Here is a 560,122-nt window from a genome sequence, read left to right as displayed (position 1 = left end):
TGCTGTGACAAAATACCTAAGGAAATCAACTTAAAGGAGGAAAGACTGATTTTGGCTCATGGTGTCAGAGGTTTCCATCATGACAGGGAACACGTGACAGGGCAGAGCTGCTTGGCTCATGGCAGCCAGGAAGCCAAAAGAGAGCATAAGAAAGGGGAGTGGCATGCCACTGGCAGCCATTTCCTCCCAGGAGACCCACCTCCTAAAATTTCCTCCACCTCCCGATAGCACCACCAGCTGGGGACAGAGCCACCTGAGCCTTTAGGGGACATTCCAGATCCAAACTATAACAGCATCTGTCTGAATCCTTGAGAAGCAAGTGACATTCCTCGAGAGGAACTGTTTGGACACGGGGAGCTACAGCTTCTCCCAGAGTCTTGCCTTTGCCAACAAGCTCACAGCCATCCCCTGCTTTGGGGGGTCTTTAAAGCTCTCACTGCCACCTGCGTGACATAGTTTACTTGTTTTGTTGGTTGCGTATCTTTCTGAGGTCAATGGAAGCTCTTTGAAGACAGGGCTTCATCCATGCCATTCTGTGTCCCCAGCCAGACACCGTCTGGCACAGAACATAGATCTGTAGACCTGAAGTTTCAGATGAAGGGTGGCGGCTGAAAGCAGTTCTTGTCCCTCCTTCACCATCCACCCAACCAAGCAGTCTCCAAGCCCTAAAGAAACTACCTCTGTCCCAGCTCGGTCGCCCGGTCTCCTCCTCATTCCCAAATCAGCCTCTCCACCCCTTCCTTGGTGTATCTTAATTCCGAGGCTTCTCTTGCCCAGTCTCAAGTGCCACCTCCTGTGCAACCTGCTCAGATCCCTCTGTGGATCACATGGCACATTCTTTCTCACAGGCCCCTGTCACTCCTACTGTCGTGGTTTGCCCCCTGGCTGCCCACACACTCCTAAAGGGAAGATCTTCTGAGGTGGCTGAGCATCCAGGGCTTCTATGGTGGGACTGTGCATCCCGTGAGAGCTCCAGAAACGTCTGGCGGATGCACTCACAGAGGAGTGAGTGAAGAAATGAGTGAAGGAACAAATGGAGGAGTGAATGAATGAAGGAGCCCCCCCATTCACCATGGGGTGTGTGAAGCAGCCGGCAGACGCATGAATGAGCCGGAGAAGTTACTGAGTGAATGAGTCAGTGCCCGGGGAGGGAGGGCGCTGGGAGGGAGTGGTGAGTGACAGAGGCTCCCCAGCCTCCTCTGGCAGCTCTGGCATCAGTGAGTCCCCGCCACCCCCCAGCCCTGGGCTGGTGCTCTGTGCCAACCAGCCCCACAAGGCCTCCCCCCTGGGCCAACGCGCGTAACTGCTGCTCAGCACACACTGCCCGATGCTGGCCAGACCCTGTGCTGGGCAATGAATCACATAGGGTCCTGCCCCAGGGCTCCCAGGGCTGGGGGCAGACAGTCAGCCTCATAAATAGGCTGGATGCCACGCTGGGCAGACATGTGTTCCGGCAGGGTGGTGAGCTCAGGATTGGCTCCGGAGCCTGGGGCTGGGCAGAGCTCTTCTGGAGCAGGGAGCTGGGAGAATCTCCAGAGGGGAGCCTGGAAGGTGGGCAAAGAAAGGCCACCAGGACAGTGGGGACGGGGTGGCACCAGCAAAAGCACAGCTGGAGGGGCCAGAGTGCTCAGCGGGAGCTCTGCAGGGGGGCCCTGGTGGGAGATGACAGGGGCAGGCAGTAAATGCTGGGCACTTGAGTTGGACTTGATTGAGACTAGGATGGGGACCGTAGCATAGGCAGAGTAGGGTGCAGGGATGAAGGGTGTGGCCCCATGTATTCCCGGAGGACAGAGGCTCCAAGGAAATGCCACAGGGAAGGTTTCAAGGACTTGGTGCTGGGTGCTGCCACCAATTTTGCAGGATCTGTTTTCTGGCTTCTCTCCTGAGGATCTGCCATCAGCCTCCTGGACTTAATGCTCACCACTAGCTGCCTAAGGCCTCGGGGGCTCCCAGAGAGGGGAGGTCATTGGGTAGGGGGACTTATAGGTAGAATGCTTATATATCAGTTTGCAAGGATTCTGATCATAGAGCAGGGACAGGGATGTGGATCTGGGCATGATTCTCATCCAGGCAGTTGGGCTCCAGAGTTAGGCTCTTGGTCATGACATCCCACAGTCCCCCACAGCCCCTCATAGTTGACCTGGGCAGGCCTGGATCCAGGATTCTGCCCTCCAGAGCAAATGTCCTTTCCACTCTGCTCTGTGCCCTTGACCTAGGTGGGGGTCTTGGGCTCCTTCATTGCAAAAGAGGCACTTGGCAGGTAGGGATCTCAGTTTGTCAGGGGTGCAGTGGGCAGGCAGGAAGCGGATCCCAGGGACAGAGGGCCTTTGTCTGCTTGCAGATGGGCAGACAGGCCCGGGGCCATGTGGCCAAGCCCAAGGGCCAGCCGGCTGCAAACTCATCAGGCAGCTGCTGAGGCGGCCAAGGAGACGGACAATTAGAGGGCCCAGCCGGTGCCAGGAAGCGGAAGCATCGTGGTGAGTGGTGACAACTACTGAGCTGTCTTGCCTTCCACCTTAGGCCTTGCTCCCTGGGAGTGGCTGCAGTTTATCTTCCAAATGGTAGCAGCAGCTCTGTCCTCTGTGATGGAACCTACCGTGAGTGCCGCGTTAGCTCACTACACAACGCTCCATTTCGTCACTTCAGGTCCTTGGAGGTTGGGATGCAGACTCCATTGCATTCTTCTATTCATCCACCCACCCATTCACCAGGCACTTACTTCAGGCTGCCATGCGCACACTGGGCTAGATCCTGGGGACATGCTGTGGACAAAAAGCCCTGCTCCCATCTATTCTGGAGGGAGAAGACAGATGAGAGAAAAAGGAAAAAAAAAAAAAACATGATCAATGCTGGGAAAGAAAGTAAAGGGGTGGTGGAACATAGGTCAGGGAAAGCCACTTTGGAGAAAGTGATCAAAGAAAGCCAATCCAGGGAGGTGACAGTTCACAGAGGAGGAGCTGAGGTTCAAATTAAGGAAGTGACTTGTCCTACGTCACACAGCTATTCTTTGCAGGAGCTGGGCTTTGGTCCCAGGCCAGCCTGACCCCAGCCATGGTCTTCAGAGAGCTCTCCCCACCGGGCGGGGTCCATGATATTTGCTGTAACATGGGCACAGTGTCCCTGATTCCTTTCCACAGGAGCCTCAAGATGTAGACGGGCTCATCACCTTCATTTCTCAGGTGGGAGAAGTGAGACCCAAGGAGAGGCTGTAATCAGCTCAAGGTCCCAGCAAAGGACTGATAGAGTGGACATGAACCAGAGTCTTTTGGTCCCCAAGCCTGTGTTCCTTCTGCCACACGTCAACTCCTCCTGGGCCAGCACTTAGCCCATATGAGCACTGGGTGGACATGCAGAAGGCTGGTCACTGAATAGACCATGAGTCTTTGGGCAAGGTGCCTCTCCTTTGGGGCTTCCATTTCTCTATTAGAAAACATGACCTTGATTAATACCAGTTCTGAAGTTTCCCAAGTCCCTCCTATTCAATCTACATCCCTTCAAGGAGTGTTGTGCCCTGGGGAGGCAGATGAGGGAGGTCCTGCCTTATTCCACACTCCTGGGTAAGAAGGTCACGAATTCAAGGCAGATTGGCTGGGGAGAACATTCTAGGGGCAAACCACAGAAGCAGAAGCATGGATGCATCATTTAGAATGTGGAAGACCATTTGGAACTTTTATCCACTAGTCCCAGTCCCGCACGCTGCCCCCTTGCTCCAACCTTTGCTCCTGGATGAGGTCCTTGGCTACCATAACTTCTGCCCCATTTCCAGTCCAGCCTGAGCTGGTTCTGGGAGGGCCTCCCAAAATGAAAAGGCTGAAACAAATCTGAATCTCTCTGCACCACCCACTGCTCACAGGCCGGGCGACCTTGGGGTCAGCTCTTCCCCCCCACTCAGCCTCGGTTTCCCTATTGATTAACCGAGAAGGAAGGAACGTGGCAGCCCGTGGTTGCCGTGATAAAAGGCCAATTTATGGGCACTTTCTTCATGTGAGGCAGCTGTCCCTGGAGAGACGGGTAATATCATTATCCTTGATTTACAGATAAGAAAGCTGAGGTTTACAGGGTAGCGTCACTTGCCCAAGGCCACACACTGGGAAATGGCCCAGTGGGGATCCACACCCAGGTGTGCCTGATTCCAGAACCTTGCTCGCAACAAAAAAGTTGCTGACTCACCAAAGTGTCTATGCCCTTTGACCTGGGTGGCAATCAATCCCCGGGACTTTATCTGTAGGAAATAATTCAAGAAAGCCAAAAATATTTTCATGGCAGACATATTTACAACATGATAGATAATTGGAAGCAACCCATGTGCCCCACCCCAGGGCCCTGTTTGTTTAGCAGCTGGGCAGCTTCAGATACACTGCAGCTTGTTGTGCCCCACCCCGACTCTGCGAAATGAGAAGGCTTCAAGTTTCAGAAAGGTTGAGTGCATCGTTGAGGGCACACAGCTGGTGACTGTCTCACCCCAAGGTAGAAATTGGAAGCACTGATCCAGAAAGAAGCCATTGAAAACTCAGAGAGGGCAAGGGACACCCCCACACACCCACACACACTCTCAGCACGGGAGAATCGGTAGGCTCCACACTCTGAGCCCACTTCCCCAAACTTCAGATGAGTCATTTAGCCTCTCTACATCTTGATTTCCCAACTGGAAAATGGGGATCCTAATTGTCTGCTGCATCTGGTAGTTAGGGGCGGGGCAGGGAGTCTGGATACTGGGGTTTGAGCAACTCCCAGAATCCCTGCATTGATCCCAACCAGGCAGTGTGGGGAGGTTGGGGCCTAGTGGCAGGCATCTGGGCCAAGAGGGCACAGCCCTCCTCCTTGGATTAATGCTTTCTTTTTTCACCATGAGTTGATGGCACTTGAAGCTCTCCCCAGAGGCCAACCCTATGCCAGCACTGTAGTCTTGAACTACCCAATCTCCAGAACTGTGAGTCAGAATAAACCTCTTTCCTTTATAAATCATCCAGTTTGGGGTATTCTGTTATAGCAGCAGAAAACAGACCCCCAACATGGCCAAAGTCATCATAGAAGCCAAAAGACACCCAGGTTGGATGTGAAGAGAGTGGTTTTGTATGACGGTGGGAGTACAGGTGAAAGAGAGACTTGGGACAGGATGTGGTAGGACAGACCTGGAAGGAGAGAAAACAGGTCAGGAGGGGGCTAGCTGTCTCAGGAACAGGCCTGTAAGGGAATCCCCTTGGCTGACATTTCTGGCCTTTGGAATACTGCCGATGTCCAGTGAGAGTCCTATGGGCTTTCACCCAGGTTACAGATGCCCTGAGGTCAGGTCTGCCCACAGTGGTCCCAGCTGCTAGTTCAGGCTGACCACACAGGGTCAGGGCTGCTGGCTGCATCAAGGATTTGGTTCAGTCTTTCGAGGGCTCTCTGGGTTGAAAAGCATGTAAAAATCATCTGGTCCCTCTGAGTCCCTGCCAGAGATTAGTAAGGGTTTATTCAGGGTCACACAGTGAAAGACATCTGTGCTGTCTTTCCAGCACCTAGCCAGGAGGGACCCTGCCTCTGTTGTGGCTTTACAACCATCCAGGGACCCCCAACTCAGAGGTGCATGGTTCAGCTGCCTATCTCACAGGCTGGGCAACAGGTAATAGGTGAGAACGTGCTGGGAAAGGAAACAGGTGTAAGTGTGGAGTGGGGGGCATGCAGCTCACAGTGGTCAGGCCAGAGAACTCAGATGTGGTATTGGGGGCTCCAGGAAGGCTGGGGCCAGGGCACCCCTCCATAGGACTCTGAGTGGCCCCAGGTCCTGCAGGGCAAGTGGCAGGGAGGTAGGCAGAGTCCTTGGGGCTAAAGCCTCACAGAGAAAGGGACCCACCACACTGGTGACCCACCACACTGTCCCACAGCAGTGATCTGGAGATGCCACAAGGCCAACAGCTGCAGGTTAGGGCTTTCGCAAGCTCCCAACTGCTGCCAAAGCAGGAGATCAGTTAGTAAACAGACAACAAATCCCCAGAGACAAACACCCCCGGACGTGTCCCAACATCTCTCTGATGGGCTCAGAGCTGGGCCTGCTCTGAGTTCCCACCTCTCCCAAAGGAGGTGGGCAGCTCAGCCTTGGACTTGGAGCAGCTAATGCTTCTTCAAGCCAACCCTGTGTTCCTGCCCCCATGCAAACCCGTCCACAGATTCCCTCTGTATTGGCTGCTTGTCTTCTTTCCTTGCTAGACTTCAATCTTACCCCACCTGTCCGTTATGGATTGCTGAGCCTTCCTCCCAAAACTTCCATAGCTCCTCATGGACACAGGGTCCAGTTCAGACCCCTTGACTTGATATTCAGCATCTCCGTGATCTCATCTCTGATTTCAATTCCCTCCGTTTCCCCCTCCATCTCAGAGCTGTCCCTCTGTCTGGGAACACCCTTCCCACCTGGTCTACAAATCCAGTATGGCCCTTGCCCATGCACAGCCTGTGCCTTCCTCTGGGGGAATGGATGACCTGTGTGTCTGCCCCAATCAGAGGAATATAGAGGAAATCCCAGGCCTTTATTTCCAGGAAATGTGCCTTTGAGGGACCATGTTTCCTCTTCTGTAAAATGAGGAGATGACCATACCCCAGGAATCCAAGCTTTTGGCACGGGGCAGACGGCAGAGACAGCTCTCAGTGCGTTAGCCATTCTTAGCTTCACCAGTGCTGTTCCTGCTCCATGTGGTCCCCCAGCACTGAGCCACCAGCAGGTAACAGGGTTGCCAAACCACAGCTTCCCATGCAAATGCAGAAACACCTCCAGCCCAACTTGAACATGACAAATGGAGGCCCAGGACTCCAAAGCCAGATAATGGCAGAGCTAGACAGGAAGCCAGAAACCGCTCCTATTTAACTTCCCCCCTTTTACTCCTCCTAGGTGCCTTTGGAGATCCGGCTCCCTCCTCTGACCAAGGCTCACTCACGTGACCTTCTTCCTCCCCTCTGCCCTCCCCTCCATCCCTGGGAGGCCTCTATCTGACCTTTCCTGGCCCAGCCAAAGGGCGATTGCTGGCTTGCCTTTTCCCTACTCAGCTAAAAAGCCTGGATCCCTCTCCTCCCGGACCCTCCAGGGTCTGCTAGGGGAAGGAAAACAGAGCCCTCTGCCTGGCCATTCCCTTCCTGCCACAGGACACTTCCTCTCATCCTGGACGCCGGGCTTTCTTCTACCCTCTTCTCTTTAGCTCCTTTCCTCTCCTTTTCCTTCACCCTTTCCCGGTAGCAAAATCTCCATGGTCCTCTCCTAGACCCAGGAAACTGTCTCTGCCCCTCTCTACCCTCCTCTCTCCACCCAAACTGCTCCTGCTCAAGACATCAGTGGCCTCCATTCCACTAACCCCCTGGGACTCTACCGTCTTCAACCTGCTTGACCGTTCTGCACCATCTCCTCCGCAGACCGCTCCCTCCCATGATCCTTAGTGTCCCCTCTCTGCTGCCCTACCAGAGTCTCCTTGGCCCCCTTGTTGGGCTTCTTCCCTACTCTAGGGTATTGGTTTAACCTCGGAGCAGCCATCTTAAAGTTAACTGCCATCTCCTAAGTTTTGCTTTCCTGTACTTCCTCTTACCCGAACTCCCCTCACCCCCATCAGTGACCTACCCCATGGTACCGTAACCCTCAGCTAATCCCAGAAGGACAGACGACCCCTTGACTCTGGAAAGCCCCACGGTGCCACGGACCTAAGCCAATCCCATGCTGTTCCCCACCCCCCTGGCTCTGACACAAGCACCTCCAGCCCATCCCACAGCCCCTCAAGGACAACCCCAAACTCCCAAACCCCACAAAGGCTGAACACCCCAACATCTCGGGGTCTCTCTCTCTAGAGAGAGATAAGGCCTTTATTTGTGAGCTTTGACAGATAAACCTTTGTGTGGATCTCTGCCTGGTCTCCGTCCTTCATTCCTCGCTCTCCGTCTCTTGCCTTCTCACTTTCCTTTCACCGACCCCAGCAGGAAGGCTCATGTGTGATCTGCCTGGGTCTCTCTTACCCTCCTGAGCTCTTGCCTGGGCACTTCATGGACTGAATGCCCATCTCTAGCCAGTGATTCCTAGAGCCACATCTCTACCCGGACCTGCCTCCTGAGCCCTGGGCCTGAGCACCTGATGGCCTCCACCTAGGTGTCTCTCCAGCTCCTCAAACCAAGCAGAGCTAGAACTAGCTTATGGCTCTCTCTCTATCTCTCTCTCTCTCTCTCTCTCTCTCTCTCTCTCTCAAAGCCTACTAACTCGCCCAAACCCTCACCTCTATAAATAGCCCACCATCCTCCCTGTTATCACAGTTAAAGATCTGGGAGTCACTGGGCTCTTCTTTATCCCCCCCCATAGCCAGTTAGTCACCAAGTCTAACCACCTGCAGGGTGTCTCCCGATCCCATCAACACCGCCTAACTGCCGGCTCCCCATCTCCTCCTGGATCTCTGTAACAGCCTCCTCTCGGGGTCTCTCCAAGCCACACTTACCCCGGATCCATTTTCCTTACAACAGCCAGAGGAGACTTTGTAGAACACAGATCTTTCTATGCCATTTCCCTGCCTAAAACTCTTCCCCATCTGCTGACTTTTCTCTAAGGAGCCCCCAAACCTTTGGCATCTCTTGCCACCACCACCCCCCCATCTCTGGCCTTTCAGCTTTGCTTTCAATTCACCCGTTTCTGAGCCTCTGAGGCTTTGCTCTGGCTGGTTTCTCGGCCTGGAATGCTTTTGCTTCTCCTCTGACCCATCTCAGGAGCTCAGGCCAAGGTTGCTTCCCACATTTCCTACCAGCCTCCATTTCCCCCCGGGGCACCTGGAGGTTCCATCAGCGGCCAGGTTGTCTGCCGCTACCCGCGGGTGCCTGGGGTTGCTTGATTCATGTCTGTCTGGGCTCCTGGACTGCAAATTCCGTGAAGGCCAGGGGCCATGTCTGTCTTCTCACCCCCTAGCCACACTGCAGCCTGACACACGGCGTCCCCAGGCCCAGCTGACAAGGCATTGCTCCACCCTCACACTCAGTGTGGCCGCCCCAAACAAACGCTCCACTTTGAAATCCAGAGACCCCACAATTGGTCCCCACCCATCTCTCCAATCTCCCTGGCTCCAACCTTCCCCTCCCAGACTGGGGAAACTCCCTTCTGGTCCCTGCACTCCCTCCATCTTGCCCTCCTCTCTCTTTCTCTGACACTGTTTTCCAACAAGAGCCACCTCAAGCCAGCTCTATGAGGCCTTGTTCCTGCCACACCCCCATCCTTCTCTGGATGGAGGAGGACCTACTGACCATCCCTCCAGGTGTCCCCCACTCCCTCCAGGATGAAGCACAGGTCCTGTGGGGCCCTTCAGGTTCCAGCCCGCCCTGGTCTTGCAGCACTCCGACCCCTGTCACTCTGCCCGTGCCACCCCTGAGCCTGTGCTCTTGCCCTTGGCCACCTCCCGCCTTGACCACTCCTGCTCCTTCTCAAGACCAGCCATCGAGTGCTCTTTTCTGAAGGGCTTCCTTGGACCCCTGGCTGAGGTCTGCCCTCTCCTGAGTCCCTCACAAGAGCACCTGGCCTTTAAAGCCATGGTCCCGGGGCTCATGTCCTGCCTGGACCTCTTACTAACCGCAGGACGTGAGACAAGTTGCAGATCTCTGCTGAGCTCCAGTTCCCTCATGATAAGATGGGAGCAGCCACGGCCCCACTTTGTACAATTCCGCGATTGAATAAGGACGTCCACCAGAAGTGTCCAGCCCAGAGCTTGGGGCGTGCCCTGTGATCCTGACTGGTGAAGAAGCCTTCCTCCCAGCTGGCCTCGTGTTGAGAGGGGAGGCAGGGTCCCTTTCATCTGGACCCCCCTTGCCTAGCCCAGTGCCTGGTCCCAAGAAACCTGATAAATGCTTATTCATGAGCTAATAGACCACACACTTGGCACCGGCCGCCCTATTGTTCCTTCGCTTTCTGAGTGTAAATCTTATCTTTCCTAACAGAACCTGAGCTCCAGGGCCTGGGGGTGGGGTGCAGAGGGAAGGGGAGCAGGAGGTGTCTTCATGTCAGAGAATTGGGGAGGCATCTCCGTGCTCCTGCCATCCCTCCACCCCCCACAGTGCCCAGCCCCGAGCAGGAGTCAGGGAGACTTGCTGACAGATGGGCCCACCATCTTCCCCCGAGGAGGAGTCGAGGCCCCCTTCGAGATAGTGCCCTAATTGCCCCTGTCCCTCCCTCCACACACACATCTGCTTCTTAGGCAAGAGCCGGCTTGACGTCCTCACCCAGAGTTCTCTTGGCTGTGGGTTCCCAGGCAGCTTGGCCAGCTTCTTCAGAAACTCCAGCAGGAAGACAGGGGAAGTTTTCTTAAAGCCACAGAGCACAGACCCAGAACCGAGGGTGAGATCAGCAGCAGATCAGCCCAGGAGGGGCAGGATCCGCAGTGGACATGGACGGCAGGGCAGCGGGCTCAAGCATGTGGCACTCTGCCCAAAGACTGTCTGGGGCTTGAATCCAGCTTTTGCCACCAACCAGCCGGTGGCCTTGGGTGTTGGTCCTTTCTGAGTTACAGTCCTGTCTGTGAAGCAGGAGGAGCGATAGTGCGAGCTAGCTCAGGAGGGTTGAGCTCCCCCAGTGTTGGAAAAGAGGGTTGTCATTATGATACCGCTGAACATCGCAGCCAGAAAGAACCCCAAGTGTCCTTTGGGAGTGAGGACACTATGGTTGGCCAAGGTGGCCAGACGTGGCTAAGATGTAGGGCAAAACTGGTACTTTTTCTTTTCTTTCCCCTGTCACAAAGGACATTTTCCAGAGAACTAGGAAGAGTTTGCTCACTTAGCCCTTGGACTTGGATTTGGATGGCCTGGTGGCCATGATGATGTGGGTCCTGTCAGCAAGAGGCCACTGCTGGTGAGCGTGGCACTGCCCGTCCACAATGCCACAGCTGCAGGGCAGAGCTCAGGGTCCACCTGCAATCCACTCAGGGGACAGGGACTGTGGCTGGGTTTGCTGTGCACACAGCATGGCCTCTCCTCGCCTTGGTCTTTGTGCCAGGGAGGCGGGACACTGCCTGCTGCCCCTTCTCCAGCTGGATGCAGCTCTCTGGCCTCGCCTTCGCCTGGCCCAGGGGCTCTGCCCGCCCACCTGTCTGCCAGATGGAACTCCCGCTTCTACTCTTTCCCTCCTTCCCACCCACATGCATCCTGCCTGCTGCCTTTCCTCTCCCCTGTTCTGGGAAAGACCTGGTGGGTCCATCTGGAGGGTTCTGGGTGAGCACTGGAGGCTGGGGGTTGCGGGGCAGGGGGCCAGGCCTCTTGACCACAGCTCAGGGAGGTAGAACAGCCCTGCTAGCCCCACCCTGGGCAGGGGGCTGCTTTGAGTCAGGAAAGCAGGTCCCAAGCAATCTTAGGGGGGAGGCCCAAGATGTGTTTTCAGTGTGGGAAGAAAAACCAGAACCCAAGCTGTGTTCAGAGAGAGAATAACCACCCGACAGCCCCTATCACTCATTCATTCAGCAGCCGCTGTCTTCTTGGCGCTAATCACACCCTCATCTCCTCCCCTCCTCGCAGCAGCTCCTTCACAGACTGGCTCGTGAGGAAGGGATGGGAAGATGCACCTGGAAAGAAGGCATTTAACTTAGGGTGAGCTGGCGGTGGGAAAGGCTGCCAGGTCCTCCTTTGTGGAGGTGTAGATAGGGCTGCTTCTTGGAAGAGTCCTTCTTTCCCAGGGAAACGTGACTTAGCCAGGATGGGAGAAGCACATTTCTCTCAGCTTTGCAAACACAAAGCCAGGAGATCCCTGTGGTCTCGGGGAAGGATGTGACAGGACTTGCTGTAGCCCAACAAGAGTTTCTCCCCCTCCATGGTTTGTAGAACCAGCCTCTGAGGATCACTGAGCATGTCCACAGAGGCAAGAGTCCTCCATGTTTAGAGTTACCTCTTGTGTTGGTCAGCTTTGTGTTACTGTAATAAATTGCCTAAGATAATCAACTTTATAAGGAGGGAAGGTTTGTTTTGCCTTCTTGTTTTGGAGGTTTGGGTCCATGATCAGCTGACACTGTTGCTTTTGATCTATGGTGAGGCGGCACAGCATGGCAGAAAAGCACCTGGCAGAAGGAGCTGCTCACTTCATGACAGCCAAGAAGCAGAGGGTGGGGGAAGAGAGAGAGGGAGAGGGAGAGAGGGAGAGGGAGAGGGAGAGGGGGAGAGAGAGAGAGAGAGAGAGAGAGAGAGAGAGAAGAAACCAGGCTCCTGTTCCCTTTGACGGCTTGCCTCCCCAATCATCTAAAACCTCCCGCTAAGCTCCACCTCTTAAAGGTTTCCACCGCCTTCCAATAGTGCCAAGCTGAGGACCAAGCTTTTAATACATGGGCTTTGGGGGACATTTAAGATTCAAATTACAGGCATCTCTTATTGGTTGGGAGAGTTCATTGTCCAGAAAAGACACTAAGTGCCTGCTTCCACCCCAAGAGCAGAGGGAGGGTCTAAAGTAACACCTGGCTCAGCACTGGGTCTGGGATGCTGGTGAGAGCTGGTTCGGGTTTCCCACTGACTGAGCCTAGAAGCCCTTTCTGGCCCAGGACAGTCGTTTTGCTTTGGGGTCAGTGATCAAGTGTGTAAGCGTGTGACTCCAAGGATGCTCTGACCTCAGAGCCAGGCTGTGGGAACCACAGAGGTACGGGCTCCACTGTTAACACAGGACAAGGGCCCATTCGGCTGTGCAGGACATATTTTCAACTGTGCCCCCAGTGGTAGCTGCAGAAGCAGTAGCACTGAGGGACAGGTGAGAAATTTAATCCCTCTCTTCCTGGCATTGGAAGAGGAGTCTCCTGGACAGAGAGACCTGCTGGGTTCATTCAGTTAAGCATAGACAATGGCTTTGATCAGGAGATGTTGGATACCGTTAAGCACACAGGCAAATAGTTGAGCATATATTGGGAAATTAAGAGACTCATTAAGATAGATGCTCCTAAGCTCCTGAGGCAGGAAACCCTGATTACGCTTGCAAAGAACTTGACTATCTCCTGGGTCCCTCCTGACAGCCCTGTAATTGACATCACTATACCCTTTACACATGGGAGGAGTGGAGGCTTCTGGAGTCATGGGCAAGTTCATGGGCAAGTTCACACTGTGGCCTAGTGGACATGGGATGTGGGACGTGGGATGGAATATCCTCCTTTCAGGACTCCACAAGGTGAGAGCAATGGCCAGGATGGGCAAGGTTCAGCTGTGCCAAGTGCTGATCCACTGAGCACTGTCTGCATGCACAGCGGCCCCATGTGGAGGTCCCCAGCCGCAGGCAGAGCAGAGAGACCTCTGTAATTGGGGTGGAGGGAAGGGGAGAAATAGAGTGAGTCATGGAAACTGAAGGTGATAAATAGCAAGAAGAGAAGACGGGAGATGATGCTTGAGCCATTTCCTGCCTCAGGCTTTTACAAGTGCTGTTCCCTCTGCCAAGGACACCTGTCACCTTGCTCTTCTCACAGTGGCTTTCTTGTCATTCAGGTCCCAGCTCAAATGCTCCTTTTTTCCAAGAGGTCTCTGAGCCACAGAAGGGTTCACCCCATTATTTTCTAGGCTCAGGATGATATTTCCTCCTAAGAATCAATCACAAATTTGCATTGGTATTATCAAACTCCATTGGGTCTGCCTCTCTCGGAGGTGGTGGTGAGATCCCTGTCCCTGCAGAAACAGGAAGACCCTGACTACTCTTCCAGGCACATTCAGAGAGGCAGTGGACAAAAACACCTGTCAGGCCTGGGTCAGGCTCCTTGGGAACTCCAAGCAGAGGCGGAGGGGGGCTCTAAGGAGAAGGAGGCTCTGGGGTTTCCTGGGGGATTATCAGGAGCAGGGATCTTTAGGCAGAGACATGGGTCTGTCTGCCAAAACTTGCTCACAACAGTTTCCTGGCTTCCTGGACAGATAATTGCAAACAAAATAGACAGGGGCCTGGGCAGCAGCTTCAACCCCTCTGTTGAGTGAGGGGCCCAGGGCAGGGCACGCAGGAGCAGGTACCAGGGCCTGAGTCACGGAGGGAACCAGTCCCACTCGGCACAGCCAAGACTCGGTTCTCCACACCTTTCTGAGGGATGGAGAGCAAGGCCTCGGGCTTCCTGTCTGCAGTCTGAGAACCTGCTGAGCATCTGGGCTGTACTGGGCCTAGCACTGGAGAGAAAGGACAGCTAGGAGGGAGAACACTCTGCATCGGGTGGCACTGACTGGCACAGGTCTGAAAAAGGGAGAACTCAGCAGGTGGAGGGCTCCAAGTTCTGAGCTCTCTCTCTGCCCTGAACCCCTGTAGGGGATTGGAAGCAGGGGAAGGGCCAGGCCTAAGTCACCACACAGGCGTTAGTGGTACCTGGGACTCTGATGCCTGAGACTTTCAGAGGGAGCCTGTGCTCTGCGGGTTTGCGTACCTCTGTGGCTACGTGCCCGGTGCATCACATATCTGTGTATTTGTACGCATGAATCTCTACACTCCCCTGAGGGTGCATGTTCCCAATTAGGTTTAAATATACCTCATATGCGCCTGTGCCCTTGGGTATGGATCTCCGTGTTCCTGGATATACGTGGAAGTACAAGTGACTGCATAAGTCATATACCTTCAGTTGTCCCACAGTATGTAGAGTGTCATGTGGGACTACAAAGGAAGAAATAAATCAAAAGTCCCTTTCCTCATGTGATTAACATGTAGCATCAGAGGCCATTCATGAGTGAATAAATAAGCGAGTGAGTACTCCAGATCGGGGGTCCCAGCTGTGAAGGGGGAGAGGGTGGTCTGGGAAGGACAGATTTACCTAGAGAGGCCAGGAGAGACTGCTTGGAAATTCAGAATCTCAGACCTTGACCCAGACCCCCACCCCAGTATGGAAGCTGAATTTTTTAAACACTTTTTTAGTTGTAGATGGACACAATTCCTTTATTTTATTTTTATGTGGTGCTGAGGATCGAACCCAGTGCCTTGCATAGGCGAAGCGAGCGCTCTACCACTGAGCTAAGAGGCTGCATTTTAACAAGAGCCCACAGACAGTTCCAATGCACATCAGAAACTGAGAAGCACTGGGTTAAAATAGATTCATAGACTCGTGACACAAGAGGGAGGGCGCGAAAGAGGGGCCAATGCCTCTGCTGCGGCTGCTAGAGTAGGGCTTTGCTTCATTTCCCTTCCCTCCAGGCAAAGCCCTTTACCTGCGAAGATGGGCCACACGGCCATCTCTATGGATCTAAGACCAGGGAGGGCCTGCCAGCTCGGCTCGCGCTGTTGTGGCCTTCAATGACTTTCAACTTAAGACGGCTTCCATCCCTACTGCTTCCTGCTTCCTCTAGGTAGTCAGAATTAATGGCCCCAGCCAAGTCCTGACTCCCTTCTCTTCCTGTTCACCCAGTGACAGAAAGCCTTTCCTGATCAGCTGGCAAATTCTCGATTTTCATTCCAGTGTCAATATCCTCACATTCCCCTAGCAGGACGCTCCTGCCTTGGGAACCAACATTTCTCAATCCCAAGCTTTGGGAGTGGAGCCCTGGGTAGGGTTGGGAGAAGGACCACTCCTGCTTCTGCTCCTTGGTCCCTGGCATGTTGTTCAGCTTTGTCGAGAGTGCATATGACACCCTCTAGGAGGATACTCTAAACACATAGCGGGTTTTCCCCTCCTCCATCTGCTTCTGGAATTAAGTTCTTCATTAGGTCATTCCATAATTCTACAAGCCCAGCTGCTTCTGAGCAATGGGGCCCAGAGCACCAATGGCTCTAACTGGCTTCAGCTCATTGGCTTACTCCTCTCTCTGCAGTGACCTTCTTGGTCTAAAGCAATGCCGAGTGGGATACCGTGACAGTGGACAGAGCTTTCGGTGGGTCTGCAGATGGTGTGGCCAACTTGGTGATACTGATACTGTGGATTTGGGCAGTCAAGGAACGCAGATCCAAATCTAGAATACTCAGCTAACCACCAAATAACCATCCTCTTCCACGAAAGAAGGAGTCTAAAGTCATCTATTTACCACCAAGTGGCAGGGCCGGTCCACCTGTCCACCTGGTCATCAAGACCCTTACATGGTCTTTGGGAGTTTGGGGTGAGTGCTCTCATGGGATCTAAGTATGATTATGATGCAGGGTCCATCCTAAGAGTCTAGCCATGTGCATCTTCTAATGCTTCCTTCCCACCTTCTATCTTATCTCCTCCAAGTGCCTGTCCATCTGGTCAGATCATTAGAGAACTTAGGCTTTCTGCTCTTCTAGACCCAAACAAGGAGATACATCAGAGCATTTCCCAGGGTGGGGACTCCCCTCTCTGTCCTTCAGGGATACTCTACATGGTGCTGTACTATCCCAGCAACCCACTTCCAGCTGGTGCCAGCCTGCCACGCAGAGCCATTTGTAAACCAGACTCAAAATTTTTCTCCTCATTGAGTTGGCCACGGGGGATTTCTATAAGAGTATACGTGTAGGCTGAGAAAGGTATAGCAGGCTGGCAGGGGAACCACCTGCTTATGCAACAGCCCTGCACTTTCAGGCTCTGCTCCAGTCCAGACCCATTTATACCATCTCTGCCTGATGAAAGAGTGTTATTGGGCATGCTGAATCTGATGGCTAGGTGGATCCGACAAGATGGCAGGTATCTTGGATTCAATGATTCCCTCGTAGTCCATGGTTGGGTGTTTGGCCTCTGACAGTGCCAAGGGGCAAGCCGGGAACTGTTTCTCAAAAGGCAAATGATTTGCCAAAGGAGGCCTGGCCTCGCTCCTAAACCAATGAGCCTCTGCTGGCTTGCCAAAGGCTCCATGCAGCACTGCAATCTGCCACAGACCCTCCAAGCACCACTGAATCTAATGCACCATAAGAACTCGCCTGGAAGTCTTACCCGGCTTAACTGAGACCCCTGTATTTCATAAGCTTGTCCTTCCTTCCTCTGAAACACAATTGTATTTCAAGTTACCTGCCACTTGATGACCTCTAGGACCTGACAGCATGATATCACCATAGTACTGGATCAGTGTGACGCTCTATGGGAGGACGAGATGATTGATGTCCCCAAGAACAAACTTGTGACGTAGAGTCGGAGAAGTTGGTAACCCTGAGGCGAGATGAGCTGGAGGAAAAGATCAAAGTGCAAGTCAGGAAGCCAGAGAACTGAGAGGACTCCAGCTTCCTCTTTTATACTAACCCCTCTTGGGGTGATACTTCAGGGTCCCCCAAGAACTACATCAATTCCTTCTGAGGATGATGTCCCTAATGACCTCCCTCTAGGTTCCACCTCTTCGAGGTCCCTCCACCTCTTCACATCACCACCCTGTCACCACGCTTCCAATGTATGAGCTCATGGGGGACACACTTACACCAAACCACAGCATCATGTACCCTCTGACCTTGAAGTACTAGGACATGACCTCTGTCACAGAAAGCTCCCTCCATTTCCTTTGAAATCAGGATCCTTTCAATCTGGCAATTTCCCCAGGGTGCGAGAGGCACAGAGAACAGTCTTTAGGAGGTTTCTCGAAGAGGCTGGTACCCCTCTCATGGGGAATCATTTTTAACTTCTCAAGAGAGACAGTATCTCCTGGGCTCCCTTAGGGGTCAGAGTCTAGGGTGGGAAGATACTTCTTTCTTCTGAATTTCTTATACTAAGAAACCTTTCCGAGCTCTTCAAATAAAGCATTGAATTCAAAGCTCAGACCGGCCCGATCTAAAGTGATATTCCTTGTGAGAATTCATCCCCCCATCCATGCACGCTCCAGAATTTTGCCAAGGTGAATTAGCAAAGGCTTATAACCCTGTCGGTGACTTAAGCTTCTCCTCCAAGGGTTGACTTTATAATTGGTTCCCAGGAACATGCTGGAATCTGATCCAGTCCTCAGCCTAGAGGGAGGATGGAGAGTGTTGATTTCCTTTGTAAATGTACACCCCCTGCTGAGCCCCTCTGACAGGGGAGGAGGGCCAGCTTGGCCAACATAGGGTTGGGGGACCTAGATCCCTGAGTCTACCCTCCTCCTACTGGTCCTCATTTTGATTCTCAATTCTCACCCTTTCTGGGTTAATTCTTAAAGTTTTATGGAAGAACCCGGCAAAAGTTGTGAATTAAACTAACACCGTAGTTCAGTCACCCATAAGATCAAACAAGGCATTTGGTGCTTGGTTATTTCTGACCTGCCTTGATGAGAGATTTTTTTTTCTTTTTTTTTTCTTTTTTTTTTCCAGATTTATTTTTTTTTATTTTTTTTTTATTGGTTGTTCACAACATTACAAAGCTCTTGACATATCATATTTCATACATTAGATTGAAGTGGGTTATGAACTCCCAATTTTACCCCAAATGCAGATTGCAGAATCACGTCGGTTACACATCCACAATTTTACATAATGCCCAATTAGTAATTGTTGTGTTCTGCTACCTTTCCTATCCCCTACTATCCCCCCTCCCCTCCCCTCCCTTCTTCTCTCTCTACCCCATCTACTGTAATTCATTTCTCTCCTTGTTTATTTTCCCATTCCCCTCACAACCTCTTATATGTAATTTTGTATAGCAATGAGGGTCTCCCTTCATTTCCATGCAATTTCCCTTTTCTCTCCCTTTCCCTCCCATCTCATGATTCTGTTAAATGTTAGTCTTTTCTTCCTGCTCTTCCTCCTTGCTCTGTTCATAGTTGCTCTCATTATATCAAAGAAGACATTTGATATTTGTTTTTTAGGGATTGACTAGCTTCACTAAGCATAAAAAAAAAAAAAGTTCCTGAGTTTTGACCTAAAGTTGTAGGGAATTTTGTTTGTTATTCTCCACGACCCTCTTTGTGTGTACGTGGTACTAGGGATTTAAACCCAGGGCGCTTTGCCACTGAGCCACATTCCCAGCCCTTTTTATTTTTTTATTTTGAGATAGAATCTTGCTAAGTTGCTTAGGGCCTAGGTTGCTGAGGCTGGCCTCAAACTTGCAATCCTCCTGCCTCAGCCTCCCAAGTCACTGGGATACAAGCACACACCACTACCCCTCTGTTATTTTCTCTTTAAGTGAGGTGCCATTAGAAACAAACATTCTGAGCCTCAGTCCTTGAATTCCTCCTGTTCTTTCTTTATTTATCTTTCTGATCTTTATTCTGCTGTAAGGCACGTGGAGCTCAGGCCCCTAAAGTCTTGTCTTCTATGAGTATTAAATTTTAGGGGACCACAAGGGACACTTTGAGTGGTTGTTTCATGGCCAGATACTCTGAGCTGCCAGGACCCATTCCCTAACAATAGCTGTCATTTCCCTGCTTTCTTCCCTCACTAGGGCAGTAACCAGCCCCAGATGCCCAAGCTTCTCTGTGGGTCCCTGCTTGCGGCCTGATTCTGCCATCAAGATCTATCCCCATCAGAGTTATTTTTTTGCAAACAAGAGAGAGAAACTGGTTGACTTATGCTGAAAGCAAATATATTGCACTCCCAGGCACCAGGAAGTTCACAGGATCTGTGAAAGCAGGATGGCAGGAGCCGGGAAGCAGGAATGATGGGCTCAGGAGTTGCCTCTGGTGTATCCCCACCTGCTCCCCCTTTGTACCCTGAATAGTCCCTTCACTGGCCCTGGGCCTGAGGTTACTCTTTCTGTCATGAAGTGTGTGTGTGTGTGTGTGTGTGTGTGTGTGTGTGTGTGTGTGCACTCATGCATGCATACGCACTCTTTATTATTACAGGCTTTGTGGAGTATAAAACTAAATTAGAAATGAATGACCCTTGCTTGATTTCCATCTCTACCACTCTGCTTGCCCGAGTTATGTGACCTTGAGCAAATCACTGAGCTTCTCTGGGCCTCAGTTTTAGGCATCTGGAAAATATAGATGATATCCATTCTCCAGCCCCACCGAGCGCACTTAGGAAATGAATGAGTGAATGAATGAATGAATGAATGCATACCTACTTTTAAAACTAGAAAATATTCCATATCACCCTTTCTTTCACAGACAACATTTAGCTCGATGCATATGAAAATTATACCAATAACATCTGTTCCTCTAGGAGACCATAAGATCCACAAGGCCAAGGACTTCATCTACCTGCTAAGTGCCATTTTCCCAATGCATGAAATGTATTATGCACCAAGCAAATATTTGTGGAATGAAAAAAAATTAATAAGCTAAGGGATAGAGAAGAGCTTTGCAAACTGTAAAGGGCTATGCACATAGAAGGGCAGCTGTTTTGGAATTGGAGACCTTGCTTCAGTTCCCACCACGGCTAGGCCAGGGTTTCACAGAATAACCTCAGTTTGGGCCTTGGATTCTGCATCTGTAAAATAGGGCCACAGTCTCCTTCAACTGATGTAGTTAGACTTCAGTAGGAGTGTGTGTGGAAGGTCCACCCTGGGTCAGGACCAGTGATCCAAGAGGTCTCACCCTGTTCAGACTCTTGGGATCTTTCAGACCCCACCACTAAGCACCCTGTCAAAATGGGGCCCTTGTGTGTATCAGTATGTGGTGGCAATAACAGCAAGGACTGGGACAGGCCTCTGGCTTCCCCTGACAGACAGCAAAGGAAGAGGTGGTCTTAGAGGAGCTGGGGTAGATGGGTATCCCTAACAGACTGTGAGCCTGGACAGGCCTTTTCTTTCTCTGGGCCTCAGTTTCCTCATCTGTACAATTAGGACTGTTGGAGGATTAAGATATGTATGCACTCAATAAATATCAACTATTGCTATTTTCATTAAGTTCCCTGAGTTACATATGTTCAGATGAATGGAACTATTTTTAGTACCATAAATATGGCTCTCTCTCTCTCTCTCTTTCTGTTTCTCTCATGCTCTTTCCCTGTCTTGCTTCCCCTTACTGTGTTCTCAATGTCCTCTCAGCTTTCTGGAACCAGCTGCCCAGGGTCCCCTCTCACCTGCACACCAGAATCAGCACTGACCCCTGCACAAGGACCATCCGGGAGTCGCCTGCCTGTCCCCACCTTCCTGCCTCTGGGCTCACGGTAGGGCTGGATGGCACCTGTAACCAGCACACACTTAAGAAACGAGTGAATGAATGAAAGCACATTAGCTTTTAAAAACAGAAGCTACCCCACATGCAGAAGGGACCCATGTCACTCTCTGTCTGTTTAAGAACAAGATGAGCTAAGCTTGCAAAAAGGTGTAGGGAGTGGGGGGGAGATGCACTAAAGTTAGACCCAAAGAAACTTCCCACTTCAGTGTTATTTACTGTACCCCGCAGAAGGACATGGGGAGGGGGTACACTTTCCTCACTCCTAGACAGAAGCTGAGGTCTGAGGAGGGGTGCTAAACAGCTGGGAGAGCTCCCCTCCACTGGCATGGAGCTCACCTGCGGGGCCAGCCTCCTGCATGACTGGGCAGCCATAATCACCAGCTTCTTGCACCTGTGCTCACAGGACTCCCAGGTACCTTCTCTGGGGCCTGCCTGAGCTGGGGTCCAAAGCCCTTTTCCCAGGGAGGAGCTGAGGGAAGGGCCTTCATGCAGATCCAATGGCACATGCAAAGGCCCAAAGACAGGAATCATCCCAACACCTGAAACAAACACAAACTGTCTAGACTTCTAAGTCCAGGACAAGGGACCCCATATTTGATGAGCACAGACTATGTGCCAGGGCCCGGAGACACTGCTGTCATGGAACTTACCCTCTAATGGGGGCGACAGAGAGGAAGAGATACACACTTGAGCACAGCCGTGTCGCCAGAGGCATGAGCTACGAAGAAGAGAAAACGGGTGTTTGATGGAGAGTAACAGGGAGTAGGGTGGCCAGGGAAGGACCTCCCGAGGCAGTGACACATAAGCCACACCCTGAGGTGGGAAAAAAACAAAAACAGTTATGCAGAGAGAAGAGGGAACAGAAAATGCAAAGGCCTAGAATCGTGGGAAACAGAAAAGAGGCCGGAGTGGCTGAGGCCCAGGAGGAAGCGGGGAGGATGAGATAAGGATGAAGTGTGGACCACCCTCCCCCACACTCAGTACCCCACGGCCTCACCGTCCCCAGTCCCTCCCTCTGCTTGGATGCTCCTGGGCAGGCCGAGTGCTCAAGGTGAGGGCTCTGCTTCCAGCTCCCCACTCTCCCCGGTTCCAGGGACCTGATTCTGGCAGCAAGGTCCCGCCCTTCCCAGTCTCCGCTCTGCAAATTCAGCCCTCAGCCTCCTGCGCCAGCTCCCCAGCCTCTTACCCAGGCCAACCTCACGCCCAGGCCCACGGGGGTTCCAGACACCCATCTCCACAGTCCTCTAGCCCCAAACCACCCAAGGAGCCAGCTCTGGGGACAGTGTGTGGGGCTGCAGGTGGTCGAGGGCGACACAGGGCGGGAGTTGGCAGAGCCAGACACAAGATTCCAGACTAGATCAGCGGCTGGGCCTGGAAGGGGGCCTGGGCGGCGTTCCTGGGCGGTGAGGCCATCTCCCAGCCATGGAGGGCAGCAGGCAGGAGCCTCCGTCCCCCCAGAGGACTCGTCCTGCGGCTATCTGATGAGGGAGCTGTGGGTTACAGGAAGACAAGGCTGTTCCCAGGGCAGCTCCAGAAATTAACCCAGCAGCCAGAGGCAGGAGGGCTGGGTAATTAAGGGGCCCTGCAATTAAGGCACCTCAGGTTAGGCCAGCTCGGGAAAGGGACTAAGAGCGAGTCAGTTGAGGCCTCAGAGGAGTTGGGGGGAGTTCAGTCCTGCTCCCTACCCTTTCTTCTGCACCGACCCTGTCTCCCACCTCTGTCTGGTCACATAAGCAACTCACAGGGGACACTCATTCCCATCTGGGCTTGTGCTGTGCCCCCCACCCGGATGTCTCTCCCACTCTGCTCCATCCCACTCAATCCTCAAGACCCCGATGGGCCCTGTCTTCCACATGAAGCTTCCCTGGAACAAACCTGTGGGGAGGACACCTTGTCCTGACACAACACAACCCCTTCATGTTGTAGTGAGGACACAGAGAAGAGAGGGTAAACAATGTGCAGAGTCACAACAGCAGGAGCAGGACTAGAACCCAGGACTCATGCTCAGACTACCGTTCTTCCCCCATACTAAGAACCTTTAAACCACATCCAGTCTGAACATCTTCTGCAAAACCTAGGACACAGACTAAAGACCAACAAAGGTTCATGAAGCATCAGCTTAATTCCAGATTCTGATTAGGGATCGGGACGCGATGGCAAGCAGTCATGGATATATTCTGTTTGCAGGGCGTTTGCTGTAGGCTATGGGGTGGAGACTCCCTGGGATCACCTGAGACCTTGTTCAACAATAAACCAAGAAAGGGCCCAAAGAAGAGGCACTAAGCTGATGAGAGATTGTAGCAGAGCATGTAACCCAGGCAAAGACCGAGGAGCAGCCTCGCTGTTATAAGTGTGTATTAGGTACTGTGACAAAATTCCTGATATAATCAACTTAAAAGGAGGAAAGGTTTATTCTGGCTCACAATTTCAGAGGTTTCAGTCCAAGGTTGCCGGGCCTTACTGTCTTTGGATCTGTGGCAGCATAGAAATCATGGCAGAAGCACACACAGAAGAGGCCTGTTCACCTCATGGTAACTAGGAAACAAAAATAGAGAGGAGGGGTCAGGTCCCAACATCTCTTTCAAGGACATGCCTCACAATGACCTAGCTTCCCTCTACTAGGTCCCATCTCTTACAGGTCCCACCACCTCCCAACAGCACCACAGCCTGGAGACCAAGCCTTCAACACAGAGTCCTGTGGGGAGTCTGGAGAGTGTGTGGGCAGCAACCAGGTGATGAGAGCTCTCCAGACAGAGGAAAGGCCAGCCAGGGAGCTCCAGGAAGGCTGGAGCTCAGACTGAGAGGGGGTCAGGGCTGTCACAGGGCATCCAGCAGAAGCAGGAGCTCTTCATCCTAAAAGAGAATTTTGAGCCCAGGAAGGGCACCTGTGCCTGGCAAGGGTGTGTGGTGCATACAGAAGGGGTTGGAAGGGGACCAGGGTGACATGGGGACCGCCAAGAGGCTCCCTCACCAGTCCAGTGGGCAGTCAGAGAGGGAGACACCAGAGGACTGTGAGGGCGGGGTCTTCTGGGGTAGGGGGAAGGGCAGTTAGGAAAGTTCGGGGAGAGGGAAGGGTCTCAGTTTCTGGTCCACAGTGAGCAGAGGGTGAGCAGCTGCTGAGACACAGGTGCAATGGGGTGGGGAGGAGGGACTGAGCTTGAGCCGCTTTTGAGACATTGTGACTCCAAGGAGCTGGGGACCCCGAGGTGACAGGAGCAGTGAGGTGCAATCCTGACCTGCACAGTGAGCCCCCACTGAGCCACACCTGCTCCATGAGCCCCTTCAACAGACCAGGTGCCATGGCTCCATCGTCCAGAGGAGGAAAGTGAGGCTCAGACAACAGGAAAAGAGTTTTCTGAAGTTCTGGGCTAAGGACAGGGTGGAGCCAAGATTGGAGCCCACTTGCCCCTCAACACCCCAGGCTTCTCCCCCTGACACTTCTCCCAGGATGCCAGCACCTGGTCCAGAGGGTGAGCAGGGCCAGGAGCCGTGATGCAGAGGGGGCTGCAGCGGGCATTAGCACTGGGATGGGCACTTAGTGGGACCAGCCCCGCATGGCAACCTGTGAGGCAAAGGCAGGCAACCCCAGTGAGCAGGGCCCCGCCCCAGCAGCCAAGGCCACCACCTCCCTCCCTCCCTCCTGTCCTTGCACCAATGTGTGCTCTGCCCCTCTGCTGCTCCTTTTTTACACTCAAGGAAACTGAGGCCCAGAGAGAGACAGGCACAGAATAAGCTAGTGGCACTGTGCAGACTTCTCTGGCTCCAGAATCTCAGTGTCCCTCTCCAAGAGCTGGAAGAGGCTCAGAGAGAAGTGGCAAGAGGCCCTGGGCTGCAGGGGGTACAGGCTGAGGGTAGAGGGAGAGGGGACGGGGAAGGTGGCTCTGGAGGAGGCTTTTGAGAGTCCCACTGCCAGCTGGGGTTCCACACCCTTCTGCCCACCCAGGGACCAAGGCAGTGTCCTGCACCCAGAGGGCTCCCACTCTTTTGAGCGGTTGTACTCCATTCTCCCATCAAGGTTTGTTTGGGACTCTCTCTGGCCAGTGCTGGACCCTCTGGTCTCTTCATTTAAAAGAGAACTGAGCAAAGAGGGCTGAGGACAAGGAGGTGGGGGCCATGCTGGCTGAGGAGGGGACCGTCCATGGAAGGCTGTGAGGGGCCAAGGTGGGAGGAGATGGACCCTGCTTGCAGGAAGGTGGGAAGGTCCACTGGAGCAGAAGCAGCTGGTGTCCTGGGAGCCTGAGGGCCAGATCTGGAGAGATGGAGCCTGGGGAGGGGGTTAGGACACGGTAGATGTGGGCTGGGCCAGCAGGGGGCAGTGGCGCTGCAGAAATTCAGCCTGGGGCCAGCAGGGAGCCGGCAGGGTGTGATGGGCATGGAGTTTACCAAGTCTGTGACCCGGGAACAGGGGAGGAGCCTGGCACAAGAGACTGTGTGTGGTGTCATGAATCAGCACAGACTGCGCAGTCCGCATGGGCACACTTGAGCTGGAGCCCTGGCCGGGTGCCCCCTGTTGGAGGTTAACTCTGGTGGGTGCCTTCCCTCAGTGTGGCCTTGGGCAGAAGAAATACCATAAGCTGGGGATTAAACAACAGAAACCCATCTGCTCACATCTGCGAGCTGGGTGGTCTGGCACGGTGAAGTCCCTGGTGAGGGTCCTCTTCCTAGCTTGGGACAGTCACCTTGTTGCATCCTCAATGGTAGAGAGACTGAGGCCCAGGCTCTTCCTTTTCCTAAGGCCACAGTCCTGCAGGAGGGTGGATTAGGGCCCACCCCCATGACCTCATTGAAATGTCACTATCTCCTGTAGGCCCCCATCCCTGCAGACAGTCCTACTGGGGGTTACACGGGCCTCAGCATGCAAATTTGTGGGCACAGGGAACACCATTCAACATACAGCCTGGAATGGCTTCAGTTCCCTCCTCTGTAGAACACAGACGCTCACAGCACTGTCCCACGGGGCTGTCGGGAGGCCAGCACCCAGCCTGTAGCGAGCATCCCTGAGAAGTGGGTGCAGGAACAAAGCTGGAGTCCCGACAGCGGGATCGGCTCACGGATGTCCACACCCCCAAGTCACTCACCTGGGGTCACTTAGCTTCTTTGTTTTGGTGGTGGGGGGAGGGTTACCAGGGATGGAACTCGGGGGCACTCAACCACTGAGTCACACCCCCAGCCCTATGTTGTATTTTATTTAGAGACAGGGTCTCACTGAGTTGCTGAGTGCCTCGCTAAATGGCTGAGGCTCAGCTTCTCACACAGATCAGGGCAGGTGCCCAGCTAGGGGAAAATCTGAGCCGCACAGGAGGCAGCTGGGCTACAGAATCCTGCAACTCCTTGGGTGCCCAGTCTCCTCCACCTGGGTGAGCCCAGAGGAAGTGTCCTCCTGGTGAGCTGGGCTCCCCTCCAGGCCTCTCGCAGGAGCAAGCTGATCCTGGAGGGGCCAGAAGAGCTTCTGGGGCACAAGGACCCAGGAACAGGGGCTTGCAAAGCAGAAGCCTGCTCTGGGCTCCTTCCTTGGTCTCTGAAACTTCTGGGTTCCCCTGGCCACGAGGAATGTTGGGGGTCTCTCCCACCTGGAAGAATCACAGCCTGGTATCCCCAATTATCCTCCAACTCCCAGGCCTGCCCGTTGGATCACTGGATTGCCCTTACAAGATCCTGCGTTGGCAAAATACCAGGGTGCCATGCTCCATCCTCATGAGCATCCAGAAGTGGTGTGACTTGCCTAAGACGAAGTTCTCTCTCTCTCTATCCACATTTCCCCCAACTATCCCATGAAACTAGTGCTTGTTTAAATACATTTGGGAAACAACGTTATTTAAAAAAAATAAATAAACATAAAAATGGAGAGCCACACAGCCTACCTCACCAGAAACTTCTGGCAATCTGAAGACTCCTGTGCTTTGTGGCTTCCCAAGTGGTTGAGACATGTGAGGACTAGGGCCCCGGAGGAAACTGAGGTTCGTGTTGGCTTCATCTAAGAAGCAGCAGCCCAAGCCGGGCACAGTGACACATGCCTGTAACCCCAGCCATTCAGGGGGCGAGACCCTGTCTAAATAAAAACAAACAAACAATTCCAGCACCAATTACCTTTCCCAATGTGTCCTTGGACAAGTGTGTCCGCCTCTCTGAGGATCCTGGTGTCCATCCTTAAAGAGAGGCTCCAGCCCTGGGGCTCTTAGGAAGAGCAAATGAAGTCATCAGACACACAGAAGGTGCCTATTACATGCACATCTTTCTCCTGCAGATAGTGAAGGGGGTTATGGACGGGGAATGAGAGAGATTTGAGAGAAGGAGCATAAATCTTGGGGGAGACCAAGAAGCGGGCTTGAGCTGCGGTGGATCATCTTTCTTGGCCCTGCCCCCTCCCTCTCACAGGCTCCCCAGGGAGCCAGAAAGGGTGACCCCAAAGACTCAGCCTTCTGGCCCTGCCTAGCACCTCTGCCTCTGCATGCAGAGAATCACGACAGTGGTGAGGATAGAGCTTGTCAAGGCCCATGTGGTCACCAAGCTCCCGGGTCCTAGGCCTGTTAAAGTCCCTGGAGCAATGGGGCCCCTGTTCCCATGGACCCCCGTTAGTGGCAGAGAGAAACAGTGCAACAGAAGGAGGAGGGGCTGAGACACTGAGCTCAGGAAGTCGCAGGACCTGGCAGACGGGCGGCGCTGACTTCCCCGGGAGAGACTTGGTGCAGAGGTCCCATAGTGGACACCAAGGAGCCAGTGGGGACCGGGTATAGGGAGCCCATGGGAACAGACACAGGGTGGACAGTGGAGGGTGATGTGCACAAGAAGTCAGAGCGCTGGTGCGTGGTGGACAGGCACACGGCGGGAGCCAGACCTGTCACTCAGCCGGAGCGCAGGGCCGTGCAGGTTCCAATGGGGCACGTCCACTCTGAGTGACTCCCGAGGGCAGCTCCTTATAGGCATCTCCAGGCTGGCTCTAAAAGGCCAGACCTCTGCACACTCGGAGCCACCTGAAGACCAAAACGGATTCTTCCTACGGGAGTGAGTCCCCCAGAGCCAGAGGCATGCAAGCAGGGAGAACAAACGGGAGCTCTGGGTGGCAGTGGAGACAGGGGACCGTGACCCGTGTCCCTGTGACCAGCCTTGTCTGGGTGCCGGGGTCGCTGAGATGGGACTGCACTGCTCTGGTGGATGTCACGGTCCTGTAAGGAGGAAACCTTGGGAGCAGGGTGGAGAGGATTCTGAGGCACCTAGAGGGATGGAGGAAGTGTAAGGACAGCAGAACAGGAGGGGAGGACAGGGGAGGACAGGGGAGGAAGGGAGGGAAGAGTCATTTGGGGCTGGGGACGAGGGGAGCACGCATGGCTGAGGCTGAGTTGGAAGGACAGGAAGGGTTTGGCCATTAGGCAATGGAAGAAGGTGCCCAGGAAGAACCAGGGGCAGGAGCCGGGAGCTGGAGCAGGCTGTCAGGGGAACTTCCTGTGACATGGTGGGACAGGACTTCTGGGCCTTGGCACAGGGCCTGACAGCACACCAGGGGTTTGGTGTGGGTGGCCCTCAGCCAGCGTCAGCTCTGCATGGGCTAGGTCAGGGTGTCCTGTGTTCTCGTGGACAGCTGCAGGACAGGGACACGCTTCTGAGTTGAGTGCACCTAAAGGCTATCAACCCTCCAGCCCTGCGCGGAACCAAGAAAATGAGCTCCCCTCTTTCCTGGGGGGAGCTGGCCTGAAGCTGTGTGTCCCTGAACAGAAGCCCCAGCAGCAGCCGCTCACCTGACTCAATTTCATTTCCCTCCTCATCGGGTCAAAGGACCCCAATGTCCAACATCAATGGGACATTCTGTGCCACGCTGTCCAATAGGTAGCAGCACACACCTGAAAAGTCAGTGTGACTGGGAATTGGGGTTCTTCATCTTGCTTCATTCGAATCAGATGGGGGGGTTGGTTGGTTGGTTTTTGTAGAACTGAGCATGAAACCCAGGGACGCTCTACCACTGCACTGCATCCCCAGCCTTTTTCAGTTTGAGACAGGATCTCACTAAGTTGCTGAGGTTGTCCTTGAACTTGTGATCCTCCTGCTTCGGCCTCCTGAGTCACTGGGGTTACAGGTGGGGGCCACTGCACCTGGCTTGAATTAGATTTAAATGGCAACCATGCTGGGCGGCACTGTCCGGAGGCTGGGAGTTGGGTGGGCTAGAAGGAGGAAGGAGGTGGAGAACTGGCCCAGGCCACCTGACACTTGCTCCTGGAGGCTGTGGGAGCCACTAAGGGGTTTGCTAGGGTTCAGAGTTCCTTTTAGGGCAAGGAGGAAGGATGTTGGAGGTAGACATGAGAGGTGTGTGACAGGCCTTGGAGGTGATGACCCTAGCATGGGGCTAGTACATCGGCACCCAGGGACACTTGACCCTGTGCAGGGCTGGTGGGCAGAGGTTGGCAGCTGCGTGCATTCCCTGGGAGCTGCAGCCAGCACTGCCTCTGACCCTCATCCTGGTCACACCAGGCACCTGCAATATGCCCATGATTTCAGGAACATCATCTCCCCTACTCTTCCTGTGGTGGCTTGGGGAGGGGACCCTGCAGTCTCCAGAGCCAGCACTTAGCAGATGTGCGGCCCTGGGCAAGTGACCACCTTTCAGAATATCCCTAGTGCCCTCGTGGTGGGCGGGTGTGTGTGGAGGGATACATATGTTCAGGACGGGCAGGGTGGTGCAAAGTGGGTGTTTGAATGGACGTCTGTGGTGCACACACACGTGTTCACGTGTGCGATTGCAACGCACGTGCAGTTGGCAACACACAGGTGTTAGCCAGCTGGGTAAGAAGTGCGGCGGTTACCTCCGGGAGTCGGGGAGTGAAGGGTGGGCGGCTTGTGGTGCAGGATGCTGCGTGTGGGGGGCGGGCCAGGAGGTGTGGGTGGTACTCTTATATGGCAGTGGGCTGGGGAACAGGAATGGTGCGTTTTCCTGGAGCTCCACACCCTTGGCTTCCAGTCTCTGGCATCTCCTTGACTATGGCTGCCCAGCCCCTGGTATCTCCTTGGCTGAGCCCCTGCCAAAAGCTAGAAGCCAGGCAGGCACAGCTCTGCCATCACCACAGACACTAGAATGACTTCACCCTCAAAGGTGCCAGACTTGCCTGAGAGCCCAGCTCGGCCACTGCAGGATGACCTTGGTGGCTGAGCTCTGCCCTGCACCAGCTCACCCAACCCAGGTGAGGTCCCACTGCACACCAGGGGCCACAGGGAGACCCCAGGTGAGGGCCAAGCAGGCAGGCATGCAAGAAGGCACGACTCTCCCGGGACAAGTCGGCTGACTGCCCTTACCTAGGTCACCTCCTCTGGCAGCTGCTTTATGTCCACCCTCTCAGGAGCCCTCCAGGGTGGGGCCCATCATCACCCTCCTTAGAGCAAAAGAAACTGAGACCGTCATCTTCCATGTCCCCATTCCCGTCTGCTGACATGGAGTGAGGCACACAGAAGGCCTAACCATGACCCTGGCCAGGGGCCTGCTGCAGAGACAGACAGGTTCTGGATGTCCTCGCCCCCTGACCTGCCTGTGTGACTCTGGCTGCTCCACTCCTGTCTGCTAAATGGGAAGGAGAATCCCAGCCGCATGTGCGCATGTGCCTCCAGAGCACCGCTGGCCACCGCACGCAGGGCTCAGAGCTTTTATTGCTGCTAAAAATGTGCAGGAATGTTGGGAAACCGACTGGGCCATCCAGCAGAGAGCTGGGGTGGTTGGGAGGGGCCTCCGTTCTGCAATGACTTCTCCAGGCCGGCGCCTCACCTTTGACCTGGCAGGTAGGGCCACACTCCTCCCTCCTCCCCAGGAGGGCTGTGGCTTAGGCTCCAAGACAGGACAGCGGTGACAGGACAGCAGGCCCCCAGCACGCAGCAAATACCCAGTCCAGGACACCCCCCAGCCTGGCACTTGCTGCTCAGCCCCGGGGAGGAGGGAGGCCCGTCCTCACGGGCATTTCCGGAGCTGCTGGGCGCCAGGGTGGGGGCTGGGGGCTGGCACCGAACACAGCTCCACAGCCAATTGCTCACTAATCCACCCTCCACATCTGCTTCAAAATAACTTAATTAGCCTGGAAGAGCTGCTGGCAGCCTGCCAGAGAGGGGCCCCAGAGGAAGGGCCCACAGAGCCTCCTGACAGACGGACCCCCATGCTGCAAGAAGCACCCTGATAGGAGGACGAGAGACCCTCCCTCTCTGAGGAATGTGCCCCCCCTCATCCTAGGGACCTGCCCCACCACGGGTCTGTCGTGTTGAGACTATCTAGCCCCATTGAACAGATGAGGAAACCGAGGCTCAGGGGGGCCCAGATGGCCCAGCAAATCAAGACAGGATCACTCCACAGTGGTCAAGTGGGAGGGACTCTGGCAGGAGTCCAACCGTCCTCCTCCCCAGGGGGAAGGAATTGAGGTGCCAACAACTTACAGCCCTGCCAGAGAGATCCCAAGTGGACCTCAGGAGGGACTTCTGGCAGTGAGCAGGGGCTGAAGGAGGACCTGGGCCACGAGGACACATTCTAGTGTGGGCAGCCTTCCACTTAGGGAGGCTGGGGCCGCCACATCCAGTGCTTAGTATCCTTGCCCCTCGGGAGCCTGGCCAGACTCAGGTTTCTGACAGGATGGGGTCCAGGACTCCCCGTTCCTGACCACACTCAGGGATACCATGAGTCCAGGCTTAGACGTGGCCCAGGGCCTGGGACTTGGTGGCCAGAGTGGGGCTCAGGCGGGCGGGAGGCAACCACTGCCCGCCAAACCCTTTCTTACTCTCTTCCACCAGCTGCTGAGCTGGGTGCCGGCCAGGCCCCCGGGGGACGAGGGTGTGTGCGCTGTGCGTGCTTGTGCGTCACTCAGAGGGACTGAGAACACCCAGCAAGTGGAGCGCTGCCCTGTGCTGTCAGGTCCAAGGCTGAACTCACCACCTCCCTGGCTGTCCCCTCCTGCCCAGAGAATGTCCTGAACCCAGGCAAACCCCAGGATTCCCACACCAGAGACATTCCCTCCCGCTCAGCCCCCACATCCCATCTCCCACTCCATCCTCCCAGGGCCTCCCAAACGCTCCACGCAATGCACGGAATCTGTCCTCCTCCCAACCCAGCCCACCCGAATCCAGGCACCTCGGCATCCCTCAGGACTGCACCTCGTCCTTGACACTAGTGTCCCTATTCTATGTACTCCCTGCCACAACCCCCACATACCCACAGACACTGACATACACACAGACTCACGGACATACACAAACACTCACAGATCAGTCTTTATAGGCACACACATATACACATATGCACCAACACACACACACATACCAGCTGTCAAGGAGATCTTTCTAGAACTCAAATCTGACCAGGTTGCACCCCCTTTTGCCCTCCATAACCTGACCTGAGTGGCCGCTGGGCTTGCCCTGCTTGCCTGAGAACCCAGCAGCGGACTGATTTATAACAGATTTGAGAGTCAGCCAGGTGTGGGTCTGAATCCTGGGTGGGCCACTGGGTGACTGTGTGACTTTGGATGAGTCACAGCACCTTCCTGGGCTCTTTCCTCATCTGGGAGGCAAGGTTGCCAACAGCTTTGGTGCTGAGGCGGGGTGGGCCGGGTGCCTGCACCATGCTCCTGCTCAGCCAGGATGCTCCCACCTGCCCCCCAACACTCACCTAGGCACCTCAGCCTCCCCTGGCCCCCAGCTGGCCCTTCCTTTGAGCTCTAAGCTTCCCTCGGCGCCTAGTTCTACCCTTGTCTATGTTCTGCTCTGTCCACCTGTGAGCATCTCACCCCCGGGGACAGGTGCTAAGTAAGTCTGATGAATGAAGGAAGCAGGAATCCCTGCAGATGGACCGGCACGGGTGGGGGGGGGGTGGGCACGGTTGCAGGGGGAAGTTCACCAGACACACACCACACAGGCACCCTGCACACAAACCCAGTGTGCCCTCTTTGCTGTTTGTGGCCCCCAAAGTCAGAGGAGCCTGGGGCAGATCCTTCTTCACGGAGGAGTCCCCTCCACATCCGTCTGGCACAGCCCAACTCAGCCTGAGCCTAAGAAGCAAGCGCAGGATCCCGTCTTGGAGGCTCCAGAAGGGCGTGGGCCCTGCCTGGAGCACACAGTATCTGAGCCACCCAGGCCTCCAGTGGGCAGCCTCAAGGCCCTGAGGCTGGTCAGCAGGGCGGCCTGCAGGGGTGGCAGGGTTGCCGGCTGCCAGCTGGCAGCTGGGGTGTGCCTGGGCCTGGCAGTGCCGCCAAACACCCACTTCACCAGCCGCTAGTTTCCAGGCTCTGCCCACGAGCTAACAGGCATGCTGGGTCCAGGCAGCCCCTGGGTGTCCTGCCAGAAAGAGGCAGGACACCCTGTGGGAGGGTGGCCTGGGAGAAAGGGGGAGGGGAGGGAAGGAGCTGGGCCCGCCTCCACCTCCCCTCCCCCCAGGGGAGGACACCAGGCCGGAGACCAGGGCCACCAGGACAGTATGACCTGGGATGAGTCGCAGACCTCTCACAGCCTCAGGTGAGACTGTGCACAATCAAGGGGTAGAGGCAGGCGGGAGGTCCCAGGGCTACCTGGGCACTGACCACCCAGCGTTTAGGATTCCTGTCCCTCTAGAGGGATGGTGCGAGGAGGTCTGTGGCCACAAGAGGGCGCCCAAGCTTCACCCCGCAGGGAGCCAACTCCCGTTAAGGCTCAGGACCTACCTGCCAGGGGGCTGCTGAGCAGGGGGCTGAATCTTTGGGTGATGCAGACTGTCCCTCTTCCCAGCCCAAATCCTTAACCACACTTTGTTTTTTTTCATCCGATGGCAACACTGACTGGCTTCCGTAAATGTCTGCTGAATAAACATGAATGAATGAACTGCATGAGGTTGTGGGATTTTATAGGTGAGGAAATTACCTCAGAGAGGTTCAGGGATTTGCCCAAGTCACACAGATAGTGGCATGGCTGCCACCAAGCTTTGGAAAAGGTGCTGGAAGAAACCCAGGAAGGTTACCAGCACTTGAGTGGTCAGAGCAGAGGCAAAACCCTGCCACTGGTCCCTGCAGGACCCATCTGCCACAGAGCCCAGGCCCCACCCTGGGCAGCACGGAGTGGTGATAGCAGTTAATAGGAAGTTACAGAAAGCTGGGTGCCTGTAATCCCAGCGACTCCAGAGGCTGTGGGAGGAGGATAGAAAGTTTGAGGCCAGCTTAGTAACTTAGCGAGATCCTGTCTCAAAATACAAAATAAAAAGGGCTGGGGATGTAACTCAGTGGTAAAAGTACCCCTGGGTTCAATCTCCAGTTTAAAAAACTTTTTTTTAAAAAGTCACCACAAGCCACAAGGGCCTTCACATGTGCCCATGAGCATCATTACCCTCTGACTTATGGAGAAAGAAGAAGGCATAAGGGAGGTTAAGAATTTGCCCAAGACCACACAGCATCCAGTGAGACCACTTTGGTCCCAGAATCCAGGATTCCCTAGCTGGACTGTTTCCATGAGGGAGCTCCTGGCCTCCTCCCCCAGTGTCCCCCAGCAGGGTTTCCCACCAGCTCAGGTCCCCAGAGACCTCACCCAGAGGACAGACAGACAAGGCACAGAGGATTCATTCACGGCCCGGTGTGGCATTAGGGCCTGTGAACACAGGATCACCATCAGCAAGGCACTCCCATCACCACCCCAGACTACAGAAGTCTGAGGACCCAGCCGCCTTCCAGCCAGGACACGCCCCCTCACCCTCAGCTCCGCCCCCACCAGCCCGCCCCGCCCCCACTTCCCCTCGCCTTTTCTCCTCACCCTGAGACCTGGGGCCCTGGCCACACGTTATCCAATCCTGCCTTCACCCTAGGCGTTCCCAGTACCCGCTGACACACAGTGTCCCCCTGCTTCTAGGTTCAGGGGTCCTCTAGCAACCCTGCCCCCTCTGCACTCTGTCGGGCGCCCCACCCCGCCACACCCTGGACAGGACCTCGCTCTGGACTCCTGCCCGCTGTTTCCTCCCTCCCAACCTTGAACTCTCCATCTTTCCCACTCGCCCTTCACAGGGCCTCGCTCCTCCTCCTGGGGCACTTCCTTCTCTCCAGCCTGGATCTCAAGGGACCTTTCTGCAGCCATAGTCTTGGGCACCCACCCTGGCCCCCAAAATGTCCACCCTATTTTCCCAAAACCCAACCATGGACTCCTCCCCTCTCCGTCCTCACCTCTGCTTCCCCTTCTTGGGGACAACCTTTAAAACCCCTCCCTCATCCCACCCAGCTCCCACCAGGCCCATCCTTCTCTCTTTCCAGATACTTCTCCAAGTGCCACCCAGGGCCTCATCTCCCGTCACCTGCCATTGCTTCCTTGGTCCCCTCCAAGTGGCTCTCACCAAGCCTGGCCACATCTGGCAGTCTTACCAAGGCCCAGGAGGCGCTCAGGGACCGGAAGTGCCCAGCTTCTCCTGGAGCCTGCCACCCTTTCTGAACCGCATCTCTAAGAGGGGGCTGTTGGGATGTCTGGGCCCTGGGAGCACCCCGACAGGCCCTCACTCAGCCTTTTCGTTGGGTATCAGTCAGAACGGCATTGATTTATAACCCTGAATGTTTGGTACAAATGCACCATTTTTCAAAAGCCGGAAATAAAACTTCAAGAAGCGAAAGACCCAAGAGTTTTTAAAATCCCTGCAGGGTCCATTAGGGTGACGTAGCACCTACTGCTGGGACACTGCCCGGCCCCAGGCTGGCAGCTCAGGTGGGAGCCCTGTGGGAATTCACCAAGGCACATGCTGGGGGAGCCCCTGCCCCTGCTGGGCCTGTGGGGAGGAGGGACAAGACGCTGGCCACCAGGCTGTGTGCACGGCAAGCCCAGAGCTGAGGTTTCTATGTATTACTCAGCAGGTGAGCTCAGGCCCTTGAATGGGGGCTGAGGAGGGAGTGCCGCCCTTGTCATCCCCTGGGCACAGACCCCAGGATTGGAGCTCTGTGACCGTGGTTTCAGGGAGAGTGGGTGGAAGTGACTCCCAAGGCAGCTCCTTCCTTCTTGCATGGACAGGAGGCAAGGCGGAGGCTGGCTTCAGTCTGTGCCATGGCTGCCGTAACTAGTCCTCATCACCCACTCTCCAGATGAAGAGACTGAGACCTGACTCCGAGGCCCAGGATCCTAACTCCTGTCTGTGCCGATGACCTGGGCCCAGCCTTGCCTATTCTTCCCTGCTTGTTGGGGTCACATCCCTGCCTGTGGCCCTGTCTGCTCCCTCCATGCCCTGCTGCCTGGCAGAGATGATCTTGGAGCCAGCAAATCTAGTCTACACTTAGAGATGGACGGCAGAAGGAAACCTGTAGCCTTTCTCTGAGCCTCAGTTTGCCTGTCTATAAAATGGGGTGACCATGGTAGCTGCCTCTGGGGCATCAACACACTTAAATAAGATAATGCACGTGCAACCCAGGCACAGTGCCCGGCCCAGAGGGAGGGCTCCATCAAACCTGGATTGTCTGAATCCTCAGGATCCATTCATGAGATGGGATGCGTTAGCCATAGGAAACTGAGACAGAGCATTCAGCAACTCCCCCAAGGTCACAGAGCTACGGAGCAGGGGGAGCAGAGCGGGGGCTCAGACTAGGTCTGCAGCGGCTCCAGAGGGCTGAAATGGAAGGGGAGTAGGTCAGCTGGAACCCCAGGGGCAGGGACAGCAAGATGGAGGGAGTAGAGGGAGGGAGGTGCCCCTGGCAGAGAGGGTGTCAGGGCAGAGGTGAGGCAGGTGCAGGCAGCTGCCTTGGGCAGAGGCCCAGTGCCCAGAGGTCAGTGGGGGCAGTGCTGGCCGCTGTGGTACCCTTACCCTCCCTCTGTTCCAGTGACCTTGCCTCTGCTTGCAAAGCCACTGGCATCCTAATGAGGTACTATGGGCAGAGGTTTGGGGTGACACTCTCACGTGACAGAGGTTGGAGCTAGGGTTCGGCCTCTCTCTGCTGGTGGCCAGCTGTGCCCCCAGGGGCTCAGTTTTGGGCCATAGGAGCAGGAGATGGGCATGATCCCTGAGCAGCCAACAGCCCTAGGTGACCTCCAACCAGTCCTGGAGACCTGGGGCCCACCCACAGCCATCAGGCCCCACCCATTCCTTCTGCGATCCCAACAGCTGGGAATTCCTTGGCCGCGACAAAGTCAGCAGGCAGGGGCCTGGGAACCTGGCCTGGCAGCCCAGGCTGGTTAGAGCTCTCACCGGGAGCTGGCCGGCCGGGATGCCCAGGGCACATCACTCCCTGCTGTGGGACCCAGCTTCTTCCAGCCAGAGGATCTCAGCATCTGATTCCCAGAAGCCAAGGGTTGGCAGGAACTTCGGGCTGTGGTTTCCTCCCCTGGTCTGGAGCAGACATGTCAGAATCGCCTGTGAGAGGTGTGAAAATGTAGACTCAGGGCTCCCTGCTCCCGGAAGCTCGGGGTCCTGGGCATCTGCAACTGGACACATGCCCTCAAGGGGCTTCCTGACACTTGCTGTGGTCCAGAGGCAAATGTCCAGGAATGGCTGAGCCTCCCCAAACCCCTGCGGCTCCATCTGGTGGGTCTCCCCAGCCCCTGGCCTGGAGCCGGGGTCTGGTGCTCAGCCCCATCAGCTCATCCTTCTGGAACTCTCCACCAGCTGCTCCTCTAGCCAGAGGCAGCCACGGTCCTCCACCTCAGCCTTCCCTCCCCAAAGCCTGGTTTTGTTTTCCGCTTTTTGATAAAGGTGCCATTTGCATACAGTGGCACACAGTATTCTGAAGTGAACCTGGGTGTGCGGCTGCGGTAGCCTCTGTGGCTCCTCCACCCCAGAGCGTTCCTGTGGACTCCCAGGCCTGCCTCCCCGCCCCATGGTGACCTCTGTCCTCTAGGGTTGGGTGTGAGAGGCCTGTTTCTGGAATGATCTTTTGTGCTCATCCGGCCCCTGGACTGCGGCTCCACGGGGATGGCAGCGGTGGCCCTCTTGTACCCTGGCACTGCCAGGCACAGAGCAGGTGCTGGAGAGACTGTGGGAGGGACAAGGCTAAGGGGTGAGCACCTGCTCCAAGAGCCCCCAGGATGAGGCCCAGGCTCCTCGGCCTGGCATTCAGGGTTTCTTCTGGGGTCTACCCCACCCCCTTTCCCACCTCTCCTTCAGCCCTGGCCTGCGGAGACCACCACGGGGGACCCACGCACCTCTGTATCCCAGCCACTCCCAGCCCCAAGTTCGTGCCCCTCTTCCTGCCCTGTCCCCCAGCCACACACACTGCCTCCCACGGTTTCATGGCCTCTTGGAGTTCTGGGCTCACACATACTGAGGACAGAGTGCCCACTGCCGCTTCCCTCACCCACAGAAGCTGCTGTGACTGCTCTGTCTCGTGACTTCTCTTGACCCTGCTTCACAGACCCTGGCTTGGATAAGTCGGCACAGTGACCTGGAGTCCCATATTCTGCTGAGCAAGGAGCCAGAAGATTCACTCTGCCATACAGCCACACACTCACATGTGTGACCTTGGGGGTGTCCCTTCCCCTCCCTGGGCCTCAGTTTCCTCATCTATAGAATGGTCGGGTCAGACTCGGCAGTGGATTCTATAGACTCCTTGGGCTCTGACGTCTCCTGCAGGTGTAAATAAGGATTTGTTAGAACAACAGCTGGCCCCAAAGAGTGAGTTGTCATCGGTGGTGGGCTAGCTGCAGGCATCTGCTGGAGGGGTTCAGATGCAGGAGTCCACGGGGTGTCAGAGCGCTGGCCCCCGGAGCACTTCCTGGGCAACACCTGGGTCTCGACTCTCTCCTCTGTAAGATGGACAGCATAGTGGGCTGGCGAGACAAAGACAACGTGCACAAAAGCAGGTGCCAGAGTTCTTAGCACGTCCTGGGAGCTCAGTATGTAGAGTTTCGCTCCTATTGGCCCTCTAGTGCCCAGGGTGGCTCAGCAAAGCCCTGGAGTCCATGCCCAGGATCAGAGGGCGGAGCAAAGTGAGGCAGCAGTGTCTATCTCCAGCCACCAGAGGGCGCTAGGATGCAGCCGACGCTGCCCAGGTGCAGCTGGGCTTCCAGGACAGCCCGCCCAGAGACCATTCCTGCAGGGAGGGACAGCATCAGCAGAGGATGGTCCCTCTGCAGAGTGAAGACAGAGCCTGGCTCCCTGTACAAAGGAGACCGATAATAGCCTGGCAGTCTACTCATTTCTATCATAATCTGTGACCAACAGCAGACAAGGGGGCACAGAGACCTTCCCACCAGGTTCATTATGCCCATTTAACAGATGGGGGAAACGGAGGTCCAAAAGAAGGAGAGGTTGTCTCTAAGTCATGAGGTCAATTTGGCCTCCCTGCTCAGACTAACTTCCTTGTACACCTCCAATTAACATGAGTGGTGTCACCCCTGGGCAAGACGGGGAGCCAGCACCTCTGCCGACCCCCAGGGCTCCTTGTCTGGAGGAGAAGGGAAACAAGTCTAATGGCGGAGGCCTCGAAGATAGGAGTTCTGGGGTGCACAGAGAGGGACAGAGACAAAGAAATGTGGGGAAAACAGAGAGGACCATGGGAGAGGGAGGGAGGTGGGAGAGATCTGGAGGTGGACAGGAAGGGAGAGACAGGACCCTGGGGGAGAACTGAGGGGAGAGATAACCTCGAGAGACGGAGGCAGGGAGCTAGGAATGGAGACAGAAAGGCAGGGACCACCTCGAAGAAAAGTGGACAAGCAAGAAGCCAGGGAGCTGGGAAATACGATCCGATAGCAAGAGCCAGGGGCGGCCGAGAGGAGAGGCCACCCCCTGCCCCAGGCCACCCCAGGGCTTCACTCTGGACTGGAGAAGGGGAGTCACCAGTACCCCTTCCCAGAGCGCAGCCCTAGCTCTGCCCTCTCGGCTCTGCTGCACCGGCTTCAGCAGGCTTGTGGGCCAGACACCCCCTCGAGGGGATGGCGGGGGAGCTGAGCTCCCTGGGGCACCTGAGGCAGACGGGCAGGGTCCCCAGGGCCAGGTTGCTAGGAGATGAAGCCACAGTGCCCCAGCCTGTCTCCTGAGCCTCCCCCAGGGCGGGGCTTGCAGCTCACCTGGGGCCCAGACTGTTCCAGCTCCCACCCCTCAGCCATGTCAGGCCCCTGCCCTGGATCCTGTGGGCCCCTGTGCAGCAAAGAGGCAGTAAAGGCAGAGGGAATTCATGTCTAGCAAGTGCCAGCTGCTTGTCAGGCCTCACCACCTCCTAGGCCCCCTTCCTGTCCCAGGTCATGGGCCTGCTGCCTTCTTGAGAAGCATCTAACTCTCAGGTTTGGGTTAAATGGAACCAGGGAGGCCTGGTTGAAATTTCAGCCTGTTTTTTTTTTAACCAGCTGTGGGGCCTTGGGAAAGTTGTTTTCCCCCTCGGAGCCTCAGCAACGTCATCTTTAAACAAGGATAGAATCTGTTTCATAGGGTCGTTCAGAAGAGGGCGGGCATGCTGGGGTGCTGTGGGGACAGGGGAGGCTGGTTTTAAGCCTGTCCCTGTCCCTGACCAGGCAGGGGCTACAGTTGGGAGCACCTCCCTGTCCTTTCTCAACCACCAAGTCAACCCTGTCCTGGCCCCACTTTGAGGCCATCAATTCATGGCAGACTCTAGGAAAGGGACTGCCGGACCCGTCCCCTAGGCACGTAGAGACAATGAGAGGCAAAGCATGGGAGAAGGTAAAGCCACATCCATGTCCCTATGCCTCTATGTGCTGCTTGGGGGCTTCTAGTAAGAGCACATTACCTACCAGGCCATATTTTAAGCATCTCAGCAAACCCTGTGACCCCTCTCAAGGGCTCACTATACAGAGATGACCATTATCTCCAATGTGCAGGTGAAGACATGGACAGTTGGGCTGTGTCTCCACCCTGGCCCCCACAACCAGGAACGGGGGAAGGGGCTAGGACCAGGTTGGCAGCTTGAGAGTCCCCTTTCCTGCTTCCTGCTCTTACCCTACAAGCCCCCAAACCTGGAAAAACCTGGAGATTCCCCTCAGTGGAGGGCCAGGCCAGGGCCCCTCCCTGGTGCCCTGCCAGCTCCCGGTCTGGCTTGCCAGGGCCGTGAGAGGCCGTGAGGGCAGCAGGAGACCTGAGCCGAGGCCAGGCTGGAGGCTGATTTACAGTCTGGGCTGCCTGCGGGCTGGGTGCTCCAGGCAGGCTGTAAATCTCTGGCTGCAGCACCAGCCCCATCCCAGGCTGGCTGCAGTGGGCAGTGCCAGGAAGCTGCAGAGCCTGCCACCAGGGGCAGAGCCTTGTTCCTTCCCCCTCCAGGCCCTGGAGCTGCCTCTTGGAGGAGATCTAAGAACTGCCCCCAGCTAAGGTGTCCCCAGCATCCTCGGAGGCCCAAGGACCCATGGCCATGCACAGGGGTTCCAGCCCAATGCCCCTGACCCAGGCCACTCTGTACCTGTGCCTATCTTCACATCCCCCGGGCCCTCAGCAGGGACAGCAGAAGCAGGGTGGGGGTGGGGGCTGCTGTTGATAGCTGTGGTAGGGACACTCCAACCTCAGTGCCTTCCAAGCCAGGCCCATGGCTGTGTAAAGACACCTGAGGTCAAGGCCAGCCCTCTCCCACCCAGGCCTCAAGAACCCCACAAGCCTTTCACTTAAAACTTACTGAGATGAAAGTGACCAGCCTGGCACCAGGCGCTCAGAGCAGCCCGTCCCAGCTCCCATCCGTCCTCCTCATCCTGCCCGTGAATGCTGGGTATAGGCAGGCTGGTCTTGGTCCACTTCCTGGGCCCCCTGGTCGAGGTCAGCTCCCTGCCTGATCTAGACAGCTGAAAGGAGAGAGAACCAGAGGGCAGGGATGGGTGTCACATGTCTGGTGGCCTGTGTCGGGGTAGTTCCCCGACAGCTGTGGGATGTGTGTCTACCAGCATCAGCCCCACTCCCTGGGGTGCAGCCTCTTGTCTCCTGGATTCACCTTCCACCCCTCCAGCCCTCCACACCCTCCCGCACAAGTTCAAATCTGGACTCAGGCCCTCTCTAGCATCATGTGATACTGAGCAAGTCACAGGCTGTGTGTGACTGATGTAAGCCTAGAGGTGTATCTGAGGTACAGTCATGGCCTGGGGACATGTGTGAGCTTGGTCTCAGACTGTGCAAGAGCCTGGGAGAGCATGGAACGGCATGCCCAGGCCAGGCGTATGCCTGTGTGTGCCACATACTCATGTGCAGGGGCTTGCGTGTGTGCATATGTGTAGCTGGGCACACACACACGTATGTGCATCTGTGTAGTCAAGTGTGTTGGTGCACACACCTAAGTGACATGCACAAATGTGGGCGTACAACAGACATGGATCCTCTGAGCCCCTCCTCCCTTACACTCCTTCTCCCCCCCACTTCCCCAGGCTCTGGCTCTCCGCTTCCTCCTCCTGGGCCCAGCAGCTGGGTATCCAGACAGCGGGGCGGGAGGCAGGGGTGAGTGGGAGCTGATCACACTGTGCAGCTTACGGGACCCTCTAATCCTCTTAGCGCCCACTTAACCCCAGGCCCCTGGTGGACACAACCCTGCCTGCTCTCAGCTGGTCTGGAGGCACCGTGGCCAAGGCTAATGGTATCCCCAGCCAGCACCCACCCAGGCTCATTAGTAGCAGTAAACCCCAAATCCTCGTGGGGATTGGGAGGGACAATTCTCAATCAATAAGGCTTTTCCTACTCATTATCCCTTTGATCCTCACAGTTCCCCGTGAAGTAGGGGTTTTAATTTGACAGTTTGGGGCACTGAGGCTCAGAGAGAGACAGGGGCCTCCTTGAGGCCACCCAGCAGATCGGCTGCAGAGCTGGCTTAGCTCAGGCCCCTCCCACACCTGGGGTTGCAGGGAACTGGATGCCCTGGGTGCTGCCTGGGGGGGCGCAGGGTCCCAGCACTCTGCCATCTCAAGGTTCCTCGGCCAGGGCTCTGCTTGGTTCCCAGGCCCAGCCTCTCACACTGTCTGCTTTCCTGGTGGCAGCCTCCTATCTGATCCTCTTCCTTCACAGGCTCTGCCTGACCATACTCTGGGCGAGGGGCCTGCTGAGACCACCTTGGTGGCATCCGGCCTGGGTGCCATTCCTGACATCTCCTTTCCAGAGCCAGCCAGGCTCTTTGCTGCGCATGCAGTGGTCGGGCTGAGGATGGCTGGGATCAAAACAGTCCTGTCCCCCTCCCATAGGCCACACCCCCCGGTGGGGGATGGGGAGATGCCTGCCTTCCCACCCACCCCATTGCCCAAGGCCACCAGCCTGACCCCTCTAGTTCCAGACCTCAATTTCACTGCTTCAGAGAACTCCTCTGATTACCCACCAGACTACATGTCCTGTTAGTCCCCTCCAAGGCATCTTCCACCCCTCGTGGGTCTCTGCATCTCTTCTTCGGCTTCATAGTGGTCTGCCCAGCAGATGCTAAGTTTCAGGCATGCAGCAGGGGCATGTATGTGCATGCACATCCAAGTGGGCCACAGAGATGCCAGGCACACAGTAGGGTTCTGGTAAAACTTGGTTGAATAATCAAGGGGTGGAGGGAGGAGTAAGCAAGCTGAAACTTTTATACAAGAATAAAAAGCTGGGGTGGGAGTGGGTGCCCCTTGGAAGCTGGCTGCCACCGACAGAGCCACCCTCTTCAATTCCCTTGGTTTTGAGGGAGGAAGCTGAGACCCAGATGGGCAGGGATGTGCACAGGGCCACACAGCAAGTTTGGGCCAGGGCCAGGGCAACATAGTGGAATCTACATAGACCCAGGGGACAGGGTCCTTCTCTCCCGGAAGGCCTAGAAGGAGAAGAGACTCCCCTCCACACATGCACACGCGCACCAAAGTATGAGCAATAAACCAGACTGCTTCTGCCAGATGTGGGCAGGTACCTCAGCCCCGGGGAGCCTGCTGTGACTGCAGCCCTGGCCAGCACCTTGGCTGTTCCAGGGACCCTGAGCCAGAACCACCCAGCCGAGCCAATTCCAGCCTCCTGATGCAGAGAAGCTGCTGGGCAAGACCATCCGTGTTGATCACTTCAAGCCACAGTGTTTCAGGGTGACAGCAATAAGTAACAAACATGCCACTCCTCTCCACCCTTTCTGCCTGTCCCAAGGCTCTGCCCCACTGGCCTTTCAGAAGGGACACCCAGGTTGATGTCTCCAGTGTCAGATTTAGCCTCCTCCCATGCTACAGTTTGAAAGTGTCCCTTTGAAGTTCATGGGTTGTAAACTTTTTAAAATTTCTTCTTGCGCAGATGGCACCCAGGGCCCTTGTGCATTCGGCAAATGCTCTGTCAGGGAGCCACATCCTCAGCTTCTAATCCTCAAAGGAAGGGTTGATTAAGAGATGAGGCCAGGTCTCAGGAACCAAGGAACAGGTGAAGGCTGTGATCCCGGGTCTGGGCTGCTTATCTTAGAAGTTCCTGACAGAGGGAGGGACTTGCCCCCTCCCCCACGCTCTCTCCAGCACACCTGTGGTCCTCCTGCCTCAGCCTCCTGAGCAGCTGGGATTACAAGTGCGTGCCACCATGCCTAGCCCGAGGGAAGGACTTTCTACATATGATTGTGTTCCTGCTCCATAACCTTTCATGGCTCCCTGTGGCCGATAGGATAAGGTTCAAGCTTGTCCTCCAGCTAGCTCTCTCACCTCTTTTTCTCTGTCTCAACTCTAATTCTGCACAGCGGGTCTCTGAACAGAAAGTTCCATGGCTCCCAGCTGTGCTCACACTCCTCTCTCCACCCAGATTCCTCTCCCCCTTTGTTGCCTGGAAAACTCCTACTAACCTGTCCAGACTTCACCATTCTAATCTGCCATGAAGACTGGTCTCTCTCAGCCCCATTGTGTCTTGCTGGGTTGCAATGATCGGTTTCCCTGTCTTGTCCCCTACTCGACCGACATGAAGAAACAGCTTGAGTCTTTCTCCTCTATTCCTGGCACTGAGCTTCGTGGACAGCAGAGCGTCCAGACAGCCCTTGAGGTTCCCTTTGAAGCCAAAGCATTTAAACCCCACTGGGGATGGGTAAATTGCTAAAAGGTAGGACGCCCTGACTTGTCCAAAGTGGATGGGATGCCATTTAACCGTGCTCGATAGAAGACTTGTGTCAATCCAGATGCAGAGTTTTTCTTGGAGATCATCCAGTAGATGAAGGACTTCAGGTCTGGAGAAATCAAGTAATTTGCCTACGTCAGTTTGTATAATAAACTTTAATTAACTTCTGGGCTCAGGGACGTTCTCTGCCTTCCTGAAGGGCGTGGAGCCCTTGCCTTGCCCCAGCACTAAGGGGCCTCAGAGTCTGTGTCCCAGAGTTTTTGTGTGTTTTTGATAATCTTCCTCTCTCAGCAGGTTGCTGCACGGGGGGCACCTGCTCCCTTGCCACCCTGCCCTCCTGGTGTGGTGCTTCTGACCCACTGAAGGCAGGGAAAGCAGATGACCAAGCTCCAGGGAGCCTCAGGAAAAGGAAGAGCTGGGATTCCAGACGGGTCCAATGGCGGTGTGGACACTGTAGCATGGAGTGTGCAGTGCCCCTGCCCCCTCAGTGCCTCCTGCCATTGGTTGTGCTCCAGGGAGGAGAGTCACAGACACAGGACAATGGGCTGGGGTGCTCCAGCTGGGTGAGATGTGTTCCCATAATGGGGAGGTCCTCCAGGAAGCCACCTGTCCTGGACTGGTGACTCCACAGGGGAGCCGTAAGGGACAGATTAGAACCATGGGTACCATCCCCCCACACCCCTATTTGAGTTCAGTGCCTGGTTCCAGGAAAGAGGACCATGGAGGGCGGGAGGGGGTGGAGGAGCTCCAGCAGCGGTATCCTGGGGACAGGAGTGGGGGGAAGGAAGGAAGGGGCCTGGGTTCTAGTCCTGGCTCTACTATTGGCTGGCTCTTATGTCAAGGAGCAGCCAACTGAGCCCTCTGGGCGAGCGTTTCAGAGTCTATAAGACGGAAGGATTCCCTAGAGCACGGTGCTGTAGGAAAGACAGACATCATCTCTAGGTAGACAGTTACTGAGTTCTAAAGGGACACACAGGGGACGGGCTCTTCCTGATCACTTCCTGTATGCCAGGCAGGGTCCCGGGAACTGGGATAAGGCTGCAAACACAAAGCCTAATCCCATGGGGCTATGACGGGGACAGAGTCACAGAGTGAGTGACAACGGATCAAGTGATGGAGAAGACAGATGGGCAAAGCTTGGCCGCCACCAGTGGCTAAAGCTGAACACACTACAGGTTCTTTGGGGGGGACCTCTAGGCTCTGCTCCATGTTGCCCTCACCTGGGGACCCAGGCTGAAGGGGGCTCCATCTCCAATTCCCACAAAAGAAAATTACGTGGGAAAATTACTCATAGGTTCCAAAATCTCCCGGCTGTGGCCCTGGAAGTGACCTGTTGTCACAAGCTGGCTATGGGAAGCAGTACTGCTCTTGGGTAAATGCACATTTCCCAGGGCCAGATTGTCTGAGGCCCCCCAAGCTGTGTGACTTGGACAAGCCACTTTAATCTCTCCGGGCCTCAGTTTCCCCATCTGTGAATTTGGGCGAACTACCTCCAGGGTCATGGTGGTGGCAGGTGCTCTGAGAGCTCCTGAGCTTTGTGAGCTCTAGGAAGGTCTCGGTTCTTGGGCAGGTCCCCCCCATGCCCCTCTTCTCTCCAGGTCACCACCAGCCCCCATCTCTAAGATGTCAGTTCTGGGTCTTCTCTCCCTCTCCACTCCCCTGAGCCTCCACTTCTGCATCTGCTAAATGGGACCAACCCTCCCCACCAACCCAGGCTGTAAGGCGAAGCTCACAGGGAGCACAAGCCTGGTCCCCAGGGCCTGGGTGGCAGGTGGCACCAGGTGGATTCCCAGCCGCCCGCACTCCTCCCCTCAGGGGGCTGGGAAACTGCGTGCCCCCCCACCCCTGCAGTCTCCCACCCCAGCCCAGCTCTGGCAGCCAAGCCGATGGCTGGCAGGAGCTGGCACCTCACCCAGGAGGGGAGAGCAGCTGGGGAGAGGGTGGGAGAATTCCTCCTGCTGCTGGATTTGTAAAACAATTGATTAAAGACAATGCAATTAATTATTCTTTGATGAAATAGTGGAAATTACCCAAGAAAATGAAGATTTCGGCAGCAGAACATTAAACCCCTCTAATTATGTCATTTCTGAAAAGGGGGGAGAGGGATAAAGAAGATGGAAAGGGTGGGATGAGGGGAGGAAAAGAAGTTTAAAAATAGATGGAGTGACCCCGGGGCTTGTGCTGGCTGAGCAGGGGAAGGGTGGGTGAGATGCCTCCTCAGAGCTCCACTACACTGTTCCAAAGGCAAAACTGAGATAACAGAGCTCTCTGTGGGGGGCCGGAAGCAGCCTGGAGGGCCAGACACTGGGATACGTGCCTTGGGTGCATTAGCTCATTATCCTCTCACTGAATCTGGATTCCCTTTTTAGATGTGCGAGAAGGAGGCTCAGAGAGGTGGAGTGACTTACCCAAGGATGCACAGTTACTCACTAGATGAGATGGGACCGAGCTCAGGTCTGACTCTAGAACCCAGACTTTTTCTCCCTACCTGGCTGAAAACTATCGCAGTGGGCATTGCAGATGCCCTTGGCAGGAGCTGCTCTGCCAGCTAGCTCCCCAAGGGTCTCAGTGGCCATTCAATCTTGGGCTGGGTGTGGGGGATGGGTAGTTGCCTGGTGCCAATCCAAATTGGGCCATAAGTCCTCTGAGAAGGGATCTTTCTAGCCCTCCGTTCTCGATGATACTCCTGGATGTGTTTTGTGGGCCAGGGAGGTGTGACAAGTGAGCCCTGTCGTGGACCTAGCCCAGGTGTCTCTCCTTGGGACCTCCAGGAGACACTTTTGGCCCAGGGTTAGGGAATCAAAGTCCTGGATCCTAACCTGGCTCTGTCAGAAGCTGCTAGATGGCAGAAGTGCCCCTACCTTCCTGGGACTTGATTTCCCTCTCCGCTACAGAGAGGGACACCAGACACAGCCGAGCCCTGCGGCAATAGTGAACTCAGTCCCAAGAAGCCAAAACCAGCTCTAGAGGGGGTGAGAAGAGGGATGAGCGGAGCCCAGACTCCTGCTTTGGGAGGTGACTGGAGGAACCAGGAGGGAGCAGAAAGGACCCTGCAGGGGTCAGTGAAGGGGAAGAGACAACCTTCCCTGGGAAGAAGAGGGGCCTGGAATGGGATTCAATTACCACCCCCGGGGGCCACCATCCCAGGGGCCCAGTTTACCGAAACATCTGTCACTGGCGGGACCAAATGCAAAGGACCCCGACTCTTCATCATCAGTTCTGCTCAGGTTCTTGTTCACAGCTTGCTTCTGTGGTCCTCTGTTCCTGGATCATATGTGGGGCAGATCCCCTAATTTTTCTGGACACTCTCATGAATGATCAGTCGTGTGTGTGTGTGTGTGTGTGTGTGTGTGTGTGTGTGTGTGTGAGAGAGTTGAAATTTCCAATCTACTCTAACATCAAAACTCCAGTTTCTCATTTGATCTTAGCAGTTCTTTCCTCTCCAGTTTGGGCCAGACTCAGCCTGAGAAGCCTGAGTCAGGGAGGTGAGGTCTGGTCCACCAGGAGGACGGGGAGGGTTGCTCATGGGACCTGTGGAGGCCCCCACTTGCTGCGTTCTTCCAACGATATTTCCCTGATGTGGCCAATGTGCCTGCGGCTGCAATCTCTCAGCTCCTGCTTCTGGAGGCCCCCCCCCACCCCCAGCTCAGACTCTGGAGCTTTCCTTGCTTGGTGGGGAGCCTCTTCTGTGCAGCTACCTGGGATGGCTACTCTGATCCACGGAAGAACTTGAGCTTGCTTCCTAGTCAGCTCCCGGTCAACCCCCTTCTAGACTTTTCTCAAGCCAGGGTCAGGTGCTAAGGGACACAGGCCAGTGTTCGCAAGGATTTCTCCTGAAGCACCATGGCCCACATAAGGGGGGTGGAAAGGCACCCCACCCTTCCCACCATGCATCAAGGGAATCCCTGCTGCCCACTTCCCCTGCCCCACATCGACTCTCTCACCTCCCTTAATGTGACATGGAAGTGGGTGACAAGGGCCACAGAACCAGCTTGGGGTTACCATCTTGCAAGGCCAGAACTGCTCTACACCATAATTTACGTTCTTGGTGCAAGAAGCAGTTCCAAATGAGTGAACTCCTGCTTCTCTTGATAACTAGGGCTCCCTTGGCCACATCCCCAGCTGTCACCTATCCTGAGCCTGGGCCCAATCCCATCCCTGGGATAGGACCTAATGGCCTCCTGCTCACTGCAGAGCTGCACCTTCACTCCAGCCTGCCATGCTCAAGTTCCTGGGTGACCTGGGGCAGGGCAGGGGCCTGAGGGTCTCAGGTCAAAGGGGACCCAAGCCGGGCACCTGACTCACAGGCATGCGCCTTCCATAGCTCAGCCGCCAGACCTCTTCTGTGAGGCCGGGTGAGCTGACTTGAGGGAGGGGCTGTGGCAGGAGAATCCCTCCCCCTGGAGGCACAGCAGGAACGGGGACAGGAGCCAGACAGACCTGAATGTGACTCCTGGAGCTACCATTGTCCAGCTATTGTTTCTGGACCACAGTTTCTCGCTCTGTGAAATGGGTGTCATGAAGCTGAGGCTACAGGGATCTGGAAAGAACAACTGAGACGAGGGCCTAGATAGGTGTTGACAAAGAGCAGGTTTGTTCCCTCAGGACCCGTCCCTTGAAATGCTCCTCCCCCACGGGGCTATACCCCAATTCCAGAGACCAACTTTCTGGCTGAACTGTGTCTCCCACTTCCCATTTGTGCCCAGAAGAGGAAGACCGTGGTGAGGCAAAGGCCCCGGAAGAGTCCGTAGAGCTGGGGTGGGGTGGGTGGGGAGGCAAGCTCAGCTGGGGAGGGCTGTTCTTCCTACCCGTCTGCTCCCAAGCCCTCCCACCAGGGATGGCGCTCCAGCCCCTCCCCCAGCTCCCAGCACAGATGGCAGGAAGGAAATGCCAAGGCACTGAGGCAGGGAGGGGCCCCCCTACCCCCAGCGGCGCTGGCCCTTGCCAAGCTTCCCACAGGAAAAAGAAACAAGCCCCCCGCCCCCCACCACCACTACTGCCTATGGCACTGCCCCTCCGAGAGCCACAGCCCACCGATGCCCTGGTGCCTTGCATCCTGTTGTCATGGTAACCAGGACTAGCTGACGTGCCGACAGGCAGACCAGGAGCCGCTGCCACATGAATCACTTGAACTTGATGTGACAGACACAGGCGGGCAGCCTGCACTGGGGTGGAAGGAGGTGGTGCCCCTGTGGGCAGGGATCCTGGCTGGGCATGGGGAGCTCACACTGAATCCCCCAGGCATGACCGATTTAGTCGCTCCAGAACCCTGGGAGACCCTAGAGGCCCCACCCCTTAGACCTGCCACGGGAGGCCTCGCCAAGTTCCCATCTCCTCATTTATAAAATTGGGAGGATGGACTAGGTGAGGACGATGGCATAAAATAACAGGCATGGAGTCGCTTTGTGAATTAAAGCATGACAAGAAGAGGGCCGCTGTGGAGGGTCCAGAGGCCCTGTCCTTGCCCAGGCTGGGCTTCAGTCCCGTTTCTGCTATTTACTGGCTCAGCACCAGCCCTGATTTTCTATCCTGTAGAATGGGGCTACTTGGGCCTCCTTCTCTGGATTCAACGTCCCACCCAGTCTCATGATAAAAAATGCCCAGACCCGTCCGTGTACCAAGTACGGAGTCAGGTGCCACAGACAAAGTGAGTGAGGCTGACCCGTTCCCTGTTTCTGCTGAGTTGATGTTGGAGTGGGAGGGGGTGCTCATCGCAAGGACACAGAGGACCCGAAGAACTCTTGAAGACACTGCGAGGAACACGAAGGAGGGAGTGGGACGCAGAGTACCTGGGGCGAGGGCTGGTTTTAGGAAAGATGATCAGACGATGAGATGGTGGCATCTCGGTGGCGGCCTCAGAAAGGAGAAGAGGGTGAGCTCTTTGGCAGGCGACCCTGGGAAGGAGATGGAGCCTTTAACACGCAGGAGGCGGGTGTGAGCTGGCGGCCTAGACCCCACGCACAGGAAGTGGAGAGTCTTGCCACTTTAAGAAAAGAAGCAGGACCCGTGTGCATGCGTGTGTGTGTGCGTGTGTGTGTGTGTGTGTGTGTGTGTGTGTGTGTGTGTGTGTGTGTAGAGAATGCACCTCTGGGGCTAGTCCAGGTAGAAGGCCGTTACAGATGTCCCAAGCAGTCACCAGGGTGGTGTGAGCCCAGGGGCTCGCCAGAGAGATGGGGAGAAGCGGTGAGATTTGAGATAGTTTGGGGAGACAGAACTCCTAGGACTTATCCATGGTGTAGACATGGGTGGTGAGGGAAAGGGGAGAGATGGGGAGAGAGACCCCCAGGCTCAGCTTGAGTACAGCATGGCAGGTGGTGCCTGTTTCTAAGATCAGGAAATCGGAGTGATCTGTGAATCATCTGTAAAGATGAGGCTTGATTTATGGGACTTAAGTTATCCTTAGCTTCTCTTCCCCAGTCCCCAAAGGGCTTCCCAGGCGTCACTGGGAAAAGGGTTCAGTGAGGTCACATGAAAAGGGACCTCTGTCAGAACCCTGGGTGGTAAGTGGCAGAGGCATGACTGGGGCATCTAGAGGCCTGGAGAAGCATTTATTGGCTCAAGAATCCAAGGTGCTCACCCCCCAGGAATGGCCCCGAGAGGGGCTCCACCCAGAGTCCTTCCCCCGCCAGCCCATCTGTCCCACCTGCAGACCTGGCCCTTTCCCGCCACTGAGCCTTCTGCAGGACCGAATTTTGGTTTTGATTTTTTTTTTCTCTCTTCAATAAGGCTAACTTGATCACTTTGGGTCTAAAAATATGAATACACATGATAATGTAGTTTGTAAAGAGGAAAAAGACTACCCTAGAAGCACACATATTTAAAAAAAGAAAAAAAAAAGATTTACTATTCTGAAAACTATTCACATACAAAAGCAATCAAAGTAATTTGAAACAGGAAAAAGGAAATAGGAAAAAATTCATAATAGCACCCTCTCAGTTTTTATATCCTTGAACTTCTAAGAAAGATGGACTTTCTTGCATTCCCAGTTCAAAACCTCGGAGAAGCCCGTGACTGGCTGGGCTTCCATCACACACCACCCTTGGGCCAATCCGCTGTGGGCAGGAGTGGCGGTCTGGAAAGAACAGGGCAGCTCAGCTATGGCCACAGGACCAGAGGGAGCTGGGGACAAAAGAAGGTGCTAAACAGATAATGCCCCATCCCACACCATGTGTGTCGACTAAATTCTTGATCCCAGAGATAGGAGGGGGCCAGGAAGTCAAGAAAAAAAGTTTGCAAAAGAATGAGATTCATAGGTCCAAGAGGGGCAAGCCAGGGAAAAGTCTGTGGCCCCAAAAGGTATCGAGGGAGAGGTGAGGATGAAAACCTGCATCCTGACAGAGGGAAGAAGAAGGCTTCAGGGTTCATGTAAGAGGCCAATAGAGAAGTGCCCAGGCTATTGGGAGCTTGGGTGGGGATCTAATTGAGTCCAACAGTAGCATCCAGCCAAAGTTTTTGAGGAAGACTCTGTATCCCTGGAGATGGGCAGCGGGGCCTGCAGACTGGGGCTGATTTGGAAAAGCAGATGTACATGGAGGGTAGTCACACTCACTTTCTGAAGAGTTGGCAAGTCTCTTGACACTAGCTGTGTGAAGTTGGGCAAGTTAGATTTCAAATCTCAAGCCTCGGCTTGCTCAGATATAAATGATGAGAGTGTCAACTGAAATAAAGTAAACACGAGAGGGCCTCTCCCATAAAGTCCAGTGAAGATCAGATGAGATAAAGCATGTAGAATACCTGCTACAGAGCCAGCCCATAGGAAGCACTCGGCAATGACAATTTCATTCCTGCTGCAGAAGGAGGTGTGTGGAGGGGGTGGATCAAGGAGAGTTCTCTTAACTTTTGAGCACTGGTGAGAGAAGAGTCTGGAATACAAGAGGCTTTGATTTGTGATCACTGATTCCACCCTGGGAAACAGTGAAAGAAGCTCTACCTTTTGGTTTCTTGCTCTGTGTGAGGCAGGCACTCTGCTAGGTACTTAACTTACATTATCTCATTTAATCCGCACAGCAAAGATTCATTCGAGATAGTGTATCAGTTAGCTCTTGCTGCATAATAAGTTACCCCAACGTTTATGGCTCTAGCCAACCACCACTTACTTGTTAAGTGCATGATTCTGTGGCTTGGAAATTCAGCTGGGCGGTTCTGTTCTCGGCTGAGTTCACTCAGACATCAGCCGTCAGCCGCCCGTCAGTTAAGTGGCTCTGCTTCTGAGGGTCGGCTGGCTGTCATCAGAGTGATGGGAGTGACCGAGCCATGTGTCTCTCTTCATCCAGCAGGACAGCCCTGGCTTGTTCACACTGCAACTGGGCAGAGTTCCAAGAGAATCAGTGAAAGCATGCAAGGCCTCTAGAGGCTTGGGGTCAGAGCTGGCCCTGTCACTTCCAACACATTCTGTCGGTCAAAGTAAGTCACAAGGTGATCCCACACTCCAGGTGATGGGAGAAACTACAAAGCTACGTCAGGGGGAGGTGGAGGATTGTGGTCGTGTTTGCCGTCCACCACAGATAGGTACTGGTATCCCTGGTGGTTTACATATGCGAAAATCAAAACCTGAGAGAGGGAATCATGTTTTGCCCAAATTATGCAGCTAGTAAGTGGCAGAGTCAGGATTTGAACTCGGAGGTCTTATGCTTGACTGCACGGTGACAGTCAATGCCATTCTCTCCGGGGAAACCAGTAGGGCCCTGTCTGGCACAATCCAAAACAGCCCAGTCTAACAGCTGCCAATGAGCTTGGCTGAGATGAAGACAAGGCAGGGAAATAATCAAAAGTTGAGTCTGCGGCAGGTGAGGACCAGGGGCAGAGCCTCCAGCCAGGCAAAGATGCCCGTTTTGGAGACGTGGACTTCAGCCTGCCTCACGAAGGCATGGAACCCTAGTGGAAGGGTCAGAGCTGACCTTCCTCCAGGCAGAAACCTTGTCTGGGCCTCAGGCTGGCAGCGTCCCATCAGAGCCAGGACTGAGAGAGCCGCCTCTGGTGTCTGCTACTAAGCTTCCAGACCACGGCTGGTGACAGGGCAGGCCAAAAGATCAAAGAGGTGTCACAAGGTGAAATAAAAGATCTGTCCCCTGGAAAGGGCTGTCAGATCGTCTGTACCTAGGGTGAGCAGAGGGCACTGGGCCTGCCAGAGGACTGCCCCACCTCCTCACCTCTGCTGCGACCGCCCCTCCCCCACAGAGACACCAGAGCCATGAGCACAGCTGTGCCCAGCCAAGCTGTCGGGTGCCAAGACGGGCCTGGCGGGCTCCCTCTCATCTGTCTCTCTTTAGCAGGAACAAATGGGAATGAGGGAATCAATTAACAAGGCTCCTTAGCCAAAGGACTGCGGCTCCCTCCTCCCCCACAGGTTAACCCTTTGCTTCCAGGGCTGGGAAGGGCTGCCCGGCTGGCCTAGCGTGCAGGCCCCTGGAGCACCCACCCCAGCTGGATGCCACACTCCTGACTTTTCTGTGCCAGATGCCAGGCGCAGCTGCCAAGCTGAGAAGCCAGAGCCACACATGAGCACCTTCGTTCCCCCTCAACAGAATTTGGGGCCAGGGTCAGTGGATATTCAGGGACTCTGGGCCACCAGGCAGATCTGGCCCTTTTTTTTTTTCTCCCAGGGACCTGAGACCCCCCTCCTGGCTCAAAATCCCCCTAACAGGAGGCATAGACCTAATAGTGGCCTTCAGCCTGGGAGGGTAGGTCACAGCCAAGCCCCACCGGACACCCACTCTGGATCTGGGAAAGGTAGGATCCCAGGGGACAGAGCAGGATGCACCACGTCACATTGAGAAAGAAAACCCTGATAACTCTCACTTTGAAAGCAAATGGTCAGCACTAAGAATTCTCTCAGGAGAATCCAAAAAGGCAAACAGAGGGGTCTGGGTTCAAGTCCCAGCTCAACAGCTGACACCTTGGCCCGATGACATTTTGAATTATTAACCAACAGGCCACTCTCTGTCCCACTCACTCTCACCAAACGACTTTACTCTTTGTCCAGGGTCTTTCCCCAGCTTTGGCCATTGGACTTTACTCTTGAGCCCTCTCCGTTCTGCACCTCGGGGGGAACCATTGAGAGCCTGCTTCACCCTAGGCAGAGACACTAGGGTCACCCCTGCATTGGAAGAGAAAAATAGGCATCTACGATTGGCATTGTATGTTCAAAAGATACTCTTCTAAGTTAAGATGAAGGAAGGAAGGAAGGAAGGTAGGTAGGTTGGGTGCAGCTTGCTTTGAAAGAGTCACCCGTCCCCACACTCCACATCCTAGACTGGACAAAAGACCCCCAAAGCAGGGGATGGCAAGAGGGAAGACAGAGGACAGGACAGCAGGGAGCCTCACGTGCCCAGCCCCACCCATAACTCCAATGGAGCCACACGGGAATGAAGGGTGCCCAAAGACAAGGCCACTCCACAGAGGTGAGCAAGCTCTGTGGCCATCCATTCATTCCTTCATTTCCTAAGTGGACATTGACTGCCTACTTTATGCCAGACACCACGCTGGGTACAGTGAACAGGGCACAGAGGCCCAGGGCTTGGGCAGTGTGAGGACGAGGACTGCTCTGTGACTGCAGTCGGCCATTCACCAGTGGCCCAGCAGGAGCGGGGCAGCCAGGCTGAAGTCTTGTCTCACCTGGATCACCCCGTGGACACCGCCTCCTGTCAGAGTGCTAGCACCCCCTCTTCTCTTCCTTCTGCTGCTCTGCCCCATCCCCACGTCCCAGGAAGGGCTCGTGCATGGCTGTTCAGAGCAGCAGCCAGAGTTCGGGTCACAGTTCTGGCTGGGTGACCTTGCCCAGGCATCTTCACCCCTCCGTGCCTTGGTTTCCTCATCTGAAACAATGGGATTGACAATGACAGAAACTCCTCACAGGGCCGAGTATGTGCTGTGGCACATAGCAAACGCCATGAGATTATTAGCCATTCATGTTATTAACGCCGCTGGCTCCGGCTCCATCCTGTTGCGGAAATGGCATGGCGAGGCCAGAGTGAGCTGAGTGCTGGGTCGGAGCAGTAAACACGACTGAATGACGCCGTCCCTGTCCCTGTCCTCCGTGAGCTCCCATCCTGGTGGAGCAGACACATCAGCAGGCAATTGCAACGCAGCTCCACCCAGGAAGTCTGGGTTTGTGCAGCCAGAAGAGTGACCCCCACCAGAGACAGAGCCAGGCAGGTCCCCAGCGGAGTCATGCCTGGGCTGGGTGAAGTGTGGAGGTCCCAGCAGGGGGACCAGACAATATGGGAAACTTGTCCTGGAGAGCCAGTGGCAGGGCTGTGGGCGGGCATAAGGGCTGTTCTTGGTCAGTTCTGGTGGGGGACACTTGGGAGGGATGGGCATGGAGGGCATCCAGGTGGTGGCGGCCTTACTCAGGCTGAGTGTGAAGCCTCAGCACCTGCCTCTCCCTGGACTAGGTGCCCGTGTGTGATGTGGGATTGGCTGGGGTTGTGGGTATTCGTGTGCGGCTGTTTGTGGGGCTGTTCTTGGGCAGGATTGTGTGCAAGGGTGTGAAACGGTGTGATTTGGAAGGGATTGGGGCTGGGTACGCCTGTTTGAGAGAATTCAGGGTGTGATATGACCACTGTGAGTGAAATTTGTGCGTGTGTGTGTGTGTGTGTGTGTGTGTGTCCCCCTAGGACTGTATGCCAGGTGGTTATATATGGCTGTGCACTCCCCGTGAGTGTGTCTTTCTGTAGGCATGTGTGTCTGAGTGTGTGTGTGTGTGAGAGAGAGAGAGAGAGAGAGAGACAGGGCAATGAGAACTGCTCCCCCCCTTCCAGTCCTGCTGCAGACACACACACACACACACACACACACACACACACACACACACACTTGGGGCAGGGAGGGGTGGCTGCCCGTAGCTGCCACAGCCAGTCAGAACTTGCTAATTTGCATGTTAATGAAGCCCGGGGAGCTCTCCAGCTTGAGACTGACAGGAGCCCCCGTCTCCCATCCTCCCCTGACAGCCTAGGAGGGGGAGCAGGGGGGGCTGAGAAGCAGCACAGGGAAGCCGAGGAGGAGGTTCTGGGAGGAAGCTCCCCTTTCTCACCCTCACACCCCTCCACTGGCCCCACCGCTCTGCAGCCTAGGCTCTGTGCTGAGAGAGAAGCAGCCAGGCCAGACCAGAGCCCTGGCCAAGCCAGGGGTAAAGGCCCAGGAGGCTACTCAGGGTCCTCTCAAGGCTGGGATGTCTGCCCTGCCCCTACATGGAACACCAGCAAGCCACCCTCACCCTGAGACCGCGTGGGAGAGCAGTGCGCCCAAGGCAGGGGGCCTCTGCCCGGGCACTAGACTTCAGCCCAGCCCAAGGTGCCTACTGTGTGCTCTGCAGCCTGCACCCCCACGGGCAGGGCTGGGCCTGGGGTGGATTGGAGCTCCCACTTCCACCCACCACCAGAGCCCTGCTTAGAGCAGCGAGGGGCCTGGGGTGGGGCCTCTGAAGACATACAAGTGGGGTTACTAGGGCAACAGAGCAGGGTGCCCCCACCCCAGGTCTGTGCCCACAGGGAAGGAAGAGTAGAGCCTCACAGCTCTGAGCAACAGGTCAGTCCTGCTGGGCCTGTGGGGCTCCGGCTACTTTGTTCTCAGGCTCCTGGCCATAGCACTGCTGGCCAGTTCCTGGATCTGTCACCCTGCCCATCCCTCCACGCCCCTCAGACTCCATCCCTTCCTCCTGCTCCTTCCTTTCTTAACCAGCCAAGTCCCACCAGAGGCTGGGTTCTCAGGGGACCTCTCAGCAGCAGGCTCTTAAACACACCGTCTGGTTTTGTCTTAGAGGTGTGTCCCCTGCCTTGGCAGGGGGACAGTTAGGTGGGGGACCCTGGATCCTCTCTCCTCAGCCTGACCCCATGGAGCACTTTCTACCCTCCCTCACTGCCTCTCCCTGATTGTCTCTTTCCAGGGTCTGGCCAACGCCCTTGTCTCTCTCTAAACCTGGGTCTCCATCTCCCCCTCTTTCTTTTATCCAAATGCTCAACTATTCATAGCATTCATTCTCTCTCTTCCTGCCTTGGCCTTTTGGGCTCTGGGCTCCCACCCCTGTCTCTGCCCTATCCCCTGTGGCCAGGCCTGGTGTCCAGATGTGCCCTTGCCAGAGCCGGGAGGCAGCAAGGTGAGGGCACGGGGGCCCTGGGTCTGCAGGTGAGGAGAGGCCGCTGCTGGTGTTAATTGCAGGGAAGCTATCTGGCAGAAATAAGGTGGGTTTTCTGCTTCAGTGACGACTGTTACAATCAAATTGTCCACAGACAATTAGCGGAGTGGGAGAAATAAGAATTAGATTTCTAATTATTTTCCCAGTAAAAGCCACCCTGGACCCTGTGGGTGAGGGGGGAAGGGCTTGTCAGTGGAGCCAGCAGGTGCTTTGTGGGCCTAGTTCCCTGCAGCTGGGGTGGGGTGGGGGGTGGGGGGCAAGTATTTGTTGGTGGAAAGCAAGCCCCAGCCCAGACCTCAGCACCACCAGGAGGGGCAAGGAAAGGGCCCACCTTGCTGAGCCTGGGTTCCGGAAAGAGCCATCTTTCTGGAGGCCTGGGTTCCAGGACCAGCCTTGACATGACTTGCTGTCACCTTCCATTTTTAACCCTCAGTTTGCTCATTCTGAAAATGGGAGCCAATAATTCCCAGCAGGTAGAGCTGTGAGGAATCAATGAGGCAAAGTGGTCACAGAGACTGGCAAAGGCCAGGTGTCCTACTGGGCTCCCACCTGGGTCCCTGGTCCCAAGCTCAGGCCACAGAGCACACACTCACACATGCCTGCATGATGTGTGAGCTTACTCTCCTCTCTCTCTGTCACACACATACACACACACACACACACACACACACAAACAAACACACACATCTCCTTCTTCACTCCTCTTCCTCCCTGGATGCCTAGGTCTGTGGCAGGCAGATGGAGCCCAAATGGTCTGGGTACAGAGCCTAACTCTTACTGAGAGGCCCCTCCCTCCTGCACGTGAGCCTCAGTTTCCAGACCCTTCAAAGGAGGCTGTCATGGTGCCTGAAGCAGGGGTACAATGGCACCTGTGTAAAGGGCATGGTTTGGATCCAGCCCACAGTATAGGTTCAGCCGTTGGCCTTCAAGGCTAAAGATGGAAGGTAGGGGCTTTCTGGAGAGTATATGTTAAAGAAGCTGAATGCAGAGATGCGAATGTGTTTACCAATCCCTGCTAAGCACAAGGGCTCAACCTTCACCAGGGGCCCAAACACTCAGACAGAAGACAACATGAAAAAGACCCACAGGGTTTGCGCAGGACAAGCCTAGGTTCCTGAATGGGCTGTGCCATTTCTAGCCAACCAGGCCACTTTCACTTCTCCACTCTGGCCACGGGGAGAGTAAGTGGCCACCTCCTGGAGTAGTTTACAGCTGTGACGATGCCCTTCACTGGGCAGGGAGGTGTTAGGACGCAGGGCTATTGGCACAGTCACTCTGATTGGGACACCAGCACTGCACCAGACCCTAGCTCTCAGATGTCCTCCCAAGGGCCCAGCCTGGTCACAGCCCACCCACCTGCACACAGGTGTCATACAGGTACCACCCGTGATGACTCACTGTCACATCTGTTCACACACGCTCACACTCACACTCACACACACTCCTGGGCCAGCCCCCTCCCACATCCCAGAAGGGGCAGCCAGGGTGTCCCCAAGTGAACCTAGGGGAAGCTCATGGCCACACCCACTGGGGCTGTGCTAGGGAGGCAGCTGCAGCCCAGCTGTGGGACTGGGGTGGGGTGAGGGGCTCTGCTTGGAGCCCCAGCTGGGAGTCGGGCAGGCGCTGGGCTCCGCTGCATCTTGGGCTTTAGACCACCCTCCTGCCTCTGAGGTCACCTGGCTGGTCTTGGCAGGAAGGAGGTCACCTACCTGGAGGTGATAAGCGCCTTTGCCTGTAGTGATTCCTCTGCCAGTTGCCCTTCATCAAATGACAGGGACGCTGTGGGTGACGTCCCTGCAGCTCCCCCGCCCCCCAACCCTGGATGCTGTCTCTTTCTTTCTCCCCCACCTCATCTCTCTGTCTTTCTCCCAGGTCTCTCCTTGGGTCCCGGGTCTCTCCTCTCTGGGCCCGGGTCTCCCTCCCCACCCCGCCCTGGGCTATGTAAATGTGGTATTTCCTTCTCATCATCGGCCGCCTGCCTGGCTCACATTTAATTTGATCCGCAGCGGCGCCTCTGCGGAGCCACTCATCAAAGCGGGAAGACAATTAGGTGAATGTCAGGGTGGCCTGGGCCCCACAGGGGCGACCAGGCCTGACTCTGGGGTTGTGGAGGGTGGGAATCAGGGGCCTTGGTGCAATACTGGCCTCTCTCTGGACCTGTCCGCTCTCAGTGGTCCCCTGCCTAGGGGTAACCTGAGGTCTGAACTGCCCAGTGAAAACCAGGCTCCCCTCTGCCCAGGACCCTGCTTTGAAGGAGGAGTCTAGAGCCCCCACCATAGAGGAGGGGCTTCACAGACCCCTCCTGCCTCCAGCCAAGCCACAGAAAGCAGAGACCAGAAAACTGCGTGGGCTGGGCACTAGCTGAGATTGGGGAGGATCCCAATTCTGGACCCAGCCAGGGTCCCCTGAGAAAATCACATTCTTTACAGTCCCTCCCTGGCCCTGCCCATGGCGGCTCCCTGGGAGCCCATCTCCTGAGCCTCATCTTGGCCTTTTAACTCTTCTCCTGTCTCTGCCTCTCCCTGGTGTCTCTGATGACCTAGGTGCACGTCTTCCCTCTCCCCATCATGCCTGCTGCCAGCCGCCCTCTTCCTGCCCTGCACCTGCACCTCCCACCCCTGCGCTGTCTCCAGGGGCCCCATGGCCTCAGCTGCTTCCCCAAGACCCCCATATCCTCCTCCATGACTGCCACTGTCCATGTGGTGGTCTCCTCCCTGCTGCCCCCTACTGCCCGCATTTCCCCTGAATCAGCCACAGCTTTCCACCTGAACCTCTGTCTCCCTCTTCCTGTCTCCTTCCAATCAGCTGTCAGCACCTCCCAGGCTCTCCCTTGTTAAAAACAATAAAAATAAAATAATTTTTAGAAATGCTCTCTCGACAGCCCAACCTCTTCCACCCACCCCCACATCTTCCTTGCCCTCTAGAGAAGCTTCTGGAGAGCTGTGTATTCTGGCTGGACACTGCTCCTTGGCCCACTCACGTCTGGCTTCTACACCTACCATGCCCTAGAAACCATCCTCGCCAAGGTCACCAGCAGCCCTCTTGTCACTCTGTCCTTGGCCAGGCCTCATCTGGATGACAGGACAGCTTGGGGCAGCTGACCTGGCCTTTCCTCTTGGCTGCCCACTGCTTCCATGACGCCTCTTGGCTCTGTCTCCGCTCCTCTGGTTGGTACCTTTCTGGACTCCTCCCCTGCCCTTGCCTCGCAGGACTGCTCTAGAGCTCTGTCCCAGGCCCTCTTCTCTGCTTCCCCTTGAGTGACTTCCCCCCTGCCCAAGCCTTCTGGAGCCACCTGTGTGCCCAAGGCCTCCCATCTTCAGTTCCAGCCCAGCACTTCCTCCTGAGCTTGGGACATGCCTGTCCTCCGCCTCCTAGGTGGGCCCTGCAAGTTCCATGACAACGTCAAACCCCCAGGCCTTCCCTCTGATCCCACACTCCACCTCTCCTCCTGGGGTCCTCAGCATGATGGATGAACTTGCCACCTCTCAGTCTCTGGAGCCAGAGCCTGGATGTCACCTCAGAGCCCCTTCTCCCACCACCTCCACATGGGGGTGTCTAGGGGCTGCAATTAGTCTGCCTCTGAGATGTTTCTCTTTCTCTAAAGACCTTGAGCTCCCTGCTCATCATTCGTCCTAGACAGACCTGTTCAGGCCAGGATACCGTGCCCTGGAGAAATGTATACTGTCTACCTTCAGGAATTTATTTACCCTTTGTCCACACATGGAATGCCCTCTTCCTCCTCTTTGTCTGTCCAAATCCATTTTGCCCTCCCCCTTTTCAAAGTCAACCTCCTTTCCCTGCCCTCCTCTCACCCTAAAGCTCCTAGGTCCTTCTTTTCTGGTCCATGCCTGGGTACTCTGCAGAGTCACCTCCACCTTCCTCACGTTAACACGGTCTCCTCCATGTCCCAGACTCCTTTTGGTCCATGACCAATGAGCTATAAACGGAAGTGGCTTGGTTCCTTCTTGGTCAAACCACAGAAGAACTGGTACATGGTTTTTTGGCTGATGCAGCAACCATGAAAGCTTCTTTTGAGATGATGGAGCCTCAAGATCAAAGCAGCATAGAAAGCTGAGTCACCCCATGAAGGACACCAGCTCTGCAGAGATGCCTGAATCTACAGCATAAACTTGGCATAAACAAATAACAAACTTTTGTTGCATGCATTTATTGAGATTTAGGGGTTGTTTGTTACCACAGCAGAGCCTCTCTTATCCTAACTAATGCAGTCCTCTCTGAGCACTACTTTTCCCATCTGTGGTCTAAGAATAATCATTAGCACTTCACAGGTTGGTTGTGAAGCTTCATAAGGTAAAGATCCAACACTCAGTTCCTGAGTGCCTGCTACATGCCAGACCCATTGTAAGATACCTGACTATGAGATGTTCTAACTAGGCAGGGTTTCAAAAGGAGAAAAGGAGACCCAGCTGTTCAAGTTGGGCACTGAACAATTCTAGGTACTGGCAAAGTGTGGCAGTCATTTCCCTAGAGCTATGAATTTTAGTAGCCCTATGTAGAGATTCAGGTTGCACCCCTACATGGAGAAGAATTGAGCCTCTGAAAAGGGCATTGGAGAAGCAGGAACAATGGTCATAATAGCCTAATATTAGTGTCATAATCATTACATTCACATAGTGCTGCTGTCTGCCAAATACTGCTCCAAGCACATTACCTAGATTTACTCATTTATTTCCTACGATGATAATCTCATGGTAGACACAACAGTCCCCATCTTACAGATGAGGAAGTCGAGGCAGAGATAAGGTAAGTTACCCAACATCATGTGACTTGTAAATAGCAAAGCCAGGATTTGGATTCAGGCATTCCGACTTCAGAGCTGCTCTGAAACTTTCCACAGTCTGGGTTCCTGGAGCAAGGGCAGCTCAGGGTTTCTCCAGATCCAGCACCTGAGCCCCCAGGCTTAGGGTGAGGGCAGAAGATGAAGAAACCCATTTTATAAGAGTGTTTGAGAGATGATCACAAGCACAGTCCTGTGGAAGGGCTCCGGGTGACAGAGGCACAGAGTCAAGCATCGACACAGAGCCTTCTACCCTCTACCCTCCCTACTCCTGCCACTTGGCCTTGATTCAGACTCCAGAATTGCTGTGACATCCAAACAGGGGACTTGGAGAACACCCAGAGACGACCACTTTAGTCTGGCATGGGTGCATCATGGTGGGAGAGATGGGTGTGGAGGCTTCTCCAACAGGCTCAAGGAGAGCAGATCTGTAAAAACAGGAGCTTGGGTGGAACAGGACAGAAGACTGGGTGGGCTCCTGTAATGAGAGACAGGCTTGTGAGCCCCTGTGAGATACCCTGCCTAGTGCCCAGAGCCTGGCTGGAAGGGAGCATGCTGTGCAGCGGAGTCCAAGGCTCTGCAGGGAGCGCATGGGAGCTGACCTCGGATCACTGGCACATAACAATAAATGTAAATGTGACCTCACTTGTGCACATAGGGACCTCAGCTCCATGCACCTCACAGCAAAGGTAAGAGAGCTCAATTAATTCTCACAGCAACCTACTTTACAGATGAAGAAACCAGGGGTCAGAGAAGCTAATTGCCCAAGGTCATTCTGCCAGTAAGTAGCAGAGTCTGGAGGACCCCAGGTTCATGCACTGTTCACCTCTCCAGCCACCCCCAGAAGTGCCAACCCTCCTGAAAGAACTTCCCAGGTCCCCAAGGATACCTCCTACTGGGGACCAAGTTACCCAGGTCTCCTGCAGCCTGGTGGAGGTCTGTCTGCCAGGGTGAGCCTCTGCCTCACCCGCCCACCCGTGTGCTAGGGACAGAAGGGGGACTTTATGTGCAATCTGCCCGACTCTCCAGAAAGCACTTAGGTTTACGATGTGCATGAAATTGATCGCCAGTTGGCGCGGCCCCCGCTCGCTCAGTGCCAGCCTAGCGCTGGCAGGAGGCTGTCCCCCACCCCCAACTTTCAAGGAGCATCAAAGCCGCTTGCCAAGGCCCCTCGTGAGGGTCCTTCTCCAGTAACAAGTGTAGAGTGGAGGGGGAGTTCTGCCCAGAGGCCTTTCCACGGTGCACACCCCCGCCCCGGGAGAGTTAAATAGCGCCGTGTTTTATGCCAATTTCAGCCTCTTCTGCTTCCCTTCTAACGAGCCGATGCTTTCAAAGGCCCCACTAATTGGTGTTTGCGCCTCACACGCCACGACACTTTGATAGTCATTTAGGATGTGGCCATCTATCAGACCCAGAGTACAGGGAAGCTGCTCACCTTGCTGCACCGGGGTTCCCAGGCCTGGGTGCCCCTGTGCACGTGCACAAGCATGTGCACGCCTATGCACAGGCGTGTGCATAGCTGCTCCTCTGAAGGAATCCCCTGTGTACCTCTGTGTTCGTATGTCAGTGCATGTGCGCGGTGAATGCTAGCAGCCAAGCACACAGGGATGTGAACCTGTGTGAGCACACACTCTCCTGGGTAGATAGATTTGTGTGTGCAGGTAACAGTACTTGTGTGTTTAGACATGCATCTGTGTTTCGCACGTCTGCCTGTGGGCCCCTACATGAGAACGTTCACAGGCGTGCTTAGGAGGCTCATGTTCATGTCCAGCTTCATCCGTGAGTGTGCGGGTTTGTGTGTCTCGGCACCAGGAGTCCATGTGGAGACAAGTGAGTCTCCATCTGTGTGTGTACCTAGGTGTGTGTGTGTGTGTGTGTGTGCAGAGGCGTGTGTGCACATGGGCTTATGCATGACATGCAGGGGACAGGCATAACAAGGGCCCTCAGACTGTGGGTTTGAGGCCTGGCTTTGCCATTGCTCTGTGACTTTGGGCTCATCACCTAACCTGTCTAATCTTCTGTTTTCTCATCTGTAAAGTGGAAGTAACAAGGGCATGTGCCCCATGTTGTCATGTGGGGAGGAGGGAAAATAAACAAGAAGGGCTAGCAGGACACAGGGCGTGCCTACGGGCAGACCGCGCCAACTCGAACCCGGCCCCCCAGCCCCGAACACCCAGACGCCTTTCCCCAGCCTCAACACATAGCTGGCTGCCTGAAAGAGACCTTGTGGGCACCTGGGGAGAGAACCAGAGAAATCTGGGAAAGGTCTGGTTGGACTGGGGTCACAAGGTGACAGTTGTAACCTCTGAGTCATATCCAAAGTGAGCTCACATTTTTATCTCCTGCCCTTGACAGGTGGGAAACTGAGGTGTAGAAGGAGGTGCCGGTTGGTGACAGAGCAGGAATTTGCTGTCAGAGGACATAGCCTGTAAGTGAGCTGGTGGGGAACCAAGTCACCCCTCTGATTCCTGAGGGAGAAGGTGGCTTCAAGAGGGCCAAGCCATGTGTACCTTCAAGTACTCCACAAATAAATACCCAGGCTTGGAGCAGAGGGCTCCTTCTCCAGGCCCTGGCCTCAGGCGGTGTGGGCCACCCCTCTGCCCTGCCCCTCTGCCAACACAGAGTGAAGACACAGCTCTGGTTTAACCCTATCACATACACACCCAGAAACGGGCCCAGAGAAGGAAATGGGTTACTCAAGTTCACAGGTCAGGAAAAAGCAACAGCAGAGGTCCCTTGTGCCCCAGAACATGGTTCCCACCCTCTTGCCCACCTCATTCACCCCACTGGCCCTGGGTGGTGAGTGAGTCATGGCTAGGGCAGGTCGCAGGGCCTTCAAGCCCTCCAATCCGCTGTGTGGCCATTTGGGAACATGTGGCCTTTAGACCTAGATTGCATTGCCCCACTCAAGATTGAAACCAGTGTGTCTTTTTTATTTTTTTCTTTAAAAATTTGGAGGGCAATTTTTTTGTGTGTGTGTTACTTGTTAATTTCTGGGGCTATAGCTCAGTGGTAGAGCACTTGCCTCACACGTGTGCGCACTGGGTTTGATCCTCAGCACCACCTAAAAATAAAAAGATATTGTGTCCATCTACAACTAAAAAACAATTTTAACAAATAAGACTTTAAAAATTACAATCAGCAGCAATAGCATTACCAGCTCACAGCTGACATTCCCATTACTCATTAGCACCACCGGCCCCAAAGTCATCCCCCTCCCCAGCATCAGGGTATGACTGTACTCCAACCCCCGCCCAACTCCCAACCCTCAAGCTAATGTGCTCCCCTCTCCCCGCCCTCCATACATGTCTCTCACATGGCCCCAGAATCAAGTAGAAATGGTTTTCCACCATCGACATTTCATTTCTGTCCCCCAGTCTCACCCTGCTCCATGATATTCCAGGATCCTAAAACCATCCAAATCTGTACCCTTCCCTTGCTCCGAAGATCCCTGGGCCTAGCCTGTCCTGCAGAAACTCTGGGCTGGGCTTCGGTCCAGAAATCTTCCCTGGGACTGGCAGCCAGCAAGGGCAGCCGGGAGGGGCAGGAGGGATGAGCAGCCCCCTCCTCAGGCCTGGTGCCCCACCCACCCAGCCGGCGGCCTGTCTGCCTTCCTGAGCTCATTAACTGCAGGTCACTGTTCAGCAGGAAAGACAAGGCGTGGGTTCTGCGGGCGTTCATTAGCCGTGAGAGGAACAGTGTGTGTGAAATTAGCAGTCACCTGAGGACCTCGATAATTTCATAATTAGGAGGCCTAATGGCTCCAGCTCTGGATGCCAAATGACTTAACCCCTCGCCTGCTGGGCCCCCAACCCCTGGCCCACGGCTGCAAGGGAGGATCGGTAGTACCCTCTCTGCTCCAGCTCCGCTCTCTGGGGCCAATCACATCCATTTTTGCCACCCCAGCATCCAGCAAGGGCTGGTGTGAATGAGGTGCAAAAGTTAAGTTTATGGAGTGAATGAATGAATGCAGGAATGAATGAACAGGTGTCTGAATGGGGAAAGAGCTGCAGCCCCCACTGCAGGTGCTCAGGGGAGGGGCACTCCAGAAAGAGGTGAGGAAGGGTTCTCTGTCTGCCTGAGTAGGTGGAGGCTGGGCACATGCCTGTGTGTGTGTGTGTGTGTGCGCGCGCGCGCGTGCATGTGTGCGCACATGCAGACATGTGAGCATGAGAGCACACACACGTGGATCTGTGATGTCTGCTTCTAAGAACCTGGCATGTGTCTATGTCCGAACTGCCATCTGTGAGCATTTTCTGCTGCCTCCTGTCTCTGTGACGGAACCCAGGTGCCTCCCTTGATGCCAGCCTCTCTTAGCACCACTTGAATAATGGTGGCTCTAGAATGCCCACTGGGGGAGCTTGGAGGCATTCTTGGCCAGGAACGTGGTCCTAGAGAGCTTGCTTTGAATCTGCTATGCAAGTGTCCTCTTTTTACTTAGATTGAGTGTTCATTTGGGATCCTGAAAGATTGAATGAGAAGCTGAAGTCACACCTCTTAGCATAGGGGAGCTGGTTAGGACAGCCTCCAAGACCATCCCACCTTCTCGGTCTGTCCTCCCTCCTCCCGGCCTTCCCATGATACTACAGAGAGGAAGGCTGAGGGATGGTGCCCGGGGGCTCCTGACCTGGTGCAGGCCTTCTTGCAATCAGGGACAATTGGTTCTGAGCCTCCCTAGACCCTGCCTCGCTCCCTCGCTTGCCCTGATTGTAGAGAGGGGATTTGGGAGTAGTTGAGCAGGGAGAGAAGGAAGGAGGATGAAGGGAAAGAGGAGATGTGGAGAGAACAATAAAGAAAGAGAGGGGAAAGGGAGGGGATGGGGAAGAGATGGGAGGAGGAGAAAGGATAGGAAGTCTGAAGGAGGTGAGAGAGGAGGGGAGGGGGAGCAGGGAGGCTGAGAGCATTATCAGCACTTAAAAAGCGAGCAGCTCAGTTCTTCTTTGGCACAAATAATGGCTTTTTATGAATAAATCATGTGTCAGACGCCTCCCAGGGAGTGGGCATAGAGGGGGGCGCGTCTGCTGGGCTCCAAGGCTGGCGGCAAAGGGCCAGTGGCAGACCCCCAGCTGTAGGGGTGTTGCCCCCTTTCTCCCGTTGGGGCCCAGCAGGACAGAAACTGTCTCTGGAATTGTCACTGACCTGAGTCAGGCAGAGCTCAGTCATGACTCTGAGGGGGTCTCTTGCTTCCTACACATGAGCTGGGCTGGATCCCAGGGCCTGGACAGTCCCTCTGTTTTCCTCCCCTCCCCTCCAACAAACAACATAGAGGACACTCCTAGCAGGGGAACACCAGCTCCTGAGAGAGAGCTGTGTGCCAAGACAGGCAGGCACACCCACAGAGGAAGCCACACAGTACACATGTGGAAATCAGGAGAGCCTAGCACAGCCCTGGCCTGCATATCCCCAGACACACGTGTGGGCACACTCAGAGATGGACATGCCATCATTCACACACACACACACACACACACACACACACACACACACACACACACACACACGAGCCCACACAGACAGCTGCATATGGGGTCACACGGACACACACAGACCTGCACACGCACACAGCAGCCCACCCTCCATCAGCCTAGGGCGGGGGCAGCTTTACAGCCCATATGGAGTCCAGACCCAACTGGGCCATCTCAGAGTCTGGTTATGGGGTGGAGCTGGGGCATCTGTCCCAGGCGAGGGCCTGTCGGTTTCTGTGTGCTCCCCACCCTGCAAGGACACCCACATAGCACACCATTGAGGTCTCAGGCCCCAGATCTGATCTTCAACCTATGCAGGTCCAGCTCCTTGCCTACAGCCACTGCCTGGGGCACAGGCGCCCCAGGAGAACCTGGGTATTGGAAGGTATACAGTCAGGGCCAGGGCCCTGGTCTGCCCCTTGCTAGTAGTGACCTCAGACAATGATTCCAATTCTATTTGCTCCTTGAACAAATCTTCAAGACAAGTGCTGCTGCCTCATCTTGCAGACCAAGAAAGTGAGGTTCTTGGAGGCAAAAGTACTGGGCACCCTATCTAGGACCATTTTCTTTTCACAAATTCTAGGACCCACTGTGTCCTGTTTTCCTTCTCGTCTCCCCCAGGTCCTCTTTCTCAGCTGATGGGTTTTCCTTCCTGTGCCAAGGGGTCCTACGGCATTCATCAGAGCAGAGCTGGTTCCTTGCTCACCCCACTCTGTGATGCTCCACTCCCAACACCCCCACAACAACCTCTGTACTCCCGATTCTCTGACTTCCCTCTCCTGTCCAGATGCCTTCCTGGGCTCTGTCCCTGCTAACCAGGTGGACATCTCTAGGCCAACATGTTGCCCAATGTCAGAGAATTCTATTTGCACAGTAGAAATGTCCGTGAGCCCCTATCCTCCCTCCCAAATCCTGAGGAATCCCATAGCATGTAACTTAAATTGAGAATGTCTATGGCTGATGAGCAGGCCATATCCCAGGGGGGCTCTCTCTTCCTTGATGTTCCCCATGTCAGGGAATGGCCTTGTCTGCCCAAGTACTCTACCACCACGGCCTCCTCTCCTTGACCTCCCATGGACCAATCACCACCAATTCCCATGAGTCTACATCCAAAATACATGTGAACTCATCATTTCCCACCCATCCCCACTGCTCTTGCCCATCTCCTGGTTCGATCCACCATTGGCACCCCTTGCCTCTCTCACTGCTGCCCATTCTAGCCCGTTTGCCTCCCTGCACCAGCAATTTTTCCACCTCTGAGCCTTAGCCACGCTCAACTGTTTTTGCCTATGGAAGCCACGTGCTTTCTCCACTCTGGCTTTTCCCCTCTGAATCCCTTCCCTTCCCTAAACCAACTCTTCCTTCAAGGCTCAGCTGAGATAGCTTCTGCTCCAGGGCCAGCTCATCATTGCCCCCTACAGCAGACCCTGCTCTTCCATTCATCATAGCTACCATCCATAGTTGTCTACCTACCCATGTCCTCCACAAGCCTCTAAGTTCCTCAAGGCAGAGCTGTGCCAATGCTGCTGTCTGTGGCAGTCTCTATGCCTGAAATAAGAAATGGCACTTAATAGGACCTCACTAATTATCACTGAAGAAATTTTTGAGTGCAAGACCTGCACTGAGTACTTTATATACCTTTCTTATTTACTTGAGATGGGGGCTACTATGAATGCTATGATTTAAATGACAAAAACAAGGCTTCAGAGGTTGAAACTGTGCCCAAGGTGACACAGCTGGTATCCCAGAGGACTTCAGCAGAAGTCTGCACCTTCAAAGGATTCTCTTCCCACCTTCCCAAGTTATTTGCCCTCTCTGACCTTGTTTTCTCATCTATGAGAACAAAAACTGCACCCAACACAGGGCCTGGCAGAACAGGTTCTCAGAAAATACCTGTGCCCTCTGTCCCAACCTCAAAGGCTTAACTCAGGGTAATCTCCCCAGGTCTGAAACTTCCCCTACCTGTTCTCAGAAACAGGTGCAGAGCTTCCTAAGGCATATCGCCAGCATCAGGAACTCAGTAGGCGCTTAATCAACGTATGCTGAGCAGACCAGCACCTGAGAATGCTGATGTGCACCCAGACCAAAGCCACAGTAGGGGCTGGCACAGGGACCCTCATCGCCCCTAACCCCACAATCCTTTACAATTATCCTTCACCACCGCCGCCCCTTCTGCTAGCCAAGGCGCGGGAAATATTTAAAACAATTTTATTCATGAAAATATGCTGTACAATGCACTCTACACGGCCTGGACACGGCACACACGCACACGCACACGCTGACGGCACGGCCACAGTACACTGCCTACGATACGCGCCGGGGACGCCGCCCTCACCGCCCGCCCCGACGGGACACTTATAAATATGGGAGAGGGGCCAGGACTGGCACGGAGAAAGGGGTGGTAGATGGGGTGGGGTGGTGGATCCAGAGCTGAGGCCTGCTGAAGAGACTGAGACCAGTACTGGGGATGTGGGGATTGAAGAAAGGGACAGACTGCCATTGGGTTAGGGTGGGAATGGGGGCGGCTAGAATGTGAGGGAGCGGCTGAACCATGGGGATGGGGGTCTACAGAGGGCAACCTCGGACTGCTGGGGTGGGGGCAATAGGTAGGTGTGAGTGAGTTTTCAAGAGAGGGTTGCTGGCTTCCAGTGGTGAGGCTAAGACCAGTAGGGAAAAGTGTCAATTGAGAATCAAACTAGAGTGTGGGGTGGGCTATGCATCACGTCACCTCAAGGGCTCCACAAATGAAACTGAAGATTCGGAATCGCTCCCTGCCCCGTCTCCTAGTTGGCCTCTCCCACCAGCATCCAAACCAGGTGGCCCACCATGTTCCTTCCCACTCCCACGTGGCCCAGATTTCAGCCTCCTTTCCCAGGCTTTCTGCCCCGGGAGGAGGGGGAGCGGGTCTCAGGAATTGGGGCAGGAATGGTGGGGTGCCCCAGCCCCTCCCTCTCTCTTCCCTCTGTGGTCAACTTCGGAGCGATGTCTTTAGCAGGGCTGGGGCTGCCTCCTGGATCCTCCCCGTGGAGCTGGATTGGGGCTGGGGACCCGGGGATCAGGATGGGAAGACAGAGGCCCCCTGGGGAAGGGACCCGGGCACCCAGGACGCAGGAGGCGGTCCTCAGCCCGGAACCCAGCTCTGGTTAGGAGGCGGGGCCCCGGCCAGGCCGGGAGGCGGTGGAGGCAGGGCTGAATCAAAATTGAAGTCCATTTCGTCGCTGTCCATGAAGTCGTTGAGGATGATGGACTCGACGTCACACTCAAGACTCCCGCTGAACATGTCGAGGTCCAGGTCCGCCGGGAATCGGTCGGGCGCCGCACCCAACGGCCCGGCGGCTGCCGCCGCATATGGCCCGGGCAGCGCGTCCAGTAGGAGGCCACCGGGCGGGCCCCCAAAGGCGGCTGCATGGCCAGGTGGTGCCAGGCCTGTGGCGCCCGCGTCTCCGGGCAGCGTCATAAGGCTGATGGGGTGGGCTAAGGCACTGCGCGAGGGCGCCGGCGGCGCGTACGGGGCCGCCCCCTTGCCGGGGTAGGCGGCTGCCGCACCTGCCAGCGCCATCTCCCCGGGCGCGCCCAGCACCGGGCTGGGCCTCGGCGCGGGCGGCGGCGGCGGCAGCAGGGTGGGCAGCGCTCCGGGACGGAAGGGCGCGGCGGCCGGCGCGAAGCTGGCCTGCTTGTTCTCCTGGATGGTCTGCATAGGCAGGCGCCGCAGCGCGCCCAGCGCTGGCGGCCCGTAACCCCCTCCCCCGCCATAGGCACCGCCTTTGCAGCCGCCGAAGTAGGCAGGCGTCCCGGCGCGGGGCCGAGGCCCGAACGCGTCCTGCGCGCCGTCCAGCAGGGCCTCCGGCAGCCCCGCGCCACCGCCGCCGCCGTGCAGGCCTAACGGGCCTCCCAGCTCTGCCAGGCGAGGCAGCTCCCCCGGGCAGCGCGCACCCAACGCCGGCGAGAGCGCGCTTGCAGGGCTCGGGTACATGAGCGGCGATGACGGCGCCAGGGCCTCCAGGGCCTCGTCGTCCTCCAACTCGGCAGCCTCCCCAAGCAGGGGTCTCCCGCTGCCGCGGAAGTCGGCCCACGCCTCGTAGTCGTCGCTGGCGTGCGAGGCCGGGCTGGCGGCCCACTTGGCAGCGACAGGAACAGGCCCAGGGACAGGCGCGCCCGGAGGGCTGTCGTCGGGGCTTCGCTCCGGCGCCTGCAGCTGCTTCTTCTTGCTTGCCTTGCCCTTGATGCGAAGGAACTTGGCCCCGTTGTCCATGGACACAGCCCGGCGCCGCGGGGTCTTTCCCGTCTTTCCACCCTCAGGATTCAGCATCCACCAGGAACTTTTGCCAGTGCCCTCGTTCTGCACGCGGATGAAACGGGTGTGCAACGACAGGTTGTGCCGGATGGAGTTCTGTGGCCAGAGACAAGGGCATGGGTAGGGAAATGGGAAGCGAGGAGGCCGTGGGAAAAGGAGGGAATGATGGGAATGGGGCGTCGAAAAAAGTGAGAGAATGGAGAAGTAGGGAGAGGAAGGGAAATAATGGGTGCAGGGGTTGGGAGAAGAAGGGGTGCAGGTGTAAGTATCAGGTCGGACAAACCCAGAATACCCAGCCTCTACCCTTAATCACACCCTTCCACCCCCAGACACTGCCCAGAGGGTGGGGCTGGAGCTCTGGGCCTAGCCTTTTCCGGGACCTGAGGGTTACTGGGTGCTTGCGGAATCCCCCTCTTCCCCAACACAGCCAAGCCCCTCTCGGGGCTAGTCAAGCTGTCAGTACCCCCACCCCAACCTCCAGCAGATTATGTAAGGGCTCATGCCGCCGCGGCTCATTTGTCCGCCCCCCTCCCTCCCAAGTCTGGCATGGTGCCAGGAGCCCGAAAACCCAGGGCTCCAGAAATCAATCTCGCGGTGACTGATTAAGCCCTGTTTAGAACTAATTGCTCTTTCGTGTGTGGGGAGAATAAATTACCTGCTTTAATTTCGTGTCTTTAAAATGCAACTGCAGGTAGAGAAGACTGTTAACCCTTTGCTGGGACTGCTGGGACCGCCTGGCCAGCCAAGGCAGAATAGCTGGGGGTCCCCAACCAAGATGTAGGCCTAAGACTTTTCAGAGATTTCCCCCAGCTCCTCTGAACTCCAAAGAGACTGGGTCCTACAAAGGACAACATTTGGCCATGGAAGCCTCAGGCCCTACTCCTGCTCAGTGCCTTTCTTCAGGTCACCCCAGTTCACTTGCCTGCCCACCCCCCTTGATCCACCTGCCTCAGCTCTGCCCTCGGAGCCGCTTTCTAGTGGGTCCTGTGCACAATGCCTACATACTCCCCATTTATAGTCAAGAAGTCCTGGGCTCAGAGAAGTGAAGTGACTTAAAGGCTCCAAAGCCCTTTCTGCCGTCCCTGGGTACCTCTGTGGCTTCACCTTTGTTGCCCTTATTCTCTTCTTCATTTCTGCTGTGCCAGTCTACAGGGCTCCCCAGGTCTCTGCCTGCTTTGGCCAGACCTGTCCTGGGATGGTGGAGTCCAGAGCTCCACTGGCCTGGCTCTCACAGGAATCTGAAGTAGCATGGGCCTCCCACCTGGGTTTGGCCACTGCTTTGGAAACAGCATAACCTTGGCTGTCTATCAGAGGGCAGGGTGGGAAGCCAGGTTTTTGACCACCTAGCTGTGTGACCATAGCTATGTATCAATCTCTGAGCACTCTAAAAAAAAAAAATGGGCCACAGTCATAACAACCTCATAAGGCTGTTAGATCATTACATGAACTAATCTGGGGTTCAGTGTTGGGTGAACACTCCAGGTACTCATAGATGTTGATTAAATCTTTCACTCTGGCCAGAAGATCTGACCTCTTAGACCACTCAACAGACCTGCTCTGTTTCCATCTCCTTCACATCCTGTCCTGAGCGAAGCTGTTCTAGGCACCAACCACTCTTAGAAAGCTGACATTCCCCCACTTCATCTATCAGGCAACAGAGGCCCAGAGGCACGATTAACTTGCCCATAATACCACAGCTATGCAGTGCTGCTGGGTACCCCGACTCTGCCCAGGTTGCAGACTTGCTTGTAATCCTTTAATCTGCCCAGTTACACTCACAGCCACTGCTCTGTGAGGGTACTCCCTCCTGCCTCCTCTCCACGGGTCTCCAGGAGGTCCTTCCTGCTGCCAGGGCACCTCCCACCCACTGCTCCCCCAGCTCCAGGTCCTGACTGACTCTTCAGGGCCCCGGGCTCCCTGTCTCTAGCACTTTTGGGTTGGGAGACAACAGCTGAGGCTTGCCAGGCTTGCCCTGCCTGGCTTCTCCTGGGGCTTGGAGAGGAGGGGAACTGGACCCCAGGGATCCCTGTTCCCTCAAGTAGATACCCCCTTCCCGCCCCGCCCCCACACCTGGCTCCCAGGCCCCTCCCCCACACCTGTGTTCAGGGTCCTCAGGAGGCCTCAGTTCTTTTCCCCAAAGAACTGTCAGCTTGCTGGAGGCTCCACCTCCCACCTCTCCACTTCTCCAGCTGGAGGTCCATCAGGTAACACCTCTTTATCAATGTCATTATTTGCCAGCCCAGCTCAGAACACTGGGGGGTGGGGAGAGGAAGGACACCATCAGGTACCAGCACATGGGCAGCACCAGCCTGTTCAGCCCAGGCACTCTGAGTACTTATCTCACTTTATTACGTAAGACTCCAGAATCATGGATTGGGATCCCTACCCCAACATGAGAAGAGTAGGCTCAGAGACTCTGAGTGACGGCCAAAGTCACACAGCTTGGTAAGCACAGGCCAGATTTTGATTTCATGTTGGTATTACTGAGTCTAAAGGATATAACATTCTGCATGGGACAGGGAAGTGGTGTCAGGGAATTCCTAAAGAATCTTAGGAAGCTAGTATCCCAGTGCTCCTCAAACTTTCCATGTAAACTATCCCTACATGTCTGTGGGCCTAAGAGTGCAGGGGGTATGGGGCAGTAGATCTACATGTTATTGTTCCTCTGTCTTTCTCAGTGCTGGGGTTCAAACCTAGAATCTCACAAATGCTAGACAAGTGCTCTACCCCTGAGCTATTTCCAAGACCTCCATTTTCTGTAGAATCAAAATATTTCAGATTACTCAAGACATGCTCCAAGCCTACAAAGATTTGCATCCTTCTCCCCTTGGTCCCCTACCCAGCCAAGTACCTGATAGGTCAAGCCCAAGCCTGACACCATGGTTGGTCCAACCCAGGGAAAAGAAAGGACTTGCCCAAAGTGGACCAGGACCTGTTGTCGGAATAAGCACGTAAGCCTGACCCCCAGCTCGGTGCTCCCCCCCTTCCTTCAAGCTTGACTTAGGGCAAATTTCTCCTCCCATCCAGGATTCAGTTTTCCTGCCTATACAATGATGACACAGGCCAGTGGTACTCTGGGGACCTTTCTGGAGATTTCAGTTTGACACCAAAAATCCTTGGTATCATCCAGTCCAGAGGTTTTCAAACATTTTTCTTAAAGCAATGGAATTCTTTCGTAAGTGAAATTTAATGCAAAACTTAAGTGTTACATACTCAAGTCAGTGCGGGTGGGAGGGTTAGCCTGGAGCCTTGCCCACTCAGCACCCTCTCTCTCAGAATATGAGGCCCTTGGGGAGGGATCCTGCAGCCCAGATGGATGGAGCAGCTGAAGCCTAGAGGGGTGCCTGGTACTGACCAGGGTCATGCAGGGAGGTGCTTCAGAGGTGAGTTAAGGATCTAGACCTCTGACTGCTGAGCTGGGCTTTGCCCTTGGGTTGTGCCCCATGAGAGAAGCCAGGGCCCTGCATCCCAGTGTGGCTCCTCAGGGCCCAGCTACCTGGTACCAATCAGAGCTCCCAGCCAAGATCCAGTGGCAAGCACTGATCACAACTCTGGCTCTCACACAAGGCCTCCTGGGAGGCCAGAGGCCATGGAGGAGGTGAGGGAGGTAGAGGAGGAAGATGCCTCTGCCAGGCAGCAGTAACCAGGGCTCCCTCTTGGAGTTGCCTAGCAACCCACCACCACAGCCACAGCCCTGGCATGCCCAGGCTCCCCTGGTGCCCAGAGCTGGGCTCAGCTTCTGGGGCCTCATATCTCCCACACCTATGTCCAGATCTGGTCCATGCTCTGATGGGAGATAGGACCTCCCTCACTCAAGGACCCAGGGAGGCCAGCTGGGGGCAGAGGAAAAGGAACAGTGGATGATATCCCATGCACATCCCATTCTCCTTCAGAACCTGGACCAGGAAGAACAGCCCCCAGGAGCTTCACCCACCAGTGAGAGGAGGCTGGTGAAGCTGGTACAGGGCAAAGTGCATAAGACCTGGTGTCAGCTCCAACACCCATGAACAGTGAACCCAGGGGCAAGATGCTCTGAAGTTCCAATCTCTCCAGCAGCAGCCACCTGCTTCCTCATTTACTGCCCTGCAGCAGCTAGAATGGTCCTTTCCATAACTGAGATCATGTCCAGTCCTCCCCAGATCCCTCCCACAGTCTCCATCTTATTCAGACCCACAGATCCTCCATGACTTCTCAAGTGTCTTGCTCCATCACCCCTCCTGAACCTTGAGCTGGCCAGACAGGATCCCACCTTTCCACAGATGTCCGCAGAGATCTCTCATTGCCTTCAAGTTCAGATGGCACCTTCCGAAATGAGGTCTCTCTTGACCACTCAAATACTGCTCCTCTCCCCTGCCATTTCTTGGCGTCCTTACCCTACTCTAAATTTTTCTAAAGTAATTATCACTATCTAAATATTTGGTTGAAAATTCCTAATCCAAATATCCTAAATCTGAAGTGCTCCAAATTCTGAAACTTTTCAAGTGTCATGGTACTCAAAAAGTTTCAGATTTTGGAGCCTTTTGGCTTTCAGATTTTTGGATTAAGGATACTCAACTGGTAAAGTCTACGTAAGTATTCCCAAAGCTGAAAAACTCTGAAGTCTGAAACACTTTTGGTCCCAAGCATTTCAGATAAGGGATACTCAACCTATACATAATTTATTTATCTTCTTTCAATCAAGGACAGCTGTCTGGTTGTCCTTATATTGGAATATAACTTTCATGAGGGTACTGTTTTTGTCCTTTTTTTAAAAAAAAAAACGGTACCCCATATGTTTGGCACATACTTTAAGCACTTAAAAGTTTGTGGAATGAATGCATGCATGGATGTGAGAGAGAGAGAAATACTGTGTTGTAAGGGGAATTAAATGAGATTGCCTTGGCAGGCGCATAGTAGGGCTTTTTCAAACTGGGCTGAGAATAGAATATAGGACAGAATGAGGAACAAGCAGGGAGGTGGAGCAGGTCATGAACTATAGTACCGAAGGAGCCTCAGGCAGAAGAGCTCCAGAGGGGCTAGCAGGTGCGCAGGCAGCTGCCCTCCCCAGCCCCCACCCTGCTCCCCATGCTGACCCAGGTGTGCTCACACCAAAGTCTCTACATGCGCCAGAAGGCACCCCAGGAGCCCCAGCAGAGACAGAACCACCTCGACCTTGCCCACAGTACTTCTCTCATGGACAGGGTCTGATCCATTTGATGGCGGCACCTCATCTATCGGGCAAGACACCCTCATCTATTCCCAGGACACCCTTCGCCCACGAGCGGTAATGCATTCATCTGACAGCACAGCCCCATTTATCCAGCACACCAGTCCCATTTATCCAGCAAGTACAACCTCATTTGCTAACAGCACTCCATTCACCTGACGGGCCCCCTCATTTATCCAGCAGGACACCCTCATTTATCCTGGAAGTCACACGCGCGCCTTCCTCCTGTGGTGTGGCTGTGTTCTCTGATGGTGCAACCCGACTGATCCAGCAGGACATCATCTCTCCAACAAGTACACTTCATCCCCTGACAGTACAGCCTCATTTATCTCATAATGCAGCCTCACCTTGCCTCCAAGTACCACCTCAGCCCCTCACAGTACAACCTCGTTTATCTTCCAGTACAGCCTCATTTCTCCTCCCAGCACAGCTTCATTCTCTGACAGCTCAACCTCATCCAATCTCACTTCTCCAGCCAGGGCTTGCCAGATCTCTGGGGGTGGGAGGAGCTGTGGAGAGAAAAGAGGTCCCCATCCTCTGTCCCCTGCCTGCCTGTAGGGAGCTGTCTGGTGCTATAACTGTATCCAACTTTTCCGGGCCCAGAAGGACCATAGATTGTGTTTTAGGTTGCTTGGCCTAGCCAGAGCCCCCACTACTGCCTCACCTCCTGTTTTGTCTCCAGTTGAACTAAAGAGGGCCCACAGGAAGAATTCTGGGACATGGACTCCCATGCACTCCTATGCTCTCTGTGCTATCTTTTGATTCTGTGATCCTGGGCCGGGGTGCAGGGAAAGTTACCATTCCTGGGTGCACATTTATGTGCTGGCAAATACATCACAGCTCTCCATGGGCAGGGGGGAAACCCACCTGATGTGATTTGTAGCTTTTGCTGATTTCTGTGGTGTAGATATTACTATCTTTGCCCACTGGAAGCTGCCAGCATGATGTTGCCAAGTGTGGAACCAGGAAGAACTGTGCCCGATCAGCTCCATGAGGCAGTGTGAGCCAGCTCCGGCACACCACTGGCATGTGCTTCCAATACTGAGGCTGTAGAAAGGCACCACCTGCCACATGCCAGACATAGGCCAGCTTCTTTTATCCTGGTAACCGTCCTGCGAGCAGGGACTGATATTTTACAAGGGGGAAACTGAGGTTTGGGTGGGTTAGATGACTCCTGCGGCTGGAAAGTGACAGAGCCAACTTTGGATCTCTGGGCTGCTGCCGAGTGCCAAAGCCAGGGATCTTCCCACCCCATCTCCCAATGTGGCAGGGGGCACTCTGCTCTGCTGCCCACCCAGTGGCCATCTCTGCCTTGGCTCTGGAGCCCAAGCTCTCTTGGCTTTTACCAGATACAAGCATTATGTCCCTACTCACCACCATGCCTGTGCTACCTCCTTGCCTCTCTGGGACCCAGGGGCTTCTAGGGTCCTCCCAAGTTCAGACTTAAGTCTTGTATCCAACCGCCCAAGTCTGAGAGGTCAGGTAAGGATGCCTCTCCAGGTTCAATCACAAAGTCTCTGCCCAGCCCCTCCCTCAGGATGCTAACCCTGCCTGCCCGATAGGGACTCAGCTTCTCTCTTTAGTGCTTCCCCAGAATACAAACATTGTGGGGCTAGTGAGAGAAGTCTGGCCCCCTCCAGGATGCCCATCTTCTTTCTCTCTCCTTCCCTCCCTCCCTGCATGAAGAGAGGTGAGGGGCTGGGGTTGTGGCTCAGCAGTAGAGCTCTCGCCTAGCATGTGTGAGGATCTGGGTTCGATCCTCAGCGGGAGGGAGGGAGGAAGGAAGGAAGGAAGGAAGGAAGGAAGGAAAAGGAAAGAAGGAAGGAATTGTGTCCAACTACAATGAAAAAAATATTAAAAAAAAAAAGAGGTCAAAGGTGGGGGGTGGAAATCCCAGCTTTACCTAAGTGACCTTAGGCCTCCCCTGTATAGGGGACAACAACCCCAATAGCCACAGGGGAATCTCACATGTCAAGAATCTTATCCATTCCACTCCTTGCCCTTCATCCCACTCTGGGAACCCAGCCTGGTCCAGGAACATACATCTGTCAGACAATGTCACAACTCCCTGAATGTCCCTTGTCCTGCTGCCTGGGTGAAGCTGCTCAGTCCAGACAGACTTCAGCAGAAAGGGTAACATGGATGACCTCAGGGTCCTGAGGCCATGTGCAAATCCTTGGCACAAGGGTCTGCAGTGCAAGAGGGGTAAAGGGCAGATGGAGGCATTTGGCCATGGTGCCTACAAGTGAGTGGGCTGAGGATCAGCAGCAGAACACAGAGGGGCAGCCAGGTCTATGAGGAACTCAATGTTGAAGGCAGGCATTAGGTCAAGGGTAATGCTGTGGCGAATCCCCCTCCCCCAGCGAGGGCAGAAACTCAACACCTAGCCTGGGTAGCAAGCAAGCCAGCCACAGGAGTCCAAGCTTGCCCCTTCTCAAAGCCCATGGTCCCTTGTTATTCATGGCCTTGGTTCCAACTCCAGATAGACACTCCAGAGCTCACTGGTGCCCTCTAGCCCTGTCACCCCTAAACCTTCAGGTCCATCTGGGCCCTGGCCACCCCCGATGTCCATCCCTCTGGGCTTCTGCACACCCTGTTCCCAGTATTCTTGCCCTTCTCTCTCTGTTCTGCATCCCTCTGAAAGCCCCACTGCAGATCTAACTGGTAGCCAGAGTCTGTGTACAAGTTGGCCTGCATGCTTCAACTTCATGGGGCAACCCTTGGCTCACAGGCAGTCAACAGGATGGAGCCCTCAGCAGCCGTGAACCACTCAGGCCTGGCATTTCTGTGCAGGTTCTGTTCAGGAAATTTCAGGCCAGTGTTCCAGGCCCTGCCACCCCCCTCTCCCGCTAGGGTCCTACCTGAACCTCCTGTCTCCTAGTTTCCCCTGGGCCTCGCTATCTTTCCACAGCAAGATGAAGGGAGAAAGGACTAGCATTTATTGAAGCTTTATCATGGATCTTGCACTGGCACCCAACAATCACCATCTGAGTAATAACCCTCTGAATTGGTTTATTATCCCCACTTTACAGGTGAGAAACCGATGTCACATAGTGTGAGTGGTGGTGCAAGAATTTGCGAAATCGTCCCCAGGACCCTTGCTCATCTTCCCATGTTGAGACACCTCTAGTGAGCAGACCTGTGGAACTCCAAGGGCAGGGACTGCCCCCACTGGCTCAGCACTGCTCTACAGACCTTTCACCTTTTAACCCAGGGTTAAACCAGAACCCCTAAAGGCAAAGCCAAAACTTTAGACCTCTCCAGGGTGCTCCTCTCAAGCACAACCCCACCCTTCCTGCGCAGGCAGAACCTCCCTCCCCTGCCCCAGGCCCTGGGAGCAGCTGCGGCTGACCTCACCCATCCCTGCCTTAGGCCTGGCTCTGGGGAGGGCCCAGCAGCTGTGCCCCAGCCCTGCAGGCTGGCTCCTAGGGGAAAGAGGAGGAGTAGGCACAATGCCAAAAGAACCATCTGCTCTCCCAGGGGCATGGCCACCCGCACAGGCACTGGCCTTGCCCCCAGGAGCGGCCCATGGCCCTTGTCCCCATTCCAGGGAGGTTCCTGGAACCCAGGGCAGCCCACCCAGACCACAGCACAAGCCTCATCTGCCATCTGTCTTCTTCTGGAGACTCGGAGGTCCTTCAGGACATGTTGGCGTGCCATGTTGGTCTGCTGAAAATGGATAAGTACTCAGGGCAAGCTCAGGGGCAGAGGCCAGCAGCCAGGGCTGGGTGTGCTGCATGTAGCCTGCCCCGCCTGGCCTTGGCCTTGCAGACTAGGCGCTCTCTCTTTCCTCCTGGGGCCTCCATCCCCTCACATCTGCTCAGCTGGCAGGTGCCTCTGGCTGAGGGCAAGCCCCTTCCCCCACAGCCCAGCTCAGGTTACAAAAGGAGGAGGTGGCAAGGCCAGCTGAGGACAGGGGAGGGCACAGAGGGAGTAGGAGGAGGCCTCACTGCTTCCTAGAGTGTTGGGGGAGGGGAACTGGGAGCCAGAGAGGGAAGGACTGTGCCCAAGGTCACACAGCCTGCCAGTGGGGCAAAGTCGAGCCAAAATTCCAGGGACAGGCAGCCATAGGCTCAAGGGTGACCTTGAACAAATCATTTTTTCATCCGTAAAAATGGGGAACCTAAAACCTGCTCTGCTTGCCTCCCTGAGCCGTTGGGAAGGCTCTGGAGGCTCCAAAGCAGTGAATCAAAGAGCAGAAGGGAGCTTGGCCATCCCCAATCCCTGGCTCAGGGACCAGAAAGTGGGGTGTTAGGAGGGGATTCCTCCCACACATGCACACACACACACACACAGACTGCAGTGTGTCTCAGGGTCAGAGCCCAGGGAGGGCTATCCTACATAGCACATGGGGAGATGGTTCCTTTTCTTTCCTGAAGCAAGTAGTAATGACATCTGGTTAGACTTCTTAGGGACTTGACATGTATTTTTCCTGTAATCCCCACAACAAAGCTTGAACAGGGTCCTATTATTATCCAATCTGTAGAGGAGGAAGTTGAGGCTCAGCTGCCCCAGGCTCCACAAAGGGTGAGTAGAACTAGGCTCTGCTTTTGCCATTTGCCTCCCAGGTTCCTAACCATCCAGTTCTGTCTCACCTGAGAGTCTCAAGTACCAAAAAGGTGCTGCAGAGGTCTCAGGTTGGCATCTTGGCCTCTTCTGGCCTCCACCGTGTCTCAGGCTCATCTTCTCCATTGCATCCCAGTACCAGGCTCACACCAGGTGACCAGACTCCCTCCCGCTTGTCCTCTCTCCACATGGCCCTTGAATTGAGTGTTCCCCCCTCATCCCTATCCTCACAGCCTGGAGTGGGCTCCTTGCCTAGCCATTAAAGGCACCTCACTTGCTTCTCCTGACTCCTGCTGGACTCCCCCAGGAGTTCTTAGGGTTTGACCTTCTTTGTCTGGCTCCTCTCCCCCACCTCCAAGCACCCACAGCTGACTTTCTGACCTTGTACTCTGACCCTGAGAAAGTTTTATTCTGAATCAGAGTCAATGTCCTTCTCTTATCTCCCCAGCTTGACCTGCAGGCCCTGTAAGATCAGGGTTTAGTTCCCTCCAGGCAGCACCACACAACAGGTGCCCACTGGGTGGAGCCTTAGATCCCAGTGACTGGAGGAACTGCTGTCAGCCCTGGGCAGGCAGATCCCAGTGAACATCAGGTTGGTCTGTCCCTCCCCCTAGAGAACTCTTTGGGAAAGGAAGCTGGGGACCCAGGACCATTCCCCAAGACAAAAGAGAAAATGATGGGGTGGGGAAGGAGGCAGAGGAGAGGAAAGTGAGCTTAGAATGGGCTGGCCAGGGCACTGGGCTAGGGTAGAACTAGCCGTGGGGAGTTCCACTGCTGCTACATGGTAGGATGCAGTTAAAGCCTCTTTCTGATGAATTCCTCATCTACAAAGTGAGGACAGTAACAATACCAGCATCAAAGAGTGACTGGGATTTTATTTTATTTTTTTGGTACTGGGGATTGAACTCAGGAGTGCTCTATCACTGAGCTACATCCCATGTCTTTACTTTTTACTTGAGACAGGATCTTACTGCGCTGGCCTGCTTCGAACTTGTGATCCTCCTGCCTCAGCCTCCTGAGTTCCTGGGGTTACAGGAATGTGCATTATGCCCAGTTTAGCTGTGAAAATGAAATGAAAAAATGTCTGTGTCAGCACATGGCAGGCTGAATCCTGAGCTGGGACAGTCCAGTGTGGTTAAAGCAAGGATCAGAAGACAGGAAGGTAACTGGAAGGCTTGATGGGTCTAGGGGCTAGGCCTGAGGAATCACACAAGACCTGAGGTCTGGGGCAGCTCTTGGGCTGCGTGTCAGCTCCTCTTCTCTCCTTCAACAACTCAGTGACAGCAGGATAGGGGTTGTGACTATGAGTTTCTTTGCCACTCCAGTCCCAGAGCAGCTTGCTGAGTATTTACTAGCACTTTTCCCCTCCCGGCTGTGGCAAAGCCTCCATTCTTTCCATCCCTGTCCTATACAACATGACTTCTAGGACATGAGGGTGGGCTCAGATGCTGGGATGGTGACTCAGTCCCTTGAAACCGACCGCATGGTGTTCAAATCTTTAGAGGACCCAAAAGGAGTGAGGAGAGGAGCAGGCTCAACCTTGTGTAGGCTACTTAGAGAAGAAGCTCATGCACATGGAAATAAGGAAAAGGGGGGACAAGCAGGAGGCTGGGAAGCCACCATCTAAGGCACCGTTTCGGAATGAACTGTCACCAGACATGCTTATTAAAATATAGATTCTAGAGCCCAGCCACTAAGAGTCTGACATAGAGGGTTTGAGATGGGGACGGGAAGCCTGTGTTGTTAAAAAGCTTTTAGGCAACTCTGATCATCAGCCAGGTTGGTGAACTAGTAAGGATTTAAAGCAGAAACTTTCAAGGAGACATGTTGGGCTCCAGAATCATCAGGAGGGTGGGTCTTCAATCAAACCACCCAAGCACCCCACTTATTTTCTGAGGGGTGTTCCCAGGGGATCAGCCAAGGAGAGCTGCTGCAGTGAGCATATGGCAGTGGGTATGGAATGAGAACTCCAATGTTAGGTATGAAGGTGGCAAATCCAGGGTACCTGCATCAGAGGCAGAGGGAAAGTGCAAAGGAGGCCAGGGCTGGACAGGCCAGGAGAGGGCCCAGGGGTCCAAACTGAGAAGTTTGTGCTTGGTTGGCTCCTAGGGTCACTGAGGAGCCCTGGAGGGTGCGAGAGGAGGAAAAGACCCTGAGGCAGGAGGCTGGCTGGTATGTGGGGCTGAGACAGCTCTGGCACTAGGAGGTGGAGAAATGTGGCAGAAACAGAAAGATCTGCCTGCATCTAAATCCAGGCTCTTCCGGCCTCCATTTCCTCAACTGTGAAATGGGGCTATTAAGGATACCTGGCAGTTTGGTGGTGGCAGGAGAATGTATGTAGGCAAAGTGTTCAACTGACTGCCTAGCACCCAGACATTAATCTCTTAATTTCATTCCCCTTCCCACAAGAGGCACCCCCCTTAGAGACCAGAAAGGTTTCTCTCTGCAAAAAGGGAGGCCCTAGGGGGAGGGTGTGGGAGGCCCCTCCCCCACACGCCACCTGGACCCCCTCCCACCTCCACATATGGGTTGGGGGGTGGGGAGAGGCAGCAAACAGCCAAACCCTCCTAAACAGGAGTTGGTCTCCATGGTAACCAGGGTGCCAGGAGAAGGGGGGCACTCCAGATCCAGCTGTCCCCCTAAGCACCCTACCCGGGCCCCGGAGCCTGAGCTAATACTCACCCGACACTCTGAAACCCCCCATCTGCCTGATTTGGGGGCCAGATGGGACTGCCATGAACACTCCCTTCATTGGGGGAGAATGCTTACCACCAAGGTACGTGTCATGGACAGGGCAGGTATCTCTAAGCAGAAGTCCCAAGTTCAAGATCGTCCATGCCTATATCCACATGGGTCTACCATGAGAATTCTTTCAGTACTATGTCCCCTCTGCTCAGTGAACTCTCATGGCTCCTAGAACCAGAGGGTTTATAAGTCACAGCACTGAAAGACCCAGAGGCTGAATTAAGGCTCTCTGGACACAGATGAGGACAACACTGAGGACCTGAACGGGAAAGAGAGCTTCACTTTAGCCCAACACTGGCCTGGGTTGCCCCACAGGGCCTCTGTCTACTCTCACCTAGCCCTGGTCCCACAGATGACTCCAAGAGACACCCTGAGTGATGCTCTAGGAGATGGGCCATTGCTGTGCAGAAGAAGCTTGTTCTTTTAGCTTTAAGACACTCTTGAGTAACAGAGTGGGCAGCAGTGGGGCAAAGAGCTCCCAGTCACCAGGAGCACACTGGAAGGGGTTGAGCTGGAGAAGAAGGCAAGGTGGGTTCCATGCCACCCCCCCAACACACACACACACCTCTCTTCAGATACCCAAAGCCTCATCTGGAGGTGGAGGGTTAGCATGCCCCACCCTCCTTGATCCCCAGGTACCCTGCCTAGAAGTGGGAGGCAGCCCACAGCTGGAGTGGGGAGGACCTGAGGATCCGCTGGGAGGTCATGGAAGCAGAAAGGCTAGGAGGGGCTCCCCTACAGCTGAAGTACCCCCCATCCCAGAGGCTTGCAGCCACAGTCCATGACCACCCCCCTCAGCCCTCACAGGACACAGACCCCAGGACCCCAGGTGGTAGCCATCACTGGCTGCCACTCAATGACAGGAGAAGGTAGGCTACATGGAAAAAGTCCTCAATCCTTTCAAAGTCCAAACCCCAAGCCCTTCTCTCCAGCCCCCACCCATCCCCAGTCCTACTCATCAACATAGAAAAAGCTCTAGTTTGAGGGTTGTTAGAATGGGGTTCAGTTCCTAGGTCTGCCACTTCCTGGGTGTGTGACCTCAGGGTAAGTCATTTCCCCACCTGGAAGCAAGGTGTGGAGGATCTGATAGTGCAGCCCTTGGCTAGTGGATGCCGCGTCCCGGCCCTCTGGCCCTCTGGCCCTCTTGCCCTCTGGCAGGAGGGCTTCTCCTGCTCTCAGCCTCCCTCCCCACCTATCCCGAGTCAGTTCCGAGCCTGGAGACCTCAGGGGGTGCAGAGAAGGGGCCCCTCGATCCGCACAAAGTGGGGGTTGGGGGCGCTGAACTTTCGAACCCGCAAACCCCCCGCGCTGTTCATTACCTTAACGCGAGTTAAAAATAACCGTCTCATCTCTTTAAATTAGTCTGTCTGCAATTACCGCCTGGCACGGCGCTGCCCGCCATCGTCCCGCTGGAGCGGCGCCAGGTGGCAGGCGGGGCCCTCACCCTGTCTGTCGGTCTGTCTGCCTGCCTCCCGGTCCCCTTCCCCCGCGGCGCGGCTACCCCGGAGGCCCCAGCGGCCCCGCCTCCCGAGCTCCCCAAGTTGCGCGGTGGGGGCGAAGGCGGGGGCCACCCGGCGGGTGGCGAGCGAGGGGTCCGTGGGGAGCTGGGAACTGGGGTGGCGGCTCGGCCCGGCGGCGGGGGAGGGGCTCCGGGAGGCCCGGGAAGCCGGAAGGGCCCGCAGCGCGCCAGCGCTCGTGGGTGGGTGTGAGCAGGTGGCCGTGGGAGTCTGCCGGGCGTGCCAACAACTGTGCCAGGAGCGGCTGGCACGGGCCCGTGCCCAGGAGGCGGGCAGCTGCCAGCCCCTCGCTCGTGCAGCGAGGGGGGTGAGGACACCCCCCCAATCGGGGCTCACACCGCCTCCTCCTGCACCCCCACCAGCCCTTGGGGATGGGGATCCCCGGAGGACAAAGGAGGAGGGAGCCCCGCTGGAGCAGGCTTGAGGGGAGAGGGCGGGGGCGCCCTACATTCACAACCACTGCTCAGAGCCTGTAGCAGGACCCTGTTCCTGGACCCTCCGATCAGTCCCTCCCTTCCCACCTGGAACTTACTGGGCAGGGCTGGGCCAGACTGGGGTAGCACCAGCTCTTCTGAACCCACCCCTCAGCAGACAGGCTGCTCTATTCCCTGAAGGAGAGGGGAAGTCCCCATCCACTGTGCTCCTCCCCACTGGGCCTGGGGACAGGAATGGGAGGTGCCCAGGCCTGGCCTGGGAGCTCCCAAAGGAGCTGGCAGCCAGGAAACACAAAAGGAGACAGAACAACTCAGGAGCTCTAAGTAAAAGGAGCTCCAGAACTCAGAACAGCCTGGAAGGCTTCCCGGAGGGGTCAAGAGCTAAGGAAAAGTGCAACTGGAGGAGCCAAGAGGGAGGGATAGCCAAGCTCTATCTGGATAGTCACACTCTTGGGGCACCTTGGAAAGAGGGAGGCATCCTGTTCAATCCCAGATCCTAGGCCTGAGACCCTCCAACCCAAGGGAAACAACCAGCCCCTTGGGTGAGATTCCCAGCACTGAACACAGCCTTTCTCTAGGCTTCAGCCTAATCTGGGTGTTCTGAACCTGCTACTGGTCTTGCCTCCTCCAGTTACTGTCCTCAGCACACTTGACTACCTCTCCACATCATATAGGGTGAAGGCTTAGCACATCAGCCTTTCCTGAGCTGACTACCACCCCCCCACACACACACACACCTTTACCATGCTACCTCCCTGCCATGCCTGGGGGACTCTAGGTTCCAGCCTGGTACACCTAAAATGTTCCCTAAATCCAACATGTACAATCCTACTTCCCTGCCTTTGAGTATACTCAACACCCCCCACTCTGCCAAAGAGTATCACCCAAATTCTTCCCTCCCCAGTGAAGGAAGCTCAGATAAGTGCTACCTCCTCTGTGAGGACCTGCCTGGCTCCCTAGGATATCTAACCCACCGTCCAGGAGCCCCTGCCCCACCCCCAGCCTTTCCTGTCCATAAAACTCAGGGCCTGGGTGTGGAACTGGCTGAGCCTAATGCACCCTGAAGATTTCCTCACTCTATGGAATGCAGGGTTTGGTACACCCTAGGGATTCAAGTTCAATGCTTTTGTTGGGATGGGGAAGGGAGGAAGGAATACTGGGCCTAGGCCCAAATCTGGGCACCTGAAGTGTACTGCAGCCTCTGTTAATGTGAGAGTAGCTGAAACTTGGGGATAGCTCCTCCATCAGTCCTCTGGAGGAATTTACTGGGAATGGGGGAAGAGGCACAGGGGCAAAAAGCTCCAAGAATGGGAGGGAAAGGAGGCCTTCTAAGGAGCAGGGGGGACAGAAGGGGACAGCACTGAAGGAACAGTATGAGGCAGGTCCCCTTCAGTACTTAGGTGGTCTCTGCCAGGGCCTAGAACAGGGGTCCAAGCCTGAGGCTCCTTCTCCAATTTCCAGCCCAGGACCCAGGACCTGCCAGGACTCCAACCCAGGAGCCAGGCTCAGGGAAAGCCAGTGTGCCCCCAGCAGTGTGGTGCGGTGGTAACCACATCCAATGGGCAGGAGGGAGACCTGGACTCTGGTCCACGGTCTGCCACTCACTGAACTCCTCAGGAGAGTCCTATCCCCTTTCAAGGCCTCAGTCTCACCATCTGAGAAATGAACTTACAGGACTAAACTATCTTCAAGCACACTGCCACCTCATTTTAGGATTTATACTAGTCCCTGCTCAAAAGCCTTCAGCACCTCCCCCATCCTCACCCCAGGCTGCCAGCAGACAATGTTCCAGAGGCTCTGTGGGGCCCTGGAAGGAGATACACCTGGGTTGCAGTCCAGCTTTTCCATCTTCTAAGCATGTGACCTTATGCAGTTAACTCCTCCACTCGGGGACTAAGAGTGCTCCTCTGATAATGGTCAGAGTAAAACCCACCTCAGGGACCGCTGAGAACATTAAAGATGTATGCAGTGGCTGCACACAGCTTGGCCCCAAGACATTCAATGAACTGCAGCTCTCTCCTGGCTTCCAGCCTCAGGTCCCCTTCTGCCCATCTTTCCCCATCCTCCCTCATCCATCAAGCCCAGCTGGAGCTCCACCTCCTGCAGGAAGCCCTCCTGGCCTACTCTAGCCTACCTGACTCTCCACTGACTCCAACTACACATCCTCTGCATCATCCACTTCTCTCTTCACTCTTTCATTGCACATCATTAATGGCTTCTTGGTGCCAGGCTCTATGCTGGGTGCTGTCGGCACAGAATGGCTGATACTGCCACTGACTTCCAAAGGTGAGATAGGAAAGGGAAATGAGACAGAACACAAATGACTAATGCCCAATGCAAGCATGGAGAGGGAGTCCCAAGTTGGCTAAAAAGAGTTAGGGAGGGCTTCTTGGAGGAGGCATCTGAACTCTGCCTTAAGAATAGTGAATATCAATCTGTACAGGGATGAGTGGAAGGTGGGCAAAGGCTTGGGGAGCAGGGAGGGAAGTAAGAGCAAAGCTGAAGGCCAGGGCGCACTTGGGAGGATGTATTCTGGTGGGGATTGAATTTAAGGGTTTCAGAGAGGGGATGGGGAAGGAGATTCAGGTCTTTTCCTCTGGCCCATGTCCCTGCCCCATTGTGGCTAGCAAGATGCAGAGAAGCTGCCAGTACAAAGCCTGAGAACCATGAGCTCCCAGGTCAGGACACCCTGATCACTACAATACTGCTATGGGCACCTAAAACTGCCCAGGTCCACTAACATACCTCCTTCCTTGGACTCTGCTGGCAGCCACTACAGAGTACAGCCCCCTTCCTGGATGTGGGCATGCCTTCTCACAAAGGCCCCTCTCCACTGAGAGTCTGACAGCTCACCTCTTAGGCACAACCTCCCTCTAACCCCTTTAACCCAAAGGCACAGACAAGATGGCCAGAGGAGAGCTGGGTCTGCAGTCACAATTCAATCAAGCCCTGACCCTGTCCTCTCCCAAGATGGCTCCCCCCTTTCCACTTTAGCACAGAGGCCTCCCTAGGGTACCCTAGACCTTTCCCCAGCCCCTAAATGCATCTGGACTCAGAGAGCCAGGGAGGTGGAAGACAGGCTTCCTGGGGTGGACAGGGGCAGATCCCTGGCCCTCAACACCCTACCCTGGCACCAGTAGGGGTCAACACCAGTCCTCCATGCTGACCCAGGTAAAGGGCATGCAGCATTTGCCCCATGGAGAACTCACACCTCAGGTCACCTGCAAGCTCCTCATCCCAGGCTGGTTTGTGCCCCAGGGTGAACTCCTGGCGCCAGACAGAACTGTGGGCCCATGGTCTGCACTCTTCACCCTAGGACTGGCTCCAGGAAGGGCAGTGGAGAGATTTGGGAGGGAAAGCAGCCACTGGCCCCAAGTCATTATTTTAGCTCTTTAAAAAGGGTGCCCTAGTGGAGAGGGTAAAACAAGAGTACAAAGCAAACTCAGGGAAGCAAAGGGAAGTCCCCAATGTCCGTGGCCTGGGAATCCGCTCTTCTGCTATGCCCCCAAGGATGGGGTGGGGATGTTCCTCAGGGATGCCTCAAAGCTACAGTCCCTTGTCACCCTACCAGACCTCCCACCCCGCATCCCTCCCCGAGAGGGAGCATACACACAGCTGCTCCCAGCACGCCCCTGCCTGTCCGCTGGCCAGCCCCACGCCCTGGGCACACACTCCGTGACCCCTGGGGGTGCCCCAGAGCCCCCTCCTGACGGCCCGCCTGGAGACCAGACCCACCTAGCAGCCTACGGAAGCCCCAATCGGCATCCCCAGCCCCCTCCCCAGCCGGACGCCCCCACCTTCCAGCCTGCCGAGCTGTTGCTGTCGCCTTTATCCTTGAAGTAGGGCACGTAGCGGACCATCCAGTCGTAGATCTGCGAGAGCGTGAGCCGCTTGTCCGGGGCGCTCTCGATGGCTTTGGTGATGAGGTCGGCATAGGACAGGTTTCCCCACGCGTTCCGCCGGGAGCTCTTTGCTTTCCGCAGCGGTCCGACCTCCGCGCCCAGCGGCGGCGCTGGGGCCATTGCCGGGGCCGTAGCCCGGCGCTCCGGCCCGCAGTCCTCAGCGCCCTCGGCCACCCCTGCACCCAGAGCTCTGTCCTCGTCGCCGGCCAAGTCGGGCTGCGGCAGGGGCCAGGTACAGGAGCGCGGCCGGCTCTGCGGCGCGAAGTCCGGGTCCACGTCCACCTGATGCGCTCGCAGCTTCGCGGCCATGGTCCCGCCCGACTCGGGCGAAGAGGGGAGGGAGGCTCCGCGGAGGGTGGGCGGGCGGCTCCGGGATCTGCGCGTCCCGGGGAGGCCCACGGGAGGGGTCCCTGGCTGCGCCGGCTCAACCGCGGGGCGCCATGGGCCGGGACGCGGAGGCAGGGGGCTGGACACACTGGGGAGCACGAAAAGAAGGACAAACCCGGACAGTGAGGGGGCGGCGGCCCGGGAGCCCAGCGGGTACACACGTCGCCCAGCCCCGCTTCTAGCACCTGCCGCCTGCCTGCGCCTGCAGCCACCACCGCCACCGCCGCTGCCGCCACTCCCCGGGCGCCGGCCCCGCGCACGGGCCCCGCTCTCCCGGGACGAGGCTGGATTGCACCATGCCGGAGCCCGAGCCCGTGCCGGAGCCCGCGCCGCCGCCGCCCCGTGAATGCCGCCGCCGCCGCTCCGGCTCCAGCGCCAGCTCCCGCGACTGCCGCGCTCAGCGCCGGCTGCACCTCGGGACGGGCGGGGGACAGGGTTGGGGCGGGCCCAGCGAGGGAGGGGGCGGGGCGTATTCGCCCGCGGCCGCGGAATCCTCGGCCTGCCCGGGTGCCCCGCCTGCGGGCTGGGGCGGGCGCGCGGAGCTCCCAGCTCAGGGCGACCCCGTCGTAGCCCCTGCACGCCACAGCGCCGCCTACGGAGCAGGGGAGAAGAGGCAAGTCCGACCCCGCCCCCTGCTCGGAGCTCCGGGAGGTGGTGCGGGGGCGGGACCTGACTGAGCCCATTGGTCCGCGGAAGGACTGCCCCGCCCACGGACTCGACAGGATCCCTCCCAAAAGCGCGTCAGCGGGTTATTGTTACAACCCGGGGTTTCCCAGGGCAACGGGATTGGGGCGGGACTCAGAGCCCTGGCCCCGCCTTCTCCCCCTCCCACAAGGAATGCCCCGCCCTCTGTATCTAGACCCTTGATGTTTCGAAGTCTTGGTTCCAAGAACCTTGGCCCCTGTCCTTTTCTTTGTGCCTTGAACTGGACTGGGGAAAAGGAATTGTTCAAGAATACCTGGGTTCTAGGCCAGCTTTTGCCACATGCTAGCTTCTCCATCTGCAAATGGGTTCTCATGGATGCTTATGGTGCCTGTGGGTAGTTTTAGAACTCTGGTTCTCAAAGTTCAACGTGAAGCAGAATCATCCTGGAAAGCTTGTTAAAACAGATGGCTAGACCCTAGCCCCAGAGTTTCTGTTTCTGCAGATCTGGGTTGAGCAGAGACTGCATTTCTAATAAGCTTTCAGATGATGCACCAGGGATCACACCTTGGAAACCATTGTCTTAGAATCTGTGGGAAGTTCTCACAAGGCCTGTTGAAACAAGCTAACCCCAAAGTTCAGAGTATTTGGGGAAAAGCTTCTCATTTGTTTAACCTATACTTATTGAGCACTTTTGATGCCCCTGGTTATGTCCAGGGCACTATAGCAAAAGAAATCACTGACACAAATGAGGTCCATACTACACAGATGAGTGGAGGAGTCAGATGTTAATCAGATCATCACTATGACCTCAGAAGGGAGAGGCTAGCTGAAAGGCTGGGCAGTCCATGACCTCATCCCATAGGGTGATAGGCTAGGTTTCTAGTCACCACTCCACCTACCATCCTTCTCTTGGGGTATGCCCTCTGCTTAGAAAATGCTTTCCCCTTCTCAAGACCCTTATCAGAAAGCCTCCCTCCCATTCTTCAAAACTCAGTTCAAACATCAACTTAACCCTGTGACACTTCTCTAACCCCAACTCTCATATGTCTCTGTTGCCTGCTTGCCCAGATGGCTTGCTGCTCTGTTAGCAATGCCTGGATCCTTTCAGCACAATATTCCTGTTTTGCCAATCAGGAAACTAAGGCCAAACGGGAAGATGACTTTCCCAGAGAGAATGACCAGGTCTAGAATCCCAAGCTCTTAATCTCTCTAGCCAATACCTGATTCCTGAAGGGGCAGAATGTGCAGAGTTCTCTGGGCGGTAGAAGGGCTGTGCCTCAATCATAACAGACAGTCCTCTGGAGAATTCCTTTCTTGCAGTTTAGGTCCCAGAGAGTAGGGCTAAGGATGAGGATGTGGGTGGGGCTGAAGGGGCTCCTCCTCACCTCCCAGGGTGGGAGCAGGCCTAGCTTGCAGATGCCTGGCATGGCATCTGCCTGAGTCACATCCCAAAGGCAAGGGTGGGCATGGGAACTGTTGGCTGCCCCCCTATATACACACACACCCTCCAGGTGGTTCTGTTTAAGGCCACAAGGGACTGAAATCACTGCTGGACCCCCTTCCATAGCTCTCATGTACCCTCCCTGTCTAGGGGGGCCACAATAGGGGCTGTCCCTTCGGTAACCTGGAGGCCAGGCAAGCCTCCTGCCAGCCTTCAGCCCTAGCCCAGCTTTAAGCATGAGATGGGAGCTTGCTTGGGGCCATACCAGGGTTGGGAGGAATCTTAGCTGGGGGCCCTGGCATAGGCTGCCACTGCAGTGCTAGGAAGCCAGGTTGGCAGAGATGTCCTGGTAGCTGACTCAGGCTTTGTTGGGCCCTGCCTTGCCCAGTGTCCACAGCTGTTGCCTGGCCTCTCCTCTGGGGCCATGTCTGACACACTCATCTCTCTCTGTCCCTCTCTCTCTCACACACACACTCAATACACCCACTGGTGTGCAATCACAATTTGGCCACTGCTCACAAATCATCTTAAACGAGTCTAATAGTGATTAGAAGTATGGGCAAGTTGCCTAACTGCTCCAAGCCACCGTTTTCTGTTCTATCGGTGGGTGTCACAATAGAGCTACCTTACAGGGTATTTGAAAAATGAAATAAGATGTCTATTATCAGCCTCAAGCTCTCAATAAGTGCTAGTTGTTTTTCTTACTGTCCTTGTTTGTATCTCCCCTCCTGCTTCTCAACTCATACATGCCCACCTGCTCTTATCATGCACACTCTTATCCACTCACACTCACTCACACTCACTTCCACACTTATCACGCGTCCTGCACTCAGGTGCAGTTCCATAGCCTCACCCCACACCTTCCCAAGTTTTTCTGGACCCCCTGCCCCCACTCCCTTCCCCCACGGGTGCTCTCCAGCTCCCGTGTAGCCTCCCTGTCACTCATTCCTACATTCATTCCTGTCACCAACAAGTCCCCACTTGCTTACCCTTTCATCCTTCCTCCTTCCACATGCAGGCACGCTTGCTTCCACACCTTCTGGAGTACTTAAACATGCATGCCAGTGCCAGCACACTCGCTCAGCACACTTGTTTTGTGTGCCTGACCCACTTGACTCACTCACATTGCAAAGTTTTACGCCTCCCCCCAAACTAGCCTAGCGCAATCCTAGCCTCAGGTCCACCCCCACCCATGAAAAGCCCAGACACTGGACTCCTCCTAACGTCAGGCCTTGGCAGACACCCCCACCCTGGCCACAGGGCCTCTCCCCTTGCCCTCAAGGACTGTTTCCTCCAAGCTCTTTTTCCTCCTCCCATTTCAGCTCCTGGCCCCTCCCATCTCCCAGAATAGACCCTGCCACCACTGTTGTTGCCACTGCTGAGCTGTCAGGGCCCGCCAGAGCCCGTGTCCCCAGTGCTCAGTGCCAGCTCTCCCAGCTCATCCAGGGCAAGTGAGGACAGGAAGACAGGTTTCTCTGAGGCCTGAGGGTGGAGCTGCTGTGGACCCTACCACCCCTTCCGTAACCCACCTGGAAGACAGTTAACGCTCAGGGTTGGCTGCTACCACTTGCACAAGATTTGGAGGTGTTCCCTGATCCTCACCCCCCACCCAGTGAAAGCAGAGAGTGGCCTCCCTTCCATCGGCTCCGAGAAGCCAAGGTTCTGGAAGAAGAGCTTTGCTGGGGCAGAGCCAGACCTCTCCAACCCAGTCACTCCCGGGCCCTCTTGGGGGGCTCCGGGAGACACCCCCAAACCACACAGTTATCAAGGACCCCATCCTGCCTGTGCTGAGCAGACTTTGGTTGACATTTGATGCCATAGTTGTCAGGGTAAAAAGAAGAGCACAGGGGTGATGTCTGGGGACACCTCTGGAAGGCAGGGAGGGGCTAGTGCCCCAGAGGAAGCCTCTGGGACCAAAAGTGTCTGCAGAAGCCAGAGGGGATATCAGGACAGCTGGGAGTGTCTCCAGGGTGGCTCAGGCCTGGCCCAGGCCTGGCCCAGGCAGGGACAGTGTCAGGAAGCGGGTGGGGCTGAGCTGGGGAGGCAGAGCTGAAGGGACAGTAGAGCAAGGAGGGCCCCATGAGAAGATCCGAGGCCCCTCTAGCTGCTTCCACAGATGTGCCTAGGGAAGAGAGTTTGGCTGGCTTCGTGGAGACAGCTGGGAGCAGCTACTGCTGGGTGCCCAAGACCGTAGGGCCCAGGCCCAAAGGACATTTTGCCTTCCTTGGCCAGGGGCTGCCCCACCACTGACAGGGATAGAGATGTAGTGTCCTTCTTAAAGGACAAACCTGTTCCATGCATCATCCTGCTCATTCCTAGGTTCTTATCCTACTTGGCTCCACTGAGCACTTACCAAATATTGGCACTGCCGAGCACCTGATGGAGACTCTGACTCCTTGGAAGCAAGACCTTGGTCCCTGCTGTTCACTGCTGTGTGTTTAGGAGGGTCTGGCACAGAGGAGGCCTTCCGTGGATAGGCGTGAAATGAAGGAATGAACTCATTTCATCCTCACAACCACTGGCAAAGCAGATACTGTTATTCCCATTTTCTGGATGAAGGGAGTGAGGCTGGGAGAAGGGAAGTGAGTAAACTATGTCCCTGAGACTACAACTGGGGTGTGGATTTGCTCCTTGTACCCAGGGGCAGGGGAAAACAAACTTGGGGGAAATGACTTCCCTTCTCTGAACCTCAATGTCCTCATTTCTGAAATGGAAGTGGCTACACTTAACCAGCGGGTAATCAAGATCCCGCAAGTAAGGTGTCCCTCAGAGCCCACGAAAAGGAAGTGGGTATTCCCTTCAGCCTTCACCTCTGCCTTCAGTTTGCCCTCAAAGTCTAGATTTTGGCAGGACCTCACCTGGGATCCGTGATGCTCATAAATCCTTCCTCCTCCTATACCTAGGAAAGGAGAAGTATTCATTTGTTAAGGCTGCGGTAACAAAGTGCCACAAAGTAGGTGGCTTAAAACAACAGGAATTTATTGTCTCACAGCTCTGGAGGCTGGAACTCTGAAATCAAGGTGTCCACAGGGCCATGCTGCCTCTGAAAGCTCTGGAGGAGAGCGCTTCCTCACCCCTCCCAGCTCCTGCCGGTTGCTGGACTTGCCTTGAGATCCTCACTCCAGCCTCTGCCTTCATCTTCAGTGACGGTGTGCTCTTCCTTGCCTGTGTCTTCATACACCTGTCTCCTGGTGTCTCTCCTCTTCCTATAATGACACCAGCCATATCAGATCAGGAGCTCACCCTACCCCAGTATGTCCTCATGTTAACTTAGCTAATTACATCTGCAAAGACCATTTCTAAATAAGGGTCACATGGTGAGGTTCTAGGAAGAGCGCAAAGTTTGAGGGGATGCTGCTGAATCCAGTACCAGTACCAGAGATCCAAATTTGAATTCAGGTCCAAATTTGAATTCTGCCTCTTTCACGAAGAAGCTGCTTGACTTTGGGACTCTCTGAGTCTTATGTCTCCTCAACTTCTTAGGGTGGTTGCAGGGAAAATACTGCGTGAAGGCGTGCTGACAGTGCCGGCAGAATAAGAATTAGCGGGTCCCCACAGCCTCACTGTCCTGCCATTTCCTGTCCTGTCCTGTTCATGTGACCTCTGCTCTAGGTGGTCCTGACCCCAGACTTCTCATCGCCATGATCTAATGCAGCTATCAGAACACTGGCTGCAACCTCCTTGGCTAAGTCACTTCTTTCTGGGGCTCCATCGAATGGGTGGGTGGCCTGAAACAGATCCTCTCAAAGCTCCCATCTAAGCCTATTCACAGAGCCCTGAGACTAACTTGCAAAATACTAAAGTAGTTTGGAACTCTCAAGAGCCAATCCTGACTGTGAGCAGAAGGAGGCATTGGAAACAACCTGAGGTTTCGAGAAGGTTGGCTCTTCTCACTGCCTGCTTCTCTCCAGGCCTCCAGGCCCACCAGACCGTGGACATAGCAGACTTTCTCAAACCAGTGAGCCTCTGTGTGTGGGGGGCCTCCAGATGTCCATCCATGGTATCCGGGTGGACTGATTGTTCCCCCTCCCTCCACTGCCTCATCACCATCCAGCACTGGATGATAGGCAGCTATGGAAGGAGGCAGGAAGTACCAAGCCCATGAGAGATGTGCTGTGTGACCTAGACTGGTCACTTACATCACTTTCCCCTGCAAAGTGGAAATCAAACCATCTGTGCCTTCAGAGAGGGTACAAGAGTGAGAGGGAGATCCTGTGGCACAGAGAGCTGTGTGACCTGTTATTTCTCTCTCTGGCTGACAACTTGACCTTACCCTCGTTCCCGAGGTGCATGGAAAGTATCAACGCCTCCTCAGCCTGACTCTGGGTCTCGGGACCTTATTGTCTGGGGAATCCTCCAGAAAGGCTGAGGGCTCCAGTGAATTAGGTCATTGGAACAACCAGCCCAATGCAGGTGGCTGACAGGAGGAGGAGGAGGAGGGAAAGCTTGTTCTGTGCCAAGCACGACACTACTGTGTCCTCTCACTGAATCCTGAAAGCCACACTCTGCAGTAGTTGGCACCATTCCCATTTTGAAGATGGGGAAACTAAGGATGTCTTATGAGGAAACCTCACAGTGCTGTTGTAAGGATGATGATGATGATGATGATGATGATGATGATGATGATAATGACAGCTATGGCCTGAATGTTTAAGTCTTCCTAGAATCCCTAGGTTGAAACACTCACCCCCCACAATGATTGATATTAAAAGATGAGGCCTGTGGGAGATGATTAAGTCACTGGAATGAAGCCCTCATGAATAGGATTAGTGCCCTTAACAAAAGAAGACTGACAGAATGGCGGTCACTAAGAAGATGAATGATAATAAATACCAGCAAGGTTGTGGGGGGAAAAGGTACACTCACTCGACATTGTTAGGATTGCAGACTGTACAACCATTCTGGAAAGCAGTATAGAAACTCCTCAAAAAACTAGGAATGGAACCACCCTATGACCCAGCTATCCCATTCCTCAGTATTTATCCAAAACAACTAAAATTACCATGTTACAGCGATATAGCCACCTTATCGTTTATAGTAGCACAATTCACAACAGCTGAATTATGGAAGCAACCCAGATGCCTGTCAATAGATGAATGGTTTAGTAAATTGTGGTATATATACACAATGGAGTTTCCCTTTAACTCAAGTATTATTTATTTTTGACTGGTTCTACTTATACATAAAGGTGAAATTCCCTGTGGTATATCTATATATGCATATAGCATGATTTTAAAAATTGATTCCACATTTCATTCCCTTTCCCATCTCCTCTCCTTCTCTTTTGATCTTTTTCTTCTACTCTACTGTTTTTTTCCTAGACCTTTATGATATCCAATTCTCCCCTCCTTCTTTCCCCTATTTTGCTCTAATTTCCATAAAGGAGAGAAAATATTCAATCCTTGGTTTTCTGAGAATAGCTTAGCATCATATTCTCCATTTCCATTCGTTTACCAGAAAATGCCATAATCCATTCTTCTTTATGGCTGAGTAAGATTAGCAGAGTAGGGGAAGGAGAATGAAGGGAGGAAGGAGGGAAAGGAAAAGTGGGGGCACGTGAATTGAAATGTTTGAATTCCATGCAGGTACGATTTTATTGAGACGAACCCAACTACTATGTGTAACTCTAATGCTCTAACATAAAGAGAAGTTAAATTTAAAAAAGAGGACTCAGAGACTTCTTTTTTCTTTTTGCCATGCGACGTTGCAGTGAGAAGTCAAAGTCTATGAACCAGAAAGTAGGTTCTCACCAGACACTGGATCTGCCAACACCTTGATTTTGAAAGTCACAGTCTATGAGGTTTTATTATATCAGCCCAAATGAAGTAAGACAATGACAAAGACAGTAATATTCATCAAGTGCTTACTAAGTGCAGCCTGTATGCTAAGTGGTTCCACCGTTCTCACTTGAACCTTAATTAACCTTGAGAGCTTGGCATTGTTTTAGAAGGGGCAGCAGGGGCTCAGGGATGGATGTAAACACACTTTCTGCAGGTCACAGAGCCAGGCTCTAAGCCAGGGTGCTCCAACTGCAGAACCTGAGCTTCCACCATTGCAACTGCCTCTCTCATCTGGTTGCTGCCTACACACATGGTGATGTCAGGGAAGGGTGGCATAGACAGCCCAGGCCAAGGGTGGCTGAAAGGGTAGCAGGGATGGGACACTCTGTCTTCTCCTCTGAGCACTTTATGAAACGGGCTCAGATGGCACCCTCAACTTCTACCTTTTTTTTTTTTTTTAAGAGAGAGTGAGAGAGAGAATTATTTTTAATATTTATTTTTTTTTTAGTTTTCGGCAGACACAACATCTTTGTTTGTATGTGGTGCTGAGGATCGAACCCGGGCCGCACGCATGCCAGGCGAGCACACTACCGCTTGAGCCACATCCCCAGCCCTCAACTTCTACCTTTGATTCATTGCAATTTAACACTGGAGTTAAATGGAATGAAGACAAGTCATGAATGTGGTCCATCAATGCTGCTTTACCCTTTCTAGGTTCCCAACACCCAAGTGCAGAGAGACGGTTCCACAGAGGGCCGACCCTGCCTGGAGTCCTGAGCACTGGGTCCAGCCTCCCTGCTCTGTGGCCACTTCTGTTCCTCTAGGTGCTGGGCGTGGCCTGAGCCTGGCCCCAGCACAAGGACCACACCCTCAGCTGCAGCCCACCGTGTGTGTCCAAGTTCCCTCTGCAATTGCCATTCAAAGGCCCTTCACCCAGTAAAGGACCCTCACACCATATACACTTCACCCCAAGCCTGGCTGTCTTCTGCCTGCTTGTCCTCAACCTTCATTTTATGTCCTGGTCTCTGCCACTGAGAATGGAATGAGCACAGGGATTGAACTGAGCCAGCCTGGTGAGAAACCTGGCTGTAACTCAGGGCCCTGGGTGTGACATCTCCCTGGGCCACCCTCCTGAGCAATAGAGAAGCACTGGCCATTCGTACCTCATGAGACTGTTGTGAGGAAGATGAAAATGACATTTCTCAAGGGCTGATAGAGTATGCTCTCCATCCCAAGTGAGTCCATGGCTTGTTGGATACCTAGTCAACCTGGAGAGCTGGGGACAACTTCACTGTCATTCTCATTTCAGATGAAGACTTAGTGGGCACTTGTCAATGGCTGCTTCTCTATGACTTGGTTTTCCAACAGTCTGAATTAATAAATGAATCTGCTACATTCAAGCTAAACCAGGGTAACAGCTGTTCTCACCTGAGATACCTGCAGGGATCCTGCTCGCTCCAGCTTGGTAAACTGATTACACAGGCTGGTTCCTGGATCTGAGATCTCTGACCCTAAGCTCTGTCCCCACCAAACTGGAGAAGAGACTGTGCTGGGATCTGAAGATGTGGGCCCTTAGGCCAACCCGTCTAGTGTTTTGCTGCACTCTCCTGAGGCTCGTTTTCTCCTCTGTTCATGTCACAGAGTGGGGCAGTTGTGAAGGGATGACACAGAGTAGGTGCTCCCAACTGTGGTCTCTATGACCTCACCATCCAATTTAGTAACAATCCAAGATCAATCCAAAATACTGACCAGTTGTGTTGGAAAGCTTTTTGTTGCTGTGACAAAGTACCTGAGATAGTCAACTTATAAGAAGGAAAGGTTAATTTTGTATCATGGTTTCAATCAGTGGTCATTTGGCCTACATGGCTTTTGGCCTGTGGTAAGGCAGCACAGAAGGGCAGGGGGGCATGTGTCAGAGAAGGCTTCTTACCTCATGCTGGCTGGGCAGTGAAAGAGAGGAAGAAGAGGGGCCAGGGTCCTACTGTCTCTTTTCAGTGCACACCCCAAATGATCTAACTTCCTTCTACTAGGCTCTACCTCTTAAAAGGGCACAACCTCCAACAGGTGGGTTGGGGACCAAGCTTTCAACCCATGGGATTTTGTGGGACATTCAAAATCTAAACTATACAACCAGCCAAATACACAAAGGGGCCATGAACAAGTGAATAAACCAAGGGCCAATAGAGAGGGGTAAGTGGGCCCAGGCTCTACTGGTGGCCCCTTCGTCCACAAATTGCAGTAGGTACAACCACGGCGCTTTCTGCCTACTGGGAAGCATAGAGCTAAATCGTGTATTCAACTGCAGTAACTATCCTCAGTTTAGGTTTATGGCTCATTCTCTTTTTCTGTTTTATTACAAAACTCTTACTCCTTTTCCTCGCTTAATGCTCTTATTGTTATTGTATGTGTCATTTTATAAAAATTAGAATCTAACCCAAATCCTCTTTTAAGGGAGTACATGTGGTGGGAATGATGAATGAGGGAGAAAATCCCAGATGCAGAAAGTATGTCACATGTAGGGTGAAGACAGCTCCTGTGCAGTCCCCCCGTATGCCCGATGAACTCTGCGTACCCTTTGAAACTCAGCTGAGCCGTCTGGACCCCTCTGGGTATTGTACTAGTCAGAATTCTCCAGAGAAGGAGAAGCAATAGAAGATGGATAGATAGATGATAGATTGATAGATAGATAGATAGATAGATAGATAATGGGGAATGGGCTCCTGCAGTTATGGAGATTGACAAGTTCCACATCACAGCTATAAGCTGGAAACCCAGGAGATCCAGTGGTGTACTTCCAGTCCAAGCCCAGTGACCTAGGAACCAGGGGAACCCATGGCGTATAAATCCTTGTCCAGGGACAGGGAGGTCCCATCCCAAGTGGGCAGGCAGGAAAAGGATAAATCCTCCCTTCCTCCACTTTTGTTCCATTCAGACCTTCAGCAACTTGAGTGGTGCCTGTCCATATTGGGAGTACAATCTCCTTCCCTGAAGCCACTGATTCAAATGCTGACTTCACCTGGACACATCTTCACAAAAATCACACATCTTCACATTTAATCTGGGCACCCACTGGCCCAGTAAAATCGATCCATTAAATGAACTGTCATGGGGCTGGGGTTGTGGCTCAGCGGTAGAGCGCTTGCCTTGCACTTGCAGGACCCTAGGTTCAATCCTCAGCACCACATAAAAAATAATAAATTATTTTATTTTAAAAATAAAATTAAAAATAAATTTTTTAATTAAAAAAAATAAAAAATAAATATTAATAAACATTAAAAATAAATAAGTAAATAAAGGTATTGTGTCCAACTACAACTGAAAAATAAATATTTTAAAAATTAACTGTCAGGACCTGTCAGTCATTCCTCCTCTGGTCCTTGTGTGTCTTTTCTTTTCCACATTCTCTGCTGCAATTTTGTTTCCCTACCTGCTGAAGCACAGAATCTTTGTCTTACTCATTTCTTCTTTGAGCCCAGCTCAGGATCTGAATGGGGAATGGGAAGAGGTAGGGAATGGAGCGTATGAGACTTTGCAAAGGTAAAGAATTCGTGCTGGATCTTCTAATAATTCTCTGAGCACCTATAGCATGTCAAGCATGAGGTAGGTAAGTATAAGAATGACATATGCATAAAAATATGTATGCAAAGTGTCTGCTCCAGTGACAGGCACATGACAGGCCCTCAAGAAGTGAGGGAAGTTCATTGAAGGAGATCATGTTATGGCATAATTACACACAGGAAAACCAAGCAACTCTTAAAGGGAACCAGGTAGACTTCTAGGTGCTAACCCAAAGAAGTCAGATGACACCAAGTAAAAAAGAGGTGACAGAAAAATAGTAGTGCTGCTACCTGCCAGGCACTGTGTGTCGCATGGTTCCGTAAATTCACATGCAGAATATTTATACACACATATATATAAGAATTTCCAGAATTCCCCCAAACTGTGAAGAGTAATTAATTCTAATCAAGAATGATACTAGGGGTCATGGGAAGCTCCCCTTTTACTTTATAAGTTTTGTATGGTTGAATATTTTTACAACAAATTAAAAATAATGAAAGACAAATAAAGAGAGCTGCTAGAACACCTGTCCTCGAGAAAGTTCTCAGTGAGTGAGTGAAAGGGTGCTGACGGAGTCCAGCTGAAGAGCTCAGTGGTGGCTTGGTGGTATATATGCTCCCTGCTCAGTCTGGTGAGTTCACAGGGGTTGGGAAGTGCTCAGGAGGGTCTTAGGGAAGGTAGCCAGTGAGGTCTCCACTGAGAAGCATGTGACCAGTGGCCAGAGATGCATGCATATCAGCCCCAAGCTCAGGTGTCTGGTCCTCTGCTGGAGCTGGGCCCTGTCCTCTGGGTGGCCCTTGTGATAGAGTCATGAGGATGACACCCCGTGTTCTCAGATCACCAGGGAGCCTCAGGCATCACTGAGACCTTCCCTTTCTGTCCTTTGTGTGAGCAAGAGCTGAGTCTCAGCTGGTGTGAGCACCTGGGCAAGGTGGGCAAGGCTGGCCAGAGAACAGACATCATTTTTCAAATGGCAGCTTTTCCAGGATCAGGGCCTTCTGTTAGGAGTGCAGTGGGGAGAGAGGCCATGGGTCTTGGAGATAGCCAGAGCTGGTTTTGGAGCTTGATACCCACCCTTTGAGATCCTAGAGACTCAACGGACACCTCAGGAAAAATAGAGACATTACAATGCCTACCATGAAGGTAATTGTGACAATTGGAGGTTAGGTGCAAAAATGGTCAAAGAAGTCCCCAACTGACAGAAAGACATAATCTTTAGTGTTAGATGAATGTAAGTGGTATCTTTAAAAAGAGTGGGAACTTAGGGACAGGGACAGAGTAGCTAGAGATTTGGACACTGATCTTTAGGGCTCATGGCATGATATACCTCAGAGGAGAAACCTACACCAAATCCAGACAAGAAAAAGTGGAAGAAGGCAGCAGTTAAGAACCCACAGCCTGTCGGGTGCAGTGGCACATGCCCAGTGGCTCCAGAGGCTGAGGCAGGAGGATCATGAATTCAAAGCCAGCCTCAGCAACTTAGTGAGCTAAGAACTCAATGCAATCTGTCTCTAAATAGGAAATATAAAAAGGGCTGGGGACGTGGCTCAGTGGTTAAGTGCCCCTGGGTTCAATCCCCAGTACTAAAAAAAAAAAAAGTATCCACAGGCAAGGCTGCATACTTAGCTCAGTGGAAGAGCACAAGCCTTGCATGTGCAAGGCCCTGGGTTCCATTCCCAGCACGGCCAAAAAAAGAAAAAAGAAAAGAAAAAAAGAAAAACCAACTTAAAAGAATCTACATCTGGAGTCTGTCTCTGATGCAAATTTCAGTTCCCAGTTCCCTCAGTTCTAATTGTGCGACCTCTTGAGGCCTCAGATTTTTTGCCATAAAAATGGGGATAATAGTTGCTCCTTCCTCCCAGGGCTGTTATGAGGATTAAGCGAGTATTGCATGCAAATCACAGTGACAGTACCTGACACTGTGTGGGGGTATAAAGCAGAGGGGTACTTTCCATCTGAGAGAAAAAGATCCAGATTTCTCAATGGACCTCAGGCTCTGGCTTGGAGAAGAAACTGTCAGAAGGAGGGGGAGTGTGGCTTTGGCAACCACTGTGTGGACTGGTGCAGAGGACAAAGGCCTGAATCAGACAGATGCTAGTGGAATACCACATCACCACTTTCCAACTGTGGAAGTTCAGACATGGTACTATACTTCTCAAAGCTTCAGTGTCCTTATCCGCTCTGCCCCCCACAAAATGGATTTTGTGTCTGTCTCTGCTCTTCCAGAAGAGAGTAGAGTGAAACTCCAGACGTCACATTGCCCAAGCTTCTCTCCCCAGATCCTACCCAGGGCCTCATTCTTGACCACAGTCTCACAGGAGGACTGAGCACTGGGTTTGAAGTCTCAAAGTCATCTTCCAATCCGAAGGCATCACCTGTCACCTGTGGGACTTTAAGCAATGACTGTGCTTGACAGAATCCCCATTATCACGTCTGGGATAGGGGGAAATCCCCTTCACACACAAGGTTGGCGGGTATTATGGTTTGATATGAGATGTCTCCCCCAAAACTCGCATGTGAGACACAGCAAGAAGGAGAGAGATTGGGTTGTGAGAGTATTCCACCCAATCAGTGATTTAACCCCCTGGTAGGGATTAACGGAGTGGTGACTTGAGTGATAGGGTGCAGCTGGAGGAGGTGGGAATTGGGGCATGGCTTTGGGGTATACTTGTATCTGGAGACTGGATCTCTCAATCTCGCTCCCTCTCCCTCTCCCTCTCCCTCCCTCTCCCCTCCCTCTCTCCCTCTCCCTCTCCCTCTCTCCCTCCCTCCCTCTCCCTCTCTCCCTCTCCCTCTCTCCCTCTCCCTCTCTCTCCCTCTCCCAGTCCATCCTGATCACCATGATGTGAGCTGCTTCCCTCTGACACCCCCCACTCCATGATGTTCAGCCTGATCCTGAGGGGGGCGGGGAGTGGAGTCGGCCTTCTATGGACTTCTGAAACCATGGGCCCTCAAATAAACCTTTCCCCATTTACAGTGGTTCTAGTCAGATCTTTTAGTCACAGCAGTGACATAGCTGACTAAAACAGCGGGAAGACAATGGAGACAGTGGACCGAAGGTGCCTGGTCCGGTGTCAGCAGAAGGCAAGTCTTTGGGTGGTATTTGCTGGGACTCGTTCTAAAAGTCTTTTTTTTTTTTTTTTTTTTTTTTGGATGCCTACATTTTACAAGTCATTTGAAGAATGACTTAATTTTACTCTTTCAAACCTACTGGTCACCCTGAAATTTGACATGGAAAGAAACTGGCTTGAGCTCTGTGACCTTGGGCAAGTTGCTTTGCCTCTCTGAGCCCTAATTTTCTCAGCTGCAAGGTGGCATTGATAATACCTACTTTTCAAGGTTGTCGAAAGGGTGATAATGACAATGATGGTAAACAGAACAGAGGAGGGGCGAGTTTCTGGCCTCACAATTAGCAACGAGGTTGGGATAGTTCTGGAGTGACAGGCCACATATCTGGGCAGGTGGAGGCCCAGCACCCTGCCACCTGCTCATATACCACAAAACACTGCCATGACCTGTCCTTAGGCTGTTACTCCAGGAAACCGGCAGGTGTGGGGGCTGCAGGTCTCCCTTTGGGCTCTGGTAAAACTCTCTGCACAACCTCCTCCTAGACAGGCTGCTGAGACAGTCTGGAATTCGGGAGGGGGAGAGCTGAGAGTGAGATATCTCAGAACTAGAAACCAGCCAGCGTGATCTGTTTGCCAAGCTGGAGGCTCGGAGTGGGCTGGACACCTGTAGGTGTTCTCAGGTGGGAACAGCTGCTGTCCGCTCTGGCTCAGCTTGAACATAGCTGATTGAATTTATGAATTTAGACTGTTGAAACACCAAAAGCCAGAGACAGAAGCAGCCCTTGCCAAGCGCTCACCATGCACCAGGAGCTTGTGCACGGTGTCCCCCCTATCTTCATCTGTGAAATGAGAATGACAAGTCGCCCCGAGCTCTCTCTGTTGACTGAGGATCCAGTGAGCCCTGGACTCGCTTGGCACGGAGGCTTTACTCCATCAGCTGTGGGTGTGGCGGGAGAGACGTCCCCTGGGGCAGAGCAGGAGAAGGGGCAGACGCTTCAGAGGAAGAGGATGGAGTCTGTGGGGGGAGATGAATTTGTGATGCTGGTGTGACAGCCAGAGGTGAGGTCCATGCAGCAGGCCGTGGGCAGACAGTCTGGGGCTCTGGGAAGAAACCTTCCCAGGAGATGAGGTTGGGGAGTCCTTGGTGCAGAGATGGTGAAATCACAGCAGGGGGCGGGGGGCAGTGAAGACCCTGAGACTGACATTGGAGCAAGATGGGAAAAGCAGAGGAAGCCAGAGGAGGCTGTGGAAGGGCACCAGAATGTTCGGGGGAGCAGAGCCAGGGTAGACCGGAAAGGCTATCTGGGAGGAGCAGCGGTGAGCTAGGAAAGGGCCACCAAGAAAGCTAAGAGGACAGAGTGGTTACAGAAGAAATCACAAGGACCAATGCAAATGTCATGGACAGGTCAAGAAAGCACGGAGTAAAAGCATGTGTTGCAGTAACTGCTTCCTCAGAGCCCAGCAGGCCAGAGTGAGGCAGCAGCTGCCCACAGTGTGACCTCCCAGCCCCATCAAGGATGAGGCCAGCCCATGGACGTCACTTAAGAAATCTTGTTGGCCAGGGAAACTCAAGTAGGAGCCGGAGGCCCTGGAGGGGGCAATGTGGAGATGGGGAGGGCAGAGCCCTTCTGCGTGAGAGCCCTGCAAGTCTAAATAGCTCCGAGCTTCAGTTTCCTCCTCCGTGAAGAGGATGCTACTCAAACTTTATGTCGGGGTTGGGTAAGGCTGGGACGACCTCACTGGACACCTGGCACTGAGTGGGCATTCAAAGTTCAGCTCTTTCCACTCCACTGTCACATGGAAATGTCCGTCCTGAACAATGGTCCCGAATCTTCCAGGAAAAGTTAAAATCAGGTGACTGAGCCTCTCTTTGGAAACACAGGGAAGGGTGTAATATACTTTAGATTCATGATACTAGTCACTCTGTCTTGTTTCAAACATGGCTGGTCTTGGTGACGGGGTACCCCAGGTGGGATCACCAAGCTCCCCTCTGGCCCCACCATTCTGTGGCTCTTCCTAGAGAAAATGGTTATCTGTGGATGAATTCCCCAAACAGGAGTCCATGGGGGGCAGACTCACCCAAGTTAAGAGGACCCGGACGGCAGGCAACTAGGAAGTGAGACGCGTGGAGCACGCAGAGGAGCCCAGCAAGGACCTGGTGTGGGAGAACAAGGCTGAGTTGTTCTTAAATGATTTATAAAGATTTAATCAAAGTTAATTTTGACTCAAAATACTGAGCCAGGGCCTTCACATATCACCACGCCCACTCCCACCAGCCTTGGGAGCAGGTGGAATTCTTCCCTATCTCAGACATGGAAACTAAGATTCTGTCAAGTGACATGTTTTGCTCAAAGCTACGCAGGTGGCTCTTGGAAAGGAAGACTGTGGTCAGGGAGGAGACATCCCCAGAGCAGTTGGGGAGGGCACACATGAGGGGAGGGAGCCTTGGGCAGAGGATATCTCAGGTTTTCTCTATTGGGCTCTAGCACAGCAGGAATGGCACAAGGAGGGACCAAGACCTGGCCTCTGCCACCATGGCCAGACAGCTCTAGAGTGACAGATGGATGCCTGGGCAGAGGGAGGTGTCTCCACCTAGCAGATCACCACCTGCCAACACCTCAAATGCTGCTAACACCTGTGCTTTGTCTGATACTAGGGAGGATTCACAACAGGAAGAGGACAGGGGTGGGACTACGTGCTTGAATCCGAACCCTACTGGTACCTGTGGTGGCCAGGAAGACAGAAGGCACCCATCCACCAGCTATGTGAAGCCCCAAGCCCTGGAGTGACTCTTGGGGTTCAGCCTACAACACGGGCTTTCCCGATTCACATCAGCACAATAAGCACTCTGTGCCACAGAGTCCTTGGCACGGAGCAGGGGCTACTCTTTTCCTGTCACCTGGTATTTGTCATATGAGGAAACTAAGCCTGCCATATATGTCATGAACTAGTGACAGAACCAACATTGAGACCCAGACCTCCAAACAGGCCCCAACAACCCTCAAGCTTGCGACTATCCTTCCCTCCTGAGTCAGAGTGATGTGTCAGCTCCAATGTCAAGGCCAGAGTCACCGTCTAGAGCTTCACTATCCCACACCACAGCTTCTAGTCTTGAGTGGTTATAAGTACTTGAAACATGGCTGGTCCGTAATGGGGTGTCCTAGAAGAAGAAAACATGCAACTGAAAAATTCTGTATGGACAAAAAACTGTACAGGATCTGATTAACATTTTTTGTTTGTATCAGTACCGGGGACTGAACCAGGGTCACATACATACATGGCAAGCACTCTGCCCCTGAGCTACACCCCCAGCCCCTTTTGGGGTCTCACTCAATTGCCAAGGCTGGCCTCAAACTTATAATCCTCCTGCCTCAGCCTCTTGAGGAGCTGAGATTGCAGGCATGGCCACCGTGTTCAACTCATTAATGATTTCTACATGCGGAAGTGATATCTTAGTTTAAACAGAAATATTTTTAACTTAATGCTATCCATTTCTGTTTAATTCTATTAGGGTGACTAATAATATTTTAAAATTGCACATGTGGTTCACATGCAGTTGGAAAGTACAGGTCTCTGGTAGGAGGAGCTGGGGCTGCCTACCCCTCACTTTCTGCCACTCTGTAGGAGACTGCATGGAATTCTAGATCCCACATGGGGTCAGGCATGCAGAATGAAGCCACAGCACTAACAGCACTAACGTGTCACCGTCCAGTGAGCTGTATTCAGTGACCCCGGGAAGAAAGTCACATAAGGGACAGTTGATGGAATTGGACAAGACCCACCTGGACAGAAGACTTGGAGACAGGATGTGATCACTGCCTTCAAATAGAAAAGGCCAGTCATGGGGCAACCGAGCAGGCACTTCTGTGTGGCCTCAGAGGGAACAGGGATTCGAGGGGGAGAGGCAGGGAAAGGACCTTCCCTCTAGGGGGGCAGGGAGGTCCAAAGCTGGGCTGTGCTGCTTCTCCTGGGGACACAGAGAGCAAATGGAGTCTCTTTCTGAGTGTATCTGCCTTAGGAGGGATTAAGCATGAAAGGAAGAAAGGTTGTTAGGTTAACAAAATGGAAACTGTCCTTGTCCCTTGACCTTCTGGAGCACCTTGGGGCTGGGTGACTAGCACAGGTAGGTCAGGACTGAGGGGGCTCTCTGCGGCTTTAACCTAATGATAGCAACACTACAATACACTACTTATTGAGTATCTACTGCATACCAGGGGACTTCGCACATTAATTCTGTGCCTCTCACCTACCTTGTTAGGGTGGATACCATTTCCCCATTAAGTGGATAAAGAAACTGAGGCTCAGAGGGGAGGGATGCCTTGTCCGAGGTTACACAGCCAGGATGAGCTGGGATTTGAACACAGTCTGACAGACACCAGTGTCCACAGGCTTGGAGCGGTCTCCCTAGGGAGCCAGGAGGGGCAAGGGCCAGCTGGAGCCCTGGGGGGGTTGGGCTGGTTCTTCTCGGGAAGCCAGGGCCCCACTGGGCTCTCCAATTAGCAAGAGCAGAGAAATGAGAGGCAGCAACAAGCTCTGCTAATGAGCTGCCACATTAAACAATGAGTCACACTTCCATACGGTGCCGCTCCAGCCCTAACCCGGAACAAACAAGCTGTGAGAAACAGTTTACAAAACAGCGAGGTGTGACTGTCTCCCTGCTGCCGCTGCTGCCACCACCACCGAGGCACTGCAGCCACCGCTGCGCCCGCTGCCCCCGGGGCAGACTCAGGTGCAGGGGCAGACCTGGGAGGAGCTCCTGAGTTGGCCCTGGCTTCCATGCTCAGGGTGTCCCCCATATAGAAGTATAGAAGCGACCCTTGGACAGATCCCAAGTACAGTGTCCATTGTCATTTTAGCCATGGCCTGGGACTTGGGTGGTCTGTCATTTGCGCGCTCTGTGACCTAGGTCAAGTGACTTAATCTCTCTGGGTCTCAGTCCCCTTATCTGGATTGCAGGGATGGGATTAATACATAGCTCATTCTTTAATCGGGAGGACTAACTGTGGTCACCACAAAAGCTGCCCACCACTGTGCCAGGCACAGAGTATGTATGCAGCAAGAGCCAATCTCCAGAAGGCTCGGGGTAATGGAGACTGCCTTCCTAACCTATATTATATTTATTTGTGTCCCTGGCTAACCCCCCAGGGAACAGTGGGATCCTGTGGGCAGGGACTGTTTTACTCATTTCCAGACTCCCAGGCCCAGCACAGGGGGGCAGCATGGTGCAGTGGAAAGAGCAACAGGATTTGGGGGCAGCAGCTGTGGGTTCAGATCACTCCTCTGGCAGCTATTATCTGTGGGATCCTGGGAAGCTATGGTAAAAACCACTTATAGAACTTTACCCCGTGCCAGACAACGTGCAAAGCTTCATGTGCATGATGCCACTTAATCCAATGAGGGGCATCATTATACCATCTCAGAGATGAGGAAATAGACTCTCAGAGCAGTTGAGTAGTGTGGGGTGGTGGCGCTGTAATGTGTCAACCAGGCTCAGCTGAACTATAGCTCTCGGGATCCCCTTTCCTATATGTCTCACGTTAGAATCTCCTAGTGGTTCTGCTTCTCTAATTGAACCTTGATTAATAGACATGGCAAAGTTTGCACAGTGAGTTAGAGACAGAGCTGGAATTCAACATGGGGATGCCTGTCGCCCAACTCTAGATTTTCAACTACTCTCCTCTGATAATAACTAATAGTTAGGTGGTAACTGCATGCCAGTTATATGTTAATTCCCCCCAACAATCCTATAAGTTCATTTCTATTGATATCATTCCAATTCTTATAAGAGGGCAAACTGAGGTACAGAGGTCAAGAAATGTTCCCAGGGTCACAAAGTTAATAAATGGAGGATCAGAGAATCAAACCCAGTTTGTTTGGCTGCATAGCCCACCTTTTTACCTACTCTACTACAACTTAATCTCACAATTTTGTTTATCTGTAAAATGGGGATGATCACACCTAATATTCAATATTATTGTATAAGTAAGTGTGCAATTGGAGTTATAAGGTTTCTGGAAAGATGAAATATGGAGTCAATTTACCCTCTGCCCTAAAGCAACTAAAAACCTTGAATAAAATACATGAAGCAACAGTTTTCAGACCCTGAACCCCAGGCAGCACAAAGCAGCAATCCCTGAGAGAGGAGAAACTAATGAGGTGAGCCCTACAGATGCCAGCTTCCACCTGGGGACAGTTTCTAGGTTGCAGCTCAAGGAGCAGATCCCAGCTACCTTCCTAAATTGAGGAGATAGAGCAGGGAGTCTGAGAGCCTAATGTAACTAGAGTTCATGACCAGAGAACTGGAGAGAATAAAGCTTCCTAGAGAGAGAAGGAGCTTCAAAGAACTTCAGGGCTCCCCCCAGGACTTAGGGTGAATGTCAGGCAGGACTAGGGTGTAAGGAAACCACCCAGGTCTAAAGAAAGATTTTCCCAAAATTGAGCAAAAAACAATTTCCAAAGTTTACACAGACCTGGAAAACTTTGTGTATATGTCAAAGTGGGAAACCTCACAGATCATGGTACATTAAGTAGATTCCTTAGAAGGCTATTTCTTTGATAGTGGTGGGGTGAGGAGTAGTGGTTCTGCCTAACAAAACTGCAAAACAAACCTAAAGGAAGAAACCTCTTTTCAAGTAACCTTAGCTGCAACCCAGAACAAAGCTCAAGAAGATTATAAGAATACTAAAATGATCAGCACACACCAAGGTAAAATTCACCATGTCTCACATTTAACCAGAAACTATCAGGCATGCAAAGAAATAGGAAAATATAACCCATATGAGAAGATCAACTATTCAAAAGAAATTGACCCCAAAATAGCACAGAAGGTAGAATTAGTATACAAGTCATTAAAACAACTATAATGACTATATTCTATATGTTCGGAAAGACAGAGTAATGATTGATTATGCTAAGCATAGAGAAAGGAAAAATAAAAGTCCCAAATCAAACTTTTAGATATGAAAAAATATAATGCCTTGGATGGACACAGACATGCTAGATGGGTTTGACAACACAGAAGAAAAGGTTAGTAGATTTGAAGACATGGCGATAGAAACCATCCAAAATGAAATATAGGGAAAATATATTTTTAAAGTAAACAGGTCATTAAAAAGCTATGGTAGGGCTGGGGATGTGGCTCAATCGGTAGTGCGCTCGCCTGGCATGAGTGCGGCCCGGGTTCAATCCTCAGCACCACATACAAATAAAGATGTTTTGTCGGCCAAAAACTAAAAAATAAAAAAAAAAAAGCTATGGTAAATTTTTAAGAAGCTTAACATATGTGCAATTACCATCCCTAACAGAGAAGGAGAACATATACATATTCAAATAAATAACCAAAAATCTCCCAATTTTGGAAAAACTAGAAAGCATGAATTTTAAAAAAGGTGGGGGGCTGGGGTTGTGGCTCAGTGGTAGAGTGCTCGCCTAGCACGTGCAAGGCCCTGGGTTCAATCCTCAGCACCACAAATAAATAGAGGTATTATATGCAACCACAACTAAAACATAAATAGATATTAAAAAAAACTCAGTGAAAATCAATCACAATAAGTACGAATAAGATTTCACTAAGGCACATAATAATAAAACTGCTTAAAACAAGTAATAAAGACAAAAAATCAAAAAAGCTGTAGAGAAAAAGGCATACATAATATACAAAGAAATAAAAGAATAATAGCAGACTTCTTGTTGGAAATATTTCAAGGTAGAAGACAGTTGAAATTACATCTTTAAAGTATAAAATGAAAAAACAAAACAAAAAACAAAATATCCACCAAGCCAGACTACTGTTCCCAATATAAATACATTTCAAATCAGAGGTAAAATAAAGACTTTTTGCAAAATAAAAAAGCTGAAAGAATCGATCACTGGCAGACCTGCTCTAAAAGTAAGATTAAAGGAAATCTGTGAGAAAGAAGGAAAAATGACATCAGATGGAAACGTGGATCCACATAACTATGTGGGAAAATATCAAAATTTTTCATTATCTTTAAAAATATGTCAAAAATATAATTTATTGGTTAAAGTAAAAATAATGATGAGTATTCATTCATACAGAAGTAAAACATCAACAACATCAAAGGTTGGGAAGGAGGAAATGGAAGCATTCTGTTGAAAAGTTTTTTTATTCTATATGTGAATTAGTATAAAATTATTTGAAGATAGAATTGAATGAATTAAAAAGATACACTATTAATCCAAAAGTAATCACTAAAAAATTGTTTTACACCTATTTAAGTCCAGAAAAGAAATAAAATAAAGTCATTTAAAAAAAACAATTTTTAAAAGGCAGAAAAAGAAGGAAAAAGGAGCAGATAATACATGGAACAAATAGAAAATAAATAGCACAAACATAGATTTAAACCCAGTCATAAGCACATTAAATGTAAATGGTCTAAATACCACAGCTAAAAGATCAAGATAGTTGGGTTGTTTATACAGAGCAAGTGCCAACCATATTGCCTGTAATAAAGTCACTTTAAACATAACAAAATAAATAGGTTAAAATTAAAATGATGAATAAAAGTATATCATACTAACAGCAATCAACAGAAAGCTGAGAGGACCATGCTTGCATAAGATAACATATTTCAAGTAAAGAATATTACAGAAAGTACAATTTCATGATAAAGGGGTCAATTTATCAAAAAGTCATAATAATTCCAAACATTTATATACTTAATAGTAGTTCTTTAAAATACATTAAACAACCATAGTTAGTGGCATATAACCTGTAATCCTTGAGATTGGGAAGTCTGGGGCAGGAGAATTGAAAGTTCAAGGCCAGCCTTGGCAACTTTGCAAGACTCTGTCTCAAAATAAAAATAAAAAGGGCAGGGAATGTAGCTCAGTGGCGAAGTACCCTTGGGTTCAATCTGTGAAAAAACAAAAACAATATATATATAACTGATAGAACTGAAAGGATAATAGGACAAATTCTCAAATACAATTGGAGATATTTCAATATTCCTCCTCATAATCATTAGAACAAGAAGGCACAAAATCAGCAAGGATATATAACAATCTTGAACACCACTATCAACTACTTGACTTAATTGACATTTATAAAACACTCATTTATATGTGCATAAGAATTTACTAAGTAAGGTTATAGTCCAAGTATTAAACAAATTTTAATGTATTTAAAATTAGTCAAAGTATGGGCTCTGACCACATGGAATTAAATTATAAGTCACTAACGAAAAGATATCTAGAAAATCCCCAAATATGTGGAAACTAATAAGACACTTTGAAATACTCAAGGGTCAAAAAAGAAAAGAAAAGGGACATGAGAAATTATTTTGAACTGACATGAAGTGAAAGTGCCATACATCGAAATTTTTTGGATGCCCCTAAAGCAGTGCTTAGGGGGAATTTATAGGACTAAACACTTATGTTAGAAAAGAAGAAAGGTTTCAGATAGTGTTCTCAGCTTCTACCCTAGGAAAGAGAAAAAAGAGAGTGAATAAAACCCAAATGAGCAGAAAAAAGAAACAATAAAGATCAGGGCAGGAACACATAAAAGAGAAACAGGAAAATAAGTCAATGCAACCAAACTCAATGTGCTTTTTTAAAGATCAAAGTGACCGTTAGAAAAACACTAAGTCAGTGGAGAATAGGTTTTTAAATTTTTTTAAATTTTGCTTATTCTAATTAGTTATATATGACAGCAGAATGCAATTCAATTCATATTACTCAAATAGAGCACAATTTTTCATGTCTCTGGTTGAACACAAAATAGAGTCACATCATTCTTGTTTTCATACATGTACTTAAGGTAATGATGTCTGTCTCCATTCCACGTCTTTCCTACCCCAATTGTCCCTTCCCTCCCCATTCCTCCTTTGCCCTATCTAAAGTTCATCTATTTCTCCCATGACTACCCCCCATCCCCATTATGAATCATATCCTTATATCAGAGAAGACATTTGGCATTCGGTTTTTGGGATTGGCTTACTTCACTTAGCATGATATTCTCCAACTCCATCCATTTACCTGCAAATGCCATGATTTTATTCTATTAACGCTGAGTAATATTTCATGGTGTATATATACCACATTTTCTTTATCCATTCGTCTACTGAAGGGTATCTAGGTTGGATCCACAATTTAGCTATTGTGAATTGTGCTGCTATAAATATCGATGTGATTGTGTCTCCATAGCATACCATTTTTAAGTCCTTTGGGTTATAAGGAGGAGTGGGATAGCTGGGTCAAATGGTGGTTCCATTCCCAGTTTTCCAAGGAATCTCCATACTGCTTTCCAAATATGTTGTACCAATTTGCAGTCCCACCAGCTACGTAAGAGTGTGCCCTTTTCAACACATCCTCGTCAACATTTATTGTTGTTTGTTTTCTTAATAGTTGCCATTCTGACTGGAGTGAGATGAAATCTTAGAGTTCTTTTGATTTGCATTTCTCTAATTGCTAGAGATATTGAACATTTTTTCATATATTTGTTGATTGATTGTATATCCTTTTCTGAGAAGTATCTGTTCAATTTCTTGGCCCATTTATTGATTGGATTATTAGTGTGTGTGTGTGTGTGTGTGTGTGTGTGTGTTAAGATTTTTGAGTTCTTTATATATCATAGAGATTAATGCTCTATCTGATTGTGTGTGGTAAAAATTTACTCCCATTCTGTAGGCTCTCTATTAACCTCACTGTTATTTCTTTTGCTGAGAAGAAGCTATTGAGTTTGAATCCATCCCATTTATTGGTTCTTGATTTTAATTCTTGTGCTATAGGAGTCTTATTAAGAAGTAAGGGCCTAATCCAACATGATGGAGATTAGGGCCTACTTTTTTTTTCTATTAGGTGTAGTGTCTCTAGTTTAACTCCTATGTCCTTGATCCACTTTGAGTTAAGTTTTGTACATGATGAGAGATAGGGGTTTAATTTCACTTTGTTGTATATGGATTTCCAGTTTCCCCAGAACCTAAGAGGCTATCTTTTTGCCAATATATGTTTTTGGCACCTTTGTCTAATATAAGTTAACTGTACTTATGTGGGCTTGTCTCTGTGTCCTCTATTCTGATCTATGAGTCTATTTTAGAGCCAATATCAGGCTGTTTTTCTTACTATAGCTCTGTAGTATAGTTTAAGGTCTGGTATAGTGATGCCACCTGCTTCACTCTAATTGCTAAGGATTGCTTTAGCTATTCTGGGTCTCTTATTTTTCCAGATAAACTTCATGACTGCTTTTTCTATTTCTATAAGGAATGTCATTGGGATTTTGATTGGAATTGCATTAAATCTGTATAGTGCTTTTGGTAGTATGGTCATTTTGACAACATTAATTTTGCCTATCCAAGAACAAGGGAGATCTTTCCATCTTCTAAGGTCTTCTTTAATTTCTTTCTTTAGCATTCTGTAGTTTTCACTGTACAGATATTTCACTTCTTTAGTTAAGTATTTTATTTATTTATTTGAGGCTATTGTAAATGGGGTAGTTTTCCTTGTTTCCCTTCAGAGGATTTGTCACTGATACATAGAAATGCCTTTGATTTATGGGTGTTGATTTTATATCCTGCTCCCTTGCCAAATTCATTCACTAGTTCTAGAAGTTTTCTGGTGGAATTCTTTGAGTCTTCTATGTATAAAATCATATCATGGGCAAATAGTGCTAATTTGAGTTCTTCTTTTCCTATCCATATCCCTTTAATTTCTTTCATTTGTCTAATTTGGAGTACAGGCTTTACAAAACCACTGGTCCTGGTTTCACTTACAGCTTGGATGTTATCAACTGTGTGATCTTGTATTTCCCATGCCTCAGTTTCCTTACACATAAAATAGAGATTTTTAAAAAATCTGCCCTGTATTTTCATACATTTCTGATAGGAGCAAAAATGCTAAAAACTCTATGGACCCCCAATTTGTCCATTTTGGCAAAATTTTAAATGCATTTCCCCTTTGAGCCAACAGTTCCATTTCTGAAATTTTATCCTACCTACAATATGCCCTTTGTTCTTCAACAACTATTTGGAGGCATAGTTGTTCTCATGCCACACAATTCACTAGTTAAAGTGTACAACTTAACAACTTTTAATTTATTCTCAGAGTTGTGCAACTTTTATCACAATTTATTTTTAAATATTTTTATCTCTCTCCCCAAGATTCCATATTCATTAAAATCACTATCATTTTCTACCAATTTCCTCAGCACTGGATAAGCACTGATATGCTCTCTGTATAGATTTGCTTATTCTGGGCATTCCATATAAATGGAATTGCACCATATGCCTTTTATCTAGCAAGATGCTTTCTAAGTTCATCTATATTGTAACGTGTCAGTACTTCATCACTTTGGAGGGCTGAGTAACAGTCCATTGTATGACAGTGCCACATACTTACCCATTCATCAGTTGATAACATTTGAATTATTTCTATTTCTTGGCTATTATGAATAATGTTGCTCTGAACATTCAGATATACATCTTTATGTGGATCTATTTTCGTTTCTCTTACATATACACCTATAAGCAGAATTTCTGGACCAAATGATAATTCACATTTAACATTTTGAAGAATTTCCAAATATTTTCCAAATTGGCTGCCACCACCATTTTACATTCCCACTAGCAATATATTAGAGTTCTAATCTCTCCACATTCTCACTAAATTGTTATTTGCTAAATGTTTGTGTCCCTTGAAAATTCATACATTGAAGCTCTATGCAACTATGTTTAGAGACTGGGCTTGAGAAGAAGTGATAAAGGTCCTTATTCATGATAGCTAAAACATGCGTTCCAAGTGTCAATTGAAAGATGAATAGATAAAACTGTGGTTTATACTTATGACAGGACATTATTTGGCCTTAAAAAGGAAGGAAATCTTGTCACATGTTGTAATATGCATGAATCTTGAGGACATTGTGCTAAGTGAAATAAGATAGTCACGAAAGACAATGTATGACTCTACTCATGTGAAGTTCTTAGAGTAATCAAAATTATAAAGACAAAACATAGATGGTGGTGGTTGTCAGGGCTTGGGGAAAGAAGGGAATGAGGAGTTATTGTTTAATAGGTACAGAGTTTCCGTTTTACAAGATGAAAGAATTATGGAGATGGATATCAATGATGGTTATACAACATTATGACTGTATTTAACTCCACCGAACTATATGCTTAGTGGTTTTGATGGTAAATTTTATGTTGTATTTACCACAATAAAATATTTGAAAAAAATAATAAAAAATTGGAAAACAATTTTTATACTCACATTCATATATGTAATAAAATTATAAAAACATGCAATTTCAGGTTAGTGGTTAAACCAAGGAGAGGAAGTAGGAAGGGATGAGGGTACTAGGCTTCGTCTGTGCTTTTAGTATTTTATTTCCTACAATGAAATAAAGTTGGCAAAATTTACACCTTTGTTAAATCAAGTGAATGGGTTATATAGAGGTCAATTATATTTGTCTTTACTTTTCCATATTCCTAAAATATAAAATTAAATTAGAATTATTTTAAAAAGAAGAAGAAAAGGAGGGAGAAATAAACATAAGTTCTCTCTCTCTCTCCACGTGCAAATAAAGAAAAGGTCATCTGAGTTCTTCATGAAATGCACATGTCTACAAGCCAGGAAGAGAGCCCTCACCAGAAAGCATATCAGTCAGCACCTTGAACTAGGACTCATAGCCTAGAGAACTTTGAGCAATAAATGTCTATTGTTTAAGCAACCCAGTCTGTGGTATTTCATTATAGCAGCCTGAGGAGACGAAGACATTGACACTGTCTTTTTGATCATATTTCTCCAAGTGGGTTTGAAGTGGTATCTCATTGTGGTTGATTTGCATTTCCATAACAACTAGTGATAGTGAGAATCTTTTCATTTGCTTATCAGCCATTTGTTTATCTTCTTCAGAGAAATGTCTGTTCAAATATTTGTCCAGCTTTTCAATTGAGTAATCTTTTTTTATTTTTTAAATTAAGCTTATGGGTACTTTTGTACTCCTATGAAATGATATATGCAAAGCCCATTCACTGTGGCCTTGTTTATAAAAATGCATCCATACAATGGAATACTATGCACTAGTAAGAAAGAAAGTATAAGATCACAGAGTACTTTCTAGAAAGTACTGAGAATATATTGCTAAATAAGCAAGATCTAGAACAGTAGATATTCTTACTTTTTTTTCAGAAGAGAGAGAAAAAAGAATATATATTATTATTTGCTATATTTTGTTTAAGAATCAATGGAAGGATCCACAAGAAATATTTTAAACTGATTACCCAAGTGGTGGGAGGTGAGTTGACACCTCAACTCAGGATAAAACAGGGACTTTTTATTGCATCACTTTGTGCATTATTTTGATTTTTGAACACTTAAATATGTTTCTTGCCCCAAACAGAAAACATTTAAGTATGAAAAAAGCTTGAATTCTAGGTGAGGCGACTGGCCCTTTGTGGATGCTTCCTCTTGGTGCACCTTTCCATGCATTGACTTGTCCTGTTATTATCCCCTTGGTACAGCAGAGAGGTTCAGTGACTTACCCAAGATCTTTCTGTTCCCTGAAGATAGATGTCATGGCCACACCAAGTTCCAGGCTTGCATCATTCTGGACTCCAGAGGAAAGAGAAGCATCTTCTTCTCACCAGCATTCACAGATGAAAAAATCTTATGGGAGGACTCTCATTAGCTCTTCTCGAGTCACGGGCTTCATCTCTGGGGTTGGCCTCGGAGTCATGAAAGTTCTTAGTCTCTCCACGTGTGGTTTGCAGAGTGAGGACCAGGCCAAACAATGCAGACATTTCCTAGAGTCTACCCAACCTTTGCCAAGGAAAAAGGACTTTGAGCACCTCCTGTGTGCCAGGACCTGTTCTGAGAATACCCGGGAGAAAGGAAGAAATGGGCAGCCCTGGTTCCCAGGAAGGGGACAGCCCATCCCCAAGGTTAAGAGCAGTGAGGTGGCCCAGAAACCAGGGCATAGCCCTCCTTCCCCCACCAGAGTCCACATGGGGAAGGGCTTTGAGGCTGCTCCCCAGTCTGAGGCCTGGCTCAGACCTCCCAGGGCAGCACTCTCAGGATGGGGGTGAGGGAATACTCTGCCAGAGTCTTCCAGCTGAGACCCCCTACTACCTGTTCTTCTGGACCCCATCTCTCACCCTTTCACACACTGTCACACTCATTAAATGAGATAATCAAAGTAAAGCACTTAGCATCCTGCTTGGCTACAGCGAGCACTTGATAAATGTGAGCTTGCAGCCACCCCTCCTACTTCCACACAGTCTGTCTGTACCCGCTGCATACGTCAGCCCTGGCGGTGATTCTGACACCGGAATACCACTCCCTGACATAACTGTCCGTGCTCCAGTTTGCAGGGACTCTCAAGCACACACTCACAGGGCACCTCACTCATACCATGCCCCATTATTTTCTCTCTGCAAACACCCATGGCAGAATCCTCGGGGACAAAAGGCCAGGTGACAGGGGCAGGGCAGTGGGAAAAGCTTGCTATCCATGAGTCAGCCCTGCCAAAGAGGCCTGAATCTGGCAAAGCCCATGAAAGGGAACCGAGGCAGCAGGAGCCACAGTGATGCCCCCAGCCCACTCACAGGGCCGATGAGAAGGCACCAGCCTGGGCCAAGCCTCCAACAGAGAGGGTGGGGTGAGGTGTCCTGAGACTCTACAGAACTGAACCAAGCTAGGAGCAGGGCTCTGCAAGGGTTATCCTGACCCACAAAGCCTTCTCACCTCAGGTCAGAACCAGGACCCTAATCCTGAGTGGCTTAAAACTGACTAAAGAATGAGAGGGATAGAGGGAAGGGATCAAGGACTTTGCCTCCTTCCAAATTCTACCCAAGGGTCATGCATAAAAGCCCTGACTCTTGGTCAGAGTCATAGTAGACAGGCAGAGAACAAAAAGACATCATATGAAAATGAATAGGAACTGTGGTCTGGTCCTCAGAAGAGCAGAGGGGGAGAGGGGCTAAGGCTGAGCTCCCACACAGGCTCAATGCCATTGAGCACACACCCAACACGGACGCCCCACGCAGTCTATAGACACACTCAGCACAGAGACGTAACCCAGCTTGATAGACTCAGCAGACACACACCAAGCTACATGGCACGGACAGGTCTCACCTCTCGTGTCTGCACATGCACAGTATGCACGGCAGTGCCACACTTCCAACAGCAGCACACAAAGCACAGCACACACTGAACGTATGCTCCAGCCAAAGCCCAACACAGCCAGCAGAGCTTCTCCTCTTCCACACAGATAAGCCCAGAAACAGGCACAGTGCTCTCAGGGACCCACGTGTGCACACATGCACATATGTGTCCCAGCATGCAGTTACTGCTCCCCCTCCTCAGATAGTACTGGGTTTTCTTTGCTTTTCTCCCATTGCCTTTCCTGGTGTCTGAGACCATCCCGTGTGTATTTTCAAGACTTATCAGGCCAGGATCTGTCAGTCCTTGGTACTTCCCCACTACTGATCTTCTCCTTCACCAGGGATTCACATCTATTGACGTCACACATGCAACACATGCTCACACAAGTATACACACTGCTCAAGGTCATGGGGAAGCCCTGGGAAGCAATCTTAGCCCATGGGGCATTTCTCTGCTCCACGAGTCAGCCAGAAGGCAGAAGGTAGGGACTCCGCAGCATAATCGCCCACTGCAGGATGTGGACTCCAGGTTCCTTGTTCAGCCCCAGCCCCACGTGCACCTGCTGCTTATTTGCAGATTCAGAGCACACTGTGCTCTCCCCAAAATTCTAGCTCCCTTTGCCTAGAAGGCCCCCCCTCCTCCAGCTGTCAGGGACTCTCAGAGTTTCCAGGAATCAGAGAATTTCATGGGCCAGTGAAAACTTCAAGAGAAAGTTTGGGGAATGACAGGAGGTTACCAAGTTTTCATTTGTTAGTAAGGATATTTAAAATAGAGCAGCCCTTCTCTATCCATGACCATTTGATAAAAAGGACAATTTAATACCAACAAAGTAGGAAGGGCATAATCTCAGGATAAAGAGTAATCCTTTATGTTGAACACATTTAGCTTTATGTAAAACCCACTGTGTTGTCCTTTTTTGTCATTTCACCCCAGAGCCAATGAAAACTTATCACAAATCAGTATTGGGGACCACCGTGTCCTTGGCTCATGCTGCATCTCCTCCTGGAAGCCCGCCTCACCCCCTCAGGCCCTCCTCCGAGCTCCCCCAGCCCTGGTCTCGTGTGTACTCTGCACATACACCCATGATCGTTATTGTTTCTCAAGGGCCCACCCAGTTAAGCACTGCCAGGTGCTTAACACGGATTATCCCATTTTATCCTCATAACCCCGAAAGGTGAACATTTACAGATGGGACACTGTTAAGTGGCTTCCCCGATCCTGAAACCCCTTGCTGGAGGGAGTAGTGGAAAGAATTACAAAGACAGGACCAGCTGCCAACGTAGGTTTGCCCCTTCCTAGCTGTAGGATTTGGGCAAGTCACTTCACTAGTCTGAGTCTCCATGAACTAGAAACTATAACGCCTACCTCACCATTCTGAGGAAGTAGATGTCAATCTCCTGAGACGGTGCCTGGCACAAGGAAGAGACTGGACAGCGTGAGTTACTCCGTCTCCCACATTTCCCAGTCCCTGTGGCTTTCCTATACTACATTCTACTGATTATCTTTCTAGCTGTCTTTCCATGGCTTCTGTGTTAAACCCTATTGCTTTCCTCCTCTTCAAAAGTGGGGTGGATCAGGAGAAAATCCTTGGTCCTCTTCTAACTAGGCTCCCTCACCAGCTGAGCGCATCCCATCTCATGACTCTCAACATCATCTATACACTGACTCCAAAATATAACTCTCCAGTCCTGATCTCTTCCCAGAATCCAAACCCATATAATGAACTTCCTACTGGACACCTCTCCATATGGCCTCATGGGTCTCCATATAAATTTTAAAAAATACATAACAGACGCTCGATTCCTCTCACTCCAATCCATTATTTCTACCAATTTTCTCATCTCAGTAAGTCACAACATCTTACCCATTTTACTCAAGTCAAAATCACATTCCACTCTTCTCTTTCTCCCACCCATCATCTGCAATCAGCAAATTTCACCAGTTCATCTCCAAAAAATTAACGGAAACCCTTCATTTCTTTTCCTTTCACCAATGTTACCTGAGTCTAAGCTTCCAACTTCTCTCATCTGGTTCACACCACAACATTCTAACTGGTGTCTGCACGTACTTTTACTCCTTAAAAATACTACTTTTAAAGAACATTTTCAAATCAGGCAGTGCAAGACCTTCAGCTTTGTTCTTTTTACAAAATTGTGTTGGATATTTTAATGGCTTTTTGTATGTTTTGTCTAAATTTTAAAATAAACTTGTGATTTTTAACAACAAAAAAACTTACAGGAGTACTTTTTGAGATCACTCTAAATCTATCCATCAGTGTAGGCATACCAGATATCTTAACAATGTTGAGTCTTCCAACCCAAGAACATATATATTGGTTTATTTATTGAGTCTTTGTTTCAACAGTGGTTTATAATTTTTAATGTAAATATGTTCAGTATTATATGTGTTTTGCTAAATCTATTTCAACATACTTAATGTTTTTATGTTATTTTAATAATTTTTACATTTTACTTTTCTAATTGTCTATCACTAATATATAGAAATACAATTGATTTTTATATATTGACTTTTTATCCTATAAAAATGTTAAATTCCATTATTAATTCTGGGAGCTTTTGAAGACTCCTTGGGATTTTCTACATAAATAATTATGTTGTCTACAAATAAAAGCAGTTTTACTTCTCCCCTTCCAGGCTTTATACCTTTTATTTTATTTTATTTTCTTGTCTTATTACATTATCTAGGGCTTCCAGGATAATGCTGACTGGAAGTAATGAAAGCAACCATTTTAGCTTTATTTCTAAAGAGGAGAAAAGCATTAATTCCTTCACCAGAAAATTTGGCTTTACCAGTTTATTTTTCAAAGATACACGAGACCAGGGCTGGGGGAGCTCGGAGGAGGGCCTGAGGGGGTGAGGCGGGCTTCCAGGAGGAGATGCAGCGTGAGCCAAGGACACGGTGGTCCCCAATACTGATTTGTGATAAGTTTTCATTGGCTCTGGGGTGAAATGACAAAAAAGGACAACACAGTGGGTTTTACATAAAGCTATTTAAAAGGTTGGAGTTCCCTTCTACTCCTAGTTGACTGAGAGGTTTTTTGTTTGTTTGTTTTTAGTAGTGGGGATTGAACCCAGGGGTGCTTTACCACAGAGTCACTCCCCAGCCCATTTTATTTTTTATTTTGAGGCAGGGTCTTGCTGAGTTGTTGAAGCAGGCCTCAAACTTGTGATCCTCCTGCTCTAGCCTCCTGAGTTGCTGAGATTACAGGCATGCACCACCACACCCAGCAGGTTTTTTGTTTTTTTCACATTATGAATGGGTATTAAATTTTGGCAAGTGCTCTTTTTCTGCATTAAGATGGTTTTATTCTTTTCTTTTATTCTGTTAATGTGGTAAATTATATTGATAGTTTTTAAAATGTTAAACTTTGCATTCCTAGAGTAAACCATACTTAGAAATAATGTATCATCCTTTTCATTTATTGATAGACCTGATTTGATAATATCTTGTTAAAGATTTTTGCCTCTTTGTTTGTGATATTGACTTATAGCTTTCCTTCCTTGTAATATCTTTGACAGGTTTTTGCATCAGAGCTATGTCAGATTAAAGATTGCTGCAATTTGTTTGTTTGTTTGTTTGTTTGTTTGTTTATGCTGCTTCCCTATCAAGAAGGAGAGTCTAATTTCCTTTTTTTTTTTGTATCTGGGCTGGCTTAATGACTTGCTTGACCAATGGAATTGTACTTTCAAAACCAGGTCACAGGCAGTTTTGCAGTTTCTTCTCAATCTTCCTGCAACACTTACATTTAAAGACCCAACTCCCTGATGCCACAGGAGAACTTAAGCTAACCAAGAAGCCATGTGGAGAGGAGAGAAAGATGCTCAGCCAGCCTCCAATTTTTACATACCCCAGCCATTTGAGCCATACCAGTTGAGGTCCCGTTGTGGAGGATAGATGAGCCACCTCTACTGTGGTATGTCCAAATTCCTGACCCCAGAATCATGAGATGGTATAAGAATAAATTGTGTTTTAAACTGCTATGTTTAGGATGATTACTTGTACAGAAATGACCAGCAGAAGGATTATGTTAGGTTCATAAAAAGAGTTGGGGTATGTTCCTTCTCCTCCGTCTGCGAGCTTGTGTAAGATGGATATTATGTATTCCTTAAATGTTTGATAGAATTTATCAGTGAAACCAACTGGGTGGAAAGTTTTTGTTATAAATTTAAGTTTTTAATAGATAGTTATCAAGACTTTTTACTTTTTCTAGAATGATCTTTTAAATGTCCATAAATTATACCACTTCCCTTATGAAAACCCTCAATGGCTTTCCCTTGCACTAAGAATATAATAAAAATCCCTCCACAACCTAGAAAGCCCTTTATGATCTAGCTACTACCTGCCTTTCTCATCTCACCTGGAGCTGCAATCCTGATTTACAGGGCTGACTACTTCATAGTGCTTAGGTTTCAGCTCAGGTGTTACCTCCTTAGGGAAGATCAACAAGTCAAAACTCCCTCCTTGTCAATTGCTCTATATCATATTACCAACTTTAAAAATTATACATCATCTATCACTCTCTGACATCATCTCCTTTCTTAGTTAACTCACTTATCTTTACATGATCACAGTAACTTTTTAGAATTTCAGGTTTCCGGAGGCATTCATGTATATAATCCCTGTAGCCTAAAACAGTCATCAAAGCCCATAGAATATGGCACACCTGTACTCTCAACAAGTAGGGAGTCTAAAGCAGGAGGATCACAAGTTTGAGGCCAGCCTTAGCACTTGGTGAGGCCCTAAGCAACTTAGTGAGAACCTGTCTCAAAATGAAAAGGACTTGGAATGTAACTCAGTGGTAAAGACCCCCTTGGGTTCAATCCCTAGTACCCTCCCCCACAAAAAGTCATAGAATAATTATTTATTAAATTGTTGACTTGTTGCCCTGGGCCCCCAGCCATTATCTAATTGCTTTGATTGGTTACCCCAGAAATGGCCAGCATCAGATAAAAAAGAAGGGGCAATTCCAGTGGCTACACCTGCCCATAGGTTTTCTCCTACTAGGGTCAGACTCCAGCCTGGCTCCCTCTCATTAGCAACCAAGAGGCAACAGACAACTCCAAGGCTACTGAGGAGAAGGGACCAGTGTAATACCTGGGAGCAAAGCTGTGGCTACTAGTTTTAGTTGAGAAGACTCTCAGCCCATGTGTGTCTTTGGATAAATCCCTTCCCCTCTCTGGCTCTCACCTGGTACATTGCATACACTCAATCATCCCCACATTTCTATGGTTCTAACTTAGCCCAATACCCCTGTTATAGGTGAGGAAACTGAGGCACAGCTAGGCTAAGTAGTTCTACCCATGCCACAGAGTAAAATAGCTGAAAGTGCTGGAGTTCATAGATTTTCCCCTGGATTTATGATCCCACCAACGAGGGCATCAATTTCAGAGATTAACAGCTGCAGATGATGGCATCAAACCTGCTGCCCCAGCAGCCCTCCAAGTGCATCTCCAATTCAGGTTTATCTTCATTAAGCAAGTAATTCATTACGGGCGGTAAGCATTCACATCAGAGCGAGAATATTAAAAAAGTAATTATATTTTTCACAGTGCAGCTTTCTGGGTAAATTGTATGCAAATTGCTGTCTAAATCAGGCTGGCAGATCCTGTGCAGATCTCAGCACTAGTTGGGGGGATTTTTTTGGAGGCTGGACTAGTCACTCCCCATTCACCTCTGTGAGTGTCCAGCACAGGATCTTGCATTCAGTCAGAGAAGGCTCAAAATAGTAGCCATTATAATGTCTTAACTCCATTGAGCCTCAGTTTCCTCATCTGTAAAGTAGGGCTCCTACTAGAACTAAATAAGGGAAGAGAGAGGACAATCTCTGGTATGGTATCTGCCTGGCATGGACATTGGGGGCAAATGACTTCAGAAAATGGCAAGATGGCCCTGAGGAGGACTGCAGATTATATGAAAGAAGCATTGACATCTACAGGCTCCTAGAGAAGGTGGGGCAGCTGCTGGGGTCGGCAGGGGGCACTGGTGAGCAGGCAGGAGACGTGGTTTCCTTCTGGTCCTGGCTATGCCAACAATTCACTTCAACTCCTAGTTCACTTCTCCCCTCTGGGCTCTGGTTAATACCCAGCACTAGTAAGTCCTGGGTAACAGTCACCAGCCGGTGCACATGACCACATTTCTCCATGATTGCACTGACCTCTAACCTCTGGGAGCAAGGAGGCCCATGCTGGAAGGGGCACCCTGAAAAGCAAAAATATCAGTCCTCTCAGTTTAGAGGGGGAAAAGAACCCCAGAGAAAGGCATCAATGACTTAGGGTCACACAACTAGTAAGCGAAGGAGCCAGGAGCAGAGTCCCACATCAGGGCTGCCCTAGCACAAGCCATCAGTACCCATCATCAGATAGATCATGTTAAGGCCTGGACTGGAAATTAGAAAGTGCATTTTTTTATACATTTGATATGGTCAGACTTATCTCAGGGTTGAGATGTGATCCTGGGCTGGGATCTGGAACAAGTTACTTCCCATCTGAACCTCAGTTTCTCCCATTCATTCAAGTGAGGCAGTTGGGGGAGAGAGATCTATGGAAACTTACCATGAGACTTGCGAGGTAGGATTGCATGACATCCTTTTCCTTCCTCTAGGACAAAAACTCTGAGAAGAGACCTGAAACTGCCCAGGAGCCTAAAGGCAGAGGAGGCTGGTTCCCAGCCTACTCCAACCACATACTGGAAACCAGCTGATGGGGATGGCTTAGGAAGATTGAAAGTGCTCCCTTGTGATGGGTCCACCTGCTACAGAGCCCAGCAGCCCAGAGCCCAAGCTAGTCTAGAGGCAGTCCCAAACAAGGTCATATAATTCCACACAAAGTTTCCACACTCGGATATAGTGCTACTTTGGGGACATGGCTAACACTGGTGGCTACAGCCACCAAAAATGCATCCACATCCAGACATACCCTCTGGTTGGCACACAGCTACACCCGTGGAACGTGTAGAGAGAAACCAGTATTCATACTGGTCTGTCCAGATATGATTATCTGGCAACACCTTGGGACTGGTGGCCACCCAGTGGGGATACACCACAGACACATGGGAATACTTGGTTACACCCAGACACAGACCTCACCAACCCAGCTCTTGTTAACAAAGCTTCAGCTGTACAGACCCTTGATTCCACACTAATGGGGCTACACCACCAGGACAGTAGCTGCCCAAAGCAAGCAACTGCTTCCACATGTGGCCAGACCCATGGAGCTCTGCACCTGTACCCACAAAGCCCTCTTGCTCTCCTGCTCAAGCATCACTTTGGAGCATCCAGTCATGCAGGGGATTGGAGAGAAAATCCTCTACCTTATCCCCACCCTGACATCTCTGAGACATAGCCTAGGCCACAAGCAATCTCACTCCTGGCCAGTCAGCCATCTACATCCTTCACTGACGCTGGGATTGGGGTGGTTAGAGCTGGGAAGGGACTTTCGGGTCTTTCTCCAGGCTATGAAAATCCTTCTGGGGATTGGGAGTTTCCTCTCTGGCTGGTTTTCCTTTAACTCATCTTTATAGAAGAAGCTCAAGTCTCTCCAGAATTCTTTCATGACCATGGCTAGCAGCACTGCATCCTGGGTACAGACAAGGTCAAGCCTGGTTCCTGTTCTAACTTGCTAAGTGAGCCTGGGTCCGTCCATTATTCTCTCTGGGCCTCAGTCTCTCCCACATCATGGGGAGGGATGGAATGGAACGAAGAAGATAGCGTTGAATATAGCTTGCAAGATCCTTCAGCCCCATACTTTTTTTAGGTTGTGCTTTCCCCAAGGACAGTGGCATCCAGAACCAGACCCTCAACTCCAGACATCTGCTCTGCTGTCCTTCCCCTGCTCTGGACTGCCAACCCGGCAAAGGTAGAGTGCAGCAGTGCAAAGAGCAGCAACATCTAAGTCAGAGGGAGCCATGTTCACACATTGGCATCTAGAAGTTAGAGATCTCACAGTCTGGATCTGCAGCTCCTTCAGCAGGGCCTGAGTACAGGAGTCTCCTCACAGACGTTAGCTAAGAACGAATCCAATTCACTCCCTCCCAGCCATGTAACCTTGGGCAGGCAACTGGTTGTCTCTGAGCCTCACTGTCCTCCACTGGAAGATGGAGATATCAGCTCACCCCTGGCTACGGGTCCTCATGAGGCTCCTTCAAGACTGCAAGGGAAGGTGGGACTCTCACTCTGCTGGCCCCCTAGTGGGGCTCCCTAGAGCCTGTGAACTTGTAGAGGAAAAACTGGCCCCAGGTACAGGATGGAGCGAGTTGACAGAGGAGGGGCTGCACATACAGCCTCCTGGCAAACAGCTCAGACATCCATGGGGATCCGAATGGAGGATAAATACTCTCCTGCACTCACCAATGGATACACGAGTCCGAGCGTCATAAGTCATAAGTCTGACCGTGTCCGCTGAGGAGAGATAGCCCCTCTGTATCAGCCAGGGAAGCCCTTTCCAAAGACAGGCTGCTCCTTGCCTTCCAGGCTGCCTGTTCTGTGGCTGGGCAGCCCTCACTCTGCTGAGCTAAGCCTACCTCCCCCATAGTCTGTGTTTGTCCCAGTTCTGCCCTCTAGGCTGCCTAAATGTATCTGCTTCTTCTGCCCATGACAGCCTCAGGATATGCAGACCGACTGGGTGCCCTGTCCCTACCCTTCACCTCCTGGGCCTCCTCTGCAGGTTAGATAGCAGAGAAACGGTAGCTTCTGTCAATGGGTCTGCATTCTCTCACCTGCTTGGACATGCCCCAGTGTGTCTAGGCACGTACATACATTTGCATACGTACATGCACTCATCCTGGGAGGGCAACTTCACCCTCTCCTGTGCATGAGTTTCTCCCCTCCTCTCCTGGGTCCTTGTGGATGCTTGAACTGCCCTGGAACACAAGAAGCAGAGAAAGGTGGAGGGGGCCCTGGGAGGACACATCTCCCACCAAAAGCCCTTTCTCTTCCCCCTCCCCCTGCCTTCTGCCACTTTCCTATGTCAGGGCCACGCTGATGACACCAGAGAATCCATCAAATGCCACCCCCATGTCAGGTCATGTCACAACATAATTAAAGCATTAGATCTTCGTGATGAAGCCGTTGCCATCAATTCTGAGAGTGACTGATCCAATCTACAGAAAGGGGAAATTTCTCTCCGCCCGCCACGACCGTCACAGCTGCCTTTTCCTCCTCGAGAAGGGAGATGGCATTGCTCATTCAGTTTGGGGCTCCAGGCCCTAGCCTGGGTGCCAGGAGCTGAGCCATGTAGGTGGAGGGCTGGCCTTGAGGTCCGTACCCCTTTTGCTCTGCGTCCACTGGGGATCAGCAGAGCCTGTAGACCTGGTGATTCCTTCAGACTCAGTCACAAGTCATTCTGTGACCTTGGTAAAGACCCTTCCCACTACTGGGGTTCGGTGCCCTCCTCTGTAGGTGAGGAGGAAGGTGACTTGATCTTTAAGGACCATAGAGGTAGAATTGCGCCAGATGACTTGGGTTCTAATATTAACTAACTGTGCAGCTGTGGTCATGCGAGGTCTCCTTCCCTCCCCTGCTCCTGGAGGAAGAGGATGACGTATGCCTCCTGTGAGAGTTAAAGATGGGAGAGTACCAGCCTTACATAAAGAAAATTTCCCAACCTCTCAGGACCCCACCCATCCCTGGGCCCTGGGTTCCTGGCGGCCTCCTTCTCCTCAGACGTTGTCAGGGCTTGGATTTAGGCCTGTTCTTCTTTACCTAGGACTGCTAAGTATGGACACAAAATGTAGGGTCTGCAGAGACAGAAGGCTGACAGAAGAGATGGAGCAGGCAGAGACAGAAGGGCTGCCTGCACTACTTCTTGGATTATGTCACCAAGGAGGTCCAATATAGCGGGTACAGGAACCAGGCTAAAGGGAAACAAGAGTCAGGGATAACACAGGACAGAAAGAGAAGCACCAATAGGTCAAGACCATCAGTGTTTGACTGACATGCCCAGAGAGGGATAAATAAAAATTAGGAAGGTGGCCAGAGCCTCCAATATGAGGCTGGTAGGATGTAGAAGCAAAGGCAGAGAAACCAGGCTGACACCATTGCAGTGACCTGAGCAAGGATGCTAGTAGTTTGGATGAGTCTGAGGAGGAGCTGAGGGATGACTCCAAGGTCAACTGGAAGAGTTACCCTGTATGGCGCTACCATTGATCAAGTTGGAGTATTCTGTGGTAGAAGAAGCCTGGCGATGGTAATTAGGAGTTAATGTTTGTGATCCTAAGTGACACGGGGTGAAAATGTAAATCTCTGAGGGGATCCACACATGAATTCAGGATGGAGTCTGTGCTGGGGAAATGCAGTTGAGACTCCAGAGTCAACAGCAGGTAGTCTAAAGCCATGAACTTGGAGGAGATCTCTCTGGATGTGAGGTGGGCAAAAAGAAGAGGGGCAGGGACTGAACCCATTGTGCTGACTACAACATTTAAGACGGTCAGGAGATGAGGCAGAACCAACAACAGAGGCTGAAAGGGGAAGGGAAAAGCCAGACCGGTGTGGTAAGAGAAGTGATTGTCTGAGTGAAGGGTCGTAACAGTGGAGGTAACATGAAGATTGAGAACTGGCTGGTGACATTGTGGCGTAAATATCTGTTAAATAAACAGGGAACATATTGAAATTCCATCAGATGGAATCTGGCCCATTTAGGGTTGAGTCTCTGGTTTCTGATCTCATGTTTTAATTTTCTCCTGTTTTGGGTCTGACCCACTGAATACGTCTCTTGGGATGCCCTTTGCCCTGATCCTAGCCTCGTGGATTGATAACTAGGTGATCCAGATTAGCAACAGCCATGCAGCCTTGGAGCCCCTAAAGTCCTCCAGCTGCAGGTCAGGCAGGATGGGTCCTAGGAACTGGGGAGGAGACTTACTGCAGTGGTCCAGCGATGGCAGCTGTGGGGGCAGTGGGTTTCAGAGGCTAGAACATAGATTCAGGGTCAGAGGCAGAATTTAAAAGCCATAAAAGCCTATTGAGGGGCTGGGTTGTGGCTCTGAGGTAGAGTGCTTGCTTAGCACATGCAAGGCCTTGGGTTTGATCCTCAGCATCACATAAACATACATACATACATACATACATACATACATACATACATAAAGGTATTGTGTCCAACTACAACTAAAAAAAAAAAACTATATTTTTTAAAAAGCCTATTGAACTGTGATATGGGCCATGCACTGTACAGAACCCAAAGGCTCAACATAAAGTCTTTCCTAGAGACAACACTGTCTAATGAGGGAGAAAACCAAGTAATGGAGACCCCTAGTGCCTGATAGGTAATGGTAAGTGCCAGCTCCCTCAAGTGCCCAGACCAGCTCCCAGAACCCAGATCCCACCAGGCCCCATGGAAAGAACATCTTGATTCTTAAGTGGTTTTTGGCCCATTTAGGGTTGAGTCTCTGGTTTCTGATCTCATGTTTTAATTTTCTCCTGTTTTGGGTCTGACCCACTGAATACGTCTCTTGGGTGCCCTTTGCCCTGACCCTTTAAGGACTGAACCTTCTCCCACACCAGTCCTGCCCCAGTCCTGTATCTTTTTCTCCGAGTCCTGACTTTCAGGGCCACAGAACAAGCTCCCCCATTCTAGGCAACGCCAGTCAATGGGCCCCACTCAGGCCAGCCCCTTCAGGCTCAATCCTCAGCCCCCGAATTTGCACCACAATTGAATGTGAGACTAATTTTTCCAACTATGCCCTTGGGGCTGCTGTACAAGGAGCTGGTTCTCCATCCTGGCCACTTGGCTTCTGCTCAGCTCTGGGCAGCCCCCACCCCCCAGCAGCACACCCACCCTGCCTGACCCAGCCCCTCGGGTGGAAGACAGATGGTCTGTGCTCTAGCAGGGGAAAAACAATGGCTGTAGGAGCACAGAAGGGGGAAGGATTGATTCTAGCCCAGGGGGTCTGAGGCTGCTTCCTGGACAGGGTGGTTCAGGCTGGGAGGGGGTTGGACAAGTGCAGATATCATTGCGTGGGTTGAGAAGGCACCCCAGAGAAGGGGTGAGCTTGGACAAAGCCTCAGGTGTGAGGGAGTCCTCTGCTTGGTAAAGGAATAGTGATATGCCCCTCAGGGTGAAGATGGGGCCCAGGAAGTGGAGGCTGGAAGAGGCGTGGGCAACAGCCACCAGCTAAAGCCTGGAAGTGGCCAAGTGTGGCTGAGAGCAGGAAGTCCCCATCTCCTCCCACTTCCACAGCCTGATGTGAACTAACCAGCTGCCTAGTAATGATTCTTGCAGATGCCCAGGTCTGGTGTTTCTGGATTCATGATCCAGTGCCTTCCATTCTGGACAACTAAATTGAAGGGAAGTTCCCTTGGATTAAGGTGGAAGGTATCTGAACAATCCATAGCTTACTGTGGCCTGTACCACCCCTACCCCTGAGCCTAGAGCTAGGGTCTTGAAAGTCTAGCTGCAATCATCAACATAAAGATGATCTTGGAATAGAAATCATGTAAAGGGAGAAAAGCAAAGGATCAGGGTGCTTGACTTCTCTCTGGAGATCTGGGTTGGGAGAGGACATGCAGAACCTCAGAGCACAGGTTCAAGTGTGAATGTGCAAGTGTGATTCTGCATGCACAGGTTCAGTACTAGGATGGATCTTCCTTACTCTCACCAATTAGCTGCCCAGTCTCTGAGTGCACACCTCCACCAACAGGGTGCTCCCTGCCTCCTGAGGTAGACCATTTTATCCTTGAACAGCTAGGAGTTCTCCTAAGTCTACATCTGCAGTCCATTCAAGCCCAGATTCTATGCTTTTATCCTCCACAGTATGATTCTGTTTCTCTCTACAAGCTACAGCCTTGCAGGGGGTAGAGAATGGTAATCTCAATATACCTGCCCTGAGAATTTTGAACCCACTAAAATAGCTTTGGGGCCATCCTTCTGACTTGGAAGTCTTATATCTTGAGTCATCAATTGGGGAGGTGTACAGAGCAGTGTCTGTGCCTGTATGTGTGCACAGATCTATCTGTGGTTTGTGTCACGTGTGCACTTGTGATTGGGGTTTGCAGGTGTACAGACTAGCTCTGTCTCTGTGGGTATGGAAGAGCATGGCTTCCTATGTGACCGGGCTGTTGTCTCTAGTGAGCACATGGCCAAGTGTAAGTATTTACAACCATGGCTGGATGTGGATAGGAGAACTTGTGACAGCCTGCGAATGAAGGGATGTGTGTATATGAAAAATTACGATCACAAGTGTGAGTGTGCAAGTGTGATTTTGCACACAAAGGATTTGCTAGTGCTGTACATGAACACAACCAGCCAGATATGTGCAGGCTCGTGACTATGGTTAGGTTGACTCTGTGTGTCTGGTTGTGACTGTGTGTGAAGAGCATGTATGTGTGACAGATTGCAGTTTAATGCGTATGTGAGACTGTGTTCATGACAGATTGTAATTTAATGTGTGTGTGAGACTGGCTGAGGCCGTGAGTGTGTGAGAGACTGATTCATGTGTGACTGTGCACCTGTGCGTGCTGATGTAGTGGTGTGTGTGTGCTTGGGTGTGCTGGTGTAGCTGGGTATCATGGGTGCCAGTGGCTGTGTGTGCAATGATGGTTCTGAATGTCTGTGATGATGCAACGCGTGTTTGTGACCACTGTGTGTGTGTGTGTGTGTGTGTGTGTGTGTGCATGTGTGCATGCATGAGTGGCTGTGGCTGAGTGCAAATGAAGGTGCCTACATGTGGAGGTGGAGGTGGGAAGGGTGAGGACGGTGCAGGATAAAAAGGGGACTCGCTCAGAAAGGTCTCCCCAACCCCATTTTAATCAGAAACGGAGCAGCTGTTAGTCTGAATAGACACTGCACAACGGCAGACGTCTTAATCTCTTCTGCATTGTGATTCACTCTGCGAAGCCCTATTACTCAGCTTTTGATAGGAGCTTACTTGTCTCAAGTGTTTTCATTATTGCCCTAATACTATCTATTAACATACTGGAGGGAGCTCACTGCTGTCTGGAGCTGGCATCACTGGGCTTTTAAAGATTATGGGCCTTGCAAATACATAACATTTTACTGCCTTGCAGACGTAATTCATTGGGTGTGGGGGGGAGCTCACGTAAATAGATAGGTAAATAGATAACCGAGTAGGAGAAAGAGGGCGCTGGAGGGAGAAAGAGAATCTGTGATCCAAACACTGGCTGTCATCTCCAGCTCAAATAATCGCCTTTCAAGAGGAGGGGCCAGACAGACATCTGTCTCATTTGGGGCAATTCTAGCCTCAATTCTCAAGCCTTGTGTCCTGGGATGGAGGTCCTGCCTAGCCCCACAGAGGAGAGTAGAATCTAGGATCATCTGAGGGGTGCCCCAAGGTGTAAATTGGGGCAAGATGCAAGGAAGTATGGGCTGGAAATATCATAGGATTAAAAGGCAGGGGGTTCATGTCTGAACCCCAGGACTGCAGCTGATTTACTAGGTGACCTTGTTCCCATCTCTAAGCCTCGTCTATTAATTGCAAAATGAGGAGTCTGCAGATGTAGGGAGTCAGCTCCAAACATTCCAGTTCTATCCCACACCAGACCAGATTCAACCCCATCAGCCTGGACTCCTGATCAAGTAATGGCTGGAGCCCCTGCATCTTAACATCTCAGAAGTAGCATAAAGCAAAAATGTCATCTAGTGTAACCACCATATCTCTTTGGTATTCCTGTCTACCTACTTTCTTTTCCTTTTTGAAAAGAATGCATTCACTTGAGTCCAAGAAATCTAGAAATCATGGCATGAGTAGATCAAACAAATCTGAGGACCCTCTGGAAGATAAAGAGCAGATAGATTTATGGATAAAACTGGAGTGGTGACATCAGCACAGAGGAAATTGGCAAAAGAGATGTAAACTGTCTTTTCCAAAAGAACTTTGGAGAAACTCCAAGAACCAGGGTCAAGGAGCAGGTGGTAGCCCAACGATCAGGTAAAGAACTGCTGCATAAACAAATGATCCAGCAGCCTCTTCCTCTCAGCATCCACGGGATGTCGGCTGTGGCTTTTGTCCCTGATGTTGAAACCTGGTGCCGGCTTTCTAAACAAGATGAAAAATCACCTTCGATGTGGCATTGAGCCACATCTCTTCAGTATTCACTTCCTTGTGAAGCCCCTCACATATTGACATGCCACTCAGCAATATAACTCACTTTGGCCAAAGGGACATTAGCTAGCATGATGGAAGCAGAGGCCAGATAAGCACTTAACACACTGAGGCTTGTCTCCCTGGAACTCAGTCTCATTCTGGAAGAAGTCCACACTGTCTCCCAAAGGAAGAGCCTCTGGAAGATAAAAAGTGACATGAAGGAGAGGCCACCTGGTGGAGAAACGAGGTGCCTCAGCCAACTGGCAGCATCAAAGCCCCACAGGTATAACTGAAGGCTTCTCCCTTGGTCCTTCCAACTGACAAAGCAACAGTGAATCTAGCCCAGCGCCACGCGGAGCAGAATAATAACTCCAGGAAGTCCACAGAGCCGTGAGAGATAATAAAGCTTTGTTGTTGTGAGGCACTAAGTTGTATTTTGTTATGTGGCACTAGATAACTGGCACAGGAAGGATGACTAGTGTATGCTTTGAAGCCAGAGAAGTAGAACAGGGCTGAATTTCCACAATAGGCTTGGGAAGGTGGGAAGAGGCAAAGACAGTGAGGCAGTTCTTTCGGCTCAGGACTTCACACACAGAAAACAGTCTCCCCTACCTTGGCAATTGTGAGGGGGCCCCCAATCACCCTGTGTGGAGTCTTCTCACTGGTCCTAAAGGAAAGCCTCCAGGGACAAGCTCCTCCTACCCACTCACTCACACAGAGGAAAAGGCCCATCTTGGAAATGAGTCCACACCTGTGAAAGAAACTCACGTCAGTCTCCTATAAAGACAAATCAACCTAGTTATTAACTTATAAGACTGACAACCACCATAGAGCTAGATATTTGAAGCAAATCTATAGTATGAGAAAGAACCAGATGAAAAATCCAATAGAATTCATCCTAAAGCAAATGGCAATAATGTAGCAGAGAGGAAGTTTAAAAGAATTCTAGGTTGTATGCTCAAAGAGATCCAAAAGATATTTGCTTTTTAAACAAGAATAGATTGCTATGGAGAAGAGACAAAGAAGAAATCATCCTTGAAAATTAAGAGCCAGAAGACAAAAGTTGAGGAAATCCCCTAAAAGGTACAGGGAAAATACAAAGATACAGAATATGAGAAAAATACAAGACCTAATATTTACCTTATAGAAGTTCTAGCCTGAAATAACAGAGACTAGAGGTGATGAAACAATTTAAAATTTAATTTTAAAATATTTTCCAAAGCTAGAGAAAGATCTGAGCTCTCAAATTATAAAAAGACTCACCAAATGCTAAGCACAAAATACTAAAAAGACACACATCCTGTGACATTTCTAAGTTACAAAATAAAAACAAAATTTTCAATGCTTCTGAATTTTTTTTAACCTGAAACTCTATATCAGCCAAACTATCAAGCATGAAAACAAGTCCAAGATACTTTCAGATAATAAAGGACAAAGAAAATTTACTATCCATTCATTCCTTCTGAAAAAATAATTATGTACTTCAGCAAGACAAAAAAGGAACTCAATAAAAAGAATGTCATAGGATTACAAATTTTTAAAAAGAAACTAGCACATATCTAAAATTCTAAATAATAAGTAAAAATGAATTTATAAGACTTCATACAGTTTTTAAGAAATGATTTCTTTAAAAGTATAGAAATAATGCAAAATAATAACATTTGGGACTTAGGTTTCAACAAAATATGAGAAGTAGGAGGAAGTTTAAGACACTGCTGGAAGAAACATATAACTTGCCAATAGAGAAAAGAGAATAAAGAAAAATCAATCAATCAAATAAAAAGCAGGGGGGGAATCTAAACATATCAGAAATCATAATAAATGTGAATGGGCTAAACCCATCTATTAAACTACAGAGACTCTCTGTAGAGTAGATGAAAGAACTCTCAACAACCTACACAAGTATATGTGTGTATATTCATGTCCATACCCAATGTAATTATTTTAAAGAGTCACATTGAAACAATAAAACACAAAAAGGCTAAAAATAAAAGAATGGAAAATGAATGTATGCTAACAAAACAAATGAAGGTATAGGAATATTAATATCAGGTTAAAAAAGAATTCAACATAATACTACTCCAGGGAACAAAAACAGATACTTTGTAAAAGGCACAATCTACCAAGCAGATACAATAATGAAGTGAATTTTGTATCAAACAACAGAGTATTACAATACAGAAAGAATTGGTTTTAGAATTACAGAATGTCAAACTTACAAAGATATTTGATTTTTTTATATACCTATCCAGAAATTGATAAATGGAGTAAAGAAAAATAAGCAAAGCTATAGGAGAATTTGAATAATAGTTTAAGTTTTATTTGAGATGTGTATAGGAAAATTTTCTGAAATAATGATACTTATTGTTATGGTTTGTGTATGTCCCCAAAGTTCATATGTGGGGAGTTGAATCCCCAATGCAAAAGTTTGAGTGGTAGGACCTTTAAGAAGTGATAAGGGCAGAGCCATTCATGGATTAATGCCTTTATCTTAGGATTTAGTTAGTTATTTAAGGAGTAGTTTCCTGATGAAAGCGTGAGTTCAACTGCCTTCCTCCCCACCATGTGATACCTCCCACCAGAAGGCCTTCACCAGATGCAACCCTCAATTTTGAATTTCCCAGCCTCAGAGTTACAAGCCAAATAATTTTTTTTTTAGTATAAATTACCCAGTCTGTAGTATTCCAGGAAATGGAAAACATTTAGACCACATTTTCTGACTACAATGTAAAAAGAACTAGAATCAATGACAAAAATGTAGCAAAATGACATGACAAAAACTCAACAAGTTGGAAATTTTAAAACACTATTCTATATAACACTCAAGTTAAAGAGAAACTCAAAATTGAAATGATAGATTGTTTTATAAATGACATGGAGAGCATCATATAATGAAATCAATTGTCAAAGCCAATGCTGTACTTAGAGAAAAATGGATAACCTTGAACACATTTATTATAAAGAGGAAAGGGAACTGAATATAAGCAGCTGGGAAAGAGAAAACTAGCAGAAAAAAAATCCTTTATGGAAATAAGGAATTAATAGAGATAAAAGCAGAAATTAATAAAATGGGAAACAAATGTAGACTTGGTAAATAAAACCAAATGCTGTTTTTTTTTTCATTTATTCCCTTAATGGCTCAAGCAGAGGTAAAAATGCTAATATACACGAAGAAATCAGATCATCAAAGATCTGCTTCTAAAAATGGCACCAGGCCCAGAAAGGATTTAGGGGTGAGTTATATCAAACTTTCAAGGAACAAATAACTTCTGTTATTTAAATTGTTATAGAGTGTTCAACAAAGATGGAAAACTTCCCAATGCATTCTGTTAGGCTAGCTCAGCTATAGTAGGCATCTGTTGTTTTTGCTCTTCAGTGCTCATTCATTCGTCCAGTAACCACACCCCAACTTTCCTCAGAGGGAGCTCTCTCCATCCCACTCTGTGGCCACGTATTTCCAGGGAAGTTGACACCATCCCCAGGTCCAAGGTTGGGCTCAAAAGCCTCAGCAAGTTTTGCTTTTCCCCACTGGCTGCAAATGATTCAGCGATGGGCATATGACAATGAAATGCAAGTGATTTTTTTTTTTCAGAGACGTCTAGAAGTTGCTTTTGAAACTAAGGTTACAGATCCAGGAGTGGCCATGTCTGAGGAGTCTGAGGCCAAAGCTGACACAGGGGAAATGCAGAACCCCAACATGAAGAGAAGATGAGATTGGCTGTAACATTTGCCTGAAGTATGCTCTTCCCCATGCCCTTCAGCTCACCAATGACAACTAAGGTTGTCATTTTTGACTGAAGCCACTAACCCTGATGTACCAAAGCTGGACAAAGATACACACAAGGACATATAGCGCAATTGCATGGCACAGCTCAGTGACCCACAAATAAAATAGTAGTCAACTCAACCCATCTAGACAGAATAAAACTGTTAAATCATGACCAAATGGGTTTTATCCTAAGAGTTTTTAAAAAGATATTCCTTTATTTTTTTTAAATGGGCCTTTATTTTGTTCATTTATTTATTTGTGGTGCTGAGAATTGAACCCAGTGCCTCACACATGCCAGGCAAGCGCTCTACCACTGAGCCACAACCCCAACTCCTCAAGCATTGATTTTTAATGTCATGAACTCAACTTTACTTTTTAATTCACTGTAGAGATGCATTAAAGAGAGAAAACAAAGTTGTCAATTTTAGAGGTGATAAAAATTTTATAAAATTCTGTCTTTACCAGGAAAGGGTCCTGGAATTGTCAGTTTCACAGGTCTAACTTGGCTAAACAACAATCTCAGTTATTCAGTCAAATACTAATAATGTATATGTTGCTGGGGGTGGGGTTTCGGTAGCTGTGATAAATTCCCTAATCAGGCCGGGCATCGTGGCCCATCCCTGTAATCCCAGGGGCTCAGGAGGCTGAGACAAGAGTTCAAAGCCAGCCTCAGCAACAGCGAGGCACTAAGCAACTCAGTGAGACCCTGTCTCTAAATAAAACACAAAACAGGGCTAGGGATGTGGCTCAGTGGTTGAATGTTCCTGAGTTCAATCCCCAGTGTCCCCGTCAAAAAAAAAGTTCATAATCAGGTGACTTTGATTAAGGGAGCTTATTTTCAATATTGTAGGTGGGCCTGATTCAATCAGTTCATAGGCTTTAAAAGCAGAAAAAGAGGCTGTCCAGAAGAAGAAATCCCACCCCTGGACTACAGCTTCTGCTCTAGCCCTCCCTAGCAACCCGCCCTACAGGTTCTCAACATGCCTAGCCAGCCCCCAGAGTCACATACCAATTCCTTGCAATTGATCTCTTACTATTTATATCCTGGTAGTTCTTATAGAACTGTGGCTGATACAAGTCTCTAACTGCAGCAAACATTGTGCATATGTGCATTGTGCAAATCTGTGGCCTCTCAGAAACATTCCTTTTTATCCAGGGACAAGATGAAATGGACACTATGACCAACATTTTAAAGGGATGGTCAGAGAGGGTTTTATAGCAAAGATGCAGTCGGATGAATCTCCCCCTAGATGTCCATGTTCTTGTCCTCAGATGGCAAAAGAGATTGCTGGTGAGATTGAATTAAGAATCTAGATGGGAGAGAGGATCTTGGAACAACCAGGTGGTCCCGATGCAATCACAAGTGTCCCCATAAGGGAAAAAGAGGAGTAGAGTCAAAGAAGTGATGTGACTACAAGCCACGGAATGTGGATAGCCTCTGGAAACTGGAAAAGGCAAGGAACTAGATGCTCCCCTAGAACCTCCAGAAGGAAAGCAGCCGTGCCAACCCGTGTCAGACTTCTGATCTCCAGATGGACAAGATAATAAATTTGTGTTGTTTTAAGCCACGTAATTGGTTACAGTCATAATAGGAAATGAACACAGAAGGTAATATTTGAAGAAAGACTTGAGGGAAGAGAAGGTGCAAAACAATCAGTTATCAGGAGAATAGATCATCAGACAGAGGGGAAAGTAAGAGCAAAGACCCTTGGTGGGAATTCTAGAGGAATACAAAAGATCAGGAGGTACTGAGCAGCAGGTCCCAGGGTCCTGGAGGAGTGATGGGGTGAAGCCAACCCAGAGGCCCTTGATGGTCAGGCCTTTGCTTTTTCCTTTGAAGGAGATATAAATAAAGCCTTTTGAGAGCCTAAAGCAGAGAGGTACCTACCTCACCCTTCCTTTTAAAAGGAACTTTCTGTCTGCTATAGGTGACCAGGGACAAATTTATCATAAAATTCCCAAAGCTCTAACCTTAAATTCTATCCTGGCACAGGCTCCTTGGAAGACCCCAGCCACACATTCACATAAGTTGAATTTTTTGTAAAATTTGCCAAAGTAAGGCATTTTAGCCATGATTAGTAAAGACCCCTTGGTCTCTTTCTTAATTTTTCTTCGTCTTCTCTCAGTGCTGGAGTGATCCTAAGCACTCTGAGGGTCCTATTAAGAGGAACTGAGTTGGGGATACCTTTAGTGTGAGTTTAGTGGGATATATTTGAGCAGTTTACCGTGCTATCCACATTATTGGAAGTTATTGCCAGCTGTCCTGGAGCAAGAATGGCTTCCAGGAATCCTCCTCCCGCCCACTCCGCTGCCAAACCCGAGATCTTGATGTGAGAGATTTAATTGAGTGTTGTCAGCTCACAGAAATTTTTAAAATTAGTCACCACACAAGAAAACTTGAAAAGCCCAGACATCTCACAGCTTGTGTATAAAAGAAACTTGATAAAGCTTTCCTGAATTCAACAACTCTAAAAATTTTACCCACCTTTACCAATAAATTAACCAATAAGTGGTAAAGGTGGTGGAAACTTATCTAAACAATTGATAATAAAAAAGCTTTAATCAACTATAGTTGGGAAGATTTTACACTCTTTCTACTTAAAAAACAGTACAAATCCGAACATATGAACCAATGATCAAAGAAAATGAAGCCCCAAATACATAGGGGAGAAGCTAATAAAAGCAATAGACCAGACCATTAATAAAAAAATAATTTTTTCCTGGATTATGTCAGATGTTTGTGGTATTATCTGCTTTTCAAATTTTTGTCACTTCCTATGTTTTTCATCCTTTATAAATATGTGCTTTTTTGTCTTTTTATTTTTTCTGAATGAGGGTCTTCAAAATTGCATATGCTTTGGGCCCCACAAGACATAACTGTCCTGGGAAAGAGAATGGGCAGGGGTCCTGTGCTAGCCCTGGGCACTTTTGTCCAGATCCCTTGCTGACTCTTGCCCTGCTCTGTTCTCTCCAATAGAGAGGTGACCCTGAAGCCTGTTCCAGGGACCGTATTGCAGCAGTCTTCTCCCAGGACCTGGCCAGTGAGACCCGGTGGGAAACTAGCAGGTCGATGAAAGGAGTAGCCTGCTCCTCCCCTCGGCAGCGTGGGAGGCATCACTGCCTCTGCTTTCTGCCTCCACCTCCTGCCAATGGCCGGGCTGATGGCCTTGGTCCCAGCCTCCTTCAGAGGAACCCTGACTAGAAATGTGGGTGATGCCGCCTTTTCCAGTCACGTCTACAGCCGAGGAGTGGTGGCAGCTTTCTACATGGGAGGCCATGAGGCTGCCCCTCCATCCCGTTTGGCTGCTCCCTCTCCCATCCCCTGTGTAAAGACCAGGATCACACATCTTACATTCCTTCACCAAATGGTGTCTGTTTCCCTGGGGTGGATTCTGACTGAAATGAAGAAGTAAGGGCAGAAACAGAGAGACTTTGTTAAGAGCTAACACGATCCCCCAGGTTAAAAATGAAGGTGGCATGCTCCAAAGCTATAGCTTTGAAGATGACGAGAAGTGATGGAGACACATGATTTGCTGATTGATTGAATGTGAGGAGTAAGAAAGAGAAGAGCCCGAGATTACCACAGGGCATTTGACCTGAGTACCCGAGGAACACAGTCACCATGTAGTGAGGAGGTGCACCTTCTAGGGGATGGGAGGAGACCGGGAATGGGTTTGGGGACTTATGCATTTGAGATGCCTATTATACATCTGAGGGAAGATATCAGGTTGGCAGTTGGGCATATGACACCTCTTGGGGAGGAGGTTTGAGACGAAGATATAAATTTTGGAGTTATCAGGGTATGGGTAGAAATCCTCTGAACATTGGTGGACACCAGTGGGCTGAGCACAGGTAGGGAAGACATCTACAAGTGGAACCCTGGAGTAAGCAGATGTTGAGAGGTCAGGAGGATGAGGAGAGCTGGCAGAGGAGCCTGGTAGGTATCCACAGAGGTAATGTGTCAAGTTCTGCTGACAGATCAAGAACAACAAAATCTCAGATTGGCCACTGGGTTTTGTAATATGTTGGTCATCGGTGACCCTGACAAGGGCAATCTCAGGAGAATGTTTAGGGTTTAAAATCCAGAAGACTGAATATAAACCATTTTTTTTGGAATTTGGTTATAAAATGAAGGAGCAAAATGATATAATAGCTGGAAATGACAGTAGGGTCAAGAAAGGATTTAAAAAATACATCTATACATAAATACACACATGCACACATGTATAATGGCTTTTTGCTAAGGTGTAACATACTCTCAAAGAGGTGCACAAATTGTAAGTGTGCAAGTCAATAAATTTTCACAAGTTCACATATCCATGTTACCAGTACCTAGATTGGGAAAGAACATTGCCAGAACCCCAGAGCCCCTCATGCCCACTCCAAGTCATTATTCACTCCTTCCCCGGCCAAAGGTAGCCAACATTCAAACCATATGTTAGTTTTCTCTATTTTTAAAACTTATGTAGTGGAATTATACGACATGACTTCTCATTCTCAACATTGTTTGTGAGATGACAATACCAACAGTCCATTCATTGCCATCCAGTGTGCCTTGATATGACTATTCCACAATTTACATATCCATTCTATTTTAATGGATTGACATTTGGATTTTTTATTATTTATGCTCTTATATTCAATGTTGCCATGAATACGCTTAAACGTGTCTTTTGGTATACAAATGCATATATTTCTGTTTGGTATAGACCTAGTCATGGAATTGCCAGATTACAGGGTAGGTGAATGTTTGGATTTAGTAGATTTTGACAAACAGTTTTCCAAATTGCTGTCCCAATTTACACACCCACCTGCAGAGCCATCCTGTTGTTCCACACCTCCTTGATACTGCCATAGGCCTTTTTAATTTCAGCTCTTCTGATGTGTGTGTCATGGTGCCCCACTGTGGTTTTGGTTTCGTTCCTTGATGACTATTGACGTTGAACACCTTTTCATACATTTCATGGCCATTTGAATACTCTCTTGTATGAAGTGGTCTAAGCTTCTTGAGGAAGGATGAGAAGGTGCTTAATGGGAGAGCAGAACAGTGAATGAATTAGGGACATTCCCCTTACCTGGAATACCACGGGGCCTCTTGAGCTTAGTGGACATGGATTTAAGATGAGACTGCTCAGCCCATCGTGGGTTTTCCTCCAGACTCATTCAGTTGCAGAGAAGAAACGGGGATCTGTGGACCACTGGAATTGACAAGGCTGAGAGTTACCCAAATAAGCAGATGAAGTAGGTGAGGGGAACAGGGGACAAGGAAGTTTGATGACGAACCACAGAATTTAACCTGGATAGGGTGAAAAATAAGCGCAATGTCACTTAATCATAGGTCCTGGTGGGTTGAAGAATTGTCAGAGTAGAAGGAAAAGAGGAAGGAGCTAAAAAGATTGGATGTGGTGATCTAAGAGGTGAGTTGCTTAAATTGAGATTGTAGAGATGTCAGAGCAGTTGGTCCTGCTCAAGTCTATGGCGTGATGACAGCTCTGAGTGAATAAGGTGGGTGGAGACCTAGATTATAGCAGAAGAGGAAGTCAAGGACCAAGAGAGCAAATCTATTAGCCCATATTGTGCTTTGGAGCCTGTGAAGTCCAAGATCAAGGGGCCGGCATCTGGTGAGGGCCTTCTTGCTTTGTCATCACATGGCAGAAGATAAGAGGGCAAAAGAAAAGTAAACCCACTTCTACAAGCCTTTTTTATAATGGCATTAATCAATAAATGCCTCTTAAAGAGGTGACCTACCACCACGCTCACACTGGGGATTATAGGTTTCAACCTATGAATTTTGGAGAGGACACCAACTTTCAAATCACAGTGTCCAGGAATCAGGAAGATGTTCTGTTTGAATGCCGAAATCACCAAGAATTATGACTGGCTTAGGGTTGGAGAGAAGGTATTATCATTTACCGGTAAAAAGTACTAGCAGAGAAACCAACATATAGAGCAAAGGATCCAACAGAGTTGAGAAACACACCATTTATACCTGGGAATTCACTGTTTAAATAAGTTGATATTTCTAAATAGGGCAGAAAGGATGGATTATGCCATAAATAGTGTTGGAACAACTGTATCTCCAGAAGGGAAATGATAAAATTGTACCCATGCTTTATACCATCTACACAATTAATTTTATCCTTTTTTTTCCCTTTTTCTGTCTACAGTTCCATGCTACAAGATTAATTCTCAAATGGACTAAAAGCGCACACCATTAAAAACTGTATAATTACTAAAAGAAAAGAAAAAAGGATATTCTTCTAATACTGGGATGGGAAACTTTTCTAAGTAAGATGAAATCACAAACAATGGTAACAGTTAATACTTACTGCATGGTGTGCTATGGTGGTTACCACTTAAGGAGCTTTTAATGTGTATTCATTCATTTAACCCTATGCAGTAAGTACTCTTATCTTCATTCTACATAGGAAAACTGGGGCATAGAGAGGTTAGGTGATTTTTCTCAGTAATAAAACTAACTCCAGAACAGAATCTAAACAATGGGCTCATAAATATGTAACTTCTACATGACCAAAAAATAATAAATAAGTAAAGTTTAAAGAGAAAGAACAACTGAGAGAACTATTTATATTATAAATTATATAACTTTCTTTTTTAAACAGCTTTATTAAGGTATGATTGACATACAATATACTGCACACATTTAAAGTGTAAAATTTGATGAGTTTTGACATAAGTATACACCTGTGCACCCATCACCACAATCAAGAATGAACATATCCATCACCCCCTAAAAGTTATTTATAACCTGCAAACTATTTCCATATCATACATACATAAGGAGTTCCTACAAATCAATAAGGCAAAAAACATAAAAATGGGCAAAGGATATAAGCAGGAATTCACAGTTCAAGACATACAAATAGCTAAAAATCTTATGAAAATACACACAACCTCAGTAATAATGCTAAGGATGGAAGTTAAAATGATGAGATTATATTTTAACCTGAGTGAGGAAACTTGGCAAGGATTGGTGCTATCCAAAGTTGTTTAGGGTATGGACATATGAGATGGGCTCTCTCCTAAACAGAAGTGGCAATAGGTGTTTGCACACCTATTTTTGGAATGGTGTAGATAGATACACTCTACATCTAAAATACAAATTCCCTATTTTCTAACAGTTCAATTTTCTAGGAATCTCTCCTTTTATAATACTTGCACAATATGTGCTAATATATACTGCAGCATCCTAAATAAGAAAACATTGAAACTTTAGTGGTGGGGTATCCCAAAATTCTCAGCATTGACGAATTAATGTTTAAAATGGTATAAACGGACTGTGGGATATGTAAATATCTATTATAAAGAATAAGTGAGATTTCTGGACACTAACAGGCAAGGGCAGAACCTTACTTTTCAAAAACTCTGTGGATATGAAAAAATGTTCACTTTTTACTTTACATATTTTTTAAATTATTTCAATTCTCCAACAAGTAGTTTAATAATACATGAAAATGAAAAAAAAGTAGCGCATGTTTGTGAATAAACAAATTCATGCAATACATAACTATACAAAGGGAGACTGTACATCTTTCCCACATTTATTAATTCATGAAACAAGCTAAGTGCTAATTGTGTGCCAAAGATGTGTGGAGATCTTGCTCTCTATTAGAGATGAAAAACCAAGTGTGTCACCTGCAAGTGAAAAGAGCTACCTAATTTAGATTGGAGGGGCAGAGGCCTCTTTGGGAAAGTGAGGGCTGAAGACTGAAGGATAAAGAGGGTTATCCAAGTGATGAGCAGGAAAGAGTCCACAAAGAGAGAGCAGAGCCAGCCAAGGCCCGAGGCTGGCTGTAGGACAGGGGTACAGTTGCAACACGGATCTGCTTTCCATGACCACTTTTGCCTCTTGAAGAGATCATCAAAATGGATCGTTATAAAGTCTAGAGCTTTGTTGACTGGTTTCTTTTACTCAGAATAATGCTTTTGAGATTCATCCATGCAAATGCTACCTATTCGTATCTTATTGCTAAGAAGTCTGTCACTGTCTGGATGCACCAGAATTACTTTATCCAATGGGCATTTGGATTTCTTTCTTTGGTTGATTGGTTTCTCTGGTGTGGGACTATTAGGAAAGCTGCTAGGGACATTTACAGGTCTCTGTGTGTACATATCATTGCATTTCTCCAGAGTCAATACTGAAAGTTGGAATGGTTGAATCTTATGTGAAGTGTATGTATAACTTCATAAGAAACTCTTTTCCAAAGTGGCTGTTCAGTATTGCATTTCTACCATTAATGTGTGTGAATTCTAGTTGTTCCCATTCTCACCGGTGCTTGATATTTTTAAAAATCATCACTTTAATCATTCTTATTAGGATGTGTGTAGTAATATCTCATTGAAACTTTATTTTGCATTCCCCAAATGATTAATGTGAAGTATATTTCTTCATGTTTATTTACTCTCTAAATCACTCTAGCAAAGTGAACTTCAGAACTTTTAATTTCACATTAAGTTATTTGTAAAACTCCAAAATATTAAGTAAATGTTGTTTCAAGTTGGGGCCAGGAGTCCTAGCTGCTCAGTGCCCTTTATGCTGTCTCCTTTGTCTCCTTCCCAAGTCCTGAACTTTGAGAGGCATATTAGTCCTTTTTTTGTTGTTATAAAAAAATATCTGAGGCAGACTAGCTTTATAAAGAAAAGGGGTCTGTTTAACTCACAATCCTGGAAGTTCGAAGGCTACACACCAGCATCAACTTGGCTCTGGTGAGAACTTCATGGCATATTGTATCTCAACTGCAGGATTGTGAGCAAGAGAAAAATCCACCACTCAAAACAGGAAGCAAGAGAGGCTGGGTGGAGCCAGGCTCAGGCTCGATAACAACCCTCTTTTGAGAACCACCCCTGTCTGCAAACACACCCCCAATTAACCTTATGAGCTACCTCTGAAAGGTTCCACCCCATCTCCCAGGACTGCCTCCCTGGGGACAAAGCCTCCATCACATGAATCTTTGGGAGACACACTCCACATACCCAAACATGGCAAGAGCACTCACAGGGCAGTGTTCCAACCACCAGACTAAGATCTGGCTGGACAGTCTCCAAAGATGGCTCCCCGACAAGCCATGCCTTCCAGTATCCAGGCCCCTGGGAATCCTCTCCCTACTGCATCTGGGCTGACCCTATGTAACCAAGAAAATGCATTAGAAGTGCAACCCATGACTTCTGAGGCTAAGTCAGAAGAAGCCAAAGAAATTCTCTGTGGTTTCTTTAGCAGACTTGCTCCGGAGAAGTCAGCTGTCTTGTGTAAGTTCAACTGAGCCCTGTAGGTGGCCCTGGACAGAGGCTGCATGGAGATCCAGCCCCAGATGTGCCAACCATTCCACCCAGGCAGCAGGCATGTGAATGGGGAATGTCTGTCCAGTCCAGCCTTCAGATGGTCCCAGCCAACCAGAGTCCATGAGGTGGGGAACTGCCCATCGGAGTTGACCTCCTAGGAGTTCATAATACAGTGTTGTTCCAAGTCGCTAGGTTTGGGAGGGGTTTGTTATTGGGCGATAGGTCACTGGAACATGGAGGATGCCCAGGCTTGAGGGATGCTGCCTTGGAGAGGTGGAGGATCATCCTTGAGACTGGAAACGAGGCAGGGGGCTGCTGGTTGTTGTCACGTTCCTCCTTTTTCCTTCTACATTCAAACTCCCCATCCTTACGCTTTCAGTGCCAGAATCGTGGGTGGCTACAAGAAAACGGAGACTGGCAAGAAACAGGAACTGGGAAAGTCAAAGCAGATGCCAGGCCCAGGAATGAGCCCAACTCTAGCAAAATAGGAACAGTGATTCCTCGCATGTTCACAGTGCTTTACAGTTTCTAAAGCACCCCAAAATGTGTTCTCTAATGTCACCTCGTATCAGCCAGGTGAGGGGGACATTGCTGTACCCACTTAACTAGAAAAAGAAACAGGCTGAGGGAAGTTTGGTTTTGTGGAGAGCACCGTCCTGGTGTGCCTCAGGCTGGGAGGAAAGAGAGGAATAGGACAGATTCGGACCTGGCCTGGGATGGGGACTGGAGCAAAGGCAAAGCCGGCCTCGTTATGTACTGCGGATCTACAGACAAGACTGCTTCTTACACGCCTCGTCCCCTTGACTCTTCCTGTGACCACGGAAGGCGGATGCTCTTAGCACCCTTATTTTGCTCCAGATCTCTGGGCCCAGTGCTGAACCACACCAGCCCACCTGTCTTCAGGGTGTCGTTGCTGATCTCCTGGACACTGCTCCCATGGCTGAAACCTAGTCCCTGCAGGAGAGCGCAGAGCCCTGACTGGCCTCCTTACCCTCCTGGACACACAGCTATCCTTGCTGCCCTTGAGCCCGTAACAGTCATGCTGTTTCTGTGCTCAGAAATCCCCAGAGGCCTCTGACAGGCCACACTCTTCATCAGTCCCCCAGCCACAGTCCCTGCCCAAAGCTTAGGACCCAGCTGGCCCTCGTTGTGGGGATCCATTCGTTCACACGTTCAGTGGATATTCATTAAATGCCGATGGTGTGCCAAGCACTGTTTGGGGTGTCAGCACAGTGTCCAGGTGACAGACATTCTTCTTGACCTCAAGGAGCCTGTTGTGGGTCTGGAGTGTCCCCCAGTCTCACATGTCCCCAATGCAGCAATCACCGGAGGTGGGGCTTGGGGAAGGGATGGATGATCAGGGCTCTGGCCGGAGGGACTGCTGGGAGGTGGGGCCTAGAGGCAGGACACAGGCCTGGGGCACCCCTGAGGCACGGCCTTCTCCTGCAGGCCCTGTGGGTCCTTTTGCTCTCTCTGCTCCTGGCAGCTTTCATGAGTACAGCCCCTCCCTCTGCCACACCCTTCACCGCGATGCTGTGCTTCACCTCAGAACCAAAGGGACAGAGCTAGCTGACCATGGACTGAGGCCTATGAACCATGAACCCAGATAAACTTTTCCTCCCTCCCCTGAGTTGTTTTTGTGGGGTATTTTGGCCACAGTGACTAACAGCCTGGAGTCCAGGAGGGTATATAGAAAACAAGTAATTTTAAGTTCCCTAAAGACGACTAAAGAGATTTGTGGAGAGCTATGGGAATATAATGCAGAATGAAGAAAAGGAGGTGGGGAATGATGGGGGAACACTGAGGGAGGGGGGAAGGCAGCATGAGCAAAGGCCCTGAGGCAGAAAGGAGAACTACAGTGCCTGCAGACGAAGGAGCTCCAGATGAGGCTTGAGAGGCAGAGATGGGATCATGTGGGGTTTTTCAGGTCTAATGAGGGATTTTGGTGCTGAAGTGGGCATGGGAGGTGTTGGGACAGGGACAGCAATGAGAGCTTTTTATTGGTAACTTGACCTGTCTGCTGACTCCATGTGGATACAAGGCCTCACCTTGGATGACTAGATCCTATTTGGTCTCCCAGAGCACAATGATTGCAGGCGTTCTGTCCTATGGCAGCTCCGTCCTACCTCTGCTCCCCTCTGGCACTGGGGGAGGTCTGATGGAGTGGAGATAATTCACTGTCGACCCAGGATCCACTCCCTTGCTCCTGACCAGAGTCTGGCTGTGCTCAGGCATTCTCCTTCCTATACGGGACTGTGCTTCAGGGCAGCTGGCCGCAGGCCCACCCAAAACCCCAGCTCCATGGACTGATCCTAAATGCATGAGGCAGTATTGCATCCCATTCCCCTTGCCAGTGATTGATTTAGGTACAGACATGTGGGGAGGAGCCTGATGGGAGAGGGACTTCTGAGAAAGAAATCTCACTCAGAGACAGCTAAAAGGAGAATATCTTTTCTTCTACTGGACATTGTGGTATCTGAGTGGGATAGCTGGATCTGGGCAGCCCTTTTGTGACTAGGAGGGAAGCCAGCCTAATGACAAAGTCAACTCACTCAGGGGAACAGCAAAAGACAACAAGAACATTGCTCTTTGATGACAGCATTGAGCCACTGTGTAGAGGCTCTTCCTTCCTCTTGAGGGAGTTCCTGTCATGTGAGATAATGCCTTTTCTTATCACTAAGGCCAGGAGCTCTTCTGCTACTAGTATCTAAACATGACATATGTCCCTCAGGTGCTCCCTGCTCACCACCTGTGCCCCTGAGGCTGTCCCCATCCTTGTACACCTGTGTGGACCACAGTCTGAGATTTTCTGAGACAGCACTCCTTTGACCTGCCATAACCTTGTTAGTGCTCTGCTGTGGCAGCAGAGTCCCCTGTCCCTCATCCCTTAGCACTCTAGTGTTAGGTCTTCTACCACATCTGGGACCTCAGATCCCTCAATGCATTCAGGTCCTTGGAACTGGGGATAAGCAGGCTCTGCCCAAGTCCTGGGTGCTCTCCAGCTGGACCACCCTTTTTCTGGCCACCTGGCTTATTCAGCAAAAGATCAGACAGATGCTGTCCCCCCTGTTGAGACTAGCGGAGGGGGGGGGAGGCGTGACCAGAAAACAGAGTCCAGGTCAGCGCTGGGGGGAATCAAGAGCAATGAGGAAGGGAAAGTGAAGGCTGGTTGAGAGCCCAGACCTGGAGGCCGACCAGGGAGGAAGCGAGCGTGCAGAAGGGGAGCAGTGCAGAGGAGACAGGCTGGGGACACCAACTCCGCTTCCCCTCCCGTCAGCCCCGCCCAGGGTCTCGTGTAGTTTTCAAAGTTCTTTCAGTAAAGTCCCTGGACTCTCCCTGTTATAGTGCTTTAGATTTTGACTCCAAATCAGCTCAATTCAACACCTACTCCTGGGCAAGGTATTAGAAATGCCTTGAACAATCGCCCGGCCTTGGCTTCTAAGGGTATGCCATCAAAATAGCTTGCTGTCCCTGCCCCCGAGTCCTTCCGACTCTGTCCCTATCCCCATTCCTCACTGCTACAACCAGAGCCTTCTCCTCTCCCTTCGACAGTCTCCTTTCTTGTGATTTCCCTGAATCTTTACCTCTGCCAGGGAATTTTTGCTGCCTTTCACCAATTGGTGCACTTTATGCCATTTCAGCAACCCTTGGAAATTTCCTACTGAATTCCGTCCAGCCAGGATTAGCACAGCATGTGTCCTTTCCGGCTTCAGAGGTGTGTGTGTGTGTGTGTGTGTGTGTGTGTGTGTGTGTGTGTGTGTGTGTTTGCCTCATTCCTGCCAAATGCCACTTTCCCCAGTGCATTGTCATCTGGACAAACTTAGAAGGCAGCTGAGCCCAGGCCCTCCTGCCCCAGGCTCTGCTGAGCCCCTGTCCCTCTTTTCTAGATATGTCCCAGACCTCAGATTCATCATGCCCCAAACCTTCATTTCAACCTTCTCATTCCCCATTCTGGATTATAACCACATCAGCCACCCAGACACATGGCCTCAAGGCCCCCAAATTGTCCCCAACAGACACATGCAAACTGCTGTCCAGCCACACACAAAACCCATAGACTCCACAGCTCCACAGATGGTCACCCATGTACAGCCACACCAGCCCCAAAACACACAGCGTGCACTCCCTCGCAGCCCATGATGAATTCAGAGGCCTGGCTGGTCACACAGAAATGAAATCAGAGCCACACGGAGAGGCAAGCCGGAGCCCACCCTCCCGTGGAGTCGTGCGGGAAGATAGATACACGAGCACGCTCACACTCGCAGTCCTGGGTGCCACGCTTTGCGCCAGCAGAGCTCTGGGGAAATAAAACAGCATCAAGTCCAATCATCCTGAACCCAGACCCAGGACCCCAGTCCATCAATCCGGCCCCGGGAGGCGGTGGGTGTTGCCTTTCCCCTGTCCTTGACAGCCCGGTGATTTGTGGCTGCTCCGTGGGCCCTCGTGCCATAATTCACCCTCAGTGCCCGTGGTCTGACTGCCCAGCCTGGCATTTTGCCTGCCTCACACTCCAGGCCTGTCCTTCTGGTCCCTGAACCGAGCTGTGTCCGTGAGCTGAGGATGGCAGTGGCCCTGGAGTCCTTGCATAAGGACCGTCCACGTGCAAGACTGTGGAGAGAACTGGGATGCCCCACCACCCCACAACTTTCTAGGACCCCTGTGCTGACACGTGGCCAGGGAACACCAGGTGGCACCCTCCCTGGGTCTGGACCACAGTTCACCCGAGCTGCCTTAAACCCAGCAGCCAAGAGGGCCCTGCGGCCTGAGCCTGGGGATAGCGGTTACCGGTGAGAACTCAGGCTTCCTCCTGCACCACCACGGAGGCTCTGTTCCCAGCGCCCTGCTCTCCCTCCCCATCTCCACCAGGCACACAGGCCGGGTGGCTCCTGGGCTCCTTCCTGAGGAGGGGAGGTTCCCGAGCCCTCCTGGGCTCACTGTGAAGGCGCAGCGACGTGCTGAGGAAGACAGGATGGGTTGCTCCTACGCTGCTGTGGCAGGATGCGGAGTCCCTGGGAGTGGGGAGACTGGAGTGGCGATGAGTGAGCTTAGGACAGAGATCCAAACTCACAAGGCCACTTGCTCTGGGCTCCAAAACAAGGACAGACTTTCTTCTTCATTGCTGACAGCGGGAACAAGGGTGAAAAGAGCCTGCAGAGCTTGCTGGAAGGGCTTGGATAAAATACCAGGTCTGCCTCGGTCCCCCTCATATTCCACCTCTGCCCTTTGAGGTCCACAGTGAGGAGGAATCCCCAGGGATTGATTACTCACCATTAGCCACAAGCAGACCCTGGGGAATCCCATCCCGAACCTCTCTTTTGACCTATTGCCCTCCCTTCGGTCTCGGAACAGTAATTTTTTTGTTTTACCGAGTCCCCCTCTCTGGTCCTCATTGATTACTGTTGGGATAACTGCTCAGTCCTTTGGAAAACAATAAAACTAGTGTCATACTTCATTCTTTACACAGAATAAATCAAAGGGAGAAGAACATAAAATGTAAAAAGTGAGGACAAGTACTAACAGTATAAATGTTTGTATTGTTTAAAGGGGAAAAAAGGCCTCTCTAAGCATGATGGGAAGTATAGAAGTTGTAAAGGAACAAGCCTGGTAGACTTAACCACATAAAAATCAACTACCGACGAAAGACAAAAATAAATATTGTTGAAAGTAAGTATGAAGTAGAAAAAAAATATTGGGGTCACTAACATACAAAACAGCTAATATACTACAAATCGCTCCCACAGACAAGAAGCAGGCCAAGAACTTGATCAGACAACTCAGGGATGCAATGGGAATGTCCATTAAGAAGGAAGTATAAGTGCTGGCCCAATACTCACCAAAGAAATGCTCATTGGGAAGAGGTGTCAATTGTCACCTTTCAGGAGGGCTAAAAATGGACAAGGGTCTTATTTGCTGTTGATAATGGTGTAAAGAAAGGGTCTCTTTCTCTCCCACGCTGCTAGTGGGAGAGATGTGAACAGGTTCAGCGTTCCTGGAGGCCAGTGGGCCACTGTGGCCTTGGCAGTACTAATAAACAGCCCTTACTGCATACCAAGGCCTCAGCCTAAGTACTTTGCAGGCGATGGTTTATTTAATCTAAATAGTAACCTCATGAAGCAAATCCTACTATCATTCCCATTTCACAGATGGGAAAACTGAAGCCCAGAGAGCTTATGTAGTTCACCTGAGGCACCTTTGCTAAGAAATGGCAAAAGTAGTATTGAATCCTGGGCACCTGGCTCCACTATGCCATTCTGTTCCCAAATGTTAATTGTGCAAACCCTTTGTCCTAGAAATTTCACTGCCGGGGAATTAATCTTAAGGAGTTAATTAGGCAAGTGCACAGAGATATATACATTAGAACGTTGCTTTCTGTGTCAAATTTGGCAGTGAAAAAAATGGGAGACAATATAAATGTTCATCAATAGGAGATCCATTGACTAAATCCTGTTACTTCCATAAGACAGAATGCTATGCAACCATTAAAAAAGTATGATGTATATTTATATTCACTGATATGGAAAGATTTCGACAACATATTGTTGAGTGGAAAAGCAGGTTGCAAAACAGCATGCATAGTATGATCCCATTTAGGTAAAATTATATATATATCACTCAAGATCTGAGAGGATGCTCACCAACACGCTAAAGGTTATTATCTGGAGATGGCGAGGATTTCAGGGAATTTTTATTTTCTGCTTTCTTCCTTTCTTGTGTTGTTCAAATTTTGTACAGTGAGCATATATTATCTTTGTAAACAGAAAAGGCAATTTTTAAAAATGAGCCTCCTTGAATTGGCGTCTCCTTGCTCATCTCTCTCAGTGCTTTGTTCAAGCAGCGCAGTTGCCTGCCTACTATGTGTGAGGCCCAGGAGTGGGGAGGACACAGAGAGAAAAGGATGCTAGGAGGCACTGGGGCAGAGACCAGGCCACCGTGGGAAACACGGGGAAAGATACACACGCCTGCCTGAGAGCCATAGGAAGACGCAGAGGCAGAAAAGGACGCAGAAGAAGGACCGGCCAGGAGGGAAGGCTGGTAGACACAGGTACTTGGTATGGGCGCCATGTCCTGGCTCCCAGGTTGACTAATGCTGTCCTGTTAATGAAGTGAGTGATTAATAGCCAGGGGGATAGAGAGCTGGTCTATGAGATTAATCCCAGTTAATGAATCCATTGTTAACAGCATTAAATAGCAACGGGGGGAGGTGGGGGAGGCAGCCCTCTCTCTCAGTGCACCCAGGCTGGGCTGCACCAGGAGAGGGAGGCTCCTGGCCAGAGGCAGGAGAGCAGGAGCACAGGAGGAGAGCCAGGGCTTTGTCGCATGCCTACATAGCTTAGGTGGGCAGCGTCATTACACCCATCACACTGGGCTACCCCTGTCCCTGGCTGCTGTCGCCTCTGTCTGATGCCAGGCCGGGTTCTTTCTGTCAGGCCATCCTCCCTTCTAGGGCAAGCAGAGTGACAAGGTTCAGGGAGGGGAGGGTGCAAGAGGAGGCCATGAGGGAAGGCAGCCACTGGTCACTGGAGATGAAGGGACAAGAGGAGCTCTCCAAGAACCAGGACCCAGAGAAGGCTTTGGTGGTAAGATAGACATGGAGAAAGAGCGGACCAGCAGAAGTGCTCAGAGGACAGCAGGGGCCGGGTCAAAGCTCCCTTGCACGCTCTGCCTCTCTTGCAGGCCCAGCCTCAGGGCTTCCTGGTGCAGACATCGCTGGAGCTGCCTGCCGCCTCTGCCGACCAGCCAGAGCTGCCTGGGTGGACGGAGCCCGGCTCGCCCCTGCCTGCCTCCATGCTCCTCCAGAGTCGTCTCCTCACCCCCAGCCCGTCTGGGCTCTTCATGAAGATAGGCTAACTAGTTTGTCCCTCGTAATAACCTGGGTGATCAGTGACATAGTTCCCACTTTACAGACAAGGACACTGAGGCTCAGGAACAGACGCTGTCTTGCCCAAGATCATGCAGGAAGTAGAGCCTGGATCTGAAGCCAGTTCTGCCCAGCTCCAAAATCTAGGCCCCCACTGCAACTCCTCCTTCAGAGTGTGGCCTCCAGACCAGCAGCAACTGGCAACTGGTTAGAAATGCCTTTCTTGGGTGCCACCCAGGCCTACAGGGTGGGCCCTGCCATCTGGTTTAACAAGCCTGGTTGATTGAGACCCTCTGCCCAACATGGGGGGGCTTCTCTCCCCGGGCAGCGGGAGGCCTTCCAGGGAAAGCAGGACAAGTCCTCTGAGTCCAACTGCTCTTCAGACCTGCAAATGCCAAAGCTCCTGGGGACCTCTTCTCTGCCTACACCCTCCCTCTGGTGAGATCATCTCATCCCATGGCTTTCAACAACATTTCTCTGCTGACAGCTTCCCAATTTATATCTCCAGCCCTGACATCTCCCCTGAACTCCCATCTCATACATCCCGCTACCTAGTTGACATCTCCACTTAGATGTCTAAAGCCATCTCAAAATTAAAGTGAACCCACACTGTCCCCAAACCTGCCACCCCCACCTCCCCCATCTCAGGAAGCAGCATCAGCGTTTACCCAGTTGCTCGGGCCCAAAGTCCTGGAGTCGTCTTTACTCCTCTCTTTATCTCATAGCCCCCGTTCATCCAGCAGGAACCCCTGCTGCTGCTATTTTTGAAATATGTTTCAGAGCTGACTGCTGTTTACCACCTCCACGCTGCCACTGCTCTCCAAACTGTCTCTTCTCACCTGGACTTGTACAGTAGCTTTCTACTTAACCCCTCGGCTCCCACTCTTGTTCCCCACATTGTCTCCAAAGTGATCCTTTGAAAACCTACAACTGAGATGATCCAAACCCCTCCAGTGGCTTCCCAACACACGTAGAATTAAAACCATAATCCTTTCTTTGACCTGTAAACCCCCATATAATCTGCACCCCTACATCCTTTACTTCTCTCCCACCTCATCCACACTCGAATCACACCTGCCTTGTTGGCACCCCTTGATCATAAAGCATGCTCCCACCCCAGGGCCTTTGCACAGGCTATTGTCTCTGCTGGGAGGAGTCACACAATGGCAGAATTCAGTTCTTTGCCTAAAAGTCAGAGCTACCTGTCCTACCACCTCGTGATGCTCTTAATTTCTTTACTCAGTTTTTTTTTTTTCTGCATAGCATTCATTATCACCTGCCACTGCACCATAGGTTTATCAGATCTTGTCTGTCTCCCCTTCCAGATAGTAAACTCCACTGCGGGGCAGGAACTTTTCAATCACTCAGCAACTAGCATGGTGTCTATATTTTCTAATCCAGTCAATGAATGAATGAATGAAGAAATGGATGGATGGATGAATTTCTTTGAACTTCTCTTTCCTCACCTATAAAAATAGGCATGCTCTCTCCTAACATACCTGGCAAGTAAACATGTTAAAATACATAGCGTGCGACTGGCATTATTGTGAAGAACAAATGAAGGTTTTTGTCACTTTGTGCTTTTGCCTCCCTCCCTTCCCTTGCTTCAGAAGCCGTGCCCTCTCCATCTGCCACCACCCTGCATGTGAGCCGTGAGCTGGTCTGGGGTTGACCAGGGTCTGCCAAGGGTTAGCAAATAGCCTGACTGTGGTCAGATCTGTCTTGTCATTGTCCCCAGGGAAAAAAACACGGCCACAATACACTCACATCTGTATGATACTCTGCAGCTTCCTCTCTACTGACACCAAAGTTCTCAGCCACCCAGCGAGGTCTGCACGTTTCACTGTGGACAGTGGAGGATGATGGCAGTGAGTGGCGTGCCCGGGGTGGGGCCAAGATGGCAATCAGTCCCTCCTCCTCTGACTCGGTCCTCTCTGTTCTTCCCCCCACCTCAGGACCCAGCCCCCTGCAGCACTTCCTCCTTCCCAGCTCTCACCTGTGCTGGATTGCCCTCCCCGGCTCAGTCTCCGAGTCCTACTTGCACACCCATCTCCAGCGCCGCTGCCTCCTCCTCCTGAAGGCCCTCCTGACTTCTCTCTCTGAACAGCTCTGCTCCTTGACTCTGGACTCTCTTGCCCTGCTTGCTGATTGTCCCCTGTGCGTTTTTGCTCATCAACTATAACAATAGTGACACATGATTCTTAAATTGCATTTGCTATGTAGGCAGGCACCTCTAAGATGTATGGAAAAAAAAGCCCAAGTTTCTCTTCCCCACCTCCTGTCCCACTCCCCCTCAGATAACCAGTGCCCACAGCCTGGCCTGGTTTCTTGTAGGCCCTTCTACCCGTTGACATATCTACACCGGTTCATGGATGGGATCATGCTGTACTGATGCTTCAACTTGACCCCCTTTTTCTTTTCACTTAGCAATATGTTTTTGAGACTATGCCCTGCCAGCACACACAGATCCCCTTTTTAAGAGCCGTAAGACTACGGATGTGCTGCGATTCATTCAATCACTTCTCTGTTGGTGGACATTGGGGTGGTTTCCAATTTTCCACTATCAGAGAGAACCCTGCAGCTAACAGTCTCAAGTGTACGTCTGTGAGCACACGTGTGTCTCCCAGAGAGAAAATTAAAAGTGGAGACTCAGGGCTGGGGCCGTAGCTCACTAGTAGAGTATTTGCCTAGCATGTGCAAAGTCCTGGGTTCAATTCCCAGCCCCGCAAAAGGAAAAAATAGAAAGAAAGAAAGAAAAAGAAAAAAAAAGTGGAGTCACAGGAGGAAGACTGTCCCCTTTAAAGAAGTTGAGCCAATTTACATACTGCTGGTGGCAGTATGACACACTGATCCTGCCTGAACTTACAAAGCACTTCTATAAGCACTCCACATAAGACCCCTGAGAAGTAGTAGCACTGGTACTTTTTATAGGTGAAGACTGGAATTCAACCCCATCCTGCTTCTCTCCAAGGGTCATGCTCAGATCTGGCCATTCCTATGTGGACAAGACAGGTCCCTGGGCCCCCCGGATCAACGGTGGGGTGTGTGTGTGCTGGGGCATCCCAACGGGGTCTTGAGCAACAGAGGAGCCTGGGGGTCTCTGGAGTGGGGAATCTGGAGGTGAGGGTACTTGGTGGGGGGGCTTTCTTCCCACTCCTTCCATGGCTCAGAGGAGCCTGGGCTCAGGCTGAGAAGCAGGGCTGCTATGTTGCCATGGAAACGAGGGCTCCTCTCTCCCTCACAGCAGGAATCACGGTGATTGGGGGTGGGGGGTGGGAGGAGGACGTTTCCCTGGCAGCACCAAGGGTTGGGGCTAGGAGGCCGGTCACTTCTCCCCCTCCTCCTGTCTCCCCTTTCTTCCCCCTGACAAGGCCCAGGAGCCAGCAGGTGTTGGTCATGTAGCTGGTGGGGCTGGAATGAACTGGGAAGGGAGACGTAGCCAGTGGGGGTGGGGTAGGAAGTCAGGTTCCCCAAGGAAGCTTCAGAAGGTCCCTCCTGTTAGATATCCCATGCATCAAGGTGCACATAGGCCCCAAGCACTGACCACTCACAAGACAGACCTCCTTCCACTGTCACTCAGCAAGTCACTCAGTCAGCCCCACACTAGAACCCAGCACGCCCAGGCTTACCCAAGGCCCATGTGCATATGGACTTCCTACATACACACCAGCCACTCACGTGCAGAGTCGTGCCCTGAAAGGTTTGCACACTTATTCATACGCTGTCACACCCACACATACACACTGCGGGCACGCATGTGGCTACACAGTCACCCTCCCATGTGAACACACACGCACGCACACCTTTCTCTGCCTTTGTGAGTGACTGTCAGTCCCTGAAACGCTTTTCTTTCCCCTATCTCCTCCTACTCACTCCCCAACTCTGCGTCTCTTCCCTCAGCCCCTCAGCCTGTCCTTGGCGGGACCCCTGCCCTCTGGGCTCAGCCCTGGAAGGAGATGCTGTCATTTACAAGGGAACAGATTCTCAGACACAGACAGCGCTCAGCCTTGAAAGGGAAGGAAGGGCTGAGGTTGTGGGGTGCATTGTCGAGTTTGATACTCCACCCACCTCTCTCTCCTTCCAGATGATACTCCTGCCTCATCCTGTGCTGGATTTAACAGCGGCAATAACTACCCCCCTCCCCAAACAAAACAAACAAAAACCTCCTACAAGCTTGCCACAGTACGTGAGATTGTGAATATCCAAATAACTATGGTTAATAATAATAGGCAGCTAAGTAGCTATTTGCTGAGGGCTGGAGTACTAGGTGCTATGCTGTCAATGGTAACACTTATCCCTTACATCCACCTCCCAGTTAGGGAATATTCTCTCCATTTCACAGAGAAGGAAACTGAAGAACTCCCAGAGATTCCAAGTGATGAAGCTGGGCCTCCAACTCAGGTCTGCCAGTCTCCATTGATTCTAAACCAAGGGACCCTGACCTTGCCCAGCCAGGTTTGCATGTGCTGAACTCCTGTGCCATGCGGGGGCACTTTGAGATATGGGGAACAGCAGGTTGACTGAACACCAGGAAAGCAGACACCTGCCAGCCGAAACTTGCCATCCCTGTCCCCTAGGTACTGGGGTCATTCTCTGTCTTCCAACTGGGGAACTCACAAGTGGTCCTAGGACTCCAAAGGCCCTGCACTGCATCTGGACCTCTTCTTTCAGCCTCCAAGTTCCCAACTGCAAATTGAGTCTTTTGCAGAGAATTAGTCTAGTTCCATTTCCCTTCTGGTTCACTCCTGCCAGGCCCAGAGAGGTTTTTTATATAGTCACAATGGTTCATCAAGGTGTTGTGCTAAACATGGCTTAGTTAATTCCTGAGAGGAATTCTGTTCTCGATTATTATTATTATTTTTTTTTCTTCCAGCTATATTGCAGTTATGTCCTCCTAGTTTCTTAAAGGTAGAATGTTCTTTTTATGAAATGTGCTGAGTTGACAAAATGTTAAGTTGCCCAGTTCTATGGGTTCACCAATTTTTTTTTTCTTTCAGTAAAAAGATCTGGGAATTAGGTTGCCTATAAATCTAATCCAGCCCCTTATTTTCACAAACTAGAAGAAGGAATCCAAGAGAAGAGGCTTAACTTGTCAAGGAATCAGCTTTATTTGTGAGCTGTATAGCCTCTGGGATCAAAGACCCGGTTCAAAACCAATCTGGCTATTTTGTGACCACAACTGGGTAAGTCACTAGATCTGGGTATGTCTCACTTTCCTCATTTGTCCATTGTTCTGATCAGAGAACAAATAAGACACTGTATGGTTATTACCTTGAAACTAAAGCACCGCGGACTGTTAGTTGTCATAATCCTTCACCTGCAAGGCTGAGCCAGAAGCCAAGCTTCCTGGCCCACGTCCTGTTACTCCTCCCTGCCCTGGTGTATTCCAGAGGGACAAAGGTGGGATATGGAGTCAGAGTCCTGGTTCAAATCCCAGCAGTGACATTCACTAGTTTGCACAACTATGGAAAGAAAAACTTGCATCCTCAGTGGTTCCTCATCTGAAAAGAGGGACTATAATAGTTGCCTCGTTCCCAAAAAACCAAAGGCAGAATGTTTTCTCTGATATGTGAACACTAATTCACAATAAGTGTGCGTGTGTGTGCGTGTGCGTGTGTGTGTGTGTGTGTGTGTGTGTGTGTGTGTGTAGCCCTAGAGAAGAATAGAGTTACTTTGGATTAAGTAGAGGGGAATCAAGGGAGGGCAGGGGTATGGGGGTAGGAAGGGAAGTAGAATGAATCAGACCTTATTACCCTATGTACATATGGAACTATACGACCAGTGTGATTCTATATCATGTACAACAGAGAATGAGAAATTATATTCCATTTATATATGATATCAAAGTGCATTCTACTGTCCTGTATAACTAATTAGAACAAATTAAAAAATTTTAATATATGTGAGTGTGTGTGTATGTGTATATATATATATATATATATATATATATATATATATATATACAAAAAATTAGTTACTTTGTGGTTGATGGGATTATATGGATATATTAATATGGGGAGGCTACTGCCCAGAGCCTAGCACATGAGCTTTCTCTGGTTGTCATTTCGTGAATTTCTTCAGTGGTAACCAATCTTCTACTCTTTTTTTTTAAGAGAGAGAGAGAGAGAATTTTAATATTTAATTTTTAGTTTTTCGGCAGACACAACATCTTTGTTGGTATGTGGTGCTAAGGATCGAACCCGGGCCACAAGCATGCCAGGCGAGCGCGCTACCGCTTGAGCCACATCCCCAGCCCAGTCTTCTACTCCTTTGAAGGAGGATTTGATTTTGGAAAGAGACTATGGTCACTGTGAGGTTCCCCTGGCCAGAGAGGCAGAGGGTAAGTAATGGAGCCCTGGCAGGAGTACCCTCTGTGTCCATGGAGGCCCCAGCTCTACAGCAGGGAGGAACAGCATCTCCTTCAGTGGCTCGGAGGCCAGCTCAGAAGGACAGTGTTGCTGGGGCCACACTTCCACATTGCACAGCCTCTTCTGGAGCCATCAAGGGATCAGGTTTGAACCTCACAGGACAGGGTGGTCATCATGTTGGCAGCTCAGAGGGGATGGCTCTGGCCTTGGAGACTGCCTTTCATCCTTGTCAAGCCAGATGTCAGAGCCAGAAAGACACATCATCCAGTCCACTCCCCCAGGTTTGATAAATGAGAGAAGTTAAACCTTGCCCTCCCCCACAGGTGCTCTGATGGACAGTAGGAAAACTTCAAGTGCAGTTCAGAAAGTGCACACTAGAAAGTGACCTTGGAATTATCCAGCCCAACTTTCCTTCCTTGCCCACCCTACAGTACAAATAAGGAAAGGGAAGTCCAGGTAGAAAAAAGCCTCACGCCCAAGGTGACACAGCTCTTGTATACCCAAGTCTCCTGACCCTCACGCCATGTCCAACTACTGCCCAGAGACACAGCTCTCTAAATGAGGAGCAGATGCTTGTTCTCCCAGGCTTTCCTGAGAACAGCCATGGAAGAACAAGAGCAAGCCCAAGATGAAATGCTGGCAAGTAGGCCACAGTCTAGGAGAAATGGCCACACCAGGGGACAGCACGTTAAGGGGATGCTTTCAGCAAAGAGGCCAACTGGCTAGCAGCTGCCTCCCTGACTTTCAGGTTGGCCAGGAAAGCCCTCCTCTCTGGTCTTCACCTTCCCAGCTATGAAGGAGAATAAATATGGCATTGTATACCCCCCTGGTCCTTCACCCCGCATCCTAAATCCTGCAATCCCCCAGGACCCCACAGCAGGATCTAATGGCCACACTGTCAGAAATGCCCCTTGCCACTAACTCCCACAATGCCCACTGGAGGATCAGAAGGGATAACTGGCTTCAAGCTTTTACCCCAGACTCCCACTTTATTCATTCCCAGTATCATTTTTGCCCTTGTCTCCCCCACATCTTCCAACCCGCCTTAGGCATCGGCTGCAGGACCCTGAGCCTGGGAAAACTGCGCCACCTAGGGGCATTCGGCCTCCACTGCAGCGTGGTAGAGGAGGAAGGCTGCCTGTGGGTCCCTTTCCGTGTTAGAGATGGCTTCTGATCTGCCTTCTGGGTGTTCATGCCACCTTGAGAAGGGCAGGTCAGGGATCTTGAAGCCCAGAAACAGACAGTCCAGCAGCTATAATGAGGCAGAGCCCAGTCCAGACCTGAGACTTCCTGATTCCAGCAAGCGTTTTCTTTTCCCCCCTATTCCAAGGGCATCTCTAGCTGGAGTGAAGGTTCTCAGATAAGAAATGAGTAAGTCAGGGGTTGAGAGAGAAGAGAGGAGGGGAGGGGAGGGGAGGGGGGATAGTAGAGGATAGGATAGAGAGCAGAATTCATCAGACACTAGAATGGCAATATGTAAATCAATGGAAATGTAATTGATGTAACTGATGTGATTCAGCAATCTGTATACGGGGTAAAAATGGGAGTTCATAACCCTTTTGAATCAAACTGTGAAATATGATATATCAAGAAAGATGTAATGTTTTGAACGACCAACAATTAAAAAAAAGAAGAGAAGAAAAAAAGAAATGAGTAAGTCTTCAGCAACTGCTCTTTAGTGGGGCAGAAGTAATCCTAAATCGCCGGGAGAGGTTTTTGCTTGTTTCAATCAGGATTTAGAGTGGGACAGGGCTGGCTGTGGGCGGTGAGCAGCCTGCTAGAAACACCAGGGCTTGGGTGTCTGACAGACAGGGGCCACGTCCTGGATCTATCAAGGACTATGCAATCCCGATCCCTCTTCCAGGACAAAGTCCCTGAACTACCTGCAGAGCTGAATTAACTTTCTGACTGGGTTCTTGGGAGGATCAGCAACAAAATCTGTGAAACACCTGACACATGGCTGGTCTCTGGTCGGCCTGTCGTCCGGCAGCAGCTACAACCACACTACCTCTCCTCCTCGAGCAAGAGCCAAAGGCCCAGAGTGGCCTAGAGGCCACCAAGGTCCTGCCTCCCATCCCTTCCCTCACCTTTCTCCTTCTCCCCCACCAACTCTCACTCTCCACCCCTGCCACCTCCTCTCCCTCCCGCTACCTGCTGCTGGCCTTGTCGCTGTCCCCCGCATCCTAGCTGCAGTATTTACTTTCTCCTGTGCCTGAAATAATGTATGCATAACCTGCTCCCTCACTGTCTTCAGGTTTTTATTTAAATGGCACCTTCCAGAGGGGTCTTCCCCACCTAAAACTTCAACACCTGCCCTGTATTTTTCTCCCTCAGCATTTGTTGCCACCTAACGCACTTCTTTTGTTTACTTTCTGTTTCCCATTCAATGTGTTCGCTGCTAAGTTCTTGGCATATAGAAAAGGCTCGGCAAACATTTGTTAAATATGTGGACGACGACTCGAATAATTTTAAAAAGAAAGTAAAAACAGAACACTACCCCCAACGCCCCGAATGAGTTTCCAAACTCAGAAAAGAGTTCACACGTGTAATCATTTTCATTTTAAAAATCCTTTCTCTGAAGTAGCCAGCATTACTCACCCCCAGGACCTGAGGAAGGGGAGGGATGGCCCGGCCTGCTCTGTAGGTAAGGAGGAGGGAGCACCGCAGATTCAAGAGCTCAAGTCTGGGGCCCACAGCTGGTAAGGGGTAGAGCTGAGAACCAGTCTCCAGGCTCCTTGGCTACAGAGCTTTCTCCTTCCCACGCTGTGGCTTCCATGGAGTGGGGGACCTGGAAGTACTTACACTGAAGCACTTGGTTGAAGTATTGTTCTTAGCATAAGCACAGTACTTAAGTGGCCACCCAGCCAGCTTTCCAAGGGCTATCTCAGGGGAGAACAGAGCCTTTTGTAACATGCATGAAAGCGGGGCAAGGCCATGAGACTGGCCCAGGGCAGACAAAACCAAAGCAGCACAGGCAGCCTCCCAGAGCAGAAGCCACTGTCAGGGAGTGGATGGAGGAGGAGAGAAGCCCTGAGGGGCCGGGCAGGGGAACACTGGAACCAGGTTCGGGGCTCCTGGGATTCAATCCCAGCTCCACTGGAAGCTGGTGGCTGGATTTCCAGGGCTCTCCTCTTTGTCACCCCTCTCTTGCCATTCTTCTCTGGCATAGCACTTAGCATACTGTCTTGACATATATGCTTTTCCCTCTGAGCCAGCAGATCTCAACCAGGAGGAATTTGACCCCCCAGAAGACATCTAGCCATGTATGGAGACATCTTTGATTGTCATAGTTGACACCCAGTGGGCACAGGCCAAAGATGCTCCTATACATCCTATACTGCAATGACATCCCCCAAGAATCATCTGGACCAAAGTGTCAACCATGCCAAGGTGAAGGAACTTGCTCCAGACCTGAGTCCCTGCAGGCAGGAGAAGTGCTGAGTCTTCTCTATATCCAGAGCTGGATGTGGCTCCTAAAGGACATCCATGAGTGGTTGCTGATAGAGATGGTTCAGAACACAAAACCTCTGGGTCTGTGCTAGGCCTACAAGTCTGTGATTTAAACCCCTTGATTTTACACTGCAGCTTCACACTGTCTCTCATGTAACAGGGCTGTGGACCTGGGGTCAGAGGTCAGAAGGTGTCTCCAGAGAAGGGGATTCAAGTCACCTTTGTCTGTGACTCTACCTCTCCCTTAGGTCCCCAGTCCCTGCTCTGCCCTGACTCAGAGGCAGCCCTGGGCATTTAGATTGGACCAACATAAGCTCAAGTCGGCTCTCCCCACCTTCACCCTCCAGTGGCCCTTGGGGAGCCACCTTACTTCCCTTCCTCCCTGTAAACCAAGCATAGTCCCTGACCTACCCAGGAGTGAAGTGCTGAATAGACATGAAAAATTCTCACTACTGAAGGTGGTAAATTGGCTGCTCCTATTAGGAGGGTTCTGATGTCAATAGCCTAGCTTCCTGCTCACCATAGTCCCAGTCAAGCTATGGCCAACTAAAGTGCCCCAGGAGCAGAATCCAATCTGGGTTTGCAACAGGCAGCCCTGATGTGATGATCCCCTTGTTCAGGGTAGAGGCATCCTCTTGAGAGTGGGCTGCTCCTGCCATGACACATCCCCTGCTGAATGCTGGGAGAACAAATCACATCCACCTCTGCCCCCATAGGTGCCCCTGTGTCTGTGCCCTGTCCAGCATTTTCATAGTCCTGCAGGGAGATGCTACATTCACAGGAGCTAGGCCTACAGAGGTGAAGCGCTATAGGTGATGTCTTGGGATTTGAGCCCAAATTGTTCTGCATCCCCTCTATCCACCTCTCCAGGGGATCTTTTCTGAAGGGTAGATATAGGAGAAACCCGTTCCCCCAGCCCAAAGGAACACCACGTTGTGCTGTGGGGAGGAGAGAGCAATTAGGAATCTCACTTCTCCATGCACCCTGCCCCACCTCCAGCCTTGTCCCAGCCAGTGTGAGGGAGTCCCCAGAGCTGGGAGAAAATTTAGCAAGCACCTGTCACCATTCCTGGCAGAGTTTCAGGGGCAGAGGACCAGAATTATGCCCTTCCCACCGGCAAACTGTGAACGCTATTCCAGAGCCTCCGATAGGATTTAAAACTCTTAGCTACATTTCTAGGATACACATAACAAGCCATCCAAAATTCCTATTCCATCTTCTTCCCCACTTCACAAAGATGGTTTGCTCTTCCTACAGCTGGACCTCACACCTGTATCTGCATGTGTTTTTCTCTCCACCTGGGAATTCCTTTCCCCATTCTTTTGGCCAAGCAAATCTTTTCTCAAGCTTGGGCCCACACACTTAGGAGCCAAAAAATTTTGATTTCTTTTAAAATCAGAAGGGGAAAAAATGAAATTCTGGGGCAAAGAAAATGTTCATAATTCGTAATATTAGTATATTTGTATTCATACCAAGGTTGTGTTAGTCAACTTTCTGTCTCTATCACAAAATGCCTGAGATAATTTACTAATTTAAAAGAAAGGTTTATTCTGGCTTGTAGTTTTGGAGGTCCACAATCCTTATTGCTCCAGGCCTGTGGCACAGCACTGTATCATGGAGGGAACACATGGCAGAGCAAAGCCACCTACCTCATCATCCAGGAAGTGAAAGGAGAAAAAGGAAGGAGACAGAGTTTCATAGTTCCCTTCAGGACCTTAGGACCTCCCACCAGGCCCTACCTCCTAAAGGTCCTGTTCCCTCCCAGTAGCACCACCCTGGAGACTTTAACACATGAGCTTTTGGAGAATTCAAGACCCAAACTAGAGCATAGGTTGTAAATATGCTTTTTAAGTGTGTGTGTGTGTGTGTGTGTGTGTGTGTGTGTGTGTGTGTGTGTAAAAGGACCCACAAAGGCAAAAAGGCCTAAGACCCAAGAAAGTCTCAATGTGGACCTGTCCCCAGCTTCAAACCTTTGTCCATTTCCTTGAAGCAGTGTTAGCCAGAGCACACAGCACTGTCCCTTGCTGTGTCCCCACTGTCCATCCGTTTCTGTGCTTGGCATATGCTATCATAGTCTTTTGTAAACCTGGCTGTCCATTAGACGGTGAGCTTTGCAGGAAAGGGGCTCCATGTGTCACATTCCCCTAGCTCAGGGGCAGGCAGCACACTGGCAGGCACTCAGCAAACATTACTGAATTCAGCTGATGCCCCTCTGCACAAATAAGGAACAAAGGCCTCCCTTCCCCCAGGTCTCACAATAATGTACACAGCAGAGCAGTTTCTCGGCACATATTCAGTCAAATGTGCCCATTGTGTGCCAGGTACTGTACCAGGCAGTAGGAATCAATCAGCATTAAGAAAACAAACAAGATCCCTTCCCTCCCAGAGCTCATATCTGACGTCCCCTCCAGCCAGTCTCTGTCCCTGATGCCCCCATCATTTTCCCATCCTGCCCCACTGATGTTCGCCAAATGCTAGGGACTGGGAGAAGAAAGGCAAGCCCAGGTCTCCTTCAGCCCCTCCTCAGGCCCCATGCTTCTCTCAGAGGGACTGCATTCCTTTCTCTCCGCCCTCTTGGAAGGTGACTACTCCAGCTCCCGCGTGCTCATTAATTTCACGCTCCGTCTCCTGCGTGACTGACCTACTTTCTGCTTTTTCCCATGTGGCTGCCCAGCTCTGGGTCTCTCACTCACCTGGGGCTGGGTCTCCCTCAGCTTTTCCCTTTTCCCTGCAGCCAGGTGTCCCCTCTGAGGCCCCAGACCTCTCTGTCCCCACCACTGGAGTGGAGGCTTCTGTGGCCCTGGGGAAGGCAGGAGCAGAGGGCTTGTGTGCACAGCCCTGGAATTTTGTGACTGGATTCTTAGCCCCATTCCTTCCAGGTGCAGAGTCTTGAACAAGCAATCACCCAATCTGGGCCTTCACTGATTTCGTTTATGTATGTCGACCCTGCATGTGGTTGTGAGACAAAAGAATCTGTTAGAAGGGTGGACATTGCTTGGATTAAAAAATATCCCTTGTCTCAACTTTACCCATGAACCTCCTGTCAGCTGGGATACCTCAATTTCCAAAGAAGCTTGCTACATCCCTCTCTGTTCACAAGGTGATTTTGTCCTTCCCGTCAGGCCCCTTGATCTGCCTCCTTCAAGGCCAAGCATGGGGAGCCCCTCCTGAGCAGTACCCCAGTCCCTTCTCTCCCAGATCCCCTCAAAGAGCAGTCTGCAATTCTTTATATCTCTCCTCACTCGGGAACAGATATGAGGCAGGATTTTTAATTGGTAATCCTCATTTGGTATTCATCACATCTGGGCTTTTCTGGGAGCGCCCCAATGTCAAATATTCTATCTTCTCATTCCCATGAACACATTTTGAAATAATAAGAAAAATAGCTGGCATTCACTGCATGCTACTCTAAGACAGGTGCTGTTTTCCAGGCTTGCTAAATCCTTGACTGATCCTATAAAGTAGGTAATATTATTTCTCCTGTTTTTCAGGTGAGGAAACTGAGTCAAAAAGAGAGAAAGAAACTTGCCCAAGGGGATGGAGCTAGAATTGGAACAGAGGAAGACTGGCCTTGGAGCTCAGCCCTAAACCATTGAGGAAGCACAACTGTTATTGCTTGTGCTCAGAACTGGCTCAGCCATTCCTCAGTCAGGGTTAGAGTGTAGCTCAGTGGTAGAGCACTCGTTGAGCACCATGCACAAGGCCCTGGGTTCCATCCCTAGCACTCAAAAAACAAACAAAACACACAAGTATCCACACACTGTATATAATTGTCCACATAGCAAATGGGATTATTGGTCCTCTCCTCTTGGAAAGGACTGAATGGCTTCTAGAACTCTTGCTGGGCTGAAACCAGGGAGTACTGGGTTCCTTGTACAGTATCTGGAAGGCCAAGGTCAGCGCTGGTCCCTGTGGGGACAGGGCTCAGCCTTCATGGCTGCTCTTGTGCTACTTGGGTGTTAGGTACACAAAGGGCACAGAAACCATCTGATCTACTCTGAGGCTGCTGAGGAGGACCCACGATGCTATCTCAGGGGGTGGGACAGTACCTTGGCTTCAGAAATGCAGTGCAGAGAGGCAGGATGTCAGGTAGGACCTTCCCACTGTGCAAACTCCATTTGAAAACATGTCCAGGGGAAAGGACAGAGAAGTTACTCAGCTACAATGCAGAGCATGGCTTTCTGTCCACCCAGCACAGTAGTAGGGCCCAAGTTCAAGGAGAAGTGTCTGGACAGTGCCCCCCTCCGCCCTCCATAATTGCCAGAGGGGAGATGCTGAATCCCTGTAACACCACTTGAGTGGAGGGCTGTGGACATGACTTTTTATCCAGCAGAGTTCATTTGGCTTTAATAATGAATATTAGTTTCTGATTATAAAGATAAAACATGCTCATTGTGAGCATTAAGAGAAATTTTAAAAGTCATCTATAATCCCACAATCCAGAAATAAAACCATTAACACTTTGGTGCCTATTCTCTGAGCCATTTTTTCTGGCCTATGTGTTTCCACATCATTAGGATTCTAACAGTACATGAGTATTTTCCCATTCTGAAAACTCTCCAAACCATGATTTTTAATGACTTTGTAATATCTGATCCTACAGGACATATCACAATATATTTAAGTATCCTCTTCTTGTTGGACATTTAGATTATTTTCTACTAAAACTGCAATGGCTATTGAAGCAAGAAACAAAACTGCCCAGTCATATATGAATGAAAGAAAGAACAAATGAACGAATAGGGTTGGCCAAATGTTTAAGGGTCTGGACAGCCAGAGAGGGGAGTCCAGACCCAGTGCAGGGGAAGACCATGAGAATGCTCTTTGAACCCTTTCAAGGCAGGGGCTGCAGACAAAGCCCTGGCTACTGGAGCACTGGGGAAGGGGCACTCCCATTCAGGTCTGGCCTCAGGGACAAAACTCAGCAGGAAGCCAGGGAAACTTGCCAACCAGGCTTCCCTGGTGGTGCAGGACTGAAAGAGGCACTCGCTCTACTTTTCACAGCATTCAAAAGCAGAACTGTCAAAAGTGGGCCCCCAAATGTTCATATTATGTGGGAGAAAGTCTTGGGGAGAAAATGAGGAAGGAGGGGAATTATGCAATTGAAAACATGTACCAGTCCAGACAGAATAATGAAGTGCAGACATAAGATTTTGCACTCAATGGAAATTGCATTTAGCCATGTTTTGTGGTTTGAGAAAAAGAGAGAGACTGACTCAGAGAGACAGATGGAGACACATGGGGCAAGGAGAAAGAGATAGGGGAAAGAAGGAGACAGATGTGGAGAGAGCAGCAGCGGCAGCCAGATGGAGTCCCAGTGAGGAGAGCATTGGGAGCAGTGGGGCTTGGGGCGAATGGCCCAGTCTTTGGCACCTGGTCTGCAGAGAGCCAGCCCAGCAAGTCCAGGGCTAGTTCTGGCCTTCCCAGAGCCAGAAGGAATCTGAGTCTTCTGGCCCCAATCTGGGGGCTTGGGATTATTTTGCTATATTTTTTCTTTATATTTTTGTATTTCTGAATTTTTAAAAACCAGTTAATTCTGGAAGTGGGAGTGCACATTGGTCATATCAGCGACTCAGGAGATTGAGGTAGGAGAATCACAAATTTGAGGCTTGGCTTGGCAATTTAGTGAGATCTTGCCTCAAAATTTAAAAAAATTAAAATGGGGATAAAGCTCAATGATAGAATGCCTGTCTAGCACATGTGAGGCCCTGAGTTCAATTACCAATACCACACATTAAAAAAAATATATTGCTTCATGGACTACTAATTAACAATAAAAAGGAAGCATCTATTGATATATATGCAAGAATTTGGATAGATCACAGGGCACTATGCTGAGTGAGAAAGGTCAGTTACCTACTCACAGGTTATACCTATGCTACAATCTCACTTATATGACATTCTCAAAATAACAAATTATAGCAATGGGGAGCAGATTAGTGACTGCCAGGGCTAGGGATGGTGGAAGGGGTGGCCATGACTATGAGGGCTAGCACAAGGGAGACCTGTAGGATGATGGGATAATTCTCTTAGTGGTCACACCAATCTCTACATGTGATAAAAATGACATAGGACACACATTATATCAGTATCAGTTTCCTGGTTTTGGTATGGTCCTGTTGGGAAAACTGGATGAAGGGTCATGGGAACTCTGTTCTATCTTAGCAACTGGGAACATGGGTCTATAATTACTTTGAACAAAAAAGTTACCTCCCCTACATAGTTTTCAAAAAGCAGATCATGTGTGTGTGTGTGTGTGTGTGTGTGTGTGTGTGTGTGTGTGTGTATTGGGGATCAAACACTTGGGGATGTGGGTTAGTGTTAGCTATAAACTCATGTACTATTCTTAATAATCAGATAAGTTATCCCAAAATGTTAAGCACCACACAGATGGAAGCTAAAATAGTCATGACAAAATGTCATGACCTGGGGGTTATAATCACACAGAAATTCTTATGTAATCTAAAAACCCACCCTGAGAGTAGAAGGCGGAACAGAAGCCACCTGGAGGAGTTGGAGAGAGAGCGGCTGAGCAGGACATGTCCTGGGCCTCCTCCTGGCTGTGTGACTCCACTTCTCTAAGTCCAGGTTCCTCATCTGCTAGACAGATTAAAGGAGACAGCGCTCCTGAAGCTCGCAATGCTTAATGGATATGAGGTCTCTTCCTTCTTCGAGGCAGCCACCAGCTGTGACCTGGGCTTGGGGGCCCACCTTTACCTACTGGAGTCAGGAAGGAAAGTTAACACCAGAAGTGTCCTTAAGAGAATTTCTTACATGCTATCAAGGGTGTTATAAAAGTTGTTTTGCTTTGCAGTGATGGTGATGGAACCCGGCATGCTAGGCAAGCTCCCTTACCACAGAGCTACACAGGAACCCTACAAAAGTTAGGGGGGAAATGCCCATTTTTTTCCCTCAATTTTTTTTTCTACAATTATATTTACCTTTGAGAGTTTTTTTTTTAATTTTTTTTTAAGAGAGAGTGAGAGAGGAGAGAGAGAGAATTTTTAATATTTATTTTTTAGTTCTTGGCAGACTCAACATCTTTGTTGGTATGTGGTGCTGAGGATCGAACCCGGGCCGCACGCATGCCAGGCGAGCGCGCTACCGCTTGAGCCACATCCCCAGCCCCTTTGAGAGTTTTTTTAAAAATTCTTTTTAGTTGTAGATGGACACAATATCTTTATTTATTTATTTCTATGTGGTGCTGAGGATCGAACGCAGTGCCTCACACGAGCGAGGCAGGTGCTCTGCCACTGAGCCCCAGCCCCAGCCCAAGAGTTATTTTTAAGGGCATCTTAAATGTGGCAGAATTTGGTGGTGAGGGGTGGAACACTTTGGCTTCGAAATGGAAACAAAAATGGCAATTCCACCAGTATTTTTCAATTGTGCAGATGAAAGCAAGTCTTTCTGCTCTAGCAACTGTAAAACACTGAAAGCAAGGCAGGTTCAAAGAGCAGTAACACTGGCAACTGGCGTCACCTGCTCAGAGGAGACCACACAGATGGGTAGATGTGAGTCGAGTGGACCTGGAAGGCTGAATTCTCAGGAACAGTGGAGAAGCCCTGTATCACCTTGTCTCTGCATTTTACTGCTTAAGACTCTGAGGACCACGGAGTTTGAAGCCAACTCTTTCATTCATAGATGAGACCCACAAAAGAGAAAGCTTGTGCCCAAGCTCTGGGCACTGATATGGGGCAGCAGAGGATATGCTTTTGGAAATACATTAGCATGGGCTGTGAGGCTTGCTTTCAGAGTGGCCATGAGGCCTCTTGGCTCAGAAACAGCATGTCCGTGACACTTCACAGTTTCTAAAATGCTTTTGTGGAGCTGTTTTCTTTGCTTCTCCTTCTTGCTTTAAGCCTTCCTCCATCCAGGGCCCCGCCTGGCACCCAGTGGAAGGTCAGCTGTCCACCGCTTGAGTTCCTCCAGTGACAGCAGCCCACTCCTTGTTGGACAGCTCCTGTTGTCAGAAAGCTCTCCTCGGCAGCCAGGTGTGATGTCTCTGACCCAGCCAATCAACCCCACACACAGCCTGTCATTCCACCATTTGAATTCCATTCCTGTACATTTTAAAGATGAAAACATCTTTATGAGTCCCTAGTTGAAATGCAAATATGGCTGTGAACACCTAAAGCCCCAGGCAGTGAAGACCTTTGAGGTGGAGTGCTGGCAGGATGCCCTGTGATGGGGTGACTGGGGAGAATCCGGAGCTATGAATCCGAGGCTGGGAGGCCAGGAGGGCTGAGTACACTTTGGGTCCTCCAGGGCCTGCTCCTTGTTGGAGAATAGAACAGCGGCCTCCAAAAAGGCGGATTCCTTTTTATCTGCATCTGCATGCTGGCTACTAGAAACAACCCTAGCCACACTCAGGGGTGTCTACCCTGCAGAGATTCAGGGATCCAGAAACTTCTGGTAGAGATGGTGCTGCAAATTCATGTTCCATTCTCATGCACAAAACTCACAGCAAGAATAGAACAAGGTCTACTCCAAACAGGAATAACCGTGCTCAGAATCAGGACAAACAGCTCTCTGGAACAGAAATGCAAAAAGAGATGGATGGCATAGGGTGGCTCAGTAGCAGGTCCAGTGGCCCAGAGTTTGATTCCCTTAGGGTACAAGTATCTGCATAAGCCCCATTTGAGACGGCTGCCAAGTGACTACACATGTGAACACCCTACCCCCCATCTAAGGAAGAAAGCCTTGAATCCTCACCATAAAACCTGACTCCTAATGGGGTCCTGGGAGTGCACAGAAACCATCAAATTGCCATACAGCATGAATCTGTACAGAAAACTTAGTAGCACCCCTGAAAAGCCTACAAACTAAAATTTCACAATACGTGGAGAAGATAAATGCTGACGTAGACAACCAACAAAATCAGTAACTGGGAGAAGGATCCCATGACAGAAAAACATAAAATGATAGAATTATCTGAAAACAACTTCAAAATAAATATATTTGGGGATCCTCAAATAAAATCAAGAATAACATCCATCCATGAAAAGAATAATAAACTATAAAGACAGATGGACACTAAACAGAACCATTTAGGAACACCAGTAATGGGAACATTACATATATATTTTTTAAATAAGCTAAGGGGGCAGAATAAATCTAGATTGGATGAGGTAAAGATAGGATTAATTTTTTTATTTGGAAAAAAAAAGAACCGAGATTTCTCCTAGCATGCAGTAAAAGAAGGAGAGATAAATTATGGAAAAGATCTCTGTAGGAGTTAAAGAATGTTTTAAGGCAATAGATAGGTTTTAGACCCTGTCAGGGTCTGCACCCACATTCCCTTGGCTGACCCCACCGGTCATCTGACAACAGCTCTATTCTGGATGGCAGCTTCTGGTGTCTCCACTTAAAGGCATTTTCCTGGCCACAGGTGAATGCTATGAGCCTAACTGTACCCAGCAGTACCTTGCTCACAATCAAATCCTTTGTTAGCTTTATTTCTTTCCCTGCCTCTCTTCCCTGCTTCTTCACTTTTCTTCCTGGAATCATCTCCCCAATTAAATTACTTGCATGCAAATTTTTGTCTCAGGATCTGCTTTTGGGGAATTCAAACAGAGACCCATAGGAAAATAACCAAGGCTTAAGCAAGAACTAAGTCCACTCTCTCTTATGGGGTGATAGGGCATCAGGTCCTTTAGGACTAGGTGGAATGCCCCTGAGTTCAATTCCCAATACCCACCCCAACAAAAAAAGAGGCCATGTGCCCCTAATTAAAAGTCAGGATTTTATTAAGGAAAAAAGGGGAGCACCAGATACTGGGAGACAACAGACATTTCATGCCTCAAGCAGTTAAGAGATGTGGAGCATAGATCCACAGACTGCTATGTAGGAGTTCCAGAACAGAGGGAACACTAGGGAAGCATGACAGAAGAAACAAGGAATTCTTTAGGATTAAAGAAGGATTTGCAATGCATGCTCAATGATGAACAGCACAAATAAAGCAAATTCACATCTTGCCTACAAAACTAATCTGGATCCAGATTCTATGAGTGGGGCCTCTGTACAGCAGTGTGCTAGTGCCAACTCAGACTCTCTCTCTCTCTCTCTCTCTCTCTCTCTCTCTCTATATATATATATATATATATATATATATATATATATATATTTATATATATAACTATATAAAGTTGTTGATGGACACAATACCTTATACCTTTATTTTATTTGTTTTCATTTTTATGTGGTGCTGGGGATTGAACCCAGTGCCTCATGCATGCTAGGCAAGTGCCCTACCACTGAGCCACAACCCCAGCCCCGACTGTTTCTTAAGCACTGATTATTTACATCTCTTTCCTGCTCTGAGCTTGGTGATGTTACACTGGAAGCTTGGCCATGGATCGAGAATGTACATCGTTCTTAGCAAATGCTATGGATCAGAGCACCCTACCTATGAGATCCAGTTTTCGGCATTTACTAGTACTCCCCTGCTTATAGGTGGGATGAGAAATTCAGACTTTGTTCTAATTGGAATAGAAAGCCATCAGAGGGTTTTGAACTGTGGTATGGCTTCATTCTAAGAACGTTGTTGTAGAGAACAGGTCTGCAGTGTGCGAAAGGAATGGAAACAGGGAAATGGATCTGGAGGTGACTACAGTGGACTTGGTGAACAAGGGCTGGGGAGCTGGTCTGGACAGTTCCCAAGGAGGAGCTACTTGAATTTTGTGTCCTGTTTTCTTGTATTACCTGTTTTCTTGTATTGATTTGTCTTTGTTGTCTTTGTTGACAGAGTGAGTCTGGTGGCTGGGAAAAACATGTTTTCCTGGAAAGAGTATGAGATTTGGGGGCCTGGAGTCATTTCTCAATACCAACCTTTGGGGAAATTTCTTACCTTCTTTGCATCACAGTGCCTTCTACATGAAATTGACATACTGCCAGAAAGGGTGGGTGTGAAGACTAAAGGAGATAAGAAGCAGGCAATTCCCTTTATCCTTCTTTCCTAGGGCAGAGTGCCCTGACCCTCAGACCACTGCTAACTATAAATTCCATATCCCAGAAGCAGCAAGAATGAAACTTCAGTCATGGGATTTCCCAGACTAAATATGGGCCTCTCCAGTTCCTAGGTAGGCCACCAGTGCCACCTAGTGTCCAGCATGGGTTTATGCAGGCAAGCCTTTCCCCAGAATGATTTCTTGATACTGAAATCACCTCAAGGTTAAAAAATATTCCACTGCCAGATGGAGCCAAACGTATATTAATTGTTGTAACATTCACTGTCTAACTTGGTAGCAAAACTTGCTCTTTGATACCTCCTAATCATGCCAGGGCATGTCAATCTTGCTTTGGTATCCAGATTGTAGAGAATAGAAACTGTGTCTTTAGCATCTACTCCTTTTTCTTGAGCAATTACTTTGGGCCAGGCATTTGGACTTAATTCTAAGGAAATTATATTCTTAGTCTTTATCTCAAGAAATTTGAGTCCAAAATATGGAAAGTGACTTGCTTAAGCACCTGGGTAAACAACAAAATTGAGATTTGACTCCAGGGTTCCTCTCTGCAAATCTGAGGGTTTTTTTTCTATAAACACATCCAGCACAAACTGGGCATACAGAAGATAATCACTAGGTCATTCTATTTATTAGGCTCTTTTAAAGTAGTGGGGAAAAGAACACTGAACAAGAGTCAGGAGACCCACACTCAGGTCCAAGGTTTGTCATAAAAAATTACTAAGTCAGGCTGGGGATGTGGCTCAAGAGGTAGCGCGCTCGCCTGGCATGCGAGCAGCCTGGGTTCTATCCTCAGCACCAATACCAACAAAGATGTTGTGTCCACCGAAAACTAAAAAAATAAATATTAAAATTCTCTTTCTCTCTCTCTCTAAAAAAAATAACCAAGTAATTTTAGGTGGATCTATGCCACTCTGTGGCCTTCAGTGTTGTCATGAGTAAAACAAAATGATTGAACTACTGGTCACAAAGGTCCCTGTAAGTCTAAACATATAACAGTTGCAAAGTTGGAAGTGCTGTGGGCAGGGATTAAATAGTGGGGAGTCTGAGGCATCTGTCTGGAGCTTTGCCCATCAGAAACTGTGAGAATTTGGGCAAGTTATTTGATCTGCCCTCCATTTCCTTGTCTGCAAAATAAAGGTAATGAGAATACTCATTCTCTACTTCACAGTTATTGAATTATCTATTACACCCTCTTAAAGCTGTGTTTGGTATGCAATAGGTGATAAATTTGTGTTCATTTTAAAATTATTGATTCTACCTTTTACCTAACTCTTTTTGTTAAGCCATTGAGCCAGATCACATGAAAGTCTTGTGTATTACAAACAGGATGGTCCAATGGTTAACTTCTCTAAGGTCAAGGACTATCATATAGAAAATCATAGAAAAAAAGCAATGATAAAGGTCATATATCTGACATACAAGTTCCTTCTAGGAGCTCTTAGATTATAACTTCAATAAAATTCTTAAAAGAAAGTGAGGCCCAAATACCATTACTGAATCCTAAATTCCAATGTCAAGGTACTGGGAAGTCTAGAGACCTGGATCTTATACCAGGCCACTCTGGGCCTCAGTTTCCTCATTTGTACAACTGGGGATAAAACTAGCTGAGTATTTACAAAGACCCCTATTATGGGTCAGGCACTGTAATAGTTCTTCACATAGCTAAATGGGAGAAGAGTGTGCATTGTCAAGGGGACAAGGATCCCTGCCCTCTCATTTGGGTCATTATACAACAAGAACAAAGGCTAGGCAGTAGAATGGCGCATCCTCTCCATTCTATTCTTTGAGGTCTCCTGGAAAACTCACAGGTGGGAAGTTGGAGACCTTGATACATGATGGGACAAAGCCCTTCCCTTTTCAGAATCATAGGTCTCTATAGAAGTACAGTCCAATAGAATTTTAGAGATAATAGAAGATTTCAATATCATGTGCTGTTCAATATGGTGGTTATGTTGATCAGCTTTCTGTGGTTGTGACAAAATACCTGAGAAAATCAACTTAAAGGAGAAAAGATTTATTTTGGCTCATGGTCATTTATTTTTTGGCTTCAGCCCATGGTCACTTGGCTTCATTGATTCTGGGCCTGTGGTGAGGCAGGATACCATGGCGGGAGCATGTGGTAGAGCAAAGCTGGTCACACGGCAGCCAAGAAGCAGAGAAAGAGCAAGAAAAGGACTGGGGACAAGATATGCCCTTCCAGGGCACAACTTCAGTGACTTTGTTTTCCCAAGTAGGCCCTATTTCTATAGTTTCTACCACTTCCCAATTGTCCATTCAACCATAAGCCCACCAGCAGATTAATCCATTGATGAGCTCAGAGCCTCATGATCCAATCACTTCCCCAAAGCCTACCTCAGGACATCGCTGCATTGGGAACAAAGGCTTCAACACTTAAGTCTTTCGGGGACATTCCAGATCTGAACTGGCCATTAGCCACCAGTAGCTTTGGGGCACTTGAAATGTGGCTAGTGCAACTAAAGAACATTAATTTTAAATATATTCACTTAAAAAATTTTAATTTAAACAGGCCCTTGTGGTGGGTGGCTACTAGATTGTATTCAGCTGCTCTGTAACTATAAGATCAAATGAAGCATCTTCTTGAAGCAATGAGGAAACTGAGACACTGTGGGTTTGGTGAATTGCCTAGAGGCATTCAGTGACTCCACGACAGAACTAAAATCAGAACCTGGCTTGCTCTTATTCCATGATGGTCATCTCTCCCTGCATCACTCCTGCATGCTTGGGGACCTCTGCCATGCTCTACCTTGCTCCCTGCCTCCCTACAGCTTGGTAGACACCCTGACTGAAATGCTCCTCTGACCCACTCCTACACTCTTTCTGCATAGCAAATTCGTATCCATACTTCAAGATCCAACTCAGACATCACACCTTTTCCACAACCCTGCCAGATCTTTGCTCCCTCCCCATTCTCCTGCAGCATTTTCCCTGCTTAGTTGTGTCTACTTAGGGCACTTGAAATAAAATTTTTGTTTCTGTCTCCCACTTGACTAGAATTCCGTTAAGACATCAACCAGCTTGATTATTTCTATCTCCAGAACCCACAACAGAAGACTCGTCAATGTGTGTGGAATCAAATATTTGATATATACTAACTACACTACAGGCTTTAAATTAAACAAACTTCATCCAGAAGATAAGGGAGGTATAACTAACAATCAGGGTGCCTGGTTTCTGCTTGCAAGTGTGGTAAATTGTGTTCTCTGTCTGGGCCTGAAGAAGTTGAAATGGATCATTTCTAAGGCAAACCTCAGCCCTTAAGGGATATATTCTGAGCTTGGGCAAGTGGAGGTGGCTGGAGGTGGCAGGAACAGCTGGGAATGAGGCTGAGGTCGCTGAACCCAGGGCTGCTGAGAGATGTAGCTATGTCAGCAGTTGCTGCTGGGTCACGGGGCCAGAAGAGTACAGGATCCCGAGAATTAGTAGAGGGAGGGTGAGAAAGCAATAGGAGAGGAGAGGAAAACTACACCAAAAAGAGAAGGAAAACAGGAAAAGCAACAAAATCCTGACTGTAGAAAGCCATTCAAGCATTTTACTCATTCATTCAACAAATATTTACTCACATATTTCTTGAGTGCAGGGGTCATTAGAAAAAGAAACTGAGGCCCAAAGCAGGGGGATGACTTGTTCCAGGTGACATGAAGACTCTCCATTGCACCGATGGAGAGTCAGCCACGTCCCTTGCCAGCTTCTGTTTGTCAGCCCAGCTCCATTTCTCCCTCTATTAGAGAAAACTTATATATACCCAGTTGCTGAGTTGCCCCTGTTCTCCGACACCACCTACTTATAATAAGCCTTTCCTCACACCCTCTTTCTGGGATGTCTCTTAGTGCCCCCAAGGTGTGCCAAGCTCTCTGTGCAGCATGGAATAGTCGTAGCACTGAATACAGCTGCAGTGTGGTGGGGCGTTGACAAAGATTTAAATGGTGGGAATTCAGTCCCTATGACAGAATAGAAAAGAAAGACACACACACGATTTTTGTATGTATGTAAGTATACATATAATTTTTTTTATCCAAAGTATCTTTCTTTCCACTTACACAGTGTGGGTGACTTATTACTCTGCTTGTGAGAGAAATCGGCCCCCTGGCCTAAGTAGTCTCTGGTAAAATCTGGGAAATCACTCTCATGGAGAGGGGAAGAAATAGAGACAAGGAGAGAGAGATTAATATTTACAAAATTTGATCATATGCAAGTCTCTGTCTCATTCAATGCTCACAACACTCCGTAGGGTTGTTACAGCCTTACGTCCCCTAGTTGTAAAATAAGGACACAGGCCCAGAGATGTTTGTTAAGTAAATATCTGGTGTTAAGATTTGAAGCAGGACTGATTCCCAAGACTCTGCTTGGTACACCCAGCCTAAGAATGCCTTCACCCTCCCTAAGAAAGAAGGGGTGATCAGAGCTGTGCACTCTGCCTCCATATCCCTAGTGCCCAGACAACCTGACCACTTCAGTGCAGACTCCTCTATCCCCGCAGTCCTGGGGCTAAGACCAAACAGTTAAGTCTGAGTAAAGCATAATTCATCAGCCATCAGAAGGCCTGCAGCCATTCTCACTTTGTAAGGAGGAAACAAGCCTATGAGGTTAGGCTCTTCTCCTCTCTAGACTCGCTCTAGTGCTTGCTCAAGCTGCCTCCGTTCAGCTGGCAGGGGCCAGTGACATATATTTCTTCCCAACTCTGTGTTGAGTTGGGCTGGTAGCTTGCTCTTGCTCACAGTTCAAGCACTTAACCTTAAATACTAGCAAATGATAGAAATCAAGTGTTTCTTTTTTCATTTGAAGTTGTTACAGAGAACTGATTGTTAAACATTTACCAGCACACCACCGGCTTCCTCTCAATAAGGAATAATAAACATTGGTGGGATGTTCAGGAGCAACTTCTGTCAGAGCACAGGAAAACTGTGATTTTTATCATTAATATTCATGTGGCCTGTGATTACTTTTGTCCAAATAATCTGAGGCTCCTGTTGAAAATGTTTCCTGGGCCATAGGGAACCAGAATCTCTGTAGAATCTCAGCATTTTGTCAGGTCTCCACAGATGATTTTTTTGGTTCCTGAGTTTGAATATCACTGCTCTGTAACCTCACTGTCATATTAAATGACACCTTAGACACAGAGGGCAATGTTTAGATTCCCCCCAAACACACAATTCTGCCTCAATTCCTGAGTCCTGCCACCTACTAGCTGAGGGTGGATAGACAGGCCCAGGTTGCCTTCTGTCCCCATTTCCTCAACTCTGAGATGACATAGTACCCCACTGGTGTTTAGACATTAGAATCAGACAGAATTTTCTAGATGAGTTTGCCTGCTAGATCTTCCAGTAGAACCTATTAATACATGGGAATGTATAGTTGGTTCTTAATTAGCTAAAAAGTTCAAAGTAAAAAAAAAAAAACTGGGTTAGAGTCCTGGATCTGATCCATGCTGTGTGTGAGATGTAAGGCAAGCCCCTGAACCTATCTAGGCTGGTCTGCCCCCTCTGTTAAACCAGCATTCATCTCAGAGGTTTATGAAAATCAAATGAGACAGAGCTGGGAAGGCAAACTCATTTACCCAGCTCTGAGTACACAGGCATTCCCTCAGCTGTCTGCTCTTACAGTGGACCCTCCTCAACCCCAGCGTCATAGAACTGTCTTCCTCACCAGGCTGTGAGCACCTCAGTGAGGCCCTAGGCCTACCCATCTCTGAGTATGCTTAGCACACTAAGTATTTCCTAAAAGTCTATGGTTGAATACTAATTGTAGTAGCCAGGGTTCTTCAGAGAACAGAACCAATAGGAAAGAAAGAAAGATATGGAGACTTATCATAAGGTAAGACTTATCATAAGGTAATCTCACATGATTATGGAGGCTGAGAAGTTTCACAGTCTTCTGTCTGTTAGGAAAGACTTAGGAAAGCCTGTAGTGTGGCTCCAAGGTCTGAGAGTCAGAAAGCTGATGGTGGAGACTTCAGCCCAGGACTGAAGACCTGAGAACAAGGACTGCCAAGGGTAGGAGGACATCAACATCCAGCTCAAGCAGTTGGGAAGAAAGCAGATTCAACCCTCTGCTACCTTTTTGTTCTGTTCAAGCTCCCAACAGACTGGAAGATACTATCTACACTGGGGAGATAGTCCCTTCAGTCTACTAATTCAAATACCAATCTCTTCTGGAAATACCCTCATAGATACACCCAGAAACAACACTTAACCAGCTATCTGGGTACCTGCAGCCCAGTCAAGTTAACACATAAAATTAATTACCACAAATATATATGATCCAAATGTAGAAACAGACATAAAACCACCCAACATAAATCTGCTTAGGAGTTACTCTCAGAGAGGTTGTATGCAGGTATAATCATAGGCTTGGGGTCAAGGGTTAGAGCGGGGAATTGTACCTACTGCTGTATAACAAATTACCATTGACTTACAGGCTTGAAACCACACATTGATTATCTTCCAGGTTTATGGGTCAGGAATCCAAGCCCAGCTGAGTCCTCCACCTCATGTCTCACAAACTGCAATCAAGGGATTTTCCAGGGCTGGAGTCTCATGGGAGGCTTGGCTGAGGAAAGATCTAACCCCATGCTCGCTCAGGTTGTTGGCAGAATTCATTCCCTTACATTCGTAGGATTGAGAGCTACCATTTCTTGTTGACTGAGTCGGAGGCCCCCTCAGTTCTGTTCCTCATCTGTGGGCCTCTCAGTCAGCCCACCACACTACAGCTTGTTTCTTCAGAGCCAACAAGGCAGAGGCAGGGGGACTGCCTGAGATGGGTGCCACCCTTCCATCATTCATATAATAATGGGCATCCCGTCTGTCCCATCATCTGTACTGGATTCTACTTGTCAGGAGCAAGTCACAGGACCTGCCCCCACTCATGTGGAATAAATTACACAAAGCCATGAATGTAACAGGTAAGATGATGGTCTCAAGAATCTGTCAACCTGGGCTATGGTTGTGGCTCAGTGGTAAAGCACTTGCCTAGCATATATGAGGCACTGGATTCAATCCTTGACACCATATAAAAATGAATAAAATAAAGGTATCAAAAAATGTTGTATCTGTTTAAAAAAAATCTGTCAACCACAGGAGCCAAGATGAACTTCAGAATGTTTTTCCTTGGTGAAGCTGGTAGACACAGACTTGTGGCATAATAGTGCTTTGAAAAACCATATCTAACTATTCTACTCAGGAGAAAACAAAATCCTACAGAAATGGAGTCACCAGTGAGAACATAGCACTGTCACACTAAAATCTAGATTCTCTGGCTGACAATTTCCAACGTACTCTATTACTTCTATCTCTGCTTACTGTCAGAAATTTGGGAACAAAAAATAAAATTAGGTGATACGTAGGAGCTATAGCTCAGGGACTTTGGAATATCTTGGAATATCTACAGAATAATTACAAATCCCACACAAGTCCCTTTGACTCCTTGTGCCATTTTTAATCTCACCTCTTTGCTGTCATCCGGTATCCAGTGTTGCATCACAGAGAACCACTTGGTACTTCCTGGTTGGTACCTCTCTCCCTTTATATATTCTCAACTAGGAATACACTTCATTTTCTATTCTGGGGTGGGGGGTGGGGAATAGGACAAGGACAAGGGGAAAAATTAATAAATAATTAAATAACAATTCTTTTAGTCCCAGTTCAAAAACCACCTTCTCTGTGAAACGTTCCTTAATTTTTTTTTCTGTAAAGCTTCTGTAATTTGTATAGGCAGAATAATTAACCCCTCCCTCCGTTCTGCCCTAAGAACCTAATGCAGTCTCTATGGTAGCTCCCTCATATGTATAACAGTTGTTTCTGATTTCTGTTTCTCCTATGACACAAGGACCTTAAGGCAGGATTGTTGGAAAAACGTGAAACTAATTTGGTTTAAACAAGTCTATCGTGCCAGCTGGCCCTGTCAAAAGACTACCACAGTCTCCTGCTGAGCTGAGACACCAACACAGCTAATGAGAGTATTTATTTCAAAGCAGATGTCTCATTGCAAGTCAAGGAAAGGCTAGCTCAATCCCCACCCAATTACATTCTCTTTTGTAGTTCACCCAGCACTTCACTCCATTGAGGAAATCTTTAGGGATTGACTGGACAGAATTGGATTGTCATTCCACAATGATAATTGATGTATTCCAAAGACTGACCCCTTACTAAGAGTTTGGGTAACAGAGATGAAAAATAAGACAAAAAAAAAAAAGGGTCATGAACAATCCAAAGCATATTTTGGAACCAAAATAGTTCCTGACTCAAAGCCCAACTCTGTTACTTACTAGCTATATGATATTGAGCAAGTTATTTAACTTCTCTGGTATCAGTTTCCCCAGTTAAACAGGGAATCACACCACCTACTCCATGAAGAGTGCTGCATGGATTACAGGCAATGATACACATGCCTGACACATTGCAGGTGCTCATTAAATGTTAGTAGCCTGCTTCTTACCCATCCATAGAGAATCAATGTCTCAGGCAATAATTACCATACCCTGTGATCAGTGCTATAACAGATACAAAGTGCTAGGGAAGCATAGTGAATGGAGGGACTCATTCTACCAAACAGAGAAAGGAAAGGGGAAAACTTCCAACAGGATGAGCAGGATCTAGCTGGCCAGGGGGACGTTCAGTAGAGGGGAGAGTGTGTTCAAAAGCAGCACTGTCCTACACCCAGACTTCATTTTTATCTCTCAGATAAGCTACCTTCTAGGCTTCAAAGTTAACATGGAGATAAAACAATCTCCCCCTTCTTGATAGATGACTGGTGTTTTTATTTCTGTGCTGTACTAGAGAAAGTGTTTTCTCTCTCAACCAGAAATATGAGATAATCCAATTTGCAGCTAAGTTAATGCTGAGAATTGAAATGCACTGAATTCCAAAGTTCTGATTTGAAGAAGAATGTCAAGTGAGTCTCACCCCCAATGCATGTGTCACATTTTGGAATATATCTTAGATGGGAATTTGATGCTGTTGATTTGAGACATATGTATAACCTGGGAGTGATATTCTTACTGTAGGAACACTCAGAATCTCCTAACATTCTTGCATGCATAATTTCATGATTTTAATAATTTAGACTCCCAGAATCCCAGAATGTTCATACTAGAAGACCCCTCAGAATTCCAACCTCCATATCTCCCTGGTGAATAAACTGAGGGCAAATATACAGAGAGTGATCTATATAAGACCATACAGCAAAAACCTTATTTTCTGACACTGATACTTAGATCTCTAAGCTTCAAATCCAGTATTCTTTCTCCGGGACTACAGATTCCCTTGAAGCACTGTAACTTGTTTAAATTAGGGCCATTTCAAATTGTATACTTCAATAATGGGTGTACATTTTCCCCTTTAGGTCCAACTGGTTGCTTTAAGCCAAAATACCCCAGTTCTTGACCATTTCCTCAGTACTAGGAATCTAGAAGTGATAGAATCACAGGCTCTTAGGATAAGAAAGGGATTGTAGAGATTTCTTTGGTTCCACTCTCTTTCCACCAAAGAAATAGCCTTCTTATCCAGTGATGTATTCATTTCTCCCAAAGAAATTCAAGCCATTATTTGCCACAACTTCAAGCTTCATTGAACAGAACTCTTGTTTCTCTAATTTGTCCATTAAAAGAAAGACAAAGAGGGAAATGGTGCTCATAGACAAAATTCTGAAATCTGAAATGTTCCAAAATCTGAAACTTTTGAGCATCATGATGGTGTTCAAGTTTGGGATTTCAGTTTTCAGATTAGGGATGCTCAACCTATATCCCAATCATAGCCTGAAAAATACAAAATTCAGAGAGCTTAAAAAACATGCCCAGGTTCATCTGTGACAAGCAGAAGATTCAGCTGATGAACACTCTGGTGTGCTGAGATGATTGCCTTGCCTGCCTCCTGTCTCTCTTCAGTCCAGCACCATCAGCACTCTGTGTTGAAGCTCTCCTTTAAAATAAAAATACCATGCTTAAATGCCTCTGATGGCTCTTCAGTACCCACTCGAGGTAAGTAGTCCAAGCTCCTTAGCGGAATAATCCAGACCTTGACAATCTGGCTCTAAGCAGGCCTTGCAGACTTTCTTTCCTTCACTCTTCTAGTGCATCCTAGGTTTCCCTTGAAGATGCTTTTCTGTCTCTGAACATGCTGCACTTGCTTCCTGCATGCCCTTCACCTCTTCCTCTGAACAGAGCAATCCTGAGGTTCCTTTAAGTTCCACTCAAAAGTCACCTCCTTAGTGAAGTCTTCCCTGTTCTCTGTTTTCTCTAGCATATTGTACCTTGCACTCCTTCTGTTGTGAGAGCCCCTTTTGCATTGTCTTGGTCCTTTGTGGTCTAGGACAGGGGTTGTTATTTAGCTTTTCTTTGCATTCCCAGTTCCTAGCACCTAATAAATATCCCTTTGACATTTATGGAACATAACAGACTTAATCTCTTTTAAAATTTTTTTAATATTTATTTTTTTAGTTTTTTTAAGTGGACACAATATCTATGTGGTGCTGAGGATCAAACTCAGCGCCTCAAGAATGCAAGGCAAGCACTTGACCACTGAGCCACAACCGCAGCCCCAGGCTTAATCTTTTTCCACATTAGCCTTTCAATTATTTGAAGACCTCCTTGAAGAACTTGCCTTACCCCACTCCACTTCTATTTATTTCTTCTCTAGGATAATCTTCACAAGTCTTTCATCTGTTTCTTGTAAAGTCTGATGTCCAGATTTCTTATCTGGTCATTTGCTCCTGGATGTTAATTGCTCAATATCTCTCTTTAAATATATGACACCTAAAACATAACTCAATGGCCCAGATGGGCTGGTTGCAGCAGAACAGTGAGAGAATTTCAATTTATGGTTTGGAGGGAACATTTCCTTTATCATTGCTGTATGCCAGGAGCCTTTGCCTGCCTTGCTATCTTCCACTCTTGAATAATCTGGTGATGTGGGTGCTATTTCTCCCATTTTATGGATGAGGATACTAGCCACTTACTAAGGCACTTTGAAAGAAAGCCACCTTAAAAGTCACAGTCTAGAGCACAAAGTGAGTTTGTGGCCAACCAATACCTTTAGATTGTTTATATATTGGCTGCTGTGAAGTTATTTTTATTTTTCATTACCAGCTAGTGGTAGACTTAAGGGCAACTGAGGACAAAAAGAATCAGTACCTTTAGAAGAGTGTGAAACCAAAGCACAGAAAAAAGACATGTTGGATTAATGACCAACTTCCTAACAATAACAGCCTTTATCTAGGAGCTTAGACAGAGCCTGGAATTTCTCAACCACATAGTTTCCTGGAACTATTTTTATTTGGTATTTTACAAGAGGAGAAAGAGTAGAAGTGTCTTAGATAAACAAAGAGGCTTGGGGCTCGGCACATCTCTGCAAACACAATGAAAATCCGAGTAGTCAGTGGGGCCCTGTGTTTCAGGATAGACAATAAGGAGGCTGCCTCTCTGGCCTGTGGCTTGGGTCTGAGAGGGCCCCACTGTGCATGTTCATTCCACATATATCAACTGAGCACCATGTTCCAGATGCAAGGTGCTGGGATAGAGTGAAGAACACAGAGAGGGTTCCCACCCTCTGGAGCTTCTAGAAAATGCAATGTTAAAAGTATGTACCCAGGGTACTAGGTCAGGAGGAGGAGGGGCATTTCACCCACCCTTGGGTGAGGAGGTGAGAGAAGGTATTAGAGGAAGTTCCCAGGGAAGGTATTCTTAATTGATGAGTAGGAGTTAATCTGCTGAAGGCAGAGGAAGAGACAAATGAACGAAGAAAAAGTTCCAAGTTCGAGCAGAGCCTCAAATGCAAGAACAACATCAAGCTCACATAAAGTGTGGGAAGAATTACAAGCAGTTGGGTGTTTTAAAGTTCAAGAAGCTAGGGAGGTAAATAGGATTATTAAGTGCCTCTTGTGTACTAGGTGCTGTGACAAACCCTTCACTTACATTATTTTACATCATTAACTCTCTGTGTGACTTTGACCAAGTCATTGCACCTCTCTGGGCCTCCCTGGCAAAATGAGGATTAGTGAATTCTAAGGTCCCATCTAACTTCAGACTCTGGCATAACTGAGTGGAAAGGCATTCAAATCTGTGGTCTGCTTACCATGTTTATAGAAATATTATGAGTGGATTGTGCATCATGATTGTGCATCCCCAAATTATAGGCAGAGGAATATTCAAGAAGATCCTATTCAACTTAAAACATTTACCAAACATCTAATTAATGTGCACTGAATTTGGAAAATATCCAGATTAAAATTGCTATCTGGCAGGGTGGTCTGTAATAAATGCCACTGGAAAGGGTCAGATGGTGAGTTGTGGACAGCTCAAAGTTGGGAGAGTTGGTGTGGAGGATAGAGCAAGGCTTCTTGGAGGAGATGGCATTTATGATGGACCCCAGGATGCAGTGTTGAGGGAGAGGCTGAGTTGGGGGCATTGCAGGCAAGGGGAGCAACAAGAGACTGAAAACATTAACCAGCCCTACATTTCGGCTCCCTCCATCAGCCCCTTCTATCCTGCCCTCAGAATTCTCAGCTGACATTTGAGACTCTCCATAGTTAAGTGTAGGTCCCATGTCTCCACTATGTGGATCCTCTGCTCCAGCGACACAAAACTACTTATAATTTCTTAATATGTCCCTCAGTTTTCTATCCCTCATTATTTTTCTCCATACAATGCCCACTTCCCTAATACTCACTCTAAACAACTTTTTCTACCCATCATTCAGGGCCCATCTAAAATAAGAGTTTTCTTAGTAACCCTTCCTGAATCTTCTAAATACCACAATATTCTGATTGCATTTCCCTCTTGGCACCTGTAACTTCTTGCTTTGTATCATAATATCTGTCCTCACCAGACTATAGACTCCTTGAGGAAAAGTGCTACCCCAGGTTGATATCTCTTCAACTGTCTCCCACATGGTAGGACTCAATAGCCAACTAGAAAGTGCTGAGAGAGTCCGAATGGCACATGGCATTTTTGCCAGAATGGAGTGGTTGAGAGGTGATGCCAGCAAGCCATTGAGATGATAATGGTTATGTTAAGCTGTGTATATTAGACCCCTGCTGTCAAACTCACCTGCTACTTTGGAGTTCTCGCGGGATTCCGGGAGAGTTCCCATTGGTTGGGGAAGTGCCGGAGGAGGAAATTCTGGTGGGTGTGTGGAGTTCCTGAAGGAGCCCCGTGGTGTTCGGGGAGAGTTCCCTGGGAGCGTGGGTGGAGTGTGCTGGTGGAGTTCAGAAATAAAGTTTGTTCCTGCTTCAGTGGCTCGTGATTTGTGCCCAGCCAGACTGTGGCAAGAAAGCCAGCTCCACCACACACAGGCTCTGAGCACAATGGTCAGAGTCTAAATGAACTTTCTGTTTGTCTAACACTTAAGGACAACTGGAACCATGGTTCTATCTTCTTTTGACTATTCCTGTGTCATCCTCTGAACTCACTTCCAGCAGTGGACTCTGGTTAGCTTATCCATTCTTATTTATTTATTTATTTATTTATTAGTTTTAGGTGGACACGATATCTTCGTTTTACATTTATGTGGTGCTGAAGATCGAACCCAGTGCCTCATGCATGCTAGGTGAGTGCGCTACCACTGAGCCACAACCCCAGCCCAGCTTACCCATTCTTGTATTTGTTTTAGGAATGGGAGCCTGAGGATAAAGCTAGCTGAAAGGTGTAGATGGCATCCATGGAGCAGGTGGCTGATCTGAGGGGGACAAATTAAACAAACCTTCAAAGAAAGGGCCTGCAAAGAAAGTTAGAGAGCCTCCATTTGGCCAAAATTTAGCATTCTGATGTAAGTACATCATTCCTACTTCATAAAGGAAAAAATTCAGAGAGTTCAGGAGACTAGAGAAATTAATTAGAGAAATTTTAGGGTCATATGTTAAGTAGCAGAGCTTAAGCACAAAGTCAGGTCAGACGCACTCCCTACTGAACCACAACTGCCATTCAACATCACAGCTTCTCTGAGAGGATAGGAGGTTCAGAGTTCCTAGTAAATGACCTTTTTCCTAGATCAAAAGTTTCCAACCCTTCCTCTGATCCCAAATTTCACATACAGATAAAATCTGTTTAAACAGCCCATTTGATGACTTTGGGCACCCTCGAAGCAGAAATGAAGTCTCAAAAGGCCAACGACCAGGAGGAGGTATGAAAGGGAACCACCAAAATCAAGGAGGTGAAGAGCTTGTGTGTTCTAGTGCCTCCTTCACCCCAGCTTCCTTTAAGCACCAGAAACCATCTTTTACATTTCCTTCATGTCCTCTCCTCCAGGTCAACAATGCCACCATAAAAATAAAAGTCCCTCAATGTCTGTGACAGAATGATCACTCCTTTTCTGTCCCTTATGGAAGGCTTTTCCAGGTTTAACTCCTTAATGTAATACATAAACCTGTAGACCCTTCTTTAAAAGAAATACATCCTGATTACTTTTCCTTTTGTCATTCCTCTCTTTGCCTCTGTACTTCTTGGCATCCCTCTACCTTTTCCAAGGGTCACAGGGTCTGTCATAGCCCAATTCTGCTCTCTATTCCTCTCCTTTTTAAAAGTACAAGCATGAGCCAGGTGCAGGGTGCATCCCTGTAATCCCAGCAGCTCAGGAAGCTAAGGCAGGAGGATGGCAAGTTTGAGGCCAGCCTCAACAACTTAGCAAGACCCTCAGCAATTTAGGGAGATCCTGTCTCAAAGTAAAAATAAAAAGGACGGGACATGTAGCTCAGTGATAAACTGCCCTTGGGTTCAATCCCCAGTAAACCTCCCCACCCCACCAATATAAACAATGCCATCCCTAATGTGTTATGAAGTGCTGTACCCTAGGATACTAAGTGGAATAAAAGTGAAATTTGTGTGCTCAAGGAAACTAGTCTAACTTAAAATCCCACAGTGTGAATTATTTCACACAAAGATATTTACCAATTGACAGTGCAGAGGAGGGAGCAATTAACTCTTCTAGAGTAGTGTCAGGAAAGTATTGAAGTGGATCTAAAAGAGAAGCAGGGATCCAAAAGACAATATGTATATTCTTTTAACTTGTTTCTTTTTTAAGCAAACATGTAGGAATATCTCTATGAGAAGCCTGTCAGAAGCACTGGAGCTACAGGTGAGTGAGGTCCCTGATCTCAATAAGCCTTCAGGCTAGAAAAGGAGTTTCTAAACATACCCTAATAATAGCGATATAATGCATGTTATGCCATGGAAAAAGTTATAGAACAAACTTCCAGAGGAAATGGCAGAGATCATTTCATTTCTCACTAGATGTAGTAGGTACAATTCTAAGATGATCCCCAAGATTCCTGGCACCTGGTGCAAATGTGAATAATGAGCTGTGACTGTGGTGAATTTTACTCCCTTGGTTGTTGTTCAGTACTCTTTCTAGGCTGTTTCCATGTTATTACCTATTTTTAGGCTAGGTGATACAGCACAGTTGACCTGAAAGCAGGGAGAGCATCTGAGTGATCCTGACTTAGTTACCTGTCTTTTCAAAGCTCAGAGTAACCTCTGATTGGTTGAAGAAGGGAAGTCAGAGAGTTCCAAAGGATGAGATGGGTTCAATATGAGAGAGGTTCTCTGTTGAGCTAAAGGAGACCTCCTTGCAAGGACCTGAGAGTAGGCAGTGAACAAGAAAATGAGGATCTCAGTCCTATGGCGACAGGGCAATGAATTCTGCCAACAACTTGCAGACCTCTCCTTTGAGCCTCCAGACATCTTGAGTTCAGCCTTATGACACTGAGCAGAGAACCCAGCCACATGACTCCAGGGTTCTAAGCTCCAGAACTATGAACTAGTTACCTCTAAGTTTGTTTTAATTTGTCATACAGCAATAGAGACTAAGATGAACACTAATGACACTGTGTTCTCCTGTTAACATACTTGCTTTCTCAACTAAGCTCCTTGGTTTCAAGCTCATCTAATTAATTATTTTGAAACCCAGTTGCTAATATGGAATGAAAGTTTAAATGAGACACAGTAATGCAGTTTAAGATTCTGTCCATTTTCTTTTCCCAATCATGCATAGACTGACACGGAGACTAATACTTGTACTGAAGGAGGAGGCTCGCTTCCAGCCAATTGCACCACGGCCTAGTCCAGAGACAAAGTAGGGAGGCCAGACTCCCCTGCCCAACCTTGGCTGACGTGGACTTCCCTCCCAGGAGCGTTGCTCACAGAGGATCATAATCAGGACCCCCTCGTGCAAATAGAAAGCTGCCAGGTTCTAAATGATATTCATAACCCACTCCACACTCAGCAAAGCAGAAGTCTCAGGATTTAGATTTCACTTAACATGTCAGCTGTATGTGAAAGCCAAACATACATATTGTTTGAACAGCCAAACTGGAAGTCTTTGAACCTCATTTATTAATTCTTTTTTTAATTTGTAAATGGACACACACAATACCTTTATTTTATTTATTTTTTATGTGGTGCACAGGATTGAACCCAGTGCCTCACACATGCTAGGCAAGTGCTCTACCACTGAGCTACAATCCCAGCCCTCATTTATTCATTTCTTGTAAAACATTTTATATTTTAATATGAAAGAGAAAAGGGTGACTTAATGACCATGACTATTTAGGAATAGTTAAAATCCCTGTGGACTCCTTCCTGATGATATCTCCACTCCCAAACCCCCAAAGAGAGTCACTACCTAGTCACTACCTACTTTGGTGTTTATTGTTTTCATTATATTTTGATCATATGTGTGTGTGTGCCCCTCAACAAAACTGGCATTGTTTTATTTTAAAACTTGAAGTGGCATCCTACTGCTCATCCTTTGGTTGTTGATCAGTACTCTTTCTAGGCTGTTTCCATGTTATTACCTATAGCTCAAGACGGAGGGTTGGAGAAATTTTCTGTAAAGGGCCAGTTAGTGAATGTTTTAGGTTTCATGTGTCATAAGGCCCACTGTAGCACAAAGGCAGCCATAACAAGCAAGCTAAGTTACAAGAAAACTTTTCCCATATAATTTTCCTATACCATGAAATATTACTCCTCTTTTGATTTTTTTAAGCATTTAAAAATGTAAAAATCAATCTTAACTCCTAGACAGAATGCAAATAGAAGAAGGGACAGATTTGGCCCAAGGAACATTATTTGTCAATCCTGCTCCCAAACATTTATTTTCTCGCTGTAGCTTTCTACTGTATACTCATTAAAAAAAAAAAAAAACAAAACAAAACAAAAAAACTTACTAAGCATCTACACAGAACTGTTGCTGACCAGACCCTGATTCTACTTTTAAGAAACTTATTGTGTATTGGGCTGGGGTTGTGGCTCAGTGGTTGAGCACTTGCCTTGCACGTGCAAAGCAATGGGTTCGATCCTCAGCACCACATAAAAATAAATAAAATAAAGGTATTGTATCCAACTACAACTAAAAAAAAAAAAAGATTAAAAAAAGAAACTTATTGTGTAAATGAGAAAGATAAGAATCCTTACTCAGTAATGGGACTGAAAAAAATGAAAGTTCTAGGAGAGGTTTATATGGCTTGCCACGAAAGCTAATGGGAGTAGAGGCAGGAGAATTTGTTTCATATTGACACTCTTGGGAAAACAGGCTCTGGAGCAGGTATATCTGGGTTCTTCTGTGGCTCCACCATTTACTGGCTGTGTGACCTTGGACAAGTTACTTCACCTCTCTGAGATTTGATTTTCCTATCTATAAAATACAGATCATCATAGTTGTGGTTTGGATATGAAGCACTCCCAAAGGCTTGTGTTGAAGGCTTGTTCCTCAGTGTAGCAATGTTCAACATGTGTCTTTTAGGAAACAATTGTATCATGAGGGCTCTGATCTCATCAGTGGATTAATCCATTGAGGAATTCACTGCTAAATGGACTATTGGGAGGTGGTGGAAACTGTAGGAGGTAGAACCTAGTTGAAGGAGTGGGTCCTTGGGGGAGTGCTGTTGGGGATTAAATCTTGCCCCAGCCCCTTCTGCTCACTCTCTTTGCTTCCCCACCACCTTAAGGTAAGCAGCTTTGCTCTGCCACACCCCTCCACTCTGATGTCCTGTCTCAGGCCCAAAGCAGCTGACCATGGACTGAAATTTCTGAAACCTATGAGTCAAATCTTTCCCCCTCTAAGTTGTTATGCTCAGGTATTTGTCACAGTGAAAAAAGCTGACTGACACAATGCTACTTATATATTCATTTGTCGTGAAGAAGCAAAATGTCACAAGAATTAGTTAAAATAGTACTTGTAAAGCACTGGAAGAGTGCCTGGATCACAGCAAGCATTATCTAAATGCTCTGATTCTTCAAGCTCTTCATACTCTTTATGCTTAAATTCAAGCTGGAGGATCGTCGAAGGCTTTGTGAAGGCACTATAAAATCAGAGTGTTTAAAGATGGTTAGGATTCAGATACATGAAAATGGAGAGGAAGGCATTCTAAAAAGTTAGAAGAGTATATGGGAGAGCCAAGACAAGAAAAGTACAAATTAGAACACAAGTGAATCAAAAGGGAAGTAAAGGAGGGGAGTGAGAAATGCATTTAGAAAGGAGGGTTGTGGGCAGATCACGGAGAGCCTTGACTTTCTCCTATAGCTGCCGAGGACTTACTGAGTTTTAATAACTGAGAAAACATCATGCTTCCAAAATCTGGCAGCTGTCAAGGCAAGTTTGGGAGATAAGAGTCCAGAGTTAGGTTACAGTTCCCACCATCCAGGGAATGGGACGTTCACCAGAGCAGAGGCAGTGCGCTTTGGAAATTGCCTGCATATGGAAGAGGAAAGGGAGACATTTAAAACACCATCACAGGGATTAGGGTGGAGCCATTGTCTGAAATGGGAAACACAGAAAAAGAGGCTTCAGGGTAGTCATGATTTTGCTTCTTAACCTGTAAAGTTTGAAGCTCCAAGTGGAACTGTCTAATAGAAGTGGAGCTGAGAACAAAAAAATGTCTGGGCAGGGAGCTGATGACACAGGCTAAATGCGAGTTAATCCTTTTAACAATTTGAGAGATGGGTATATGATCATTTCATCTTAAAGGGGAAGGAACGGAAACTAGAGATGTTAAGAACAATTCTCCACAGCAGGCCTTCTCAGTGTTCCATCCCAGGACAGTCCCTCACACCCATGCTCAGAGGCTGTTTGATACAATTCTGGTAAACTTGGATTTTTTTTTCCTTCTTGGTTTTAGCAGATTAGAAGCTGGCAGAAAGGGGAAAAGGATAATAACAGCAAGAAAAGTGACAGCTGACAACTGGAAACTTGAAAGCATCAAGAACTCTCATAACACAGCATTTACATGTCCTTCAGTCCTTAACAGTCTAGGGGATTCCTTAATAATAAAGCTTGGTACTGATTTGTGTTCATAATGAGTTTAGAAAATATTAAATTTCTTTCTATATGCTTAAATTAGAAAGCCAATGAAGTTTTAAATGTATTTTTACAAGAGATTCATCTGACATAAACATTTTGGGAAACATATCTTCAAAAAGAAAAAGAAAAAAATAAAAGCTTCCCAGACAGCAGACATTTTGACACAACTGTTTCCCTCTCACTCATCTGAAGAGCCCTAGAAGCATGTAAAGGATATTCTGAGCTGTGCAGTCTTGGGGACTCCGCCAGGGCTCTCATGCCCACCTACACCATCACTGATAACCTGTTCCTTTCCTCCCTTCTGCCTGGCTGACTTGATTACGTCTCAGAAAGTGGACAATAAGGGGAGGTCACAGTGTTCTGGGTCAAACAGCAGCTGCCACAGAATCCAACAGCAGAACCCTCCCTACAGGGAGGTGAAGTGGAAACAAAGGTGTAAAACGGGGCACCTGAGTGCAGTGTGTCTGGTGGAAAGGCAATACCAAATCAGGAATAGTGACCAGTCATCTGGTTCCCAGCTCCGTATCTCATCAACCCTGCATTTCCATGTTTTTATCCCTTTGCCTTGAAAACCTGCCAGGGGCAGGAAATCATCCCTCAGGCCTAACTAGGGTCTTGAAAGCTCTTTCTGAAATGCAAATCTGAGAAGGTCATTTCCCTAAGTAAAACTCCCCAAGAGCTTCCTATTGCCTGGCAGGCATTCATAAACCTTGCAGTCTCAAGACTCCTTTCTATTCCTAAAATACTACAGAAGACTTCAAAGGACTTTTTTCTATGCAGTGTGTTTCTTCTATATTTACCATATAAAATCAAAACTGAAAAACTTAATTTATTCGTTAAAAATTACAATAACGAACCTATTACATAATAGCACAAGCACATTTTTCAACGAAAAATAATTGTATTTTCTAAGACATAAATTAATGAGAAGAGCGGTGCTTTACACTTGTGCAAATTTCTTTCAACACCTGGCTTAAACGAAGACAGCTGGATTCTAAAATCTACTTCCGTCTTTAATCTGTTGCGATATCCTATGTTCTGTGGAAAGCCTCACTGTACACTCATGTGAGAATGACAAAAAACAAAGTTGGATTGGGACAAAAAACTGTTGTTTTTGTTTGTTGGTGGTGTTGTTTTAGTTCACTGACCCCTACAAGGGGTCACCCAAGACCACACTGTGAAATCTTTGACCTACAAAATAAAATTGAAGCTCTCTACCTAGAACGTACTAGACCCTCCTTTCACCTCCTGCCCTACTGCAAGGGCAGCGTACCCCAGGTCTCTCCCATGCTCCCACTCCAGTCCCTGCAGCTAGCTGTCCCTGCCACGCCTTGATACCTTGGCACTCAACCTTCCCTCTGCCTGAGATGAGCTTTCCCTGCAGACTCCTTCCAGAGCCAGCTTGCATGTCTTTGGCTCCAGGAGGCCTCCGGGGACCCACCCCTGCAGGCAGAGCCCAAGTGGACAGGAGTCTCCGCACGTCATTTGCTAGCTGCGCGACTTGCACAAGGAGTGTCACCTGCCTAGACTTCAGCTTTCCCACGGCTGAAACGACGTGGCGGTGAAACAGAACTGTAGCGAGGAGCCCTGGGCGCTTGACCCCGTGCACCGAGTGTGGCACGCCAAGGCTGCCCGCTCGCCGAAGGGACAGCGCCGGAACCGCTTATACTCACTCGCTCGGCCCTCGGCCCAGTGGCCTGGGCTTGACGCGCACTAACTTATATTTTTCCTCCTACTAGCCCTCGGGGTTAAGCGCCAAGGTGTCAGAGAGGACCGCGTTGGCGCGGAGGTGCGAAGTAACTCGCTCAAGGTCACCACAGTCAGCTGCCGGCGGGGCGGGGCTGCTCGCTGCCGGCTGCCCGCGGCCGCGGGATTCGAACCCCAGCCCTCTGCGCGCGCCAGTTTACCGGTGCGTGAAACGCCAACTAGACAGTGGGTCGGGCGCCGGCCGGGCCGCGGGCGGGAGGCGCGGGGTGGCCGGGCGGGGTCGCTCCCTCGGCCGCCCCTCCCCGCGCGCCTCGCCGTCCCGCCCGCCGGCGCGAGCCCAACGGCCCAGGCGCCCGCCACCTCACGGCGGGAGGCGCGGGCGGGGCGGGGCCGGGGAGCCCGCGCCCCCGCCCCCTCGGCCGCCGCCGCCGCCTCGGTGGAGCCCCCCGCCGCCCGCCCGCCACTCTCCGGAGCCGCCCGCCCGCCCCTTTCCCGCGTCCTCGCTCGCTCCCTGCGCAGCGGAAACATGGCGGCGGGAAGGGAGTGAGCCGCCCCGTGCCCCGCGCCGCCGCGCCCGCAGGTAAGCGCCTCGCGGCTCCCGCCGCCCGCCGCGCCCGCGCCCTGAGGGGCCGCTAGCCACCAGAAGCCGGCGACGGACCTGCGCGGCCGCTGCGCCTGCCCTTCCCGGCCCCTGCCGCCTGTCCGTCTGTCGCGGCGGCCTGCGTGTCCGCGGCCCTGCCCTGGCCGTGTCAGCCCAGCCGCGATCCCCGGCGGCCCGCGCTGCGTGTGCGTCCGGGCCCAGGGTGGACGCTGGAGCCAAGCACAGGGGCCCTGTGGAGGGTCGGCCTCGCGGGGCGGCGGGTGCGCGGTCGCTGCGTCCTGGCGGCCCGCGCCGGGGCGGTCTGGGGAAGGGCGGCCAGGAGTCTGCGTGATGTCTGTCTGCGTGGGTCAGTTGGACTGCCCAGATGCCGGAGGTGACAATGCCTGCGGTGCTGGCGGCCGGTCCCTGGTCCCCGGGCAGGCGAAGACGGAGGAGGGTCCTGGGAGCGAAGGCCTGGAGCTGTCAGCCAGGGATCTCCAGGCTGGGAGAACTCACGTGTGCCACCTGCCCCTGCCCGGGGCCCCGCCAGAAGTGGCCCGGGAGAGCAGGTTTCAAACCTCAGACGGGGCCTGGAGCAGCTAGCACCGAGGCCAGCCAGCAGCCCTGGAGGGCTGGACACGTGGGCGCAGCACTGAAAGGGGTTGGTGAGCCCCAGAACTTCTACAGACAGGAAGGGAACTGAAAGTCATCCAGGGTCCCTTTCTCCCATCCCCTGCCAAAGTATCTTTCAAAATCCCGAGTAGTACCCTAGAAATTGGACGTATTTGGACAATTCTTCCATTGATGGAAAGCTGATCTGCTCCCAGGGAAACCCGTTCTGTATGTACCTTCACAGATTTGGTTATAGCTTGACAGAAACAGCTGCCTCCCATTCTTCCTAGTTCTTTTCCCTTATGGCCAGCTGTTAAGATATCTGAAGGTAATAGTCACGTCCCCTGAGGCTTGTCTTCTCTTGGATAATTCTCTGATTCACTCCCTGGATGATTTCTCTTCAAAGATCTTGATGTGACCAAAGAGATAAAACCTTGTTAAGTTTCTATAGGAAGGTCCTTGGCCCCAAGGATTGGCCTGCTATAATAAAAAGGACTTTCCCTTCCTCATTTCTGTGCTGTGTTTTGAACTTGAAAAAAGAAAAAAAATAGCCATCCAGTAGTGACTGTTCTCAGGAGCTGAGATTCTATTTCGTGGAAATTTTCACATTCCCCCGCCTTTAACAAAATGTCTAAATGCTTTATCAAACAAATAATGTATATTCAAGGGGTTTAAACTGTAATGTGCCATGTGAATTGAAGAGCTTATTATTTTTACTCTGAAAGAGTACAATTTAATATTTGGTTGGAGAGGAAAATGCTTTATTACACTGAACTCTTTGCTCCTTTTCTGCCAGCAGAAGGCCCCATATTGATATGAAAAAGAACAACTTTTTTGTTGCTCACTTAACAGCATTATTTTTTACTTTTTAAAAATCAGTTAGCTTTTAGAGGTAAGTGGGGTTAAATTTTATTTTAAAAAGGTTCTTTCACCAATTTCCTAAACCCCTGCCTAAACAACTCTGCAAATTAATAATTTCTGAAACTCAGCAGGGATGTGATGGCCTTGTAGATAAAATCTTGTATCTGGGGCCCTGTTCAAGTTTTAAGCAAAGTTTCACTGTTTTTATGACTGAGATAAGCACATACCAACAGTCAGAATTGGCTCTTTATCTTTGTTCTTAATGTCTTCATTTTTTAAATTGGTAAGTGGTTTTGAAGTTTGCAGCACATATGTCAAGTTTTGATTTCTAGTTTGTGCAATTGTGTTTCCCTTTTATGTAAGTTGGGTACATTTTTGTATAGCACCATTCAGTGTAAAACTCTACAGATCCAGAAAAGACTCTGAACCTTCAAAGAACTTGGAGTTAAAGTTAGGAGAAACTAACCAGTGAGAAAGCACAGAGGAGAACATTCTACTGAAAAATTAAACCTACTGTATTCTTTTACATTTATATACTTATTATAGATAGTATGTTCAGCACTATGCTATGCTCTGTGCTTAGCTGAGCATACAAAGATGAATACTAATCTTTGTGGAGCTGGCAAATTAGATGCTTAAATTGGTCATTTTTGGAATGAAAAATAAGAGCTGTGCATATGATGCTGGATTGACCCAAAGTTAGTGCTTTTAGGCTAGCCTAGGAGTTGAGGGAACATTTTGGGAAGAGATGATACATGACCCAAATCTTAAATGATAAGTAGGAGTAAGGTAGGCAATGGTGAGTAGAAAGTATATGTCAAACAGAAAACTGCTTGAGTAGAGGAATCAGTGTGAGAAAAGAAATGGCTGGTGTAATGAACCACAGCAATTTGGGACTGATAAGAATATAGTAGTAAACACAGAAGTGTAAATTGTGAGGCTGAAAATACAGGCAGAAGCCATACCATTGTGGGCCTTTTATGCATAAGAATCTTGAAATTAATTCAGTGGGTAATATTTTAAAAATAAGACATGGTTAACATAGCATTTTAAAAAAGTGGTCATAGGAGAAGAGGAAAGGATAATTTGAAAAAAATCTGAGGCTTTGTGATTGGATGTGCATGTGAGAGAATGAGAAGTCTAATGTGGTGCTTAGGTTTTTAGCTTGAGTGATCTGGTGGATGGTGGTAATATTGGCTGAGATAGGAAACAGTGTACAATGAGTTGTTTTGGACTTGAAGATTTTGTGATTGCTTGAGTTAGTTCAGTGAGTAAATTTAGTGGAAGTAAGCTGGGTACTGTAGTCAGAAAATGAAATATTAATTTATTATTAACATGAATGGGGCAGGAGTTGTGGCTTAGTAATAGAGCGTTTGCCTAGCATGTGTGAGGCACTGGGTTTTATTATCAGCACCACAAATAAATAAGTAAAAATAAAGGTTCATGAATAACTAAAAAAAGATATATACATATATATTAATTATATATAAACATTGAGTTAAGTTGTCTGATTTGGAGTTGTTGTAGGTAACAGCTAGGTCTCTGTGTGTGGGTAGCTGAAATACAGTAGAAATTAAGGTCAGCAAAGCTGAGTATAGCAAGGAACTCTGAGGCTGGTATATATTGAAACCATCATGTGTGGATAGTGAAGTGATTTAGGATGATGGGATGTGGGGAAGAGAGGAAGATTGTGACCCAGGTGCAGTAAAAATAGGAATTAATCAGGAGGGTGGTAGATGACAGATGAGGAGGTGGGGTGGAGAATGCTATAGCCAGATGGTGCAAACCTCAAAGGAGGAGGAGTTTTTAAACATGAGTGGAAAAATAATGGTTTTTGACTGCTTTCTCCTGCAAGCAGAGTTCTTATCACTTCATCTTTATTCAGGATTCGTATTAATCATTCTCTTTGCTCTGAAGAGTTTGTTCTTAGTTTTGAAAAGTAGGAGGGCAATACCCCATATCAATTTTTTCTGCTAATATGTTATGACAAAAGGTTTTCCTCTGATGATTAGTGGGTGGACAGGAAACAGATAAATCAGTGAGGATCTACCCATGGTCACTGGGCAGAGTATTTCAGAAAGTGCCAAGGTTTTAGATTTCGAAAGATTAGGATTCATATCTAGACTCTTGTCATTTACTGGCCTTATGACTATAAGTGAATTGTTTAGCCTCTGTGAAATTCAAGGTCCTTATCTGTAAAAAGAAAATTCCTTTTTCATAGGGTGTCATAAAGATTACATTAAAAATATATATTCACTGGAAAAGCAACAGACATCTTATAGTTGCAAAATAATGTTGGTTCCCTTCCATCTAGCTTTAAGAGTCTTATGCTCTGCCAGAAGAAATGAAAATTTTTTCATACTTACCTAAATTACAATGCATGATATAAGATGTACTCTAAGAGAAGTAAAATCAGAAAGATTTAAAAGTTCAGAGGAAAAAGCCATCATTTCTCAACATTTGGAATCAAGGTTATATTCTAGAAGAATTTCATTTGGACCTTGGAGAACAAATTTCAATAGACCAATAAAGAATTTAGTTAGAGATGCAAAGTAAGGTCAAGTATAGAGTATGTTTGTTAAGAAGTAATAGCTGCCACAAGTTTGAGTATTATATTTATGTAAGTCAGTAGTATAATATGTAGCTAAAGAAAAGGTGTGGGACCATTCATTATATTACAGATATGACACTGAAGTTTGGATTTGACTCTAGATATACTAGACACCATAGCTTATAATCCTCTCCCTACCTCAGTTTACTATGTGTAAAATTTATAGTCATTAATTCAGAACTTCAGATTCTTTTTCTGAAGGATACCAAATAAGAAATTCCACATTTGAAAGTAAGTTACTATGTAGGCCAATTTTAATTAAAAAAAAATAACGACTAGGATTTGTTTTGAATCTGCTGTTTAATCTTTGTAGTCACCTTGTTTAGTAGACTTAGTGGAGTTAAGAAATGTACCAGATCTCATCAATAGAAAATGACCAAAATGCTCTGATTTCTTTTTCACTTCATCTTACTTATTTAGATTTGAAAAGAAGCCTGGGTTCCTCAGTGTCGCCAAAAATTAACTGTACCACTGGAGACAGATCACTTTGACTTTCAGATCTTCAGTTCTCTGACTTACAAAACAAGGGAAGTTGTAGCTGTTAAATTTAAGAAAGATGGCATGTTCAAGTCCTTGACACAGTGTTTTTCACATGTTAGGAACAAAAATGTTGGGTCTCTACTTCCCTATTTGTAACTGATACCTTTGTCAAGGCCTTAATGCTAACTGTAGCCAAGACACTTTTCTAGAACTAATTATTTTGATAACTTTATGGCTAAATAAACCCAGCAAGTCTTATCACCTTATCTTTGTTCCAGCCTCTTCAGTCATCTTTCATCTTCTGAACTGTTATTCTTGTGCTTTTCTGGCTTCCTCTTCCTCTTTCCCAACTGTTCTTGTTTGCTCTTTCTCAAAAGTTTTCCATTTTCTCTCTCAATCTCCTGTTTCCTACATTGTTAACCATTTTACTGGTTATTTTTGTGTGTCCTGACCTTAAGTTGAAGCCAGGCTTCTTCAGAGACCTGAAGAGCATATTGTTTGCTCTGAATATCTTTTAAATGGTTGCAATGGATGCAGCTCATTCTACTATATCCCTCCAATCAAGAGAGTAGGGGGAGAGGAGGATAACTAATATTTTACACATCACTATCCAGGTATCATCATCTTAAACCCCCATGCTCCCTGGCATGAGGGTTATATCATCCTCATCTTCTGATAAATAGATCATCACTTTTAGATCTTTTATATCATGGCACACACATGATCTGCCTTCCCACCTCAATTATTGTCCTCATCCTGATTGACTCCAGTGTTCACATGGATGATTTCTTTCCCAACATGATGCCCTCTTCAACTCAAGTGATCATCTCTTTAGCTAATCGACTTCCATAGTCATGCCATGGACCTTGTCATTCAGAGATGGTCCACCTCTGAAATTACACATGAAGGTATGCAGCTTTGTTAAAATTTCTTCTCCTACCTGAACTTTGATTTTTCCCACTAGGTATGTTCTTTGCCCTTATCAAAATCTATATTCACTCACTTCCCACTATAGTTTGATTATCTTAATCCACCACTATTTTGTTTATTCTCTTGCCATTATCCTTTATTCTCATGCTCCATTTTTCCTGTTCCTGTCTGGGCAAGGTCCCAGACCTTGTTGAATCAACCTAACCCCTCTCTTCTTGCCTATATCAGTTCTATTTAACCCTGCTGGAGGAAAAACACATAGTTAATGGATTGCTGCCATTGGGCTTTCACTACCTAGTCATTTCTGTGTCCTGTTTTCTATCATGTCGTATGTCAAACCTATTTTCTTTTCAGTTTTTGATCAGCCCTGTTTTTCCTCTCATTCTCAGCGTGTGTTGCCGCTTCTTCTTTTTTTTTTTTTTTTTAAAGAGAGAGTGGGGGGGGGGAGAGAGGGGGGGAGGGGGAGGGAGGGAGGGAGAGGGAGGAGAGAATTTTTTAATATTTATTTTTTAGTTATCGGCGGACACAACATCTTTGTTTGTATGTGGGGCTGAGAATCAAACACGGGCCGCACGCATGCCAGACGGGCGCGCTACGGCTTGAGCCACATCCCCAGCTCCATGTTGCCACTTCTTAAAAGAAAAAGTAGAGATCATTAAAGGAGATCTGTCTTACTTGACTGCTAGCAATCTAAATTACTTAAAATTGCCTACTTATGCTTTTCTGCTTCTTCCTTTTACTTAAGGCCAAATTTCTGAGCCCCATCTTTTTGTTGTCTTCAACCTCTTTCTCTTTCTGCTCATTTTCTCTTTGTGTACATTTTCTTTTATATTTAAATCTGCTTAGAATTATTAATAAATCTTATTAACAAAATCAATCTTATAAATACCCTACCCTTCATACTCAGGCCTCTTGAATGTTTGTTTAAATTTGACATAAAAACTTTCTGATTCTTCTTTCTATACCCTGACTTTAGTTCTCCATCTGAAATTGAGGATATAATAGCACTTGCTAGGTGCTATAGCATCTAAAAGTTTTATGAAAAAAAATTTAAATGAGGTAATGTATAAGAAGAAGCTCAGGACAGTATCTAGCAAATTATAGAATGCTATATATGTTATAATCATGTATTTTTTCTTTTACCATTATTGCTAAAATTATCTCAATTTTCAAAATACTCCTGAGGAAGTAATAAACTCTTGACTTTACAGACGAAGGGAACTGAGATTTAAAGGTCTAGAAATTTACTAATGACTCAAATTTCTGTCTATGGTCAAGATACCGCTTCGGAGTCTTAGACTTTACCTTTTGCTGCCTATAGACAGCTTCATTAATAGTTATGCATAAAGTCTGGCAAAGTCATTGTGTCCCAAATTGTACCCAACATTTTTGTCACTTTTTCTACTTTACCTCCTCTCTTCCTGAGGGGTGCCTCTGGTTTAGAGAAAATTCAAGAGTTCATTCAGTGGTTATTGTTGATCACTTAAATAGAGAGGAATAAGAAATAAGACAGTTATTTTTCTTGGAAAACTCACTATCGAGTGGAGGAAAGTAAGATATGCTTAACTAATTCTTAAACGATATCAAGTTAAATGCTACCTAAGTGCATAAATACTGTAGAAATTCAGAGGCAGAGGAAAAATTCACTGATTTCTGGGATGATTGTATAAAGCCTCCAAATTCATTGCCTGAGGAAAGCTCAACATAGATAATTTAAGGATGGAAGATGAGATAGAAAGTATGGGAATTTGGACATAGAGCTGCTTTGAGAATAAGAGTGAAAATTCATCCTTTTTTTTGGTAAATCCTTGTAATATTATAAACTCTGTTTAATAAGTTTTCATGGGATAGATCAATTCTAATTGTTTCTCAGTAGAAAGTATTATAGATTCAATTATCAACAGTTTATTGGAGCATTCTTTTGAACACATGTTCTGCACTAGACACTTAGAAGACAGAAAACCAGGAAATATTTAGTGCTGTGAAAGCATTCATGGCCTATTCAGGGAGTCAAGAATGAAAATTATATTACAGTATAGTAAGTATCATAGTGATGGTGATGTGCTGTGGTAGGATATCTATATATATTATAGGTTGAATTATATCTCCCCAAAATTCATATGTTGAAGATCTAACCCCTGGTTTTTCAGAATGTGATTATATTTGGAAATAGGGCCTTTAAGGAGATATTTAAGGTAAAATAAAGTCAAGGGTAGGCCCTAATTTGAGTCCTTGTAAGAAGAGATTAGGACACAGACATAAACAGAGGGAAAACCATGTGAAGATAGAGGGGGAGAATACAGCTATTTATAAGCCTATGAGAGTGACCTCAAAAGAAATCTTCTCTGCTGACATACTGATCATGGACTTCCAAACTTCAGAACTGAGAGAAAATAAATTTATTTTGTTTAAGCTGCGCAGTCTGTGGTATTTGTTCATAGCAGCCCTAGCAAACTAATACAGAATCCTTCTCTGAGAAGTTAATATCTGGTTATGCCTAGGGGTTGCATGGATAGTGTAGGTATAGTAGCAGCAAGAGTATGGAAGGATAGATAATTACAGTCACAGAGTATTAAAGGATAATGTCTCATACATTTTCCTATATAATTTGAAATATATAATAATCTTGTTAGGTAGGATGCAAGGTCATTGTAAACCCTATTTTCTGATAAGAAACTAAAGTGCAGATAGGGTAAATGTTGTGTCCAGCTGCAAAGAGTAAGTGTCAGGACTAACTCCTCATATCTAGGTCTTCTCCCTGTAGATTTTGTGTGTTGTCCAGAATAACTCCTGGTCTCTTTAGACTGCCTTTTTAAAACCATGTGCTGTTTGAACCTCTTACTGTTTCTCCTACAAGTCATCATGAGTTAATTTTCTTAAAATTTGAAGCATGTGAAGGCTGCTGCATTATTTTTGCCTTTGTATTTACTATAAATAATATAATTGTTCCCTTTTAAAGTGAAAGCCTATATATATATATTCATTTTAACTACTCTGCCTGTTGCTCATTGGCTTATTATGGGCTCATTCCCAAGTATTTTCTTATTTATTATAATTGCTTCACATCATGCTTATGTAGATTTTTCATCTGGGACATTCAAACATGATGGAAATAAAGCTATTTTAGCCACTATGCCTTTGTTAAGTATAATAGAAAACATGAATTTGCATACTTGTTTTTGAAAATATTTAAGAAGAGGTCAGATGATTTAGAATTTTAGACTCCAGTCCTGATTATGTGGTGCCCTGATGTGTGTTTAGTTACCTCAAGGGACAATGAAAATCTCCAAATAAATAAAATCAATTAGTTTCTTTAACAATTAATAAATTTGGGAGAATAAAAATTTATAAAATCTAAAAGGCATAATTCTAACAGGTTTATAGTTCCACGTTAAGGGAATATAGGAGTTTAGAAACATTGTCTAATTTCTTTGTATTTGTTCAGGTTTTCATTTGTTCATTCATTCAACAGTTATTGATGTATCCAATTGCTGCCATACACAGTGTACTGTATCAAAGATGAATACTACAATTTTATTTTATTTTTTAAGCTTATAATTATTAATATATATTAATTGTATAAATTAATGGCAGAACACACTTATATAAAGCTTAAATTGCATTTCAACTGAATTATGAATATACAATTGTCTACTTATTATTCTTTTTACTTTTTTATGAATCTGAACTATTTAATTAAATAGTATTTAAAGAGAATAATAGCTTATTGCCCTTTTTACGAGTGTAATACAAGGAGGAAGGGGGATGTAAAGAGATATTATTAGGATAAATCATATAAAATTTCTGGTTTTATAAATTTAAAATGGCCTAATATGTGTATCCTCATTCAGTCTAATATAACAAGTGCTCTGAAATATATTCAAAGTATTATGAGAATAAGAGCAAGAATGTTGATTCTAAGACAGGAGGAGGAAGGTGATCTTTGGATCCCTAGAGAAAGGAGGATGACATTTGAACTGGATCTTAAATGTTCAGACAAAGGTATTGAGAAGAAGAACAATGGCCTTTCAGATAGGAAGGGTTAAAGAGTCCTTTGATTGAATGGAATCAGCCAGATAGAATCATGGAGGTCAAAGAAATGCAGCAATGACTAAGAAGAGGAATAACAACAGCAGCATATATATGTATATCACTTACTAAACAGGCACATAGAAGTTAAGTCACCTGTCCAAGGTCACAGAACTTGCAAGTGGTAGATCCAGATATGTATTCTTGACCAATAAACTTATACCATAAGCAAAATCAGGGGAAAGTGATGTTTTGAATGCCAAGGGGAACAGCAGTAAATTTCAAAAAGAAAAGAATAGTTAGAAGTTTGAAAGGCCCTAGGGAGATAAATAGAAATATTTTTTAAAAGAGGGCACTGATTATTTAAAAAAAAATTGTTCTCTAAGGTACAGTAAGGGATACCAAGAACAGAGATGTGGAAATCTGAGAATACTAGTTATTCAATCTATTTGTTCCATAGACCAGTGATTATAATTCCATTTAATTACAAAGAAGATTGAATTGAGGACTATTAAATAGAACAGTATATTTGTGAAATAATTTTGATCCTTTGCAGAGTATAGTCATAGTTTCTCTTAGCTAACTAGAATTAATAGTGACAATTTGTTTATTCTTCTATACCTTCTGGTTTTAATAAAGGTATAACTTATCCTGTTTATTGATTTAGTGGATTTTCAGAATAGAATGATATTCTAAAAATCAGTTTGAGCCCAAGTATTTCATAAGGTGGAAGAGATCTTATAAGTAGCACAGTTTTCAGAGATTACTACCTGGCTTGATGGTTAGGAGTCCAATTTAAGACCCAGTTTACTACTCACTTAGGGCAAAGGTGTTGCAATAAGGTAATTTCTAAAATCTTTCCCAACTCTCAAATTTTGTGACCATTAGGCCAATTGTTCAGTGAAGAAACTGAGGTTCAAAGAAAGGAGTGGTTTGGCAAGGGTCATAAAATTGGGATCTGTTCTCTTGACTCTTGATAAGGAAACACGATGGCAGAATCAAATATTTGAGTGGCTGCTATATATCAGGCATGAATTAGACAACCAGCATCTTCTGTGTTTGTTTGTACATATAAATTTTTTTTAGTTGTCAATGGGCCTTTATTTTATTTATTAATATGTGGTGCTGAGGATGGAACCCAATGCTTCACACATGCTAGGCAAGTGCTCTACCACTGAGCTACAGCCCTAACCCTGTTTATACATATTTTGTCTAATTCCAGAAAGTTTTCACAGCACACCTATTCTATGTAAGGTACTATATGCAACAAAAAGAGTAACCTGTTTTGAGAATCTGTTAGATATATTGAAATAAGCAAACCATATTATTTTCTTCTATCTGCCTACAGACTAGGCATTATTCTGTTCTATATATGAAGAAACTAGAACTGAGAAATATCTTGCAAGATTATGCAATTTATAAGTGATAAGTCTCAGATTCACACCTGGACCAGTCTGATTCAACCCCAATGTTCTTTCTATTTCACCATGTACATTTCCTCAGCAGTGTTATATAATTTTGAGAGTACCAGTACAGGCAGCAAGGTTTACTTAGGAGAATTGTCATATGTATTTTTTGACTGAATATATTCTGTCTGACCAAACAGTTTTTAAGGCAAACTAGAAAGATCCCTGATATTGTAGTTGGATATTAAAATGTCCCCCAAAGGCCTATGTGTTGAAGTCTTGGTCCTCACGTTGGTGTTATTGGGAGGTGTTAGAACCTTTCAGAGGTGAAGCCTAGAGGAAGGTCTTTGGTTTATCTGGGGGTGTGTCTCAAAAGGGGATAGTGAGACCTTGAAACCCCACTTCCTGGTTATGAGGTAACTTTGTTCTGCCACCATGATGTTCTGCCACACCATAGTCCCAAAACAGGGCCAATTGATCATGGCTGAAACCACCCAAACTGTGAGCCAAAATAAAACTTTCCTTTTTGTTAAACTAATTATCTCATGTAAGCTGAATAGAAGAATGAAATGCTTTAGTGAATCAGAGTCAAGTTTTTTGTTTTAATTTGAGCAAATATATGAAATAGCATCCTTGTTATGGTTGGTGCCCATATGTTAATAAATTGCAAAATATATATACACTTTCAATCTTTGCCTGCCTCTACTTTCCCATTCTCAACCAACAAACATTTACCAACTGCTTACTAATGATACAAAGGAGAATAAGATAGGTTTTTTTCCTTCAGTTTATTACCCAAGTGAAAGTATTATAATTTGACTTTAGTGGTTTTCCTTACGGAAACTGTAACCCTAGTCTAATCAGGAGACAACCCTAGTCTAACATCAGACAAATCCTGGCCAAGGAACAATTCTACAAAGTAACTGAACAGTACTCCTCAAAAACTATACAGGTCATCAAACAAGGAAAGTCTGAGAAACTGTCAGCCAACAAGAGCCAAAGACATGACAACTAAATGTGTTATAATGCCCTGGATATGATCCTGGAACAACAACAACAACAAGTTAGGTAAAAACTAAGGAAGTCTGAATAAAGTGTGGACTTTAGAAAATAATGTAGCAGTATTAGTTCATTAACTGAAACTAATATAATGTTCCATACAAATGTAAGATATTAAGGGAAACTGGGTGCAGGGCATATGTGAACTCTGAACTATCTGTATAGTTTTCTATAAATATAAAACTGTTCTAATAGAAATTATATGCTATTTCTTTGGGATTTAGTTAAAATACATTTCTTCATAAAATGGCATTTCTAATATGGTAGAGTACTTTCATGAAGTGGACAAATTGTGGTCTACTGATTTATGTACCAAAGTGTATGCTAAGTGGATGTCTCATAAAATTTTTCCACTTCAGTATCATATATGTAGGTGCCAAAAAATATGCTAAGTGCTTTTCAACCGAGAACATTGAGATAGATGCAAAAATTCTTACCACATATTATTGCTTGATAATTGAAAAGACAGTATCATTATTTGGAACAAGTGTGGATAAATCCTTACCCTAATGTGTGAACAAAAATGATTCAGTTCATATTGGAATGCTTTTTTATGTAAGTTGTTTGACACCAAAAAAGTATTTAATATCTATTACTGCTATCTATGAATATGAGTTGAATATTTTTTTCTGCAAATGCTTTATTAGTATGACTTTTGTCATATACTTAAGAGGAATGACCAAAGTCATACACAAGACATACTCTCTTTTTTAAGAGGAATTACCAAAGTCATACTCTTATGACTTTCATACACAAGACTCCAAGACTTACAAAATTATATAAGTCTTGGAGTCTTGTATATGAAAGGCAAGTGCTGTACCACTGAGCTATATGCCCAGCCCTAGGATTTAGTTTTAAGAACAAAACTTTAAAAGAAATCTCTTAATCACCAAGTTTATAGTTCTACTGAGTATCTTATCATCAGTTATGCCTATACATAAAGAAAAAAATCTATCTTCAAGGACACATTCTGTAAAAACTTATCAAATGATCTTAGGAGCTCTCTCTACAGAAAGATTTGAAAATATTGCTAAACAAATATCAGTAGAACTGTCAATTGTCTTGTTTCTCACTCCAGAACCTACTCTCCAAACTCCCTAACTCTGAACTCTCAGATTTCTGTCACAACTCCAACTTAATTATGTAAGGCAGCTTTACTTAATGGCAAAGCAAGAATTTGTTATTTGGGCTAAATCATATCAGCTGTCTCAATCAATAAAAGTAGGGTTGTTTTTATGCTGACCTTGACACTTGGGTGTTACAACTATCTTCTTGAGAATTGCTAGTTTAATTTGGTGAAATGGTGTGGGGTTTTGTTTGCCCCCTCATCTTAACTTATTTTATTTCATTTATTTAATTTAAAAGTAGACAAGGGTTGTAAATATAACTCAGTGGTAGAGCACTTGCCTAGCATGTGCAAGCCCCTGAGTTCAATGCCCAGAACCACAAAAGTAGATAAGTAAGCAGATACGGTAAACTCAATTGAATTAAAAGAGAATTCGGCAAAGATATTTAAATTAATACATTTTCTTTCTTTTAAATTCAATGAAAGCTTTTGTTTATGAATTTATTTTGAAGTTCATATAAAAGAATTGGTTTCATTTTATTTTGTTTAACATGTATTATATATTTAATAGGGTTCAATGTATTTCAATACATGCATATAATAAGTGCCAATCAAATCTAGCCTCCTTTTATCCACTACCCATTCCGCTTCCTATCCTCTAATAATCACTATTCTATGTTCAAGGCTACTTTTTTAAAAAAAAATTTCCATATGTGAGAGAGGACACATGGTACTTGTTTTACTGTATATGGCTTATTTTACTTAATATAATATCCTCTAGTTCCATCCACTTTATAGCTAAATAATATTCCATTATGAATATACAACACCACATTTTCTTTATCCACTCATCCATTGAAGGGCATCTAGTTTGATTCCATATCTTAGCTATTATACACAGAGCCACAATAAATATGGGAATATGGGTATGCAGGTATCTCTTTGGGAGGCTGATTGAATTTCCTGTTGATATATATCTAGAATTGGGATAGCTCTATCATATATAATATGATAGATCTATTTTTAGTGTTTTGAGGAATCTTCATATTGTAGTTTGTGTCAGTTTACATTCTCATCAACAGTGTATGAGAGTTCCTTTTTCTCTATGTCCTTGCCAGCATTTTTTTTAAAATAATCTAACTAGGGTGATGGGATCTCATTACAGTTTTGATTTGCATTTCCCTGATGGCTAATAATATTGAACATTTTTCATATATGTATTGACAATTTGAGCTTCTCCTTTTGAGAAGTATATATTCAGATAACTTGACTATTTTTTTTAAATTGGATTACTTTTGTGTTAAGTTTTTTAGTCTTTTTATAAATTCTGGATATTAATTCTTTGTCAGATGGATAGTTGGCAAATATTTTCCTCCCTTCTGTAGATTGTCTCTTTAATCTGTCGATTGTTTCTTTGCTGTGTAGATGCTTTTTAGTTTGATTTAACCCCTCTTGTCTATTTTGGCTTTTGTTTTCTGTGCTTTGGGGATCATATCCAAGAATTCATTGCCTATACCAACTTCTTGAAATGTTTCCCCTATGTTTTCTAGTAGTTCAGATCTTACATGTAGGTCTTCGATCCATTTTTATTTGATTTAGTTATGCGGGGGTAGGGGGAGGAATCAAGTTTCATTCTTCTGCATGTAGATATCAGTTTTTCCAGCACCATTTGTTAAAGAGTCTGTTCTTTCTCCAGTGTTTTTGGCACCTTTGTTGATAATCACTTGGATGTAGACATGTGGGTTTATTTCTGGATTCTCTGTTCTATTCTGTTGGTCTATGAGTCTGTTTTTATGCAAATACCCTGCTGTTTTGGTTACCATGGCTCTGAAGTATATTTTGAAATCAGGTATTGTAAAGCCTCTAGTTTTGATTTTTGTTTTTTTGCTCTAGATTGATTTGAATATTCATGTGTTTTTTTCTTCTTCCTTGTGAGTTTTTAAGGAATTTTTTTCTAGCTCTGTGAAGAGTATCATTGGCATTTTGATGGTGATTACATTAAATCTCTAGGTCGCTTTGGGTAGTATTAACATTTTAGAAACATTTATATTTATAATACATGAAAATGGAAAGTCTAGTGTGTGGGGGTTGGGGTGGTTTATCAATTTCTTTCATCAGTGTTTTATAGTTTTGACTGTAGAGGTGTTTCACTTCCTTAAGTTTATTCCTAGGTATTTAAAAAATTTTTTGTAGTGATTGTGAATGGATTGCTTTCAGGGTTTCTTTCTCAGCAAATTTACTATTGCTATATAAAACTACTACTGATTTTTGAATGTTGATTTTGTGTTTTGCAACATTACTGAGTTTATCAGTTTAATAAGTTTTTAGTGAAATCTTTAGTTTTTTTTTTTGTATATAGAATCAAATCATCTACAAACCGTGATGATTTGAATTCCTCCCTTACTCGTTGTTTATCTTTTTTTCTTTCTCTTGCCTAATTATTCTGGCTAAAACTTTCCATATTATATTGAATAAGAATAGAGAGAGTGGATACTCCTAGTCTTGTTTTAGATGTCAATAAGGAATGAGGAAAAGCTGAAAGTTTTAGTATAATGTTGGCTGGGGTTTGTCATATATAGTCTTTTATGTTTAGGTACAATCCTTCTATACCTTATTTGCTCAGGGTTTTTATCATGAAGGGATGTTTAATTTTATCAAAGGCCTTTTCTTTATCTGTTGAGATGATCATATTATTTTTATCTTTCATACTTTGATTTGGTATATCACATTTATTTGTGTATGTTGAATTATCCTTGAATACCTGGGATCAATACAGCTTCATCATGGTGAATGATCTCTTTGGGTTTTTATTTTTATTTTTTTAGTTGTAGTTGGACATACGTGTATTTCACTTATTTATTTTTATGTGGTGCTGAGGATTGACCCCAGGGTCTCATGTGTGTGAGGTGAGCACTCTACCACTGAGCCCCAGCCCCAGCCCATGAATGATCTTTTAAATGTTATTTTGGGTTTCATTTGCTATTTTGTTAAGAATTGTTGCTTCTGTGATCATCAGATATATTGGTCTATAATGTTTTTTTGTTGTTGTTATGTCCCTTTCTGGTTTTGATATCAAGGTAATGCTGGCCTTGTAAAAATTAGTGGAAAGATTCCCTTCTTTTCAATTCTTTGGAATAATTTGAGAAGAATTCGTGGTAGTACTTCTTTGAAAATTTGATAGAGCGATGAAGCCTTCTGGTCTTGGACTTTTCTTTTTTGGTAGACTTTTATTACTGATTCAAGCTCACTACTCATTATCAGTCTGTTCAGGTTTTCTATGTCTTCATAGTTCAGTTTTGTCAGGTAGTGTGTGTCCAGAAATTCATCCAGTTCTTTGAGGTTTTCCAATTTGTTGGCATGCAGTTGTTCATAATAGTCTCTAATAATACCTAGTATTTCTGTACTATAAATATATTGTCTTCTTATCTCTAATTTTATTTGGGTCTTCTCTTGGTTAGTTTAGCTAACAGTTTATGTCATTTTGTCTTTTCTAAACTCTTTTGTTTCTCTGATCTTTTTATTTTTCAGTCTCTATTTTTGCTATGATCTTTGCTATTTATTTCTTCTAATTTTGGGTTTAATTTGGTCTTTCTTTTCTAGATACTCAGTTAGGTTGTTATTTGAAATCAATTTTGTTTTTGATGTAGGTATTTATTGCTACAAGTTTGTCTCATAGTGCTTTTACTGTATTCCATAAGTTTTGGTAATGTTGTTTCTATTGTAATTTGTTCCAAGATATTTTAAGTTCCCTTTTGATTTCTTCAATTTCCCATTGTTTGTTCTGTAGCATTTTGTTAAGTCTCCGAATTTGTATAGTTTCTAATGTGGTTAATTTGTAGCTTTCTTTCATTGTGGTCAGAGAAGATACATGATATATATATAATTTTTTTAATTTGTTGAGATTTGTTTTGTGGTCTATTATATGGCTTCTTCTAGAGAATGTGCTGAAGAAAAGAATGTGTATTCTGAAGTTGTTGATTGAAATGTTCTGTAAATGTCTCTTGGATCCATTTGATCTATAGCATAGTTTAACTCTGGTGTTTCTTTTTGTTTTGATGATTTATCCATTTGTGGAAATACGGCATCAAAATCTCCCACAATTATTATATTGGATCCTTTCTCTCCCTTTATATCTAATGTTTGTTTTCTAAAACTGAGTGCTTTAGAACACTAGGTACACATGTTATATCTCTTGTTGAGTTGATTCTTTTCATCATCATATAATGATCTTCTTTGTCTCTTTTTACAGTTTTTATCTTTAAATCTATTTTGTCTAAGAATAGCTACTCCTGCTCACTTTACTTACAATATCATATTCTATCCTTTCAGTGAAATGTTAATGATTTTGTTGACTTCTGTATTCTCAACACTAACAGAATTTTCTTTTGTTTATATCCCTGAATGATGACATTTAAATAAACAATTATGCTGAAACAGTGTCAGTTTGTGAAATTTAGTAATTTTCTGGTATTACTGATAGTTACTAATGAAAATCTATATTTAGTTACCTAATATAGTAAATGTTTACATATTAAGTGCTCAATGCATATTAGTTAAATCCAAATTTGAATTAATGAACTATTTGCATCCTACCTAATTTTTTTCATGTTTGTTGTCTTTACCTTATATTGAGAGGGAACAGTATTTTATTCTGATAATAGATTAGAAATAACTTTGTTGTATTATGATTAACATAATTTTAAATCCCATATTTGCCACCCTTAATCTACTAAAAAGACCTTAGATTTCAGAGACTGGTTTGATAGTCCCTGCTGTATTTATCAGTATTTTTTTCTATGCATTAAAGAACGCAAGATCTTGGAAGGCAAGGCATATTCAACTTTGTGTGATCATTATATGCTTTCATGGTTTCTGATATATTGCTTGGCTTGTAATTTATTCAAAGTAGATATTGTTATAATGTCCTTGTTCTGTGTTCCTAGGGAAGAACAGAGCTACTATTTTATAATCTATGGGAGGAGACAACCAGAATTGTATTGAATGTTAAAAATTTAGTTTAAGCTAATATTTCCCTTGGTGGCCTGATTATGTGGACATTTGGAATATTTAGAAAGAAATAACAGATACCTGACCTGGAAATTCTGTTTCAGTTGTTTTAGGGTATTGCCCCTGGTAATTATTTTTTTGGAAAAAAAAAGCAATTCTAGTTTTTAAATATTGATAGTCTATTAACACTGTTTAGTTGCAAAGGACAGAAACCAAACCTAAATGGATTGGGGCAAAAAAGAAATTTATTGATTTACTTAATATGAAATAGGGAAGGTATTAGTAATATTCACGTTGCTTCTGGATGTATCTCATCTTTTTCAGGCAAGAAATATGCAAGTGAGGTATTTGGGAAGATACTATGAAGTATCAATTTCACTCCCATTAGGTTCTACCTTTCTGTCTTGTACTGTCAGTTTTCAAACTTAGCAAGATTCAGTGCAGACTGTAGTCAAAATGAACTTTTTTTTTTTTTTTTAAAGAAAAGCCACATTTCCTTCCCAATGCTTTCACACTGACCAGTTTACCTCAAGGCTCATGTTCTCCAATATGCATTGGTATAGCCAGATTGTTATAGCTGGCTTTTATTTGAATTGGGTAATATATATATAGTCTTTCTAAATTGGATGATGTCTAGACTGTTTTAGTTATTAAATCCTATGATATCTGCCCTATTTCATAGTAAGCTACATATAAGAAGGCCACATGAATGGTCAGTGCACATCAGATCCTTTATTTTTCCTACCAAGTCTCTTTTTGCAGTGTACTTCAATACACTGAATCCCAGTACAAAACAGACCACAGTTTGAACAACCATCTCATACCACATTATAAGTATGGTGAGCCAACCTCTCAGAATAGAGAAGTCTACACTGCTCTGTTGCAACTTTGATCGAGTTAATCCTGTCGTTTGTACGAGTCTTCTTCCACATACCAAATTCTGGGTTCTTTTGGTTGCAAGTAATGGAAACTACCTCTGGTTAACTTAGTCTACATTGGTGATTGTCAGAGTCACTGGAAGAGATTCTTTAAAATTAAAAATTCCTGTAACAAAATAAAATATTTTTAAAAAAATCCATTGTATTGGGTTCTCTAAGAGGATGGAATATAGGAATTAGTATTTTTAAAAAGCTCTTTAGGGGCTGGGGATGTGGCTCAAGCGGTAGCGCACTCGCCTAGCATGCGTGCGGCCGCATTCGATCCTCAGCACCACATACCAACAAAGATATTGTGTCCCCCAAAAACTAAAAAATAAATATTAAAAAATTCTCTCTCTCTCTCTCTCAAAAAAAAAAAAAAAAAAAAAAAAAGCTCTTTAGGTGAGCTGAGAATGCAACTCAGTGGTAGAGCAGTGTTTACTGTGAGCAAGGCCCTGGATTCAGTCCCTAGCACCATGCCAGAGTGAGGGGGCAAGAAGAAGCTTGCAAAGTGATTCTGATACTTTCTCTTTGTTGGCAGTTTCAGTGAATGGCTTTCTAATTCATTTTTTTTCTCAAGTGTGAAAACGGAGTCATTTCTGAGATTAACTTTTTTTTATTTTCAGTTCATTGTTAGTACCCATGAGGGCTGTATCCTAAATATCTAATGAATCTTTCCATCCTCTTTTCCTTTTTCTATGCTCATCATAGTTCTTCTTTTGGACCATTGTATCAACCCCCTAAATGTTTTTCATGCTTGCACTTCTGCACCTCATTCCCCGGCAGTGATGTTGCCACAGATCTTGTCTCACCCCTTTCAGAATGACTATGGAAGACCAGTTGGGATACCTCCATAAGGAGGTGCCTTTTTGTCTCTTGAATATATAAAGTTCTTACCTATCTCTTAGATTTTGTACATACTGTTTGCTTGCCTGGGAAGGTTTTCCCCTGACTCTTGGTTAGTTTTTTCAGCTTAAAAATCTCCTCCTTATGGAGGTATCCCAACTGGTCTTCCATAGTCATTCTGTTTATTTCTGTGTTAGTACTTATCACACAATCTGTTTATTTTTGTTTACAAGTTCCATAGGGAAGGGGTTCTTGCCTGTCTTAGTGTTATTTTTAACTCTCCTGTCATAGTGTTTAGCATATGATGGCATTCACTTTGTTGTTATTGAGTGAATGAATGAATCTTCATTGCCACCATCATCTCTCCCCTGGATCACTACAGTTGTATTCTAACTGCTCTGCCTACTACTGCTTTGGTTTTCCTGTTATCTATTTTCCATGTTGCTTTAGGGTTAACTTTTAAAATTTTTGAAGTCTGATACATTTTTCCTTACCTCTTCATATACTTTCCATTTGTCTTAATATTGCTTATATAATTTTTAATTATAAAATATAGACAACATAAAATTTACCATTTTAATTGTTTTTAAGTGTACAGTTTAATAGTATAGAGTACAGTCACATTGCTATGCAACTATTCCCATCATCCATCTTCAGAACATTTTTAATCTTGTAAAAACTGAAACTGTATACACATTAAACAACTATTCTTCCTTTCCTCAAGTCCCTATTAGCCATTATTGTGCCTTCTTCCTGTTCTGTGGCTGTTTGTGCCCTATCCCACCTATCCTCACACATACTCCACATTTCCCCCATCTTTTTTTTCAAATATGTATTTTTTAGTTGTTGATGGACCTTTATTTTATTCATTTTTTATATGGGGTGCTGAGAATCGAACCCCATTGCCTCACATATGACAGGCAAGTGCTCTACCACTGGGCCCTAGCCCCTATTCTCCCTTCTTGCATCCCCCAACAAGCACCATTGACTTTTGTCTCTGAATTTTGCTTCCTCCAGGAAGCTCATTTAAGAGGAATCATAATATTTGCCATTTTGTGGCTGTATGTACTTTTGAATTTTTAAATATGATATTGGCAATAATGGGTGACATATTTAGTACTATCTTTGGGCCAAACTTATTATTTATTTAATTATCACTGTCTATGCCAGTAAAGGCTTTATCCATCCTCACTTGACAAAGATGAGCTAGGGAGATTAAATAATTCATCCAACGTCATAGGAATATAAAGCACCAAGTACAGCTTTTGATTATATATACCTTTCTCATCCTTATGCTTTGTTCTGTACCCCAAAAGTTCCAACTTATGTCAAGATGGTGCTAGAAAAGAATTGAATAGTTTCCTGTCCTCTTTCCTTGTGCTCTTATATATCTGTTTACCTTGTTTAAATTTTCTTTTGAAATAGCACAAGGAAAGTTACAATAAAAATATGTGAGCTTTATTTTCAGACTCCTTTAGATTATAAACTCCTACAAAAGTAAAGGCTGTGTCTTTCATTTATATCTTCCCAGCATCAGCCTGATAGAAGTCACCAAGACATGTGTTTAATTAACCTGAACAAATTTTTTATTCTGTTTCTGCCCCTCCTTTCCTATCCAGGAATACTGGTTTCCAAGATACAGATACCTCTATATATAGTTTTTGCTTTCAAGGAGCTTAGTTTAGTTGGAGATGACACGTACAAAAAATATCATCATCAAAATTGATTCATGTTTAAGTTAATTCCTGTTTGTACCAAACATGTTAAGGCCTTATTTTTCATAAGGAATATTTTTGTGAAAGTTATTTATCATTATTCCATGAGTCATGGAATTAGAGACAATGCCTCTAAACAATGTGCATATCCCCTGGTGAAGTTCCCTCAACTGCTGCCTGCCCACAATCCAGATGATCCTTGCCACTCTGTGGGATCAGTGAGAAGTGATTGAATCAGGTGAGGGATTCTAAAACTTGGGATTGTGTCCCTTGCCTTACATGAGCAAATAAACCCCAGTCCCCAAATACCTAGCAAACACTTCAACTCTTCCCTGATAGTATGTCACCATACAACAGCTCAAGCCCAATTCTGCATGTGAGAAAAATTTAGAGTATTGATGAATGTAAAATATTTTTAATGTAAAAATATTTACAAAGTGACATACCTTATTAGCACATTTTGCTATGTACTGTCACTGGTTACTATTGGTTATATTGGGCCACCATAGGACTCAGTCATGATATTCTGTTTTAACCATGACTATTTTGATACCAATTGGTGTATTACAGTTTAGTTCTGACACTAATCATCCAGATCTAGTGTCGGACTCCCACGGTTTCAGAGGAGCATGATGCCCAGTAAGACTGCTCCTACTTCAGATCCCAGCCTCAAGTAGGAGCCACAGACTGCCCAGACCAACTGGCAGAAAATCTGAGGGATCCATGACCACTCTCAGGTTTGGTAATTCACTAGAACAACTCAACAGAATTGCTGTACTTATGATTACAGGTTTATTATAAAGGACACAAATCAGGAACAGCCAAATAAAGAGACACTGCGCATGATGCTTAGGAGAGTCTTGAATGCAGAGCTTGTGTGCGCTCTTTCCATGGGATCAGGGCATATTACCCTTCAAGTTCATCAATGTGTTCACAACTGGGAAGCTGCATTGAGCTTCAGTGTCCAGAATTTTTATTGTAGTTTCATCAAGTAGGCATAATTGATAACTCAATCTCCAGACACCCTCCACTTCCCAAAGTTTGAACTAACTCAAAGCCTCAACCCTCTAATATATGTAAACAGCTTCCCATTCTGATTCAGCCAATTAGCAGAAGCTTAGGTGTGAACCCCAGAGCTCATGAGTAAGATATATTCCTATCACTTGGAAGACTCCATGTAGAAGCTCTGTGCTAGGATTTTGGGGCAAAGACCACACAAATTCTTTATTATACAACATGTGGTACAAAAGAGAAAATTTAGTGTAGTGGGTAAGAGTAATGCAGTAAAAAGTTAAATATTTAATTTTATTTCCTCATAGGGTTGTAGTGAGGTTTAAATGTGATCATTAGAGTAAAGCACTTAATACCTTGCCTAGTATGTATGTCTTGAATATATAGTGACTAGGATTAAGGAGTGTTTTAATTTCCTTGGGCTGCTTTTAACAATCCATAAATTATGTGACTCAGAACAACAAAAATTTATTCTCTTATAGTCTGGAGGTTAGAAGTCTAAAGTCAAGGTAACAGTTTGGCCATGCTTAATCTAAGACTATGTGGAATCCCTTCTTGCCTCTTCCTAATATCTGGTGATGGCTGTGTTCCTTGGCTTGGAGCTAAAGCACTCCAGTCTCTGCCTGTGTCCTCATATGGTGTTCTCCCTATGTGTCACTGACTTTATCTTCTATTTAACTCTTTTTTTAAGGACACTAGTCATATTGGATTAATGCCTACTCTCATGACCTCATCTTAAATTGTTTGTATCTGCAAAGACCTTATTTCCAAATGAGGTCACATTCATCGATATAAAGGGTCACAGTTTGGGGGACATAATTCACAGTCGTTATCCCCCCAAATCCGTGTCCTTTTCAGTTCTTTCACTGCATCCTAACATTCCCCAAAATTTTAACCCATTCCAGCATAAACTCTTAAATCCAAAATCTTATCTAAATACAATCAACTCTATAATCCCAAATCTCATCTTAATATCTAAGTCAGGTATGAGTGGTCCTCTAGGTATAGTCCATCTTGAGACAGAATCCCTCTCTATATTTCTTTGAAACCCCAAAGAAAAGTTACCTGCTTCTAAGATGCAAAATAGAACAGCCATAGAAAAGACATTCTCATTACAAATTGGAGAAAATGGGAGGAATAAAAGAGTCACTGGTCTTGGAGCTGTAGCTATAGCTCAATGGTAGCACTAGAAGTATCCCAGGGGCACTTCAGTTAGTCATAGAATAGGTAATTGAATAAATGATGGATCACATGAGTCCTTTACAGTTATTTCTAGTAGATGTTTGTATTTTTCAGTTTTTAGTTATTTTTCAAGAATACATTCTATGCCTATCTTAATGAGGACCTATACTTTTTTTTTATTCTTTTTATGCCAATATCAGTGTTTGTAGGTCTTTTAGAGGATACACTATAAAAATTGTTTTGCATTGAAGAAGGCTTATCCAAGGCAGTTCTAATGAGAGATCAGTTCTGGTGATAAATAAGAGATGTTAATTGCCAGATGTCATTTTGTTTTATTTTGCTCACACTGATCTCATTAATAAATTGCCACCATAGTAATATGAAAGTAAAGAACTTTCTAGAATCTCAACTGCTATCACAGAATCATAGGTCAACTGCATTGTTATACACAATTGGGTTAAAGAGTTTCAGGCTCCCTCCCCCCACTTTGAAACATTTATATACTTTGAAACATTTATATTTTGCAAAATCCAGATCCTGTTTTAGTGCTTGTGTACTTTCTAAGTGAATATTCTTAAATTCAACTCATAGAACATGTAACCTGAGGATGTAAAGATGAATAAGGCATCCCGTCAGGGCTTCACCATCAAATACAGAGAAGAGATATGTAAACATATAATTATAGTACATTATTTAAATGCTCTAAGCAAAAACAAGATATAAATATAGCATAGAAGAAGAAATGGTTATCTAGGGAAAAGATTTAGGAAGGCTGAGGAAGAGAGGATCCATTGATTTCTGAGTTAAATTGTGAAGGATGAATTGTAAATTAATGAATTGGGTGTTTAGTGCAAAAAGTGCCTTATTGTAGATGAGTTGAGTAACTGCAGATCATTTAAAATAACTTAGGGGATGAAGGTAAAGAGGAAAAGATGAGCAGTAAATGAAGCTGGAGAAGTAGTCAGGGCCCAAATCTTTAAAGGATTAGATTTTGAAATGGCACATATGTTTGCCTAGAACTTTAATGGATTTTATGCTGTAGTCTACATGAATCCATTGAAGGGCAATAGATTAACCAGAGAAGCAACATGATCCAATTTTAATTTTCCAGAGATTACTCTGGTTACTGTATATACATTGGAATAGAAGTTGAAAGAGGCCAATTAAGCTACTGACTACTCGTGAGAGGGAAAAACATGATATATGCAAAGAGCATGGCCTAGATTGTTTCTTTCCGATATCAATTTAATCATGTCCTAACTCTAAATTTGAAGCTTCTTCATCAGTTAAATGGGAATATGTGATCTCACTAGGTATTATGAAAAATTGTGTTGCCAAATGCATGGAATTGCTCCAAAGCACTGAGTTTAAGTGTTACTTGTTAGATTTCAGATTCTGTTTCTGTTAACTTTTAGATAACTTAAGTTTAGAAATTTTTTTATTATCACACGTTATCCAGAACGGTGGGTTTCATTGTGGTGTATTGGTACATGCCTATGACATTATTTGATCAATTTTACTCCTCAGTATCTCCTCTCCTCCTTCCCCCTGTCCCCACTTCTTTACCTTACTATTTAGACCATTCTGTTTCAATAAAACAGAAAGAAAAAAAGAAAATTTATAAATATTTTACGCTCATATTAAAATATATATTTTGGGATTTTTCCAAACATTTTAAAGATAATGCAACTGAAGGATATCTAGTTTGATTCCATAATTTAGCTATTGTGAATTGTGCTGCTATAAACCTTGATATGGCTGTGTCACTGTAGTATGCTGTTTTTAAGTCCTTTGAGTATAAACTGAGGAGTGGGATAGCTGGTTCAAATGGTGGCGCCATTCCAAGTTTTCCAAGGAATCTCCATACTGCTTTCCAGATTGGCAACCCCAATTTGAGTCCCACCAGTAATGTATGAGTGTGCCTTTTCCCCACCTCCTCGCCAACACTTATTGTTGTTTGTATTCTTAATAGCTGCCATTCTGACTCCAGTGAGATGAAATCTTAGTAGTTTTGATTTGCATTTCTCTAATTGCTAGAAATGTTGAACATTTTTTCATGTTTGTTGATTGAGTGTATATCCTCTTCTGAGAAGTATCTGTTCAGTTCCTTAGCCCATTTATTGATTGGGTTATTTGTTTTTTTGATCTTAAGGTTTTTGAGTGCTTTAACTTTGGTATATATACACAATGGAACATTACTCAGCATTAAAAGAGAATAAAATCATGGCATTTGCAGGTAAATGGATGAAGTTGGAGAATATAATGCTAAGCAAAACAAGCCAATCCTCAAAAACCAAAGGACTACTGTTTTCTTTGATATGAGGATGCTGACTCATAATGGCAATGGGGTGGGGCTTGGGAGGAATGGAGGAACTTTAGATAGGGCAAAGGGGAGGGAGGGAAAAGGAGGGGCCAAAGGGGTAGGAATGATGGTAGAATTAGTTAGACATCATAACTTAAGTACATGTATGAAGACATGAATGGTGTGAAAATCCTTTGTGTACAATCAGTGACTTGAAATATTGTGCTTTATATGTGTAATATGAAATGAATTGTATTCTGCCATCATGTATAACAAATTAGAATAAATAAATAATTTTAAAAATAATGCAACTAATGCTCTTTCCTTTGGACACCATTTGAGACTCTCAATTAGAGAATCAAGATAAATGTCTTTTGTGGGGGGAGGTAGGGAAGTGCAATAGGAAAAACTTGTAGGGAAGTGCAATAGGAAAAACAAGTGAGCTATTTAGCTGAAAAATAGCATCGGGATTTGCTCTGCCTGTTCCTTCAAATGTTTAATAAGAATGATATGAATAGTTTTTCTAGCCACCTTGCATATCTATTGTGAGGATGACATTTGTTTTCTTTAGTAAACATTTACTAAACAACTACTATTCAAGGCCCTGTTTCTAAGAATGTAAACTGATTACTACCTGAGTCACAACTCCAAGTGAAATACCGGACTAAAAGAACTGATAACTATAATACCAATAAGACAATATGTGAGTTAAGTAACTTTGAAATTATAAAGAACTTTGAAACTGGAAGTTATATTCTGTATAATATATATTGTTATGTTTTATTAAGTGTATTTCACATTATTATTATTTTTTTTTTAGAGAGAGAGAGAATTTTTTTTTTAATAAAACAACATCTTTGTTTGTATGTGGTGCTGAGGATCGAACCCGGGCCGCACGCATGCCAGGCAAGCGAGCTACCGCTTGAGCCACATCCCCAGCCCCTATTTCACATTATTCTCATTGTGCCTCTCCAAGTAAAGCTGAGATAGTCACTTTTTTGGTACCTTCCAAAAATAAATGATAAAAATGATTTAGATTTTTTTGCATATTTTTAATTTATATGCGTATTTTAAGCCTAGGTTTGATCGGGCATAATATTCACTGATGTCCAAGTAGCTCAGTTAAGTTCCTCTCTGAGCCTGAGCTACGTGCATTTGCGTGTGTGTGTGAGTGTGTGTAATTGAGATGATATCTAACTTTTAGGTGTAGATAAAATGGTTATTATTTCTAGAAGTGCTAACAAACATTAAGTCTTTATTCTTTCCATTAGTCTTTTTGCTTAGCCTACCTGAACTTTTACTGTTAATCATTGTTGAGCTTTGAGATAGCAACTTAAGTGAAATCATTTAAAGTCATTTGTTTTAAACAAACTGACATAACTATAGGGGGGGAAACATCTCCCCCCCCATTGACAGCTTAGGCCCCTATAACAAAGGTCATATTAACAGGAGAAAAACATAACCCATTTATTATATATAAGTTTATGTGTTATGGGACCCTTCATATGAAAATGAAAACCTAAAAAAACAGTTGAACTTGAATATTTTTATGCTAGGTTTAATAATGAAGTAGACAGTTATAAAGAGTGGGCTATGTCATTAACATAAACCAGACATGTTTTTGTTTTTCCACAATGTCAGAATTTGTTAAATAATTATCAGAATTTATTGAATAATAATCACTTGACAAGCTACATAAATTTCATCAGCTTTAATTTGTTGAAATACTCAATGGTTCACTTAGTGCTGTGACTAAGGCAATTGAAAGTTCTTATCCATTCCAATCTTAATTATTACTTAAGTCACACATCATATTTCATACAATGATATATGTATAGGTTATAGAAAAGCCAAGAGAGTGTTAATAGTGACCAGAGGGTTTTGTTTTGTTGTTTTTTCTTTAATTTTTTTTTGTAGATGAACAGCATACCTTTATTTTATTTATTTTTTTTATGTGGTGCTGAGGATCAAACCCAGTATCTCACACATGCTAGGTAAGCACTCTGCCTCTGAGCTACAGCCCCAGCCAGAAAGAGTGTTTTTTAAAATTAATTAATTTATTTTAATTAATTATACATGACAACAGATTGCGTTTTGATTCATTGTACACAACTGCAACACTTTTCATTTCAGTGGTTGTACACAATGTAGCGTCACACCATATGTGCAGTCATACATGCACTTAAGGTAATGATGTCCATCTCATTCTGTAGTGGCACCCCCTTTCTCCACAGAAAATCTTAACTAGGCTTCTCCAGAAATCTTCACCATGGCTGATTTTAGGACTGTCAACGAAAGAGTTCATTGTAGATAAACTTCCTATTTTTGTGTTGCCCTATTTTACTTGGCCACTGGCCAGGAGGAAATCAACATTCCAGGTACTGGACACCCCCTTACTAGTTTTTTCACAAACATTTATCCAGTATAGTAGTTTGTAGAAATATGTAAACAAGGCCTCTGGCCTTAAGCTGAGGCTTCACAGAAATGTCTACATTTCTAAGATAAGAGAAATTACCAATTGGGCTCCATGGAAACGGCTGGCAGGGGGAAGAAAGAATGGGGAGAAGAAGCTCTCCCCTTCTCAGGTGTTGTCCTTGTTGGATTAACTTGCCCAGAAGGGTGAAAGAAAAAACTGCTTTTATGTGAACTTCTACAAACTGTGAACCTCTGAGCCCCTCCCCTTACATGCTGGGTAGAAAATTCTGAAACTACCTGAACTCAGGGTTCAGGGAATTGATTGAATACAGCAAAAGCTGTGCCCTCTGAACCTGGCTGCAGCCAAATAAAACTGTTTCCTGCTATCTTTGGTGCCTTGCCTCGTCTGTTTCTACAACAATTCTACCATCTTCCCTGCCCCCATGCATCCCTAAACCTCCCTCTCTTGTGCTCAATCACAGTTCCTCCTTTTTCCCCATGCATCCCCCCTCCCCATTATGGATCAGCATCCACTAATCAGAGAGAACATTTGGCCTTTGGTTCTGGGGGACTGGCTTACTTTGCTTAGCATGATTTTCTCCAACTATCCTACAAAGCTATAGTAACCAAAACGGCATGGTATTAGCACCAAAATAGACATGTAGACCAATGGTACAGAATAGAAGACACAGAGACAAACTCACATAAATACAGTTATCTTATATTAGACAAAGGTGCCAAAAGCATACATTGGAGAAAAGATAACCTCTTCAACAAATGGTGCTGGGAGAACTAGAAATCCATATGCAACAAAATGAAAATAAACCACTATCTCTCACCATGCACAAAACTCAACTCAAAGTGAATCAAGGACATAGGAATTAGTCCAGAAACTCTGAGCCTAATAGAGGAAAAAGTAGGCCCAACTCTTTTTAGGCCTCTACTTCCTTAACAAGACTCCTAAAGCACAAGAAATAAAATCAAGAATTAATAAATGGGATGGACTCAAACTAAAAAGCTTCTTCTCATCAAAAGAAACAATGAGGTAAATAGACAGCCTACATATTGGGAGGAAATTTTTGCCACACACACATCAGATAGAGCATTAATATATAAAGAACTCAAAAAACTTAACACCAAAAAAAAAAAAACAACCCAATCAATAAATGGGCTAAGGAGCTGAACAGACATTTCTCAAAAGAAGATATACAGTTGATCCACAAATATATGAAAAAATGTTTAACATCTCTAGTAATTAGAGAAATGCAAATCAAAACTACCCAGCAAGAGGGTTTTAAGAGACTGCACTAAGAGCAAAGGCAGAGAGCAGATAGAAATGCCAAAGAGTCACTGCAGGAGGTCACATAAGATTACAAACTAGCCAAAGAACTAGTGTAGAGCGTGGAATTAATTCTAGGGCAAGATCCAGAAAACAGGAAGTTTTGAAGTGGGCTTTGTCACAGAGAGATCTAACTGAGCTGAAGCCCCAGAGACAAGAGTCAGAGTTGTAACCTGCTGACCTTGTGATACATTCAATACATGATCTTTTAGAGAATGGACTGGTGTGTGCCACAGTACCACTGTCTTATGTGCCTCTCCTTTTATGTGTTTCAAATTAGAGAGTTGAATCATTCAATAGTCTAGTGTATCTTAAGATGTGCTTTGTAGCTGGGAGTTATTTTTTTCACTAAGTTCTGTATGTCTGACATATGGTGGTTATCTATTTGCCCAGACAACTTACCAATTATTCTGCCTTTAGCACTTATAGTCAGGATGCAGTAGCTCAGGGCAAAATGCTATTTTATAAAATGGAGTAACTCAGAGATAGGGACTGCTGTCCTACACAACATAGAGTAACTCAAAGCAGGATACAGCCTTCTCTCCACAATAGTTGTGAAGAAAAAAAATTAGGCAAAGGGAGTATGATCTAATAAGCCAGGGCAGGGCGGAGAGGAGGACCCAGCAAGTCCTGTTGGTCAATTTTTTTTTCAGGCATCTCTGTGTCTTTGGCTCCTTTCCTCTAGATATAGGGAGGAAACCTCTCACAAAAGAGTCCTTTGACCCTGCTTTGTGGGTAGTGCAGAAAATCCTTTCTAGGTTTTAGGAACTTCTTAAGAGGAGAAGAGTAGAGGAAAGTGAGAGAGGCTTTTCTGCTTCTGCTGTTTTCTCAGACTCTTTCAGCTTAAAATATTTCAGGATAGTGAGTCCTAAGCCCCCATTGCATTTCCTGGAGAATATTTTAAATTTTTTTTTTAATGCCACATTAGAGTAGGTTCTTTATAGAAGTCATTGTGTTTTTCTCCTTAAAAATTACTTTTAAAAATTAATAAAAATAATACTTCACATATTGGGCCTAGTGGCCTAATCAGTTCTGACCAGTACTGCAGCTAGAAGTTTTAGGTGAATAGTCTGGGGTGCTAGCACTGGTCATAGAATCTCAGGGACTCCAGAAAACTGGACTATTTGGTGTGCCCAAGCAATAAGTACAGTCTTTTTCCTGTGGTTGGTTAGAGGCTCTCAGCTTTGATTTTTCTCCAAAAAGCTGTTTAAATTATGTATACAAAAATGCTTCAAATTTCTGGTTCTTTTGCAGTTCTCTTCTCTATGTTCCAGTGCTGCTAAGTAGCTATGTACTTATATTTTGAAAGTCTTCTTTTGTCATCTCAATGCCATGTCTTATAAGTGGCTTTTAATAAGATAGAATTTGACTTTGTGTTACATGTATTTCCATAATAAGTTGTTCAGACCGTATCCAGAACAGTCTTTGAAAGGCTAAATTATGTTCATGATTGTGTTGCTCAATCCTTTCCACCCTCTCAGTATCTTTATGTAATGATTCTGTCAAATTTCAGAGAAACTTACAGATATAAAGCACCTAGCTCATTTTTGTTTAATTTTGAGATTTTCCTTAACTGCCTTTCTCTCAGAAATCAACTTATGGATTCTAATTACAAGGCTTCCAAGTAAAATACTTTAAAAATCCATATGTATACTCTGATCTCTCTTCAGATTATATAAATCTTTGCCTTTTAAAATTCAGAAATATTGTATCATTTAAAAAAATTTAAAATTTATATATGACAGAAGAATGTATTACAATTCTTATTACACATTAGAGCATAATTTTTCATATCTCTGGTTGTATACAAAGTATATTCACACCAATTCATGTCTTTATACATGCACTTTGGATAATAATGTTTCCAAGGTGCAAAACTACCTGGGGATAGGGCTTCTGTATATCTAGCAAATCTAGTTGTGTCACAGGGGGTGAAATGGATAGTTCAGGGGTGGGACCCAGATCTGGCTTCCTCAGCCTCCTCCCTATTTTCTTTAGAAATTCACAGGCCATAGGTGGGGTCATGGCTCAGTGGTGGAGATCTTGCCTAGCATGTGTGAGCTTTTGATTCTCATCACCACATAAAAACAAATAAATAAAGGTATTGTGTCCATCTACAACTAAAACTATTTTTAAAAAAAGAAATTCACAGACCATCAAACCAGGACTAACCTTCTTTTCTGAACCAGTATCAGATACAGTCTGATAGGTGCATTGGCCCATGTGGAAACCATGGGACTGAACAAGGGGGTAGGTAGCATGTGCAGTAGTGGGGAACACTGGCTCAAAAGCCAGGCTCTCTGGATTTGAATCCAGAGCTGTCTGACCTTGGTAAACTATTTAATCTCATTCATCAGCTTCCTTATATTTAAAACAGGTGCAATGATAATAGCACCCATCTTATGGGATATTGTGAGGAGAATTGAGGTCAGACACTTTGAACAGTGCCTATTATGTGGTAAGTGCTTCACAATGCTAAGCAAATGCTATCACTATTTACAAGTATGTCTGTAAGAAAACATCCTTGCCATTAGATTTTTACCCATGGAGCAGCAGACAAAATCTCATTAAAATGAAGATAATAATAGTACTTGCTTTATGGAATAGCTGTGAGAACTAAAAAACTTAAAACATGTAAGGTGCTTAGAGCAGTCCTTGGCACATAGTAAGAACTTAAAGAGATGTTTAGTTTTATCATTTATTTCCTTAGTTGTCCTCTAGCCATATGGTTGTATGACTGGAAGTACCATATTTTAATTTTATTTAAATTTAAAATTAAAAACTGATCTTCAGTTAAGTTTTTGGGAAATTTTTAGTATGTGTGGAACAACTTGAGTATGTGATTCTTTTCTTTCAATTATAAATGTGGGAAATCAAAATACAGATCAAGTATTTCTAATGAAAACTTTAGCATCTAAACTGAGGTAAACTAGGGATGGGGTTGTGGCTCAGTGGTAGAGCACTTGCCTATCATGCATGAGGCACTGGGTTCAATCCCAGGCACCACATAAAAATAAACAAATAAAATAAAGGCATTGTGTCCACCTACAATTAAAAACATTTAAAAAATAAATAAATTGAGGTAAACTATACATAAATATAAGATTTTGAAGACTTACTATAAAAAGAATTTTTTAAATGATTACTTGCTCAGATGATATTTTGATACATTGGGTTAAATAAAATGCATTAAAAATTTTTCACCTTTTCCCTTTTTTTAGCTTTAAAAATGTAACTACTAGAAAACTTAAATTACATAAGAGGTTTGAATTATATTTCTATTAAATGGTGCTGCTCTTGACCCTGGGTCAGGACAAGGAGTAATGGGGAAAGAATATGAACTAGGTGGGGTGCATTTTCTAATTACACAAATATCCCTGGAGATTCTGAAATAACTCCAATCAGTGGAACCTCCCTCCCCATCAAATTATGTTTGCCTTTTACCCACCTTGCTGAAAATCAGTGCCATATGGTTGTATGACCCTGCTTTTACTATTAGGAGTGTTTTACTATTAGGAGTGTTTCTATGGTATATCAGAATGGAAAAAAAGTTGAGTCACTGGTCTATTTAAAGGTTATTGTACAGGCTAGATACCTATTGATTTTGATGAAAAAAAATTTTGGAGTTCTCTGAATTGTTACTAACATATAAAATTGTTCTCTGAAATAGTATATCACAAATCCTCGTCCAGTAAACCCAAGGGACTTAAAAGTGAGGCAGAATTAAAGTAGATTTTAATTAAATTTATTGTCAATCGCTGAGGAAGTTGAGGAAAGCATCTCATTTTCTAAAAGTTAAATTTTAGGGATTAAAAAAACCTCAAAAAGCTAATTAAGGAGATGAGATCTCTCTCTACAATGAAAACTATAAAATATTGATGAAAGAAATTGAAGAGGACTCACCCTCCACCCAACCCCCATCAGGTCCATAATTTTTATTCTACTTTCTGTCTCTGTTAATTTGCCAATTTTGGGTACCCAGTATAAGTGGAATCATACAATATTTTTCCTTTTGTGTCTAATTGTTTTCATTTTGGGTAATATTTTCAGGATCCATCCATGTTGTAGCATATATCAGAATTTCATCCCTTTTTACAGCTAAATAATATTTCATTGTATGTATATGCTTCACTTTCTTTATCTCATTTTCTTTTTTTTACTCTTTGACTATTGTGAATCATGCAGCTGGTAACAGAGGTATATGAATAGCTGAACTCCTGATTTTAATTCCTTTGAGTATGCACCTAGGAGTTGAGTTGCTAGATCATGTAATTCTATGTTGAAACTTTTAAAAAAACTACCAAACTATTTTCCATGGTGGCTGTACCATTTTACATTGCAAGAAGCAGTGCTTGAGGATGCCAGTTTTTCCACGTCCTCGTTAACACTTGTCATATATCTATTTTTCATAACAGTGATCCTGATAAGTGTGCAGTGGTAACTTGTTGTGATTTTGATTTCCATTTCTCTAATGATTAGTGATGTTAAGCATCTTTCCACATAGTCATCTGTGTATCTTCTTTGGAGAAATGTCTGTTCAGGTTCCTTGCCCATTTTTGAGTTGAGCTATATGGAGTTTCTTTCTGGTTGTCATTAATCTATAAGAGTTATTTTTGTATTCTGGATAATAATCCCTTATTTGATATATAATTTGCAAATATTTTCTCCCATTCTTTGGGTTGTCTTTTTATTCTCCTCATAGTTTTCTTTGATACACAGAATTTTTTCATTTTGATGAACTACAGTTTATCTGTTTTCTCTTTTATTGTTTGCTGTACTTTTATTATACTGACAAACACCATATAATATTTTTCTTTTGTATCTAATTAAATTAGTATTCTGACAAACATTGACAAAGGATTTTCCTGGTTTTGTTCTAATAGTTATAGTTTTAGCTTATATTTAAGATATTTAATGAATTTTGAGGGGTTTTTTGAGTTGTTTTTTTTTTTGGTATGGCTTAAGAGTTCAGTTTCATTCTTTTGCATGTGCATATCTAGTTATTCCAGCACCATTTGTTGAAAACTGTGCTTTTCCCATTAAATGGTTTTGGTACCTTTGATAACAATCAATGACTGTACATGAGGATTTATTTCTGGCCTCCCTATTATACTCCATCTATCTATCTATCTATCTATCTCTGTTCTTATGCCAATACTATACTATTTTGATGACTGTAGCTTTGTAGTATGTTTTAGAGTCAGAAACTACCTTGTTGTTAGTTTTCAAGATTCTGTTTGAGTTTTAGAATTGCTTTTCCTATCTGTTAAAAAAAAGTCTCTGGGATTTTAATAGAGATTACATTGACTTTGTAGATTTCTGGGGTAGTATTGTAATCTCTCCCCCACTGCCCCAGTACTAGAAATTTAACTCAGGGCCTTTGGCCACTGAACTATAATCCCCGGTCCTTTTTTAATTCTTTCTTTTAATTTTGAGACTGGGTCTTGCTAAATTGCTGATGTTGGCCTCAAGCTTGAGAGCCTCTTGCCTCAAAATACCAAGTCACTGGGATTGCAGGTGTGTACCACCACACAAGCAGTTTTATAATCTTAACATTATTAGTCTTCTAATTTATGAACATAGGTTGTCTTTCTAGTTTTTAATTTCTTTTAGCAATGCTTAGTACTTTTCAATGTACAGCTCTTTACCTCCTTGGTTAAATTTATTTCTATATATTTGATTATGGTTTTAATATTTTATATGGAATTATTTTCTTGCTTTCCTTTTCAGATTGTCCATCACTAATGTACAGAAATGCAAATGATTCTTGTGTAATGAATTTGTGTCCTACAACTTTACTGAATTCATTTATTAGTTCTAACAATTTTTTTGTGGAGTCACTAGAGTTTTCTACATGTGAGATTGTATCCTCTGCAAATAAAGATCATTTTACTTTTTCCTTTCCAATATGGTTCCCTTTTTTTCTTTTGCTTGCCTAATTTCTCTGGCTCCACATTTGCCCATTCAACCAGTCATAGATTGAATATACATTTTTTAAAAATCACAACTTATGCCAACATTTTTTCTTGTCTTTATTCCCTGAACAATACCGTATAACAACTATTTACATAACATTTATATTTTATTAGGTATATAAGCAATCAAAAGATGAAATAAAGTGTATGGGAGGATGTACATAGATTATATGCTAATTACATATCATTTTATATAAGGAACTTGAGGACGCATTGATTTTGATATCCATTTCATTTACTATTGGTAATCCTAAAACCAATTCCCCATGGATATTGAGGAATGATTGTACTATGCTTAATTAAAGTGGTTAAAGTGAACATTTTTTTCTTGTTGCTATTGTTAGGGAAAAGGCTTTCAGTCTCACTCTTGCGTACACTGTTCAGTGTGGATATTTTCATCTATGGCCTCTATTATATTGAGAAGTTCTTAGTTTATTGAGTGTTTCTGTTAAGAAGGAAGGTTACATTTTGTCAAATGCTTAATATGTATCAATTAAGATTATCATGTGGAGCTGAGGTTGTGGCTTAGTGGTAGAGCGCTTGCCTGGCACGTGAAAGGTGCTGGGTTCAATCCCTCAGCACCACATAAAAATAAATAAAGCCATTGTGTCCAACTACAACTAAAAAAAATTTAAAAGAAGATTATTATGAAATTATTGTTTTTTTTTACTTTCTTATATTTATGTGGTATACAACATTGATTAAACCATTTTTGCATTCTGGAATCCTACTTGATACTTGCATATTAATAATCCTGTTACTATGCTGCTGAATTTATTTTGCTGAGTATTTTTGCACCAATATTTGTAAGGGCATTTTCCTGTTTTAAATTAAAGTTTTATTGGAATACAACCAGGCTGATTCATTTCTGTACTCTCTGTTTCTACTTTCATGCTACAGCAGAAGAGTTCAAGAATTGCAATAGAGATCATCAAGCTGAAAAAATTTTTCCAAAAATTTTTTCGAAAGGTTTGACAACCTCTGAGTTAGAAAAATAAACCTCCTTACTCTGGCTCCATTCTGGCCAAGAACTTTTCAGGTTCTCATTTGGATTTTTGTGTAGATGTACCTTTGAAGTAAAATGGCCCTGTTCATGCTCCATTGAATATTTTAGGTCTTGTGAAAGTTACATTTTTTACAAAAGTTAATAAATTATCATTTTAGTTTACTCATCATTGTTTAATTACCTATAGATCTGTCCTCAAAGGTCTATTCCATTTTTAACAGAATCAGGGTTTGGAACCCACTAAGCTGAGGGAAGAATCCTGGAAACTGGAAAGCTAACCAAATTGTTGCCTTTGGGAAGCTCATTCTGGGTATCTGGTCTGATGACTTCCTTTGATAAAAACTTAATTTCATTGCATGTCTCTTTTGAGCTACAGTAGTTCACATTTCTATTTTTCTATCTTCTAGATTTCTTCATCATGCTAAGGAAGAATGATTTTCTATTTGGTATAGCTGATAGTATTAAACAAAAACCAGATCCTTGAAAAGATCAGAGCCTCTATGTGCACATGACAGAAATAGAGTTATCCTCTGTTAGGCTGTGTATGAATGTACATCTCTCTCTTCTCTCTCTCTCTCTCTCTCTCTCTCTCTCTCTCTCTCTCTCTCTCTCTCTATCACACACACACACACACACACAAAACAACCAGAATGATTTTTTTAAAAATTCATCCTTTCTTACAAATTTATCTTATAGTTTTAACAAATCCCGTGTTTCATTTATATAGCTCTTTATAGTTTGTGAACTATTCTCCATACAGTTTTCTCATATAGTCTTCACGATAATCTAAAATAGGTACTATTGGTAATCCTATTTTGTGGAAACAATGATGAGTTAAGCTTAATCCCAGATTGTTTTTGTCTCTAAATCTTACTATTCTCATACATCACAAGTTCTTAATCAGTATTAGAATTTTAGTATATATGTGAGTTAAGTATGTATGTAAGTAAGCAAGCTGTATGAAATTAGAAAAAAAAAGTAGGTATAAATCTATGGAAAAATGGTTTTATGGGTGTAAAATATCATTAGTGAACCAGATTTTAACATTGAATGCTTAACATGCAATCTTAGGGATGATACTAGAGTCTTCCGTATATAATATAACATTGTCTTAGAATGGCAAAGTTCTTCAAGAGTTGCCCCCTACCTTCTTTACTAGCTTCATCTTATTCAATTCTTGTCATTCATCTCTGTAGCTTCCCATATCCTTTTCTGTCTATAATACATGGCTAGTTGTTGTCCAAACATACTGTCCATTTCCATGCCTTAGTACCTTCGTACTATATTCTCTTGGTAAAATTCCAGTCATCTTTCTTTCCACAATTGTAACTTAACTTCATCTCTTTTGTGAGGCTTTTCCCAACTTCTTAGGTAAAGTTGGTCATTTTATCCTACTCCCGGAGCATTGTGTTCAGCAAATTTTTACTATAAGAATAGTAAAAATCACATTATGATTGTGTACTTGAATTGCTGCTTCTCCTTCTGATTTTTTGTGAGCATGAGCTGAGACTTGTCTTTGTATTCTTAACACCACATATTACTATTAGTCTTAAATACATTTGCTTAATGAATAAAATAACAGCTACAGCTCTTTAGATCTGTACACTATTCTAAGTGGCAGACTAGCCACATAAAATACCTAGAAGTTTATAAATATGTGTAAAACAATATAGTGTATACCTGAGGTATAGCAGTGGAATGATTAGAGCCAGATACATTATTTAGGGATAGATTCCTGTAGGTCAGGGGTTGGCAAACTTTCATTCAGAGATCAATTCCTACCTGCTACCTGTTTTTGTTAATTAACTCTTAACTAAAAATATTAGAACAGAACCATATTCATTTGTTAATGAATTATTTATGTATGACTGCTTTCATGTGATAGTAGTTGCAATAGAGACCATGTAACTCATACAACTGAAAATATTTACTCCCCAGCACTTTACAGAAAAAAAATGTTCCAACATTGCTATAAGGTTTTGAACAGAGGTATGAAAAGAAAAAGAACATGAATTAGTAAAGCATAAGTGCTTATAATGCAATTAAAACTAGTCAAAAATTATATGAAATAATTGCTGTTGTCTTTATTTTGCTGTTAAGGAAACTAAGGCATGAGGAATTAAGTTAATTAGCCAAGATTTTATACTAGTAAGTGATAGAACCAAATCTGAACCTAGGCAGTCTAGCTGCAGAGTCTTCATAATAAAAGAGGAAATATCTAGATAGATTTGGTAAAAAAAAAATACCCATAAGCTTCGAGTACAGTACTTAGTCCAGGAAATTAGGAAGTGTGCTTCCAAACATGAAAAAGTGAAAATAGATCATAGAAGAATAATATTAGGGAGGCAGGATTTCTAATTCGAAGAGTATACTATGTATTAGGCAGAATGGGAGGAAAAGAAAACAGATACATTATACATTGAGACATGTTATAGTCAGTCATTGAATGTAGTCTTGAAAAGACCAGAAAGCAATTAACTTTTATTTCATACTTAAAAGCTGTCTTTAAATACCTGAAGATTGGCATAACCAACTCAGAGACAAGCTATGACTTTAAAGGAGATAGAGGGCATTCAGTGACCATAACCCCCAAAACATACACATCTGCATCCCATGTAAATTAGGGTTAGTAAAGATGTTGAATCATAATACACACCATTCCCTTTTATTCTGTTTTGCTCTCTTATGGGGACTGACTTCTGTCCAACTCCACATGACTGCTGTGATAAACATTCACCCCCTTGGGCTACTTTTAAAAATGTATGCATATTGTATGTTAAAGTAATACATATGCACTCTGAAAATTTTGCCATTTGAAGTATACTAAGTGAAAAGGGAAAGTTGCCTTCCATCACCATTCACCCTGTTAAAAGTCTGATATTGTTTGAAGTTACTATTATTAGTAGAAGTGTGCTGGGTTATTTTATGTCATTGAAAGAGAAGAGAATTGAGAACCACTACCTTAAGCCCAAGATCCACTGCCAGAAATGGAAGGAATTTTTCTGAGGAGGTATGAAATCTTCATTACAGGAAGTATAAGCATAAAACCTTTTTAGGGATGTTAGAAAATTCAAGCATTGGCTAAAGTTGGTTGGATTAGAAACTGGGAGAAGGATGCATTATACCAAATACCTTAACTATACTCAAACTTTAATCAAATTTTTAGTATTATTTCCAAACCTTTTTTAGGAGGATGCAGTTTATACCAGCAGACTGATTACCAAGTATGAAAGAAAGGACTCAGTGTGACATTGACCTGGTTACCTTAAGTAGAGGACAAAGTGGTATAATAGAACTGATTACTTTCCAGTAAATATTGAATTATTTTTATAGATTCCTTTTTATCTTATTGACCATCTTGGTATCCTCAAAACACACTTTATTTTCTATTTAAAACTCCATTTATACTTACTTTTCAGAGCTGTAAATAAAGCAGGCACACATTGTTCATTATTTCAAAAAAGACTATCTGACAAGTTTTGTGTGGTAGATATGGAGGAAATAATTGAGCTGGGCCCTGCTGCTAGCACCCCATAGATTCACAACATGATAGAATTTAAAAGGGACCAAAGAGATAAGGAATGTAAAGTGCCTACCATAGTACTGGTAAGTTATAGATGAAGAAGCAGAAAACAGACTGGAACACTGTGAGCTGCCACTGGTACTGTTGCTGTTGCTATTTTTTCTGCCCTCATATCACATTTCTATAAATCTTCAGAGAGAATATTGGTGTTACACACACACACACACACACACACAAGCATGCACAAATACTTCTCAGTTTTTGACAGGGTTGCATACATTAAATCAATTATAAAGTGGATTTCACCTTTGAAGTGAAATTCTGAATCAGAGTTCTGTTTTCATTATCACAAACAACACTGTGCAACTATTTATTCAGAGTATAGGACCTAGGTTTGTACTAAAAATTCTACCTCTGATGTATTCTGACTGGCAGAGAGTACAACATTCAGGACCGTCATCTCTTTTATTATAAATCCTAACTATCTGGGGGCATAGTGGCATGTACTTGTAATACAGCTACTTGGGAGGCTGGGGCAGGAAGACTGAGTTCAGGCCAGCCTAAAAATACCCTCCCCATATACTAACTAGAAAGATGATGATGATGTAACCTTACATATTGCATGATATCAGATCTATGTATGCCTATCTGAAAGTATAATATGGCACCACTGGAACCACTAAGTGACTTCTCTGTTTAAGCCAGAGCATTCTAAGAAGCATCAGCTTTTGTGCTCTGGATCACACCAATGTAAACCTCTGGAAAGAGTAAACATTTTACATGATTAAAATCTACTTAGGACAGTCTGTAGAACAAAGGGAATTTTGGCCTTTGTATTTTCATTAGTCATTCATTGCTAGCTGCCTTGCTTGTTAAAGGCAATATTGATATTCTATGGGATTCTTCTCTCTGTATGCATACATAGAGATGTATAATTACTGCAGAGCAAATTGGGGAGGGAAAATGCCAAGGGGATCTCTGTTTCATCTTCTTTGTTCACATCTGCTACATGGAAAAGACAGAATTTATTGCTGTCTTTGAAAAAGGGATTGCCTAGTTATCCCCACTCACCCACCCACTTCCTAGCAGATCATCCCAGAGGAATATTACATCTCATCACACTTATCTCCAAATGAAGTAAAAGTAAATGAAGGAGATTTGGGGGCAGAGAATCAGCTGGGGAGCACTAGGAACACTTCCTAATGAGAGAAATAAGCTGATCAGTGCTGCATTCTATAGTAGTCCCCTGTCCCCTGCCTCCCTGTAGCTTGTCCTCCATGACCACAGTGAGCACGTGTTCTATTTGCAGCTCTTCCATTTTGAGCTCTGTACATATTGACATAGAATTGTGGTTTATCACGGAAAGAGTTCTTTCTTAGTGAGTCTTCAGAGGTTGTTTGATGAATCTCTCTCTCTCTCTTTTTTTTCTGTTATTCAGTTTAATTTCTAGGGGAAACATCCTTCCTTTTCTATTATTTTCTGTGCTTTTTTTCCTCCACCCCATTTGTATTGCATACAAACTTGAATTATTTGTTTTTTTAAATTTCTAAGCTCTAAACAATTTAACACATGGTACCTACATTTAACCTAGCTTTACCTCTTTAAATTCCACTATTGCCTAATCTTATTCAATGTCCATATCAAGCTAATAAGCATTAACACTTCGTTTTTACTGTAATAAAATGAGTAGATTATCCACATTCACATGTATTCTCTCCCAAACTGGGCTATTTTAAGCAGAAAGCATTTGTAGGGTTTCTTTGTGTGAGTAGGGTTTTTTGGTTGTTGTTTGTTTTGTTTTTAGTGTGGGATCAGGAGGAGGCACAGGAATGGGAGACAGAATAGATGAAAGAATAGTTTAGGTTCATATCCTTATTTCTTTTTTTTAAACTATATTTATTTTTAGTTGTAGGTGGACACAGTACCTTTATTTTATTTATTTAGTTTTATATAGTCCTGAGGATCAAACCCAGTGCCTTACATATGCTAGGCAAGCACTCTACCACTGAGCTATAACCCCAGCCCAAATCCTAATTTCTTTACTTATTATAACCATTTAGAAAATTACTCAACCTTTCTAGGTATCATCTCCTCATTAGTAAAAAAATAATAATAATACCATGCTACATGGTGAAAATTTAGTAAGATGCTATCATTGAAATACTTAGCCTAACCTCTGGCACATGATAAACACTTAAAAATTATAGCTATATGATGTTAATGATAATTATTAATATATGTTGATCAACTTTTCATTGCTATGAGAAAAATACCTGACAAGGACAATTTAGAAGAGGGAAAGTTTATTTTGGCTCATAGTTTCAGAGATTTAGTCTATACTCAACTCACTCCTTTGCTCTGGGCCCAAGACAAGCAGAACATCATGGCAGAGAGGAATGTGGCTGAGGGAAACTGCTCTGCTGATGGCAGACAGAGAGCAAAGGAAGAGGCCACAAGGAATATGAACACTTCTGCACACCTCTAGTGACTCACCTTCTGTAGTCACACCCCACCTGCCTACAGTTATTACCCAGTTAATTTATTTAAACTAGGATGAGCTGATATAATTACAGCTCTCAAAATCTAATCATTTTGCCTCTGAATATTCATGCATTAATATAGGAGCTTTTGGGGGACACCTCACATCCAACCATAGCAGTATACAAGTAATAAATTTATAACTACATTTTTCTTAATATAATACACAAATAATTCTTTCTACTTTTCCTTGATTTAAGGGATGGCCAGTTGTGATTATTTTGTCACATTTTGAAAGAATGCTTTTATAGTATTGTTAATTTTTCTATCACATATTATCTTTCAAGAATTTCTAGAAATACCAGAACTTTACATTCTCTAGATCTATATTGTTCAATACAGTTGCCACTAGCCATATGTGTTTATTTAAATTTAAACTTAATAAAAAAGCAATAAAAAGTACAACTCTTTAGGACAATCCATCAGCCACATTTCTGGTGCTGAATAGCCCATTAGACAACACGGATATAGAACATTTTTGTCATTGTGGCACAGCACTGCTTTAGATGTTAGTTGTCTATCCACTTGTGTTCTTTCCTGAAAAACCAAAGAGGATATATTTTCTTAGGTCATATAGATTCTACTCTCTTAATATTTGAGGGCTTGAATATCTTATTTTGAGGATTCATATAACTCTTTTTGATGTTAACTTCTCAGTATCATTTCTGGTTTTCTAAAGTAAATACACTTTCACTTCCTGTAGGAAGACTGGATTACCATAATTTGTGAAGGTCCCAATCAACAGTAAAAAGAAGTCAAAGGAAGAATAGGCAAAATAGAAGTAGTTCTAACAGATATTATGTAGAGTAGTTACTCAGATTGTGAATAGTTGAGTTCTCAGAGGTTAACTAGTAACAGGAGTTTGACAGTCCCTTTTGTTAAGTATATTGTACTATTCACGATCTGAGTTTTCCTTGTGGGAAAGGTAATAAACTTCATTTTCCCCTAATAATACTTGGTATCTACATTATATACTTTTAAAGCCATTTTGTCAATGTAGAGTATATATACAATGGAGTTTTACTCAACTATAAAGAAGAATGAAATTATGGCATTTTCTGGTAAATGGATGGAAATGGAGAATATCATGCTAAATGAAATAAGCCAGTTTCAGAAAATCAAGGGTCAAATGTTTTCTCTCATATGTGGAAGTTAGAGCAAAATAAGGGAAAGGAGGAGGAGAGGATCAGATATCATAAAGATATCGGGAAGATCAGTAGAGTAGAAGATGGTATTGAAAGAGAGGGAGGAGGGACAAGAAAGGGGAGGAAATGCAGAATGAATTTAACAGAATTATGTGCACATATAAATATCCCATAAGGAATTTCACCTTTATGTGTAAGTAAAAAGAACAAATCAAAATTAAATAAATGAGTGAAAAGAGGATCATTAGAGTAGATGAAAGATATTAGGGGGAGAGAGGAGGGAAAAGGAAAGGTGGAGGAATAGGGACTGAAATCAAATTCCATGCATGTATGATTTTGTCAAAATGAACCCAACTATATACATATAACTATAATGAAGGAAACTAGCGGCCACCATCTTGGAGAGCTGAAGTAACCACCGCCACTCTCAGATTGCAACAATAAAACAAGAGAAACCAGGACTAGCAGGAGAAACCAGGGGACTAGAGGCCAGGCCCTCACGACTGGGCGGCTGGAGAATGCACGCCCGCCGGTGAAACTCCACCCACCACCCACTCGACTGGGAGGCTGGAGTCTGCCCCCTGCCGGCGGCCGAACGCAAGACTGGACAGCTAGAGATTGCCCTCCCACCAGCAACAGCCGGCCCATTACCCCTGCGACTGGGCGGTTGGAGACCGCATGTCCCCAGCTGCCCATTCACATGGTCAGCCGGCCCATTGCCCCTGCGACTGGGCGGCTAGAGATCTCCTGCCCACCAGCAACAGCTGGCCCATTGCCCCTGCACCTGCAACAGCCGGCCCATTGCCCCTGCGACTGGGCAGCTAGAGATCTCCCGCCCACCAGCGACAGCCGGCCCATTGCCCCTGAGACTGAGCAGCTAGAAACCGCACGTCCCCAGCTGCCCATTCACATGGTCAGCCGGCCCATTGCCCCTGCGACTGGGCGGCTAGAGATCTCCTGCCCACCAGCAACAGCTGGCCCATTGCCCCTGCGACTGAGCGGCTGGAGACCACATGCCCGCAGGCGACCTATCACCCGCCGGCTGATCGCGCGACTGGGCAGCTGGAGACTGCCTGCCCGCCGGTGACCAACCACGCAGCTAGGCGGCTAGAGATCGCCTGCCCACCAGCGACAGCCGGCCCATTGCCCCTGCGACTGAGCAGCTGGAAACCGCACGCCCACCGGCGACCAATCGCCTGCCGGCTGCCAGCACAACTGGGCGGCTGGAGAATGCCCGGCCGCCGGCGTCCAGGAGCTGAAACCAACCAGAGATAGTCCAGTCCCGCCCCTCCATTTGGACACCCCAGTAAGGAGCCTGGGGCCCGCCATAGTAGAGAGGTGACATCACTGGAGCTCAGGCGTCGGAATTCCTTCCCAGCGGAATCCACTTTAGCAAGCATAGTCTACCAACACAAAGGAGACACAACAGAGATATAAAAAAACAAAACAAATTTATAGAAGAGAGCAGAAACACAGCGATCAAATAGAGCTGGAAAGTAGCGTGAACATCATGAAAAAACAAGGGAAAAAAGGAGTACAAACAATGCAGGACAACTTAATTCTACAGGAGGACCTAGAAGCATCAGAAACAGGGATAGGGAAAGAACTCAAGGCATACCTAACTCAAATGGAAAGGAATATTAGAGAAGACATAAGACAGCAAGTCCAAGCAATAAAAGTATGTTTTGAAAATGAATTAAACAAATTCAAATGGCAAAGAACGAGCTTTACGAGGAGATAGAGATCTTAAAAAAAATCAAACAGTAATCTTAGAAATGCAGGAAACTATAAACCAAATTAAGAACTCAAACGAGAATATTATAAATAGACTAGATCAAGTAGAAGTCAGAACATCAGATAATGAAGACAAAGTTTATCAACTTGAAAAGAATATAGTCAACACAGAAAAGATGCTTAAATCCCACGAGCAATCTATTCAAGAAATATGGGATATCATAAAAAAAAAAACAAATTTGAGAGTCATCGGGATAGAAGAAGGCATAGAGAATCAAACCAAAGGAGTGGACAACCTATTAAATGAAATAATTCTAGAAAACTTGCCAGAGATGAAAGATGGAATGGATTGCCAAATCCTGGAAGCCTACAGGACCCCAAACATTCAAAACTGTAATAGACCAACTCCAAGACATATAATTATGAAGATAACCAACATACAGAACAAGGAGAGAATATTAAAAGCTACGAGAGAAAGGAGGCAGATTACATTCAGTGGTAAACCAATTAGGTTAACGACTGATTTTTCATCACAGACTTTGAAAGCGAGAAGATCCTGGAACAATGTATTTCATACACTGAAAAATAATGGATTTCAACCAAGAATACTGTAACCAGCAAAATTAAGCCTCAGATTTGACAATGAAATTAAAATCTTTCACAATAAACAAAAGCTAAAAGAATTCGCAGCCAGAAAACCAGCACTGCAAAGCATTTTGAGCAAAATACTACAAGAAGAGGAATTGAAAAATAGTGCCCAAAACTAACAGCAGGAGGTATCTCAGTAAAGGGGGAGGAAAATAACCAAAAAGTAAAAACTAGCCAAACTAAAATAAATAAATAAATAAACATGACTGGAAGTACAAATCATATTTCAATTGTAACCTTAAATGTTAATGGCCTAAACTCACCAATCAAGAGACATAGGCTAGTAACCTGAATCAAAAAAACAAATCCAACAATATGCTGTCTTCAGGAGACTCATATGATAGGAAAAGACATACACAGGCTGAAGGTAAAAGGTTGGGAAAAATCATATCACTCACATGTCCCTCGGAAGCAAGCAGGAGTGGCCATACTCATATCGAATAAAATCAACTTCAAACCTAAGTTAATCAAAAGGGATGAAGAAGGACACTATATACTGTTAAAAGGAACATCCACCAACAAGACATAACAATTATCAATTTGTATGCACCAAACAATGGAGCTGCAACATTCATGAAACAAACTCTCCTCAAGTTCAAGAGTCAAATAGACTACAACACAATAATTATGGGTGACTTCAACACACCGCTCTCACCATTAGACAGATCCTCTAGACAAAAGCTGAATAAAGAAACTATTGAACTCAATAGCACATTCAATAACCTAGACTTAACCAACATATATAGAATATATCAACCATCATCAAGTGGATACACGTTCTTGTCAGCACATGGATCCTACTCAAAGATAGACCATATATTATGCCATAGGGCAACTCTTAGTAAATATAAAGGCGTGGAGATAATACCATGCACCATATTGATCATAATGGAATGAAACTGGTAATCAATGATAAAAGAAGGAAGGAAAAATCCTACATCACATGGAAAATGAACAATATGTTACTGAATGATCAATGGGTTACAGAAGACATAAAGGCGGAGATAAAAAAATTCATAGAGACAAATGACAATACAGACACAACATACCGGAATCTATGGGACACAATGAAAGCAGTTTTAAGAGGGAAATTCATTTCTTGGAGTTCTTTCCTCAAAAAAAGAAAAAAACCAACAAATAAATAAACTCACACTACACCTCAAAAACCTAGAAAAGGAAGAGCAAAACAACAGCAAATGTAGTAGAAGCCAAGAAATAATTAAAATTAGAGCAGAAATCAACGAAATTGAAACAAAAAAAACCATTGAAAAAACTAAAAGTTGGATCTTTGAAAGAATAAATAAGATCGACAGGCCCTTAGCCATGCTAACGAAGAGAAGAAGAGAGAGAACTCAAATTACTAACATAGGGATGAAAAAGGCAATATCACAACAGACACTACAGAAATACAGAAGATAATTAGAAAGTATTTTGAAACCCTATATTCCAATAAAATAGAAGATAGTGAAGATATCGATAAATTTCTTAAGTCATACGATCTGCCCAGATTGAGTCAGGAAGACACACACAATTTAAACAGACCAGTAACAAAGGAAGAAATTGAAGAAGCCATCAAAAGACTACCAACCAAAAAAAGCCCTGGACCAGATGGGTATACAGCGGAGTTTTACAAAACCTTCAAAGAAGAATTAATACCAATACTTTTCAAGCTATTTCAAGAAATAGAAAAAGAAGGAGCTCTTCCAAATTCATTCTATGAGGCCAACATCACCTTGGTCCCGAAACCAGACAAAGACACTTCAAAGAAAGAAAACTACAGACCAATATCTCTAATGAACTTGGATGCAAAAATTCTCAATAAAATCCTGGCGAATCGAATACAAAAGCATATCAAAAAAATTGTACACCATGATCAAGTAGGATTCATCCCTGGGATGCAAGGCTGGTTCAATATACGGAAATCAATAAATACTATTCACCATATCAATAGAGTTAAAGACAAGAACCATATGATCATCTCGATATATGCAGAAAAAGCATTTGACAAAGTACAGCATCCCTTTATGTTCAAAACACTAGAAAAACTAGGGATAACAGGAACTTACCTCAACATTGTAAAAGCTATATATGCTAAACCTCAGGCTAGCATCATCCTAAATGGAGAAAAACTGAAGGCATTCCCTCTAAAATCTGGAACAAGACAGGGATGCCCTCTATCACCACTTCTATTCAATTTAGTTGTTGAAACACTAGCCAGAGCAATTAGACAGACAAAAGAAATTAAAGGCATAAAAATAGGAAAAGAAGAACTTAAATTATCGCTATTTGCAGATGACATGATAATATATTTAACAGACCCAAAAGGGTCCACAGAGAAACTGCTAGAGTTAATAAATGAATTCAGCAAAGTGGCAGGATATAAAATCAACACGCATAAATCAAAGGCATTCCTGTATATCAGCAACAAAACTTCTGAAATGGAAATGAGGAAAACCACTCCATTCACAATATCCTCAAAGAAAATAAAATACTTGGGAATCAACCTAACAAAAGAGGTGAAAGATTTATACAATGAAAACTACAGAACCCTAAAGAGAGAGATAGAAGAAGATCTTAGAAGATGGAAAAATGTACCCTGTTCATGGATAGGCAGAACTAACATCATCAAAATGGTGATACTACCCAAAATTCTCTACAGGTTTAATTCGATGCCAATTAAAATCCCAACGGCATTTCTTGTAGAAATAGATAAAGCAATCATGAAATTCATATGGAAAAACAAAAGACCCAGAATAGCAAAAGCAATTCTAAGCAGGAAGTGTGAATCTGGAGGTATAGCGATACCAGAGTTCAAAGTGTACTACAAAGCAATAGTAACAAAAACAGCGTGGTACTGGTACCAAAACAGGCAGGTGGACCAATGGTACAGAATAGAGGACACAGAAACCAATCCACAGAATTACAACTTTCTTATATTTGATAAAGGGGCTAAAAGCATGCAATGGAGGAAGGATAGCATCTTCAACAAATGGTGCTGGGAAAACTGGAAATCCATATGCAACAAAATGAAACTGAATCCCTTTCTCTCGCCGTGCACAAACGTTAACTCAAAATGGTTAGTTGGAAATAATGTTTATTTATACTCAGTATTTGCATGGTACCAAATATAGCAATTATCTGTATTTATTTTTGTGAATATAGAGTCTTAAGTTGCTATAAAGTAACTTCCAACCTTGAGATATTTTAATAGAAAAAAATATGTATTAAATGTACTACTTTTCTTATACCCTCACCCAGTTTGTTAATACGTAAAGGTCTTAGTCAGGTTAATAACCATTCTCCTTCTTCTCCCCTCATCAACTTTGCAGATGGAGAAAATAACATACAGAGAAATTGGCTTGTCAGAAGTCAGAGCAAGATTTTGGCGGATCCAGGGATAAATCCCAAACCTCATAACTCCTTAAGCAGTCTTTAGTTCATTGATTATGCAGCCTAGTGGTAAGTTCTTTTATGCTATCATAGAGGTAAGAGGGATTAAGAAACTGTATTAGCTTTCCATATCTGTGAAAAAATATCTGAGAAAATCAGCTTAATAGGAGAAAATACTTAGTTTGCTTCATGGTTTCAGAGATTTCAGTCCATGGTCATTAGGACCTGTCACTTTGGGTACATGGTAAAACTTTCAAACATCGTGATAGGAAGCATGTAGTAAAGCAAAGTTGCTTTTGGTAGCTGGGAAGCAAGGAGAAACAGAGGAAAGGAATGGAGTCCTAATATATTCTTCATGGGCATGATCCCAGTGACCTATTTCCTCTACCTAGACCCTGCCTCCTAAAGGTCCCAAAGGCTAATGTCCATTTCATGATTCAAAATGCATTCAGTCCATCTCCAACAGTCAGTAAAGTTTTAACAATTCCAACACACCTGAAAAGTCTTAATCTTCTCTGAGACTCAAAACATATTCTTAGCTGTGAACCCCCATAAAATAAAATAAAAAGTTACATACTTAAAACAGTGATAAGACAAGCATATGGTAAACATTCCCATTCGAAAAAAGAAAGAATGGGGTAAAAAAAAAAAAGGAGGAATGGAACTAAAGCAGGACAAATCTAATAGGACAAACATAAAATCCTATAGCTCCATGACCAGCACACAGTGCACACAAAGGTACAATATAAGATCTAGAAAGTTTGAGCAGCCCTGTCCCCTATAGTCTTGCTGGCTGCAGCCCACATGGACTCAACTGTTTGGTTGACTGTGCTCTGTGTCTGAAGCTTTCCTTGGTGGATGCTCCACATTCCTGACATCTCTAATTTCCTGGGATCTCCAGTGCAACTTCAGTCTCATTCTCACAACTTCATTTATTTCCCTTTCAGGAGCTACTTGCAAGATCTCTGACCCTGCTATGCTCTGCCTGGCTTCCCACACTTTCCTTTGAATTCTCGGTGGAAACCATAACCCAACCCTTGCATTCTCCTCACCTAAAATCCAGCATCATGCCAAGCATGGTGGTGCAGGCTGTAAGCCCAACAACTCAGGAGGCTAAGTCAGGAGCCAGCCTCAGCAAATTAGTGAGGCCCTAAGCAACTTAGTGAGACCCAGTTTCTAAATAAAATATAAAAAGGGCTGGGATATGGTTCAGTGTTTAAGCATCTCTGGGTTCAATCCCTGGTACCAAAACAAAACAAAACAAAATAAAAACTAGCATCTCCTGGATAACACTAAGGTCTGCCTCCAGGAACTGGGTCTGTTTGGACCACAGCTGCAGCCACTTCTGTGTGCTTGGATAATTGAACAAGGGGAAATTAATCCAAGCAACAATTCCTTATGTAGCCCTTTGGAAAAAAAAATGTGCCTGGGGGAGGGTCTCTTCTCAAGCAAGTCTTTTAAATAAATTTGTACTCTACACTCTTGAGTCTAGGATGGGTGAGTTGCTGATAATTCCTGTAATGCCTTCAAGGCAACTTTCTTATTTTCCTGGTGTAGAGTGTTTGGATTCTTCTCCTTCCCTCTCTCCTCCTTCCCCATTGTCCTTAAGGGACAAGGTCTTTCCATGTTGCCCAAGCTAGGCCCAAGCAGTCTTCCCACCTTAACCTCCCAAGTAACTGGGCCAGTAGATATGCCAAGCTTAGCTTTTAAAAATGGAACTAATAACTTTAGCAACCACACCCACCTTAGCCAAAACTTTGCATGCACTTCTCTGGCTGAACAAATTTAAAAAAATTTTTTGCTCAGGTGATTCTCCTGGATCGGCTCTGGTCAGCTGGAGAGTCTCACCCAGGAATGAATCGCAATAAAACCTTGTTCAGCTGCTTTAAAAAAAATTTTTTTTTCCTCAGCTAGCACAGTGGCGCATGCCTAAAATCTCAGTTACTTGGGAATCTGAGGCAGGAGGATCACAAGTTTGAGGCCAGTCTCAGCAATTTAAATGAGACTTTGTCTTAAAATGAAATTTTAAAAAAATAAAAATAAAGGACTGGGAATGTAGCTCAGTGATACAACACCCTTGGGTTTAATCCCTAGTAACAACAACAACAAAAATTCCATCTGTTTTTTACTTTTGATTTTCATTAAATCTGTCTGAAATCAGCCAGCAATACTCATGATATAGCATGACTGCTGTTTTGCTTTGAAATTTCCACCTTCAGATTTATTAATCCATACCTTTAAACTAAGCCTTACATAAAATTACAGGACATAGGCAAAATGTTTACCACAGTGTAACACATATGACCTCTAGTCCAATTTAATTCCCAACAGATTCCTTATGTACATCTGAAAGCTTATAAGCACATGTCTTTTACTCCCTGCATTCCTATCAGCATTCTCTTCTGAGTTCTTACCAGAATTTCCCTTGAAGCTCTACTTATAGTATTCTAGGCTTTTTCTGGCCCACTTCTCTGGAGTTTTCCAAATTCCTCCTGCAGCCCAATTCTGTGGGCTTCTGAACCACATGGTCAGGTATAGTCACAGCAATGACCCCACTCTCAGTACTATTTTTCTGTGTTTGTCAACTTTGTGTCACTATGACAAAATACCTAAGAAAAATAAGCTTAAAAAGAGGAAAGATGTTTTTTTGACTCATGGTTTCAGAGGTTTCAGTCTGTGGTGCTTAGCCCTGTTACTTTGGGCCCATAACAACGTTTTCTAGTTTATTGTGCCGTACCCTTTCTTATCCCTTACTCAGGACTTATAATTTGGGTGATTTGTCTTCTTTGGGATTAAGTCACATTTGCCCTTCTGCTTCACACTAAAATCATGCTATTTTCTCAAAAGCCTATCCTACCTTTATTCCTGAAATAGTTGGGAGTCTTAGTTATTAGGAAGATCGAACAACCAAGCCACATGAAAAAAAATTTAATCAGTATATTTTGTCCTCTGTTCCTCACCTCCCCTCTTTGCCCATTGTTGGTTCTTATTGTAACTCTGCTTTCTCCATTATAGTAAAAACTATGGCCACTAATGTTGACCACTTCCTCCTTCTCTTATCCACCCATATATCTTATTCCCTAGCTTCACTGAATTGTAATTGTCCAACATGGTACTGTCCAAGAGCAATTAATGCAAACCACATATGTAATTTAATTTTTTATAATAGCCACATTAAAAAAGGTAAAAATAAGCAAAATTAATTTAGAAATGTATTTTATTTATATATCTAAAATACTATTTTTATATGTAACCAGTGCAAAAATATATACTGCAAAAATCTTTGAAGTCTGGTTTCTGTTGTACAGCACATCAGATACCAAGTTTTATCAAAAATATTTGATCTATTACAAATATTAGATTAGATTACAAGAAATTTACAGTTGAAAAAGTAGATCTACTAAAAAAAAAAAAAAGGTGAGTTAGGCTTAGGATCCCAGGTGGGGGTAGGGGGGTGAACTAGGACCTATTCTGGACCTGGGTCCCTCACAAGTCGGTGAGGGCAGATCTGGACTGGGCCTGAGCTCTCCTAAAAGTTTGCCAGTTGGAAGGGGTGGTCCTGTAAAAGGGGCTGGGCTCTGGTGGGTGTCTGCCAATGGCAGGATGGACCCAGGCCTACTGTGAGCCTGGGTCCCGTGCAGGCCAGCATGGGCGATCTCTTAACATCTTTTATCCTATGTCAGCTTTATTTTCAAGATTATATATTTTGTCTTTGTTGCCTGAAACTCTATCTTCCAAGTGTTCTAATCTGTTGCTGATGCTTTTGGTTGATTAATTTTGGTTTATTAATTCCTTCATTTCAAGGGTTTCTGATTAGTTCTTTTTCAGAATCTTTATTTCCTTAGTGAAGTAATCTTTTACTTCTTGTGTTTTCTCTCTGATTTCACTCCTTACATCTTACGTCTTTTACTTCATAGATCAGTTTAATTATGAACTTTCTAAATTCCTTCTATGGCTGTTATGGTTTGGATGTGTGGTGTTCCCCAAAAGCTCACGTGTGAGACAATGCAAGAAGGTGCAGAGCAAAAATGATTGGATTGTAAGAGTCTTAACCCACTCAATGAATTAATCACCTTATGGGATTAATTGAGTAGTAACTGAAGGCAGGTGGGGTGTGGCTGGAGGAAGTGGGACATTGGGTGTGGCTTTGGGGTACATATTTGTATCTGGCAAGTGGAGATTTCTCTACTTTATGATCATCATGTGAGCCACTTCCCTCTGCCACACTCTTTAGCCATGATGATTTACCTCACTTTACGCCCTGAGGAATGGAGATGGCCTTCTAAGGACTAAGATCTCTGAAACTGTAATACCTCAAATAAACTTTTCCTCCTCTAAATTGTTTTGGTCCTCCTCTAAATTTGTTTTGGTCAGATCTTTTAGTCACAGCATCAAAAATGCTGACCAAAAACAGTGGCATTTCATCTGCTGTAGTGTCAATGGATTCTGTTTTTAAGGTATTTTGATTTGTTTGGGATGGTTTGTTACCTTGCTTTTTCATGTTGTTTGTCTACCTATCTATCAGTATGAATCTGAGGCAACAGAATTTCTACTTTATGAACTTATAGAGTCCCTGAAGGTTTCCAGGTTAGTGGGAAACAAATAATAACAATCAATGCAAACAATATACAGCATTAAACTAAATACTTAATCCCTACTATGACATCTACAATGTTAATTGGCACAATAAATAGAAATGTAAGGCAGTCAGTTGCCAAATAATAGAAAAAAGGAATTATAATTTCAAAAGGTCAATAGGAGGAATGCAAAAGAGATGTAGGTTGTTATGCTTATCAAGGAGGAATAAAGAAAATAGAAGTAAAAAATTAAAGGAAAATTGAAAGAGAAAATAATTGAATTTGACTGTTAGCAAAAGGAAAGGGAGAAAGAAAATCAAGGGAAACAGATAAGTGAAAAACCACGAACTCTACAAAATAAAACCAAAATATGCTAATCAAAAACCTTAACCCTCAAAAGATAGAGCCATGAAAAGTAACTACCTTTAAAAATGCTAGAAATGAGAAAAGAGTGACAAATATGTGTATGTATAAATGTTCATAAACCATTCAGAACACAATCAGAGAAAAAGAAAAGGGAAAAAAAACAGTTCTTGGTGAAAAATTAAGGACTGTTTCCATTGTAGTAGTCAAATGTGTCAATGAGAATATGTGTTCGTTGTCTATTCCCAACTCTCCCTCCTTCCTTTTTTTCTTGTGCATATGTACTATGCACAAGAGAAATGACCACAGGCTGTCAAATACTTCCTCTTTTTGTTTTGTTCATCAAGTTGCCAGTTGGAGTTCAAAAATTCTTAGCTTCCCCTTCTGGCAGTATGAGATAAAGTGGGTTTGAGTGTTGTGTTCTCCACTTTCAGGGTGGGGTAGCTGTAGAGTTCTGTGAGAGGAGTTCCCGTAGGCAGAGCTCCTGAAGGCCAGGCTTGGGTCTAGACAAGTCCCAGGTGCTTTATTGAATGGCAATTAGTCTAAAGATATTAAATCAGAGCACTACCTGGGCAGCTGCTGATCCATGCTGGGAGACTGCACGCCTGGAGTCTCCCCTGGGTTTTACTCATGCATTGGAGGAGCCAATCCTCCACCACCCACACACCCTGCCCTTCCCGGCTTCCTGGGTTCAGTTGGAAAGCACAGTCATACCGTCCCAGCTGGTTCTACAAGCCACCAGATTCAAAGAGGGGAAAGGAAACCAGGCTCTAGGGTCTCCAAGACCTATATTCCCCGGGATAAAACACTGTCCTTGCCTGATTTTTCTCCTGTTCTCCTAGGCATACTCTGGGTCATGCCAACAAGCATCTACCAGGTCTGTTTTTCAGACCCAGCTCAGATTTCCCAGGTCTAGGCTCCTGGACTTGCTCCTCACAGCTGCCACAGCCTCATGGCAAGGTAGCTCTTGCCTCAGCTCTCTGTAGACAACCAGAAGACAGTAGGTGTCTTTCCTATAGCACACCCTCTGGATCCGTCAGCAGTGTCCTTGATCTCTGATTTCTCTGTACCAGATGCCACAATGCCACCTACAATGCATGTTTCCTTAGTCCCCCTCCCTGCTTTGCTCACAGTGGTCAGTTCTGGCAGCCACTGACAGTGGTGGCGTGCTTCCTTCTTTATTATAATATATCCCAAGCTGTTCTGAGTGTTCAGAATTGAATCCCAGTAAAATCCCACTTTCATCTATCTCACTGGGAAGCTATTTATCCACTTTCTTGGTCTCCCACCATGGAGCAGCTTGAAAAGCAACCACCTCTACTCTGCCATCTTCTCTCCTGATGAATGTGATTTCAGTAAGGAAGTAGCAAAGACTTTAGAGTTGTTTTGAAAATATTGAGTTGGAAATGAGATTTAAATGTCAAACTGAACAATATAGAATAGGAAGTGCTCTTTCATTCATTTAGTTGATTCTGATATGTAAGATATAAAGGAAAATATCACATAATACAAGTTTATGAATAGTTAATAAGATAAACACATGTGCTTAATCAAACATAAATATATACACATGGGATATAGATTCATTGCTACTACCTCAGCTCCCATAATATTATTTGTTACTTAGAGAACAAGAATCCCAAAGTTTAATAGAATCTTAGAAGTTTATTTTTTTTCCAACCCATAAATTCCCTCTCAGCTTAGGAAAGTTTACACATTTGATGATAAGTGGTCATCCAGCCTTTCTGCTTCCACAGGAAAGTTCTCATTGCCAGAAAGTCTCTGACATCTGCTTCCCTACAATAAATGCTTTTTCAAATACCTCCAATCAAAAGATGACGTTTTGTAAAACCCCTGGTAAGAACTCCAGTAGAATGCAGTTTTTGTTCAGTGATATATATGCAGTATCTAGAATCATGACTGACAAATACCAGATAAGTATTTGTAAAATGAATGAATCTTCCTAAGCAGGATTCACATTGTTGCTTCAATTCCATTTTTCATTGTGGATTTACTCCCTTTTTGGACCATTATTATATATCTTTCATTGCTTTTGCTGCACTACATCTTCCCCTCCATGACACTATTAAACTTACTGAGCCCCAGATTTCTCATCTTCAAAAAGATATTGATAATACCTGAGGTGATAGATAGGAAAATCACTGGCACTGGCCTGCTATAAGGTAATGTTAGATGTTAGTTAAATCTGAAATGGAATCAGTACAGCAACCTCTGAGCTTACCTTACCCTGACATCCATGAATGAAAATTTCATTTTTAAGATTAATTTTTAAAATTATAGCAAAACATACATAACAAAGTTTATCATTTTAATTTTTTTAGTGCTGGAAATTGAGCCCTGTGCCTCACACATAGATAAACACTCTACTACTAAGGTATATCACCAGCTCTCCATTTTAACTAATTTTTAAGTGTACAGTTCCGTGGCATTTCTGGTCAGAAAATTCAGAAAGACATTTACTTATGGAACCATCAGTCCCATCTATCTATAGATCATTTTTTTTATTTTGCAAAACTTTAAACTCTACCCATTAAATAATAGCAATTTCATTTTTAATATTAACCTAGTATGATTGAAATAGTAAATTTGTTGTAAAAAATTAAAATAAAGCTAAATATGAATGACTTTTATATTATCTGCAGTTTTAGATGCTCTGTTTTCTGTTATTCTTAGTTAACATGAATAACTGCTATCCAACATTAGTGGTTTCTTTAGTTAAGTACCATTCTCTATATTACAATAGTTTTGATGAGAGCATCATTGAAATATTGACTTATTCATATGTATAACTTTTCTCTCACTCATAACTTTATGTTTCTGAATTTGGTAAAAAGACTTTTTTAAAAGTGCTTTCTGTGTGTCAAGTTCCAGGAATACATACTGCTTAGTAAGTATTTAGATGTAGCATTCTGTGATAGGCATAAAGGTACGAGGTTGAGCTAATACTTTTCTTTCTTAGGAGCATTACCAGAAATTTTTTATAAAGTAACATTTGTCCTAGATCCAGAAATATCTGGAAGAGAAGTGGGAATATGTTTATATGTTTGGTCACAGTTTAGGGTATGATCCTTAAAGACTTTTTGTTGTTGTGGTGGTTTTTGGTTCTGGGGATTGAACTCAGGGGCAGTCAACCACTGAGCCACAATCCCAGCCTTATTTTGTGTTTTATTCATAGACAGAATTTCACTGAGTTGCTTAGTGTCTCACTACTGCTGAGGCTGGCTTTGAACTTGCAATCCTCCTGCTTTAGCCTCCCGAGCTGCTGGGATTACAGTTGTGCACCACTGTGCCCAGCCCCTTAGGACTTTTAAATGGAGTAGTGACATATTTTATCTTATCTGTACTTTAGAAAAATAATGTTGATTTGTATGTAGAAAAGACACAAGAATTAAGAAACTTTTTATTGAGTAAAGGAAGAGATAATGAAATCTAAATTCAAAATTTGGTAAAGAGTTTTTAAAAAGTGCTTTCTGTTTGTCAAGTTCCAAGAATACATACATAAGCTCAGAGGTTGCTGTACTGATTCCATCCAGGAGATGGGAGAGAGGAGCTGGTCATTTTAGAGATAGAATGGCAGAATTGGATAACCAATTGATTTGAGAACCAAAAGCAATGAAAAGCAGACAATTAAGAAGAATTTCAGATTTCTGACTTGTTATTACTAACTGGGAAAGGGACTACCAGAGAAGAAAGATATTGCTTGTGTAAGAGGAATAAATTCGATTATTAAATAGTATCATACATATCATACTACATTAAACTACATATCACAACATACTCTGAAACATGGCCATTATTCTTAGAATGCTTTGAAATTTTTTAAATAAGTGGTTTCTTTTATTATGTGTGAAATTCTATCAGCTGCTGTTTTCTCATTTAGGAACTGATACAAGAGAAAACAACTACATTACAAAATTACACTGTTTAAATACTTCCTGATACACTGAGTAATTTGTGGCAGTATTTAAACAGTGTACATTTTGTAATGTAGCTGTTTTCTCCTTTTCTTCTTTGGGCACTGCTTTCCAAGTTCCTCTAGTTTCTGTGAGGAATTAAAAATGCTTCTTCTTGGGCTAGGGCTGAAGTTCAGCTACATCTAATTAATTTCTATAATTAGAAATTATAAAGGGGATCCAGTACTACCACCCCGTATATTTATTTGCTGTGTTTACTTCCATTTTTTTTTTAGTGATAATTTTTAAGAAGTGTATTCATTTGTTAGGGCTGCCATAACAAAGACCACAAGTTGATGGTTTAAATGACACTAATTTATTTTCTCATAATTCTGGAGTCCAGAAGTCCAAGATCAAGGTGTCAGCAGGTTTCCTCTGAGGCCTCTTGTTCTTAAGGTATAGATGGCCATATTTTCCCTCTGTCTTTATGCCATCTTTTCTCTGGCCCTGTCCAATTTTTTTTCTATAAGGATATCAGTCATATTGAATTAGGGCCTACCTCAGTGACCTCATTTTAACTTAACTACCTCTTCAAAGATCTTTTCTCCAAATACACATTCTGAGGTACTGGGGAGTGGGGACTTCAATATGAAATTTGGGAGGGCACAGTTCACCTACATGGGTGCTCTTTGTTTTTAGGGGTTTTTTTATATATATATAATTGTGATATTTTATGAATGTAACTTTTCTTCCCTTGTTTTACCTAATAACATTACAATTTAACATTTTCCCATTTATTCTTTAGCCTTTGTAAAAGTTTAACAGCTTCAAAATATTTTTCCTAGTGGTTACACAGCTGAATCTGAATCAATCTTCTGTTCTGAACACTTAGGTGTTCCCTCTTTTCTGTTACTATAAGCAGTTCTAAAGCTTTTAATTATAACATTCTTGTCTCTATTTGCATTATTTCCAAAAATACAATCTCAAAAGTGATGACTTAGTTAAAAACTGTTAATGGAAACTGCTAAATTCAGAAGTAGTGAATCTTGTGTTTTCTTTCTACGTGACTCTTTTCTCTCTTCCTGCAGTAATAAACTGGAATGAAGTTAGAAAATACAAATATGGTCACCTATCAGAGTCTGCATCCCAATATCAAGGTAAGAAAAAAGCCATCTAGCATGAAAAAGTTTTATTTGACATTTTTTACCATAAAACATTTGTTCTTAGAAGTCTGAGTTTATAAATAACTCACTTTTTAAAGAAAAAGCAAATATTGTCATTATTAAGGTGTCTATAAAAAGTAACATTTTATTCTGAGCTGAAAATCTGGAAACGTACATTTCTTATAAATAATCCCAAATTTATTTAGAGCTTTAGGCACTGTTGCTTAGTCCCTCCAGGTTTTCATAGTTTTTATTAGTTTAATCTCTAGAGGAAGGCAAAGTTTAGTGTACTGCCGCAGCTACTAACTAATAAAACTCAGTATCTTTTAAAATGAAGTAATCAGATAAACAAACTTTCAAACCCCTATTTTACTCCAGAATTGCACCTTTCTGTCATTTCAGTATGTTTATCATGATGACCTATGCTATAACATTTTTTTGTTTAATAGAAACTGGTGACATCCTGGAGCTAGGTAAGATATTTTTCTTGTTTCTGCTAAATAAAGAGAATTACTAAACCTGGGATAAGATTGTAATCAGTTTTACTCTACTAGGAAGATAATTCCACGTGTCTCCATCTCATAATCCAAAGAACTCTGTGCTCACCTGCCTAATGTAATTTATCTCAGTGCCACATCAAGTCCTACTTTTCAGGAGGTCACAAAGCTAACAAAAAGGAAGGGGGTGTGGCTGATTATGTAGACTATAGGAGGAAAGGAAACTGAGCCCCACTGGAAGTAACTTCTTAATGCACTGCAACTAGAACTAAACAAAGTTCCACTGTCATAAACCAAAGTTTGGTGGGATTTACCCAAAAGAAATTAATTATAAATTGAACTGAAATTAAACCTAAAGATTTTCTAAGTGTATGAACTAAATTAAAACTAAAATATTAAAATGTTATCAGGTAACAAATCAGATTGATACTTCTTTTGGTTTTTATCACTGTGTAGTATACTTCAGGATTAGGATTTGAGGAATAAAACTAATACCAATATTTCTCAATCAGCTTTTGGGTTTTTACATAAACATTAATATTAATGTCTTAGAATCCTTTAAAATCTTTTTACATATTACCTTAATGTTGGTATCCTGATACCTTTATGAATTTTTGTTCAATTTTTTTTTTTTTTTTTTTTTTTTGTGTGTGTGTGTATGTGTGGTGCTGGGGATTGAACCCAGGGCCTTGTGCATGCAAGGCAAGCATTCTTCCAACTAACTGAGCTATATCCTCAGCCCCCGTTCAGGTATTTTGGTATATTTTGTTACTGTAATTACATGTGTTCAGCCTGTTATTGTCTATTTGCTTTTTCTTGCCTTTTGTTCCTGTAACATGATACTTCTCATTGCCCACTGACACACAGCATAACATAAAGTAGAACACTAAGAGTCAGAACCTCCTGGGTGTGTTGAGAGCCAGCTCTGCCATTTAGTTACTCTTAAATCCTTAGTTTTCTGATTTGTAAAATGGGTTTAATTCCATTCTGCCTACTTCACACGTTGTAAAGAAGATGGGCATGAACTAAATCATGCAAAAATCCTTTAAAACTTTCAGATACTATAGAGGATTGTTTTGACTTTCATTCTGTTCAACGATTTTACTCGGACTTTAAGTCAGATCTTCTGACATTCAGAGTGAAGCATTATGAATGTGAGTGAACTGAAGAAATTAATGAAATTAAAATATGCAGTTAAAAGTACCTGGCACTTTATAAAGAAATGATACTTATTTTTATTGCTTCTTAAAACCTTTTTCAAGATTTCTAAGATGCCAATAAATAGTGGGAAAATGCTCAGACATAGGAATCATGCAGGACTTGGTTCAAATTCCTGTTCCCCACTTATCAGTTTAGTAACTTTAGGCAAATTATTTAATATTTTTGAGCCCATTTTCTTATCTTTATAATGAGCACAAAACCTGCTTTTCAGGCTGTAGTGAACATGGGAGATGCTGTGCGAGTCTGGCATGCCAAGGGAAGACAGTGATAGCTGCTGCTAGTTTTGTTGCTCATATAAGTAATAATTGTAGTTCAGTGACAGCTTTAGGCATGTAAACAATTTATTTATTGAGAAGGGATTATGAAACATGGATGCTCAATTCACATAAAATATATCAGTTGACAAATGATGTTAAAATTTGAAAGTGTAGTTTTCCTCATGAGAGTACTGGTTAGCACAGGCATAGCCTTTGACATGACTTAATACTACATATTTTATTTTTTTTACATCAAGCAGAGAGAATAGCCCCAAATATCAAACAAATAAAATTTAGTAGATCTGTGGAACTTCAGTATTGGAAATGCTGCTCTGGCCCAGCATTTCAAATTTGACATTTTGAATTTCTTATAAATTGTCTTATCTTGAACTCTACAAGTTGCAGGGGACTTATAGCCTCCTCGGGTAGATTGCTTCATATTAGATAGATATTGGGCAAAAATCTCTTTCTTTGTAATTTATATTAGTCACATTCTAACTTTTAGGGCTGAATGAAACAGGTTTACCTTTTTTTTATTCACTCGTCTCTTGATTATTAGAAAGCAGTTGTAGGAACTAGTTTGTCACTGCTCCTCTGCCATTTTCCTGGTTTAAACCACTATCATCTCACACCTAGATTATTAATGGCATAGCTTCCAGCCTCCATACCCTTCCTTCCAGTCCATTGTTCACCCTGCAGCCAGAATGACTGCACCCTAAGCCCTTCATCACTTTTGCTTCTCATTAACATTGTGTGGGAGGCACTGATATCTGAACAGTGCTTCTATCTACAACTGCTTTCTTAGACTACTTTTTCTTTAAACTTTACCCAGTAAACATACCAAAAAATCCAGTTTGTAGAACTCCTTTTGCTCGCCTCCAAGCATTTATACATGCTTTTATTTTCCTGTCTAAAACAAAGTTTCCTTTCTCTTTGGCTTCTGCTTATCTTTTTACACTGTTACTTAGGATCCTAAAGATGACTTCTTTGCACAAACCCTCCAGGTGCTCCTATAATACCCACCACCTCTCTAGGTGTAGTCCTTACCATTGCATATTATAGTGGATTGTTTGCCCTCTGTGTCTCACTAGACCAAAGCTCTTCAAGGGACAAGGACAATATTTGATCATGATTATGTCTCCAGCACAATACTGTTGATATTTGATAACTGCATGGATGAGAAAATGGCTTTGAGACTTTGCTTTCTTTCTAATGCTAAGTAGTCATGAACTATTCCTTCAGTTGATCCTCAGGTGACCCTTTGCCACAGGTCACCATTTCAACTCTGCTTTGCTATATCTGTCTCAAAGTAACTCCCAGATGAAATTTAATATCCCACATGTGATTTTACTAGTCCAGTCAAGATTAGGACTATTACTTCTGTGCTGCTTTTCTTTTCATTCATTCAAAAACTTTCACTAAATCTTTATCATTAAGTTTCAAACACTGTATAAAACAGTGAAGATTTTAAAAATGAATAAATATATTTCCTATCCATAAAGAGCTCACATAAATAATTATAATGATAGGATATGATGACAGTAGAGGCATAAACAAGATATTATAGAAAATATGGAAATTATAGGATTTGTTCTTGGAATATAAGAAAAGCCAGAGGTTTTGCAAAGAAAGTAACATTTTTACTAAGTGTCATTCAATGGGTAGAGGCAACATGGCAGACATAAGAGGCAAATAAAGCCAAAAGTTGTTTAAGGAAACTCTTAAGTCATATTGTAATTCTGTATCTTTGAAGCCTCCCAAATCCAAATCTTTTTCATTTCAGGATACCTGCCTGAACCTATAAAAAGTTTTTAATTTCTTCTCTCTATTAATTTCTTCTTTATTAAATAAAAATAAAGTGACTTTCTTTTTCATCCTTTTTCAAAGAAGAAACCACATGGAAATGTTAGTGGAGCAATATTATAGTTGAACATATTTTTTACCCAATATTCTCCAACCTTTGAGAATTTGATGAAAGACTGTACATATTAAATCACTCTGATTCTTGTGTGCATGTTCTTTTAAAACTAAAACTAGCTGGCAGAAACATAATAATGAAAGTGTTGCATTGATACTAGGAGCTGAGTTTTTACTTGAAACCTTTCTTTTTCAATCAGGGTATTTGATGAGTTCTTAACTTTTAGTTAGGATGTTGTCTCATATGATTAAAAGGTTTCTAATTGTATAATTCAGTTTCTATTATTTGTTTTCAGAATTTTTTTTGGATTGGTGTTTTATTTTGAAGTGATCCATTAAAAATATAAAGCTATTAATTTTAAAGGGTTCTGAGCAATGTTTTGAGAATGAATGACTATGTATCTTATAGCTTTAGACATTTTTAAATAGCTGGTTTTTATTAATGTTAGGTCTGCCACAATTTATAAATCATCTGAAAAGTGCCAAGAAGACATAGCATTGAAGGTATGACTTATGAAAAAGACTTGCTGTAGCAGATATTTAAATTGGTTATGAAATGATGTGAAGCTGAGTGCTTCTCATGATGGAATAGACAGGCTAATTAGAGGAACAGAATAGAGTCCAGAAATAGATCTAAGAATACATAAGAAATTAATATAAGATCAAGGTGGCATTTCAAAGAAGTAGGAAGAAGATGATTTATTCAGTAGATGATATTCGAGCACATTTATTGAATATGTGTAAAAAGGGAAAGCTAGAACCTTTTCTCATTCATTTCATAAAATAAATTCCAAATAGATCAAATACTAAAAAAAATGAAACCAGAGAAATCATAGAAACATGGGCTAATATTTTTTATAACATTGAAGTGAGGAAACTATGGTTTGAAAACCAAGAATCCATAAAAGAACAGACTGAGAAACTTAAAGGCAAACCCTACCAAACTGAGACATATACATCCTCAGTATAAGGACAGACAGAGGATTAATAGTCTTCATTGACAAAGACCCCTTAGAATCTGTAAGAAAATAAAAAATTAACTCGGGAGAAAAATAACAAAATAAAATGTAAACTAGATGATAACTGTAAAAACAAGAGCTTTAACTTTATTAATCAAAAAACTATAAATAAAAGATAAATAGTACTTTTTTCATTGATAATATTTATCAAAATTATAAAGATTATGCCCACATACAAGAATGGGGTCCTAATTAGAAAAAGATATAGCCTATGCTTGTATAATTTTATGAAAATGGATTCTACTATCATATATAACGAAGAAGAACCAGTTAAATTAATTTAAGTAAAGAAAATATTAACTTTTCCTTAAAAAAAAAACAGTTTAGGAAAGGTGTGGGAAACACACTCTCATGCAGTTCTGATGAGAATAGAAATTTGTATAAATCATTCCAGAGACTATTTGACAACATGTATTATATCAAAATTTAAAATATTCGTATTCTTTGTTCATTAATCCTACTCTGGAATTTGTCCTAAGAAGATAATCTGAAAAGTATTCAAAGAGTATACACTTAATGAAATAATAGTATTTAACAAAATTTGTTGTTAAGTTATATAAATTATGGTATATATGAACAGTGGAATATCATTTAAACAGTAATTTTGGAGTAGGATTTTTTTTATCTAAAAATGTTGATTTTCCTTATTGCTCTCAGGCATTTGAATTCTACACTTACATGGAACAAAGTAGAGATCTTGTAAAAGAATGTGACCAGAATGCCAACTAACAAACATCTTGTTTATTATCTTTCTTCCCCATTAGAGTGTAAGCTCCACATGGACAGAGACTTGCTCTATTGCTCTTGGCCATATATTCTCAGTGCTTAGAGCTAGGGTTAGCATACAATAGGTATTTGATAAATATTTGTTGAATGAAGAAATATTAGAAAAGAGGATTCAAGCATCCAACTAGGTGAACTCCTGTGCTTTACATTTTACAGGCTTCTTATGTCATTTGAAGAAATTGTCCCTTCATAGTACACGCCCTATTTTCCTAATGATAAATGTTATTGTAGTGTGGTATGTGTTAGAATTTAGAAAACAATTTTATAAGCATATTCAGTGATATAAATAAGATGACTGGCTTTTTCTTTTCTGTAATGTCTCAGCTTAAGAGAGTTCCTCTGTAGAGCATATGTCCATAACTTCACTAAGATATCTCCTAGTTCATCCCATTGCCTCATTTTATTCCTTTCAAATACTTATTATTTTATTTATTTATGTGTTAATGGTGTCTCATTATATGATAGAATGTAAATTCCATGAGGGTAGGGACCCCAAGCTATACTGCCTCACTCATGGCGGATGTTCAACAAACATCTATTGAATAAATTATTGAAAATGATCAAGATAATGTTGAATGCTTTGAATTGTAATGTTAGAATAATTGAAAACACTCAAATTATGTGTGTTCACAAAGCATTATACAAAATTAGTTAATATTTATTTTCACAATGATCTCAGACCTCAAGTATGGAACAAATTTCCCTGTACTACACTCTCAAAGCAATCTGTATTACCTCATTAACTTAAATTTGTCTTAATTGTAACAATATTTGTTATTACTTTTTTACTATATCTGCTTAGCTCTTGGCTGAAATCTCTATAACTTTAGGAACTTTATCCATCTTGTTCCCATAAGATTTAACACAGTTCTTTGTACTTGAAAGGAATTTAAATATTATTAAGTGAAAAATGTATGTGCAATCATTCGAGATAGGTATTATCTTTGTTTTTCAGATAAGTAAGGTGAGGTGTGGAAGGATTAAGTAATTTCCCCCAAGATTGTTAGCTATAGAAAGAAGACTTAAACCAACATCTTTGACTTCAAATATCACGTTCTTTCAGCTACACCAATAGTTTCTATACACAGCTTTTAATTAGAATTACCTAATGAGCCTTTCAAAATACATGTTCTCATGCCACACTTGAACCCTATTCATTGAGAACTTCTGAAGACAGGGTCCTGAACTTTGTTCAAGTGAGTGAAAAAAATCTATGATTATGGTTTTGGTATCAATTGTTTAGACCATGGATTAGCAAACTATTGTTTGGGGCCAAATCCAGCCCACTGCCTTTTTTTATCAGTAAAGTTTTAATAGAACATAGCCATGCTCATTCATTTACATATTGCTTATGGCTACTATTGCACACAATAGCATAGTAGTTGTAACATAGATTATATGACCAGCAAAGCATAAAATTTTTTATTATTTTGTTTTCACCAACTCCTGGTTCATACCTTGCTGTCTATAACTATACCTTGCTGTCTATAACATAGTGCTTGCAAATATTTGTGGTAGGCATTGGTAGTGTTTTCAAGTATTCTTATTGAGTCAATAAGAACTATCTTAATTTGCAGTTTACCTGATGTTTTACTTAGCTTTCTTGCCTCTGTGACCAAAAGACCTGACAAGAATAATTAAAGGAGGAAAATTTTTGTTTGGGGCCCATGGTTTCAGAGTTCTCAGTTCATAGATGGCCAACTCCATTGTTCTGGGCCCAAGATGAGGCAAAATATCATGGCAGACAAGTATGGTGGAGGAAGGCAGTTCATGACATGAACACCAAGAAGGAGAAAGAGAGCTTCCTTTACCACAGACAAAATATAAACCTTAAATACAAGCCCCCAGTGACCTACTGCCTCCAGCTATAATTATCACCCAGTTAATCCATTCAAGTGGATTAATGTATTGATTAGGTTAAGGCTCTCATAAGCCAATCTTTTCACCTCTGTACTTTCTTTGCATTGTTTCAACACATGAGATTTGGGGAGACGCTTCATATCTAAACCATAATATCTGATTAAGGGACTAAGCATAAGCAGTCAAGTATAAGAAAAATATCAGTCTAGGTATGGTTTAAACCATCAATCATCATAGTGGATAGACTGCTTTTAATAAAGAAATTCTTTTTCATTTAGTTTCTAATAGGATGTTTCCTAAGTGTTGTAATGTCTGAGGTTTCTGGCTTGTATACCAATAGCACAGGAATTGATTCCATGTGCTTTGGTAATAGAGAACTATAATTAATATTCTAATTATTGTGGTATCACTAATGATGTGGTAATTCTTAAAACGAAAGTCTCTTGGGTTCTTCTAGTCAGAATTCAAGCCAATATAAGCAATTAACCAGAACTCATCAAACCTCTAGGCATGTGTTGCCCAATTCATTAGCTCTTAGCCATATATAGGTATTTAAATTAAAATTATTTAAAATCAAATAAAATTTAAAACTCAGTTTCTTATCCATACTAACTACACTTCAACTGTTCAGAAATTACATGTATCTATTGCTAATTTACTAGACAGCACAGATACAGAACATTTCTATCAGCACAGAAAGTTATATTGGACATGCTGCTCTAAATAAAAGAGTTTAAGAGTTTCAATTCAGTGAAATGCAAAACATACTATTTAGTTTAATTTTTAATTTATAAGGATAGAATAATTATTGTATGATTTCTTTTTTTAATAGAGAACAGTTATGACATGTATTCAGTTCTTGATTTAGGACCCTCTCAGCTAAGAGCAAATTCTTTATTAAATTCTGATAACCTCTTTAAATCTTGACGTCAGGAAATATCAACTTATTTACCCATGGACTATGTCTGGTCATGATGATTAATCATTGACTAATTCATGAAATGTTTCAGAACTGACTGATTTCTGGCCAAATCTATTTGGCTTAGTTAAGGATGATGGTGGGAAAGGAACCAATTTTAAACAGAAGCTATAAAATCAATAGAGTGTAAAGTCTTGGCATCTTCTTTGGAGTGCTTTAGTTTTCATCATTCAGTGACTCGTTTTTATTCCCAGCATCTAGTGCTTTTTGCATGGCCCAAAGGGGCCCTGTGCTGCTCCACTACAGAGGAAACTTCAAGAAATGCTGGTTTGCTACAGTGTTTTAGCTTGTGAGAGTCTCTGGGACCTTCCCTGCTCCATCATGGGGTCACCTCTAGGTGGGTATTAGGAGGAGATTGGTAATTGGTTTAACCTTTAAATAAATAACTTGGTAATCTTTTTTGGTCCAGTGAAATCTGTATTTAATAGCCTGTCCCTTACCATGTTTTTCTGACCCCAGCATGATGTCACCTTAAAGATTATTTCTCTAGGACAGTGTTCTTTAAACTTTGAAAGACATATTCTTATTTACTGTCATCATAAATGCTTCCCAGGTCCTACTTTCTCTAGATTACCAGACCTTTGTCATTTTGTACCTCAAAGCAATACAGACTGGGATGGGAGTGGGGTAGGGATAGGTGAGAGAAAGCCAGTTTAAAGAGTGAGGACTGAAGTATCATCTCACTCCTCTGGCTTCCCCTCCCCTCGAATCCTTTCACCTCATGTCTCCAGATGCCTTTCTTTCATATTCTTTCTAAGCCAAGAAGGTAGAATCCAACCACATTGGGTGTTAAAATCTGTCATTGGCTGTAATAAAGGGCCATTCCAGGAATCAGATTGTTCAGAAGGAATCTCCCCACTCCCTTTCTGTTTCTTCTGTTCTGTTTTCCATGAGCTTCCTGGGTACTTCTTTAAGATAGTTGTATATCTTGCTTTGGAATTTTGGATTACTTTAGAGACTAACATGAAGAACACTTTGGGACATCTTGAAACCATGATTTTATTAAAACATTAATCTAGTAAATGATCCATTCATGTCAACTAAATCCTTCTCCCTAATACTCCTTGTAGCCCAAACAGGAAAAAAAATCTTTATGCTCAAAAGAAGTCTGCAAGTGGCTTAATGTTTAGCATAGATTATATCCCAAAAGCATTTTTTAGGAAGTTGACTGTGATAGAGATTTCTATTTCCTTTACAGGTCATTTTACCTGGGACAAATACCTAAAAGAAACATGTTCAGTCCCAGCGCCTGTCCATTGCTTCAAGCAGGTAATTAATTCTCAACATCATTAGTAGGTGGGAGGCAGGTAGTTTGCTTTTGTTTTTCTTTTCTGGTTCCTAAATAAACAAAACTTGAGGCAGAAGCCCTTTGACTGTTCACCTGAGGTCCCCAGAGTAAACTAGTATGGGAGGACCACAACTCAAGAAGTAAAATTTGGTCACTATGAGTTTTAGCAGTAGACATTTTCCCCAACTTCATCCCAAGTAACACCCTTTCCTTCTTCTTCACCTCCTTGAGGACATTCTGTGTTACTGAAAAAATTTGTTATTTTTTACTGTAGCTTTCAATTCAGACAGATAAGGAGACTTACAGCCCTTAGACAGTTCTTGAAAGAGGACCAGTATTCCTTTCTCTGTACTCAATAACTTTGTCACAATCTTATCTTCCTTTAAGAATGTTGACACTGAGTCCCACTGGGAAACATCGGGAACTGATAAGAGGTCATCCAGAGCTTCCACCATAGAATTAAATGCTGGAGAAAGCACACATTTGATGTTGAGTGTGTCAGTATGGATAAAGTTGATAGAAGAAAAGGTGTACTTATGCTAAACAGATCTTAACATCAGGAAGTTATTTACATCTGTCTTTCTTTAGCACTCAGTGGTTATTTTTCTCTGTCAACACTTTTAAGTTTTGAGTTTTATTTTCTAAGTGAAAATATAAATTTAGGACCTGCTTATTTAAAATAATAGGGGCTGAATTCTTATTTTTACCTGAAACATTTTCTTAAAGTCATATAAACAATAGTTTTCAAGTCACTGCAGAAAGGGCAATAAACAGTGATCTTTGAGAGATGGACAACACATGAATTGAGCCCTGTGTAATATCCCAGCTTACTGTGTTAAGAGAGTTTCCAGATCATGGCTCAAGAAGAGGAGCCCAGGTTGATACAGCAGATTTCCTAATTTGAGGAGATGGAACTGGGAGTGAAGGAATAGCAAATTGTCTAGAATTTGCAGATCAAAGTACCCAAGAAGAGAGAACTTCACAGGAAGAAAACTACAAAAATCTACAGAGAGTCCTTTTCAACTACTCAGGAAAGTTCTACTGTCCAGTACATACATATGAGGAAACTACTTAAAGTCAAAGGAAAATCTATCTGACAGAATTAGAAGGAATAGAGCCTAACAGGACTTGGAATCATTTCTCTTTTTTAAATATTTTTTTTAGTTGTAGTTGGACACAATATCTTTATTTATTTATATGTGGTGTTGTCAAGTGCCTTACAAGTGTGAGGCAGACGCTTTACCAATGAGCTACAGCCCCAGCCCTGGAATCATTTCTGATTCCATCTACTCTACTGGAAAAAAAAATTCTTAATTCATTGGGTATTGAGTTAGAATGCCCAGGAAATCTTGCTTAGTAGCAATTGTGTTGATAATGAGCCATAGCCTGAGCACTGTTGCAGACTTGCCTAATAAATTATAAAATTAACACTCAAAAGGATTAAGTTATTCTCATGTAGCAGCATCTTGGAACAAAGCACAAGCAAATTTAAAGAAATGCAAAAATATCCATTACAATACCTGGCATCCATTCGTAGATTACAAGGCATGCAAAAAGGCAGGAAAATGCAATCAATATAAAAGAGAATAATCAATTGATTGGAACTAACTCAGGACCTACACCAATCATAGAATAGAAAACAAACACACTAATTATTCTAATATATTGACATACATAATTTAAGCAGAAAAATAGAAGATATAAAAAAGACTTAAATTATACTGCTCTATGTGAAGGAAAAAATATACTGGGTAATATTAATGGCAGAAGAAAGATTAGTAAATTTGAAATAATCCAAACTGAAATGCAAAAATAAAATGGAGAAATAAAAAGAAAGACCAGTGAATGGCGGGATAACTTCAAGAGGCCAAATAGACATGTAATTGCAGTTTCCAAAGAAGAAAGTATTTTTCAAAAAATGAGGAAAATTGTAATTGTACAAATTCAAGAAGCTCAATGAATCCTAAAAATAAGAAACAAGAAAATAAAAACTACACAAAAGCATGTCATAATTACATTATACAAAGTCATTGATATGGAAGACCTAAAAGTATCCAGAGAAAAAAGATATTTTCCATATAACTAATATAAGGATAACATTGAATTTCTTGTTAGAAATAATGCAAGCAAGAACAAAGTTGAGTAGCATTCTCAAAATACTGGAGGAAGCAGCATCAACCTAGAATACTATGCCCAGCAAAAAAAAAAAGAAGATATTTTCAGATAAACAAAAGCTGAAAAAAATTAATCACTAGCAGACTCACATTACCAGAAATGTTAAAGGAAAAATCCAAAAGGAAAGTCATATCAGATGGAATAACAGATCTATGCAAAGGAATGAAGGTCACTGGAAATTATAATAACAAGATTAAATAGCCAGGTGTGGTTAGTACATGCCTGTAATCTCAACAGCTCAGGAGGCTGGGGCATGAGAATCACGAGTTCAAAGCTAAACCCTCAGCAAAAATAAAGCATTAAGCAACTCAGACAGACCCTGTCTCTAAATAAAATACAAAATAGGGCTGGGGATGTGGCTTAGCAGATGAGTGCCCCTGAATTCAATCCCTGGTACCAAAAAAAAAAAAAGTAAATATTTTTTCTTAATATTTAAATGTCTATAAAATGTATTTGGTGTGTAAACAATTATAACTATTTATTTGGGGGATTACATATATGTGTAAAATGTATGTAGCAATAGTATAAGGGCAGGAAAGGAGAAATCTAAGTGTAGATATACCATAAGTTTCTAATATATAAAAGCAGTATAATATTACTTAAAGATAACCTATATAAAGTTATTTACTATAAACCCTAGAAAAAATATTAAAATAATTTAAAACAAATAGCAATATAGTATATTTGAGCCCAGACTTATCAGGAATCAAATGAAATATAAAAGGTCTAAACATTCCATTAAAAGGCTAAGATTGGCACATTGACAATTTATTAGTATACTGTCTTCAAGAAAAATTATACTTCAAATATAAAGACAATAGGTTAAAAGTAAAAGGATGAAAGATGATATATCATGCTAATATTAGCCATAATGTATGACCATAATATAGCTGAAATGAGTATATTAATCTCAAAGTATATTTCAGAGAAAATATTACCAAGACAAAGAAGGTAATTTCATAGTGATAAAGGGGTCTTACACTACTTACATGAAGCAAAAATTGATGGAATATAAGGAGAAATGGATAAATCCAAAACATATCTATACTTAGACTTTTAATACTTTTTCTATAATAAAAGAACAAGTTGACAAAAAAGTGAGCATATAGTAATTTTGAACATTACTATTGATTAATTTGACCCACTTGACTCACATACTTTCCAACATTAATATAGCACACTTAATTGTCAAGTGCATGCATATCCTTTATCAAATTAGGCCATATTATGAGCCATAAAATAAAGCTTGAGAAATGTTAGAGGATTTAAGCAGTACAAAGTATGTTCTATGATTATAGTTGGATTAATTTTTTAAAGCCAAAGCAGAAAATTACGTGGAAAATCTCCAAACATTTGGACCCTAAATAACACATTTCTGAATACCTTCTGAGTGCTGAGAAGCCAAAAGGTACATTAAAGAGTATTTTTAAATGAATGAAAATGAAAACAGAACATTTCAGAATTTGTGGAATGCTACTAAAGCAGTACTTGGGAAATTTTATAGCACCGAGTTCTTTTATTTGAAAAAAGAAAGGTTTTAATTAATGACTCCCTCTTCCACTTCAGAAAATTAGGGGGAAAAAAGAGCAAGTTAACTCTGAAGTAAGCAAAGGATAGGAAACATTAACTATTAGAGTATAAATCAACAAAAGACAGAACATTTTTTAAATAATAAAATCATCAAAACCAAAGCTGGTGCTTTGCAAAGATTAATAACACTGATAAACCTCTAGCCAGAGTTACCAAGAGTAAAGGAAAGATGATGCAAATAACTATTATCTGAAATCAGAGAAGTTATATTGCTGTGAAGTTAAAGGTATTCGAAACAAATTATGCCTTTAAATTAATAACTAAAGTGAAATGGATAATTTCCATGAATGACACAAATTACCAAATCTCAGTCAAGATCATAGAAAACCTGAATTTCTGCTATAGAAATTGAATTTGTGATTAAAGGCTTTCTCACAAAGAAGATTCCAGGCCTCAGTGACTTCTCTGGTGACTTGTTTCAAATATTTAAGGAAAAATATTACAAGGTCTACACAGACTGTCTCAGAAGATTTACGGCAAGGTGGATACCTTCAACTCTATGAGATGAACATTTCTGCTGCCCAAACCATAAAATAGCATGGAAAGAAAACTGTACAGCAATATCCCATGAATACAAGCAAAAATCCTAAACAAAATTTTAGGAAAAAGAATATAACAGTATATAAAAATAATAACTCATCATGACCAAGTGGGATCCTAGGAATACAAGGTTAGTTTAAATTTCAAAAATCAATGTAATTTGTCATATGAACACACTAAGAAAGAAGAAAATGTATAGTCATTTCAATAGATGCATTAAAAGCTTTAGACAAAAATCCAATGTCAGTTACTAATAAAAATTCTCAACAAACTAGAAACAGAAGGGAATTTCCTAAGTTAAAGGGCATTTATGAACAATCTACAAATGACATCAGACTTAATGATAAGGATTAAATGTTTTTACCTTAAGATCAAGACAAGGCTGTCTACTTTTGCCACTTCTATTCAGTATTATCTTACCAAAGCACATAGTTCAGAAAAAGAAATAAATGGGTTAAAAGATTAGGACAAACACAAAAGAAAATATATAAAGGGCAAATAAGCACATGAATAGAAATGCTCAATTCCATTATTTTATTAGGGAAATGAAAATAAAAGTGATTAATATACTACCCCTATGGGTTTATTTAAATGGCAAATAGTGGAAAGATTATAAAGCAAATGGAATTTTCATGTACTGCTAATGAAAATGTAAAATGGTTTACCTACTTTGGAAAATAGTTTGGCAGAAAAGTATCATCACACTACTGAGCAAAAGAATGTACTAAAAAACTGGGAATTGGATAATAATACATTCTTAGCTTTAAAAAATTATATCTCAAAGATAAAGCCAGCATTCTACTCTATTGTTTAAAATAATCCAATAGAATATATAACAGAAGAAAAACTACCATTTATAATAGTAGCCAAAGAGGGAAGGAGGAGAACTAACAAATATGCAAAACTTACACAGAGAGAGCTTTAGCTTTATACCTTTCCAAAGGTATAATCCATAAAAAAATTAAAATTCATGGAGTGGACTTTTTCAGAATTAAAGACTTCTGATCTCTAAAAAGACACTTGTAAGAGAATTAAAAATACAGGTCACAGCCTAGGAGAATATACTTGTAAATCACATAGCTGATAATTCTCCCCAGATTGATTTATAGATTCTGTCATAATCACAGGTGCTTTTTTTGCAGCGGGGTGGGCACAAATTAACAAATTGATCCTAAAATTCAAGTAGAAATACAGGAGACCCAGAATAGCCAAACAATCTTGAAGAGGGTAAACAAGTGGAGAACTCGTATTTCCTGATTTCAAAACTTACTACAAGGCTGCAGTTCTCAAGACATTGTGGTTCTGACATAAAGAGAGACATAAATTTTTGGACTAGAATTTAGATCAAGAAATGGACCCATCAATTTATTGTCAATTGATTTTCAATAAGGGTGCCAACATAGTTCTTTCAAATTTTTAAAAACCAGCACAAGAACAGCTGGAAATCCCCTTTCCCCTTCTGTACCATATTAAAAAAAAAAAAATGAACTCCAAATGGAACACAAACCTAAATGTAAAATCTAAAACTAAAAAACTCTTAGAACACATCAGAGTAAATCTTTATGACCTTGGCTCAGGTTATAGTTCCTTAGAGATGGCACCCAAAACACAAATAACAAAAGTGAAAATAGATACATGGATTCCAAGGACACCATTGGGAAAATGAAAAGGTAACACAAAATGGGAGAAAATATTTACAAATCCTATATCTCATAAGTGACTTGTATCACAAATATTTTAAAAATCTTTTTTAAAAACTCATCAATAAAAATACTACACAATTTTTAAATGGGCAAGGAGTTTGAATGTATATTTCTCCATATAAAATGACCAATAAGCACATGACAGAAATTCAATATCATTATCTCTAGAGAAATGTAAATCAGAATTGTAGTGATACCACTTCACATCCACTAGATGACAAAAAATTTTAAAACAGACAATAACAAGGTTGGTAAAGATCTAAAGATATTGGAATGCTTGTTCATTGATGCAGAAATTATAAATCCTATAGCCACCTTAGAAAACAGTTAAGAGTTTACTCAAAATGTTAAATGTAGAGTTACCACATTACCTAGCAATTTACCTAAGAGAATGGAAAATACAGGTCTACTCAAAATGTATCATAAGTGTTCGCCACATTATTATAATAACCAAAAAGGGGAACAATCCAAATGTTCATCAGCTGATAAATTAGTAGCGTAGTATATCCATACAATGGAATATTATTCATCAGTGAAAAGGAATGCAGTACTGTTATATCCTATAACATGAATGAACCTTGCTAAGTGAAAGAAACCATTCATATATTGTTCACATATTATGTAATTCTATCTGTATAAAATTCCAGAATAGACAAATCTACTGTAACAAAAATCATACTCATAGTTTCTAGAGACTAAAATGAGAGGGGAATAGAGAGTACCTCCTAAAATGAGTACAGGGTTTCTTTTGGACATTGATGAACTTGTTATAAAATTAGATAGGTATAATGTTTGTATGACTCTGTGACTATTAAAAATCATTGAATGCATACCTGAAAAGTATTCATTTTCTCATGTGTGAGTTAAACATATACCTAACATATGATCCAGCCATTCTGCTCTTAGATTATTATGCAAAAGAAAAGAAAGTCAGTTGGCCCTCCATCTGTGAGTTGCGTATCTGTGGATTCAACCAACCCCAAATCAAAAATATCTGGGGAAAAATGTGTCTCTGCTGAACACGTACAGGTTTTTTCCTTATCATTATTTCCTATACAATACAGTACAATAATTATTTACATAGAATTTATGTTTTATTAGGTACTATAAGTAATCCAGAGATAGTTTAAAGTATACAGGAAGATACGCATAAGTTTTATGCAAATACTACACCACTTTATATCAAGTCCATTTTGCAGAATTAAGCATCTGCAGATTTTGGAATTTTGAGGGCATCCTAGAATTAATACCACAGATACCAATCAACAACAGTACATTTTCATATAAAGATTTGTATATAAATGTTTATATAGCAGCTTCATTTGTAATTGACAAAAACTGGCAACAAGCTAAATGACCAGCATCATGGTATACCACTTACCAATAAAAAGAAATGAATTTCAGATTGAGTAACAGATTTTGGAATATTTGCATATTATATAATGAGATATCTTAGAGATATGACCCAAATCTAAACCCAAAGTTCATTTATCTAATATGTACTTTATACCCGTGTACTAAAGGTAATTTAATACAGTATTTTTAGTGCACCTGTGTTTTAACTGCAACCCATCACATGAGGCCAGGTGTGGAATTTTCCATTTGTATCATCATGTCAGTGCTCCAAAAGTTTCAGATTTTGTAGAATTTTGGATTTTAGACTTTCCAATTAGGGATACTCAACCTGTATTGATATATTCAACAATATGGGTAAATGTCAGAATAGCTGTGCTGAGTGAAAGAAGCTAGACAAAAAGTGTATTTCCTGTATGATTCCATCTAATAAAAGATGCAAATCAATCTATAGTGATAGAAAGTAGATCAGTGGTTGCTAGGCATGGGAATCTGGAAAGACCCAGGAAAAGGTGTTATAAAGGAGCATATGAGATCCTGACGGTGATGGCCTTGTGCATTACTTTGATTGTGGTAATACGTTCATGGGTGTATATGGTGTCGTAGGTATGTACACAATGTCAAGACTTATAAAGTATATAGTTTGTTATATGTAAATTATGAGTTGATTTATAACTTAATTTCAATTTTTTAAAAAATATTAATTCCCAATAGTCTGTGTGGTAGATATATAGACCACTATACTGAATATTCCATGAAGAGACATTAAGGATATAGTAGTTTAATGTGATTTAGTGGTCTTGAAAAGAAAGTGTTATACCAGAAGGGGTAGGGTGTTGGAAAAGGTAGAATGAGAAAATATTTAAATAACTGGACTATATGAAACATTCTTGTCCTTTTTTCACTACTATAAATTAATATTTGATGCTTAATAGGAAAGTAATTTTCCCCTTCACCTTCTTTCTTTGTGTTTCTTTGTATGAAACCTTTCCTAAGTGTTAGAGAATAACTCAGACAAGTTGTCCCTGGGCCAGTTATAAGCAATTTGAGTCCAAAGCATATATTTTTCAGGTTCCATCTCTTAACATCCTTATTGAAAATGCGGCTTACTTTTAGTCTTCTTAATCCTCATGACTTGTTCTCCTCAGTCCTACACACCTCCAAGCAACGAGTTCAAGATCAGCATGAAATTGGAAGCACAGGACCCCAGGAACACCACATCCACATGTATTGCCACAGTAGTTGGACTGACAGGTGCCCGCCTCCGCCTGCGCCTTGATGGTAGTGACAACAAGAATGACTTCTGGCGGCTGGTTGACTCAGCTGAAATCCAGCCTGTTGGGAACTGTGAGAAGAATGGGGGTATGCTTCAGCCACCTCTGGGTGAGTAACTAGATCACAGGATTTCCCTAGCCCATCAGTTAGGTTCCAGAAATTGTACTCTTACCATGGAAAGCTTACAATCTCCTCCTATTCCTTTTTTTTCACATGGTCTCCTCAAAAGGCCCATCCAAAATGAAACAATCTGCAAATCTGGACATTTCTTTCTCTACATTAGTTTATGATAGCCAAGCTTCTCTCAAATTCTTCATTTTCCTAACAAGAAACCACATTCTTCATCCTTTTTTGTCAGTGTCCTTTATTCCAAGAGAGAAAGCGGAAGGCAGTTTTTCCATTTAATCTTCTCCAAAAAAAAAAAACCAAAAAGTTACACACATACACACACACATGCACACATACACACACACATGCACACATACACACACACACACACAGACACACACAGCACATGCACACACCATGAAGATTTCACCAAATCCTATGACAAGTAGTGAAAGAAAAATCTCCAGTAGAACTGATGACTACTATAAGGGTCTCTTATTTCCTCTCCTCCAGGTTTTCATTTGGTACTTTGAATTTTCTCATTTTGAATCCATTATTAAGAAAATCCATTGCTTCATTTAAATTAATAACCCCACCAAATTTTTCTCTTCCAGATTGAATTTACTTTTTTGCTTCAATATATATGAAAGATTCAGCTCAGCTCATCAATTACTATCATATTATCAATCATTACTGCACCAAGTTTTTGAGAGAGATGGACTTTAGAACCTGTTGCCCTCAAGAAGCTGAACTAGCTTAATCTAGTCGAATTATATTATTCTGTCTGATTAGATTAACTTGAGCTCCCCATGTGCTTGTTTAACATTTTCTCCTATTTAAAAAATTATTTATAATATAAAGTTTCAAATATATGCAAAAGTAAATAATACAATGAATATCCATATCATTTAACACGGTTCTCTCTCCTCTATTTCCTAGATTGGTACTAGATCTAGAGATTTTCTCAGATTTATGTTTTATTTTTCTGTAAGAATATTTCACTGATGGTGGTGTTTATTTCTATGCGGAAGCATGTGTGGTCTGATTGTCTCTTTTTTTATCATGTAGCAGCCATTGATATTCATGGTTTAGATCAAGAGTTAACAGATTTTCTCAGTGGGTTAAATATTAAATATTTCAGGCTTGTAGATCTTTTATAGCTACTATTCTTTGTCCTTTTAAGTGTGAAAGCATCCATGAATAATACAAAATAAATTAATAGGCAGGGCTGTTATCAAGCCTGCTGACTATATTTGCTAACACCCTAGTTTAGATATATAAATTCATTATGGTTGCAAAGTGGAAAACTTTAATCCTGCCATATTCTACACAAATAAAATGAAATATATCTATTAAAATAAACTTTCAACCGTGGGCTAGGGTTGTGGCTCAGAGGTGGAGTGCTTGCTTATTATGTGTGAGGCACTGGGTTTGATCCTCAGCACCACATAAAAATAAAAGATAAAGGTGTTGTGTCTACCTACAACTAAATAAATGTTTTAAAAAGTAAATAAACTTTCATCTGGACTTTCTCACTGCCTGCAGTTCCTGTAGCTCATTAAGACTTACAAAGGAGAATGGGTGCCAAGTTTTACAAATATATAAATCAAGGTTATACATGGATTACAGGGCTTGGGAGGGCTGATTCCAAAGCATGTTATATTTGTTCTTATAAAGGGAGCTAACAAAATTGACATAAATTAGGAAAATAAAATAATTTTTTATCAATTCTTTGGTTATCTTGCAATGATACAATTCATACAGGATTATTTTCTATATCTATTTTTAAAATTATGAATTGATTTACTAGCACACTCCAAAAGTATTTAATAAATGTAGTTGTTGTTGTTTATCATAAAATTGTGATATTTTGATTCATCATACTAAAAGTCTGTATTGATACTTGAATTGTCCCATTTGGGGACAGTAGAAGCCTCATCAGATTGTCTCCTTATTCTTACATATATTAGTAATATTTGTAGCTATTGTGAACTTTTAAAATTTCAAAATGTTCCACATTCATCTTGTACATTTTCCACCCTGGGATAGAAGGAGATATTTCTTCTAGGTATCTAAATTTTTTTCAATGATAAGTGGGATTTAGTGATCATAATCTGAGCACTCTAGCACACAGTACTACTAGGGTGGTCACTCTTTCTTCGTTTTTTTGTTAAAGAGGGGCAGGGCATTGCGATTTCATATTAATACTTCCCACTAAAATTCAGAACAGTGGTATTTATGCCTATTTCATCTCTACCATCTTGAATCTGTATCTCTTTTATACCACAACAAACCCTCATTCTCCACATGAACAAATTAACTCATTTGCTTCATTCCACAATACACACATAACACTTTCAGGCTAGTTATCAACACTATCACCATTATGATTATTGGTAGTGTTTGAGTTATTTGCATTTTTTTCTTACCTTCAAAGGAAATATAGCAAATAACATAAGATCTTATGGAGGGGCTGGAGATGTGGCTCAAGCGGTAGCGCGCTCGCCTGGCATGAGTGCGGCCTGGGTTCGATCCTCAGCACCACATACCAACAAAGATGTTGTGTCCGCCGAGAACTAAAAATAAATATTAAAAAATTCTTCTCTCTCTCTCTCTCTCTCTCTCTCTCTCTCTCTCTCTCTCTCTCCTCTCTCACTCTTTCTTTAAAAAAAAATAATTAAAAAAAAAAAAAAAAAAAAAGATCTTATGGATTACCTTTTTTTCTGGATGGTTCTGCCACCAACTTGATAATTCAGATTCATTTGTTTTATTTATTTATTTTTTGAGGAATTGCATTTAAAAAATTAATTTCACCTTATAAATACATTAAATATATTCATTTTAAAAGAAAATTTTATAAAACAAGAGAATAAATCCCCTTCACCCTTTTCTTTCCTTCTTCCATATATAACTGCTCAATTTTATTATTTATCCTTACATTTTGAAAGAGGCAAACAGATTTGAAAGAGGCAAATTTCAAAAACATATTTTGAAATTTATATGTGTATAAATATACAATGTATACATATCAATATATATTTATATGTGTATATACACACATACTTGCCTATAAATACTGACACAAATGATTGCATACTTTACCTACTTTTCTCAACCTTGCTTTTTTCATTTATTGATATGTTCTAAAGATGGCTTCAGAATAGTGTGGAGATATTTCTCATTCCTTTTTACAACTGCATTGTAAAAGTATATTATTCTCATGCTATTTTATGAATCATTATTTAAAAATGCATTGTGATGCAATTAAAAAAATATGAGCTCCCAAGGATAATATAGTGGCCATCTAAATCAAAATCTTTCCAAAAATTCTATAGAAACATACAGATAAAAAAGGAAAACAAACCATTCATAAGCATGCCTAAATTTAACTAGGAGTTAAGAATACCAAAAATTTCAATTATATTTTAGTGAGGATATAAATATCTAAAGCCAGCAGAGATAGTACCAGACCTGAACCAGAATGAAAATTTTATGCAGATAGGATATACAATTAAAAAAAAAAACAAAGAAAAAGCATTGGAAATCTAGCACAACCAAAATCACTCCTAGAAAGCAACAGTTCCATCTAGAATGGAAAATATTAAGTTGTATGGGGCATTTATTCCCATTTCCTCTTCTCATTTCCTCCCCCTGATGTTAACTTGTAGTTATTAATAGTTAATCCCAAATGCCGATTCTTCATTTTACCTGCATTAATATGTGTAAGATTAGTGTTGTGGGTAAAAGCATAGGCTTAGGATTCAAGATTACTTAGGATTCGATCCTGTTTATATCATTTGCACACTTTGAAATTGTAAGCAACTTAGTTAACTTTGTGCTTCTTTCCTCCTCTGTAATATATAGATAATAATACTGGTCTCCTAGGGCTGTCTTAAGGGCTAAATTAGATTCGGGGTAAAGTAACAGCACACAGTAAATACTTAAGAACAAAAATATTGTTGTTATTTCTAAGTCTGCAGCTTTGATGCTGAATAGATTTTGAATGGATTGAGAAGACTGAGGTGGGCTAGAGACTGTTGAGAAGCATTTTATTTTGGTCTCAGGATGAAGAATTGAAGGCAAATTATAAGAAGCATTTGGGGCTCGTATTAAACAATATGACAACAATAATGGTCTCAGATTTATGATTCATTAATTAAATTATTCACATTTACTTGATGGATAACAATGGACAATTAACCCCTCTAGGCCCCTTATTACTCTTTCAGAAAATAAAAGTTTGAGAGTAAGATGATCCCCTCTGACCTCATCATTCCAAATTCTTAGATGTTAAAATAAACAAGGAATATAAAAAAGTAATTTGTACTTGGTTTGTGTTTTTACATGTGTATGTATAAGAGAGAGATAGAAAAATATTGAATTAATTTATATTGAGACAAAGTGATTTGCTTATATGTTGATCTTACGAGTTGGCATGTTTATTTACCTCTTAAGACTATTAGATCCTCTTTTATACTCTACTTTCCAGATTATTTCTAAGTATTTGTTAATCCTATCTTACAACTTTTTTGAATTTTTCAAGGAAAGTCTTGTAGGCATTATGATATATAGTGTGTGATTTTTTTAAAAATATTTTTTACTTGTAGTTGGACACAATACCTATATTTTATTTATTTTTATGTGGTGCTGAGGATCGAACCCAAAGTCTGGCATGTGCTAGGTGTGCGCTGGACCGCTAAGCCACAGTCCCAGCCCCTAGTGGAAATCCGTCTTACTATTTACTTTGTAGCATTACCCGGGACAAGTTACATTTCCTCCAATGTGCCTCCTTTTCCTCATCTTGTCTAATGAGGCATTTCTTTTATTTAACTTTTAAGTCTATTCCTAATAGCCTATGATCCAATGACTGTCACAGCATGTGTTATGGGAGGAGTAGCTGGAATTTCTTAATCTCCTCTTTGTTGTGTTTACTGTAGGATTTCGGCTGAATGCCTCCTCTTGGCCCATGTTCCTTTTGAAGACGCTAAATGGAGCAGAGATGGCTCCCATCAGGATTTTCCACAAGGTAGGCCGTCCTTCAGCTATCACCAGTTCCAAGGAGCTTCAGTTCAAATACTTACCTCCTTTCAGTTACTGAGGCTCTGGCATCTGCCTTCTGTTTATGCCCTGAAGATGCCTTCTCAGAACCTGGTTCAGTAGAAGACTATTTTAGTACTTATGAGATACCCATTATTCTCAGAGAAGTGTATTAAGGCTACAGTAAAATAGGATTCCTGGTTTTTGCTTTCAGCTGTCAATAATAAGTTAATAATATCCTTTTCATTCTTACCTATAAAATAGAACTTACCTTACCTATAAAATAGAACTTAACAACCTTATTGGGTTGTTAAGAAGCTATAATGTGTTTATTAATAGAACTATAAAATGTAATATAAATATAAAGGAACAAATCTTAAATGGAGTTCTGTAGAGTCTATGTTCTAAATAGAGAGGAAGAAAGGAGACATTTTTGAGTTCCTACAATAAGTTTGGGTCTTTATATATATACTATTATTATTTAATACCCACAGCTAACTTTATGGATTAAGAATTAGTAGTTCGAGATCCACCCAAACCAAGTTCTGTAGGGCCCAGGCACACAGCAGGTCCACTCCTTTCCCAACAAGGCAGACACACGCCAGAGCCTAGCCTCTGGTGCAGGACTGCCCCTTCTGACCAGTGCACTACTGCAAGAGCCAAGATCCAACCAGAGGGCTCACACAGCCTGTACAGGATCCAGGATTTCAGTAGGCCTGGTTCACCCCTCCCCCAGCAGGTCAGACACTGCCAGAGCCTAGCCTTTTGTACAGGACCACCCCTTCCTACCAGCAGACTATCATGGGAGGTCAAGCCCAGTGGCCCAGATCCACCCACTCCAACTTACACAGGTCCCAGTCCCAGGATGCAGTAGCATCCATTGAGGGATACCAGCAGGGTCTGGAAAGCTCAATATCAAGGTGAGGTACAGATAATTTGAACATGTACTACAAGAATATAGGGAAGAAACTGTAATATCTCAGATCTACACTTCAAGAAAGGAAGACACATAAACAACATGAAAAAACAAGGGAGAAAAGTGCCCCAAACAAACCAGTACACTATAATAACAGAACCTATGGACAGGGAAGTTGATGAAATGTTAGAGAAGGAGTTCAGAAGGTTCATAATTAAAATGATATGTGAATTAAAGAATGAACTAAATAAGCAAATACAAGCAAAAATTGATCACTCTGACAATGAGATAAGAGAGCAAATACAGGTAGCAAAAGATTACTTCAAGAGAGAAAGAGAGACTCTGAAAAAAAGCCAGTCAGAAATTCTTGAAATGAAGGATACAATAAATCAAATAAAAAACTCAATAGAAGGCATATCCAACAGACTAGATCACTTGGAAGAAAGAGAATGTCAGATAATGAAGACAAAGTATACAATCTGGAAAATAAAGTTGATCACACAGTGAAGAAAGTTAGAAACCATGACAGAACATCCAAGAATTATGGGACAGCATCAAAAGACCAAAACTAAGAGTTGTTGGGATATAGGAAGGCACAGAGTTTCAAACCAACAGAATGCACAATCTCTTCAATGAAATAATAGCAGAAAATTTCTCAAGCATGAAGAATGAATTGGAAAACCAAATACAAAAGGCTTACAGGATACCAAATGTACAAAATTACAACAGATCTACACCAAGGCACATTATAATGAAAATGCCTAGCATACAGAATAAGGATAGAATCTTAAAAGCCACAAGAGAGAGGAATCAGATCACATACCAGGGGACACCAATTCATATCTCAGCAGATTTTTCAATCCAGACCCTCAAAGCCAGAAGGTCGTGGAACAACATATACCAAGCTCTGAAAGAAAATGGATGCCAACCAAGAATCTTATATCCAGCAAAATTAGCTTTAGATTTGATGATGAAATAAAAATCTTCCATGATAACCAAAAGTTAAAAGTATTTACAACTAGAAAGCATGCATTACAGAACATCCTCAGCAAAATATTTCACAAGAGAAATAAAAGACAATGATGAAAATCAGCAGAGGGAGGGATTACACTAAAGGAAAATCTAATCAGAAGAAACCAAGAAACAAAAATGACTGAGAATACACATCATGCCTCAATAATGACCCTGGATGTTAATGGCCTAAATTACCAACCAAAAGACATAGACTAGCAGATTTGATTAAAAAAAAAAAAGATCCAACAATATGCTGCCTCCAAGAGACACATCTCATAGAAAAAGACATTCACAGATTGAAGGTGAAGGGTTAGGAAAAATCATACAACTCACATGGACTGCAGAAGCAAGCAGAGGTTTCCATCCTCATATCAAATAAAATAGACTTCAAACTAAAGTCAATCAAAAAGGATAAAGAAGGACACTACATACTGCTCAAAGGAACTATACACCACCAAGACTTAACAATTATAAATATATATGCCCCAAACAATGGAGCATCAAACAAACTCTTCCCAAGTTCAAGATTCAAATAGATCACAACACAGTAATTTTGGATGACTTTAACACACCTTTTCTACCACTAGATAGATCTTCCAAACAAAAGCTGAACAAAGAAACTATAGAATGCAATAATACAGTCTAACTTAGACTTAACTGACATATATAGAATATTCCAACCTTCAACAAGAGAATATATTTTCTTCTCAGCAGCACATGGATCCTTCTCTAAAATACACCATATATTATGCCACAAAGCAATTCTAAGCAAATATAAAAAAGTAAAGATACTACCCTGCATTCTTTCAGATCATAATGGAATGAAATTAGGAATCAATAAAAAAAATAAGAAATAAAATCCACTTCAACACCTGGAGACTAAATAGTATGCTACTGAATGAACAATGGGTTATAGAAGACATCAAGGAGGAGATTAAAAAGTTTTTAGAACTTTAGATTTAAAAAGTTTTTAGAACACAGATATATCGAAATCTCTGGGACACTATGAAAGCAGTGTTCATTGCATGGAGTTCATTCCTTAAAAGAAGAAAAAGTCAACAAATAAATGACTTAATACTACCTCTTTAAAGCCCTAGAGAATGAAGAACAAATCAACACCAAAAGTATCAGAAGACAGGAAATAATTAAAATCAGAGCTTAAATTAATGAAATTGAAACGAAAGAAACAACTGAAAAAATTGACAGAACTGCTGGTTCTTTGAAAAAATAAATAAAATTGACAGACCCTTAGCCATGCTAATGAAGAGAAGGAGAGAGAAAACTCAAATCACTAATATACGTAATGAAAAGGAAGTATCACAACAGACACTACAGAAATACAGAAGATAATTAGAAATTATTTTGAAAACTCCAATAAAATAGAAAATATTGAAAGCATTGACAAATTTCTAGTCATATAATTTGTCCAAATTGAATCAGGATGATATACAGAATTTAAGCCAATCAATTTCAAGCAATCAGAAGTCTACCAACCAAGAAAAGCCCAGGACCAGATGGATACACAGCTGAGTTCTACAAGACCTTTAAAGAAGAACTAATACAAATACTCTTCAATTTATCCCAGGAAATAGAAAAAGAGGGAATACTTCCAAACTCATTCTATGAGGCCAATATCACCCTGATTCCAAAACCAGGCAAAGACACATGAAAAAAAAAAGAAAGAAAGAAAACTTCAGACCAATATCTCTAATGAACATAGATGGAAAAATTCTCAATAAAATTCTGGCAAATCGAATGCAAAAATATATCAAAAAGATAGTGTACCATGAACAAGTGGAATTCATTCCAGGGATGCAAGGTTGGTTCAACATATGGAAATCAATAAATGTAATTCATCACATCAGTAAACTTAAAGAATCATATGATCATCTCAATAAAGGCAGAAAGGGCATTTGACAAAATACAGTACCCCTTTATGTTCAAAACACTAGAAAAACTTGGGATAAAAGGCATATATCTCAACATCATAAAGGCTATCTATGCTAAGCCTCAGGCCAACATCATTCTAAATGGAGAAAAATTAAAAGCATTCCCTCTAAAAATTGAACAAGGGATGCCCTCTTTCACCACTTCTATTTAACATATTCTTGAAACACTGGCCAGAGAAATTAGATGAAAGAAATTAAAGGGATACACTTAGGAAAAGAAGAACTTAAATTGGCACTATTTGCAGATGATATGATTCATACCCAGGAGACCCTAAAAGTTCCACCAGAAAACCTCCCAGAACTAGTAAATGAGTTCAGCAAAGTAGCAGGATATAAAATCAACACTCATAAATCAAAGGAATTTCTGTATATTAGTGACAAATCTTCAGAAAGGGAAATGAGGAAAACTACCCCATTCTCAATAGCCTCAAAAAAATAAATAAATAAAATGCTTGGGAATCAACTTAATGAAAGAGGTGAAAGATCTATATAATGAAAATTACAGAACCCTAAAGAAAGAAATCAAAGAAGATCTTAGAAGATGGAAAGATCTATCTTGCTCTTGGATAAGCAGAATTAATATTATCAAAATGACCATACTTCCAAAAGCCCTATACAGATTTAATGCAATTCCAATCAAAATCCCAATGACATTCCTCATAGAAATAGAAAAAGTAATCGTGAAATTCATCTGGAAAAATAAGAGACCCAGAATAGCTAAATCAATCCTTAGTAGGAAGAGTGAAGTAGGTGGCATCACTAGACCAGACTTTAAACTATACAGCAGAGCAATAGTAACAAAAACAGCCTGGTATTGGCACCAAAACAGACCGGTAGACCAGTGGTACAGAATAGAGGATACAGAGACTAACCCACAAAACTACAGTTCTCTTATATTAGACAAAGGTGCCAAGAACATGCATTGGGGAAAGATAGCCTCTTCAACAAATGGTATTGGGAAAACTAGAAACCCATATGCAACAAAATGAGATTAAACCCCTATCTCTCACCATACACAAAACTCAACTCAAAATGGATCAAGGACTTAGGAATACAACCAGAGACCCTTCATCTAATAGAAGAAAAAGTAGGCCCTAATCTCCATCATGTAGGATTAGGCCCCAACTTCCTTAATAAGACTCCTGTGGCACAAGAATTAAAATCAAGAATGAGATGGACTCAAACTAAAAAGCTTATTCTCAGCAAAAGAAACAATCACTGGGATGAATAAAAAGCCTATATCTTGGGAGAAAATCTTTACCCCTCACACATCAGATAGAGCACTAGGGTATATAAAGAACTCAAAAAGCTAAACATTAAAAAAAAAAACAAATAACTCAATCAACAAATGAGCCAAGGACCTGAAGAGTCACTTCTCAGAAGATGATGTACAATCAGTCAACAAATACATGAAAAAATGTTCATCATCACTAGCAATTAGAGAAATGCAAATCAAAAGCAATCTAAGATTTCATTTCACTCCAATTAGAATGGCAGCTATAATGCATACAAACAACAATAAGTGTTGGCGAGGATGTGGGGAAAAAGGTACACTCATACTCTGCTGGTGGGACTGCAAATTGGTACAGCCAATGTGGAAAGCAGTATGGAGATTTCTTGGAAAATTGGGAATGGAACCACCATTTGACCAGGCTCCCTCTCTTTGGTCTATACCCAAAGGACTTAAAATCAGCATATTACAGGGACACACCCATATCAATGTTTAGCAGCACAATTCACAATAGCTAAACTATGGAACCAACTTAGATGCCCTTCAATAGATGAATGGATAAAAAAAATGTGGCATATATACATAATTGGATATTACTCAGCAATAAAAGAGAATAAAATCATGGCATTTGCAAGTAAATGGATGGAGTTAGAGAAGATAATGCTAAGTGAAGTTAGTCAATCCCAAAAAACCAAATGCTGAATGTTTTCTTTGATATCAGGAGGTTGATTCATAGTGGGATCGGGAGCGGGAGCATGGGAGGAATAGACAAACTCTAGATAGAGCAGAAGGGTTGGAGGGGAAGGAGGGGACATGGGGTAATTAATGATCATTACTATCCAAAGTACATGTATGAAGACATGAATTGATGTGAATATACTATGTATACAACCAGAAATATGAAAAATTGTGCTCTATATATGTAATAAGAACTATAATGCATTCTGCTGTCATATATAAATAAAAAATTTACATATAAAAAAGAATTAGTAGTTCTACTTAATAGTTAAGGAAACATACTTTTGAATAAAACACTTGCTCAAGATCACATGGCTAAGTGGTGGAATGGGAATCCAAAACCTATATTCATTCTTCCTTATTTCTCAAGAGGAGAGGCAGACAGGCTGCTGTTAGGTGAATTCTCTATTGGGGTGAGAGTTATTGTAAGGGGAACTGAATTAGGTTAGCCTATATTACTAGTTAAATCTAAACCCCCAGAGCCTTCTGGTTCTCAAAATTCAGTGTACAGGAAACTGGAAAACACTTTTACTACAAAATACCTAAAAATGCTGTCAGGCATGGGGAGAGAGACCTAACAAATATTCTTTTCAATGCTCTGCTGAGCTTACCAGAAAGTAAGAAAAATTTTACTTTTGGTAGGCCAAAAATGAAGGAAGAAAAATGATGGTATTAAATGTTTATACTGACCCTATCCCTATAGTTTCCTTAGGGGTTTTGCCAGTCTTACTTTTCAAGAATTGTGTCTTTTTATATATAAAAATACACACACACACACACACACACACACACACACACACACACATATGCCTAGGGCCCATTCAAGACAGGGAAATGTACCTGCATCCCACATAAAAACCAGAGAATGCCTCTGAAGTGTTTATCCCAAGTGAGAAAATGATTGCATTGTTAAGTAAGAGTCTCTGCTGGACCATGTGTAGGGATGGGAATGAAGTCATCTCCTCTGATTAACAGAGCCTTTACCCTTGTTGTCCCAGGTTCACATAAACTCCCTATGTTGTTTAGGAATTCTACAGTTGTATGGATATTTCTGAGTGCCTAGAAGAAGCAAATCTAAAATCTATCTAGAGGGTTTGATGTCACCAAAATCCCAGAAGTGAAATACCACTGAAGATAAGCACTTAATCTCAAATTAGCCCTGAAAAGCTTTCAAAACAAATCTGCCATGAGGAGGAATCATTAAATAGAACAAACAGTAACATAACCCCAAGGACTTTCAACCAATAAAAATGTCACCTAGAGATTATAACTTAAGTATTTGAAAATAATTGAAGAACTAAAAGAAGGAATAAAAAAGTGAGAAAAAGCATAAGACACAATTTTTAAAAGACAGATTTGGAAGAAAAAGACCAAATGAAACATCTAAAGATGATACTTAAAGAAAAATTAATAGGTTTATATGTAACTTAAACACATACATCTGAAGAATTACCTGGAAAACATGTTGAAGACTTTCCCTAGATTGTAGCACACAGAGAAAAAAGAATGGAACATGAAAGGTAAAAAGCAAGAATTCTTAACCACGGGCAAATTATCACCTATTTAAGACTGATGAATTGTGTTTTTCACCAATTAAATGAATGTACCCTAGAAAGTAATATAAACAAAATATTAATGTTCTTTTATTTACAACAGAAATTCAATAAATCAACTTTTGAATCACACAAACAAAAAAAAGCAAGAATACTATTAGAAGGACTGACAGAGGCTGAACATGAAATCAAGGAAGATTAATTAGAAAGGATAGAAACAGATAATATAAAAAATATAATAACTGAGAGTTTTCCAGAGCATGTAATAAAAACATATATAGCTTAAAATATCATAACTCTAGGAAACTAAAAGTTGACAGAGAAGATCTGAGAAAGTAATTAAACAGAATGTCTTCAAAGGGATCAGCTGACATGTTTCTTGACAGCAGCAGTATAAGCCAGAAGGAAATGGGATAATATTTTCAAAGTACTGAGAGAAAATAGTCATCCACCTAGAATTCTATGCCATTGTAGAATGAAAGTAAAAATCAAATTTATCAAATAAACCAAAGGAAATTGATGTAACACCTGAATGAACAACTTAAGATTTTATTTCAGGAAGAAGGTAATTTAACCATAAAGTAAGAATGAGATGGAAGAAATAATGGTGAGGAAATATATTGTTTGCTTGTCACTTACGGTATAAAGCAATTATAATAACAAAAGGAAATACTTGGCAGTATAATAAAGTAGAACTAAATTGTCTACACTATACAACTTAGGAGTAGTTGAGGTATTCTAATGTTCTTTTATTGTTTGGGACTATAAATAAAAGATGAGTTTTAGTCTTTGTTATTCAACTATATAGTTAAAATCTTAAAGGGATCCATGAAAAGATTATAAATAGACTTAAATTTCTAAATCAATGGAGGGTAAGAAGGGTATGAAAACTTAGTTGATGAAAAAGAAGTAAAAGTGCCTTGAAAAATCAAGTTAAATTGAATCATAGACAATAAAATAACTGTAATAAATTCAGCTGGGCATAGTAGCACACACCTGTAGTCCCAGATAGCTACTTGGGTGGCTGAGGCAGGAGGACCACTGGAGCCCATGAGTTCAAGACATGGTGCCTAGGAAACAGACCCCCACCACCACAAAAAATTAAAATATTTCAAAAATCCCAGTTATCATAAGAAATGAAGCTAAACTTATCAGTTTAAGCATATAGAAATTAACCCTTTTAAATTCTATATGCTATTCACTATGGATGTTGCTTAAACATAATGACATAAAACTGTTAAAAGTAAAAGAAAACAAACAACATACTAGGTAAACTTTTATCAAAATAAGCTGGTATAAACTATACCAAAATCAAAGGAGACTCTGATGCTAAAAAGCATTTAAAGCTTACCACTTAATCATTAAAAAGTACATTTTGTCAAGAATATTAAAGCATTTATAAGCATCTATAGTCCTGAAAGACATAGCCTCAAGATTTATAAAAATTTGACAATTGCATGACAAGATTGGAAAATTCACAACCACTAAGGAGTGTCTGAATGCACATCTCTCAATAATGGATAAATAATGTAGATAAAAATTAATATATCATGCAGTATGAAATTAGTTGATGGCTTTTTAAAAACAAGTTCATTTCTACCTAACAGCAACAAATGGTTTGAGAATAATTTTTTTAAACCATTTATGATAACAATAGAATCACAATATGCCTAGAAAAGATGTTAGTAAGAAATCACAAGATATTTATAGAGGAAATTTAAAATCTTTATTGAAGAAGTCTTAACAAATAGAAAGGACTGTCATGTTCATAGATGAGAACGCTCAATATCATACATAACAAAGGTTATTTCTTCCCAAATTAATATATAAACTCATTGAAGTCAAAATCTTAATGAAGTTTTCTGTGGGACATGACAAGCTGATAAAATTCATTGAAAGGTGAAGGAGAAAGAGCAGCCAAGACAATATTAAAGAATCACAAAGTAGGGGGACATTTCCTACCAGCTGCTCGTTTAATAGGACTATGTTGTTGATACAGGATTAAACAATAAGATATAGGGCAAGAACAGAGTGTACAACACGTTTTTTTTGAAACTTGATCCATGTGACTACAAATCAGCATCTAAGATTTTACACACTGCTGGTGAGTGTGTACAATGTTGCAAATACTTTGGAGTACAATTTAGCAATATTTAATAAAGCAGAAGATGTATATGTCTATCCTATATCTCAGCAATTCTACTCCTAGGTATATATTCTGAAGAAACCCTACCACATGTATACAAAGGAACAGTGCAAGAATATTATTAAAACACTTTTGAAATAGTAAGCCATTAGAAACAACCTTAAATGTCCATTTAAAGAGAATGAATAGAGTGTGATACATACATATTACAGAATGCTAGTAGCAATTAAAACAACTGAAGCTAAATTTTTCAACATGGGTAAACTTCATAAATGATGTTGAACAAACAGGCAAGTTGTAGAATGATGTGATCAGTACAATACCATTTGTGTAAAACCTTAAAATGTGCAGATAGATATGTACACATATAGTAAAGTATAAAAACAGGCATGGGTAATTGTTAATCTCTGTGGTAGGTGAAATAAGAATGGATCAAGGAAGGGAACAAAGGGAGATTCAGCTTTACCTATGACCTTTTATTTAAAAAGAACTGAATCAAAGATGTCAAAATATTAGAATTAATAAAGTAATATTTTGGTGTACTTTGAAATCCATTTAAAATAAAGACTAAAATCTCCTTGGTAAATCTTGCATAGCAGTCATGTTTTAATCATCCAGATAGACAACAGTCTATTGATGTGTCCAGTCCTTTTCTTTGTGTCTAGGTCTGATTATTTCTGTTTCCATCTAGGAGCCACCATCACCTTCCCACAACTTCTTCAAAATGGGAATGAAGCTGGAAGCTGTAGACAGGAAGAATCCTCATTTCATTTGTCCAGCCACTATAGGGGAGGTTCGGGGCTCAGAGGTGCTTGTCACTTTTGATGGGTGGCGAGGAGCCTTTGATTACTGGTGCCGCTTCGACTCCCGGGACATCTTTCCTGTGGGCTGGTGTTCTTTGACTGGAGACAACCTACAGCCTCCTGGCACCAAAGGTAAAGGCTCTTGAAACCAAGATGCAGATGATGAGGGAGATTACCTATCTCTGTCACAGTCAATCTGTTCTCACCAGAACACTTCACTAATAGGCAGGGAAGGAAGAGGACCAGCAGCTTAGGTACATACCAAGGCCTTCAGAGAATAGCCATTAACAGTAAAGAATTAAGTGTCAAATGAAGCCAGACATGGAATTTGGGATGAAGTACAAATTCCTCCCTGTAAGTATCCTGACTTATTATCAGGGAACTAACTTCTCGTTTATCTTACTTTTACCTCTAACCCCTTTCAAAGTATAGGTAGTAACATTCTCAAGGCAAATATTGTTCTCAAGGCAAATAAAATTCTCAAGGCAAATAATGAGCTAGGGTAACACTGTTGTAAAAATATTTCAGAATTGTTACAGCAAAATGGGATCTATCTCCGCCATACAAGCTGTATGGCTTTGAGCAGTTAATTCACCTCTCTAAACTTCTGATTCTACATCTTTAAAAGAATACCTACTTCATAAAGTTATTGTGAGGAATAAATGAAATTACATCTGTCAAATAGAAGGGGCTAAAATAAATTGTTGTATTAATGCTGCTATTATTATAGTTATGCTATATTTGTTACAATTACTACATAGTGTTATATTATTATTATACTATTATAAAATTAACCACTAATAATGTGAGAAATAATAGTGCCACAGACTAAATGAATCATAAATTATACTTTTGATGATGATGATGATAATGATTGTTGATGATGATGGTCATAATGATAGAGATCATCCAGGATAGATTTATAGATGGCTGCTTTTAATAAGGAAAATAATAATACTTCCATCCTCTTAAGTCTAAAATGTACTGGTAAACCTGAGGAAAGAAAAATTCACTCTTCCTATTGTCTCACAGTCTCTTTTCTAAACTTCTGTTCTTTAATTCAATTAGCCAAATATTTATTGAGCACATCATTGTAAGCCAAGCTGAGGATGCTTTAGTGACAAAGATGAACAATAATTCTGCCTTCATAACACTTTTGTTCTAGTGGGGTAAGACAGCAGATGTTTAAATCAAGAAATAAGACCATTTCAAGTGCTAAAGATATAGCTTAGTAGTAGAGCTCATGCTTTTCCTAAGTTTGGTCCTGGGTTTAATCTCCAGCACCAAAAGAGAAAAATGAAAAAAGAAGAAAGTCATTTCCAGTAGATAATTTCTAAAGGGAAATGAGATAATTTCTCCTAAGAAAACAAAGTCTGATAAGCTAGTGACAGTGAAACTATAGTAATAATGGAAACTATATGTTTAATATCTTTATTGAAGTATAGTTGATGTAAAATTTATCGCATATATTTAAAGTGAAAAACTTTAATATGAAAATATTTAATATGAAAAACTTTGAATAAACATATATCCATGAAATCATTACCCCAATCAAAATAATGAATGCATCTACCATCCCCAAGTTTCTTTATGGAAGGGTAACTTCTAGATAGAATTTCTTTTCAGGAAAATTTGTCTGAAAAGTCAATGTTTGAATTAAGACCTGAATGATAAGAAGGAACCATCAAGGAAAGAGTGCCAAGCATACAAATGAGACAGCTAATGCTGTTGTCCTGAAATGTGAATGAGCTCACTTTGTTTCCAGGGCAGAAAGCAGATTGCTGTTATTAGAATACACAGCCTGAGTGAGAAGGTAGTACAAGTTGATGCTGGGGAAGCAAACTGATGTCAGAAGATACAGGGCTTTGTAACCAGAATGAGAATTTTGAACTTTATTCTATACTTATTAGAGGGTGCTAAGCAAAGGAGTAACAAGTGACAAGATCTGATGTACTTTTTGAAAATCACTTGAATTCATATCCAAAATATAAAAGAACACTTATGGCTCAGCAGTAAGAAAACATAAATAAACCAAATAGGCAAAGGATTTAGATGGATATTTCTCTAAGTAATATATATAAATGACTGATAGCACTTGAAAAGCTGCTCAGCATCTTTAATCATTAAGGAATGTAAACCAAAATCATAGTGAGATAACCACTTCACACCCATGGGTATTGCTGTAATCAAAAGATGAACAATTACAATATTATGGAAGCTTAGAAAAATTAGAACTCTCATAAATTGTGGTGAAATCATAAAGTACTGCAGCAACATTTGAAAACAATTTTGAAGTTACACATACTTATTATGTGACCCAGAAGTTCCACTCATAGATATATACTCAAGAAAATAGAAAACATATGTTCACATGAAACACATTATGAATATTCTTGGCAGTGTTATTCATAATAGCCCAATAGCCAATGAATGGATAAATAGAATGTGGTATAGCCATATAATAAAATAGTATTTGGCAATAAAAAAGGAATGGTTTACTGATAGTGTTATAGCATAGTTATATCATAAAAATATTATAAGTGGAAAAAAATGTACTGTCTGATTGCATTTATATGGAATGTCCAGAGCATGTAAATACATGGAGGCAGAAGTGGATTTGTGGTTGCTAGGGGTCAGGGGAGATATTAGAAGTGACTGCTAATGGATATGGGGTTTTATTCTGGGATGATGAAAATGTTCTAAAATTAGATTGGGGTGATGTTTGCACAAACTTTGTGAATATACTTAAACACTGAATTGTGTGAATTTTATGGCATGTGAATTATATGTCAATAAAGATGTAACCTAAAAAATCACTTGGGCTGCTCTGTGGAGAATGGATTGTGCAGTGGTTATTGTGAATGAGGAAGAGATGAGGGTGGCTTGGATTAGGATAGTGGTGCTGAGGTAGGGGGAACTAGAAGTAAGGTGATCAGGAAAGTGCCACTCCTCTATATAGTACAAGAAATATGTGCCCAGGAGTCAGTATGAGAAATCTGTTGCCAATCCTCTTCATGCTCTGAGAAGCCGCAAGAGAGGTGCCTTGGAACTAGTACTGCAGTCATTTTTATTTTTTTGAGGTCAAAACAGGATAGGCTCTGGTAATTCAAGTTTCTTTCAGTAAATAGGTCAATTTTCTCAGTTTCTTGCCTGGAAAATTATGTTGTTTTATTGGAAAATCTCCTAGAGATATTAGGCAGTCCTACCAAACCAGAGCTGGGAGTTTGTATCCAGGAATTACTGGGCATGCATTCCTATCTGACTGCACTCACACTGATAAGAAGTGACTCACAATGCAGTTGAGGCTTCCAGAGGAGTTTTCTGACTATTCTCTTCTGCATTTCTCTGAAGACCTTAAATTTTTCATGGAAGATGGCCAGAAGGACCAGGCTCAGAAGGCCAATAGACCTTCTTCTATATGATATTTCCAGATAGGTCCTTTGGTTATAATTCCAGCATTTATCATTCCATTGTTCCCTTCAGTAACTCTTCTCCCTGACCTCATTCTCAGTAGGTCCTAGAGTGGAGCTTTTCATAATAGCAGAGACTCAGCCATCTTAGTATCCTGGCTGAAGAACAAGTGATGCAATGTGGAAAGAATGTGATTACACAATTCATTTCACAAAACAAGATGTTCTCTGTACATAAGCCTGTTCTTTCTAATCATGCCATCTCCTCCGTTCTTTCTGCCTTCTGGTCATTAGTGTTTAAATTGTTTAAAAATTCAAAGTAAGATGAAATATCTGATGCTTATAAGTAGGAAAAAACCCAATGTTCATTTAATATTTTTTTACACGCTGTTTCATATTATCTTCTTGGTAACTCTGAACTAGGTGCAATTGTTTTTAGATACATTTTATTTATGAGAAAACTGAAACTTAGATAATTAAATGACAACTCTATTGATATGAGTCTGGAGGGAGAGACTCTGGAGATTTCTTCATGGAACAGTGTCAGGTCCAGTACAGTTTGAGCTGTATTGCCTTCACACATCATCCTCATACTCTCCCTGTTCTCCACTGGCCTCCTTTCAAAGCTTCATTTGAGATCCTGGATTTTGGCTCCCAGATCCTGGTAGGAAGTAGAAAAGATGTAGTGTGGTAATATATCAGAGCACTTATCTGGATTCTAGTAGCAGTAGAGCCAACACACTTGTTTTGCCTTTGAGAAAGTCATTATATACACGAGAGGCTGAACTTGGTCTTTGAAGGACCTTCTACTTCTGTAATACATGTAGTTTAATGATTTGGAGAATAGGTAGCAAATGACTTTTGTGACCTTGTCTCCTACTAGATTCTAGATCAATCAGCTTACCTACTACCTAGCTCCATCTAATGAAGGGAGTCCTGCATGCCAGCTGTTCACTGCCTCTCCTTTTCTTCTTTGCTAAACCAGTAGTGTCCCTTTAGCTCCTAAACTGATGGGCAGAAGCTATCAAGAGTCCAACTAATCCAGGATACTTGGTTATAAAATGAAGAAGCACTTTTTTGGATCATTTTTTGAAAGTTATAATTGAAATAGACACATGCTCTATTTTTTATTAATGCTTTATAGTTATACATAATATCAAGGTTTATTTTGATATAATCATACAAACATGGAATGTAATTTGCTCTAATTCAATCCCTAGTATTTTCCCATTTCATTCCTTCCTATTTTCCCCCATCTTTTTTCTCCACCATCTCTAGTGGTCTTCTATTTATTTATATTTTTAAGTAATGTTTTGTAGATATACATAAAGGTGGACTTCACTGTAGTATATTCATATATGTACATAGGATGGTTCGGTAAGTTTCATTCCACCACTCTTCTTTTTTCCATCCCTCCTCCCACCCCTCAATCCCTTCCTCTACTCTACTGATCTCTCTTCTATTTTCATGGAAATCCCCTCCATGCACCTTTCCACCTCTTATTTTGGGCTAGCTTCTGCATATGCGAGAAAGCATTGATTCTCCGAGTCTGGATTATTTCCTTTAGCATGATGTTCTCCAGTTCTATCCATTTACTCACAAATACCATAATTTTATTCTTCTTTATAGCTGAGTTAAACCCCATTGTGTATATATACCACATTCCCTTAATCCATTCATCTGTTTATGGCATCTGGACTGGTTCCAAAATTTGGCTACTATGAATTGCACTGCTATAAACTGATGTGGCCATATGCTAATTTTAGTTATTTTAGATAAATACCATGGAGTGGTATACGAGTCATATGGTGGTTCCATTCCTAGTTTTTTTGAGGAATTTCCATATTGCTTTCCAGCAAGATTGTACTAATTTTCACTCAACAGTGTACGAGTGTTCCTTTCCCCACCCCGCTACATCCTCATTAGTATTTATTTGTAGTCATGATAATTGCCATTCTAACTGAAGTGAGATGAAATCTTTATGTAGTTTTGATTTGTATTTCCCTGCTTGCTAGAGATGTTGAACATTTTTTCATATATTTTTTGGCCATTTGTATTTCTTTTGAGAATTGTCATTTTTAGTTGTTTTGTCCAGTTATCGATTGTGTTGTTTGTGTGTGTTATATTTTTTGAGTTCTTTATGTATTCTGGATATTAATCTCTTGTCTGAAGAGCAGAGGGCAAAGATCTTCTCCTATTCTGTAAACTCTCTTATCATTCTCTTATTTGTTTCCTCCACTTTGCAGAAGCTTTTTAATTTGATGCCATCCCACTTACTGAATTTATTTTATTAATTGCACTTTAGGAGTCTTGTTAAGGAAGATGGTTCCTGTGCCAATATGTTAGTGTTGAGCCTACAACAAAGTTTCTGATCAAATTCCTGGGTCTTTGATCTACTTTGAATTGACCTTTGTGCATGGAGAGAGGTAGGGATCTAGTTTCATTCTTCTGCATGGGGATGTCCAGTTTTCCTAGCACCATTTTCTCCAACGTATTTTTTGGCACCTTTATCAAGTATCAGATGATTGTGTTTATGTCTGTCTTCTATTTTTTTCTGTCTTCTATTTCATTGGTCTTCGGGTCTGTTTTGGTGCCAGTACCATGCTGTTTTTGTTACTGTAGCTCTGTATTATTACATGTGGTTCAGTATTATGATGCCCCCAGCTTCACTCTTCTAGCTCAGGATTTCTTTGGCTATCCTGGATCTCTTATTTTTCCAAATAAATTTCAGAACTGTTTTTTCTAGTTCTGTGAAGAATGTCATTGATATTTTAATGAATATTGCATTTAATCTGTATAACACTTTTGGTAGTATAGCCATTTTGATACTATTAATTCTGCCTATCCAAGAACATTTGTTGACTTTCCATCTTTTAAGGTCTTCAATTTATTCCTTCAGTGTTCTATAGTTATTATCACTGTAGAGGTTTTTCACTTCCTTGATTAGATTTATTCCCAAATATTTTAATTTTTTGTGAGGTTATTGCAACTTTCCCAGGTTTCTTTCTCAGCATATTCAAAATAGAGTATAAGAAAATAATTAATTAATGTAAGTTGATCTTATAGCCTGTTATTTTATCAGCTCTGGAAGTCTTCTGGTGGAGTTTTTCGGGTCTTTTAAATATAGGATCAGAAAACAAAGATAATTTGATTTGTTCTTTCTCTATTTGTATCCCTTTAATTTCCTTCTCTTACCTGATTGCTCTGGCCAGAGTTTCAAGGTCTATGATAAATAAGAGTGATGAGATTGAACATCCTTGTCTTGTTCCTTACTTGGGAGGAAATGCTTTTGGTTTTTCTCTGTTCATTATAATGTTGGCCTTGAGTTTGTCACATATAGCTATGACAATGTTGAGGTAGGTTTCTCTATTTCTAGTTTCTCCAGTGTTTTAAACATGAATTGGGTGCTGGCCTTTGTCAGATGTTTTTTCTGCTTCTATTGAAATAATCATGTGACTCTTGTTCTTTACCCCATTTATGTGATGAATTACATTTGTTGATTTATGTATGTTGGAACAACCTTGCATCCCTGGGATAAAAACTACTTGATCATGGTGTACTATTTTCTTAATGTGTTTTTAATACACTTTGCTAATATTTTACTGAGAAGTTTTGCATCTATATTCATCAGGGATATTAGTCTGAAATTTTTTTTCCTTTATATGTTTTTGTCTGGTTTTGGTATCAAGGTGCTACTGGCTTCATGGAATGAATTTAGCTGTGTTACCTCCTTTTCTATTTCATGGAATAATTTAAAGAGGATTGACATTAATTCTTCTTTAAAGTTCTGATAGAATTCAGCTGAGAATTCATCTGATCTTGAGCTTTTCTTCACTGGAAAGCTTTTTATTGCTGCTTCAATTTCATTACTTGATATTGGTCTGTTTAGGTTTTCTACATATTCCTGGTTAAATTTAGATGAGACATATGTGTCTAGAAATTTGCCAGTATCTTCTAGATTTTCCAGTTTATTGAAGTATAAATTTTCCAAATAGTTTCTAAATGATCCTCTGGATTTCAGAAGTGTCTGTTATGATATCTCCTTTTTGTCTCTAATTTTTTTTATTTGGGTCTTCTCTCTCTTTTAGTTGGTTTAGCTAAAAATTTATCAATCTTGTATGTCTTTTCAAAGAACCCATCTTTTTGTTTCATTGATCCTTTGTATTTTTTTAATTCTCAATTTCATTAATTTCAGCTCTGATCTTGATTATTTCCTGTCTTCTAATTTTGGAATAAGTTTGTTCTAGGACCTTGAGCTGTAACATTAGGTTTTTGATTTGGTATCTGTTTTTCTAATACCTTTATTTTATTAATTTTATGTGGTTCTGTGGATGGAATCCAACGCCTCATACATTCTACACAAGCACTGTACCACTGAGCTACAACTTTAGTATTGGTATCTATTTTTTTAATGCAGGAACTCAATGCTATAAACTTTCCTCCTAGAACTACCTTTATGATTTCCCAGGTATTTTAATATGTTGTACTTCTATTCTCATTTGTTTCTAAGAATTTTTTAAAAATTTTCCCCTGATTCCCTCTGTAATCCATTCCTCATTTAAAAGTTTATTTTTTAATCTCCAGGTGTTAAAATGAATTCTCTTTTTTATCTTATCATTGAGTTCTAATTTTCTTCTATTATGATCTCCTAGGATTCAAGGAATTATCTCTGTATTTTTTATATTTGCTTTTTTGCTATGTGCCTTAAAATATGATCTATTTTAGAGAAAGTTCCATGTGCTACTGAGAAGAAAATAAATTCATTTGTTGATGGATGAGATATTCTACAGATGTGTGTTAGACCCATTTGATTAATAGCACTTTTTAATTCTGAAAAGTCTCTACTTAGTTTATGTCTGTATTACCTATTTAATGGTGATAGAAGTGTTAAAATCATGCAGTATTATTCATTGTGTTCTATTTGATTCTTTATATTGATTTGTTTTATATATTTAGGTGAACTGTTATTTGGGACATAAATATTTACAATAATTCTATCTTTTATTTTAAGTATTTTTAAATTGTAGTTGGACACAATACCTTTGTTTTATTTATTTATTTTTATGTGGTGCTAAGGATCGAACCCAGGGCCTCACACAAGCCAGGCAAGCACTGTACCGCTGAACCACAACCCCAGCCCCCAATCATTATATCTTGTTGTTGGATGATAACCTATATGAGGTGATCTTTGTCTCTTCTGGTTAATTTTGACTTGAACACTGATATGAGAGTAGCTACTGTTTACTTTTGTTTTCTTTTGCTTGATATATCTTTTTCTATTCTTTGACATACGATCTATGGATGTCATTGCCGTAAGGTGAATCTCTATTAAAATATGGTTGGGTCTTGTTTTTTAATAAAGTCTGCCAATTTAATTGGAGATTTTAGACCACATACATTTAATGATGTCATATAGATATGATTTTTATTTTCTTTCATATTTCTCTTTTGTTGTTGGTAGTGGTGGGGTTTTTTTAGTTTGTTTGTTTGTTTGTTTGTTTGTTTGTTTTTTAGCAGTAACAGGTTTATTCTGGACAAACCATCAGAAGGGGACCCAGTGAAGACTGAGACCGCCTTCCCTTTACAGCCTGGGGATTGAGGGGGAAATTTTTGTGGTTAGGCATTGCTAAGGGGTTGTTAGGGAAGGGTCCTTTTGGTGTCAACTTCATAAGGAACCAGGTGTTTTTCAGGATTTTAGTCCCAGATAACAATTTCCTTTCTTATGTTGTTGGAGTGTTTGGGGTTTCTTTGTGTGATGTTGGAGTATTGTCTGGGATTTAGGTCAGGGCTGAGTCAGAGTGACCTTGAGGTGACTCCTTTTCTAAGGTGGAGGATATGTTTCAAAATGACAATGCTTGTGTTAAGTCCTACCTAATATTCCTGCCTTTTTCTTTGATAAGAAAGTGATGATGGGAGAAGGGGTGGTGATATATTTTAAGCTAATTCCCATTGAAAGGTGCTGTCAGTTGAGGATGCCTATAGATGTTGGTATGGAGCAGTTATAATGGAGCTTAGCAGGAGAATGTTCTGGACTCTGATCAATAATGGCGTTTATGACCCCTGTAAAAAAGGAGGTGAATAGCCAAAACAGGGAGGTCCTAATGGCAAGGCCAAAAATTAAACAGAATTGGGAAGAGAAAGGTGGCTAAGCAAGTTCTTGCCTCATTGGTGGGTAAACAGATTTAAGTATTATTTCCACATAGGAAGAAGATCCCCAGGTTATAGTCATGACAATCAGAGCAATGATAGGAGACAACTTGTTTTAGCTGGAGGTGGGATCTTGTAGGGAGATTTTAACAGGAGTGTGGTGTGTGACCATGATGGGTTTGGAGATATTCCATATTATGGTTAATATCTCAGGAAGAAGCACTGATCGGGATGTTAGAGGGGAATGAAAGACGTTTGGTTGGTATACAAGGATTAAGGAGAGGAGTGTGGGAAGCTATGGTGGGAATTAAAATGAACAGAGACATTAAACTTGGTTAAGATATCTTTGCCAAGGATAGGAGTTGGACATCAAGCGTGTGTGGAGCCTTCCAGTCAAGCAGCCAAAATCACACAAAAAGACTTTAACCTAAAAAAAATAATTAATTTTTTAAAAAAATTAAAAATGATGTTAGCCTACGGTTTTAATCTGGGGTGGTGGGATCTTATTCATTGAGGTCCCCATTTCTGTCTGTCTATAGGATATATCTCCTGCCTCAACCCCTCTCTGAAGAGGTCCTTGACTGCTATCAGGGAAAAGGGTCAGTAACTGCTCTAGTGTCTTTGAGCTGATGGTGGGCATTGGTTATGGTAGTCAAGGAATCCCTCTAGAGGATCTGTGTGGAGTTGCCTCAAGAGAAGCTAGGAGACAGCTCCACGGAGGGTCATATTTTCATCATCATCTGGAGCTTAATGAACTCTGGCATCTTGTGCATCAAGGCAGTCCAGAGATCCATAATAGCAATTGGCAGGTGGCTGGACCAGGTATACATGGAGGAAAGACCATGCTAGGACAACAAATAAGCAATGCAGCAAAGCATTATTGTCTGTAGTTAGCACAAAAATAATCAGTTTTATCAGCCAGCCTCTGAAGACTATGAAGATAGTAACTTATTAGAGCTTAGGGTGTGGTCTGACACTTCATTTACTTGTGAGTGGAGGTCATTCAAGGCTTTAGAAACATTAGTAGATTTTCTAGAAGCACAACGTTTAATTTTTATAATGGCACAGGTATCCCCTTGAGCTAGGGAATACTATCTGATTTCTATGAGGTAGATTTTATTGGCATTATCTCTATGTTAACTGAGCCACAACCTCAGCCCTTTAGGTCTTATATACATCTAGTATTTGGATTTCCCTCTTATTCCTAAGATTTGGAAAGTTTTCTGATATCATTTCATTGAAAAGGTCTTATATTCCTTTACTTTGTATTTTAGAGCCTTCATCTGTACCAACAATTCTTAAATTTGGTCTTTTTTTAAAAATCAAATTATTATTTTTTTATTGGTTGTTCAAAACATTACAAAGCTCATGACATATCATCTTTCATACATTTGACTCAATTGGGTTATGAACTCCCATTTTTACCCCAAATACAAATTGCAGAATCACATCGGTTACACATTCACATTTTTACATAATGGCATATTAGTGACTGTTGTATTCTGATACCTTTCCTATCCCCTTCTATCCCCCCTCCCCTCCCCTCCCATCTTCCCTCTCTACCTCATCTGCTGTTGTTCAATTCTCTCCCTTGTCCCCCCCCCCCCGCTTTCCCCTCACAATCTCTTATATGTAATTTTGTGTAACATTGAGGGTCTCCTACCATTTCCATATGATTTCCCTTCTCTCTCCCTTTCTTTCCCCCCACTCGTCTCTGTTTAATGTTAATCTTTTCCTCATGCTCTTCCTCCCTGTTCTGTTCTTAGTTGCTCTCTTTATATCAAGGAAGACATTTGGCATTTGTTTTTTAAGGATTGGCTAACTTTGCTTAGCATAATCTTCTCTAATGACATCCATTTCCCTGCGAATTCTATGATTTTGTCATTTTTTAGTGCTGCTTAATACTCCATTGTGTATAAATGCCACATTTTTTTTATCCATTCATCTATTGAAGGGCATTAAATTTGGTCTTTTAATATTATCCCAGATTTCTTGGATACTCTGGTTATGGTCTCTTAATATTTTTGTTGTCAACTTTATTTTAAAGATTATATAGTTTGTCTCCAAGGCCTGAGACTCTGTCTTTAGAGTGATCTAATTGATTGGTGATAGTTTCCATTGATTTTTTTTTCCTTTCCTTTCCTTTTCTTTCTTTCTTTTTTTTTTTTTTTTGGTACTGGAGATTGAACCCAAAGGTGCTAAATCACTAAGCCACATCCCCAGCCCCTTTTTTTATATTTCCTTTAGAGACAGGGTCTCACTGAGTTGCCTAGGGCCTCACTATGTTGCTGAGACTGGCTTTGAACTCACGATGCTTTTGCCTCAGTCTCCCAAGCTGTACATTGAATTTTTAATTTGACTTACAGAATCTTTCATTTCTAGGATTTCCATATGGTTCTTTTTCAGACTCTCTCTTTATTGAAATGATCTTTCACTTTCTATATTTTCTCTCTGAGTTCATTCTTAATCTTCTTTCAGCTCATTGAACATTTTAATTATTAACTTTCTAAGTTCTTTCTCTGACATTTCCTCCACTATGGTATCAATGGGATCAGATTTTGAAGTTTTGGGGGTTATTTGGGGTGATTTCGTCCCTTGATTTTTTCATATTGCTTGTATATCTATCCATCTGCTAGTATGATTATCATTTCTGCTTTTATGTAAGAGACTATATGGTGAACTTATTTCTATTAAGAGTCCCAGACTAGGCAAATATCCAAGTATTCATACTTTCATTAAGTGTATGTCCTCTGCTATTCCTAATATCAGCACCACTTTGAGAGAAGATATTAAACCCTATTTATTACAATCACTTCAGAGCAAAGCTACATACTAACCAGCTTTGGGAAAAACAAAAACTTGTTGATAATATTCTCCAAAGTTCCTCTAATCCAGATAGTAATGTTATAGAATAGGTTGAGAATTAGTTATTAAAGATATTAAAATTACAATTATATAGGGAGATAAAATGTGCAAAAGGAATTGAAATAGATGCATGTTTATTTTTTAAACTAAAAAGCAAAATAAAGAATCCAGTGCATATGGCATAATAATCCTAATGAGATCTTCAGCCATCATAGCTATGCACTTAACTTTCCCTTGTTCTGATTTCAGATGGGAAAGCCAGTTTCAGATTATAGCTTAGCTTTCTCTGAACTTTTACAAGAAGAAGTGAGCTTGAGACCCATGCTACTTTGTACTTCTATTTTTATTAAAATTAATTTATTGCTATTCCAAATTATATATCAGTCTCATATGACTTTATTTAATGACTAACTACCCCCTGTAAGATGTAAAACAGTGTTAGGCTTGTATTAAATGGTATCAACTGGATCTGTCTGGTTTCTACATATTAATCAAATATGAGAGTCCAGTACAGGTGCTGCTCTTCAGTACACCTGTTGGAGTATATAGTCATTCGGGCCTTCTTTACCCTCTCAGTCTATTATTTTTGTCTGGGACAGATTTCACTTTACAAAGATAAAACTTCAAAATCTGACCCAATGTTATGGCTAATGTAATGGAATATTACCCTGGCCTGTATGCAGGGTAAGAATTTGGTGTTTAAAAGCCTAAACTTTTAGAATATCTCTGTCCCCCCATGGAAAGTGTTTTCTACACTTTTAAGAATATTCTCTTTCATTGTAAAACTACAATAGGAAAATATGCTCCATTCAATTTTAGATTCTAGGATAAAAACAGCATTGGTCAAACTGTAATCCTAGAGTACAGAGAGGGAAACTGGGGTAGACACAACTAAGACTTGTAGGTCATGACTTGAGATCATTGAAATTCTAACCATCAAGTCATGATTGAATACTAGTCATTGGATGGATCAAGAAGGACACCATAGTTTTTTGAGTATATAGACCAATAGAGAATTGGAACTTTGGAAGAGCAAAGTGCAGAATACCTTTAATCTAGATGGAGAGATTGAAGGTTGGAGATCACAGAAGCCTTCAAAATGAAACCTGAAGATGGTTTCAGAGATGGGAGACAGAGCGCTAGGTAGCAGTGGGAACAGATTAGTGGAAGTCCAAAATTTAAACAGAAGTATAGTTAAGAACACAAAATATGTTTAAATGGCTAGATGATGAGTTGTAAGGAGAGAATTAAACAAGGAGAAGTCTGGAGAGGTAGGCACAGGAAAGGCACAGCTTTCCTTAGAGGGCTCTTTTCAGGAACTGGGTATTAACCTGGTGAGCAGTGAGACCCATTTAATGGATTTTAAGTGGTAGAATTACAAGCCAGAGCTCTGTTTTGAACCATCCCGATAACAACAAAAGGATAAATGGTGTCCAGAGGCCAGAAGCATCAGTTAGCCAGCTGGTATCACTCCAGGTCAGAGAGGGAACTAAAGCAGTGACATTGTTGTGGGACAGATAAGACTGGGGCCACATTACTCTTGGTTAAAGAAACCGAACAGTAAGCTCTTAAAGTTTATTTTCATACCTACTCCCTCCCTCTCTTCCTTTCCCTCCCTCCCTCTCCTTATTCCAGCTTCTAGCTTTGTCCTTGTAATCTAATTATATCTGGTAACTCTGGCCTTTACTCATGCATCTCTCCAACAGTTTTAGAGCAGCCCATGTTAGCAGTGTTAGGCTCAGTAGAGATTATAGAGCGTGTCTACCTTCCAGGTTGATTTATTGAAATGAAAAATAGGTGTGCAAATACACAGTACTATGTAATATATAATAGTTGCTAATATAGGTTAGTTATATCTGTAGATACAATATAATATAGAAATTATAGAATTTGGATGCTCACATATCCAAGAAACTTGGAATTGCACACAGAATCCACAACTCTTAAATGGAGCAGAGATACACAGGATGTTATAAGGATGATATAACAAGAAGGCAGGAGTTAAATTGTAACTTTTAAAACTCATTGTCTTAAGCACTATACAGAATCATTTGGGAAAATAAAAGACCCAAATAGCCAAAGCAATCCTTAGCAAGGGAAGAGAATCAGGAAGCATGTCGATATTGGACCTCATATTATACTACAGAGCTATAATAACAAAAATTCCATGATACTAGCTCCAAAATAGGTATGAAGACCAATAGAATAGAAGACACAGAGACAAAGCCACATATATACAGTTATCGGGGATACTAGATAAAGGTGCCAAAAACATACCTTGTAGAAAAGATAGCTTTTTTAACAGATGGTGCTAGGAAAACTGGTGCTACGTGTTTTATTGATATGTAGAAAAATTAAATTTAACTCCCCTACCTTTCATCCTGCACAAAAGTGAACTCAAATGGATCAAAGACCTAGGAATTAGACCAGAAATCCTGCAACTGCTAGAAGAAAATGTAGGACCAATTCTCTAACATGTTAACACAGGAACTAACTTCCTTAACAAGATTCTTAAAGTGCAAAAAATAAAATAAATAAATGGGATGGCATCAAATTAAAAAGCTTCTACACAGCAAAGGAATGAGAGTAAAGAGAACCTACAGAATGGGAGAAAATCTTTGCCACCAGATCCTCAGATAGGGCAATAATATCGAGAGTATACAAAGAAATCAAAAAACTTAACACCAAAAAACAAATTACCAAATTAATAAATGGACAAAAGAACTAAACAGATATTCCTCAAAAGAAGAAATACAAATAAGTGGTCAATAAAAATATGAAAAAATGTTCAATATCTTTAGCAACAAGGGAAATATATACACTGAGGGCTGGGGTTGTGGCTCAGTGGTAGAGCATTTGCCTAGCATTTGTGAGGCACTGGGTTCAGTTCTCAGCACTGCATATATGAATGAATGAATGAATGAATGAATGAATGAATGAATGAATGAATGAATGTCCATCCACAGCTAAAAAAATATTTACAAAAAAAGAAAATTACATTGAGGGGCTGGGGTTGTGGCTCAGCGGTAGAACACTCGTCTAGCACGTGTGAGGCCCTGGGTTTGATCCTCAGCACCACATAAAATAAAGATATTGTGTCCATATACAACTAAAAAATACATATTTTTAAAAAATAAAATTACATTGAGATTTCATCTCCAATCAGAATGGCAATTATCAAGAATACAAATGATAATAAAAATTGGCAAGGATTCGGGGGGAAGGTATACTGACGCATTGTTGATAGGACTGCAAATTATTGTAACCACTCTGAAAAACAGTATGGAGATTCATCAAAATCTAGGACTGGAACTACCATATGACCCAGCTACCATTCCTCAGTATATATCTAAAATATTTAAAATCAGCATACTACAGTGATACAGCCACATCAGTGTTTTAGAAGCACAATTCACAATATCCAAGCAACCTAAGTACCCTTCAACAAATGAATGAATAAAGAAGATGTGGAGTACTACTCAACCATAAAGAAGAATGGCATTGTGGTATTTGCCACTACATGGATAGAACTGGAGAACATCATGCTAAGTGAAATAAGCCAGTCCCAATACGTCAAAGGTCAAATGTTTCTCTAATATACAGAAGCTAATCCAAAATAAGAGGGGGAGAGCAGAAATTTAAAAACCAAACAAAGAGGGAGAGAAAGGGGGAAAAAAGAGAAGGATTTTATCAAAATAGAGGAAAGATCAGTAGAGTAGATGAAGAGGACTGAGGAGGGGGAAAAAGGGACAGGAAAATGGAATGAATCTGACCAAACTTTCATATATGCATGCATTGATGTGGCATGGTGGGTCCCATCATTATCTGTATCCACAGACACTAATTTTTTAAAGAAATGAAACTGTAAATAGATTGAAGAGGGATCAGTGAAGTGGAGGGAGGGGAGTAGGATGGGGAAGTGCTAGGACTAAATTGGAGCGGGTTGTGTTCCATCCTCTTGTGCTAATATCAGGAAGTATCCTGGTAGTGTTTATAACAAAAAAAAGAGTAAATATAGATAAATAATAAAATATAAATCATTTAAAATTTTATTGGTCCTATACTAGGAAAACTGGAACACGTCCACTTGACTGTGACTGACTAGCAGATACTACCTCACAGGGTACTTTTATGTCACCTCTCTGAGTGGCGTGGGTTTGATCAGATACATTTGCAGAACCTCTTCTGAGAAGATACAGCCTTCCATTTGCTAGATTGCTCCTTTTACCTTTAGCTTTAAGCAACTAAGTCACACATTTGAGTTTCAGTAATATGAGTCTTTTAAAGTTGGCTTGTGGTCCCATCATGCATGATTTTAGTTATCTTTCTGTTTTCCCACTCTACAGATATCTCAGCCCAAAGTCTTTGAAAAAAATGTGACATGTCTTTGTAGTCACAGATGTAGTTACAGATCCATAGACTGTAGCGATAAGAGTTGGGAGTGGAAAGGAAGCTGGATGTGGAATACCAAATGTGTCAGTTAGCTAGAAGCAGGAAGCAGACATACTTTATTAAACAAACTGGAATTTAGAGGAGTGGAGTTTCAGCCTTGGCATCAGGCCACTTGGCAGCATATAACTGAACCCAGCCAAGATGAGCAAAGCTAATAAAGAACACATCCTCTAAATTACTATGCCAAGGCCAATGAGAGATTTCCATGAATGAAAATTATATTCCAGTTCAGGAAACCAGTAAATGAACTGGGTTTCCCCTGTTCTTTTTTTCTTTTCCATAGTTTTTCCATGTTTTGTGTCATGTAGACACATATCCTCACAAACTAAACTGTCATACATTTTATGATTCCATTTCCAATTCCATATGCTCTATTGTTGCTGCAGAGAGGATAAATTTGATGATGAATTCTTTGGAGCAGCCAAGACTGACAACTAAAGATTATTTAGAGAAACTGAGAAGGCAGCCGAGTCTTAATATTCTTCATTATTATAATCAGGCATGTTTAGTTTTTTTATCTTATTTATTTGGATGCATTTCCCACATTTACCTGTTGGTTTAAGGGATAACATTGTGGAAAGAACATAGACTTTGGAGACTGAAAGATTCAAATCTTAGTATCTGCCATGTGGCCTTTAGTGAGTCTTTTAAGACTCCTTCCACCATCTTTCCTACCTGAATGCCCCCTCCCTTTCTCTCCCTCCCCTTTGCCCTATCCAAAATTCCTCCATTCCTCCCATGCTCCTTCCAAGTTTGGTTTCTCCATTTTGAAATACCCAAGTGTGATGGTTGTCTCAGGAAAAAGCACTTTTGTGATTGAGTCGCAAGGTGAACTAGCCACATTTTTTTTTATCAAACATTATCTTAAAAGAATAACTGACTTAAATACTTGGCAGGCATTTTCTCCAAAATTAAATGAGCTGGTCACATCAAGAAGGACAACTTGTAAGCATTTGCTGACAATGATAAATTTATTAAGCTTTCAGATAAAAAACATTATTTTGGAAAATTGTATCCACCTCAAATTTCACATTTTTGTAATGCATAAAGACTTCAGAGTCACTCTTTACCATATTCTTGCCCACCTAGAAGTTATTTGGTTAAGGCAGCTGGTTGTCTTAAAATTGAATATGAAATTCAGCTCTATATATACTGGTGGAACCTAGAATCTCAGGGTTAGATGAACCTCAGAGGTCATCAAATTCAACCTTTCCCTAATTCCCATTGAAAACATCCCCTTCAAATGCTCATTTGCCCTCATTTAAATTCTTCCTCACAAAGAGAGAGATTGTACCCTTCCAAAAGGAGCATCTTCCATTTATGATAGCTCTAATGGGTAAAAATGCTATTTTTTAATTTGGAGATAAAAATATGCATTCCCCTAGTATCTGTTCTCTGGCTCTAATTTGTTTCTTGTTTCACCTGAAATCTTTTTAGAGTGTTTGATAATTTTGTTCCTCCAGGCCCTTTTTTTCTCCAGCCATTGAAATTAAAGCAAACTCTAGAGTATGATAGTCATGTTAAAAAAGAGGATTTTATATTTTCTACTATCAGGTAGGGATGATAATTTACAAGATTTGGATAGTGTTCTTTTTTATTTATTTTTTATTTTTTTAGTTGTAGATGGACACAATACACTTTTGTTTCATTTTTATGTGGTTCTGAGGATCAAACCCAGTACCTTACACATATCAGGCAAGCAATCTACCACTGAGCTACAACCCCATCCCTGGATAGTACTTTTTAAATTATCTTTTATCACAATACCCTGGTTTGGTAAACCAAATGTTTTATTTATTTGTTTGTTTGTATGTTCTAATTTATTCGACATGACAGCAAAACGTATTTCTGTTCATAGTACACAAATGGAGCACAATTTTTCATTTCTCTGGCTGTACACCATTCATGTCTCATACATGTACCTAGGGTAATGATGTCCATCTTGTTCCACCATCTTTCCTACCTGAATGCCCCCTCCCTTTCTCTCCTTCTCCTTTGCCCTATCCAAAATTCCTCCATTCCTCCCATACTCTTCCTTCCACCCCCATTATGGATCAGCATCCATTTTTCAGAGAAAATATTCCGCCTTTCTTTTTTGTGAATTGGCTTACTTCACTTAGCATGATATTTTCCACCTCCATCCATTTACCTGCAAATGCCATGATTTTATTTTCTTTTAATGCTGAGTAATATTCCATTGTGTATAAATCCCACAGTTTCTTTATCCACTCATCTATTGAAGAACTCTAGGTTGGTTCCACAGTTTAGCTATTATGACTTGTGCTGCTATAAACATTGATGTCACTGCATCACTGTTATATGCTGATTGTAAGTCCTTTGGGTACAGACTAAGGAGTGGGATAGCTGGGTCAAATGGTGGTTCCATTCCAAATTTTCTAAGGAACCTCCATACTGCTTTCCAGATTGGTTGCATCAGTTTGCAGTCCCACCAGCAATGTAAAAATGTGCCTTTTTCCCCACATCCTCACCAAAACTCATTGTTACTTGTATTCTTAATAACTGCTATTCTGACTGTAGTGAGATGAAATCTTAGTTTTGATTTGCATTTGTCTAATTTTTAGAGATGTTGAATATTTTTTTTCATATCTTTGTTGATTGACTGTATATCTTCTTCTAAGAAGTGTCTGTTCAGTTCCTTAGCCCATTTATTGATTGGGTTATTTGGGGTTTTTTGTTTTGTTTTAGTGTTAAGCTTTTTGTTTTGTTTTAGTGTTAAGTTTTTTGTTTTGTTTTGTTTTGTTTTTTACATATCCTGGAGATTACTGCTCTGTCTGATGTGGATATGGTAAAACTTTGCTCCCATTCTGTAGGCTCTCTATTCACCTCAGTGATTGTTTCTTTTGCTAAGAAGCTTTTCAGTTTGAAACTATCCCATTTATTGATTCTTGATTTTATTTCTTGCACTTTAGGAGTCTTGGTAAGGAAGTAGGGTCCTAATCCAATGTGATGAAGATTTGGGCCTACTTTTTCTTCTATTAAGTGCGGTTATCTATGAGATAACTGTATTTATGTGGGTTTGTCTCTTCGTCCTCTGTTCCACACCATTGGTCTACAAGTCTGTTTTAGTGCCAATACCATGCTGTTTTTGTTACTGTTGCTCTGTAATGTTGTTTAATGTCTGGTATTGTGATGGCATCTGCTTCACTCTTCTTGCTAAGGATTGCTTTGGCTATTCTGTTTCTCTTACTTTTCCAGATGAATTGCATGATTGCTTTTTCTATTTCTATGAGGAAGGTCATTGGGATTTTGATTAGAATTGCATTAAATCTGTATAGTGCTTTTGGTAGTATGGTCATTTTGACAATATTAATTCTGCCTATCCAAGAACAATGGAGATCTTTCCATCTTATGAGGTCTTCCTTAATTTCTATCTTTAGTTTTTCCTTGTTTTCATTGTAGAGGTCTTTCACCTTTTTTGTTGATTCCCAAATATTTTATTTTTTGAGGCTATTATATAAATGGGGGTAGTTTTCCTAGTTTCCATTTCAGAGGATTTGTTTGGGATGTACAAAGATGAATTTGATTTATGGGTATGGATTTTATATCTTCTACTTTGCTGAATTTATTTATTAGTTCTAGAAGTTTTCTGGTAGAATTTTTTGGATCCTCTAAGTATAGAATCACGTTTTCAGCAAATAGTGATAGTTTGAATTCTTTTCCTATCCATATCCCTTTAATTTCCTTCATCTGTCTAATTGCTCTCGCCAGTGTTTCAAGAACTATGTTAAATAGAAGTGGTGAAAGAGGGCATCCCTGTCTTGTTCCAGTTTTTAGAGAGAATGCTTTCAATTTTTCTCCATTTAGAATGATGTTGGCCTGGGACTTAGGATAGATAGTCTTTATGATGTTGAGATATGTTCCTTTTATCCCTAGTTTTTCTAGTATTTTGAACATGAATAGATGCTGTATTTTGTCAAATGCTTTTTCTGCATCTATTGAGATGATCATATGATCCTTATCTTTAAGTCTATTGATGTGATGAATTACATTTATTGATTTCCGTATATTGAACCAACTTTGCATCCCTGGATGAACCCCCACTTGATTGTAGTGCACTATCTTTATGTGTATACATATCTTTTTAAAGTTGGGCAATGGACATTATTTATTTATTTATTTATGGTGCTGAGAATTGAACCCAGTGCCTCACATATGCTAGGCAAATGCTCTACCACTGAGCTACAACTCCAACCCCTGCACTAACTTTCTGATATGTTTTTGTATTCAATTTGCCAGAATTTTATTGATAATTTTTGCATCTATGCTCATTAGAGATATTAGTCTGAAGTTTCTTTCTTTTGTGTCTTTGCCTGGTTTTGGAATCAGGTTGATATTGACCTCATAGAATAAGTTTGGAAGTGCTCCCTCTTTTTCTATTTCATGAACTAATTTGAAGAGTACTGGTATTAGTTCTTCTTTAAAGGTCTTGTAGAACTCAGCTGTGTATCCTACTGGTCTGGGCTTTTCTTGATTGGTAGACTTTTGATGGTGTCTTTTATTTCATTGCTTGAAATTGATCTGTTTAACTTGTAACTTGTGTATATCATCCTGATTCAGTTTGGGTAAATCATGTGACTCTAGAAATTTGTTGATGTCTTTAATATTTTCTATTTTATTGTAGTACAAATTTTCAAAATAATTTCTAACTATTTTCTGTATTGTTCATCATAATATTTCCTTTTTCATCACTGATTTTAGTAATTTGAGTTTTCTCTCTCCTTTTCTTTGTTAGCATGGCTAAAGGGCTATCGATTTTATTTATTTTTTCAAAGAACCAACTTTTTGTTTGGTTAATTTTTCCAATTATTTCTTGTGTTTCAGTTTCATTGATTTCAGCTCTGATTTTAATTATTTCCTGTCTTCTACTACTTTTGGTGTTGATTTAGGTCATTTATTTGTTGACTTTTCCTTCTTTTAAGGATTAAACTCCATGCATTGAACTTTTTCCTCTTAGTACTGCCATCATAGTGTCCCAGAAGTTTTAATATGTTATATGATTGTTCTCATTTACCTCTAAAATTTTTTAATCTCCTCTGCTTTCTTCTGCAATCCATTGTTCATTCAATAGCATATTATTTAGTCTCCAGGTGTTGGAGTAGCTTCTATTTTTTATTTTATCATTGATTCCAAATGTTTTCTTTAGTAAAAACTTCACTATATAAAAGTTTTCTTTCTGTTTTTTCTGTGATAATTTCTCTTCATTCATATCAGAGGAAGATAGAGTATTTTCTCTGTAGAAACATGGAAGCCCACCTTAGCACTGAATTCACTCACATATATATGGTTCATTAATCAGATTATACCTCGTGGGAAAGAATGAAGGTCACTGGGCAAGACCATAATAATATCTCTGACTCTTATGATTTAGAATTAAGTGTACCCCAAGCTCATGTGTGAGACAATACAAAGACAAAGCTTTCTCTCTTTCTGCTTCCTGATCATCATGTCCTGAGCTGCTTTCTTCCTTTATACACTTATGCCATGATATTCTGCCTCACTTTGGGCACAGAGCAATGGAGTTGGCTATATATAGACTGAGACCTCTGGAAGTATGAACCCCAAATAATCTTTTTCTCCTCTAAAATTTTTCTTGTCAGGACTTTTATCACAGCAACAAAAAAGCTGACTAAAACATTAACCTTTTGTTTATTTCCTAATTAGTATTTGGCTAAGTAATTACCTTTTCTAATGTTGTTTAGAAAGATGTTTAATGAGCACTATTAAACATTTTAATAAGAAGTTAACATTTACCAAGTTCATGTGGGGTCCCAAGAGACATTGATAAATTATCCCATTAAATTTCACAAACCTCTTTTGGGATTTACAGTAATTGTCCTTGTTTTATGAATAAAGAAACTGCAACTCAGAAAGGAGAGGGGAAAGAATAAGAACTAAAAATTTTTTAGTCCCTGGGTCATGTCAAACATAGCATTCATTTATCCACTTCTTCAGACTTTGTCTTAGATAAGCTTCATAATAATCCATAACTCAAAAGAGGCTATTATTTGCAAGGACTTGACCTAAGTCCATGGTCTTCTAACTTCAAAATCTTAATTCTTTCTACTATATTACTTTTCACTTCTTTATTCCTCAGAAGAGATATAGAGATAACCATGAGGTAGGTAAGGCTACGGAATTATACATGTAGAGTGAGGTAATTATTGTTAAAGTAATTTGAGAATTGTAAAGTGTGATTCTCATATGGTGGAAGTGAATTACTGAGACTTACCAGAAACTCCAGAGCTCTTACACTAGTATCAGATGATTGGAATGGATTTGAAATGTGTGTTGGAATTGAAACGAGAAGAATTGGGTGTGAAAGAAACATTCTTCAAAGCACCAATTGCTAGTCACTTCACTTTTGGACAAGAAAAATCAGCTTTCCAGGCCAGTCAATACCCACTATTCAACCATAGAAAATGAAATGCAGGGCTAGGGATTTAGCTAAAACAATTGATAATTGATAATTGAGTAAGCCATCTGTATACATACTCATGTATCCAGCCCTGCCAATTCAAATATTCCTAGGAATTTTAAGTTTCATGGAATTACAAGAGATTGGAAGAGCCTTCTAAAAGACAGAATGCCCACAGAGAGTATTTTGAGTACACACAAGTTTCTGTGACCTTGCTTTACACCACCTGGAAACCTGTTTGGATATAGGTTTATGGTGCCTCTCTGATTATTTGTACTTGTTAGTGACAATACAATACCACACCTACATTTGCTATGTGAGTGTTTTCAGAATTATTTTAACATAAGTCACATAAAATAACGTTATTATTCTTGACTAAATTGGCAGAAGCTAGTTCTCAACCCCATCCAGAAAATTTTTTTAAAAAAATAGTACATGTATTTTCCATATTAACATTAAGGTGTTTTTAATCTTCTCTTTCTCAGTAACATCTGTTGACTTATATTTGGCTTTCAATATCATGTGATATCTAAAATTGAAAATTAAGTAAATTTAATCAAAAATACTTATTTTATTCCTCTTATGTGTTAGTAGTATGTGAGGTATAGCAGGAAATTTAGTTTTATTGGAGGAGATGAGATGTCATTAAATATAAAGTAGAAAGAATTGTTGCTGATTTGACTTTCTTTTGCATCCTGCTTACATTTGCTATATATTTTTAGAACTGTAGAATTCTCATGTAACTTTCAAGGAAAGACCGTTTTGGAAATTTGATTTGGAACAAATTATTTAACCTCTGTTAGCTTTAGTTTCTTCATCTATAAATTGATACAATAAGAGCTCCTATTCATAAGTTCTTTAAAAAGTGGATCATTATGGTCCCCAATACCCTTTCAAAGAATCTTCAAGGTCATAACTATTTTAATAATAATATTAACACCACTTTCTTTTTTACTCAGTTAATTTTTGTACTGATGGTATGAAAGGCTGTGATGAGGAAACTGCTGGTAGCTTGGCATCAAACTAATGATGGCAAGGAAATCTGTCACACATTGTAGAGGGAATCAAGAAAGAAAGAAACCAGGCTCACTTTAGAGTGTCCTTGATGAAGCAGCAAACTTTGTTAATTTTATTAAATCTCAACCTTTGCATATATATCTTTTATATGTGTGTGTGTGTGTGTGTGTGTGTGTGTGTGTGATGAAAAGCAATTCTCTTTCTGACTTTTTGTGGTTACTTTAAGAAAAAGCATTTGTACAGTTGAGCTATCATTTGAACTAGCTACGTGTTTTGTGGGACTCCATTTTTACTGCAAAGAATGACTCACAGGGGCTGGGAATATAGCTCAGTTGGTGGAGTGTTTGCCTTGCATGCACAAGGCCCTGGATTCAATCCCCAGTACCACAAAAAAAAAAAAAGACTATCAGACAAACTGTGGTTATTCAGATTTAGATATTTGGCAGACATTTTCTGAAAAATGAACTAAGTGAACCTTTACTTCAAGAAAACAGTAATAACATTTGTTACCAATGATAAAATTCAAACTTTAAAATGGAAATTTGAAATTTGGAATATGAGTGTCTGCCACCACCACCTTGACAGCTCCTCAAAACTTTAAAAAGATTTTTCTAATGAGAAATCAACTAATATAAATGTTTGATATTACTCAATAAAATATACCAATATTAAAAAAATACACTCAGTGAAATAATATATTCCAAATGACCAAGTCATGATGTTGCAAAATCATACATGGATTAAAATCCATTAAAAATAAGCATAGAGGGAGATAGCAAGGATGGTGGAATGTGATGGACATCATTATCCAAAGTACATGTATAAAGACATGAATTGGTGTCAGCATACTTTATATACAACCAGATATGAAAAAAATTGTACTGTATATGTGTAATAAGAATTGTAATGCTTTCCACTGTCATTTTTTTAAAAAAAATAAATAAAAATAAATAAATTGAATAAATAAATAAATAAACATAGAGGGCTGGGGCTATAGCTCAGTAGTAAAGCGCTGGCCTTGCATGTGGCACTGGATCCGATCCTCAGCACCACATAAAAATAAATAAAGGTACTGTGTGTTCATCTCCAACTACGAAAATATTTTTTTAAAAAATCAAGATAGGGGCTGAGGTTGTGGCTCAGCGGTAGAGCGCTCTCCTCACATGTGCAAGGCCCTGGGTTCCATCCTCAGCACCACATGCAAATAAATAAAATAAGTGTATTGTGTCCAACTACAACTGAAAAAAAATCAAGATAGGGGGCTGGGATTGTGGCTCAGTGGTACAGAGTGCTCACCTAGCATGTGCAGGGCCCTGGATTCTATCCTCAGCACCACATAAAAAAACTAAATGTTTGGAATAAAGGTATTGTGTCCAATTACAACCAAAGAAATAAATATTTTTTTAAAAAAATAAGCTAGACTAGTGGGTTTTAATATTAACAGAGTATGAAAAGTTCATTGGTAAGGTTTTAGATTTCACATTTTGATTAATATCAAAAGAACCTACTACTGAGTTTTGATGTAGTACCAAGGGATAATATCCAAAATTACTTGAAAAGTTACCCTCCCTTTTCCAACTAACATATATATCTCCAGGAATCTGTATTTGCTTCATATACTTTGATAAAAATGATACATGGTAACATACTGAATGCAGAAACAGGAAAATCCTATATTAAATGAGACATTAAAGAGATTTTCAAAATGTAAAGTAATAACATTCTAGTTTGTTTTGAAAAATACAGTAATTTTCATTAAAATGTTAACATGTTTTGATTAATTTAAAATTATTTTTTAATTTCTAATATATTGGTAAATATAACCCCCACAAAAAAATCTCTTGATGGTCCTCAATAAATTCTAATACTATAAAGTGGTTCTAAGACCAAAATCATAGTTTAGTACATGCAGCAAAAAGGATACTTGTTAGAGTTATCTAGGGAGAGTGCAAATTAGGTCAGAGAAATACTAAGGAATCAAATCATATAGGCCCAGTAGGTCTTAGCTTAAGGACCTTGGCTTTCACTCTAGGTGAGAAGTGAGGATATTGGAGGTTTTGAGTAGAGAAATGATGAGATCTGAGGCATGTTTTAAAAGACTCACTCTGGAGGCTATGTTTAAATATATACTATAGGGATATGGGGCCATTTAAAAGATTATTGTACTAGTCCAGGTTAGAGATCAAATAAATAGGAGAGAGGGTGTTGGGAAATGGTCTGATTCTGGACATATTTTACAGTAATAGCTGATGGGCTGCTATTGGGACATGGCATATGAAAAAGAGAGGAGTCAAGGATGACTTCAAGATTTTTATCCTGAGCCATTTGGATTTGAGAGATAGAGAAGCCTGGGAGAAACAAGTCTAGGGACTTAGGCAGGTGAATTAGGAGTTCATTTGAAGGTATTATACTTTGAATGTGTAATAGACTTTCAAGTGGGAGATTTTTTTTAGTCAAGTTTAAGAGAGACTTCTAAGCTGGTAATGTAAATTTGGAAGTTTTAATTATAGATACCTTTAAAGAGATCTAGAGACATCTAGGGTTGTGTTCTGAAAGTATGACCCCCTGAGACCAGCAGTGTCAGCAGCACCCAGTATTTTGTTAGAAAATACCCAGACCTGCTGAATCAGATACTCAAGAGCCTAGGGCTCAGAAACCTGGGGTAACAATCCTTATAGGTGATGCTGATGCTGGCAAAGTTTGAGAACCACTAAGGAGTATGAGTGTGGATGAAGAAGAAAAGCTGTCTGACAACTATCCAAGGACATTCCCAATATTTATAGGGTTGTAGGATATTTTTGGATTCACCTTTTTCTATAGTAAGTAATAACCTTGACTCCCACCAACATCAGTCTCATAATCCACATAAAATAGTTTTGCCACACTCATACCATTGTGTGTCCAGGGGAACTACTAGTAAGAGCTCAAGATTTGTTCACATTTTCCCTCCCTGGGTGGATGATATACAGTTATTATGTTCAAAATTTGCTCAAATAATTTTTTTCATCAATGTATGTTATTCATGTAAAACACAGTTGGGTCCACTTGTTTCTCTTTACATTATTTTTTTTTTAAAGAGAGAGTGAGAGAGGAGAGAGAGAGAGAGAGAGAATTTTTGATATTTATTTTTTTTAGTTCTCGGCGGACACAACATCTTTGTTGGTATGTGGTGCTGAGGATCGAACCTGGGCCGCACGCATGCCAGGCGAGCGCGCTACCGCTTGAGCTACATCCCCAGCCTCCTCTTTACATTATTTTAAGTTTAGCTTTTTCCCCATTTTTTGTAGATTTAATTTTATTCTTTGATTATGCAGAAAATTAACTAGCTTCCAGCAGTCAAAAAGTTTACAGGGAGAAGTATCTTTCCTTTTTCCTTTTACCTATTCCCATCACTACCACTACCCTCTGTGAATAATCACTTTCTTTGTCTTCTGATTTATCCTTCCAGTATTTCATCTTGCAAATTAATCAGATGCATGCATTTTTTTCTCATTCTTCTTTCTTGCACAAAAGGTAGCATACTTTACTCTGGGAGTCACTCCATTGCAAGCACAAAGCTCTCCCTCATTCTGAGTTGTAGAATATACCATTATGTATTTATACATACCATAGTTTAGTCAACCAATCTTTTGCATTTGGGCCTCAGGTATTCCCAGTATTTTACAATCACAAATAATGCTGCAGTTAATTAAGTTTTATATATGTATTTTAATACTTTGGATATATATCTTCAGGATAAATTTCCAGACATGGTATTATTGAGTCTAAAGGTAATAATTTTGTTAGATATTGCCAAATTCCCCTCTACAAAGATGATACTGATTTTATTCTCACTAGCAATGTAATATTGCTTATTTTCCTGTAGCCTTATGAATAGAATCTATTATCAGGGTTTTGAAGTTTTTGCCAAACTGTGTTTCTTCTTTTGAGAAGTTTCTGTTTTAATTCTTTTGCCCATTTATTGATTAAGTTATTTGTTTGTTGGTTTGTTTTGGTATTAAGTTTTTTGGGTTCTTTATAAATTGTGAATATTAATCCCCTATTGGTGGGGTAGCTGGCCAAGATTTTCTCCCGTTCTGTATGCTCTGTCTTCATATTCTTGTTTTCCTTCGCTGTGCAGAAGTTTTTTAGTTTGATGATATCCCACTTATTGCTTCTTGGTTTATGGTTGTTAATATATGGTTGATATATGGGCGTTGATCTTGAGTTTTGCAGGTCTTGTTAAGGAAGTCAGTGCCAGAACCTATATTATGGAGTGTTTGACCCTATGTTTTCTTCTAGAAATTGTAAAGTTTCTGGTCTAATTTCTAAGTATTTGATCCATTTCAATTTGAGTTTTGGGCAGGGTGAGAAATAGGGGTCTAATTTTATTTTTCTACGTATAACTTTTCTCAGCACTGGTTGTTTAAAAGGCTGTCTTTTTTCCAAGATATATTTTTGACATCTTTGTCAAATATCAGATAGCTATATGTATGTGGCTTTGTCTCTTTATGTCTTCTATTCTGTTCCATTGGTGTTTGTGTCTAGTTTGATGCCAATACTGTTTTTGTTACTACAGATTAGTAGTATAATTCCAGATCATATATTGTGATGCCTCTTGCTTCATTTTTTTGCATAGTGTTGTTTTGGTTATTCTGTGTCTCGTATTCTTCCAGATGAATTTAAGAATTGTTTTTTGCTAATTCTGTGAAGAATGTCATTGATATTTTGATAGGGATGGCATTGAATCTATATATTGCTTTTGGTTGTATGGCCATTTTGACAATAATTCTACCTGTCCAAGTTGTCTATTTTCTAAAGTCTTCTTCAGTTTCTTTCTTCAGTGTTCTATAATTATCATTGTAGAGCTCTTTTTAAAAAATATTTTGTTTTAGTTGTTGTTGGGCATAATACCTTTATTTTATTTTTATGTGGTGCTGAGGATCAAACCCAGTATCCCGCACATGCTAAGAGAGCACTCTACCACTGAGCCACAACCCCAGCCCTAATTGTAGAGCTCTTTTATCTCCTTGGTTAGATTAATTCCCAAGTATTTAACTTTTTGAGGTTATTATGAATGGGATGGGGTTTTTATTTCTTCATTGGCTGAATCACTGATGGAGTACAGGAAAGTTCTTGATATATGGGTGTTGATCTTGTATCCTGCTACATTGCTAAATTCATTTTTAAGCTCCAGAAGTCTTCTGGTGGAATTTTTTGGACCTTCTAGATATATAATCATATCATCAGCAAACAGAGATAGTTTAATTTTTTTCTTAGTATGAATATGTTTGTAGTTTCCTGCCATTTTGGTTTTTTGCTCTATTCTGCTCCAGTTCATTTCATTTTTATAGTTGAATAAAATTCCATTGTGTTTGTGTGTGTGTGTGTGTGTGTGTGTTTGTGTGTATAAAACATTTCTTCATTCATTTGTTGATGGATAGCTAGGTTGATTCTGTATCTTGACTGTTGTGAATAGTGATGTAATAAGCATGCAAGTCTTAAGTATTTCTTTTACATACTAATTTCAATTTCTTTGGACATGTAATATATACCTAGTAATGGTGTTGCTGGACCATATAGTAGTTCTATTTCTAGATTTTTTTTTAAAATTTTTTTGATGTATATGGACACAATACCTTTATTTTGTTTTATTTGTTTTTATGTGGTGCTGAGGATCAAACCCAGTGTCTCACTCATGCAAGGCAAGTGCTCTACCACTGAGCCACAACCCCAGCCCTATTTGCAGATTTTTGAAGAAATCTGTTTTTTGAAGTGTTTTTGAAGAAAAACACTGTTTTTCATAATGGCTATACTAATTTGAATTCCCACCAATAGTGTATGAGAGTTTCTCTTTCAAACTAACATTATCAACATTTGTTTTTGTTTTGTCTCTTTAAAATTGTTATTCTAAACTGGAATGAAATGATATCTCACTGTGGTTTTGATTTGCATTTTCCTGATAATTGGTGATAGTTTTTCATATACTTGTTGGACATTTGTATATCCTCTTTTGATAAATATATTTTCAGGTCACTGATTACATAATTGAATTATTTGTGGGTTATTGCTGTTGAGTTATTTGAGTTCCCTATATAAATTCTGGAAATCAACTACCTGTTAGCTTTTCATCTGTGACCAAAATACCCAACATAAACAACTTGAGAAAAATTTTATTTTGGTTTATGGCTTCAGTTTATGGTTGGCCTGATTCCATTGCTCTGGGCCTGAGATGAAGCAGAACAAAATGGCAGAAGCTGCTCATAGATAGAAAAGGACTAGGGACACAATAAACTCTTTCAGGGAATGCCTCCAGTGACCTGCTTCCTCCAACTAGGTCCTGCTTCCCCCCACTAGGTCCTGCTTCCCAATAATCCATTCATATGTTAATCCATGAAGAAAATTAATCCATTGATGAGGTTAGAGCCACCCTGATCCAATCATTTCCTAAAAGCCTCACTCTTGGATATTGCTATATTAGGAAAACATTCCAGATCCAAACCATTGCATCCCTTGTCAGATGAATAGTTTGCAAACCCTTTTTCTCACTCTGTTTTACTGTTGATTGTTTCTTTTGCTATGCAGAAGCTTTTTCTTTTTTTAGTTTGCTATGATCCCATTTGTCAATATTTGCTTTTGATGCCTGTGTTCTTACAGTCGTATCCAAAACATCTTTGCCCAGACCAGTGTCCTAGTTTACCCTGTATTTTCTTATAGTAATTTCAGTTTTAAAGATTGTTCATTTTAAATCTTGGATTCATTTGAAGTTAATTTTTATGTATGATAAGAGAATGAGATAAAATTTTAGTCACCTTCTTCAGTATCCAGTTTTCCCAGCACCATTTATTGAAGAAACTGTTCTTTCTCCAATGTATGTCCTTGCTGCTTTTGTAAAATATCAGTTGGCCACAATAAATATATGGATCTATTTCTGGGTTCTCAATTCTGTTCCATTGGTCTATACACTTGTTTTTATGTCATTACTATGCTGTTTTTTAAATTATCACTTTATATTGTGTTTGAAATCAGTTATTATAATGGCTCCAGCTTGTTTGTTACTTTTTTCTTATTTTGTTTTTGCTTTGATTTGCTTTGGCTGTTCAGAGTCTTTTGTAGGTTTTTCCTATTTCTATGAAGACTGTCTTTGGTATTTTGTTAGGGAGTGCATTTAATCTGTAGATTATTCTAGCTGGTATGGACATTTTTAACAGTATTCTTCCAATCCATAAAAATAAGACGTCTTTCTATATTTTCATGTAATAAAAATGATCCCATCATTTCCTAAAACCTCTGGACATTGCTATATTGGGGCTGTAATAAGCCTTGGGGACATATTACTCCTAGGTTTCTTTCATCAGTATTTTGTAATTTTTTGAGAGGGGACCCAGGATTTTGATTTATTAAATGAATCTAGTGTTTTTCTGCTATCTTATTAATTTGTGCTTTTTAAATGATTTCTTCCTTGTACATTTTTATGGTTTACTTTGTTTTCTTTTTCTATTATTTTTAAGTTGGAAATATGACTCATTTATGTTATTTAATTTTTAAATTTAATATTATTGATAATTTATTTTATTCATAGAGATGAATTTAAATTTATGAATTTTCCTCAAATTACTGATTTTAAATTATCTCAGATCCTGATATGGAATGTTTTCAATATCATTATTTTTCAGAATTTACTATGTAATTCCTATTTTTATTTCCCCTTTCACTTGAGTTTTTAATAGATTATTTTTTAATTTCTCTGTCAGTATTTTTGTTTTTTATTTTGGTATTTTTATGGTTGTTTTTTATTTTGTTTTTAATATCATTGCATTATGATGAGAGAGAATTGAAACTTTCTAGCATTTTCTTTGTGACTTAATGTGTGATGAGTTTTTGTGATTGTTCCATGTAGCCTAATAATGAGGGTATTTGTAGAGTTTAATAAGTATCCAGGAAATCAACATAAGATGATAGTTATTTAGATTTTCTGTATCCTTACCACTTTTTATCAATTTGTCCCATCTTATTTTGAGGATAGTGTCTGAAAACACTGTATTATTATGTACCTTTATTTCTCCTTACATCTCAAGTAAGCAGTATTTTATGGAACATTTATAACTAAGTATGATACATTTATTGTGCTTATATAGAAGAGTATCTTTATTCTAAAGATATAAATGTTGAATGATTGGCAGACCTTAAAATGGAACCTGGAGAAATTTGCCAGAGTAAAACAGTTTAGTTTTTTAAACAGAACTATATTTATTCTGTCCTGGATCATTATTCTTTTTACTTTATCACTGTTCATTAAGACATGGATGCTTGGAATTTATTTTATACCCTCCTTCCCTATCTTTTGCATTAGGATCTTCCAGAACATTGACTTCATGTATTAGTTTTCTTAAGATCCTAGATGATTCTCTTGATCTTTTCTTCAAGTATATTTGGCTTTTTTAAATTTGTTCTTGGTGACATACTACCAAAGAGAGCTGTCTTGTGTTTTCATGGAAATAGCTTCAAGCTTTCATTCCTTACCTATTACTTAAGAAAGTCTTTGTAATTAGCTTCTGTTTTCAAATCAAATTTAGTCTAATTTCACACACTACCTGTGTACATTGTCCTATTGTTGATAAGCTGGATAACCTGCCCTTTTCACATATACTTTCCCAATTTCCTCTCCACCGACTATCTGATACATTGTAATATACTACTAACATGTGCCTTTCCTAACTTTAGGTCATATGTACATACATGCCATTTGACTTTGGGCATGTGATCCCTTTGGAAATTAACATGTACAAGGGAGTTGTATAACTAAAATCAAAATACTAGCCAAAATCAAATCCTAGGGATCCTAGGGTGGTCATCAAAACTAAATACTGGTGAGTAGAATAAGAGAACAAGCCTGAAACAGATATCAGCAAGGCTTAGAGCCCAAAAGATCAGAGATGAGAACCACTAACAGCTAATGTCAAATCTCAAGGAACATATAAAGTAATGGAGAAAGTCCAGGTTATATTTCCCAGGGATTGCTAGTATAGACCCAGTGGACCTACTATTGCAAGTTTGAAATGAGTGGTAGTACTACTAGCACTAAAAATATATACTCTGATTAAAGACTTACATATTGAAAGTACTAATTAGAGAATGAACAGTTCTCCTTCTGTTTCCACAAAACATGAAGTTATATTAGTGTAGTATTTAGCCAAAATATTATTATGTCATACAACTAGTATGTAATGGAGACATGATTTAAACTCAAATTTGTGTGGCTCTAAAGCATATTTATAAGCCATCAACCCAGGTTAGATTGGGATGACTCACTGTGGAAATGGCCTTAGAGAAATGTGAGGTAAAGTCCAACATCTGTGTTCCAAAGAGGTCTTCAGCTTTTAATTTATTGCATATATGGGCTGACAGAGCACACGCAAGGGAAGGGTCCAGATCACCATTTTTTGGCCTATGTTGTAATAGATGAAGAGTCCCTGTTCTATCAAAAGCTAGCCTTTCCACTTGTTTTCTTGGTTGCATGGTTTCTTGCCTCTCTCACACCTACATCACTAGTTGCCTCCCCCAAACCCTCCTTTCTAAAACATGCAAAGGTATTGTCAGCATTCGAAGATACTCTGATCTCTAATCTCTCCTTTAACTTTGCCTCTCTGTTCCAACTAATGCCCCATGTCTCTGATGTTCCACAATGAATTATTTTCTATTGTTGTTGTTGCAATTAACCAGAAACTTAGTGACTTAAAACAATGCATTTATTATCTCGAAGTTCTTTGGGTCTGAAGTACAGGTAGGATCCCTGGTTTCTCTGTTCCAGTCTCACAAGGCCAAAATCAAGGTGTCAGCTAGCCTGAGTTCTTATCTGGAGACTCTAGAGAAGGGTTTGCTTTCAGACTCATTTAGAATGTTGGGGGTATTCAATTTCATGTTGCTGTAGGGCTGAGGTCTCTGTGTCCTTGCTGACTGTTGGCTGGGGGCCCATACTCAACTTCTAGAGCTGCTCACATGCCCTGGCTTCTGACCCCTTTATCTTCAGTCATCCAACAGTGAGTCAAGTCCTCACACTTCATATCTCTCTGATCTCCCCTTCTTTACCATTTCTCCTGCCTCTTGCTAGGGAATGTTATTCACTTATTAAGATTAATGTGAGGGGCTGCGGTTGTGGCTCAGAGGTAGAGCATTTGCTGAGTTCAATCCTTGGCACCGCATAAAAATGAAATAAAGATATTGTGTCCACCTATAACTAAAAAATAAATACTTTTTAAAAAAATAAAAATTCATGTGATTAGATTGGGCCAACTTAGATAATGCATGATAATCTCCCCATTTAAAAATTTTAATCATAATTACATATACAAATCCCTTTTGCCATGTAAGTAACATATTGACAGGTTCCAGGGATTAGGGTGTAGGCAACTTTGGGCATCCATTTTGCCAACTATGCATAGTTAAGGCTTCTAAAAATACCAACCTATAGTTGCTATTTCTATCTTCATCTTCCATTCTATTCTGTTCTTAGCCTTTTAAAATTGTCCTCCATTCCCACTGATCCAGTGAGGCAGCTCTTAGCAAGAACACAGTGACTTCCCTTGCTACAAAGCCTTCCCTGCACTCATAATGCATACCCTGTTAGTCATTTTCAGCACAATTGATCACTCCCTCCTCCTTGAAACACTACTGTGGCTTCACTTCTGGGACATCACACTCTCTCAATCTTCCTTTCTCTGTCCCCCTCAGCCTTCTGTTTCCCCTGACAGCACTCTCTGCTTCTCAGCCTCTAATTGCTAGAGTGCTTCAGGGCTCAGTCCTAGGTCCTCCTGTTTTATTCTACACGTACTCTCCCTAAGTGATTCCATGTCTATAATGCTAATGACTACCAAAATTATATCTCTATTCTTGACCTTTCTGCAAACTTCAGACTCATTTATTTGACTGCCTGATCATCATCTCTAGAGATCTAAAAGTCATTTAGAACATAATATAACCAAAAGAGATTTTCAATTCCTAACCCACCCCCTTCCAAATCTATTCCTCCTCTAATTTTTCCCTATCTTGGTAAGTGACTAAAAACCTAAATTTCATCCTAAATTGCTCCTTCCCTCCCTGTGCTCCATTTAATTTAGCAGGGCTGTCATCTCTGCTGTAAAACCGTATCTTGTATTTATCTACTTCTTTGTACCTTCATGTATATCATGTTATTCTCAGCCACCATCATCTCTTGCATGGACTTTTACAAATAGCCTCCTAATTAATGTCTCTTCTTCATTTTTGCCTGTTTAGAATCTACTCTCCCCAGAGTATCCATCCAGGACAACCTTTTTCAAAATTAAATTAGACCATGTCCTTACCAAGACCCAGAAGGCCTTTCCTGATCTGACTTCTTCTATTTTTCTGATCTTGTACAATTATTTCTTTTATTCATTCTGCTGCAGTCTCTCTTCCTTTTTCTTTGTAGCTTTGGCATCTACTGAGTCATCTGCCATTTTTCTGCGGTTCCTCACATGCCAGATTCCTTCTTATCATTCCAGTCTCAATTCAGCAGAAACTTCATTCACCAATGTACTCCAAGTTCATATAGCATAACCTGCTACATAATCTATTCTCAATACCGAATATTGGATGAATGAGTAAACGAATTGGTGAATGGATGAATCTTGAGTTAGTAAAAAGAAAAGTGTATGGTATGATAGAAAGTGCAAAGACTTTTAAATTAGACATTGTCAATTCAAATCCAACCCTCTTTATGGGAAAGGAGGGGAAAACTCTTTATTGGTGGCCTTAGCCAAGTTACTTAGTGTTTCATAGGCATGAATTTAAAACTCATTGTTTTAATCACCAATGGGTGCTGCTTCATATCCTTCCCAGTGCAATTTAGTGGTAAGGAGGATTGTCAATTGCACTTAGTATAGCACTGCTATTACACTTAGTATAGCACACTTTTCATACTAGGTACTCAATAAAAGTCAGTTTCTTTCAGCAAGATGAACTCCATCATTAGGGAACATGCAAATGCCAACCATTGCCTCCATTTGTTCATAATCTTAACAGTTTATACCTGCCTTTTTTTTTGGGGGGGGGGGGGCATCAGGGATTAAACTCAGGAGCACTTGACCACTGTGCCACATTGGAAGTGTGTGATAGCTACCTTCCCCGTAACTGTAGATAGTAACTTCATCTTCTTTATTCAGGCTGCATATACCAAGTTTCTTCACTGAAGAGTTACTATTTTCTCTTATAATTAGCTAATTGTCTTGTGGAGAAGTGCTTTGAGACTACAAATGTTCTGTTTCTCACCAAATGTTCACTCTGTAGTTTTAGCAGCTACTGGTGAATCTTGCTTGAATTAGTCATTTACAAATTATTTTCTAATTTGCTCATTTCATAGACAGTTATTAACTAGGATTCTAAAATAAGCAAGAGGTTTCCCTTCTTCCCTATTTATTTGTGTATTCATTTAGTTACTACACATGGATTTCAATTTTATTCAGTGAGTTGTAATTTGTTATTATCATTTGTTTTGATGCTCAGATTGTTCCAAGCCAGTGAACATCCCTTGAAATTGGCTTGTGTCCTTTTGACATGTCCCCATCCTTCTTTGAGCACCTCATTACCTTCTGACCAAGTTGTTCAGGCTAATTTTGTATCTTCTACACTCACTGAATTATGCTTGATTGTGCAAAGATCTCCACTTAGCCTTCTCAAGTTTGTACTCCTCTAGAGCAAGAATCATGTTTCTTTTTTTCCAACATAGATGCTTGTTAAGCCTGGATATTTACTCTTCAATTAATCTGGTCAAATTAATTAACACATAAAATGACAGTCCTTGGACTCCTACCAGTCTAGAGATATCTCCCCTACCTCCTAGGATATATGACAGAGTGTGCTCAGTGAACGCTCCAAAGATTAGAATCATGCCTGACTCTGCCACTTTCACTTCTCCAAGGCTCACTTTCTTCAATTTCAAAGGAGATGATAAATGTCAGCCTTAACAAGATGGTCATGATTGCCAAGTGTAATCACTAATGTGTAAGAAGAACTTTATCAAAGTACTGTTGATTAAGAGTCTAATTCTGTTAACCTTAGTAGCATAAAAATTTTCCTATCCTTTGTCTTTCTCTGAAGTAAGACAGGGATTAAATTATTTAATTATTTACTTTTGGGAAAATAAGAGAAGATTGTTTTTAAATTATAAACTCAGAGTCACACCATGGGGACAAGAGTAAAATTAGATCCTTGGTCTCCTGATACCCCTCCATTTTTTTTTTAACCAGGATAATTAAGTTAGAATGTGGCAAGGCGGGTCAGGCTTTCCTGATAGAAAGAGCTTCCAAATCTTGTAGTCCCTCAGGATAACTTAAGAAAATCCATTTACTAAGAAGCTTTGAAATTAGCACATAGCCTAATCTGTCCTAACTACTCACACAAGACCTGCATAACCTGATTTTTCAGAACTGTTCAGTATAATTATTTGGTTTCCTTTGTTCACGTCTTTCAGGTATTGTGGACTTTTATGTCTAGCCTTACAGAAAAAAGAGAAGTAAAATTATTTTCTACATTTTTATTCTGTAAGCCTATCCTGAGTACCAACTAAGAACTTAGCACTTTGTCAATATGATGGCAGAAATTCCAAAGTGAATCGCTTACCTCCCTGCCCAGTTTACATTCCATGATCTATTTATTACTGGAGAAATCTGGGGCAATCTTGGGGTTTAGAATGGTCAATTTAAAGTGATTTGGGCTGGGGATGTGGCTCAAGCGGTAGTGCACTTGCCTGGCATACGTGTGGCCCAGGTTCGATCCTCAGCACTACATACAAACAAAGATGTTGTGTCCGCCGAGAACTAAAAAATAAATATTAAAAAATAATAATAATAATAAAAAAATAAAGTGATACCATTTACCTTGTTCATTTACTGAAGCTATGGTATAGAATAGGTAAAGTGTTGAATTTTATGAAGGTTATTTTTTTTTCCTAGACAAATCTAGAAAAAAGAGGGCAAGGAAGTGATTATAATTATAGATCAGCAGTTCCCAAATCTTTTGATTTCAGGGAACTTTTATATCTTTAATGACCCAAAAGAGCTTTCATGAATGTCGGTTCTCTCTCTCCATATTAGCATTGTAAAAAATAAATCTTAGGCTGCTTTTTTTTCTTTGCACTTCTAGGAATCAAACACAGGACCTCATGCATGCTAAGCAAGTGCTGTACCACTGAGCCCCATTCCAACCCCAAACTAAGAACTTTTAAAAATGAGAATATACAAGGACATATTCCACGGGAACAACCCAAATTTCAATTACCATAATAACATATTAATAAAAATTGTATATATGTACACAGTGGAATTCAGCCTTAAAAATGGACAGGGAGAAAAAAAATCCTACCATTTGTAACAACTTGGATAAACCCAGAGGACATTTTGCTAAGTGAACGAAGACAGTCATAAAAGGACAAATACTATATGATTCCACTTATATGAAGTATCTAAAATAATTAAATACATAAAAGCAGAAAATGGAATGATGGATGCCAAAGGCTTGGGAAGGGGCTATGGTTATAAGTTTCAATTACATAGGTGAATAAGTTTTAGAGATCTGCTCTACAAAATGGTGCCTATAATAACAATATGTATTGTGCACTTAATATTTTGTTAGGAGGTTAGATCTCATGTTGTGTTATTAATACACACACACATAGACATGAGGAAACTTTTAGAGGTAAAAAATGTTTTTTGTCTTGATTGTAAATCATGGATGTATGCATACATCCACATCCACCATGTATACATTCACATGCATATTTATATACAAAAAGTATACACCGAAAGCTGCTTTTTTAAAAATAATAATAATAAATAATGTATTTAAAGTAAATAGAATATACAAGCACATATGACATTATACACGTAACCTCTGGAAGACTCCCACCACAATGGAATATATGTGAAAAGAAAAATAATGTTTAACATCATTATTAATATGCACAGACCCTCAAAAGGTTTTTTAAGGGCCCCCTTGGGTCCCCATACCACACTCTGAGAACTGCCAACTTTGTAACATTTTTAAAATCTCTATGTGTGCATGCACATGCCAGTACTGGAAATCAAACTAAGGGCCTCACTTATGCTAAGCATGTCCTTATCAATAAGCTACACCACAGCCTAAATCCATTTTATTTATAGTAAACATTTAGATTATTTCAAGATTCAGTTATTACAAATAATATTCTATGAGCATAAGTTTACACATATGCTGGTGTATATGTGCAAGAATTTCTCATGAATTTATACCTAAAACTGGAATTGCTGAATCATACAGTATATCTTCAGATTTATTACATAATGCATATGATGTTCCCAAGGATCCCTTATGAATTCAACATCAGACAGTAGGCTACACTTGACATCAAATATTACTTCATAGACAGCATGCAAATTTTGTCAATTGTTCTAATATCCTCTTCCCAAAACTTTTTTTTTTGATGCAGGCTCTGATACAAGATCATTCATCACCTTAGCTGTACATTACTTTAGTCTTCTGAATCTGGAATTGTTCTGTCTTTTTTTATGATATTGACAGACCAGTTATTATTTTGAATGTGCCTCAGTTTTGGTTTGTGTGATTCATGATTGCTGACTATGGGCAGAAAGAACACCTCTGTGAATTGGTACCCTCTGTGCATCACATCATATCAGTGTGTCCTATTTTGATGTCAACTTTGATCACTGGGTGGAGGTGCTACCTTTCATAGATCACTCTTTTCACTGACTTCTAGAACTTCACACTCTTCTCATCTTCTGCATTCATAGGTCACTCTTTAGTGACCTTTGCTAGACCCTCTTCTACTTTACAACTTCTAAATATTGGAGTGTCTCAGAAACAAATTTTTTCTTCCTTCTTGACTCTACTCATATCCAACAAGATCTCATCTAGTTTCATGGCTTTACATACTGATGATTCTCAAATTTTTATCTCTAGTCCTGGCCTCTCCCTTAAATTCCAGACTCATATATTAAATTTCCTAATTAGTATCTCCATATTTTGATATCTAATATGTATCTCACAAAAAGCATATTTTAAAAAGTAAATTCTGGGTTTCCTATCCTGGTGAATGGCATCTTTATTCTCCCATATTCTAATAATATCAGATCATCCATGACTACTCTCTTTTATTAAATTTAATTTTTTTTAAATTTTGATTCTTTTGTTTTGTTTTGTTTTTCTTTTTTTATATTTTTTATTGGTTGTTCAAAACATTACAAAGCTCATGATATATCATCTTTCATACATTTGACTCAATTGGGTTATGAACTCCCATTTTTACCCCAAATACAAATTGCAGAATCACATTGGTTACACACTCACATTTTTACATAATGTCATGTTAGTGACTGTTGTATTCTGCTACCTTTCCTATCCCCTACTATCCCCCCTCCCCTGTCCACCCTTCATCCCTCTCTACCTCATCTGCTGTTGTTCAATTCTCTCCCTTGTTTCCCCCCCCCTTCCCCTCACATCCTCTTCTATGTAATTTTATGTAACATTGAGGATCTCCTACCATTTCCATATGCTTTCCCTTCTCTCTCCCTTTCTCTCCCCCCACTCGTCTTTGTTTAATGTTAATCTTTTCCTCATGCTCTTCCTCCCTGTTCTGTTCTTAGTTGCTCTCTTTATATCAAAGAAGACATTTGGCATTTGTTTTTTAAAGATTGGCTAACTTCGCTTAGCATAAACTGCACTAATGCCATCCATTTCCCTGCAAATTCTATGATTTTGTCATTTATTTTCTTCTTTCTTAGTGTGTTCATATGACAAATTACATTGATTTTTGAAATTTAAACTAACCTTGTATTCCTAGGATCCCACTTGGTCATGATGAGTTATTATTTTTATATACTGTTATATTCTTTTTCCTAAAATTTTGTTTAGGATTTTTGCTTGTATTCATGGGATATTGCTGTACAGTTTTCTTTCCATGCTATTTTATGGTTTGGGCAGCAGAAATGTTCATCTCATAGAGTTGAAGGTATCCACCTTGCCGTAAATCTTCTGAGACAGTCTGTGTAGACCTTGTAATATTTTTCCTTAAATATTTGAAACAAGTCACCAGAGAAGTCACTGAGGCCTGGAATCTTCTTTGTGAGAAAGCCTTTAATCACAAATTCAATTTCTATAGCAGAAATTCAGGTTTTCTATGATCTTGACTGAGATTTGGTAATTTGTGTCATTCATGGAAATTATCCATTTCACTTTAGTTATTAATTTAAAGGCATAATTTGTTTCGAATACCTTTAACTTCACAGCAATATAACTTCTCTGATTTCAGATAATAGTTATTTGCATCATCTTTCCTTTACTCTTGGTAACTCTGGCTAGAGGTTTATCAGTGTTATTAATCTTTGCAAAGCACCAGCTTTGGTTTTGATGATTTTATTATTTAAAAAATGTTCTGTCTTTTGTTGATTTATACTCTAATAGTTAATGTTTCCTATCCTTTGCTTACTTCAGAGTTAACTTGCTCTTTTTTCCCCCTAATTTTCTGAAGTGGAAGAGGGAGTCATTAATTAAAACCTTTCTTTTTTCAAATAAAAGAACTCGGTGCTATAAAATTTCCCAAGTACTGCTTTAGTAGCATTCCACAAATTCTGAAATGTTCTGTTTTCATTTTCATTCATTTAAAAATACTCTTTAATGTACCTTTTGGCTTCTCAGCACTCAGAAGGTATTCAGAAATGTGTTATTTAGGGTCCAAATGTTTGGAGATTTTCCACGTAATTTTCTGCTTTGGCTTTAAAAAATTAATCCAACTATAATCATAGAACATACTTTGTACTGCTTAAATCCTCTAACATTTCTCAAGCTTTATTTTATGGCTCATAATATGGCCTAATTTGATAAAGGATATGCATGCACTTGACAATTAAGTGTGCTATATTAATGTTGGAAAGTATGTGAGTCAAGTGGGTCAAATTAATCAATAGTAATGTTCAAAATTACTATATGCTCACTTTTTTGTCAACTTGTTCTTTTATTATAGAAAAAGTATTAAAAGTCTAAGTATAGATATGTTTTGGATTTATCCATTTCTCCTTATATTCCATCAATTTTTGCTTCATGTAAGTAGTGTAAGACCCCTTTATCACTATGAAATTACCTTCTTTGTCTTGGTAATATTTTCTCTGAAATATACTTTGAGATTAATATACTCATTTCAGCTATATTATGGTCATACATTATGGCTAATATTAGCATGATATATCATCTTTCATCCTTTTACTTTTAACCTATTGTCTTTATATTTGAAGTATAATTTTTCTTGAAGACAGTATACTAATAAATTGTCAATGTGCCAATCTTAGCCTTTTAATGGAATGTTTAGACCTTTTATATTTCATTTGATTCCTGATAAGTCTGGGCTCAAATATACTATATTGCTATTTGTTTTAAATTATTTTAATATTTTTTCTAGGGTTTATAGTAAATAACTTTATATAGGTTATCTTTAAGTAATATTATACTGCTTTTATATATTAGAAACTTATGGTATATCTACACTTAGATTTCTCCTTTCCTGCCCTTATACTATTGCTACATACATTTTACACATATATGTAATCCCCCAAATAAATAGTTATAATTGTTTACACACCAAATACATTTTATAGACATTTAAATATTAAGAAAAAATATTTACTTTTTTTTTTTTTGGTACCAGGGATTGAATTCAGGGGCACTCATCTGCTAAGCCACATCCCCAGCCCTATTTTGTATTTTATTTAGAGACAGGGTCTGTCTGAGTTGCTTAATGCTTTATTTTTGCTGAGGGTTTAGCTTTGAACTCGTGATTCTCATGCCCCAGCCTCCTGAGCTGTTGAGATTACAGGCATGTACTAACCACACCTGGCTATTTAATCTTGTTATTATAATTTCCAGTGACCTTCATTCCTTTGCATAGATCTGTTATTCCATCTGATATGACTTTCCTTTTGGATTTTTCCTTTAACATTTCTGGTAATGTGAGTCTGCTAGTGATTAATTTTTTTCAGCTTTTGTTTATCTGAAAATATCTTCTTTTTTTTTTTGCTGGGCATAGTATTCTAGGTTGATGCTGCTTCCTCCAGTATTTTGAGAATGCTACTCAACTTTGTTCTTGCTTGCATTATTTCTAACAAGAAATTCAATGTTATCCTTATATTAGTTATATGGAAAATATCTTTTTTCTCTGGATACTTTTAGGTCTTCCATATCAATGACTTTGTATAATGTAATTATGACATGCTTTTGTGTAGTTTTTATTTTCTTGTTTCTTATTTTTAGGATTCATTGAGCTTCTTGAATTTGTACAATTACAATTTTCCTCATTTTTTGAAAAATACTTTCTTCTTTGGAAACTGCAATTACATGTCTATTTGGCCTCTTGAAGTTATCCCGCCATTCACTGGTCTTTCTTTTTATTTCTCCATTTTATTTTTGCATTTCAGTTTGGATTATTTCAAATTTACTAATCTTTCTTCTGCCATTAATATTACCCAGTATATTTTTTCCTTCACATAGAGCAGTATAATTTAAGTCTTTTTTATATCTTCTATTTTTCTGCTTAAATTATGTATGTCAATATATTAGAATAATTAGTGTGTTTGTTTTCTATTCTATGATTGGTGTAGGTCCTGAGTTAGTTCCAATCAATTGATTATTCTCTTTTATATTGATTGCATTTTCCTGCCTTTTTGCATGCCTTGTAATCTACGAATGGATGCCAGGTATTGTAATGGATATTTTTGCATTTCTTTAAATTTGCTTGTGCTTTGTTCCAAGATGCTGCTACATGAGAATAACTTAATCCTTTTGAGTGTTAATTTTATAATTTATTAGGCAAGTCTGCAACAGTGCTCAGGCTATGGCTCATTATCAACACAATTGCTACTAAGCAAGATTTCCTGGGCATTCTAACTCAATACCCAATGAATTAAGAATTTTTTTTTCCAGTAGAGTAGATGGAATCAGAAATGATTCCAGGGCTGGGGCTGTAGCTCATTGGTAAAGCGTCTGCCTCACACTTGTAAGGCACTTGACAACACCACATATAAATAAATAAAGATATTGTGTCCAACTACAACTAAAAAAAATATTTAAAAAAGAGAAATGATTCCAAGTCCTGTTAGGCTCTATTCCTTCTAATTCTGTCAGATAGATTTTCCTTTGACTTTAAGTAGTTTCCTCATATGTATGTACTGGACAGTAGAACTTTCCTGAGTAGTTGAAAAGGACTCTCTGTAGATTTTTGTAGTTTTCTTCCTGTGAAGTTCTCTCTTCTTGGGTACTTTGATCTGCAAATTCTAGACAATTTGCTATTCCTTCACTCCCAGTTCCATCTCCTCAAATTAGGAAATCTGCTGTATCAACCTGGGCTCCTCTTCTTGAGCCATGATCTGGAAACTCTCTTAACACAGTAAGCTGGGATATTACACAGGGCTCAATTCATGTGTTGTCCATCTCTCAAAGATCACTGTTTATTGCCCTTTCTGCAGTGACTTGAAAACTATTGTTTATATGACTTTAAGAAAATGTTTCAGGTAAAAATAAGAATTCAGCCCCTATTATTTTAAATAAGCAGGTCCTAAATTTATATTTTCACTTAGAAAATAAAACTCAAAACTTAAAAGTGTTGACAGAGAAAAATAACCACTGAGTGCTAAAGAAAGACAGATGTAAATAACTTCCTGATGTTAAGATCTGTTTAGCATAAGTACACCTTTTCTTCTATCAACTTTATCCATACTGACACACTCAACATCAAATGTGTGCTTTCTCCAGCATTTAATTCTATGGTGGAAGCTCTGGATGACCTCTTATCAGTTCCCGATGTTTCCCAGTGGGACTCAGTGTCAACATTCTTAAAGGAAGATAAGATTGTGACAAAGTTATTGAGTACAGAGAAAGGAATACTGGTCCTCTTTCAAGAACTGTCTAAGGGCTGTAAGTCTCCTTATCTGTCTGAATTGAAAGCTACAGTAAAAAATAACAAATTTTTTCAGTAACACAGAATGTCCTCAAGGAGGTGAAGAAGAAGGAAAGGGTGTTACTTGGGATGAAGTTGGGGAAAATGTCTACTGCTAAAACTCATAGTGACCAAATTTTACTTCTTGAGTTGTGGTCCTCCCATACTAGTTTACTCTGGGGACCTCAGGTGAACAGTCAAAGGGCTTCTGCCTCAAGTTTTGTTTATTTAGGAACCAGAAAAGAAAAACAAAAGCAAACTACCTGCCTCCCACCTACTAATGATGTTGAGAATTAATTACCTGCTTGAAGCAATGGACAGGCGCTGGGACTGAACATGTTTCTTTTAGGTATTTGTCCCAGGTAAAATGACCTGTAAAGGAAATAGAAATCTCTATCACAGTCAACTTCCTAAAAAATGCTTTTGGGATATAATCTATGCTAAACATTAAGCCACTTGCAGACTTCTTTTGAGCATAAAGATTTTTTTTCCTGTTTGGGCTACAAGGAGTATTAGGGAGAAGGATTTAGTTGACATGAATGGATCATTTACTAGATTAATGTTTTAATAAAATCATGGTTTCAAGATGTCCCAAAGTGTTCTTCATGTTAGTCTCTAAAGTAATCCAAAATTCCAAAGCAAGATATACAACTATCTTAAAGAAGTACCCAGGAAGCTCATGGAAAACAGAACAGAAGAAACAGAAAGGGAGTGGGGAGATTCCTTCTGAACAATCTGATTCCTGGAATGGCCCTTTATTACAGCCAATGACAGATTTTAACACCCAATGTGGTTGGATTCTACCTTCTTGGCTTAGAAAGAATATGAAAGAAAGGCATCTGGAGACATGAGGTGAAAGGATTCGAGGGGAGGGGAAGCCAGAGGAGTGAGATGATACTTCAGTCCTCACTCTTTAAACTGGCTTTCTCTCACCTATCCCTACCCCACTCCCATCCCAGTCTGTATTGCTTTGAGGTACAAAATGACAAAGGTCTGGTAATCTAGAGAAAGTAGGACCTGGGAAGCATTTATGATGACAGTAAATAAGAATATGTCTTTCAAAGTTTAAAGAACACTGTCCTAGAGAAATAATCTTTAAGGTGACATCATGCTGGGGTCAGAAAAACATGGTAAGGGACAGGCTATTAAATACAGATTTCACTGGACCAAAAAAGATTACCAAGTTATTTATTTAAAGGTTAAACCAATTACCAATCTCCTCCTAATACCCACCTAGAGGTGACCCCATGATGGAGCAGGGAAGGTCCCAGAGACTCTCACAAGCTAAAACACTGTAGCAAACCAGCATTTCTTGAAGTTTCCTCTGTAGTGGAGCAGCACAGGGCCCCTTTGGGCCATGCAAAAAGCACTAGATGCTGGGAATAAAAACGAGTCACTGAATGATGAAAACTAAAGCACTCCAAAGAAGATGCCAAGACTTTACACTCTATTGATTTTATAGCTTCTGTTTAAAATTGGTTCCTTTCCCACCATCATCCTTAACTAAGCCAAATAGATTTGGCCAGAAATCAGTCAGTTCTGAAACATTTCATGAATTAGTCAATGATTAATCATCATGACCAGACATAGTCCATGGGTAAATAAGTTGATATTTCCTGACGTCAAGATTTAAAGAGGTTATCAGAATTTAATAAAGAATTTGCTCTTAGCTGAGAGGGTCCTAAATCAAGAACTGAATACATGTCATAACTGTTCTCTATTAAAAAAAGAAATCATACAATAATTATTCTATCCTTATAAATTAAAAATTAAACTAAATAGTATGTTTTGCATTTCACTGAATTGAAACTCTTAAACTCTTTTATTTAGAGCAGCATGTCCAATATAACTTTCTGTGCTGATAGAAATGTTCTGTATCTGTGCTGTCTAGTAAATTAGCAATAGATACATGTAATTTCTGAACAGTTGAAGTGTAGTTAGTATGGATAAGAAACTGAGTTTTAAATTTTATTTGATTTTAAATAATTTTAATTTAAATACCTATATATGGCTAAGAGCTAATGAATTGGGCAACACATGCCTAGAGGTTTGATGAGTTCTGGTTAATTGCTTATATTGGCTTGAATTCTGACTAGAAGAACCCAAGAGACTTTCGTTTTAAGAATTACCACATCATTAGTGATACCACAATAATTAGAATATTAATTATAGTTCTCTATTACCAAAGCACATGGAATCAATTCCTGTGCTATTGGTATACAAGCCAGAAACCTCAGACATTACAACACTTAGGAAACATCCTATTAGAAACTAAATGAAAAAGAATTTCTTTATTAAAAGCAGTCTATCCACTATGATGATTGATGGTTTAAACCATACCTAGACTGATATTTTTCTTATACTTGACTGCTTATGCTTAGTCCCTTAATCAGATATTATGGTTTAGATATGAAGCGTCTCCCCAAATCTCATGTGTTGAAACAATGCAAAGAAAGTACAGAGGTGAAAAGATTGGCTTATGAGAGCCTTAACCTAATCAATACATTAATCCACTTGAATGGATTAACTGGGTGATAATTATAGCTGGAGGCAGTAGGTCACTGGGGGCTTGTATTTAAGGTTTATATTTTGTCTGTGGTAAAGGAAGCTCTCTTTCTCCTTCTTGGTGTTCATGTCATGAACTGCCTTCCTCCACCATACTTGTCTGCCATGATATTTTGCCTCATCTTGGGCCCAGAACAATGGAGTTGGCCATCTATGAACTGAGAACTCTGAAACCATGGGCCCCAAACAAAAATTTTCCTCCTTTAATTATTCTTGTCAGGTCTTTTGGTCACAGAGGCAAGAAAGCTAAGTAAAACATCAGGTAAACTGCAAATTAAGATAGTTCTTATTGACTCAATAAGAATACTTGAAAACACTACCAATGCCTACCACAAATATTTGCAAGCACTATGTTATAGACAGCAAGGTATAGTTATAGACAGCAAGGTATGAACCAGGAGTTGGTGAAAACAAAATAATAAAAAATTTTATGCTTTGCTGGTCATATAATCTATGTTACAACTACTATGCTATTGTGTGCAATAGTAGCCATAAGCAATATGTAAATGAATGAGCATGGCTATGTTCTATTAAAACTTTACTGATAAAAAAAGGCAGTGGGCTGGATTTGGCCCCAAACAATAGTTTGCTAATCCATGGTCTAAACAATTGATACCAAAACCATAATCATAGATTTTTTTCACTCACTTGAACAAAGTTCAGGACCCTGTCTTCAGAAGTTCTCAATGAATAGGGTTCAAGTGTGGCATGAGAACATGTATTTTGAAAGGCTCATTAGGTAATTCTAATTAAAAGCTGTGTATAGAAACTATTGGTGTAGCTGAAAGAACGTGATATTTGAAGTCAAAGATGTTGGTTTAAGTCTTCTTTCTATAGCTAACAATCTTGGGGGAAATTACTTAATCCTTCCACACCTCACCTTACTTATCTGAAAAACAAAGATAATACCTATCTCGAATGATTGCACATACATTTTTCACTTAATAATATTTAAATTCCTTTCAAGTACAAAGAACTGTGTTAAATCTTATGGGAACAAGATGGATAAAGTTCCTAAAGTTATAGAGATTTCAGCCAAGAGCTAAGCAGATATAGTAAAAAAGTAATAACAAATATTGTTACAATTAAGACAAATTTAAGTTAATGAGGTAATACAGATTGCTTTGAGAGTGTAGTACAGGGAAATTTGTTCCATACTTGAGGTCTGAGATCATTGTGAAAATAAATATTAACTAATTTTGTATAATGCTTTGTGAACACACATAATTTGAGTGTTTTCAATTATTCTAACATTACAATTCAAAGCATTCAACATTATCTTGATCATTTTCAATAATTTATTCAATAGATGTTTGTTGAACATCCGCCATGAGTGAGGCAGTATAGCTTGGGGTCCCTACCCTCATGGAATTTACATTCTATCATATAATGAGACACCATTAACACATAAATAAATAAAATAATAAGTATTTGAAAGGAATAAAATGAGGCAATGGGATGAACTAGGAGATATCTTAGTGAAGTTATGGACATATGCTCTACAGAGGAACTCTCTTAAGCTGAGACATTACAGAAAAGAAAAAGCCAGTCATCTTATTTATATCACTGAATATGCTTATAAAATTGTTTTCTAAATTCTAACACATACCACACTACAATAACATTTATCATTAGGAAAATAGGGCGTGTACTATGAAGGGACAATTTCTTCAAATGACATAAGAAGCCTGTAAAATGTAAAGCACAGGAGTTCACCTAGTTGGATGCTTGAATCCTCTTTTCTAATATTTCTTCATTCAACAAATATTTATCAAATACCTATTGTATGCTAACCCTAGCTCTAAGCACTGAGAATATATGGCCAAGAGCAATAGAGCAAGTCTCTGTCCATGTGGAGCTTACACTCTAATGGGGAAGAAAGATAATAAACAAGATGTTTGTTAGTTGGCATTCTGGTCACATTCTTTTACAAGATCTCTACTTTGTTCCATGTAAGTGTAGAATTCAAATGCCTGAGAGCAATAAGGAAAATCAACATTTTTAGATAAAAAAAATCCTACTCCAAAATTACTGTTTAAATGATATTCCACTGTTCATATATACCATAATTTATATAACTTAACAACAAATTTTGTTAAATACTATTATTTCATTAAGTGTATACTCTTTGAATACTTTTCAGATTATCTTCTTAGGACAAATTCCAGAGTAGGATTAATGAACAAAGAATACGAATATTTTAAATTTTGATATAATACATGTTGTCAAATAGTCTCTGGAATGATTTATACAAATTTCTATTCTCATCAGAACTGCATGAGAGTGTGTTTCCCACACCTTTCCTAAACTGTTTTTTTTTTAAGGAAAAGTTAATATTTTCTTTACTTAAATTAATTTAACTGGTTCTTCTTCGTTATATATGATAGTAGAATCCATTTTCATAAAATTATACAAGCATAGGCTATATCTTTTTCTAATTAGGACCCCATTCTTGTATGTGGGCATAATCTTTATAATTTTGATAAATATTATCAATGAAAAAAGTACTATTTATCTTTTATTTATAGTTTTTTGATTAATAAAGTTAAAGCTCTTGTTTTTACAGTTATCATCTAGTTTACATTTTATTTTGTTATTTTTCTCCCGAGTTAATTTTTTATTTTCTTACAGATTCTAAGGGGTCTTTGTCAATGAAGACTATTAATCCTCTGTCTGTCCTTATACTGAGGATGTATATGTCTCAGTTTGGTAGGGTTTGCCTTTAAGTTTCTCAGTCTGTTCTTTTATGGATTCTTGGTTTTCAAACCATAGTTTCCTCACTTCAATGTTATAAAAAATATTAGCCCATGTTTCTATGATTTCTCTGGTTTCATTTTTTTTAGTATTTGATCTATTTGGAATTTATTTTATGAAATGAATGAGAAAAGGTTCTAGCTTTCCCTTTTTACACATATTCAATAAATGTGCTCGAATATCATCTACTGAATAAATCATCTTCTTCCTACTTCTTTGAAATGCCACCTTGATCTTATATTAATTTCTTATGTATTCTTAGATCTATTTCTGGACTCTATTCTGTTCCTCTAATTAGCCTGTCTATTCCATCATGAGAAGCACTCAGCTTCACATCATTTCATAACCAATTTAAATATCTGCTACAGCAAGTCTTTTTCATAAGTCATACCTTCAATGCTATGTCTTCTTGGCACTTTTCAGATGATTTATAAATTGTGGCAGACCTAACATTAATAAAAACCAGCTATTTAAAAATGTCTAAAGCTATAAGATACATAGTCATTCATTCTCAAAACATTGCTCAGAACCCTTTAAAATTAATAGCTTTATATTTTTAATGGATCACTTCAAAATAAAACACCAATCCAAAAAAAATTCTGAAAACAAATAATAGAAACTGAATTATACAATTAGAAACCTTTTAATCATATGAGACAACATCCTAACTAAAAGTTAAGAACTCATCAAATACCCTGATTGAAAAAGAAAGGTTTCAAGTAAAAACTCAGCTCCTAGTATCAATGCAACACTTTCATTATTATGTTTCTGCCAGCTAGTTTTAGTTTTAAAAGAACATGCACACAAGAATCAGAGTGATTTAATATGTACAGTCTTTCATCAAATTCTCAAAGGTTGGAGAATATTGGGTAAAAAATATGTTCAACTATAATATTGCTCCACTAACATTTCCATGTGGTTTCTTCTTTGAAAAAGGATGAAAAAGAAAGTCACTTTATTTTTATTTAATAAAGAAGAAATTAATAGAGAGAAGAAATTAAAAACTTTTTATAGGTTCAGGCAGGTATCCTGAAATGAAAAAGATTTGGATTTGGGAGGCTTCAAAGATACAGAATTACAATATGACTTAAGAGTTTCCTTAAACAACTTTTGGCTTTATTTGCCTCTTATGTCTGCCATGTTGCCTCTACCCATTGAATGACACTTAGTAAAAATGTTACTTTCTTTGCAAAACCTCTGGCTTTTCTTATATTCCAAGAACAAATCCTATAATTTCCATATTTTCTATAATATCTTGTTTATGCCTCTACTGTCATCATATCCTATCATTATAATTATTTATGTGAGCTCTTTATGGATAGGAAATATATTTATTCATTTTTAAAATCTTCACTGTTTTATACAGTGTTTGAAACTTAATGATAAAGATTTAGTGAAAGTTTTTGAATGAATGAAAAGAAAAGCAGCACAGAAGTAATAGTCCTAATCTTGACTGGACTAGTAAAATCACATGTGGGATATTAAATTTCATCTGGGAGTTACTTTGAGACAGATATAGCAAAGCAGAGTTGAAATGGTGACCTGTGGCAAAGGGTCACCTGAGGATCAACTGAAGGAATAGTTCATGACTACTTAGCATTAGAAAGAAAGCAAAGTCTCAAAGCCATTTTCTCATCCATGCAGTTATCAAATATCAACAGTATTGTGCTGGAGACATAATCATGATCAAATATTGTCCTTGTCCCTTGAAGAGCTTTGGTCTAGTGAGACACAGAGGCCAAACAATCCACTATAATATGCAATGGTAAGGACTACACCTAGAGAGGTGGTGGGTATTATAGGAGCACCTGGAGGGTTTGTGCAAAGAAGTCATCTTTAGGATCCTAAGTAACAGTGTAAAAAGATAAGCAGAAGCCAAAGAGAAAGGAAACTTTGTTTTAGACAGGAAAATAAAAGCATGTATAAATGCTTGGAGGCGAGCAAAAGGAGTTCTACAAACTGGATTTTTTGGTATGTTTACTGGGTAAAGTTTAAAGAAAAAGTAGTCTAAGAAAGCAGTTGTAGATAGAAGCACTGTTCAGATATCAGTGCCTCCCACACAATGTTAATGAGAAGCAAAAGTGATGAAGGGCTTAGGGTGCAGTCATTCTGGCTGCAGGGTGAACAATGGACTGGAAGGAAGGGTATGGAGGCTGGAAGCTATGCCATTAATAATCTAGGTGTGAGATGATAGTGGTTTAAACCAGGAAAATGGCAGAGGAGCAGTGACAAACTAGTTCCTACAACTGCTTTCTAATAATCAAGAGACGAGTGAATAAAAAAAAGGTAAACCTGTTTCATTCAGCCCTAAAAGTTAGAATGTGACTAATATAAATTACAAAGAAAGAGATTTTTGCCCAATATCTATCTAATATGAAGCAATCTACCCGAGGAGGCTATAAGTCCCCTGCAACTTGTAGAGTTCAAGATAAGACAATTTATAAGAAATTCAAAATGTCAAATTTGAAATGCTGGGCCAGAGCAGCATTTCCAATACTGAAGTTCCACAGATCTACTAAATTTTATTTGTTTGATATTTGGGGCTATTCTCTCTGCTTGATGTAAAAAAAATAAAATATGTAGTATTAAGTCATGTCAAAGGCTATGCCTGTGCTAACCAGTACTCTCATGAGGAAAACTACACTTTCAAATTTTAACATCATTTGTCAACTGATATATTTTATGTGAATTGAGCATCCATGTTTCATAATCCCTTCTCAATAAATAAATTGTTTACATGCCTAAAGCTGTCACTGAACTACAATTATTACTTATATGAGCAACAAAACTAGCAGCAGCTATCACTGTCTTCCCTTGGCATGCCAGACTCGCACAGCATCTCCCATGTTCACTACAGCCTGAAAAGCAGGTTTTGTGCTCATTATAAAGATAAGAAAATGGGCTCAAAAATATTAAATAATTTGCCTAAAGTTACTAAACTGATAAGTGGGGAACAGGAATTTGAACCAAGTCCTGCATGATTCCTATGTCTGAGCATTTTCCCACTATTTATTGGCATCTTAGAAATCTTGAAAAAGGTTTTAAGAAGCAATAAAAATAAGTATCATTTCTTTATAAAGTGCCAGGTACTTTTAACTGCATATTTTAATTTCATTAATTTCTTCAGTTCACTCACATTCATAATGCTTCACTCTGAATGTCAGAAGATCTGACTTAAAGTCCGAGTAAAATCGTTGAACAGAATGAAAGTCAAAACAATCCTCTATAGTATCTGAAAGTTTTAAAGGATTTTTGCATGATTTAGTTCATGCCCATCTTCTTTACAACGTGTGAAGTAGGCAGAATGGAATTAAACCCATTTTACAAATCAGAAAACTAAGGATTTAAGAGTAACTAAATGGCAGAGCTGGCTCTCAACACACCCAGGAGGTTCTGACTCTTAGTGTTCTACTTTATGTTATGCTGTGTGTCAGTGGGCAATGAGAAGTATCATGTTACAGGAACAAAAGGCAAGAAAAAGCAAATAGACAATAACAGGCTGAACACATGTAATTACAGTAACAAAATATACCAAAATACCTGAACGGGGGCTGAGGATATAGCTCAGTTAGTTGGAAGAATGCTTGCCTTGCATGCACAAGGCCCTGGGTTCAATCCCCAGCACCACACATACACACACACACAAAAAAAAAAAAAAAAAAAAAAAAATTGAACAAAAATTCATAAAGGTATCAGGATACCAACATTAAGGTAATATGTAAAAAGATTTTAAAGGATTCTAAGACATTAATATTAATGTTTATGTAAAAACCCAAAAGCTGATTGAGAAATATTGGTATTAGTTTTATTCCTCAAATCCTAATCCTGAAGTATACTACACAGTGATAAAAACCAAAAGAAGTATCAATCTGATTTGTTACCTGATAACATTTTAATATTTTAGTTTTAATTTAGTTCATACACTTAGAAAATCTTTAGGTTTAATTTCAGTTCAATTTATAATTAATTTCTTTTGGGTAAATCCCACCAAACTTTGGTTTATGACAGTGGAACTTTGTTTAGTTCTAGTTGCAGTGCATTAAGAAGTTACTTCCAGTGGGGCTCAGTTTCCTTTCCTCCTATAGTCTACATAATCAGCCACACCCCCTTCCTTTTTGTTAGCTTTGTGACCTCCTGAAAAGTAGGACTTGATGTGGCACTGAGATAAATTACATTAGGCAGGTGAGCACAGAGTTCTTTGGATTATGAGATGGAGACACGTGGAATTATCTTCCTAGTAGAGTAAAACTGATTACAATCTTATCCCAGGTTTAGTAATTCTCTTTATTTAGCAGAAACAAGAAAAATATCTTACCTAGCTCCAGGATGTCACCAGTTTCTATTAAACAAAAAAATGTTATAGCATAGGTCATCATGATAAACATACTGAAATGACAGAAAGGTGCAATTCTGGAGTAAAATAGGGGTTTGAAAGTTTGTTTATCTGATTACTTCATTTTAAAAGATACTGAGTTTTATTAGTTAGTAGCTGCGGCAGTACACTAAACTTTGCCTTCCTCTAGAGATTAAACTAATAAAAACTATGAAAACCTGGAGGGACTAAGCAACAGTGCCTAAAGCTCTAAATAAATTTGGGATTATTTATAAGAAATGTACGTTTCCAGATTTTCAGCTCAGAATAAAATGTTACTTTTTATAGACACCTTAATAATGACAATATTTGCTTTTTCTTTAAAAAGTGAGTTATTTATAAACTCAGACTTCTAAGAACAAATGTTTTATGGTAAAAAATGTCAAATAAAACTTTTTCATGCTAGATGGCTTTTTTCTTACCTTGATATTGGGATGCAGACTCTGATAGGTGACCATATTTGTATTTTCTAACTTCATTCCAGTTTATTACTGCAGGAAGAGAGAAAAGAGTCACGTAGAAAGAAAACACAAGATTCACTACTTCTGAATTTAGCAGTTTCCATTAACAGTTTTTAACTAAGTCATCACTTTTGAGATTGTATTTTTGGAAATAATGCAAATAGAGACAAGAATGTTATAATTAAAAGCTTTAGAACTGCTTATAGTAACAGAAAAGAGGGAACACCTAAGTGTTCAGAACAGAAGATTGATTCAGATTCAGCTGTGTAACCACTAGGAAAAATATTTTGAAGCTGTTAAACTTTTACAAAGGCTAAAGAATAAATGGGAAAATGTTAAATTGTAATGTTATTAGGTAAAACAAGGGAAGAAAAGTTACATTCATAAAATATCACAATTATATATATATAAAAAAACCCCTAAAAACAAAGAGCACCCATGTAGGTGAACTGTGCCCTCCCAAATTTCATATTGAAGTCCCCACTCCCCAGTACCTCAGAATGTGTATTTGGAGAAAAGATCTTTGAAGAGGTAGTTAAGTTAAAATGAGGTCACTGAGGTAGGCCCTAATTCAATATGACTGATATCCTTATAGAAAAAAAATTGGACAGGGCCAGAGAAAAGATGGCATAAAGACAGAGGGAAAATATGGCCATCTATACCTTAAGAACAAGAGGCCTCAGAGGAAACCTGCTGACACCTTGATCTTGGACTTCTGGACTCCAGAATTATGAGAAAATAAATTAGTGTCATTTAAACCATCAACTTGTGGTCTTTGTTATGGCAGCCCTAACAAATGAATACACTTCTTAAAAATTATCACTAAAAAAAAAATGGAAGTAAACACAGCAAATAAATATACGGGGTGGTAGTACTGGATCCCCTTTATAATTTCTAATTATAGAAATTAATTAGATGTAGCTGAACTTCAGCCCTAGCCCAAGAAGAAGCATTTTTAATTCCTCACAGAAACTAGAGGAACTTGGAAAGCAGTGCCCAAAGAAGAAAAGGAGAAAACAGCTACATTACAAAATGTACACTGTTTAAATACTGCCACAAATTACTCAGTGTATCAGGAAGTATTTAAACAGTGTAATTTTGTAATGTAGTTGTTTTCTCTTGTATCAGTTCCTAAATGAGAAAACAGCAGCTGATAGAATTTCACACATAATAAAAGAAACCACTTATTTAAAAAATTTCAAAGCATTCTAAGAATAATGGCCATGTTTCAGAGTATGTTGTGATATGTAGTTTAATGTAGTATGACATGTATGATACTATTTAATAATCGAATTTATTCCTCTTACACAAGCAATATCTTTCTTCTCTGGTAGTCCCTTTCCCAGTTAGTAATAACAAGTCAGAAATCTGAAATTCTTCTTAATTGTCTGCTTTTCATTGCTTTTGGTTCTCAAATCAATTGGTTATCCAATTCTGCCATTCTATCTCTAAAATGACCAGCTCCTCTCTCCCATCTCCTGGATGGAATCAGTACAGCAACCTCTGAGCTTATGTATGTATTCTTGGAACTTGACAAACAGAAAGCACTTTTTAAAAACTCTTTACCAAATTTTGAATTTAGATTTCATTATCTCTTCCTTTACTCAATAAAAAGTTTCTTAATTCTTGTGTCTTTTCTACATACAAATCAACATTATTTTTCTAAAGTACAGATAAGATAAAATATGTCACTACTCCATTTAAAAGTCCTAAGGGGCTGGGCACAGTGGTGCACAACTGTAATCCCAGCAGCTCGGGAGGCTAAAGCAGGAGGATTGCAAGTTCAAAGCCAGCCTCAGCAGTAGTGAGACACTAAGCAACTCAGTGAAATTCTGTCTATGAATAAAACACAAAATAAGGCTGGGATTGTGGCTCAGTGGTTGACTGCCCCTGAGTTCAATCCCCAGAACCAAAAACCACCACAACAACAAAAAGTCTTTAAGGATCATACCCTAAACTGTGACCAAACATATAAACATATTCCCACTTCTCTTCCAGATATTTCTGGATCTAGGACAAATGTTACTTTATAAAAAATTTCTGGTAATGCTCCTAAGAAAGAAAAGTATTAGCTCAACCTCGTACCTTTATGCCTATCACAGAATGCTACATCTAAATACTTACTAAGCAGTATGTATTCCTGGAACTTGACACACAGAAAGCACTTTTAAAAAAGTCTTTTTACCAAATTCAGAAACATAAAGTTATGAGTGAGAGAAAAGTTATACATATGAATAAGTCAATATTTCAATGATGCTCTCATCAAAACTATTGTAATATAGAGAATGGTACTTAACTAAAGAAACCACTAATGTTGGATAGCAGTTATTCATGTTAACTAAGAATAACAGAAAACAGAGCATCTAAAACTGCAGATAATATAAAAGTCATTCATATTTAGCTTTATTTTAATTTTTTACAACAAATTTACTATTTCAATCATACTAGGTTAATATTAAAAATGAAATTGCTATTATTTAATGGGTAGAGTTTAAAGTTTTGCAAAATAAAAAAAATGATCTATAGATAGATGGGACTGATGGTTCCATAAGTAAATGTCTTTCTGAATTTTCTGACCAGAAATGCCACGGAACTGTACACTTAAAAATTAGTTAAAATGGAGAGCTGGTGATATACCTTAGTAGTAGAGTGTTTATCTATGTGTGAGGCACAGGGCTCAATTTCCAGCACTAAAAAAATTAAAATGATAAACTTTGTTATGTATGTTTTGCTATAATTTTAAAAATTAATCTTAAAAATGAAATTTTCATTCATGGATGTCAGGGTAAGGTAAGCTCAGAGGTTGCTGTACTGATTCCATTTCAGATTTAACTAACATCTAACATTACCTTATAGCAGGCCAGTGCCAGTGATTTTCCTATCTATCACCTCAGGTATTATCAATATCTTTTTGAAGATGAGAAATCTGGGGCTCAGTAAGTTTAATAGTGTCATGGAGGGGAAGATGTAGTGCAGCAAAAGCAATGAAAGATATATAATAATGGTCCAAAAAGGGAGTAAATCCACAATGAAAAATGGAATTGAAGCAACAATGTGAATCCTGCTTAGGAAGATTCATTCATTTTACAAATACTTATCTGGTATTTGTCAGTCATGATTCTAGATACTGCATATATATCACTGAACAAAAACTGCATTCTACTGGAGTTCTTACCAGGGGTTTTACAAAACGTCATCTTTTGATTGGAGGTATTTGAAAAAGCATTTATTGTAGGGAAGCAGATGTCAGAGACTTTCTGGCAATGAGAACTTTCCTGTGGAAGCAGAAAGGCTGGATGACCACTTATCATCAAATGTGTAAACTTTCCTAAGCTGAGAGGGAATTTATGGGTTGGAAAAAAAATAAACTTCTAAGATTCTATTAAACTTTGGGATTCTTGTTCTCTAAGTAACAAATAATATTATGGGAGCTGAGGTAGTAGCAATGAATCTATATCCCATGTGTATATATTTATGTTTGATTAAGCACATGTGTTTATCTTATTAACTATTCATAAACTTGTATTATGTGATATTTTCCTTTATATCTTACATATCAGAATCAACTAAATGAATGAAAGAGCACTTCCTATTCTATATTGTTCAGTTTGACATTTAAATCTCATTTCCAACTCAATATTTTCAAAACAACTCTAAAGTCTTTGCTACTTCCTTACTGAAATCACATTCATCAGGAGAGAAGATGGCAGAGTAGAGGTGGTTGCTTTTCAAGCTGCTCCATGGTGGGAGACCAAGAAAGTGGATAAATAGCTTCCCAGTGAGATAGATGAAAGTGGGATTTTACTGGGATTCAATTCTGAACACTCAGAACAGCTTGGGATATATTATAATAAAGAAGGAAGCACGCCACCACTGTCAGTGGCTGCCAGAACTGACCACTGTGAGCAAAGCAGGGAGGGGGACTAAGGAAACATGCATTGTAGGTGGCATTGTGGCATCTGGTACAGAGAAATCAGAGATCAAGGACACTGCTGACGGATCCAGAGGGTGTGCTATAGGAAAGACACCTAGTGTCTTCTGGTTGTCTACAGAGAGCTGAGGCAAGAGCTACCTTGCCATGAGGCTGTGGCAGCTGTGAGGAGCAAGTCCAGGAGCCTAGACCTGGGAAATCTGAGCTGGGTCTGAAAAACAGACCTGGTAGATGCTTGTTGGCATGACCCAGAGTATGCCTAGGAGAACAGGAGAAAAATCAGGCAAGGACAGTGTTTTATCCCGGGGAATATAGGTCTTGGAGACCCTAGAGCCTGGTTTCCTTTCCCCTCTTTGAATCTGGTGGCTTGTAGAACCAGCTGGGACGGTATGACTGTGCTTTCCAACTGAACCCAGGAAGCCGGGAAGGGCAGGGTGTGTGGGTGGTGGAGGATTGGCTCCTCCAATGCATGAGTAAAACCCAGGGGAGACTCCAGGCGTGCAGTCTCCCAGCATGGATCAGCAGCTGCCCAGGTAGTGCTCTGATTTAATATCTTTAGACTAATTGCCATTCAATAAAGCACCTGGGACTTGTCTAGACCCAAGCCTGGCCTTCAGGAGCTCTGCCTACGGGAACTCCTCTCACAGAACTCTACAGCTACCCCACCCTGAAAGTGGAGAACACAACACTCAAACCCACTTTATCTCATACTGCCAGAAGGGGAAGCTAAGAATTTTTGAACTCCAACTGGCAACTTGATGAACAAAACAAAAAGAGGAAGTATTTGACAGCCTGTGGTCATTTCTCTTGTGCATAGTACATATGCACAAGAAAAAAAGGAAGGAGGGAGAGTTGGGAATAGACAACGAACACATATTCTCATTGACACATTTGACTACTACAATGGAAACAGTCCTTAATTTTTCACCAAGAACTGTTTTTTTTCCCTTTTCTTTTTCTCTGATTGTGTTCTGAATGGTTTATGAACATTTATACATACACATATTTGTCACTCTTTTCTCATTTCTAGCATTTTTAAAGGTAGTTACTTTTCATGGCTCTATCTTTTGAGGGTTAAGGTTTTTGATTAGCATATTTTGGTTTTATTTTGTAGAGTTCGTGGTTTTTCACTTATCTGTTTCCCTTGATTTTCTTTCTCCCTTTCCTTTTGCTAACAGTCAAATTCAATTATTTTCTCTTTCAATTTTCCTTTAATTTTTTACTTCTATTTTCTTTATTCCTCCTTGATAAGCATAACAACCTACATCTCTTTTGCATTCCTCCTATTGACCTTTTGAAATTATAATTCCTTTTTTCTATTATTTGGCAACTGACTGCCTTACATTTCTATTTATTGTGCCAATTAACATTGTAGATGTCATAGTAGGGATTAAGTATTTAGTTTAATGCTGTATATTGTTTGCATTGATTGTTATTATTTGTTTCCCACTAACCTGGAAACCTTCAGGGACTCTATAAGTTCATAAAGTAGAAATTCTGTTGCCTCAGATTCATACTGATAGATAGGTAGACAAACAACATGAAAAAGCAAGGTAACAAACCATCCCAAACAAATCAAAATACCTTAAAAACAGAATCCATTGACACTACAGCAGATGAAATGCCACTGTTTTTGGTCAGCATTTTTGATGCTGTGACTAAAAGATCTGACCAAAACAAATTTAGAGGAGGACCAAAACAATTTAGAGGAGGAAAAGTTTATTTGAGGTATTACAGTTTCAGAGATCTTAGTCCTTAGAAGGCCATCTCCATTCCTCAGGGCGTAAAGTGAGGTAAATCATCATGGCTAAAGAGTGTGGCAGAGGGAAGTGGCTCACATGATGATCATAAAGTAGAGAAATCTCCACTTGCCAGATACAAATATGTACCCCAAAGCCACACCCAATGTCCCACTTCCTCCAGCCACACCCCACCTGCCTTCAGTTACTACTCAATTAATCCCATAAGGTGATTAATTCATTGAGTGGGTTAAGACTCTTACAATCCAATCATTTTTGCTCTGCACCTTCTTGCATTGTCTCACACGTGAGCTTTTGGGGAACACCACACATCCAAACCATAACAGCCATAGAAGGAATTTAGAAAGTTCATAATTAAACTGATCTATGAAGTAAAAGACGTAAGATGTAAGGAGTGAAATCAGAGAGAAAACACAAGAAGTAAAAGATTACTTCACTAAGGAAATAAAGATTCTGAAAAAGAACTAATCAGAAACCCTTGAAATGAAGGAATTAATAAACCAAAATTAATCAACCAAAAGCATCAGCAACAGATTAGAACACTTGGAAGATAGAGTTTCAGGCAACAAAGACAAAATATATAATCTTGAAAATAAAGCTGACATAGGATAAAAGATGTTAAGAGATCGCCCATGCTGGCCTGCACGGGACCCAGGCTCACAGTAGGCCTGGGTCCATCCTGCCATTGGCAGACACCCACCAGAGCCCAGCCCCTTTTACAGGACCACCCCTTCCAACTGGCAAACTTTTAGGAGAGCTCAGGCCCAGTCCAGATCTGCCCTCACCGACTTGTGAGGGACCCAGGTCCAGAATAGGTCCTAGTTCACCCCCCTACCCCCACCTGGGATCCTAAGCCTAACTCACCTTTTTTTTTTTTTTAGTAGATCTACTTTTTCAACTGTAAATTTCTTGTAATCTAATCTAATATTTGTAATAGATCAAATATTTTTGATAAAACTTGGTATCTGATGTGCTGTACAACAGAAACCAGACTTCAAAGATTTTTGCAGTATATATTTTTGCACTGGTTACATATAAAAATAGTATTTTAGATATATAAATAAAATACATTTCTAAATTAATTTTGCTTATTTTTACCTTTTTTAATGTGGCTATTATAAAAAATTAAATTACATATGTGGTTTGCATTAATTGCTCTTGGACAGTACCATGTTGGACAATTACAATTCAGTGAAGCTAGGGAATAAGATATATGGGTGGATAAGAGAAGGAGGAAGTGGTCAACATTAGTGGCCATAGTTTTTACTATAATGGAGAAAGCAGAGTTACAATAAGAACCAACAATGGGCAAAGAGGGGAGGTGAGGAACAGAGGACAAAATATACTGATTAAATTTTTTTTCATGTGGCTTGGTTGTTCGATCTTCCTAATAACTAAGACTCCCAACTATTTCAGGAATAAAGGTAGGATAGGCTTTTGAGAAAATAGCATGATTTTAGTGTGAAGCAGAAGGGCAAATGTGACTTAATCCCAAAGAAGACAAATCACCCAAATTATAAGTCCTGAGTAAGGGATAAGAAAGGGTACGGCACAATAAACTAGAAAACGTTGTTATGGGCCCAAAGTAACAGGGCTAAGCACCACAGACTGAAACCTCTGAAACCATGAGTCAAAAAAACATCTTTCCTCTTTTTAAGCTTATTTTTCTTAGGTATTTTGTCATAGTGACACAAAGTTGACAAACACAGAAAAATAGTACTGAGAGTGGGGTCATTGCTGTGACTATACCTGACCATGTGGTTCAGAAGCCCACAGAATTGGGCTGCAGGAGGAATTTGGAAAACTCCAGAGAAGTGGGCCAGAAAAAGCCTAGAATACTATAAGTAGAGCTTCAAGGGAAATTCTGGTAAGAACTCAGAAGAGAATGCTGATAGGAATGCAGGGAGTAAAAGACATGTGCTTATAAGCTTTCAGATGTACATAAGGAATCTGTTGGGAATTAAATTGGACTAGAGGTCATATGTGTTACACTGTGGTAAACATTTTGCCTATGTCCTGTAATTTTATGTAAGGCTTAGTTTAAAGGTATGGATTAATAAATCTGAAGGTGGAAATTTCAAAGCAAAACAGCAGTCATGCTATATCATGAGTATTGCTGGCTGATTTCAGACAGATTTAATGAAAATCAAAAGTAAAAAACAGATGGAATTTTTGTTGTTGTTGTTACTAGGGATTAAACCCAAGGGTGTTGTATCACTGAGCTACATTCCCAGTCCTTTATTTTTATTTTTTTAAAATTTCATTTTAAGACAAAGTCTCATTTAAATTGCTGAGACTGGCCTCAAACTTGTGATCCTCCTGCCTCAGATTCCCAAGTAACTGAGATTTTAGGCATGCGCCACTGTGCTAGCTGAGGAAAAAAAAATTTTTTTTAAAGCAGCTGAACAAGGTTTTATTGCGATTCATTCCTGGGTGAGACTCTCCAGCTGACCAGAGCCGATCCAGGAGAATCACCTGAGCAAAAAATTTTTTTAAATTTGTTCAGCCAGAGAAGTGCATGCAAAGTTTTGGCTAAGGTGGGTGTGGTTGCTAAAGTTATTAGTTCCATTTTTAAAAGCTAAGCTTGGCATATCTACTGGCCCAGTTACTTGGGAGGTTAAGGTGGGAAGACTGCTTGGGCCTAGCTTGGGCAACATGGAAAGACCTTGTCCCTTAAGGACAATGGGGAAGGAGGAGAGAGGGAAGGAGAAGAATCCAAACACTCTACACCAGGAAAATAAGAAAGTTGCCTTGAAGGCATTACAGGAATTATCAGCAACTCACCCATCCTAGACTCAAGAGTGTAGAGTACAAATTTATTTAAAAGACTTGCTTGAGAAGAGACCCTCCCCCAGGCACATTTTTTTTTCCAAAGGGCTACATAAGGAATTGTTGCTTGGATTAATTTCCCCTTGTTCAATTATCCAAGCACACAGAAGTGGCTGCAGCTGTGGTCCAAACAGACCCAGTTCCTGGAGGCAGACCTTAGTGTTATCCAGGAGATGCTAGTTTTTATTTTGTTTTGTTTTGTTTTGGTACCAGGGATTGAACCCAGAGATGCTTAAACACTGAACCATATCCCAGCCCTTTTTATATTTTATTTAGAAACTGGGTCTCACTAAGTTGCTTAGGGCCTCACTAATTTGCTGAGGCTGGCTCCTGACTTAGCCTCCTGAGTTGTTGGGCTTACAGCCTGCACCACCATGCTTGGCATGATGCTGGATTTTAGGTGAGGAGAATGCAAGGGTTGGGTTATGGTTTCCACCGAGAATTCAAAGGAAAGTGTGGGAAGCCAGGCAGAGCATAGCAGGGTCAGAGATCTTGCAAGTAGCTCCTGAAAGGGAAATAAATGAAGTTGTGAGAATGAGACTGAAGTTGCACTGGAGATCCCAGGAAATTAGAGATGTCAGGAATGTGGAGCATCCACCAAGGAAAGCTTCAGACACAGAGCACAGTCAACCAAACAGTTGAGTCCATGTGGGCTGCAGCCAGCAAGACTATAGGGGACAGGGCTGCTCAAACTTTCTAGATCTTATATTGTACCTTTGTGTGCCCTGTGTGCTGGTCATGGAGCTATAGGATTTTATGTTTGTCCTATTAGATTTGTCCTGCTTTAGTTCCATTCCTCCTTTTTTTTTTTTACCCCATTCTTTCTTTTTTCGAATGGGAATGTTTACCATATGCTTGTCTTATCACTGTTTTAAGTATGTAACTTTTTATTTTATTTTATGGGGGTTCACAGCTAAGAATATGTTTTGAGTCTCAGAGAAGATTAAGACTTTTCAGGTGTGTTGGAATTGTTAAAACTTTACTGACTGTTGGAGATGGACTGAATGCATTTTGAATCATGAAATGGACATTAGCCTTTGGGACCTTTAGGAGGCAGGGTCTAGGTAGAGGAAATAGGTCACTGGGATCATGCCCATGAAGAATATATTAGGACTCCATTCCTTTCCTCTGTTTCTCCTTGCTTCCCAGCTACCAAAAGCAACTTTGCTTTACTACATGCTTCCTATCACGATGTTTGAAAGTTTTACCATGTACCCAAAGTGACAGGTCCTAATGACCATGGACTGAAATCTCTGAAACCATGAAGCAAACTAAGTATTTTCTCCTATTAAGCTGATTTTCTCAGATATTTTTTCACAGATATGGAAAGCTAATACAGTTTCTTAATCCCTCTTACCTCTATGATAGCATAAAAGAACTTACCACTAGGCTGCATAATCAATGAACTAAAGACTGCTTAAGGAGTTATGAGGTTTGGGATTTATCCCTGGATCCGCCAAAATCTTGCTCTGACTTCTGACAAGCCAATTTCTCTGTATGTTATTTTCTCCATCTGCAAAGTTGATGAGGGGAGAAGAAGGAGAATGGTTATTAACCTGACTAAGACCTTTACGTATTAACAAACTGGGTGAGGGTATAAGAAAAGTAGTACATTTAATACATATTTTTTTCTATTAAAATATCTCAAGGTTGGAAGTTACTTTATAGCAACTTAAGACTCTATATTCACAAAAATAAATACAGATAATTGCTATATTTGGTACCATGCAAATACTGAGTATAAATAAACATTATTTCCAACTAACCATTTTGAGTTAACGTTTGTGCACGGCGAGAGAAAGGGATTCAGTTTCATTTTGTTGCATATGGATTTCCAGTTTTCCCAGCACCATTTGTTGAAGATGCTATCCTTCCTCCATTGCATGCTTTTAGCCCCTTTATCAAATATAAGAAAGTTGTAATTCTGTGGATTGGTTTCTGTGTCCTCTATTCTGTACCATTGGTCCACCTGCCTGTTTTGGTACCAGTACCACGCTGTTTTTGTTACTATTGCTTTGTAGTACACTTTGAACTCTGGTATCGCTATACCTCCAGATTCACACTTCCTGCTTAGAATTGCTTTTGCTATTCTGGGTCTTTTGTTTTTCCATATGAATTTCATGATTGCTTTATCTATTTCTACAAGAAATGCCGTTGGGATTTTAATTGGCATCGAATTAAACCTGTAGAGAATTTTGGGTAGTATCACCATTTTGATGATGTTAGTTCTGCCTATCCATGAACAGGGTACATTTTTCCATCTTCTAAGATCTTCTTCTATCTCTCTCTTTAGGGTTCTGTAGTTTTCATTGTATAAATCTTTCACCTCTTTTGTTAGGTTGATTCCCAAGTATTTTATTTTCTTTGAGGATATTGTGAATGGAGTGGTTTTCCTCATTTCCATTTCAGAAGTTTTGTTGCTGATATACAGGAATGCCTTTGATTTATGCGTGTTGATTTTATATCCTGCCACTTTGCTGAATTCATTTATTAACTCTAGCAGTTTCTCTGTGGACCCTTTTGGGTCTGTTAAATATATTATCATGTCATCTGCAAATAGCGATAATTTAAGTTCTTCTTTTCCTATTTTTATGCCTTTAATTTCTTTTGTCTGTCTAATTGCTCTGGCTAGTGTTTCAACAACTAAATTGAATAGAAGTGGTGATAGAGGGCATCCCTGTCTTGTTCCAGATTTTAGAGGGAATGCCTTCAGTTTTTCTCCATTTAGGATGATGCTAGCCTGAGGTTTAGCATATATAGCTTTTACAATGTTGAGGTAAGTTCCTGTTATCCCTAGTTTTTCTAGTGTTTTGAACATAAAGGGATGCTGTACTTTGTCAAATGCTTTTTCTGCATATATCGAGATGATCATATGGTTCTTGTCTTTAACTCTATTGATATGGTGAATAGTATTTATTGATTTCCGTATATTGAACCAGCCTTGCATCCCAGGGATGAATCCTACTTGATCATGGTGTACAATTTTTTTGATATGCTTTTGTATTCGATTCGCCAGGATTTTATTGAGAAATTTTGCATCCAAGTTCATTAGAGATATTGGTCTGTAGTTTTCTTTCTTTGAAGTGTCTTTGTCTGGTTTCGGGATCAAGGTGATGTTGGCCTCATAGAATGAATTTGGAAGAGCTCCTTCTTTTTCTATTTCTTGAAATAGCTTGAAAAATATTGGTATTAATTCTTCTTTGAAGGTTTTGTAAAACTCCGCTGTATACCCATCCGGTCCAGGGCTTTTTTTGGTTGGTAGTCTTTTGATGGCTTCTTCAATTTCTTCCTCTGTTATTGGTCTGTTTAAATTGTGTGTGTCTTCCTGACTCAATCTGGGCAGATCGTATGACTTAAGAAATTTATCGATATCTTCACTATCTTCTATTTTATTGGAATATAGGGTTTCAAAATACTTTCTAATTATCTTCTGTATTTCTGTAGTGTCTGTTGTGATATTGCCTTTTTCATCCCTGTGTTAGTAATTTGAGTTCTCTCTCTTCTTCTCTTCGTTAGCATGGCTAAGGGCCTGTCGATCTTATTTATTCTTTCAAAGATCCAACTTTTAGTTTTTTCAATGGTTTTTTTTTGTTTCAATTTCGTTGATTTCTGCTCTAATTTTAATTATTTCTTGACTTCTACTACATTTGCTGTTGTTTTGCTCTTCCTTTTCTAGGTTTTTGAGGTGTAGTGTGAGTTTATTTATTTGTTGGTTTTTTTCTTTTTTTGAGGAAATAACTCCAAGAAATGAATTTCCCTCTTAAAACTGCTTTCATTGTGTCCCATAGATTCTGGTATGTTGTGTCTGTATTGTCATTTGTCTCTCTGAATTTTTTTATCTCCTCCTTTATGTCTTCTGTAACCCATTGATCATTCAGTAACATATTGTTCATTTTCCATGTGATGTAGGATTTTTCCTTCCTTCTTTTATCATTGATTACCAGTTTCATTCCATTATGATCAATATGGTGCATGGTATTATCTCCACGCCTTTATATTTACTAAGAGTTGCCCTATGGCATAATATATGATCTATCTTTGAGTAGGATCCATGTGCTGACAAGAACGTGTATCCACTTGATGATGGTTGATATATTCTATATATGTTGGTTAAGTCTAGGTTATTGAATGTGCTATTGAGTTCAATAGTTTCTTTATTCAGCTTTTGTCTAGAGGATCTGTCTAATGGTGAGAGCGGTGTGTTGAAGTCACCCATAATTATTGTGTTGTAGTCTATTTGACTCTTGAACTTGAGGAGAGTTTGTTTCATGAACGTTGCAGCTCCATTGTTTGGTGCATACAAATTGATAATTGTTATGTCTTGTTGGTGGATGGTTCCTTTTAACAGTATATAGTGTCCTTCATCCCTTTTGATTAACTTAGGTTTGAAGTTGATTTTATTCGATATGAGTATGGCCACTCCTGCTTGCTTCCGAGGGACATGTGAGTGATATGATTTTTCCCAACCTTTTACCTTCAGCCTGTGTATGTCTTTTCCTATCATATGAGTCTCCTGAAGGCAGCATATTGTTGGATTTGTTTTTTTGATCCAGGTTACTAGCCTATGTCTCTTGATTGGTGAGTTTAGGCCATTAACATTTAAGGTTACAATTGAAATATGATTTGTACTTCCAGTCATGTTTATTTATTTATTTATTTTAGTTTGGCTAGTTTTTACTTTTTGGTTATTTTCCTCCCCCTTTACTGAGATACCTCCTGCTGTTAGTTTTGGGCACTATTTTTCAATTCCTCTTCTTGTAGTATTTTGCTCAAAATGCTTTGCAGAGCTGGTTTTCTGGCTGCGAATTCTTTTAGCTTTTGTTTATCGTGAAAGATTTTAATTTCATTGTCAAATCTGAGGCTTAATTTTGCTGGTTACAGTATTCTTGGTTGAAATCCATTATTTTTCAGTGTTTGAAATACATTGTTCCAGGATCTTCTCGCTTTCAAAGTCTGTGATGAAAAATCAGTCGTTAACCTAATTGATTTACCACTGAATGTAATCTGCCTCCTTTCTCTCGTAGCTTTTAATATTCTCTCCTTGTTCTGTATGTTGGCTATCTTCATAATTCTATGTCTTGGAGTTGGTCTATTACGGTTTTGAATGTTTGGGGTCCTGTAGGCTTCCAGGATTTGGCAATCCATTCCATCTTTCATCTCTGGCAAGTTTTCTAGAATTATTTCATTTAATAGGTTGTCCATTCCTTTGGTTTGATTCTCTATGCCTTCTATCCCGATGACTCTCAAATTTGGTTTTTTTATGCATCCCATATCTCTTGAATAGATTGCTCGTGGGTTTTCAAGTTGATAAACTTTGTCTTTATTATCTGATGTTCTGACTTCTATTTGATCTAGTCTATTTGTAGTATTCTCATTTGAGTTTTTAATTTGGTTTATAGTTTCCTGCATTTCTAGGATTACTGTTTGATTTTTTTTAAGATCTCTATCTCCTGGTAAAGCTCGTTCTTTGCCATTTGAGTTTGTTTGTTTAATTCATTTTCAAAATATACTTTCATTGCTTGGACTTGCTGTCTCATGTCTTCTCTAATATTCCTTTCCATCTGAGTTAGGTATGCCTTGAGTTCTTTCCCTATCCCTGTTTCTGATGCTTCTAGGTCCTCCTGTAGAATTAAGTTGTCCTGCATTGTTTGTACTCCTTTTTTTCCCTTGTTTTTTCATGATGTTCATGCTACTTTCCAGCTCTATTTGATTGCTGTGTTTCTGCTCCCTTCTATAAATTTGTTTTGTTTTTTTATATCTCTGTTGTCTCTCCTTTGTGTTGGTAGATTATACTTGCTAAAGTGAATTCCGCTGGGAAGGAATTCCGACAGCCGAGCTCCAGTGACATCACCTCTCTGCTATGGCGGGCCCCAGGCTACTTACTGGGGTGTCTGAATGGAGGGGTGGGACTGGACTGTCTCTGGTTGGTTTCAGCTCCCGGACGCTGGTGGCCGGGCGGTCTCCAGCCGCCCAGTCGCGCTGGCAGCCGTTGGGCGATTGGTCACAGGCAGGCGTGCGGTTTCCAGCTGCTCAGTCGCAGGGGCAATGGGCTGGCTGTCGCTGGTGGGCGGGCAATCTCTAGCCGCCTAGTTGTGGTCACCCGTGGGCATGCGGTCTGCAGCCGCTCATTCGCAGGGGCAATGGGCCAGCTGTCGCTGGTGGGCGGGAGATCTCTAGCCACCCAGTCGCAGGGGCATGGGCCGGCTGTCGCAGGCGGGCGGGCGGTCCCCAGCTGCCCAGTTGTGCGGGCAGCCGGCGGGCAGGCGATTGGTCACCGTCAGGCGTACGGTTTCCAGCTGCTCAGTCGCAGGGGCAATGGGCCGGCTGTTGCTGGTGGGCGGGCAATCTCTAGCTGCCCAGTCTTGCAGTCGGTCGCTGGCGGGAGGCGGACTCCAGCCGCCCAGTCGAGCAGGCGGTGGGTGGAGTTTCGCCGGTAGGCGTGCATTCTCCGGCTGCCCAGTCTCAAGGGCCTGGCCTGTAGTCCCCTGGTTTCTCCTGCTAGTCCTGGTTTCTCCTGCTAGACCAGATTTCCCCTGAGTGATGCCTCTCAGCAGTTCAAACTGTACTCTGGGCCTGCCATTTGTTGGGTGTGGAGGGTGGCTATTGAGAACCCCCGCCCCCCTGCACTGTATTCTTTTGATTTTTTCCACTTGCCCCTTCCCCCCGAACTGGCAATACAGGTTTCGTTTTCCCCGCTGATGGGAGGGGGAGTTGAAGGTTGGGTGTCTCTAGTTCCCCCCCCACCCCCCACCACCCCCCACCCCCCCCCCCCGCGTCTTTATGCAGGCTTGCTCTGATAATCCCTCCCCTGGAGAGCCTAGGAGAGATTTTATGTGAATTCCCTGCTGTATGGGAGATGAGCTGAGTAACACTCACCTGTTTTATTGTTGCAATCTGTCGGAGAGTGGCGGTGGTTACTTCAGCTCTCCAAAATGGTGGCTGCTGGTTTCCTTGGTGGAGTTTCCGTTGTGGAAGATAGAACTGTCCCATTTCCTTCCCCGTCTGAAATCCCGAACTCAGTCTGGGGCTCTGTGAGTGCTCAGGCAGCAGGATTCCACAGAATCTGCAGCAATCTCCCTGCTTGCTGGTCACTTCTCGGCTGCTCCCCGTCGTCTGTCGCCACGTGGCGGACCTTGCGGATCAGTCAGCCTGGATCTCCGGTCGCACAGTTGGCTCGTGTATGAGACTCAATTACCAGACCTCGGTGCTGGAAATCCTTCCTCTGGGTTTCGGTGCACCCCCATTTTGCTGTAACTTCTTAACAAGATAGTTTTTTGTTGTTCTAACTCGTTATTCACCCGCACAGTGGCACGGTACACGGGGTGATGCACTCTGTTCGCGGCCATCTTGGGGATCCAGTAAAAATTTTGATTCTTGTTAAGTTACTGAAGCCGACCTTGAACTTGCAATCCTCCTGCCTCAGCCTCCTGAGTTGCTGGGATTATAGGCATATGCCACCATGCTAAATATGACTTTTTTATTTGTTTTAATTAGTTATACATGACAGAAGAATGCATTTTGACACATCTTACATAAATGGAATATAGCTAAATATGATTTTAATTGAACCTGTTCAGTATAATTCTGTGTTTTCTGTTTTCTAATTTTCTGTTTACTATCCATGCTTGTTGGCTTTTCTTTCAAAGTGTATTCGGAATCCAACTATTTTTCAACCTTTTCAATAATATGATTATATTCTAAGATTCCAGTTCACCATTATCTTTTGTCTTTTTTGTTCATTTATTTTATATTGATACAGTTCATTTCCAGCATCCAGAAGACTCACTTATGCTCTCTCTTAGTCAAAACCTTACCCACTCATCACCCCCAAAGGTATTCACTATTCTATTATCTAGATTAGTTTTTCTATTTTCAAACTTAATATAAAGGGAATCATATATTCTGGTTTCCTTTGTCTAACATTTTTTTGCAATGAGATTTATCAATTTTGCTGCACAATAATTCTTTTTATTTCTGTGTATAATATTTTCCCCCCTACAAATATGCCACATTTTAAAAATCTATTCTTCTGTTGGGCAGTTAGACTGTTTCCATTTTTGCCTTTCTATGAGTGATACATATTCTAGTGCATATCATTTGGTAGTCATGCTCATTTATCTTGGACATAGACCTAGGTGTGGAATTGTTAGGTCATGGGATATACACGAAGCAATTTTTCAAAGTTATTTAGGTTCACAACAACAATGTTGAATTTTAGTTGCTTCACATCTTTACCATTGTCTGGTATTGTCAGTCCTTTTGATTTTGGCAATTTGAGTAGAGGTGTAATAATGATGGTTTGAATTTGCATTTCTCTGACAATAATATTTAGCAAATTTTCATATTTTTATATCCATCTTTGTGAAGTGCCTCTTGAGAGCCATTTTTAAAATTAGGTTATCAATCTTTCTATTACTCATTTTTACATATGCTAGATATTATTTTTCTCACATATTTTTTTCTACTCCCTGAATTGTCCTTTTCAGTTTTAGTTTTGTCTTTTGATGAATGGAGATTTTTTTTCTTTCTTTTTTCCCCCCATGATGCTAAGGATGATAAAACACAGGGCCTCATACTTGCTAGGCAAGTGCTCTACCACTGAACCCCAGCCCAGAAATGTTTTCTTTTAATGAAGTTATATGCCATTATTTTCCTTTATAATTAATGCTTTTGTACCCTATTTAATTAATTCTTTGCCTAACCCAAGTTTTGATGATTTTCCCCTTGTGTTATTCTAGATGTTTGGTGTTTTTGTTTTCATGTTAATTTTATTATCTAGTGTGAGTTAGGGGTCAAGTCTCACTGTTTTCCATATGGATAAGACTTACTACAGTTAACATTGATTTCTGCATAAACTTCACTATACTTGGAGTTCATAATTCTGCATCTTTTACCCATCTGCTGTAATCAACTGTTTCCTTAATTCTACTCTTGCTCCACTCACAGGATAGTCAGAGCAGTTCCATGTCACTCCCCATTCAGGGACTCCCCTTCATACCCAGAATAAGTTCGATTCATTTTCATGTCTGCAGAGTCCTACTCAGTCTTCTTGCTGCTCCTTCTCTAACCTAATCTCTCTCTACTCTCCCTTTTGCTCACTCAGTTTACTGACTCCTTCCCATTCCTCAGACACACTAACATATTCCTATTTCAGAATCTTTACCCTTGTTACACTCTATAGTTGGAAGGTTCTTTCCTCAGATCTTTGTAGACTTCTGCCTTTGCCTCATTTGGGAGCTCTGTGTAAATGTCATCTCCTTGAAGAGGACTTTTGGTCCACCTCAGTTTCCTTACCCTTACACTTTCACTGTCTGATGTTATCTGTGTATTTGTTTGTCAACTTTCTGTCTCTCCCTCTAGGAAAAAATCTCCATGAGCTTGGAAACTGTTTTTTCATTGTTCTATTGCGAAGGCTTAGAACAGTGCATAACTTGTAGTAAGTGCTCAATAACATTTATGAAATGAATTAGATATTCCTTATCTCAAAAATCTCAATTTAAGGATAAGAGTAAAATTAAGATGCACTCTAACACAGAAATCTACAAAATCTTTTAGAAATTGGGGAGGGCTCTACTTGAGTAGGGCATGGTCAGAGAAGGCCTCAGTATGGAGGCAGCCCTGGATTGAGGGCTGAAAAATTAGTGTTATGTATGCTTAACCAAGAATAATAGAGAGCTTAATATGTAGAACTATTGGAACACAAAGATGGGTGACAGGAAATGACATCAAACATAATGGGGCTGGGGCAAGATAGGGGCAAAGACACAAAAGCCTTTGAAAATCATGATAAAGAATTTAAACTTCTCAAAAGTATTAAGGAGCAAAGGATTTTAAGGTAAAGACATATGCTGTCAGATTTATATTTCCATGTGTTTCACTGCTCCTTGCTACAATAATCATATTAAAACTTCAAGTTGATTGATGTAGACTTGGTCATCAGTACTCAGTTTCAAAACAGAGTCCTTATCCCATCTCACTGCATCACCTGGCGAAGCCATCATTTTCTCTTCTGAGCCTTGTATCTTCATTCTCAGCAAGAAAAGATTGTGCATTCCTTAGAGCCATTCTAACCTCAACTTGGACTTAGGTCACAATGCTTCTCTAAGATACCTGGGGAGAAATTTTTAATATTTTTGCTACTAGAAATAATTTAAAACCTTCAATTCTAGCCAAGTAAAATTCAGTTTTCTTCTGAATTTTTTTAAACTTTTGGGTCAAATGACAGGAAACTAGTTCCCTAGTGCAAAACTACCTGAGCAAAAGTGCAAATTCTTTTTTCCTTGTCTGGGATGGGAATGCAGGCAAAGGAGGGCGTGATAGAATGAGTCTTTTTCTTGCAGTTGTGATTCCAAAGAATCCCTTCCCTGCGTCTGATGTGAACACTGAGAAGTCCAGCATCCACAGCAGCACCAAAACTGTCTTGGAGCATCAACCAGGGCAGAGGGGGCGTAAACCAGGAAAGAAGCGGGGTCGAACACCCAAGACCCTTATTTCCCATCCCATCTCTACCCCATCCAAGTCAGCTGAATCTTTGAAATTCCCAAAGAAGAGGGGTCCCAAACCTGGCAGTAAGGTAGGTAAAAATGTGGGATTCCCAGAAAGGGGTAAGGGGCTATAAAGGGGTAATTCATTCATACCAGTTTATCTCGGAAAGCAGCAGATCTGTTCCTATTCCCGACCTAATGTATGACTTTAAGAGGAATATCCCAAACTGTCATCTCTACTTAGCTTTTTACCTGAGAGTTGAAACTATTAGAGATAGAATAGTGGAGACAAATTTTAACATTGATGAAAGTTACTCACATAAGGCGGGGGATTCTATCCAGTCTTTCATAGGAGGAAGGCTCTGCTCCTTGTTAACTTTCCCAATGTAGATTCCCAGCATGTGAACATAAAGAGAAAATTATTCTGTAAATATTTCTTTTGCTATCACTCCCCCTTCTGTAAAAAATTATCAGATACCTACTTAGTGTCAGATTCTGAATTAGACACCATTATCTCACATCATGTAATCTTCACAAAACTCTGGAGCTTGTGTTAATGTTATTTTATTATTAAGTAAGTTGAGACTTATGTATGTGAAGTGATTTTCCTAGGTCCTAAGCAAGTACATAGCAGAGACTATATTGATTGATACCCAAATCTTCAAATTCGAAGGTCACCACTGCCCTATCATGTATTTACTCTCTACATTTCCTAAAGGACTTAACACCTCTAGTATTGGAAAAAGTTACTAAATCAAGCTCCTCTGAGTACTATTATTGGAAGTACTAACTCTTAGACATGCCAGTTCTTCATGGATATCTTCCCTAGGGAAAGCATTGATGTGAAGAGGAGGCTCTTCAGCAGCTTCTCTAGGGCCCCTCTACCATCCCCTCCTCATTACTTCCTATCAGTGGATTTCTCAGACTCTCCTTCCTGAACTAGAATATCTGAGTTCCAATGTGGAAATGATGCCCAGTTCCTCCTGGGCAATCCATTTCCGTCTCATATTCTTCCCTAGGGCTAGTTAGTTGTTTTATTTGTTTAGTAGATTAGTAGCTCCAACTAACTTCACTTCTTATAGAATATAAGCTCCTCAAAGTCCTCAATAACCTAATCTTTTTCTTTTCTTTTTCTTCTGCAGTGTCTTGTATCTCAATCTCTTGGGAGATGTTCAGTATGTGCAGAATGGATGGATAGATGGATGGTTGGATGGATGGATCAATGGATGGATGGATAATTTAAAATGATGATGTTACCAATCTCAGTTGTCTCCTACTAATTGGCTTTAAACATTCAATGTCACTTCCTAATCTTCCTATATAACATATGATATATCTGACCTATTACCACTAACCCCTAACCCAGGTCCTGATTTATTTTTATCTCTATTATATTCTTCTTTCTCATGTTGTGGAGAAAAGGCTGAAGGCCCTAGGGATGCCAAAGTCAGAGAAGCCATAGTTTTGATGATGTGAACACATTGTAAAGATTGTCAAAGAGGAAGAAAACTGTCTGTGGGACTCCAAAGACTGAAACAATAAGCAGAAACTTAAGCAGAAGTTCTTTGTCTCAACATAAAAGGAACAGTTAATTATATCCCAAAATGGGTCTAGAGATGTTTTGCTAGAGACTGGTGACTTTATGAGAGGAATGTTTTCAGGGAGAGGGAATAGAAGTATTGGATGGATGGTTGACCATTAAGATACTTCAGAACCTAACTATTATGCTCTGCTCCCTCATGTAATCTTAAACATAGTGGCCAAAGTCTTCTTTCTTTCTATCCTTCTTGAAAGCAGTCATTCTCATCACATTTGTATTTTATGGCCTGGCTTATGACTCCCTCATTCCCCTTCTATTCTTTTACCAACTTCTATAAGAGTATATACCACCCATTTTACCTATGAGCATAACATTCCTTTTTGAAGCAAAAAGGAAGGCTTTTAAGCCAGTCAGACTTAGGTTCAGATGTCACCTCCATTTGTGGCTACCTGTGTGACTCTGGGAAAGTGTCTTTGAGTAAGGCTCTGGGCCCCAGTTTTATCACCTGTATAACAGAGATGATGTAATATGTGACAAGATAAAATACATGGAAATGCACCTATCTGAAATAGGAATCATCTTTCTGCTTTCTTCTATAATATCCAGGCACATAACTTGCTCCTTTAGGGACCCCACAAAATTCTACCAACTCATTGAAGTTTCCCTTCATTCCTGACTCATTGGTTGTTTGGATTTTCACTTTTAGAGATATTGGGAAATATGAGCAGACGTCCATTTCTGTTAAGGGTTTGCATGAGGGCTTTTCCAGGCAAGACCATTGTATGCATGCCTACTGCCATCAGCATACTCTCTTCAGAGAGTGTACTCCTAGCAAGCAGACAGGTTTATAAAATTCACAGTAGTTGACCCTTAATGGGACATTTAGTAAAAGGGGATTTCTGGATCTTGGTAATGTTTGTATTTGCATTACATTACATTACATTACATTACATTACATTACATTACATTACATTATGCTTTTAGAAAACTAATTCTTGGAACACCCTGACATCTTTATCCTCCAGAGATTTCCCTGAGCAGCTTAAAGAAAATATATTTCTCTCAAATCCTCTTTATTACTTCCCCTTTGTTGGTGCTCTGCACTGTGGGATCTGACATAACTTTCCTGGGTACACATATGAATACCCCACAGTGAATCTCAACATTATGTACAACCACAAAACTGGGGTCCTAATTAGGATAAGATGTATTCCATGATTTATAAATATATCATAGTAGATTCTACTGTCATATTCAACTAAAAAGAACAAATAGAAATTTTTTTAATTTTAAAAATTTTTTAAAAAACGTGTAATATATGTCAAGCACCATGCTAGAAATGATACTCAGAATCAGACCCTCAAGCAGCTCCAGGAGGCAGTATGCAAACATATAATGACAATGACAGTGTTATTTATGTAAATTTCAATACATTGACAAATGCAACAATACAAAGTACAGAGAATAAAAAAGGTAGTAGTTAGAGGAAAACTTCCTAGATGAACCAAAATTTGTAAGGTAAATACAAGAATAAAGGCTGCTTCAGGAAGAAGAGACAACTAAATATTGAAGGTGTGGGCTAGGTACACCTTCAGGGTTTTTAGAGAAGTGTTATGATTAGGAATTGCTAGAATAGGATGTGTGAGGGAAGAGGTAGGACAGAATAGTAGTTTGTAGAGTTAGAAGTGTCATTTTTATTTTTAAAAACAGAAAGTAACAAATAATGTCAGTAGAGACTTAAGCCATAGTACGCTTTTTTCTTTTTGCTTTTAGCTGCCCAATTTCTATAAAGAATCTGGAATTTCATATGATAGTATTGAAGCTAGTATAAACATGCATTAAAATCTAGCTCTGCAGCTAGGCATAGTGGCACATGCCTATAATCCCAGCGGCTTAGGAAGCTGAGGCAGGAGGATCACAAGCTCAAAGCCAGCCTCAGCAAAAGTGAGGTGCTAAGCAACTCAGTGAGACCCTGTCTCTAAATAAAAATACAAAATAGGGCTGGGGATGTGGATCTGTGGTCAGGTGCCCCTGAGTTCAATCCTCAGTACCAAAAAAGAAAAATCTAGCTCTGCAGAACACAAAATCTTATGCATAGATACAGAAAATGTTTACTAAGCATCTATTATATATACAGCTTTGGGCTAGATGCTGAGTGGAAAACAAAGAAAATGAAGTTCCAGCTACAAATATATTTTTGTATTATGGGTGAATTAAGTGCCAGGAGTGGAGGAAGAGAAGACAAGTTACCTATCATGGGTAGCAAACTTTTCCCCATCCATTTTGACAGAGGAAACCTCGGACTTTGCTGAGCCCACCACCCACCTCACCAACAACCAGCACCCCTGAACCGGATACCAGCACTGTTCCCCAAGATGCTGCCACCATCCCCAGCTCAGCCATGCAGGCCCCCACAGGTAAGAACAGAGGACGGGACTAGCTTTAACAAGCCTTTGGCCCCAGCATCTGCACTTCCTCTTATCTTCCACCAATAGCTAGCCCCCTCTCTTTTCTAAACCTAGGTAGAATCTTTTTTAAGCGTTTTAAATTTGGCATTTGGAATAGTCTCAAAGAAACTTCATTCTGTCAGAATTATCAAAGAATCTTAGGTGAGTGTTCTGTGAACTTAAGGTTGGAGAACTTGAGCCAATTAGGGGAGATGGTGGGAAGTACCTAGAGGTCCCTGACCTAGTTTAGAATAATACTAACCTGCAGATCTGGGAGCTTCCACTTTGTAGTGATCCCTTTCATCTTCCATAATCCTCCTAACATTCTAGTAATGCTGCAACCACTCAAATTTGTATGAAATTTTTCTGATTTTTTAAAACAATCTTGATGATGGTCAACTGTAGTAAAATGTGAGTGAACTTGATTTGGGAGGCCAGTCAATGCATGTTTCTTTCAAAACAAAATCTGATGGCTGAAGAGGATGGATAATATGGCTTATATATATCTGTTCCCATTTTATAAACTAGGAGTTATGCATATCTGCTCCCATTTTATAAACTATCTATTTTATATATTTTATAAACTATCTAAAAGAACTATACCTTTAAAATAGATTCAGTTTCCCAGTGAATTAACTATAAAGAATAGAACTCATTTTTATGTGCAAATTAGAAGGAGAGTATGTGTGTGTGTGTGTGTGTGTGTGTGTGTGTGTGTAATCTTGCTCTACAAATACTTTATCTTCTTTAGAGATATTTAAGTAATTAGAGAGATCCCCATGGAAGCTGTGGAAGTTGAGTGGTCTTTCTCTTAGAAAGAGTTGAGTTTCCAAAATCCTAAAATTTAAGAGCTTAAAGAGAAGGGCCACCCACAATTTCCTCTCCAAATAACCTGTAGAAGCTGACAGAGCCTGCCAGTAGCATGTATGTTCACCTCTGTTCAGCGCCTTATCACATGATTTCTCCAAATGTCATCTGCATCTAGATCCAGCCAGTTACTGGGTTTTCTTAGTCCCTAAACTCTATGTATGATGAAGTAAGGACAAATAAGGACATTGGTAATAATATTGATTATATTTTCCAACTTCCTGACATGCCCCCTAGATACCCATATACTTGCTTGGTCTAGCCCACCTTGTTTTAGATTCCAAGTGGGTGTCAAATTCGTTTTTCTTTATTGCCTTTTCAGTAGTATCTAGAAGACCCACAACAGCAAGAGCTTCATGACTCTAATGCATACCATCTCTTGCACTCACTGGGTTAGCATCCCTCCCTTGGCCTAAAACTCGTGGCCCAGGGAAATTTAAATACGCATTTAAATTTCTTTCATGAGAATTTACCATGTGTGTCTGTGTCCTGTTCATGTCAGGCTATAACAACCATTTCTGATCACTGTGTCACAATCTCTCGATTGGACCTTGGCTCACTCTGTGTGAGCCCCAATTCATACATCTATGCTTAGAATTAGCCCAGGCTACTTTTGTTGTCCCTTAATGATAACATAAAAGATATCACAGATTTAATGTTGTGTACCACAGTATATCCTTTAATACCTTTCTTTCATTCTTCTTAACTCTGGCCCTGCACAGACAATGAGAACGGAGTTCTCCTCAGTGGAATGGGCTGGCTAAGAAATAAAAGCTAAGAAAAATAGAACAATGAGAAAACCACAGGACAATGAAAATATTTTCAGAAAGCAGGGACAGGACAGGCTAGCCAATCATACAGACCAAGCTTCTACACTCTGGCAAAATGGAGCCCAAGCTTGCTTTATTTATATCAGGGGACATCAAAGGCAGGGATAAGGTTTCAAGGGTGGAGTCTTGCTTCCTGGTATCTTGAAGTCAGCAGGTTGATTGACATCTTGGCAGGTCACACCCATCTCAGGTGCTGTGTGGGATCTCTGGCAGAGCTTGAGGGGGAAGTTCACCTGCATTAGGCGATCAGTCCCTGTAAGAGTGCCACAGAAGGTTCCCAATGCCAGACTTACGCCCTCATTAGGCTACTATGCACAACATAGTCCACACACGGCCCATCGAAGGTTTGTGACACTTAACTGTACAACACTTGTGAAAATTTTTTTATTTTTCGTTTTATGTTTTCTCTGCACCTATTGATTTGATCTTAGAATTTTTCTTGTTGAACTTGTGAAGGTGATGGACTACATTAATTTATTTTTCAATGTTGTACCATTCTTTGGAAGTTATAATTATTCCCACTTGGTGGTGTTGGTGTATAATTCTGTTTATACATTCATAGATTTAATTTGCTATTTTTTGAGAATTCATTTTTCTTTATTCATAAGTGGTGTTTGTGGGGGTTTTGGGGGGGGCAGTGGGTAGGGGGTGCTAGGGATTGAACCCATGGCCTTGTACATGTGAAGCAAAGCACTCTACCAACTGAGCTATTACCCATCCCCCAATTTTTTTTATTTTTATCAATTTTTATCTTAGATTCATACTTTTAGTTTTGTATGAAACTTTATTCTCTCTGCAGCCTCTCATCTTTCCCTTTCCCTCTACTCCACCCCAGGATTCTGAGATTTCACCTTAGAGGCATTTTCACCTACCATCCTACACACATTTGGTAAAATTTTCTTAAATTCTTTATTTACACATTCTAGCATACCTGGGTTCAGATGTTGGACCACTTAAACTCGTCCTCTAATATTCACACCCCTCTTAATTCTTTTTTTTTGTTTTGTTTTTTTGATTGCTTTTAGTTGTAGATGGACACAATACCTTTATTTTTGTTTATTGAGTTTTATGTGGTGCTGGGAATTGAACCCAGTGCCTTACTCGTGCTAGGCAAGTACTCTACCTCTGAGCTACAATCACAGCCCACTCCCTCTTTATTGTTATCCCTATTCTGTTTGTCTTTTCATTCACAATTCTACAAGCCTTCCTCAACTATATTTTCCAAGCTTTGTACTGAGTTTCTCATTTCTGCCATCTTACTTTTTAAATTATAATTATTTAGCACTCCAGTGACATTTTCTAAAATGTGTTTGGTGGGAATACCAGTCCTGCAAAATACTCTGCATTAAAGGAATTTACATACATTTAGGGAATTTAGTCATATACATTTAAGAAATGCTTTTACTCTACTTCTTCACATTTGGAAATTTGTATCTGCTGTCAAGAGCTCTTTTTTGTTCTCTGAATTTTTTTTTAATAGACTTTATTTTTTAGGGCACTTTTAAGTTCACAGCAAAACTGAATGAAAGATACATAAATTTCTTATATTCCCCTGTCCCACACATGTAGCACCTCCCTTATATTCAGCAACCCCTACTGGAGTGCTTCATTTGTTATAATTGATTCACTTGCCTGACACATTATTGTCACCCAAAGTCCATTGTTCACATTAGGGTTCTCTCTTGATGTTTTACATTCTAGGCATTTTGAGAAATATATAATGTCATGTATCAACTATTTACAGTATCATACAAAAGAGTTTCACTCTTTTAAAATTTCACTCCTTAAAAATCCTTTGTGTTCTTCCTACTCATCCATTTCTCTTCCCTAATCCTGACAACCAGTGATATGTTTTCTGTCTCCACAGTTTTGCCATTTCTAGAATATTATATAGTTGGAATTATACCATATGTAGCCTTTTCAGATTTATTTCTTTTTGCTTAGTAATATGCATTTGAATTTCTTTCAAATCTTTTCGTGGACTTGATTGCTCATTTTTTTAACATTGAATAATATTCTATTGTCTGGATGTACCACAGTTTATATATTCATTCACCCACTGAAAGACATCTTGGTTGCTTCTAAGTTTTGGCAGTTATGAATAAAGCTGCTATAAATATCCATGTGCCATGACTGTGTGTACACATAAGCTTTCAGTTCTTTGAGGTAAATGCCAAGGACAGCAACTACTGAATTAGTAATAATATGTTTAGTTTTGTAAGAAATTATCAAACAGTCTTCCATTGTAGCTGTAAATTTCACCTTCCCTCCAGCAGTGAATGATAGTTTCTATTGCTCACCATTCTCATCAGCATTTGGTATTGTTTATGTTCTGTACTTTGGCCATTTTAATAAGTATGTGGTGAGATCTCACAGTTGTTTTAATTTGAATTTCCCTAATGACATGATGTTGAATTATCTGCCATCTGTATATCTTCTTTGATGAGGTATCTGTTAATGTCTTTAGTTCACTTTGCAATCATTTTAACAATTAGAAAACAATTCTTAATTTGTTTTTGAGTTTTGAGAGTTCTTTGTATATTTTGGATAATTCTTTATCATATGTCTTTGAAAAATATTTTATTCCAGGATGAAAGATATTTTCTTCTTCTCATGATAGTGCCTTTCTCATAGAGTTTTTCATGAAATCCATCTTATTAATTATTCTTCTGAAGATCATGCTTTGGGTGTTGTATCTAATCATCATCATCATCTAATCATCTAGGAATTTTGAAATTTTGCATTTTATATTTAAGCCTATTATCCATTTTGAGTTGATATTTTTAAAAGTAAGGTTTTGTCTAGTTATATTTTTCAGAGAGAGGGTTGCTTGTTTGTTTTTCTTTTGGCATGTCGATGTCTGGGTGCTCCAGCACCATTTGTTGAAAAAAACTACTGTTTTAGGCAGCTTTTTCACTGCTGTGACTTAAAGACCCAACCAGAACAACTGAAGAGGATGAACATCTTTTGGGGGGGCTCACAGATTCAAAGGTCTCAATCCAGAGACAGCAGGCACCATTCCTCAGGGCTCAAGGTGAGGCATGATAGAAGAGAGTGGCAGAAGGAAGAGGCTCACATGATTATCAGAAAGCAAAGAGAGAGATAGAGAGAGAGAGAGAGATCTCTACTTGCAAAACACAAATATATACCCACGCCTCCACGCCCCACCTCCTCCAACCACACCCCATCTGCCTTCAGCCACCACTCAGTTAATCCCATCAAGTGAGTAATTCACTGATTGGGGTAAGGCTTTTATAACCTAATCATATCTTCTCTGAACCTTCTTGCATTATCTCACACGTGAGCTTTTGGGGGACACCTCATATCTAAATCATTTAGATTTAGATTGCCTTCACTCCTTTTTGAAAGATAAGTTGTCTATATCTGGGCATGTATTTATTTCTGGGCTCTTTATTCTGTTTCACTGATCTTTCTGTCTGTACTTTTGGCAGTATCATCTTATCTTGGTAATGGTAGCTTTATAATAAGTGTTAGATCAGGAAGTATCAGTCCCCCAACTTTATTCTTCTCCCTCAATACCATATTGGTTATTCTGGGTCTTTGGTCTCTCCATTTAAAGCTTAGGTCCAGTGTGTTGACATCCACAAAATAACTTTCTGGAATTTTTATTTGGGGTTGTGTTGAATCTCTAAATCAAGTTCCCTGTCTATGAACAAGAAATAGCTCTCCATTTATTTAGTTCTTTGATTTCTTTTATCAGTTTTATAGTTTTCCTCATAGAAATCTTGTATATATTTTGTTAAGTTTATATCTAAACTTATATTTTAGATATAAACTATATTTATATTTATATACTTTGCTCTCCTTCTTCTTCTCCTTCTTTTCATTTTCTTTCTTCATCCCCTCTTCCTTCTCCTTTTATCTTCTTCCTGCTTCTGACGCCATTGTAAATGGCATTGGGTTTTGTTAAATTGATTGTTGATTGATTATGGTTCTGGGTATTGAACCCAGTAGTTCTTTACCACTGAGCAACATTCCTAACCCTTTTTTTTAAAAATTTTAAGTAGATCAGGTTCTACTAAGTTGTTGAGGATACTTGAACTTGTATCCTCATGCCTCAGCCTCCTGAGTCCCCAAGATTATAGGCATTTGCCACTGTGCCTAGCTTAATATTATCTACTTGTTGGTTGCTGGTTCAAAGGAGAGTAATTGACCTTTTGTATATTGATCTTATATTATGTGACCTTGTTGTAATTGTTATTAGTTACAAAAGGTATTTGGCAATTCTTCCATATTCTCTTCACAAGCAATCATATACCAGCAAAAAGGTTTTTTTTCCTTCCCAATATGTATTCCTTTATTTCCTTTTCTTGTCTTACTGTATTAGCTAGGATTTCCAGTGTAGTATGGAAAAGGAGTGGTGAGAGAGGAGGGACATCCTTGTCTTGATCCTGATCTTAGTGGGAAAGCTTCCAATTTCTCACCATTATATATGGTGTTAACTCTATGGGTTTTTTTAATGTATGTTATCTATCAAGGTGAAGAAGTTCCCCTGTATTCCTAGTTATTTGGGAATTTTTCACTGTGACTGAGTATTGGATATTCTCAAAAGCTTGATCATTTATATGGTCATGTGATTTTTCTTATTTAGTCTATTGATAGAATCGATCACACTAACTTTTGAAAGATGAATAAACCTTGCATATCTGGATCAATCCCACTTGGTCATGATGTATAATTCTTTTTATGCAACATTGGATTAAACTTGCTAATATTTTGTTGAGGATTTTCATTCCATGTTCATAAGAGGTACTGGTCTATAATTTTGTTATGTCTGTCTGATTTTGATATTAAAGTAACACTGACCTCATAGAATGAGTTAGAAAGTATTCACTCTGCTTCTATCTTCTAAAGAGATTGTGGCTAATTGGTATAATTTCTTCCTTAAATGTTTCGTAGAATTCATAAGTAAACCTACCTGGGCCTGGCACTTTCTATTTGGGGATATTGTGAATATATGATTGTTTATTTAATAAATATATGCTTGTTTAGATTGTATTTTTCTCCTCCTCTTTCTCCTTTATCCTTATTTATTTATTTATGTATTTATAAGAGGCAGTGTCTCAATACATTACTCAGGCTGGTCCTGAACTCCTGGGCTCAAACTAAGACTACAGGCACATATATTATTACACCCAGCTTTGTAGTTTTATTTTTGGTTGAGTTTTGCCTTTCAAGGAATTGATCCATTCATCTAGATAATCAAATTTTTGAGCATAGAGTTTTGTGCATAGTTTTCCTTTATTACTTTTTAATGACCATGTTATCTGTAGAGATGTCTCCCCTGCCACCCCAGTCACTTCTAATATTAGTAATTTGTGTAATCTCTCTTTTTCTCTTACTATGGCTAGAATCTTATCAATTTATCTATCTTTTCAAACAGGCAACTTTGGGGTTCACTTTTTTTTCTGATTTTCTTTTTCAACTTCATTGATTTCTGCTCCAATTTTTATTATTTCTTATCTTCTTCTGCCTATTTTGGATTTAATTTACTCTTCTTTTTCTAGTTTCCTAATGTGGAAGCTTGTGTTACTGATTTTCAGATTTTTTTTCTAAATATGTATTCATTACTATACATTTCCCTTGAAGCACTGCTTCTATTTTATCTCACAAATATTGATGTTATATTCTCATTTTTATTTAATTCAAATTATTTTTAGTTTTTATAATATTTCTTTGACCCTTGTCTTTAGAACTGTGTTATTTAATCTTCATGTGTTTGAGGATTTCCCACATATCGTCTCTTATTGCTTTCTAGTTTAATTCTATTATATCCTGAGAGAGGATATTGTAAGATTTCTAGTCTTTTAAATTTTTTAAGTATGTTTTATGGCCTAAAATATGGTCTGTCTTGATGAAGTTCCAAATGAGAAGAATATATATTCTGCTCTTGTTGGATGAAGTAGTTGATTGATGCTACCTTTGAGTTCAGTTATGTGCTGGATGTTTCTATATCTGATAGAGGAGTATTGAAGTCTCCAACTGTAACAGTGGATTCATCTATTTCTCCTTGAAGTCCTAACAGGTTTTGCCTCACATATTTTGACATTCTGTTGTTGGATGCGTACACATTAAGGATCAATACTTCTTAGAGAATTAATCTCTTTATCATTATGTCATGCTCCTCTTTCCCTGATAATTTTTCTTCCTCTGAAATTTTTTCTTTCTGAAAGGAATATAGCTACTTCTACTTTTGATAAGTTTTAGTATGGTATTAGATTTCTCCACTCATTTATTTTTAATTTACATTATTATAAATTTTCTTATATACAAATAACATGTGGATCTTTTTTTATCCAGTTGAGAATCTATCTCTTTTAATTGGTGTATTTAGTCCATTGATATTTAAAGTGATCATTGATATAATTGTACTAATACCTACATGTGTTTCTGTTTTCTATTTGTTGCCCTTCTTTTTGTTATTATTTTTGTCTTTTTCTGCACCTCCTTGAGTAAAGTTCCTTTTTATTTTCCCTTATTTCTTGGCATGATAGTTATATATTTTTTTTACTTATTTTAGTGATTACCCTACAGTTTTCAATATATATATTTACAACTAATCCAAGTTCACTTTCAAATAACACTATATTGCTTCATAGGTGGTATGAGTGAGTATTTATTTTATAATCCTAATTTCTCACTTTCATACCTTGAACTGTTTCTATTAATCATTTCACTGTACATAAGCATGTGCATGCACACACACACACACACACACAACACATAATCAAGGATATCGTTGTATTATTATTTGAGACAAACTTTTATCTATTAGATCAATGAAGAATAAGCATTATTTTATCTTTATTTATTCTTCCACTTATGCTTTTCCTTCCCTTTCATTTTACTTATTTATTTATATCTGTTCATTTGTTTTTGCAGTGCTGGGAATCAAACCTAGGGCCCTGCTAGGCAAATGCTATACCACTGAGCTATACCTCCAGACTAATTCTATTGAGGATTTTCCACATATCATCTGTTATTGCTTTCTAGTTTAATTCTGTTATGTCCTGAGAGAGGACATTGTATGATTTCTAGTCTTTTAAATTTTTTTAAAAGATTGGCCAGTCACACATCCCAGATTCAAGAGGAGGGGAATGGACCCCCCCACCTTTAAGTGGGTGTATAATCAAAGAATAATGGATCATATTTTAAACAATATCATTCAACTCTTTGAACATAAATTACTTATTCTTTTCTTACTTTAAAGATTAATTCTTTTACTCATAAGATTTCTCATCAAAAGCATCTTCCCTTTACAGTATCAGGCTCAAGATCCAAGATTGCATCATCTAAATCTGGTGTGGGTGTACACAAGGCCACTTGAGTGAAGTTTCTCAGGTGCATCTCCTTGAGTGCAATTCCTCTCCATTGAATATCTGTGTACTAAAAAAAAAAAAAAAAACAGATTATCTGTTGTTATCACATGTTCAACACACAGCGGAGGGAACAACTATAAGATAACTTTCCCTCTTTCTAAAGGGATGGAAAATAAAGGCACTGGTCTGTAGAAATTCTGAAATACAACTGGACACATGTTACCATCCCTAATCAGATTCAGTATTACCTCTTGGGAGTTGTTTTCCCTTCCTCTTTGTTTTGTCCTCTGGATCATCCTTCCATTTCCAAGAGCAAAATGAGATAGCCTTCTTAACCTTCTTGCCTATAAAATGCTAGAGGGCCAAGGGATCGTTTCTGTTTTGTACCATCTCTCAACCTTCTGGCCATACTGGCAGTACTTCTGCTAGATGGGTTTTCTTAAAAATTTGAAGGGCTTTTTTTTGACTGCTATCCAGGTTCATTTTATGAAACAAAAGCCACAACCACAGATGTCCAAAGACATCCTTTTCTGCTTTGGTCCTTCTGTGCAGCTGCAGCTGTGAAACTACCCTTAAGATTCCTAAAAATCCCATTTAAGAGAAAGAATCTGCAAGTCTTGACCTTAATATTCTTAGAGCCTTTTGGTCTCAAAGAGTCTATGAAGCGTATGCTTATATATTTCTGACACCTTAATTAAGAATTTGTTTTTGTCATTGTGGAGTTTATCTTGGCCCTTTCTTATGGGCTAAAGTAAAGTTGTTTGCCCTCTGGAGAGTCTGGAAATGAGAAGAAATTCTGTTTGTAAACTATGAAAGTCCTTACATTTTATCATAAGCAATGAGAAGTATCATGGCACTTTCATTACTTAGTTTGGAAATTGTAGCTATTTCTTTGAGCTCATCAGGAAAATTTTCTATTTTTCTATATCATGGTAGGCAACAATCTTGTCAAATTTGCAGTCCCTTCCTACCAAACATCCCCTGCCCTCCATCTTCCAATAAAATTTTCCTCACTGCCTTTTAACTATCACTGAAAGGCTCCTAGAGAACCTTTAGGTTTGTATTAAATGCTCTTCCAGTTTTCACTAATATTCTCTTTGTAGCACTCTGTGCATTTTTTTTTTTTTTGGCTGTTTCAAAGCCATTGCCATGTGTTAGGCCTTTGTTACTACAGTATCTTGTATCTTGTATCAGTCTATTCTGATAATAATTTGTTCTTTAACAAACCACCATAAAACATCATGGCTTAAAACAACAATAAGAGAAGAGATGGGTGGGGAATCTTTTCTCTGTTGTATACAGTGTCAGCTGGAATGGATTGATGGGACAGAAGGACACACTTTCTTCACATAGTGACACATTGGTTTCAACTATTGGTTTTTGTCTACAGGATACTGTGCTTGGGCCCAGAAATTGGCACAGTGTCATTTCCACTATAGTCTATTGGTCAATGTGAAAGAGATCAATAGGAAGAATGTCAAAGAATTTTGGAGCTATGTTTTAAAACTACTTCTAAAGTTTGTATGGTTTTGCCTTTTATATTTCACCATTTAATCCATATAGAAAAATATTTTTTAAATCATCACCAGGTGTTTAGTCAGCTTTTTTGTTACTATGACCAAAAGACCTGACAGGAACAATTAAAAGGAGGAAAAGTTTAGTTTGGCATACAGTTTCAGAGGTCTCTGTCCATAAATGACTGATTACATAACTTTGGGCGCAAAGTGAGACAGAACATCATGGCAGAAGGGCATGGCAGAAGGGCATGGCAGAAGGGCATGGCAGAGGACTGCAGCTAAGGACATGACAACAGGAAGCATGGAGAGCTCCACTCATGGAAGACAAAATACAAACCCCAAAGGTATATCCCCAGTGACCTATTTTTTTCATCCACACTCTACTTCCCTACATTTAACACTTAGTTAATCCATGTTAGTGAATGGATTCACTAATTCTTGTATTGTCTCACACATGAGCTTTTGGGGGATATCACATATGCATCCCATAACATTCTGTCTCTGGCCCCAAAAAGCTCATATCCATCTCATGATGAAAAATACACTTGGTCCATTTCCAAGAGCCCCAATAATCTTAACAGTTCCAGCATTATCCAAAAGTCTAAGTCCAAAACCTCATCTGAGACTCAAAACTCAAGGATGTTTTCCCTTGTGAAGATCAAAAGCAAGTTGCATTTATCTAATATAACATGACATAGAATAAACATTTCCTTTCCACAAGGGAAAACTAAGGGGTGGGACCAAAGCAAGACCAAAATCCAACTGGGCAAACAAGTCCTGTAGCTCCATTTCCAGCATCTGGAAGATATGGCATCCTGATGTTCTCTCCAAAGAGTCTTTGAAGCTCTGCCCCTATAGCCTTGCTGGTTACAGCCCACCCACCACAGGGACTCTGACCCTGCTACACTTTTTTATTTTTTGAGTGAGAGAGAGAGAGAGAGAGAGAGAGAGAATCTTTTTTGTAGATGGACACAACACAGTGCCTTTATTTTATTTTATTTTATTTTATTTTATTTTATTTTATTGTATGTGGCACTGAGAATCAAACCCGGGTCCTGCCCGTGCTAGGCGAGCACTCTACTGCTGAGCCACAATCCCAGCCCCCCTGCTACACTTTGTCTGGTCTCCCAGGCCTTCCTTTGAAATCTCTATGGAAGCCACCATGATCTCCTAACCTAGTATCCTGCATTCCTGCAGAACCAGCACCACATGATCAATGCCAAAGTCTTCCACTATTTTAAGCAGTAGCCAGCCCTTTGGAAACCATGACTGCAGCAGCCTCTGAATGCCTGGGCAGCTAAGCACAGTAAAACAACTTCCTAGGACACACAGTGTAAGCAGAGTGCCCCCATGGTCTCTTCTCAAAGGAATTTTTACTTTAACCCCCTGAGCCTGAGATGGGTATGGTCTTGCCAATTCCCGAGAAGCCTGCAAGCCATCTTTCTTATTGCCTCTGGGTAAAGTATTTATTTAGTGCTTTTTTGGTTTGATTGCTTTAACAACCACAATTTGCTTAGCCCTAGTTTTACTTGTATTTTTCTGGCCAAAGTGCAAGTATTTCAAATCTTTCAACTTTGCTTTCTACTCCTGATTATCACAGTAAACTTGGCTAAAAGGCACTGGCAATATCTGAATGCTCAGATACCTTGGAATTTCCTCCACTGATGGACTAGTACATGACCTTTAATTTGGCTTCACAAAAAGTTTCAGGACATGGGCAAAATGTATACAACTTCTTTGCCAGAATATTACATAAATGGTCTCTAGTTCAATTTCCAATAGAGTTCTCCTCCTCTGAAACCTCATGAGCCCAATCTTTACTGTCCACAGCCCTGGCAACATTCTGGCTCTGGACACCCATAAAAATAGCCCATTAAGCTCCACTTACAATGTTCTAAAGCTTTTCAGCTTGCATAAACTTTTCAAAATTCCCCCAACTGCAACAATTTGCAGCTTCAGATGCTTCTGAAACACATGGACAGGTTAATCACAGCAGTGACCTCACTTCACAGTACCATTTCTGTTTTAGTCAGCTTTTCTGTTGCTGTGACCAAAAGATCTGACAGGAACAATTAGATGAGGAAGTTTATTTTGGCTCACAGTTTCAGAGGTCTTTGTCCATAGATGGCCAGGATGAGGCAGAATATCCTGGTGGAAAGGCATGGCAGAAGAAATCTGCACAGGACATGACAACAAGAAGCAGAGAGAGCTCTGCTTACCAGGGACAAAATATAAGTACCAAAAGCACACCCACAGTGGCCCACCTCCCCCAGCCACAGCCTGCCTCCCTATAATTACCACCTAATCGCCTAGTTAATCCATATCAGTGGACTGATTGACTGATTATGTTAAGGCTCTCATAACCTAATAATTTTGCCTCTAAATATACTTGTATTGTCTCACACATGAGCTTTTTGAGGATACTGCATATCTAATCTATAAAACCAAGCTAGTTATATTTTTTCCTTTGTATGTTTTAATTGAGATAAAGTTTGTATTCATGAATATATAATCTTAAGTGTACACTTGGATGAATTTTAATAATGTCAGCACTCCTGTAACTAACTACAACCCTGATCAAGATGTAAGATGTTTCTGCCACCACAGAAGTCCCCTCAGGCCTCCTCCCAGTCAGTCTCTGCTCCATGTAGATTCTGATTTTTACCACTATAGATTGGTTTTCCCGTTCTTGAACTGATGAATGAAACATGCTACGTGTACTTTTGTATTTTGTTTCTTTCATTCCAAATAATATTTCTGAGTAGCACCTATATTGTTGCTCCTGTCAGTGGTTCCTTTTTTTTTTTATTTCCAGGTGATATTCTATTAAATAACTATACCACAATTTGTATATATGTTGATAGGTATTTGGTTCTAATTTGGAGTTAATTTGAGCATTCTTATAAGTGTCTTTTCATAGCCATTTGTTGTCACTTACTTTTAATACACTTATTTTTAATACTTTAATACTTATATATGTGTTTGTGTTTAAGTGGTTTTAGTAGAAGAATCACATTATTAGACATAGAAATCCTCACTTTCCTTAACATACCTCAACTGAGCCTTCTTTTATTAAATATACTTTATATTCACTTTCAGAGTTACCATTTTGCCAAAACTTAGGCCTTTGTAATTAGGGGATAAAACAGCTTGGTTCTCATCATTCCCCATTCGTGCTTGAAGGAATTCTTCTTTCTTGTATATACCAAGTCAGTACTACTTCTCTTCTTTTTTTGTGTGTTTGTTTTGAGATATCTTGCTATGTGCCCAGGTGGCTCTCAAACCCCTTGGACATGTGGTCCTACACCTCAGCCTCCCAGGTTACTGGAATCCCAGGCAAACCACCACCCCTGGCTCTAGTTGCTACTTTTCCAATCTGCTTTCCAACTTACAAAATGTTATTGTTGTCTCCTCTTAGAATTAGGAGAGAATAGAGTGAAATGTATATGTTCAATTTATCTCATTTATGATTTTTTCCTTTTTCTCTCATTACCTTCCTCATCCAGCTTACCTTCTTTCTATTTTCCTTTCTTTTTTTTCCTCTTCATATTGTTTCTCTTTAGAGCTATACAGGTGGAGATTCCTCAGAGAGCATCTAGTTCAACCACCTCATCTTTATAGATAATGAACCTGAGACCCAAAGAGGATGGCAGTTTATCCAGCAGCCCACATAACTAGTGCCCTGACCCTATTTGCCTTTAATAACAAAGGAGATTTTTGCCCTCCTACCCACTCAGTGCAAGTAAGAACAGTACCTATTACTCAGTAGAAGCCTGAAAGGACATCAGGAAAGAGAATGAAATTACTGACCAAGCTGATATAGGTCCTTCCCAGAGGCCAAGGACACTACAGCATTTAAAATGGCTTCCATCTCCTTTGCCCTGAACCCCCCCACACCAGTGCCACATGGAGGTCAGCAACCAAGAGAGTGCCCAGCAATCTTGACAGGAGAACTTCTGAGAGAAAGAATATATACATGAGTCTTATAGACCCTTTTCATATTATTTTTATATATTTTATTTTATTCTTTTCTATTTGTATTACTCTTTTGGGGTCTGAGTATTGATGTAGAAGATAGTAAAAAATTATAAAGCCCAGAATAGAAAACAAGGCAAGTGACCAGTGGTTGTGATGATTCTACGTCCAATACCAAATATACACATACATGAGCACTCTCTTGCTATTATTACCATGGTCCCACAGCTCCTTACATAGATACAAGTTGAGAGGTGTAAAGAATTTATGAAGCAACCAAGTATAAAAAAATGAAAGTTCATACATCTGGGGAAATGTTGAGGTTTTTTTGTTTTGTTTTGTTTTGTTTTTCAAAACACAGAAGACAAAGTACAAATTCTGTCCTTTGGTTTTTGCTCTGGGCTATTCTTCCAGCAAGGCTGTATTCCCAGAGCCCTTGGTCATGCAATTTAGTCTGCTGGTAACTTGTCCCTCACCTTTTATCCCTTGCAGTGTTTCAAACGGAAACCTGCTGAGACTCCTAGTGGGGATCAAAGCTCAGGGCATAATAAATGCAAGAGAGGGGCTGGAACTGTAGCTCAGTGGCAGAGCCCTTGCCTAGCATGTGAGAAGCACTGGGTTCTATCCTCAGCACCACATAAAAATAAAACAAATAAAATAAAGGCATTCTGTCCATCTACAACTAAGAAAAATAATTAATAAAAAAGTGGAAGAGAACACTGTCCTTTTGAATTCTCTGTGCCAGACACTCTATAAGGTTCTTGGATTTTTTGTCTCCTGTAGTTTGTATCTACTTGAACAAGAATGGCAGCCCAGGCCCTCACTTAGATAAGAAGAAGATCCAACAGCTCCCTGACCATTTTGGGCCAGCCCGTGCCTCTGTGGTATTGCAGCAGGCTGTCCAGGCATGCATCGACTGTGCTTATCACCAGAAAACTGTCTTCAGCTTCCTCAAACAGGGCCACGGTGGTGAGGTCATCTCAGGTAAGCACCCTTGGGCTAATGTGAACTCATAGCCAGAGTACAGGCCTACTTAACTGATTTCTGACAAGGCATCCTGGTTTCTACTTGATACCCATAGGCTCTGGAAAAATGTGAAAGTGTCCCATTCCTCTGAGCCTTATGCATACCTCCTCCAGGAATACTCAAGCTAACTCTGCCTGAGTTTCTGGTATCATTCCTGTCTCCTGGCTTACTCTCCCATACAGAAAATAAATAAGTATGTGGCTTTAAAGGCATTTCAGAAGGAGTAGTTTGAGGGGCTTGGTTGTGGCAACAGGAGTTTCTCCAGAGTGCCATAGTCTCCATACTGGTTTTAGGGAATTACTGACCTTCTCTCATTTTTCTGACTTCTTTGTTTCCGGTTCCTAAACCAGGCACATACAAGGGAGCTGTGTCCCAAGTCAGAGCGGGAAATGGCATTCACTTTCTTTTCTACTGACAATTTGATTCAACAGTAGTTTTTTGCTCTCACTGAGAGTATTTACTTTTTCTCAATGTGCCCTGCTTCTGTTTCAATTTTCCTAAGTCCAAAATTCTCTTGGTTTTTTTTTGGGGGGGCGGGGCGTTAAATGTCTTTATTAGGGTATTTAGTTATACATAACAGCAGAGTTCTTTTTAGTATTCTTTCTCATCAAACCTATGAAGCCTTGACCTAAAGCCTTCCAGTCTTAACTATAATGCTATTCTATAATACCCTCTTCTTCCTCCCTAATGAGTTACCATAACCAGCTTCAGGAAACCCAGCTGACATGGAAAACCCCATAAATCACCAAACTATTCTTTTAGCAAACATTTATGGAGCCCTGACCATATGCGAGAGGTTATTGCCAGATACTAGCTAGGAAAGGGGAATAATAGAAGAGACTCAGGTCTGCACAGGGGGAAAGAAAGAAACAAAACAGCTAATTGTGACAAGTTTTGTAATAGAGAATAGTGTGGGAACCCATGCTAGGGAGTAACTGGCTTCATGGAAGATGGGGACAGACAGGGAGGGAAATGTTCTAGAAGGCTGGAAACTGTTGGGAAATTAAGCCCATGTCCTTCTGAGGCTAGGCCACTCTCAAGCCTCTCATTTGCTTCTGTGCAGTAACCTGAAGGGACTGACCTTTACCTCCTCTTTAGCTGCTCTAACCCTGCTGGTTCCTGAGAGTGACCTGTTTATACCCAAGTCTCCATTTCTTCACTGCCTTCAGAGCCATATACTCAGACCTTTTGCTTTTCAAATTTTATGCTGATATTTTTAGTAGAAATAGGAAGTATAATAAAATCAATCGTGAAACAGTTTCAAATGTTGCCAAAATTCGGTGTTTTTATATAGATTGGAAATTGTGTGCCCAAGCCATTGCTAGTGATGGCTATATTCTCCTCTTCTGCCCAGCTTTTCTGTTCTTGGGCAATTCTTGTGAAAACAGCTTCCTAAATGAACAGATTTCCTGGAAGAGGCTCAATCAAGTGATGGAGCAGATAGAATTATGTTCACAGTTGTTTTCACAGGTTGAGTGAAATCATTCCAGAGCCCTAAGGGTGCAACAGACTTGGCCTGGCCACTCCCATTATTGCATGCCCTTTGGAGTTGAAGGCAAAAATCAAAGCCCTCCAGGGAGGGAGGGAAAGGGAGGGAGAGAGCAGCCTGAGCACTGATTGCCTTTGTGTAACCAGGTAAGCCCAAGACAGCAACTGGCTGGACAACCCCTGCCCTGCACCATGCCGCACTGTGCTGCTCAGCTGACGTGCATGGTTCTATTTACTTAACTCCACAGCCGTATTTGACCGAGAACAGCACACCCTCAACCTCCCAGCAGTCAACAGCATCACCTATGTCCTCCGCTTCCTGGAGAAGCTCTGCCACAACCTTCATAGTGACAATCTGTTTGGCAACCAGCCCTTTACACAGACTCACTTATCACTCACTGCCACAGAGTACAGCCACAGCCACGACAGGTACCTACCAGGTAGGAGTTGGGATGGGACCTGGGCTGAGAGGGGGGTAGGACTGGCAGCAGCACCTTCTAGGGCCAGTTCTCAGACCTGCTAGCCTGACATCTTTCTGTCCACATCTGCAACACATCTGGGAGGTTCTGATTTCTCAATATCTTTATGCTTTAGGATTTTGTCTTCTGTTCTTGATTACTCTTCTTTCCTTTGGACCCTTATCCCTAGGAAAAGCTGGCTTATAAATCTCCCCATCTGAGCTCCAAACAGCATGTGGAACCACTGTGAAATCATAGTGTACTTCCCAGGGTGAAGCTGGCAGCAAAGGTCTAACACAGCTCTCTCTCACCAGCAGGAAGGTTTAGTCTCAGGCTGGAGATTGAAAAACTTGCTCCCTGGTGATTGGCCATCCATTCTTTCCTTTGGCACATGGCCCTAACTCTTTTAGCACTGCCAGTCTAGCAAGTCAATTCAAGTTCCTGCTATTTCCAACTAGGCCGGAAAATAACTTTTTTAGTTTAACATACCAGACTCACAATGGGAAAGCGGATGCCACGTGGCTAGGTCAGTGACTAAGCACTTCCAAGAGAGGTTGAAGAGTGAATGGAACTCACATCTCTAATCTGGATTTCAGGACACAAGAACAGAGTGGGTGAAGGAAAGCTCAGCCTAACATAGCAAGGTAGGTCACTGTTGAAAGGGAGAAAGGCCTTTTAAAAGACATCTGTGGACCATGTCCCAAGCCGAAGAGCTGAGAAGAGGTGTGGTCAGTATGGGGTTGTGCTGTCTACCCTTGGGAAAGAAAGCACAGGTCTGAAAGGTGCCCCTCAATGCTTGTTCCTGTGGCGTCTTCTCTCTTCTTTCTTTCAGTATAGTTTTAATGGACCACTTCTGACTTAAATGCTACTTCTGGAGAATGTCTCAGGGAAGTGACCATTTATTTGCCCAGTCCTTTTCTCCCCTGCCCCATCTATACTTCTGCACCCAAATGAGCCTTACTTGTATGACTTGCAGGTGGGACAAAAGATAGCTGAATTGTAAATATTCCTGTGGGCGTCAGACCATCTGGTCCCTGCAGCCGTGACTGTGCCTCCTGTCTGGTTCTTTTCTTCAGGATGAACTCCTCACCCAACCTGCTCTAGATTGCTTCCTTTCAGCATTAGATTTTTTGAGAACAGAAAAGGTATTCTTACCTGCAGTTAGAATGTTGCACAAGACATGGTGGAGTTGGTACAAACAAAGGCAAGTTTTTAAATATCTGCAGCTATTGAGAAATTCTGAGCTGCATTTCTGTCATGAAAGCTGGGCCTACCTGATTCTAAAAGCAGGGATACATAAGAGTGGGTAGCTTGTCCACAAGGGTAGCTGTTCATTTAAAGAGAAAAATGCTTCTGAAATAAATAGGATCTCAGAATTTTTAAGTGGAATACTGTCATTAAGAACTCGAAAAAGTATACTGGCAACAGCATTCAGAGACTGGGCCTGAAGTCATGAATGTGGTTTGGGACTGGAATATGACCTTTCCTGGGAATTCTGTTCCAGTTTACTTCTCTCTGATTCATCTACCAGATAAGAGGAGCAAGCTTCAGCCAGATTCTTCCTGCTCTACCAGCTAAGAAAGAGACAATGAATAGGGTGTCATTTTTCTCATTTTCTGTCTCCTTTCCCTTCTCCCACTTTCAGACAGATAAAGAGCCAACTCTGTGCCCTTGTTTACTCTCTAAGCTCAATTTCCTTATAGTGGGTGCTCATCAAATTTTCTGCTCCCACCATGGTTTCTATTTGCTTCCCTGAATGAGCCTTTTAACTGTGCTCAGAAAAGTCAGAGCCTTGCCTGGATTCCCAACTCCTCTGTGCCTCATAAATTATCTTGCCTGCTTGCCTGCTTTAGTGACCCTTTTCTCTGTTCCTGGTCCTTTATCGGTTCTTGTGTTGTTCTGATAACTGAGCTTAATTGTACAAGAGTTGTCTTTTGCTTTGCCCTTTGGATTTGATATTTATCACTCCTTCCCATGTACCTGACTACATATTTCTACTAGTTTGACATCTGTAGGTACCACCTATGTTTTCTGGGTGCATACTAGAGCTCTCTCCCTTCCAGCTTGTCTCCACAGTACCCTACCACTATGATCTTGGCCTAACTGGTTGTACACTTCTAACATGGCAGACAGCCACCAAAAGCTCAGGAAGACTTCATCTTGGATTCAGTTTCCTTGTCTAAATTCCTAAATTGAGACAATTACTTTCTCATTATTTTATTTTGAAAACTTTCAAACCTATAGAAAACTTGTAAAAATAGTACAATGAGAAACCATGCACCCTTCATGGTTTCTCATTGTACTTTCACTTAAGTTTGCAATATTTATTTTTTCTCTTCCTGTATAAGTATATACAAACTTTTGTCTTATATAATATATATACACTTTTGTGTATATATATATTATATATGTTTGTGTGTATATATATACATATATATACACACGTATGTATATGTATGTTTGTGTGTTTATTTACTGAATCATTTGAGAGTTAACTACAGATGAGAAAGTTTACCTTTAAATACCTTTGTCTATCTCTCTTTAAAATAAGAATTTAACATAAAAAAAAATGCAAGAAATTTGGGGCTGGGGTTGTGGCTCAGCGGTAGAGCGCTTACCTAGCACATGTGAGGCCCTAGGTTTGATCCTCAGCACCACATAAAAATAAATAAACAAAATAAAGGTACTGTGTACAACTAAAAAATAAATATTTTTTTAAATGCAAGAAATAAGAAAATACTGGCTAATATTCAATCTATATCATAATTTTTCCCAGTGGTCCCAGTGATATCCTTTATAGCTATTTATTTTCAATCCAAGATCCAATGAAGGATCATCCACTGCATTTTATTGTGCTGTCTCCTTAGCTTCCTTTAACTACAGTAGTTCTTTTGTCTTTATATTCCATGACATGACATGGACATTTTGAGGGACCAGGCCAGCTGTTTAAGTCATCAAACTTTTATTAAATACTCATTCTGTCTTAGATTTTATACTGGACTCTAGGGATACAGAGATGAAACAGACTCAACCCCTGGGCTCAAACAGCTGAGAAAGGGAGAGATGTGGGATGTGGACGTGATTAAGAGCATGTACCCGAGGTATTCTGACATAGACAGTTGTGATGAACAATTACTGGGTTGAAAGGAGAGGAGAGAAGATTTCTGGGGAAGTCAGTGTTAGAGCAGAGTCCCTTCTTTAGGACCACATTTACTGAATCAAGGACAAGTCTTATGGAGACTAAGTTAGAGGGGCTCCTTCAGGTCCCCTAAAAATTGATAGTGATGGGCCCCACCAACTGTTGGTTTTAGCAGTAACTATTTTTTAGCTATAACTGAAGTCCATCTAGAATTAACCTGTGGGTCTGCTATTTTGAGATTTCCCATGTTCCCCTCTGATAGAGGGGGTGGTTTACTTATTCCAGGACAATGAGTTTCTTGTGCCTTTCTTTCTAGTTTCCATCCTGATCTCCAGAGTTAGTGATAAAGTGGTTCTTCTGCCCAAATTCCAAGACTCACCGAGATTAAAGCCAAGTAAGAACTATGAAGTCTCAGGGTGCCTCTCATCACCACGTAGGTTTCCTCATGGAATTGTCAAGAGTTTTCAGGAATCACACATTTGTGGTTAATAGAAGCACATTGTCTGGCACATGTGCAGTTCCCAGATGGCTATACTCTTCTGCAGGCCAGCTTAAACATCAAGTTCGTCAGGGAGAAACTTGGTCTCCTCATCTAAAAGGACCCCCCTGTTATTGTCTGCCTGGGTGCCCCATTCCTTTCCTTTGTGATATTTATAAGAGTTAATTTTTTAATTTACCTGCATTTTTTTCATCCTTCTCACTAGACTAAAAGTTTCATGAGTTGAATAACAGTCTTGTGTTTACCATTCTCAGTGTCCATCACCTTAATTGTCATATGATATTTAACAGGATTTATGGGTGAATAGGCAGGAGAAGATGTGGGTCACATGGTTCAGAAAGGGATGCTTTTTAACACCTTCAGCTTGCACGAGGATTGTGCTTGTATCTCCAAGTCCTGTGCTGGTCTGAGAATTTTCTTAGATCCATAGCTCTAGTTCCATACTCACTCAGTTCATTCTATAGGGGAGAGGTAGGTGTGAACATGGAATCCTTGAACCTCAGAAGTAGAAAATGCCGTAGAGGTCACTGAGTGCTTTTCTGACCTCTGCTTAAATACTCCCAATGACAGGTTGCTCCTTTTTTTTTTTTTTGGCAGTTGATTTTATTTTCAGAGTAAAATCTTAAAATGCCTAATTTATTTATTTTTTTGTACCAAAAACTAACCCCAGGGGCACTTAACAACTGAGCCATATCCCCAGCCCTTTTTATTTTTTATTTTGAGAAAGGATATCACTGAGTTGCTTAGGGCCTCATTAAGTTACTGAGGCTGGCTTTGAACTGCCTCAGCCTCCCAAGGCACTGGGATTACAGGTGTGTGCCACGACACCCAGCTAAAATGCCTCCTTTTGTGAGCTGAAATCTGCCTTCTTTTAACTCCTGCCCCTTGTTCTACTTTCTGCATTCCAAAAGAACAAAAGCTATCTGTAGCCCTGTTCCCTGCCCAAGCTGCCATTGGGGTATTTGTCTCCCATGACTTTTCTCCAGAACACTTGCCTCTCCATGCCCTTTCACCATGGCCATGATCTCTAGGCTCCTCTCCACCATTTAATTCTCAAGTCACTTTGAGAAAAGCTGCTTCTCCCTGAAAGTGAGTACATGGGTAAGGGCCTCCCCGCCTATTTCCCTGTACCCAATAGAGTGGCAGCATCATTCCACTACTTGTTGAATGATGATTGCTGTCGTGTCTCCAGCATAGCAACAATAAATTTAATTTACATTGATTGTAGAAGACTAAAGATTTTTCATCTCCATCTTATGGATGGGCAAACTGAATCTCAGAAAAAGGCACTGATGATTGACAAATGATCATTCTAGAAGTAGAACTCGGGCTGGGGATGTGGCTCAAGCGGTAGCGCGCTCGCCTGGCATGCGTGCGGCCCGGGTTCGATCCTCAGCACCACATACCAACAAAGATGTTGTGTCCGCCGAGAACTAAAAAATAAATATTAAAAATTCTCTCTCTCTCACTCTCTCTCCTCTCTCACTCTCTCTTTAAAAAAAAAAAATAGAAGTAGAACTCATCTTCCAGCCCTAACCTCAGATACCTGAACCAGTGAAACTTGTTTTAGTAGTAATTTTTTTTTTGCAAAGGAAAGATTACATTAGCCTCCAGTGTATAAAAATTAATAGAAACTGGAATGAGGCCCAGAGCCTCCCTGTGGAGGATCCACAGATTCTGTGAGCACAATTGGAAAGTATCACTGTGGTCTTCTACCCTGACCTTGTCCTACCCAAAAGCAGCAGGACCCATAAGATCAGCCCTTAAAATGTCTAGGGCCTCTCAGAGCTTTGGCATGATGCTTAATTTTTCTAGTATATCTCATTAGGACAAGATTTAATGATCTTGCCTAGTCCAGATGCCACCATCCAGATGTTCAGACCCCTCAAATCACAATCCAGATCTCAGCATCCTTGGTGCTGCTGAAAGAAAGAGATTCCCACTGGTCTGCATCAGCATCTGGTGAGCACTGGCACTGTTGTCATGATTATGTGTCACAGCTGTTGGTCTCTGAGGCAGACAGCAGCAGGCCTTGAAGGGTGGAATGGCTGGAAGGGTGATGTGACTCTATTGAATGGCTGGAAGGGTGAGGTGACTCTATTGAATGGCTGGAAGGGTGAGGTGACTCTACTGAGAACTGTAGAAATTAGATCAAAACAATTTTTTTTCAAAGTTTGATTTGCTGCACCAACTATGAATAATAACAAAGTAACAGTTTCTCACAACCTATTCCATGTTCTCATTTTAATGTTCTCTGTAGTACAGAATGGTTTTCCCCAATTTTACACATGAGGAAACTGGTGCTCAGAGAACAAAAGCAACTTGCCTAGGATAACATACCTAGTGAAAGGCAGAAGCCAGGTGTAGAATCCAGGTCTCCCGCTTCTTGGTTGGTTCATGTCTCAAAGTGGAACTGCTACAGATTTCTGGAAAATCAGAAGCCTCATCTGCAGAAAAAAAGTAGGCATGGTGTAGGGATCCTGGAGCCTCACAGACTTCTTTCAGAACTCCTTCTAGGAAAGGGCATCCACAATTAACCTCCCTGTGAAGAGGAATAAGCTATCTGATACCAGATTTGACTTTGAGCACATGATCGCTGACCAGTTTTAGGTATTAGGAAGTTGTCCTAAAATTTTACATCATCTTGCCAGTGAGGTCTTACTGTGTGTCAGAAAAAAAAAATTAGTGTTTATCAGAGTCCCTGAATGAATCCCAAGCATTATCCACACACTTGATTCTAAAAATCATGAAGAACACTGATATGGTCTGGTACCCAGGACCCCCTCCCCATACAGACGATGCAATGGACAGAGCTGAAGAACTAACTTGGCCTAGGTAGAAGCTAGTTACAAGAGGGTGTCAGCTTTAGGTTCCTGAGTGCTGTGATTGCATGCTGCTGCCTGGTGCTGGTATATGGGCCAGGTGTAGAAACATCAGGGTGAGATTCCCTTTCAATGGCTTTCATAGCCATTCATTTCTGACATTCTCCAGCCCCTTGTAAGGCTACCCCTTATGTAGATGGCTTTCCCATGGTATAGGTGAGGAGACAGGTTTTCAGGGAAGCACTCTGCTAAGTGGCAGAGTCAGATTCTAACCCTGATCCTCATCTCCAAGCCCAAGCTTTCCCCAGTGTACAACCCAAGCTTCCCTGGAAAGTTTCTGTTGAACAGGGTAAATAAAAACGGAGGGAACAAAGTAGGAGCAGATGATCCTTTACAGACAGGCCTTTAACTGGGCATCAAGCATCATTTCTGAGATGTCCTGGTGGTTCAGCAGAGGTCAGCTTCTAAAGGACCCTCTTCTGAGCAAATGTATCCCTTCTGGTGATAGCTAGTGGCACCCCTATCCCTGCTCTAGAGCACCTTGTGACTAAGGCAGTTTCTTCCATGCTAGAGAGATTCCATTTTTTAAATAAAGTTTTTCTCTTTATCTGTAAAATCTTAGGACATCCAGGCAGAAAAAAATCTTAAAGACTATCCAGTCTAAGAAGAGGAGTCTTTAAGCAAGCCAAAGTCCAGAATGTGACACTGAGTTTGGTTAAGGACACCTGGTGAGAGTTGGGGCCATGACTGACACACAGGTCTCCTGAGTCCCAGCCAAGGATTTATGTCTTGTTGCCTCTTGTCCCTCTCAGCTGGTATTGAGAACCAACACTCTGAAAGCTCACCCCTGCTCTACCCCTGGTTGTATTGTTTTCCAGGTGAAACCTTTGTCTTGGGGAATAGTCTGGCCCGGTCCTTGGCACCACACACAGACTCAATGGACTCTACGTTGAATCCTACCAACCTTGTCAGTACCTCCCAGAATCTTCGAACTTCTGGGTACCGGCCCTTGCTTCCCTCCTGTGGCCTCCCACAGAGCACTGCCTCAGCTGTGCGCAGGCTATGCTCCAGGGGTAAGATGACTAAAGTTTGGGGCCTTCTGTCTCCCTCCCTCCCTCCTCTTTTCCTTCCTCCTCAACTCTGGGAAGCCAGAGGGAACCTAGCTCTGTTGCCCCCTGTATGGTGGTGGGACTGGGGCTGAACCCACTATTATGCTTGATATCAGGCACCTGGAAAGCAATTAGAATCTGAGGTTAACTTGAGAATAGTAGAAACTAAAAGCCAAAGACTAGGAGACAAAAGAAACAGGAAAGACTCATTCCATGTGTTTGGTGGGAGTATATAAAAAAGAAATCACTTTTTGTCTTGTAAGGAAGACAAACACTTAAAAAGGTAATTATAAAACAATATCGAATGCAGTGGCAGATATGCTTTGAATAGTATGGAAACTGCAAGAAGAGACACCTAATCCAGCTTGGCATTTAAGGGAAGCTTCCTTGAGCAAGTGGTACCTTGTCTAAAACTGTGTGAATAGTCATGACAGGGGTAAGAGGGTTCCAGGAAGAGGAGATATGCAAGGACAAAGGGATAGGAGATAATATGAGTGGCCCCAGAAGTGTGTGCAGTTTTATATTGCTGAAACATAAATGTGATAACAGGGCTTCACAGAGCAAAGCCTGGAAGGGTCAGAGCATGTATCACTGGAGACCTTACATGCCATGCCAATGAGTTTTAACATTATCTTGCAGGCAATGTGAAGCCACCAGAGGCTTTTAATTAGAGACAAGGCATAGACAAAGTTTGTGTTTCCAGCAGGATTCTGCCTTCTATATTGTGTATGGACTTGAGGAGGGACATACTAGAAGACCAGTTACCAGATTTGCAAGAGTGGGCCAACCAGAATGAAAACAGCCTGAATTAGTGAAAGAGGTTTAGAAACAGAAGAAAGTTATCTCTGAGATAAATGTTGTCAGAGCTAAGGATTGTGAGAAAGGAGGGAGTGGAGAATGTCTTCCAGGTTTAGATGTCTGTCTGTGGTGGCTGGAGGAAAGGCAGTGCCATTCACCAAAAGAGAACCAACCATGGAAAAATAGGAACAAAGGGAGCCAGTTCGAGGGTCAGCGAGGATATCCAGCAGGCAGCAGCTGCCCAGGTCTGAATGTCAGAAGTACTGAGCTGAAGGGAAGTGTTTGGGAGTCATCGGCATGTAGATAGTAAAAAGGATAAGGTGAATGACTTCCCACAAAAATGTGTGGAATAAAAAGAACAGTTGAGCAATGATGGCATCCTGGGAACCAATAAAGTACAGGAGGTAGGAACAGAAAGAGGAGCCTGCCAAGGAGGCAAAGGAACATTGAGAGTAAGGGGAAAAAGAAGTTGATAGTGTGGTGGCCAGGGATACAAGCCGTGTTCTAAGGAGAGCACAGCTGAATATGTGGTCACAGAGGACTGAGAAGTATCTGTTGAGCCAGTAAGTAGTTATCTTAGCAAGAGTGACTTCAGTGGTGGGAGAGGTTGGGGTCATATCAAGGGGAGTTTAGGAATAAAGAAAGATTGTGGGGGGCTGGGGAATATTGCTCAATGGTAGAGCACTTGCCTGGCATGTGTGAGTTACTGGGTTTGATTCTCAGCACCATATATAAAATAATAAACTAAGTAAAAGTTTATTGACAACTAGATATATTTTAAAAAAGAAGAAGAAAGAAAGATGGTGGTGAGAGGGCCTATAATTCAAAAGAAGTTCTTTTGGAGTGGGAATACTCAAGCATGTTTGTCAGTAGACAACTTGAGCTTTCCAAAAAGTTAAAAGAATATAGGGAAGAGGAGAAAACCTTGCAGGTAGTGGGAAGGAAGAAAAATCAAAGACATAGACAGGTGGTTCAGGCTTAAGCGGGGGGTGGGGGCGGAATACACCTTCTTTAGGGTAAGAAGAAAGATCGTGTCCATCAGTGGACAAAGAGAGGGCTGAGTAGGGGAGGGCTTAGGAGTGCTGAAAGATTGGACCAGTCTAGGAGAAATGGATCAAGTAAGGGAGGATTTACAGGAAACATCAGGGGCCAACTATGCTTGGAGAAATAGTTTGCCAGTTTACAGAGCTGTGGTTTTCTTCTGTGGTTATTAGTAATCTAGATATGGAATGAGAAAATACAGTTTGAGAATAGGGTTTTAAGTTAAGCTAGTAAGGCAAGATGGGGCAGGAATGGAGTGTATGTAAGGAAATCAGTGGAGCTAGAAGGAGAGTGAGTAAAGTCATCAGCTACTGTGTCGCGACCCCTCGCCAGCAAGGGAAACACGACACAGGATTCTTCTTTCAGCAGTTTATTCAGGACCCTTGAAGCATGATGAGAAAACAGGAAAAAGTGCGAGCGGTCGGTCTGCCCTGGCTTAAGTACGCAGCCCTGCCAATGAACTAGCACCACGTGGAAAAGTCTAATAGGTACAGCACAGCGGAAGCAGGCCAGAGCCCAGCCCCACAGCCTTACAAGGAGTTGTTTACCTCTAACAACTCTAACCGCTAAAGAAGCAGAAGCAGGAAACCAGCGCCATTTTCAGGGTGCGGTCGCCATCTCCCAACAGTTCCCCCTTTTCTAATTACAAGCAACAGGTAAAAGTAGAGGTCCTATCTCCATTGTGCAAAAGTGGCCGTAAATAATGGCACACTCCTGAGGGGCGCCTCCCCAGGCGAGTCACCATTCTGACCAATGCCTTTTTCATGGAGGTGGGGCGTCGATATCAAACCCACATGCAATAGGACATGCTTTTCTTGGGACTCAAACCTAGAGCTCCCAAGTGCAGTGCCTTGCCTCGCACCCTGTGCTGTGTCGATCAGTTGAGCATGGTGAGCCATGCTTGAGGGGATTGTCCTGCTTCCAAAGCAGCAAAGGCTTGTATGAGCATAAGATTCCGCACCCGCTGCCGCCTGTGCATACGAACCAGACACCACAGGCACAATATAATGGCAAGTACCAGGACCACGGCCAGTGCACCCATGCCTGCCCATTGTTTCGAAAAACTAAAAAATTTAGATAACCATGAGATTACATCTTTCATGGGAGTGGTGTGGACACGCATATTATTCACTTTAACAATTTCTTGTCTCAATAGCATAGTCAGGTTATCAAACTCTGCTGACCAGACCCCTGTAAGCATAGCTCCCAGTTGTCTAGACAAATTAGCGGCCCTAGTCAAGTTATTAAAAGCTAAGGGAGTAATGAATAGTCCATCCATGGGCAGTAAACACCCATGAGTAAGCACTTGATTCAAAATGTCCACTTGGTCTTGTAGTAGATCTACCCGCTGGTTTAGAAGCACAATGCCACGATGTAGATGTTGATTCATCATAGTCTGAGTCTCCATGGCTGTTGCAACAGTACCCACAAGCTTGTTCACAGCATCTGCAGTAAGCACAGCAGTAGCGAGAGCCGCGGCGGCAGTGGCCGCCGCAACAGCAGAAGCTGCAACGGCCGCCACAATGGCTGCAGTTATACCAAGGTCTCTTTTGTTTCTTTGCAATAATACAGGCAAATTATCATCATCAATAGACACAGGTAAAGGCAAGTAGGAGGGCACACGTACTACCACAACAGAGTCCTCCAAAGAGGCATTCCAGCATTGTACAAGTCTACACATCTGGTTAGAACAATTGAGTAAAGGAGATGAATAATTGAACATCAATAACATGAATGAGGGCCATACACACACAGGTGTTGGTGCAAACCTAAATAGGTCACTGCAATTGACTTTCACTTGCTCTTTGAAACTGCCAACAGAAGTATTGTAAGTGTAGTTACATTTTTGAACACTACCTCCATCAATAAATCCGAGGGCATTAAGTTGTGAGCAGGCGCCCAAACGAGTGCATAACACCCAGGAGTCAAAAGGATTCGAGAAAGCAGCTTGAGTAGGATTATTATAAGTGAAATTGAACCCTAGAAAAGTAGCATTCTTGTAGGTGGTTGTTAAAGGAAAGGTAAAGGTTTTGTTAGAATTAATAAACTGAGGGGTCAATGAGCCCTGACATCCAGTCCAAGCTGGTGAACTAGTTTTTATGGCTTTACAACGGGGCAACAATGCCGGTTGTTGAGGAATAGAAGTATTGGCTCTCAATACCTTAGCAGGAAAAACACCATTGATTATAGTAGTATTACCATTTGAGCCCCGGGAACCATCACTATCAAACCAGCCCAAAGATTGATTGGTTAACATAATACAAGGTATGGAATCAGAGTAATTAACATGTACAGAGAAACACAATGTGTCAAATAATGAAACAGTAGAAAAGTTATCAATAGCTGCTACAGTATCCATAGGCAAGGTCGGCTAATCCATGGTAGCAGAGCCATTAGTAGTGAAGAAAGATGGAAGTACACCAGCCTGAGAAGTAACGAGCAATGGATATGGCCACGTCTTTACCACCGCCCAGAGGAATTGTTCTGCAGTCCAGACGACCTCATGTCCAATCACCATCAGGAGAAGCATCAAGCACCTCATCTTGTTCATCTTCATTCTTCCTTCCTGACGGAGCTTGAGGAACTTTCCGCACGAGGCGCTCTGGCACCCACAACGGTTCCGTTCGGTCCTATGGGAAAACACAGACAGAACCTCGTGCCCATGCCAGCACGGGATCACGCCCATACCATTGTCCAGAAAGTACATCTTTCCACTTAACGTGCCCAAAGTTCGGGGCAGGGGGCGAACAGTGCCTAGTCGCAGCAGAGCGCCCTTGGATGTCCAGATTCAAAAAATTAATAGTGAATAGAGCCAGGGAGAGGCGCTCTTTCGGGGTGTGGCCTAAGCCAATTCCCCCTTTTTGTTTTACTAACATCTCTTTTAAAGTCTTATGCGCGCGCTCTACAATACCCTGACCTTGTGGATTGTAGGATAAACCATGGACAAGCTGGATACCCATCTGGTTGCAAAAGGAAGAAAATTGTCGTCCAGTATACGCTGGACCATTGTCCGTCTTAATGGTCTGTGGTAATCCCTAGGCTGCCCAGGCTTCCAAGCAATGCGTGATAACATTTCCAGCCTTTTCACCAGACAAAGCAGAAACATGGATAATGCCAGAACAAGTATCTACAGACACATGGACATATTTAAGTTTGCCAAAGTCGGGAACATGAGTGACATCCATTTGCCACATAGTTAAAGGCCGCAAACCACGAGGATTTACGCCCACAGAAGGGGAATGATGTAAAATGATACAATTAGGACAATCCAGTACAATCTGCCGAGCATCAGCACGGGAGATAGTAAAGCGCTTCTGAAGTGCTCGTGCATTAATATGAAATTTACAATGAAAATTTCTAGCTTGATCTAAGGAGGAAACAGGGAACATCCAAGAAGGATGGGTAGCAAGATCAGCTTGGGCATTGCCAGCAGAAAGAGCACCCGGTAAACCTGTGTGGGCTCGAATATGCAAGGGGTAAAAACAGGCGGAGCGATTCCAAATCAATGTTTGAAGATGGAGAAAAAGGGAAGACATTACTCCTGATGTGTGTATTGGACCCACTGCTTCCAACACCTTTAAAGCTTGAACTACATAAACAGAATCTGAGATTAAATTAAAAGGAAACGGACATTGTTCAAATACTTTTATGACAATTTGCAGCTCCACCCATTGTGGATTGCCAGGAGCAAACTGATGTTGGATAGGAGGTTGATCATTTACCACATAGGCTCCAATACCAGTTTTAGATCCATCTGTAAAGATATTTGCAGCTCCTGGGATAGGCGTAGAAGAAGTGATTTTAAGGAAAATGATAGGATGTTCTTTAACAAATGTAATAAGAGGGTGTGAAGGATAGTGATTATCTATTTCTCCTAGAAAAGAGCATCGTAATACAGCCCAATTATCCAGGTTAGCACACAAAACTTGAATTTGTTGACACGTATAAGGGACAATCACAGACGTAGGAGGAAAACTAAAAAATTGTATACTTTGTTGTATCCCTAACATAGCTAAAGAAGCAACTGCATCAGGATAATACTCAAGGGATTTTCCAGGGGATATACGTGGATGTATCCACAACAAAGGACCATCTTGCCACAAAACTCCAGTAGGTTGCCGTACAGTGGCGAGCACACATAATTGAAGAGGCTTATCCTCTTGAAGCCTGCAAAGGCTAGCATGTTGTATAGCCTCTTCCACTTTAAGCAACGCTGACCTGGCTTCCTCAGTAAGATGTCGAGGGGAAGTAAGATCTGAATCACCTTTAAGAATTTCATACAAGGGTTTTAATTCAACATTGGGAATATGCAAGCAGCCCCTAATCCAATTTATGTCACCCAATAATTTTTGAAAATCATTTAACGTATGTAAATTATCAGTCCTAAGAGTTACCTTTTGGGGTGTAATAGTTTCACAAGAGATACTAGCACCAAGATAATCAATAGAGTCTCCTGTCTGTACTTTATCAGGTGAAATAAGCAAACCCTTTAATTGTAGTAAATGTACTAAATCAATGTAAGCCGCCTCCAACATAGGGAGTAACAGCTGCCTTACATTCTTTAGTACATTGCTCAAAAACAAGTTGCTTAATCAAAGGCATGGCTCTATCGGGATCACCAAAGATTTTTCCCGCAGCATCCACCATCCTAGCAACAAAGTCTGAGAAAGGTTCTGTAGGGCCCTGTATAAATTTTAGTCAGATTGCCAGACACTTCTCCTCTATTTGGGAGTGACTTCCATGCACGGATACAAATGTTATTAATCTGTTCATATACTTCAGGAGGATATCCCGTTTGTTGATTGGCAAACCTGCCCTGCCCCAAAAGCATATCTTTATCCCAGGCAGGGCGTCCCACCGCATGATTTTGGGCAGCCTGCTCTACCGCGCCCTCTAGCATAAATGCTCTCCAGTCCAAATATTTGCCTGGGGAGACACAAGCGCGCACCAGACTAGCCCAATCTGAGGGGGTCATGCAAAATCTGGTAAGCCCCTCTACCTGAGTAAGAGTGAAGGAAGCATCTACACCATAAGTGCAAACGGATTCTGCCAAGGTTTTAATTATTTTAAAATCTAAAGGCTCATGGTATCTTCCCCTATTAGCGTCCTGAAAAACCGGGTACGCTAGTCCCATGTCTGTATTAACTGTTCTCCAAACTTGTGTATGAAAAGTTCTCCCGGAGCTTTGGACTCCCCCCACATATGGGGGCGGTGCAACAGGCACTGCATCTTCTTCTAAATTCTCAACCTCCTCTTCAAGATTAGATTTATCAAAATTAGATTTATCCCCCTTCTCACGGTAGGCTTTCATGCTTTGTGTCTCCCTTTTTTTCTTTTTCATTTTTATCTTACGTAGTTTCTGTAACAATATATCAAGGTCCTCAGAACTCTCTGAGTCGCTTGTGTCCTCGGGTGTTTTTAGTTCGGTTTAGTCTGGATAGAGCCTTCTCCTATTTTTATTTTCAGGCTCTTTTGCCTTTTCACTGCTCTTACTCTTAATACTCTCTGCCACTTCGCTATGTGACCCCTCAGATTTTTCCTCATGTAGTTGTTCAAGAACGGCCTGACCCTCGCCCACAGCTTCCTGGCATTTACCGTCTGCTATACATCCTCTAACCAACTTCCAAAGTGGTATAACGCCACCCTCTAAATTACCTTGCTCATAAGCGAAATCCAGATCTCTCCCTAATTTGTCCCAGCTAGGAATCGTTAAGACTCCCCGAAAAAGCAAACCAAGGAGCCGCTATATCAGCTTCTCTTAAAAACATCTGCAAAGTCCTTTTGAATGTAGCAGCCCATCCAGGGCCAACAAAATTGGGCTTGAAGAGGTAGCGCCCATAATGTTTTCAAAGCTATAAAGAAAGTGAAAGTATAAAAGCCCCGCTCTCTCTTTATCTACAGAGGAGCGTCCCATTCTATTAGTTCCCCGCTCTCTCTTTATCTACAGAGGAGCGCCCCGCTATTTGCTTGCGGATTCCCACTTACCTGGGAAACTTTACCGGTGCACCACCCTGGCTGCTGAAAGTTCTGAATCCCGGGTTCGAGGAATATTCCTCCCCGTACGGGCCACCAATTGTCACGACCCCTCGCCAGCAAGGGAAACACAACACAGGATTCTTCTTTCAGCAGTTTATTCAGGACCCTTGAAGCATGATGGAAAAAGCACTAGCGGTCCGTCTGCCCTGGCTTAAGTACCCAGCCCCGCCAATGAACTAGCACCACGTGGAAAAGTCTAATAGGTACAGCGCAGCAGAAGCAGGCCAGAGCCCAGCCCCACAGCCTTACAAGGAGTTGTTTACCTCTAACAACTCTAACCGCTAAAGAAGCAGGAGCAGGAAACCAGCTCCATTTTCAGGGTGCGGTCGCCAGCTCCCAACACTACTGGTTGTGGACAATGCTGAAGAATGTGATGCAATGTCTGTACTGAACGTGTAAGTCTCAAGAGAGTTACAAAGATGAAAGGTTGGTGTCAGCAAATGGAATGTTTAAAATTCTGAAGTTGCTGGGTGTGGTAGCACATGCCTGTAATCCCAGTACCTCTGGAGACTGATCACAAATTCAAGGCCAGCCTCAACAACTTAGCAAGACCCTGTCTAAAAAAAAAAGATCTGAGTGGGTTGCTCAGTGGTTAAGGACTCTAGGTTCAATTCCTACTACCAAAAAATAAAATTCTGAAGTAGACTTGTTCAAGTGATGGCAAGAACCAGACAATGGCCTTGGCAGTAGGAATTTGAAGTAGACTAGAGGTGAAAGTCGCTGGAGTCATGGTAGTTAAATGGATCACTTCTAAGGATAATGGAAGGAATTGATGTGGGACAGAAAGTGTGAGCAAGTACAAAAAGGTCTTCATTTAACAAGGGATAGTAACTTAGATATCTGTTATATAACTGTGATCAGGAAAAGCAGATGATTAGGTCCATTTTTGGCCTCTGAAGAACATTTTATAGGTGGATGATCTTAGATTGGGGAAGCAGGAATATGCCACCTCCATACCCCCAGCTTGGCCTCCCCCAGCCCAGGGACATGTGAGGTATGAAAAAAATAGATTCCATCAGCAAGATCAGCAATGAAAGATGACCTTGGGAGAAAGAGAGTTTTCATGAAGACTGAGTCAGGAGAAGAAGCCTGTGGTATCTCCCGACCCCAACCCCAGCCAGGTGGCAAAATGGGAAAGAAAGAGACCTCAAGTAGAGGTTGAGCTGAGAGCTGATTCTAGCCTCACCTCCTCTGCCTTGTGACTTGGGTAAGATGTCCCACCTCTCAGGTCTCCCATATGCAAAGTATTCCTCATGTGGGAAATAGATATGCTGCTGATACCAACCTGGTCTTTCCACAGGAGTGTTAAAAGGATCAAATGAAAGAAGGGGTATGGAATCATTTTGGAAACTAAATCATTCCCCAGGTATGTAGGGATTTTCTGTGATTGTTGTCTTCCCCAAGGCCTGTTTCTGGGTGGTGCTTTGAGATAGGTTCCTCTCATGACGCTGGCTTCAGATGCACTGTGGCCTCCTAGGATCTCCACTCTTCCTATGGAACACATTGTGAGTCTGTCTGCCAGGTCATGGTCTAAACCTCTTTGACCCTGAAAACCTTTGTAAAACTAGAGGATTCTATTTGGCCCTAGAGTTATTTGTTTCAAAGAATTTAGATGTTGAGTCTATCCCGTCTTCTTTCATTAATCCAGATTAATTATGGGTTTGTTAGTCTGGTATCTTATGGATGTGCCTCACCTGCCTCAGTTAGTCATAGAGACAAGCAGCCTTCCTTGAGGGGCAGCCACCAGTTGTACATATTAGGGTGAGAAGCAGGGGCCTGAGATAAGCTGTCTGCAGAAATGGGAATAGAAGACAGAGCCAGGGCACTAAAGTATCTCCTTCCTAGCTGTATGGTCTTGCGCAAGTTTCTTTACCTCTCTGGACCTGGGTTCCCTTCTCTTTAAACTAAAGATGGCGAGGACCTCCTTCAAGGGTTTTTTTAAAGGTGACTTGAACTGACAATGGTGAGGTTCTTTATAATTTGGAATACTGATCACCTATCTGATCACTTTTCTCCACCACCACCCTGCTGTAGACCACAGCTGTCTCCTGCCTGGATTTTTATAGTTTCTTTTTTAACTGGTCTCTTGTTTCACTCCTTCCCTTCTAATATGTGTCATCCACATGGACCTTGAAAGGATCCTTTTGATTTTGAGATGGTGTGTATCACTCCTCTGCTCAAACCTACCTGTCACTGAGAAGAGCCAGTGGTTTTTAGTGGCATACAAGGTCCTCTATTAAAGTCAATTTGACTTTCCTTCTGTGGAAAAACTCATGACTCCCAAGGCTGCCTCAGTCCCTCTGCTCATGCTCGACTGCCGCCGAGCACATCACCTGCAAGGCCACTGAGTATGCCCAGGGAGTGGTGAGGACATACCCACCCGCTATGGTAGGCGCCTTCCTCTCCTGCAGGGTCTGACCGATACCTGGAAAGCCGGGAAGCCTCTCGACTGAGTAGCCGGGACCCCTCCTCATGGACAGTCGAGGATGTGATGCAGTTTGTCCGGGAAGCTGATCCTCAGCTTGGACCCCATGCTGACCTCTTTCGAAAACATGTAGGTGCCTCTGCTGACCTCTCCCATGTGTACTAGAAATTTTGCCACTGTAGCCTGTAGACTTTTAAAGGGCATTAGCTATCCATTTGTTCCAGGTCCTTTGAAACAGAATGCAGGAGATGCCATAGAAACAGAATCTGAGGTCTCAGACCGACCACTGGGCATTATGTCCACTTTATTCAATTAGTGTAGGATGATTTGGCCACATTCCTGCTGGTTTGTGGACTGGGGCTCAGCTTCAAGCACAGGGACCTCAGTCCCTTTTCCCAGAAATTTGCTTTCCCACCTGCCTTTGCATGAGAATCAGGGGTCTCAGCCCAAGTTTTTAAAGAATTCCTAGCAAGTGACCCCACACACACACCTTATCAGTCCCCCATCATCTACTTGCTCCTCTGTGAGCCTTCAACATCTCTTGAAGTGACTCTTTGGCTCCATGGCAGCATTGCCCCTGATCCCCCAGCTCTGACCATACTCCTGATTTGGGTCTCAAGCCTGCATCTCCTCAGCCAGTGCTGCTTGATACTTTTGTTTCTTTGGGCACTTAGAGTAGGTCACTGCTCCTTTATGTCTTTCACACCAGGTAGGTTTTCACAGTGACTAGAACAGGCCTGAAGGGCATGCAGCTGTTCAGTGAGTTCTGCTTTGGCCCAGCTCACGCAGAGGAGTCTCTGCTGCTCAGGAGAGCTGATGAGTCACAGAATAGCAGTTGAGAGTCAATATAAACACAGGCCAGGTACACAGACTGGGAGGTTTCCTGGAAGAGATGGAGTTGAGCTGGGTCTTAGGCTTGGAGGGTGGGGAACCACCTCCCAGGAACACAATACAAGCTTGTGTGAGGATCTAAGTGACTGCTTGGTAGTCAATGCCTGGGGAAGAGGGATGCTCAGAGGCAAAGGGGGAGAACAGGAAGGCTTCAGTGTCCCAGCAGCACGACATACTCCATGCAGTTGGCACTTCTATGGGTGGCCTTTAATCAGAACGTGGGGCAGTCAGACCAACTAGGCCTCTGATAGCACCTCCCTCCTACCCCCATCTCCAGGAGATCGATGGCAAGGCCCTGCTTCTGCTGCGCAGTGACATGATGATGAAGTATATGGGTCTAAAGCTGGGGCCTGCACTCAAGCTCTCCTTCCACATTGACCGGCTGAAGCAGGGCAAGTTCTGAACAGGAGGCACAGCCTAGACAACGGAGTGGTCGGGCAGATGGGGCATTCTTCTCCTTGGAAGAAGGCTACCAGCCTGCTCCTAGGCACCTCACTGGAGCTCAGGCCACTCCAGGACTCCAGGAGGCTATGTGGAGCCACCACTGCTACCCCCACCCCTCTTGCCATGATGAGTCCTTCCATGAAGGACCAAGGAGGGGCAAATATGGGCCTGGGGCTGGCGCTGCTCTTCCCCTCAGCCCTGCCATGGCTCTGAGGTCCCCTCTATTTATTTTTTAAGCCCAGCTATCCTCTCACCAGGAATTTAGACTGAGCACCGTCCAAGTGGCAGAGGAAGAGCCCTTGGACCCCCCCCCCCACCCTGCCGCTCTCCTCCTGGGTTTGGTGTGGCATCCCACTGCCCCACAGTGCCTGCCTTCCCACCAGATCCCAGACTCCACAAACTCATGGTGCAAACCTTTACCTTTTTTAAAAAAGATCTTTTCTTATTGCTAATTTATTGTTTCTGGACTTGGGCAGACACTCTGGGTAATACTTCTCTTGCACCAGACACTGGGTTTTGAGAGTAGGGATACTACCCTGCCCTGGTCCCAGAGAGGCCCCCAATGGGTATAGCCCCTTTTCAGAGGACACTGCCTAGGGTGCTTCTCTTTGGAATGGACAGACCCACGTGCTCCCATGGGGAGGAGAGGGTCATACTGTCTGCCTCTCTCTGCCCCCAGTGGGCCATTTGTAGCTCCAGCCCTCCTGCGGGATGGGAGCTCTCCCACATGGTCTCCACCACAGTTCCTTACCCTCACCAGAACTGCTGCAGAAGATTGGGTCTAATGATTTTAGGCCAAAAAGGCCCTGTGGTTGGGGGAGGGTCTCTAGGCTGGAATGTTTGCCTCCTCGATGTCCTGTGCTTCCTCGTAAGCAAGTCAGCAGCTCAGCTGCTCCTGCTGCCATCTGGACTTATTTTATGTCAATTTGTTTATAAATAAAAACCAATACAGATGCCAGTGTCTTTTTAATCAGTTAACAGTTAAGTCACTCTGCATTCAGTGAGCAGATCACTCTCCTCTCCATCTTGATTTTCACATACATAAAATGAGTGCTTGGATTAGACGGTCCCTAAGAGCTCTTCTAATCCCAGCAATCCTACACAACAGGCTAGCTTCCAGAAGCCCTCAAGGTCCCAGCAACTGACTAGCAGGACAGTTGTGTGAATCCATTCTCTGCCCTCAAAGGGCTTTGCTGTGGTGCAGCTGGACAGTGGGGAGCCTAGCAGTTGCACCATATGGGGCAGTAAGAAGTAGCATGAGAGCCAGCAACTGTGAAGAGCCTCAGCTGGCTTCATCCTCACCCTCATGCTTATGACAAAGTTTAGGGTTTTCAGGAGCTGGAGAGCAAGTATAAGGAGCAACTGCTCAGTGCAATGTAATCTGTTATAGTTTGGATCTGGAACATCCCCCAGAGCCTCATGCGGTGAAGGCTTGTAATGTTCAGAGGTGGAGATGTGACTGGATCATGAGGGTTCTAACTTTATCAGTGAATTAATCCACTGAAGGATTCATAGCTGTATGAATTTAAGATGTAGCAGAAATTGTAGCAGGTATAGTGGGAGGGAGTGTACCCCTGGGGGCAGACCCATGGGGACTATATCTTATCTTTGGCTCTATTCTTGGCTGTCATGTGCTGAGCAGCTTTCCTCCACCTAATCTGTCTGCCATGATGTTCTGCCTCACCTCAGGCCCAGAGCAATTGACTTGGCCAACTAGGGACTGAAAACAGGCGCCAAATAAATCTTTCCTCCTCTAAGTTGTTTTTCTCAGGGATTTTGTCAGAGTGACAGTTGACTAACACTGACCATAACAGTAACAACACTTGCATAAACCTGTGCCACACAAACTGCTCTTTAGGAATTATACTTATCTTACTGAATCTTCACAACAAGCCCCCTTTATAGACAAAGGAAAAGTTCAGGTCCCACAGGCAGGAAAGGCCAAAGAAGAGTTTGAAGCCAGCTTCCCTGACTGTAAGGCTAAGATTCTTGCCTGCTTGCTATAGACCCTTGGGTGGGTCATTTCCCTCCTTTAGGCCCATCAGGCTATGAGTGGTTTGGATGAGACTTCTGCAGGCTCTACCAGCCTTCACCAGTGACTAGTTCTTGATGTTCTTGATAGCATGAATAACTGGTCATATCCTGTCCACTTGGCCACTGTGAGGTTCTAATCACAGTCACTGAAACAGCGAGGATCAAGGCTGCCAAACTACAATAGTCCCTCTTTTCTATACTCCTGAGCATGAGGCCCTGGGTGGCTGTGCTGTTCAGTCAAGATGCTACCAAAGAGGGCCCGACTGAACTTGAGGAACAAACTTCTGAACATCCTCCTTACTGCCTCAAGAGACCGAGACACTGAAGCTAACACCTGTATCTGAGCAGGCCAGACATGCTGTGAGGCTGGGCCTCATGGAGCTGAATGGACACCCCCACTTGCTCATCACCAAGAGTAGGCACTTTACTGATGTTCAATTTTGAAAGTGCTTATTGTGCTGAGTTTTATGTATATCATCTCATTTAAATTTCACAACCCTTTAGGATAACAACTATGTTCCCCTATCTTATAAACCCAAAGACAGCTTAGAGAATTCAAGTAATTGCCCAAACTCCACAGCTAAAAGTGGGTACCTCACCTTACATCCAAGGAATAGTTCAATTTCAAGACTCCCATAGGGGAGGCCAGATGCAGTCTGAAGCCCTCAGACAGGAAACAGCTGCCAGCAGGTGGGACAAGGCAGGCCTTGCAGAGGCTACAGTCACCAGGATAAACAAGAATTGTTCTCCTTGGTTGCCCAGGTGATGGCTTAGGTACAGGGGATGGACATCAAGGAGAAGGCAGGACTCACCTTGGCTTAGAAGCATGATGTTCCAAGATTGCCAGATCTCTTTGAACAACAATATGATAGGCATAGTTCCAGGGTCCCTGTGAGGGCCATGCCATTTTGAGGCACTGCACTCAAGAAGCCTATAGTTTAGGATTTTGAGGCCAATTTATTTACAGGTAGGGGACATTTTTACCATAAGAAATAGTGCCTTGATAGAATAAATATTGTCCAAGTGGCCATACTACCCAAAGCACTGTATAGATTCAGTACAACCCCTATCAAAATGTCAATGATGGAGCTGGGGTTATAGTTCAGTGGTAGAGCGCTTGCCTAGCATGTGTAAGGCACTGGGTTCGATCCTCAGCACCACATAAAAATTTTAAAATATAGGTTTTCTGGCTGTCTACAACTAAAAATATTTTTTTATATACCAATGACATTTTTTACAGAACTAGAAAAAAAAAGTCCTGAAATTCATTTGTAAGAATAAGACCCAGAGTAGCCAAACAATCCTGAGCAAGAAGAGGAATGCTGGAGACATCCCAGTGCCTGATCCTGTACCACAGAGCTATAGTAACCAAACCAGTATTCATATTGGCATCAAAGTAGACAAGAAGACCAGTGGAATTGACAAGAGACAAATTCACATACCCACAAAGGTACCAAAAACATGTTGGAGAAAAAGACAACCTTTTCAACAAATGGTGCTGGGAACACTGGATATCCATATGCAGAAGAGTGAAACTAGATTCCTACCTATTGGCACAAAAGTCATATCAAAATGGGTCAGACTTAATAAATTAGACTAGGAACACTGAAACTGCTAGAAGAAAACATAGGGTCAATACTCCAACATACTGGCACAGGCACCAATTTCCTTAACCAGACTCCTAATGTGTAAGTAATAAAACCAACAATCAATAAGTGGGATATCATCAAATTTTCAAACTTCTGCACAGCAAAGGAAATGCATGTGAAGAGAGCCTACAAAAGAACTAAACAGACATTTCTCAAGAAAAGTAACAGATGACCAACAATATATGAAAAAATGTTCACTCTAGCAATCAGGGAAATGCAAATCAAAACCACACTAAGATTTCACCTCATTCCAGTCAAAATAACAATTATCAAAAATACAGATAATAAATGTTCAAATTTCTTTGAACAATATGATAGGCATAGCTTTCAGGGTCCCCAGGATATGAGGGAAAAGATACACCTGCAAATTAGTACAACCACTCTAGAAAGTAATGTGGAGAGTCCTCAAAAAACTAGGAATGGAACCACTATATGACCCAGCTGTACTCCTTGGTCTTTAGCCAAAAGAACTAAAATTGGCATACTATAGTGATGCAGCCACATCAATGTTTATAGCAGCACAAATCATAATAGCCAAATTATGGAACCAGCCCAGGGGCCTTTTGATAAATGAATGGATTAAAATGGTATATATACACAATGGAGTTTTATTCAGCCATAAAGAATGAAATTATGGCATGTCTGGTAAATGGGTGGAAACAGAGAACCTCAAGCTAAATGAAATAAGCCAGACACAGAAAAGAGTCAGATGTTTTCTCTGACAGGCAGAAACTAAAGCAAAATGGGAGGAAATCAGATATCATAAAGATGGAGAAGATCAGTGGAAAAGAAGGAGAACAAGAGGGAGGGAGGAGGGACAGGAAAGGAGGGGAAGGAATGTAGAATGAATTTGACAAAATCATACTATGTGCATCTGTAAAAATACCACAGAGAATTCTACCTTTATGTATATCTATGAAATACCAATCAAAAAATTAATAGTTGAGTGAAAGGAAAAAATAAAAATATTGCCTTGAAACAATTGACACTCTACTTTTATCTGGTTTCCAAGGGAACAGAACTAAAAAAAGTGACTAAATGCCAAGTCTGAAGGAAGAGAAGGAACTAACCTCTGGGGTCAGAATTAAATGTTATTTAAGAAAAGCAGAGCCAAAAATGATTAAAGAAAAAGAAAACCAAATAAAGCCCTCAACAATTGTTTCACCAAGTCAGGCATTCTAATAATGACCAGACATCCAAAGTAGCTGGGCTGGCCTGGGGCAGGCCCTTGCACACGTGGTGTGGTGCAGGAAAGGCCACTCCATGGAGCCCAGCACTCCACCCACCCACGAAGCAGGAAGACACCATTGACTCAATGCTAAGGAAATCTGGAGGAAGACACCAAGTACTTCAGGAGATAATGATGTGCAGGGGGCCAGGAGTGCAGCTCAGAGGGAGAGCACTTGCCTAATGTGCTTGAGGCCCTAACCCCAGCACCACAGTGGGGGAAAAAAGTTAACCCAAGAGCCTATCCTCTACTAAGGGATGGTCAGGGAAGAACTGGGCATTTTTCTGGAAGCCCTCCCCATCTTTGACTCCTCCTGCCTGCTGGCCAGGTAGACTTCTATACTTAGCTCCATTGTCTAGACCATTAGTCCTGAGGAGTATCCACAGCACCCCTCATTGGCATCCTTGTGGAACTTAAATCTTTCTCTGGGATGTGGCACTGGTGAGCCAAGTTGATGCACTGCCCCTAATCTCACATGGGATGCCACAACAATTCCTAGAAAGAGCCTGAGCTGGCTTACTCCACCTTATAGCCAGGCACCCCACCCTGCCAGCCCTCAGAGTTTTGCAGCCTCTTTACCCTAACTCACCCCAAATCATTGCATCTGGTTTTGCTCCCACATTCCATTAGGCTTCAAACCTATAGTCCAGGAACAATGACAGCCAGGCATCAGAACTGGGTGCTTAGCCTATAATACCAAAGCCACTGCAGGTGCTCACAGAGGCCAGCAGCCAACAGCAGGATGGACCCTGAGGCAGAGCTCCTTGAGTCTCAGAGAAACCCTATAGGTGACTGGGCCTGGACCCATGAAAGGTGAGGCAGGAATCTATATGCAGTTGGTGGTTTGCTAGAGAGGACTAAGGGCCAAAGCTGGAGCATCATGGGTCCCAAGAGCTCAAAGGCCATGTCCATAGTATTCCTTCCAGAATTTGCTTTTTTAACATTACTGTCTCTTCCACAGTTATCTGAGCTTCCCTGTCCCCCTTCTCCTTGATTAGCCCCCCTGGGCAATTAGCAAAGACTAAATTTGGGAGTTGAGAGGAAGAAAGAAGGCAGATGTCCATCCCCAATTCAGGTTCAGTGATCATGGCTGTGTAGACCATCACATGGGCACTCCAGAGAAGGTGAAAGGGGAATTCCACTGCATCTCTGTGCTCCATCTTGGGTTCCCAGCTCTCATTCCAAGAGTCTTAAATTCCAGAGCTTTTTTCCTTCAGTGCCAAATGAGGCTTGCCAATAAGATCACAGACATCCAGCAAGAGGATTAAAAGATACTGCTTTCCCAATTCCATCACCGCATGAGTGGCCTGCCAAGCACCTCAACTTCTAAACCATAGCTATGAGCCTGGGATGAGGTAAAGAGCCCTGTTCGATTACAATGCATTTCTGTATTTAAAAGACTATTTTTTAAATTGTATTTAGTGATTATAATAAAAGGCAGTTTTTACCCCTACCCCCAAAGGAAGTAAAATGAATGTTCAGCTCATATACGTCTGTTAAAGGCTATGGAAAAATGGGTGACAACGTGGCTTAGAGAGATTGCCAGTGAGGGCGGGAAAGCTTTGACATGCAACTTGGCATGGGAAATCTCATGCCAAGCAGCTGCCTGTGGCAAGGCAGCGAGATAAGGAAGGAGAACACTCCTGGTTGGTTCATGTGTTTCACCCCAGGACTCTCCTGTGGCCAGCTGTCTCTTTTCACACAACCCAACACAACTGGCGTTAACCATCCTGAAACAGCTGCAGCCGAACTGTCCAGTGCTGTGGGAGCGCCTCATGGATGACACAGTTGAGAAAGGCTGGAAGAAGGGTTCAGGGATCCCAGGACACCTCAGGCTGTCCCTTCATTACTCTCAGGGCTATGGAGACAGCTGAGGCAGACCTGGCTCCAGGCCTGGGCAAGGACAGTGTAGCTGCCCAGTCTTCTCAGAGCCCCACACTGCCACCATGAAGGGCTGGGGCTTCTTCCCTTCCCCCACACCATCGTCTCTCCTCCAGTTCCCCACTTGAGCTTCTGCCTCCATCCCTAAGGGAAACAAAACTTAACATCTTCAGAATGGCTGCCTGCAAGGAAGGTGCCTTCTCTACACTGTCAAGGAGTCTTTCAGTCAGTCGAAGCATCACCTCTGTCCTCAATGCTCACTCCCCATAACCAGAAGCTTCCAGAAGCAGCATGAGAGAGAATATGTTGAAATACACTTACCAAAGCCCCCACTTGCCAGGAGCAGGTCCCTGCATTTCGAGAGGCTGGGCATGACCCATGTCTTCGTCCCAAACAACAGGTAACACCCCTGTACATCAAAAGAGACAACAACGCTTGATCTATTTTTCAGGACTCTTCTAGATAGCAAATTTTGTCCCTGGCATAGAGAAGGGCCTATTGTCAGGGGTGATTCTGGAAGTTACCCTATGTATTTTGGTCCATCCTGGGAGCAGCTGGGACCCTCTGCCCTCCTTAGCTGTCTCTGTGGCCCTGACCAGTTAGTTTCTGCCCATCTGTGAGGCCCCTAGGAGGCTTGGCACACCTGAGTCTCCTGCAAGGTCCTGGGCCATCTGAAAGCCCAGGGCCCTGGGAGGAACAGTCCACAGGAGAGAATCCTGAGAACAAAAAAGGAAGTAGAGGTTTTAAGCACCAGGACCAAAAGTGGTGGCAACTGGGTGGCCTGCGTGGGCATTGGGGCCTAGAAAGGCATTGCAAAGGGAGGAACTGTGTCTTCAGCCCCTGCTTTCTGAAAGCTGCCCAGAAGGAGCCCCATGATCAAGCTTATGTGGTTGGTGGGCAGCCATGTCTGCAGGTGTGGGAGAGGCCTTGTCCACAGCTGGCCAAGAAGGCATTGTTGACCCTCATGAGATCACAGAGGCAGTTGTGCAGGCCCCGCCCATTTCCCAGGACCCTGGTTCTCCCTGCCTCCATGCTAAGCTCTAAGTGCCCTGGGAGGTGCTAGTAGGGGTCAGGGGGTTGTGGGAGCTCAGAACTGGCACCTCTCATGTTCCTCCAGGAGCCAGAAGGATATGAAGGACTTAGGCCTCTTTCCTCCTATTCCTGTTTGCCTTGAATGCCCCTGCCCCAGCCGTGGTGGCTCCCAGACCCCACCTGCCTCCAGGATCCAACCTGAAAAGATGCAGGCTGGTGGCACCTACCACACCAGCCAGAGGCTGGCTGTGTGGGGGTGAGTGGAGGGGCTGGTATGTGCACAGGCACAGCTCCTGGGCCTGGGGGCAAGGCACAGGAGCCCAGCTCTAAACCCCATTCTCAGCCTCCTCAAATTATATATATATATGCAAAGGCCATTTTTCTGGGGAGGGAACATAGATTTTGTAAGTGTGCCAAAAAGCATAAGAACCCTCTGACCTCATACTTAACTAATTTCAGAGTCCCTACTGGGTTTGGACCAGGCAGGAAAAAGCAGCCATGGGGCTGCTGGCCAGCCCTGAGTCCTGGGCTAAGTCTTCTCCAAAACACCCTCTTTAAAAGGTTTCTTTGGAGCCTGGAGGCCGTAAAAGTCTTCTGGTTGGCAGAAAACTCCAAGGGTACTTACGAGGCCCCTAGCCTGTGGACTGGGGATGGAAGACAGGACCCCTGGGGTCATCAAGAGGATGTGGTGAGGCTTTTAAGGACCTGAATTCTGGGCCTTCCTGCTCTTCCTTGGGCAAATACCCTCAGTCAGCCTGCAGGCTCTGAGGTCTGGCTCAGTCCTTTCCCACTCTCTTGCCCAGGTGTGTGGCAGACCACTTCTTGGTGGCCCTCTGCCCTCCTTCTCTGTCTCTGTGGCCCTGACCAGTTTCTGCCAGTCTGAGAGGCCCCCAGGAGCCTTGGCACACCTGAGTCCCCTGTGAGGTCCTGGGCCATCTAAGAGCCCAGGGCCCTTGGAGGAGTAGTCAACAGGGAGGAACCCTGAATCCCTTCCAAGGAAGACACCCCATGACCCCAAGTGAGAGATCAGCACAAACACAGATGTGGGAGACCTTCATGGAGTCCCAGAGCAAACAGCCCCTGCCAAAGCTCCCCCAAGAAGAGTCCCTGCCCGAAGACACGAGCCCTAGGGCAGTTCCCCACATGTACACGCTCTATGTGGGCCACCTGAATCCCCAGTTCTCAGTGCCCGTGCTCGCCTGCCTGCTGAGGGATACGCTGGAACGACTTGAGTTGCGGATCCCACGGGAGCACATCGAGGTGGTGAGGCGGCCACGGAATGCCTATGCGTTCGTGCGGGTGGCCACCAACAAGGATGTCCTGGCCTCCCTACCCTGGCGCCTGCAGATGGCCATGGAGGAGAAGCTGATCCTCAAAGAGCTGACAGCCCGGGGGAAGGAGCTGGTATTGAGTGAGGCCCGGGAGCCACTAATCTATAGAGAGGTAAGTGGGACCTCCCCAAGCCAGTCCCAAAGACACCCAGAAGGGAGGCCTGGGTGAGAATGGCCTGTAGGGTTGGGGGATGTCTTTGAAAAAATGAGGACAGATCTGCAGACTTGCAGCTGCTCAAGTGACACTGGCCTAAAGCCTGAAGCTCATACTTCCCACTTTCACCCAGAGGGCCACTATCCCTTAGAACAGATGGCCAGCCTGAGCTTGTCTGAAGAAAAGCCAAAGTGTGGGGCTTTTTCTTGGGCCCTTTTGCATTCCAGCCTCAGCCTGAGAGGGCCTCAGACACACAGGTCCTGATTTTTCTCCTTGGCCTACCTCACCTGCCCAGTAGACAAACACCAACACCGCTCCGTCCTGGCCCTGCCCTCAAGGAGCCCCACTCATGAGCAGCGCCAGATTCCACCAATCACAAATCTGAGGTGGCTGTCTGAAGACATGGGGCAGTCCTCACTGCTCTCTAGGACAAATTCTCAGGGAAGCTGGGACCTGGAGAACTGGAGAGGCACTCAGGACATTCCAGGCAGAAGGACCAGCACTTGCAAAGGGACAGGGCAAGGGTTTGAGTTTGTAGGGAAAGCTGCTTGGTGTCCCTGGACTGATAAGTGAGTCTTCTCTGGGGAGCCACAGGGCTAGTAGGGCAGTGCCTCTCATCGAGGGTGCCAGCCCACGCTTAGCCCCCAGCCCTGGAGAGGCGAAAGCAGCAGGAGCCAGGAACAGGTTTCCAATGAGGGGTGACCATCTGACTTGCCCTAGGGCTAGAGGAGGATGCATGGGAAAAGGAGAGTCAGTGAGGGGCTTCCTGATGAGGCCCAGACTAGGGAAAGAGCCACAAGGACATGACCACTCTCTCAACAGATCAGAAGCCATGGAAGTGGGCTTGGAAAGGGCAGAGGAAAGCTGGGATGCAGGAGGACTTCCAGGAAGTAGCAGTCAGGTTTCAGGGAGATCATGAAGCCAGTGCAGTCTCTCAGTTCAGAAACATGCAACTTGACGTGGATGGGGACCTCAGGGTACTTAGGAACTCAATCATCAGGCCCTGGGCCTCACAGAACTATCTGCAACCCAAGTGGGAAAAGACTGGCACACAGATGTGCCCACTCCCAGTCCTAGGAAGAAAACTCCCTTCTTACCCACCCAGGCATACCACAAGCTAGACACCTAGACTTAGAAAGAGGCCAGGAGGGGAAGGGGCAGTGGCTGGTTTAGACCCTTGAACCAGCAGGGTGGTCCCACGTTGATGGCAGGAGGGTGAGCAGATTAGGCCATCAGACTAAAGGAGGCATCAGGATGTCCTCGGGGGCTGGACCTCAGGCAGGGGCGCTGTTGGAGGTCTGGCAGTTGGTCTCAAGACAGGGGCTCCTGACTTCCCACGGATCCATATGCCCCACTCTCAACCCCTACCCCAGCAGGAGGAGGACAGTGGCCCAAGCCGAGGCCCCAGCCCTGGCCCCAGCCCTGGTCCCAGCCCGGGTCTCAGCCATGGCTCCAGTCTCCCCATGCCAACAGGACCTGCAGACTCCTCATCTAGGTGGCACTGCGCCCATCAGTGGCAGATTTCCCAGAACCGGCCCAGCGGCGTGCGCTCTGACAGCGCCATCGTGCACCAGGAGATCCTGGGCCAGGAGCACCTCTTCCAGGGCACTTTCCTGGGCAACGAGACACGAAACATGGAGTTCAAGCGGGGCGGTGGCGAGTACTTGAACCTCGCCTTCAAGCACCACGTGCGGCGCTATGTATGCGCCTTCCTCAACAGTGAAGGAGGCAGCCTGCTAGTGGGCGTGGAGGACAGCGGCCTGGTGCAGGGCATCCGCTGCACCCACCGCGATGAGGACCGAGCGCGCCTGCTGGTGGACTCCATCCTGCAGAGCTTCAAGCCCCAGGTCTTTCCCAGCGCCTACACCCTCACCTTCATCCCTGTCATCAGTGCCTCCACCACCAATGTGCCTCTCAAGGTAAGCGTGCGGGACAGACAGGCTTGTCATCTGTCATGGCCCAGCAGGACAATGGCCTGTGCTACTTGCAGGGGTGGGGAGTGGAGCAGGCGGGTGGGGAAAGGAATCCCTCTAGGAGCCACTGCTCCCTTAAGGAGCCAGGGCCAGGGTAGAGTCCTGGGCAGGACTGGGGCTGCCAGCGTCAGCTGTGGCCTCCACCCAAGCTGCCATTCCCCCACCAAGGTACTCCGTCTGACTGTGCACACCCCCAAGACCCAAGGGGAGCCCCAGCTGTACGAGACAGACCAGGGGGAGGTGTTCCTGCGGCGGGACGGGAGCATCCAGGGGCCACTGTCCGTCAGCGCCATCCAGGAGTGGTACAGGCAGGTGAGGAGGCCCAGGCTGCAGTGGGCAGGGCCCAGCCAACCCAGCTCCTCCAGCCTCTCTGAGCAGTCCTGTGCAGACCATCTTGTGTCCTCGGGTCCTTGTGTCCTGTGTCAACCCATGAGCACAAAGGAGGGCCATCCCCTATAGTACACTGTCCAGTGGCTAGGGGAGAGGCCCAAGCAGTCTCCTCAAAATCTATGTCCCTCTTTCCATGGTGCCTGACACCCCCACCCACCCAACTTGAGTGGTTGAGGTATTCTGTTGTTGAGAACAACAGGAGAACGGAGAGATGAGAATATTGGAGAGTTACAAGAAAACCCCAAGGACTGTGTAATACATTTGGGGGAGCTCCAGACAGGGGGAGGGGTGTGCTGGACATAGTCCCAAGGGGAGGTCTTGTTGAAAGAGGAAACTGCCAGGTGGTGGAAAGGCAGAGGGCAAAGGGGGCTGTCAGTTTGAGGGAAGGATGTGGCTATGGGGCAGCTGTGCCTATCCTAGCATCTGGGAGGCTGCAGAGGAAGACTCCCTCCCCACATCCGTGCTCTGTAGCCTCTTAAGAGCCCAGGGCTGCCTGGGTCATGGCTTCCCCCCTCCCCAGGCTATAGTTTGCTCCAGGGTGAGGGTGGACAGCTGGGGCTGACATCAGCTTGGCCATTTGTGCTATGCTGCCCCTCAGAAGTGGACAACAGAGCTGAGCAAGCTGGAGGAGAAGGTGAAGGTGCTGACGGTGGAAAAGGAGCAGCTCCAGCAGCAGCTGAGGCAACAGCGGCCTGTGTCCTGCACCTGCTGTGTCCTGTAAGGGCCCCACGGGCGGCTGCACAATGCCAAGCTACACAGGGTGAGGCAGAGACTTCTGATCTGGGCTAAGTCCTAGCAACAAACGCACCTGGGCCAGGCAGGTAGGAGGGAGCTCTGGCTTCCTGCTCCTTCAGCACAGACCCACGTGGCTTCACCAGAGCAGCCTCTGTATGTCGCCAAGAATGTTCTTGGCAGCACATCCCCAAGCATGGACTTTCAGAAAGAACTTGGCCAGACTCATCCTATGGCTGAGCTGTAAGGAAATGTCCCCTCTCCCTCAATGCTCTTTTAGCCCAAGCTGAGGTCTATGACTCCAGTCGGCTAGACAGTGCCAGAAAGGAACTTGTCATCTTAGGAAGGTCCCCCATAGCCAGTAAGGCATGTTTGGAAACATTTACAAGGCAAACAGGCCATCCTGCAGCCCTCTCCCCTAACTTGCTGGAACTTGAGATTGTTAAAGATCCTTAATCAGTCATGTAACCCTGGGGTGCAAACGGTTATTTCTAGCACACTTTGTCAGCCAGCTAGACGCTGCTGGGTCATGTGTTCCCTGCTCTATCCACCTCTGTCCAGGAGACACAGCCCACCCTGGGCTCCTACCACACAAGGCTGTGGGTGGCGACAGGAGCCCCGTTAGCCTCAAGCTCAGCTCCATGTTAAAGGCCACGTGCCTTAAGGCAAAGCACTCACCTCTTTGCTTCAGTTTTTTTGCCTGTAAGAGTAGCAGTGGGCAGGGCAGGCATTGTCATCATCAGGAAGTCCCCAGGGTGCTGGCCCTAGCCCAGAGCAGCACCTGCACAGGAAAGGCCTACTCCCATTCTAAGCACCCCCAACCCTGGCTCTGGAGAAGGTTCCTGCTCTTGTTGTTCCTCTACCTTTCCCACTGCCAAGCCAAGACTAAGGCCAGAGCAGCACCTGTACTCAGCCCTGCACGTTCCTCCTGCCCCCTGAACCAGCCATGCCAGCTATGCCCACCAACTCCTTCCACCTGCACTCCCCCAGCCCCACCCCCACTCGACAGCCACTCACAGCCTGGACCACTCACAACTGCTCGGAGACTTGGTTTCCCACTTACCAGACAGGATACAAGCCTGGCCTTGGCCATCACTCACATTGGTTAGAGACCAAGTGTATCATGTCATGTATGTATCATGACAGGTTACCAAACTCCTAATACCAGAGATGAAAACTTTTGACTCAGTGATGACAGAAGCAAATCAAGTGAAATGAGCCCAAATGTATAGGCAAAGCTTTAACTGGGGCTTCTGCTAAAGGGAAACAGCACTCATCGATGGCCCAGGTTGCTCCCTAAATAAAGGGAAATGCAAGTTTTTATTGATTTGCTGGGATGGGCTAGTCTGATAATTTTCCATTGACCAGGAGCATGGTTCCAAAAGATGTTGAGGATACCACCAGTCACAGTCAACTTGCCTGGGAACCACTCTTGTAGCTGGTGCCCATCCCCCTGTGCAAACACCCTGGCCTTGGGGCTCCATCTGGGCCTATGACAGGGCTAAAGGACTATGGGTTTGGGGGCTGCTCTAGCTGCAGAAAAAGCACAAGGGCAGGAAGAAGAAAATATGCCCGCTCCAAAGGCAACTGACACATCTACAGGCAGAGCTGAGTAGAGTCTAACCCAAAAGTTAAGGAAACAAAGGAGACAAGCATATGAGACACCCATCCCAGCCACCCACCGGACATCTGCAGCCCAAATAGTCAAGTGTTTTTCAAGTTCCGAAAAGGTAACCTAGGCAAGCATTATCGTCATAACCCACACATCAGAGGTGTTATCTACAGCAAAGCTAGACTTTGTGATCTCCAAAATCAGTGATTTTTAAGTTGACTTAGAATAGGTGAAGCCAGAGTTTAGTGGTAACAACTTCCTCTTGTGTAAGCATTGTTTCTGTGGTTTATCAGGGTCTGAGGCTGTTGGAAAGAGCACAAGGGCAGAGAGGCAACGTGACCTACCATGGTGGTCTCTGTCTGTAACTCACCCGGTGGGCTGTCCCAGGGTGGCTGAAGCTGCTCAAGAGCTACACAAAGAATGGATTACTTGAACTGGGGTGTCCCTCAGTGGTGGCGTGCTTGCCCAGCATTCACAAAGCCCTGAGTTCTATCCCCAGCACCAGGAATGAGGGTGGGAACCTTACTCAAGAAGCCACAGCAGAGTTTCTGGCCAACTTCTATGAGACAGGCACCGCAATCCTCAGAAATGCCCTTAGTGGGAAGTAGCCAGTTTCTACAAAGGCAAGGTGATCTCCGAGTTAGCTCAGCTGCTTCAGACTGCCCAGAACCCAGGAGAGATGCCACCAAGTATCTTCCAACCATAGAGAAACCTCTGGGCCCTGGTCAATGGACACTGGCATGGCAGGCCGACACCATCTGGCTGAGCTCTGCAGTCCCTGGAGAGCTATGTGGCGTTCCTTTTCTCAGAAGGGTTCTGAGGTGGCCAGACCTAGGCAACTGGTCACCTTAAGGGAATCTTCACCAGGGGCAAGAACATGACTACAGGGAGCTCTTCCAACCCTCCTTATACCCACCCAAGTCCTCAGTGGCAGGACAATGGTGACCCCAAGGGAACTGTCACTCCCTCAGTGTGGGGAGTGACAGGCTGCTATGTAGCATAAGGTCAGAATTCCACTCAACCAGCCATAATAAAAGCCCTAGACAAGTATGAAGAACTCTGTGGAAGTGTTTTAGGTCAGTCTGTGAGCACGGGAGGCAGACAAAGGTGACTTGTTCTTGGTCAGAGAGCAGGAAGGCAGGCTCCCAGGCCTGCCTGGTGGCCTTGGACCATGAATGGAAGGACAAGAGTCTACTTCTCTTGAGTCTCTCTGAAGTAGAAGCTGGGCCAACTCACTTGTGAGAAACACATTTCCCTCCCCAAACCCAGTTATCTCAAATTTCAGCAAGTGAAGGCTGTTAGTTAGCCTGGTGAACAGGTGGCCTGAGGCCTGAGTACCTGCCTCAGCAGAGAAGACAGCTCATCTCTAAGAGGTGTGCTCAGCAGCCAGAGGGTGAGTGGGTGCCTCTGTCATCAACCCCTTACCCAGAACAGTGACCATGAGCTGGACGTATTCCAGAGGCTGAGGGTAGAAGCAGAGCGGGGAGAAAGCAGTCGAACTGGTTCAGAAGATCCTTGGTTGGCCACTCTCATCTCTGGGGAGGGGCCCAGTTTGCAATTAGCAAAAAGGCACCCTATGCAAGGGCCTGCACTTCTTCCCTCCCCCTTGTCCCTGACAAGCTGTACACTTGGCACTCATGTCACTTTCAATCTGTCCTGACATGTGAGAACCAGGATGTGAAGCCCTGTTTGAAAACTCGGGTTCCTATTCACAAGAAAGGCTCGCCTCTAGCTTACAACACTGTGGGATTGCTCACTGAGGCTGCAGGCCAGAGGAGCAGCAGGCACCAGCGGCACCCCAGCCACACGCTGCAGCTTTCCCCTCCTGGCCAGTGACAGACATAAAGAGAATGAAAAGGCATCTCTTGTTCTGCATTTTTTATTTCTTAAGTTAGAGTATACATGGAGTCCAGCCAGAATACAGTAGGCAGTGGCTATGCCTATTCCATCACATTAAGAAAATAGTTTTCATATTGCATTTTAACTGCAGTTAACACCATTCTGGAAGAAGAAAGTACCCTCAGGTCAAAGCTGTCTATATATGAGAGGGGTTTAGAGGCAGTTTCCCCACCAAGATTCTTTTTATTATTTTTTTTAAAGTGACCCCTTGATGCAAGGAGTGTCTCCCAACCTCAGGACCAGGAGATGCAGCCAGAGGTGCAATTTTAAAATCATACTTCAGAGACACCAACTTCTTGCTGCATCATGTGACACCAAACTGACTGTCCCTTTGGAGGACAAGGACCAGCCACAGTTGGCACCAAGAGCTTCCACAACTCAGAGCAACACTGAGGCCTCAGCTCTGGCTTCACTGCTTTTGGTGACAGGCGGTGCAGGAGGTCACCAGCATCCCACAGGGGAAGCACCGGCTTCAGTGATCCTCCCGTGTCTGCTCCAGCCACCTGCACTGAGCAACGGCCTGGGCACCCAAAGGAAGCAACAGGCAAGACGCTCGAATCCACAATGACACGAGGTAGTTGGAGAAACAAGGTGGTAGACAGGCCTCCATCAGCCCCTGCTGTCAGCACCCGTCTCAACGTGGGCTTCCCATCTCACAACCTCCTGACCTACACGGGAAAGGCCAAGCAGCAGGCAGGCCCGGAAACGGTGTACATGATGCGACATGCCAATGACAGTTTTCCAAATACCTTTCTCCCCATAATAAAATAATCTTAATAAAAACATAATTTAAAGGAAGTGTCAAAAGCCGAGTGTAAAATCATAGCTGTAAACTCTTGTCAAAGTCAAAGGTTCTCTTGAAGAATCATCCCTGTTTAAAAAAAAAAAAAAAAAAAAAAGATGTTAGCAATTATATGATGGCCAAGTAGAAAACTTAAGAATGTACAGTCAGCTGCCATGGGGAACAATGCCTGTTTTTCATGGTAGAATAGCAATAAGAACTTAATATGAATAATCAGAAGCTAAATTTATAATTCCTACAGAATCACACATTTTTAAGACCTCTGCCTTGGCCCTGACACAAGCACTCTTTGTCCACAGTGTCCTCCTCTTACTGGTCTGCTGACAGGCACGTCTCCACAGAAACTCCATGTGGCTGACCAAATGCCCACCTGCATTCCCCTGCCCCTGGCCCTTGTTGTCTTCCTGGTCAGGGGTCAGGGATTAGGGGGTGCCTTTGTTACATGCTCACCTGACACAGATTAAGCAACCCAGGCCGTCCTGATGCTGACTGACTTCTCATGTTTGCCCATCTGTCTACGCCCACAGGTTAGGTGGCCAATCAGTAAGGCAGAAGGGGAATCGATGGAGATCACTGAATCAGTCCAGCACTAGGCCAGCAGAAGCCCCAGGGGCATGAGTACAGGCACACAGGATCCAGGAGGGCCACCTGCCCTGCCTCAGGGCAGGAACTCTCTTAGCTGCAGCAGGACCACCAACAAAGTGGACCATACTCTCCCCCTTCCAGACCCCACCCCTCACCAGCAGAATCTATTTCTGACAAATACAGTTTACTCTGTAATCTTAAAGGACTTTTAAAATTCATGGCAATGTTCATAATTATTGTTCTTTATAAACTTACAAACCCTGTCACTAAACAGACATTCAAAGCCTCCTTGCTGTTTGAATTTGGAAGAATTTTCAGAATAAGCAGCAATCAAACCAACTATTTGCAAGCAGTATCAGTTCTGAAACACTTCTTTTTGAGAGCTTGAGGAGCTGCAAAATGACAGGCCATGCTGTCATGCCTGTCACCTCCTTCACCATCTCTGAGTTTATACAACTTCATGAAACAAGGCCTAAGAACCCAGTCCCTTAGTTGGTCAGACTGGCACCTCTGTGAAGCAATCAACCATGTGACACCTGCCCAATGACTGGTGTCACCATAGCAGCCCCCGGAGCAGGGCAGGTAACTTGGAAGAGGGTGGCCCACTGATGGTCACACTGACCTTACCACTTCCACTCTCTAGCAAATAAAGTTCTTAGCACCAAACTTTCATGATATTCTTACAATCCTAGTGTGTTATCACTGTTTAAAAAAACAAAACAAAACAAAACGACCAACTTAACATTAAAAAATATCACTTACATTGCCAGATCAGTCATGGTTTATTGATGGAAATTTCAGTTCAGTTATTTCAGAGTCAGGGGAGCTGCTCCCACTTCTGTCACTATAGGTGTCCCTGTAGAATACAGAAAGTTTATTCCTCTTCTCCTGCCAAAACCCTCACGATACTTTTGTTTCTGTAGCCACTGTTACTGCAGGGACATGTGTCCACACAACACAAATCAGACTCCACTACACAGTACACTCAGCCTGAGGCTGTTCAGGGATTTCCTTCCTCTTACCATTCAGTTAATGATAACCACGCATTCAGAGTAACCAGCCTCAGATAAGGTGGCAGTAGAGTACAAATCCCCCTGAGGTGTGGCATACTCCCTGCAGAAAAACCCTGTCCCCTTAACATGAAGGGGACAGATCTCTGCCAAACATGCTCCTCAGCAGAATCACCAGAACCAGATGCTAGAGAGAGTAGGGCCTGATCAATACACCAAAGGAAGCAGCCTGAGGAAACCCCAGGACAGAGCAGGAACCTCTGTGGAAATGTGAGGAACACATGGTGTCTCATCCAAGGACCCAGCCATGACACCTATGACTTTTTCTTGGGACTGATTGTGTGACACCTCACTGTGAGAGCCAGTGACCCCCAAAGGACTGGCGAAGACAAATGCTGATTGCTGAAGCAGTGTCCCCACCTGGGCGAGAGCCTGCAGCCTTTCTGGAGGTAATGTGGGAGCCTCCCCACAGAGGCCAGGAGGAGGCCAAAGTATGGCGGGGAGGGCTTGATAGGCCTGGACAGGAACTCTGGGTGGTACTGAACTCCAACAAAGAAAGGATGATCTGAAATAGAAATCCAAAGGATCCATTAGGTATTTGGGCAGAAAATGTGAAAGATGAGAAAACGTCTTATTAAATCGACGCCAACAGTCTGGGGCCTGGTGGTAGAGTAACTACCAAATGTGTGCAAGGCTCTGGGCTCAATCCCCCAGAAAAAAACCCTAAATTATTTCAAAGTAATGTTACCATCTGAATCTAGGTAGAGACAACCCCAAAGTCCGAGTGACCTGATCCCCTTCTCTCAGCACTGCTGTCCCCTCCCAGCTAAGGGGGCTCCTCTCCATAGACCCTCCCTGGGTCCCCTGGCTCCTGTGACTTCCATAGGTTGAGCCACGCAGCTCATGTGAGAACTGAAAGGGGCCAAGTATCAAGTCCACCCTCTTTCTAGAGGAAGAACGGAGGCCTAAGGTTACCTGGCTGCCTGTGGAAGGCCACACACAAGGATAAACTTCCTGGGGCTCTGGCGCCTGTGTCATCAAGACCCTTCCCCTCACAAGACAATGCTAATTCTGATTTGTCCAGAGCAACAACACACGGCTTTACACTTTCCCATGTGCCAAGAAATCTGACTTCATTTTTCATTAAATTCAACTATCTCAGCAATTACCTTCCAACTCCACGATCTCCATCCGTTCCCCTTCAACATCTTGGCCAACAAACTTTAAGCCCTGCTCTTCCAAGCACTTTTTCAAGACTGGATTCACCTGTTGATCCATGAAAAATAACTGCTGATCTCTGTTACTGTGTCTCCCAAGTAACAGAAAACAGCAAACACGAATTGGAATTCTCACCTCAAATCGATGGCGGTGCCGTTCTTCCAAGTAGTCTGGGTCTCCATAGAGTTTTCCTGGGGGAAAAAAACACTGGATTTATGACTTTTGACTTGCCAAATACCCTGTTTCACACCCACATCCTACTTCACAGTGGACTGTTATCATCCACATAGACGGGCTGTTGGAATTCTGGACCATGCTTCCTGCTCTTAGCACAATTTAGACTAATTCTTGGCTTCTGGCTCCTTCTGACACACTAAGAATCACAATGGAACCAGGCTCACCACCTCCATCAAGCTAAAGACAGGGTGCCCCGCCGATAGAAGCTATCCAGGAAGACAGACCAGGACCCAAGCACCCTGAGCCCTGAGGACAGTATGGGAAGAGAGACAGTTTAGAGCTTCGCAGATGAACTCTGGGGACAAGAGTTCAAGTCAGTGTCTGAAGGTGCCAGCACCTGGTGGCTGTAGGCAAAGAGGCACCGTGTGTGCAAATGGGCTGCTTAGTTAACCCACTCCAGTGAGACCTCAAGTCCACAGAGCACTAGAATTGGAAGACTAGTACTCAAGCAACTCAAAATTAGGCTGCCAAAGAGCCCCAACAGTAACACAAGAGCACCTCTGCCACAGAATCAAAGGCAGAATTTTGGGGGTACAGAGGCGGAGGGGGTGGACTGAGAGAAATGTCTTAAGTACTTTTCTTGCCCAATTTCCCTTCATCTCTAGCATATATTAATACTTTCTTCGAGTAAAATCTATTTGAGTTGACCCATATGAAATTGTCATTTTGTGAGATAATAATCATCAAATTTCATACTTAACAGTATAGGAAAGAAACAGACTGCAGTGGATGTGACCTAACTGCCCTGTCCACATCCCAGAGTCCTGATCGCATTGCCAGTGATCTAAGACCCACGCTGCTGCCCTGCTTACCATAGTACTCCTAGCAGAAGATGAGTAAGAGGAGGGAAAAAAATTCAAAAGCAAGAACAAAAAGAAAAAAGCCAGGCTGACTCTTGAGAGCCCCAGTACCCCGCTACGATACACATCCTGAACAGGCCAAGCCAGAGGCCAGGCCAGCACAAGGCAGCTCTTACTCATGACTGAGTTCTTGGTCTGGAACAGGGTTCTCCTCTTGCCCAGCCTCATGGTTCCTCCCATCTGCCCAGGGTTGTGTTCTGGCATGTCTATGACCTGGAGACGTTCAGAAAACAAACACAGACTACCAAACTCTGCTTCATTAGTGACTGGAACTCCTCCACTGAATGCAGCCCACCTGTGAGGGGGCCCTACCTCTCTAGCCTTCCCTGGTAAGAGACGCTATCTCAGGAAACTGTCTCCTAGTAATCATTTTAAACCTCCGGGACAGGGGTTCAAACCTTTGGCCTTTCCTCATGACACTGTACCTACCCCTAAACACTTGGGATGACAAGAACCAGGCCATCGCATATTCCAAGAACAAACGGCACAGCATGGACACAAGCCTAGCTGTGTCAGGACATCTGATCCCTCTGCAGTCCTGAGGAGCTGCCCAGTCCTTGGGCCTGCACCAAGTGGGGTGGGCTACGGTACCCCAGAGGACAGGCCAGCTCACCACTCAGCCTGGTGCTCCGGTGCACCTTCTGACCTCCAGGGCAGCCTCTGTGCCCCATTCCCCCACCCCAAAGTCCAATGTCAGGTGATGTTTGCCTGCCATAAGATTAAGAACCCTGTCCACTGAGTTCATCAGTGTCTTTAGTGACAAGAAGAGCCCCTGGCACAGAGCAGGTACTCAGAATGTGTTGAATGTTGAAGTTAAAAAAGTGACTTTCAACATGCCTGCCACTCCTAGGTTGGGGATTCGAAGATGAATAAAGGCACCGTCCCTCCCCAGTAAGCCTTAATAATATGGCAGACTGACAGGCCATGTGACCAAAGTGAGAGATGATACCAGGTATGCTGGCCTGGAAAAGCTTTGGTTACCATTAAACAAATCAGTACCACATCCCAGCAGTTCTTTAATTACAATCCCACCCCAGGACTGCTGCTGGAGAACACGAGCTGGTGCGCACAGTGAGGACAGCAGCGGGCACGCAGGTGCAAGTGGAGTACTTCATATGAATACTACTCCAGGGAGCCCAGAGGAGTGGGGGTAGAAAACTATTTTAATCAGAATCCCCTCTAGCTGTCTGGGCTGGCACCTTAAAAGGCTTTCTGTAGTGAACTGGAAAGATCAGTGAGGATTCCATAGTTTTTCCTAACCATTAGGTCTGGGAGCACAAGACCCCGGGATTCTGGAGGAGGGAGCTGCATGGCTCGATGCCTGTCTCTAACCATCCGCTGCGTCCCGAGTGCCCTTCCAGCCCCTTCTGACCCTGAGAAGGTTCAAACACAAACTCACCACAGGATGACTGGTCTTGGGGTCAAACTCTGTAGAATTGGCATCTGAAAAGTCAAAATACTTGGGTTATGAAGATAGCTAAAAACAAAACTGATCACTGCTGAGCACTAAATCACAATCTCCTCCCTCTGTTTAAAATCAATGGTGAAATCAAAACTAGGGACAGCATTTTAAGATATAACAATACTCAACACACAAATAGGTAAATTTTTTCTATCAAGTCTTTAACTTTCTGGAAAGTCAAGTTGGACACAATGGGGAGAACTAAACCAACGGCACAGCCTAAAAATCTGTGACAGTTTTTCATTGTCATTTTTTTTAAAAAAAAAAAACATTTTGTTGTAGACTCTCTCCAAAATAAGCAGGAACCATCTTCTCATTTTCTTTCATCTTTAGCATCTAATGTGCCCTATTGAACTGCCTGGTACAATTGCCAAGTCACAAACTAACTGATTTCGATGGAAATAACCTATCAGTGAATAAACTTACCATCTAACCACTACAGGCTAAAAGGACAAGGAAGTCCCCCACACTGCATGTTGGTCCTGGTGTGAGCACTAACTATTGCTACCCTCCTGGGCCTGAAGCAGGGCCTGGTCTCCTCTAAAGAGCAAGCTCATGTCCAGTCACCCACCTATCTGGAACCCAAGTGGGAGGCAAGGGGTCAGGCTGTGCAATAGTCCAGGAAATCGCAAAAGCCATTCTGGGGTCAAGGGTGAAAAGAGAGCCCTGCCAGCATTCAAATGCCAGCACCAGGGGCATGCTGCCTACTATACTCAGCTACCCTCCCGTGGTTATGGTCAACAGCCTCTCAGAAGAGAGATGAACTGAAACCCAGCTTGGCCAAGTTGGCCACTGAGGAATCACGTATACTGCATAACCCAGACGGCTTTTACATCCCCTCTGGATGCTTTATTTTTCAAAGAACTTACATTTCTTCTGAAAAGCTAGTATTTGTCAGTTGGGCTACAGAGAATAAATGACTGTGGCAGATTATTCCATCGTGGCCCCCCAACCACACATCCAGTACCCATGCCCTGTGACACCACCCCAACCATCTACTCCCACGAAGTCAGGGTTTGGCCTGTAACTTGCCTTAGCCAGTGGGACAGTGGCAAGTTTGACAAATGCCTGTGCAGTAGGCCTGGCTACAATGTGCAGTCAGGATATAGTGTGTAAAGAAGCTTGGACTGAATTAATAAATGATGAGTCACAACATGTGCAGTCAGGATATAGTGTGTAAAGAAGCTTGGACTGAATTAATAAATGATGAGTCACAACATGGACATACCATCTCAGTGTCCTGCTGGGCCAAGCTCAAGGCTGAATGCCAGACAGGAGTGAGTGACCCCAGATACACAACTCCGAGCAGACAACCACTCAGCAGAACAATGAGAAGTTGTCAAGTCATGATTGTTACCAGCCACCAAGTTTGGGATGGTCTGTCACAGCGACACAGTTAATGAGCAGATCTGACACTACGTGAGCATTTCTTATTTGCCAGGCCCGGATAGGGACTACCTACATGCATTTCTTCACCAAATTTTTACAACTATGTGAAGTCGGTACCATTTTGACTCCATTTACAAAAGAAACAAAGACCCAGAGAGGCTAAATTATCTAAAATCATCCATAATAAGTGACAAAGTCAGAACTTAGGCTCAGGTGTGACAGCTCCAGAGCCCAAGTTTATAACAACTGCATAGGCCTCACTTAGTCCAGTGACTTCTTGGTGGGTACCAGGGAGATGGTGGCCATGGTGGTCAAAGAGAGAATTTAAAGAATAGAACATGCTGGACAGAGAGCTGAAGATGGGCTTCTACAGCTGCCCCCGACCCCCACTCCCCTGTGGAGAGCTGCAGGGCAGCCCAGTCCCAAAATTCATTCTGCACATGGAGGTTCTGAAGAGCCAGGCACCATCTCAAGGCTCCTACCACCCAACACGCAATGCCTTCATGCACTCAGGAAGCGGTTAAGCAGAAATGAGGGTTTCTAAATGCAGGCTTACCTGACCACCCCAGCACATTTCTTGAAAACTCAACCACTGCCAACTGCATTCCTAAGCACACACCTTCCAGGGAGAGAGAAAACTAAATGAAGCTCCATTGAAAAGGCAGCTCTCACATTCCCCACCAGCCTTGCCAAGGGCTCTGACTGTGTTTTGCACGGTCAGGGTCATAACCACAAACTCTGCTACAAGTAAGCATCCCACTGGTATGCTTTATCTGTGCTGGATATTAAAAGCTGGGTGGAAGAAGTGGACCTAAAGATCCCAGCTTCTGCAAAGTTATCCAACTTAAAAAAATAAGCAATAGTCCAGTCAGTTTCAAGTTTTCAAGTATAAAATTCAAGTTTTCTTACCCTCCCTCATTAAGGTCTCACAAATTGGTCAAGTTGAAAATTACTAAAATGTACAGCACCAGGAAGCATTCAGAACCATTTTTGTCCAGTTATAACTGGCTAGTATGCCAAGTGAGCAGGACATAAGACTCAATCTCCTGTGCACTGCAAACAGAATTTCCTCGATATTCCATGCACTGACATGTAGCTAATACACTTTTTATATTTAAAAATAAAGTCTGAATCTTTCCCAAAGAGAACCAAAAAGACTGAGCATGTCGTGTTTCAATATCTCCCTGCTGTATTTATAACTCCCTCCCAAATGGCTCCTCAGACTGGCGAGAGCAAGCACAGTTCCTTACCCAAAAAAGGCTTTTTCTGTTTCCGAGCCCAGGCGATGGCTTGGATTTTCCCTTCAGTACCACGAACACCAAATCCTCCTGGAACCAGGACTCCACTGCACAGGGGAACAAACCACAAGGCAACTCCGATTTTCCACTAACCCAGCTTGCAACTACCAACAAAGAAGCTGCTGCCAAGGTACTGGGACCAGGAACTTACTCCATATATTTTGCTACTGAGACTAAGTCTGTATTCTTTTAAAGAGTGTCAATTAGTTTGTCCATATCAACACTTTGAACTTAGAAACTGCACACAAAACCACAGACTTAGTTACATGAGAAAATACTTCTATGAGTAGAAGGACAGTGTCCATCACCGTAAGGCTGCTACAGCACTTGGTCCAAGCACTTGGCTCGTGAATTTTAACATATAATTAGATAAATACAATTTACTTTTCCTCTTGACTCACAGAGTTCCGAGAGTCAGAAGGGGCCTTTTTCCTCAGCAGTGAGCCATGCTGACCAAGCACATCAACACCAGCTGCATGCCCCACAGCATTCACCTGCTCCAGGGGATCCAAGATCCTTGCAGACTTTTGACTATCATAAAGGATAGCTGCCAGGGCTAAAGGCATAGCTCAGTGATGGAGCATTTGCCTGGCATATATAAGATACCAGGTTCCAACCCCAGGACCACAAAAAAAAGCTGCTAAAAATAATTTCTGAATTCTACTGATGGCTACTCATCAAATGTTCTGGATGAAAAAAATCGCTAAGCCTCATGATGAGATGAAAGCAGCAAACTATCAATAAAATTAGAATGGGTCTCTTTGAATCCAAATCTATGGGTAGGTTGAAGTCATCCAGTAGGTAGTTTCTCTTATTAAAAGACACTTAACAAAGTAGATTACCTACTGCTAGCACTGGAAGCATAGAACTATATTCATTCACAAAAACAGAACCCCAGCCCCCCAGAAAGAACGCTACTTACTGAGCACTGCAGAGCTTCTGCCAGGCCTCGTGGTACCGCACAGGCTCCTCCTGCAGGGTGCTGGGCTCCAGGTCGGTGGAATCTATGTACTGGGGGCAGCAGGCAGGGCAAAGAAGCAACTCATGACTCCAACCACTCCAACCAAGCTCTTTCACAATGTCCAAATAAGTTATCAATGTTCCATCGCCCATGATTTGGGTTTTAACATGATAATATGTTTAAACTTAACAATTTAAAATCTTAAGTACAAGATTTTACCAACAAGTTTCCTTCAAAATCCTGAACCTGGCTTTATCTGCTCCATACTTTCTAGAATCCTCTCTCAGCTACTATAGGAGACTCTACATTATTGTGTTCTGCTCAAATGACATTCTCCTCAGGCCACCTTTCACCCAATTTTGTTTGTGTCCTTTTTCATTTTCAACTGTGTCGAGGTATAATTTACACACAGTAAAACACAAGCATCTTGAGTGCCCTTTGATGACTTTTGTCAAACATACACATGAAGGCGTAACCACCACCCCATCAAGATATAGTGCCACTACCTCACAAGATTCCCTCCTCCTCCTGCAGAAGGCCCAGAGCTGACTCCTATCAACACAGGTTCTGCCTCTTCCAGAGCCTCATATCAATGGAGCCAAGCAGCATGCAGCCTTTCCTGTCCGACTTCTCTTGTTCAGTATGGGTTTAAGATTCATCCAAATTGCTGTATATCCCAAGTTTGATCCTCTTTATTGGCTGGGTGGCTTTCTACTGCATAAATGCACCACAGTACCATCCCCTAGCCTGTTGAGGACATGCGGGATGTTCCCAGATTTGGGATATTATGAATAATGTGTCCATTTGAATAAAAATCTTTGTGGGGACACATTTTTGGTTTTGTTTTTTTTTCTCTTGAGTACATATATAGAATTTGGTCATATGTGTCTTTATTTTAAACTGTTATTTTCTAAAATGGCTATGCCACTTTACATTCCCAGCAGTAAGGCCACCCTAGGGGCTTGTGCCCGTCTCTCCCTGTAACTTAATTTGAATTTAGTTCCCTGACAACTAAAGGTGCATATCACGCATATCACAAGCATTTTCTTTGGAATCTTCTGTTCAAACCTTTTGCTCACTTTTTAATAAGATTCTCCATCTTTCTTCTACTCTTCCCTACCTAATTCCTTGTAGCTATTTCCCTGAACCTCAGAGTAAGACCTGGGCTGGCAGAGTTCACAGGAATCCTGACTGGGCCCTTGCCAGCTGTCTCCAGTTCACATTTTTCTATCCACTGAGTTTCCAACTGTTCCACACCTCCAAGCCTTTGGACATGCTCTTCCATCTGTCAGGAATGCCCTTCCCATCTTTCCAACTTCCTAGAGGTCCCCCCTTGAGGGAGTTTGCCCTCCCTACATGTCTACAAAGCAGGCGCACCCTCTTTCCTGTGCTACCTTCCTGAAACACAGGGACTAGAGATTTTTCATTCATCTCTCAGCCTCTACTATCTAACACATGGCAGCCACGCAACCTCAAGTGGATAACTGAATGATGGAAAGAACGAGCAAAAACTAAATCAGGGCTGTGTAATGGGATCCTCTGATTCTTAAACACTTCTAACAGGTCATCCTGCAGGAACCTGCCCAAAGCACAAAGCAAGTTATCACCCTGAGAAACATGTAGAAGCAGGAAGAAAACTGCAGTGCGGATGGTGGGGCCAGGTTCATGGCACCATCAAGCACTGAGATCCCACTTCACTTCTAAATCTCAGCTGGTGAGCTAAGAAAAAAAGTTCTACAGGGGATAGATAAGAGGTAGGAACTGTGGTGTATGCCTGTAATCCCAGGTACTAAGGATACTGAAGCAGGAGGATCATAGGTTTGAGCCCAGCCTGGGTAACTTAGCAAGATCCTGTCTCTCCCTGTGGGAAGGAGGGACAGGTGGGAGATTTTCAAGGAGCACTAATACGGCACGCACAAACCTTAGCACTTCACATTATCTCATCAATCTTACAACCCAGGAGGAAGGAACATCACTATGCCTTTTTATGGGAAACTGAGCAGGGAGAGGGTTGTCCAGGGTCATATACTTCCTAGGCAATGGAGCTAGAATTTGAGTCCCAGGCATTTCATTTGGCAGTGGAGTCTTGTCCAAACATTCTACCAGCTCAGCTTCTGCCCACCACACTGCAAAGCAAAGCAGTCGTTGACAACGCTCCAGGCAGTGCTATCGACCATGCAACATGCATGCCCCTGTCCACCAGGTCTTCCCACCCCAAAGAGAAATTTTATCCTAGGACAATTTCATGTGGTCAACTGATATTCAGATCCAAGCCCTCAGTCTCTCTATACCTCTACTCTTGACCACCTCTCCCCTTCATTATTTCCAGAAAATACTCTGTATTCTCAGAGCTCAACCAAACGTTCTTATCTCCCAGAAGAAACTCAAGAGCTCCAAAAACTTATAAAGGAGATATGGCATGCAAAATCTATGAAAATATAGACTGCTTCCCTATTTACCCCTTGGCTAACTTAGGTCATCCCACCTCACCTTGATGTCCAATTTGTGGTTGATGGCCAATGCGGAATGCTCCAGAGCTTTAATGACAGAGGCATATGAGTCTGAAAACTTCGTGTATTTACCCACAAGGGCAATAGAGCAGGTCTCCAGCAAGCGATCATATCTATCAAAGGTCAAGAAACACCCAATTAATTGGAATACACGTATCACCATGAGACCAAAACTGCTTTGGCAAGAGAAGAAAAGAATGTCTTGGAAGAACACAATGGAAACGAACATCGCCTGAGTGTCACACACAGACCAGTAAAGAAGCAATTTCAGATCAACAGGGCAGGCTTTGTAAAGAAAGTTGGATTTTAGAAGCTGTTATCAAAAAGGTTTCAAAATCTCACACAAATTTGTTTTTAAAGAATTTCAATCCCAAAGGACAAAAAAAAAAAAAAAAAGACACAGACAAATCCCATGAGTTAATGAGATGAAGGGAAGAATCAAATAAATTATGGGATATTCACACAATAGAAGAGTCCACACTTGTTAAAAGTTTCATTATAAAAATTAGTAACAGAGCAAAATGCAATAACGTTTTAAGAAAAAAGAACTGTAAGACCATGGGCCATCTTGGTAGCTACATGTAAATGGACATGTAAAAGATCCATGAAAAAAAGGTCAAAGCTTAAACATCACAGAACAGAATAAATGCTCCCTCCACATGTGCTAATATGACCTCCACACTGTTTTTAGTTCTGCAACTGTGACAAGGCACACCCATTGCTCTGAGAAGACCCTGAAGCAAGGTGAGAGCACCAGCACTTCAGGAGGTGGTCCCACAAGGCCTTGCTGAGCAAGGGTGGTGCTGGTTGAGCAACATTTTCCCAAATGCGGTTCAGACAATAGGCATGCTGCCTGCCCACAAGTGCTCCAGCCATGGCCACCCATTCCCATGGTAACCCACTGCCAGGGGCACCTGTTTGTGCTGACTGTATAGCTGAAAACAATCTGCACTCGCTGCCTGGAGGTCTGGGAACTGGCCCAGCCTTGCCAGGCCCTCTTCACCTATGTTGTCTCCACTTGACAACTACAACTACCAGCTCCTTCCTTAGCAACCTGAACGTCCCTTACCATGAAGACCTCCAGTGAGCTGAGAGTGAGGTGCTAACATGCTCCAACATGACCGAATCCCCTGGGCCCTACCAAAGAGGAAGGCAGCTGGCACTGCCAGCTCCTCACGGGGAGGCAAACCTGTCTGCCATCTCTTTCCACTTCATCAGCATTTTCCGTGGCTGCCTCTCAATAGGAAGGTCAAGTCTTCGAAGAAAATAATCTACAACCCCTTGCTCTTCTAACAACAAGGGGACCCGGTAGATGGACGAGACATCATGGACACAGATTACCTGTTTTAAAAAAAGGATGTGATTTAATAAAAACAAAAACTAACTGAACTTACAGCCCTGGCTACTAGCTACATAACCTTGGAAAAATTTCCAATTTGAAAAAAGGGTAATCTTTTAGAAAAAGATATAATACCAAAACCAACTGAAAAAGACCAGAACAGAAAGTTAGTAGCTAATCTATTAGAACATGGATGTAGAAATCCTTTTAAAAATCACAAGCCAAACCACAAATGTTATTTAACAAAAAAAAAATCATATTGAAGGAGGACCTATCCCAGGAATCCCTGAATGGCTTAACTCAGAACAGTGGTTCTCAGACTTTATCTGCACAATAGAATCATTAAGGGATGCTTATAAAAATCCTAATGCCCCCACTCCAACCCAGAGCACTTAAACTAGAATCTCGGGGGGAAGAAACAGGCATCAGCATTTTTACAAGTTTCTATAGTGATTCCAATGTGCAGCCAACTTTAAAAACCACTGCATTAGGAGATTTAAAAGTGGAACTCACCATTCGAATAGACTGAAGAAGATGGATGCAGACTTAATTAAAAATCCAAAATGAATTCATAACAAAAATTGTAGGTAATTTAAGACTATTAAGGAAAAACTGAAAATATAAAAAACCCACAGTAAACATCATATGGATTCATTTAATATTAATGTTTACTATTTAAAGCCCAGAACAAGGCAAGAATGGCCATCTAGGGCTGGGGATGTGGCTCAAGCGGTAGCGCGCTCGCCTGGCATGCGTGCAGCCCCGGTTCGATCCTCAGCACCACATACCAACAAAGATGTTGTGTCTGCCGAGAACTAAAAAAAAATAAATAAATATTTAAAAAAAAAGAATGGCCATCTATCACTATTCAGAAATGCTGGACAGATAGCCATTACATTTCATTTCACTGGAAAATAAATGAAACTTAAACTGGAAAACAAGAAACAATAACCACTAAATGCATAAACAATATCATTGTTTATCCACAAAAACCAAAAGAATTTGTAGGTAAACAATCCAACCTAATAGAATTTTAGTAATGTTGCTGGGCAAAGAACAGAAATTGCCAGGGTGTCTTATATGTGCCATATCTCATCAGGAAATGCAATTTCCTCACACAATACACAAAACTTAACTCTAAATGGATCGTGTAAGACCTAATATAAGACTTGCAGAAAAAAAAATCTAGAAGAAAATCTTCATGACCTTGGTTAAGCAAAGGGTCCTTAAAAAAATGTGCAAAAGCATAACCCATAAAAGAAAAAAAAATGGATAAGCTGAAAATGTAAAAGTTTTTCTGCTCCAAGACACTGTTAAGACAATAAAAAGGCAAGCCACGGATGGGGATAATATTATAAATCATGTAAGTATATGACAAAAGGCTTGTATTCAGATTATATAAAGAACTCTTACAACTCAAGATAAATAACTCAATTTTAAAAACAGACAAAAAGATCTGAATATCAAATTTAAAAATGGAAATACCTGTCACATTTTTAATAGTGAACACTTTTAATGAGAATCAATTCTACTACAGAATTGAATTCCCTTCACTTGCTAGGACAGAAATATCTAAAATAATCAAAGTAAATGACAAAGGGCTGTTGAGAACATGAAAATCTCTCTGTGCTCCAGGGTTCAGTATGAAACAATCCTTCTGGTGGTCTCCAGGCTCAGGAATCACACCTGCGAGCCGTGACTCCAGCCCCAGATGACCCTCCCCGCTGAGGCCTGAGCCACCATGGAGAGGGCCAAGGGCTTTCCTTCTGCTGCATTCATGCCTATGCCAGGCCAGTGACCTCACCTGTCATCCTCCTATGTTCTCCTCAAAATCTTACAAGTGGATTCTCTTATTTCAACACCACTGCTTTACTGTCCCCTCTGTGAGCCATCTGGGCTCTCCTGATCAGTCTCCTGATCCTCAGCCACCTAGTAGTAAAACAAACTCCACAGTCTAAGGTTGAAATTCCTCAACTTCAACTTCCTTTCTCGTCTTCCCTCAGCCAAACCTGCTGCTGTAGTTTGGTGTCCCCCAAGGTTCCACGTGACTGGTGGCCTGGTCCCAGAGTGGTGGCATCGAGAAGTACTGGGTATTGGGTCTAGAAAGTTCCTTGGATCACTGGGGCTCCTAACCTCAAAAGGAATTAAGACATTTCTCCTGTGATCCTTGTTTTCTCGGAGAGGGTTATTATAAAAAGAGCAAAACACACCCCTCCCCTCTCCGTTTCCTAGCTGGAGATATGATTCTCCTCCACATGGGCTCTGCTATCCACCATGCAGTCTTCCCAGAGCATGTGCTGTGCTGTTTGGACATTCAGCCTCCAACACTGTGAAGCAAGTAAACCTCTTTCCTTTATTAAATTAGCTGCCTCAGGTATTTTGTTGTAGTGACAAAAAGCTGACTAATACACCAACCAATGCCATAATTTCAATTTATCACTACCAGAATTTTCATACTAAGCATCGTATAGGTTCCAAAATTTTGAATTTTCTGTACCATAAGTCTGCTCCATTATCACAATAACAAAAATGCTAAAATATATGAGAGACTACAACACCCCGACACCAGGCACCAGAGACACAAAGCTGAATAAGATGATCCTTGTCCTCCAGAAGCTCAGTCTGTGAGGGGAGATAAACATGGACACATGCACACACACATCAAGAGGCACAGCATAGGCTCACCACTGGCATATGTGAGATGCACAGGTAGCCCAGAGAAGGAAGTGATGAATTCTGAGGGTTGAGGTCAAGGAGCTAAAGATAAAGCTTCTCAGTCTATACCATGTCCTAGCCAGACCCTGAAGTATGAAAAATGAACAGATTTCCAAGACAACAGGGAAAAAGGGACACGGACTTCTGTCAGAAATTAGCAAGCTCAAAAGCAACAACAGAATGGGTGTGAGGTGATAGGGAAACAGAAAAACATTTTCAGCAGGGATGAAGCATAAAGAACAAAGGGTGAGCCCGACGGTAGCACATGCCTGTAACTCCAGCAGCTTGAGAGGATCGCAAGTTCAAAGCCAGCCTCAGCAATTTAATGAGGCCCTAAGCAACTTAGCAAGACCGTCTCAAATATGAAAAATAAAGATCTGGATGTGGCTCAATGGTTCAGTGCCCCTAGGTTCAATCCCCAGTACCAAAAAAAAAAAGAAAAAAAGGCCAAAGAGTGAGGAGGGAATATGCAGAAGAGGTACAGGAACATTTGGGGAACCTCAAGAAGTAGGGGATGGTGAATGACAGAGCCAAGGGTGTTCGTTCTGCTAGAGGCCAGTCTATTATATCTAACTGTGAAATACCAGCAAGCCTCATGAAACATCATGGTTAATTGGGGTAAATATTGGGAGTTCATAACCCACTTCAATCTAATGTATGAAATATGATATGTCAAGAGCTTTGTAATGTTGTGACCAATTAAAAAAAAAAAACATGAATGTTGTGACTCTACTGTGTGTTCAACCAGAGACACAAAAAAATTGTGTTCTATTTGTGTAATATGGATTGAATTTCATTCTGCTGTCATATATAACAAATTAGAATGAATAAAAAATAAAAAACTACAAAAAAAAATCATGGTCAAGAGGCTTCAGGTAACTATAAACAAAAACAGTTTCCACAAAGATACAATTTCTACTACTTACTTGTTCAGGTTCCACATGGCAGAACATTGATATTTTCTCTTTCACTGATGTGTCAAGAGGATTTGAGCACCTGCATACAACCTAGCAGTAAAGAAAAAAAGGGGGCTTAGACAGAAGGAAGGGTTACAAAGCTGTTTTTTCACTGAATAAAATTAAAATAGATATCACATTGTTAAGATGGATGAAAATGTTAGCATTCAGAACAATGCATGTGATCCATGAAAATATCTCATCTTCAAAACTGAAATTCCTAAAATCCAAACCAGAGAAATGTAAGAGGATGGCAGTGTAAACCAAGAGGTAGATGAAAGAACTACAGGAGCTAACTGGGGCTTTCCTCATCTATAAATGTTCTTGTGTAGGAAAAAGACAATAAATAAAGAACAAAGAGGAGAACCAAGTTTCAGGAAGTGCAAGACCTCATAAATGCCATAAGAAAATTTCACAACTATAGCCCCAAGCAGGAACCCATGTCCTCCACCATTTTCATTAAAGGCCTGCCAAAAAGACAAAGGTCCTGCCTGGTGTGGAGGCATGATTTTAATTAGACCTAAGAGATCACAATGAAGCCAGGTCATCAGGAAATCCTACCAGGTCTGGGGAAAGTCCAAGCCCTCTAAGTTCCCGAACACTGTTCTGGGTGGGTTTTGTCTTCTGTTCCCCGGTTGAGCTTGGCTAATAGTCAAAAGAAAAAAAAAAAAAAAAAAAGGAGGTTAGTTTCTCTACATTAAAGAATTTTCAAGTATAATTTTCCATGAAATCCTTTTTTAAAGAGAGTTTGAGCATTTTTAGAATTTAGCTTGTATTTATTGAAACTGCACATGCATGTATTTAGTCAAATAGTTGTAGGGGATTTGTCCTAAAGAGTAGTGGTACCTAGGCTCATCCACCCTCTCCCACTCTCCAAACCCTAATAAAGGCTCTTCAACTTTTTCATTCCTTTTCTTTCTTTCTTTCGGTGCCAGGGACTTCAACCCTTTTTCTTATTTATTTAGGTGCTGGGGACTAAACCTAGGGTCTGCCACGTGCTAAACACAAGTTTCACCACTGAACTATACTCCCAACTCACTTCAACCCTTTTAATTGATCCTTCTGGTATGCTTTATTGCTACTTCTTAACATTTAGAATGAGGCATTTTCTGTTGAATTCCCTGTTAAATGAGGACCTAGTCTCTCCCTCATTCCTCTATCCTGACTAGAATGTACTCTTCTGGTTCTGGCAGCCTCTTCAGAGCTAAATACTATTCAGTTAAACTATGGGCCAAACTTTTCCTTTCTGTACTAAATTATCTTTATTCTCCTCTCACACATAAAGAGATTTGCTGGGTTTAGAATTTTAGGTTGTAAAAAAATTCTCCTTTAGGATTTTTAATGCAATAGCTTTATTATATTTAGCCTCTAATATTGCCATATTGATTCTTTTTCTTAAAAAGAAAGTATCTTTTCCTTTAGAGCCTTTCTGCCTCATTTTTCTGAACCTTCACAGCAAAGTGCTTTGGTGTGGATCATGTTGGATCCAATATGCCTGGGCACTCAACAGCCCCTGGCCCTTTTTAAAATTTTCTTTTTGGTTATACATTATTTTGACATAAATACATGCATGGATAATAACTTCCCATTCTTGTGGTTGTACATGATGTGGAGCTGCACTGGGTGTGTACTATTATAATAACACAGGAAAGTTCTGTCCAAGTCACTCTACTGTTTTTCCTATTCCCATCCCCCCTCCCTTCCCTTCAATAGGCCATTTCAATCTAGAAACTCATGTCCCACAATTTCCTTTTTAGATCAGGGGTCAGAAAAGTTTTTCTGTAAAGGCCTAGATTAAAAAAAAATACTTGAGGGTTTTTCTCAACCTTATGATCTCTGTCAAAACTACTCACCTTTGTTTTAGTGCAAAAGCTGTCATAGAAAATACATCATCAAATAGATAGGGCTCAATTTCCATAAAACTATATTTTCAAAAAACAGGTAATAGGATGCTTTGGCCCCTGGGCCACCATCTGTTGACCCCCTGGTTTAGATCATACTTCCCTTTCATTTCTCTATACCTCTTTTCTGGAAATCCTGCAATTTGGATACTAACTCCTGGACTAGTCCTCTAACTCTTACATTTTCTCTCCTATTTTCTGCCTATTGGTCTCTGCCCTACTTCCTGAGGTATTTCCTCAACTTCTTTTCTGTTAACTTTTTCATCTCTCCTATTCAATTCTTAACTTCCAAGATTGTCTCCACATGTTCCCTTCTTCTGGCATCTAGTTCTTATTTAATGCACAGTTTACCTCCTGCATGATTTTAATCAATGGCTGCTACACATACTTAAAAGCTAACTGAAAGCTCTGTGAGAGGGGGCAGGCAGGTCACTGTGGGCCTCTGGCTGTCCTGGTTCATTGCAGAGCCCTGAGGTAGTGTCTTTTCTCCTGGACCAGTCATACACCAGAGAAGACCCTTACCATCTCCTACGTGGAAGGACCAAGCCTGGCTGTGATGAAAGAGACAAAGTGTCTCAACAGTGTAACATCACACTCCATGACACGTTCCTGGTTCTATGTCACTGCTCTCAATTAGTGCCTGCTATCTGGACACCCTCCCCAGGGCCTACAGTCTTCTTCCAAAGTGAAGAGAGGCTGACGCCTACTGTACACATTGGGTAGTGGGGTGAGGGTTTACCTCTTCTGAAACAGCAGTTGCAATGAGCCCAACCAGTGCCCCCACTCCTAGAGGGACCCGTGCTGCCTGCTCTGAGCCTGTGGTGATTCTGCGGCCAACAGGGCTGCTTCTCTGCTCTCCCTACTGCCAGTGGTGAGGGTTCAGCGCTTCCAGGCCTGTCTGCTAGATTGGTTTCTACATAACCAACTGCTCTCCAACTTCTCAATTTGTATTACTATTTAATTCCTCTTCGTGCTAACTTTGTGAATTTTTATCTTTAAAAAGACAAAAAACAAAAACAATCAAACAAAAAAAAAACCTTCCTCTACTTTTGCCATGTAGTAAAAATAAGGGCAGGTAAATTCGCCTACTTCAACCACAACTGCCCCGATTCATCTTTCAAATTTTTCCATTTCATCTTTTCAAAACATGATTATGATAAACTTTTCACCAAGAAATTCTTTATTCCTTGTTTTCATACCTCAAGTATTGAAAACTATTAGATAAAGTGTGAAAATCAACCTTTTCTCCCCCAAAGTCAGACTGTAAATGACTTACCTGAGGAACTAGACTGACGTGGATATTACAAAAGTTCTCCCTTTTGACCTTGAACTGGAACTGCCGGAAGGCCTCAATGAAAGGCATGCTTTCAATATCTCCCACAGTTCCTCCAAGCTAGAAGAGCAATGTTATTTTAAAGGTTGAGCACTCAATCTTTTTCTGGTGGTTTTCTTTTCTAACTTCTGCTGTTGCCTCAATTCAGTTACCAATGTAATAAGGACATCCCAGCCCTGCAGAATGTCAGTTGGTAGAAAGGGGACCCTTCTGGGTAGGCTCACAATTCCCCAAGGCTATTATAGATATTTCCACAGCATTTTAAGAAAAAGAAGAGGTGAGAGAGGTACCAGGAATTTTATTTGGGTGAGAGCCACAAAGCAAAAAAACCTAATCTCATCTCCTTAGCTAATTATAGATGACTTTTACAAAAAGTCATCAGTTATATTAAAAAACTGCTGGAACTTTCAAGTCTCTTCATCTTGAAGGAACACTGAGATCCAACAGCTGGGATCAGCAGACAAAGCACCCGGAAACCAAAACCACACACTCATTCGAATGAGTACTCCTGCTGCAGGGAAGCAAAGGTCTGCCAGCTTGCTCAGGAGAGGGAAATGTGTCACACCACTCTTTCTGGAAGAGGTGACATCAAGTGAATCCATAATTCTACAAAAGTAGTATCACTTGGATAAGAATTTTCTCCCACACTATGACTGTCCTCACCAGCCCCACGGCAGCATCTTGCCCTGACTGCACTGGGAACGTCTTGCCAGGTGCCAATGGCTAACTAGGAGATGAATGAGTGCTCTGTTCACAAACACGGGGACCATACAAACCTCGATAACACACACTTGAGGTTCTAGGCCATCTTCATCTACAGGTATTAATGCCTGTCTCATCACCCACTCCTGGATTGCATCTGTGATGTGAGGGACAACTGGAAAGAAAAAACAAGCTGGAACTCATGCTTGTCCATAGGCATTGACTGAAGCAAACGCATTTACCTCAAATACTAAAAAAATAATTTTAAAAACTACTACACTTTTTGCCTGGACATAGTAGTGGTGGTTTCATAAAAATACTTTTGAGGCCTTCTTTCAATGGCCTCAATAATCTCTGGTTCAAACTCCCCTTGGCCACCTCCTCAGATTTATAAGTTGTTGCTGGAAGCACACAAGAGGAGTCCAAGAATGGTATCCTGAACCACCTCAGAGCATCAGCCCATGCAGTCAGCCTGTCTGTCCACATGCAAACACAACAGGCCATGTGGTCACTCTACTGCTCACAGCCAAGACTGAAGGTGGGCACATCACACCTGAGTGCTTTTCCAGGCATAGGAGACCTGCAGGAGCCGTGCACATTATGCTTCCAGCTTACTGAAGGGTAGACAACCTGCTGCAGAGACAGGACAGCAGAGCAGAGTGGTGAGGGGAGCAGCCTCTGTGGTCTGGGTTGACATCTCAGTTCGCCACTCATTAGCTGTGATTCACAGGGCCAATTACTTATCTATTCTTAAACTTGGTTTCCTCTGTCAAGTGGAGGTAAAGCTCCTACTTCATAAAGTTGTGGAAATTTTACGAGATGGCCTTGTATGCCAGAGTACAGTAAATGCCAGCTACTGCTGAACACTTTCAAAATCATAGTTGTTGGGCTCACTGTGCAAATTCCTACGGAGCAAAGATTACTGTTTAACTCCAGATTCTGTTCAACTCCAGTAAACACACACAAGGATATTCATTATCTATTCTACACACAGTGGCCAAAGTGATGTTTTGAAAATGCAAATCAGAATTCATCACTCCCATGTTTAAACTCTTCGGTTCTTCCCACTGCTGAGTCAATTCCAACTCCTTGCCTGGCCCAGAAGGCGCAGCTGGCCAACCTCTCTGAATATCCGCCGCGGTCACTAAGCCTCAGACACACCTGCCTCCCCTTTGTTCCTTGGAGCCCCCTGTGCCTTAGACCTCAGTACTTGCTATGACCCCTCCTCCTTCCTCTCTGCCCATGACCTCCCCAGCTCCTCCGCTCCTCCTCTCCTTGAAGGCTTCCCCAACCATCTGTCCAAAGTAGCTTCCCCCAGCCATGCTTTCTCACCTCACTCCATTTATTTCCTCACAGCTCCTATCAGCTATCTCATTTTATCTGTTTGGTTTTTCTCTCTCTCTCACAGCCAGCTTCCATGAGGACAATGACCTCGTGGTCTTGTTCATCACATATTCTCAGCACCAGTTAGGTCCAACCACAGAGAGCATTTAATAAATATCTGATGAATCAGAGATGAATGAGCACACTAGTGCCTAGAACAATAAACTACATGACTGACAACCATTTTAGTTCCTAATTGGTCCTTCCTAAGCATCAGGAACTCAAGGAAACACCTTATTGATGTAGCTCCTTAGAACTCCTAAGAGCTGAATAGATAGGTGCTGTTATTATCTCCATTTTATAGGAAAGGAAACCACAACTCAAAGACTGTATGTGATTTGTCCATATTCATAAGGTTGTTAAGTGGCAGGGCCAAGACCCAAATATAACCAGATTAGTTCAGAATTGGGCCAGGGCAGACCCAGGCCAGCTGTCACTGGGACCCTCAGCTTTTAGTCCAGTAAAGTTGATAGCCAAAAGCAGATCTGCTCTCATAACTCAGAGGAAAATGTCCCCCCAAATGAGGCTGCTGCCATTCCATTAGACCTGTGGTTCCCCACTCCCCTGTCACTTTTTAAAAGTAATAAAATACTTTTCTCAAATGAACACTTTGTACCACATTATCTGAACAGCAAACAAATAAAAGTGAAATTGTGCTAGTGAAAGTTTGAGAGGACCCAAGAACCCACTTTTCAGACTCCCCCTGGCCAATGATGCCAGGGAAAACCAGCGGGCATGATGGATGCTGTTCTTCATCATGGTCCACACACATGAATCCCAGGGACACGCATCCACACTCCTGGTTCCATGTCCTGACCTAGCAGCCTCCACCACTTCACTCATCACTGTGCAAAAACAACCCTCTCTGGCCTCAAATGACGCCACATTGGCTGGACTGACAAGCTTCAGATACTACTCACACAGCAGAGGCAGTTTCTTCATGTTAGTTTCTAAGTAAATGGTCAATTTCTGATTTTCCACTAAAGGCATCATTTCAGTAATAATACCTTGACAAAATGCTAGAATTACATAAAAAGTCAATTTTTATCCTCAAAAGAAAGTAAACTGGCTAAGAATTTAAATCTTAAAGGTAAATCCAGTATTACCTTGGACGGTTTTCCCCAGGTAATCTCCTTTGCGCTCCTTGTTAATGACATACTGATATATCTTCCCAGTGGTGAGATTATTGTCCTTGGTAAGGCAGATGTCAAGGAACCTTTCATAGTTACCCAGGTCCAGGTCCACTTCCCCACCATCATCCAGCACAAAAACTTCACCTACAGCAAACAGTGAGAATATTTTTGTAAGTGAAGAATGTGTAAGCTGTGGCACAACTTGAATCCTAAAATTGGACAGAAAAAAAATCTGCATTTGCATATTTTTAAGCCATCTTTCCAAGTTTCCTGAATTTTTTTTTTTTTTTTTTTTGTGTGTGTGTGTGTGTGTGGTACTGGGGATTAAACCCAGGCCTTGTGCATGAGAGGCAAACACTATACCAACTAAGCTATATCCCCAACCCATGAAAAAATCTGCATTAACTTGATATGAAGCAAAAAGTCTATTTCTTTTTTTTTTTTAAAGAGACTGTGTGTGAGAGAGAGAGGGGGGGGGGAGGGAGGGAGGGAAGGAGGGAGGGAGAGGGAGAAAGAAAATTTTTTTAATATTTATTTTTTAGTTCTCAGCGGACACAACATCTTTGTTTGTATGTGGTGCTGAAGATTGAACCTGGGCCAAACGCATGCCAGGCGAGCACGCCATCGCTTGAGCCACATCCCCAGCCCCAAAAAGTCTATTTCTAGAAAACTAAATATGACACAAAAAAGTAAAATTACCTACTATTCTCCAAACTGTAACTTCAAACTTTCAGCCTTTCAACAAACTCTATCAGGAAGAGTTATACAAGAGGAAGGAATGAAGGAAATGCCAGCCCTGAAGGCTAAGGATAAAGGACACTTTACATTAGTATGGCAACTGCTCCCCAAAGGATAAAAAAAAGACTTCCAGAAAAGGCTCCCACCTGAGCAGAATAAAGTTTAAAGTATAACAAAAGTATGATTCTATTCAAAACTTCCATGACATATGCAGAGGAAGGTTGTGCTGATTATAAAAACTAGCCTCTGGGGCTGGGGTTGTGGCTCAGCAGTATAGAGCTCGTCTAGCAAGTGCGAGGCCCTGGTTCAATCCTCAGCACCACATAAAATAAATAAACAAAATAAAGGTTTTGTGTCCAATTACTTATAAAAAATATAAAAATAAAAAATAAATAAACTAATAAACAACAAAAAAAAAACAGCCTCTGGGCTACCCTTTGGTTCTAAGCTAAGTTGTGAATCTGCCCAACCTTCCCCCATTCCTTTGTTTCACATTCATTTCTTGCAACTTCATTCTAGATCTTTTTGTTTAGAATGATTCATTCCTACCATCACAAGAAGAGACAAGCTCAAAAACAGGAAAGGAAAAAAATGTCTATTTTTCTTTTTTAAATTTGTTTAGTTGTAGATAAACTCAGTACCTTTATTTATTTATCTATTTATTTTAATAAGCAAATTCTTTTATCACTTTGTTTTTTCCAATATTTTTATTTTATTTATTTATTTTTATGTGGTGCTAAGGATCAAACCCAGTGTCTCACACATGCTAGGCAAGTGCTCTACTACTGAGCCACAACCCGACCACAATTTTTTTCTTAAGTGCTTAAGAACTTTATATTTAATACTCCTCCAAGGGTTGAAGATGTAGCTGAGCCCTTGAGAATCTACTAAGATCAGTAGTTGCTCAGATGTAGCTCAGTTAGGCTTTGCCTAACAAGTGTAAAACCCAGGATTGCAGCCCTAGAAACACCAAGAAAAAAAAAAATCCCCCTAGTATATGGACCTTTTCCTGGTACTATTTGTTACATAATGTTCTTACAGACTTTAACCTCAACATTAGAAAGGAAGAGTAAGAATGAAGAATTTTACAACTTAAAGGTATGGTTTCATAATACATTTCCCCCAGTTTTAAACAATGGATCTGAGATAACTCAGCAACAACAACAAGGAGGTAAGATGCTCTTTTCCTACGCTCTCTAACCGTTTCAACTTAAAGATCTTTATTCATATTATTCAAACTCTACCAGCAAAACAAAATCCAAGCTTACAGATCTTTCAAATCCAGCATCTACCTGCTGCTTGAATCCCTACAAAGTGGTCCTGAGCCTCTGTCTGGACTTTTCCACCAAAGGCAATTCACAGCTTCTTGAAGTTCTTGAAGGATGCTTGCTATTACAAAGATCTTTCTTTGTTTCTTTTTTTAATTATTTTTTTAGTTGTTAATGGACCTTTATTTTAGTTTTTTATATGCGGTGCTGAGAATCAAACCCAGTGCCTCACACATGCTAGACACGCGTTCTATTACTGAGCTACAACCCCAGCCCCAAAGATCTTTCTTATACTGTGCTAAAATCTGTCTTCTTACAATTTTCACCTACCATTCAATTTCTAAAGATTGGTGTCACAAAGAATAAGCATACTCCCTCGGGCTGGGGATGTGGCTCAAGCGGTAGCACACTTGCCTGGCATGCGTGCGGCCCGGGTTCGATCCTCAGCACCACATACAAACAAAGATGTTGTGTCCACTGAAAACTAAAAAATAAATATTAAAATTCTCTCTCTCTCCAAAAAAAAAAGCATACTCCCTCTCTTCTCAAATATGAAAAAGTTTATTATGTCATCAGGTATCTTTTCTTAAGAGAAATAACAAATTTTTATTCAACTGCTACCAAAAAGGTATTTTCCTTTATGGAAACTCGTAGACTCTAATCACTAAATTGGCTGCTAAGATTTCTGCGTCTCCCATCCAGGTAAGAAAAAGCATCAGAAATTCTGCCATGCTAGTTAGGGACCATTTTAGAAGGCAGGAAATGGAAGTTGAACAAAATGTAAATATGCCCAAGAGGTGACATATTCTTTCACATACACAGTTTTTAAGAAAAGATAGATGGGGGAGGTGGTTGTTTGATTGCTTACCATGCTCATAAGGAGAGAATGTTCCTGCATCAATATTAATGTAGGGGTCAATTTTAATTGAAGTTACATGTAAGCCACATGACTTTAGTATTGTGCCCACACTGCTGGCAATGATTCCTTTTCCAATTCCTGATATAACGCCACCAGTAACTAAAATGTACTTCATTTTCCTTTTTGATCTGAAAGAAAAATTATAGATAAAATGTATTTCAGTAAATCAAACTCAACTGGGTTCAAATACTTATTTTGCCAATTACTGGCTAAGAACCCCCTTGAACATGACTCATGACTTCAGAAGGTTCTTGTCAGGTTTAAACAGGATCATAACAGATGTTTCTTACACCACTGAAAGACATTAGTCAAAGACCAGTAGAAAAACCAACCGCTATACAACAATGTAGATTTTACTTAAATCTTTGACAATGACCTTGTGAGTCAAAAAACAGCTCTAAGCTGGCTGATACACTAGGCCCTTAACATTACCTAACATCACCACCAAATACTGGGATACCAGGCAGGTGTCTCATTACTTCCCTTATATGGAGAAAAAAAATGCAATCTTGAATTCTCTATGAAAGAAATAATGTCTTTGGCTAAACTACAATGTATCACTGAGAAATATATTGTGGAAAACAGATGAAAAGAGGTTCAACATTAAAAAGGAGTTAAAGCTAAACCTAAAATTCTTCCAATTACAGGTAGTTTTCTTCTGTAATAACAACTTACTTCTTGGTGGCAATCTCTCCCAGGTATGCCAAGAAAAAAACTAAACACACAGGGAAAGGGATCTCAGATAAGTCGGATAGAAACCCAGCAATGGGCAGAGGAGTCAGAGGGAGGAAACATTAAATCCAAAGAGCAGTACAGTGCTGCAAGAGAGTGAAGAAAGAGACCCGAGGTAAGTGAGGTGGCTGCAAGGACAGCAGAGTAGAGAGACAGGTGGAAATGGCACAGGCAAACAGTGAGGACACAGGGACAGGCAGGGTTTAATCACCAGGGGGGATTTCATCACCAGTCCCCAGCTTCAGAGACCCAGAATCGGCATTCAGAAGGCAAACCCAAATGTGACCAAAAAGAAAAACACAATCACCAAGTGGCAGAGGCTATTTGCTTTGCAGGGGGAGGACATTTTCCTCCACCAAGAATGTTCCATGTGAAGACCGATTCTAACAAAAATAAGCTAAGAAAGGAACTAGGAAAGGGGAGTTCTGCTTGGAGCATTCCCCGCCCCACTCCTCACTGGAGCAGGAATGAACACACTTGGCAAGGAAATCAGAATGCTCAGAATGCCTTTCCCTCAGACAGCAAGGAAGAGGTGGGCCTGCACTTTCTATCCTCTGCTGCAGCAGTTTTTTGAGTTTCACAAAGAGTTTTATGGACAGATAAACCAGAGAAATGCTAACTAAACATACCCATTTGGTTTCTTTAATACAAGCCTTTAAGAGGTGCTTCATGAGTTAACAGACACTGTGACCTTCCAAGAAGGGGGTACTCAGAAAGCAATTTCCTCAAACTTATTGACCCTAAACCCTATTATTTGGGGGGAACCTTTACTCTCACCATTGGCATCTTCTAGTTAAATGGTCTCTTACTGACAAGACAAATACCTGCCTTGGCTCCGCTCTGTTGTCAATTATGTCCTAAAAAGACATCTCTGCCTAAGACCATAACGTGGTCTCACCTACTAAATTTTGAATGGTCCTAGAAATCCCTCAGCCACACTGAGTTTTTGAATAGGTTTCTTCTGCAAAAGGGTCATCTCATTCATTTGCACTTGACTTGTCCCAGTTATGCTCTAAAAGGGTAACGCCTGTCTTTGGGGCAGATTCTTTCAGTCTCCTACAGAGCCTGGCAATAAATATCCCTGCAGAGATCCAGTGGGAGTCTGAAAAGAGTCATTCCCTCAGATTACAGTCTACATATCATGTGAAAACCACTCACATTTTGTGGGGGACCCTCTCCCAAAATACTTAGGTTTGAACCCATAACTCAGGTTGCTGAAAGTTCAGATTTTGACAGAAGATTTACAAATAAATGAGTAAGCCAGGGGTGGAGGGAAGAGAAGGGACAACGTATGAAGACTATAAAAATGGAAAGAGAGGGCAAAACAACGTTCGGTGAGACCACAGTATAGTGCCATGGCCCATCAGAGGGTGGTGAGTGGCAGTCTGGAGTGGGGGAGGATCTAAACCTCTTCTGCTATGTAGACCTGACTTGCGATGGGCCTTGAAGGACTGACTGCGTGGCCCAGAGCATGGAAACAGGAAAGTAGAGGGGAAGGAACAGGGACGGCAAGGTGCCAACTTGTGTGCCACCTTGAATGCCCAATCTCAACTTTATTCTGAAGATGATGGGAAGACATCGGAAGGTGTACACTCACAGAAACAACATAAGTCAAGATGCATCAAAGAAATTCACCAAAGGTGAAAATCAAAAACCTTTAAAAATATAAAAAATCAAAGTTGTGGGATCAAGTTCCATCTATCGTTCGTGAGCTGAGACCTCAGTCAGGTCCCTTGGGTTGCCCGGTGCTGGGACTCACATCACGGAAAATAGGGTGAGAACCTCCGCACCGCCCCAATCATCGGGCTGCTGACGATTCAAGATTATAACGAGTGCGGACGTGAGTGCGCCACGCAAACGTAGTGAACTTCTCCAGACAGCCTGCATCCTCCGCCGCGGGGAAGGAGGTGAGCACGGCTGGGCCACGGGCCATCCAGGGACCAAGAGGCCCGGCGAGCTCACAGGCCCCTTCCCCCAACGGAGGATCTGTGGGGGCCACGGGGCGCCTGGTACATTCCCCACCGCGGCGGGCGACAGCGGGCCTGGAATCCCCCTTCCAGGTGGGCGAACCCGAGGCCTGAGACCAGAGGGCTGTGGCAGACGGAATGAAGTGGCGGCCACCGGGCTTTCCCAGGGACCGCTGAGCACGGGCTCAGAGACTCTACCCCGTCCATGAGCCAGGCCAGGCTGACCGGGCACTGCCCAGCGCTGCAATGCGGGCCCCACGGCCCCTGTGGCCATTCCCGCCCTGTCCGGCCCTCTCTCCTGGCCCCTCTCCGCAGCGGCTCCCGGCCACGCGGCCCGCGCGCGGGAGCCGGCACCTCGCCGGCCTGGGCCGCCCGCCCCACTCCCGTTAGGCACTCAGCCCATTGGGCAGGACGCCGGACCACCTCGCCCCTGATTGGTGGGGAGCGGCGTCTGTCATCCCGGCGCGGGGCCGGGCGAACAGGTCTCGGTTGGAGCTGCTGACTCCTGCATGGGAGAGCAGTTCCTCCGGGATCCCTGGAGTCAGCCTACCTGAGGCCGGCTTCAGATCCTTCCGTCAACTACAGAGCTACACCGGCGACTCTCGCGGTGAGCCCCCGGCAGCCAGTGATGAGTCCTGGCCGCATGCGCCGGCAGTCTTTCTGGGAGGCGGGCTTTAGGCGGTGCGCACGCAGAGGGCGGAGGCGGAGGCGGAGGCGGGGCGGGCCCTGGGGGACGCGGGCGGGGCCCGACTGCGCAGGCGCGCGGGGCGCCTGGGCTCTGCAGGTTGTGCTTGTTTACCCGTGGATTCTGGGCTTCCTCTAATAAGAGACCGCCGAGTTGTGACTCACGCCTGGCAAGTCAGCCTCTTGGTTTAGCCTCGTACTGCGGCAACCTTCGGACGTTTTAGCCCTTCGGACTGCCAGACAAACCATCTCCTGTTCTCTACAGCGTGCATCCTTGTGCGCTCCTTGTGGTGCCACCCCAGCCTCTCTCTTCCGCGGGTCCCTCTAGACCGAGGGACGCCAGCAGTGGCACCTCAGTCAGCAAGAGAGAAATCCAAGAGGGCTGTTTGACGCCAGCTCCTCGTCTGCATCGCTTTCCCCACATGTTCCCTGACGGAGGCGACTGCTAGGGACATGGGTCGCAAGGCTAGTTTCATGCAACTGACATTCCCTGAACACCCACTCTGTGCCCACACTGCGCTGGATCATAAGCTACCCTCTTCTTGGACTAACGATGAAACGAGGCAAACAGATCCGTTCATAATATTTCCTCTGGATTTTCTTAAGTGTCTGCTGCTGAAATGTCAGGGGAGTGCCTAGGCGGGGACTGGCCAAGTGGGTGGGGAAGTCTGGAAAAGTGGGAAGTAAAAACGGGGAAGTGCATTGGCAAAGATGGGGAAGGCGGGGCAAGAAAAAAAGCGGGAAAGAAGGAAAAAGGCGCTTATCTACTGGCTCCAAGGCCCAGAAGAATGTTAATAGTAAAGTCAGGGATTTTCTTTCTCCTGGGGACACTAGAGAGGCGCACAGACTTCTGACGGGAGGATATTGTCTTTTGAGTAGCAAATAAATTCATTACATGTTTAATTATTTTTGCCAAGTACTACACACTACACTTGGGCATCCATGAAAAGTCTTTCTCCCACCCCTGAATCTGTGTTCCTGTTTTCCTCTCTAGAAGCAATTTGCCACAAGTTCTCACCTATCTTCATTAAAGGAGTTAAAGAAAATATATGATGTGATCAGATTTGTGTTTCAGGAAAATCACTCAAACGGAGTTGGATTCCAAGAAGCCATTTAGGAGGCTCCTGCAGTGGCCTCTCTCAGAGGCTTTTGGCTTCTTCCAGATCAGGAAGAAAAATGTGTGGGGTGTGTTTGAATAGGATCTATGATCACACATTCTTTCCAGAAGCATTTGATGTTTATTGAAGTGCCTAGAAATTGTAGACAGAACATACTTGCTGACCAAATGAAGATGCTATAGAAGATACCAAAATGAGCCATTTACACAACTTCTGTGGGTGCACTCCACATTTCTCCTCAAACCTCTCCCATCTCCTCCCTATATTCTCTCTCAGCTGTGGGTCTTGCTTCCCATTTGACTAAGAAAATAGGAGATAAAGAACTTCCATACCTATCAGCCTGCTTTTATCTATACAAACAAACTCTGTCCTTTTTCCTGTTTGTGGGCAAACTGCCTGCTCTCTTAAAGGTCAACCTTTCCTCATTGCTTCAAGTGCCGTATTCTCTTCATATTGTCCAGGATGTCTGATCATTCTCTCCTGCATCACCATTTTTTCCCCTCTTTAGATCATTTCCACTAACATGATACAAGTTCTCCCATTATAATCTGAGAGCCCCTCTCTCGACTCTACATCATTCTCTAGCTAACCCTCCAGTTTTTTGTTTTTGTTTTTTAATCACTGCTTCTAAAAAATGTTGATACTGACCATCTCCAGTTTCTTCCCCTTGAACACATTCCAGTCAGGCTCTGCTTAGATTCTATAAATCCATTGATATGGCACTTGTCAAAATTTATTCTATGTTCTCAGACCTCTTCTCTGTACATCAGCCTAGAGTGTAATCTCCAGTGTCTGTTCACAAATCCCAGACAAATAGTGTGATTGTATGCTCACAAAGTGCTTGTGTGCGTCTGCATAGTTGACATGCTCCTTTCTCCCACCTTGCACTCAGTCTCCCTGTGAACCTGTAGGTATAGCCATACTGCCCCCAGACCTGCCTCCAAGCTGACCTCTTTCCTAACTGCATTTGTCACAACTGATCACTTTGCTTTAAAGTATGTTCTTCACTTAGGTTCTAAGAAACCACTTTGGGCTTTTCTGAATTTCACAGGCCTCTCCTAGATCTCCCTTCCTAGATCCTCTTTTTTTTTTTAATATTTATTTTTTAGATATCTGCGGACACAACGTCTTTGTTTTGTATGTGGTGCTGAGGATCGAACCCGGGCCGCACGCATGCCAGGCAAGCGCGCTACCGCTTGAGCCACATCCCCAGCCCCTAGATCCTCTTCTTTTCCACTTCCTGGCACTTGAACAGTGGTTTCTTCCCCCAAGACACAGTCCTGAGATCTCTTCTCTGTTTACAATCATCTTCCCACAATCTCACCCAGACTTTAAATAATAGACTTTAAGTCCCATCTGTATTGTGAAAACTCCCCAATTTATACTCCCAACTTAGACTTCTCAATTCCAAATGTGGGGCCCTTCTAAGCACAATCTTGAAACTGTCCAGACACTCACACAAGAACTCAGGCTTGGTTCCTGGAACCCAACATATCCCTCAGGCACTGGATGCCGGCTCTGAGGTGTTTACCACATTGTGCCAGAATTACCTATTTACTTATCTGTCTCCTCTATATCAGATTGGAATCTCTTTGAAGATAACCTTGCATCTGCCTGTTTTCTTATCAGGTATAGTCTTGTTCACCTTTTAATAACCAGGATCTAGCACATTGAATTACCACTACTACTCTATGATAAAAATCCCTTCATGATATACTATATTACAGACAGTGAAGCTAAGACAGAAAAAAATGCAAACGCCCTCCCAAGGGCAAATGTGAAGTTCACTTAAAATGCCCTCATTCTACGGACCACTAAGCCTTGCTAATCATTTCCTTACCAAGGCTTCCTTGACTTCCTTTCTCAGTTCCTATAGATATGTGGCATGTCTGACATTCTTGTATAATCTGAGTGAGAAATGGGGCAGGAGAGAGATGGCAACTATTAACGAATTTGTTGTATTTTTTTCATAGATTGGGGCTACTCTAAAATTATAGTTTATTTAGTTTTTAATAAATATGTAAATGGTACAAAATTTTTTAAAAAAAAGGAACACATAGTAAAAGCTTGCCTCCCGTGCCTGTTCCCCAGCACCTAGTTTTCCACCCAGAGACAGATGCTCTTAGCAGTTTCTTATCCATCAAGAGATGCTCTGTACATATATACACAGCTTTTCTTACTTGGTTTATTTTTTTAATATGAATGTGTTATACTAGGTTTTCTTCACTTGAGCTAACTTTCTCTAATGGAGTAGTGAATCAGTTGGTTATACTCTCTTTTGTTTAAGGATTTAAAGTTGTGTGTGTGTGAGTCATGCATGAACTATGAGAGAAAAGTATGGCAAAAAAAAAAAAAAACAAGGGTAGGAACATTTTTTCTTCATTGGCACTCCATTGCCTTTAGGATACAATCAAAACCACGCTGTGGTTTAGGAGGCCAGGCACAAACAAACTGGCCTCAGTTTACCTCTCTACTACATCACCCAGCCCATGCCGTAGCCACAGTGAACTCTTTCAGTTGCACAAGCATACCATTTGTTCTCTTTCCCTCATCTGGATCTGTGCACAGACCTCTGCTGGCATAGCTCCCTTACCCATTGTCTTACTGACATCACATTCTGGTACGCTCTTCAATTCCCCAAAGTAATTTTCTGGATAGCCTCCCTCCCCCAAGTTGGTGTTAGCCCTTCCCTTCCATTATTTTGTTGCTACCTGGACCTTCCTGAGTATGGCATTTACCAAATTGTCTTTAAAAAATTCATTTCCTTGTCCAAATCTCCCATTGTCTATAAGCTTGTGAAGTCAGGGCCCTGTTTATCTTATTTGCCGTTGTATGTGCAGTGTCCAGGCACATGAAAGACTTCCAATAAATACTTTTTCTACAAATGAATGCGTCCTGAAATTAAAACAGATCACAAACCCTTTCTAGAGCTGAGTCACAGCTTTAACTTTTACATCCCTAGCAACCAAAGTAAAGAGGATCAATATGATCAGGTAAAAAAAAAAAAAAAAAAACATACAATAATTGCTCAGGAGAAACATCATACCCTCAAATCACCTCTCACTGGCTCTTAGGTCCCCTTGCTAGAACCCCTAAATCCCTCCAATATTTCTGAGGGGCATTTATCAAAATTGTATAATCGAGGGGGTAATTGGTTAGTAGATGTCTGTCTTTTCTACCAGACTGAATTTCATTTTAGTCTATCCCCATCATCTTTCACATTATCTGCATATAGTAGGTACTCAGTAAATGTTTCTTGAATAAATGAAAAGGAGCATTGTTTCTGCAAATGAGCTCAGAAATCAATTTCTCCTAAGTTGATGGAGAAGAAACAGATTTGTAATGCAGGGACAAATAGTCTCAATAACATCCATTCAGCAAGCATACAAGTAAGGGTCACAAGCTTGTTCCTTATAATGACTTGCTATAAAGGTTGATGGCAGTACCACTGAGTGCAGTTCAGGCAAAATGATACTACAGAGAGCTAATGAGATGCAGCGTGGGGGAAACCACTTGAAGACCTAGCTTGTTCAAGGGTAAATGATATATCACCTGCTGCCGATCTTTTATATAGCTTCCCTGACCTGGGTTCTAGGAAGATTTTTGAGAGGCATTGAATATACAGACAGAAGAAAGCTATTCTGAAATTCAGAGGCCTTCAAGAAGCAGTTGAGCTCAGAGGTAAAATTTATATTCCTCACAGAATTAATTCACGTCCTTCATGGAGAACATCATGGGATGTAGAATAATCTGGTAGAGACATCTGTCTCATATAGGGCTATAATAATGTGCATTGCTATTATATATGATCATATAATCATACACTAGTACCTCAACACATTTAGGGGAAAACATGTAGTAAAAGACAAAAAACCACATTGTAAAAACATGCTCTCAAGCACAATAATGAATTCTTAGTTGATAAATATACCATAGCTAACATCACCACACATCAAGGGACAGTTCAGATTTCTTAGATTATTTGTATTTCTAATGAAAGTATTGTGTTGCATGTATAATTATGAAATTCTATGAGAATAATTGGGTGAATGGAAAATGAATACTTTTCAGATTATGTGTTCTGACTTTTGAATTCAAAGAACATAGCAAATAGAACCTATTTCTATCCATCTGTCTGTGAGAACCCCTCTGAGCCTCTCTGGCTTATTAGGTACCCTTCATTCCTGAGTCTGTCCCCAGCACTTCACATTGTGTTCACATAGGCATAGAGGATGAATGATCTGCAGTCTGTCTTGGTTCTTCTGTCCCAGGTTTACCATGTCCTGTTGAGATCAGCTATATTTGCTACTTGTTGGACATAGAGAAAGGATTACCTTCTTTAAGCTCCAAAACCTGCGAGAAGAGGTAGTAAAATCTCCCTAAAACTCCCCCAAGCACTCCAGAGTCATCGCAAACACACACAGTATGTAAAATCACCCTTGTTATTCAACGGATCTCCAACACAAGCCCCTACCACTTGCTTCCAACCAAACTATGGCCCCGGAACCCTTCCAGTATCGCAGCTCTAGAGAAAGAACATTCTGTTCAGTTCTTAGCACAGAGCTGGGCACGTAGTAGAGCCTCGATCAATATCTGACAATTAAATTACCTTGTGACTTTTAACTTCCTTGCGGTCTGGCTTTCATCCACCTGTGACCAAGACAAATGAATGTTCCTTCAAGAAAACCGATTACTGTATCTCAGTTGCTGGGAGGACTCTGCAAAATCCATCCCTACGTGGGCTCTGCTCAGTGACCCAAGGGTCTCAAATGTTTCCAGGCAATGTTTCCCAATGGGTAACTCATGGACAGAGGATCACTAAAGGGTCAGTATGGCAATATCCTCTGGCCACCCCCTGAGCACCCAGCGTTCTCCCAGCTGCCACAGAGTCGAGTGATCTAACCTAATGACACAAAGTGGATGGACAGGAGATTGAGATATTTCAAAAAACTTCTTATCCGGTGAGCACTCAGTGGAGCCATTATGTGTGTCTACAACTCAATAGTTATAATTTCAAATTCTGGGCCAGGCTCCAGACATCTGTATCCAAGATCTATCCAGGAGATATATTTCTGACTCTGAGAGCAATGGCTCCTGCTTCTGTCATTAGCACAATCTCACTTGAAAGGCACATCTTAAACCTAGGGTAAACAGGTGTCCAACAACCTCAAGTTTACATAATTAGCACTTGGATTCCTGCTGCACATGATAAGAGGTTTTTAAAAAAATGATTCAACCTCAACCTTTATTTTTAAAAAGCTGCACTTAACATATATTTAACTAATCTGAACTCAAAGGGATATGGAAAAACTCCCATCTGTTTGTGGGTTTAAATAACTGGAAAGATTGATAGGAATGATGTTGTGGAGGTGATGTTATTCTGGAGAAAGAAGTTTGGGGCTGGTTCTATGTTGTTTTGCAGCTTAAAAAATTAAACTTGTAAACTTGTTTTGAAGTATAACAGACATATGAAAATCATAAGTGTACAAGGTCAGAATTTTATATATTTGACCACAGCCATGGAACCAGCACCAGACTGGGAAATAGAACATTACCAGCACCCCAAAAGCCCCCTGGTTCCCTTTTCATTTTCCACTGAAACATACCTAAACATAGCCACAACCTTGTCCACTAATGCTGTAGATTAATTTTCTGGGGGCTCTTTTTAAAACTAAGCTTAGAATAATGGGATCATCTGTTAAAGCTCTGAAAATCATTTTCTAAGACTGACAAAACTCACAACATTTTATTTGGCTCCTCTAAGTCGTACATGTCTCCTTTGTCTCTCTTTTCCATGCCAGATCCTCTCCCTTTTAAGTCATAAAATCATCTTCCTCTGATTCTCACTAGGTAAACAAAGCAAAGGAGTCTGTACAATGTGTATCCATTCATCAGCCACCAAGCACAATGGCATCTCCCAGTTGGCCAGCACTGCTGCAGGCACCAAGGTTACAAAGACCATTGTGTTACTGAGATTTGTAAAAGCTATGAGGGTAAATGGTGAGGTGCCTCAAAACCCAAAGGAGGGACACCTTACCCCAGCAATATAGCCCCCTCCCCCCGACAAAAAAATGCCTCCCAGAGCAGGGCAGATGTCAATTCAGGGAGGAAGGAGGCCAGGCTGGCAAGGTGGGGGTTTAGAAATGCCATGGAGGATCAGATCATGAGCTGAGGCACACAGGCAGGAGGCTCAGTCTATTTAGGAAACGGCAGTTTACTCCATGTAAAAGAAGAAAATGTTGAGGTGACTTCTAGGTCAAGATGGTAGACTGAACAAACATCAAATTTCCCTCCCTACTGAAACCTCCTCAAAACTGATGATTAAGCTGGGGGTCTAGCTCAGTTGGTAGAATGCTTGTCTTGAAAGCACAAGGCCCTGGGTTGAATCCCTAGCACCTCCCCCCCCCCAAAAAAAAAACCTGATGATGGAAAACTGCATAAATCCAGCCAGGTGATGCACCCTGTAATCCCAGCAGCTTGGGAGGCTGAGGCAGGAGGGTGGCAAGTTCAAAGCCAGCTTTAGCAACCTAGCAAGTCCCTAAGCAACTCAGCAAGGCCCTGTCTCTAAGTAAAATATTAAAATGGGTTGGGGGGCTGGGGATGTGGTTTAAGCAGTAGCGCGCTCGCCTGGCATGCGTGCGGCCCCGGGTTCGATCCTCAGCACCACATACAAACAAAGATGTTGGGTCTGCTGAAAACTAAAAAATAAATATTAAAATTCTCTCTCTCCTCTCTCTTTAAAAAAAAAAAGGGTTGGGGATGTGGCTCAGTGGATTGAGGGCCCCTGGGTTCAATTTTCAGTACCAAAAAAAAAAAAAAAATACAAGCTAAAAACTACATAAATCCATACAGGCAAGGAGAACAGAAGACATGACAACAGTAAAAATTTTAGAAGCAAGAAATTAGATGAATGAATGAAAACTGAGCAGATTAAAAAATTAAAGGCAAAACCTAAATGAGCAATGGGGAAAACTGAGGAACAATTTTATCTATATAGATGGATGAGGGATTGAGGAATCAGACTTTGTCTAACTACCTCTCTTCGCTGAGGGAGCGAAGAGGGAGCCTGTCACAATCCTCCCAAAGAGCAGCCATGGTGGACAGTTGGAGCTGACTGGGAAATCTGAGAAGCCAGCACATCAGCCACCAGGAAGGAGGACAGATGGAGAGCTCGAAGGAGCTACAGTCTCTGTGTAGCTACCTGCCAGTGGCCTTAGTCTCTGTGGTAGATAGACCTGAGGCCCCTGTGATCAGCAGGGCCAGAATCTGGGAAGAGGAGCTGCGTGTGGGGCAGAGAAAGGACAAGTTGGATCCACTAAGCTTCTCTGCATCTGTATGTCACCGTATACCTCTCCTTCAAGGAATAATGGCCATTGCTTCACTTACATCTCCCCCACCTTCATACTAGTTCTTCTTTCAGCCAAAACTCACCATATAGGAAAGGGGCTCTGGGAAGTATAATTCTGGGTTAATATAAAAATATTAATAAAATATTGAGCTGGGGGTCTAGCTCAGTTGGTAGAATGCTTAGCTCTCAAGCACAAGGCCCTGGGTTCAATCCCTAACACCAAAACAACAACAACAACAAAAAAAAACCCTGATGATTGAAAATAAATAAAACTTGGATCAATTTTTGCAAGGGAGCAATAAGATGGAAAGAACCCAGGCCCCACTGCCAAGGAGCAACCAGACCAGACCAGAACCACTCCTACCTCGACAATTTACAAGAAAGAAAGAAAGTCCATTTTGCTTAAGCTTCTGCTGAATGCATATCCCAATAAGTCACCCTTTGCTTTCCCACTCATAATTATTGCTTTAACACTTTATTCCCTCCAAGTGGTAGATCTGTGTCTTGCCATTCATCTTTTGTCAGACGCTGAGCTTCCCATTCTGGTTGGAGCCCTCAAGCCCACAGCCACTCAGGTGGCTCCTGATTTCTTCAAGGCTGAGCCCCTGCCTTTCTTGCCTCCCTCTGTCTGACCTGGCCTCAGGGCTGCACTTTGCTCTTAGGACTCCCACCAGGGGCTTGCTCTCTCCTTCCAATGTGGTCTCGCGATGAAGCTCCTTCATAGCCAGCTGTGGAATGGTTTAAATGCTCGGTCAGTCCAGGTTAGGCTCCCCTGTCTCATGCAAGGGTTACCTTGCTTCTGACTCTTCAAGGCTAAGCCTCCATGTTGGAAGCTCAAAGTGTGGAGGCCTAACTAAGGGAAGTATCTATTGATCTCTCACTTATGTAACAGGCTTAGGCTGACGTCTTGGCTGAAAGGACAACCATCCAAGACCTGGATTCCTGTCACTTTATCTTACTCTGCCTTCCCACAGGACATTGTCCTCAATGGCAAGGTCAAAGTTAAGATACTTAAACATCAACTGCTAAATCTAAATTTAAGTACTCTTGGCTTCTTAAGTTCTATAAGACAACATATTTTGGGATTTATTAAATATGTTTTTATAAATTGCTGGTAAATGGAAAATCAATTTAAGATGGCTTTGTTTCTGTGTCTTCACTAAAAACAAGATGATTAAGAGTTAAAATTCGGGGCTGGGGATGTGGCTCAAGTGGTAGCGCGCTCGCCTGGCATGCATGAGGCCCAGGTTCTATCCTCAGCACCCATACAAAGATGTTGTGTCCACCGAAAACTAAAAAATAAATATTAAAATTTTTAAAAAAGAGTTAAAATTCTACTGATATATGTTGTTCTAAATACAAGGAACAAAAGAAAACCTAATTTGGGGGCTGCAGATATGGCTCAAGTGGTAGTATGCTCGCCTGGCATATGTGAGGCACTTGATTCGGTCCTCAGCACCACATAAAAATAAAATAATGATATTGTGTCCACCTAAAACTAAAAAATAAATATTTTTAAAAACCTAATATTATTGAAAAAAACTACAAGAAAAGTAAATATATACAGGAAGGAAGGAGGCCGGTATTTTATTTCATTAAAATAAGAATAATTTCATACATTCATGAATTTTTTTAAAGAGAGAGAGAATTTAATATTTATTTTTAGTTTTCGTTGGACACAACATCTTTGTATGTGGTGCTGAGGATCCAACCCGGGCCACACACATGCCAGGCAAGCGCTACCGCTTGAGCCACATCCCCAGCCCTCATAAATTTTTTTGGAGGGGAGTACCGGAATTGACCACTGAGCCATTGACCACTGAGCCACATCCCCAGCCCTATTTTGTATTTTATTTTGAGATAGGGTCTCACTGAGTTGCTTAGCACGTCTCTAAGTTACTGAGGCTGGCTTTGAACTTGCTATCCTCCTGCCTCAGCCTCCCAAGCCACTGGGATTACAGGGGTGTGCTACCGCACTCAGTATAAATTCAGGAATTTTTAAGGACTGTTTCAAATTGTAAATTTAAAAGATCAAAAACAAGAATAAAAATATAAGAAAGTTATAAATATAAAAATGTATTTTCTAATAAGGAAAAAAATTCTGAAAGAGAAAGTATTTAGTATGATAAAGTAATATTTTTTTTCCTAAAGTTCAAAATAAAAAGTAAGACAGGACAAAGCTAAGAATGTAAAAAAGTTATAGAATGTCTAAGTAAGTTACAGAAGGTTTGTAAAAGGTCAATTTCAAAAAGTTTGTGTGTAATTAAGTTGCATATTCGCAACTCAGATGAAATTATTTAAGGAGTTTTCTAAGGTCAGCTTTTAAAGTACAATATAAAAGTCTAACTCTCTATACTTAAAAAGTACAAGATTTTCTTAAAATATTGATCCCATCTTATTTAACAAGATAACTTCTTGTGTCTATTAGGTTTTATTACTTAGGGAAGCTAAGTCTTAAAGAAATTAGGGTTTATACCTATTTCAAAGTCTTATAAATGATTATTTTATAGCTCTGGTTAAATTTTAAAAACTTAAATTTCAGATATTATAATAGAGTTGTCACCCTAAATTTATGTGACTAGTGATATGTATACAAATGAAAACTAAATATGTTTATCTGAGCTTTGTCTAGGTGTTATATAAAATTTATAAAACAAAAGCTATGTAGGTTTATTACAGGTATGGTAATCAATGAAGGTTCTCTTGTATACATTATATCTGACATAAAAGGGCCACTCTGCCATTTGAAAACCTGGCTTACATCTGTTTGCTTTAACTATATAAAGGTTTTGTAGTTATATAAATGAGATGCATTTATACATCAGATAATAAGTCTGCTTCTGATACTCACCTGAGTAAAGACTCTGCCTCTCACCTTCCTCCATGTTAGGGTGGCTCCAAAGTAGGCCAGAATTAAGTTCATTTAAAGTTACGTTCAAAAAGTACATTTTTGTTGTAAAGATTACTGTGATCTCAAAATAAACAAAGGATATAATGCAAAACTAAGAAAAGTTTTGGGTGAATTATAAAAGATATTTAAGGTTGTAAGAGAGTTGTATAAAGAAAACAAAATTTGTAAAGGATTTCATATGCGATGAGTTAAAAAAAATTAATGAATCTTTGTAGAGACTAAATAGATATTAAATATACCTTAGTGCTATTATAGAAACTATACCTTTTGGTTCAGAGCTATTATACAAACTAAATCCTCATACAACTTTATAAATGTTGGCTGTTAGTATTTTACAAAATTATTACTTCTAACAAAACAACCTAGGTAATTTTAGACAATAAACCAAAAACCATAGGACAGATAGGCTATCATGCTGAGTTTTAGTACTAATACTGACCCCAATATATTAAAAGGGATAACTCCAAAATTATAAATATTAAAATTAAAACCCAGTACTCTTATTATGAAATGGTGAAACTGGCCTGCTGGATATTTAAAACCAAATATCAAAGTCAAGGAAGTAAAAGAGATAAGAAAAAACCACCCTTGCCCTCTAAGGTCAGCTGGAACTCAGAGAATGATGAGACTTGTCTAAGGGCCCTGCAACTCTGGTGAGTCACTCGACCTTCCTATCAGGTAGATTGTGAGGACCCTGGAGAACAGGAAGCCAATCAGTGTACATCTGCAAAGATGAGGGTCATTGGAAAGGGAAAATTCCCTGATGATTCTGAGGGAAGCCCCACGTGGTCAGCAAGACCCTGATCCATTCTGACAGATGGCATGATTGGTAGAGGAAAGCTGAAGGAACCAAGAGTCTTCTCAGATTCCCAAGAATTATCCCTGACAAATCTCAGCTGACTCTTCTTCTTCTTATTATTATTTTTTGTAGTTGTAGATGGACAGAATGCCTTTATTTTATTTGTATGTGGTGCTAAGGATCGAACCCAGTACCTCGCACATGCTAGGCAAGCGCTCTTCCACTGAGCTACAACCCCACCCCCCTCAGCTTACTCTTAATGGTGGATAGGGGCGTCAATTTTTTGACCAACATGGTCTTGAACATCTGGCAGCAAATTATAACCAAAATACAAGCAGACAGGGGCATTTTAAAAGACAATGGCTTTTTAATGTAACTTGAGATGTACACTTGTGTCAGTCCTCCCAAAAGGAAGTAAAACTGAAAAGCTATAAAGAAAGAGTCTGGTCTGATAACTACCACAAAAGATGCTGCTTGTGTGACAAGTTAGCTCTAAGTCAATTTGAGACCTATGAATTTTCCTAACCTCCTACATGGTAAGCCCAATTTAGTTTTCACTGGTATGATTATTTAGCTCTGATATTTATCTTCCATATTGGTCTAGAAGGAGAAATGTGGCCCATGAAAGCCCTAACTGACTTTACCAAGAGAGTCCTAAGTGACACAACTAAAAGGATCCTTCTGCTAACACAGAGGTAACACCAATGAGAAAGCTATTTTACAAAAATCAGATGATATTCCACAGCTCAAAAGGAAACCTGTGCCACTATAAAAATTAAATGTCATGTCTATGTTTTTAATAACTCTGTTGATGTTCCTAAAGCCTGAAATGGCTTCCATTCACAAGTAAATGACATGTCAGACCACACCTTAAATTCCAACAAGTTAATATCTTCATGGTCTTCTGAGGCTGGCTGATAACACTGATTATTTTGTGCTAATTGTTTGCAAACATCATGCTTTGCTGTCTGTTTATTGTTGTACTAGCACGATCCTATCTACCATGAAGTATCACCTGACTTTTAAAGGGGTCCATTAGATAAGCTTCTGTAGGAGGCTCCTGATTGCTATTCACCTCTGACATCCTTTTTCAGACTGAAGAATCTGGAGTATTCATCACCCAAATTCCCTAACAGCAGTGAGGCTTACCTCTCCAGAGAGGGTATGACGTGAGAAGGAAGAGATAAAGATGGGAGGTCAGGGAGATGGACCCCTGGGTACCTTCCTGGGCAGTAGAGCACAAACAGCACTTGCAGATATTTGCTTAGTAACTTAGAGAAAGGATATGTTTAAATCAGAACCTACATGACTAGGGTCCATGCCTCTCCAAAGAAGGAAAAATGCCTGATTGATATTTTCATTGGACCAAAGGCTGCATGAATACCGAGTGGACACTGGATGCCTTATCCAGGGTTGGGCCAGAGGCTGACTTCCCTAAATTTATATATCTGTATAAACCCCTGGATAATAGGCACTCTTTCGTGTCCCTCTCTTGGGACTGCTCCCTCTTTGGAAGTTCTGCTTTCTCCTGTTACTGTGCTATCACCCTTCTGTCTGTGGCCAAGCACAACAATGAAAGTATACAAAGCTAGGTAAATGATGGATGGTTTGTTTTTTGGCCTTCCTGCTGCCTGGAATGCATTTGACTATTACACAAAGGAGTCCCCACGTCATCCCCTGAAAGCTTACATTAGGTTTGTTATTGGGCTGGGGCCATGGCTCAGTGACAGAGTGCTTGCCTGGCATGTGTGAGGCACTGGGTTCAAGTCTCAGCACCACATAAAATTAATAAAGAACGGTATTGTGTTCATCTACAATTAAATTTTTTTAAAAAAGGATTGTTATTTGAGAGGGAAATAAAATTCTACATTTGAAGCCATCATTATTTTGAATCTTTTTATAGCAATAAAACTTATTTCAACTCAGGACTTCCCAGTGCTTTTCAAGTCATGGGTGGGACATATGGAAAATAGAGCATTTATGTGACCCATTAGGGCAAACTCAATTTTGAGAAAGTCTAGGACTTCGTGAAAACACTAGTCACATTTTCATTATGGTACATAATTATGAAAAGACATTAAAATACAAAGAATTTAGGAAGACAGTAAATATTTAATTGGAATAAAACTTCCAAATAACATCTTTTCAAATTTTTTTATGAGAAATCAGCTTTTCTTATGGTTTTTATATTAGATTTTAATTCTTGAAATGGCTACAAAATTCCTGATTGTTTTTGCTTCCTTCAAATTCACGATCATCAACATTAACAAGAAACTTTGCCTAAGTAGACTTTGCAAATGGCAGCAATATCTATCATATTCCTCCAATAGTTAGAAATGTCCTTCTTTCTTGTCTTTAATTGAATTTGGATCCTTTGAAATTTCCTTTAACAATGCAATTGTTCTCTAAATCTAAAAGTTCTGGCTTTTCTTTCATGGATGACATATAATGTTTAATTTCTTGTAATAATATAAAGGGCATTAGAATACAAGAGTACTTTTTTATGTTGACTATTTTTTAATTATGGTGAAATTTTCTTCAAACATATACACACACTGGTCTAACTATGGAATTTTTTTTCATAGTCTTAATCCTTTAGGTTTTATATTATAGTTCCAACTTGGTTCCCAGGTAGTTTCATGTCTACAAAGGTAAATTTTTTCTTTGAATCCACAAACATTGTTAGCACATATCAATATTGTGTTAAGGGTTCCCCAGGGCACCCTCAGGATCAACGATTTGCTGGGAATTAGAGAACTCAAAACAATTGTTATACTCCTGGTACAGTCTATTACAGTGAATAGACACAGATTAAAGTCAGTAAAGGAAAAATGTGCCTGGGAGAATCTATGAAAAACCAGGCTCCCATTTCACATTTTCCTCCAGTGGAGTCAACTCATTTTTTCTAAGAATGATGCATGAAAACATGGCAGAAGTGTTGCCAACTACTAGGGAGGCTCCCCTAGCCTTGGTGTTCAGCGTTCTAATTTAGGGGTCAGCCACATAGGATGCAGAGCCTACATGGAAGACCTTAGCTACTCAGTATCCTGCCCAGACCCCCAGGGGTCAAATTGATACAGCATTCTCTAAAGCCTGAGGCTCAAAAGTGCTCTTGTCATGCAGGATAGTCCAAGGGCTCAGGGGTTATCTGCCAGGAACTGGACAGGGGCTAGTCCATTGGGAGTGTGTAGGCTTTGGGAAATGCAGACCTTCTTGCTTAATTCTTTATTGAACATATATACTTTCGTATGATTCTTATAACTGTTGATTAGTTTCAGAGACTCAAAATTAAGATTTTGAAGCTAATTACTATCCTTCAAAGAATCTCAAAGTAAGAATGAGTCCCAATTTTTAAATTTTATTTTAACTTTTTAAGATCCTAAACTTTGGTCAAAATTGTTCTTTGTACAGTCAACCCATTTCTGTATGAAATGGCAGAGAAGAGTTTTATTCTCCTGTTTCTTCTCACGATGCTAAACACAGGGCTGAGAGGCTTGGGTCTAAATGTACTGTTTAGATCACAGCACTTATTGTGGAATTCAGATCTCCATGGAAACCTTAACAAACAAGGTACACACAAGAGACAGAGCTTGTCTGTGAATACAAGGAAGTGTTGCTCAAATCTCAGGATCTTTGGAATGAACTTGGGACTCCTTGATGCTTGTTGTCACTACAGCTGCCCATGAGAACTGTACAGGCTCACCCAGTGTTGTCACAACCTGCGTATTTATCTAATACTGACTACTTCCTCTGCACTGGGCTCTGAGCATTCTGCTGGTACTTCTAGCTGTCCATAACTCCCCGTGCCAGTAGATTCATTGCTGCCATGAACTCTCTTTTGATTTTCTGAATTAAATTTGGTTCTGTCATCTGAGATGTTTTCAATGCATCCATAGGATTGTTTCAAAGTAAAAATTTTCCTATTTGCTTCTTCAGCCCCAAACGTAGTATTGGTGATTTTCATGTGAGTTGGTAAAATGAGAAATTCTGAAATTTGGGTGATGTATTTTGGCTTCAGTTATTAAAGGCAGAAGCTTGCAATTATTTTCTTGAATTTTGCCTGAATTAATAGTTGTAAAAGGGGCTGGAGATGTGGCTCAAGCGGTAGCGCGCTCGCCTGGCATGCGTGCGGCACAGGTTCGATCCTCAGCACCACATACCAACAAAGATGTTGTGTCTGCCGAGAACTAGAAAATAAAAAAAAAAAAAAAAAAAAGAGTTGTAAAAGAGCTCATTAAAGAACATTTTTTCTTGTTTTGCAAGGACAGTCATTTGCCATAGCTCAAGTGTTTTCCTGCAATCGTGGAAATGTTTGCAGATTTGTGTATGGTGTATAGTTAGGTGCAGGCAGAGATGGCCTGGTCACCTTCTTTCATGTCCCAAGATGAAGGACTTGGGGGCCAAGACATAGAACTAGAGGGGCCTAGAGAACAAATGGGAGACCACCCTTGGTATGTTTGTTGCCTATAGAATTAACATTTTTTGGAGGACAGTGTTTAGTGATTTTTATGACTTCTCCATTCTAATAAAAAAGTTTCACATTATGATGTAAAAAAAATTATCCATACAATTAAACCTACCTAAACACAAAATGCTTAAAGTTGCTATGGGACTTTATACTTATAGGAATTCTATATTTCTAAGAGTTTTTTGTTTTGTTTTGTTTTGTTTTTTAGTTGTAGGTGAACACAATACTTTTATTTTATTTATTTCATTTTTCTGTGGTGCTGAGGATCAAACCCAGTGCCTCACAAATGCTAGGCAAATGCTCTGCCACTGAGCTATAACCTCAGCCCCTCTAAGAATATTTTACACATATTTTATTGCATTTACTTATTAATTTTTAAAAATTCAGTAAACAAAATAGGGAGTATCAAGATACTGATTTTCATTCAGCTTAGTAATTAAAATTCTGAACATTCACCACATTAAAGATTACTCATGCTCAAGTATGATCAAAATTATTGTGAAATTTGATTTTCAGGAGCTATAAAGTTGCTGAGTCTCTTAATTGATTTAATTAATATATTTTCAACTGTTTTTGGTTTTAGATGTTAGCTTGTATTTTCTTTCTTTCTTTTTTTTTTTTTTTTGGTACCGTGGATTGAACTCAGGGGCACTCAACCACTGAGCCACATCCCCTGCCCTATTTTGTATTTTATATTTAGAGACAGGATTGCACTGAGTTGCTTAGCGCCTCACTTTTTTTTTTTAATATTCTTTAGATGTTTACGGACCTTTATTTTATTCATTTATTTATATGTGGTGCTGAGAATCAAACCCAGTGCCATACATGCTAGACAAGCACTCTACCACTGAGCCACAATGAACCCCTAGCACCCCACTTTCACTGAGGCTGGCTTTGAATTGTGATCCTCCTGCCTCAGCCTCCCCAGCTGCTAGGGTGACTGTGCCCATCTGTTTTTTTATTTTCAAGTATTTTTATTGAGTCATAAAATACATTTGGTAAGCTGTATCTGTAGCCTGAATCTACAGTGCACACTTGGGTGAATTTTTATTTGCATACATACCAGAGTCAAAGAGAAACAGTTTCTTTTCCTCCAGGTGGCCTCATTCCTTCACCTGTAACCACAGACCTCATTATAGCCTTAAGTTAGATTTGTGTGTTCCAGGCGTCACATAAAAGGAACATGTGGCATGGGCTCTTTGATTTGATTTTTTTTCCCCACTGGGCATCATGTTCAAGAAATCCGTCCTTGTTGTGGCCTGTGGCTGTAGCATCTTTCTTTTTACTGCCATGTAGCACTCGGCTGTGTGGAAATATCTCGGTTTCTCTATTCATTGGATCCTTTTCAGTGTAGGGCTGTTCTGAACAAAGCTGCGGCACCCATACATGTCCCGGTCCTTCTGTGGGCATCTGTACTCACTGCCCCGGGGTAAGTCAATACCCAGAACTAAAACCCAGAGTCAGAGCAATGCACATGTTTAACTTTAGAGATGTTTTCTCATTTTTAAAAGCAAACAATAGAAGCCAGGGGTAAAGCTTAGTGGGAGAGCGCTTGCCTCACATACGAGGCCCTGGGTTCAATCCCCAGCCCCGCAAAAAACGACCACAACAATAATAAAAACAAACAATGCTTCATCCTCGGGGTCCATCAAGAATCAAACTGTATTCAACATTAAAACTCAAGTCACTCACCAAGTCAAGAAAGAACAGCTGAAAAATTTAACAAAATAACTTGTTTTCTGTATGGAAAACCCTTGCCATGAAATAATCATGATGATGACATTCATTCTTCTGTGTTTGAAAAATAGGAGAAAATTAAGTTAAAGAACTGCCAGTGTCTGGGGCCGGGGTTGTGGCTCAGTGGTGGAGCAGTTGCCTCGCATGTGTGAGGCCCTGGGTTCGATTCTCAGCACCACATGGAAATAAATAAATAAAATAAAGGTCATTGTGTCAAAGAAAGAAATGCCAATATCTTGCATGCACTTGAAAAATAAATAAGAATGTTACAGATGACAAATTGTGACCAGGATCAAACTACCTGAGATTATCTGACAGGCACTTTTGTGGACTATGACACAATGTGAACACAGCAAAGTACTTTCTGGCTGATGGATCTGGAGTAAAATCTGAGCTACCAAAGTGATTCTTATAGAATTCAGGAGGTTTATAGAGGGAGCCAGTAAGAGTATTCAAATGTCTTTTTGAGGTTGTGGATTTTTGAGGAGTTGGGCAGGTCAACATGCATACAACTCGTTCCTGGCATGCCAAGTGCACAGTTGTGTCCTAACCAATAGAAGGACAGACTCCAAGACAAAACATCTCCTGTGGTCAAACAATTTTGGAAGATTCTCTGCTAAAGGTCAACTTCAGATTAACACTGCAGCAATTCTCAGAACCTTTTGAAATGCCAATGCTGCTGGACATGTTATGCTCGAACTCGGGACCCCAAAAAGACCACCAGAGACCCAAGATCAATGTAAACAGCAAAAAGGTGTTTATTGAGAGCTAGCTCAGTCCTCACAGCACACACAGCAACTAGTGATGCTGAGAGGCCCTGAGCCCAGGGTTTGCAGCAGTTTTATACATCCTTTGGAGAAGGCAGGGACCCCCACATACATCATAGCATCTCTTAGCAAATCATCACACACCTCCGGAAAATCAAATAACTCTAAAACATGATTAGCACAATCACTGGCGGGAACAAGTTGGGTAGGGGTGATTGGTTAGTACAGAGGGGTATTCATTTGAACTGATTGGTTTAAGCCAAGAGGGATGTTCATGCTGAACTACGTGGTTTCCCAACACCATAAACCACTGGGAGGGTCATCTGGCATCCCAGGTATTTCCCTGTCTCATGCTGATTGGTGGCTGCTGGGGGTTGGTATGGGTCCCCACCTAGCCTGACTGAGTCAGGGACACCTGGCGCAGCAGATCTGTCCTCTAATTTGTAGATAAATAACTTAGCTGGGTGAGAATGTGCCTAGGAGTGCTCTATGGGTCTTTCTAAGGGCAAAAGTCATGTCCCTTCCTTGGACAGGCTTTGCTCTGAGGTCGAGGCTGGTTTTTCAGACACAGTGGTGCATGCCTATAATCCCAGTGACTTGGGAGGCTGAGGCAAGAGGATCTCAAGTTTGAGGCCAGTCTCCGCAATTAAGAGAGGCCCTAAGCAACTTAATGATACTCTAGCTCAAAATAAAATAAAAAGAAAATAGACTGAGAATGTAGCCCAGCGGTAAAGCATGTCTGTGTTCAATACTCAGTACCAAAAAAACAAAGAAAGAAAGAAATGCCAATGTTCACAGTGAATTCTTTGGGGCCTCCCCCTGGAAGTGGACAAAGCACAGAAACTTGCAGCTCACATAAGCAATTATTCAATAAACATGTTAAAATGTTCAATCTCATAACTAAATTAACCATAAAAGAAAACAGAATTTTTTAGACAGAAGAATGGAAAAATCTGAAAAAGCTCTGTAATATCCAGTGCACTCAAGTGCACTGTAAGGTGGGGGCTGGGTAGAACAGCTTCTGTGAAGGAATGTCAGTTAGTGCGTCCCCCAGCTGCATGTAAGTGAAAGCCAATGACCTCATCAAAGAGAAATTTTAGTATCTTCCCAAAAAAGGAGTCCAGAGATAAGCATTCATATCAGTGCTGCCACTCCACACCACCCAGGCCTCAGGCCCCTTCTGTCTGTTTTACCATGTTAAGCATAGGGCTTCTATTCTCACATTTGCCTCCTTGAGACCTCAAGGTTCCAAAATGGCTGCATTACCTCCAACCTCAGGTTTGCATTCAGGGCAAGTAGGAAGGACCAACAAGAATGAGCTAATTCCAGCAGACTTTTCATGTACATCTCAGTGTCTGACACTGGCCACCCCTAGATGCAAGGAAGACCAGAAATTGTAGATATTTCAGCTGGGCATATTGCCTCTTTCAGTGAAATCAGATATTGGTTTCCCTGATCTGCCTCGCCTATGCCCCTTGACTTCTGCTCTTCACCCTCATTGATCAGAACAGGCATTGTTAGTGTTCCACTCAGATCCTTCAAATGCCCCCCTTTGCATCATTTTGTGTGTGTCCCCCAGCTTTGGTTGTGTTTTCTTCCAATACCTGAAAAACCAGCCTCTACCTCAGAACAAAGCCTGTCCAAGGAAGGGAATGACCTTTGTCCTTGGAAAGACCCTCAGAGCACTCCTAGGCACATTCCCACCCTGCTAAGTTGTTTATCTACAAATAACAGGAGAGATCTGCTGGGGCAGGTGTCCTAACTCAGTCAGGCTAGGTGGGGATCCATAGCAATCCCCTAGCAGCCACCAATCAGCATGAGACAGGGAAATACCTGGGATGCCAGATGACCCTCCCAGTAGTTTATGGTGTTGAGAAACCATGTAGTTCAGCACGTACACCCCTCTTGGCTTAAACCAATCAGTTCAAAGGAATCCCCCTCTTGTACTGACCAATCACCCCTACCCAACTTGTTCCTGCCAGTGAATGTGCTAATCATGTTTTAGAGTTGTTATTTGATTTTCCCGCGGTGTGAGGATTTGCTAAGAGATGCTATGATGTATGTGGGGTCCCTGCCTTCCCTAAAGGATGTATAAAGCTGCTGCAAACCCTGGGCTCAGGGCCTCTCAGCATCACCAGTTGCTGTGTGTGCGCGCGTGTGGAGGACCGAGCTAGCTCGAAATAAACACCTCTTTGCTGTTTACATCGATCTTGGTCTCTGGTGGTCTTTTGGGGGTCCCAAATTGGAGCATAACATACCTAGTACTGATACCTCCAGATACTGGTGACAAGTTCTGCTTTCCCACATGTTGAAGTTTGACTATAGAGAAGCACGCACATAGAGGCAAGCACATAAAGCAGGGTTTATTTTAAAAGGGGCAACATAAACTTCTCCCTTGAGGGAGAAGGGGGCCATAGCTGGTATCCTGGTATCCCAAGAAGTGAGGTGTTCTGCCCTTTTAATAAATCCTAGGCTTCCCTGTCTCATGCTTTGTTCTCCTGCCTTTCCATGCTGATCTTTCTCCTTCCTGCATGCTTGACTAAGCCCAGGAATGCTTGGTGGGACCCAGGTGGGCTGAAGGGGGAAGGGCTGGACGAGTAACCAAGGACACTTTAACAACCTTCTAGCTCCCCGCAGGGAGGGGCAATTCCTGGGACAGGTTACCTTGGCAACAGGTTGGAGAAGGGGCAGTTTCTGGATAAGGGTGGAGGAAGGGTTCTGGATAAGGGTGGAGGAAGGGCTCTGAAGGAATTAACATTTCAATCCCTCAGGGGACAGTCTCCAACTTCCCAGACTCACTCAAAATTGGCTTCCTAGATCCGACCTGACTCGATTTACCTATCTACACTGACTGCTTGTCTAATTCTGGCTTCAATACTTAATAAGTTTATTATTTCCCCACCCCAGAACATAAGCTCAGAGGCCAAGAACTTTGCTTTATTCTCCTTTGGATCCCTTGCACTGGGATTAATGCCTGCCAGCAGGAAGGCCCCAGACATATTTGCTGATTGAATGAATGAATGAATGAATGCTACCTAAGTATGTGCACAACCCTGGGCCACTTTTGACACTGAAGATAGAATTTATCCATGTTGGTGACAGGAATGGGGTAGGGAGGGTGCAGTTCTATTTAAAGGGAGAGCCCTGAGAAGGGAGAAAGGCTGTGGCCAATCTGTGTAAGGAAGGGGGCAAGACCCTGAGGGCCCAGGAGGCAGGGGAATCCTGTGCGGGCAGCCAGGGCGCCTGAGCTTTGTCCAGGGGGTGGGTTTAAGCTGGAGGAGGAGCAAAGGCAAGAGCTGGGCTTTAGCAAGTGACCTCCTGGTGGTGACAGGAGTAAAGTCGGGAGGGACCACCAGGTGCCTGGAGGTCGGCCGAGGGTTTCCTTGCTGCCGGTCCAGCTCCCGGAGCAGGGTTGAGCTGTTGGCGCTAGGGGGCGCTGTGAGCTAGGACACGGGCTTCGTGCCTCCAGGCCCCTTTGGGCACCTCACCTGGAGCGCTCAGAAACTGTTCAGTCGCCACCGCTGTCCTGGGAGCGGCACGCAGGCCCTTGAGCAGTCTCCCGTGTCGCGTCTTACCTGACTTTCTCTTTTGGTGTAAAAAAGCCTGAGACTGTGAGGCGCTTTGGGGAGGGGGCAGGAGGAGAGGCAGGTACAGCAGGTAACAAAACAGGAAAGAGCCACGCTGTTTCAGAGCACGTGGGTAAACCAGGGCCCTCAAAGTGTGTTTCCCGGGGCCAGAAGCATCAGCTTCTCCTATGAACATGGGAGAAATGCAGACTTTCAGGCCCCACTGTAACCTGCGGATGAGACCCTCTGGAGGCAACGCCCAGCCATCTCTGTCTAAGGAGCCCCTGGGGTGGTTCAGATGCACTCAAGTCTGACTCACTGTCTGGGAAGACCCTGGATTATGTACTGAGTGCCTCAAAAGACTGATCCCAGCAGTCCTGATCAGAAGGGCTCTGGTCAGAAGCAAGGCCATGGAAGGCTTCCTGTTGTAGAGGAGTCAGCCAGAGAGGGACAAGGAAGGCCTTCCAAGCAGGGAGAACCCCTGTGCCAAGCCCCAGAAGAGGAGGTGCAGTCTATTAAACTCCAGCTCCCAGGAGCCTAGCACAGAGGGCTCATCTTTATCCCACAAAGTATACACTTAGGACTTCTGCCTAGGCCAGCTCTCAGGTTTTGAAAGATGTCGACTTCCAAACAAGTTGCTCTACATAATTAATAATTCATTCACTTCCTACTACTTATTAATCAATATATATATAGCTCCAGAGTTTCTGATTAGCGTGAGATGTCCAGACTTCCCATTCTGAATTAATAATGATATCAACTACCATTTGGCTAGAACTGACTCTGGCCAAGCTCACTGCCAAGGGCTTTATGTGTCCTATGTCCTTCAATTGCCAACATAAACCTCGGAGTGGGGGTACTCTTATCACCCCCATTTTAATAAAGAAGATACTGACAAGGAGAAGCTAAGTCTCTTGCTCAAAGCCACACAGCTGGAGATGATCTAACGCAGGCCATCCTCCTGCAGAACAAACTTGATCCAAATCCTTCCCCGTGTCTTGGGAGTGATGGAGTTCCAGCCCTAAAGAAGGATACCTGGCCTGTCAGCAAATACGGTCTTATCTTGAGCAAATGCTTAATTCCTGCTGTGCATTTAGAGGTACTAAAATAGCTCATGGTACCCATTTCTATCTTGGGAGCTCCCAAGGGTTCTGGGACTCCAGGTCAGAACCACTAAGCTAGTCCATCCTTCTCTGTCTCCTCCCCCAACACGTCCTCACCACGGGCTCTCCTGATAAAATGTGGAAGTTCAAGGAGGGGCAGTGTAGCAGAGCAACCTTTTAGGACCCCCCTTGAAGCATCTCCTGAGACCATAAAACTAGAAAAGAGCGCTCTGGTCCTTGGGGCTTTGTCCCCATTGCTTTCCTTCACTCTCCTTCCCCTATCTCCCTTACTCCCTTCCTTTTGGAGCATTTACTGAGCCCCTGCTCTGTGCCCCCTCTGGTGCTGGGGACAAAGGGGCAAAGAGGTACTCCATTCCACTTAATTTCTTATAGGCTATAGCATTTTGCTGCCATGTGCTAACTTCACCACAAGGCAATTTCTAGCAGATGTCACCAGCAGCAGCACCAACTATAATGTCATTTGCTGGCTTTGCAGGATACAACACCACATCACCCATACCCCCTGTACCCCTACACCCCTCCTTCCCTACCCACCTCTCTGTCCTCAGTTCCTAAGATGGACAGATTCCATGCCATTAGCCCTTTAGAGGGGCCTGGCTGCCTCCTCCCTTTCTCAAAGGGACCATCTGGTAAATTGACTGGCAGAATCTGTCCTTTCTCCCTCCTCATTGCAAATCAATTCTTCTCTCTTCCTTTTGCCAATTTTCGTCAGTTTTAGGCTTCTCTCTGGTAGGCAAGTTCACTTAAGTCTGTTTGTATTAACAAACTAGTTTTAGGTAACATGTTTTGTACTGGCTCCCAGGAGGACAGACAGCAGTTAGACCTGGGCTGGAAATGGGAGGCTACCACACTCTGCATGAAAGTTATCGATGGAACTGGTGCCTCAATTGTTCAGGGAGGGCCTGAGCTGTACTAAGGGCATATTTATTGTGCCCCAACCAAGACTGGAAAAGCACAAGCATAGTCTCTGGCTCTCAGCTCTAAAAAGAAGCCAGAAGTTTTGGTGGGAAATCTCTAGAAGCCAGTAGAGGGAAACGAGATCCAGCAAAAAATCTTGTTTGCCCTCTGGGAGTCATCTGTCTTTTGAGAGGACTTGTAGTAACCAAGTGATATATAAACCAATATGTTAGTAAAAAAATTTTTTAAAGAATAAAAAATGATTTTTAACATTGTTACAGAAGTAGTATATGATCATTGAAAATATTCAACAGATCAGGAGGCTGAAGAGTTTAAACCAGGTTGGGCAACTTAGTGAGACCCTGTCTCAAAAAAAAAAAAAAAAGAGCTGGGAATGTAATTCAGTGACAGAGGACACTTGGGCTCAATCCCCAGTACTGGAAAAACAAAATTCAAGTGATAATTATAAAAGTGTGAATTTCAATCTTGACCTTCAACCTAAATCACTGTCAATATTTTGTTGTATAAATATATAATCACATGGATACATATATGGAGCTGAGAAAATGCAAAATACAATAAAATATTAAATTAAAAATATGTTACATGTTATAGCATTACATTATCTATATAAATTATATAGGACTGGAATTATAGTAGGATTCAACCCCCAGCACTACAAAACCACACACACACACACACACACACACACACACACACACACACACACACACAATTTAGTTTATATGTTATTCACATTGCTTTCATTTCAAATTTGAACACCAAGTTGTGGACATCTTTCCATGTTGGTATCTATGGACAGATCTCTCTCAGTCTTTATATTATATATATTATATAAAATAGTTTGATAGAAATTGATTAATTTCTCTCCAAAAAACAATGTACCGATTTAACTTGTGCCAGCTGTGACAAGAATCATATCAATGCTGTACCCAACACTGGGTGCATTTTAATTTTTGCAAATTTGATACCTGAAGAATAGTGTCATATTGCTGTTTAAAATCTAGATTTACTTTTCTGTTGAGTTTTTAGCCACTTGAATGTCATCTTCTATGAAATGTATTTTCCCATGTTAGTTGCCTTTTTTTCTTACTTATAGTTTTCTTTCTTACTTTTCTTCCTATGTACTTTTTAAAAAAGTTGATTGTAGCAGTTCTTTCCACGTGAGGCTATTAGCACTCATCTGTTATATGGAAAGCAATCAATATTTTCTCCTGTTTGGTGTTTGTGATTTGCTTTGGGTATTTTTTTCCCTCTGTAGAAGTTTTAAAATATTTGTGTAATAAGATCTGTCCATTTTTCTCTTGAAAACTTCTGGGACTCGTGATATGTTTTAGAAAGATTTTCTCCACTCCATGATTACCTTCTCTGATATTTTCTTCTAGTATTTTTTTTTAGTTGTTGATAGATCTTTTATTCTGTTTATTTATACATGGTGCTAAGAATTCAACCCAGTACCTCACACATGCCAGGCAAATGCACTACTACTGAGCCAAAGCCCTAGCCCCATTTTCTTCTAGTATTTTTATTTTTAATGATTTGAGGTTGTTTTTTTTTTTTTTTTGTATGGATATATTGCATCTGGAATTAATTTTAGTGATTCTAGTGAGTTAGGAAGTTTGATTTTTTTCTAGATTGCTCATTAATTATCCTAACATGTATTTTGCCCTCACCTGTCTGGTGAGCTGCACACCTTTTCTCTGACAATGTTTATGCCTTTAGAACAAGATCTAACTGGGTCTGAGGATGTAGCTCAGCAGTAAAGTGTGTGCTTAACTTGCACAAGATCCTGGGGTCCATCCTAGCACCACAAGAAGAAATATAATAATGTCAAACTGTCTCCTCAAGGTGACTCTACATCACTTATTCGTTCAGTAAATACTTACTGAGCACCTACTTGTGCCAGGAATCTTCTGGAATTAGGACAGACAGGTGACTCCACCAACATTGGCCCCACTTCACATGTCAATTTTAGCAATTCACCCTCAAGGCCACTGTGATTTCAATGATTCCCAAGTTCCACTTCACTGTCACCCCCAGAGACTCTCCTGGAAGCCATGACCAAACTTTCAGATACCGCAATAGGTAACAGAGCCAGAAGAGTTTGCATTTTAATTAAACCCGACATTCTCTCCAACATTGTTAAAGAGACCTTATCCAGTTCCTTCTGTTCCCATCAGATAAGGAAAAACCAAAGCAAAAGGCTCACTAGGAACTATGGTGTGCTCTGAGCCTTTGGAGATAGATTTTTTTTTTTTCCTGAGTAAAGCGAGGAAGAGAAAATAGAAACTAAGAACACTAGGGTCTAGAAATACTCTGAATTCCAACAGTGAAAAGGCAGCGTGGGGTCAATCAGTTTGTGTGAACGGGAGCATGTCACCTAATTTCTCTGGGTTCTGTCACACAAATCCAGGTTCAACAAACACACAGTTGTGGCACTTTTCACATGTTCAGTTTTACTCAGTCCTGGGAATCCTCCTGGGAGGCAGCATCCTTACTCCTGGTTTATGTTCAGGATGCGAGGCAGCCACTCCCCTGGGAGCAGCGGAGCCGGAGCAGGGTTCAGCCTCCTCTCCTGCTTGGCGGGTGCTAGTGGATGCCAGCGGTGGTCCAGCTCCCCAGCCACCCAGCTCAGGGGGCCTTGTGCATTCTGAGCACTTCCCACAAAGAGCAGAAATGGGGGCCTGCTATGAAGTTGTGCTTATTAAGACAGGACAGGCTGACCCGTGGGAAGGCATGGAGAGACCAAAATCATGTCCCCTTATGAGACTCTGGTAGAGAGCCACGGAGGCACGTTCTCAGTGAAACAGCGCAGGCTGGACTGGCTCACAGAGCAGGAAAAAATGACTTCCCAACACATGTGAAGGTCTGCTGTAGATGGTTAAGACGCTTAAATCTCAGAAACAAAACTCTAAAATTCACGGTAGAAAATACAGATAGCAGCTGGAGTTGTGGCTCAGTGGCAGAGCACTTGCCTAGCATGTGTGAGGCACTGGGTTCGAGTCTCAGCACCGCATAAAAATAAATAAGGAAAATGCAGGTAAATATCTTTTAGGGATTGGGGCAGAGAAGGATTTTTTTAAAGGTCTGAAAGGCATTTACTACAAAATATAAGATCAACAAACTCGACTATATTTAATTTAAGAATTTACAGTCAGTGAAAGGCACCTCAAAGAAAGTGAAATGATGAGTTGGGAAGTGGGAGGAAAATCTCAATAACTATATCGAGTATAGAGAGTGTACAATTCAGTGAGAAAGAAAAATGAAATAGAATGACAATGGATAAAAGGTGTGAGAAACACAAACAAAAAAGGTGTGAGCAGGTGTTTCAGGGAGAAAGACACACATCCAGCCAAAAGTGTGAAGTGATTTTTTTTTTTAAATATTTTCAGTTGGAGTTGGACACATACCTTTATTTTATTTTCATGTGGTGCTGAGGATCGAACCCTGCGCCGCTCGGGCTAGGTGAGTGCTCTACCTCTGAGCCATAATCCCAGCCCCATGAAGTGACTTTTTTATGTATGATTGCACAAATGGTGCAACTTTACATAGTGTAAAACCAGAGAAATGAAAAGTTGTGCTCCATTGTGTACAATGAAACAAAGTGCATTTTGCTGTTATATATAACTAATTAGAAAAAATAAATAAAAGAAAAGAGTGTGAAGTGATGTTTCTGGATCATTTGTGATCTGGAAAATGCAAATCAAGACCTCAGTGAAGCAGCATTTAACATCCATTCAATCTGTCTTAGTTAAAAGTCTAATAAAACTAAATGCTGAAAAGGGTGTAGACCTCTCGGATCTGGGGGAGGGGTGTGTGAGTGGAGGAAACCATTATGAAAATTTCTGGCCAGGTATGGTGGCCCACGCCTGTGATCCAGTCAGGAGGCTGAGACTGGAGGATCAAAGCTAGCCTCAGCAAAAGCAAGGTATCAAGCAACTCAGTGAGACCCTGTCTCTAAATGAAACACAAAATAGGGCTGGAGATGTAGCTCAGTGGCCAAGTGCCCCTGAGTTCAATCCCTGGTACCAAAACAAAAAAAAAGGAAAGAAAGAAAGAAAATTTCTGGCATTATCTTCTGAGGATGAACTTCACAGGTCTTCTGAGCCAGCAGCCTCACTCCGAGCACTGTTCACTAGTCAGACTGGAAACCATCTGGGCGGCATGGCATTATTTCTTCACAATTATTCATTCCCTCTGCACCCTTGCCTGGCTCAGTTGGCAAAGACCCTTCCCAGGAGGAGCTGCAGCTGGCTCTTGGCTGCACAGAGTGAGAACCAGAAATAAACATTTGTTGCTATCAGCCATGGAAATAGTGGGGTTGTTTGTCCCTGTAGGAAAGGATGAAAAGTATCCATCTCTAAAGGATTAGAGTAATGAGTGGGCTGTGATGTGTTCCTTTAGACTGCAATCCGAATGAATGAACTAGAGACGGGCTCCAACACAAATTTATCTTGCCAATAGTAATCAAGAAAAGTAGAGCTCGAAAGGTTCTATACAACGTCATATCCCTTTGTAAAGTTAAAAATGACTAACATTAGAAGTATGTTTTTAAGGGATGCAGGTAGTTACAATCAATTGTGATATAAAGGAAAACAAGGATTGATGAATACAGGCTCCAGGGAGACTGTTCCTCGTGGGTGGGTGACGAAGGCCGATTCATTCATGAGACACAGGAAGCACCATGCCGATGACCCCCATCCTTTGAGGGGACCATAAAAATATTTTAGTTTCTTTAAAAGAAAAAAAGGGACTGGGGCTGGGGCTCAGCGGTAGCACACTTGCCTGGCATTTGTGAGGCACTGGGGGTGATTCTCAGTACCACATATAAATACATAAATAAAATAAAGGTCTATCAACAACTAAAAAAAATTTTAAAAGAAAAAAAGAATGAGATGGCTATCCAGAATACAAACAATAATAAGTGCTGGAGAGGGTGTGGAGGAAAAGGAACATTTTACACTGTTGGTGGGATGGTAAACTAGAGTACTGTGGAAATCAGTATGGAGGTTCCTCAAAAGACTAGGCATCGAACTACCATGTGACCCAGTTATACCACTCCCTGGTATTTATCCTAAAGAATTAAAGTCATCTGACTACAGTGATACTTGCATACCCATGTTTATAGCAGCACAATTCACAACAGCCAAACTATGGAATCAGTCTAGGTGTCCATCAATGGATGCATGGGTAAAGAAATTGTGTTGTATATACACAAAGGAATTTTATTCAGCCATAAAGAAAAATGAAATTATGTCATTTTCAGGAAAACGGATGGAACTAGAGACCATTCTGTTAAATGAAATAAACCGAACTCAGAAGGCCAAGGGTCATATATTTTTTTTTTCATATGTGGAAGCTAAAGGGAAAAAAGGGGGAAAAAAAGTGTGGGAGGTGGGGATCTCATGAAAATCGAAGGGAGATCAGTAGAATAGAGGAAAAGGACCAGGGAGAGGAAGGAAGAAAGGGAGAGGGGAGTGTTGGGGGGGTGATACTGGCCAAATTATATTGTTATGTTTTGTGCATATACAAATCAGTAACAACAGAGCCCACCATTGTGTAAACTATAATGCACCAATAAAAAATTATGTGGAAAGAAAGAAGAGGAAAAAAGACCAGGACATATGCTTCCTGTCTCTTGCCGCGTGATACCCTATGCCACCTCTGCCAGCAAGAGGGCCCTCATCAAGTATGGCCCCTCGACACTGGACAAGAACCATAAGCCAAAATGAACTTCTTTTCTTTATATATATATTTTTTAAAGAATGAACTTTTAAATCAAAGAAAATGTTTTAATATATAAAATATATCTTATTCAGTACCAGTGCAATCATAAAGCATAATACGTGTGTGTATATATATGTCCATTTATGTGCATGTGGGGGGTGTCTGCATGTGTTGCAGGAAGAGGTCCCCCAAAGTAAAAGTATCCAGGATCCATGAAAGTCAAAATACAGTATTGAGGAGAACCAGGGCATGGAATGGGGGAACTTAGGATACTTGTAGGTTATAGTCAAGGTAATAGCTTTGGTTTTAGGTGACATGTAACATTTTTATAAGTAACTAAACTGCAAGTATAATATACATGAGTCGATGGAAAGAGTGTTTCATAAACCAAAGATTACGATAATCTAATTTTGTGTGCCCAGGATTCCCCTGAAAAACATTTAGCCAAACTATCAGATACTGAATTTACATATACTTCCAAATAAAATCTGGTCAATATTTTTGCTTGGAGTTTTAAGTTCGCAGATTGGGGGTTGTAGCTCAGTGGTAAAGCTCTTGCCTAGTAGGTGGGAGGCTCTGGGTTCAATCCCCAGCACCCACCACACACACACACACACACACACACACAGAGTAATTTGAGTTTGCATCTGTGAACAGTGAACATCAGTTTTTAGATCAGCTTTTATGTCTGAAATGGTTACACAAAATTCCTGATCAGAAATTTAAAATAAAGACCTCTGCAAATTAACATCCCCATATTTTTGCAACTACTAAAGCACATACCACAATTGCAATGCTTGGGATGATGTAAGTGGGACTTTGAATTCAATAGAACTTTGTGGTATCAAGTGTTTCAAAATATCAATGAAGCTCTTATTTGCAGAAAGTTCATTGTTAGAGCAGTCAGCCAGCAGCTGCCTTGGATATCATTAAGATAACGTAGCCACCTAGGACAGACCCAGGTTTTGTGGAAGCCTGGGGTTTACACATTTGGGAGAGGAAGGGGCAGGAGCCTTAAAAAAAATAAATAAATAAAAAACAGATTATGAAATTACAAGTACACCATGAACACTCCGTGGGATTGTATTATTGGACCCACTTCTTCCCCCTCTCGAGTCTCCATCTTTGTCGTGTGACTTGGCAGTTCAGGCCACTAACGAGGCAGAGTGTATTCCCACCTTCTTGACCCTGGACTTGGCTATTGGACTTGCCTTGGCCAAAGAAATTGGGCGAAAGTGACAGCACGAGTCTGGTTCTTGATCCCTGTCCCTTGTCATGAGAAGGACATTACCCGTTGAGCGCCTTGGTCCAAGCAGGAAAATAGGGACACCTGGAGCAGAGCCATCCAGCTGTCTCCAGCTAGATACCTGCCTCCCAACCCTGCAGCTTAACATCTGCAGATCTGTAGTAATAACTGAGTGTGGTTGAAAAGTCCTGAATTGGGGGTGGGGGTAATTTTGTGTCATGTCACATAGCAGTATTGTATAATAGCTAACAAACACAGGTATAAAAACAAGGGCATACTTGGCTTTTTTAAAAATATTTTTTAGTTGTAGATGGACATAATACCTTTATTCTGTTTATTTATTTTTTATGTGATGCTGAGGATCGAACCCAGGGCCTCACATGTGCTAGGCAAGCGCTCTACCACTGAGCTATAACTCCAGCCCACAAGGGCATACTTTCAATGAAAGAAAAATTACAATGAAATATAAAATTGCAGCAGCTGACAAATAGCTCGAAAGTCATAGAATCCAGAAAAACACATTACATTCCTATTAACTGCTTGTCTGGCATGCTCCTGCAATTTCCTGCAGTTTTGGCTCCATTTTGTAATTTTGTGTTTCTAGAAAGAAGGGAGATGATTCAGTTTTCCCTCCAGCACAGTTTATTGGAAAAAGAAAGATTTTTTTTTTTTTCTTGGTGATTCAGCAAAGTTTCTCCTAGCTTCACAACACGGTATTGGCAAGGTTGTGTAAATGTTTAGGTTTGTTGTCCAACTTGCGAAAACCACCCCAAAGTTTTTAGGACATTTTAAATTTTCTTGTGCAATGACTAACCCTAAATCCCCTGTTGGCGGATACTCATTCCCCAGTTTGCCATAGGCATCCTTTTGAAGTGGTCCATTGTAATGTTTATGCTTTGTTAGTCCAGTAATTTGTGTCCAATCAGCAGAACATTTAAGATTTGTCCCCAGTGTATCCATGGGATCTACTTCTTTTTATTAAAATGATCAAAGATTCCAGGAGCTTCCTCATACCTGCTTTTCAACTCGATCCCTTATTAACCATCTACTGCTTCTGGAATTATTGGAAATATTTTATTACCGTTTTCTTGTATTAATTTTCTGTGGATTTCTACTGGTTTCGTTGTTCATTTTATTATTGGAATGATTCATGCATATTAATTGTACCCAATAATGGGTTTCATTGTGAAACCTCCACACCACCACATGATGTGCTTTGGTGGACTCCACCCTCCCTAGTGCCCTCTCGTGCCCTGGTCCCTTTACCCTTCCCTGGCCATCCCATACAACTTTCATGTGGTCTTGTTTTTCTTCCTTGCTTTCGAGTATGAGAGAAAACATTCCACCCTTGACTTTCTGAGTCTGGGGTGTGATCTCCATCCATTTTCCTGCAAATGGTATGATTTAGTTCTTCTCAGTGGCAGATTATTATTAATGTTCCATATGTATACACACCACATCCGTCTGTTCATCTGCTGACAGGCACCAAAACTGATGCCTTATCTTGGCTATTGTGAATAGTGCCACAATAAACACGGGCAGGCAGTTCTCTCTGTTGTATGCCAACTGATTCCTTTGGCTACATACCCAGGAGTGGTATAGCTGGATCATTTGGTAGCTCTATTTTTAGATTTTTTTGAGGACTCTGCATATGGTTTTTCATAGTGGCTGTACCAACTTACATTCCCTCCAAAGGTATGTAAGGGTTTCCTCCACCCATCCTTACCAGGACTATATATTTAGTTGTAGATTGACAATATTTTATTTATTTCATTTATTTCATTTTTGTGTGGTTCTGAGGACCGAATCCAGTGCCTCACACATGCTAGTCAAGCGCTCAACCACTGAGCCCCAGCCCTAGGCCTCTCTCTTTTTTTTTTTTTTTTTTTAAAGAGAGAGTGAGGTGGGGGGGAGAGAGAGAGAGAGAGAGAGAGAGAGAGAGAGAGAGAGAGAGAGAGAGAGAGAGAGAGAGAGAATTTTTTTTAATATTTATTTTTTAGTTCTCGGCAGACACAACATCTTTGTTGGTATGTGGTGCTGAGGATCGAACCCGGGCCGCACGCATGCCAGGCGAGCACGCTACCGCTTGAGCCACATCCCCAGCCCCCCGAGGCCTCTCAATATAGTTTAATTTATATCTCCTTAATGGCTAAAGATGCTAAGAAACTTTTCATATCTTTCTGGTTATTTGTACTTTTTCTTCTTTTGGTATCAGGGATTGAACCCAGGGTGCTTAACCACTGAGCCCCATCCCGAATCCTATTTTGTATTATTTAGAGACAGGGGTCTCACTGAGTTGTTTAATGTGTTGCTATTGCTGAGGCTGGCTTTGAACTTGAGATCCTCTTGCCTCAGCCTCCCAAGCCTCTGGGATTACAGGCATGTGCACCACATGTGGTGTCATTGTTCATTTTTATAGGTTTTGATTCACATTCTATGAAGTTTTAAATCATTTTATGTCTTCTATTTAACTTAGAAATGTAAAGATGCCAAAAATATGATAGTGACTATATATATTTCCAATCAGAAATTTGTAATTTCTCAAGTGTTCAGCTAAAACTCAATGTCTCTCAAGGCAGAGAGCTCTCCCACACCCATCACTTCCCAATCTTGACTTGATTGTCTTTTCCCCAGAGCAGTTAATCTCATGTCAAATAATATAGTGACTTGTTTCTTGTCTATATCTTTCAGTAGAAACTGAGGAATTTTTAGATCCCTGTTATGTCACCGAGCCCTAGAACATGGACAAACAAATATTTATTGAATGTGACTCTCCTAAGAGCAGAGTATCTGTACTGTCAAAATTATTCACCGGCTGCCAGAACCAAAGAAAGCCAGCGACCATGTCCTCCCCCCCCAAGCAGAATTCCCACCCACATCTCCTTGGTACTAAATATGATCTCCATTTGTAACCTCTTTTTCATTAAAAAAAAAAAAAGGTGGGGGGACCAACCCAGCCTTTCTGGTACAGTTCACAAGTGATCTTCCTCCCAACCCAAAGTCTCTGTTCAAACTATAATTATCTCACCTACCTTAATACTCTTAATATGGCATGATTTGACTTAATATGCTATTTTTACCCCTTTGAAACGATTAACCCCATCTGCAACATTAAACTCAACATGTTCCAAGCTGAACGCAGCACGTCCCCTGCTGGGGAAGACATGCATCTTCAATGGCTCAGATCTGATGTGTGCAGATGCATCCCCATCCCATTAGCCCTCCTTCCTGTCCCTTCTTTGAGCTCCTAACCATTTCCCTCCTGGGCCAAAGCAGCTTCCAGTCTCAGCCATCATCTTCTGTCACCTGGACCAATCCCCTGCTGGTATCCTCTACCAGTCTCTGGAGTGGTCTGTTAGGATGCACCTGAGATGGGGGCACGTGAGATGGGGGCACGTCTGGATGCTCCTGGACGAAGCTCAAGTCCTTGTTGTACCTGCCAGGCCCTGCCAGGCCTGTCCCTCCCTTCTGCAAACTCACTCACCTCCCACCTCCTCCCCTTCCCCTTTGCCATCACCACGCTGGCTTCCTTTGAAGGCAGTGTCTTGGCACATGCTGTTCCCTCTGCGTGGAATGCCCTCAGTCCCTGCTGGGCCTGGCCAGTGTTGCTCATCCTCAGTCTAAGCTGAAGGGGTGCACCCTCTCTGGGGCCTTCTTTGACCCCTGGGCCAGAATGGGCCATTTGCTTTACATCCCCCACATGCACTGTACTTTTCCTTCCTAATACTTACATAAAACATAGTAACCTGGTTGTTTGCATAATTGGCTATTTGGTGTCTCTGTTCCCCATTAGACTGTAAACTCTACAAGGCAAAAATCACCTGTTAGAATAATAACAGCTGACCCATCAATAACCCTTGCTCTGGGCTGGGTAGTGTTCTAAATACTTTTCATATATCATCTGATTGACTCTTCATAAGAACCTTGCAAGACAAATATCTCTCCCTGTTTTATGAATGAAGAGACCGGGGGACGCACAGCTACTAAGTGGTGGAACAAGGATTTGAAGCTGTTCGAGAGTCCTTACTTTTCCCACCTCCCTTAGTGCCTTCCCTGCCTGTTTCGTTTCCCATTATACCTCCAGTGCTCAGCCCAGGACCCATGATAGGGGTGTTATAAGCACTGGTTAATGTTTGAATAAACATTCCTGTGCTGAGTACCTCCTATGTGCCAAGCACTATGGAGGGACCAAAAATATGGATCCTGACCTCAGCAAGCTTTCACTCTAACTCAAAGTCAGGAGTGAAAAAGATGCTTTTCCTGCCTAAGGGATATAGGTTCTTAGGGAGGTGTTTTTTGATGTCACTCAGGACCAACAGGACTTCGATGGGCAGGGGAAGGGGGAGCAGAGGTGAGGGTGAGAGCCAGTAGCCTGCAGGGTGCCCATGGTGCTGGTGCTGGCTGGGAGATCGAGGATGAGGGAGCACAGACTGAGGGGGCTGGAGCCCGGGACTGGCAGGTCCAAACCTCCAAGGACAAGCGACGCGGGCTGGGGAGGAAGGACCAGCCACGCAGGGCATGTGGGCAGCAAAAGGCAAAGGGTGTCCAGCAAGAAGAGTGGGTTCTGCGCCAAGTTCATTTGGGAAATTGTGGACTGAACAAGGTTAGCCAGGTCCCCTTCCTGAAGGGTTCTCAGAGCTCTTAGTGTGTTCAAGTGCCTCAGGTCCCAAGACAGAGATTTATGAGCAACGTTTCCGAAAAGGTTTATTAACTTGACAACACATTCATTATAAAGGGACTGCAGAAGAGCAGAGCGGGCGGCACAGTGGCTTGAGGCAGAGCAGGGAGATGTTCCTTAGAGAGCGCTGGAAGAGAAAGGCTGAGCAGGGCCCTGACGTCACGGGGCTGAGGGTAGGAGGTGGGATGGATCTGAGGCAGGCTGGCAGGGAGGGAGGAGGAAGGCTGACATTAGCTGCCCGCCTGCCTGTGCCAGCGAGGTGGGGGCAGCACACATACATACCTGCACTTCATTGTCCCTGGAAACTGAGGCTCAGAGAGGCTGCTGGGCCACCAGCCTCCCCCAAACCCCCAGGGCAACTAGCAGAGCCAGTTCTTAAGTCCAGCCAAGGAGCAAAAGGGTGGGCCTGGCTGGGACAGGGGCACTGGGGGTGGAGAAGAGGGACCAGGGAAGCACTGTGCCCTCTCCTGGGAACTAAACCCGAAGGTGGCTGGAGCCGGAGGGCACTGGGCCTACAGAAGTCCCCCTGCACAGCACGGCCTCCTTGCACCCACATCCCCAGGACAGAACTGGAGGCCCCAGGTGGGCAGATGGGACTTGGGCTTGGTGCTCCCTTTCTCTGGTTCTTTCCCACTCTGTCCTCCACAGCCGTGGGTCCAGCCAGCTCTACTACCACCTTGCTGGGTGACCTGAGGTCACATACCCTCTCTGGGCCTCAGTTACCTTATGTGTTGAGGAGATGACCATGAACCTGCCTATCTCAGTCCTCGAAATTCCTAGCCACACTGGTGCTGTGTGGGAGAATCCTGGCTCTGGTCCTTCCTTAAGGAATTCTGGAATGGCAAGTCACCTGTCTGGTGGGCCAGCCTGGTCATCTCATCCAGTCTCATTTCTCATAGCAGCTCTTCAATGCAACCTGTCACCCAGGGTTTACTGATGGCCCATAGTTGGTTTTTTGGAGGGCAGGGAGGGGCCTGGGGATTGAACCCAGGGTGCTTCACCACTGAGCTACATCCCTGTTCCCCCTACCTTCTTTTTTAATTTTGGAGACAGGGTCTCACTAAGATGCTGAGGCTGGCCTTGAACTTGTGATCCTCCTGCTTCAGCCTCCCTGGTCCCTGGGATCGTAAACACACGCTGTGATGATTTCCCCAGCAAGAGCCTTAGTGAGATTTGACATCAGGTCCACTTACACCCACATCCCAGCCCCTGCTCACCTTGTTTTCCCGACACCCATGTAGGTTCCTGGGCTCAGGGCTGTGCCCAGGCCTGCAGAGCAGGGATGGGGGGAGGGGCACAGCATGACTTCAGCCAGGCCTGGGCGTGATTCTCAGTTGCCATGTCACACATGTCACACAGGGCACATCATTTCCCCTCCCTGAACCTTAGTTCTTCCATCTGTGGAAGAGCCCTGATCGGATGTCCCCCACAGTCACAGGAGGAGTGACATTGTACATCTCGTCCCTTAGCACAATCCCTATTAATTCCTCCTAGTTTTAACTTGAATTTGTCCCCAAGTACTCTGTGGTCTTTGTGCGCTCACTGTGGTTGGCAATGGGGGATCCAGAAACAAGGGCCTGAAGTGACCCCGTCCCCCCAGGCCTTGATCAGGGGGTCAGAGGTGTGCTGTGCTGCGGGTCTCTATGTGGCCTGAGGGCTTAGGCTAATAGAAAAATTTAGTGGAAAAAAAAACACGCTCACAGGGTCCCCCTTACGGCTCAGGAGAGCTTCACTGCCCGGCAGCGTCCCGGTGCTCCACCTCGTCACCCCGCCCCCAAGCCCTTGGTGACCACTGATCATTCTGCTGCCTCTGTGGTTTGTGCCTTTTCCAAAACATCCTACCGTTGGAATCCTAAAGGATGTGTCCTCTTCAGACTGGCTTCTTCCACTTGCTCTGATTTCTAAAAGACCCTGTTGGTTGTATTCCTGAGAACAAACTGAGAAGGGACAAAATGACAACAGAAAGGCCAGCAGGACACTAGGCAGCCAACAGGGGCCCGATGTCAGGGGTCAGCTGGTGGGGGGTGCATGAACACAGTGCTCGCGGGCTGAGCCTGGGGCGCTGGTGACTGACTGCAGGGGCCTGAAGGGGAGAGACCCGTGACAAGTGTGTCCCAAGGGTTCAACCGAGGCCTGGAGAGAGGGGTGTTTTCGAGTTTTTGTAGCCATCACTGCAGTTTTTAATTCACTCTTGATTTCCTCTTAAAATCGGAGACATGGGACCAGGGAGGTACACTGGTATGCCTGGGACCACCAGCCAAATGCCCAGCTCTGCCCTGGGTGGCAGCTGTCCAGCCTAAAGGGCCATCATGGGCCGCCAGCTCTCCTGTCCCTCCGGGGCCTTTGTTAAGTATTTCCTCCTCCTGGTGGTCGTTTTGTTGCATAATCAATAAACCACTAACAGAAATAAAAGGCTTCCTGATTTATGCCCGGCTCACTCCCTGCTGCCTGGAAGCCCTCCCGCCCTCCTCGAAACCCTCCAGCTTCTCTTCATACGTGGGGGAGCGGGGTCACTTGGTTCTGAGTCTCAGCAAAATGCTGACTTGACCCCTGAGTTAGCTCAGCTTACTTTGGTCACAAGGATCTAACTTAAGCCAAAAAAAAAAAAAAAAAACCAGGGTGATGGGGATCTCAGAAGTGGCAGAGTGGTATCAGATGGAAGGAGGAAGAGTAGAATAAACCTGTTAGTGTAGCCAGGTGCAGAGGCGCACACCTGTAATCCCAGCCACTCAGGAGGCTGAGGCAGGAGGATCTCTAGTTGGAGGCCAGCCTGGATGCTGTAGCAAGACCCTGTCTCAAACATGACTAGGAATGTAGCTCAGGGGTAAAGCACTCCTGGGTTCAATCCCCAGAACTAAATAAAGTGTGAAGGGCTGATCAGGACGTCTCCAGAGACTGAGCAGCAGACTGTAGCTCCAGAGGCTGCCTTGCTTTGCTCCCCTCAATCCCCAGAGGCCACTGGCTGGAGGGCCCCTCCCGCATCCACTCTTAGATCAAGCAGATCTGGGGAGAGAAGGGGCACAGTGCCACATGGTACAGAGCGGGAGGGGCATGTAGTTGGTGTCTCCTAGGAGATGGAGCTGCTAAGGCCTCTCTGGGCAGTGATCCCCATCCTGTCCCCAGTAATCCCACAGGTCAACCTCAGCACGTCCCACACTGTCTTGTAGTTACTCTTGGAACTTGTCTCTCTCTGTGGGCTTCCAGGGCTACTTGGCAGGCTGCAGCAGTGTGCCTCACTTCTGAATACACAGGAACCCATTTTATGAGACTCAGGGACAAAATGAGATAGGTCCCAATATAACTTGCAGCCAGGGCTAACCATGTGACGAAATTCTGACCGATGCATACAAATAGACACGGGGTGGACAACTTAGGTCAGATCTCTCCTGGGTAGGGGCATGCCCTCCCCTGGGTGGAAGGTGGACATGGTGGTGTGCCCTTCTGGAACATGTTGGAAAGAGGAACTCTCTAGAATTAGCAGAGCCACCAGAGAGTCATGGTCCCTGATGCCCTGGAGATGTCGCCTCAGTGTTGAACTGCTTCTGGAGGCAGTGAAACCTCTTTTTCTGTTTAATTCTTCCTGCAGTCTAAATAACTCACATCAATAATCATGCCTAACTTAGTGATGGACACTTAGTAAGTGCTCAATAAATTATGGTTGAATTATTAAATCAATTACAAAAAGAGAAACCTTCCATTCCAGCATTGAACACATCGGCTGCTTTTGCATATTCCCTCTCAGCTCTTCTTGACACACAGATGATATTTTAATAGAGATATAATTAGAACAGAAATAGAATTTTTATATCCAGCATTTTTTCTGGTAATAGTAATTACATAAAAAAGCATTTTCCATGTTAGGTTATATCATCGTCATTTTAAATAGGCATATAATTTTCCACCAAAGAGATCAACTGTAATTTATGTAAGTACTCCCTTATTGTTTCATATACACACTTGGGAGTCCAGGCTTTAGCCTCTTTCTTTTGACAATTCACTTGAGCACGGCATTGTTGCCTTTTCTAATAACACACTCTGTGCTTTCCCTCACCTGCCCCTCTTTAGTTTTATAATTTCCAATTGAGTCCAAGCAATGTTTATGATGAGATTAATAATGACGACAGCAACTGCAGCCCGTCACTAGCCACTGACTAGGTCCTGTGCCACGGAGGCGCTTTCATGTTTCTGCTCTTCTACGTCCCCTGCCCCCACCCCACCCCATACACAACACACCAGGCAGGGAAAGTGGTAATTAAAAGTGCAAATCCTAGAGTCAGACAGGATTTAATTTTGGTAAGACTGCTTCTTAACTGTGAGATCTTGGGTACATTACTTAACCTCTCTGTGCCTCCATTTGCTCATCTATAAATGGGAATAAGAATACTCTCCTTTTAGGGTTGCTGGGAGGGTTAAATGCGATACAATAACAGCTGTGATTTCTTGAGCACTTACTAAGTGCCAAGCACCGTGCTAAATAAAGGCTTTAACTGTCATAGCCTCACTTATTCTCTGTGGCAGTATAGGAGGTGGGTGTTTCCATTCCTGTTCTGCAGACCAGATTCCTGAAACAAGGAGAGAAAGAAACCCCTGCCCGACCACCCAACCTGTGGAGCTGAGCAGCTCTCACCCGACCTCAAAGCAAGGCACCTTCTGAAAGCGCTCTTCTCTCTACGGAGCTCCTCTAGGCAGAGCCAGAGCCTGGAAAGCCCAGCTCTCCAGCATAAATCTTTGCGTCACCCCACTCCCATCCTGCAACCCTGCAGCCTGCTTTTCTTCCCCGAAGTCACCATCGCAGTCCAGAAGTCCCCAGAAGCTCAGTTGGGAACAATAACCATTTCACAAGCACTTCCGGAACTTGTGCTTGGGCCTTTAGGTCATTAACTCACTTAACCCTGCTTATGGGACATAGGCACCATCCCCAACCCACTCCCGCCCTGCCCTGCACGGTCCAGGTGAGGAAACCCAGGGTCAGAACTGTAACGCCAAGTGCCCGGTGTTGCAGGCACACCGCACTCAAGAGCTGAGCCTCCCTGCCAGGCTGGGAAATGCAAGAAGCCTCTTGCTGTCCTCACGCACAGAGCCCAGGAGAGCTGTCCCAGGGGACAGAGAGGCTGGGCTGTGGGGGATCCAGGTCACCACCCCCTCCCCAGGGCCGCCATGCAGAGGGCACCAGCACAGTGCTTGACAGGGCCTCCTGACCTCCCAAGGCCCGAGGCACAAAGGCAGGGCCAGGATCCAAGAGAGAGCTGTGGATGAGCTTTCTGTGCCACCCCTGAAATAGCGCAGCGCCACTCCCAGCTCCTGCTCTGCACTGGCAGGCGGATCCCGGAATAGCTCTTTCCAGCAGCAAGGTGACCTAGTTAGCAGGTTTCTCTTGTCATATGAGGTTGACTGAGCAAGACATTCACCTGCCTCTTGCTACCCAGAGCAAGCCCCATGCAGCACTGTCCCAGCCCACGCAGTTCTCGAGTCCCCTACTGTCCCGGGGATGGATCATACACCCTGAGCAAGGTGCTTCCCGGCTTCAGATGCTCCTGAACATCCTCACACTTCCTTCTCAGAGCAGGATGGGGGGCAGCACTCACTATCATCCCATTTCATGCCTCGGGAAATGAAGGCACAGAGAGTGTGAGCAATAGCAGCAAGAAGACCCAGCTCAGGGGAGGCAGGGCTTGCATCTGGACCCAGGCTCCTGATGCCAACACCAGTGTCTTCTCATTCCTTGAGCTTCCTGGTTTCGATGCCCCTCTCTCAGGAGCCCCACTCAGTAAGCCTTCCTCACCTAACCATTGCTTATGGTTGACCTCCCCAACACCTGATGGCAGAGCTGTGTGCAGAGATTAAAATCAAGGACTTGGAGATCCACCAGCTTTGGGCTGGAGCTGGGCTTTGATTTCTAGCATTTACCAGCTCAGTGACCTCAGGAAAATTGCTTTACCTGTCTGTGCTTCAATTTCTGTATTTGGAAAAAGGGACTAATACTCATGCCTTCATCAGAAGGTTGTTGAGGGGATTAAATGAGAGAGTGTGTAGGTTCTTTTTATTTTACATGTCTTTGAAAAGACCTATTCATATTTTTTTCATTATTATCATGGACATCCTGAGTTTAACCAAAAAAATAAAAAGTTTAACATTGGCTGGTGCCAGCAAAGAGTACAGTAGCCAAGTTCCTACCACTCTTCCCGTGCCATCATGTCACACACCTGAGAGAAACAGTTGTATTCACAATGACAACCCCAGGACTCTGGGTCAGAACCTGTGCCCCCAAATCCTATCTCCACCGCTCCTTATATAGGAGGTCACAGGACGTTTGCTTGACCTTGCCGAGTCCCAGTTTACCCATCTAGAAAAACTGGGCATAATCCAAACCTCATGGGGAGGTGGGGAGGATGGGATGAGTCACCTGCGTGTGGCACTGGTGCAGGGACGGCCATGCAGCAGCTTCCAAGTCAGTATTTGAGAATCTGAACTTGAGCGTGATTAAGCTCCTTCACCCGAGATACCATCTTGGAAATTGAGGAGAGGCGACGTGGCCTGGAGTAAGCAGGGAGGGTTCAGGTTGGTGGCATGCCTGGCACCGAGTCCTGACACCTGAGGATGAAAGGGACAGTTGGGGAGGCCTGGGAGGGATTCAGACAGCAGGTCCAGTGGGGCAGAGCCTGGGGGTGGGAATGAGACCTCAGCCCCCAGCACGCCTGCACATCATGGAAACTTCGCCATGAACTTCCCCATGGCCCTTCCTCCCTGAGCTCCAGAGTCCTCCCTTCCCATCACTGCGCCTGCCCCACCTCCAGGGCGCTGTCCCCACACACACATTCTCTATGGGATTCCCTCAGAGCACCCATCTCCCTCCTGGATTCTATGCCATTCAGTCTCTGTGCACATGTTTATTCTGTCTGCCCCAAAGAGAGGGTGAGACCCTGGAGGGAGGAGACTGCACCTCACTCACCGGAGCATCTCCAGGACCCAGAGCAGCAGCAGTGCACAGTGTGCTCAGTAAGCAGGGTCAAGCAGGTGGATGAAACAGTAGAGGGTCCAACAGGAGGGTCCCAGGAGAGGTAGTTGGGTCATCTGATTCCAAACTGGGAAGAGCTATAAAATCCAGGCAGGCTCAGGAGTCTGAGCAGCTTCTAAGAACCAAAAGAACTCATGACAAGCTGGAAATGGGGGTGCACACCTGTACTCCCAGCTATTAGGGAGGCTGAGGCAGGAGGATCACAGGTTTGAGGCCAGCTGGGCAACTTAGAGACTCCATCTTAAAGAAAAAAAAAAAAAAAGAAAGAAAGAAAAAAAAAAAAAAAGCAAGAAACTGTGACCAAGAAAGTTGACAGCTTTTCCAACCTGGGTGACTGGGTGATTAGAAAAAAATCAGTTCATTTGTCCCTCAAGACTGACTTGTCTTTCTGATTCATGTTCTGAGTTGAGCACAGGCGTGCCCACGTGAATAAGCTGCGTCTCCTCACCCCTGCAAAGCCCATCTCTAGTGGGGTACAATTCAAGCAAAACCTCAAAACATGGTAAGGGCTTCAACACGGAGTAACCTGGGACGAGACCTCGCGGGAGTAATAACAGGGTGACCAAGTTGAAGGCCACGGTTGCCAAGCCTGATAAATGACCTTTGAGAGAGAAGGTGAGGCCAGGATGTGGAGGCCCTTTCTGGATTGGGGGGGGGGGTTTCTGCCCTTTGCTTCCCCCCAGGGTCCCTAGGCCAGCCTGGCTGCTTCCTACCTGAAGGCCTCTCCTGTGGACAAGGACACAGAGAGGAGGAGGTGACATGCTCAACAAAGGGGCATTCTTTGAGCCACCTCGGGGAATCAATAGAGGCTTGTTTATCCTGCTCCCTGGGGAGCAGCCAGGCCTGTTGGCCGGGGACCTGGGCAGCCAGTGGGAACACCGAGTCTCTGCCTGTGCCCTCTTGGAGCATTGTTTGACCCCCAGGGAGCACACCTGTGGCTCAGAGCACCCAAGCCCATGGCCGCAGGCTGCTTGGGGAGGAAGTGGGCCACCCTCCTGGCCTCTCTGCCCCAGGGACTCCCCTGCTGGCCCTGCCCACCATTGGAGGAGTAGTCCCTGAAGAGTGCCTGCCCAGTGTTTTGGGAAGGTGACGGGGGCGCCAGGAAATGTCAGGTCTGTCTTCCCCCACAGGGGGCCCCCTGGGACTTGGGAAGGGGACTCACCCACACCTGCTCAGTGAGTGGCTCCAGGGCCTGGTTTGCCCAGTGCAGCAACAGTCGGCTTCATGAAAAGAACAGGAGTAGAAGACCTGAGAGGAGTCCCACGCTCCTGGGCTCGGTTTCCTCACCTGGAAAGTGGGGATAATCACACCCTCGTCACAGATGGGAATTTGGGGGTGGGTGCAAAGAGGTTTTGCAAAATGAGTGGGGGGTCTGCACGTGTTGGGGGTGCTGGAAAGATGTCTCCACCTGGGATTCTACAAAGAAGCTGAGAGCCCTGTCCCCAGAAGGCTGCCACCTGGCATGACAAGGCAGGTCCGTGCAGACATGGCCAGGTGAGAGCCCAGGGCCCTGGGGCTCCCGTGTTCACTCTGCTCAGCGAGCCGCACCCCTGAAGCCCACCTTCTGCAATTTGACCACAGACCCAGCCCTGAGGTGTGTCCCTTCTTCCCTCTGCTGGCCGCGTGCTTGAGCCTGAAATTTCACAGCGCTACAAAGATAAGCCACTGGGCCTCCTCGGGCAGAGTGGCCAGGAGTGGGAGTTCACTGGGTCCCCACAGAAGCCACTTTACAGACAGGAAGCTGCGACTCACAGACATGGACGGAGCTGGCCAATGCTGTCAGCTAGAGTGTGGCTGAGCCTGGGGTGACACACAGATCTGCAGACTCTAAGGTCAACACCCGTAGCTCTCCCCAATCCAAACTGTGCCTGTGTCCCCAACATCCAACAGCTGCTGCTCCATGCCCACAGGGGTGTGGGTTACACATGTCCAGGGGGAGAGGTTTGCCTATCTCTTGGATGACTTCTTTTTTAGGGGGGGAGGGACTGGGGATTGGACCAGGGGCACTTAACCACTGAGCCACATCCCCAGCCCTTTTTCATATTTTATTTAGAGACAGGATCTCCCTGAGTTGCTTAGGGCCTCACTAGGTTGCTGAAGCTGGCTTTGAACTCAAGATCCTCCTGCCTCAGCCTCCCAAACCGCTGGGATTACAGGTGTGGGCCACTACGCCCAGCTTGGGTAGCTTCTTTTTTACTTTTTCTTATCTGGAGCCAAAATCAGTCCCTGGAGAGGTGGCTCAGGTGTAGGGTGTAACCCAGGATGTTCAAGGGGCAGGAGGAAGAGATTCACCCTGCTCAGGTGGTGTCCTCCTCCGCCTCCCCAGGTGATGGGGTCCTTCTGGAAAGAGAAGGTGGGAGCCGCGGATGTGGCTCAAGTGGTAGCGCGCTCGCCTGGCATGCGTGCGGCCCGGGTTCGATCCTCAGCACCACATACAAACGGAGATGTTGAGTCCACCGAATACTAAAAAAATAAATATTAAAATTCTCCCTCTCTCTAAAAAAAAAAAAAAGAAGAAGAAGAAGTTGAACTTTTGGGCTGGGGAAGTGGCTCAAGCGGTAGCGCGCTCGCCTGGCATGCGTGCGGCCCGGGTTCGATCCTCAGCACCACATACAAACAAAGATGTTGTGTCCGCCGAGAACTAAAAAATAAATATTAAAATTCTCTCTCTCTCTTTAAAAGAAAGAAAGAAAGAAAGAGAAAGTGAGGCTGGACCAACCAGGCCAATGGGTCACAATGCCGCCATACATTCCTGTGCCTGTCACCCTCCCATTCCAAGTCAATTAGGTCCTATCTTCCTAACCCCTCCTCGGGCCTCCGGACCTCCTGCCCACATCCCTTGCTTCTGAGCTATCAGGAGAGCCCCCTGCACCAACCCATTGCCCCCTCCGTGAGTGCACCCATATTCTTTGCTTTCCTTTCCATTTCTGGGGATGAAGGGTCTGAGCTCCTGCAGAGTCCAGCCCCTAAATGTGGGGACATCCTGTCCCACCCGCACAGAGACAGCCCTACAGCAATCCCCCCTCACTCCAGAGTCATCTGGTCTCCCTCCTTCACTGGGTTGTTCTCACATGACACAACGTCTTTAAAACAAACACAAAGACCTCTCTGGACCTGAACACTCTCCTGTCTGGGAAGTCCACAAAGCCAGTGCCACCCTGGCTGACCCTGATCTCTCCGTCCCCTTCCCTCCAGCTCCCTCCCAACAGGCTTCTGCACCCACCAAGCCTCTGAACCTGCCCTTGTCCAGGCCCCCACGACTCCCCATGGCCAAGTGCTCTGCTCACACCGCCTCCTGGACAGGCCCTTTCCCCGACTCTCTGGCTTCTCTTCCTGCCGTGTGACCTGTCAGTTCCTCTCCCTCCAGGTTGTGGGGACACGGCTGCCAGCCACTCAGTGCCCACTACTGCAGGGGACTGTCCTTCTTCGTGAAGGAGTCTGAAAATCCACTGGGTCAGGGGCCCGTCTCCTCACCAATCATCACGCAGGGGACAGGGCCATGCCTCATTAGGTGCCTGCTACACTACTGCAATGGACCTGAAACTCATTCCTTGACCAGGACTTGAATGGTGGAGACGAAGAGGGGGAGGAAGGGGAGGTTCCAGACATATTTAGAAAGTAGACATTATAGAATCCGGTGAGGATTAGAAGAGGAGTGCGAGGTTCAGGGAGGACTCCACACATACTTCCTGATGATGGACAAGGATGGCTGAGGGGAGGACCCAGGAGGTCTACAAATGGGGGAAACTGAGGCTGCAAAGCAAGCAAGCTGGTCTGCCACTCTCTCATCAATCATTTGTCGACACTTGATCAGGCACCAGTCCTGGGACTCAGAGCTGCAGGAGGCCCAGCCCAAGGCTTAGCTCAGGTCACCAGACCAAAATGGACACACTCTACTGCACACTGGACCGAGTCCTATCTGTCCCTGCCTGGTCCCCCTAGGAACCAACCAGTTCTCTGTTTTGTCTCTTTATCCATTTTCTTCTGCCTTCAGATTCTGGACCATGTTGTATGCATTGGAGGGAAAGTGACATGTTTCCTAAAAACCAAGAAAAAGGGTCAGAAAAAAATCTTCACCAGTGGAAAACATTTTTTTTTAAAGAGAGAGAATTTTTAATATTTATTTTTTAGTTTTCGGCAGACACAACATCTTTGTTTGTATGTGGTGCTGAGGATCGAACCCGGGCCGCACGCATGCCAGGCGAGTGCGCTACTGCTTGAGCCACATCCCCAGCCCGGAAAACATTTCTTTACATCTCCCACAGGCAAAACCACGGAGAGTCAGTGGGAAGGTTCCTCCAGAGGACCTTGGGATTGGAGGGAGATGCAATGAGCGGCAAGAGTGAGGGCAGAGGAGCCAGCAGGTCCCCACCTTGCTCTCCCCGGGTGGGTGGAGGGGCAATGGGAGGATGTGGACAGGAGCTGGAGAAGCCAGGCCGAGGGGCAGGAGGAGAAAGCAGAGGCCTCTGATGAGCCTTTCTTACTGTGTTTTGCTGACTTCCCTCTACCCATGGAATCTTCAGCGAAATTGACTTTACTCACTGAGGCTTCAGAGTCTTGGTTTGGCTCTTGGGGTCTCGGGTAAAGGGCTCAGCCCTCTTTAGATTGGGCGCAAGTCACCCTCAGAGGCTGTTCCTGGGGCTCTCCACACTGGCTTCCATCCCCAGGTAATTTAAAATGGTTCAGCACAAAGCAGAAACAAGGACCTTTTGTCTCAAAACACAATGAATAATGGAAGTCCCCATGTGTCCGTCAGATGTGATAGTGCTTTTCCACAAGACTGGAGCTTTTTGATGGCAGGTTATTTTTCCTCCCAGTTCTGTTTTTCCTGGCCCGTGCCTCATCCATAGAAGTACCTTTCTCTGTGCCCTTCAAGGACCATTCCAGCCTGGGCCCTTCCAGCCACTCGGGCTTGATACACACAAAGGGGCTTTGTGGGTTCCTGGTGAATTAAGCATGGACGGGTGATGGAGAGGAGAAAGGCTTGGTGATCTGTTGTGTTGAGCCAAGTCCTTGTTCCTGCAGTCACTGTCCCCTGGAGGGGTGATGTGGCAGGAGGCTATTGTTATACTTCTGTTCTGGGAAATAACCAAAGATCCGCTGTTTTAAAGAGTGTGATCCACAATGAATTTAAAGTGTCCTGAGCAGTCCCAGCTGGATTAGCACCAAGTCCAGGATCACCCAAGGATGCCTCCCTTCCCCCAGCACTCTGACCATGGGCCATTCCAGAACAGCGAGGGCATCTAAAATCCAACAGAAGGTGACCCACCTGATTTTCATGCCCAAGATGGGGAAAAGAATCTTAAAGCCTCTCAGGCAGTCATCCAATGCCACCCCCACTGCCATTTGTCACCATCTCTAATGTGGCTCTCCATGCTCTAGTGGGCTCTCCCACGAGAATGTGTGGGGATCACCCCCAGCACCACACCAGGCCCTGATCACCTGTCAGGTTGCCTCCTAGTGCCCCAGGTCACCCACTGTAGGACTGAGCCACTATGATTCTCAATCTTGAACCACAAAGGTTCAGGCTGCTTCTTTCAAACAATAAATCCCATCTTGTCCCTAAGCAAGACCCAGAACGTAAGAACTCAAGAATAATTCACCAATGGGGGTGGCAGTGGAGGAGGTCACAGAGGACACACCTGCCATCCCCCCTCATCCTCTGGAGGAGAGAGAAGGTGAAAATTTTGGCATCTTTTATGCTAAAGCAGAAAAATAAAATGTCTTCAGGAGAGCACCCCCACTCTCATTTGTTCTTAATGACAGGCTCTGTTTTTCTTTCTGCACGTAATTTGTTACCTTCTGAGTTTCAGGCATCTAAGAAAGGGGGTGCCTGGGCAGTAACTCTCAAATGGGGACCCTGAGACAGTGCGTTGGGGGGATGTGTGGTCCAATAAACCCTTGCTGAGCAGTCTCGCCCTGTCTGCCAAGGATCTCAAAAACACTCTTTGTTTCTAGGAGACTGCGGTATCTGTTTCTTTTGACCTGTCTTCCTCTTGCTATAAAGTTATAAAAATAACTCTCCAACCACACTGAGGTCAGAAATGTTTCATTAAGCAGCCAAAGATCTCCGTCAGGTCTGTGGCAGGAGCTCCCACCCCCGTGAGCTGCAGAACTCTGGAAACTCTGGAGTTGTGGCAAGGAGTTAGTGGGTACAAATGTGTTGGCGTCAAGCTGCCCAGGTCCAAATCTCAACCCCAGCCTGACATTCTTTCTGTGCAAGCTTAAGATGCTTTCCTTGAATTCTCTGAGCTTCCATTTCATGGTAGAAAGCCATCCAACTCACAGAAGTAATAAGAAGATAAAATAGTTAATACATGTGAAGTATTTAGCTCTGTGCCTGGCATAATAATCAGTCCATAAATGTTTATTAGAGTCATTATTAGTAATAACAATACTAATATTCCATTGATCCCTACCATCTGATCATTCTGTTTTTAAATATACATCTGGGCTGGAGGTACAGTTCAGGGGTAGAGTGCTGGCCTAGCAGGAGTGAAGCAGAGGTTCCACCCCCAGCCCTACCAAAAAAAAAAAAAAATCACACCATTATCTCAGTTCCTCACAACATCTCTATTTTATATAAAGTGAGCTGCAATGACTTGCTCCGTGCTAGACTGTTCCAGAACGTGTATTCAATATCGGTTTTCAAAACCAGACCTTTCTAGCTCAGAAGCCTGCTTTCTCTGAGCCAGATCAGCTGGACCTGCACTAACCCATGACTGACCATTGCATCTTGGGCACACACGTGAAGCTGGGATGTATTTGAAATATTTAACAACCATCAGCTCAGGGCCAACCAGCAGAACAGAAGCCTCTTTAGTCCCAAGCCAGGCAGGAGAGGAAAGTTCCAGTACTATGTCAGGCTTTTCTGCTTTGGTTTCTAAGTAGTGGGAAATAAGCAAAATCGTCCCAAAGCCCATACTCTCACCCTATGGATAATTGTGCAATATTTTCTTGTTGCTCTGATAATAATTATTCTAGCATTCTCTCTTCTGATAAAATGTCCTTTCCAGGGATTTTCTAATCTTGGAATTGATCTGCTTCACAGCAAGACTGGAATAAAGCTTTGATAGGGACTCATAACTGGAATGTCCGAGAAGGTTTGTGCTCGGTTTTGTTTCAGCTGTGGAGAGGTAGGAAGAGGTTTGCAAAGGTCTGGGGAGGAGTGGGCCTTGGAGCAGAGCACAAGTTGGAACTATTTGCCAGTGAGGGCAGGATTTCAATCATTCAGTGAGTAGGATCACAGCGGTGGGTCCCAGTTTTGAGTGAGCCCTGAATACATTTTAAATTCATCTAGACCACGTAGATTTTATTGTGGTGAATGCAATACAAAAACTGATTTCACAATAGCATATTGAAATTATGTCTTTTTTCCAAACAATGGATACTGTGGAGGTTTTAAAATGTTAAAAAAGCATTACTCTATTGCAAGTTAAAAATTGCTGCAAGGAAAGTCCGCTGATGAATGCTACAAAGTGGGTGAAATGTTAAGGAGAAATAGAATATTTGTAGAGCCTCAAAGTATCTACTTCAAATTATTAATTACACAGTGGTTTTAACAGATATCCACCAATTCTTTGATGCTATTTCTCTGGGAAGCAGAGCTTAATTATCTTTCCCTTGAATGTGGACTGGGATTAATGTCTCACTTCTAGAGTAAGGAAAGAGAAAAAACAACAACTACAGAGGAGATCTTGGTGGACATGACCTTAACCAAGCAGTTAAGTTTAATATCACCACCAACAAATTATGCTAGTATCATATTTCCCCAGATGTACTCAAGGAAAGGGGTACTTCACCTCTGGGTACTTCTTTCCTCAAATCTGATCCCAGTTTGATCATGGAAATTTAAACAAAATCTCAGGAACATTCTACAAAATATCCTTCAGGAGACTCTAAGGTTATGCAAAAATAAGACTGAGAAATTATCATAGAGTGGAAAAAGTAAGAAGACATGATAATTAAATATTATGTGTACGCTAGATAGACTCTTGGAACAGGGAAAAACTAGTAAAATATGAATAAAGTCTGTAGTTTTAGTTAATATTGTATCAATGTTATTGCTATTGATCAATTTGCCATGTCTATGTAACATTAGAGAAAATGGACAGAGGAACTCTCTGTTCCAACTTTACAACGCATCTTGAAATCTAAAATTCTTTCAAAACAATAGTTTAAAAATAGCAGCTCAAATAATAAAAGCACAAAGCCTTCAGATTTCTAAAGTAAACCAAGTTTTCTTACAAAGATTGAGAACTGCAATTAATACAACACCCAAATAGCTGGATGGAAGAGTCCAACAATACTAATTAAAGGCAATAGGCCATTAGTCTCCCCAGTTGAATGCCCAGTTCACTGCAATGAATCTTCTCATAGTGTGGCATTACTCATACTCAGAGCTGTGACCCAGAGTTGGGAGGCAGTGTGAACCAGACCAAGGCCTTGGGGTTTCCCAGGAGGGCTGGGTGGGAACTGAGAGATGAGGCCTGTGTGCACCAGCATGAATGGAGGGAGACTTTGCAGATGATAATAATCAACACATGAGAAGTGCTTAGCCCCAGGTCAATAATGCTAATTATTAGTAGTAGCTATTATTTTCTAGGTACTGTGCCAAAAAAAAAAAAAAAATCCCACCCATTATCTCAAATCCTCACATCTCTATTTATATAAAGTGAACTAAGTCACTCGCCTAATGCTAGACTGTTCCAGAACTTATATTCAATACTGGTTTGGATGGTCTCCCTCTTAAGCCTCAATTGACAAAAAATTTAAAAGGAAGACCAGAACTAGCCCCAGAAACATGGCATTAGCACTGAGAGGAAAGCTCAGGTTGTAATGTCACAGTCCTTTCATATCTTCCTCTCAGGTGGCTCAGAGGGCAGATATGAAATGGCCATGGCACTTAGCAAGTGCCAAACACACAGTTCTCCTCTTGTGCAGCAGGACAACATTTCGAGTTCTTAAACTGAGGGGAAGATTTTTCTTTCTTTCTTTCCTTCTTTATTTAATTAATTTAATTTGGGGTGCTGGGGAGCAAATCCAGGGCCTCATGTATACTAGGCAAAAATGTTCTACCACTGAGCTACATCTCCAGCCCCTAAATTTTAATTTTTGACACATAAAAATGATCCATATCAATGGATACCATGGGATGTTTTGATATACACTGCATAATATTCAAATCAGGGTAAGCATATCTATCTCCTCAAACATTTAAGATTGCTTTGTGGTGAAGACATTAAAAATCCTTCCTTCTGGTATTTTGAAATACAAGGACATTATCCTTGTCTACGATCACCCTACTGCGATAAAACCATAAAACATATTTCTCTTACCTAACTATAACTTAATATTCAACCGTGGGTCTGTCCCCATCCTGCCCACCCCCTTGACTTTCGGTTGCTGTTTCTCTTTTCCTGTCCCTGAGCCACTGGCCCTCAGCCCCAGACACAGCCCTCTTAAGTTCCCACGGGCTCTCTGCCAAGACTGTCGCTGCTCTCCAGCATTCGATTGCAAGAGTCAATGATAGAGGGGAGAACAAAGTTGGGTTTTTTTAAGTTTGTTTTTGTTTTTTTTCCAGAATTTCCATTTCTTCTCTTCAAACATCAAGACAGAAAATATGGTGACTCAGAGAAACAAGGTTTTACTGAAGTCAGAGAGTAGGCAGCCTTCGACGACAGGGTTGAGAAACAGACAGCTGAGCTCGGGGTTCCAGTCTGGGGGTGCTCCAGAATGGAAGGCCCAGTGGAAACAGACAGGGGACCCCTGAGCAAAGGGTCCCCTGCACTGGAGGGGACATGTCTCGGCGTCTGGCCCACATGGACAGCGGTGGAGGTTGGAAGGCCTGAGGCCTGTTTAGGGAGACTCTCACGTGCTCTGGCCCCAACCCCACTCCTCTGCCCACCCCTGTCCCTGAGCCACTGGCGCTCAGCCCCAGACGCAGCCTTTTAAATTCTGCCAAGCCCATCGCTGCTCTCCTGCTGTTTCCGTGCTAGGCCTTGCCCATAGGGAGCGCTAGAGAGCACAAGACTGGAAGAAAGTTCTGGAACCTGGCAACCTGCTGTTCCTTTCTCCGGTATTTGTCACAGTAATGAAAAACTGACTAACACGGTGTGTATTCCCTAAAAATGAGAATATTCTCTTTCATGACCTTAGTGCAGTTATCAAAACTGGAGAATTAACAGTAGAGAATATGATTAATTTATGGACTTTCTTCAGATTTCACCAATTGTCCCCAAATGTCTTTCCTTTATAGCAAGAGAAAATGCAAGATCACCTAATTTTAACCCAAAAATAAACCAAGGGACAGGGAGCTGCAATCAACTTGACAGTGGCAGAAGAAAAGTTTTATTTCCACAATTCTGAATCACACACAGTGTAAATGCTGACCCTGCTATGCTAGCAACCCATAATAGTATTGATGAGAATAACAGTAATAGTTCATGACTCTTTCTGTCTTGGGTCTTTATCGCTTTGAGATCAATTTGTAGTCATTTGGTATCAGCCAATCACATCATGAAAAGAATTTTTCTGGAGACAGTGTAGCCCAGTGGAAAAGGCAGGAGTTTTGGAGTTAAGCCATTCTGGATAGAAAAGATGGTGCGTGTGGGCTGGGGCTGGGTTTGAACCTGAGTCTCCACTTTCTTGCTTTCAACATGGAGTGAGGTTAGCACAGTGGGATGCGAGGCCAACAAACTTTGGCTCTATGCTTGCTAGCTCCAGGCCCTGGGCAGTGCTTTCAGGGGCATAAATTCTGGTCTACTCATCTATAAAATGGACAGTTTGATGAGCTATTGAGAAGAGGCAATGCTCATGTATGGAAGGCGTCTGTGCACGGCAGATTCTCAGTGCAAAATTAGCTCCTTTTTATCAGCCCTTTTGAATTTTGGTATGTAAACTGAGTCTCAGTTTCTTCATCTGCAAAACAGAGTCAAGTGGTCCCCCTTTCTGGATGCTGTGAAGAAAGAGAAGTGGGTGGAAGGCCTTGGTGCTGGGAAGAGCACTGTGGCCTTGGCAGACTGTGTCATTGACAGGACAGTGACAGAACAGAAAGTGCTTTGGAATCTCAAGGACTGCCAAGAATGCGAGCAAACCTGTTCCTTCCACGGCTGCCCAGGCTCCCGACCTTCCTATCTTCTCACACCAACCAGACTCCTTCCCTCCTGCCCTGGGTGCGCCTTCTTCTTGGAAGCCACCCAGTCCTGCCTCCAGGAAGTGGGGAAGGATATCCTCTTGTTCTGGGCAAGCCATTGAGCAACAAGGGGCAGCTCCAGCACTGCCCATGGCTGGGAAGAGAGGAAGCCCCAGCAGGCTTTCCCCAGGAGAGTCCCCACTGTGAATCCAGCCCCACTAGTCTCTTCCCTCTCAGCACATACCAAGCTCAAGGTCAGATCAGGAGAGCAGAGATGCAGGGTAACAAGGCTCTGGTCTGGGAGAAGGAAAGCCTGTCACAACATTTTCAGCAAGTGACCCACAGCAGGAGAGTCTGCCCCACCTGGGGCCAGCCAATGGAGGCGAGAAGTAGGTGTGTGCCCACAAGGTGTGTGGCGGAGGGCCACTCTGTGGTGGACCCACACTGTGTGCCAGGCCTTAGCCAATTTCTTGACATTATCCTTAGCTTCTGAAACCTTCATATGTCCTGGGACCCTGGGGCATTATCCTCCTATGAAGGAAACTGAGGTCCAGGCCAAGTTGGTGTCTGCTCAGAAAATGAAACCTGCATCTTCTTCATGAGAAAGCCGATGTTCATAGGTCTGCTATGGGATGGAGGATGGATTTGGAAGTGGACCCAGGACTACCCTTACCTTTAAGGTCAACACCTTACTGAATGCAGCCCTGTGACCTTGCCATCCACGTACGCCTTCCCTAGACTGACATATTCTGGACTGTCCACATCATCTAGCACATATTGAACGTATCTGAAATGACATGTCACCATGTCCCTTCTTCCCCACCTCATCTGAACAGAGTGTTCCGGGCACTGAGTCTAATTCCTCCGTTCATCTGCTCACTCACCAAGCAAATGCCAGCCATGTTATAGGAACTCAAAAGATATTTATGGAATGAATATCCTAACGAGTTCAACCTTTTTGTTTATCAGAGGAAGCATCTGAGTCCTGGCAAAGGAGGGACGGGACTTGCCCAGGATCACTTAGTCCTGTCCAGCTGTCACCCAGGGAGTTTTCTCCTCTATTACTCAGTCCTGGCCTGGGCCCAGGGTTCTGCCCAGAACAAGGGCTGCATTTGAGAACCCACAAGGGAAGTTGAAGACCCCAGCTTGTCCTTTAAGTGCCTCTTCTCTGCAGGATCAGAGACAAGGTCAGAGCCACCCCAAGGAGGAAGGGCAACCAGACCCCCAACACGTTCACCTTAAAAGATAGCTTCGGTTTTTTCCCTGAGGTTAGAATTTGCTGACCTGGAAAAGAGAGAACAGCACGATTAAGAATTTTTGTTCCACTGTTTTAGTCAGCTCTTTCACCACCGTGACCAAAAAGACCTGACAAGAATAATTAGAGGAGGAGAAGTTTATTCAGGGGCTCACGGTTGCAGAGGTCTCGGTCCATAGGCAGCTTCCTCAGGGCTCCAACATGAGGGCGGATGAGTGTGGCGGAGGAAAGTGGCTCACGATACCACAATCAGGAAACAGAGAGAGCTCTGCTCATCAAGGACAAAACATATGCCCTGAACACGCGCCTGGAAAAGAGCATAGCACCTTGTGGAGGTGGGGTGGGTATTTCATGGAGTCTTTTTTTTTTTTAATATTTATTTTTTTTCTTAGTTCTTGGCGGACACAACATCTTTGTTGGTATGTGGTGCTGAGGATCGAACCCGGGCCGCACGCATGCCAGGCGAGCGCGCTACCGCTTGAGCCACATCCCCAGCCCTTTCAAGGAGTCTTGATGCTTCTCTGATCTAAAATGTAAGGATTGGGAAATAATTCTGAGTCTATAAAGAAACAAAACCCATAGATTCTGCTTTTGTCCACAACCTCACCACTTTACTCCTCCTTCATTAATGTAGTTTTCCAAATCATGAACTTTCATCAAGAACTCACATACTTTCATCATTCCGTCTTAATTCATTACAAAGTGTGAGGCATTTCTGTTTTGTTTTTTGGTATTTGATTCTTTTTTTTTTTTTTTTTTGGTACCAGATTGAACCCAGGGTTGCTTAACCACTGAGCCACATCCCCAGCCCTTTTTTAATTTTTTTTTTTGTTATTTTGAGATAGGGTCTTGCTAAATTGCTTAGGGCCTAACTAAATTGCTGAGGCTTTGAACTTGCAATCCTCCTGCCTCAACCCTCCAAGCTGCTGGGATTACAAGCATACACATGCCACCCTGCACAGCTGTATTTGACTCTTTACTTAAATGAATTTAGCTTCTGCCTAAGCAAGAGCCCAGTTTGTTTAAGTAGAGCTATTATAATAGCAGTGTTTGCCCACATTCCACCTGACCCTTCCCTTGGGCATATTTTCATCCATTCATTTCTTCTCTTATCTCAGTTTCTGAATCCCGAGAGGCAGAAGGCCTTTGGACACAGTGACCTTCAGGCCCTAACATTCTAGAAGTCTGTGATTCAAAGAGACACGCAGCCAAGGAAAACACAGAGACTAGATGAATCAGTACAGAGGAAGCTAGTCAAAGGCCACAAATTTATCTATCATATTTCCAAGGCTGAGCAGTGACTTGGAAGGCAAGAGCGGGCATCCATCAGCACTGGTCTGTAAACTAACCTTCAGGGCACCCCCTAGGAGCCTTGAACAGCCCCAAAACATGAGCTGTGCACACTTTGAAGGACTGACAGAATCTTACAGAGTTTCTGGAGGTATTCGGATTACTCATTCAGTCAGCCCTGAGAAATGACTGGGGCAGAAAAGATGAGCCAAACTGGCCTCTTCCTCATCCCCAGGGTAGACCAACTGAAGCAGTCCCTTCCTGGGTATCTACCTGTTCAGCCCACAAGCTCCTTTTCTGACCCAGCGCGGGGTGCTCCTGGGTCACTGTTTGTTCTACACAGCTCAGCCCCTCTTGGTCCAAGTGACTGGGCTAGTGGTGGGCTCCTGAGTCAGAGAGAACCACTCCAGAGACAGGCTGGGCCATCAGACTCCTGAATTCTGGAATGAAGACAGTGATTTGGGTAAGGACATGAGGCTCGCCTGGGAGACCCGCTTGTATCTCTCATCTTAAAGAGAGGAAGGGGGCTGGGGATATAGCTTGTTGGCAAAGTGCTTGCCTCACATGCACAGGTCCCTGGGTTCAATCCCCAGCACCACCAGAGAGAGAGAGAGAGAGAGAGAGAGAGAGAGAGAGAGAGAGAGAGAGAGAGGAAATTGCTATTCCAAGGAAAACAGTGGGGCAGGTGGGCATTCTCAGGGAGCCATCTTTATTGAGGTCTTGACTGTCCCCAGGTGAGGTCCTTGTGTGACTTGCTTGCCCTTGAGATCGGCAACTTGGCCCTAACTCCTTTTACTGAATTACACTTTGTGCTTCAACTAGCTGGAGTGGGCTTCTGTTTCTCGTAAGCAGATCGATAGCTGACACAGTGAAGCCCGTCCTTCAGAGTCTCCCAAATTAGACTTGGCGAGCCAGGGCGACAGTGATGTTAGCAATGACGTCTCCACACATGTGATTGGTGCTCTAAAACTGAAAAGTCCCCAACACAGGAGTCAACACAGGAGTCAGTCGGCCTGGGGTGACTTGCTCCAGACCTATGCGTCTCCCAAGAGCATCGTGGGAATAGGTCCAGGAAGACCCAGGTCAGCATCACTATTTATCCAACGCTAACTAACTGTGTGACCTCAGGCAAGTTATTTCACCTCTCTGAGCCTTGCTTCCTTATTTCTTAAGCTAGAAAGCAGGACGGTGTTAGACCTAAATCTGACTCCTGCCTCTGCCACCTACTGGCTGATGAGCTAGGGAAGTGACGTTACTCCCGAAAGGCTCCGTGTCTTCAACAGTCAAGTGGGACTAATAAAGCTTGTTTTAAGTGGTTGTTGTAAGGCTTGAATGAAGTATGCAAAGTGTTTAGCACAATATCTGGCACATAGTAAAAGTGCTCAGTGTGTGGTAGCCATAATAATAATTTATAATGTAAAGTACCTAGCATGAAGCTAGACACATAATCACCAATAAAAAATTATGTATTATAAAGTGCACACTGGTCAGTGCAGAGGGTTTGACTCGACCTGGCTAGCAGGATCATTTATAAAACAGCTAAAGGAGTCTTAGTTGAGTGCAAGCTTTAACTAAGTCAACAGCAAAACCCAGAAAAGCTAACGTGATGTCAGGTCACATTATAAAAGTATTGTCTCTAGAAGATGGAAGGTGTCTGTCCTGTCCCTCTCATCCCTGATAAGACAACATCTAGAGGTAAGAAAGGGGTGAGGCCTGGTAAGGCCCTCAGCTTTCCAAGGAAAATAAAATTTCTCTCTTGGAAAGTGTGCTTATTTGAAGAAAAAAATTATATATATATATATATATATATATATATATATATATATATATAGAGAGAGAGAGAGAGAGAGAGAGAGAGAAAGAGAGAGAAACTTCTCGTTTCTTCCTTATCAGTAATGCCTTTGTCTTGGAGTAGTTAGACTAAGTTACAGTAATCAAAACAGGATAGTAATGATGTAAAAATAAATAAATATAACAGTGGAGCAGATTTGGGAAATACACACATACACGTACAAATGATTTTTCGCAAAGAGGCAGGGGCACGCTGGGAAAAAAAAATGGTGAAAAAGAACAGCAGTTCCTCACCCATGTGTGAAAACAAACAATCACAATTCTCAGTTTTAGAAAGTTTAATCTAGGGGCTGGAGGTGTAGCTCAGGGGGAGAGTGCCTCTGGGTTCAATCCCAGTACCAAAAAATAATAAAAATAAAAATGTCTGCTCTTTGATTCTATTGAAAGAATGACAAGACAATCCTCAGGGTGAAAACATTTGCAGATTGTATCGTGGATAAAGGACTTGTGTGCAGAATATACAAAGAACCCTCAAAACTCAATAACTAGAAATCAAATAGCTCAATTTAAAAATGGGCAAAATAGTTGAAAAAATATTTCACCAAAGAAGATATGGGGATGGCAGGTAAGCACATGGAAAGGTGCTCGGCTCATGAGCAAATGTGTTAGTGCAAATTAAAGCCACAACGAGGTGACGCTGTCTATTAGAGTGATTAAAGTTAAAAAGACTGACCCTGCCAAGTGGTGGCGAGGACACGGAGAACCTAGAACTCTCGAACCTGCTGGTGGGGATGTGAAATGGTAGAAACGCCTTGGAGAACAGTTTGGAGGTTTCTTCAAAACATAAAAGAATACCTACCATATGACCTGATCATTCCAATCCTAGGAATTTACTCAAGAGAAACAAAACCATATGTCCACACAATGATTTGTATATGAATGTACACAGCAGTCTTATTTGTAAATAACCCAAAGCTGGGAAAAGACAATTGTCCATCGACAGATGAATGGATAAGCAAATTGTGGAATACCCGTACAATGGACACTATCTAGCAATTACAAAGCCAGGTGTGGTGGTGCGCACCTGTGATCCCAGCAGCTCGGGAGGCTGAGGCAGAAGGATTGAAAATTCAAAGCCAGCCTCAGCAACGTAGTAAGGCTGTAAGCAACTTAGCAAAATCTTGTATTAAAATAAAACAAAGGGAGCTGTGGATGTGGCTCAGGGGTTAAGCATCATTGGGTTCAATCCCCAACACCCCCCACCAAAAAAAAAAAAATGAACTGTTCATAGGTGCAACAAGATCAAGAAGTCTCAATATGGTTATGCCAAGTGAAAAAAAGCCAGACACAAAGAGCACACACTTACAATTCCATTTATATAAAAGTTCCATTTACATGGAAAGATCAGTGGTTGCCAGGAGACAAGGAAAAAAGTCCAGAGGAAAGGATTACAGTCCTCTGGAGGAGACTTGGGGTGTGACAAATGTGTTCAGTATCTTGAGTGTGGCAATGGTTTTACAGGTGTATGCAAGATCAAAGCTTAGAAAATTCAATTATTTAAATACAGTTTCTTATATGGGGAATATAACACCTCAATAAAACTGCTTTTTATTTTTATTTTACTGGTACATATTTATGGGGCATAGTGTGATAATTTGATACGTGGATAAATGTGTCTAGTTGGCATTTCCATTTCCTTAAACATTGTCTTGAAGTTTTTGATTACTGCATGTACATATTTATAGGAAACAGTGTCCTTCCAATACATACAAATGACAGGTGCTGATAAAACCAGGTAACTAATGTTTCCATCTCCTTATCATTACATTGTGTTTTTAACCCCTCATGCTCCTGTCTTCCAGTTATTCCTAAAATGGATAAATATAGTAGGTGTCTGTGAACTATCTAACTGGGTTTTGGTACCTCTTATTTAATATCCCTATGCCCTCTGATCCTTGGCCTTACCTGCCTTGTTATCACTGTTCTACATTTAGATGGACTTTTTTAGCTTCCATATAGGAAAGAGAACATGCAGTACTTTCTTCCTACATTCAACTTATTTCACAGAACACAATGTCATTCATTTTGTTGCAAATGACAGAATCTCATTCTTTTATGGCTGAATAATATTCCATTGGGTATGTATACAGCATTTTTTAATCCATTTCTCTGTTGACAGGCATCTAGGTTGATTCCATATCCTTGTTATTGCAAATAGTGCCACAATACACAAGGCCATCCCTTCGATACACAGGTATCTCTTTGATCTGCTGATTTCCCTTCATATATATATCTATCTATGTCCAGAGTGGGATAGGTGGATCATATGGTAGTTCTATTTTTAGTTTTCTTTAGGTTATTCCATACTGTCTTCCATAATGCCTATATTAATTTACATTTAAAAGAAACACCCAAGGGCCTTCCCTAAAATTCTCCTATCTGGGGTTCCACACGCCTTCCTCGTATGCCCACCATGTGGAGCACTTGCATCTGCTGGGTCACAAGGCCCACATGGCCAAGTTGCCTACGCCGCAGCTTATACCAAGTGGCATCTTCTCTCTCTCTGAGCTCCACTCCAAGAAGAAGGCTCATGAATAATTTGGTAGATGGTTAGGAATAGCATACCCAAATGTGGAACCTAATGTCCCCAAAGTCTACAGGCCCACAAGTGCCAGGCTTGCTCGGTGATGGGGGGAACACAGAAGAACATCTTTCCTTTCATTTCAGAGGAGTTAACATGCCTCAGACCTCTGGACCCCTGAGCATCACTAGTCACCAGGCCCTGAGTTTCTGGGGGGTTGACCTCTCACCTCCAGCAGGAGTGCAACTTACCAGAGACTTCGGGTGTCTGCTGCTTCCTGATCATCAGGTCTTCGTCCCATCTGTAGGATGTCATCAATGTAGCAGGAAAGCATGGTGACAGAAAGATCAGGCTCTGTCACACTGATTGACAGAACACAGTGGCAGTATGTCTCCAGGGACTAGTGTTAAACTCAGGGTTAAACTACCCACAGGTCTGGATTCTTCCCCTTCCTCCAAGCACAGGGACACTAGTAAATTGTGTCATAATTCCACCTGCGGATGGCTAAGAAGGAAAAGGAGTCAGTACTTGAGATGTTAAAACAGATGCCTACTCAAAGGGACCTGGCCTCCCCTCATTCAGGAGCTTTTGAACTGTGATTGATTTAATTCTAGAGCTGGAGTGACTGAAGTGACTCAGAACCACGTAGAGTTTAACAGAATGGGCAGAATCAGCGTGACAGCCTTCCTTCCTACAGCATGAGCCGATCTGAGCCCTTGATGCTCCCAAGTTCATCCAAGCCTCAGACAAGTCATCCTACAGGAGAAGAAATGGAATCAACTGGCGCAGACCTGCACACAATGGACCAGAGCAGAAGGAGCTCACGGTTCAGGCCAACTCAGTCGGGAGGGCGCTGGCAGGCTGCTGGGCTGTCCAGTTTGGGCCATGGGTGGGACCCGGGCACTAAGTCCATCACGCTGCACCAAGCCCAGGGACACTCAACAAACAATGCCCACAGTTTCTTGATGGTGAAGTGGGACCCCAAGGGGACATGCGCATCCCCAACAGCCCCAGGCTAGAGAAGATGGGAGGGGTTGGCTGGGGGACCGTCCAATGAAAAGAGAGAGGAGAGCAAGGTGAGGGGTGGAGGAAGGATGGGGGATGGGAGGATAGAGAGGCTCAGTGTCAAATGTTGAGCCTCCTCATGAGCCCTGATGAGGAGGCCGCCAGGCTCCATCCCGTCTAGTCTGGGCAAGGGAAGAGGAGGCTACTTCCCTGAGCCTTGGCCCATTCTAAGCACTTCAGGGACATTGTCCCCAAGCCATCCTGAGAGGAGCAGAAATGGCTCCCCATTTTATAGAAAGAAACTTGAGGCTCAAAGAAAGGAAGAGCCCCGCCCAGTTCCCACAGCTGGGAAAGTCTGGTTCCCTAAAGTCCTGAGCCCTTTTGGCTGCTGCTGGTTCCCCACTCCCAACCCACACCTGCCCGAATCCGGATGGGGGTCCAGGTTTCACAGTTCAGAGTCCGCAGTTCAGAGGGTGGGCTGTCGCTGGAACAGTGCCCGGCTGGGCACCCTCAGAAACCTCGCTGGCGAAGCCCTGGTGCATTGGAGGAAGTTCCCCTCAGAAGACATCCCCTAGCCTAGAGCTGCCCACTAACTGGGTGCCTGAAAAGCTCCTGCAACAGGAGCCTGGGATCAAAGAGAGGAGGCAGAGGCCGCGGCCTCCAAGGGAGCCTCAGCACTCCATTGCACCCTGCACACTGTGGGAGCTCAGCCTCCCAGACTCACTCTAGCCGACGCTCTCCTGGTGGGCACTGACGTTCCCAGAGCTGTCACTAGGCACCAGGCACCAGGCACCCCCCTCAGGCTCTGGGCCTCAGCTCAGGGACTCCTCTGTGATACGGGGAAACTCACAGACCCTGATGGAAAACTCCAGAGGCAACTCCAGGCTTCATCCGAGTGAACATCCCTCTCCTGCTCTTCCTAACCTGGCACCTGTCCTTCCCTGGATCCAGGGATTTGGGAGGGGACATTATAGCCAGGGCAAGAGCCATCCTGCACTCTTCCTCTGTAGCCCAGGGTCCTACCCCCACCCCCTGCGGCCCCTCCCGTTCTGGGCACACACACCCTGCGGACCCACAGAAATGCCCCTTTGTTACATTGGGTACAGACCATTCCCTGACTTAGGGTGAGTTGACTTACCGGTTTTTGAATTTACAATGTGATACCCTGAATTCAGTCGAAACTGTACTTGGACTTCTGAATTTGGATCTTTTCCCTGGTTCGCAATTTGGGGAACGATGCTCTCATGATGCTGGGCAGGGGCAGGGAGCTGTGGCCCAGTCAGCCACGCAGCCAAGGGGAAAAAAGCACATTCTGTGCACCCTCAGAGGTCAAGGAACATCTGTATTCAGTAGTACAGAAAAATATTTTTGCATTGCACTGTTGTTATGAAACAAGACAGCTGAGAATTGAACTCGCGGGTTCCTCCACGCTCCTGCACCCCTCCCCCAACCCCGCCTCCTCTTTGCCATCCATGTGCCCTTCTGTGCCCTGGGGCCCTCCCTCCTGCCAGAAGAACCCACTCTCCTGAATAGTGTGTCTGTCATTCCCTTATTCTTAAAATTATTTTCTTGCTGGCAGTGGCCCATGCCTATAATCTCAGCCACTGGGGAGGCTGAGGCAGGAGGGTCACCAAATTTGAATTCATCCTCAGCAATTGTCTCAAAATTGAAAATGAAAATGGGCAAGGATACAGCTCAGTGGTAGAAAGCAACTGAGTTCAATTCCCAGTACGGAAAAAAAAAACCTATATTTTTTCTTATATTTATTTGTATCCCTAAAAAAATACCGCTTAGTCTTGCATTTCTGTGAACTGAACACAGGAATTTTGCTGAATGTCTTCTGCTGTGTCTTGCTTTATTTTTCCAACATACGGTCTTGAAAGTCCTGGGTGTCAGTTGCCGTAGACACTTGTTTTCACTGCTATGTAATATTCCACTGTGGAGTACCCCACAAGATTTTGCACATTCTGCTACTGATCGATATTTGGGATGTTCCAGTTTGGAGCTATCACTGTTACCGCTGTTGACCTGTGAGTCCTTGCTTCTCCAGTGTTGAAGAATAACACCAGAGAAGCACACCGAGGCAAGGTCAGAGTAGAAAATTAGAAGTTTATTAAAGGACAGCAGAAAAGACTTCTCCCGGGGGAAGAAGGGATCCCAAGAGATGGAATCTGTGGAAGCATGGTAGTCTCCCATTTTTATAGTTCTTTCAGTGATGGAATGTAGGTGAGAAGGCCAGAGGGGTGGGACACAGGTGGGCCAAAGAAGTAATCTGGGCAGGAAGGACTTCTGAGTCAGCATCTTCGAGTTTGCTGGGGGCTGTTCCTTCACACTTCTTTGGGATGGGCTTTGGGCCTAGGGCTTTTCCCGGACTTCATGAACATTCCAAGAGGTGTTCAACTTTTCCCGAAAGGCATTCTCAACATGGCCTCCATTTTAGATCTCACTCGATATTAGACCCGATTTACCCAACTACGCTGACTGCCTAACTTTATTTATTTATTTATTTATTTTTTTTTTTTAGAGAGAGTGAGAGAGAAAGAGAGAATTTTTAATATTTATTTTTTAGCTCTCGGCGGACACAACATCCTTGTTGGTATGTGGTGCTGAGGATCGAACCCGGGCCGCACGCATGCGAGGCGAGCGCACTACCGCCTGAGCCACATCCCCAGCCCCATGACTGCCTCACTTTAAATCTGGCTTTACCACAGTGTTGCTATGAACCTTTCTGTGCATCCTTCCCAGGGAAAGGGTTTCTGTAAAGTATTAAATTGCAAAGTGAATGACTGAATTTTAAGGCAGGTGCTCTTTAGTTTGACAAATAATGCCAAACTCTAAGAGTTTAAAATTCAGTCATTCACTTTGCAATTTAATACTTTACAGAAACCCTTTCCCTGGGAAGGATGCACAGAAATGGTGCATCCTAGAGAGGTGACATTAAGCCGACCCTGTCTTTCAGGCTGGTGAAAAATGACAGGTGAGTCATCAGCTCATCATGATCAATAAATAACACCAAGGGAGAGGCAGAGAAGGACAACCCAGTTTCAGACACTGGGTCGAGAGAAAATGCCCTGATCTGCTTGCTCCTAGCTTGGACTAGAAATTAGTGAGCAAATCAACAAACACCAGGTTCTTCACAGAACCTATCTCCTGGAATTCTTATACCACAAAGCCATAAAACAAATCGTTCATCTTTGGTCTCACTTTATAGATAAGGAAAACTGAAGTTCAGAGAGGTTAAGAAACCAGCCCAAGGTCACAGTCCATAGAGGCTGGATTCCAACCCACTCTGATTTAAAGGTCAACGATGCCGTACTCTCCTGCTTCTCATGTGACAAATGGTCACACATTAGAACTATGTTTCCAAACCTTGACAGAAGGTGAAATTTTATAATGTTCACTCTTTTTTAAAAATATTTTTGTAGTCGTTGGCAAATCTTTATTTTATTTATTTATATGCAGTGCTGAGAATCGAACCCAGGGCCTCACACAAGCCAGGCAAGCGGTCCACCACTGAGCCACAACCCCAACCCCTATAATGTTCACTCTTAACTTCCCAAGAGTTACTATTCTTATGAAAACCTTCTTTTGATGGATTGTTAGCATCTACAGAGCCACTTAAATAAGTACTCCCTCTTGTCCTCCTGAAAGCTGGCTCCAAGCCCCAGTCCCTTGGGTTTGCCCCAACACAGTGCAGGGCCATATTTCAAAATTGCTTCTTGACCTTGAGGTTGTGAGTTCCAAGCCAGTGCACAGTGTGTACCAATAAGGGAATGAAGGAAGAAGAGAGTGTTAAAAAAACAAAACCAAAACCCTGATAACAATAAATACCATGCTCTTAAACCTCTCAGTCTTAGGAGATGGATGGTATTTGCATCTTCCATTTGCATTAGAAGAGACTGAGGTTCAGAGAGGCTGTCTCCTGCCAAGGGTGGCATAATGAGGAAATGACTCCACAGCCTGGATTCTTACCCACCTTGCAACCGTGGGGCCACATCCACAGGCCCTAATGGGAGCAGAGGGATTCAGCAATGAAGTTTAGGCAAAAAAAAAAAAAAAAAAATTGAATTATGCCATACCAGGTCCACCTGGGCTCTTTGGGATGAAATGTTCAATCTCATTTCTCATTCCATTCTGTTCTCTTGCTGGGGTGCAATCTGAAGTAGGTACAGTTGGGGGCTTGGTAGTCTCATAGCCAAGGAGGGGGTCTCTGGTCCTAGTGTTTCCCAAGCCTTGTCAACTCTCTTGGTGTTTGCCATCTACAGCTGTGGCTGACGCACACAGCACAACTGACCTCTGCTGCCTTCCAACCTAGCCCCTGGCCACAGCCTCCACACCTTCTGTATTGGAATACCCACAGTCTCCCTACTGTACTCATGGACGCCCTCCAAAACTCTCCCCTCTCTATCCCTCAAGGCTGGGCTCTGCAAGGCTGGCCCAGGAGACTAAACTTTGCCTATACTGGGGCTACTTGAGTGTGGCCAGCATCACCTGGGAACTCGTGAGAAACACAGATTCTGTCTCACCCCCAGAGCCAAGGAATCAAAAACCCTAGGGGCGGAGCCCAGCCTCGAATCCTTGTGGGAACCAGCCCTCCAGGGGATTCTGATGCACATTCACATCTGAGACTGGCTGCTCTGCCTCTCGCCACCCCTCCCCCAGGGCTCCTGGCAAAAAGCCCTTGCTCCCACCTGGTCAGACTCCTCGTGTTGACACGTTAAAACAAACAAACAAAAAAAAATGGGCAAGGGAGGTTCAGAAAACACAAGCATGAATGTATCTTATTTAAAATTCTGGATTCTAACACCATTGTGTCTGATCTACTTGTTCAAAATTCTCCTTTAGAGCTGAAGCTGAGGAGGGCTGGTGGTCTGCTCCTGAATTTGCCTCCCCAAGAAGCAATGGATGCTGAGCCTCAGGCCTGGGGCGGGGGTGGGGAGTGGGGGGGTGGGGGGTAGGGGGGGATGGCAGTAGCTGGAAATTAAATATTCATGGAACAAATTTTCCAAAATCTTTTTTCACTATATAAGAATGTATTTTCACTTCTCATTTGACTTTCATGTCACCCCTGAGAGGTTCCTGCATCAAGGTCACTGCTGGATACAGTTGTCAGCCTTGAACTCTGGGCCCAGTCATCCTAGCTTAGCACAGTCCTAGTGTGAGTTCTTGGGCACATTTGCTTAACTTCTTTGTGCCTCTGTTTCTCCCTCTGTAAAATGAGGATTTAGTATAGAACACTCAAAAGAATTTAGGGAGCACTTACAATATCCTAGGCACTGGGGATATGGCTGAGAAGCAAAGAAAGACACATCCCATCCTCTCCTGTGCTTGAAGGAAGAGAAGGGAGAGAAAAAAAGACAAAAAACTAAAATTAAAATATAAGCCAGGTGCAGTGGCGAACACTTGTAATCCCAGTGGCTCAGGAGGCTGAGGCTGGAGGATCTCCAACTCAAAGCCAGCCTCAGCAAAAGAAAGGCACTAAGCAACTCAGTGAGACTCTGTCTGTAAATAAAATACAAAATAGGGCTAGGGGTGTGGTTCAGTGGTTGAGTGCCCCTGAGTTCAATCCCCAGTACTCTCCCCCCAAAATATATATATAAAATCTATAAAATGCTTCAGATGCTTTGTGTCATAAACAACAAACAGGAGGGGATGGGGAGTGCCTGGGTGGGGAGGAAGGAGGGTCTCAGTGATAAGGAGACACTTAAGTAGAAATTTGAAGGAGAAAATTACATGCATATGTGGGGAGATGATATTCCAGGCAGAGGCAACGGCAAATTCAAGAACTCTGAGGCTAATGAATACTTCCAGTGTTGGAGGATTAGCAAAAATTTCATGTGGCTGGAACAGAGTAAGGAAGAATTCCGGGGGAGAGGAGTTAGATCATGTAAGGATCTATCTGTTATTGCCAGGACTTTGGCTTTGAATTCAGGAAGATGAGGGCAGATTTGAGCAGAGGAGAGAACTGATCTGGTTTTGTATTTGAGGGGGCAGAAGTGGGGAGCCCAGTCAGCCACAGCTCAGTAATCCAGACACGAAGCAGCAGAGGTTTGGTGCCACTGCAGATGGCAGGGCTCAAGTTAGAATCTGCAACATCTGTAGGGAGACTGGATGTGGGGATGAGAAAAAAGGTACATGGGTGGAGGACACAGGTGGAGGACAAGGACGGCTTCAAGAGGCTTCAAGAGTTTTAGCCTGAGCAACTGGAAGAAAGAAATTGCCATTGAGATGGGGAAGACGGGGAAGTCTGAGGGCTGCGGAGATGGTTCCTAGACATGGGGAGGTGAAACGCTACTGGAAATTCAGCAGAAAAGTCCACAGTCTAGTGGGGATATTGGCTGGGAGCGGCAGTCCAGGCTGGAGATGGAAATGTGGGAGACACTAGTGTATAGATGATATTTCTAAAAGGAGATAGTGAGAGCACCTACTTTGCATGGGTGTGGTGGGAATTAAACAAATTAAAACATTTAAGTATCTAGACAGTGCCTGGCACATACTAGGTACTCTGCAGTGGCTAGCTATCATTCATGTCACTCTGTCACTTGTGCTCCCCCATTAACTTCCCACCATGGCCACCTCCATGCTGCTGGTTGGAGTAATCTCTCTAAAGCACAGATCTGACCATCCCTCCCTGCTCATACCTGCAATGGCTCCCTATTTCCTACAGGATAAAGTATGCACTTCGGACACTACCCCCCAGGCCTTTCCTGATCCCGTCACTGCCACCCTCACCAGCCCAAATTTCTGCTACACCCCCCAACTTCCCACAGTATCCTCCAGCAATAATAGAAAACCCTTTGTTCACAGCTTGGTGTCTTTGAACATGTGGCTGCCTCTGCCATGACTTGTCCAGCAGCAAAGCCCCAGTGATTCTCACATCCTCAGTGGAGCCTCCCTCCCGGCCCAGGGGCTGTCCCCCTTCACTGCAGAGCTGCTACCTGCCCTCCCCGGGTTTCTGGAGGGGAAAGATTGTGTCCCTTCCACCCCCATTCTTGCAGCACCAAATGCTGAGCCTGCCACAAGCAAGGGGTTGAGGGGAGGGTGAATGAACAAGGGACAAGAGCTAGTTCGTGTGCTAGAGGTTTTTATTGTTACCACATTTTAGCACATGGAGACCCAGAGGGGTGAAGGCACTTTCCCAGGTCACTCAGCTGGTAAACACTGCAGCCAGGAGTGGACTTCAGGCTTGTCTGATCAAAGCTCTGGGCTTGGATGCTTATGCCCACATACACACACACACACACACACCCCTAACAATCTTAGGCCACTTGGGAGTAAAGTGGTCCCTTGGTCTTCCAATTGTTCTCTACTTAGGAAAGGATCCAGGTTGAGGGTTAAAAAGTTAGACTCCAACAAGGTATTCATTGGTTTATCCAATAATCCATCCCCTCACATCTCTCATTCATTTACTCCTTCACTCTCTCATTTGTTCACTCATTCACAATCAATTAATTGTTCCTACTTCCAATTTCTACTCCCAAACTCCAGCCCTACCCTCTAAGGGCTCAGAACCTGAAGTGAGTCTGGCCTAGGGACAGGGTAGCACAGGGTGGGAGAGGGCCTTGAAAAGGGAGAGGGGTTCACCAGGTGACCCTAGGAAAAGGTCTAGGGTCTGAGTCTGCCTGAGTCTGCGGTGTGTGCTGCAGAAACTTGAAACAGCTGGTGAAAAGGAGGTTACCTGGGGAGAAGGGGTCAGTGGGGGGTGAAGTTTGGATAGTGGGCAAGGTCAAGATTAATTTGGGGGTTAAGTATGGACCAGGGTAAGATCTGGGTTGGGTTTAGGCTTAGAGATTAGATTTTCAAATCGGATTATTTATTTTTAACCTGCCTTTTCTGAGAAGGATTTTATGTGGCCTGTATCAGTGGTAAATTCCTGGGTTTATGATTAGGTCTGCCAAGAATCTAAGGATCAGAGAAGGGCTTCAAAGTGCTGGGATTCAAGGTGCAGTGAATTGAGCTACTCCAATGGGCTGGGCGCATGGTCTCGGTTTTCTTCCTGAGGCACAGATGTATCGATTGTCTGAGCAGGTGACTTAACCCTCTGGACTTCCTAATGCCCACCTGTTAAATTGCTGCCAGATTGGGTTGCTAGTCCGGGTTCTGAGCGCCTTCTCTGGGTCAGGCATCACCGGGGACGGTACAGATTCTTCTTGAATACGCCAAGGTCCAGCAAGAGCCTAATCCACCACCTTGGTGCTCCACCAAGGCACCTCTCCCTTCCCTCATTTCCCCACAAAGCCTACTTCAGAAGCCCCCCTAGGCTGGGGCCGCCCCGGTGTGCTGACTCACCTGTCTGGAGGAGCAGGCTGCGCCGGGGGCCTGGCCACCCCCTGCTCCTTCCCTCCCGGGCCAGCGCAGCGCAGCCGGGGTCCTGCCGGGCCCCAGGGAGGGAGCAGCGCAATTACCCTAATTACAGCCTGGCCTCGGCGGCGGTGGCGAGCGCGGCCACGCCGTCCCGAGAACGCCCCGGGCCCAGGGCAGGAGCGTGGGAACCGACGTGCCCTCTGCCCGGGGCGGCGGCGGTGGCCGCGTCGGGACCCCGCCCGGGAGGCCACGATGGGCGATAAGCCCGCCCCGCCGCTCGCTCCGGCGGCTAATTACTGGGCGGCGCTGGGCGCTCGAGGACCCTTTCATCTGCCATCCCCAAGCGCCCCGCGCCCATTAACTCCGCAGTCCCCACACCTGGGTGGGGAGCAGCAGCGGCCCGCAGCCCCAATTGCCAGGGGAAGCCGAGTGGCCAAGCAGGAGAGGAGGTTCCCACGCGCCTGGGGTGCAGAGCACAGAGATTGGGGCGCGCTGCCCTCCAGATGCTCTCGCGCATCCGCTCCGCTCCTCATCCGTGCGTTCCTGTTCTCCCACACCCGCTCGCTCGCTCGTTCATTCATTCATTGAAAATTTTCTTTTCTGTCAATGGAAATGATAATAACACGAACCTCAGAAGATCTAGGGGTATCGGCGGGCCAGGGAAGGAAAGGGGTGGCTCCTTTAGTGAGTGCCGGGTCTGTGCGGGACCTCTCCAGCCGCACACGGGCTCAGTTCTCACCACAACCCCGAGTGCCCCTCCACCCAACCCTGTTGTGCAGAAGTGGAGGCTGATTCGTTCAGAAGTGATGAGATTTACAAAGTCACAATGATGGAAGTGTCTGACTTCAGTCCTCTGAAGCAGCTCTCGCCACTCCACCACACAACGCGGAGTGTGCAATCAATACCTCTGACATCAAATAAAAGTGACAACAGACCCCAGCACGGTAAGGTAACCCACATCTGTAATGCCAGCTACACTAGGGGCTAAGGATAACAAGTTTGAGGCCAGCCTGGGCAACTTAGCAAGACTGTCTCCAAACTTTAAAAGTAAATAATAAAAAGGGCTGGGGATGTAGCTCAGCGGCAGAGCACTTGCCTGGTTGGTGAGCTCCCAGGTTCAATCCCCAGTTTAAAAAAAAAAAAAAAAAAAAAAGACAATGGCTCTGTAGTATTTTAGCTACACCAGGCACTATGCTAGGTGCTGTCAGAGAATTGTCTCATTTAATCCTTGCAACAACCTGAGAAGCTGGCATTCTGATAGTATTCCCATTTTCACAGATGAGACAATTGAAGCAGAGAGACTAAGTCGCTTGCTCAAAGCTACACAACTGGAAGTGGCTGGCGTGAGGTTTGAATCCACCAAGCAGGACAGGGTTCCTGAGGCTCTACACTGGAGTAGGATCCAGGAGCATGTCTTTCTTTTCCCCCTCAGTTTCCCTTCCAGCCTCAAACTTAGGATAAAGACCTGCTGAGTGACAACTCTTGACCCAGTGACTTCTTGCCACAGTGACCAGCTCAAAATACTCAAGAAAGAATTTCTAGGCAAATTGGTGCTGAGGAAAGGCAGGAGATAGAGGACATCCAGCATGTGTCAACTCTTTGGGCCTCAGTTCTTCATCTGTAAAATGCGTGTATCACTTCTGAGTGAACTGGTGTCCCCATCTGCCTCCCTTGCAGCAGCAGTAGCACTGACACTCTCTAGTTGTCACTCTTGTAATCATTCACTTAGACCGTTTCTTGAGTGTCAACCATGCACTCAGTGACGGACCATCAGGTTTGTCTAGGACGGAGGGGTTCCAGGATGCAGAACTTCAGTGTGAAAGCTGAGACAGTCCTGAGCAAATTGGGTCAGCTGGCCACCCTGCCTGTGCTGGATGCTGGGGATTTGAGCTGCATCAGAACCTGGCCTGGTCACTCTGGGGGCTGGAAAGTCTCCTGCCCACAGGAGGGGATGCTCCTTGCCAACTGCTGGCACTGGAACAGGACAGGGGGAGGTACCTTGGCCATGCACTGCGCTCAGCCTTTTCCCAGTCCCCCGGCTCTAGGCAGCCAGATGTGCTGAAGCAATCCTTCCCCTTGCCTGGCCGGGAAAGCCAAGGCTGAAGGACGGGTGGTAGCTTTCTCACAGCAGCTACCATGAGTCAGTGCCCAGGGCAGGGTGGTCAAGCCTCTAGCCACCCACTGCTGTGTGACCTTTAGCAAGCCACCTTCCTCCTTGGAGCTGCCTCCCATCTTTACCTGGGGGTGGGGAGGTATGTGACTGGGTGAGCTCCAAGCCCCATGGGGCAGTGGCTTTATGCTTCAGGAGGCCTTTCCAGGAAAACCTGGTAAAAGCAGGGGTGCCTGCCAAGAACTTGGTCACTACTGGTTTCTTGGCAGTAGCCAGATGAGGACATGCCAGGAGGCACCTAGAAAGGTCAGTCTTTGAAATCAGACAAAACGAGCTTTAACCCCAGAAGGTCATGGAAGCTCTCCAAGCCTCAGTTTTCTCATCAGGAGACTGGGGGCAATACCACTTACCTCCCACCACTGAGATTCCAAAGATAGAGACAAGCCAGGTGCTCAGGACATACCTACCCTTTGACCTGTCCCTGCTCTCTGTGCCCCTGTTGACCTGGCCACAGTGAATGTCCCCTTCATCTGCTGTCCTCATTCTCCTTCATTCATCAAACAGATCTGCACTGGACACACACCGGGTGCAGGTTTTCTTAGAAACTCAGGTGAGGCAGACAAAAATGAGTGTGTGTGTGTGTGTGTGTGTGTGTGTGTGTGTGTGTTTGGGGGTGTACTGGGGATTGAACCCAGGGGTGCTTTACCATTGAGCATAAAATTAGGCCTTCCCTCTCCTTTTCTCCTTCTCTTATTTTGAGACAGGGTTTTACTAAGATGCTAGTGGACACCAGCTCACCTGGCAGGCATTTTTAAAATGGAATCTCCTCTCTCTCTTGTGGGAAGCCCCAGTGACTCCTGGGATTCCAGGGCTTGGGGAGGAGAAAGAGCTGCAGCAGCCATGCACCTTGGGAAAATAGAAGACGCTCTCCCTCACACATGTCCCTTTCTTACACTGTCACCTTGGCCTGCACACCCTTGCCCTTCATCCCCTGTCCCTCACCATCACCAACAGGGGAGAAACCTACCCAGCTTTCCAGGCAGGGTTCACTGCTCCTTCACCCAGGAAGTCTGAGCCCAGCCTGCCTTCCCAGAGCCTCTTTGAAGTCCATGGCAGCCAAAGGTCTATCTAGTTCATTGTAGGTGCAGTGACCATGAAAAGAGAGAGAGAGGGCTTGCCTGCTGCTGTGTTCAGGTTTTGGGGATCACCCAAAGAATTCCTGCCCAGTCAATGCCCAGGTTGTGACATTGCCTCCAGGTGACAGAGAGGATGTCTGCAGGAATAGGATCCGGTCTCCCTCCTTCCACCGTCTCCCTGCCTCAACTCTTGCCCCTGTCTTATGCTTTGACAGTGGCTGTCAGCAGGCCATCTCCACTGGCCAGAGGAGGCTGAGGTAGGAGAGTTATCTGAGACAGGAACATGCAGGTGCAGGCATCAGCTTTGCTGAGAGCACAGTCTCCTTGAGGAAAGCCATTTCCTTGTGTGTGAGAGGCTTGCCCAGATGACCTTGAACTTCTTCCAAAGACAATCCTAGGAAGCAGCAACTCTAAGACTTCTTGATCATCATATCCCGCATCCATGGCTAAAGTGGACTCTGGGCCATATGATAGCCGCTAGCCACGTGTGGCCATTGGGCACTCGATATGTGAGTAGTCAAAATTGTGGTACAATTAAGCACACACCCGATTTCCAGACTTAGTACAAGAAATGTGAACTATCTCATTCATAATTTTTATATTGCTTACATGTTGCAATGATATTGTTTTGGATGTAGTGGGTTAAATTAGTCATTAAAATTAATTTCACTATTTCTCCTTTGCCTTTTAAAATGTGGCTACTAGAACATTTCCAATTTCATATGTGACTCACATTCCATTCCCATTACACAGCACTAATGAAAGAGCCAGGAGTCACCCAGCTAAGCCAAGTCCTCTTCCCTGGGCACAGATCACCTGTGGAGAGCTCACTTTCTTCCCAGGTGGGAAGCACCAGACCCTGACATCTTATGACAAAGTGCTGCTTCCTTTCCCACAAAGAAAGGCACCAGGATTCTTTTCCCCCTTGGTGCTGGGGACACGAAAGCTGAGACCATCTTCCAGTGCCACCCACTCTTCCTCCACTGAAAGACAGACTGCAGACTTGCCTGGGAATTCCTTCCCAGGCTGGCTTCCAGCAAAGGAAAAGTCATACTGCCCCACCCAGAGGAGACCCTGGGTGGCGGGAGGTGCCCTCCAGCCTGGCACAACCCTGACTCCCTTAGTTGTCTAAGGCAAGCTGGAGGCCACTCAAGGACCCACAGGGAGTCTCCGCCCCACATTCAACAGGCCCAGCCAGGGCAGCAGGGGGCTGGACATTCCATGGAGTACGCGACTCTCCCCCCAAGGAATTTACACACCAGTCAAGGATGCAGTCACACCCACAGGATAACTAGGGGTGGTCCCACACAGCTCCCCTCCGCTGGGAAGCAGCACATCTTTAGTAGACCTGGGCAGAGAGATGGGGCCCATTCCTCCCCACTCCCCCGCCCCTGCACCAGGATTCCTTTCCACATTAAAAAAAAAAAAAAAATTTTTTTTTTTTTTAGTTGTAGATGGACACAATACCTTTACTTTTATTTTTATGTGGTGCTGAGGTCGAACCCACCCAGTGCCTCACTCATGCTAGGCAAGCGCTCCACCACTGAGTCACAACCCAAGCCCCTCCTTTCTACATTTTGAGAAGGAAATGAAGGGTTGGCACACTGGTTAACAGCACGGTCCTAGCCCGGGTCAGCCAGCCGCTTGAGTGTGACCCAGAGCACTTACCTCCTCCCTGACTCTGAAGAAATCCCTTCCATTGAATGGAAACCCACATCCTGGCAATGTCTACTCACTGTTCCTAGATCCTAGATTATCAGAGGTCACCCAGGCCCTTCCCCTCTCATTGCCTAGTGACAGACTTTTAGAGATCTGAAGGCAGTGTGATCAAGGGCTCCAAGAGGCTTCCTACCTCTGGGTTAACCTTCCAGGTCCCTCGGTGGAGTGCCTCATCCTGCTCACCCCTCGGTCCACTGGGTACCCCTGAGGAATTCAATATGAGAGAGAGGCACAGTAATGTGGTCATCAAGAGTACAGATTCTGGGCTGGGATTGTGGCTCAGCAGTAGAACACTCGCCTGGCATGTGTGGGGCCCTGGGAAAAATCCTCAGCACTACATAAAAATAAATGAATGGAACAAAGGTATTGTGTGCAACTACACCTAAAAAAATAAATATTAAAAAAAGAGTGCAGATTCTAATGTCAAATACCCTTGGCTGCACCTCTTTTTAGCTGTGTGATCTTGCACAAGTTGCTTCTGCTCTCTGTGCCTCAGTTTTCAGGTTTCTCTCCTCAAAACAGAGCCAATCACAGCTCTAATAGGACTGTTAAACTGTGAGAATCTAGTAAGTTAACAGGTTATACCTTACAGCAACGCCTGACACATGCTTGTGCTCTAGTATGTGTATGTTAATCTGCCTTTCCCTATCCCCTCCCCTCACTAGCTGATTGGATCAAAGGGGTGTCTGACCCAAGTTGAGCCAATGAGTCTTTTCCCAGGGATTTTTAAACCTGGAACACAAGAGAAAGGAGTCAGTTTTTCTCCATTAGCTAAGTTGCAAGGTATAAAACCCAACCAGGTTTCCTGCAGCATGAAGACAGCATCTATAAAAGAAATGAAGCTAATATACAGAAAAAAAGTAAAGACAAGACAGAGCAAAAAATCCTGGTCTGGTTGCTTCTAAAGATCAGCTCTATCCCAGCCCTTCCTGTAACTTTGTTGTTTGTATCAGTTAGATTTGCTGGGTAACAACAACCTCAAAACTTTAGGGCTTAAAGCAGAAATCAGTGATTAGCTCATGCATCTGCATGCTGCAGTTTGGCTGCACTCCACAGGGCAAGTCTTCTGCTGGTACCCCTGGGCTCATTAATGCAGCTATAGGCAGTTGGGAGCCTAACCAAGGTTGAGTGGTCCAGGACGGCCTGAAGGTGACCTAGCATTGCCTGAATGTCTGCTATATGCCAGGTACAGTGGGAAATGGAGGAAACAAAATTTACTGAGCTCCTACTTTGTGTTAAGCCTGAGATGAAAATTTTAGTTGTATTATCTCATTTAATCCCCATCTGGTCAGATAGTTATTATTATCACTCCCATTTTCCAGATGGGGAAATTGAGAGAAAAGGAGAAAAAAGCTTCCTAAGGTTTCAAGACTCAGAGGCAGGACTCACCCAGGACTCTTGAATGTCTGCAGGGCCTTCAGTCTTGCATGGCACCATCCTCGCCCTTCCCACATAAAAGAATGAAAGCGTGACTCTACCCTCATACTGTCATGAGGACTGAACAGACACAATGTCCAACAGTGAAAGATTCAATGACATTCATTCGGTAGATGTCCCCATTCCGATTTTGTGCTAGGCAGGGAGGTAGGTACTGGGGATATGGAAATGACTCAGGCTCAGGATGCAGCAGCTTGGAGGAGGAAATGATTAATCCCACCTGTCTGGGGCTCAGCGTGGACACATTGATCAGTCTGATTCTTCAGGAATGGTTGATGCTGGTGAGAAACACAGTTCTGGGCAAACTGCCCTTTCCACAGATGGGCAAGGTCTGAGTTCCAGTTATCTAGCCATCAAAGGTCAAGGTCATCATCAGAGGGAGTCAAGGGCTCTTGAGCCATCCTTTGGGCCTGATTACAAAGCTGGGCATAGGCATCCACTCACAAGACATCTGTGGATGCCAGGCTAGAAGGAGCAGCTTTCAGATAAAGTAAAGATGACATATTTGCCATCTTCTGAAGCAACTGGGAAATCCTTGGCTCTAGGAAGGTTGTTTTTTTTGGTTGTTGTTGTTGGTGGTGGCAGTGGGGAATTGTAGGGATTGAACCCAGAATGCTTTATCACTGAGTCACCACACACCACATCCCCAGTCTTTCTTATTTATTTATTTATTTTTGAGACCAGGTCTTGCTAAGTTGCTAAGGCTGATCATGAACTTACAATCCTTCCGCCTCTGCCTCTCAAATCCTCTCACTGGGATTACAGGTGTGCACCACTGCGCCCATCTCCAGGAAGCAATTTAACCCAGACCAGAGCTGGGATGCTCAGAGATACAGCATCCACATATCCAGAGGCCCATCCCCTGTGGGCCTCATCCCCTGTACAATGGTGACAAAACCCTCTGCCTCAGTTGACACTTCCTACACTTGTTGAACTGGATAAAGCATATCAGGACTTGTCAGGAAGAGACAAGGACATCCCAGTCCCCAGGAAACAAAGCCACATAGGGTCTGAACTTTATCTGTAAAACCATTAGGAATCCAGGCAAGATGCCCTTTCTGTCCCCTCTCTCCTCCCTTTCTCCCCACTGCTACTTCGTCTACCTCTGCAGGTGGATTTCTTCCATTTATCTGCTACCTGTGGCAAAAACTGGCTGTTCTCCATAGCCCCCAGGTTTGTTTGCGACTGTCCCAGCCTCATTCACTCTGGCTGCTGTCTCTCAGTCCTAATTCCAAATTACCAAGAGGAGGAGGAATCTGGCCCACCTGGGTCCACCCTGGGCTGATCAGCTTTGGCACAAGGGGCTATGGCCACAGCTATCATGAGGATTACATAAGACAATAAGAGGCTGCTCATCCTTGGCCTGCACTAAAGGAAGGCTGAGGTCAAGTTTCCCTGGAAGCAGAGCTTTAAAGAGAAGGAAGGAGGAAAAGAAAGGGGGAAAGATTAACAAGGACCTAGCCTGATGTCCGCCCACCCCAGGGAGCCCTGGAGCACCCACTGCCCCAGAGTCAGCCTTACATTACCGCAAGAGGACTAGTCCTTAATGCCCCTCACCATTCTGTCCCCAGAATTGGCAGGGATTGGAGTAGTGGAGAGGTAGACTTCCATCTGGCCAAGGGTCATTCTGGAGAGAAGGGGAGTTGGCATTATTAGCAGCCAACATCATGGCAACTGGGAAAGGGATCCAGACAGGGACCAGGAGCCCCGGTCACAGAGAGTCTCAGCATACTTGTGAGTTGAATCCACACAGACAGCTCCACAGGCACTACTGACTCATATCTCTCTCTCTCTCTCTCTCTCTCTCTCTCTCTCTCTCTCTCTCTCTCTCTCTCTCTCTCTCTCTATCTCTCCTGTGTGTTCAAAAGTAATATTAAATTAATCGGCCCTCTGTATTCACAGGTCACACATTTGTGAACTCAAAGAACCACAGATCAAAAGCATTTTTTAATTGCATCTGTATACGCAACAGGTACATTTTTTCTTGTGAATATTCCCTAAACAATACAGTTTATGACAATATTTACATCGCATGAGCATTGTATTAGGTATTAAAAATAATCTAGAGATAACAGTGTAAGAAATACTGTGCCCTTGTGTAGAAGGGACTTAGCTAGACAGGTACAGTTATGTGACACTTGCAATCTCAGCTCTTGAGAGTCGAGAAGCTGAGGCAAGAGGATCTCAAGTTCAAGGACAGCCTGGGTCTCAAACTAAAAAAATAAAAAGGGCTGGTGTTGGGGACACAGCTCAGTGGTAGAGAACTCCTGGGTTCAATCCCCAGTATCCCCCCCAAAAAAAGAAGAAGAGGAGGAGGAGGAGGAGGAGGAGGAAGAGGAGGAGAGATTTGAGCAACAGTGAATTTTGGTATTGGGGGAAGGGGTCCTAGAACCAATTCTCCATGGATACTGAGGTTTGACTGTCTGATTTGTAATATGCACATAGGGTAATATTTATATAGTATATGCATATGTTTTTATAATTTGCATATTATTGTTCAGAGAACATAAAATCATACATATGACTGTAAGAATTGAACAAATAAAAATGTAAATTAATAAATTCAAAACAATTCTTAAGCCTCTTTATTTTTGCCTTATATGTTGATTTCAGAACTTAAAGCCCCTACTTCTATTACATGTGACTTCACTGTAGGTAAATGAGCCCCCTCCTCCCCTTCTCTCCCTAATCTCCCTCTTCCACAGGTCAGAGGATTTGGGTCCTGATGGGGCACCAAGAGGGAACTTCCTGGCTCCACAGCTTCCTACCCATCTTGAAACCCAAAGCAACCCCTTGTCTCAGCACCACCATGGCTCAACCACTGCTTGCGTGTCTGAACTGCTGACCCTGGGTTCACCACCCTCTAGCCCCAGGGCCTTTGCTCAACTCTTCAAGCCTGCCATCTTTTCCCTACCTGAGCCTTTGCACACACTGCTTTGTCCAAAGCATCTTTCATCTGTGCTTGGTGGAGCTGATTGCTCCTGTCTATCAGAGTTCAACCTAACATCTCCTGTTGGGCCTTCCAGGACCCCTCTTTATAAAGTAAGTTCAAATCACCTTGCCTGTTTCCTTCCGAGTCCTTGACAATTTGTAATTGTTCTGTTTGTTTCCTCACTTGATTCTTTCTCTCGTCACTAAATTGTACACTCCATGATGTCAGAGTGCCTGACACAGCAGCTCAGTAAGTATATTTGAATGAATGAATGACTGAGTCTATTGTCATGCCCCAGTGTTCACCTCGAAATCACGCCCTCCCCTCTCCTGGCAAGAGAGAAAGTTCCAACAGAGGAAGCATTCCTCTGCTACTCAGAATCCTTCCATGGTCTCTCATGACCCTCAGAGTCAGGCGGACATCACTCGCTTAAGCAGGCAAATGTAGGATGTGAAGCTAGAAGACCCAGGTTCAAGTTCCATCTTGCCACTTGCTCGTTAGGCAACCTGAGCCAAATTGAGTCACCTCTCTGAACCTCGATTCCTTTCTATAAAATGGGTAAAGCTGCTCAGCCACACCTCCTTCACGGGTTACAGTGAGAAGCCTAAAAAGATCTGCACCGGTGCTTCTCAGCCTTCACCCTTCAGGCCTGCCCCTCTCCCCTCCAGACACAAATGCCCATTCTTCTAACCCCCTACCCCAGGGACCTGGCACTTATGAACTTCACCCTGTGCCCTCATGCCTCGTTGCTCTCACTCATAAGCTGTGCTCTTTGTTGAGAAAGCCCATTTCCTACCTTATCATGACCACTTGGGCAGTCTCGCTCTTCACGACACCTTCGCTGCCAATGGGCTCACTCCATCTTTGATGTTTGTTTTATACCAGGGAACATCTCCCTCTGCACTGAGCCTCCCTGGGTCCAAACTTCTTATCCCAACACCACACGGCATGCACCATTTGGTACGGGCCAGGCCCTGGGCTGGGAGTGGGACTTCAGAGTGCAGGGAAACCCCTCTGTACCTTCAAAAGGACCACCATCTAGCCAGTCAAAATGGTGCATGTCTGCAATCCCAGCGGCTCTGGAGGCTGAGGCAGGAGGATTTCGAGTTCAAAGCCAGGCTCAGCAATGGCGGGGTGCTAAGCAATTCAGTGAGACCCTGTCTCTAAAAAATAAAATATAAAATAGAGCAAGGGATGTGGCTCAGTGGCCAAGTGCCCCTGGGTTCAATCCCTGGTACAAAAAAAAAAAAAAAAAGCCACCATCTATGGGGATCCAGGAGACCAGGAAGCACTGAACCCATCTTCGGTCCAGAAGAACAGAGCCGTTAGAACTCAAGACACACCTGGCTTTGAATCTCAGGATGTGTGGAACGAAACCGAACCACAGAAGCTTAACTAAATAGCGGGTGATTTTTCAAATTGTTTAGAAGGCCAAGGTAGGAATCCTGGGCTGCTGCAGTGATTCCATGGTGCATGGAGGGCACAAGCTTCAACTACATTCCACTCTGCCATCCTTAGCATAGGGCATATTTTTCTCCTCTGTACCAGTTTTCTCATGGAAAAAAATGGGAATAACAGGGCTGGGGCTGGGGCTCAGTGGTAGAGCACTTGCCAAGCATGTGTACTATACTGGATTCAACCCTCAGCACCACATATAAATAAATGAATAAAGTAAAAGTCCATCAATATCTAAAAATATATTTTTTGAAATGGGAATAACAGTTACTTCTTTATAGGGCTGCTGCAAATTTAAATGAGATATTTGCAAAGAACTTAGAAGAGTATCTGGTACATGGTAAGTGCTTTAAAAATGTTAGCCATGATGATAATGATGATGATGATGATGATTGTGATGATGATGATGATGATGATGATAGTGGTGGTAATGGTGATGGTGATAATAGTGGTGATGCTGTACTCAGGCTGAAAAAATGGCTGCTGCTCCTCTAGGTATCACATCTTTATCCCTGGCAAGAATGGAGGAATGGCAAAACAAAAAGTGAGTGTGAGCTGAATCCATCTCTCTCTTTTTTTTTTTTTTCCGTAAAAAACAATTTTTTTCCTGAAATTTATATAACATTAAAATTAAATGTTTTAAAGTAAGCGATTTGGTGGCATTTAATACATACACTGCATTGAACTACCACCAGCTCTGGTTCCAAAACCTTTTTGTCACCTCAAAAGGAAGCCTGGTCCTTCTAAGCAGTTGTTCCCTGTTTTCCCCTACCCCCAATCTCTGTAGTTTTATCTATTCTGAATATTCCATCTGTTTTTAAAGAGCTTTGCAGGAAGCCCTGCCCAGTCTCTTTCGCTCACATCTCATTGTCCAGGAATGTGTCTGATTCTTGGCTGGGCACATTGCTGCCCTAAATAAAATCAACATCTGTCACTCCATATTCTAATACTTAGAGCACCTACAACCATATTTTATCAATTGGAAGACACACAAGTTCTTTTCCACATTTTAACTTTTACAGAATAAGAATCTTCTTAAATTGATAACATCTCATATTTAATTAAATACAGTACTTTCAGGCACTGTTTGGGGTGCCTGATTGAAATGGGCAAAGTTCCCTGCTTTTATGGAGTTGATGCTTTATTGGTGGGAAGACAAGTAATTAAACATAGTAAATAAGCAAATTAATTATTGTGTTAGAAGATCATAAATGCTTAGAGAAAAAAAAAAAAACTTCAAGAAGAGCAAGGTAAGTCTCATTCCAGGGATTGAACAGGAACAGATTGCTATGTTAATGTATTCATTATAGATAACTACTGCTGTGTAACAAGTTACCCCAATACTTCATAGATTAAAACTCAAACTCTTATTCTCTTTGATTCTGTGGGTCAGGAATCCAAGCAGCTTAGCTAAGTCATTCTGGGATCTCTCATGAGGTTGCAAATAGGAGGTTGGCTGGTACTGTGGTCATCTGGAAATGTGATGGGAGCTGGAGGATTCACTTCTAAGATGGCTCACAGATATAGCTGTGGGCAAAAGGCAGTAATTACTCACCGGATGTTGGTAAGAAGCCTCAATTCCTTGCCATACGGGCCTCTCCATGACTACTTGAGTGTCGTCACAACATGTCAGCTAAAGTCCCCCAGAGGTAATGATTCAAGAGAGAGAGAGAGCAAGGAGGAACCCACACTATTTTTTATGAACTAGACTTGTAACTGTCCCCATCACTTCTGCTATTTTCTATTTGTTACAAGTGAGTCATGATATCTACTCCGCATTCAGGGAGAGGGGAATTAATGGAGGAGTATCAAAGAACTTGTGGACATATTTGGAAACCACTGCAATTAAGTAGGGTGACCAGGATAAAAGAAAAGTAATATTTGATGGAAGACTTGAAGGAGATGAGGAAATTGTCCAGGCAGACAAGGGGGAGAAGGGGAAAGCATTCCAAGCAGAGGAAGCAATGAGAGCTGTGGGCCAGGAGCTAACAGGGTATGCTGGTAACAAAGGGAAGGAGAGCTGTCCCTGGAGGCAACTAGTGGGGCTGCCACACTTCTCTCTTCCGTCACTAGCTAGCCGTGTGACTTTGGGCAGATCACCTCTCATTCTGAGTTCCAGTTGCCTCCTTGTAAAATGGGAGTGATAGTTCAGGTTGAGTAGCCCTTACCCAAAATTCTTAGGACCATAAATTCTCTAGATTCCAGAGGTTTTTATGTTTGGGAATATTTGTATAGACTTTCTAGTTGAGCATCCCTAATTTGAAAATCTGAAATGCTCTGAAATCCAAAGTTTTTGCATCATACCAAACATGTTTGATGGCTCCTATCTTTAGACACCACATGGCTAAGGCCCCCTTCTCTTTCAATCACTGCTCAGACCTCACAGTCTCTACAAGGCTTACCTTGGTCACCCAATGCAAATCTACAACCTGCTACTGCACTGTACCCCAATCTTCTCCCTACTCAACCCCTCTGCCACATTGCAATATCACTTTCTAACATGTGGATTATTATTTTACTTAGTTTGTTGTTTACTGTATGTCCACAAGTGCTTGACTGGGATTCTTAACCCATATTCTATAAACTCCTGAGAAGTCCACGGATCATCCTCCACCAGATCAGTTAGCCCACTGGATGCATACACAATAGTTTGTCCCCATGATATCGGAAGCTTTCATTAAATTTTCAAGAGAGTTGCAAGACCCCAAGAGCTTAAAAATCACAAGTAGATCACCACCTGGCATAGAGTAGGTGTTGGATAAATAACTATTGGCCAAATTAATGAACTTAAAAACACTATTCACACACATATTTTAAAAATCAAAAACTGGGTTGTGGTGCAACAACTTCAAAATGCTGGTGTCCTTGAATCAACTGTGTCAGAATGGTAGAAAAAATTTTTATAAACACAGATTTCTATATTCAAAAATACCCTCAGAGAGTATGAGTTGGGGGTAAGGGTGAGGCCAGATATTCTGTCTTTTTCAAAGCTCTCCCACACATACACTTACATACCTCCAGGTGAATCTGGATTTAGGCATTTGTGTGTAGTCTTCCCTTCATCGAAGAGAAAGACTTGGGAATTCAGCATGCAGATTTTACACTTTGTAAAAATGCTGATCACACCTGTGGTCATTTGTGATCTTCCCACAAACTCTTAGGCATGGATCACCATCTCCCTTTCACTGAACTGAAAGCTGAGGCCCTGGGGAATCAAATGATACCCTCCCACCCCCAGACAACAACCAAGGGTCACATGCCTGCAGGTGGCAGGGCCATGATTAGAACTTGGCCTTCTGAACTCTCACTCTAGGCTTCTCCACTCTACACCAATTAGATAAACCCAAGTTCCAGGAAGTCCCAAGGCAGCGACTGGGGGAGGGGAGTCAGAGGAGAGAGGAAAAGAGTGGCAAACACGTGGGGGTCAAGGTTCTGGGAGGCTGCCTCCTGGACATGGGAAAGATTCCAGTTGCTCTAAGAGCTCAGAGAACACAGAGCATTCACATGCCAATTCATTGCTTAATCTCACTGGACAGCCATTTTCTCTTTGTGTGCCTCAGTCTCTTTGTCTGCAAAACGGGGTGTTATTATCCAGGGAAGGTGTGAAATCCCCCAGAGGGAAGTCCTTAGGAACTGAGCTAAATCCAGCCTTTCATTCATTGAAGGAACGCTTCTGCATATCTGTGTGCCAGTCACAGTGGTGGGCACTCTACAAGCCTGCCCTCATTTAACCCTTGCCATACTGCAGTAGGAGCTGTGCTGCTGTTGTCAGCGTCTTACAGATGAAGAAACTGAAGCTCAGGTGTATGAATTGCAATTCATTCCGTCATTTATTCATTCACTTGACTTTTACCCAAAGCCAGCTCTGGGCTGGGCTCTGGGCCAAGTGCTGAGGATAAGAAGATGAACAAGTCCTTCAGGAGACGTGCCCATAAATTACTCTAATAACAACTCAGTACATGCTTCAACAGACAAGGTGCAGTGGGAGCCAGAAAAGACGCAATTGGCTCCCTGAGGTTATGGGGATGGATGGGTGGGAACGCGGGAGACCTTGCACTGTTGAGGTGCCTATGCCCTGTGCAAATGATGCAGTCACCGGCATGGGTTCGAGTCCCTCTCCCTTTGATCTGTATTCCCAGGAAACCTCCTCTTCCTCTGAGCCTTGGCCTCCATCTGGAAAATTAAAGAGGTTGGTGGGACTGAGATTCTGCAGCTCTAGAGCGCCTAAACCTCTGACCTTTCCACTTCACCGTCTGCTAAATTCAAGCTCGGCTCCAATCTAGTCTGGAGTGAGCCCCCAAAAGCCAGATCAAGCCCCTCTGGAAAGTGCCAAACACCTCTCCCGCCCTCAGCGGTCAGAGCCTGGGGTGGGGCCTGGGACTCAAAGGACAGAGCTCCATCAGGGGGTGGGGCTGAGTCCTAGATCTAGGCGCGCGTGGCACGCCCAGAAGCGTTTCATCCAGCCAATGATAGCCCTGGGGCGGGGAATCCCCGCCTCTGGGTATAAGTGGTCGCGGGCCCCCTGGATCCACGCGCAGGTCTTGGAGCCGGACCGAGTAGGTGATTGCTTCTGTTGCTGCCCAGAGCCTGGGCCGTGGGGTGCGCAGGAGCGTGGAACTCTCCGTGCGCTCTGGGTTAGGCAGGAGAACCGGTCGGATTCAGTTTTCCTTTACCTGACTGAGCTGCAGGTACGGCACGGTGCCTAGGTCTCCTGCCTCGGAGGAGCAACTGGCCGGGTCCTGGGGGGGCGCCCGCGCTGATCATCCGCCCGCTGCCCCCACAGGCAGCCAGACTCTGCCATGGCTGACCACCTGATGCTCGCCGAGGGCTACCGCCTAGTGCAGAGGCCGCCGCCGGCCGCTACCAACCACGGCCCTCACGGGATTCGGACTCTGCAACCGTACGCGGGCCCGGGTATGGACAGCGGGCTGCGGCCGCGGGGAGCTTCGTTGGGACCGCCCCCGCCCCCACCCGGGGCCGTGTCCTACGGGGCCTTCGGGCCGCCGTCCTCCTTCCAGCCTTTTCCGGCCGTGCAGCCGCCGACCGCCGGCAGCGCGCACCTGCAGCCTGCGGCGACACTGTACCCAGGCCGCGCGATCGCGGCCCCGGGCGCCCCCGGAGGCCCCCCAGGCCCGCAGCCACAGCCCGCCGCCGTGGCCCCGCCGCCGCCAGCGCACGTCCTGGGCGGCATCGACGCCGCCGAACTCATCGACGAGGAGGCGCTGACGTCGCTAGAGCTGGAGCTCGGGCTGCACCGCGTGCGCGAGCTGCCCGAGCTCTTCTTGGGCCAGAGCGAGTTCGACTGCTTCTCGGACTTGGGGTCGGCGCCTCCCGCCGGCTCGGTGAGCTGCTGAGCGCGCCGCGGAGGAGAAGCGGGCCTGACCTCCTGCCGGACTCCGCACCCGGCGACCCGGCCCCGGACACACCCTCTGTGAGGGTGGAGGCGGCGGGTTTGTGCGCACTGCGCCGCCAGGGGCTGGGACTCCTGGCCTGCCTTCATCGGGGTGACAGTTGGCTTCACTTCTCCGACCTGAACCCCAAAGTGAAGGAGACTGGACCAGCTTTTGGACTCCACGTTCTTGGATTTTGTGTCTTGTCTCTTTTCTCGGCCCCTCCCCCCCAATCTGAGCCATGGCAGGCCTCTGCCTGATTTCCCCTCTTCTTGGGCAGCCCACTATGGGAACTGGGTCCCCCAGCCACCATTCCTTGAGCCCTTGAGCCGCACCCCCGCCGCCTGAGCCCCCACCCTCGCAGGGCCTCTGGCCTGCGGGAGGGGAAGATTGTACAGCTCTATACCCTGCAGAGTGGAGCAATGCCCCATCTGGCCTCCAAAACCAAAATAAAATTGGGTCACTTTATAGTCTTTTGAGTTTTCATTTCCTTATCACTCCAACTCCCAGCTATATTTAGCTTCCACAGTCCTGAGGCTGTTGAAGACTCTGGGTGGGAGGGGAGCCACATCCCCCAGCAGTGCCCAGGACAGGAAACCGACAGTTTCTTTCCAAAATATCTTGTAAGTTGTGCAATTGTGATGTCATAACCTGGAAGGCAGAGACTGCCACAGGGTGGCAAAATAACCCTCTGGCCTTCCCAGCTCCTAGGGTGGGGGGAGCTTGGTGGAGTTGTGGAGGAGCTGGCTGTACCTGAGGAGTCAGATAGCCCTGGCTTTGGATCATGACTCTCCAGTGTCCAAGACATCATCCTTTCAGACTTCCCAGGCTATTTCTTTCTCCTCAGGTGTTTGTGAGGCCTTTAGCAGAGTGCCAGGCTCCTAGACAGCCCTCAGTAAATGATGGTGAGGATCATTCTATGAATTGGCACCAGCTTTATTCCTGGCTGTATGCCCTCATGGAATCACAGTCCAGGTGGGAGGAGACAACAGACCTGGGAGTAACTAATCTTAGTATAACATGATGAGGTCCAGAATGCAGAGGGAATCGCCAAATGGGCAAATCCAGAAGAGGGAGCAGTTTCAGCTGGTTGAGGTGTGACATTTGATGTGATAAGAGCCTGGATGGTTGAATATGTTTTTAGGAAAACAATCTGCTTAAAGGCAGGGAAACATACCAGTCCAAGGAATCTCTGGGGAGGGAAGGTTCAGAGTGTCTAAAAGGGACAAGAAAAGACTAGCAGCTTTATGACAACTTTGTGACGTCAGCACAGTTCTCCTTCCATGGTCTGGAGCTTGCCCAGGCCTAGCAGGATTTAGCTTCAGAGTCCTGATCACCAATATGAGTTCCTGGCCGCCCTCTGCTGTTGATTGTCTCTAAAAAGATCCTTGAGGGTGTGGGAGAAAGACTGGAAGAGACCAAAGGTGGGGAGGAAGCTGGGTCAGAGACACTGCAGACAGAGCTAGGATCAGACAGGGGGGCATTCTCTAGGACAATGAACTTCAGAAACTGGAGAAAAAACACAGGGTTGAGACCTTCTGTCCCCAGTGGTTGGGCTTTGCTGTAAGGCCAAGTTTGTCAATGTGACTCTCCCGCAGCCAAAGGTTCTCCAGTGTTAGTACCAACCTTGAAACTATCAGGACAGGCATGGAATGAATGACAGGAGGTGTTTGATAAATGAATAAAGGTAATCCCTGATGTGACAGGACCTTCTGGGATAGGATGGAGAAAAAGAAGAGAGGCTTCTAGGGAAGAATGGCCTGAGCTCTGGGCTGAAAGGCCAGCGTTTGCTCCAGCTTTGCCCAGAAACCCAGGCCAGAGACAGAAACCCAGCGGCTGCAATGGGACAGGAAGGTTAGACCCTGGTTTGAACACTTCCTTGATTCCCTTCTCCCTGAGCCTCAGTTTTCCCACCAATAAAATGAGGCTAATATGTCCTGGCCCTGCTACTTTACAAGATGTAAGCCTCACCATTAGTGAGGAGGAACCAATGCAGGGATGGGTTGATATCTGTTGACAATCCTCAAGCACTCTCCATGTGGAAAGGATTCAACTGAAACCCAATACCTGCCAGGTTCCAAATCAAAGTGCAAGTGGAGGAGGGAGTCCCCTGCAGAGCTACCACCCCTCACACTCACCAGCTTCCAGAGTTCCAAGGGGTCTCTCACCTAAAGCAACCTGATGCCCCTCTGCCCTGTAGATTCTACTCTCATACCTGGGTCGGGTCTTTGGAGTCAGGGGTTAGACTCCCTAAAAGCTATGACCTGAGTTGTGGCTCAGGCAGGACCTGTTCCTTTTTTTTTTTTTTTTTTAAATTCCTATTCATATGAAAGTTTCCCTAGATTGTTTGGTTTGGCTTGGTTTGGTGCTGCTGAACCCAGGGGCACTTTACCACTGAGCCACATCCCAACCCTTTTTATTCGTTGTTTGAAGCAGGGTCTTGCTAAATTGCTTAGGGCCTTGCTAAGTTGCTGAGACCTTGAACTTGCAATTCTCTTGCCTCAGCTTTCAGAATTGCTGGAATTACAGGTGGGTGCCACTGCACCTGGCTTTGTTTTTGTCTTTGAGATGTTTTTGTCTTTGAGAGTATCTTTGGGTTACCCAGTCTGTCCTGGAACTTGAGATCCTCCTGCTTCAGCTTCCCAGGTAGTTGGGGTTACAGGTTTTTACCACCATACCTGACCCCAGACTGATATTCTTAATTTTGAATTATCTTTTGGTTGATTAGATCTTATCACCAATCCTTTGGGTTTTTTTTTTTTCCTTCAAGAAAAGTAGAACTTCTCTCAAACTCATCTGTAAAATGGTACTAAGCTACTGTTCAGAATTTATCTCAGTTGATATAGAATTTCCATCACCATCTGATCCCAAAGACCTCCTCTAAGACCCACCTAGCTCTTCACAGTCCCTGTGGTCCTTTGCCCAGGATCTTTAGCATTCTGAATTAGTTCTTATCTCAGTTTCACCAAGTGTAACATGTGCACAATAAACCATCTCCTCTGCTATTTTAGCTGAAATTAAAAAAAAAAATGGGTATGCCAATAGTACCACCCCCTGCAGAGGTGCTATGGAGATTAAATAAGTGAATGCAGGTGAAGTGTGTAGAACAGTAGGGTTTGTAGTTAGTACTATTACCCCTGAGCCTGGCTTTTGGGGATATCCTTGTCTTGGAGTCTTTAGGAATGCTGTGCTTTAACCAACTATAAAGAGGTTACCCCAACAGTGACACTATTGCAAGTTGAGTTCCCCAGGATGCAGATTCTGCAATGGGGCTCAGCTTGCAAGAGATTTATTAGGGAGTGCCATCAGGCTCCACACTGCGGGAGGGAGGGAGGGAGGAAGCAGAAGCTACAAAGCAGGCCCAGCAAGAGCCTGGCCAACCCCACGGGGAACTCCCAAGTTAGAAGGGCCCTTCAGAGTCATCCTGAGCTAGGCATTATACTCTGCCCCCATCAGTCATCAGATGCAGCTGCCCAGGGAAAGGCCTGGCCGTAGGAGGAACAGCTCTGCCCAGCTGAGCCCATTCCGAGGAGCTCCCACGGGAAGGTGGTCTGTGGACAGCACTCCCAGCAGCTTGGGCAACTATTTCATGGAAGGGGCTCTGGGCAGCCCACCACAGTGTTCCCCACAAGCACTGTGGTGGGAAGGAGGGTGAGGCAGTGTGGTCCAAGTGGGAACAAATGCCTCCTCAAACTTGTGCTCCACCTGTCATTAGCCTCACCTGAGTCCCAAACTAGCTCCTTCCCTGTTACAAACAATAAAATATCTTTTACAAGGTTCTTCCACCTCACGGAGTTGATGGGCACAGAGTAGATTCTTAGTAACTGAGCAATGTCATTCTTGTCACTCTCCTTCCAGCTCAGCTAAATGCTCAACAATCATTTGTTAAATAAATTAATGAACAGTGTGATTGTCGTCTTTTCCCAGGAAGCTTAAGTGGGTTAGCCGATTACTGAGTAATCCTTTTGAGTTCCTTAATCCACCCTTGCCTCACTCACTTTGCTATTAGAAGTGCTGGGTCAGGATTAGTGCCCACCAGAAGACCAAGGCTCTTATTGAGTGCCTACTGTGTGCAGGCACAATGGGAACAGGGAGGGCCCTGGTAGGTGCTCTTTTCTTCTCCAGCCTCTCTCGGTCTCCACCCACCCCTATCCAAAGGTCAGAAAACTAGGGCAGAGTCACACCTTATCTATCCAGTTTCTTTCTCTCTACAATAGGAAGGAGAAGAACCCTAACATCAAAAATATATGTGCAAGGCTTCAAATGAGACTAGATTTCTGAGAACACATTGCAAATGGTTCTGTGCTGCTTGGTCAGATGGGTCTGGGGATGGACAGCGATGGCCTCTGCTCTCTAGCTAGTCTGGGTAGAAGACACCTGCACATGCGTGGGACTTGAGATCTGGACAGCCTGGAGCATGTGACAGACAGTCATGTTGAGGGTTCCAGGCAGGCACGGCTGAGCAGCTCAGGATCTGAAAGGCTGAGAGCTTATGGTGACAAAAGGGTGAGATGGGGTCAGTTTAGGGAGGACACGAAAATGGAAGGACTGGATATATATACAGGGCAAGACCCAGAGGGTGCTCCGACAGATGGAAGATATAAGGGATGCTACTCTGGGCTCGGTCTCCTCATCTGTCAAATGGACTCACCACAGGCTTCTTGTGAGGATGAACTAAGGGGATGTTGAGTGCCTGCCCGATGGGCAGCTCAAATGAGAGCTGCGGCTGGGAAACGTGACCACAGGGAGAGCAGGAGCCCCAGGTACGCTCCCACCCAGGCTCCTTGACCTCCTGGCCTCTGTGCCTTTGCCGTACTATGGCCATCACCTGAAATGCGCCCCTCAAGGTCTTTTCCACCTATGAAGGGCCAATTTTATACCATCAGAGTTGGTGAGGGTCTTTCCCCATCAAACTGTAAGGTTCTGGGGACAGAACTTGACACATGATCATCCTCACCTCCTCCCGTGTGTGATTCAGAGTCTGTGTTAGGATATGCTTTAGGATGTGCAGGAGTGAGTGTGGCTATCCTGGCCCTAAGCTGGAGCTGAGGCTGAAAGAGAGCCTGGGGCTGGATTCCAAGTTGGAGCCAGGAGCTCTGAATTCTAGTCAAGCTCAATCATGAACTTGTAACCTTGGGTATGATATTTTACTCTCCAAGATCTGTAGGATGGAGACCACATTCCCCATACCCATTGCCTCCCAGGCGCTGGGAGGTAGAGATGGGCCAGGGTTGTGGGGGCAGAGGCCTTGGTGTGCATTTTTTCCTTTTGGTTCTCACAAAAACTCCAGGAGATGGGTATAGTTATTGTCCTTATTTTAGGCAGCCACAGAGCTCAGAGAAGTTAAGCAACCTAATCAACAACACCCAGCCAGCAAAAGGGATGTACAGACACATGGTAAACCACACAAGGCCCTTGGTAAAATATTGTTCTTATTGGGACAGGGTGGACATCCATAAATATCAAGTCCAGATGTCCTCTTAGAGCAGAGGTGTGGCAGGGAGAGCAGGGAGCACCAGGCAGCTCATCAGAGGGTAGGCTCTAGAGCAGCTTATACCTGTGCTTCTTCTAGTGAGCTTGAGACTTTGCCATAAAATGGGCACCTCCACACAACAGGACCCTCCCCCTGCCACCCCAGCCCTTCTGGGCTCAACAGAAGGAGATGAGTCATTCATTGTTTCTTCTTTTTAATAAGCACATTGTTTTAGGTCAAAAATAATGGATGCTCGAGGCAAAATCATTTCCAAACAATTTAGGAAGCATAAAGTGAAAAGTCAGAGACCCCCAAGTTTTTCCTTCACAAGTATATTATATACTCATTGTATCACATATATGTTGCACACATATACATAACATATGCTTTTAAGTGAATGGGATTATATTTTCTCTAGCTGGATTTTTTTCATCTTAATATGTTTTGGAAATCTTCCCATGTCAGTGAATATGGCTCTCCACCCCCTTTGCTTCTGCTCCTGCTGTGCTGGCGTGAAACCCCGGGCCTTGTGCACAAGGGGCAAGTTCTCTACCACTGAGCTGCACCCCAGCCCTCCCTCCTTTCAGTGACTGCCTTGAACATAATCTACTTCACCATCCCCTATGGATGGGAATTCAGCTTGTTTCCTAAATTCCGCTGCTACAAATAATGCTACAAGGACATCCTTGCCTATTTACTGTTGAACACTTGTGGGACTATCTCTGTAGAATTAATTTCTAGAAGGGGAATTACTGGATCAGGAGATATGAGCAAGTAAAATTGTAATAGCTACTGCCAAATGGTTCCCAAAGTGACTAATCCCATTTACCTGCCTGCATTGGGTGGGAACGCCTGGTGGTTCACGCCCTCCACTACCCTAGACATTAGTGATATTTTGTATATTTATCTCTGTAAATAGAGTCATTTAATTTCAACTTATTTGATTATCAAGAAAGATATTGTCTCTTTATTTTTCTGTGAATTACCTGTTCATAAGCCTTGCCCATATTTCTACTGATTTATCTTTTTCTTAATACTTTTTAAGTGTTCTTTATATATTATAAATAGTAAACTTTTATCTTTTGTGAATGTTTTAAATATTGTCTCCCCATCTATTGTTGGTCATTTAACCTTTTGGAAGGCAAATTAATTTTTATGTCATCAAACCTAGTTTTTCCACCAAGAGCCTCTTTAGATTAAGGACAGTAATGGAGATCCTGGCTTTCCTTGGAGATCATCTTAGAATCTTCAGGATTGTGCTTATGCCCAGACTTTGCACTCAGGGAATAACATGGACATATTAGCAGCTGGGGCTGAGAGACAAGCCCAGGTCTTGGCATCATACACACCTGGGTTTAAAGTCTGCCTTCAAACTACATATGACATTTAGTAAAGCCACTTTGCGACTTTGTGCCTCTGTTTCCGTTTTTATTTTTAATCTAAAATGCATTCAAATACAAATATACCCAACTGTTGGGATTCAATGAGCTATTGGCTAATGTGAAGTCAGCATAGTGCCTGGCATGCAGCAAATTCCCCATAATTGGTAGCTGTTTCCAACTTGCAGCAAGTGCCGAGTAAGCAGAAACTGTTTGCCTGTCCAAAGAGAGAGTCTGGAGAGCACAGGTGTGATTTCAAACCACGTCCCTTGTAAATAGCCCTTCAACCTACAGACAGAGACTGGAGGCAGATACAGGTATCTGTGGTCGGTGCCTTCCAAGATTCGGTCCCCTTTTTCTGCTGGAAAAAGATTTTCCCAAATTTTCTTTGGGGAACCACCTCTCCCTCACTTATAGTCCATGCACTTTGGGTAAGTGGGCCTAATCTTCTATATGTGCTTTGAAATAAATAATTTAAAATAATACTAAACTATAAAATCAGTGGAAGGAAGCCCCCAAATTTTTCATTTATCCATGACTATTTTGAAATGGCAAATCTTCATCTTTTTCTCCTCCTCCTTTTCCTTTCCTTTTTCATGTCAACGTCTTTAAAACTTGCATCTAAACACATGTGCTGTCTGCTTGTTAGGTCATCCATTACTGACTCATAGTATCTCACCTGACCCTCCATAATCTGACTTAATGCCTTATTATTACAGGTTTTATAAGGTTGAGGGAACCGAAGCTCATAGAGGTAAAGTGTCTTGCTCATTACCACACAGTGAGTAATTTATTGAGTCAAAACTTTAATCATACTCAGGATAGCACTTTGCACATAGAATGAGTTATATTTGTTAGTGAAGCTGCTATAACAAAAAGACCCAAGAGATTTTTTTTTTTCAGTACTAGAGATTGACCCAGAGGCATGCTACCACTGAGCTATATCTCCAGCCCTCTTTATTTGATTTTAAGAAAGGGTCCTACTGAGTTGCCTAGGATGGCTTTGAACTTGCAATCCTCCTGCGTCAACCTTCTAAGTCACTGGGATTAAAAGTCAGGTGAGGTGCCACCTCACCTGACTAGGAAATTTTTAAAGTGTCTTAAAGAGCAGAATTTTTTTTTTTCTGGTTTCTCCCTATGACTCAGCTCCAACTTGCTTTTTTCTTGCTGTTCTGCTGACCATGACCTATCAAACTCATGAGCCACACGGCTTGCTCAACCAAGTCAACTTTTCTTTTCTTTTTTAACCTTTGTCTGCAGAGCAGAAGCTGGGGCCCAGACACTTTCATTCCATCTCTCAAATAGAAGAGAAGTGGGCACACTCAATGTTTTGAGGCCCAGCAACACACATCACATCACATTTAATCCCAGGATCATACTTAGCTGCAGGGGGGCCTGGAAAATATGGTTTCTAACTAGTAACCATGTGTTCATCAATAACTCAGGTATTATGGAAGAGAGGAAGGATGGATCTGGTGGACAATCCGCAGCCTCCAGCTCAGCAAGTGGTAATAGCAAGTGGCTCAGTTGTGATTAAGAGCTCAAGCTCCCGGGCCCCAGGGTACTTGGTGGGGTGAGGAAGATATCAAAGGCCTGAGTCCTGTCTAATGACAACTGGTGGAATTCAGTAGACCTGGCTTCAGTCAGTCATCCCTCTGAATGCCCACCTTGGGCAACTTACTTCCCTTCTTTGAGTGTTTCCTTGTCTGCCTGTAGTGCTGCTGTGAAAGCCCCTGCCATAGCTCATGACACATACTAGGTGCTCACACGGTAGAATGGATGGGGTAGAATTTGGATATGGGCATCTGGAAGAAGGAAAGTGCAAGACAGTGTGTGGGAAAGCCAACAAACAAGAATAAATGAGGCTTGACTAGGAAAAGCAATGAGTCCAGAGTGTTGAACGTGAAGGATCGATGGTCAGAGGCACAAGAAATATACTTAGAATAGGAAAGGGCCAGAGGGATGGCCCTTGATTATCAGACTGAGGATCTTGAACTTGATCCTGTTGGTGATGAGGGGGCCGAAGAGGACATGAGTGGGGTGGGGAAAGTGTTAGCCTTTTTCATTCTTTTTTGATTACAAGGAGGTCACTCGACTATAAGGAAGCCGGTAGATGGTCCAGGACTGTCTGTATCTAGGCCCTTCCACCTTGTTACTTTGACATTTGTGGGTTAGACCTTGTGATCCAAAAAGTTTGCTTCAGCTACTATATCATCATTGCAGCCAGGGGGGGAAAAAAGGAGAGAAAAAAAAGGAGAGGGCTGGGATTGTGGCTCAGCAGTAGAGCACTCGCCTAGGATGGGCAGGACCCGGGTTCCATCCTCAGCACCACATAGAAATAAAGGTATTGTGTTGTGTCCATCTACACCTAAAAAAATAAATATTAAAAAAGAGAGAGAGAGAGAAGGAGAAAGGCACTTTCTAGAAGTGCCCTTGCATCACCCCCCACAAAAGGCTCAGGAATACAGTCTTTATTCCAGGTGGCCGCATGCCTAAGTAGAATTTGGAGCTTCAGGTACTGAGGAAGAAGATGGAAATGGAGCCTGTAATCTTGATATTGCATCATTAGCTGCAGTGGAGGCTACAGGAAAGAGGGGACCAAAAATGATTCCAGGGGTGTGGTTTGGGGGACAGGATGACTCTTCCGTGGAGAGGAAACTAGAAGGAAGAACAAGCTGCAGAGAGAAGGGAAGAACGGAATGAATGTGTTGAGTCAACCAGTGTTGACGTCTATGAGACAAGGGCCAGACAAATAGATCCAGAGCTCAGGAGGGAGGTCTAGATCGAAAATAAACATGTTTTTCAGTTATTAGCATGGTTGCCATGGGAATGATGATGCAGAGTGATCAAAGAAGGTGGCCAAGGACAGAACCTTGGGGGATCACAGACACAAAAGAGAAGAGATGGGTGGAGACTGAGAAGGAACAGCTGAGGCAGTAGGAGAGGCAGCATCCAGGGGTCATGGAAACCCAGGAAACTGTTTCCCAAAGGAGGGGATGGTTAGCAACCCCCAATACTGCTGAGAAATCAGGTAGAATAACGGCTAAAAAGGGGTCCTTCAATTTGATAACCAGGAAATCAAAAACCAAGTTACCAGGAGCAGTTTCAGGAAAGCAGAGAGGTGGGGGTCCAGCAGCCATTGCTCAGCAAGAAAAGAGAACAATGGAAATAGGATCAGCTAGATTACCATCTTGTTTAGAAAGACTTTTTGGACCTCAATGTTTTCATGAGTCAAGTGACCCATGTCTGGGGCTTCTTCCGTGATTTTGTTTGGTTCGTTGGTTGGTTGGTTAGCTGGGTGGTAGTGCTGGGGACAGAAAGCAGGGCCTTGTACATGCTAAGTATAGCCTCTACCAACGTGCTATACCCTAGCCCCTTCACTGGGTTTTCACTGGACTTAAGGGCATTTGAAAAATTCTACCCCTGGGTTTGGCTCGATGGCACCTGCTCATGTGGGGTGGAATACCTCCCTTTATTCTGCAGATAGAAGAACTACATTAGATGAGGCTAAGTGGATCATATATGGCACTTACGTGGGTTTTCAGAGAAATTGAAGGTTAGTTCCCCAAACACCAAAGTTTGGGAATTTTCCACCATCTTGAATGGGACCTTTGAGTAGAGGAAACTGGAACTTTTGGCTCAAATCCTGGCTCTGTTACTTACTGTCTGTGTGACCTTGAGCAAGTTCTGTGACGCTGGAGCCTGCTTCCTGGTTGGCAAACGGAATGATAACAAACCCCAACCTACGTCAGAGTGTTACTGTGAGTCTCCAGACAAACACAATTATATCTAACATTGTCATAGACACAAGGCTGGGACAGGCATGCAGGGTGGCCTCAGGAGCAGGAGGTGGGTCCAGCCCAGAGCCAGCCATGGAGAATACCTGGGGTCTGCAGAGGGACTATGGAGCTGTGGATTTGGGGTCAGGAAAGTTGGGTTCAGATTTTGCAGATTTTGCAGAACTGAGGCTCACAGAAAAAGGGAAATGACTTTCCCAGGTCACACCCTCAAACAGGCAAAGCAGAGGCACCAAAACCAAAATCTGGAAGAGAATTTGATGTGTGATATTTTTTGGAGAAAAAAGGTTGAAGTTGTCATGAAAAAAAAAATCAGAATTTTGCAGGACTTCTTTAACATCACTGTGTGGTTTGTGTAATTTTCTGCACTGAAGGCTTTACACGCGCGCGCGCACGCACACACACACACACACACACACACACACACACACACACACACACTCCGTCACTGCCCACATTCTAAGAGCACCCTGGCCTCTGCTCCCTTTCATTAAGATGACACAGGGCAGGTTAAGGACGGGAGGAGAGGAAGGCCCTCCAGAGACAAACCTGGGAATCAGAGATTTGGGCTCAGCTCTGAGCTCCGCCCTGGTTTACTGGGCCTCAGTTTCCCCATCTGCAAAATGAGGCTTTTGGACCAGCAACTTGTTGGGGACCTTGGCAACTAGTTCTTATGAAGGCTTTTGCTTCCCCTTGAGCTTATCTGATTGCCAGCCAAGCGAAGCCCTCCCCCAGCACGGTCATTACCTCATTTCCATTTTATTTACTTCATAACTCTTTTCACCCTCTGAAATTATCTTGGCTTTTGCTGTTATTATTGCTTCTGTCTCTTTCTTTTAGTTTATTTTCTGTCTAGTCAGTGGTATACTGTCTACTCCAAGTAAGCAGAGACATTGTGAGTTTGAGACAGCCTCTCTGACCTTGGCCCCAAAACAGGGCTGGCTGCAAAGTAGAAGTGAACAAACAACCGTAGAATAAATGAATGAAGGCAAAGCACAGCCCCGGACTCTCTGAGGCAAGTCCTAGCCTCCTCATTTCTCAGCCCTGTCACCTGTTCCCAGACATATTGGGTCTAATCAAAGGGCCCTCCTGGTAGAGTTCCTGGCCCCAAAAGTCCAGACTGTTTCTTGGCTCCAGCTGTGACACCAAGCCAAAGTCTTTACTGACGCCTTGTGGCCGCAGAGGCACATAACAGGGAGTAGGAGGCTTGTCAAGAGGTAGGCGATGGATCAGGTAACCCTGCATTCCTCCCTTGCAAACTGTTTATTAATTACCCATGTGCCCTGCCCTGTGCTGGGGACAGTGATGACCACAAACAGGAAGCAGATGTTTCTTGTCCTCCAAGAGTTGAAGTCATGTCTGGAGCAGGGGGGAGATCATGGCATCTAGGAGAGGAGCCAGGGGAGGATCCTGGCAGGAGGAAGGAGGGTGCAGTAAGGGCAGACCCACCCTAGTTCTGAGTAGGCGTTGCAGGACCTCAGGATGCTCCTCCTGGGGGTATCTGTTTTCCAGAAAACCTCCCACCTCTTTCATAAAATCCTCCATGTCTCCCACAAATTTTATAGGCCATTGAAGGAAAAAGAGATAGAAAGAGAAAGTATCTAGTGTCCAGAGAAGCCATTTGGGACAGAAACAAAGAGGATTTAAGAGGATTTCAGCAAATCCTTTGTGATGTGCAGTGGTAATCTTCCACCTCATTGCTTCCAGTCAAATCCACCTTACTAGCTGTATTAGTCAGATCTGGTGATAATGCTGTAAAACAAACCAACCCCAAATCTCAGTGACCTACAAAACCAACTATTACTTCACACCTCTGAGTCTCCAGGTCAACCACAGTTCACTTGATGCTGACTGGGCCAGGCTGGACTTCCCAGTTGGAGTGATTCAGATCTGTTCTCTATATATGCATCCTGGGCTCAGGGTGAAGGAGCACAAGCTACTTCAGATGGGGGATGGAAGCACCATGAGATCTGGCCTTAGACTGGAACAAGCACCCCCTCCTTTCTCTCCACATTCAATTGGCCAAAATAAATCCCATGACCTAGCCCAAAGTCAATGTGGTAGTACAGTGGATGTTGTGGTGCTCCTTTCAGATCCCCCCCTTTTAGGACCTATGTACGTATTCCCTAGCTGCTGGGAACCACTGCTGCTGGCTCAAAGTTGTGGCACTCATTGGAAATTGCCCTTGGCCATCAGGATCTGCCTCACTCAAAGTCATGGCCTGTGATTGGCTGGTGCCTGGCAACAAAAGCCTGAATCCTTCCCTCGATTTGGCACAGGCTCTAAAGCTCCTGAGGATTAGCCAGTGCCTTGGGTGACATCCCATAGCAGATCCCTCTGCCCCCTCAGCCTCCTGCCCTCCACATTAATGAATCTGAGTACACTCTCCACAACCCTTCCAATACTACTCTCTGTCTCAGAATCCACTTCCAGGAAACTTACTATAAGGCAGAGAGGCAAGTATATGCCATTCCAGGACAGCCATGTTATAGATGAGGAAGGAAGGAAGATTTTCAAACAAATAAAAATTACTGCAATAGTTAAAAGAATGCAGCATGCAGCCTGGGACAGCGGCTCACACCTGCAAGTAATCCCATCAACTCCAGAGGCTTAGGCAGGAGGATCACAAGTTTCAGGCCAGCCTCAGCAACTTATGGGACCCTCAGCAATTTAGCAAGACTCTACCTCAAATAAAATAAAGTAAAATGGACTGGGAATAGAGTCAGTGGTAAAATATCCCTGGGCTCCACCCCATTACAATAAATAAATAAAGCGTCAGAATAATAGAGACAGATTTTATTTTGCAACAAAATGCTGAACACTTTGCTCACCCGGCAAATGTGTATACAGGGTGAGAATTGAGGATGCCTCTGGGAGGTCCTTGTTTTGTGGTTGCATTGTTATATTTTATATATTAAAGTTCCAAATAGGTCATGTTATAGAGAAGGATCTGTGATTCAAAAAACAATGTCTCCAAAGCACTGCGTTCCATGAAATCTATACACGTCCACCTCTGCCCAACTGGGATGGGGCAAGTCCCAGAACAATCCTCAGCCCCATATACAGGCTGAACTGTATCTCTTCAAAACACATGTGTTGAAGCCCTAACCCCCAGTACCTCAAAATGTGACTATGTTGGAGTAAGGCCTTTAAAAGCTAATTAAGTTAAAATGGGATTTTTTTTTTCAGGGTAGACCCTAATCCAATGTGACTGGTTTCTCATAATAGGAAATCATAGACATAAGACCTGTACATGCACATTGAGATAATCAAAGAGAGACACCAGAATACAGCTATCTTCAAGCCAAGGAGAAAGACCACAGTGAAACCAACCCTGCTCATACCTTGATCTTGAAATTCTAGCCTCTAGAACTATGGGGAAATAAATTTCAGTTATTTAAACTACCCAGTCTGTGGTATATGTCATGGCATCCCCAGCAGACTAACACACCAGGGTAGCACTTTCACATCCTGGTGTACACAGAGGTGACCGATAGGGAAGATGTGCCCTTCAGCTTCTCAGAGGGAAAACAAAGACATTGTTTCAACAATTGGAACAGTCAACAGTACATGAAATAAGTTATTTAACTTGAGAAACATGAAGCATGCTTCTCTCTGAGCTGCAAAAGTATAAAAATTGCAACATCTTCAGAGTAGCCATGCAAGTGACCTGAGCCTCCTTCGAGGCTGCTCGGTACTGTTTCTGAGCCTGGGCCTCAAGGGCTTCTGCTTTTGCCTTCTTGCCATCTGAAGACTCTCAATATAATCTACTGGGGGATGAGAAGCCACATGGAGCAGAGATAAGAAATGCAACCTGTGGACAAATTAGAGTGCACCAAACAGGAGCAATGTAAAACCACCTTAGACTATTTCCTTAGTCCATTCTGTGCTGCTAAAACAAAATACTTGATGCTGGGAACTTCATAAACAAAAGAGATTTGTTTGGCTCTCAGTTCTGGAGGTTCAAGAGCACAGTGCTAGTGTCTGCTCAGATCTGGCAAGTGCCTCATTATGGATGACACCACAATGGTGAGAGTGTGGGAGAGAGTTGCAAGCTGTGCACATGTTAGAGGGGTTCAGGAGACGTGGCAGGCCCCCCTTGTAATAACTCAATTCATTAAAACTAGATCTGGAGGGAACTAGTCCAAACCCACAAGACATCTGTTAATCCCTTCAGAGGGTGGAGCACACATGACCTAATTATCTTCCACTAGGCTCCACCTCTTAAAGGATCTGCCGCCTCAACACCACCACACTGGGGAATATGCTTCCAGCACAGGAACCTTTGGGAGACACACCTGAACCATAGCAGTCCTCCAGCATCAGTCAAGAGGCCAGATGATTACAACCACATCGTGATCCCAGGTGAGGCTAGCAGAACTGTGCATCTAAATCCAGCCCAAACTGCTGATCCACAGAATCAAGAGTTAATAAAACGGTTATTGTTCAAACCACTAAGTTTTAAGGTGAGTTCTTACATAGCAATAAATGACACAACAAGCTAAAATCATATCAGCTCTCAAGACCATATTTGATAACAGTCTGGGGACTCCCATAGCCACCTGCAAACTCTTGCTGAGCCAGACAATTTTAAAAGAAAAACAGCAACTTGTACATTGGTTAATTGTGCATCTGTCTCCCCCAGGGGCTAGATGACCTCAGGGCTGTAACTCATTCTCCTACATGGTTTCATTCTGCACATTGTGCTGAGCCAGGGTCTAGAATACAGCAGGTGCTCAATAGGTATTTATTCAATTAGTGAAATGCCTTGGGACCTGTTTGGATTGAACATCTGCTCAGATTACTGTAGCAGTCTCCTGACCCTCTCCCCACACCTAGGCTCCTCAAATCAGATAAAAAAACTTTCTAATATGTGAATCTATCCAAGAGTGACCCCTAATCCAGAGCTCTCATTGGTTCCCCATTGCCCTTACTATGAAGTTCCATTTCTTTGGAATGATTTATAAAATCCTGCAAATTCTTGACTCCAAAGTTGCAAAGATCATCTTGTATTACTCTCTCCCTTGCTCTAAACCTTGTCACAGGGATTTCTTCCTGCTCCTTTCAAAGACCACACTCTGTGTCTCTGGACCTTTACACATGCTATGCCTTCTAGCATAGCATCACCAACACCAGCATGCTAGTCCTGGGGCGTGGCTAAATCTTACTCACCCTTTAGTATGTTTGATTGTCTGTTTTGTCTGAATGGAGAAATGACAAGCAGTATGGATATACACTGATTTGTGGGTAGTGGCTAATAATTTGAGTGGAGGGTCAGAGACTCAGAAAGCACAAAATTGGAGGATTGGCAATAAGGAAAATGGGAAGAGATATTCAGATGAGTTTATAGAAATGGCACAAAATGTGAAGATATTCGCATCCTAAGTAATATCTCAAACAAGGCATCCATGACAGAGGATGCTCTTGATAATCAGAAGGACAAAATGGCATGTTCTGTGGATGTCAGTCTTTCTCTGGTCCCTCCAGTGTTTTCTCAGGAAGCTCATATACATGTGCTCCCGGTAGCTAGAATGCAGACTATGCAGTCAACAACATGGATTCACCTCATCAAGATTGATCTGGCCAATGCCACTACTGTATGTCCCATGTGTTATCAACAGAGACAAATGCAAAGTATCTAATATGTCATCCTTCCAACAGGGGTCTCCCTAAGCACCTGGTGCCAGGTGGATTCCACTTCCCATTGTAGAATGGACATGGTTTATCCTTACTGACTCATCCAGAATATGTTTCCAGGAATCCCAGGAAGTTAGTGAGAGTGGCCTCTCTCACAAAGACACTGGTGGGTCACTGTATTAATTTCCTATGGCTACTTTAATAAATTACTTTAAACTTGATGGCTTAAAATAACAATAATGTATTCTCTCGAAGTTCTGAAGGCCAGAAGTTCAACATCAATTTCACTGGGCCTAAATCAAAATGTGGGCAGAGCTGTACTCCCTCCAGAGCTCTCAGAGAATTGATTCCTTGACTCTTCCAGCTTCTGGGGCTGCCACCCTTCCTTTGCTATGGCTGCCTCACTTCCACCTCTGTTTCTGTCTTTATCCCACATCCTCCTTTTCTGTGTGGGCAGTCTCCCTCTGCCTCTCTTTTATTTATTATTTATTTATTTTCTAACACATTTTTTTTTAACCCTAAGAGTCTTGCTAAGTTGCCTGGGCTGGTCTTGAACTTGTGATCCTCCTGCCTCAGACTCCTGAGCCACTGGGATTGCAGGGATGCACCACCACACACAGTTCTGCCTCTCTTAAAAAAAAAAAAAATTGTGGAGCTGGGGTAGGGTGGTACCTACCTGTAGTCCTAGCTAATTGGAAGGTTGAGGCAGAAGGATCACAAATTCAAGGCCAGCCTCAGCAACTTAGCAAAATAAAAGATAAAATAAAAGATAAAAAGGGCTGGGCAAGTAGCTCAGTGGTAAAATACCCCTGGATTTAATACCCAGTAAACAAAAGAAAGAAAGAAGACATTGTGGGCTGGGGTGTAACTTAGTGGTAGGGCAAACATGAGGCCTTGGGTTTGATTTCTGATACCACCCAACAACAACAAAAAGACATTTGTGATTGGATTCAGGACTCATTCTATAGTCTGGGATCATCTTCCCATGCCGGGATCCTTAACTTAATCGTTTCTACAAACAAGATGACATTGACTGGTCCCAGAGATGAGAACTTGCTCTCTTAGGTGGCCGTTTTTCAGGCTACTATATACACTCACAGAACTTTTACTTCTGGTCCCTACAAGTCTGGACTCTTAATTTGAAGGTCTCAATTTTCAAGGGAAGGGAGGCAACAGTTTTCATTGGACTGGAAGTTAAAACTCCCCTCTGGCCATCTTCTACTCCTCATGGCACTGAACCAACAGACAAAGAAAGAGTTAACGTCCTGGCTGCATGACTACTCCCCACTACCAAGGAGAGAGGAATCCAGGGAATTCCATAGGCCTCTTAGTGTACTCAGCCCTCCCAATATGTAGATTCTGAATCTCCAGATACAGCCAACTGCAGATGGAGGGGAAAACACACACACATACACACACACACACACACACACACACACACACACACACACACTGCATTTGTACTGAACATGTACAGACTTTTTTCCCTATCATTATCCAGGATAGCTTTATATAGCATCCCCATTGTATTAGGTTTTATGAGTAAGGTAGAGATTATTTAAAAAATACAGGAAGATGTGCATAGGTTATATAAAAATACTACCTCATTTCATGTAAGATTTAAGCATCCATGGATTTTGGTATCCGCAGTAGGTCCTGAAACCAAACCCAGTGGATTCCAAGGGATGGCCATGCTCCCATGTACAACAGTAAAAGTTAATGAAAAGCTACCAGAAAGAAGTCTATTGCAGCTATGCACATTTTCTTCTTTTTTTGGTGCGTGTGTGCGTGGGTGCTGTATAAATAAATGAATGTTTTCTTTCCTCCTCCTCCTTTTCCCTTATTATTTCATAGAAAGATTTT

The 560,122-nt window shown here is 43.8% G+C and overlaps 5 protein-coding genes and 4 long non-coding RNA genes across 30 annotated transcripts; 4 read left to right on the top strand and 5 right to left on the bottom strand.

The window, feature by feature from the left end:
* Positions 1–70,312: 70,312 nt before the first annotated feature.
* Positions 70,313–91,721, bottom strand: Foxo6 (forkhead box O6). 2 transcript variants are annotated; one of them, XM_078026052.1, is made up of 2 exons: positions 90,680–91,721; positions 70,313–72,510 (listed from the first exon to the last, which is right to left on the bottom strand). In XM_078026052.1, exons 1-2 carry the CDS (start codon positions 91,091–91,093, stop codon positions 71,242–71,244), a joined length of 1,683 nt encoding a protein of 560 aa, XP_077882178.1. In that variant the 5' UTR covers positions 91,094–91,721; the 3' UTR covers positions 70,313–71,241. The 2 variants fall into 2 exon arrangements, with proteins under 2 accessions (XP_077882178.1, XP_077882179.1); XM_078026053.1 differs by lacking the exon at positions 90,680–91,721 and adding an exon at positions 78,488–82,206.
* Positions 91,722–199,991: 108,270 nt separating this feature from the next.
* Positions 199,992–415,360, top strand: Scmh1 (Scm polycomb group protein homolog 1). 16 transcript variants are annotated; one of them, XM_078026033.1, is made up of 16 exons: positions 199,992–200,130; positions 249,817–249,946; positions 259,820–259,888; positions 260,344–260,367; positions 269,629–269,699; positions 278,228–278,462; positions 283,400–283,488; positions 293,738–293,981; positions 368,160–368,392; positions 372,134–372,260; positions 387,603–387,803; positions 389,582–389,773; positions 397,130–397,324; positions 406,536–406,601; positions 407,647–407,789; positions 408,829–409,948. In XM_078026033.1, exons 2-16 carry the CDS (start codon positions 249,934–249,936, stop codon positions 408,952–408,954), a joined length of 2,028 nt encoding a protein of 675 aa, XP_077882159.1. In that variant the 5' UTR covers positions 199,992–200,130; positions 249,817–249,933; the 3' UTR covers positions 408,955–409,948. The 16 variants fall into 16 exon arrangements, with proteins under 16 accessions (XP_077882159.1, XP_077882160.1, XP_077882165.1 ...); XM_078026034.1 differs by lacking the exon at positions 260,344–260,367; XM_078026039.1 differs by lacking the exon at positions 389,582–389,773.
* On the bottom strand, positions 335,497–359,355 carry LOC144368015 (uncharacterized). 3 transcript variants are annotated; one of them, XR_013427736.1, is made up of 6 exons: positions 359,203–359,355; positions 349,261–349,329; positions 348,782–348,805; positions 344,858–344,912; positions 340,381–340,523; positions 335,497–339,519 (listed from the first exon to the last, which is right to left on the bottom strand). It is a non-coding gene; the product is annotated as an uncharacterized LOC144368015 (long non-coding RNA). The 3 variants fall into 3 exon arrangements; XR_013427735.1 differs by lacking the exon at positions 344,858–344,912; XR_013427734.1 differs by lacking the exons at positions 344,858–344,912; positions 348,782–348,805.
* A 130-nt stretch (positions 415,361–415,490) lies between the features above and the next one.
* On the top strand, positions 415,491–425,708 carry Slfnl1 (schlafen like 1). Of its 3 annotated transcripts, XM_078026049.1 has the most exons (5): positions 415,491–418,262; positions 419,678–420,223; positions 420,446–420,589; positions 421,266–421,427; positions 425,112–425,708. In XM_078026049.1, exons 1-4 carry the CDS (start codon positions 417,828–417,830, stop codon positions 421,386–421,388), a joined length of 1,248 nt encoding a protein of 415 aa, XP_077882175.1. In that variant the 5' UTR covers positions 415,491–417,827; the 3' UTR covers positions 421,389–421,427; positions 425,112–425,708. The 3 variants fall into 3 exon arrangements, with proteins under 3 accessions (XP_077882175.1, XP_077882177.1, XP_077882176.1); XM_078026051.1 differs by lacking the exon at positions 420,446–420,589; XM_078026050.1 differs by lacking the exon at positions 421,266–421,427.
* Positions 424,875–455,036, bottom strand: Ctps1 (CTP synthase 1). The gene is made up of 19 exons (XM_078026048.1): positions 454,879–455,036; positions 451,579–451,757; positions 448,678–448,848; positions 446,263–446,363; positions 445,430–445,546; positions 442,814–442,897; positions 442,223–442,303; positions 438,432–438,583; positions 437,223–437,355; positions 434,694–434,782; positions 433,724–433,818; positions 433,030–433,092; positions 431,022–431,065; positions 429,739–429,835; positions 428,661–428,716; positions 428,477–428,573; positions 427,728–427,872; positions 427,060–427,153; positions 424,875–425,781 (listed from the first exon to the last, which is right to left on the bottom strand). The coding sequence occupies exons 2-18, from the start codon at positions 451,742–451,744 to the stop codon at positions 427,069–427,071; spliced, it is 1,776 nt and encodes a 591-aa protein (XP_077882174.1). The 5' UTR covers positions 451,745–451,757; positions 454,879–455,036; the 3' UTR covers positions 424,875–425,781; positions 427,060–427,068.
* A 42,587-nt stretch (positions 455,037–497,623) lies between these two features.
* LOC144368012 (uncharacterized) lies at positions 497,624–498,626 on the bottom strand. The gene is made up of 2 exons (XR_013427733.1): positions 498,369–498,626; positions 497,624–498,010 (listed from the first exon to the last, which is right to left on the bottom strand). It is a non-coding gene; the product is annotated as an uncharacterized LOC144368012 (long non-coding RNA).
* A 10,135-nt stretch (positions 498,627–508,761) lies between these two features.
* LOC144368011 (uncharacterized) lies at positions 508,762–520,287 on the bottom strand. Its single transcript, XR_013427732.1, has 2 exons — positions 518,629–520,287; positions 508,762–516,989 (listed from the first exon to the last, which is right to left on the bottom strand). It is a non-coding gene; the product is annotated as an uncharacterized LOC144368011 (long non-coding RNA).
* On the top strand, positions 511,810–522,428 carry LOC144368010 (uncharacterized). 2 transcript variants are annotated; one of them, XR_013427731.1, is made up of 3 exons: positions 511,810–512,576; positions 520,374–520,467; positions 522,336–522,428. It is a non-coding gene; the product is annotated as an uncharacterized LOC144368010 (long non-coding RNA). The 2 variants fall into 2 exon arrangements; XR_013427730.1 differs by lacking the exon at positions 511,810–512,576 and adding an exon at positions 512,584–513,241.
* An 18,690-nt stretch (positions 522,429–541,118) lies between these two features.
* Positions 541,119–542,443, top strand: Cited4 (Cbp/p300 interacting transactivator with Glu/Asp rich carboxy-terminal domain 4). Its single transcript, XM_078026032.1, has 2 exons — positions 541,119–541,271; positions 541,367–542,443. The coding sequence occupies exon 2, from the start codon at positions 541,383–541,385 to the stop codon at positions 541,935–541,937; it is 555 nt and encodes a 184-aa protein (XP_077882158.1). The 5' UTR covers positions 541,119–541,271; positions 541,367–541,382; the 3' UTR covers positions 541,938–542,443.
* The last annotated feature ends 17,679 nt before the right edge of the window (positions 542,444–560,122 follow it).

The sequence above is a fragment of the Ictidomys tridecemlineatus genome, chromosome 11 (genome assembly GCF_052094955.1).
Source record: "Ictidomys tridecemlineatus isolate mIctTri1 chromosome 11, mIctTri1.hap1, whole genome shotgun sequence".
NCBI classification, from domain to species: domain Eukaryota; kingdom Metazoa; phylum Chordata; class Mammalia; order Rodentia; family Sciuridae; genus Ictidomys; species Ictidomys tridecemlineatus.
Note: the sequence above shows the minus strand (reverse complement) of the source record. Positions and strands in the feature narration are given on the sequence as shown.

Excerpts from the sequence above, each read along its gene's own strand:
- Foxo6 (XM_078026052.1), bottom strand. The coding sequence starts at position 91,093 with ATGGCCGCGAAGCTGCGAGCGCATCAGGTGGACGTGGACCCGGACTTC. Across the intron at positions 72,511-90,679 it reads ACAGCTCGGCAGGCTGGAAG|AACTCCATCCGGCACAACCT; the intron begins GTGGGGGCGTCC and ends CTCTGGCCACAG.
- Scmh1 (XM_078026033.1), top strand. Across the intron at positions 278,463-283,399 it reads TATGCTTCAGCCACCTCTGG|GATTTCGGCTGAATGCCTCC; the intron begins GTGAGTAACTAG and ends TGTTTACTGTAG. Across the intron at positions 389,774-397,129 it reads CCACGACAGGTACCTACCAG|GTGAAACCTTTGTCTTGGGG; the intron begins GTAGGAGTTGGG and ends ATTGTTTTCCAG.
- Slfnl1 (XM_078026049.1), top strand. The coding sequence starts at position 417,828 with ATGACCCCAAGTGAGAGATCAGCACAAACACAGATGTGGGAGACCTTC. Across the intron at positions 418,263-419,677 it reads AGCCACTAATCTATAGAGAG|CAGGAGGAGGACAGTGGCCC; the intron begins GTAAGTGGGACC and ends CCCCTACCCCAG. Across the intron at positions 420,224-420,445 it reads CCACCAATGTGCCTCTCAAG|GTACTCCGTCTGACTGTGCA; the intron begins GTAAGCGTGCGG and ends TCCCCCACCAAG.
- Ctps1 (XM_078026048.1), bottom strand. The coding sequence starts at position 451,744 with ATGAAGTACATTTTAGTTACTGGTGGCGTTATATCAGGAATTGGAAAA. Across the intron at positions 434,783-437,222 it reads ACCACAAATTGGACATCAAG|TACATAGATTCCACCGACCT; the intron begins GTGAGGTGGGAT and ends TGCTGCCCCCAG. Across the intron at positions 433,093-433,723 it reads ACAGAAAAAGCCTTTTTTGG|GTGTGTGCTTAGGAATGCAG; the intron begins GTAAGGAACTGT and ends TCTCCCTGGAAG.
- Cited4 (XM_078026032.1), top strand. The coding sequence starts at position 541,383 with ATGGCTGACCACCTGATGCTCGCCGAGGGCTACCGCCTAGTGCAGAGG.